General features: G+C 44.3%; 3 protein-coding genes and 1 long non-coding RNA gene across 9 annotated transcripts; 2 read left to right on the top strand and 2 right to left on the bottom strand.

Moving 5' to 3' along the window:
- Positions 1-100,296: 100,296 nt before the first annotated feature.
- On the top strand, positions 100,297-325,581 carry ADCY1 (adenylate cyclase 1). Of its 2 annotated transcripts, XM_081881792.1 has the most exons (20): positions 100,297-100,546; positions 196,195-196,344; positions 244,591-244,709; positions 250,998-251,109; positions 256,750-256,877; positions 258,843-259,001; positions 259,857-259,998; positions 281,560-281,715; positions 293,862-294,056; positions 295,775-295,872; positions 296,597-296,681; positions 297,551-297,640; positions 300,150-300,406; positions 301,126-301,252; positions 313,058-313,174; positions 317,798-317,944; positions 318,820-318,918; positions 320,961-321,075; positions 323,030-323,154; positions 324,856-325,581. In XM_081881792.1, the coding sequence occupies exons 1-20, from the start codon at positions 100,394-100,396 to the stop codon at positions 325,192-325,194; spliced, it is 2,913 nt and encodes a 970-aa protein (XP_081737918.1). In that variant the 5' UTR covers positions 100,297-100,393; the 3' UTR covers positions 325,195-325,581. The 2 variants fall into 2 exon arrangements, 1 of the variants encoding a protein (XP_081737918.1); XR_014161498.1 differs by lacking the exons at positions 323,030-323,154; positions 324,856-325,581 and having other exon boundaries at positions 318,801-318,918; positions 320,961-321,073.
- LOC309352982 lies at positions 238,124-303,367 on the bottom strand. Of its 4 annotated transcripts, XR_014161501.1 has the most exons (4): positions 303,287-303,367; positions 262,042-262,112; positions 244,759-244,901; positions 238,124-239,084 (listed from the first exon to the last, which is right to left on the bottom strand). It is a non-coding gene; the product is annotated as an uncharacterized lncRNA (long non-coding RNA). The 4 variants fall into 4 exon arrangements; XR_014161502.1 differs by lacking the exons at positions 238,124-239,084; positions 244,759-244,901 and adding an exon at positions 260,015-260,092; XR_014161503.1 differs by lacking the exons at positions 238,124-239,084; positions 244,759-244,901 and adding an exon at positions 260,021-260,187.
- Positions 325,582-396,417: 70,836 nt separating the features above from the next.
- On the top strand, positions 396,418-408,834 carry IGFBP1 (insulin like growth factor binding protein 1). Its single transcript, XM_081881804.1, has 4 exons — positions 396,418-396,817; positions 400,207-400,385; positions 403,820-403,948; positions 405,044-408,834. The coding sequence occupies exons 1-4, from the start codon at positions 396,475-396,477 to the stop codon at positions 405,173-405,175; spliced, it is 783 nt and encodes a 260-aa protein (XP_081737930.1). The 5' UTR covers positions 396,418-396,474; the 3' UTR covers positions 405,176-408,834.
- A 27,967-nt stretch (positions 408,835-436,801) lies between these two features.
- On the bottom strand, positions 436,802-473,507 carry IGFBP3 (insulin like growth factor binding protein 3). Of its 2 annotated transcripts, XM_081881801.1 has the most exons (4): positions 473,086-473,503; positions 464,873-465,093; positions 458,551-458,670; positions 436,802-437,719 (listed from the first exon to the last, which is right to left on the bottom strand). In XM_081881801.1, exons 1-4 carry the CDS (start codon positions 473,486-473,488, stop codon positions 437,594-437,596), a joined length of 870 nt encoding a protein of 289 aa, XP_081737927.1. In that variant the 5' UTR covers positions 473,489-473,503; the 3' UTR covers positions 436,802-437,593. The 2 variants fall into 2 exon arrangements, with proteins under 2 accessions (XP_081737927.1, XP_081737928.1); XM_081881802.1 differs by lacking the exon at positions 458,551-458,670 and having other exon boundaries at positions 473,086-473,507.
- Positions 473,508-576,716: the final 103,209 nt, after the last annotated feature.

Genomic DNA, 576,716 nt, shown 5'->3' with positions numbered 1-576,716 from the left:
ACAAGACTTAGGTCATGATATTATGTTTGCTGACTGGGAACAGTTATGGACCACAGGCCTTAAATTTACGGCATGTAGTGCCTTGAAAGAAAACATAATGAAAATGATCTATAGATGGTACATGACTCCAGTCAAGCTTGCAAAGATATATCATTTGCCCAGTAACAAATGCTGGAAATGTAATGAATGTGAAGGAACTTTCTATCATCTTTGGTGGACCTGCCCAAGGGTTAAAGCCTACTGGGAAATGATCTATAATGAAATTAAGAAAGTCCTTAAGTGGACATTTGTAAAGAAACCGGAGGCTTTCCTCTTGGGCATGGTCGGCCAATTGGTACCAAAGAAAGATAAGACCTTTTTTATGTATGCAACTACAGCAGCAAGAATACTTCTAGCAAAGTATTGGAAGATGCAAGAATTACCTACTCTGGAAGAATGGCAGACGAAGGTGACTGAATTTATGGGACTGGCAGAGATGACCGGCAGAATTCGTGATCAGAGGAAGGAGACAGTGGAAGAGGACTGGAAAAAATTTAAATTATATCTTAAGAACTGTTGCAAAATCCTGGACTGATAAAATGTCAAGGGTTAAGAAATAGAGAATTATAGTTGTAAATATTTAAGTTAAGAAAATTGTGAAGGAAATCAAATTTTGAAAAGGAATGAAGGATTGCTAAAAATTTTGGATATAGGGGTGCAGTGAAGGGGAGGCATGGGGAAGTCATGTATTGTTTGTTTGTTTGTTTATTTTTGTGCTTTTTGTTTTATGAAAATCAATAAAAATTATTTAAAAAAATAAAATAAAATGATCTTACTATAACTATCCTCATCTAAGACCTTGAGGCAGAAGGCTCATAGAAGTGAACCAAATGGCTCTGCTTATATATTTAATGAATTTATAGAATGCCTCCATGCAAGAACTTTCCACTGAAGTGGAGCAGGCTTCTGCAAACTGGCGCTGCCGAAGCCCCACCCCCGGATTTCCTTGTGGGCTTTCTTCGGAGGGGTTACCTAGCCCTAGTAAGCTCCCCCAGCAACTCTAAATGATTGATCCTTCCCCGGAGGTCCGCGCTCCCGTTCCTACTCCATTTGCAGCAATCCCGGAAGTGATCTGACACCCATTAATGTTAGCAAAAGAATTGTCAGCATGGTAGCCTCATGGCTGCTTCAGTCTAATTCCTGATATAATCCCATACCCTCCAATATTTCTCCAATGAAAAGAGAGACATCCCATTCCCTAATGATAGTTTTAAAGGTAAAGGTATAGGTACCCCTGACCATTAGGTCCAGTCGCAGATGACTCTGTGGTTGCAGTGCTTATCTCGCTCTATAGGCCAAGGGAGCCAGTGTTTGTCCGCAGACAGCTTCCGGGTCATGTGGCCAGCATGACTAAGCCACTTCTGGCGAACCAGAGCAGCACACGGAAACGCTGTTTACCTTCCTGCCGGAGCAGTACCTATTTATCTACTTGCACTTGATGTGCTTTCAAACTGCTAGGTGGGCAGGAGCTGTGACGGAGCAACGGGAGCTCACCCCGTCGCGGGGATTCAAACTGCCAACCTTCTGATCGGCAAGCCCTAGGCTCTGTGATTTAGTCCACAGAGCCACCCGCGTCCCTTGATAGTTTTACTATTTACTATTTACTATTTTTACCCCACACTTCCAGCACATATAAAAACATAATAAAACATTAAACTTCCTTATACAGGATTGCCTTTAGATGGCTCAGGGGTTGGATAACTCCATACCTTCCAACATTTCTCCGATGAAAATAGGGACATTCTAAGGAAAAGTGGGACATTCCAGGATCAAATCATAAAGTAGAATGGCTTCTCTAAATCAGGGACGTCTCTGGAAAATAGACATTTGGAGGGTCTGTAATACCAGTTTCTCCATTATCTTACTTCTAATTGCAACTTGTTTTATTTGGTCTTTGTTAAGTGTGAAGGTAAATCCCAAGTCAAGCTGTCTGCCCTTCATGGGAACCACAGCCAGCGTTCTTGAAATACCTCATTAATGTTTATAAAATTGTGTTCTCTGAGCTGAACTAAATGGCATTCACTGGCTCTCTATAAATAGTACAACGGCTAATTCTGATTTTAGAGAGGGTAGTCACTGATTGGCAAATGATAAATATATCGTTTCCAAGTTCTTTGGAGTACTTGTGCTGGCAAAAAAAAAAAGATTATTTGATTAGTTTCTTCTTGGCAGATAATAACTTCAGAATTTATTTGCATGTTTATATTTGATTGCCCATTACAGTTTAGGACATAAAAGTCATTGCACTAATCACTGTTATACTAAATCTTTAAAGGCCTCCTTTACTCATATAAACAAACCAAAATCACTACATTTTCACATTGGTTTATCCCAATAAAATATACAATGTTTTCACACAAATAATTTCAGTTTGATAGCTAGATTTTCCTGGTGTCCTCTGGGGGGAAAAATTGCTCAGGGGCTGAATTGCTCAGTATGCAAGTGCAGGTTCATATATGTTTCTCTGCAATATGTTTTCTTAGAGGTAAATCTGATTGAGCTCAGTGAGTCTTAGCCCCTCATGAGTGGGTGTGTACATTTGAATGTGCTATGTTAGTAGACTTTTTGGCACCTGAGGCAAGAAGCTCTGTGGGGAAGCCCTCCTTTCCCCAAGAATCTACCCACTTGTGACAGACTTTGAGGTGGGAAGTTTCTTGGTGGTGTTGGTGCTTTCTGGGAAATTCAAGCGGTGAGGCTTTGTGGTTGGAGAGTTCCTGGTATTTTGGAAAAGGCAATGTCAGGAGGGAGTGGGTAGCGTCAGAGAGTGACCCTAGGACCTACTAAAACCTGTTTTTTGAGGAACTAAGCCCCCAAACCTGAAGACTGACAACAAGGTTTTCTGTTGAAACTATGTCTGTGCTGTTTTGAAGAGTCTGTGAAAAATTAAGAAATATTGTAAAAAAGAAAGTAGGAGAAAGGAAGAGAATCATAGAATCATAGAATCATAGAATCATAGAGTTGGAAGAGACCACAAGGGCCATCGAGTCCAACCCCCTGCCAAGCAGGAAACACCATCAGAGCACTACTGACATATGGTTGTCAAGCCTCTGCTTAAAGACCTCCAAAGAAGGAGACTCCACCACACTCCTTGGCAGCAAATTCCACTGTCAAACAGCTCTTACTGTCAGGAAGTTCTTCCTAATGTTTAGGTGGAATGTTTGGAACCATTGCTCCATGTCCGCTTCTCTGGAGCAGCAGAAAACAACCTTTCTCCCTCCTCTTTGTGACATCCTTTTATATATTGGAACATGGCTATCATATCACCCCTTAACCTCCTCTTCTCCAGGCTAAACATGCCCAGCTCCCTTAGCCGTTCCTCATAAGGCATCGTTTCCAGGCCTTTGACCATTTTGGTTGCCCTCCTCTGGACACGTTCCAGTTTGTCAGTGTCCTTCTTGAACTGTGGTGCCCAGAACTGGACACAGTACTCCAGGTGAGGTCTGACCAGAGCAGAATACAGTGGCACTATTACTTCCCTTGATCTAGATGCTATACTCCTATTGCCAGAATTGCATTGGCTTTTTTAGCTGCCGCGTCACACTGTTGGCTCATGTCAAGTTTGTGGTCAACCAAGACTCCTAGATCCTTTCCACATGTACTGCTCTCAAGCCAGGTGTCACCCATCTTGTATTTGTGCCTCTCATTTTTTTTGCCCAAGTGCAAAACTTTACATTTCTCCCTGTTAAAATTCATCTTGTTTGTTTTGGCCCAGTTCTCTAATCTGTCAAGGTCGTTTTGAAGTGTGATCCTGTCCTCTGGGGTGTTAGCCACCCCTCCCAGTTTGGTGTCATCTGCAAATTTGATCAGGATGCCCTTGAGTCCATCATCCAAGTCGTTGATGGTTAAAGGCAATAATAAGTTCAGAAATGCGTTAACAATAGAAATTTTAACGAAAGATTGGCAGAGAAACTGAGGGAAGTCAAAAATTGATGAATGTGAGAGTTAATATGAGTTGACTGTATAAAAATGTTTGGAAAATGAATAAAAATTATTATAAAAAAAGAAACTATGTCTGTGCTTAATGCTATGTGTAGTCATGATCATGTGTTCTTCATGTGTAATGGTGTACTGGAATGGTATAGGTATTTGCAGGGCATTTTTCAGCCAGAACCTGCCGGAACTCAGGCACTTCTCGGGTGGGTGCCTGCCATTATAAGAGAACAAGGGAGGCATTTATGGGGAATGCCGTCACCTTTTTTCTTGAAAAATAGCACTGAATATTCGCCATGTGCTTCTCAGAGTTGCACGGATTCTTTGGGTATAAACCTAAGCTGCACCTTCTGCCATGGCTGAAAAACACTCTGAGCTTTCCATCCCAGTCTGTTCATTGACTACGTTCACCCTGGTTCAATGGGACTTTTGTCGACAACATTATTTTTCCATGGCTGGAAACTTTCCCTTTAGTACTCTAAATAATCAAAATCCTTGTTGTTGTTGTCGTTGTTTAGTCGTTTAGTCGTGTCCGCCTCCTCGTGACCCCATGGACCAGAGCACGCCAGGCACTCCTGTCTTCCACTGCCTCCCGCAGTTTGGTCAGACTCATGTTTGTAGCTTCGAGAACACTGTCCAACCATCTCGTCCTCTGTCGTCCCCTTCTCCTTGTGCCCTCTATCTTTCCCAACATCAGGGTCTTTTCCAGGGAGTCTTTTCTTCTCATGAGGTGGCCAAAGTATTAGAGCCTCAGCTTCATGATCTGTCCTTCCAGTGAGCACTCAGGGCTGATTTCCTTCAGAATGGAGAGGTCTGATCTTCTTGCAGTCCATGGGACTCTCAAGAGTCTCCTCCAGCACCATAATTCAAAAGCATCAATTCTTCAGCGATCAGCCTTCTTGATGGTCCAGCTCTCACTTCCATACATCACTACTGGGAAAACCATGGCTTTAACTATACAGACCTTTGTTGGCAAGGTGATGTCTCTGCTTTTTAAGACGCTGTCTAGGTTTGCCATCGCCTTTCTCCCAAGGAGCAGGCGTCTTTTAATTTTGTGACTGCTGTCACCATCTGCAGTGATCATGGAGCCCAAGAAAGTAAAATCTCTCACTGCCTCCATTTCTTCCCCTTCTATTTGCCAGGAGGTGATGGGACCAGTGGCCATGATCTTCGTTTTTTTGATGTTGAGCTTCAGACCATATTTTGCGCTCTCCTCTTTCACCCTCATAAAAGGTTCTTTAATTCCTCCTCACTTTCTGCCATCAAGGTTGTGTCATCTGCATATCTGAGGTTGTTGATATTTCTTCCGGCAATCTTAATTCCGGCTTGGGATTCATCCAGCCCAGCCTTTCGCATGATGAATTCTGCATATAAGTTAAATAAGCAGGGAGACAATATGCAGCCTTGCCGTACTCCTTTCCCAATTTTGAACCAATCAGTTGTTCCATATCCAGTTCTAACTGTAGCTTCTTGTCCCACATAGAGATTTCTCAGGAGACAGATGAGGTGATCAGGCACTCCCATTTCTTGCCATAGTTTGCTGTGGTTGACACAGTCAAAGGCTTTTGCATAGTCAATGAAGCAGAAGTAGATGTCTTTCTGGAACTCTCTAGCTTTCTCCATAATCCAGCGCATGTTTGTAATTTGGTCTCTGGTTCCTCTGCCCCTTCGAAATCCAGCTTGAACTTCTGGGAGTTCTCGGTCCACATACTGCTTAAGCCTGCCTTGTAGAATTTTAAGCATAACCTTGCTAGCGTGTGAAATGAGTGAAATTGTGCGGTAGTTGGAGCATTCTTTGGCACTGCCCTTCTTTGGGATTGGGATGTAGACTGATCTTCTCCAATCCTCTGGCCACTGCTGAGTTTTCCAAATTTGCTGGCATATTGAGTGTAGCACCTTAACAGCATCATCTTTTAAAATTTTAAATAGTTCAGCTGGAATATCATCACTTCCACTGGCCTTGTTATTTCCAGTGCTTTCTAAGGCCCATTTGACTTCACTCTCCAGGATGTCTGGCTCAAGGTCAGCAACCACACTACCTGGTTATATCCATATCTTTCTGGTATAATTCCTCTGTGTATTCTTGCCACCTCTTCTTGATGTCTTCTGCTTCTGTTAGGTCCTTACCACTTTTGTCCTTTATTATGGTAATCTTTGTACAAAATGTTCCTTTCATATCTCCAATTTTCTTGAACAGATCTCTGGTTCTTCCCATTCTGTTGTTTTCCTCTATTTCTTTGCATTGCTCGTTTAAGAAGGCCTTCTTGTCTCTCCTTGCTATTTTTTGGAAATCTGCATTCAATTTCCTGTATCTTTCACTATCTCCCTTGCATTTTGCTTGCCTTCTCTCCCCTGCTATTTGTAAGGCCTCATTGGACAGCCACTTTGCTTTCTTGCATTTCCTTTTCATTGGGATGGTTTTCGTTGCTGCCTCCTGTATAATGTTGCGAGCCTCCACCCATAGTTCTTCAGGCACTCTGTCCAGCAAATCTAAATCCTTAAACCTGTTCCTCACTTCCATAAGGGATTTGATTCAGATTGTATCTTACCGGCCCAGTGGTTTTTCCTACTTTCTTCAGTTTAAGCTGGAATTTTGCTATAAGAAGCTGATGATCTGAGCCACAGTCAGCTCCAGGTCTTGTTTTTGCTGACTGCATAGAGCTTCTCCATCTTTGGCTGCAGAGAATATAATCAATCTGATTACGATGCTGCCCATCTGGTGATGTCCACGTGTAGAGTCGTCTCTTGTGTTGTTGGGAAAGCGTGTTTGTGATGACCAGCTTGTTCTCTTGACAGAACTCTATTAGCCTTTGCCCTGCTTCGTTTTGATCTCCAAGGCCAAACTTGCCAGTTGTTCCTTTTATCTCTTGATTCCCTACTTTAGCATTCCAATCCCCTATAATGAGAAGAACATCCTTCTTTGGTGTCACTTCTATAAGGTCTTGTAAGTCTTCATAGAATTTGTCAATTTCAGTTTCTTCAGCACCAGTAGTTGGTGCATAAACTTGGAATACTGTGATGTTAAAAGGTCTGCCTTGGATTCGTATCGAGATCATTCTATCATTTTTGGGATTGCATCCCAGTACAGCTTTCGCCACTCTTTTGTTGACTATGAGGGCCACTCCATTTCTTTTACGGGTTTCTTGCCCACAGTAGTAGATATGATGGTCATCCGAACTGAATTCACCCATTCCCGTCCATTTTAGTTCACTGATGCCCAGGATGTCAATATTTATTCTTGCCATCTCATTTTTGACCACATCCAACTTACCCAGGTTCATGGTTCTTACATTTCAGGTTCCTATGTAATATTTTTCTTTACAACATTGGACTTTCCTTTCACTTCCAGGCATATCCGCAGCTGAGCGTCCTTTTGGCTTTGGCCCAGCCGCTTCATCAGCTCTGGATCTACTTGTACTTGTCCTCCGCTCTTCCCCAGTAGCATGTTGGACGCCTTCCGACCTGAGGGGCTCATCTTCCAGCGTCATAGCTTTTATATGCCTATTGTCTTTGTCCATGGAGTTTTCTTGGCAGGGATACTGGAGTGGCTTGCCGGTTCCTCCTCCAGGTGGATCATGTTTGGTCAAAACTCTCCACTATGACCTGTTCATCTTGAGTGCCCTGCTCGGTATAGTTCATAGCTTCTCTGAGTTATTCAAGCCCCTTCGCCACAGCAAGGCAGTGATCCATGAAGGGGAATCAAAATCCTACCATTTATTAATTTCTAGGGTTTGCGGGGTGGTGTGGGGGTGGTGGTCTATACCAAGAATCATTATGTGAGCTCCACATTGCCCCTGACCTGCCTGCCCAATGCACTGAGCATCGCACTCAGATCTCAGGTTCAAATCCCACCTTCCCCATAAAGCTGAAATGGCCACCTTGAGCCAATTACAACCTCTCAACCCACCCTACCTCACAGGATTGTTGGTAGCAAAAAATGTGCAGGGAAAGGAATGATGTATAACACCCTTATCTCCAAAAGATAAATGGGATGATTTTTTTTAAAAAAGATACAGGTAGGAAAAAAAAGTCTTCGCATTACAATATATAGTTCAAAATAAGCCACCCTACCCTAGTATGCAAAATTACCACCCTTGCATTGCATGGTGTCATGAAGTGTGAACACATCAGTAAACATACACACAGAAATATGATGCATCCAATGCCCAGTCATGAGATTAATTTTACAGAGTCCCTGGGAAGACAGCTAGGTCTGCAACCCCATCCAGACTCAGCTGTGAGTAAAGCCAATTGAACTTAGTGAGACTGACTTCTGAGTAAGCACACATAGGCTGTTGCTGTGAATCCTAAAGACTAATGGACATGAATCAACTAAGCAGAACAACCACAGAAATTAAAAATTAAAAATTAGTACCAAGCAACCAGGAACAATTTTTTAAAAATGTATCTGCTTCAAACTCTCCATGTCAGGGAATGGCTGGATGAGGAAGAGTGGTGGCAGCCGGTGGACCAGGAGACACCTGAGGGGGAAGGGGACCAGGAGGAAGGAGCCAGGGAGGAATCATCATCCAAGAGGGAGGAGGAAGCCACAGACACTGAAAGAGAAGGAGCAGGGGAGATTTCTCCTGCCTGCAGTATAGTCCTGATTCAGCTCCTTCCCACATTCAGTGCAGGAAAGAAGAGTTGAGAAAAGGCTATGGTATGGCTTGGTCTCTCCCACAAACGTGAGACAACTCTGGCTGTTAATTATTTCAGATTTATTGCTAAAACAACAAACAAGGACAGAGCTCCTCTACTCATCGTCTTCGCCAGAAGATAAGAGTTGCCCAGACTGAGCTCCTCCCCCTTCCCCAGAACGGAAACCCCCACCTTTTCTTCTGGTATCTTTCACGCTTCTCAACCACTTTTGAGATCCTACACGTCTGACTCACTGTTGGAGCTCTCACACAGCTGCCTGTCACTCTGGCCCTGTTTTTCTTCTCCCCTTTGTTCAGAGCTCAGATTACAACTGCTCTCCCCCTCCTCTCTGCCTTCCGCTGTTAAGTGTTCTTTCTGTATGCCTGCTGCTTCTTCTCCTGTCAGCATCTGAGCTTCGCTGACATCACCCTCTCCTCTAAGCCCCTCTTCCTCCTCCTCCTCGGCGTCACTGCCAGTTACAGAGGGCTCTCTCGATGCCAGTTCCCACCATGCTTCACTCTCCTCAGCTTCTTCGTCACTGAGGTCGATCTCCTCCATCCACCATCAGGATTTGGGTTTGCAAGGATACCTATGGTGGAACTGTCTCTGCAAGTCTGGGGCATGAAAAATCCTGACCTCATACCCAGGAGTTTTCCTCAGGACCATAACCCTTCAAGGACACTAAATACTGCAACTTCCTTCTACACACTCTTGAATCCAAGATTTGTTGGACCTCAAAGTCCTCTTGATCTTCTACCATAACTGGGGGAGGAGGTGCCTGCTTAGGTTCCTGATAGTGGTGAGCAGGAATGTATGGTGATAGGAGAGCCCTATGGAATACAGGATGTATTCTCATTGAGTCAGGCAGTTTGAATGTTACTAGATTTATCTGCTCTACCACTTCAAATGGTCCCAACCGCCATGCTTCTAACTTCCTGCACTTCCCTTTAGCTGGTAAGTCCTTTGCTGACAACCACACCTTATCCCCCACCTTGATCTCCTCTCCCTGCCATCTATGCTCATTGGCACTTCTCTTGAACTTGGTTTTAGCAGCTTCCAGGTTCTCTCTCAGTAGTTCTTGTATTGCCTGCATCTCTCCCACCAACTGCTCCACTGCTGGCACCGACAAGGTGCTCCACGGCTCTGGAAACGCTCTTGGATATCTTCCGTAGTTGGCTAGGAATGGTGTATGTTGGGTGGACGCATGCACCGCGTTGTTATACGCGAACTCAGTTGGTCCCAGTTTGTCCACCCAGTCCTCTTGCTGATAATTCACATAGCAACTCAGGTATTGCTGTAACGTCGCATTGGTTCTCTCTGACTCTCCGTTGGTTTGTGGGTGTCTTGCAGAGGTCAGGCACACCTCTACCTCCAAAAGCTGCATCAATTTCCTCCAAAATTGTGATGTAAACTGTCTCCCTCTATCCGAAATCACTCGCAACGGCAAGCCGTGCAGCTTGAACACATGATCAACAAACATCTGGGCTGCTTCCTGTGCTGATGGCAACTTTGGGCATGGCACAAAGTGCGCCATTTTCATGAACAAGTCCACCACTACCCAGACTACTGTCTGTTTCTGCAAGGCTGGCAAGTCCGTAATAAAGTCCATCACAATCTCCTCCCAAGGTCCTTGCAGAGTTGGAAGCAGCTGTAACAGTCTGTGGGCGCTTCCCTAGGCATTTTCACTCATTGACAAGTGTCACATGCCCTCACATAGTCCTTTGCTTCTTCCCTCATTCTTGGCCACCAAAACCATCTCTTGAGTTGATCTACGGTCTTGTAATGTCCAAAATGGCCCACGGTTGAGTTGTTGTGACACTGCCACATTACTCTTGCCTGTGAGAATGCTTCCGGCACATAGAGTGCCTTGCCCTTGAACAACAGACTTCCCTTTTCATGGAAACTCTCTGCGTTGTTCTCTCCTCTCTGTACCACTGCCAGCTTCTGCAGCGCAAATTCATCTCTTTCTGTTTGTTGTTTAAAGTCTTCTATTCCGACAACAGGTGCCGCTGCCAGTTGCAACTGTTCTGGTTTCAGAATGTGTCTCAACTCTCGTTTTTGTTCTCCTTCCAAGTATTCCAGTTTCCAAGACAAGGCGTCTGCCCTTTGGTTTAGATGCCCCGGCACATATCTGATGCGGAAGTTGAAACAAGCAAAAAATTGTGCCCCTCTGATTTGTCTATGGTTTAGTTGTCTCACCGTTTGCCAGTATTCCAAGTTCTTGTGGTCCGTGCGCACCTCAACTTGGTGCTGTGCCCCCTCTAGGAAATGTCGCCAGGCAGCTGCATTCCCCAAGTTCGGCACTTGGTTTTCCATCACGTTCTCTGTTGGCCTCCGGCATGAGAGAAGTTCAGTCTGGGCAATATGTTATGGCTTGGTCTCTCCCACAAACGCGAGACAACTCTGGCTGTTAATTATTTCAGATTTATTGCTAAAACAACAAACAAGGACAGAGCTCCTCTACTCATCCTCCTCCTCAGAAGATGTAGTTGCCCAGACTGAGCTCCTCCCCCTTCCACAGCCCTGAAGCCCCCACCTTCTCTTCCGGTATCTTTCGCGCATCTCAGCCACTTTTGAGATCCTACGAGATTTGGGAGAGAATGCCTCTTGCATTCCAACGTCTGACTCACTATTGGAGCTCTCACACAGCTGCCTGTCACTCTGGCCCTGTTTTTCTTCTCCCCTTTGTTCAGAGCTCAGATTACAACTGCTCTCCCCCTTCTCTCTGCCTTCTGCTGTTAACTGTTCTCTCTGTATGCCTGCTTCTCTTGTCAGCATCTGAGCTTCGCTGACAGACTAGAACAATTAAGAAAAGCCGAGTCACAGTGAGCAAAGCACGGAGGGAGGTATAAACAAGGGGGAAGAGAGGATGGAACTTTAGCTTCTGCAACTGACTTGCTTAGCTGATGGATGTGCCATGAGCTGTCTCCTTGGTTACTGGGCAATAAAGTTAATTACTGTCAAGCCGTGCCTGTTTCTGCTTACAGCGTTGAACCACAGAAGGATGGGCTTTTCTGGCAGCTTGACACTCCACCACAATGTCTTCTCTTCAGATTAAATACAAATACTCCATAGAATTATAGAATTGTAGAGTTGGAAGATTCCTCAAGGATCATCTAGTCCAACCCCATGCAATGCAGGAATCTCAGCTTAAAAGCATCCTTGGCAGATGGCCGTCCATCCTTCCAAAAAACCTCCAGAGAAGGAGAGTTTACCATTTCCCAAGGGAGCCCTTTTCATTGTCAAAAAGCTCTTATTTTCAGAAAGTTATTCCTGGTTGGTAGTTGTGCCCACCCTGTGGAACACCCTACTGTCACATGTCAAAGAGTTAAACAATTATATGACATTTGTAGACATCTAATGGCAGCCCCGTTTCAGGAAGATTTTAATGTTTGATGTTTTATTTTGTCCCTTTATATTTTGTTGGCATAACCCAGCCAGATGGGTGGGGTATAAAAATGTTGTTGTTGTTAATAATTATCATCACCACCATCTCCTTTCTTATAAATTTAAGCCATTGGTTTAGGTCCTACATTATACTGAGCTGGATATTATACTGTTGGTTGTTCGCATCTATCCATGTGACATCCCTTTAGAGATTGGAATATGGCTATCATATCTCCTCTCAGTATCCTCCTTTCCTGGCTAAATATACCCAACTCAAATATTCCTCATAAACCTATGTTCCCTGACCTTTGATCATATTGGCTGCCCTACTCTGCACACATTAACATTCTCCTTAAATTGTGGTGCCCAGAACTTGACACAGTATTCCAGGTGTGGTCTACTATTGTGTCCCTTGATCTGAACACAATATTTCTGTTGATGCAGCCTAGAATACCATTAGGTTTTTTGTTTTGTTTTGTTTTGTTTTTGCTGCTGCATCACACTGTTGACTCATGTTAAGCTTGTAGCCTACTAAGACCTCTAGATCCTTTTCACATGTACTAGTGAGAAGCTAGGTGTCCAGCATCTCGATTCGTGCAACTGGTTTTTCCTGCCTAAGTGCAGAGCATTACATTTCTTCACATTGCAATTCATTCTTGGCCCACTTCTCCAATATGTTAACGTCATCTTGAATTCTAGTTACAGATAGGTAGCCGTGTTGGTCTGCCATAGTCAAAACAAAATAAAAAAATTCCTTCCAGTAGCACCTTAAAGACCAACTAAGTTAGTTCTTGGTATGAGCTTTGAAGTGTGCATGCACACGAAAGCTCATACCAAGAACTAACTTAGTTGGTCTTTAAGGTGCTACTGGAAGGAATTTTTTTATTTTATCTTGAATTCTGTCTTCTGTAGCATTAGCTACTCCTCCCAGTTTCCTGTCATCTGTAAATCTGATGAATATCCCCTCAATTCCTTCACCGAACAACCACCACCCCAGGAAAGAACCCTGCAACACCCCACTTGCCACTTTTTTCCAGGATGATGACCAATCATTAGTTAGCACTCTTTTAGTTGGGTCAGTCAACCACCTAACAGTGACCACACCCAGCCCACATCTTACCAGCTTCTCTGCAATAATATAATGGGGAGGAGGCTTCATCAAAAGCCTTCCTAAAATCAAGATGCACTATGTCCACAGCATTCCCCATATCCACCAAGCTTGTATTGTAACTCCATCAAAAAAAGAAATGAGCTTTATGTGGCATGCAGAAAACCCATGCTAAGTCTTAGTAAGCACAGCATCCTTTTCTAAGTGCTCACAGACAGATCATTTAATTATTTGTTCTAGAACCTTATCTGGTGATTGGTTGGTAGATACTTGGGTTTTCTCTCTCCTCCTGCTTTTGAAGATGGGGACATTTGTTCACTTCCAGTCTGCAGGGACCTCACCTGTTCTCCAAGAATTCTCAAAGATTGTAAACAGAGACTCCGGGATTACATCTGCAAGCTCCTTTAGTACTCTTGCATGCAGCTCATCAGGCTTTGGAGATTTGAATTCATTTAAAGCAGCTAGGTCAAGAAAACCTCCAGCAAAAGGAATGGCAGACAGACCATTTCTCTATCAGTTCCAGTGATAGAATATAATTTTGTGGTGATTGACAATAGTCAGACAGAACATCTTACTATTAAATCACTCTGGAAGATAAGGGTGGTCAAATTGGAGTAACCTCAAAGGCTTTGATCAAGGCTGTTCTCTGCTGTCTGCACCTGGGGGCTTGTATTGGGGCTAGAACAAGATGGCAAGCTGAGGAGATGACATCATGCCCAAATGCCACGTAACAGCCTTTTGTAGGTAATAAGATTTGTGCCCTCTCTTTCTTAAATACATCTTGGACAAGAAAAGCTGTAAATTAGTGGGATGTCTCTATCTGCTAATGAAAATTTACAATAAGAAAACTTGTAAGAGCTGCTTTCAATGAATTGAAAATAAATTGGCCATTAATCCAGCCATGGGAAAATAATTTCCTGTGAGATAAGACTTACTGTGACTGTAACCTTAAGGTGGAAATATTAAGATAGTCTGAGTTGCTAATAACATCAGTAACATCAAAAGCATCCAGTATGACAAAGGTATCATTGGATCCCCCAGTGACTGTTGGTATTGTTCAAGAGTTGGCGGCCGATTCTTTCCCGGTTTAGTTGGCCCTCTTAAGATTTCTTTTAAATGCAGATGAAATAGTTTTTACACATTCTTTTACACATGTAGGGCTGAGACGGAAATTGTGTTGGATTGATGAATGTTGTACAAAATGAAAATCTAAGGATCAGTTACTCAGAAACCAGTATTATGGCATTTGGAAGCATCTGCCGCTCTGCCGTGAGTTTGTGGGGAGGACCGCTCCCCCTTGAAGCCCATTTTCCACCTTGGGCCTGGGGGCGGGCCCCATACTCCATTACAGCATATAAGTCTCCAAGGAGGCCCGGGACATTGCTGCTGCCGCTCTGCCGGTGAGTTTTGGGGAGGACCGCTACCCCTGCAAGCCCATTTTCCACCTTGGGTCTGCGAGTGGGCCCTATACTCCACCACAGCATATAAGGCTCCAAGGAGGCCTGGGACATTGCTGCTGCCGCTCTGCCGATGAGTTTTGGGGAGGACTGCTCCCCCTGCAATGCCCATTTTCCACCTTGGGCCTGGGCGCGGGCCCCATACTCACTACCACAGTGTATAAGGCTCCAAGGAGGCCTCGGGTATATGGGGTGGGGTGGGTGTTTATTTGGGTGTGGGAATTTGTTTAATTTAATTTAATTATGTTGTGTTTGTAACTTTCTTTGTTTTTTTGTTTTTACTGTTTTATTGTTCTGTTGGTTTGTTTTTTGTATAGGTTTTATTTTGATTTTAAGGGGTGGGGCCAGGGCTGCCTGGGAGTGGGTCCCAGCAAACAAAATGGCTGGGGCAGGTTCCACAGGACAACCGATCTCAGTGATCACGGGTAGGAGGAGGAGTTACGCTAAGACCAGACCATGTCATTACCGAAGAAGCAGGCTTAGTCGTTGCTTGAGGACTATCCCTGCCTCCAGGTCTGGTCCTGACCGGATGGATACTGGAATCAGCAAGGGATACCCACACGACCTGAAGGTGCTGCTGTGCAATGCCAGGTCAATGATCCATAAAACTACTGTGATCCATGACTTGATCATGGATGGAGGATTTGACCTGGCATGTGTAACAGAGACTTGGTTGGATGAAGCAGATGGGCCTGTCCTTGCCGCTGCTTGTCCACCAGGTTTCTCTTACGCACAGCAACCCAGGCCTTGTGGGCGGGGAGGGGGGGTTGCAGTGATTTTTAGGAAGTCTTTAGTCTGCACCAGGCGTCCTATTGGGAAAACCCAGTTTTCTGAGTGTATGTTCTGGAAATTGGGCAATAGGGGCAGTACAGGATTCCTATTGGTGTACTGACCTCCCTGCTGCACCAAGGATTCCCTGCCCGAGCTGCTTCAGGTTGTGATGGATGTTCTCCTGGAGACACCTAGTTTGGTTGTCCTAGGGGATTTTAACATTCATGCCGACACGACCTTACAAGGGGCCGCTCGGGACTTCGTGGAAAGCATGGCCTCCATGGGGCTGTCCCTGAATAAGTCTGGCCCAACCCATAGCCACGGACATGCCTTCGACCTGGTGTTTACCTCTATGGATGTTGGTGATCTGACACTAAGTAAAAGCGAAACGAAAGAAGTGGCATGGTCAGATCACTTCCTGGTGCAACTGGACTTCTCCGTGACCCTTCCCCTCTGCAGGGAGGTGGGACCGATTCAGATGGTCCGCCCCCGTCACTTAATGGATCCAAATGGTTTCCAGAGAGTGGTAGGGGATGTTTTATCCCATGTTGATGGCCTTTCAGCTGATTCCCTGGTGGCCTGCTGGAATGTGGAGTTAACCAGGGCTATTGACTGTTTGGCTCTGAAGCGCCCTCTCCGATTGCATGGAGTCCGAACAGCCCCGGGGTTTTCCACGGATCTGAGGGCAATGAAACAATCGTTGAGATGGCTAGAGCGCCGGTGGCGGATGACCCATTCTGAAGCTGACCGGATACGGGTTAGAGCTCAATGTCGAGCCTACCAAGTGGCGGTAGCGACGGCGAAGAAGACTTTCTTCACCACCTCTATTGCATCTGCAGAAAACAGCAGCAGGAGACTTTTTCAGGTGGTTCGCAATGTAGCGGAACCACCTGCTACATCGGGGTCCAGTATGGACCAAATGATCTCCTGCAATGATTTTGCAAAGTTTTTTGCAGATAAAGTCGCTCAGATTCGGGAGCAGGGCCAGGGCAGGAGAGTGCTAGAGTCCTGTCTAATCAAGTTGCGTGGGATCAATTCCAATCTGTTACCTCCGAGGATGTGGACAGGCTGCTTGGACGAGTGAAACCAACCACTTGTCTCCTTGATCCTTGCCCATCCTGGATTATAAAAGCTAGCCGGGAAGGACTGGGCGATGGGCTTCGTGGGGTGGTGAATGCTTCCCTCCGTGAGGGATCCTTCCCAGACCCGCTGAAAGAGGCGGTTATTAAACCGCTTCTTAACAAACCATCTTTAGATGTGGCCACGATGGCCAACTATCGCCCAGTCTCAAATCTTCCATTCTTCGGCAAGGTGATTGAGCGAGTGGTTGCTGAACAACTCCAGGCACGCCTGGAAGAAGCGGACCATTTGGATCCCTTCCAGTAGGGATTCAGGCCTCATCATGGGACTGAAACTGCCTTGGTCGCACTGGTTGATGATCTCCGGCGGGCTAGGGACAAAGGTGAGAGCTGTTTCCTAGTTCTGCTGGATCTCTCAGTAGCGTTTGATACCATCGACCATAACATCCTTCTGGACCGTCTTGAGGGGCTGGGAGCTGGGGGCACTGTCATACATTGTTTCCGCTCCTTTCTCCTGGGCCGTGTTCAGAAAGTGGTGGTGGGGGATGAGTGTTCAGACCCCTGGGCTCTCACTTGTGGGGTGCCTCAGGGTTCTGTCCTCTCCCCCATGCTTTTCAACATCTATATGCAGCCGCTGGGAGTTTGGGTTTGGGCTGGGTGTTCATCAGTATGCGGATGATACCCAGCTCTACCTCTCTTTCAAATCAGAACCAGTGAAGGCGGTGAAGGTCCTGTGTGAGTGCCTGGAGGTGGTTGGAGGTTGGATGGCGGCTAACAGATTGAGGTTGAATCCTGACAAGACAGAAGTACTGTTCTTGGGGGACAGGAGGCAGGCAGGTGTGGAGGATTCCCTGGTCCTGAATGGGGTAACTGTGCCCCTGAAGGACCAGGTGTGCAGCCTGGGAGTCATTTTGGACTCACAGCTGTCCGTGGAGGCACAGGTTAAATCTGTGTCCAGGGCAGCTGTTTACCAGCTCCATCTGGTACGCAGGCTGAGACCCTATCTGCCTGCGGACTGTCTTGCCAGAGTGGTGCATGCTCTGGCTATCTCCCGCTTGGACTACTGCAATGCGCTCTACGTGGGGCTACCTTTGAAGGTGACCCGGAAACTACAACTAATCCAGAACGCGGCAGCTAGACTGGTGACTGGGAGCGGCCGCCAAGACCACATAACACCGGTCTTAAAAGACCTACATTGGCTCCCAGTACGTTTCCGAGCACAATTCAAAGTGTTGGTGCTGACCTTTAAAGCCCTAAATGGCCTCGGCCCAGTATACCTAAAGGAGCGTCTCCACCCCCATCGTTCTGTCCGGACACTGAGATCCAGCGCCGAGGGCCTTCTGGCAGTTCCCTCACTGCGAGAGGCCAAGTTGCAGGGAACCAGGCAGAGGGCCTTCTCGGTAGTGGCACCCTCCCTGTGGAACGCCCTCCCACCAGATGTCAAAGAGAACAACAACTATCAGACTTTTAGAAGACATCTGAAGGCAGCCCTGTTAAGGGAAGCTTTTAATGTTTGATGTATTAGAGGATTTTAAATTTTTTTGGAAGCCGCCCAGAGTGGCTGGGGAAGCCCAGCCAGATGGGCGGGGTACAAATAAATTATTATTATTATTATTATTATTATTATTATTATTATTATTATTATATTGATTCTGGGTCTTTTCTTTGCTGGGCTTTATAGCACCTTCAGTGTTTTTTGTATGCAAACATGATTTGCTGTATATTTATGAGATTGTCTGAATTTTTGCCAAGGCCATAAGCAATAAAAGGTAAAGGCACCCCTGCCCGTACGGGCCAGTCTTGCCAGACTCTAGGGTTGTGCGCCCATCTCACTCTATAGGCCGGGGGCCAGCGCTGTCCACAGACACTTCCGAGTCACGTGGCCAGCGTGACAAGCTGCATCTGGCGAGCCAGCGCAGCACACGGAATGCCGTTTACCTTCCCTCTAGTAAGCGGTCCCTATTTATCTACTTGCACCCGGAGGTGCTTTCGAACTGCTAGGTGGGCAGGCGCTGGGACCGAACGATGGGAGCGCACCCCGCCGCGGGGATTCGAACCGCCGACCATGCGATGGGCAAGTCCTCGGCGCCGAGGCTTTTACCCACAGCGCCACCCGCGTCCCTATATAAGCAATAAAGGATTGACCTAAAAGCGAAGGGGAAAAAACCAGGTAAAATATTTTTTAAATGGGCTTGCAACACAGATTATACTGCAGAACCCTTCGTCTATTTGGAATACAAGAAGTGTGGGATGTGCAAAATTTGGTATGCTTTTGGCTCATTTATACCATCTGTATATACAGAACTCTGGCTGGACTGGTGAGTGGGAGAAAGACTTAGTTAATTCAATGATGTCATTGAATCTCTTTCAGCCAGATTTTTAAATCAGTGACTGAAAAGGAGCAATGCAGTTAGTTGATACTAGATGTTACATGATTAATAGTGCACCACACTCAAAAGGACAGGGGTGGCACTGCAGTTTAAACCACTGAGCCTCTTGGGCTTGCCAATTGGAAGATGAGCTCCTGTTGCTCTGTCCCTGCTCCTGCCAACCTAGCAGTTCAAAAGCACGTCAGTGCAAGTAGATAAATAGGCACCGCTGTGGCGGGACAGTAAACGGCGTTTCTGTGCGCTCTGGTTTCCGCCATGGTATCCTGTTGCGCTAGAAGAGGTTTAGTCCTGCTGGCCACATGAACCAGAAAAGCTGTCTGTGGACAAATGCCGGCTCCCTCGGCCTGAAAGCGAGATGAGCGCCGCAACCCTGTAGTTGCCTTTGACTGGACTTAACTGTCCAGGGGTCCTTTACCTTTTACCTTTACTTGCACCACACTCACACAGGAATTTGGAGAACATTGAGCTTATTTTCAGTTTTTGCATTTGGTGCATTTATATACCACCTTTCTTCCTAGGAGCACAAGGTGGTGCACGCAGTTTTCCTCCTCTCCATTTTATCTTCCAAACAACCCTGTGAAGTTGCTTAGGTTACCTGACCTGTGGCACTTTCCCCAGACCACCCCCACTCTTCTCAAGCAGAATTCACCCACCCACAGGGGCTACCCTGTGCATGTCAACCTGCCAGGCCAGACAGAGCCTATAGCAAAGTATGAGTTTTATTGAGAGCCTGGTGAACAATCATACATAACATGGCTGCTTCAGAAACATATTCAATTTCCACCACAAGTTTGCCTCACACACAGAATCCGATGTAGCTCTGTGTGGAATGACATTGCTTTTCATAATCACCAGCCTACTGCACAGGGTTACATTTAGTGGACCAATGTGTGGGAGAAGTGCTCTGAAGATTGCACTGTTAATTGCATTTTACTGGTCTTTTTATTAGATCAATAAGAAAATGCCCACCAAATGGGACATGCATAAAGGCCCTGGCAGGATCCACCACTAACCTCTTCCCTGCGTTTGGCTTCATCTGGCACTCAAATATGATGAGGAATGGGCAGCTGAGTCAGGGAGCTGCCATTTTAATCTTTTCAATGCTCCCAACAGAGCTCTGCTCCCAGTTCGCACCACTTCAATTTCCCACACTGCCCTAGAATTAAACACCGTTATTGTGAGAGATTTAAATGGTGGCTCCATCAGGGGATGCTGCCTGTTCCCAAGGAAGGATCTTTGCTGAGGTCCCCCTTAAACCTGTGTGGATGTGGCAGCAGAAACATGCAAATACTGCTTTAGTGAAGGTGTCAATAAGTGCCACTCTCAGCTTCACCTTTCTCTCCTTTAAATCTCCCCCCTCCCTTTGCCTAGAAACCTCTGACACTATCTGCTAACTCTCAGGTCCAGGCCTCCCCCTCTTCCCATTTTAGCTGTAGCACATCTTGTGTTTCATTTTCCAGAAGGAAAAAGCGGAGCCTTTGTGACATCAGTAGTCATGACAGCAATCCTCACTCTTCTGAGGCTTCTTACCTCACCCCTGGCATGGGTTGCTAAGCATGCATATTTGTTGTGAGTTAAGGATAGGGACTGGTATAATGACTGGTGACATCCCAAACCCAATACCTTCTCCTCCAAAGCAGGGGAAACCAGTCCTATTCCCCATGGCAGGTCGTAGAGGGAGGCATTTGGGGTGAGTTCTCTTGCAGATGAAAAGCTGCAGGTTCTCATACTCAACTCTGCTCCCTTCCTGCTCAGGTTCAGAGTGGTAGCTCTGCTTGCACAATGGAATCAGTTCCAAGGAAAAGGCGGACAAACTCACTTGTGCACAGTTGAGCATAGTCGTTTAATTTACTGAAATGGGAATGTTTAAATGTATAATGCTGCATGGGACTTCCGGGTTGGCGCCTCCGGCAATGGCGGAGCTCCTCCGATCGGGAGGAACTTGCTCCGTCAAAAGTAGGGTCTGAACCGCCACGGCGAAGGCGGAGACCCATAGAAATCACAGGCGGAAGAAGCCTGTGAACTTGGGATTCGGCTGCCACCATTCGCACCTCCCCTACTCTCGGGGAAACCCTGTTTTGGGGATCCGGAGCGACGTGGGGTGAGTGGCGCGGTGCTTTGAATCAACTGCTTCTTTCACGGAGTGAAGCCGCATTGCTATTGTCGGAGAGCGCTGACTTTTTTCCTGTGGACAATTGGACTTTAAACAACAACCCGTGAGTAGAACGGAAAATTGGATTTTTAAATACCTTAATTTGGCAACGAGCGGGGAAGGTTCAAAACAGGAAGTCCGCCTTCCCTTTTTGTAAATAGACTGAAGCAAAGAGGTTGCAAGCTAAGGTCTTGGAAAGCCTCATGTAAAGGATTAAATTTCCATCGATTGAAACCATTAAACCCCCCTTGGAAGCAGGGGAAGAGGGGGGAAATTGTGGACTTTGCATCCTGCAGGAGAGAGTGATAAAAACTAAATTATCACTGCTCTGAACTCCTGGGAACGGGCTGCCAGCAGATTGACGTTTGGAAGAGTTCATTGACAGCGAAAAACAGTCAGTTAATAAGAGAAATATATTGCTTTCACTGTCCGCTTCTGCGTTTTAAAAGGAAGAAAAAGCAATTGAAAAAGTAACTGAAAACTGAAACTATTTTACTTTTGGAATTGTGTCGGAAAGGATTGATACAAGTGGAGATTGCTCCCCCCTAGAGGGAGTCTTTGAAACTGTTACAAGAGTTGAGCTGAAACTGTTACAAGAGTTGAGCTGAGGAATCCAGCTGTACGATAAAAATTGTGAGAACTAGAGACTGACCTTGGACTAAAATGTTGGCAGATGAGACAATAGTGTCTGCATTTTGCAGGATAGATCATTTGCTGAAACAGCTTCACAAGAAGCTATGCTATGGCTACTAAAATTGACATTTCGGGACTAAAAGTGAATACCAACACAGAAATAACTCAGGATCTGGCACAGGAATCTATTTCAACAGGGCAAATCCCACAAGAAGGAGAATCCAAGGAGAAGGAGAAAGTTGCTGTTGTCAAACTTAAAGTAATACAAGGGGGAGCCTTAACCTCACAGAGGCAGGTTGAGGGTTACAGGTTGGGGCCCTTTGTGATTGAAACTGGAAGAGGTCAGATTTTGAGGATTGGAGCCTGGCCTGGACTGGAGGGGGAAGGTTGGAGAGATCACCTTATGCAGGGATCAATTGACATTTGGGACATGGATTGGGGTCAGGAGGAGATTAGAGCTTTGGGGGCCTTTGGATTTGGAGGAACCTTGAAACAAGATTTGAAATATTTTATGGATCCTAGTTTTAACTATGGAAATCTGGCTGACCTGTCGAGATGGAACAAAAGTGCTGTTGGGTCGGAGCTTCCCCGAGATCTGCTCTCTAGAATTAAAGAATATGAAGAAGATTGGCAGAAGGGATGTGGAGAAGGGTTAAGAACCTCGGACATAAGATCTCCAGGTTGATGGACTATATGGAATTGACGGAAAGGACTGGCAGAGGCCGAGACCAGGAAGAGGAGACGGTGAAGAAGATTGGAAAATTTAAAGTCTATATAGGGAAATTTTGTAAAATTTAATGAGGGATAGAAAAATCTTGGAATGGCATTTATTTATTTTTTGCCTTAGTGGAAATGTTTTAAGAGGTTAAGTGTAAATAGGTATATTAGATTTAATGGGGAATAAGATTAAAAATATTTTAAGATAAAGGATTTGCTGAGATAACGTATAGAAGTGGAATACAAGGAGGGAGGTGAGAGGAGGTCAATGAAACAAGGGAATGAAAGTTAGATTATGGTAAAGGTATGATGTGTGTTCTTAAATTGTTTTTGTTTTGTCTTGTATAGTTTATGGTGTTTAGATGTTAAGGTTGTGTTTTGTATTGTCTATATTGTATTGTTTCTTTTGTTTCTTCTTTCTTTTTCTTTTTTTGTTTTTGTAAGTTTCAAAAGCAATAAATATCATTTTTTTAAAAAATGTATAATGCTGCATGTTTAATGAAAGCACATTGAGCTTTAATTGGTAAATAGCTGATTCAAGTATGTTCTCACTTCCAGGTCACGTGGCCAGCGTGACGAAGCTGCTCTGGCGAGCCAGCACCAGCGCAGCACACGGACCTATGGGGAATTTGTAAGTAAACCATTTTAAACTTGCCAAAATTGTGGTTTTTCCCTATGCTGGGAGAAGAGAGAAATTTTGGAATTCACCTTAAAGGACACATTCTAAGATTTTACAGCTTATATTTCCATACTTTTCTTTGCTGCATGTTTTAGGATTCTAATTCTCTGCTTCGGTTCTCTCAACCTGGATCTTGGCATCCAATAATTGTCCTTTATACCTATATTATTTTTTCCTGCACCAACATTTGTGACTTTGGAAAGCAAATTTAGCAAACCACAGAGCCTAGGGCTTGCTGGTCGGCGGTTTGAATCCCCGCAATGGGGTGAGCTCCCGTTGTTTGGTCCCAGCTTCTGCCCACCTAGCAGTTCGAAAGCACGTAAAAGTGCAGGTAGATAAATAGGTAGTTCTCTGGTGAGAAGGTAAACAGCGTTTCTGTGCGCTGCTCTAGTTCGCCAGAAGTGGCTTAGTCATGCTGTTCACACAACCTGGAAGCTGTCTGAGGACAAATGCCAGCTCCCTTGGCCTATAGAGTGAGATGAGCACACAACCCCAGAATCATCTGCGACTGGACCTAACGGTCAGGGGTACCCTTACCTTTTCATATATCCATTATATATATTTTTAATGAATATTTATTAGGATTTTCAATAACCAAACAAAAACAAAAGTAAACAAAAAAATGACAAAAATACAAAAATACAAAACTTAAAAACAATTAAAAACACATAAAATTTCAATTGCTTATTTCCCTTTAACTTGTTTCTCATACCTCCTCACACCTCCCCTTCTTGTATTCCAATTTAAATTATTAGCTCAGCAAAACCTTATTACTTATTTCTCAACTTTATTACTTATTACTTATTTCTCAACTTTACTTAGTAATTTATTTTAACATGTTATTATTTTACTTTTTCTCTTTCTTCCATTTCCTTAATTTATTTTTGCAAACCTTATCTTCATTTAATTTAGACCATTTTAGAGACCAGTCTTAACTTATCCAAACTTAAACATCAATACTTATACATCAGTACTCATTCTTAAACATTTTTCCTAAAGTCGACCAAACTTCCCTTCCACGACTTTCCCAATTTTCATACAAATAGCAAAACAATATAAAAACAGAACAAATTATAATTGTATACCCTTTGGATTCCCAAACTCCACCCACCCCTTTCCCGGTTTCAGTCCCCAGCAAGTGTCCATCAGTCTCAATATAGTATTAGCCTGGAGATCTCACATCCGAGGCTCTTAAATCTCTCTCAGTTCCTCTCTGCCGGTCTTTTTGATAGTCCTTAATGTTAAACCCCAAATCTCGAAGAGGCTCCGGCCCAACAGGATCCATGTTTCTTCCAGCCAGACCTCCATACTTAAAAATGAAGCCTATGGGGTATTCCAAATCTTGTTTCATACTCCTTTCAAGTCCAAATGTCCCCAAAGCTCCAACTTCCGCCTTAATCAAATTTATAATCCTTCGGTGTTCAGATCTCCACATAAGGAGATCTCTCAATTTTCCAGTCTCCAATTCAGGCCAGACTTTCCACATCAAGTTTTTATTTTGCTTTGTTGCCATCATGTCAGGCCTCAAGTTACAGCTCTCCTTTAACATCTGCAAAATTACAGCTCCTCCTTCCTTTTCTTCAGGGGCAACATATGTTTCCTTCTCCATATTTTCAAAGCTCTCAGGTTTCTCTATTTGTCCAATTGAATAGGCTTCCTGTTTCAAATCCTTATCAGATTCAACAATGTTATTTACTGTTAAGTCCAGAGTTGTAACGTTTATAGCCAAAACATCAATTTGGCCTTGTAACTTTCCCAAGAGAACAAATGCTCTGTCCAATTCAGCCTGGATTTTCCCTCCTCCAGCCATTCTTGTAATGTCCCTAAGCCCCCTCTAGGGGGATTTTGGTTCTTTAATGTTCCTTTCAGCTCAAATCCAAAAATCAAGTTAGTTTGTATCAGCCCTTCCTTATTTTCAACAAATTGTAACAAATATAACCAGCAGAAGCAACAGCAACAAAGTTCTCTTTTTCCTTCTTGACAGCTAACTTGACAGCTGTCAAACTCTTCAGTACTTCATCAACAGGCTCTCTCGCGGAACTCTCCCGGGTCCGGGGGGGTGACACTTCAGCTCCCAAAATTAGTTCTTTATCCTCCAGTAAGATTTCTTGTAATGTCAAACCGTGAAGTTAAAATTAGTTAGCAGGTCCTTTGCTTTAAATTATTTACAAAGGGGGGGGGGCGGACTTCCTTTTTAAACCTTCCCCGCTCGTTCCTAATTCATCAAAATTTTCTTTTAAATTCCAATTTCCGTGCTACTCACGGGTTGTTGCTTTAGAGTCCACTTTTTCAAAGGAAAAAGTCAGCGCTCTCCGACAATGGCTTGCGGCTTCACTCCGCAGAAGAAGCAGTCTACTCTCAGCACTGCGCCGCACCCCGTCCCCGTTCCGGAGCCTTTAAAAAGGCTCCTTCGCAGATTGGGGGGCACAAATGGTGCCCGCCGAGTCACCACGCTCACAGGCTTCCGCGCCTGTGATTTTTAAGGGTCCCCGCGTCGCCGCCACGGCAAGACCCAATCCTGCGGAGCCGATTCCCTCCGGAGCTCGGAGGGAATCCGCCATTAGTCGATGGCGCTAACCTGGAAGTCCATATATGGATTATAAGGAGGAATGCAAATCAGATTAAAATGGTAGAGAACATTTCCAAGAACCCTGCCTCCCAAAGGAAGCCTATGTGGAACATGGCCCTCAAGTGGTTCAGGTGAGCAGAAATACAAATGTTTCCTCTGAAATCTCTGTACCCCACAAACTGTTTTTAGCCAGTGAGCTAAAAATGTATTTGCTTAGCTTCATTACAAAATGCTTCAGGGGGATAGTCCTAGTAATAAGTGTCAGGGGACTGCCATCGGAACAGGGAAGGGAGGCAGAGGGGCTGTTGGGATACAGGGAACCTCCAAAAATCTTGCAAAGCAGTTCCTCTTCCTGCGGTGAGGAAAGCCACACCGCCAGTGGGGAAGAGGGGACAGGACCGGAGGAGGATGCTGAGAGCCCCAGCGCCGCACCTCATCAGTCTGAGGGTGGGGAAAGCCACACCTTGAGGGTAAAGGAGGGGAAAGGGCTAGACGATGCAGCTGGGAGCCCCAGCACTGCTCCTTGCCAGACCGGCCAGGAGGGAAACATGCCTCTTCCATCACCCACCTTGCGCAGAGGGGTAAAGCGCAAAGAAGGAAGTAAACAGCTGGGGGTGACTAAGTTCTTATCTTGGACCACTCCCAGATTCTGCTAGCAATTGAGGCAGACATGAACTTGTGGTTCTGCACTGTAAATAGTTTTGCACCAAAAAAACCCTGTAAACGACAGGTCGGAGTCCTGCCTGGTTACTCACGAGCAACCACCACTGTCATCTGACAATAAGTAAATAAAATTCTCACAGTACCAACAATAATTGTGCTGGCTCAAGAAGAGTTCTCTGTTCCTGGTAGCATAACACAAAACCCATATTACAGCCATCCATTCTGCAAAGATGAGAGACGTCTAATCAGCAAAAATAACAACTACATGTGCCAATTAAGATCTAAAGACATCTGGTATTTCAGTGTACTTGCTGTGCAATAAATTCAGTGCAATAAATTAAAAGCTGTTTTATATGTGCATGCTAAGGTCAAACATATTTTCTTCTAAGCATATCTTGCAATGAATGCCATGTTTTGAATGGGCTGCAAGATGGCTGATGAGAGAGGGCTGAAGAATGCCACACAAAATGGATGCTAAACAAATTCCTTCCAGTAGCACCTTAAAGACCAACTAAGTCAGTTCTTGGTATGAGCTTTCGTGTGCATGCACACTTCTTCAGATACACATCCATACAAAATGGATGCTGTTATTAATGAACTGTGCTGATCAAAGAGCGAATGGAATGTTCATGTTCTGGCAAAAATACTGTACCTGCAAGGAAGCGTAAAGAATGGCTATTGTTATGTACTGAAGGTCTCACTCTGGACCAGCAGGGGGATAATGTTGATAGTTCAGGTCCACATATGCAAATAAGGGATCAAAAGTGACATTCAGTGATTGGATAGTTACAGAAAATGGTTACTGTTGCGTTCTAGTGGAGCTCTATATAAGCAGGTTGGCTGAACCCTTCAGTTCAGTCCTGTTCTGGTCTGTGAATAAACAAGGGCTGTTTGAAGAATCGCTGTGTCGTCTGATATGTTCACACACGACTTAACACTGGTGACGAAGGTGGGATCGATGGACATCAGAGCACACCCAGATGTGGCCACCCTCTGAGCAGAGCTGTATCACTGAGCTGAAACACTGAGCGAAATCACTGAAACAGAACCAATTCAGAGTTGACCGTTCTGGCTAGAGCATGGTGTTCCATCCATCGCCTCCACATCGGCATCAGAACCATGGCTTCACTTGTGCCTCTACCACCGTTTGCGCCAGCCTCTGAATCATGGGACTTCTACCTCACTCAGTTCGACTGCTACCTCCAAGCCAACGAGCTGACGTAAGTATCACCGGAGCATAAGCGGGGCCTATTCCTCAGCCTCTGTGGGTCTGAGGTGTTCGAGACGGCCCAAGCATTGGTTGCACCTGTAGCAGTCCAGGCAACACTGTGGGACACGATTCAAGAGAAGCTCCACAACCACTATGCACCAAAGCCGTCCAAGATTGCTGCCCGCCATGCGTTCTACCACCGGAACAAGGCAGAGGGGGAGTCAATTAACAACTACACCGCCGCCCTCCGGAAGGCCGCGCTGCACTGCGAGTTCCGAGACTTAGACGATGCCCTGATGGATTGAATCGTCTTTGGGGTCCAGGACATCCGTCTGCAATGGTGTCTCCTCACCAAGCCAGACCTCACACTGCAGAAAGCCACTGAGGAGGCTGTGGCTTCAGAAGCTGCTGAACGATCCGCAAGGCCAGCAGCCCGTGTCTTGCTAGGAAGACAGTTCCAGTGCATCATGAAGAGGCCAGCAGTGATGAGGCATCCTCCAGTGAAGACGATGACGTGCACCAGACAAAGGGGGAGCGGGGGAAGTTCCAACAGAAGTCCAAGGGCCAATCAGAATGTGCCGGGTGCGGAGGCAACCATTCCTGTGCCAAGTGTTGATTCAGAGACGCCATCTGTTGGAAGTGTTCCAGAATGAGCCACATCACTATGGTCTGCCGATCGGTTCCGTCTGACACCCCCCCTTCACCGACTCACAAGTCCAAGTCTTCACTCCAGTCCGCGAAGGAACGCTGTTTCGCTCTCATCAACTGCCACTGCCCGTCTGGAACCACGATTGGCCAAACCGACTCGCCTATGTGACGCAAGCTGAACTTCACTGTGCTCATTTGAAGGAACTCCATGTGACATGGAGATCGACACCGGGTCTTCCCTGTCCATCGTGTCTTGGAGCACCATCAAAAGACTGGTACCCAGAGTGTCCAAAAGGCAACTCGACTCTCACCGCATACACCTGAGAGACTACCAGGGAAACAACATTCCCGTGGTAGGAGTTGGCCGGTTCCAGATCACCTTCAAGGATTTTTTGGGCCTGCTCCAACTGGTGGTGGTCGAAGGTCAGCGGCCAAGCCTCCTAGGGCTAGACTGGTTTGATGCCCTCGGCCTGGAAGTCACCGGCATCAACTGCATCTCTAATTCAGAGACCGAGGTTCTGGTCAAAGACTTTGCCGAGGTTTTTGACGGCACTTTGGGGCAATATACAGGTACGCCCATCTCCTTTAGCCTTGATCCACAAGTCGCCCCCATAAAGCTAAAGCCACGCCGGGTTCTGTTTGCTCTCAAGGCTAAGGTGGACGAACAACTGGACAAGCTGATCGCCCAAGGAGTTTTGGAGCCAGTTGACCACGTCAAGTGGAAAACCCCCACCATGATGCCTGTCAAGCCGGACGGGTCGGTGAGAATCTGCACCGACTAGAAGTGCACGATCAACAAGGCACTTCAGCAGCACGCTTATCTGGTTCCTGTTGTCCAACACCTGCTGCATTCCCTGGGTGAGGGTAAGGTCTTCGCTAAACTGGACCTTGCCCAAGCCTATCAACAACTGCCCATCAATGATGTCACTGCTGAAGCCCAGACGATCGTGACCCACCAAGGGGCATTCCATTGCCGCCGTTTGCAGTTCGGGGTGAGTGTGGCTCCTGGCTTTGACCAAACTGCGGAAGGCAGTGGAGGACAAAGGTGCCTGGCGTTCTCTGGTCCATGGGGTCATAAAGAGTCGGACACGACTAAACGACTAAACAACAACAACGTGGCTCCTGGCGTCTTCCAAAGCCTTATGGAGCGTCTCCTACAAGGGCTTCCGGGCGTGGTACCGTATTTTGATGACGTCTTGGTATCCACAGACTCACACCAGCAGCTGTTCTTTTTTTTTATAATATTTATTAAGAGTTTTTAGTTACAATACAAATAAATAAAACACCATAATATATATCATAACATATTTTCTTGTCATCTTTGGACTTCCTCACATCTCCCGTTCCTGCGTTCCTAGTTATAAAAAAATTTAATCCAGCAATTTATCACCTTGTTTACATTCTTACTAACTAATTTTCTGATATTACATCACACATTTTAAATAAATTTGTTTAATATCTTAAGAAATTTGATTTCGCCTAATCATTGTCTATTTGAATTTAACTTATCTTCGTAATTCACCTCATCTGTTTTAATGGTGCCGAGTTCTTTATAATCTAGCATCCTGCTTAACATTCATACAATTTACAATATTTTTGCAGATAAATCTTAAATTTCTTCCAGTCTTCTTCTACCGTCTCCTCTCCCAGGTCTCGGATTCTGCCAGTCATCTCGGCCAGTTCCATATATTCTATCAGTTTCGTCTGCCATTCTTCCAGTGTGGGTAAATCTTGGGTTTTCCATTGCTTAGCGACGAGTGTCCTTGCTGCTGTTGTTGCATACATAAAAAATGTTCAGTCCTTCTTTAACACCTTCTGGCCGACAATACCCAGAAGGAAGGCCTCTGGTTTCTTGGTAAAGGTATACTTAAATATCTTTTTCAGCTCATTATATATCATTTCCCAGAAAGCCTTCACTCTAGGGCAGGTCCACCAGAGGTGAAATAATGTTCCTTCATTTTCTTTACATTTCCAACATTTGTTATCAGACAAATGGTATATTTTTGCAAGTTTAACTGGGGCCATGTACCATCTGTATATCATTTTCATAACATTTTCTTTCAGAGCATTACATGCAGTGAAATTCAGCCCATTGGTCCACAACCTTTCCCAGTCCTCAAACATGATATTATACCCAATGTCTTGTGCCCACTTTATCATAACTGATTTTACCGTTTCATCTTGTGTATTCCATTTTAACAGCAAGTTATACATTCTTGAAAGTACCTTAGTCTTAGGCTCTAACAGTTCTGTTTCCAACTTTGATTTTTCCACCTGGAATCCTAACTTTTTGTCAAGTTTGAAAACTTCTTTAATCTGAGCGTAATGTAACCAATCTCGCACTTTATCTTTCATTTTCTCCAAACTCTGCAATTTCCAATTATCTCCATCCTTTTCTAGTATTTCCCAATACTTCGGCCATTTGGCCTCCATATTGAGTCTTTTTCGGGCCTTAGCTTCCAATGGTGAAAGCCACCTTGGAGTTTTGTTTTGCATAAATATGCATGCCAACCAAAAGCATTGTCAAAACCTTCCAAATCCAATACGTCAGTGTTTTCAAGAAGCAGCCAATCCTTTAACCAGCAGAAAGCTGCTGATTCATAATACAACCTTAAGTCTGGCAGGGCAAAGCCCCCTCTTTCTTTCGCGTCAGTTAGTATCTTAAACTTAATTCTGGGCTTTTTGCCCTGCCAGACAAATTTAGAAATATCTCTCTGCCACTTCCGGAAACATTCTGTTTTGTCCACAATCTGTAATGTTTGAAACAAAAACAACATTTTTAGCAATACATTCATCTTTATAGCAGCAATACGGCCTAACAAGGAAAGTTTCAATCTTGTCCAGCTTTCTAAGTCTCTCTTAATTTCTGACCAACATTTCTCGTAATTGTCCTTGAATAAACTCAGATTTTTTGCTGTTATGTTTACCCCTAGGTATTTTACTTTTTAAACCACATTTAACTCTGTTTCTTTCTGAAACCATTCTGACTCTGTATCTGTCAAGTTTTTTTCCAATACCTTAGTTTTCTGCTTGTTCAATTTAAATCCCGCCACCCGACCAAACTCTTGAATCAATTGTAATACTCTTTTCGTACTAGATTCTGGCTCCTGCAGGGTCAAGACTAGGTCATCTGCAAAAGCTTTAAGTTTGTATTGTTTCGCTCCGACCTGAATTCCTTCCACCAACCGGTCCCCTCACACCAGCAGCTGTTCTAGTGTCTCCGCGCCATGCTGACCAGGTTCCAGGAGGCCAGGCTCAAGATAAAGAGGGAGAAGTGCTAGATCGCCGTTCCACAGGTGGAGTTCCTGGGCTATCTTATCAACACCTCCGGCCTTCACCTGACCACATCCAAGATCTGCGCTATCCAGCTGGCTCCCATCCCAAAGAACAAGGAGCTGCAGGCATTCCTGGGACTGCTGAACTTTTATAACATGTTCCTGCCTCACAAAGCCACGGTGGCTGACCCTCTTCACCGACTCCTCAGCACGAAGACACCTTGGTCCTGGGGTCATCGGGAGTTGGCGGCCTTCAACGCGGTCAAGGCTCTCCTTTCATTGGACAGTGTGCTGGTACAGTACTGTGAAGCCAGGCCGCTGGTCCTTGCCTGTCACGCCCAGCTTTTGGCATCGGCGCTGTCCTCAGTCACTGTTTTCCAGATGGAAGAGAAGCACCGCTTGCCTACTTTTCCAGGACGCTATCTCCGACTGAACGGAACTACAGCCAGCTCGACAAGGAGGCACTGTCACTTGTGGCTGGAATGAAGAGGTTCCATGAATACCTCTACAGCAGGACTTTCGACCTCATCACCGACCACAAGCCGCTCCTGGACCTCCTCGCCGGTGATCGACCAACTCCACCGGTCCTCTCACTGCGCATGCTGCGGTGGACTGTTTTCCTGGCAATGCTAGTTGCAAACAATGAGTGTCGTACTGTACCAAAAAGTTACAGAAGACCAGGTACAAACAATGCAAGTTGTGAAATGCCAAGAACATGCTAACATGCTAAAGACGAAGGACTGCCAAGAACACGCCAAAGGCAATGAGAAATGCCCATATTCAGATGAACACCAAAAAAGACTATATAAGAAGAGACTTTCCAGTGAAGGGTGTGTGTCGGACGCAGCTGGGATCCCACTGTCAGCCACCCATCCTTTTTACTAGATCTGGCCAACCTAGGGAAAAGGTGGTGAGTATGATTGAAGTGTGTTTGTGTGAGTGACTGAGTGCATGTTCCCTTGTCTTGTTATGTGTTCTCTTTGTCAATCAATAAAGCAATGTTATGTATAAATTCCAATATATTGGTTGTCTGACTGCTAACTTGCCCTCTCTCTCTAGAGCTTATTGGGTCTCAACTATGAAAACACCTAAACAGCTAAAAGAACCTAATTTATTATTTACAATCTTCTGTCATAGCTCCACATTAGGTCAAAGTGGAATTTCTTATTCTCTACCTAGACAAATATGCACAGCTTTGGAAGAAGCCTTTCATGAGAAAAACTCCTTGCAACTCCAGCCCATCACATTACCCTTTTGTCAATTCTCCATCTTCTTTGTTGGCATGCAGCCACCTCTACAAAATCTGAATATGGCCCAAGTTATGTAGGATGGTGGAAATGTCAAAATATCAAAATTTAATCATAAAACTCTGGTTTTATAATCTATTGCTTTAAAAAATAGTTCATTGTAAGACAATGAATGTTTGAAGTAACCAATATAAATAAATTCATAAATCCAAATTAGTTTCATACTGATGTTTATTAATTCATTCAAAGGTTTTCAGATTGCAGGCAGAAGGGTTAAATCATGCTACTGCATTAGATGCCTGTTCCACACCCCTCTGGCATGCACAGCCAATGCAGAATTTATCTCTGCCCCCTGCCCATCAGCCAATGGCTTTGGGTGATGTCAGCTGATGGGAAAGTGGGTGTGGTTTGAAAGGACTGGCCTCAGGCCAAAGGTACCTCACACCTGCTGTCAACTTCAAATACTTTTTTGAAACAATTTTTGCACAACCCTACACAATCATTCATCTCCAGAATAGGTCACGACAATGGGATATCACTCACTCTGGATTCAGCAGAGCCCTCTTAAGCCAAATATAACCTCCTCCATTTTGGAGGGCAAAATCTCCTTTCAACATGTCTGTGACTCTCATCAGCAGGACAAATAAATCACTTCAAAGCCTTCACTTTGTTAGATAACATACTGTAACACATGGAAGCTGAGACTGCTTGACATTCTCGAGGAACAGACTCAGCCCTGCAGCCAGGTTTGAGATGTCTTCCCCTCCCTTCCCCACACCTATTTTTCTCCTCTGCAGTGGCCTAGCTATAACGCCAGACCAGAACACCTTAGCCCCTCTTAAACTTAAGTTCAATGCTGGTTTGCAGCACTGAAATACTTGCTTAAAACGGGGGGGGGGGGAGGCTTCATTTTAGCACCAAATCACCTGACATCCTTGTCACATCAGGTGATTGACACCCACCTGTCAAACATGGCCCATGAGCTTGACATTTTGCTTTAGGGAATGGATGGAATGGTCTTCCTGCAGCCTGTGTGACTCTTGCATGTTTTGATTTGCACAACACTTCCATCCTGTTTCTAGGCAAGTTTTTAAAATCTGCATTTTGATTTTTTTTAAGTGAAGAATTTGCAAGAGGATCCAATAACTGTCCTTTTCTCTTTGCAGCAAGTGCAGCATCTGCTGCATGAGTTAAATGCACCAGCAAGGGGCCATGTTTCTTGGTGAGGTGCACCATGCAGCTCCTCCGCGCCCCTCCCAAAAATGCAGAATGAAGGAAATCCTCCCCCATCCCTAGTGTGCACCAGAGGGAGGAGTGTTAATGCAGATCAGTGGTTCACTGATGTACTTGTTTTGATGTCAAGGGCATTCAGCAACGTTCCTGCATAATAGGTCCTATTATCCACAGTTTTTCTTAGAACTTCTGTGGGTGACTTATTATTTGCTAAGAAGATCTCTGTGGATCCATTGCACCCTTCTCTGATAATATGGGGAGCAGGGCGGGTTGTGAGAGCCAATGCTGTGGTTCCTTCCAATACCAGACACAGTTTTTATCTGTCTACTGTGTCATTTATATACTGCCTGTCTGCCATGGGGCTACACCAATTAAAACATTAACACAACTAAATGCCACAACGTATTCTCTGCCCTGGGATTCTCTTCTGCCTTTGCTCAGGCCACCCTCTCCCGTGTCGCCCAGAGGTTCTCTCAGACCAGCTGAGGGTCCCTCCAGGTGCTGATACTTATTAGTTCCCTGGCCTGAACTTCCTTGTTCCACTTCAAACACCTATGGAGGCTGTGTGGATTTAATGTTGTCTTCGGTTTGAAGTTCTAATTTTAATATGTTTTTTTAGAAAAAGGATTTGTATTTTATCAGCATTTTATTGTTGCATTAATATTTGTTCTGAGCCTTAAAGGTCTTAGTGCTAGGATCATGTGGTTTGTGTGTGTGTGTGTATTGTGCTGTCTCTAAAACATTTTTTCCTTTAAGTTGTTTTGGGGCAGGGGGCAGAGCAGTTGTAAAACATGAATGAATCTAATCACCTAAAGCCTCTGTGTCACTCTCCTTTTCCACAGGAGATATTCAGTAGCAACATGTGTGTGTCATGAGAAGCTTCCTGTCCTTATTTTTGGGGAGGGGGGGGCATCAATATAGCTTCTTCCTGAGAGGCAAAATCAGTAGCAAGAACTGCACCCCCGAGGCCAAATGGCAACAGGATAAACAGTAGACCTAAGGCGGGAGGGAAAGGACTGTCCTGGTGCTGGGAGGAGACCCCAGAAAACCACCCCCACAAGTGGTGCCAGTTGCGAAAGGCCTGAGTAGGCCCAGAAGCAGGCTGTATGGCTCCAATTCCCACCCGGTGCTTGGGTGGCTGCAGGCCATAGCTGTCAACTTGCAGATTTGAAAATAAGGGACCAGCAGCCTTGAAATAAGGGACCAGCAGCCAAAATAAGGGACCTGCAGCCTCACCTGATCCAGGCACTCCAGTCTTCCTGTCCTCCTGCAGTCTGGTCAAACTCATGCTGGTAGCTTCGAGAACACTGTCCAACCAACTTTGTAACCAGAGGTTCAACTGAATAGAATCTGAATCACATGCACCACAAGCCCTATGCAACCTCAACTTAAGATGGCTCCCCGGCCTGGCTTTGCACTGCAAAGTTTGCAGCAGCACGTGCAACAAAATGGCATCCAGCATTCAAAAACCTCCTCAGCTTGCATTAACTAGCCACACACAAGGCATGCAAGCTCCACCCCCCCAGTCGTTCATAGACTTCTTATTGGGGGAACAACACAGCCAAGCAACACAGTTAGAGCCTTCCTCCTCCCTGGCCGGCAGGCAGGGAGGGAGAGGAGCTGCTTCCTTTGAAATTTAAGGGACATTTAAGGGACATCCATCAATAAGTGACAGCAGCGGGACATGGCGCTGGAATAAGGGACTGTCCCTTCAAATAAGGGACAGTCCCTTAGGGGGACTTGACAGGGACTTGACAGCTATGCTGCAGGCACGGGAGGCCTAAGAAGGCCTGAAGCTGGGGGTGGGGTGGGGGGAGAAAAAGGCCGCCCCGTCCTGCCAACCCGATCTCCCGCTGGGCCAGCCGCAGGAGGCCTGGAAGGCTGCCGCATGGCCTAGGGAAGGCTGTGCTGTCCTTGTGACCCTGATCCCACCCGCTGGGTAAGGGGGAGTAGCGCCGGCCATGGGAGGCCTGGGAGGCCCAGAAGGCCACATCGCAGCGTGCAGGTAGGTCCCACCACCCAGGCGGGCCCAATCCAGCCTCCACGCCGCTGGGGGAAGAGGCCCTGGTCGCAGGAGGCCTTCCATCCTGCCTGAAAACAGGCGAAGTCTAAGGATCTGGAAGGAACCTGGAAGAAAAGCAAGTGAGCCCGGGCCGAGGAGCATCGGCCCCTTAGGCTGGCCCTCGCCCCACCCCCAGCCGGCTGCCCATAGGCCTGCTGAGATGGGGGCAGGGCGATGGCCTCCCTGGACAAAGGTGGGTGGCTCACCTGTCCCAGGAGCCCACGCAGTGTCACAAACCTGCCCACCCAAGGGAGGGGTGAGCGGAAATTACCGCTGGATAGAGCTCCTTGCCAAGGGCACAAGGGACCCTAGGGACCCCTCTGGTCATTTGTGTACAACTGCAAAGCAGTGGGGGGGATTTGCAAGGGAGAAGCATCAGGCAGGGAGATGGCTGCTGTTATGTATACAATGGTCTGTGTTTGCCTGAGTTTGAGTCTGGACTAAGGATTCTGAGCTCCTGTGTTCTGATTCCATACAGGATGTCCAATAACAGAACATTTCAGGATTTGGGCCACTGCCCTTGAACTCTGAGTCACGATTCGCAGCTTGGAAGTTTAGACAGCCAATCACATTGGGAGTGGGAGTGGACCGACAAGGATGGGATGCTAGGCTAGGTATGCAGCCCTGGCTAGCTTCCACAAGCTGAAATCACTGCCGGGGAGCTGTTGCCTCAGCTGAGCTGAAAGCACCGACTGCAGCAACAAGGCAGAGCACACCAAGTGAAGGTCATGGCCACCCAGGGCCACATTGAGGAGTTTGACACCACGGTTCAGGGGAAATGGGACCTAAGCTTGAGTTCTTCCTTGCAGCCAATAAGGCAGGCATGTCCAAAGTCCGACCTGGAGGCCATTTGCGGCCCGGGCCGGGTTTAAAACAGCCCCCCACAATGTGCTGCGGCCCTCAAGTGCCTGCCTGCTGCTCTGCTTGAAGGAAGGTTAGAGGCAGGCGGGCCGGGCTGCTGCGACTGGTGCATTTCTGGCGGCGGCGGCGGCGCTGCCTGCTTGGTCGCGGGTTTTGCTCGCCAGAACCGGCGGCTGAAGCTGCTGGCCGAAAGACCCAGGAGATGCCGGAGGAGAGGCGGGCCGGGCGAGAGAGAGCTGCGCCGGAGCCGCAGGAGGAGGGCCGGAGCCGCCTCTCTTGCTCTCTCCCTCTCAGTGCGGCCAGCGGGCCCGGCCCGTTTCGGAGGGCGCGCAATGGCGCCTCAGAGCAAGGCGGCCTCCTCCGCCCCCTTGAGCCCTCTTCTTCCCGCCCTCCCGCCCTCTGTATCTGCCACCCTGCGCTCCCTGTCCCATCGCAACTGTTCCTGTCACTGCCAACATTGCAAATCTAAAGGAGATGGGGCGGGGGGGAGGTGGAACAGCCCCCCCCACTCACTTTCCATATAGGGGTGGGGGGGGGTTGGTCTCTGGAATCTTGTGGAGCGCAATGTTTTCTCGTCTCTCTTCCACCCCCCCCCTTCTCGTTTAATCTCCTCACTTACTCTTTTCCACCCCACATCTCCTCCCCATCAGGTATGGCACTATATGGGGGGGGGGGGGCACACACATATAGACACATATACAGTGGCACCTCGGGTTAAGAACTTAATTCGTTCCAGAGGTCCGTTCTTAACCTGAAGCACCACTTTAGCTAATGGGGCCTCCCGCTGCCGCCACGCGATTTCTGTTCTTAACCTGAGGTAATATTTCTGGGTTATCGGAGTGTGTAACCTGAAGGGTCTGTAACCCGAGGTACCACTGTATACTGTCTTTCCCCCAGCAATGGAGAGGAGAGCGCTTTGAAGGAGAGAGGGAAGAAAAAGGGGGAGACAAACACACACACTTCCTTTAACCATTTTTTTTCTTGTTTTGTTTACAAGCCTCACCAAGAGATTTGTGCCAGCTTGGTGTTATGTTCCTGTTCATATTTTTTGAACTTAAAAGTTGACAGACAACCTTTATTACCAATAATATGTAATGTACTTTACAATGTTCCTGACATATATTTCAGCTTCCTGGATTTTTTCCCCATCTGGCCTTCAGATATGAAAGGCAGAGTGATTTAACACCTGTTTAGATTTGTCATCCATGTGACAAAATGAAAAGTATGCCATTTGCAATAAACTTTGCATAAAATGGTTAATTTGCATTTAATTGTAATGGTGCAAAGAATGTCAGGCAAAATGGTCGGCACTCAGGCATGTTCACTTCATCAAATCTGGCCCTATTTGAAAAAAGTTTGAACACCCCTGAACTAAATGTATAAACTGATGCTAGAGTTTTCTTTTTCACTCTTCTATTTTGAGTGATCTGACACCCATCCCCCCAAAAAAAGTAAAAAAAAAATTATTAGGAATTTCAGCATAACAAATTATCAAAACATATCATCTTCATTATCTCCCCCCATTTCCCCCCTCCCCTCCCCCAAAAACCCACCCTTCCTCAGCTCCTCTCTCTGATTTTTCCATACATATCATTCTCTGTATAGTGTAAAATTGTCAAGATCCTTAAATTATCTGTCTGTTATGTTAACAAGCAATAAATTTGTGTATGTTTATTGGAAACTTGCCAAGGAGTCAATTCATTTTGTTGTTTTTTTAAGTAGTTTGCAAGAAGTTCCCATTCTTCTTTGAAGTCACAGTTGTCTTTGTCTCGCAGTTTGTATGTCAATTTCGCCAATTCTGCAAAAAATTGCAGAAAAATGGGATGGTTATAGAAGATATGTTCAAAAATACAATGATAGTTTTGACTCCGTGCTAGCATTCGAGTGACAAAGGAAGTAAAAGGAGGTGGATAACAATTAAGGATTTATTATGTTTTCTGAATGTATTGGAAAATTTATATAGAAAGATTTATTGTTTTGTGTACATTCAATTGTAAGATAAAACATATGCGAAGGGACTTGACAAGAAGTCAAAATTGAAGAAAAGATTTTGTAAGATAAAAGGGGGGAAATATTTATTTTCATTATTATTATTATTATTCTTTGTGTGTGTATGGGATGTTTGGGGGGAAACAAGATGGTAAATAACAAATAACAAACAAAATATTGATGTATGCAATTTTTATTTCTCGGTTGTATTTTGTGGTGGTATGGTTGTGTTTTTTGTGATATAAAATCATTAAATTTTTAAAAATTCTGCATAATCCATCAATTTCTCTTGCCACTGTTCTTTTGTTGGGATTTCCTCATTCTTCCATCCTTGCACTATTAAGACTCTTGTCGCCGTTGTAGCCTACATAAATAAATTCTTTATTTTCCTTGGCAGGTCTTTCGCTACAAACCCTAACAAAAATGCTTCTGGCCTTTTTTTTTTACAAATGTTAATTTAAACATTTTCTTCAACATTTCCCAATTTTTTTTAATTTCTCTACATTCCTACCACATATGGTAAAAGGTTCCTTCTTTTTCTTTACAAGGTTATGCTTAAAATTCTACAAGGTAGGCTCAAGCAGTATGTGGACCGAGAACTCCCAGAAGTGCAAACTGAATTTCGAAGAGGCAGAGGAACCAGAGACCAAATTGCAAACATGCGCTGGATTATGGAGAAAGCTAGAGAGTTCCAGAAAGACATCTACTTCTGCTTCATTGACTATGCAAAAGCCGTTGACTGTGTCGACCACAGCAAACTATGGCAAGTTCTTAAAGAAATGGGAGTGCCTGGTCACCTCATCTGTCTCCTGAGAAATCTCTATGTGGGACAAGAAGCTACAGTTAGAACTGGATATGGAACAACTGATTGGTTCAAAATTGGGAAAGGAGTATGACAAGGCTGTATATTGTCTCCCTGCTTATTTAAGCTATATGCAGAATTCATCATGCGAAAGGCTGGGCTGGATGAATCCCTAGCCAGAATTAAGATTGCCAGAAGAAATTATCAACAACCTCAGATATGCAGATGACACAACCTTGATGGCAGAAAGTGAGGAGGAATTAAAGAACTGTTTAATGAGGGTGAAAGAGGACACTGCAAAATATGGTCTGAAGCTCATCATCAAAAAAACGAAGATCAGAACCCAAGGCATTTTTGTTGGGGATTGTAGGGAAACATCTGCCAAAAAAGTTGAAAAACATTTTCATGTATGCGACAAAGGCCACGAGAGTTCTGGTAGCACAAGGATGGAAGACTGAAGAAACCCCAACTAAAGAATCATGGCAAGAAAAATTGATAGACTATGCAGAATTGGCAAAATTTACATATAAGCTACGGGACAAGGATAACTGTGACTTTAAAGATGAATGGGAACCCTTTACAAAGTATCTGGAGACGCAACAAAGAGAACTGGACTCCTTGTTTTGAATAAACATTCACAATCTTTTTATTGAATCAGCTAAATAGTTTGAGGATCTATACAACTGTGTAACATGCAGAAAACAGCATTATTGGAGAAAACAAGGACTGGAACTGAGGGAAGTTGGGGGGTGGGGAGGAAAAATTGGGGGGGGGGAGGAATAAGGATATGTTTTTGGAAAATATGTCTTGTTATAACTTTGAATAAAAAAAATTAAAAACAAAACAAAACACGAAGATCATGGCCACTGGTCCCATCACCTCCTGGCAAATAGAAGGGGAAGAAATGGAGGCAGTGAGAGATTTTACTTTCTTGGGCTCCATGATCACTGCAGATGGTGACAGCAGTCACAAAATTAAAAGACGCCTGCTTCTTGGGAGAAAAGCGATGACAAACCTAGACAGCATCTTAAAAAGCAGAGACATCACCTTGCCAACAAAGGTCCGTATAGTTAAAGCTATGGTTTTCTCAGTAGTCATGTATGGAAGTGAGAGCTGGACCATAAAGAAGGCTGATCGCCGAAGAATTGATGCTTTTGAATGATGGTGCTGGAGGAGACTCTTGAGAGTCCCATGGACTGCAAGAAGATCAAATGCATCCATTCTGAAGGAAATCAGCCCTGAGTGCTCACTGGAAGGACAGATCGTGAAGCTGAAACTCCAATACTTTGGCCACCTCATGAGAAGAGAAGACTCCCTGGAAAAGACCCTGGTGTTGGGAAAGATGGAGGGCACAAGGAGAAGGGGGCGACAGAGGACGAGATGGTTGGATAGTGTTCTCGAAGCTACCAGCATGAGTTTGACCAAACTGCGGGGGGCAGTGGAACACAGGAGTGCCTGGCGTGCTTTGGTCCATGGGGCCATGAAGAGTCGGACACGACTAAACAACTAAACAACAGCCACAAAGCCTCTTTCCATGTTTCTGGAATTTCACCTGTATTTAAGATCTCATTCATAACATTTTTCAATGGGTTTACCAATTGTTCACTTAATTTTTTATAATACTTTGCCATTAAACCATCTGGGTCAGGAGACTTGCCATTTTTAGTCCACTTTATTGCCTCTAACAGTTCTTGAACTGTTATTTGAGTTTTTAGAATCGTCATTTGTTCTTCTTTTATTTTTGGTAAATTACTACTTTTAATATATTCTTCTATTTAAAATCCTCCCCTTTTGTTTCCTATACAGATCTGAGAAATATTTTACAAATGCTGCTCTTATTTCCCTCATCTTGTCTGTGATCTTTCCATTTATATTATTTTTATTTATGGAATTCCTCTGTTCTCTTTTCTTCAGCTGCCACGCTAGCAGTTTTCCTGATTTATTGGCATGCTCAAAGTACTTTTGTTTCATTCTTTTTATTTTCCAGCTAATTTCCTCATTAACTATCATAGAGTATTGAGTTAGTAATGTTCTAATTGTCTGTTTGACTGGCTCTTTATTTGCTTTCTTTGACAATTGTTTCTCCTTTTCTCGCAATTTCATTTAAAATCTCCTTTTACTTTTCCCTTTCAATTTCCTTTTAAATGAATTTTGTTATATAAACAATCCTCTCATCACCCCCCCCCCCAAGTTTCGATAACAACATTTTTGCCATGGCGGATGGTCGGATCCACCACCGGCATGTGGACCAAATGTGGTGCTGCCTGGCTGATGCCCCAGCTCCAGTCACTACTACTACACCGGAGAACAGGGGCGAGGTGAACTATCAGCTTGGCTCACAGACTGATGCACCCAAGGAGAACCCTGTGGCCCAGAGTAGGACTGAAGAACGGGACCCCAACACTGCACCGCCAGATAGCATGGAGGCAACAACACCAGTGACACCCACGACACCAGCTCCAACTCCAACTCCATCAGGATCCCCAACGACCCAAAGGAGTGAGCTCCACTGCTCCCAGCGGGTGAGGCACTGCCCTCACCATTTGGATGACTGTGTGTTGACAGGGATAAGGGTTCATGCCTAAAGGGGGAGGGGTGTTATGTATTCAGTGGTTTGTGTTTGCCTGAGCTTGAGTCTGGACAAAGGATTCTGAGCTCCTGTGTTCTGATTCAATACATGATGTCCAATCACAGAATATTTCAGAATTTGGGCCTCTGCCATTGGCCCTTGAACTCTGAGTCATGATTTGCAGCTTGGAAGTTCAGACTGCCAATCACGTTGGAGGTGGGAGTGGCCCAGGCTTTCAGGAATGGATATAAGCAGTTGCTTTGCCCCTGTTTCCCAGTTATGTAGTTCAATAAAGGTTCTTGCTGTTATAGCTGTGTCTTGCCTCGTGGGAACCCACCTACACTTCAGCTGCTTAACTTTTTCCCAGCTGCCACTTTGCTTCTGCAACTGGGTTCACCTTTTCTTCTTAAAAGGCAATTGAAAGTCTAGGAACCATGGAAATGTTTGTAATAAGAAAGCAGGCATTGAGCTAAGACACTTTCTCAGTCTCTATTTCTTTTTCTTTACAAATGTTCCGACACCTCTGCACCCCAAACTGCTTTCTGGCTGTTTGAGAGCTTCCAAGCTTTCTGGATCCGTGTCTAACAGCAAATATTCAACTAAAGTCCATTTAAATTTTTAATGAATGGACTGTAATCAATAATTTAATAGGGATCCTCCCCCCCCCCAAGTTGGAAATAACAAGTGGTTTCTTAAAGGTTTTTTACATTTGAGATCCAATTAATTTGTTATTATAAATGAGTCCAAACTTGTGCTTTTTGTCTACACACTTGAGTAATGTAATGCACAAGGAGGCAGTTGTTACTTAGCTCTGTAAAAAGGGATTTCTGCCTCTCGTTTGTCTTGCTTTTGGAAGCAGATGGTAGGATCTTACATGAATTCCATTCCCATATGCTACATCACTCACATCACATGAGTAACTACTGTATTTTTCGCTCTATAGGACACAATTTTCCCCCTCCAAAAATTAAGGGGAAATGTGTGTGTGTCCTATAGAGTGAATGCAGGCTACAAGCCTAAGCCCAAAGCTAGAACAGGGAGACGGAGCGCTGCACAGTGCTCCGTCTCGCTGTTCTAGTTTGGGGATGGCTGCGCAAAGACTCCGCAGGGCAGCGGGGTGCCTTCACCCTGCTGCTCTGCGGAGGCTTCAAAGGCTGCGCTCTGGGGGCTTCAGGCAGCTATCCGCAAGCCTTCCGAGCACAGCAGGAGTTCCCGCTGCACTCTGAAGGCTGGCGGATAGCCGCCTGAAGCCTGGAGAGCGAGAGGGGTAGATGCAGACCGATCCCTCTTGCTCTCCAGGCTTCGCTTCGCTTCGCTTCGCTGGAGAGACGCTGCACAGTTTTCCCTCTCTGCGCAGTACCCCTTCTGTGAAGCGGGAGGAGAAATGGAAGGGGCTCCGTTTCTCCTGCCACTTCGCTGAAGGGGCACTGAGCAGAGAGGGGGAGATTTTTTTTTTCTGCTCTCCCCCTCCTATGGTCTGGTGCGTCCTATAGAGCGAAAAATACGGTACATGCTGGTGACTTAGTCTTTGCTTCTAGGGAGGGACAGTGGAAGTAGATGGGGGGGGGCGTGAATTTTACCCAAGTCTCATGGTCAGACCACATGCTGGTAAAGTTTGGTCTTGTGGTGATTATTCCTGCTTGCAGGTTTGTGGACAAGTTATGATGGCCTGCAGGGGCGGCCTGAGACATTTTCATGCTTGAGGTGAAATGTCCTGCTGCTACCCCCACAGGGGAGGGGATAAGGCTCCACAAGGACTTCCCCTCAAGGAAAAGCCTTTGCAAAACCTTGCCACCCTGCCAGACAGAGGGAGAGAAATTCTCCTTAAGCTCTTGCCAAATCTCCCTTCACACCCAGCTGCAATGCTGGGCAGTGGAACATCTCCCCTCTTGCCAACTTGGCGAGAGGGTGGCATTCTGCAGAGCTCTCTACCCCGGGGTGGGGGAGACCAACAGCAACACTGGGTGACAGAATGCAGTGCCTGTGCCACCTCTGCCACTTCCTAGACCTGGGTTGCTTCATCAGTCGTGGTGGAGTGGGCACATGGGGGCTGCACTTCTTGTATTTCCACTAGGTCAGAACTGCCAAATTCCATATAAAAATCCATTTAAAACAAATTCTACAAGAAATGTGAAAAAGAGGCCAGAATGAAGGTTGCCTTCATTCTCCAATAAAGAAGAAATGCATCATCAACAACAAAAAGAGGGCAAAAGAAAATACATATTTGCATAAAATGTACACATGCATACACATATAAATTAAGAAATAATTATTATAATTCAAAAAGAATAAACTGTACTGAAATATACTCAGAGTCGCAAAGTGATTTCATGCTCTTTATTCAGCTCATAGTGGTGAGGAGGAATGAATGAAAGTCCCCTCAAGGTATCTGCTTTATATACATTATTTACACAATGGGCTGCACATGATTGGCTAATTCCGGAATTCTACTGTAAGCCAATCAGGTTGTGGATTCACTTCTATCTGGAGCATGATTGGGTAGTTCCTGCCAACCAATCATACTGCTGCATTGTTCTAGGACCAATCAGACTGCTGCAGTTTGGATCCTATTCAACCCAGTACATAACACCCCTCCCCTCTAAGTTCCAGTCCTGCCCGGGAGGTCGCATTCATAGTCCTCGAGGTACGCTGGCGGCCTACGTGTGCGTTGCCGCCTGGGGTGTTCCCTGGTCCGGGGTTCAGGTTCTGGCTCGTGTTCCAAGGATGCTGGCTGTGATGGGGCTGTTTGGTCTGGCGCAACCCGCTCGCTCAGTCATGGTTCTGGTTCCGGTGTCCTTTCGGCCTCGCAGGTCCTCTCTGTATTTACTGATTCTGCCTCTCCTGCTGGCCCCTCGTGCTCTATGGGCCTCACTGCCCCTCTGTTCCCTTGGGACTCCTCTGCCCTTTCCTCCTCCTGGTTTTCTTCTGGGAATCGTCGCCGTATCTGGTCGCAGTGGCGGCGCCAGCATTGCCCCCCAACCATTAGCACCTCATACGACACGGGGCCAGTGACCCTGGTGACTGTGGCGGGTACCCATGCTGGGCCTGCCCCAAAATTCTTTGCGTACACTGGGTCCTGAGCCTCGAAGGTCCGGGGGTTCTTGCCTTCCCCCACCACTGCCTCATCCTGAGCTCTATCGGGGTGAAGGTGGTCCAGTCTGATTGCAAGGCGCCGACCCATTAGTAGTTCAGCGGGGCTCCGGCCAGTCGTTGAGCTGGGGGTGCTGTGCTGTGCTAGGAGGAATGTGGCAAGGCGGTACTCCCAATCCCCTTGCGTCATGCGGCGAAGGGTGTCCTTGGTGGTCCGCACCATGCGTTCTGCTTGGCCATTGGTGGCAGGGTGGAATGGCGCCGAACGGATGTGGCGGATGGCGTTCTGCGCTGTGAAGGTTTGGAATTCTCCTGACGTAAATGCAGTCCCGTTGTCTGAGACGAGAGTGTCAGGGAGCCCGTGGGTTGCAAACAGCCTGCGTAGTACCCGGATGGCTGCGGACGTAGAAGTGGACGGTACCAGTGCGACTTCCAGCCATTTGGTGTAGGAGTCCACCACTATGAAGAATGTTTTCCCCTGAAAGGGGCCAGCGAAGTCCACGTGCAGGCGTGACCATGGTGCTCGGGCGGACTCCCAGGACTGGACTGGGGCCCTTGGGGGATCTGGGCGGGATTCTTGGCAGGCCTGGCAGAGTTTGACCCAGGCCTCTATCTCTCCGTCGATCCCCGGCCACCACACATAACTCCTGGCAAGGGCCTTCATTCTTACTACCCCTGGGTGTGTCTCGTGTAGGGCTGTGAGGACCCTTTTGCGGAGGGGCTGGGGAACAACGACCCTGCTTCCCCATAACAGGCACCCCTTGTGGGCCGACAGTTCATGTTTGCGGGTTGTGTAGCCGGCGAATTCTGGCCCGGGGCTGCTGCTGGGCCATCCCCTCCACACCCAGTCCAGGACCCGGGAGATGACCCTATCTTTCTTGGAATGGTGTGCAACTTCTTGTGCCTGAATGGGGCGGTCAGGAAGCAGCTCCAGGCTCATAACCTCTTGTGCAGGTGCTGGGTCGGGGCCTGTTTCCGGTAGTGGTAGCCTGCTGAGGGCGTCCGCATGGCCCATCGCCTTCCCCGGGTGGTGAATCAGTGCATACTGGTAGCTGGCAAGGAAAATTGACCACCTGAGGACGCGAGGAGACAGCACTTGGGGGGTCTGCTTTTCAGGGGCAAACAAGCCAAGCAACGGCTTGTCCAAGGGGCCCGCTTGTCCAGGAGTCTGTGTAGGGGCTCCGCTACCGCCGCCTTGTGGGGAAGGAAGGAATGGTAAAAGTTCAATAGTCCCAAGAAGGCCTGAAGTTCAGTCTTGTTATTGGGCGCTGGGGCATCACAAATGGCCCGTACCTTGTCCCCAGTCAGGTGGACCCCTTCTGCGTCCACCATAAATCCCAGAAAGTCCACCTGAGGCACTCCTAGTAGACATTTTTCCCGCTTCACCTTGAGACCCGCCGTCTGGAAACGGTGCAGAACGGTGCGGAGGCGGTCCTCAAACTCCTCTGGTGTGGGCCCTGCAATCAACACATCATCGAAGAAGGGGGTGACGCCAGGAATCCCTTTAAGTAGAGAGTCCATTAGATTCTGGAATATGCCTGGTGCCACGCTGATACCGAATTGCAGCCGCTTTACCCTGAATGCTCCTCTGTGCGTCACAATCGTCTGTGCCTCTGCTGTGGCCTCATCTACTGGCAGCTGTTCATATGCTTGGGCCAAGTCCAGCTTGCCAAAAATTTTCGACCCAGCCAGGGTGGCAAGAACATGGCTGACCACTGGCACTGGGTATGCATGGGCCGTAAGGGCCTTGTTTATGGTACATTTGTAGTCTGCACAGATGCGGACCGAACCATTAGGCTTGACAGGTGTGACGATTGGGGTTTCCCAGGGGGCATTAGGCACCGGCTCCAGCACTCCTTGCTCCACAAGCCGGTCCAATTCCTCGTCTATACGGGGTTTCAGGGCGAACGGGACCCAGCGGGCCTTGAGCCTGACCGGTCGTACTGGGGGGTCAAGCTGTAGAGCAATGGGGGGGCCCGTATACTGTCCCAATTTCCCATCGAAAACCCCTGGAAATTCCTTGCATATGGCGTCCACGTCCACTTGTAAGCTAGTGTGGTTCACCCCGGTGACGGCTAGCCCCAGTGGTCCAAACCATGCCAATCCCAGTAAGCTAATGTAGGGGCCCTTGACCACCAGCAATTCCAGTTGCCGCGACCGCCCTCGGTATTGCACCCTGAAGGTCCCCACTCCCATTGTGGGGACCTTACGTTTCTGGAAGTCCCGGAGGGTGAATGGGGCCGGCCTGAGTTTGGGACCCCCACTAGGACACAGTTTCCTTAAGGTCCTTGCCAAGATTATGGATAGAGTTGAACCCGTGTCAAGCTCCATGCAGCATGGGGCCCCCTCTATCTGTACGTCAACATAAATTTTCTCTACGTTGGGGTGGGGCAACAAGTCCGTGAGCTCTGTCGAATTGCCTTGGTGCATTGGGCCCCGGGACCTGGGGCTCTTGGATTGGTCATCTGATGCCTGGCGTCAGGTGGGCCGAGCCCGACACACCCGGGCGATGTGTCCCGATTTTCTGCACTGCCTGCACTCTGCGTTGCGGAAACGGCACGTCCTCCTCTCGTGACTTTCTCCGCAGCTTGCGCAGTTCCCTCCTTCTCGTCGAGGCAGCTGTGGTCTGTGCGCTGCTTGAGTGCGCTGCTGTACTCGGTGCACCTCCTCCCTGTCAGATCCTGAGTCGTCGGTGAGGTCTTCGTGGTGGACCCTTGGTTGGGACGGCTGGCTCGGCCGTGCCTCTTGCGTCGACTTCTCGGCAGCTTCCGTTGCCAGGGCCTCCTCCAGAGCGACCTGGAACGTTAGGTCCTTCTTAGCGTAGAGGCGTCGTTGCAGCTTCTCATCCTTCAGGCCACCGATGAGGCGGTCACGAAGCATGTTCTCCAGCTCTGAGAAGTTGCAGAACCGGGCGGCTTGGCGGAGAGAGGTCACAAACCCAGTTATGGTTTCCCCAGGGGCTTGCCGCTTTGCGTAGAAGGCATTTCGACGAGCCACCACTGAGGGCTGTGGCGAAAAGTGCCCCTTCAGCTGTTCCATTATTGTTTTGTATGATACAGTAGTGACGTCTTCAGGTGCAAGGAGAGCCCGGGCGATTTCAAACGTCTCCTCTCCGCAGACGCTGAAGAATATCTCCCTCTTCTTGGCATCTTCTTCTTTGGTGACCCCTTTAGCTTCTAGGAGGAAGGTGAAACGGGAGGCGTACGCTTCCCAGTCTCCAGATGCTGGGTTGAACGGCGAGAAGCTGCTGTTGGTTGCCATTCTGAGTTCCTTGTGTCCCGGAGCTGAAGCCTGGATACACGGTGCGAGGCAGCGGTGCGGCAGGTGGCGGTGCTGCGGTGCTGTGTGTGGCAGTCAGCTCAGTGGGATCCCACCTTCGTCGCCAGTGAAATATACTCAGAGTCGCAAAGTGATTTCATGCTCTTTATTCAGCTCATAGTGGTGAGGAGGAATGAATGAAAGTCCCCTCAAGGTATCTGCTTTATATACATTATTTACACAATGGGCTGCACATGATTGGCTAATTCCGGAATTCTACTGTAAGCCAATCAGGTTGTGGATTCACTTCTATCTGGAGCATGATTGGGTAGTTCCTGCCAACCAATCATACTGCTGCATTGTTCTAGGACCAATCAGACTGCTGCATTCTGAATCCTATTGTTCTAGGACCAATCAGACTGCTGCCTTTTGGATCCTATTGTTCTAGGGCCAATCAGACTGCTGCAGTTTGGATCCTATTCAACCCAGTACATAACATGTACCATAGCAAAGAACTGACCAAGTGACTTGTGTGACTGCTCAATCTACTGCTCATGAGCAACTTCAAGTTTCCCAACTACTTTTCTCATGGTTATTTATCCAGGGAAGGCCCAAGAACTTTTGGTACCTGAGGCAAGATACATTGCTGATGCCCCCACCCCCCACAAATCCAGGCCCATGACCCAGCAGGATGGGAGGAGACCAGCAGGGGTGGAGGGGCCTCAGCAAAAAGGAGGTACTCTGCAAGGCTTAACTTAAATGAAGCTGAGTTGGAAGTTGCCGCCAATGAGGCCTGAGGGGACAACAGTTGGAAGAAAAGAAGCAAAAGTTCGGTGGCAGGGGGCCAAATTGAGATATCCTGCTCCCGGTAGAGTCTGCTGTCTGAATCAGACCGCTTCAGGTAAAAATGCTTATATTAGTGAAAATAGCCTGTGAAATCTCATTATATTAGGGGAAATTGCTTTGTAAAAATGTGTATATTTGGCAAAATTGCAGACAAAAGTATGTATATTATGAGAAATTTGTACTAAAATTGCAAACTGATGTGGAAATGTGGAGTTTAATGTGGAGAATGAAAATATGAGAACCTGAGAGAAACTGAAATTGACAGATTTGCTCATCTCTGCTCCTGATTAAAATAACCTCCTTCTCCTCTTTCCTAGGTCCAGATGTTTCTTTGTTGTGTTGTTGTTGTTGTTGTTGTTGTTGTTGTTGTTGTTGTTGTATTGTTGGGTTTTTCTTTTCTTAGTTGTAAGGGTTCTCATCAAACATGTTTCAGCAAATCCAATTATATGCCAAAAATAAAGTAGGCCATACCCTACTTTAGTGCAGCTGCTGTTAAACAATTTCTATTATGAATAATGAATACCCTATCATTCCCCACCCTCACCAAAACACCACCAGCTTATTTCAAAGCTAATATTGAAGTACAGAGCATGTGGGTAGTCAAATCCTTCCTTGGGAATCTCTGAGAGCTTCAAATGGTTCTGAATATTTTATGTGCAGACCAAATTAAGCTGCAACAGTGAGAGGAAGCATGAAGCTTAATTTAGCCACGTGTCCTACTTTACAGAGAACAGTCCTCTGTTTGGAGCTATTGTCTGGTCCAAGTTCATTGTAAAGGTAAAGACATAGCCAGCATACCTACCTAGGAGAAAAGTTAACTGAATAAGATGTCCACATTGATCCTAGTAGAATGTGGTCTGGAAGCAATACTCTTACAGAAATATGGTGATCACTGGAGGTCCATAGCACATGTTTCTAGGGTCTTAACAAAAACTGATTGTCAGTATGCTCAAATTGGGGGGGGGGAGCACTAGCCAAAGTGTTTGCATTTTAAAATCATGTTTTTATATACAGATGATCAATATTGGCAGGAACAGACCACAAGTTGTTGTTGGCAACCATTACAAATGGGGGATAGCAGATATGCCTCTCAGGTTGCAGAGACTGTTTTTAAATTACAATTATAGGAACATAGTCCTGGCAAACACTTACTAATTATGGAGACTTTGTCCAGAGCTTATGATGGGATTGAGGTTGAAGCAAATCCTTATTCTGGAGTAGTACGTCCCAGTCTGAACAGATGTGGTCCGTAGCTTGAGATATTATTCTTTTTTTATTTTATTAAATTTTTATTGGATTTTCACATTTTATAACAACACACACACAGACATATAAATGATTTCATATCCTTGCTTTCATAACCCTCTTTCCCTGACTTCCCCCCACCCCCCCATACATCCCAATTTCCATATTAAATTCAGCAAGTTCTTATTTCCTTCCCCAATCCTATTCTTATTATGTTTAAATTTGATTCTTTTTGTTAGGCCCAATTCAATAATCCTTTGCTTATATACATTAGATCCTTATTCTAAGATCAATCAAGATTCTTATACCAAAAATTTCCCTTTTTTTATATTAAAATATGAATCAACATTATAAAAAACCCAAAAATCATAAAATTTTAAATTCTACTTTTCCCCTTCCCTCCCTGCCCAGGTATCTATCCCTTCCAAAATAACTGTCCTCTTCTAAGATCCCTAGCCCGGATTTCTCACGTCGGAGGCCTTTAAGTCTATTTCAGTCTCTCCCTGCCTGTTCTGTTGGTAATCCATTTTATTGGTCTTCAAGTCTCGGGGGGTCTCTTCATCCTTTCTCAGATCAGTCCTAGTTAGAAGGACTTGCTGCCAAGGTTCTGCCAAAGGTCCCCAAAGTCCCAAGTCATCAAATCCAGAAAAGAGGAGGAAGCCCCAGTTATATTTCTTTATTTTTTTAACTTCCCATATTTTATTGTGTCCAGCGGCTTCCTCCGGCTCGAGATATTATTCCAAGGCAAGTAATACAAGCAAACAATATGTGGGAAACATATACCAAATCCTTCTAACCATTTCAAAAGGTGGTGGTTCTCAGCTCTTTAAGGGAAGAGATGCTGAAATGGGTGCATGGTGCACCCTAACCCAGGCATGGTGAAAGATAACTGGTGTGCTTGAAGTCTCTTAGAATCATAGAATCATAGAGTTGGAAGAGACCACAAGGGCCACTGAGTCCAACCCCCTGCCAAGAAGGAAACACCATCAGAGCATTCCTGACATATGGTTGTCAAGCCTCTGCTTAAAGACCTCCAAAGAAGGAAACTCCACCACACTCCTTGGCAGCAAATTCCACTGTCAAACAGCTCTTACTGTCAGGAAGTTCTTCCTAATGTTTAGGTGGAATCTTCTTTCTTGTAGTTTGGAACCATTGCTCTGTGTCCGCTTCTCTGGAGCAGCAGAAAACAACCTTTCTCCCTCCTCTATGTGACATCCTTTTATATATTGGAACATGGCTATCATATCACCCGTTAACCTCCTCTTCTCCAGGCTAAACATGCCCAGCTCCCTTAGCCGTTCCTCATAAGGCATCGTTTCCAGGCCTTTGACCATTTTGGTTGCCCTCCTCTGGACACGTTCCAGTTTGTCAGTGTCCTTCTTGAACTGTGGTGCCCAGAACTGGACACAGTACTCCAGGTGAGGTCTGACCAGAGCAGAATACAGTGGCACTATTACTTCCCTTGATCTAGATGCTATACTCCTATTGATGCAGCCCAGAATTGCATTGGCTTTTTTAGCTGCCGCGTCACACTGTTGGTTCATGTCAAGTTTGTGGTCAACCAAGACTCCTAGATCCTTTTCACATGTACTGCTCTCAAGCCAGGTGTCACCCATCTTGTATTTGTGCCTCTCATTTTTTTGCCCAAGTGCAATACTTTACATTTCTCCCTATTAAAATTCATCTTGTTTGTTTTGTTTGTTTTGGCCTAGTTCTCTAATCTGTCAAGGTCGTTTTGAAGTGTGATCCTGTCCTCTGGGGTGTTAGCCACCCCTCCCAGTTTGGTGTCATCTGCAAATTTGATCAGGATGCCCTTGAGTCCATCATCCAAGTCGTTGATAAAGATGTTGAATAAGACCGGGCCCAAGACAGAACCCTGTGGCACCCCACTAGTCACTCTTCTCCAGGATGAAGAGGAACCATTGATGAGCACCCTTTGGGTTCGGTCAGTCAGCCAGTTACAAATCCACTGAGTGGTAGCATAGTCAAGTCCGCATTTTACCAGCTTCTTTTCAAGAATATCATGGGGCACCTTGTCAAATGCCTTGCTGAAATCAAGGTAGGCTACATCCACTGCGTTCCCTTCATCTACCAGGCTTGTAATTCTGTCAAAAAACGAGATCAGGTTCGTCTGACATGACTTATTTTTCAGAAATCCATGCTGACTATTGGTGATCACAATATTCCTTTCTAGCTGAAATAGATTGTATCCCTCCATTATTACATTCCAGTCGTGGGACTTATCCCACCAGGTTTCAGTGATGCCTATTATGTCATATTTAGTTTGCTGTACCAAGAGCTCAAGCTCATCTTGTTTATTTCCCATGCTTTGCACATTAGTGTACAGACATTGAAGTCCATTAATCATTCCCCCGTGACTCTTATTTAAGGATTTTTTCCTCCCACCACTAGGTCTGCGTGCTGTTTGCTCCATTTGGTCTATGACATTTGGATGATCATCTTCATCAATTGATAGACTCCTACCTTCAGGAGCACTGTCTCCCTCCCCCACATTAGTCAGTTTAAAGCCCTCCTGATGAGGTTTCTGAGATTTTTGGCAAAAACATTCCTCGCAACCGTTGTGAGGTGCAGCCCATCTCTTGCCAGAAGTCCATCTTCAAGAAACTGCAGTCCGTGATCTAAGAATCCAAACCGTTCCTGTTTACACCATTTGCGAAGCCAGCTGTTCACTTCCACTATTTTTCCCTCTCTCCCTGGGCCACGTCATTCAACTGGGAGGACAGATGAGATGACAATTTGTGCATTTAATTGCTTCAATTTCCTGCCCAGAGCCTCATAGTCTCTTTTGATCTTCTGGAGGCTATTGCTTGCAGTGTCATTGGTTCCCACATGAACCAAGAGGAAGGGGTATTTGTCAGTGGGTTTTATGATTCCTTGCAGTCGTTCAGTTACATCTTGGATCTTAGCCCCGGGGAGACAGCACACCTTTGCAACCTTTGGCAAGATGGCAATCATTGCGCAGGAACCGCAGGCGACTGCAGCTGTTCCCTCACTCTCCATCTTGAGAACGTGTCGTTGGGGGTGGCTACAGCGGTCCTCCATCATAAGAAGCGTGCAGACAGGACAAATAACTCCCCCCCCCAAAAAAACCCTAGGTCTCCCCCAACAAACGTTTGAGGCTAGCTCCCCTAAATCTAAAAGACGGATCAAAGTGCGTGCGCCGCTGCCCTGCAAGCTCTGATAAGCTCCTCCCACAGCTACTCACCTGCCTCAACAGAAACCCTGCCCCCTCTGACCTTTGCACAGGGAGAACAGCTAATCAGCCACAAAGAAACACACACAGGAGGAAACCCTCTTATACTGGCTAAACATGAATTTGGATATAGAAAAACTCATTCAGAACTGTGGCATGTCGGAAATACAGAGACTATCAGCAAAAGCAACCTATGATGTGGATTTCCGAAACCTGTGGTTCATGCTCCAAGTTGTGCATTGATTTGTTCTTTCATGCCGGACAAAACTACGTAATGGTTCTGGACTACAATTCTAATTTTCAGGAATTGTAGTGTTACACAACGCAAATGCCCAGTGTGTCATTTTGCATCTCAAATCTATTTTTTTTCAAGAATAGAAGCGAGGGGTAACCAATTGCTTTGAAAATATTTATGTTTATGCTTTTATTATTTTTCTTGAAAATTAATAAAATATATTTAAAATATGAGGCACAAATATTATGTAAATTCATGGAAAATTAAAGAGAAGTCCAGACAAAAATTCTATTACCATAGTAGGTCAAATGACCTTAAATAATCTTTTCAATTGAGTGACTATGTACGAAAGGCTGTAGTCTAAGGCTACCAGATTTTTTTCAGTAAATCCGGGGACGCTTTTAAATAAATAAATAAATATTTTTTAAAAAAGAGGAATTTTTTTTTTAAAAAGGAAAAAAGTCAACCACAGATCAAAGTTTGCTTTAAATCTGAGCTGGCGAGGAGGTCCCAGTGGGGACCCGAGATGCAGCCGAGCCTCCTGCTCTCGCTGAGGGGCTGCCCCAAAGCTCCCAGCCACCGCTGGCTGAAGTGATCCACGCTCCCTGCTGCTGCCAGTTTGAGCCCAAAGCTTTTGCACGAACACACACAACACACTCACCCCCGCTTCTTTCTCTTTCTCTCCCCAGCCCACCTCCCTCCCCCATCCCTCCTCCTCTACTCCCCAAAGCCATGCAGCCGCAGGCAACTCAAATGGAGTGGAAAATGGCCAGTGGTGGCAGATCGAGCCTTTAGATTGTCACCTTCACCTTTGGTACTTAGGTGTTTCTAATCTGCTTTTTATTTGCCAGCAGCCCCCCCCCCCCAGCTTGGGTGGGTGCTGATGGCGGCGACGAGGAGGCTGAAGAAGCGGAGTGGTGAAGAGCAGAATATATATGCCCCCCCCCCCATATTTTTTGGCTGCCGCCGCTTTCCCCCCCAAATTTTTAAATTAATTTTACAGAAATTTTTTAAGACAAACAAACAAACAAACAAACATAGATCCTAATTGTAATTAAACCAATCTTAATAACATTATTAAGTGACTTCCTCAAATCCCCCTGAATTTCACTGTATATCATTTTAACAGTTTTCCAAAATTGAACTTCTCAATAAATTGACTTGGACATCTTTCGATCTTTCTAATCTAGCTTTAAACATCTTAATTCCTATCCTTACATATTTAAATCCTAAACCTATCTAATATTTGCAAGCTTTTCCAATTAAGTTATCTTAGTGTATTTAGCTAAATAATCTTTAAATTTTACCCATTCTTCTTGGTGCTCCTCCTTCTTCTGGTCGCGGACTCTTCCAGTCAGTTCGGCTAGCTCCAAAAAATCCATCATCTTCATCTGCTAATTGTCCACTGTTGGTACTTCTTGTGTTTTCCAGTTCATCGCTAACAAAATTCTTGCTGCGGTTGTGGCATACAAAAACCATTTAACATCTTTCTTGGGCAATTCCAAACCTGTTATTCCAATAAGAAAGGCCTCTGGTTTCTTAATAAATGTATATTTCAACATTTTTTTCAATTCATTATAAATCTCCTCCCAGAAGTCTTTCACCTTGGGGCAGGTCCACCACATATGATAAAAGGTACCTTCTTTTTCTTTGCATTTCCAACATACATTATCACTGTTATGATATATCTTTGTCAATTTTACAGGAATTAAATACCATCTATATACCATTTTCATAATATTTTCCTTTAACCCCTTTCTTCCACAACCGTTCCCAGTCTTCAAACATTATGTTATGTCCCACATCTCTTGCCCAATCTATCATCACAGATTTAACTTGTTCATCCTTTGTATGCCATTCCAACAATAAAGTATACATTTTAGACAAGTTCTTAACTTGTCCAACAACTCCGTTTCCAACTCAGTTTTCTCTGAAGCAAAACCATTTTTCTTATCTAATTTGTACAATTCATTAATCTGGTAATATTGTAACCAATTTATTTTATCTTTATCTTTAATTTGATCATGTGGTTTTAATTTATATCCTTCTTTATCTTCCAGTAACAAATCACAGTACCTCAACCACTTGGTTTCCATATTTAACTTTTTCTGAGCCTTTGCCTCCATCGGTGAAAGCCATCTGGGTGTCTTCCTTTCTAAGAGATCTTTATATTTTATCCAAACATTATATAGCGATTTCCTAATTACATGATTCTTAAAAGCTTTATGGGCCTTAGCTTTATCATACCATAAATATGCATGCCATCCAAACACGTTGTCAAATCTCTCTAAATCTAGAACATCAGTATCCTCTAGTAGTAACCATTCCGTAATCCAGCAAAGCGCTGCTGCTTCAAAATAGATCTTCAAGTCTGGCAGGGAGAATCCCCCTCTTTCTTTAGAGTCAATTAGTATTTTATATTTAATTCTGGGTTTTTTCCCCTGCCAGATAAATCTAGATAAAGCTTTCTGCCATTCTTTAAAACATTTCACATTGTCTATAATTGGGAGGGCTTGAAACAAAAATAGCATCTTTGGCAATGCATTCATCTTGACCACCGAAATCTGGCCCGTTAATGATAATTTTAAATTTGACCATATCTCTGCCGCCGCTTCTATACATGATCATGTGTTTCTATGATTAGCTGAGCCGGGGGGGGGGGTAGAAAAGCAAGAGAGAGAACTGGTGGGTGTAGAGACTGGGGGAAGAGGGGGCGGCTGGAGGTGGCTCCAGTTCAGAGCTAGTGGAGAGTCCGTGTCAGGACTTCGCAATCCGTAGTCACACACTGAGAGGTGCATAGACAAAAGGGAGCTGGCAATACAATTCACTGGGATTTTTCTTTTTCTTTTTTCTTTTAAGGGCGATTTCACTCCCCGCCCCCACCCTCCTTGCCCTCTCTGTCTCTCTTCCTTTCTCTCCCCATTGCTCGACCAGCTTTGCTGGGCGCAGCAGCAGCAGCGTCAAGGAGAGGGAAAAGCAAGGAAGGGGGGGAAAGCAAAGCTTGAAGAAAGGCTGGAACTGGATACTGCCAGAGGCCAGGATGCCATCCAGGGAAATGTAAATGAGGCTGACGGAGAGAAAAGGGGCTTTTCTTTCTGATTTCCCCTCTCTTGCATGTGTACCTGTGCTTGGCAATCACAGCGCCTTCTCCCCACTTCTCCTCCCTGCCAAACAATTGAGTTGATTCCGGCTGCTCCTGTTGGCGTCCCATTTCCTGGGGATATTTAATGAAATCTAGGACATTCTGGGGACAGAATTTGTCCGGGACACATTTGCAAATCTGGGGACTGTCCCCAGGAACCGGGGATGTCTGGTAACCCTACTGTAGTCACTCAAGAAACAGTTCTTCAATCTTATGAGGTGATGACTGAAAAACGTGTAGGAGAAACAGAAGATATCTTCAACTGATTCCTAAACAGATAACAAAACAGACTCGGCTTACAGATACAGAAAAATTAGAAGAGTTTGGTGGTGATCAAAGACATCAGATGGTAGACATGGACAGAAGTGACCAAAGGAAAGCAGAAGTTGAAATGCTAACTACACCTCATAGATCTACAAGGTCAAGGAAGCCAACCCAGAGGCTAATAGAGAACTGTTGGTTCATATGTTCCTTTCTTTGTGGAAGGGAAAGATGTGAGGATGCTGTCACATCAGTTCGGTTGTGCCTAAGTGTGTCATGTAAGACTGGAAGGGGCTTCTAGGCAGCAGAATTATTCAGCAACCCTTCCTCCCAAGGTGAGGGGGAATGACCCAGCTAAGCCTGGCAGGACAGCTTAGTCTATGGTCTTAACGCCTTCATGCATTAATTACACTTAAGCACATTGCTTTTATGAAGCTGATTTATCCCATATCTTGCAGGGTTGTTTGTTCTTGCTGTTGTTGCTGTTGTAAACAACCCCCCCCCCCCATGTTCTGTCTGCCATCCTTGGAGGATAAATAAAAGGCCTGTATATTTTCTAACTTTTTATTCAACTTTTTCTCTCTGTAAAATCTATGTATTTTAATTTTATGCATATAATAAAACATTCAAACAGATTAAACAAGTGGAAAAGAATTACAAAAGCAGACTTAATGAATTCCCATGAGAACATCCTATGCAACAAAGCAGATCTGTTCAAGGAATCATTTCTTTCTCTTTTGGCAAAAACTTTTACTGATAAATGTTTAAAATCTCTTTGTAATTGAATAAAATTGGGAGAGGGTAGCCAGAAAATGGGGAGGGGGAGCTATCAAGACCCTGAAAGACTATAAGGATGTATAATGCACATGTATACTTAATAGCGATGTTATTGGGCTACAAAATTACTAGCTGATTTGTTGCCTGTCTTGTAATCAATAAATATATTAATTTATTAAATATATAAATACATTTTCATATTAAAAAAACACCTTTGAACTACTAAAAGAACTGTGAGATATTTTACATTTAATTAATAAAAACATGTGGGATGTATTAGCTGATTTCTCCTGTTGTATCTGCTTACTTCAGACAGTGACAAATCTTCTCAAATCTAATAGTCCAGTAACATATAAATGGAGCTGATGCCAGATTTCCCTGGATAAAGAGGTTAGACGGTAAGATGAGACTCTCTCAGATGGTGAATTGTTCCTTTGAGTGAGGAGCATTCCATCAAGTGAACATGCACTTTCAATATTATAATCAAGAGTCTGGAAACCAAGCCTTATGAGGAATGGTTGAAGCAGCTGGGTATGTTGAACCTGGAAAAGAGGAGACTAAGAGGGGATAGGAGAGGCATCTTCAAATATCTCAAGGGCTGTCACATGGAAGAGGGAACATGCTTGTTTTCTCCTGCTCTCAAGGGTAGGATTTGAACCAATAGCTTCAAGTTACAAGAAAGGAGATTCCAGCTAAACATGAGGAAAAATTCCTGACAGTGAGAGCTGTTCAATAGCGGAACTGTCTCTCTTGGGAGATTGTGGACTCTCCTTCCTTGGAGGTTTTTACACAGAGGTTGGATGGATGCTTGAGCTGAGATTCCTGTATTGCAGGGGGTTGAACTAGATGACCCTTAGTGCCCCTTCCAACTCTACAATTCTTTGATGCTATGATTCTATGTATACCTCTCCTTTGTGATTTCCCCTTTCTTCCATTTCTTATACATGCCCTTCTTAAATCTAAGCTTATCTATAAGCTCCTTATGAAGCCACACTGGTTTCTTTAGATGCCTCCCACTTTTCTTTCTTATTGTCTTGAAACTTCAGCCGCTCCTTTTTCTGCCTCTACTTTCCCCATTGTCTGCTGTTGGCAAGTTCATGGCAAGAGGCCTGCCAGTTCATTCAAGCTGTCTGTCGTTTACGAAGGATCTGAATGAACATGGCTGGGACCCAGCTCTTTAAACCTGCCTCTGAAGATTACTTGCTACTTAGAGATCACTTTAGCGCCATTTCAAATGTTCCATTTCAAACTGAAAACAAAAAGTCAACCCATACACGGAACAATATATGTTTGGAAAGAAAGAACAAGCGAAAGAAAGCAGCTCTTACCAGCAGATAGCTACCCCTTATGGTAGCTTACTCAGGTTGTGCTGTGAACTGCTATGGTTCCTAAAAGATCATTTAGCAAATGCTTAATGAGAATGATTTGATTGCAGGAATTATCATTAATTTTGCATCTCTTGAAGAGGGAAGATGACTTTGTATAAGAAATTGAAGGGGCGGGAAGAACCTGCTTTGTGAACAATCACTGATGAAAATATCAACTGATAATCATATCTTTCCTAGAGAAAGGTTTCCATTTCAAACCACAAGTCTGCTTGTAAATGTAGCAGAATATTATATAGGTAATGTTCTGCCATTTGAGACAGTCCCATGGTCATCACGAAGGCCATGAAATCCTGATGTGCCTGTAACATCAGTTTATACAATAACTAAGATGCTTCCCCTGAGCCAGAATATCCAAATTCTCCTTGGAAATTTCCTTTAAGTGAAGTTAACTGGCAACTCCAGTCTTAATTCTCTCTTGCTTCAAGCACATGAACACACACAGAGAGACAAACCTCAGAGTGTGTCTGTGCACTCCAATTTTGAAGTAAATAGCAAGTGCTTTTTATTTTAAAAAATGATGAAGACAATAATGTGCTTCCTGAAATACGTATCGGTCTTTCAGAACTGTATAATGGGACATAATGACCAAGACCAGTGTGAAATGATTTGCTAGGAATTGGGAAGAACTCCATAGCACTGGCCTTTTATAATTCAATAAAATCTGATGAACTAAGAAAAGAAAAAACAAAGTTGCAGTGTGAACCAGGTCTTTCTTTTTAAACTGAAGATAGTTTATATTTAAGAGAGCAGAATTCTTTGCAATACACTGTATGACCCTCAAGAAAATAACCATAGCCAAAGCACATAGACCCTCTCCCTCTTTCCGGATTGCCTCTTGGCAACAAATTCAGATAAAATCAGCCAAGTATGCTACTCAAAGGCTTCTTTTTTATTGGCATTGGTTTTGCCAGAATTTGTGCTCTTTGATATTTTTCTTATCGAGAGTATGACACCCACTTTTTAAAGGAAGTTTTCTTTTCTTTTATAGAGCTTCTGTGACACTTTTTTGGGGACTTTTCCTAATCTGAGGTATATGTTATATTTGAGTTTATCATGGTTTTAAATAATCTCCAAGCATACTGAAGAAGTTTGACTCTCTTGACTTTTCCATTCAACTTGTGTTTAACTATTCCTTTTCGAAGTTAAAAAGTCACTGTGTTGAACTTTATGGAAAACTCATCAGCCACCTTAATGTTGAATTTGATGGCATTGTTGTCACTGCTTCTGAGCAGTTCAACACTTTCATTGCACACCAGATCCTGGGCACTACTCAGGATTATGTTGTGGGGCTTCAACGTCACTTTTAGTCAGCTGCAGGACTTCTCAGCTGTAGACATATGTTTAATCTAGATCCCCCCCCCCCACTTTACCATGAGCCACACATGCATTTACCCAGTTGGCATAAGGAAAGCTGAAACACCATTATTACAACAGTTTTTATTGTGGCTTCTTTCTCTATCCCAAGATCTCCTCTAGAGCTTTGATCAGAGGGAACTTTAATTTAGTATGAAATTACTCTTACTGCCTTGTTCCTTTCTGCTATCCATCAAGTGTGCTTGCTGCCAGCTCTCCTGTGACAGGAGGATAGGACCTGAGCCAATGGCTTCAAGTTACAAGAAAGGAGATTCCAACTAAACATCAGGAAGAACTTTTTTGATGTTTGAAAGTGGAACGGTCTCCCTCAGGAGGTTGTGGACTCTCCTTCCTTGGAGGTTTTTAAGCAGAGGTTGGTTGGCTGTCTGTCATGGATGCTTTAGTTGGTTCTTTCATTGCAGGGGGTTAGACTAGATGATCCTCAGGGTCCCTTCCAAATCAGCAATTCTATGTTTCTTTTTTTAAAAAAATAATATTTATTACTTTTAAAAGGAAAAAAGACAGAAGAGAAAAAACAAGAGGGAGAGAAAGAGACAATACAATACAACATATAAACAATACAAAACACAACCTAAACCCATTAAACTAAACCCATTAAACTAAACTAAACCTAAACACATTAAACTAAACACATTAAACTAAACTAAACCAAACCCACTCCCTAACCCTAACCCTAAATAAAACAAAACAAAAACTTTTTAAAAAAATACATCCCCCCTTTTCGATACTCTTTCTTTCATTCCCTTGTTTCCTCGACCTCCTCTCACCTCCCTTTTTGTATTCCACTTCTACTAGTTATTTCAGCAAATCCTTTCCATCTTTCTCTATTCTCTATCATATTATAAATAACATATTTTTTGTTAACCTTATTTTAACATTAAAACTAAAATACTTATATATGCTTAACTCCTTATAACATTTCTGCTAAATCCATAAAATATCAATCCACCATTTTTCTATCACTCATTAATTTTGCGATATTTCTATATATAAACTTTAAATTTTCCAATCTTCTTCCATCAACTCCTCTCCCTTGTTTCGGATTCTGCCAGTCCTTTCCGTCAATTCCATATAGTCCATCAACCTGGAGATCTTATGTCCGAGGCTCTTAACTCTTTTCCAGGTCCCTTCTGCAGATCTTCTTCATATTCTTTAAGCTAGAGAGCAAATCTCGAGAGAATTCCATCCTAACATTACTTTTATTCCTTCTGGACAGTTCAGCCAAATTTCCATAGTTGAAGCTAGGGTCTATACAGTGTTTCAGGACGTATTTCAAGATTCCTCCAAATCCAAAGGCCCCCAAAACTTCAATCTCCTCCAAATCCAAGTCCATGTCCCAAAAGTCAATTAATCCCTGGATAGAGGGATCTTTCCAACTTTCCTTCTTCAGTCCAAGCCGGGATCCAATCCTCAAAATCTGGCTTTTTCTAGTCTCAATCATAAAAGGCCTCAATTTATAGTCCTCAATTTGCTTCTGTAGAACTAAGGATCCCGCTTGTGTTATTTTAGGTTCAAAAACAACGACTTTCTCCTTTTCCTCCACCATTTGTTCTGCCAAAGTAGGTTCTTGTGCCAGGTCCTGAATTATTTCTGTGTTGGTGCTCGCTTTTTGTCTCAAATTAGTCACTTTCTGTTCCAAATTATCAATTTTAAAAGTCACGTCATCCGTCTTTTTATGAAGCTCTTCCAGCAAATAGTTTATCTTACATAATGCAGTCACAATAACTTCTCCTATCAACATTTTGAATGGTCCAAGGTCAATCTCTGGTTCTCAGAATCCTTATCTTACAGCTGGAGACCTCCCAGTTACACTCCTATAACATTTTCAAAGGCTCCCTCTAGAGGGAAACAGTCTCCACTTGTATCAGTTCTTTCAAGCACAACTCAAGCAATAAACATAGTTTCGATTTTCAGTTACTTTTTCATAGAATCATAGAATCATAGAGTTGGAAGAGACCACAAGGGCCATCGAGTCCAACCCCCTGCCAAGCAGGAAACACCATCAGAGCACTCCTGACATATGGTTGTCAAGCCTCCATTTTAAATGCAGAAGAGGACAATGGAAACAGTATCTTACTCTTATTTTAGCTAGCTGTCAAATCCGTTCTGTCAATAAACTTTCCCCAAGCGTCATCTGGCAGCCCGTTCCCAGGTTCAGAGCTGTGGTAATTTGATTTTCTCCTCCTGCAGGCTTACTAAGTTCAAAATTCCCCCCTCTTCACCTGCTTCCAAGGGGTTTTTTGTATTTTTAACCGATGGAGATTTAATCCTTTGTCAAAAGCTTTCAAAGACTTTAGCTTGTAACGTCTTTGCTTCAGTCTATTTACAAAAGCGGAAGGCGGACTTCCTGTTTATGACCTTCCCGCTTCGGCGCCAAATTAAGGTACTTAAAGATCCAATTTTCCGTTCTACTCACGGTTAGTTGTTTAAAATCCAATTGTCCACAGGAAAAAGTCAGCACTCTCCAGCAACAGCAATGCGGCTTCACTCCGTGAAAGAAGCAGTCGATTCAAAGCACCACGCCACTCACCCTAAGTCGCTCCGGATCCCCAAAACAGGGTTTCCCCACGAGTAGGGGAGGCGCAAAAGGTGCCAGCCGAATCCCAGGTTCACAAGCTTCTCCCGCTTGTGATTTCAATGGGTCTCCACCTTCGCAGTGGCGGTCAGACCCTGTTTTTCACGGAGTAAATTCCTCCCGATCGGAGGAGCTCAGCCATTGCCGGAGGCGCCAACCCGGAAGTCCCAGCACTTCTATGTTTCTATGACATCATGGTCACCTAGATTCCTTAAGTTTTCTAATTTTAGCTGCTTTCTCTCTCCCTGAGTAGCTTGCTCTTCCTCATGATGACAATGTTTCCACTGTCAAAATTTTAAAGCAAAAATGAGTTTAACTTAGCAAAATAACTCTTGCAAGCAATTTTGATGGGCACAGTTCACTTTGCTTAATGTAAGCTGACTGTTAGTAGGCTGTAAAATAGGAACAACAAAAAGTGCTTTCTCATGTTGCTCTCACTTAGCCTTAAAATATTTTTGATGAGACCTATCACTCTTCTCAATGCACCCCTGATCCCATCCTTCAGTGAAAAGGACTAGTAGGGTGTAAATTTAAAGAACTATGAAGCCCAGTAGATGAAATAGCTTACCAGGAAAATGTGATATTTATGTGAATTATTGTGTGCACTCCTAATTGCTGTAATTTTTGCTGCCCATTTTGCTGCTTTTTTAAAAAAAACCATTCAGTTCAAATGTAATCCATTCAGTTGAAATCCTCAATTAGAGACATATTCTAGTACTAGTCGTGTGAGATAAAGAAGGCCAGAAAGAAGAAATCATTGAGCTAATGTCCAGTTACTTCCAATACCTTTTATTTACACTATTTAGTGTTGAATAGTACCACTCTGGAATCAGTATATCCACTGCAAAATTGTGGCCCTGTGTTTAGTGATTAAACAAATAAAAAAACCACCCGATCCTCCACTGCAGATGTCAGAGTGTTCTTTGGATCAGAGAAGGTAGCAAGAGCATTTTGGGGGCCATAGCTCATTCCCTAGATATTTCTGACAGTAATCCCAAGGCAAAGGGGGGCTTCTATTAGTAATGAAGGCCACCAATAAACTTCCTTGGGCACTCTGTACACCTAGTCCCTGAGCACAGATGCCAAGTTGCACCCAGCATTGGGAGACTTGATGTCACACGCACAATGTGTGTGTGTGTGATGTCATGCGTATTGTGCATTGCGTGCGTGATGACTGGCCGACCAGGCCTCCTTCCAATGAGACAATTGCCCACCAGGCTGAGCTGGCCCATGTGATGTCTCCCAAGGCTGTGCAACCACTGCTGACTTCCTGCCAGACTATGTAGCGTGAGGAGACACCGCACAGCACAGGACAACATGGTGCCAGGCCTCCTCTGCTCCCTCAAGATTGGGGTGGCTGAGCTCCATCCCACCAGACATTGGGGGGGCAGACATTGTTGGGGCCTGAGCCCCATGGAGTTGGTGTGCCTGAGTCTGAGGGAGGGAGTACCCTGCAACCTACTCAGAAGAAGATGATGACAGATGACTGCCATAAGGCTAGGTTCATATTCTGTGAGTGAAAATCAGATCCAGCAGCTCTTGTGCATCTGTAACAATCCATAGCCTCTCCCTACCCTATAATCCTCTAGTAGAGAAAATGGGACCGCATACTTGGAGGCCACCAAGGTGTTCAAGGCAGGACTCTGCCCCACTGAGTTCCTGGGAGCTCAGGATCTGTGACACAAGGGACCTTTCACCATGCTAGAGTGGTACACCAGCTGCAGCCATATTTAGACCAATACAGTCCTGCCCTATTGCTGGATGAATACAGCCTTCTCAGCCTTGGGTCCCCAGATGTGGCTGGACTACAAGTCCCATCATCCCTGACCACTAGTCCTGCTAGCTAGGAATGATGCAAGTTGTAGTCCAAAAAAGCATATGGGGAGCCAAGGTTGAGAAAACCTGAATCTTGCACATTTAGTGTCCTTGGTTTGTTATTTAGGTGCTCAGGTAAGCCCATAATCCAAGTAAATGCACTTTGGTCTTGACTGGGAATGTTCCTAAATCCTGAGGACCTTTCACAGCTGTTGAAACTTTAATTTAGCATTTGATTGAGGGCTCTCAGCCTGGCTGGTAGACAACAATTTTTTTCTGCCCTCTGAGACGCTTTCCTTAAGCTCATATGGAAACATAAAGTGGTGGAAGACTGTCACCTATTAGGGCATTTGAGAGTCACAGTCTTCCCCCTCCTCCTATTCTCCTATGCATTCCCTCCATTTGAAACTCCATGCTAGTATTCCAGGATATGCTGCTGTAGGGCAGGAGTCCTCAAACTTTTTAAAAGTTCACTGTCCCTCAGACACTGTTGGGGGCCGGACTATAGTTTGGAAAAAAATATGAACAAATTCCTATGCACACTGCACATATTTTATTTGTGGTGCACAAAAAACAGGAAAAACTATACAATATTTAAAATGAAGAACAATTTTAATCAACATAAACTTATAAGTATTTCAAAAGGAAGTATGAGCCTGCTTTTGGCTAACAAGATGGTCAATATCCGGTTCCATATTTGTCACTGCTAGTCATAGCAAGTGATGCAAGTGTTCATCAGTTAGTCAGGACCTGGTTGGAGATTTCAGATGTTTCATTTGGGAAAAAGTCTGTTCACAGATATAGGTGCTGCCAAAGATGGTTGCAATTTTGAGTGCATGTGTCAGAGCTGCCCAAGGTCCCAGCTCACAAAGGACCAACGCCAGTTCTTGTTATATACAAAAGTCTTTATTGAAGTTCAGTTTCGATTTCAAAGCTGCGGCGCGCAGCTCTACGTCTCAACTCTAGACCGCTGCAGCTCCGTCTGAATCTCCTCCCCCCAGACACCAGTTTAAGACTCTAGCCTTGCTCCACCTCTTCCTTTGCTCTTTCCTCCTCTGGGTCCTCCTGTCCGCTGGGGTCTTGCCCTTCCTAGACTCTTCTGACGCTGAGTCCCCTGAGTCTTCCCCCTGCCTCCGGCGGGCTTTAGGACCTGGTTCCCAATCCGGGTTTTCTGCTGTCCCGTGCGCCTGTACATTTGAACTTGGCGCGCGCGCCCAGCCGGCAACCTTCCTTCTGACCGTTTCACTGCTCCTGTCACTGCTTCCCCCCTCGGGGGGGGGGTAGCTGGACCTGACTTCCCCTCCGTTCCCTCACTCTCCGATGGAGGCGTGGCTAGCCCTGACTCATCTTCTCTCCCTACTGGAGGAGACGCTGGCCCTGATTCATGGGACTCTTCCCCCCCACTCCGCTCTGGTGGGGGAACTGGTCCTGATCTCCCGCTGCTGCTTTGGGAGTCCCCGCTAGCCCCTTGCTTCTGGTGTGTCCCCCCTGGGACCCCCCTTGCCCTGGCCATCAGCGCCCCCCTCTGGGAATCTTCTGAATCGCTGGAGAAGCTCATGGAATCTCTCGGGCCACTGTCATACTCCCCTACGCTGCCCTCAGATTCTTCCCCTTCGCTCTCCGTTTCCTCTCTCCCCTGTGTCTCTGCTCCTGAACCCCTGACAGCATGGTTCCTGAGATTAAGATATGTCTCAGAGGGGAGAGATGCATAGAAATTAGTGAGGCTGCTTTATTTGAATGTGTCTTTCAGAGAGTCACAATTTTGTAGTTCTGCCAATTCCAAAACCCTGCACTCAGAGTCCATTTTTCTTTTCTTTTTTTGACATAATGATTTCCGCTGCAAGGATGCTGCTCCGCTAACAGTTCAACTTCCTCCAGCCAAGCCAAGCCAGTTGGGCAGGGGAAACGGGAAATGAGTGCAAGGCAAGGCTTTGCTTGCTTGCCTGCCTGCCTGTCACTGGGAGGGGAAGAAGCAGGAGTCACGTGTGCAAGAGAGAGACAGCAAAGCCGCTGCCCTGTTCCTCTCCCCTTGGGAGGCCTCACGCCGCTAAACAGGATGTCTGTCATGCGTGGCCAAGCCGCACACTTGCTAGGCCGGCAGCAGTGAGGCAGGGAATGGAGGCAGGTGGCAGCAAGGGGACAGTGGCATGGGAAGGGCTCTTACCTTTGGCTGTCACGCACCTGCCCGGGCCCCAGCGGCATGCCCTGCAGCAAGGGAAGAAAACCCAAAGGTGCCAAGCCTCTGTCTGCGCCTTCTGCTGCTCCTACTTTGGTGCCGCCGCCACAGCAACCCTCGCTCGCAGCCGCACTGCTTCCTTCACCTCAACCCCAGCCAGCCAGGCAGCCTGAGACTAGCACAGGCTGGCGTCCCTCCCAGCTCGCCTCTCACTCCCAGCTCGCCTCTCACTCCGCTCACCCCTGCCAACCCGGGCCGGGCCGGGACCCAAGTGTTGCCTACCAGCCCAGTGAGGCTGCTTCTTGCTCTTGCTGGTGGCTGCAGCTTCCCCTTGGACTGCTTGGTGGGCCGAAAAGGTTTGTCTTGCTGCAGCCAAGGCAACTGTCGGGTGGGCCGGGTTCAGGTCCTTGGTGGGCCGGATGTGGCCCATGGACCATAGTTTGAGGACCCCTGCTGTAGGGTAATGAAAGCTTTGTGCAGCTCATAAAGTTTGTACAATCCCATGAAAATACAGTCGTACCTTGGTACTTGAACGGAATCCATTCCAGAAGTCTATTCAACTTCTGAAAACGTTCAGAAACCAAGGTGCAGCTTCTGATTGGCTGCAGGGGCTTCCTGCACTAAATCAGAAGCCGCGTAAGCCGTGTTGGATGTTCGGCTTCCAAAAATAGTTCGCAAACCAGAACAGTCATTTCCGGGTTTCTGGCGTTCGGGAGCCAAAACATTCAAAAACCAATGTACAACTCTGTTATGTGGGTTGTATGAAATCAGTTTGTTTATTTTATTAGATTTATATGCTGCTCTTCAATAAAAGATCTTGGGGCAATTCACAAGATAAAAATACAAGATAAAAGACAGAAGTAGTTAAAACAAAAACAATACCCCCCCAAACACATTTTAAATGCTGTAAAATATTAATCAGCACTCCACACCACCAAGACCACAAAGGGAGTGAAACTGCACCAAGAGCAGGCCACCTCCCATTAATCTGATCTAGGGAACCACCCACTAACAATGCCTCAGTCTGATCTGTGTTGAGCTTCAGTTTGTTGGGCCTCATTCAGTCAGTTACCAAGGCAAGACTTCACTGCTTACAGGAAAAGCAGAGGTGTGTATCATCAGCATATTACTGACAACGTACTCCAAAACTCTGGATTACCCCACTCAGTGGCTTTAAATAACATAGGGGATAAAACTGAGCCCTGAGGAGGTTGAGAAGAATTAACAAAGAGATATTTCCCATCTCTGCCCTGACAAAGTTGACCAGAGCAGTTTCTGTGCCAAACATCAATTGAAATATTTCTAGAAAATCAACGTCCTCCAAGATCACCTGGATCTCAAGAACCTTGCCTAGGAAGGGGAGATTAGCAGCTGGCTGGTAGTTACTTTGATTTTTCAAGTCCAGGGAGGGTTTCTTAAGGTAGCACTCCATCTTGTATGGAGGCATTGATCACCTCTCTGGCCGAGCCATCTGTCCCTTACCTGTTGGTTTTTATTAGCCAAGAGGAGCAAGGGTGCAGAGCACAAATGGTTGCCCTGACCAATCCAAGCACCTTGTCCGCATCCTTGAGCCTTACCAACTGACACTCAGCCGACACAACAGGACTAGACTGTGATCTGGACGCCCCTTGAGATTCCTCTGCTATAACAGCAGAGTCAAGATCCTGGTGGATGCAAACAATTTTATCCTCAAAATGCTTTGCAAACAAGTTACAGAGGGCTGCTGTTGGTTCTTCCACCTCCTTTGGACAAGACTTTGTGGAAGAGACCACAAGGGCCATGGAGTCCAACCCCCTGCCAAGCAGGAAACGCCATCAGAGTACTCCTGACATATGATCGTCAAGCCTCTGCTTAAAGACCTCCAAAGAAGGAGACTCCACCACACTCCTTGGCAGCAAATTCCACTGTCGAACAGCTCTCACTGTCAGAAAGTTCCTCCTAATGTTTAGGTGGAATCTTTTTTCTTGTAGTTTGGAACCATTGCTCCGTGTCCGCTTCTCTGGAGCAACAACCTTTCTCCCTCCTCTATGTGACATCCTATTTATATATTTGAACATGGCTATCATATCACCCCTTAACCTCCTCTTCTCCAGGCTAAACATGCCCAGCTCCTTTAGCCGTACCTCATAAGGCATCATTTCCAGGCCTTTGACCATTTTGGTTGCCCTCCTCTGGACACGTTCCAGTTTGTCAGTGTCCTTCTTGAACTGTGGTGCCCAGAACTGGACACAGTACTTCAGGTGAGGTCTGACCAGAGCAGAATACAGTGGCACTATTACTTCCCTTGATCTAGATGCTATACTCCTATTGATGCAGCCCAGAATTGCATTGGCTTTTTTAGCTGCCGCGTCACACTGTTGGCTCATGTCAAGTTTGTGGTCAACCAAGACTCCTAGATCCTTTTCACATGTACTGCTCTCAAGCCAGGTGTCACCCATCTTGTATTTTTTTTGCCCAAGTGCAATACTTTACATTTCTCCCTGTTAAAATTCATCTTGTTTGTTTTGGCCCAGTTCTCTAATCTGTCAAGGTCGTTTTGAAGTGTGATCCTGTCCTCTGGGGTGTTAGCCACCCCTCCCAGTTTGGTGTCATCTGCAAATTTGATCAGGATGCCCTTGAGTCCATCATCCAAGTCGTTGATAAAGATGTTGAATAAGACCGGGCCCAAGACAGAACCCTGTGGCACCCCACTAGTCACTCTTCTCCAGGATGAAGAGGAACCATTGATGAGCACCCTTTGGGTTCGGTCAGTCAGCCAGTTACAAATCCACTGAGTGGTAGCATAGTCAAGTCCGCATTTTACCAGCTTCTTTTCAAGAATATCATGGGGCACCTTGTCAAATGCCTTGCTGAAATCAAGGTAGGCTACATCCACTGCGTTCCCTTCATCTACCAGGCTTGTAATTCTGTCAAAAAACGAGATCAGGTTAGTCTGACATGACTTATTTTTCAGAAATCCATGCTGACTATTGGTGATCACAGCATTCCTTTCTAGGTGCTCACAGACTGTTTGCTCCAGAATCTTCCCTGGTATAGATATCAGACTGACTGGGCGGCATTTTTTGGGTCCTCTCTTTTCCCCTTTTTGAAAATAGGGACAACATTTGCCCTCCTCCAGTCTGCCGGGACTTCGCCTGTTCTCCAGGAATTCTCAAAGATGACTGCCAGTGGTTCTGAGATCACATCTGCCAGTTCTTTTAATACTCTTGGATGCAGTTCATCTGGCCCTGGAGACTTGAATACATCTAAACTAGCCAAGTATTCTTGTACTATCTCCTTAGTTATTCTGGGCTGTGTTTCCTCTGCTGAATCATTTGCTCCAAATTCTTCAGGTCGGGCATTGTTTTCTTTATCGGAGAAGACTGAGGCAAAGAAGGCATTGAGGAGTTCAGCCCTTTCGGTATCCCCTGTTTGCATTTCACCATCTTCTCCTCTGAGCGACCCCACTGTTTCTTTGTTCTTCCTTTTGCTACGAACATACCCATAAAAGCCTTTTTTGTTGCTTTTAACCTCTCTAGCAAGCCTGAGTTCATTCTGTGCTTTAGCTTTTCTGACTTTGTGTCTACACGTGCTGGCTATTTGTTTGAATTCCTCTTTAGTGGTTTCCCCCCTTTTCCATTTTTTGTACACATCCTTTTTTAATCTTAACTCAGTTAAAAGTTCTTTAGATAGCCACCCTGGCTTCTTTAGGCACCTTCCATGTTTCCGTCTCATTGGTATTGCCTGAAGTTGTGCTTTTACTATCTCCCTCTTAACAAACTCCCAGCCATCATGAACTCCCTTTCCTTTTAGTATTACTGTCCATGGGATCTCACCCAGCACTTCCCTAAGTTTTATGAAGTCGGCTTTCTTAAAGTCAAGAAATTGAGTCCTAGTATGCTTGGCTGCTCCTTTCCGCTGTATAGTAAACTTCAGAAGAGCATGATCACTCGCGCCTAATGATCCTTCCACTTCTACCCCACTAACCAGGTCATCAACATTGGGTAGGACCAGATCTAAAATGGCTGTTCCTCTTGTTGCTTCTCCCACTTTCTGGACAATGAAGTTGTCTGCAAGGCCAGTGAGGAATCTGTTTGACCTTATGCTCTTGGCTGAGTTTGACATCCAGCAAATATCCGGGTAATTGAAGTCCCCCATTACTACTATCTCCCTTCCTTTTGCATGCTTGGCCATCTGTTCCAGGAAGGCATCATCTATGTCCTCCGTTTGGCTTGGGGATCTATAGTAAACTCCCACAATGAGGTCCCTGTTATTCTTCTCTCCCTTAATTTTGACCCAAATGCTCTCACTTTGGCTTTGAGGTTCTAAATCTTGGATCTCTTCACAGGTATACACATCCCTGACATATAATGCCACTCCTCCTCCTTTCTTGTCTGGTCTGTTTCTCTGAAATAGATTGTATCCCTCCATTATTACATTCCAGTCATGGGACTTATCCCACCAGGTTTCAGTGATGCCTATTATGTCATATTTAGTTTGCTGTACCAAGAGCTCAAGCTCATCTTGTTTATTACCCATGCTTTGCGCATTAGTGTACAGACATTGAAGTCCATTAATCATTCCCCCGTGTCTCTTATTTAAGGATTTTTTCCTCCCATCACTAGGTCTGCGTGCTGTTTGCTCCATTCGGTCTATGACATTTGGACTCCTACCTTCAGGAGCACTGTCTCCCTCCCCCACATTAGTCAGTTTAAAGCCCTCCTGATGAGGTTTCTGAGATTTTTGGCAAAAACATTCCGCCCAACCGTTGTGAGGTGCAGCCCATCGCTTGCCAGAAGTCCATCTTCAAGAAACTGCAGTCCGTGATCTAAGAATCCAAACCGTTCCTGTTTACACCATTTGCGAAGCCAGCTGTTCACTTCCACTATTTTTCTCTCTCTCCCTGAGCCACGTCGTTCAACTGGGAGGACAGATGAGATGACAATTTGTGCATTTAATTGCTTCAATTTCCTGCCCAGAGCCTCATAGTCTCTTTTGATCTTCTGGAGGCTATTGCTTGCAGTGTCATTGGTTCCCACATGAACCAAGAGGAAGGGGTATTTGTCAGTGGGTTTTATTATTCCTTGCAGTCGTTCAGTTACATCTTGGATCTTAGCCCCGGGGAGACAGAACACTTCCCAAGACATCTTGTCAGGCCCACAGATCACTGCTTCTGTTCCCCTCAGTAGGGAATCCCCTATCACCACTACACGCCTCCTCTTAGGTTTGGTCGGGGTTCTTCCGTGAGCTGTCCGTTCCAAGGTCGCCTGCACGTTCCCTGAGGACTGACTTTGCTTCTCGTCTTCATATACCTGATCGACTGTAATGAGGGAGAGATCCTCAAATGGAGTCTGCTCTTCGTCTTCCATGCTAGGGGAGAGGACCTCAAAGCGATTGTGTATTTCTAAACAATCAGAGTGAACCCTGGGCTTCCTACTTCTTTGAGTCACGTTTCTCCATATATCTGGCTCCTGTGTTGGTGAACTAGCCTCCTTCTCAGGGGAGTCCCCTGTCTCTTCCTTGGTGGAGACGGTGTGCTCTGTTGCTTCCAAGAAGAGCTCCAGCTCTCTAATTCTTTGGAGGGTAGCTACATGTTCCTCCAGTTGCTGGACTTTGTCTTTTAAGAGGGCAATCAACATGCAATTGCTGCAGGTAAAGCTGCCTGCAACCTTTGGCAAGATGGCAAACATTGTGCAGGAACCGCAGGCGACTGCAGCTGTTCCCTCACTCTCCATCTTGAGAATATGTCGTTGGGGGTGGCTACAGCGGTCCTCCATCATAAGAAGCGTGCAGGCAGGACAGCCCTGCAAGCTCTGATAAGCTCCTCCCACAGCTAATCACCTACCTCAACAGAAACCCTGCCCCTTCTGACCTTTGCACAGGGAGAGCAGCTAATCAGCCACAAAGAAACACACACAGGAGGAAACCCTTTTTGCTCCTTCTTCAGCTGCTGCCCTGCAAGCTCTGATAAGCTCCTCCCACAGCTAATCACCTACCTCAACAGAAACCCTGCCCCCTCTGACCTTTGCACAGGGAGAGCAGCTAATCAGCCACAAAGAAACACACACAGGAGGAAACCCTTTTTGCTCCTTCTTCAGCCACTGCCCTGCAGATCTCATTTTATTGCCCTGTGGATCTCATTTTATTATTTTTAAGAACATGATTTGAAGATTTTAGGAGTTGCACACACAGTTGGCATGAAGACCTGCTGTCAAACTTACATTTAAAAAGTAACAAGCATATGTGAATTGCATATAATTTTTAGTGTTTGCAATTGAAAATACGCCTTAACTCATTCTCTCTCCCTTCCTATATGAAGACACAATTTGATTCACTTATATCAGGGGTTTCACTTTCATTCTGAGATACTTAGATTATTCCATTAATAATATGTGCAAAGAAAGCCCATTTGTTATTATGTTTTAACTTTTATCTCCAAAGGTTTTGTTCATCCCTCTTTGGGTTGTGTACCATCTGTCTCAGATTTCTGTCAACAAGCCTTGCATGATATCCAGCGGAAGGTTTCCAGACACCTGGTGGTATTTCAAAGCAAATGATCTGGGGGTGGAAGGAAAAGATAAATGTCAGTTGTGCCAACTTGCAGACATATCTGTTGGTTTTCAGTTTAGTACTATAGAAATGAATTACATGCAAAAGCTTTTGTGATTTGATATTCAAGCATGTCTTTCCAATGTCATTTGGATTTTCTGGTTTTGCTGCTCTTCCCAATTCAAGGCATCCATCATTCATTTTTATTCATTCTGTTATGTATTGAAGTTCTCACCCTGGCCACCAGGAGTATCGTTTTCATATAGTTTTCACTCAGGTCCACATCAGTTACTTGAGGTGGGAAACCCTGGGTTGTTGTTGCTACAATATTGACAGCTGGCTGCCTATAAAAGCAGGCTGGCTGAGCTGTTTGCTGCTCAGTTCTGTTCCAGCTTACAAATAAAGAGCTGCTTTGGAGAAATCGCTGTGTCGTCTGCTATGTCTACCCACTATTTAACACTGACAACGAGGATGGGATCGATGGATATCAGAGCACAGCCAGATTCGGACATTCACTGAGCAGAATCACTGAACAGAACTAATTCAGAGCTGACCATTCTGGCCAGAGCACTGTGTTCCATCCATCGCCCTCCACGTCAGAATCATGGCTTCACTCGTGCCTCTACCGCCATTTGCCCCAGCCTCTGAATCATGAGACTTTTACCTCACTGGATTCAATTCCTACCTCCAAGCAAGCGTGCTGACAGCAGTGTCAGAATCGTGTAAGCGAGGCCTCTTCCTCAGCCTTTGTGGCCCCGAGGTGTTCGAGACAACCCGAGCATTGGTCGCGCCTCTAGCAGTCCAGGCAGCACCGTGGGATACGATTCAAGAGAAGCTTTGCAACGACTATGCGCCAAAGCTGTCCAAAATTGTTGCCCACCATGTGTTCTACCACCGGAACCAGGCAGAGGGGGAGTCGATTAACAACTACACCACTGCTCTCCAGAAGGCCGCGCTGCACTGCGAGTTCCAAGACTTAGATGATGCCCTGATGGATCAAATTGTCTGCGGGGTCCAGGACATCCGTCTGCAACGGCGTCTCCTTGCCAAGCCAGACTTAACGCTGCGGAAGGCCATTGAGGAGGCCGCGGCCTCAGAAGCTGCTGAACTCTCCGCCCAGGAAATCTGCAAGGCCAGTAGCCCGCGTCTTGCTAGGAAGCCAGTCCCAGTGCATCACGAAGAGGCCAGCAGTGACGAGGCATCCTCTGGTGAAGACGATGACTTGCACCAGACAAAGCGGGAGCATGGGAAGTTTAAACAGAAGTCCACGGGCCAATCAGAATGTGCCAGCTGTGGAGGCAACCATTCCCATGCCAAGTGTCGGTTCAGAGACGCCCTCTTGTTGGCAATGTTCCAGGAGGGGCCACATCACTAAGGTCTGTCAATCGGCTCTGTCCAACACCCCCCTTCACCATCTCACAAGTCCAAGTCTCCCCCCCCCCAGTCCGCCAAGGGAAGCTGCTTCGCCCTCACCAACTGCCACTGCCCGTCCAGAACCATGATTGGCCAAACCGACTCACCTACGCATCGCAAACTACACATCACCGTTCTCATCGAAGGAGCTCCGTGTGATATGGAGATTGACACCGGGTCTGCCTTGTCTGTTGTATCCTGGAGCACCATCAAAAGACTCATGCCCAAGCTGTTCAAGAGGCAACTCGACCCACACTGCATACATTTGAGAGACTACCAGGAAAACGACATCCCATTGGCCGGCTCCAGGTTGCTTTCAATAATTTTTCAGGCCTGCTCCGACTGGTGGTGGTTGAAGGCCTGTGGCCTAGCCTCCTAGGGCTAGACTGGTTTGATGCCCTCGGCCTGGAAGTCACTGGCATCAACTGCATCTCCGACTCAGAGGTTGATGGCCTAATCAAAGACTTTGCTGAGGTTTTCGATGGCACTTTGGGCCAATATACATGTACGCCCATCTCTTTCAGCCTAGATCCACAAGTCACCCCCATCAAGCTAAAGCCACGCCAGGTCCCTAACCCTAACCCTAACCCTAAATCTAACCCTAACCAGCTGATTGCCCAAGGAGTTTTGGAGCCGGTTGATGACGCCAAGTGGGAAACCCCCATCGTCATACCTGTCAAGCAGGACGGGTCGGTACGAATCTGCACCAACTACAAGTGCACGATCAACAAGGCACTTTAGCAGCACACTTACCCAGTTCCAGTTGTCCACCACCTGCTGCATTCCCTAGGTGAGGGTAAGGTCTTCGCTAAACTGGCCTTGCCCAAGCCTATCAACAACTGCCTGTCGACGACGTCACTGCTGAAGCCCAGACGGTCGTCACCCACCGAGGGCCATTCCAGGGCCACCATTTGAAGTTCAGGGTGAGTGTGGCTTCTGGCATCTTTCAAAGCCTCATGGAGCGTCTCCTGCAGGGGCTTCCGGGCATGATGCCATATTTTGATGACGTCTTGGTATCTGCAGACACAAATCAGCAACTGTTTGAGCGCATCCACACCGTGCTGACCAGGTTCCAGGAGGCCGGGCTCAAGGTGAAAAAAGAAAAGTGCCAGATCACCGTTCCGCAGGTGGAGCTCCTGGGCCACCTTATCGACGCCTCTGGTCTTCACCCGACGGCATCCAAGATCCGGGCCATTTAGCAGGCCCCTTAGCAGGCCCCGATTCCAAAAAGCAAGGCGGAGTTGCAGGCATTCCTGGGGCTGCTGAACTTCTACAACATGTTCCTGCCCCACATAGCAACACTAGCCGAGCCGCTGCACCGCCACCTCAGCACAAAGGTACCATGGTCCTGGGGTCATCGGGAAATGGCGGCCTTCAATGCGGTCAAAGCCCTCCTCTCATCGGACAGTATGCTGGTACAGTACAGTGAAGCCAGGCCGCTGGTCCTTGCCTGTGACGCCTCGCCCTTTGGCATCGGTGCCGTCCTCTGTCACCAGTTTCCAGATGGTAGGGAAGCACCGCTTGCCTACTTCTCCCGGACACTGTCTCCGGCCAAATGGAATTACAGCCAGCTCGACAAGGAGGCACTGGCACTTGTGGCTGGAGTAAAGAGGTTCCACAAATACCTCTATGGGAGAACCTTTGACCTCATCACTGGCCACAAGCCACTCCTGGACCTCCTCACCAGTGATCGACCAACTCCCCTGGTCCTCTCGCCACGCATGCTGTGATGGACTGTCTTTCTGGCAGCTTACAGCTACCATCTCGTCCATGTCGGAAATCAAGCCCATATCAGGAGAAACTGGCAACTCTCCCAGGCACTCGGCATGATTCCCTGTTGACCTCCCTGGCTGCATTCCCCAGCAGGATCCAGGCTAGGTCGCAATAGGCGATCCTTCTCAGCGTGAGAAGAACACACCCCTCTTTCCTGCCCCCTGGCAGGGGAAAGAGATAGACAGAAACGTATTTACATGCCTTTATTTCTGTCTTTGCAGCATTACAAAAAACATGACTGCTCTCTTCAAACTCCAGCAGTCTAGTGACAAAAACTTCCTGTACTTCCTGGACAGGAATAAACGGAAGAGCTCATATTACACTCTGAGCTAATTCTGGTGCTTCGCACTGTGAATTGACTGTCCCTGTGTTTCCCACGGGCAGTCCCAACATTCCCATCATGTTTACTTTTCAAGCTAGCACTTTGCAGCTGCATTGCATCCATATCGTAACAGTCCATCACTCTGGAAAATCGATGGGCCGCGCCGATGCTCTCAGTTGTTGCCCTCTTCCAGTGTTTGTGGAAGACCTGGCTGCTGCTTCATCGCTCCTAACTGAGGACCTCCCAGCAGTGCCAGTATTGACTGCCAATGTAGCCTCCGCATCTGCCCAGGACCGCACCATCAAACGTGTACTCAACTGGGTGTGGAAGGGGTGGCCGGAAGGGTATTTCACACCAGAGTTCCAGCCGTTTGCAACCAGACAGCACGAGCTCTCGGCTCATCGTGGCTGCCTACTGTGGGGAGACCGAGTCGTAGTTCCCCAAAGACTCTGCGAATGCGTCCTCAAGGCTCTGCACATCGGCCACCCGGGGATTGTCAAAATGAAGGCGTTGGCTCGGTGTTACGTCTGGTGGCCTAATATGGATGATGCCATCACTTCGTGGGTTGCCTCCTGTCAAGCATGCCAAGAGTCGAGACCTGCACCGCCGGCAGCTAAGGGTAACACCTGGGAGATGCCCAAGGCACCCTGGTCGAGGGTGCACATTGATCTTTCCGGCCCCTTTCATGGCCGGACCTTTATGGTAGTGGTGGACGCCTATTCCACATGGCTGGAGGTGGACCTGATGCCCTCCACCATTACTGAAGCCGTCATCCATGTGCTGCGGGGCCTGTTTGCAACTCAAGGGTGTCCTGATGTCCTCGTCTTGGACAATGGGCCTCAGTTCACATCAGGCACCTTTGAAAGGTACCTCCTGGGGCTGGGCATCTGCCATGCCCTAACGGCACCATTTCACCCAGCCAGCAACGGGCAGGCAGAAAGAATGGTGCACTCAGCAAAAGAGGCACTGGTGCGCCTGGAACAGAGGGACTAGCACGAGCGGGTCGCTGAATACTTGCTCGTGCAGCACATCACCCCTCATGCAGCCACAGGGCGGAGCCCGGCCGAACTGCTTATGGGCTGCCGCCTCAGGTCTCCGCTTGACCAGCTGCACCCAGACTTTGGTGTGGCTGAACCCCCGGGCTGAACTAACCCACCACGGTCCTTTATTCCGGGGGATGAGGTTTTGCTCGGAACTTTGTGGGGGTCATTTCTTGGGTGCCAGCCACAGTAGTGGGAGTCACAGGGCCCCATTCGTACCAGGTGGTACTCAAGAACGGACACTTGTAGCGCCGGCACATAGACCAGCTAAGGTGCAGGGTTGGGGATTTGGACACTACCGCTGTGCCCCCTACTGTGGCCCCAGCTCTGGAGCAGTCGTTAATGGAAGGCGAGGCTCCACCTACATCTTCCTCACAAACTGAGGGCATGGAGCCGAATCAAGCCATTTCAGTGGGTCTGCCTGGCTCTCCAGAGACTCAGACCACCGCCGTGCCTGACCGTCCGCCGAGTCCATTTGTGGCGGTTCCTTCGACAGCAGCGGAGCCAGGGAACTCGGGCTCAACGCCACATTTGGTCGCAGCCAGAATCGGGCAGCCACCTGGACTCTGGTACTGGCCCTCGGCGATCCAGCAGGGGTTCCAAGGCCCAGCATATTTAAAATACTATGTTCACTGGACAAACTGCACATGTAAAGCTGTATGGTGAACAGGGTCAATTAATATGCTTATGTGCCTTACTGAAACCAATAAGGGTATTGCTGTATGTAATGGAACCACTATGATTGTAACTAACGCCTTATCTCAGTGGGGAGGGGTGTTATGTTCTCACCCTGGCCACCAGGAGTATCGTGTATACAGTTTTCAGCTCAGGTCCACATCAGTTACTTTAGGCGGGAAACCATGGGTTGTTGTTGCTACAATGTTGACAGCTGGCTGCCTATAAAATCAGGCCGGCTGAGCTGTTTGCTGTTCAGTTCTGTTCCAGCTTACAAATAAAGAGCTGCTTTGGAGAAATGGCTGTGTTGTCTGCTATGTCTACCCACTATTTAACATATTCTATGGGTCTTGATGTATGGTGGCTCTGCATCTCATGCCACCTTTGCATTTCATGCCACACCAAGCCTGTGTTATCAAGTCGTTACTGTAACAAAAACTGGGAATACCCAAGATGGTATAGTGGTTAAAGTGTTGGACTAAGATGGAGACACAATCATCCATGTACTTCCTGTGTAATCTTATTTATAAAATCTGCTATTTCTGTGTTGCTCTTCAATCAGGCTTCAGGCTTCAAGTAGCAGTTGTGGGCAGCCGTGTGCTTAGGTCATTTTAAACTCTGGACTTTAATGTTCTTGTAAAGCAGCCATCTTTAAATGGTAATCACTTACTTCAAAATGTCATATGCCAGTTCTGCTGCATTTAGGGTCCCTCTTGCTTATTCTGCTGTTTGGGATCCTGGATTGATGCCCCAAAGTCACTATTGGTTGTGGGAGAAGTGACATTTGGGGGAGTATTTGGAGCTGGATGGCAGCTTTTTATTTCTTTCCCTCAATGGCAAGGTGGTTCTTCAAAATTCCATATGGTGGACATTGGGGAGGGAGGGGCTGTCTCAGTTTGTGCCCTGGGAGCTGGATGGGAACAGTCTGCCAAGACGTCATCATGCCCTAGCCATTTGTTTGCATGTGTTGCATACATGATGAACAACACATCAAAGTTTTTAAGTTAACCCCCCTACTTTTTTAATGAGATTCTAACAATCCAAATCCCACACTAACTCTGTACACTCAGTTAATTTTAAAGGAAGATTTCCATTACGCAAACACTGAAATTTCCAAAAGGAAAAGTTCTTCAAAATTAAGTGTTGTAGTTTTGGGGACACCAGGTTGTATGAAGCGGTGTATGAGATTCCTCTACTTGATTTCAGTTCATTTCCCTTCCACTGTAGGTCCATATGACACAGCCCACACAGTTGGGTAGTCCCCACCTCAACCCTCTCTCGTGGCTTTGGGGCCACTACTGCAGGGGAAGGAGGGAAAAGGAAAAGCCATTATGCAAGTAGAAGGCAAGCTTGTGCAATGTTGGATACAACTCGTTGCTGTATCGTTGTTGTATTTTGACTGATAAACACATGATGCTTTTACTGATTCTTAGCTTTGTCCAGTTGGATAATGTACATTTGTCACCAAGTCCTGTGCAAATGTTATTTCCATTTATGTTGAGACTTTCTGTGTATGTCTGGGTTATGTTTCATGGGCAAATCATGGTTGAAAAATTATGACTATTAAGTGGAAAGTTGCCATAGTGTGTCTGTTAGCACTATGTTCATTATGTTCTCATGCCAAACACTGAAGAAAATGTTACCACTAATAATAATAATAATAATAATAATAATAATAATAATAAATAATAATTTTTATTTATACCCCGCTCTCCCCAGACAAGACTGGGCTCAGGGCGGCTAACACCAAATATATGATACATTAAAAACACAAAATCAAATGATTGATTAAAATACAGTTCAAAATCACATTTAAAATCAAAATAAAATTAGGTGGGTACCCACGAATCACAACTGTAAGGTCCTCCACATTGCGTACCAGGAGAGGTGGTCCCGTAAGTATGAGGGTCCTAGGCCGTATAGGGCTTTAAAGGTTAAAAACAGCAATTTAAACCTGACCTTCTCCTCCACTGGTAGCCAGTGCAGCTCGTGTGGCACTGGATGAATGTGGTCCCGTGGCAAGGAGCCTTGTCGTGGTGTTCTGCACCCACTGGAGTTTCTGGGTCAGCTTCAAGGGCAGCCCTGTGTAGAGCGAGTTACAATAATCGAGCCTGGAGGTGACCGTTGCATGGATCACAGTGGCAAGATCAGCGTGAGAAAGGTAAGGGACCAGCTGTTTAGCACAGCAGAGGTGGGAAACTGCCGCCTTTGCCGCAGTTGCAACCTGTGCCTCCATAGAAAGGGAGGCATCGAAGGTTACACCCAAGCTCCTGACAGAAGGCACTGGCACTACTTGAGCCCCCGCAAGAGAGGGGAGTTGGCCCCCTAACCCCATGTTGTCCCGACCCAGCCAAAGGATCTCTGTCTTTGAAGGATTTAACTTCAATCGTCTCCCATGCAGCCATCCAGCCAGAGTTTCCAAGCATCTGGTCAGTGTGTCTGGGGCCGAGTCAGGGTGGCCGTCCATCAACAGATAGAGTTGGGTGTCATCAACATATTGATGACAACCCAGCCCGAAATTCCGGACAAGCTGGGCAGCTTCCACACTTGGTAAATGGGGAAAAAATACTTCCTGGAGAAGGCATCATGAGAAAACTGCTATACTAGGACATACGGCTCTGTGGCCATGAAAAAAAAAAGTTTTTTATTGAAAAGGAGTGGCCATTTAACAGTGTGGCTAAATATTCCTTGTTTGGGAAACCAGTGGATTCTTACTTAAGTCCACTGTACCTTAGCAGCTACCACAGTAAGAACCCCTCAAGAAGGCATGGAGAACTTCTGGTTCATGGACCTAATGTGGCCACCTGGTCACTTGATCCATACCCTTTCACTCTCCCGAAGCTACAATCTCTCCATTGAGGCCATGTCCCAGTCTTCATCACTAACCAAATTACTGCAGTGATCCTGGTCTCTTCTGCAACTGTAGCAAATGTTGCTCTGAGCACTTTGTTGATTATGGCAGCACTTGCAACTGCTCATGCAGCTCTTTGGCTGATCGTGACCACTTTCAGAAGCACTTTTCACAGTGCTCCACTCACCAAGGATTCTTGGTGAATATTCTTGACTGATCTCTGCAATTTTGGGGAGGCCACTGGGGAGCACTCTATGCATATGAGTGCATAATTCAGAGAAGACATGCTTGGTACTATTCAGTCATGTAATAATCGTGAAGATACAAATCTAGGTGTTTCTACTCTTCTTTCTAGAACATCACTGTAGTATTTAAATGACTGTTTGACCACATCTAAAATAAATTGGCAAAATGGCAAAAATTCAAGCAGTGTGTGCAGGCACACCTACTGCTGAAAGGCAGCCCCCACTCAGGTAACATGATTTTCCACCCCACCCTCAAGATTTACCAAAGTAGACCAAAACCAAGCATTTTCTGATTTAAAATATAAACTGACCAGCTATAAGAATGGATGTGCAAAATTCTGCTAATCTTATTGAAACTCTTGTCACTTTTCTCAGTTGGATTGCTTGAGGAAGTAACTCAACATTTGTTCTGGATTCCAAGAAATGTGAATTTTGTTTGCAACCTTGGGTTGTGCTGGTCCCTCATGTGAAATTCTGGAAGATTCCAGTTAAATATTTTGAAGGTCCTGTGGTACCTTCAAGACAAGCATGCAGTTTAAATTGTCATGTTAATTCTGCCATTGACAGAATAGTGTTTTCACCTTACTTCAGGTTTGAAAATATCTCCCTGCATGGGCCCTTCTTTGGAAGGTACACAAAAATGGGGAAGGTGAAAAAAAGATGTACAGCTGGCACATCAGAAAATATTCCAGAAGTGAAGGGGGGGGGGGGAAATCCTTAAATACTTAAAAAAATCATTTAAAAATCCTTAAAAAGTGAAGGAAAAAAAATCCTTAAATAAGAGACCCGGGGGAATGATTAATGGACTTCAATGTCTGTACACTAATGCGCAAAGCATGGGAAATAAACAAGATGAGCTTGAGCTCTTGGTACAGCAAACTAAATATGACATAATAGGCATCACTGAAACCTGGTGGAATAAGTCCCACGATTAGAAAGCCACTCCCGATCTAGAGAGGGGGTGGGGTTGCGGGCTCTCGATCCCATCAACAATCTCGCGGGGCTGGCGTCAGCCCCGCGAGAAGCAGGGATTCCCACCAGCTCATCAATATTCACCGCCCACAGCAGCAGCCAATCGGCTGCCGCAAGGGGGCGGGCCCTCCTCAGGTCACTTAAGGTCGGGGCAGCCCCGGCTCACCCCTTTCGTTCCCCAGCAGCAGCGGTGTGAGGTTTCCTTTCTCCGTGCTGTGATTCTCGCTTTCGACCGGCAAGGGCCTGCTTTTCACGGAGCTTCTGCTCACCCTTTTTGGAGCTCATCCCTTCAGCGTAGCTGCGTCTCTCATTTCGGGTTCTTGGCGCAATCGGAATTTTTTAGCGCGAGTGGAGTACCCTCCCAGCCCGGAGGCCGGCAGGATCAACTGAACACACGCCGCCATACATTACATCGCCCTCCACGTCTGCTTCTCTCGGTGGTTCCCGCGCGTGTGAGCTGCCTCAGCGCGCTCAGGAGGTTTGATTACAGTATTGGCTGGAGGAGGGCAGGCTTATCTTTGTTAGCTATTTTGCTTGTTTTCGGCGGTTGCCTAACGTGTGCTCGGATCGGGGACTGGGTGGCTGGGTGGCTGTGTTCCAATTTGTTTGCAGTTTGCCTAGTCGATCGATTTAGTAGTATTATTTTGGCTTATTATTTGCTTCTTCCTGTTATTTGCTTCTTCCTGTTACTCGGTTACCAGGCAACAAGGCAGGTGGCTGCCATTTTATGTGGCCACGTGAGCCTCTCCGGTCGCCATCTTAGGTGAGGCACTCCGTGATCCGCAGGCTGCCGACGGCCAGTGGGGTTATAAATTTTGGTCCAATTTTTGCATTGCGGGAGTAAGCTATTTCTTTACTTTGTACCTCGGGGTCAGCCGGTCCTAATTCCTTATCCTTGCGCCACGTTTTTACTGACAAGCAGGCCTTAAGGGAGGCGAGCGCCATTTTGGGCCGGTCCGCGTGATCCCCCGGCAGCCATTTTGAGTGTGGCTTCTCTTACGTGGGTTTTCGTTACCGTCGTAATTGCATTGCTTGCCTTTATCGATTGCCTCTTTTAATACTTCACTTCATTCATTGTTAGGACTTAAGTGGTCCCTTCCCAATTTGTCTGCCGCTGGTAATTATAGTCATTTTGTGCTTTCCTTAACAGTGTGTTCATCTCCCGCTCTCCCCGCTTGTGAGCACCCTCCCGCTGCCTTCGTTACTCCCCTGCCCGCCTAACCCTCCTTATCTTAACCCCCAGTCAGTCCCCTCCTTACCTTTACAGTGCGTTAAATAAAAAAATAAAATAATAATAATAATATAATAATAATATAACAATAATAATTAAATAATAATAATAATAAAATTTTCCCCCGCTATCACAGCACGATCCCCTTCGAATTCAGGCAGCGTCCTGAATTCAGGTCGTTCGAATTAGAATATTAGAATAATTCAGGTCGTTCGAATTAGAATATTAGAATGTAATAATGGAGGGATACAATCTATTTCAGAGAAACAGACCAGACAAGAAAGGAGGAGGAGTGGCATTATATGTCAGGGATGTGTATACCTGTAAAAGTTTAGATTTAGAACCTCAAAGCTAAAGTGAGAGCATTTGGGTCAAAATTAAGGGAGAGAAGAATAACAGGGACCTCATTGTGGGAGTTTATTATAGATCCCCAAGCCAAACGGAGGACATAGATGATGCCTTCCTGGAACAGATGGCCAACCAGGCAAAAGGAAGGGAGATAGTAGTAATGGGGGACTACCCGGATATTTGCTGGATGTCAAACTCAGCCAAGAGCATAAGGTCAAACAGATTCCTCACTGGCCTTGCAGACAACTTCATTGTCCAGAAAGTGGGAGAAGCAACAAGAGGAACAGCCATTTTAGATCTGGTCCTAACCAATGTTGATGACCTGGTTAGTGGGGTAGAAGTGGAAGGATCATTAGGCGCGAGTGATCATGCTCTTCTGAAGTTTACTATACAGCAGAAAGGAGCAGCCAAGCATACTAGGACTCAATTTCTTGACTTTAAGAAAGCCGACTTCATAAAACAGGGAAGTGCTGGGTGAGATCCCATGGACAGTAATACTAAAAGGAAAGGGAGTTCATGATGGCTGGGAGTTTGTTAAGAGGGAGATAGTAAAAGCACAACTTCAGGCAATACCAATGAGACGGAAACATGGAAGGTGCCTAAAGAAGCCAGGGTGGCTATCTAAAGAACTTTTAACTGAGTTAAGATTAAAAAAGGATGTGTACAAAAAATGGAAAAGGGGGGAAACCACCAAAGAGGAATTCAAACAAATAGCCAGCATGTGTAGACACAAAGTCAGAAAAGCTAAAGCACAGAATGAAGTCAGGCTTGCTAGAGAGGTTAAAAGCAATAAAAAAAGGCTTTTATGGGTATGTTCGTAGCAAAAGGAAAAACAAAGAAACCGTGGGGTCACTCAGAGGAGAAGATGGTGAAATGCAAACAGGGGACACAGAAAGGGCTGAACTCCTCAATGCCTTCTTTGCCTCAGACTTCTCCGATAAAGAAAACAATGCCCGACCTGAAGAATTTGGAGCAAATGATTCAGCAGAGGAAACACAGCCCAGAATAACTAAGGAGATAGTACAAGAATACTTGGCTAGTTTAGATGTATTCAAGTCTCCAGGGCCAGATGAACTGCATCCAAGAGTATTAAAAGAACTGGCAGATGTGATCTCAGAACCACTGGCAGTCATCTTTGAGAATTCCTGGAGAACAGGCGAAGTCCCGGCAGACTGGAGGAGGGCAAATGTTGTCCCTATTTTCAAAAAGGGGAAAAGAGAGGACCCAAATAATTACCGCCCAGTCAGTCTGACATCAATACCAGGGAAGATTCTGGAGCAGATCATTAAGCAAACAGTCTGTGAGCACCTAGAAAGGAATGCTGTGATCACCAATAGTCAGCATGGATTTCTGAAAAATAAGTCATGTCAGACTAACCTGGAACGTGTCCAGAGGAGGGCAACCAAAATGGTCAAAGGCCTGGAAACGACGCCTTATGAGGAACGGCTAAGGGAGCTGGGCATGTTTAGCCTGGAGAAGAGGAGGTTAAGGGGTGATATGATAGCCATGTTCAAATATATAAAAGGATGTCACATAGAGGAGGGAGAAAGGTTGTTTTCTGCTGCTCCAGAGAAGCGGACACGGAGCAATGGATCCAAACTACAAGAAAGAAGATTCCACCTAAACATTAGGAGGAACTTCCTGACAGTAAGAGCTGTTCGACAGTGGAATTTGCTGCCAAGGAGTGTGGTGGAGTCTCCTTCTTTGGAGGTCTTTAAGCAGAGGCTTGACAACCATATGTCAGGAGTGCTCTGATGGTGTTTCCTGCTTGGCAGGGGGTTGGACTCGATGGCCCTTGTGGTCTCTTCCAACTCTAGGATTCTATGATTCTATGAAGGGGGGAAAAACTCATTTCCCCCATTTAGCAGGCGTTTAGATATATTTAAAACCAGAAACATGGTAGAGAGGAGAGTGCAGTAGACAGTGAATGTTCCAAGCAGGTACGAGTAAGTCCCTCCTCCTGATAATCAATTAAGTTATCAAGAAGGAAACTACAAGTGTTTGCCTTCTTGCTGGACAGATACACTATTATTAGCAGATAGGTTCAGTAGGTCATGAATGCTTCAGATTTGCCCAGAAAGCTTACAGAAGGCAAGAGAGGTGAGTTTAAGTATCCATAGGTGATTGGATAATCCCTTGGGGGACTTAGGAAACTGAAGAAAATTCAGTTCTACTTACTAAAATTATTTGTGTACATCCTGGAATTAACTCTTCTTGAGCAACTTCTAATTTATAAAGTTATTTGTTTATCTGCTTTTATATGTATTGTATATGTATTTTATATGTATTGACTGACTGCAGTCAGTCCCAGAAATTGTTCATTGTTTTTCTGCCTGTTGATGTTGTTTTTTTTTATCTTGTATTTTTATGCTATGAATTGCTCTGAGATCTATGGATGGAGGGTAGTCTAATAATAATAATAATAATAATAATAATAATAATAATAATAATAATACAATACACTTTCTCAAGAAGAGCAAGAAGAACAATACACTTTCTCAAGCAATAGCAGAAGGTTCAGCAAATCAGGCAGCTGGAGGCAAGCACCATGCCCAGTCTGTGCAACTGTGCAACCAGCCCCATGCACCATAGGAAACCTTGCAGCAGATGGTTTCCCATCCATTCCTTTTTTCACCCGAGAGCCGTAACACAGATTTTATCCCATCTTTCTCACACTTTGAACATGCTGTGATCCTCTGATGATAATCTGTCAGAAAAAGCACAATGTTTTATTTATGTATGAAATGGTGGTAAATTCATTTCAAGTGAATAGTTTGAAGGAATTAGCTTTTACCAACTTTCGGCTCAATTGACCATGAAATAAAATAAGAGCGAATACATGTCAGGTGTGTACAATATTGCACCAGTTGCTTCATTATGGTTACTTGATAACACATAGGATTATTATAACATCCTGCTTTCCAGAATATTTCATTTTCAATTGCATTATTGCTATTGAATGTGAAATAAAGACTTCAGAGGTAGCACAAAGAGAAATAGAATCTTGGCAAGATGGAAGCTCTCTGTGTTAGTGGATCCCAGGTCCAAGAAGTTGGTAAATTGCCCGCCCTGGTTGTGCGTCATGAACTGGTTGGGTGCAGAGGAATGGTGGGAGAAAGCAGCTGTGGAACCCCAAGGGATGAAGGCTCAGAGCCCTTTCAATCATTTAAAGACTTTTAAGAACCTTGGGAGAAGTATTCTCCATTGCTATAAACTGAGTGTCTATGCTTCACACTCAGCAGGAAGATCTATTTATAAAGAAACTTGAAGTTTTTCTTCCATCAGCTTACTTTTGTGCCCAGTATCAAGTTAGTCTTCTGGACCCCATATCTTTGTTATTCCACAACAACAATTCCTCTTTAACGAATCCACGTGAAGGGCTTTCATTGATCATCAGCAGTCTCCCAACTGGCACAAATGTTGACACATCCTGAGAGAAATGTCTTTACCCCTTGCCATCCTCTGAGAGGTTTTATCTTGCCTTGATCTACACTCTTGGGTAAATTGCTTTCTCACCTTCCAAAGGAGGCTCCAAAAGGCTAACTGCACCTTGCGTACACTTGTTAATCAAAATACTAAGTCCAAAATTAGAATTTCCTATAGCCCCAAAGTTTCAGGTCCAGAAACCAATTTGTTAAACAATTCCAGTAGGGGCATTGGCTAAATTCCTTGTGGGGGCAGGATACTGATACCATATAATGCTTTCAAAATTTCCATTCTCTCTTAAAAAAAAAGAAAGATATTTATTACTTTTAAAACTTACAAAAAGAAGAAAAAGAAAGAAGAAACAAAAGAAACAATACAATATAGACAATACAAAACACAACCTTAACATCTAAACACCATAAACTATACAAAACAAAAACAATTTAAAAACACACATCATACCTTTACCATAATCTATCTTTCATTCCCTTGTTTCATTGACCTCCTCTCACCTCCCTCCTTGTATTCCACTTCTATACGTTATCTCAGCAAATCCTTTATCTTAAAATATTTTTAATCTTATTCCCCATTAAATCTAATATACCTATTTACACTTAATCTCTTAAAACATTTCCACTAAGGCCAAAAAAAAAAATTCCATTCCAAGATTTTTCTATCCCTCATTAAATTTTACAAAATTTCCCTATATAGACTTTAAATTTTCCAATCTTCTTCACCGTCTCCTCTTCCTGGTCTCGGCCTCTGCCAGTCCTTTCCGTCAATTCCATATAGTCCATCAACCTGGAGATCTTATGTCTGAGGCTCTTAACTCTTCTCCACATCCCTTCTGCCAAGAGAGCAGATCTCGGGGAAGCTCCGACCCAACAGCACTTTTGTTCCATCTCGACAGGTCAGCCAGATTTCCATAGTTAAAACTAGGATCCATAAAATATTTCAAATCTTGTTTCAAGGTTCCTCCAAATCCAAAGGTCCCCAAAGCTCTAATCTCCTCCTGACCCCAATCCATGTCCCAAATGTCAATTGATCCCTGCATAAGGCGATCTCTCCAACCTTCCCCCTCCAGTCCAGGCCAGGCTCCAATCCTCAAAATCTGACCTCTTCCAGTTTCAATCACAAAGGGCCCCGACCTGTAACCCTCAACCTGCCTCTGTGAGGTTAAGGCTCCCCCTTGTATTACTTTAAGTTTGACAACAGCAACTTTCTCCTTCTCCTTGGATTCTCCTTCTTGTGGGATTTGCCCTGTTGAAATAGATTCCTGTGCCAGATCCTGAGTTATTTCTGTGTTGGTATTCACTTTTAGTCCCGAAATGTCAATTTTAGTAGCCATAGCATAGCTTCTTGTGAAGCTGTTTCAGCAAATGATCTATCCTGCAAAATGCAGACACTATTGTCTCATCTGCCAACATTTTAGTCCAAGGTCAGTCTCTAGTTCTCACAATTTTTATCGTACAGCTGGATTCCTCAGCTCAACTCTTGTAACAGTTTCAGCTCAACTCTTGTAACAGTTTCAAAGACTCCCTCTAGGGGGGAGCAATCTCCACTTGTATCAATCCTTTCCGACACAATTCCAAAAGTAAAATAGTTTCAGTTTTCAGTTACTTTTTCAATTGCTTTTTCTTCCTTTTAAAACGCAGAAGCGGACAGTGAAAGCAATATATTTCTCTTATTAACTGACTGTTTTTCGCTGTCAATGAACTCTTCCAAACGTCAATCTGCTGGCAGCCCGTTCCCAGGAGTTCAGAGCAGTGATAATTTAGTTTTTATCACTCTCTCCTGCAGGATGCAAAGTCCACAATTTCCCCCCTCTTCCCTTGCTTCCAAGGGGGGTTTAATGGTTTCAATCGATGGAAATTTAATCCTTTACATGAGGCTTTCCAAGACCTTAGCTTGCAACCTCTTTGCTTCAGTCTATTTACAAAAAGGGAAGGCGGACTTCCTGTTTTGAACCTTCCCCGCTCGTTGCCAAATTAAGGTATTTAAAAATCCAATTTTCCGTTCTACTCACGGGTTGTTGTTTAAAGTCCAATTGTCCACAGGAAAAAAGTCAGCGCTCTCCGACAATAGCAATGCGGCTTCACTCCGTGAAAGAAGCAGTTGATTCAAAGCACCGCGCCACTCACCCCATGTCGCTCCGGATCCCCAAAACAGGGTTTCCCCGCCCACTGATATGAAGTTTACGGCATGTAATGCCTTAAGAGAAAATGTTATGAAAATGATTTATAGGTGGTACATGACCCCAGTCAAGCTTGCAAAAATTTATCACCTGCCTGACAATAAATGTTGGAAATGTAAAGAAACTGAGGGAACATTCTTTCACCTTTGGTGGACATGCCCAAAGGTTAAGGCTTTTTGGGAAATTATCTATAATGAACTAAAGAAGGTATTTAAATATACTGTTCCTAAGAAACCAGAGGCCTTCCTTTTGGGTATTGTCGGCCAATTGGTGTCAAAGAAAGACAAAACATTCTTTATGTATGCAACAACCGCTGCAAGAATACTCATTGCAAAGTATTGGAAGACACAAGATTTGCCCACCCTGGAAGAATGGCGGATGCAAGTGATAGACTATATGGAATTGGCAGAAATGACTGACAGAATCCGAGACCTGGGAGAAGAGTCGGTGGAAGGGGACTGGAAGAAGTTCAAAGAATACCTACAAAAACATTGTAAAATGTTTGAATGTTAAAATGATGTTGGATATAAAGATAAATATGGCATTAGTGACATGGTAAAAAGAAAAATGCAAAAATGTTTTAAAAGAAAAGGGTGTAAAGGCCAGAGTAATATTATGTCGAAATTAAACAAAATGATATAGGGGATTAAGTTATAAAGAATATGTAAAAATGGATTTAAAAAGAAAAGGAAAATTGAAGACATAATAGGTTGAAATGTATAATATTGATTAAGATTTGAAAGAGGGTAAGGAGCTGCTGAATCTGATTGTGCAAAGGGGAACACAGGAAAGGTAGACGTGAGGAAGTCAGGAAAGAGGGTTATAAAGATAAGAATCAAAAAATTAATTTTCTTTATTTTCTGTTTTTCTCTCATCTTTTCTGTCATGTTTCTTATTGTGTTTTTTTTTAGTTCTGTTGGATTATGTTGTTTTTTATTGTATTTCTTGTCAGTTTTGTTTGATTGTGACATTTGTTTTATTATATAAAATAAAAATAAATATCTTTTAAAAACAAAACAAAACAGGGTTTCCCCGCGAGTAGGGGAGGCGTGAATGGTGCCAGCCGAATCCCAAGTTCACAGGCTTCTTCCGCCTGTGATTTCTATGGGTCTCCGCCTTCACCGTGGCGGTTCAGACCCTACTTTTCACGGAGCAAGTTCCTCCCAATCGGAGGAGCTCCGCCATTGCCGGAGGCGCCAACCCGGAAGTCCCAAAATTTCCATTCTCTGCCAGTTTGCTAGTTGCTGGGACAAAATCAAAGTTCAAGTTCCTTCATGTTGCAAAAATATCAGAAATCTGCTATACAGTAACTTGCAGCAGGGATTTCGAGATGATTCTAAGAAAACTTTCTTCACTACCACAACCTTGCATTCATTGGGTATTTTCTTCCCCCCTTGTTTGAGAAATCTCACCATCAACTTAATTGCTCACAGCTTTGGAGTGTAATATAGAGCTCTTTGAGGCTCTGTGTGGGAGAGGGCACACAGGAGCTATTGTGTCAACCACCCTTATTCCACAGATTGACTAAGGTCTGTATAGGAGAGCCATCCATGTCAGTCAGACATGACCACCACCAAGCCCTCTCCAAATTATCCAGATCCATTTGCTTCTGCCAATTGAACCTTTTAGTATAAGGTTACAAGGTTTTTTTCAAAGAACCGTGGACACTTTAAAGAGGGAGGGAGAGAGAGAGAGAAAGTTATTTTTAAAAAGATTTATTTATTTATTTATTAAAAAAATAAGAAGTAATATATTCTCTTCTGTGGTCTCCTCGGTTGCATGGCCTTCCTCTGTGTGGTGTAGTGGTTAAGAGCGGTAGTCTCGTAATCTGGGGAACCGGGTTCGCTTCCCCGCTCCTCCATATGCAGCTGCTGGGTGACCTTGGGCCAGTCACACTTCTCTGAAGTCTCTCAGCCCCACTCACCTCACAGAGTGTTTGTTGTGGGGGAGGAAGGGAAAGGAAAATGTTAGCCGCTTTGAGACTCCTTAAAGGGAGTGAAAGGCGGGATATCAAATCCAAACTCTTCTTCTTCTTCCTCTGGGCCCTGGTCGGCTCTCTTGGAGTGTTAGCCACCGTGGAGTAGGCTCGGGTCGGGCCTGGGCTTGGCCCCATGTCCTTGCTCTCCTACATCTCCTCCTCAGTGGTGGCGCCAGCAGTGGCGCGGCAAGGTCAGGGCTCCCCTCTTTTTTCTCCTTCCTCTTTCTCACTCTTCCTTCTCCTCCTCCTTCCCCCTGCGTTGGCTCCAGAGTTTTCCTGGTCCCGGAGCACCGCTGGGCTGTTGGCCAGGTGCTCTCACTCCCGGCTCAATTTGGGTCAAGGGGAGGTCAGTGGTTCCCCAAGTTGACACACCAGGCATCCCCGGTTCCTCCTTGGCAGTGGCGGCAGCAGCAAAAGTCTCAGCAGCTCAGAGACAAGTCTGGTAGCACAGCTGGCTCTTGCTGGCTTCAAGAGCTGTTCGCTGCCATGGTGCCCACCATTTTGCCTCGCCTGAAGTCCCCATATGATGTGGCTTGTGCCATTGAACCAATCACACAACATTCATTCCCTACTAATAAATCTATAACACTTAAAATATAAATCCGGGTACATTAAATGAAATCCAGTGACATTCCGGGGACGGATTTTGTCCAGGGACAGATTTGTAAATCCAGTGACTGTCCCCGGGAAACGAGGACATCTGGTAACCATATTTTAGTACTCCTCCTGTTTGTCTGCAGACAGCTTTCTGGGTCATGTGGCCAGCATGACTGAACCACTTTGGGCACAAGGGGACACTGTGACAAGTGCCAGAGCGCATGGAAATGCTGTTTACCTTCCCACCACATCAGTACCTATTAATCTACTCTGCTGGTGTGCTTTCAAACTGTTAGGTTGGCAGGAGCTGGGAAGTGGACTTAACCATCCCAGGGTCCTTTCTTTTAGTACTCCTTGTGGGATGTGAAACACAGAGCAGTACAACATCCCTAGAGTGGACATAAAAGGGGTTTTTCTGGACCAGCCAGTCGGAACTTCCTGTTTCCTCCTAGGCTGGGACAGACTGCGTCTACATGTGACCAGAGGTGGGCGTGGCCTCACCTGTGCAGGTAACAAAAGCATAGGACTGGCCGCCATCTCTCTCTCTCTCTGACTACATTCGTGGAAGAAGCAACATTTGCTTAGCCTAAGATGCTCTCTTAGCTTCCAGCCAAGAGAGGACAAAGGGACTTTCTCTTCCAGCCAAGAGAGGACAAAGGGACTATCTCTTTATGGGATAGATTCCAGGTATATTACTTTTGTAACTTAAGTCTGCCTTCTGGGATCCATCTGTGAACAGAATGTGAGTGAGTAAACTCTTTTATACTTTTGCGTGGACAGGTGGAGTCCCCCCCAACCCCAGGCGACCCCTGAGCGGAATAATGACTCAAGACAATGTGTTATGGGATTAAAATTGGCCACAACTTTATTAAATTTCAGATGTAGGGAGACCTTGGCTCAGGCATTGGGCGTTTATCCTTCCCAGTCCCCAGCTGGGGATCTGGGAGACATCAGGGTTATCCAGAATGTGTGGGGATTGGGCTGGCTCTGGAGAACATATGTTCAAGCATTGAGCCTGCCCCCCATTTCGCCACTGTTGGAGGGGAGAGTAGTAACAACCTCTTGGTGTATAGCCAATGCCTCCCCTCAAGACCCCTTTAACGGGGAACCCTGAGATCACCGCCACAAGGGGGGTGTGGGTCACCGTTTCACGCCCCCCCCATGTAGAAAGCCAGACTAATGGATTCCACCCAAGGCCTGAAACCGCCAAAGTTGTGACATTTTGCTACGGGGAAGGCAAATCCTGCCAATGCAGGGAAATTCCTTTCTGGCCCTTCAACTGCGACCCTGACGTAGCAGCACCTGCGTACCTGTGGAAAAAAAGTTAACCTGCAAAAGAAGACTTAACTGAGGGAGGGGAGGGTGGGAGAAGCTCTGGAGCCAACTGACGCTTTACAGGTAAGATTCACCTTCTGTTGTGTGGGCAGGGTGGTCCCTCCCCTTACCTGGCCGATCCCCTGGCAACGCCGGGGGGCCACGCAAAAGGTGCCCCCCATTTGATGTGGGGAGCAGTCATTATAGAAGATTGTATCATGTCTATTTCTTTTATGAGGGACAAAAGGGGAAATTACCAGGTAACTTATTTTAGAGGCTTTAGCAAGCCTGACCAAACACATCCGCTGTGCAAGTTTAAAAAGGGGAATGTTACTCTGCTAAATTGTAGAACTTGTTAACACAAGTTGGAAAGGATATAATCAAACAATATCTCCTCTCCTGCATCCCTGAACATTCCCACACTCCTCCTACTTCTGCCAAGGGAGGTGAACTAACCATGACAATAAAACCTGTATCTGAAGAAGTGTGCATGCACACGAAAGCTCATACCTAGAACTAACTCAGGTGCTACTGGAAGGAATTTTTTTATTTTGTTTTGACCATGGCAGACCAACACGGCTACCTATCTGTAATAAAACCTGTGTAAAGTCTCCTACCTTCAAATCACCTGCCCAGCCAACAAAACTAGATCTCAGAGGTGTTCTGCTGTATGTGTTGGCCCAATTACATTTTGGTACAGAGCCATAGTTTTCATGGTAGTCATTAAATACTGAGCTGCCGAAGAGAAAGCAATCTCAGTGTGCACGTTGTTATCACCCAAACCAACAATTTTGCCATCCTCAACACCACATCCAAAATTACCTCAGTCAGTTCAGGTAAGGATTTCACTGGGCAAAGAGGTGCATAGTACACGAACAGTTTCCCCCCAAAGTCCCACTTGGTTACACTATCGGCAACTACATGAAATATACAAAGAAGACAATAAGAAAGGATTTAGCAATACGACATCTAGATTCCAAAAGGAAGTCATAGAAGGGAAGGTGAAGCTGTTAAAAGGTGCATATAGAATGGGAATGCTAGAATGGGAAACAAAAGATGAAGAGGTGAAATCAGTTATGATTAAATGGGCACAAGCTATAGGTCACAATATAATGTTTGAAGATTGGGAAAGATTGTGGAAAACTGATTTAAAATTTACAGACTGTTCTCTTTTGAAAGAAAATTACATGAAAATGATGTATAGAAGGTATGTAACACCAGTGCAGAAGAATGTATCAAACTGGTTGAAATATGTGTTGGAAATGTAAGGAAAAAGAAGGGACTTTTTACCATATGTGGTGGGATTGTAGCAAAATTTAAAAATTCTGGGAAATGATATACAATGAGTTGAAGAAAATGTTCCAATTAACATTTGTAAAAAAGCCTGAAGCACTTTTGTTAGGGATTCTAGAAAAGACCTGCCAAGGAAATTGAAAAACATCTTCATGTATGTGACAGTGGTGGCAAGAGTCTTAATAGTACAAGGATGGAAGAATGAAGAAATCCCGACCAAAGAACTGTGGCAAGAGAAATTGATGGATTATGCAGAACTGGCGAAATTGACACACAAACTATGTGATAAGGACAACTGTGACTTTAAAGAAGAATGGGAACCCTTTACAAAGTACTTAAAGAAACAACAAAATGAACTGGACTCCTTGGCAGGTTTTGAATAAACATTCACAAACCTTTTATTGGTAATATATAGATAGATAAATTAAGGATATTTATAATTTTATAACATGCAGAGAATAACATGTGCTGAAAAACCAGAGAGAGGAGCTGACAGAAGTCTGGGGGTGGGTGGTAGGTTTTCTTTTTTGGGGAGGGGGGAGGGAAAAAAGGGGGGGAATGAGGATGATGTATTTTTGATAAAATGTTATATTGAAATTCCTAATAAAAATATTCAAAAAAATAAATAAATGAGGAATGGTTGAAGCAGCTGAGTATGTCAAACCTGGAAAAGAGGAGACTAAGAGGGGATAGGAGAGGCATCTTCAAATATCTCAAGGGCTGTCACATGGAAGAGGGAACATGCTTGTTTTCTCCTGCTCTCAAGGGTAGGATTTGAACCAATAGCTTCAAGTTACAAGAAAGGAGATTCCAGCTAAACATGAGGAAAAATTCCTGACAGTGAGAGCTGTTCAATAGCGGAACTGTCTCTCTTGGGAGATTGTGGACTCTCCTTCCTTGGAGGTTTTTACGCAGAGGTTGGATGGATGCTTGAGCTGAGATTCCTGCATTGCAGGGGGTTGAACTAGATGACCCTTAGTGCCCCTTCCAACTCTACAATTCTTTGATGCTATGATTCTATGTATACCTCTCCTTTGTGATTTCCCCTTTCTTCCATTTCTTATACAGTGGTACCTCTGGTTACGTACTTAATTCGTTCCGGAGGTCCGTTCTTAACCTGAAACTGTTCTTAACCTGAAGCACCACTTTAGCTAATGGGGCCTCCCGCTGCTGCCGCTGCATGATTTCTGTTCTCATCCTGAAGCAAAGTTCTTAACCTGAAGCACTATTTCTGGGTTAGCAGAGTCTGTAACCTGAAGCGTCTGTAACCTGAAGCGTCTGTAACCCGAGGTACCACTGTACATGCCCTTCTTAAATCTAAGCTTATCTATAAGCTCCTTATGAAGCCACACTGGTTTCTTTAGATGCCTCCCACTTTTCTTTCTTATTGGAACTGTCTGCATTTGTGCCTTTAACATTTCACCTTTCAGAAACTCCCTTCCATCTTGCACTCCCTTCTCTTTTGAATATTCTGACCACGGGATGTCCCCCAGTAGCTCCATAACAGTGCAACTTGATAAAAGGTGTATAAATGTTAAAATTGACGCGAGTTCTTTAAACATCTGCTTTTTAAATATGTAAATCTTTTTAATCCTTCAATTAAAAACAATGTTCTCATGTCCTTCCTGTTTGCCTGAATATTAGAAAAATGAGTTTTATATTTCAGCATGAATCTAAACTTAAATATTACTGCCTGTTGTTGAAAAAACAATCAATAGTACTTTAAAGCATAATTAAAAATTAATTAATGCCACTTGCATTGCAAACCCCACATTTAACACATTTGGAGGTCTTTAAGCAGAGGCTTGACAACCATATGTCAGGAGTGCTCTGATGGTGTTTCCTGCTTGGCAGGGGGTTGGACTCGATGGCCCTTGTGGTCTCTTCCAACTCTATGATTCTATGATTCTATGAACACACATTTCCTAGACATTCAAGGACATTAAGCGTGCTATATTCCAAATATGAAGACAGGAATAGAATAGAATAGAATAGAATAGAATCATAGAGTTGGAAGAGACCACAAGGGCCATCGAGTCCAACCCCCTGCCAAGCAGGAAACGCCATCAGAGTACTCCTGACATATGGTTGTCAAGCCTCTGCTTAAAGACCTCCAAAGAAGGAGACTCCACCACACTCCTTGGCAGCAAATTCCACTGTCGAACAGCTCTTACTGTCAGGAAGTTCTTCCTAATGTTTAGGTGGAATCTTTTTTCTTGTAGTTTGGAACCATTGCTCCGTGTCCGCTTCTCTGGAGCAGCAGAAAACAACCTTTCTCCCTCCTCTATGTGACATCCTTTTATATATTGGAACATGGCTATCATATCACCCCTTAACCTCCTCTTCTCCAGGCTAAACATGCCCAGCTCCCTTAGCCGTTCCTCATAAGGCATCGTTTCCAGGCCTTTGACCATTTTGGTTGCCCTCCTCTGGACACGTTCCAGTTTGTCCGTGTCCTTCTTGAACTGTGGTGCCCAGAACTGGACACAGTACTCCAGGTGAGGTCTGACCAGAGCAGAATACAGTGGCACTATTACTTCCCTTGATCTAGATGCTATACTCCTATTGATGCAGCCCAGAATTGCATTGGCTTTTTTAGCTGCCGTGTCACACTGTTGGCTCATGTCAAGTTTGTGGTATAATAAATGGTTTATTCCCCACTGCAGTTCCTCACCAGACTGCTAATTGTTAGGACTATGATCATATGAGACTAGAAAAACACATGATAAATGCATTCGACATTTGATGGAAGGGGAGTCTTATCATTAGTTCAGAATGGAAGATAGTTATCATTTGGTGGTAGCAGAAGTCAATACCTTTTAAGAGGATTGGTACATAAGATATGGCTATCCATTTCAAAACGGGTTTGCTGCATATCTTCAAGGTGCAAAGGACTCTGGCTGGGGCAAGGCAGCTGTGGTCGTTGTCCAGCGTGTTGCTCCGGCGAGGGAGAGCCGGCGCTCTTGCCTTCTGGTCAGCGTGTCCGGGAAGGTGGCGAGCGAGCCCTGCTTCTCGCTCGGCAGGGTCGGGAGCCCTGGGCGCTGCTGGTCGGCTTTCTTAAGGCTCCTCGAGGGGCAGATGTGAGAGCGCGCCATGGATCCCAGGACAGATCTGGGGTCTGCTTTGCTGGGGTTCGGGTCTGGCCTCGAAATGCAAGGGAAAACACACACCGGGGTGTAGCAAAGGCCACGGTAGATTTCACAAAGTTACCTTTTCGCGGAATTCTGTGTAGAATCGTAAGCTAAGGAAATCTCCTCGGCCGGCCACCTCAAAGACAGAGGCGGGAGCGGAAGGAGGCGGAGAGCGCGCCAGGCCGCCCCGTCGCGTCCCGCTAGCTGGCTTCTCCCGGCTCAGCCCGTGCTTCTCGCTTGCGCGGGAGGCGGGCACCCGCTGGCCTCCCGCTCGTCCTTGGAGCGCGCAGCCCTTTCCCGGGAGCTGGAGACGGCCGTGGACGCGCGGCGGGTCGCGGACAGGCGCGCAGAGGAGCCCGCGGCTCGGCGACCACGCGGCGCGCGCGCCAATCCGCTCCGTGCGGGAGACGCGTCGGGCTCCTCCGGCGGCGCGCAGGCGCAGCGCAGGCCGGGCCCCGCGCCGGGAGGCTGGTGGACGTAGCCGGGATCACCTGCCCGCCTCGCCCCCTTGGCGCGTCGCGCCCGGCGGGGAATCCCCTGGCCAGTCCGCCTTCCGCTCCCCGCCGCCGCGCCGCGCCGCGCTCTCGGCCGCCTTCCCCATGCTGCCCCCCCGGCGGGCGGCGCGCTGGGCAGGCGGCCGGACATCCGCGCCCGCCCCGAGGATTTTCCGCGCGGGCGGCCCTTCGCGCGCGCAGCGCCAACGCCGCTAGTCGCGCAAGAGGCGTCCGGCGCGGGATCCCTCGCCCTCGGCGCCTCCCGCAGCGCGGCTCGGAGGGGCTTCCTCGCCGCCGCCGCCGCCGCCGCCGCTTTCCCGCGTTCGGCGAAAGGCTGCCGCCCGCCCCGCCCGCCCGCCCGCCCGCCCCGCCTCTTCCATGAGCAGAGCGGGAGCAGCGGCGGCGGCGGCGGCGGCGGCGGCCGAGGCGGCGGCCCCAGAGCCTCGCTTCTCTTCCCCGCCGGGTTTATGAATGGCCTGGCCATGGAGGACCTGCCGTTTCAGAAAGCCAGGAAGGCGAGCAAGAAGAAGTGCCTCCCCCGCTGCGGCTCCTGCGGCGGCTGCTGCTGCTGCTGCCGCCGCCGCTGCTCCGCAGCCTTCTCTCCTCCCGGGCCGGCGCCAGCGGCGGCGGCGGCGGCGGGCGGCCAGGGCGGCGGCGGCCCGGGAGCGTCGGCCGTCGGAGGGGCGCTGCTGGACGGCGCGTCGGCGTGCGAGGACCAGTTCGCGTGCAAGGAGCTGGAGTCGCTCTTCCAGAACTACAACCTGAAGCTGGAGCAGACCTCGACGCTGAAGGCGCTGGCCGTGCTCATCGCGCTGACGGGCAGCCTGGCGCTGCTGGAGCTGCTGTCGGCGCCCGGACTCACCATCTCGAAGGGCTCGCACCCGGTGCACTGCATCATCTTCCTCTCGCTCTTCATCGTCACCAACGTCAAGTACCTGCAGGTCACGCAGCTGCAGCAGATCGTCAAGCTCACCTTGCTCTTCAGCCTCACCCTCGCCTTCCTCTGCTGCCCCTTCTCGCTGGGCGCGCACGGCGCCGAGCCGCCCAGCGCCCCCGAGCAGGGCATGTGGCAGCTCCTGCTGGTCACCTTCATCTCGTACGCGCTGCTGCCCGTCCGCACCCTCCTGGCCATCGTCTTCGGCGGCGTCGTGGCCGCCTCGCACCTCATCGTCGCCCTCACTTCGGCCAGCGCCAAGAGGCAGCCTCTCTGGAGGACGGTGAGTGCGCCCGGCGGGCGGGCGGCGGGCGGGCGGCGGGCGGGCTGCGCTCCGTCGCAAGGGCCGCCCCGAAGGCTCGGAGTCCCTCGGGCTCCCGAGGAAGTTCCGTTCGGGCCCAGCGCTGGAAAAGGGAACCGGCGGCCGGCCCTGCCGGATAGAGCCGGGGCTGGCCTGAGATGGCGGGCTGCCCGGGGGTCGGGATGCTGCTCGCTCCAAGATGCCCCGGGGGTCTGCAAACTGGGCTTGGCTGTTTTCTGCCTAGAGCTGATACCGTGGGAAATGGGGGCGCCGAAGGAAGCGGGTGGGTGAAGGAGAAAGAGAATGAATGTCTGGCAGCCCATGGCTGCTTTTGCGGAAGGACAGGGGGCTTGAAATGGGTGTGGATTACGATCACGTTCTTAAGTGTTTGTTGTTTGTGGAACTGCTGAAAACGGCTTCTCTGTGCCCAAGATGATACGGACGCCGTATAATGTGCAGCGAGAGGAGGATACTGTATATTGATCCACCTCGCATATATCGCCAAGTTTTTAACGAGATAGCAGAGAGATACCCGCAGGATAAATGGGATAAACGCGGACAGCGGAAGGCTGACAGCGAATGAGGTTGGAGAGGGGTGGGAAGGTTCTTTTCTGTGAAGTGAAGGAAATCGTGTAGAATATATTTTGATGGAGCCCCTTTTCTTCCCATCTCTAATTCCCTAGGCAAGCGGATGTTTTCGGAAACCCTCTCATTCAGCCCCTCTGCTTCCCCATAGCAGCTGCTTGCGCCCCCCTCTCTTCGCCGCCCCTCACAGGCTCCCTCTCTCGCCCATTAATCCTGTGGCAGAGCTGCATCTTCAGGAATGTGCTGTTGCAAAGCCCCCCCCCCCCCGTCGCTATTTATGGCTCTGCAGGGTTTCCTCAGGTGTCCACCGCCTAACGGACTTGAGCTGGAAAGGAGAGAAGAGAGCAGGGGAGGTTTAAAGATTTGAGACCCCCCCCTCTTCTGAATCTTCACTGGTGGGAAGAGAGAGGAGGCAGGTGGAAGATGGTTTGCTTGTCTGTTGTTTTGGCAGTTCACAGATGAGTAGCTGCTGGCTTGGGTGAATCTAATTTTGAGAATAATAATATAGGTGAAAACAAAACAGCCTTTTCCTTCCATGGTGCTTTCCGATTCTATTTTCTCTGGCTGACTAAGACTGTCATGACACACAAACATAACCCACAGTGAAAGAGGTGAAGTTATACTGACTGGTTATTGTGGTTGAATCTTTCTGAATTTCGGACACATGCTCACGGATCACATATATGTGCTCACACCAAATACATAAGGAGACGCATGTAGCCAGCTTACAAGATTACTCCTGGCTCACTGCTACTGAGCTGGTGGACCAAATAAATTGTGTGTTTGGAGGGAGGGAGGGAAGCATGGAGGGAGGGATAAGCTGAGCTTTATGATTTACCCAGATTATCTGGTAGTCTATTTTTAAGTGCACGACTGAGAGGTTCAGAGAAAAAAGGAAAATATGTGAACAGTTGAACTTCAAAGAATAGATTTCTGTGAAAGCATCATCATCTGTGCCAAAGCGTGTGCCAGCAGCCCATTTTCAGTTATGTTATACAATAAAATTTACATATTTATGAAATCCCACAACATTTTGTGCCCAAAGGGAGTCCAAGCAATATATGCTTTTCAAGTCATGTGGGTGGAGATGGAGGAATCTGTGTTCTCTTGGTTTCTTCTGATATTCTTATATATTTATTTATACCCTACATTTTTCATTGAAAGGGGCTCAAGGCAGCTTACATATAAAATTGGAACAGCTAAAAACATTGGGGGGGGGTTAAGGAGAACAACATTTTTTAAAAAAATAAGCATTTATAGAATAAATGCTATATATAAAAATGAATATCTTTTTAAAAGATGCAGACAATTACCATAAAAACAGCACAGCATCCATCCTTTCATTAAAAGCTGTCAGTTCTCAAAAGCTTGTTAGAATAAGAACAGGCAGGAGTTCACATGCTGGTTGCTGATTTTTCCAATCTTAAATTCATTTCTGAGCCTCATGAAAATTTGCCAGCATTTTAGTGTGCATTTCTCATAATAAACACATTTTTGAATATCGTTTTGTCAAATCTACGTTTTTGCCTGCCGTTGTCTCCTAATATAAATGTCAATGGATGGCTGTGTTTTGATTGCCTGTTGTTTCCAAAATGTCGGTTGGATGGGTTCCTCTTTAAATGTGAACTGTTTCAGATTTCTCCTCCACACCTAGGTGTGAGTGCACAGCCTTGAATTGCATCTGCTCTCTTTAAAAAAAATGAACAAAGCAGCAAAATTTCTCTACCGTTTCCTGTGGATATATATATTATCTTGCTTAAAAGTTTCCCAACTCTCTTGTCTGCATGGTTGTCTTCTGTTCAGCTTATTCAGGAGATAAATGGAACTCCCTAGTAAGTGTTTAGGCTTCAAACTATCAAACTTACTTGGAAGTAAATCCTATTTAGATCAATATAACTTACTTCTAAGGGATGCGGGTGGTGCTGTGGGTTAAACCACAGAGCCTAGGACTTGCCAATCAGAAGGTCGGCGGTTCGAATCCCCGTGGCGGGGTGAGCTCCTATTGCTCGGTCCCTGCTCCTGCCCACCTAGCAGTTTGAAAGCACGTCAAAGTGCAAGTAGATAAATAGGTACCGCTCTGACGGGAAGGTAAACGATGTTTCCAGTGCGCTGCTCTGGTTCGCCAGAAGCGGCTTAGTTATGCTGGCCACATGACCCGGAAGCTGTACGCCGGCTCCCTCGGCCAATAAAGCGAGATGAGCGCCGCAGCCCAAGAGTCGGCCATGACTGGACCTAATGGTCAGGGGTCCCTTTACCTTTACCTTTACCTTTACCTTTACCTTTAACTTACTTCTGAGTATACATATTTTGCATTGGGGCTAAAAGTTATTACTGGAAACTAGTGTTTCCTATAATGTTTTGAAAGCAAGATGTAAACATTTTTATGAATTACTCAAGGTATAAATATTGCACTTACTCACATTATGAAAGGGAGAGGGTTTCTGGAATGGTAATTTCCTCTGAAAACATTAGACAGGAAACATTGGCACAAACCAATTGAAGGTAGCTGACTGGGTGCCTTGAAATAAGAAGTCTTCCACATGTACTATATAGAAAAGCAAAAATTATTCATATTTGAGTTAATCAAAAGCAAGGTCATCTATGTCAGGTTGGTATCATGGAACCATTTCATCAGTCCTAACTGTCTTCCCATTCTGTTTTCAGTTACTGTACCTCTGCTGTTATATGGGGGACTGCACTCTTGTGTACCAGCTCAGTAACTGAAGTCATCATTTTCTGACCAAGAAAATAACCCATTTTAAGTGAGAATTACAAAACAGAATATAACTTTGAAGAATTGCTTTAAAGGAACAAAACAGCTTATTTTGCTTCCTGACATGTGATCCGGAAGCCCAGAGAGGCATCTAAAAGGAAGTTTTAATGGGTCTATGTCCCATTTAGCATCCAAAACAGGGCAAGGTTATCCAAATATAATCCCTGATTAAATGAAGAGCTTTATGAGTTAAATGTATTTTGGTGTAGCTTTCGTGATTTTGAGGTTTCCCTTGACCTGGAAGACATAGGGCATGAGCATGTAGATAGAGAATCCTCCTGTATCTGGCCTTCTTTGAGGTTCTGTGTAAAGTGAGAGTGGCATCTCTGCTGGTGAGGTGGGTCCCTTGATGCTATTACAGCACTGGCAAATGCCTGACATTGCTTAACACTGGAGCCGACACTGTTTGCAATGATAATTTACATTGTTATAAAGAACCTGTACATACAACCTGGAAACATGTGGATCAGTCAGCAGATATCCATGCCCTAATAGCATTTACTTGGGTCACTGATTGCATTAAATGTGGCTTTGAAGGGAATTTAGATATTTATAGAGACAAACTTTAGAACAAACCAACAGGATGGCGGGTAAATATCAATCAAAGATGTGGCTGGAGGGCAAAGCAGTAGGCAGGGGTATTTTGTGTCATTGAGAGATTCTCTTGGCAGTTGTGAGATCAGGAGAGATGGGTGACTGCACTGTGGGGAAAGACTGTTCTGTACTAAAGAAACAGCTTTTGAATTCTTTAAAGATTCTCTCTACCATAGAGGATCAAATTTCTAGATGAATAGCATTCCAGAAACTTAAATCAGGAATGTAGCAAAATGTAGGTGTCTGCCATATCACACTGAACAGATATATGTATTTTTTGATATGACATTGTACAGTAATAGTCAATTCTTTTGTATTTGACTGTATATCCAACTCTGCTTCTGTTGCTTGCTTTTTGTTGACAGCACTAAATAAAAAATATACGGTACCTGTCGCAAGATGAAAATGTGATAACCTATTAAGTGATTGAGGTGGCAGCTTTTAGAGCCTGTTAAAATTAAAGGAAATGTTGATTTGCATTGTTTCCAAGTTAACACACTCTCAGCAAGAATAATCTATGATGGAATACATTTTGTGTTGTCACATGATTAGCATTTCCCCCAACTGTGTTACAAGAAGAGTTCAATTGCAGGCTGAGACCATGGTTCAGGATGTCAATGGCAAAATGTTGTTGAAGGCATTGCTTCAGGTAGCTGACAAGAATTTAAATCTAATGCTATAATCACATATATGGTTTTGAATTGGTACTCCAATTTGCATCCAGTATAATAGGTGACTATATAATCACTGAATCTCTCACACCTGTCAGCACAACACCACAAGGCTTTTATTTTGTTGTTTTCATATGTCTTTCATGCTGTGCAAAAATGTGTGACTATCCTTTACTCCTCTGGGCATGAGTGGTATGACTGTTAAGTTTTTGTTGTTGCCCATGAAAGAAAGAATGAAATCTTGTTCTAATGAATGAAATCCCAACTACTGCTGAGTTTTCCAAATTCACTTTTGCTTTCCCCCCAAAATGTCACTGATTGCTTATTTATGTTTAGAATCCTTTTCAAAATATCTGTTAATTTTCATTCAGCTGCTTGAACTGTACAGTTATTCAGTGATGATGGCTATTTCCTGACTTGTGATTTGATTTCCTCCTCAGTGGCAGCTTGACTCTGTATAGGGCTTTGGAATATATGAGTTAGCAGTTCTGCCCTGTGACTGAAATAATTTTCTTTCTGAAAAGAATTGCAGAATTGAAGGAAATCTGTGGATCATGTAATTCACATTGCTAATTAAACTGGTCAAAAACACTTCATTTTTTGACCAGGCAGTAGTCAGATGTTGGCACGTAATTATTCCTGTTAGTTTAGAAGAACCGTATATTTTTTTTACTTTTTTAAGATTTAAGCTTAATTTAGTTAACTATTATGAGACAATGATATGAAATTTTACACTATTGTGACACGGAGCAATGGTTCCAAACTACAAGAAAAAAGATTCCACCTAAACATTAGGAAGAACTTCCTGACAGTAAGAGCTGTTTGACAGTGGAATTTGCTGCCAAGGAGTGTGGTGGAGTCTCCTTCTTTGGAGGTCTTTAAGCAGAGGCTTGACAACCATATGTCAGGAGTGCTCTGATGGTGTTTCCTGCTTGGCAGGGGGTTGGACTCGATGGCCCTTGTGGTCTCTTCCAACTCTATGATTCTATGATTCTATGTGATCAACTATTTCAGTCTTAAAGTGTTATGTGAATATAAATGTATATTAATAATATTCAAGACATTGAACAGTTAGTCTAGGCTTTTATTCTTGAGTCCTTTGGATAGTTCACACCACTATGATTTTTTATATAAAAAAAGAAATTTAACCACTAATGCACACATAGCACATTTAATAGACCCCCCCCAAAAAGGTTTTGTGTGCTTCCAGACAACAGCAAACCAGGAGAGAAGAAACATTTACTAGAGTTTGACAATATGAGGCAGTAAAAAAATAAATAAATATTACCTACACATGGGCATTCTTGGCTTCAAGGCATATTTGACAAGTCCACTCACTTTTTTCAGTGGGTGGTGTTGCAGCCAGGCATCTGGCCCCCTGCAGTGATCCGGCATGGGGGTGGGGAGTTGACGCCGCCCCTGTGCCATCCCTGTCCATTACCGGCGCTGGGCGGTACCATGCCCAGTGTGGCCCCGCTGGCCAATCAGCACTGGTAGGGGGAGTGGCCACAGGAAATTTAACTGCGGTGCTGCCGGGGCCCCCTCCTCTCACCCTTTTGCTGGATCTCCCAATCCACTTGGTCTTTCTTCATGCTTTGCTCTGACACGACCTTGCTGTGGACAAATTTCAGCTGCCAAATTGTTCGGACCAGGTCGGAATTTTTTCCGCTTGGCAAATTGGCGCCAACCATTTGGTTTTCACCTACCTGGTAGCAATCGTCACAACTTTGTGTGGTTAGACATTGGGTAAGCCTTTGTTTGGTTGGAGCAAAGTTGTAGCCTGCGTCTACCCCTCCTCAGTAAGGGTATCCTGTTAAAGGGATCTGGGGGTGTGCATCCTGTCTGATGCTCGGACGTGAGCTAGGGCCATGCCATGACCCTAACGGGGATCCCTCGGGCTGCCCCTATTTGATGTATGCCATAAGGCCCACCCTATTGGTGGTTTAACCTTAAATTCACTCCCTGCAGATGGGTGGGAGTCATGATGTAGCCTGACCCATTGCCTAAACCAAACCGCTCACATCTGTAACCAATAAAGTTGTGGCCTATTTGAACCCATAAACCTACATACTTGTGTCCATGTGTTTATTAATCACTAGGTAAGAGTGGGTCATGGGGCCTTGGCACACAATATTTGAGTGCAATCAAATGCTAGACAGATTAACAATATTTTCATGCCAGGTAAATGGACTAGTATACTGAAAGTATTCCCCATACCTAATCTATATGTCTACCATAACATGTATACCAATTCTGAAAGGAGTATAGCCTGTTTTTTCTATTTAGGATCGTATTGCATTCTGATGTTGAGCTTGTAGTCCTAAACAGGTGAAGTGGTGTCTGAATTTGTAGGATATGGAAGTTTCACCTTTAATGGACATGAAATCTGCTTTCAGTAGAGAAGTGACATACAGCATATGTAACAGTGGAGGATGCAAGACCTGTCTAGGATTCTAAGATAGCATTTGATCTGATCAATTCATGTTAAAATCTAATTTAATCCATTTTGTTTCACATGACTTGGGTGTGATATTTAAAATTACAGAAATCTGTACTTGCTTTAATGTAAGTTTTCCACATCTTGCAAATGTCTGTGTAGGACTTCTGTGCTTTATCAGCTACATTAATCAACTCATATGTGTCCTGCTTTTAGAAACAGAGCAAGTTTTGCTCAAGAATGTTTGTTTTTAATATTTATTAATATATTTTTTAATTGTATGCATTTTATTTATTTAAATATTTCGAAACCCCACTTTCATATAAAATATTGCAAGGTGGAATACAGCCTTAAAACACAATACTACAACAAAAATCAATAGGAACATCAAATACATCAGTAAAAGCTGGATGGCAAAGAATCTGAAGTTCAAAAGGCCTGTCTGAACAATACAGTTTTTGAAGGAATGGGTTTCCAAAACCCAAAACTGACTGTGCAGGCAGTTTGAAACTGAACCAAAATCCCTATTTTTCCTTAGCTAAAAATCCATTAACTTAAGCTCTGAGCTCAATGCATAAACAAAAGTCCAGCTGTATAGACAAGTGCTCAGAGCCCTCTCCTTTATCAGTTGTGACGGCAATTATGGCCTTCACTGTACCAGTAGTAGAACAGAACAGAGAGAACTTTATCTTATGTGCTGACCACAAAATACGTGCAAGACCAATGTCCAGGAAAAACGCCAGAGCGTGTTCCCGCAGATGATGACCTATTCTCCCAGATAAGAGTAGGAAGAGGAAGATTCTTTTATGGTCAGGAGTGCAGGAAGGAAGATCCTTTTATGGTTGAGAGTACCAGTGCAGGAACATATGTGATGTCAACCTGCGTACGTAGGCCGATGTAGTTGGGCTCCTAGGGGAGGAGTGAGAGGGTGCCTGGAGGATATATAAACTGCATGAAACCTGTCATTTCTTTGGACTTGCTGGGGACTAATCACGCAAGTGCCTTCTGCTATCCGGAGAGCAGAATAAACTCTTTCTTTGAACCAACCTCGGTGTCGTTTTGACTTCCTTCCTCCTGTCCCGGAGCAACGCAGACCCAATCGGTGAACTCCAATAAGGCTACATTTCCAGATGATGAAGGGATGACTCCTGCTAAACCTCTATTAGGGCGTCAGATTGGACCCAGATTGTTTTGGACCCTGTGAATTAGCATGAAAGCCTTGAACCTGGCCCAGTAGCAAATTGGTAACTAGTGATGCTCTATCAGCAGTGGAGCATCAGAACATAATCTTATCAGATACATTATTACTCCATTTACAATGGCTCCAGTAATGTACATTTTCCCCCAAGTTTTTCAATCAGTACCTAACAAGCCTGTTCCATTTTTCAAAAAAATGTTTTTCAAAAAACTGCTTCTCTAACCTTCACCATATTGGTGAATTTCACAACAATGGGGTTATTAGTTTCCCAGTTTGCACAGATTGTTATCCATATCATTACTAAAAGGTTATTTTATCATGTTTGTGTCTTTTGTTAGGCTTAGGTCACCAAAATTATATAATTGGTTAATCTAATTGCAGTTTGTATCCCTTTATTATTTTAATTTCATTTAATATAGTTGCCCAAAATTTTTAGGACAAGTTGAATCATGTAATTTTATGATTAATAATATGTTAGTTTTATCAACCAAGCTATGGTGTTGTTTTTTTTAAAATTATGGTAGATTTAATAAAAAGAGAACCTATGACAAGTTCTTCAAATGTGCAAGTAACCCAGCCTTCTCTCAGGTTTTCACACATACAGCAACAAAGTTTGATTCAATATTATGTGTCAGCCTTGCCCTTGTCCACATTCTTCAGATGGGCCATTAATCTTTTAATGATTATTAATGTATGTGTATTCCTTTATCTGTTCATTTGCCACTTTATTATTATTTTCAATTAAACACAAAACTATTCTAGGGATTAGGAGAAATGTTCCTAGGTGAGAGTGTATTGGTGCTATCCACAAATTGTTTCCGCTAAAGATTTGCAGAACACATTACCTTAAGAGCTTGACCATGAAGAAATAAAGGTCTGGCTTAAATAGATCAGCAATCTTTATTTTAGTTTTTTGTTGTTGCAGCTGGAGCTATTACAACTAGAAAATAAACTATATATTTTGAAAAGTGATTTGTCTGTTTGTTCTCTACGTATTGGGATGCTTCTTGAGATATAATCACCAACTAGTCTATAGTTATTACACTCCGTTGGATACAGAGTGGGCTTTTAAAGAAGTGGATACATCATAGCCTCTTTCAGATCAGGTAGCAGCACACCATCATGCAATGCTGTGGCTACCACACCTCTGAGCCCATCAGTCACCCCATTTCAGTTCAGTTTCACAAGCCAGGGCAGGCAAGGATCTAATGAGCAGATGGCTGGATGCGTCCTATACATATAACCAGGCTGCATTCACTGGAACTGATCCCTCACCCATGGCTTTGATAAAACGTTGGACACCTGAGTTGGCATGGCCACAGGAGCAGCATCTGCACCACTGCAGTCCCAAGCAACTTTATCTTCAAAATGTTTAGCCAGCCGATTACAGGTAGCCACCACATGCTCCAGAGGTCTCGCCCCCTGGTCAGGCATGACCAGCCTTCAGGTCACATTGAACAACTCTGCCGGGCAGCTCTTTGGGGATGCAGTGGATCTATTTGCTGTTCCCACAGCCATGTGGCAGACACCGTAATTAATCTGAAAACATTCTCAGCCAGTTCCAGAGCAAGATTTAAGTTGCTTAACTACCAGCCAATGCCTTGTCAATTTCATTGAAGGAAGCTCCTCAGTGACAGTAAGAGCTGTTTGACAGTGGAATGGACTCCCACGTGAATTGGTGGACCCTCCTTCCTTGGAGGTTTTTAAGCAGAGGTGGAATGGCCATCTGCCATGGATGCTTTAGATGAGATTCCAGCATTGCAGGGGGTTGACTAGATGACCCTTGGGGTCCCTTCCAACTCTACAATTCTATGATTCTATTATCTGTCATTTTGTTTTGTGCATGGCACCCTAGAGGTATTTCCCTACTTTTCACAAAGTCTCTGACCACCCGCACTCACTGTTCCTTTGGTCATGAAATGATGAGCATTGTGTTTCTAATTCACAGCTATTCTAAGAAAAAGCAAATATTTGCTCAGTATATTCTACTGAATATATTTGTAGACCCTACTCACTTCTCTTTAAATTGCTCGTGCCATTTTATTTTTGATGAAACAGCAATATAGCCAATGTGAAATTCAGGGGCGATAAACCCTCTGGCTCTTCTCCCTCCATCTGCCTTAGTAGGCTTGACCTCTTGCCCTAGTTGTCCTTCAAGTTCTCAATGTGATTTCCCACTGTTTTGAATCAAGGCTACTCATTCATTTAAGAGATGAAACGTATTTCAACCAACTGAGAAAGAGGAAGAACAAAATTGCTTTACTGATATTATTCTTCCACCACTTTGGAAGCCTCAGTTCACTTTTCTCGGTGTGGCCCTTTATATTATGAGTCTGCTGGATCAAGCCAATGGCCCATCTAGTCAAGTGCCTGCTCTCCCCATTGCCAACCAGATGCCTCTTCTGGGAAAGCCGCAAGCAGGATCCGAGCACAAGAATCTCCTCCCTTCCTTTGCTTTTCAACTACTGGTGTTCAGAAGCATTGCTGCCTTTAGCTGTGCAGGTAGAGCAGAGCCATCATTGCTAGCATTATCACTAGCCTCTTTTAAAGCCACCCCAGCTGGTGGCCTTCATGAGTGAGTTCCATAGTTCAACTATGTGCTGTGTGAAGAAGGAATTTCTTTTATCTGTCCTGAATCATGACATCTAGTGGAGCTCTTCACAACCTCTATATGTTTTAATGGCCCTGAAGAATTTAGCATTGTCAGCAATCTTGGCCACCTATCTCTAGCTCATTTATGAACAGATTGAGAAGCACAGGTCTTAATATTGCTTATTGGCAGAGAACTGTCCATTTATTCCTTCTCTCTGCTTTCTGCACCTTAACCAATTCCTGATTCACAAGAGGACCTGGATACTCCTTTTCTTGGGTGCTAGTGGAACTCTCAAGTAAACACAGTTTGCATATGTTAGTGTCTGAAATTATATGCTGTTTTCCCCTTACTGATGAACAAAATGAACTTGTTTTATTATAGAAGAAGCAGAGGATTTTGGATAGAAACAGATTCCCTCACTCCGAACAAGAACACCTGTGTGATAGAAAGGGTGCTGCATAGCTAGATTGGTAGTGTTAAAAATCTAAATGGCACCGCTTACTGGTGGTAAATTATAACAATATACAAAGCAATCAGTGTTTATTGTGTTTTAATGGTACTACAAGATCTGCCACCTGAGGATCCTCACTACTCCATCTCTTTTCTGATTTGTCCTGCTGATGACTGCAGGAAGGTCTTAGTGGTGGGGCTTTCATTATGCCCTAGAAAGTTCTAGGAGTTTTGTTCTGTATTATCCAGGACTGCAAGAAGCTATGGGTGGCATTGCTCATGGTTCCCAGAGTTCCTAGAGATGGTGGAAAGGACTTTAGGGAATAAGTCTAGATTATGTTGTTGATTGAAGAACATTCCAGTTGACAGAGGTGGGTGAGTCTTGTTTTCACATTAATCTGTGATTTATTTATTTTAAAAAGCTCCATGTGGAAATTTGTATCTAAATGCAATTTCTTATCACAAAATATTTTATCACAAAATGTTTCCAGGCACTTTGACTTGTGCCTGGAAACAGACCAGTAGCCTGTGAAGCTGTTCTAGCAAGGAAGCCACCTGCTCCCTATTGTTGTTGTTTAGTCGTTTAGTCATGTCCGACTCTTCATGACCCCATGGACCAGAGTGTTACGATATGGATGCAATGCAGCTGCAAACTGCTAGCTTGAAAACATCACATGATGGGAATGTTGGAACTGTCTGTGGGAAACAGTGGGACAGTCAGTTCACAGGGCAATGCACCGGAATTTGCTCAGAGTGTAATTTGAGACCTTCCTCTTGTGTTTGTACAGGAAGTACAGGAAGTCTTTGTCACTTGTTTGCCGGAGTCTGAAGTGAGCAGACACGTTTTATGTGATGCTGAAGAGTCAGAAATAAACCATGTAAATAAATGTTTCTGACTATCTCTTTCCCCTGCCGGGGAAGCAAGAAAGAGTGGGTGTGCTCTTCCCACGCTGGGGAGGGTCGCCTATTGAGACCTAGCCTGAGTTGCTGGGGAATGCAGCCAGGGAGGTCATCGGAACTCAAGCCGGGTGCCTGGGAGGGTTGCCAGCTTCTCGCGATAGAGGCTTGATTTCCAACATCTGGTAGCATGAGAGCTGATGGTTTTGCTACATGTGATAGCAAAGAGATTGATGGATCAGATTCATCCTCTGCAAGGAGATAAAAGGAGATATGGTAGCGAGCGGATGGAAGCTACAAGGGCTGAGCACCGGAGGAGATAAGCTACATGCCAAGAAACCCCTGAAGGTATGGTGATTTTGTGGCTGGAAGAGTGAACGCGAATTGAAGCATTCTTCGGTACACAGAGAAGCTGCTTTTGGATAAAAACAGCACTGAGAGACAGCCGAATATTTCACATTCCTCGGGACTGATAAGGTCTGCTGCTGCTGCCTGCCAAGTGTCGTTGCTAAGCAACAAGATGTGAGTACTTTTTGAGCTAAAATTTTTTTTGAGCAAGTTAGCTTGAAAAGTAAAGAGAAAAACAAGCCAACGTGAGAGCGAGAGCTGGGCTTGAGAAGCTGGAAAGAGTAACTGTTGTAAATTCCAGCTTTTGTTTGTTATCTCAAAGACTCTCAGGAAAGGGGCTTTCCAAGCAGCTAAGCTGCAAAGAGCTGTTGGATTGCAGCGAAGGCTTGTTGTTTACAAACTCTGAGAAAGGGACTTTCCAAGCTAGGCTGGCTGCCAGCTGCACACGCAGCTAGTAAACAGGAAATAGACTTTTGGAGTTTTTCAGCTTGTGACTGAGAGCTGAGGCTTGGATTTCAAAATGGATACCAAGAAGGGGGGAGGCTTACCTTACCCACCTCCATTGACTAATGACAATTATTCCTCATGGTCTGTAAAGATGAAGGCCCTGCTTCAGAATCAGAGGATTTTTCGAGTGATTGATAATCCTATCCCTGCTGCACCAACGCCAGCATGAAATTCACAGAATGTGAGAGCCAGGACGGCCATTATTCTGTGTGTCTCAGATGAGCAGCTTGTTCATATCGCCGATGAGGAATACGCACGCGAAATTTGGCTTATATTGCAAAGAATCCACCCAAGAGATGCTGGTGGTACAGCGTTGCTGCATTTTGAAAAGCTGACAAATATGCGGTTAGCGCCTGATGGAGATGTGCAAGCGCATCTGACAGAGATGAAATTCTTATGCCAGCAGATGGCGCAACGCAATTTCCCTCTACAAGAAGAAATATTCTGCTTTATGATTATTAACAGCCTTAGTCGGACTTACAAAACCGTTGCAAGTCAACTGGGTTCTCTACCTGCTGCGGATCTTATGGTGGAGAGAATTTGTTCCGTGGTTTTGAATGAGAGAGACAGACTTGCTGCAATAGATGTCGCTGACAGGGGGAGCAAAGCTCGGAGATCTAGCGCCCCCACTGCTATTGCTAGTGAAGAGCAGGCTGTAGCATTGAATGTTGTGGACAGACTGGGCATCTTCAGCGCAACTGTAAGAAGCCACGTCAACAGAAAGGAGCTAAAGGGAGCTCTGCAAAGCCTGAGGTGTCAGGCAAAAGTCGTACCAAGTCCCAGGTGAAACCTGCAAAGGCTTTGCTATCCACAAAAGCCGCATTTTCAGCCGAAAACGCGTTTGTTCTTGACACTGGAGCGACGCAACACATGACATCGCGCCGAGAACTGTTTTCTACGTTTGAGAAGCAAAGCTTCACTGTGAAACAGGCCAACGGTCAAGAGATCCAGGCGACCGGGTTTGGAACTGTTTACCTGGAGAGTCTGAACTTGACAATAAACAATGAGTATTTGGTTCCTTATTTGAAGTACAATCTGCTGAGTGTTTCGCAGATCACAAAGAAAGGACTGGTCTTGTCCTATGATAAGCAAAGCTGCAAAATCTTCAAAGATGGAGAGCTGTATCTTTCTGAGAGAAAGATGGACTATATCTATTGACATTTGAGGAATCTGATTACAATATGGCTATTGCATGTGATTCTAACATGATTTCCCTTGCAGGTGTATCGAAGGACGTCCAGAAAGCAATGAAAGTAACCAGTGCTTTTCAGCGAGTGTATGCCGATGTGATTGGTCCTCTAGCACCATCTAGAGGCAATGCAAGATACTATCTTGTGTGTGTGGATAATTTCTCTCATTATGTGTGGATATACATATTGCAGAGTCCAAAAGAAGCCTTAACAAGATTTAAAGAGTTTTGTGATAAGGTTAAAAGGGTTCACGATGCAAACATTGATTGTCTTTTCACAGATGAAAAGCCAGTTTTTCTTTTACAGGATTTTCAGGATTTCCTGGAAAAACAAGGGATACAACATAAGGTTGCTGTTTCTGCAGGTGCATGGAACAAAAGTGTTCGTGTACAAGTGAACAAAGAATTGCAAAATGGCATGAAGGCACAATTGCTGAGTTCACATTTGCCACATGAGTATTGGGCTGAATCTTTATTGTGTTATTGTTACACTTGGTTGAGAAAGGTTTCAAAAGGCTTAGGAAGTTCTCCTTTTGAAAGGCTATTCCATAGAAAACCTTCTGTTGCCCATTTTAAGGTTTTTGGATCTCACGTAAAGACAGAAGCTCCAGGTGGAGTTAAGAATGCCAGAGGCATTTTTGTGGGTTACGAAAAGGGTCTCTACAGAGTAATTTTGTCTGAATCTGGTCAGGTGATTCTCACAAAATTTCTAGAAAGTGCTCCTGAACAAGAGAGAGTAATTGTTCACACATTTCCCACTGAGGACAATTCAGATGATGATTCTGATTTTGTTGATTATAGTGGTACTGAGAGTGACACAGATAGCTCAAAGAGCTCAGTTGACACAGTCATTGAGAGGAAATCTCACACAATAGCTAGACCTTCACAAGTGAAGGATGAACCACTGTTTACTATTGGAACTGGTTCTCCAAAGAGTCCAAAGGATGAGCCAGTCAGCAGAGAGGATCAGCACCTCATACGCAGGTCTGAGAGAATAACAAAGGGCATACCACCCAAGAGGTATTCCAAAGCGTTTGCTAGTTCAGCTGTTGCATGTGTTACTATTGTTGACAACTCAAGACAGGTTAAAGGTGTGTCCATGTCAGAGACAAAGACACAACAGGGAGTTGCTAAGCGTAACACTGCATTCCCTAGCCAAGGTAATGCAGATGCACTCATTCCTTGGAAGTCAGACAACCAGAGAGTTACACTGGGGAAACCAGTGGCGGGTAGTTCCAAGGGTGGAACTGAAACAACAGGGGATTGTTATATGTATAACAACTGTTTGTTTTCTTCTCTGGATCAAGCTTTGTTCGCAGCTCACATTGATTCATATGGGGGAGTATGTTACGATATGGATGCAACGTAGCTGCAAACTGCTAGCTTGAAAACATCACATGATGGGAATGTTGGAACTGTCTGTGGGAAACAGTGGGACAGTCAGTTCACAGGGCAATGCACCGGAATTTGCTCAGAGTGTAATTTGAGACCTTCCTCTTGTGTTTGTACAGGAAGTACAGGAAGTCTTTGTCACTTGTTTGCCGGAGTCTGAAGTGAGCAGACACGTTTTATGTGATGCTGAAGAGTCAGAAATAAACCATGTAAATAAATGTTTCTGACTATCTCTTTCCCCTGCCGGGGAAGCAAGAAAGAGTGGGTGTGCTCTTCCCACGCTGGGGAGGGTCGCCTATTGAGACCTAGCCTGAGTTGCTGGGGAATGCAGCCAGGGAGGTCATCGGAACTCAAGCCGGGTGCCTGGGAGGGTTGCCAGCTTCTCCCAATAGAGGCTTGATATCCAATGCCAGGCACTTCTGTCTTCCACTGCCTCCCGCAGTTTCGTCAGACTCATGTTTGTAGCTTCGAGAACACTGTCCAACCATCTCGTCCTCTGTCGTCCCCTTCTCCTTGTGCCCTCAATCTTTCCCAACATCAGGGTCTTTTCCAGGGAGTCTTCTCTTCTCATGAGGTGGCCAAAGTATTGGAGCCTCAGCTTCACGACCTGTCCTTCTAATGAGCACTCAGGGCCGATTTCCTTAAGAATGGATACGTTTGATCTTCTTGCAGTCCATGGGACACTCAAGAGTCTCCTCCAGCACCATAATTCAAAAGAATCAATTCTTCGGCGATCAGCCTTCTTTATGGTCCAGCTCTCACTTCCATACATCACTACTGGGAAAACCATGGTGTCAGGGGTTCAGGGAGAGAGGCGCAGATGAGGGAGGAGACAGAGAGTGAGGGGGAAGGATTCCAGAGTGACGAGGAAGAGGATGACAATGACCCAAGATTGTCCATGAGTCCGTCCAGTGAATCGGAGGACTCCCAAAAGGGAGCCCCTCTGGTCAAGCCAAGGGGAGCTAGAGAGGGAAGCAGTCAGGAGCAGGGAAACGAAGGGGGAACCCCCAGTGGGAGTTGGAGAGCGAGACCGGCTGCTCCGCTGGAACGGAGTGAGGGGGGAGGAGTGACCAGTGTGTCAGAAGGAGCAGAACAGGAAGCAGAGAGGGGAAGGAGATCAGGGCAAAACGTCCTGCCGGAAGGGGAGGAAAGTAGTATCGAGGGCAGTGTAACTGTCAAAGGGAAGGTCAGGGGCAACGTATGTGCGCCAAGTTCAAAATGGGAGGCGCGCGGAAATGAAGAGAGTCCTGGGGAGGAGCCTGGTCCCAAAGCCCGAAGGAGGGGGGAGGAGGCGGCAGAGGATTCAGCCTCTGGAGAGTCCCGAAGGGAGAGAACACAGGGGGGCAGAAAGACCCTGCGGAAAAGGAAAGAGAGAAAGAGGTGGACCAGTACAAGCCTCTTAAACTGGTGTAGAGGGGGGACCGACTCAGAGGGGACTTCAGCGGTCTAAGGGTAACAGACGTAGAGTCACGGAGCTCGGATGTGAAGCTAATAATGTTCTTCAATAAAAGCTTTTGTACATAAGCTGGAGTGGACTTTGGTCTCTTGTGAGCTGGGACCACGGGTGACTCTGACAGTAAGTCCCCTCCCACAGAACGCAAAAATTTTTTTGCAAAGCTCACGAACGGTAGCGGCCATGAGTGCGGAGGAGCAACTAGCAACGCTGCGCAACGCAGTTACAGAACTCACCGCTGCAGTAATTGCATCTCAGAAGAAGAGTGATGAAGCGGAGAAGCGCTGCCAGGACCTGCAAATAAGGTGGGAGCGTGCAAGCAAGGAAGGGTTCCCAGGGTCCAGATCAGAGGGAATTGGACTTGGAAGGCGGGGGGGCAGTCTAGTCACCCACTTCGATGGGAACCTAAAGCACTACCCAAGTTTCAGAGCAGACGTCTTGTATGCACTGCATTTGCTTCGTAATGACTTTAAAGATGAAGAGGAGAAAGTGGGGTTTATTGTGTCTCATTTGCATGGGGAGGCAAGAGCTTGGTTGCGCAATTTGTGGCGCGAAGACAGCCCTGCCCGCCGCGATTCTGATGAATTTATTAAAGCGATGGACGCTTGTTTCCAGTCAACCATGGATCTTGATCTTGCACGCAGGGAAATGCACGGGTTGCGGCAAGGCAGAGCCACTATGCGTCAGTATCATTCGCGATTTTTCGCCTTACTGACTGTCTTAGGCTGGGAGAAGGACTGCAAACCAGTGAGAGATTTGTTCTGGGAGGGTCTCAGCGGCCCCATAAAAGATGAACTTGCCAGGGGAGACAGACCTCAGACCCTGGAGGACGTCGTGCAGAGGGCTCTTGCGATAGGGGTACGGCACGAAGAACGTCCTTGGCACAATGAGGAGGGACGCCAGGCGCGTGCACCGGCAAGGACGCCTCCTTTTCTACCCAGAGACTTCAGCCAGGCACATCCCTCACCTCTGGCGCGGCAGGGGGAGGAACCGATGGAAATTGGTGGTGCTAAGGCTCAGGCAACAGCCAGAGTCCCAGCATCCGGTGCAGTAAAGGCGAAGCCTCCTAGAGGGAACAGGAAATGTTACATCTGTGACAGTGCACAGCACATGGCGAAAGAGTGCCCCCAGAGGCCCCAGAAGCACACTGCAGCCTTAGCAACAGTGGCAGCAGAAGTGATGCAAGAAGAGCAACCTCAGGGAAACGACAGTGCCTGGCTGGAAGCAGAGCTGCTGGGGCTCAGCCAGGCGAATCTGTAGAGCAGTCCCCAGTGCCTTTGCAACGTACAGACCCTTTACCACCCAAGCGAACGGTGCAGCTCACTGCAACACTCCAGTTGCCGAACGGAACCACCCTGGAAGTCCCCATCATGATCGATTCTGGGAGCAACGCGGACTTTGTGGGGGTGCATTTCGTCAAGCAGCATCGCATAGCGCTTCTGCCCGCGACAACGCCTCTAAACGTAGTCACGGTTGATGGCAGGAAATTGCTGGGAGGACAAGTTGTGCAACAGACGCCTCCCATGGAGATGCGGATTGGACATCATAGAGAAGTCATCAGCTTCAATGTCACCCGCCTGTCGGACACGCCTGTAGTACTAGGCATGAGTTGGCTGGAGAAACACAGTCCTGCGATAGCGTGGTACCAACGGCAGATCACCTTTTGCTCATCGTACTGTGCTCAACATTGTATCCAGTCCAGCCAGGAGGAGGGGGCGGAGCAGCAGCTGCAACTTGGCATGGCGCAGGCAGTTCCTCGCAAGTACGAGAGTTTCCTGGAGGTTTTCTGCGAGAAGGAAGCTGACCAGCTGCCGCCCCACAGACCTTACGATTGCGCGATCGACCTGTTGCCGGGGGCACAGCTGCCGACTGCGAAGCTGTATTCCATGTCTGAGGATGAGATGCAAGAACTCAGGGAGTTCATAGAGCATAATTTGAAGCGTGGATTCATCCGGGAGTCCAAAGCAGTGGGGGGCAGCCCTGTGTTTTTTGTAAAGAAGAAGGACACGCCCCAGAAAAGACTCATTGTGGATTACAGGGCCGTAAATTCCATGACCAAGCCCAAGGCCTTCCCCATGCCCAAGATTGATGACCTCCTAGCGACCGTGCGGAAGGGGAAGATCTTCACCAAGTTGGATCTGCGTGGAGCGTATAACCTCATCCGTATCCGGGAGGGCGATGAGTGGAAGACGGCCATGTTCACGCCTCTGGGCACGTATGAATACAGAGTTATGCCGTTTGGTCTCCAAAATGGATCTCACGTCTTCCAAGCCTTTATGCATCACGTGCTGGCGGGGCTCCTCTACAAGAAGTGTGTGTGTTTCCTCGACGACATCCTGATCTTTTCGGAATCGCAGGAGGCTCATGAAAGAGACGTGAAGGAGGTCCTGCAGAGACTGCGAGAACACAGGCTCTACGCCAAGTTGGAGAAATGCCAGTTTGATGTGACGGAGGTGGATTTCCTCGGCTACAAGCTGTCTGACAAGGGGCTGGCCATGGACAGCGTCAAGGTCCGCGCCGTGTTAGACTGGAAGAGCCCACGCAATCGGAAGGAGGTCCAGAGATTTGTCGGGTTCGCCAATTTCTACCGCAAATTCATCAGGGGTTTTGCAAAGGAGACGGCAGCAATCACAGACACCCTCAGTTCCAAGAAGAAGAGGTTCGCTTGGACGGAACAGGCGGAGCACTCTTTTAGGAAGCTTAAAAGCCTCTTCGCTTCCGAGGAGCAGCTGATGCACGTGAATCCGGGCAGACCCATGCGAGTAGAGACCGACGCCTCAGACAGAGCGGTGGGAGCCGTACTCCTGCAAGAAGATTCCCAAGGAAATTGGAGACCCTGTGCCTTTTACTCCCGAAAGCTCAGCAAGGCGTAGCAAAACTACACCATATGGGACAGAGAGCTGTTGGCCATCCACGCTGCCTTCAAAGCGTGGCGACACTTCCTCATAGGTGCCAAGCACACAGTGCAGGTCCGCACAGATCACAAGAACTTAGAGTATTGGCGCACGGTGAAGCTCCAGAGCCAAAGACACATGCGCTGGGCTGAATTCTTCGCGGATTTCGACTTCAGGATAGAATACATCCCGGGAGATTCCAACGTTATAGCCGACGCGCTCTCCAGGAAACCGCAATATCTCGAGGAAGCAGCGCCAGTGGCAGCCAAGCACATTTTCGCACCGCAGGCGTGGACGTGCGCTACCATCGCAGTCGACCTGGACACGGTGCGACGTGCGTTGCAAGTAGATCGATTTGCACAATCCAAGTTGGAGGCTCTGCGCAGGGGTTCGCAGAGAGACGATGAGTTCCAATTACGCGACGGGCTGTTAACTCACAAAGGTGCCCTCTACGTACCGGGCGAAGAGCTCCGCGCGAGGGTTCTGCAGCAGTTGCACGACGCCCCCAGTGCGGGCCACTTCGGCAAGGAGAAGACAATAGAACTGGTGGCCAGGGACTTTTGGTGGCCCCAGATGCGGGGAGAGATAGCGGATTACGTCGCCAGGTGTGACACTTGTCAGAGGTCCAAGCCAGTGCACCAGAAGCCAGCGGGGTTACTGGAACCGCTGGAGACGCCACAGCAACCGTGGGAGAGGGTGGCGCTGGACTTCGTCACTGACCTGCCCAGCTCCAGAGGCAAGATGGCGGTGCTGGTGGTGGTGGACCTGTTCACCAAGATGGCGCACTTCATTCCTTGCGCGAAGGTGGCGACGGCGGAACAGACCGCCAAACTCTTCATCGATCACGTGTTCAAGGTGCATGGGCTGCCACAATCCATCCTGTCCGACAGGGGGCGCCAATTTGTTTCTACTTTTTGGCGGAAGCTTCTAGGTATCCTGCATGTCAAGATCAACCTAACGTCGGCAAGGCATCCGCAGACCAACGGCCAAGCAGAGAGAGTCAACGCGATCATGCAGCAGTACCTGAGATGTTACGCCAATCAGCGCCCGACGGCGTGGGTGGACTACCTGCCGATGGCGGAGTTTGCCTACAACAACACGAAGCACGCGTCGACGGGGGTGACGCCGTTCTTCGCGAACAATGGTCGTCATCCCAGAACCTTCCCGGGGTTCGTAACACCGGGAGAGGGGGTGACGCAAGAAGCCGACCAGTTCGCAGCAGAACTGCAAGAGGTGCACGAGGAGCTGCGGAGACATTTGGAGCTAGCCAAACAAGCATATAAGGTGCAGGCAGACAAAAACAGGAGAGTGGGAGAGGACATCCAGGTGGGGGACTGGGTATGGTTAGCGGCCCAAGCGATGCCAGCCAGGTCGTTGGCTAAGAAGAAGCTGGGACACAGGCAGCTAGGGCCATACCAGGTGGAGGCTAGGATCAACCCTGTAGCTTTTTGACTGGCCCTCCCCGAAGGTTCCAGAGTGCACCCGGTCTTTCATAGGTCGGTGCTCACTCCCTACAAGACCCCACACAGGTTTCAGGAGTCTGAAACAGTACCGCACGCACGCACTCAGTCACCCTAGGGGGAGGGGGCGCCCAGGGCCGAACCGCTCAACGAGGTCACTGAGATCCTGGACTCGAGATGGGGAGTAGAGGGAGTAGAATACCTTCTAGCCAGAGAGGGTACCCCGGCCAGTGCCAATATTTGGGTGCCGGACTACGCTTTAGACGAACCTCTTCTGAAAGACGAGTTCCATGCACTTTTCCCGCATAGACCCATGCCAGCCGAGTATTTTGATGACTGGCTCTTTACGCCCACACTTTCAGACAGTACTTTCAGGGGCTTTTCTTCCGCCGAGGAGAGAACTCCAGACTCAAGCCCGCCCAGGGGATCGTGTTCGGGGGTAGACACAGAACCCTCTTACTGGTGGGACGAGCAACCAGAGGACGACTGGCGCAAGAAATGGCTGACGGGGCCTTGGCAGGCAGCACCAGACGAAGTAGCAATGGAAGAGGGAGCCGAGAACACCTTGGGTGAAGAACCCGCATTCGAACACACATACACCGAGCTGCTAGCAGAGGACATTGAAGCAAACGAACTGTATCCTGCATCTACCTCCGAGGAGCTGCGGCTCCCACGACCTGCCTCCGAGGGCCGGGAGGGGGGAAGGGGGGGCTTCGAGGGGGGGATGGATGTCAGGGGTTCAGGGAGAGAGGCGCAGATGAGGGAGGAGACAGAGAGTGAGGGGGAAGGATTCCAGAGTGACGAGGAAGAGGATGACAATGACCCAAGATTGTCCATGAGTCCGTCCAGTGAATCGGAGGACTCCCAAAAGGGAGCCCCTCTGGCAGAAAGACCCTGCGGAAAAGGAAAGAGAGAAAGAGGTGGACTAGTACAAGCCTCTTAAACTGGTGTAGAGGGGGGACCGACTCAGAGGGGACTTCAGCGGTCTAAGGGTAACAGACGTAGAGTCACGGAGCTCGGATGTGAAGCTAATAATGTTCTTCAGTAAAAGCTTTTGTACATAAGCTGGAGTGGACTTTGGTCTCTTGTGAGCTGGGACCACGGGTGACTCTGACACATGGCTTTAACTATATGGACCTTTGTTGGCAAGGTGATGTCTCTGCTTTTTAAGATGCTGTCTAGGTTTGCCATTGCCTTTCTCCCAAGGAGAAGGCGTCTTTTAATTTCATGACTGCTGTCACCATCTGCAGTGATCATGGAGCCCAAGAAAGTAAAACACTAGGGTCACTTAGTTGGCAGATCCTGAGTATGGGGCTGTTTGAGCCAGTTGAAGTTTCTGAGCCCTTTTCAGAGTCAGTCCCATGTTGGTTGCACTGCAGAAGTCCAAACGGGAGTGGAATAGGGTTGGGTTGGAAGTTCCAAGCTGAATTAACCCTTAGGGTTCTAGAAAATGTTTTAGCAATGTGTTCAAGCTCCCACATGTATTGCGAGGGCAGACTGCTTTTCATAAAGTTTTCCTTTTTTGTGCACCAGAGTTCACATTGTCATATCTCTGTGTCTCTGGCCTGCAGATGTAGGACCATATTGGATACTTTATCATCTGAGATATGGCCATCCTACATGGCATTTCTATACCATGGTGGTGCATTATGATTAGGTCATAGAATCATAGAATCATAGAAACATAGAGTTGGAAGAGACCACAAGGGCCATCGAGTCCAACCCCCTGCCAAGCAGGAAACACCATCAGAGCACTCCTGACATATGGTTGTCAAGCCTCTGCTTAAAGACCTCCAAAGAAGGAGACTCCACCACACTCCTTGGCAGCAGATTCCACTGTCAAACAGCTCTTACTGTCAGGAAGTTCTTCCTAATGTTTAGGTGGAATCTTCTTTCTTGTAGTTTGGATCCATTGCTGCGTGTCCGCTTCTCTGGAGCAGCAGAAAACAACCTTTCTCCCTCCTCTATGTGACATCCTTTTATATATTGGAACATGGCTATCATATCACCCCTTAACCTCCTCTTCTCCAGGCTAAACATGCCCAGCTCCCTTAGCCGTTCCTCATAAGGCATCGTTTCCAGGCCTTTGACCATTTTGGTTGCCCTCCTCTGGAGACGTTCCAGTTTGTCAGTGTCCTTCTTGAACTGTGGTGCCCAGAACTGGACACAGTACTCTAGGTGAGGTCTGACCAGAGCAGAATACAGTGGCACTATTACTTCCCTTGATCTAGATGCTATACTCCTATTAATGCAGCCCAGAATTGCATTGGCTTTTTTAGCTGCCACGTCACACTGTTGGCTCATGTCAAGTTTGTGGTCAACCAAGACTCCTAGATCCTTTTCACATGTACTGCTCTCAAGCCAGGTGTCACCCATCTTGTATTTGTGCCTCTCATTTTTTTTGCCCAAGTGCAATACTTTACATTTCTCCCTATTAAAATTCATCTTGTTTGTTTTGGCCCAGTTCTCTAATCTGTCAAGGTCGTTTTGAAGTGTGATCCTGTCCTCTGGGGTGTTAGCCAACCCTCCCAGTTTGGTGTCATCTGCAAATTTGATCAGGATGCCCTTGAGTCCATCATCCAAGTCGTTGATAAAGATGTTGAATAAGACCGGGCCCAAGACAGAACCCTGTGGCACCCCACTAGTCACTCTTCTCCAGGATGAAGAGGAACCATTGATGAGCACCCTTTGGGTTCGATCAGTCAGCCAGTTACAAATCCACTGAGTGGTAGCATAGTCAAGACCGCATTTTACCAGCTTCTTTACAAGAATATCATGGGGCACCTTGTCAAATGCCTTGCTGAAATCAAGGTAGGCTACATCCACTGCGTTCCCTTCATCTACCAGGCTTGTAATTCTGTCAAAAAACGAGATCAGGTTAGTCTGACATGACTTATTTTTCAGAAATCCATGCTGACTATTGGTGATCACAGCATTCCTTTCTAGGTGCTCACAGACTGTTTGCTTAATGATCTGCTCCAGAATCTTCCCTGGTATTGATGTCAGACTGACTGGGCGGTAATTATTTGGGTCCTCTCTTTTCCCCTTTTTGAAAATAGGGACAACATTTGCCCTCCTCCAGTCTGCCGGGACTTCGCCTGTTCTCCAGGAATTCTCAAAGATGACTGCCAGTGGTTCTGAGATCACATCTGCCCGTTCTTTTAATACTCTTGGATGCAGTTCATCTGGCCCTGGAGACTTGAATACATCTAAACTAGCCAAGTATTCTTGTACTATCTCCTTAGTTATTCTGGGCTGTGTTTCCTCTGCTGAATCATTTGCTCCAAATTCTTCAGGTCGGGCATTGTTTTCTTTATCGGAGAAGTCTGAGGCAAAGAAGGCATTGAGGAGTTCAGCCCTTTCGGTATCCCCTGTTTGCATTTCACCATCTTCTCCTCTGAGCGACCCCACTGTTTCTTTGTTCTTCCTTTTGCTACGAACATACCCATAAAAGCCTTTTTTGTTGCTTTTAACCTCTCTAGCAAGCCTGAGTTCATTCTGTGCTTTAGCTTTTCTGACTTTGTGTCTACACGTGCTGGCTATTTGTTTGAATTCCTCTTTGGTGGTTTCCCCCCTTTTCCATTTTTTGTACAAATCCTTTTTTAATCTTAACTCAGTTAAAAGTTCTTTAGATAGCTACCCTGGCTTCTTTAGGCACCTTCCATGTTTCCGTCTCATTGGTATTGCCTGAAGTTGTGCTTTTACTATCTCCCTCTTAACAAACTCCCAGCCATCATGAACTCCCTTTCCTTTTAATATTACTGTCCATGGGATCTCACCCAGCACTTCCCTAAGTTTTATGAAGTCGGCTTTCTTAAAGTCAAGAAATTGAGTCCTAGTATGCTTGGTTGCTCCTTTCCGCTGTATAGTAAACTTCAGAAGAGCATGATCACTCGCGCCTAATGATCCTTCCACTTCTACCCCACTAACCAGGTCATCAACATTGGTTAGGACCAGATCTAAAATGGCTGTTCCTCTTGTTGCTTCTCCCACTTTCTGGACAACGAAGTTGTCTGCAAGGCCAGTGAGGAATCTGTTTGACCTTATGCTCTTGGCTGAGTTTGACATCCAGCAAATATCCGGGTAATTGAAGTCCCCCATTACTACTATCTCCCTTCCTTTTGCATGCTTGGCCATCTGTTCCAGGAAGGCATCATCTATGTCCTCCGTTTGGCTTGGGGATCTATAGTAAACTCCCACAGTGAGGTCCCTGTTATTCATCTCTCCCTTAATTTTTTTTTTTTAAATAATTTTTATTAATTTTACAACATAAACAAAAAACAGACAAACATAACACGACTTCCCCAAACCTCCCCTTCACTGCATCCTTATTTTAAATTTTTTTAGCAATCCTTCATCCCTTTTTATATTTAATTCTCTTTAAAGTTTTTTTTTTAAAATTTCAATTTTTACAGCTGTAATTCTTTATATCCAATCCCTCGACATCTTAACATTCTGAAATTTTACAACAATTTTTAAGATAGATTTTGAATTTTTTCCAGTCTTCTTCCACTGTCTCTCTCCTCTGGTCACGGATTCTGCCGGTCATCTCTGCCAGTCCCATAAATTCAGTCACCTTGGTCTGCCATTCTTCCAGAGTAGGTAATTCTTTAGTCTTCCAATACTTCGCCAAAAGAATTCTTGCTGCTGTTGTTGCGTACATAAAGAATGTTCTCTCTTTCTTTGGAACCATTTGGCCTACCATGCCCAAGAGAAAAGCCTCTGGTTTCTTTACAAATGTCCACTTAAGGATTTTCTTAATTTCATTATAGATCATTTCCCAGTAGGCCTTAATCTTCGGGCAGGTCCACCAAAGATGATAAAAAGTTCCTTCGCATTCTTTACACTTCCAGCAATTGTTATTGGGCAGATGATATATCTTTGCAAGCTTGACTGGGGTCATGTACCACCTATAGATCATTTTCATTATATTCTCTTTCAAGGCACTACATGCCGTAAATTTAATACCTGTGGTCCATAACTGCTCCCAGTCAGCAAACATAATATCATGACCAATATCTTGTGCCCACTTAATCATAGCTGATTTAACCGTTTCATCCTGTGTGTTCCATTTTAGCAGCAGATTATACATTCTAGACAAATTCTTAGTATTGGGTTCTAGCAATTCTGTTTCTAACTTTGAACTCTCCTTCTGAAATCCTAGTTTCCTGTCCTGCTTAAAGGTTTCATTAATCTGGTAATAATGTAACCAGTCTCGGACTTTAGGTTTCAATTTCTCAAAACTCTGTAGTTTCAGGTTTTCACCATCATATTCTATAATTTCACAATATTTTGGCCAATCTGAGTCCATGTTCAGTCTTTTTACCGCCTTGGCTTCTGAAATAGATTGTAACCCTCCATTATTACATTCCAGTCGTGGGACTTATCCCACCAGGTTTCAGTGATGCCTATTATGTCATATTTAGTTTGCTGTACCAAGAGCTCAAGCTCATCTTGTTTATTACCCATGCTTTGCGCATTAGTGTACAGACATTGAAGTCCATTAATCATTCCCCTGTGTCTCTTATTTAAGGATTTTTTCCTCCCACCACTAGGTCTGCGTGCTGTTTGCTCCATTTGGTCTATGACATTTGGATGATCATCTTCATCAATTGATAGACTCCTACCTTCAGGAGCACTGTCTTCCTCCCCCACATTAGTCAGTTTAAAGCCCTCCTGATGAGGTTTCTGAGATTTTTGGCAAAAACATTCCTCCCAGCCGTTGTGAGGTGCAGCCCATCTCTTGCCAGAAGTCCATCTTCAAGAAACTGCAGTCCGTGATCTAAGAATCCAAACCATTCCTGTTTACACCATTTGCGAAGCCAGCTGTTCACTTCCACTATTTTTCTCTCTCTCCCTGGGCCACGTCGTTCAACTGGGAGGACAGATGAGATGACAATTTGTGCATTTAATTGCTTCAATTTCCTGCCCAGAGCCTCATAGTCTCTTTTGATCTTCTGGAGGCTATTGCTTGCAGTGTCATTGGTTCCCACATGAACCAAGAGGAAGGGGTATTTGTCAGTGGGTTTTATGATTCCTTGCAGTCCTTCAGTTACATCTTGGATCTTAGCCCCGGGGAGACAGCACACTTCCCGAGACATCTTGTCAGGCCCACAGATCACTGCTTCTGTTCCCCTCAGTAGGGAATCCCCTATCACCACTACACGCCTCCTCTTAGGTTTGGTCGGGGTTCTTCCGTGATCTGTCCGTTCCAAGGTCACCTGCACATTCCCTGACGACTGACTTTACTGCTCGTCTTCATATACCTGATCGACTGTAACGAGGGAGAGATCCTCAAATGGAGTCTGCTCTTCGTCTTCCATTCTAGGGGAGAGGACCTCAAAGCGATTGTGTATTTCTAAACAATCAGAGCGAACCCTGGGCCTCCTACTTGACGACCATATGTCAGGAGTACTCTGATGGCGTTTCCTGCTTGGCAGGGGGTTGGACTCGATGGCCCTTGTGGTCTCTTCCAACTCTATGATTCTATGATTCTATGATTCTACTTCTTTGAGTCACGTTTCTCCATATATCTGGCTCCTGTGTTGGTGAACTAGCCTCCTTCTCAGGGGAGTCCCCGTCTCCTCCTTGGTGCTAGGTTACACTATGTCTGGTGTTTTGTTTTGGCAATGTAGGTGGGGTAGTCATCAGTGTGGGGGCAGGTACCATAATCCTTCCTCCTTGTGGCAGTTGTTAAGAGAATGGTCATGGATTGAAGGAGTAAAGGACACAGTGTAAATATGCTTCTCTGCTCTGCTGCCTACATCTGACCCACTGTTCCACTCCATTTCAGCCATTCTGTTGGATTATCTGAGATGTTCTACTATCTAGCATATTTGTCATGGGGTGGCATAGCTTTTGTTCTGCCAGTGTCTCACTGAACGTTAGGGTCACTTAGTTGGCAGATCCTGAGTATGGGGTTGTGCTCTTCCCAGTCACTAGAATCATAGAATCATAGAGTTGGAAGAGACCACAAGGGCCATCGAGTCCAACCCCCATCGAGTCCAAGCCAAGCAGGAAACACCATCAGAGCACTCCTGACATATGGTTGTCAAGCCTCTGCTTAAAGACCTCCAAAGAAGGAGACTCCACCACACTCCTTGGCAGCAAATTCCACTGTCAAACAGCTCTTACTGTCAGGAAGTTCTTCCTAATGTTTAGGTGGAATCTTTTTTCTTGTAGTTTGGAACCATTGCTCCGTGTCCGCTTCTCTGGAGCAGCAGAAAACAACCTTTCTCCCTCCTCTATGTGACATCCTTTTATATATTTGAACATGGCTATCATATCACCCCTTAACCTCCTCTTCTCCAGGCTAAACATGCCCAGCTCCCTTAGCCGTTCCTCATGGGGAACTAGATGGGCTTGTTGTGGCCTTACTGGAAAGCTTATAGCTAAGACCAAGACCTTTAAAGCTGAGAGGCTATTTTCATATTTCTAGTTACAGGTAGGTAGCCATGTTGGTCTGCAGTAGTCGAAACAAAATAAAAATCTTCCTTCCAGTAGCACCTTAGAGACCAACTAAATTTGTTATTGGTATGAGCTTACGTGTGCATGCACACTTCTTCAGATACAATTCAGATTCGTGTGCATTTTGTTTAGGCTATTTTCATGTAAGTGTTCCAGGAAGATATTTCAAGAAATAACACAGTGCAAAATCTCTTACCAAATTTAACTGAAGTAGAGTATTATCTTTGTACTTCATGTGCTGAGTTAGTTTGAGTCATCTGGCCATGCTGAACTTGAGGTTTTGCAGATTCCACTTTGACAAGGCACCAGAGAGAAGCAAACAAATAAAAACAAGCACTACTGCTAATCGTTTTGGGAAACAGAAAAGACAGCAAATTAATTTAACTTACCACAGTATCAACCGATGTGAACTCAAGGGTTTTTCAGACTGTTGAGGGTTGGGTTAAAGTGTATGTCTTTCACTCTGCTAATTGATCTTCTTCTTTGGCGATCACTCGTAGCCAAGTTTTGCAGATTCTTAGGTATTCCCAGTCACTAGACGGGCTTGTTGTGGACTTACTGGAAAGCTTGTAGCTAAGACCAAGACCTCTGAAGCTGAGAGGCTATTTTCATATTTCTAGTTATAGGTAGGTAGCCATGTTGGTCTGCCATAGTCGAAACAAAATATAAAAACTTCCTTCCAGTAGCACCTTAGAGACCAACTAAGTTTGTTATTGGTATGAGCTTTCGTGTGCATGCACACTTCTTCAGATACAATTCAGATTCCACTTTGAGGTTTTGCAGATTCCACTTTGACAAGGCACCAGAGAGAAGCAAACAAATAAAAACAAGCACTACTGCTAATCATTTTGGGAAACAGAAAAGACAGCAAATTAATTTAACTTACCACAGTATCAACCGATGTGAACTCAAGGGTTTTTCAGACTGTTGAGGGTTGGGTTAAAGTGTATGTCTTTCACTCTGCTAATTGATCTTCTTCTTCTCTGGCGATCACTCGTAGCCAAGAAAGATTGTCTTCCATGAATGTGGTCTTAACAGTGAGTCCGTAAGTGACTGTGGAGGCCAATTGTGGATCCATACGTCTTTCCACAGTAAGGACATAGGTTTCCAGGCAGGAGTTGATCATGGTGAGGATTTGTCAAATGTGCCTTCCTCTTAGCTCATTTCTCCCTTCCTGAGTTCGTGCTTCTTCAAAGTCCATGACACCTTTGGTAAAGGCTGTTCTCCAGTTGGCACTCACAGGCCAATTATCCCAGTTATCAGTGGTTATACTACATTTTTTAAGATTTGCCTTGAGAGAGTCTTTAAACCTCTTTTGTTGTCCACCAGCTTTCCATTCTTAGATTGGGAATAGAGTAGTTGCTTTAGAAGACAATAAGCCCATTTCAACATACTGTCAGGGTTATGAGATACATTTTTATTCCTCTCCTCTGGAGTATTGTTTATTATTTTTTAAGCCTTCGTTTGTTCTTTCAGGCTGAATTGCATTTCCGCTTTACAAAATTCCTTTGTAAATAGCATTGTAAGAAATAATGTATACTCTCTGTATAGGCCATTATTTATTTATTTATTTATTTATTTATTTACCTTCTTAAATATTAGTCTATCAATAAGGGGGTAGATGTTACTTCCAAAACAATGAAAAACTGTTTGAAAATAGTCAGAAAAATTAATTTGTCCTATTAATCACTTACAACAGTGGGGTTTGGGGTTTTTTTGTGCTTTTTTGTGCTTTCTGCCCAGTGTATTCTTTTCATCTCCACTCATTTGCTAAGCTGATCTTTCATGTCTATTATGAAAGCCTGGACAAACACAAACCCCTGTGTTGCAAAATGTAACAATCTGCAAAAATGCAAACACAACACGCTGGCTAATAACTGTTAATGAATATATAATCAGTTATGATGTCATTCAAAATATACAAATAAGCCAGTTCAAAATGGTGTATATATCATACAACACATCTCACAAAATATACAAGTAACTACAAGTTATTACATGTATCAGAGTCAAACAAAGAATCAAACAAATGAATGAATAGCGAGGAATGCCAAGCCATCTCTCAAAGGAAGACATCTCTTTGAGACATCTCAAAAGGACAGTATATCCGGAATAGTTCCTTCTATCTCATTATTCCAGCAATTAGTTACCCGCAATTTGGAAAAGCTAGAATAGAAGGGCCCTAGAACTAGGGACAATCTAACGAAGTCACAATGTACCTGTCTCAATAACCTTTCTAATGACACCACTATAATTATTAAACCAGTAGACAAAGGAGTATTATTATCCAGAATAGACAACAGTATGTGGAAGAGGCCACAAGATTATTTTCTGATTCCCCTTTTTTATGTTCAAATGGCCAAAGATCCCACAGATTCTATAGCTACCATTCTAAAAACAGTATTACAGCATGCATATTCAATAGGGGTAATTGGCAAACACACTTTCGAGTTTCTCCTGCCTTCTTATCCTTGTACGCCCATTTTTTTATTGTTTACCTAAAATCCGTACGCTCCCTGCCAGGTAGACTGATAGTATCGGGTTCCGGTTCCATTCTGGAACCCATTGCCAAATATTTAGATTCATTTTTACAACCTTTTGCCAGGGACTCTCCTGCCTACCTACAAGATACGGCTCATTTTATCTGTGCAATAGAGCATACTAGAGTTACTGAAATGATATTAGCATCTTTAGATGTAGCCTCCATCTATACCAATATCCCTCTAGATGAAGCACGGTTCATCATCAGTCATCTCTGGCAATCATGTTTGGACCCCTCTCCCCCTACTGAATTCTTACTTGATTTACTGGATATACAGTAAATGTAAATGTAGTGTTAGAAAAGAATTATTTTCGGTTTATGGATCAATTTTATTTTCAATCGCAGGGAGTAGTGATGGGATCTCCTTTAGTCCCCTAGTCCCCTCAGTAGCAAATATTTTCATGAATTCTTTTGAAAAAGCTCATATTCTACATCACAACCCCTATTCTTCATCTTTATTACTTTATTACAGATACATAGATGATTTATTTTTTCTTTTCAGCAACAGTTATTGGCATGAATTAATTCCATCCACCCTTCTTTATCCTTTTCTGGACATCATAGTTCCATTTCATGCACATTCCTAGATGTCGACGTCATCAAACAGGATGGCTATCTGTCTGTTAAACCTTATCGGAAGCCCACCGACTGCAACTCTTTACTACATTATTCTTCCTTTCATCCTAGACTTCTTAAGGACAACCTACCATATGGACAATTTTTATGAATTAAAAGAAACTCTTCATTTAATCATGATTTTCTTAATAGTGCGGATGCTCTTTTGGATTATCTCCGCTCTAGGGGATATCCTAGTTCAGTCATTAATATGTCTAAACAAAGATCCATACTAAAGGACCGTTCAACACTCCTCACCCTGAACCCATTATCAACGTTGAACACGCATGTCACGGGATCATTAGAATTCACCACTTATGCAGATAGAATTATTAGGATCATTCACAAACATTGGCACATTCTATGGACTTTCCCCTTGTCGGCCTCAGGAGGACTAAGTCTATTAAGAACATACTGGTGCATACTGATATGACTCCCACTCATTCCATTGTCAATACCAGCCCTACGGTCATTATAAATGTGGCAGATGTTCATCCTGCCCCTTCTCGTTACAGATTAAAGAGATTTATGACAAAAATTCTAGCTTTAGGTTCACCAACCTTCATTTTAGTACATGTCAAACTAAAGATGTAGTTTATCTCATCAGATGTCTGTGTAACTTACTGTACATTGGTTCCACAACACGAGCAGTCGGGGTTTGCATTGGAGAACATTGTTCCTGTATAAGGAATGCAATAAAGGAGGCACCTCTGGTTGAACATTTCATTACACATCACCATTCGGATACAGATTTATTATTTACAGTACTATGGGTGAACCAGAAAAAACGTGGGGTTGGGCAAGATTTTGAACGGTTATTGCGTCAACAAGAAACCCATTTAATCTATTTGTTTAAATCCACATATCTGGGGGGATTGATTTCAGAACTCGACTTCAATTGTTTTATTTGAAATCTGTTGTATGTAAAATTTGTTGTATTCTAATACTATTTCAAAACCATCCAAATCTGTTATATTTTAAGTCTGTCACTTTATGGGTTGTCTTTGCATTGTGATGCCAGAATTGACGTACTGTTCCTTTAAGTTTCTTTACATTGTCTTCAATAATTGTTATTTGAGACACCTGTGGTCAACCTTATATGTCCTATGCATTAATAATAATAATAATAATATTTTTTTTATTTATACCCCGCTCTCCCCAGCCAAGGCCGGGCTCAGAGCGGCTTACAAACAATAATAAAAACAAGAAGAAAGATTACAACTTAAAAACAAAAATAAAATACACCATTAAAATAATGGAACATTAAAATATTAAAATGTAGCTTCGTCACAGGAGGAGAAGGAAAAGAAAAGAAAAAAGAGAGAGAGAGAGAGAGAGGGAGGGAGGGAATCAAATTGGCTCCAAGCCAAAGGCCAGGCGGAACAACTCTGTCTTACAGACCCTGCGGAAAGAAATCAGATCCTGCAGGGTCCTGGTCTCATGAGGCAGAGCGTTCCACCAGGCCGGAGCCAGAGTTGAAAAGGCCCTGGCTCTGGTTGAAGCCAATCTAACTTCCTTAGGGCCTGGGACCACTAGGGTGTTGCTATTTATGGACCTTGAGGCTCTCCGTGGGGCATACCAGGAGAGGCGGTCCCGTAGGTACGAGGGTCCCAGGCCGTGAAGGGCTTTAAAGGTGAAAAGCAGCACCTTCAATCTGACCCTGTACTCCGCCGGGAGCCAGTGCAGCTTGAAAAGCACTGGGTGAATATGCTCCCATGGCAGAGACCCCGTGAGGAGCCTCGCTGTAGCATTCTGTACCCACTGGAGTTTCTGGGACAGCTTCAAGGGCAGCCCCGCATAGAGCGAATTACAGTAGTCAAGCCTGGAGATGACCGTCGCATGGATCACTGTGGCCAAGTCAGGGCGGGAAAGGTAAGGGACCAACTGCTTGATGCGGCGAAGGTGGAAAAATGTCGCCTTGGCTGTTGCTGTAACCTGCGCCTCCATGGAAAGGGAGGCGTCAAGGATTACACCCAAACTCTTAACGGAAGGCAATGGCACTAATTGGGCCCCCGCAAGAGAAGGGAGTTGGTCCCTCATCCCCATGCCATCCATGAGTCCATGCCCCATGAGTCCATCATCCAAGTCATTGATAAAGATGTTGAATAAGACCGGGCCCAAGACAGAACCCTGTGGCACCCCACTAGTCACTCTTCTCCAGGATGAAGAGGAACCATTGATGAGCACCCTTTGGGTTCGATCAGTCAGCCAGTTACAAATCCACTGAGTGGTAGCATAGTCAAGACCGCATTTTACCAGCTTCTTTACAAGAATATCATGGGGCACCTTGTCAAATGCCTTGCTGAAATCAAGGTAGGCTACATCCACTGCGTTCCCTTCATCTACCAGGCTTGTAATTCTGTCAAAAAACGAGATCAGGTTAGTCTGACATGACTTATTTTTCAGAAATCCATGCTGACTATTGGTGATCACAGCATTCCTTTCTAGGTGCTCACAGACTGTTTGCTTAATGATCTGCTCCAGAATCTTCCCTGGTATTGATGTCAGACTGACTGGGCGGTAATTATTTGGGTCCTCTCTTTTCCCCTTTTTGAAAATAGGGACAACATTTGCCCTCCTCCAGTCTGCCGGGACTTCGCCTGTTCTCCAGGAATTCTCAAAGATGACTGCCAGTGGTTCTGAGATCACATCCGCCAGTTCTTTTAATACTTTTGGATGCAGTTCATCTGGCCCTGGAGACTTGAATACATCTAAACTAGCCAAGTATTCTTGTACTATCTCCTTAGTTATTCTGGGCTGTGTTTCCTCTGCTGAATCATTTGCTCCAAATTCTTCAGGTCGGGCATTGTTTTCTTTATCGGAGAAGACTGAGGCAAAGAAGGCATTGAGGAGTTCAGCCCTTTCTGTGTCCCCTGTTTGCATTTCACCATCTTTTCCTCTGAGTGACCCCACTGTTTCTTTGTTCTTCCTTTTGCTACGAACATACCCATAAAAGCCTTTTTTGTTGCTTTTAACCTCTCTAGCAAGCCTGAGTTCATTCTGTGCTTTAGCTTTTCTGACTTTGTGTCTACACGTGCTGGCTATTTGTTTGAATTCCTCTTTGGTGGTTTTCCCCCTTTTCCATTTTTTGTACACATCCTTTTTTAATCTTAACTCAGTTAAAAGTTCTTTAGATAGCCACCCTGGCTTCTTTAGGCACCTTCCATGTTTCCGTCTCATTGGTATTGCCTGAAGTTGTGCTTTTACTATCTCCCTCTTAACAAACTCCCAGCCATCATTATTACTGTCCATGGGATCTCACCAGCACTTCCCTAAGTTTTATGAAGTCGGCTTTCTTAAAGTCAAGAAATTGAGTCCTAGAATGCTTGGCTGCTCCTTTCCGCTGTATAGTAAACTTCAGAAGAGCATGATTGGAGAGAAGATGGCGATGAAGTAAGACGCGCTTGCTGGAGCTCCCCCTCCCCAGTTCATGCTGTAAGTTACTCCGCTCCTATTTTTCCCTGGAAGTTGGCTCGATAATGTTTTGAAGATAACGCCAGGAACCCACCCTGTGGAAGCTTGCAAAGTCAGCGCCATAAATCGCCTTAATGAGCTCCTTTAACAACCTGATTAGCTGTAACTTGGGCAGCCCTGGCCGCGCTTCCCTGGCCTCCCACCAGCTCTTGCTTGGCCTTTGAAGGACGCTTAGATAACCGAGCCGCTCAAGGGGTTTAGCATGACGAACTTAAAACGTGGTCGTACTTCTTCTGTGGAAGACCTTTCTGTGGAAGACCTTGTAAATGCCTCAGAACCTATGTCTAAGGTTTTGAAGCCTACTGGGCTGGATTCACCACCTAAGACCTTAGAGCCTTCTATCTCATCATTGGAGGAATTTTTCTGCAATCTTGTGCCTCCTTCACCTGTTGCCTCTAAGCAGTTACATTGCCTACATGATCCTGCAACGACTCCAAACAACCTTATAAACACCTCCAAGCAGGTAGACTGTCTATATGACCCCGTAACGACTTCAGATACCACCTTGCCAGGTGACAAATCGCTGTTGGATATAACCGCCAGCCCAGATGGCCTCTCTTCCTGCCCCGACCCTCATTGTAAATCTTTGTGTGATATAGTACAATCAGTGGAGCTGAGGATTCTGCAGAAATATTGCCTGCACTTGGCTGACGAAATAAAGGTGCTATCAGCTTCCATCAATATGTTAGAGGGAAAACTAAATGCCTTCACCAGAACCCCTACCTCGATTTTGAATCCATTAAATCATCAGGGACCTGATAATCATGAGGCACAGAGCCTAAGTAGAGGGCAGCAGCTAGTAAACCTCCAACTCACCCCAAACAATATATGCTTGAATATCGCTCACTCTTGCTTCCCCTACTATGCTTGGAGAAATTGTAAAGCTGCTGTGATCTCATTGCGAAAGTTGACCAAGTCCTACTTGGCCCAGGGTGATCTCCTATCATTAGAATGGCTGCCAGAGACTCCAAAATTTAAGCGTTTGTTGCTCAAGTTCAACTCTTCCAGGCTCCCTGCACTCTTGAGCAAACTTCAAAATCACCTCAACTGGTATGGAATCTTCCCACAAAGATGCTTCTTTAACAACTGTAGGGGCATTATTGGGAAAATCCCAAATTCAACAAATTTGGTTAGCCGGCCTACAAGGAGGATTGAGGATTATGACCGGAATTCGCAGCAACGGACCCTCCCTATGAACCCCTCCCTACGATTTACTAGCCGACCATCCCACCAGCAAGAAGAGACTGCCTTAAGGGATAGAGCTTTGACGGGCCCAGCCTTGGCCATTATAGATGCTCCTAAAGACTGGCAGTCACAAGCTCATGTGGACCCCCCTGCAGCGATAACGATCTCCAATCCTCAAAATGGCTGCATTCCTTGTGCTGATACCATGACGATGCAAGAGACAATGGGAGATCCAGTAGCCCTTTGGACAAACACTGAGGCAGTGGCAAGGCTAAACAAGCTACTGGAAGCTAACCGAAAAGGATGTCTTTCTTCAGTCTTACATAGTGCTTTTCCATCAACAAGCCTTGAGCGTCAAGGCACGACTCCTGCAACTACAGAGCATACGGCAAACGACGAGTCTATGGACTTGACGGCTAGTAACATCCCCTCGTATCAAGATTCTCTTTTACAGCAACCTATAAATTTGCCGCAGCCACTGGCTGCTCCTGTGACATGTGACAACTCGAACCTGAAAGGCAAACAATCAAAAATTACTCCCTTTTTTCATTCTACTGCCCCTTCACGCAGCGTGCACCTCCATTTGGATTCTCCAGGATTAACCACGCAAGAGAAATCATGACTTGAGGGAAACATAAAGTGGCCTCTTACACTACTATCATGGAATGTGGCTGGTATTAAATCCAAACTGATAGATCCATCATTTGTTACCTATATAAATGGCAGCCACATCCTTCTATTCCAAGAGTCATGGGCCTGTGAGGACTTCTATCTAACAGGATACAAGGGCTTCTATCTGAATGCCACGCAGAATTCGTTATCACATGGTAGACCGCAAGGAGGTTTGGCCACTTTTGTTTCCTTAGCCATAAATCTTCAGGCCGAAAAAATCGACATCCAGTCGTCACTTATGCTGATCATAAAGTTACAAACGGCAGAGGAAACGATAGTAGTGATCAATATCTACTTATGTCCAATTCATAAGAGAAATCTGGTTGATCTGAGATGGCAGGAAATCCAAATGACATTGGAAACGCTTTCTGATAAATACCCAGAAGCCACTTTTCTGTTGGCGGGAGACTTTAATGGACGCCTGTCACATACTGACCAAATTTTATTCTCTAAATTTAACAAGTACCCTTCTTCACCTCTTATGACCACAGATCTTTTACCAAGGAAATTCAAAGATAACATAGCCACTTACGCAGGTTTCAAATGCAGGCAAACCTTGCTGGCCCTCAATTTCCTTTTACTAAATGGGGCAGTCAGCTCGGACTACCCTGCCGAATTCACCTATTGGTCAGGCTCACGTGCTTCCACTATTGATTTTGTATGGATATCTCCCGACCTTACCTCCAAAATATCCAGCTTTAAGGTGGCTTCAAGATTGGAGAGTGATCACTTCCCTCTAGAAATTTCCTTGACTCTGGCTGACGAACTTGATAGACACTCCTTTGTGCACGTATCAAATGATCATCTGGAGATAAGACCTACAGCCCTCAAATGGACCCCCAACTCGGCCCAGCAGTTGAACGAACTTCTCTGGTCTGATCAGCTCCAAATAAAAAGGGCTTCCCTTATGCAGGCGGATGAGCCTCTACCAATATATGATGATTTAGTAGAACTTTTAAAACCAACACTAGCTCGGTTCCCCACAAAGTATGGTAAACAGTTTCCTCACAAAAAATGGTTCGATGAGGAGTGTAAAAACTTCAAGAATCATCTGTATAATGAATGGTTGGCATACAGAGCATCAAAGGACCCCATGCCAAATAACCGTCTTATCACCCTCAAGAGAAGTTACAAAGCCCTATTAAAGGAAAAGAAGCTCGAGGCAGAAAGAAATAATTGGAACAACATTTTGATAGCTGCAGAGAATAGAAATCCAGCCTCCTTTTGGCAGTTAATTTCCAGATACCTGGGTAGGCCGCTTGCAAGAATAGAACCCCACATCTCAGCGGACACTTGGGAAAGATACTTCGCCGATCTGTATGCAGCCCACGATGCCTGTGGAGATATGGTGGAGCCGGAAGCATTGCCCGATTGGGACCCAGTTACATGCCCTGAAGTTGAAACTCTCATAGACCGATTCAAAGCAGGCAAGGCCCCCGGTGACGACCTTATATCCATTGACGCCATCAAAGCAAATAAAGATTGGTGGATCCCACTTCTAGCAGCACTTTACACATATATAAACAAAACAGCAAAATTTCCCTCAAGCTGGAGCTCTGCGTTGATTGTATTAATACATAAGAAAGGCCCACGTACAGAGCCGAGCAACTTTAGGCCAATCAGCTTGCTAAATGTCATTGGGAAGATTTACTTGAGGTACCTGTTAAACAAAATATCAAAATGGATGGAGGACGACAATATCATTGCCGATGAACAGGCGGGCTTTCGCCCTGGAAGATCTACCACAGACCAAATATTAACCTTGAACCACCTGGCGGAAAAGTATGCCGGCAAAGCCCCAAAGGTCCTTCACATGGCTTTTATTGATCTTAAGCAGGCATTTGATCGAATCTCTAGAAAGCAGCTATGGACAAAATTGGCTGCTACAAAGATCGAGCGTTGTCTCCATCTGATTATCAGCCTCCATACAAACACCTCTTTGAGAATCAGGCTAGACAATAAAGGCCTAGTCTCCAACCCTGTTACCACCTCTAGAGGGGTAAGACAGGGTTGTCTACTGGCCCCAGCATTGTTTAGTTTTTATATTAACTCACTGGTGACTCACATGGCCAATGATGCATTCCACCCCCCCAAATTAGCAGGCCGATCTCTGAATGTTCTTCTGTACGCGGATGACGCCACACTTCTTGCCAGATCCCCTATTGGACTGAGGAGAATGTTGCAAGCTCTACAGGAATACTGTGTTCAGCATGAGCTCCATCCCAACTACGCTAAGACCAAGATCATGGTCTTCTCTGCCCGACCGAGACTCCATCGATGGTCGATGAACGGGATTCCCCTAGAGCAGGTTAACTGCTTTAAATATCTGGGACAAGTAATACGGTCAAATAGGTCTTTTCTGGCCCATAGAGACTATATAACAACTAATGCATCTAAAGCAGCCATCCAGATTAGATCTCTATATGCTAAGAATCAGGCTCAATCAGTGAAGTTAGCTTTGAGACTCTTCCAAATGAAAATCCTCCCCCTTCTTTTGGTGGGCATCTCTTTAGGCTCCCGTAGGGATTTTTTGAAACTGGATTCTATTCAAACGCGATTCCTTAGAGCCATCCTTAGGATTCCCCCCTCGGTAGCGGGTGCGGTCATGAGATTAGAGGTCGGCTGGCAAGCTCTACGGTACGTGGCCTTGAAGACGAAGCTCTGGCTATGGCTCAAGCTCTGTTTTAAACCAGTGGGTGTTGCCCCCTTGATATTGAGGGATGATTTCCAATCATCGTGGGAAAGGGAGGTCATTAACGAGGTTCAATCCTGCGGATTGTCTCACCTTTACTTTGAGTCTATGACGTACAGTCAAGCTAGAGAGGTGATCTCCCGGAGACTGAGTGATATTGCCAGACAAGAGGACATAGCCCAGGTAAAACCAGGGATGTTCCTAGGGGACCAGATTTATCGGACCATACCAGCCCCCCTACCTTGCAGAAATCCACTATGTGGAATACCGCAGACTTCTTACAGCGGCTAGATTAAATGTCCTTGACTGCGATATTGTGGGGAAGGTACAGGGGAGTACCATACGCCCAGAGAACCTGTCATTGTGCTATCGGTGTGGTTGAGTCCACCGAACACATTCTCTTGACTTGCCCTTCTTATGCAGAGCTTAGACAAAATTTTATAGACCCACTCCTATGTCAACTTAGCTTCCTACCCGGAGAAAACCAGGTTTTACACTTGCTGAATAATGTTACTAGAGCTATACCTTTTTTGGTGGCCAAATTTCATTTTTTAGCCTTTAAGCGTCGCAAGACCATAATTGACTGTATTGATATGGGGCTATCTGTTTAGCCCTTTTTAGTGTTGGCTAAGTTCTAAAAGCTTTCTGGATGTTTTAACTGTGTATTGACAAATGTATTTGTATTTTTTTTTCTGACTGACGGTCAAATAAAAAGGTTGTGTGTGAAATGATCCTTCCACTTACCAGGTCATCAACATTGGTTAGGACCTGATCTAAAATGGCTGTTCCTCTTGTTGCTTCTCCCACTTTCTGGACAACGAAGTTGTCTGCAAGGCCAGTGAGGAATCTGTTTGACCTTATGCTCTTGGCTGAGTTTGACATCCAACAAATATCTGGGTAATTGAAGTCCCCCATTACTACTATCTCCCTTCCTTTTGCCTGCTTGGCCATCTGTTCCAGGAAGGCATCATCTTTGTCCTCCGTTTGGCTTGGGGATCTATAGTAAATTCCCACAATGAGGTCACTGTTATTCTTCTCTCCCTTAATTTTGACCCAAATGCTCTCACTTTGGCTTTGAGGTTCTAAATCTTGGATCTCTTCACAGGTATACACATCCCTGACATATAACGCCACTCCTCCTCCTTTCTTGTCTGGTCTGTTTCTCTGAAATAGATTGTATCCCTCCATTATTACATTCCAATCGTGGGACTTATCCCACCAGGTTTCAGTGATGCCTATTATGTCATATTTAGTTTGCTGTACCAAGAGCTCAAGCTCATCTTGTTTATTTCCCATGCTTTGCGCATTAGTGTACAGACATTGAAGTCCATTAATCATTCCCCCGTGTCTCTTATTTAAGGATTTTTTCCTCCCACCACTAGGTCTGCGTGCTGTTTGCTCCATTTGGTCTATGACATTTGGATCATCATCTTCATCAATTGATAGACTCCTACCTTCAGGAGCACTGTCTCCCTCCCCCACATTAGTCAGTTTAAAGCCCTCCTGATGAGGTTTCTGAGATTTTTGGCAAAAACATTCCTCGCAACCGTTGTGAGGTGCAGCCCATCGCTTGCCAGAAGTCCATCTTCAAGAAACTGCAGTCCGTGATCTAAGAATCCAAACCGTTCCTGTTTACACCATTTGCGAAGCCAGCTGTTCACTTCCACTATTTTTCCCTCTCTCCCTGGGCCACGTCGTTCAACTGGGAGAAACATTATGCAGCTGGATGTAGGCTACTTTGCAAAGCACTTGCTCCTCTGGCACCACCCACCTTCGGCACGTGGTTTCAGAAGGGCTGCCCAAGGTGGTTCACCTTTGTTCTAGGATGGGCAATCCATTCAAAAAGACCAGTTGGGCTTCCTCATAGCCCCAGATGAACAGAACCCCTTCTTCATACCTCTGTGGCTGCACACTGCAGGGGACAATCAGTAATGAAGGTTCCACTTTCACAGATCTTCTCAGTGAGGAACTTCAGAGTTAGAGAACACAAAAGAAATCATGGTTGTGAGAATCAGCTAGTGATTATTGCTGATGAGAAGAATGATGTTGTCATTGAACAAAGGTCACCCTGGCTTTGGGGACCTTAACACAATGGTACATTACAAAATCCTTCACTGAATTATGTGTGAGGAGAATCAGAACTTACAGGGTTAAGCAGTTCTGTGTGTCGTCTCACATTCTGAGGCGTGGTTTTCTTCACATGCGGGTGAACCCTGAGGTGTTTCAGTCAGCGCTAGTATTGTTCGAGCCGGGAGAAACGGAGTTGTTATCCCCACACAAGGCCCCTTTTCTGCTGCTGCAATACTCTGCGATACTCTGCTAAGCGCTGAGGAAGAGAGCTCAAGGTTTCTATCGGCACAGGAAGAAGTGTGCCAGGCGCCATTATATTCCAGCATTATGCTCTACCTTTTTCCTGGGGTATAGATTCAATTTGACATACACAGATAATAAAACGGATTATATCCTACTCACAACCTATTTTTCTTTGCCCCTTTAATATTGGGACTGGATACAGATAAATTCTCCCCTCTAAGTCAGGGCATGGAGAGCCCAGGGGCATAACATGGGGGGCAGGGGGCCGTAGCTCTGGGCACATGATTTTGAAGGGACATGAGTCAGGTGCCCCCACGCGGGAATCCCTGCCCTGCCTGCCACCAGGGGTCTGTGGGCCCTGGAGTCAGGCCTTGTCTTGCATCATGCCCCCGTTGAACTCCTCTTCCGCTTGCTGAATCTGGCCAGCGTTGGGGGGGGGGGGATGTACCTAACAAGGGCTGCATTGGCCATCTGTCTCCCCTCTGTGCAAGCAGGTGGTGTAGTGCGGCCCCATGAACCCTCTGTGCCCCATGCCCACCCACCTGGGTGCCAACAAAGGATGCAGTGCCACTGGGGAGCCACTGACCCATGTGAAAATTCAGTTGTTGGCGGAGCCAGAGGCAGTCATTTCCTCTCACACTTCTTTTTTTCTGCCACACATCTCTTCCTCTCCCTCTTCTCTTCCCTCCTTCTCCAGTCTCTTTAAGAAAGGGAGAGACTGAGAGAGGGGCAGTTGTTCAGAAGCACTTGCTCTGTGCAAGAGTTTAGGAGGTGGTTGCAATAAGGTGGGGCAACGTTTGCCTCTAATAATCACTGCTGGTTTCTAATTGCATCAAGAGTTGGGACATGGATTCAGCAGCTTCTTGGGTGCCACCTTCCTCCCCTCCCTGGAGCTACTGCTGCTGTGTATGCAAAATTCAGAAAGGTAACATGCCAGCACAATACACATGAACCATTCGGGCAGCTGTAACCTCTGTCTCCTGCTCTTTCCACAAACTGGATTCAGCTGCAGTTTGCTTCTCTGTGTGCACATGCTCAAGGCATGTCTGACATCTGAGAGCCAAGAGTGGGCATAAGACATCTAAAGGGCCCAGAGTAAGCCAAAAGGGACCCAAGAACACATGAGAGACTAGTGAGGGACCTTTGGGCCACATGTATCCAAATGCTCCAGGTTCCCACCACAGCAAAAAGAACATTCTCCACCAACCAAACAATGATGCAGGGCATTTCTGTATCTATTACCTTAACAGGGGGGCTGAAGAAACCTGTTGGATAAGAAGACTATGAGATCAAATGTATGCAACAAAGTTAACTATCTCTCACAGAAGGCTGCCTATATGAAGATGAAAAGAAGAAGTATGGATAAGCCCTCAAAGCACCATTTGTTTCAAGAGTATAGCTGAACTGTATGCTTTGGGGCAACGAGTGTACAGGAGTGTCATATTTATAGGTCAAATTAGCATGATAACAGTTAATATTTTTAACAGTAATTATCTCAAACAAACAGTGTTTGTATAGAAAACAGACAATACCCCCAAAGACTCCTACAGCTGTAATTTAACTGTAGTCTAACCCAGTTTGTTTTGGAGCCCTCAGTATAACAGGATTATTTTGGCATTATATAGAAAGCACACAGTAATGTTTCTGACCAATTCCCTCTTAAAAGGGAGATGGTATTAGGTGCTTCAAAAATATTCATTATGGTGCATTATGTATATAAAAAGCAAAGACTATCATCCAATTGCAGTTAGTAAATTCTAAAGGCTTGATTCAGCCTCCTCTGTCTAAAAGCACTGAACATGCCTTCCCCTTACACCAGTGTACTAACACATTGCAATTTCATCACAAGCAGCTGCAGAATCCAATGCCAGGAATAGAGTGTGTACAAACAGTTCTCTTTTTGTTGGGATGCTGTCTTCTTTCCAATAGCTAGCAATCAAAATTCTTGCCGCTGTTTCCTGCTTGGCAGGGGGTTGGACTCGACGGCCCTTGTGGTCTCTTCCAACTCTAGGATTCTAGGATTCTATGATTCTATTCTATGATTCTATGTTGTTGCGTATAGAAATAAGTTAGTTTTATCTTTTGGGACATCTTTATCTAGAATTCCTGATAGATATGCCTCTGCCTTTTTTGTGTGTGATGTCCTTACCAATTTTTTTATTTCGTCATGGATCATGTCCCCAAAGGTTTCAATCTTTGGGCAAGTCCACCACATGTGGTATAACGTAACTTTTGTTCTGTTACATTTCTGACATTTGTCATTGTTCCTTTTATTTATTTTTGACAATCTGTCAGGGGTTAGGTACCATCTGTGGTGAATTTTTCTGAAATTCTCCCTTAATAAATCACACGCAGTAAAATTTACGTTTTCCTTCCAAAAAGTTTTCCATCTTTCCAGATCTATCTCATATCCCAAATCGTGCTCCCATTTTAACAGGTTTTCCCCTTTCGTCTCTTGTTCTAAGATCGTTTTCATTAATAATCTATACATTTTTGCAAGTATTTTTTTATCGCTTTGCAATATTTCCTTTTCTAATTTTGAGGTTTTATTTTCAAATCCCCCTTTTTATGTCTTTTTCATATGTTGCTTTTAATTGATAATATTGTAACCAATTTATTCCAAATGTTTGTAATTGTTCGTAAGTTTTTAATTTAATATTTCCGTCTGCATCCTCTAATATTTCCCTATATATTATTTCCCTATAATCCAAAACTATGGTTATGAAGCAATGGGAGTTCTTAAATGATTATTTACAAAACCAGGGCTCGACTACAAAAATCTGGTTGTGTTTAGAATAATCCTGTGCGTAATATAAAAAATACAAAGTGACATTAAGGAAATCCAAAGGGAAAATATGAAGAACAGAGGTTCTGACGAACGGATTATTAAAAACGCGTGAGGTAAACAGTGGAAGTCTTTTTTTTAAAAAACATACACTTTATTTAAGGTAGATAAGGACAAGATGAAATTATACAATTGAATATAAATATAGATGGCAAACGGCTACGTATTGTGAGTACTTATCTACTTTTAAAAATTTCCACCTATGATCTTTTTCTTTTACTTCTTTATTCTTTCTTTGTTCTTTTTTCTGATATTTTATCTTTCATTTCACTGCTTTATTATGAATAGCATTTTATAGAGGTATAAATAACTGTAAATATGAAAAGAGACAAAATATTCTCTTAAGTTTTTTTCCTTGGTTAGATGTATTTTCTTTTTCTTTTGTATTTTGTTGTGAATATGTATGTTTTCTAATTTGTACTTAATGAAAATATTTTAATTTTTTTTTAAAAAAAGAGTGTGTACAAACACACAGCTGTATCTACTAGGCAACTCAGTCAGATGGGCAGTGTACAAATAATAGATTGTTATTAAATTATTATTGTTATTACTTTTTAGAGGGATTTTGCTTTTCTGTAGCTTAACATGTACTATTTTGATTCTGGTACTCTCAGCAGATCTGTCACATATGAACTACATGACATGGATATTAGACATTAAACTTTCCCACTAATCAAATAGTAATTGGGTGAGCTGAATGCTCCCAAGCATCAGTTCTTGAGCTGGCTCTTGTGGGAATCCTTGCTCACCTTCAGAGATTCTCTCATCTGTCATGCGCTGCATTAAAGAATGCTCTGGATTTCTAGTGCAAGGCAGGACATCACATACCTGGTCTACTGTCCCACATTCAAAGGAGACCCCTCTTCACCTCTGTCTTGCTCTCTCCTTTCTGGTCTGCCCCTCAGGGCTCAGAACACATTGCTGATAATTATTCTACCCTGCCCAGGCCACCAAAAGAAGGCGTGAATAAAAGTGTCCTATGCCAACTCAAGAAAAAGTGGAAGCTCAGCTAGGACAGCTACTCGACAGAGGACCATGCAGTTGCTTCCAATTTATGTTCATTTATTGGCATTCCATTAGAATTCATGTGCATTTGGCAACTGAACTGGTACATGAAGGCACAAAAAGGTCTTTACTCTGGTGTATATTCTACATTCTGCACTCCGTAGCAGACTCACACTTTTGTCAATAGCTTTGCACAATGAACCACTCATCCTCTCAATATTTAAGCATGATTTTACAAAGAGTATTCTTACTGATGGGCACCTGAGAACAGTGTTCTTCATCATTACATTTACTCTTCTCAACCCACTGCCTACAATGAATTGCTGTCACAATTAGACATTTAAGAGAGAGACTGCCTGCCTGTAAATTATCTCTTGACTTTAAGGGAAGAACCCAGCAGAACCTTGCATTATGTATTAACAGAACTGTAGCAAATACTTTTTGTGACGCGGCAGCTAAAAAAGCCAATGCAATTCTGGGCTGCATCAATAGGAGTATAGCATCTAGATCAAGGGAAGTAATAGTGCCACTGTATTCTGCTCTGGTCAGACCTCACCTGGGGTACTGTGTCCAGTTCTGGGCACCACAGTTCAAGAAGGACACTGACAAACTGGAACGTGTCCAGAGGAGGGCAACCAAAATGGTCAAAGGCCTGGAAACGATGCCTTATGAGGAACGGCTAAGGGAGCTGGGCATGTTTAGCCTGGAGAAGAGGAAGTTAAGGGGTGATATGATAGCCATGTTCCAATATATAAAAGGATGTCACATAGAGGAGGGAGAAAGGTTGTTTTCTGCTGCTCCAGAGAAGCGGACACGGAGCAATGGATCCAAACTACAAGAAAGAAGATTCCACCTAAACATTAGGAAGAGCTTCCTGACAGTAAGAGCTGTTCGACAGTGGAATTTGCTGCCAAGGAGTGTGGAGGAGTCTCCTTCTTTGGAGGTCTTTAAGCAGAGGCTTGACAACCATATGTCAGAAGTGCTCTGATGGTGTTTCCTGCTTGGCAGGGGGTTGGACTCAATGGTCCTTGTGGTCTCTTCCAACTCTATGATTCTATGGTTCCTGCCAACTATTTGTATGTTAATGTAAACACAGATAACTTACCAAGAAATGAAATTAAATAGATGAGTGAACAGAATTCAGTGCATCTTCAGGCTTTAAACTGCCATTTTAGGGTTTATTCAATAACAGATCAGCACATTCTTTAAATTGGGCTCCAAATGATTGCAGCAGGTACTCAGCAAATGGTGTCACTGGATACTAAAACTACAGTCCATTGTATTTCTGTATGGAAAAATCAATGAAAGTTAACTTATTATTTGTTCAGTTCTGCACCCAGTCTTGAAACACTGATATATTTTTTCACAACATCTCCTGGAATACTGTCTTGGCAATATTTCATATATGTCATAGATTTGATGTTTATATATATATTTTAATAATATTTATTAAGATTTTTAAGGGTTACAAAAAACAAAAGTAAAAGTAATAACACCATATTAAACAAAAACAAAACAGCACATCACAATAAGAAAAAAAGAAAAAAAATAAAGAAAAAAAGAAAAAAGAAAAAAAGAAAAAGAACACACACAAAAACAAAAACAAAAAAACACAACTAATCTTCCCAACTTATCTTTCATTTGCTTGTTTCCTTGACCTCCTCCCACCTCCCTTTTTTGTATTCTAATTCGATTAACTATTTCAGCAAATCCTTTCCATCTTTTCCAATTTTTGTTCTGTATTTTATCTCAATATAATGTAACTTTACTTTCCCTCCTTTCACAATTTTTTTTTAACCTTATTTTAACATTAAAACTAAAATACTTATATATGCTTAACTCCTTATAACATTTCTGCTAAATCCATAAAATATCAAACCACCATTTTTCTATCACTCATTAATTTTGCGGTATTTCTATATATAAACTTTAAATTTTCCAATCTTCTTCCATCAACTCCTCTCCCTGGTTTCGGATTCTGCCAGTCCTTTCCGTCAATTCCATATAGTCCATCAACCTGGCGATCTTATGTCCGAGGCTCTTAACTCTCTTCCAGGTCTCTTCTGCAGATCTTCCTCATATTCTTTAATGCTAGAAAGCAAATATCGAGAGAACTCCATCCTAACATTACTTTTATTCCTTCTAGACAGTTCAACCAGATTTCCATAGTTGAAGCTAGAGTCTATACAGTGTTTCAGGACGTATTTCAAGGTTCCTCCCAATCCAAAGGCCCCCAAAACTTCAGTCTCCTTCAAATCCAAGTCCATGTCCCAAAAGTCAATTAATCCCTGGATAAAGAGATCTTTCCAACTATCCTTCTTCAGTCCAAGCCGGGATCCAATCCTCAAAGTCTGGCTTTTTTCTAAATTCAGTCATAAAAGGCCTCAATTTATAGTCCTCAATTTGCTTCTGTAGAACTAAGGGTCCCACTTGTGTTATTTTAGGTTCAAAAACAACGACTTTCTCCTTTTCCTCCACCATTTGTTCTGCCAAGGTAGGTTCCTGTGCCAGGTCCTGAATTATTTCTGTGTTGGTGCACGCTTTTTGTCTCATATTAGTCACTTTCTGTTCCAAATTATCAGTTTTAAAAGTCATGTCATCCATCTTTTATGAATCTCTTCCAGCAAATATAATAATAATAATAATAATAATAATAATAATAATAATAATAATTTATTATTTGTACCCCGCCCATCTGGCTGGGTTTCCCCAGCCACTCTGGGCGGCTTCCAACAGAGATGAAAATACACTAAAATGTCACATATTAAAAACTTCCCTGAACAGGGCTGCCTTCAGATGTCTTCTGAATGTCAGGTAGTTGTTTATCGCTTTGACATCTGATGGGAGGGCATTCCACAGGGCGGGCGCCACTACCGAGAAGGCCCTCTGCCTGGTTCCCTGTAACTTAGCCTCTCGCAGTGAGGGAACCGCCAGAAGGCCCTCGGAGCTGGACCTCAGTGTCCGGGCAGAACGATGGGGGAGGAGACGCTCCTTCAGATATACTGGACCGAGGCCATTTAGGGCTTTAAAGGTCAGCACCAACACTTTGAATTGTGCTCGGAAACGTACTGGGAGCCAATGTAGGTCTTTCAAGACCGGTGTTATATGGTCTCGGCGGCCGCTCCCAGTCACCAGTCTAGCTGCTGCATTCTGGATTAGTTGTAGTTTCCGGGTCACCTTCAAAGGTAGCCCCACGTAGAGCGCATTGCAGTAGTCCAAGCGGGAGATAACCAGAGCATGTACCACTCTGGCGAGACAGTCTGCAGGCAGATAGGGTCTCAGCCTACGTACCAGATGGAGCTGGTAAACAGCTGCCCTGGATACAGATTTGACCTGTGCCTCCATGGACAGCTGTGAGTCCAAAATGACTCCCAGGCTGCGCACCTGGTCCTTCAGGGGCACAGTTACCCCATTCAGGACCAGGGAATCCTCCACACCTGCCCGCCTCCTGTCCCCCAAAAACAGTACTTCTGTCTTGTCAACCTCAATCTGTTAGCCGCCATCCATCCTCCAACCGCTTCCAGACACTCACACAGGACCTTCACCGCCTTCACTGGTTCTGATTTAAAAGAGAGGTAGAGCTGGGTATCATCTGCATACTGATGAACACCCAGCCCAAACCTCCTGATGATCCCTCCCAGCGGCTGCATGTAGATGCTGAAAAGCATGGGGGAGAGGACAGAACCCTGAGGCACCCCACAAGTGAGAGCCCAGGGGTCTGAACACTCATCCCCCACCACCACTTTCTGAGCACGGCCCAGGAGGAAGGAGCGGAACCACTGTATGACAGTGCCCCCAGCTCCCAGCCCCTCAAGACGCTCCAGAAGGATGTCATGGTCGATGGTATCAAACGCCGCTGAGAGATCCAGCAGAACTAGGAAACAGCTCTCACCTTTGTCCCTAGCCCGCCGGAGATCATCAACCAGTGCGACCAAGGCAGTTTCAGTCCCATGATGAGGCCTGAATCCCGACTGGAAGGGATCCAAATGGTCCGCTTCTTCCAGGCGTGCCTGGAGTTGTTCAGCAACCACTCGCTCAATCACCTTGCCCAAGAATGGAAGGTTTGAGACTGGGCGATAATTGGCCATCGTGGCCGCATCTAAAGATGGTTTTTTAAGAAGCGGTTTAATAACCGCCTCTTTCAGCGGGTCTGGGAAGGCTCCCTCATGGAGGGAAGCATTCACCACCCCACGAAGCCCATCGCCCAGTCCTTCCCGGCTAGCTTTTATAAGCCAGGATGGGCAAGGATCCAGGAGACAGGTGGTTGGCTTCACTCGTCCAAGCAGCCTGTCCACATCCTCGGAGGTAACAGATTGGAATTGATCCCACACAACTTGACCAGACAGGGCTCTAGCACTCTCCCGCCCCGGCCCTGCTCCCACGGTGGAGTCTACTTCTTCCCGAATCTGAGCGATTTTATCTGCAAAAAATCTTTGCAAAATCATTGCAGGAGAACATGTGGCCCGTACTGGGCCCCGATGTTACAGGTGGTTCCGCTAAATTGTGAACCACCTGAAAGAGTCTCCTGCTGCTGTTTTCTGCAGATGCAATAGAGGCGGTGAAGAAAGTCTTCTTCGCCGTCGCTATCGCCACTTGGTAGGCTCGACGTTGAGCTCTAACCTGTGTCCGGTCAGATTCAGAATGAGTTATCCGCCACCGGCGCTCTAGCCGTCTCAACGATTGTTTCATTGCCCTCAGATCCGTGGAAAACCACGGGGCTCTCCGGGCTCCATGCAATCGGAGAGGGCGCTTCGGAGCCAAACAGTCAATAGCCCTGGTTAACTCCACATTCCAGCGGGCTACCAGGGAATCGGCTGAAAGGCCATCAACATGGGATAAAGCATCCCCTACCACTCTCTGGAAACCATTTGGATCCATTAAGTGGCGGGGGCGGACCATCCGAATCGGTCCCACCTCCCTGCAGAGGGGATGGGTTGCAGAGAAGTCCAGTTGCACCAGGAAGTGCTCTGACCATGGCACTTCTTTCGTTTCACTTTTACTTAGTGTCAGATCACCAACATCCATAGAGGTAAAAACCAGGTCCAAGGCATGTCCGCGGCTGTGGGTTGGGCCAGACTTATTCAGGGACAGCCCCATGGAGGCCATGCTTTCCACGAAGTCCCGAGCGGCCCCTTGTAAGGTCGTGTCGGCATGGATGTTAAAATCCCCTAGGACAACCAAGCTAGGTGTCTCCAGGAGAACATCCGCCACGACCTGAAGCAGCTCGGGCAGGGAATCCTTGGTGCAGCGGGGAGGTCAGTACACCGAAAGGAATCCTGTACTGCCCCTATTGCCCAACTTCCAGAACATGCACTCAGAAAACTGGGTCTTCCCAATAGGATGCCTGGTGCAAACTAATGACTTCCTAAAAATCACTGCAACCCCCCCTCCCCGCCCACATGACCTGGGGCAGGGATAGTCCTCAGACAACGACTAAACCTGCCTCCTCTGTAATGACATGGTCTGGTCTTAGCGTAACTCCTCCTCCTACCCGTGATCACTGAGATCGGTTGTCCCAGTGCATTCCCCCCTGTGAAACATATCCCAGCCATTTTGTGGGCTGGGGCCCATTCCCCGGCAGCCCTGACCCCTCCCCTTAAGAACAAAATAACCCCTTTAAAAAAAACAAACACACACACACACACACAAATAAAACAGTTCAAACAAAAAACAATAAAAATTACAAAAATTACAAAAACATAAAATCAAACAAATTCCCAGGCCCAATAAACATCCACCCCACCCCACCCACATACAAAAAATTCAAAATAAAATTTTTAAAACATTTTAAAAGCACTCTGCACCCCTCCAGCAGTAACAGCAACTGTCCTAGTGAGGCCCGTCAGGCCCTGCCCTGGGCCAGGTGGTAAGTGGCAGGAAGGAGCAGGGCCCTCAGACACTCACATACAGGAGAGTCCTCCTGGGAAGCAGAGTCCAGCAGTCCTTGTGAGGCTTCAGGCCCCACCCCAGGCCAGATGGTGAGTGGCAGGAAGGAGGAGGGCCCTCAGACACTCACATACAGGAGAGTCTTACATAATGCAGTCAAAATAACTTCTCCTATCAACATTTTGAATGGTCCAAGGTCAATCTCTGGTTCTCAGAATCCTTATCTTGCAGCTGGAGACCTCCCAGTTACACTCCTATAACAATTTCAAAGGCTCCATCTAGAGGGAAACAGTCTCCACTTGTATCAGTTCTTTCAAGCACAATTCAGGCATTAAACATAGTTTCAATTTTCAGTTACTTTTTCCTCCATCTTAAATGCAGAAGAGGACAATGGAAACAGTATCTTGCTCTTATTTTAGCTAGCTGTCAAATCCGTTCTGTCAATAAACTTTCCCCAAGCGTCATCTGGCAGCCCGTTCCCAAATTCAGAGCTGAGGTAATTTGATCTTCCCCTCACTCCTGCAGGCTTACTAAATTCAAAATTCCAAACTTCCCCCCTCTTCACCTGCTTCCAAGGGGTTTTTTGTATTTTTAACCAATGGAGATTTAATCCTTTATCAAAAAACTTTCAAAGACTTTAGCTTGTAACGTCTTTGCTTCAGTCTATTTACAAAAGCGGAAGGCGGACTTCTTGTTTAAGCCTCCCCGCTTCGGTGTCAAATTGAGTCTTTTCTTTTCTTTTCTCCTTTTTTCCGATTTATCCTACTCACAGGTAGTTGCTTTTAATGTCAAATTGTCACAGGAAAAAGCCAGCGCTCTCCGGTAACGGCTGTGTGGCTTCGCTCCGTGGAAAAAGCAGTCGATTCACAGCACCGTGCCGCTCACCCCGCTTCGCTCCGGAGCCCGTAATCGGGTTCCCCCGCGAGTTGGGGGGGGCGCAAAGGGTGCCCGCTGAATCCCACTTTCACAGGTTTCACCCACCTGTGATTTTTAAAGGGTCTCCGCCTTCGCCATGGCGGACATACCCGATTCCCACGAAGCAAATCCCTCCTAGTCAGAGGGATTCTGCCATTACCGATGGCGCTAACCCGGGAATCATAGATTTGATGTTTATAGTTTTGGAAAATTAATTATGAAGCCACATTCATAGTTACTGGAGCACAGTTCTTCTTTTAAGATGTACATAAAACCCTCAATATTCACAAAAGCCGTGGCAGAATCTTTTCTTGCCATTTTTCCATGCGTTCATAGAATCATAGAATCATAGAAACATAGAAACATAGAAACATAGAGTTGGAAGAGACCACAAGGGCCATCGAGTCCAACCCCCTGCCAAGCAGGAAACACCATCATAGCACTCCTGACATATGGTTGTCAAGCCTCTGCTTAAAGACCTCCAAAGAAGGAGACTCCACCACACTCCTTGGCAGCAAATTCCACTGTCAAACAGCTCTTACTGTCAGGAAGTTCTTCCTAATGTTTAGGTGGAATCTTCTTTCTTGTAGTTTGGAACCATTGCTCCGTGTCCGCTTCTCTGGAGCAGCAGAAAACAACCTTTCTCCCTCCTCTATGTGACATCCATTTATATATTTGAACATGGCTATCATATCACCCCTTCTTCTCCAGGCTAAACATGCCCAGCTCCCTTAGCCGTTCTTCATAAGGCATCGTTTCCAGGCCTTTGACCATTTTGGTTGCCCTCCTCTGGACACGTTCCAGTTTGTCAGTGTCCTTCTTGAACTGTGGTGCCCAGAACTGGACACAGTACTCCAGGTGAGGTCTGACCAGAGCAGAATACAGTGGCACTATTACTTCCCTTGATCTAGATGCTATACTCCTATTGATGCAGCCCAGAATTGCATTGGCTTTTTTAGCTGCCGCGTCACACTGTTGGCTCATGTCAAGTTTGTGGTCATCCAAGACTCCTAGATCCTTTTCACATGTACTGCTCTCAAGCCAGGTGTCACCCATCTTGTATTTGTGCCTCTCATTTTTTTTTTGCCCAAGTGCAATACTTTACATTTCTCCCTGTTAAAATTCATCTTGTTTGTTTTGGCCCAGTTCTCTAATCTGTCAAGGTCATTTTGAAGTGTGATCCTGTCCTCTGGGGTGTTAGCCACCCCTCCCAGTTTGGTGTCATCTGCAAATTTGATCAGGATGCCCTTGAGTCCATCATCCAAGTCGTTGATAAAGATGTTGAATAAGACCGGGCCCAAGACAGAACCCTGTGGCACCCCACTAGTCACTCTTCTCCAGGATGAAGAGGAACCATTGATGAGCACCCTTTGGGTTCGGTCAGTCAGCCAGTTACAAATCCACTGAGTGGTAGCATAGTCAAGTCCACATTTTACCAGCTTCTTTACAAGAATATCATGGGGCACCTTGTCAAATGCCTTGCTGAAATCAAGGTAGGCTACATCCACTGCGTTCCCTTCATCTACCAGGCTTGTAATTCTGTCAAAAAATGAGATCAGGTTCGTCTGACATGACTTATTTTTCAGAAATCCATGCTGACTATTGGTGATCACAGCATTCCTTTCTAGGTGCTCACAGACTGTTTGCTTAATGATCTGCTCCAGAATCTTCCCTGGTATTGATGTCAGACTGACTGGGCGGTAATTATTTGGGTCCTCTCTTTTCCCCTTTTTGAAAATAGGGACAACATTTGCCCTCCTCCAGTCTGCCGGGACTTCGCCTGTTCTCCAGAAATTCTCAAAGATGACTGCCAGTGGTTCTGAGATCACATCTGCCAGTTCTTTTAATACTCTTGGATGCAGTTCATCTGGCCCTGGAGACTTGAATACATCTAAACTAGCCAAGTATTCTTGTACTATCTCCTTAGTTATTCTGGGCTGTGTTTCCTCTGCTGAATCATTTGCTTTGTTTTCCCACTATAATTTTAAAAGACTTATTAGCAATTATTTATCATGTCCTTACTGGATTATGCAACTCTTTGTTCTCTCTTTATGTAGCAAAATCATCCATTATTTAGGCATCCCAGATATTCCTTGTTTATGGGACGTCAGTGGGGTATGAGATCAATGGGATCATACCATCTTGTTTGACATAGTTAAAGTTCTTATCTAGATTTTACAAAAAATAAAAGAAACTATCTGAATAGGCCTCAGGATATAAATGTTAAGTAAAGCCAGTGAGGAGTGAAACCATGTGAAGATAGCAGGAAGTAGCTTTCTCTTTCCTCTGTTATTACTATCAAAAAATGGGACTTAAATTGCCATCCAGGGCTGTAGTCTGTTCTTTCAGAAATCCAACCTCTGAGCTGAAAGTCTTTTGCATCTCAGATAATATTATTTCACATATCTGTTGCTGGTAGCTTCATCTCCTGCCTTCACCTGTTCCCTAGAGAGGTGGTTTTCTTACTTCTTATCTTCAGTGGATTTTTTCCATACCAACCTTTCCTACTAGAAACAGGATCATAGCGCAATCACTGATACAACCTTTCAATTTTATTTTATTTTTAAACCTGGTCCTGTTAGAAAGCAAAATATAAGACTAAGGACTTATACCGTGAAGGCATTCCACACAGAGGTGTCTGTGAATTGGAGATCAGGTTCAGAGATCAGAGAGAGGTGATCCCATAAAGGACCATGTTGCAGCCTGGGAGTCATTCTGGACTCACAGCTGTCCATGGAGGCGCAGGTCAATTTTGTGCCCAGGGCAGCTGTTTACCAGCTCCATCTGGTATACAGGATGAGACCCTCCCTGCCCACAGACTGTATTGCCAGAGTGGTGCATGCTCTGGTTATCTCCTGCTTGGACTACTGCAATGTGCTCTCCGTGGGGCTACCTTTGTTTTTTTTTTTTATAAATATTTATTAAGGTTTTTAAATATAAATGCACACATAATAAACAATCTTACTTCTTTTACAACAATTTCAACACTTCTTTGGACTCCCTCACGTCTCCCGCTCCCATTTACATCGTTAAAAATTTTTTCCAAACAAATTATCAACTTGTTTACAATCTCATGTCCACTCATTCAAATATAATCTAGCACTTCTTCCAAAAAATTTTTATATTTTCTTTAGTCTCACTTATCATCAAATTTAAATCTAGTTTAGTGGTGGCCAATTTTTTATAATCTAGCATCCTTCTTAACATTCAACCAAATTACAATGTTTTTGTAGATACATCTTAAATTTCTCCCAGTCTTCCTCCATCTTCTCTTCTCCCAGATCACGGATTCTGCCGGTCATCTCGGCCAATTGCATATAGTCCATCAGCTGCATCTGCCACTCTTCCAGTGTGGGTAGATCTTGAGTTTTCCAGTTTTTTGCAATGAGAATCCTTGCTGCCGTTGTTGCATACATAAAAAATGTTCGATCCTTCCTTAACACCTTCTGGCCGACAATACCCAGAAGGAAGGCCTCTGGTTTCTTTGTGAAGGTATACTTAAATACCTTTTTCAGCTCATTATATATCATTTCCCAGAAGGCCTTCACCTTAGGGCATGTCCACCAGAGGTGAAAGAATGTTCCTTCATTTTCTCTGCATTTCCAACATTTATTATCAGACGAATGGTATATTTTGGCAAGTTTAACTGGGGTCATGTACCATCTATATATCATTTTCATTACATTTTCCTTCAGAGCATTACATGCGGTGAAGTTCAGCCCAGTGGTCCACAACCTTTCCCAGTCCTCAAACATAATGTTATGCCCAATGTCCTGTGCCCATTTTATCATAGCCGATTTAACCATTTCGTCTTGTGTATTCCATTTTAGCAGCAAGTTATACATTCTAGATAGTACCTTGGTCTTTGGTTCTAACAATTCTGTTTCTAACTTCGATTTCTCCACCTGGAACCCTAACTTTTTGTCATTTTTAAAAACTTCTTTAATCTGAGCATAATGTAACCAGTCTCGCACCTTATCCTTCATTTTCTCCAAACTCTGCAATTTCCAATTGTCTCCATCTTTTTCTAATATTTCCCAATATTTTGGCCATTTGGCCTCCATATTGGGTCTTTTTCGGGCCTTAGCCTCCAGAGGTGAAAGCCACCTTGGAGTTTTATTTTCCAATAAGTCTTTATATTTTGTCCAGACATTAAACACTGCTTTCCTGACAATATGGTTCTTAAAGGCCTTATTGATCTTAACTTTGTCATACCATAAGTATGCATGCCAACCAAAAGCATTGTTAAAACCTTCCAGGTCCAGTACGTCAGTGTCTTCGAGAAGTAGCCAATCTTTTAGCCAGCAGAAAGCTGCGGCTTCATAGTACAACTTTAAGTCTGGCAGGGCAAAGCCCCCTCTTTCTTTCGCATCTGTTAATATCTTAAACTTAATTCTGGGCTTTTTGCCCTGCCAGACAAATTTAGATATATCTTTCTGCCACTTCCGGAAGCACTCCGTTTTATCCACAATCTGTAATGTTTGAAACAAAAACAACATTTTTGGCAATACATTCATCTTAATAGCAGCAATTCGGCCTAACAAAGAAAGCTTCAATTTTGTCCAACTATCCAAGTCTCTCTTAATTTCAGACCAACATTTTTCATAGTTGTCCTTGAATAGACTCAGGTTTTTTGCTGTTATGTTTACCCCTAGGTACTTTACCTTTTTAACCATAGTTAATTTTGTTTCTCTCTGAAACCGTTCTGACTCTATATCTGTCAAATTTTTTCCCAGCACCTTGGTTTTCTGTTTGTTTAATTTAAATCCCGCCACCCGACCAAAGTCCTGAATCAATTGTAATACTCTTTTCGTACTAGATTCTGGCTCCTGCAGGGTCAAAACTAGGTCATCTGCAAAAGCTTTAAGTTTGTATTGTTTCGCTCCGACCTGAATCCCTTCCACCAACCGGTCCCCTCTGATCATATTCAAGAGCACCTCCAGAACCGAGATAAATAACAAAGGGGAAATCGGGCAGCCTTGTCGTGTTCCTTTTTCAATTTTGAACTCTTCTGTAACCACATTGTTAACTATCAGTTTGGCCTTTTGTTCTGAATATATTGCATCAATCCCATTCTCAAACCCCCGTCCCACTCCCATTTCTTTCAAATTTCCCTTCATAAATTTCCAAGAAATGTTATCAAAGGCCTTCTCCGCATCTATAAAAATTAACACTGCTTTTGTATTTATGTCTGTTTGCAAAAGTTCCAAAATGTCAATAATGTTCCTAGTATTAGCAAACATATGTCTACCTGGGAGAAAGCCTGCCTGGTCTTTATGAATTACTTCATTAAGAACTCTTTTTAGTCTACTTGCCAAAATGTCTGCAAATATTTTGTAATCCACATTCAGAAGGGAAATGGGACGATAGTTTTTGAGTTGTGTCTTTTCAGTTTCAGATTTTGGTATCAATGTGATAAAAGCTTCCTTCCACGATTCCGGCGCCTTCTTCCCTTCCATAATTTCATTACAAACCTCCATCATTGGTTGGATCAGATAGTCTTTTAATATCTTGTAATACTTGGAAGTCAGGCCATCTGGCCCTGGAGATTTGACCAGTTGCATGTTCTGAATGGCTTGTTCAATCTCTTGTTGTGTTATTTTGTTGTTCAGGATTAATCTGTTTTTTTGTGACAACTTTGTTAGTCCATTTCTTTCCAAAAATTGTTTAATCTCAGCCTCATCTTGCGGCCCTTGAGTGTATAATTTTTTGAAGTATCTCTGGAAGCACTTTCTAATTTCCATGGGGTTCTGAATGTTTCTTCCTTCAATTTCTAGGTTTGTAACTGTATTTAATTTCTGTCTCTTCTTCAACTGCCAAGCAAGCAGTTTTCCACATTTATTCGCCGATTCAAAAGTTTTTTGTTTCATTAATTTAATCTTCCATTCTATTTCTTGGTTTATCAGTTTGGAATATTGTGCTTGGTATAGTTTAATTTCTCTCAGAATCGGCTGTGACTTCGGATTTGATCTTAATTTCTTCTCCAATTCTTTAATTTTCTGCAAGATCTTATCTTTCCTTTCATTTTGTGTCCTTTTCTTTACGACGTTCTGTTGTATCAAGAACCCCCTCATCACAGCTTTGCTTGCGTCCCAGATAGTTCTTTTTTCCACCGTAGTGTTCATATTTATTTCGAAATAGTCCTTCAGAGTTTTTTGGGCCTTCTTAATAATCTCCTGGTCTCTAAACAAGCTATCGTTCATCTTCCATCTAAAGGAGCCGTGGGGCTACCTTTGAAAGGGATTTGGAAACTACAACTAATCCAGATGCTTTGAGCTACATCTTAAAGGGCAGGCATTTGAAGTTATCAGAATGTTTATAGTCAATAGCGCCAGTTGTCTCCAGGATCCTTAGGATCATCTAATAGCATTGGTTAGTTGTATGTAGTGTGAAGGGGTTTATTTGTTTGAATGGTAAGTGAGGGAATCAGTTATGTAGTTGCCTACACCCAAACTGCTAATATGTCATGCGACCATTCAGACATAATCCCAAACCGTGGTATCTGGAAATGAACAGGCTCATATGACCTTTGTGCACTCACGAATCTTTCCCCACCAACTTTCCTTGCATTCTGACAGAAACTGCTGGTCCTGATCTGTGGCAAATTGTAGTTTGCCATTGTGTATGAACCCATCAAACTATGTATCTATCTATCATCTATCTATCATTTTATAATTTTCATTATTACGATTTCCAAAATCACATTCACGTTCAAATATACATTTCCACCGTTAATATCTTTCTTTTAATAAAAACATTCCATGACTTCCCTTCTTACCCTTCCCTAGTTCTTTTAATTTTCCCAACGTTCCTGAATATTCTTATATATCCATTTAGATCACTTTCTCCCCTATTCTTCCTTTATTATTCTGTTGAATTTACCTTAATGCTACTAGTGTTTTCACTTATTTGCAATTATTTTCCAAATATAACACAGTTTTTCCACTCCTCTTTACATACTTCTTGCTCTCTTATATTACTAGTTAGACCTGCTAACCCATCAAACTATAATTTGCACAGAAACCTTAGTTTGCTGGGATCAGACAAAATTACAAGCTACAGTTAGCACAAACTAGGAGAAGAAATTTCTAACCTCAGCTTGTAAGAGGAGGTGGAAGGGATGAGTGTCTAAGTGTATTGTGGATAAAATTATGGGCCCTACATAGAAGCTTTGTGTCTATAACCAGCAAACATTAGGGTTGCATACTCTCTGCCTTTCTATTTCCCCCCTTCATATAATTTATTTTCAAGTTAACAATATACCAGAATTCTCATATCTGTAATATGCAGTTGTATATAACAAAGCAATCAACCTTAATGTGTATGTGTGTGCGTTGCTATTATCTTGTTACTGAATATGCATCATATAATCAGTTACAAGATAATAGCAATGTTTAAAAAGCTGTAAATGTTTACATTTATGTTGGAGGGAATGTAGTAATTAATGTGCATAACGACTGGCCCTTGTGGACATTCACCAGCCTCCCATAGAATTGTGCAGATCATTATATTCACCACCATATTGCTTTGTGAGTGTGGAGGAGGCCGCTCCCTGCTTCAAGGCCCTTCTCCATCTGGCCTAGGGGACGGAGCCCACACTTACCTACAGCTAAAAGGCTCCAGGAGGTCATTGGGACACTGCTGCTGCTTTGTGAGTGTGGAGGAGGCTGCTCCCTGCTGAAAGGCAGCAGCAAGTAGGAATGTGTACCAACCTCCCTGCTGCACCAAGGATTCCCTGGCCAAGCTGCTTCAGGTCATGGCGGAAGTGCTCCTTGAGACACTTAGTTTGATTGCCCATGGGGATTTTAACATCCATGCCGACACGACCTTAGCCACTCGGGACTTCATGGAAAGCATGGCCTCCTTGGGGCTGCCCCTGAATAAGTTTGGCTCAACTCATAGTGCGGGCATGCCTTAGACCTGGTGTTCATCTTTATGAATGTGGGTTATCTGACACTAAGTAAAAGTGAAACAAAAGAAGTGCCATAGTCAGATCACTTCCTGGTGCAACTGGACTTCTCCGCAACCCTCCCCCCTGCAGGGAGGTGGGACCGATTCGGATGGTCCACCCCCCACCACTTAATGGATCCAAGTGGTTTCCAGAGAGTGGTAGGGGATATTTTATCCCAGGTTGATGGCCTTTCAGCTGATTCCCTGGTGACCCGTTGGAATGCGGAGTTAACCAAGGTTATCGACTGTCTGGCTCCAAAGCACCCTGTCTGATTGCATGCAGCCTGGACAGCCCCGTGGTTTCCCCTAGACCTGAGGGCAATGAAACAATCATTGAGATGTCTGGTGGTGGAAAACTCATTCTGAATTGGACCGGACACGGGTTAGAGCTCAACATCAAGCCTACCAAGTGGTGATGGGGACGGCAAAGAGGACCTTCTTCACTGCCTCTATTGCATCTGCAGAAAACAGCAGCAGGAGACTTTCAGGTGGTTCGTAATTTAATGGAACCACCTTTGCCATCGGGTCCCAGTAAGGACCCCTAGATCTCCTGCAATGATACAGATAAAGTTTACAGATAAAGTTGCTCAGATTCAGAAAGAGGTAGACTCCACCATGGGAGCAGGGCCAGGGCGGGAGAGTGCTAGAGTCCTGTCTAGTCAAGTTGCGTGGCATCAGTTCCAGTCTGTTACCTCTGAGGATGTGGACAGGCTGCTTGGACAAGTAAAACCGACCACCTGTCTCATTGACCCATCCTGGCTCATAAAATTGAGCTGGGAAGGGCTGGGTAATGGGCTCTGCAGGGTGGTGAATGCTTCTGTGAGGGAGCCTTTCCAGACCCACTGAAAGAGGCGGTTATTATACCACTTCTTTAAAAAAAAACCATCTTTGGACCTGGAAAATATGGCCAACTATCGCCCAGTCTCAAATCTTCCATTCTTGGGCAAGGTGATTGAGCGAATGGTTGCTGAACAACTCTAGGCATGCCTGGAGGATGCAGACCATTTGGATCCCTTCCAGTCGGGATTCAGGCCTCATCATGGGACTGAAACTGCCTTGGTCGCACTGGTCGATGATCTCTGGCGGGCTGGGGACAAAGGTGAGAGCTATTTCCTGGTTCTGCTGGATCTCTCAGCAGCCTCTGATACCTTTGACCATGACATCCTTCTGGACCATCTAGAGGAGCTGGGAGCTGGGGGCACCGTTATACAGCCGTTCTGCTCCTTCCTCCTGCGCCGTGTTCAGAAAGTGGTGTTGGGGGGTGAGGGTTCGGACCCCTGGGGTCTCACTTGTGGGGTGCCTCAGGGTTCCATCCTCTCTCCCATGCTTTTTAACATCTACATGCAGCCGCTGGGAGAGAGCATCAGGGGTTTGGGCTGGGTGTTCAGCAGTATGTGGATGATACCCAGCTCTACCTCTCTTTTAAATCAGAACCAGTAAAGGCGGTGAAGGTCCTGTGTGAGTGTCTGTAGGATGGATGGCGGCTAACAGATTGAGGTTGAATCCTGATAAGACAGAAGTACTGCTTTGAGGGGACAGGGGGCGGGTGGTTGTGGGGGACTTCCTGGTCCTAAATGGGACAACTATGCCCCTGAAGGACCAGGTGTTCGGGAAAAGTCAGAAGCCAAAGGCAGTATAAGTTTCTCAACTAACTGACGTCGAGGGATATTTGCTCTCTGCTGAGAACTCCTTTCAAAATGAGTGTTTTAAGGTTTTTGACAGAATTATCTCTGAAATTAAAAACAGATCTCAGATATATGGTACTGTTTCATCAGATTTCAGTTTTCTGTCAGGGAAAGCTTTAAATGAAAGTCTAACATCCCATCTTGAAAAATGTGCTGCAGATTTTGGTACCAAGTACAGCCAAGACAATACAAAATAAAAAAATTCCTTCCAGTAGCACCTTAAAGACCAACTAAGTTAGTTCTTGGTTTGAGCTTTCGTGTGCATGCACACTTCTTCAGATACGAGACAATGATACAGTGGAACTGGTACCTGGAGGAGCTTCTTTCAAATTTCAAGCAGCAGAACTACTTGAAAACATTGGCACAGCTTCCCATTTAGATATGTTGAAATGTATAGCCAAGTATGGGTTAAGAGATGTTTATCCTTATTGCGAAATAGCACTGAAAATATTTCTCACTATGCCAGTTGTGAACGTAGTTTCAATAAATTAAAACTCATAAAAAACTACAGTGGTACCTCTGGTTAAGAACTTAATTCGTTCTGGAGGTCCATTCTTAACCTGAAACCATTTTTAACCTGAGGAACCACTTTAGCTAATGAGGCCTCCCGCAAAATTTCTGTTCTCATCCTGAAGCAAAGTTCTTAATCCAAGGTACTAATTCTGGGTTAGTGGAGTCTGTAACCTAAAGTGTTTGTAACCCGAGGTACCACTGTACTTAAGATCAAGTATGAGTGAAACCAGACGAACAAATCTAGCAATCTTGTCCATCGAGTATGAACTAGCATAAAAAACAGACTTTGATAAAAAATTTACAGAGTTTTCTTCGATTAAAGAAAGAGGAATAAAGTTCTAATCACATCAGATTTCATTGAGGAGATTGCTACTTAAAGCCAGAGTTGGCTTAACTTGACTTTTATTTATTTTTTCCAAATGACAACTCTTGTGAATAAGAACTTGTAATTGTCACTTGTGAATAATAATAAATTTTCTTACTTTATATCAACCAAATAACACAGATATTGTGAAAGTAATGCCATTTTACATCCTATAGTATTATAATATAAAGTTATCATTGTGGACCAAATCACTATGATATTGTTTGTATGTTTTATTTAGGCCTATCTGTGTATTGTTTTACAACTGAATTACATTTTTAAAAACTGTCAACTCACATCAAAATGTCATTTTCTTTGCTGAAAGCTTTTATTAAGAAATAATAAATTTAATATTGGATTTTCTGTGAAAGTATTCATTACAAGGTGAAGTGTGTGAGAAATTGAATGGGTGGAGTGGGGTTAGAGGAGAGGCGGAAAGAAGAGCTAATTTGTCTGTGGCTAGAGAGCCCATTCTGGACGGTTCTGCCAGGGGTGCAAGATCACCTAGCTACAGCTCTGTTTACCACATTCTTTCTCTCCTAGTCCTCTTCTCCCTGCTGCATAACTGTTCCTCACCTGGTTAAGTGTTCCCTCCTCAAACTTCTGATCAGTGTTCTGTACTCTAAACAGAAGCAAAGAAAGGAGGAACTCTCTGTACTGGACAACTCTACAAGGAATACCCCAGCTTGGCAAGAGTTCCACAAAAAAAGACAAACCATTTACCACTCTCAACTGGAGTTGCTGAAAAAAAACAGAAAAACAAAAAACTCTAACCTTTCCAACCTACAGGCTACCAATCAAAACAACAAGATGAATTTGTCAATCTCTCACAACAAACACTCAGCCCAACTGAGGAATCAGTCCTTTCACGTGGACTATCATTCTGCCCTGCCAAATCCCCACACATGATTCAGTTCTGCAGGGACTTGGAAGCATTTTCCCGCCATATACGCCTGAAGGAGTACTTTCAACACACACAAGAACAAGACAAAAAAGAACAAACAGCATCTTCACAACACAACATCTCTCAGCCTACTGGGGAACAACTACCACCCTCCCAACCCACCAATGAACAGAATATTGACCACCATAGAATCACAGAATCATAGAGTTGGAAGAGACCACAAGGGCCATTGAGTCCAACCCCCTGCCAAGCAGAAAACACCATCAGAGCACTCCTGACATATGGTTGTCAAGCCTCTGCTTAAAGACCTCCAAAGAAGGAGACTCCACCACACTCCTTGGCAGCAAATTCCACTGTCGAACAGCTCTTACTGTCAGGATGTTCTTCCTAATGTTTAGGTGGAATCTTCTTTCTTGTAGTTTGGATCCATTGCTCCGTGTCCGCTTCTCTGGAGCAGCAGAAAACAACCTTTCTCCCTCCTCTATGTGACATCCTTTTATATATTTGAACATGGCTATCATATCACCCCTTCTTCTCCAGGCTAAACATGCCCAGCTCCCTTAGCCGTTCTTCATAAGGCATCGTTTCCAGGCCTTTGACCATTTTGGTTGCCCTCCTCTGGACACGTTCCAGTTTGTCAGTGTCCTTCTTGAACTGTGGTGCCCAGAACTGGACACAGTACTCCAGGTGAGGTCTGACCAGAGCAGAATACAGTGGCACTATTACTTCCCTTGATCTAGATGCTATACTCCTATTGATGCAGCCCAGAATTGCATTGGCTTTTTTAGCTGCCGCGTCACACTGTTGGCTCATGTCAAGTTTGTGGTCATCCAAGACTCCTAGATCCTTTTCACATGTACTGCTCTCAAGCCAGGTGTCACCCATCTTGTATTTGTGCCTCTCATTTTTTTTTTGCCCAAGTGCAATACTTTACATTTCTCCCTGTTAAAATTCATCTTGTTTGTTTTGGCCCAGTTCTCTAATCTGTCAAGGTCATTTTGAAGTGTGATCCTGTCCTCTGGGGTGTTAGCCACCCCTCCCAGTTTGGTGTCATCTGCAAATTTGATCAGGATGCCCTTGAGTCCATCATCCAAGTCGTTGATAAAGATGTTGAATAAGACCGGGCCCAAGACAGAACCCTGTGGCACCCCACTAGTCTCTCTTCTCCAGGATGAAGAGGAACCATTGATGAGCACCCTTTGGGTTCGGTCAGTCAGCCAGTTACAAATCCACTGAGTGGTAGCATAGTCAAGACCGCATTTTACCAGCTTCTTTACAAGAATATCATGGGGCACCTTGTCAAATGCCTTGCTGAAATCAAGGTAGACTACAACCACTGCGTTCCCTTCATCTACCAGGCTTGTAATTCTGTCAAAAAACGAGATCAGGTTAGTCTGACATGACTTATTTTTCAGAAATCCATGCTGACTATTGGTGATCACAGCATTCCTTTCTAGGTGCTCACAGACTGTTTGCTTAATGATCTGCTCCAGAATCTTCCCTGGTATTGATGTCAGACTGACTGGGCGGTAATTATTTGGGTCCTCTCTTTTCCCCTTTTTGAAAATAGGGACAACATTTGCCCTCCTCCAGTCTGCCGGGACTTCGCCTGTTCTCCAGGAATTCTCAAAGATGACTGCCAGTGGTTCTGAGATCACATCTGCCAGTTCTTTTAATACTCTTGGATGCAGTTCATCTGGCCCTGGAGACTTGAATACATCTAAACTAGCCAAGTATTCTTGTACTATCTCCTTAGTTATTCTGGGCTGTGTTTCCTCTGCTGAATCATTTGCTCCAAATTCTTCAGGTCGGGCATTGTTTTCTTTATCGGAGAAGACTGAGGCAAAGAAGGCATTGAGGAGTTCAGCCCTTTCTGTGTCCCCTGTTTGCATTTCACCATCTTCTCCTCTGAGTGACCCCACGGTTTCTTTGTTCTTCCTTTTGCTACGAACATACCCATAAAAGCCTTTTTTGTTGCTTTTAACCTCTCTAGCAAGCCTGAGTTCATTCTGTGCTTTAGCTTTTCTGACTTTGTGTCTACACGTGCTGGCTATTTGTTTGAATTCCTCTATGGTGGTTTCCCCCCTTTTCCATTTTTTGTACACATCCTTTTTTAATCTTAACTCAGTTAAAAGTTCTTTAGATAGCCACCCTGGCTTCTTTAGGCACCTTCCATGTTTCCGTCTCATTGGTATTGCCTGAAGTTGTGCTTTTACTATCTCCCTCTTAACAAACTCCCAGCCATCATGAACTCCCTTTCCTTTTAGTATTACTGTCCATGGGATTTCAGCCAGCACTTCCCTAAGTTTTATGAAGTCGGCTTTCTTAAAGTCAAGAAATTGAGTCCTAGTATGCTTGGCTGCTCCTTTCCGCTGTATAGTAAACTTCAGAAGAGCATGATCACTCGCGCCTAATGATCCTTCCACTTCTACCCCACTAACCAGGTCATCAACATTGGTTAGGACCAGATCTAAAATGGCTGTTCCGCTTGTTGCTTCTCCTACTTTCTGGACAATGAAGTTGTCTGCAAGGCCAGTGAGGAATCTGTTTGACCTTATGCTCTTGGCTGAGTTTGACATCCAGCAAATATCTGGGTAATCGAAGTCCCCCATTACTACTATCTCCCTTCCTTTTGCATGCTTGGCCATCTGTTCCAGGAAGGCATCATCTATGTCCTCCGTTAGGCTTGGGGATCTATAGTAAACTCCCACAATGAGGTCCCTGTTATTCATCTCTCCCTTAATTTTGACCCAAATGCTCTCACTTTGGCTTTGAGGTTCTAAATCTTGGATCTCTTCACAGGTATACACATCCCTGACATATAACGCCACTCCTCCTCCTTTCTTGTCTGGTCTGTTTCTCTGAAATAGATTGTAACCCTCCATTATTACATTCCAGTCGTGGGACTTATCCCACCAGGTTTCAGTGATGCCTATTATGTCATATTTAGTTTGCTGTACCAAGAGCTCAAGCTCATCTTGTTTATTACCCATGCTTTGCGCATTAGTGTACAGGCATTGAAGTCCATTAGTCATTCCCCCGTGTCTCTTATTTAAGGATTTTTTCCTCCCACCACTAGGTCTGCGTGCTGTTTGCTCCATTTGGTCTATGACATTTGGATGATCATCTTCATCAATTGATAGACTCCTACCTTCAGGAGCACTGTCTTCCTCCCCCACATTAGTCAGTTTAAAGCCCTCCTGATGAGGTTTCTGAGATTTTTGGCAAAAACATTCCTCCCAGCCGTTGTGAGGTGCAGCCCATCTCTTGCCAGAAGTCCATCTTCAAGAAACTGCAGTCCGTGATCTAAGAATCCAAACCGTTCCTGTTTACACCATTTGCGAAGCCAGCTGTTCACTTCCACTATTTTTCTCTCTCTCCCTGGGCCACGTCGTTCAACTGGGAGGACAGATGAGATGACAATTTGTGCATTTAATTGCTTCAATTTCCTGCCCAGAGCCTCATAGTCTCTTTTGATCTTCTGGAGGCTATTGCTTGCAGTGTCATTGGTTCCCACATGAACCAAGAGGAAGGGGTATTTGTCAGTGGGTTTTATGATTCCTTGCAGTCGTTCAGTTACATCTTGGATCTTAGCCCCGGGGAGACAGCACACTTCCCGAGACATCTTGTCAGGCCCACAGATCACTGCTTCTGTTCCTCTCAGTAGGGAATCCCCTATCACCACTACACGCCTCCTCTTAGGTTTGGTCAGGGTTCTTCCGTGGTCTGTCCGTTCCAAGGTCCCCTGCACATTCCCTGAGGACTGACTTTGCTGCTCGTCTTCATATACCTGATCGACTGTAATGAGGGAGAGATCCTCAAATGGAGTCTGCTCTTCGTCTTCCATTCTAGGGGAGAGGACCTCAAAGCGATTGTGTATTTCTAAACAATCAGAGCGAACCCTGGGCCTCCTACTTCTTTGAGTCACGTTTCTCCATATATCTGGCTCCTGTGTTGGTGAACTAGCCTCCTTCTCAGGGGAGTCCCCTGTCTCCTCCTTGGTGGAGACGGTGTGCTCTGTTGCTTCCAAGAAGAGCTCCAGCTCTCTAATTCTTTGGAGTGTAGCTACACGTTCCTCCAGTTGCTGGACTTTGTCTTTTAAGAGGGCAATCAACATGCAATTGCTGCAGGTAAAGCTGCCTGCAACCTTTGGCAAGATGGCAAACATTGTGCAGGAACCGCAGGCGACTGCAGCTGTTCCCTCACTCTCCATCTTGAGAACGTGTCGTTGGGGCTGGCTACAGTGGTCCTCCATCATAAGAAGCATGCAGACAGGACAAGTAACTCCCCCCAAAAAAACCCTAGGTCTCCCCCAACAAACGTATGAGACTAGCTCCCCTAAATCTAAAGATAGATCAAATTGCGCGCGCCTGGTGGTGCGCGCCGCTGCCCTGCAAGCTCTGATAAGCTCCTCCCACAGCTAATCACCTACCTCAACAGAAACCCTGCCCCCTCTGACCTTTGCACAGGGAGAACAGCTAATCAGCCACAAGAAACACACACAGGAGAAAACCCTTTTTGCTCATTCTTCAGCCGCTCAGTCATGACTGGACCTTCTCTGGGGCCCCTTTACCTATCCTATAAATGGGTGGCACTGTGGTCTAAACCACTGAGCCTCTTGGGCTTGCCAATCAGAAGGTTGGCAGTTCGAATGCCCGCGACAGGGTGAGCTCCTGTAGCTCGGTCCCAGCTCCTGTCAACCTAGCAGTTTGAAAGCACGCCAAAAAGTGCAAATAGGTACTGCTCTGATGGGAAGATAAATGGCGTTTCTGTGTGCTGCTCTGGTTTCGGTGTTCTGTTGCGCCAGAAGCAGCTTAGTCATGCTGGCCACATGACCTGGAAAAACTGTCTGCAGACAAATGCCGGCTCCCTCGGCCTGTAAAGTGAGATGAGCGCTGCAACCCGAGTTGGTCATGACTGGACCTACTCTGGGGCCCCTTTACCTATCTTATAAACGGTTGGCACTGTGGTCTAAACCACTGAGCCTCTTGGGCTTGCAAATCAGAAGGTTGGCAGTTTGAATGCCCACGACAGGGTGAGCTCCTGTAGCTCGGTCTCATGCTGGCCACATGACCCGGAAAAACTGTCTGCAGACAAATGGCTGCTCCCTCAGCCTGTAAAGTGAGATGAGCGCCGCAACCTCAGAGTCGTCAGCGACTGGACTTAACTGTCAGGGGTCCTTTACCTTTCATCCTATAAAATAGCCAGCCTCTAAAGCATCAGATGGCACTCCACTTTTTGATTCCAGTGAGAACAACACAATTCTAGGAATATGAGCAAAATCATTTTTCCTTCTTATAGTAACGCAGGTGTCCTGCGTGTGGATTCACCCTGGAGAGGCCGAAATGGAGCAGAAAGACACCGTGGGTCTCTGAGGTGACCCTATATTCATGCTGCATAATCTTCATTAAATAAAAAATAAACACAAAATAAAGAAAAGCTTCCCCCTCTCCTCCCAATTGTTGCCTTTTTAACAGTTAAATATTTCAAGGTTCTGCAGTTTTGTAAGTTCTATTAATGGGACTCCACTCCACTGAACACATCTGATATGTATATAAGTAATAATGTTTCACAAATTTGCTTCTGAAAAAAATTATAACTGTAGCCATTCTTTAAAGTGTAAGTCTTTGACAGATATCACATAGAACATATTGCTATTTTACAACCACTGAATACCCTTCTGGTAGTTTTCTCGTATGTTTTGGATGAAGAAGTTAAGTAAAATTACAAGAATTAATATTTTTTTGTACTAATCATAGCCTGAATGTTTATGACTGAATACTTGTGGATAGTTACAGTTTGGGGAATGTTAATATTACCTTGCATAATCAGATGGTGATGATGATAATAGTATTTGAGGGGGGTGGGACATTTGCCACTATTTGAAAAAAACAAACGCTGGATCAGGACAACAGCAAATGGAGGAGCAGACCCTGAATGTTTTGGTTTTGACAGTTATCCCACCCATGAATGAACAAATTCTAGTGGATCATAATGCATGCAATTTGCCTACCCCCTTCCCTTTTTTGTGTGTGGACATATTAATTACAAGAATGCATGTGTTGGAATGTGCATCAATTGATCTTTTGGGGTGTCAGTCACATACACAGAATTTATTCCCAATTTATCCCCAAGACTTCTCCATTTAATCCCAGACACTCTGTATGAACATTTCCAGATAAAAATGGCTTCCTTCCAGTGTAGACAACTCTGATCCGAAACATCCAGTATCCTGAATGCCAAGCATTTCAGCATGTGGGGATTCCAGAACCCTGAGACTTGTGGGAATGTTGTGGGTAACAGGAGAGGATATATTGGAGACTTCCGGGTTGGCGCCCCCGGCAATGGCGGAGCCCCTCCGATTGGGAGGAACTTGCTCCGTGGAAAGTTGGGTCTGTACCGCCACGGCGAAGGCGGAGACCCATTGAAATCACAGGCAGAAGCAGCTTGTGAACCTGGGATTCGGCTGGCACCTTTTGCACCTCCCCTACTCGCGGGGAAACCCTGTTTTGGGGATCCGGAGCGACGTGGGGTGAGCGGCGCGGTGCTTTGAATTGACCGCTTCTTTCACGGAGTGAAGCCGCATTGCTGTTGCCGGAGAGCGCTGACTTTTTCTTGTGGACAATTGGATTTTAAACAACAACCCGTGAGTAAAACGGAAAATTGGATCTTTAAATATCTTAATTTGGCATCGAACGGGGAAGGTTCAAAACAGGAAGTCCGCCTTCCCCTTTTGTAAATAAACTGAAGCAAAGAGCTTACAAGTTAAGGTCTTGGAAAGCCTTATGTAAAGGATTAAACTCCCATCGACTGAAATTATAATACCCCCCTTGGAAGCAGGAGAAGAGGGGGGAAATTTTGGACTGTGTATCCTGCAGGAGAGAGTGATTAAAATTAAATTACCACTGCTCTGAACCTGGGAACGGGCTCCCAGTGATTGACGTTTCGGGAGAGTTCATGGACAGCGAAGAGAATGGATTTTGACAGTCAGTTAAATAAGAGAAATATATTGTTTCCATTGTCCGCTTCTGCGTTTAAAAGGGAGGGAAAGTATCTGAAAATTGAAACTATCTTTACTTTTTGATCTGTGTTGGAAAAGATTGATACAAGTGGAGGCTGTTCCCCTCTAGAGGGAGCTTTTGAAACTGTTACAAGAGTGGAGTTGGGAGATCTCCAGCTGCTTGATAAGAACTGTGAGTACTAGAGATTGACTTTGGATATTCAAGAATGTCGACAGGAGAAGCCTTATGGACTGCATTTTCTAAGATAAGCCACTTGTTGGAACAGCTTCATAAAAAGATGGATGCTATGACTACTAAAATTGACATTTTGGAACCAAAAGTGAGCACCAATACAGAAATTATTCAGGATTTGGCACAGGAATCTATTTCAACAGGACAAATTGCTGAAAAGGAGAAGGAGAAAGTTGCTGTTGTCGAACCTAAAGTAATACAAGGGGGAGCCTTAGCCTTACAGAGGCAAATTGAGGACTACAAGTTGAGGCCCTTTATGATTGAGACTAGAAAAAGTCAGATTTTGAAGATCGGAGCCTGGCCTGGACTAGAAAAGGAAAGTTGGAAAGATCCCTCTATGCAGGGATTAACTGACTTTTGGAATATGGACTTTATGGATCCTAGTTTTAATTATGGAAATCTGGCTGACCTGTCAAGAAGGAACAAAAGTATCATTGGAGTGGCGTTTCCCCGAGATCTGCTCTTTAGCATCAAAGAATATGAAGAAGACTGGCAGAAGGGACGTGGAAAAGAGTTAAGAGACTCGGACATAAGATCTCCAGGTTGATGGACTGTATGGAGTTGATGGAAGTGGCTGGTAGAGTCTGAGACTGGGGAGAGGAGATGGTGGAAGAAGATTGGAAATTTAAAGTCTATATATAGAAATATTGTAAAATTAATGAGTGATAGAAAAATGTTGGAAGGAAATTTTATGGCTTTAGCTGAAATGCTATAAGGAGTTAAGCTTAAATAAGTATACTAATTTTAATGGAAATAAGATTAAAAATATGTTAAGACATTTATATGATAGAAAATAGAGAAAGTTGGAAAGGAATTGCTGAAACAATTAATGGAAGTGGAATACAAAGAGGGAGGTGAGAGGAGGTCAATGATACAAGGGAATGAAAGATAGAATATGGAAAAGGTATGATGTATGTTTTTAAATTGTTTTTGTTTTGTTTGGTTTAGTTTATTGTGTTAGTTTAATTTGTTAAGGTTGTGTTTTGTATTGTTTATGTATTGTATTGTTTTTTCTCTTTTTTGTTCTTTTTGTTCTTTTGTCTTCTTTCTTCCTTTTCTTTTTTGTAAGCTTTAAAAGTAATAAATATTATTTTTTTTAAAAAAAGGAGAGGATATATTGATTAATATTATCCTTCCTAACTCGCGCTAACAAGTTTCTTCATACAGCAGAGTGCATTCCCCTATCACACAGCAGGAAGCTAGTTGCAGATTCCTTAGAATCTCTTAAGTTCTATTATTCCTGGTAAGACCCCTTTTATCCCTCCTAAAAGAATAAAGACACAACAGTCTTATTAATAAGTAACAAAAAGCAGTTTACTTGCGATCAGGCACAGTACAGTGTGATCCCTGAAGGTAAGTTTTAGCCTTAAAGTTACAAATGTGTACCCCCCATATGGGAGATTCCCCATGGACTGCTGGTTGAGAGCCGACAATGCAGTCCAGGGGAAGCAGGAAGCAGAAAAAGGAAGGAGGAGGGAGGTGGCCGCATGACTTGGCCTTTTTACTAGGTCTGGATAGATCATGCCCACCTACTAGTCACATGCAAAGGAAGGGTGCTCCAGCCAGGTGTAACAGGAAGTTCAACTGGCTGGACCAACATCCCCTGCATGTCCACTCTAGCAATACAGGTAATGTTGTACTTGACTGCTCTAGTGGATTATATCCCACAAGACTGGCACGTCAAACTTGTGAAACTATTAAACAATAATAGGAATATTAATGTGGAAAAGCTGGCAGAAGGTTGAAACAGAATGCAAAATAAACCAGAGCACTGTAGCTCTAAAAATAGGACTAATCCAACCTATGCATTACAACATAGTTGTTTTGGTCTACTTACAAGTAGGTAGGGCAAAATAAGGGACAAGTGTGTGTGGGGGGGGAATTGGAGAGCTAAAAATGACTTTACCTGGTGTAGAAATGACTTCAAAATCATCCATTACAGTGCTTTTCCCCCAATGCTGGCCATACTCATAGAGACCCAATGAAATTTATTGATCTAAGTTAGCAATGCACATTAATTTCAGTGACTCACATCCTCCCCACCTGCTGAATTTCTGCGTGTCAGAAGAATGGTAAATGAAGAAACCCATCCAAAAAGAGAAAGAGGGGTGAAGATAGCAATTCCATGCAGCTGCTAATGCCACACACATTCACACACATGCATCATAGTCAGACAAGTTCATCTAGTGGGTTACATGTGTGCTTCATTATTGGCCCTGTCCTTTATAAAATATTTTGCATCAATTTATTTAAATAAGTATAATAATAATAATAATATCTTTAATACAGTCAATGACCAGAGAGCAATTTACAAAAGAAATACGACATTATAAGCAGTATTGTGCTACAAATAACAGTGAAAATATGGCCAATTCACAGAATTGGTGCTTATAATTATGACCAGGTTTCGTCTTTTAAGGTTTTAAGAATTAAATTCAAATGTCGCTACTGTTTATTATTGTTCCTTCGGTGTTTACAATTTGAACTCTGTTGCTGACATCATTGCTCGTCTTATTCTTGTTGCAATGTAACAGTACTTTGCCACAGGCCTGTTAATTTTGGGCTCTTTATCAGCTAAGAGGTCTGTACTACGAGGTATTTTCCTCAGAATCGGTTCGATCAGCTCCTTTCTTGAGTCTCGATATAATGGGCAGTATAAGATAACATGCCCGATGGTTTCGATTTCGTTGCTGTTACAGGGACATAATCTTTGTTCGATCGGTAGTTTGTTGTATCTTCCCTCTAGAAGAGCTGAAGGGAGAGCGTTAAAGCGGGCCCTGGAAAATGCCCATCGGTGTTTTGCGTTGTCTAGAACTTTGAGATAATTTGCTAGATGGGGCCTTCGGGAATTGTACAGGAGTTTATAGGTTATCGGGAGTTGATTAAAATCATTTTGGGCTTCAATGTCCCTGAGTCTTTCTTTGATTATGTTCTTGGCTGCTGCGTGGGTCCTCGTTGCTTTTACGTGCTTCCCTGACCCTGTTCCTTTATGGAGGGGTAAGGTGGATATTGCAAACCTATTCTTTAGGTAACAAAGAAAACTCCTCAGTCCCGCCCCTACAATTCCATCCCCAAATGTGTCACTCACTGGATCTAGTGAAACAGAGAGGGGTAGGGTAGGGAAAGGAAAGCGAGAGCGAAAGAGAACAGAGGGAGGCAGGCAGGCAGGAGGGAGGCACAGGTACAGTAGAGATGGGAGGGAGGGGGTGCTGAGCCCAGCGCTCGCTTCTGCAGAGGAGAAAGAGGGAAGAGAAGAAAGTGAGGCAGAAAAATGGGACAAACTGCATCCCCTGAGGGACGCTGCATTTGTACTTGGAATAAGGGGCAATTCCTTTATTACAAGGGATAGGTGGCAACCCCACAAGTAGGCAACAGAGAAATTTCTGGATGGCTGATGATGAGAGGGAGTGATGCTGTGAGGGCATCTCTGCTTCAAAAGTCTCCTCTCTCTCTTTCTGCCCATGGAGATCCAGAGGCCTTCAGTCCCTCACATCTCTCAGCCCCCCTTTTGAATTGGAAGAGACTGGCAGGAACGTAGTGACAGCTTGAGGAATGGTGGGGCAGATCAGGGCCTTTCTTCAGAAGATTTGGAAAACATATGGAAAACATAGTTGGAGCCCCAGTTTATGCTTGGGAGAATAAAATGGCAAATGTTATGTTGGGAATGGCCATAAGTATTAGGGCCAGTGATTAGTCCTACTTGCATCTAGCAAGTTACTCAGATGCCTTAGAATTCATTATACGCTGGATAAATCCCCGATAGAGAATACTTCCACCTCTCGTACTGCTTCTTTTTCTATTCCTGTTCTCCCCACCCCTTGCCATCTGCTCTGCTTCCCCGCTCAGAACAAAGAGGACTGTGAAGACCAAATGTCTAGCCAGCTCCCCAGCCGCCACCCGCTGTGGTTCTGTGAAGTGTCATTGCCTCATGGGTCACAGCTTGTTTCTGTGGAAGAAATCATAGAACTCAGGATGTCCTTAATTCTATTTCTGGTTTTTACATGAGTTCTTGAGTGAACTCTAAATGTTCTGGAGTTAATTAAATTCCCATTTTTGTTAAATGGATGCTCTCTTCTCCAGAAAAATTTGCTTTCTTCAAGCTGCTGTCTTTACAGATTTTCATTCCATATTCCAATTGATTTTTGCAAAATTTGATTTTAAAATGTGTTGAGTCATCATGGGTGAGCACCTCAAGCTTGAATTGGATTGTTTTAGATTAAGGGAAGATTAAGGCAAGCTATTACACATTCCAAATTGGGAGTTTAATCTTTGTCAAGCCAAATTGATTTACACCCCACCCCACTGAAATCTGGGATGCAGTGGTATTATCCAATCTCTTATACTGTCATGAGGGCTGGGCGGATCACTCTATTTCCAGCTCATGCTAGTTGCGCTTGTGTCCTCATTTCCACAGTAATCTGTGGGGTGTTTTATTAAAATAAAATAAATTTAAAAGTGAAATTCATATGTACGGTAAATAGATAGGTATTTTACCTCAGTGTAATGTTTCTACATGTATTTTATCTTAAGTGCACATTTAAATGTATGTAAAAATTCACATTTTTGAGCTGAGAGCTGAATCGTAAAATTCAGAGAATTTAATTATAATTTTGTTCTGATCCAAGCCTAAGTCCTGGAAGTGCAGGTTAAATTAGTTCACTTTGAAATGCAGACTGGACAAAAATCTCCCTCGTCCTTACTTCCAGCACCACCAGCCCTCCAGCCAACATCCCCTTCCCACCTGGGAGTCTTAAAGTTCTTCCTTCTTTCCTTTCCAAGCAGCTAGCTGACTACTGTTCTACTGGCAGGAGGAGGCGAGTGACAAGTGGGAGGGAGGGAGACATCTTCCCATCCAGTGTTTGTAGGCTGCTCTGTAGCATGCTGGGTACAAGAAGACCCGGGAAAGACAGTTCTGACAGATGCCTTAATTTTATTGTTTGTTTGTTTGTTTGTTTATTGCTTGCTTGCTTGCTTGCTTGCTTGCACTTAATACCCCAAACTTAATCACTTTCAGGATCCCAGGGTGGGTTGCAAGAAAAAAACATACAATATAATCAATATTGAAGCTATCACAATAGTTCAATTAAAACAACAGATTCACAGCAGACAGTCTATGACTCAGCATGAAATCCATTCTATAGCAATCCTCCAGCAGCAGTCTACAGCTCAGACTTAAAATCAGACATAGTTGCATTTGGTCCATTGCTCACCAACATTCAATATTCTTTGTGATCTGGATGTCAGTGGAGGAGGAGATCTAGCAAAAGAGAGACTGTCCAGCTACTGGGCAACTGCAGCAGTGTTTGGCTCCTCTCTGTGCTCACACTGAGACCCTTGGGACCCTGCCCTGTCCTGGAACGGCTTTCTTCTTCGGACCCCCCCCCCCATGTTCACTCAAACCTCCTGCTTCTATCACCTCCCAGTTTGTCCCTTCCACAGACCGTTCCTCCGTGTCCTACCACCACTGTCCCAGGTCTAAATCTTCCTCTGTGTCATCCCTGAGGGTTCTTGGGCTGGCGTCTCCCACAGCTCTTAATCACCCAACCAGTCTCTGATAGTGTTGTTGTTTAAAGAGCCACTTCCACCCCTTTCAGCATTCTGTGTCCAGGGCGGCTGTCTGCTAACTCCATGTTGTGTGCCAGCTGAGGTTCTACCTGCCTGCGCACTGTTTCACCTGAGTGGTACATGCTCTAGTTATCTTCTACTTAGACTACTGCAGTGCTACCTTTGAAGGAGACCTAAAACTAATCCAGAATGCAGTAGCTAGACTGGTGACTGGGAGTGGCCTCTGGAACCATATAACACCAGTCCTAAAAAACCCTACATCGGCTCTCAGTACATTTCTGAGCACAATTCAAAGTGTTGGTGCTGACCTTTAAAGTCCTAAATGGCTTTGGTGCTGTATACCTGAAGGAGCGTCTCCAATGCCATCTTTCAGCCCAAACACTGAGGTCCAGCTCTGAGGGCCTTCTGGCAGTTCCCACACTATGAAAAGTGGATTCACAGGGAACCAGGCAGGAAGCCTTTTTGGAAGTGGTGCCTGCCCTGTGGAATGTTCTCCTGTCAGGTGTCAGAGAGATAAATAACTATATGACCTTCCATGGACATCTGAAGGCAGCCCTGTAAGCAGAAGCTTTAATGTCTGATGTCCAACTGTATTTTTATATTATGTTGGAAGCTGCTCAGAGTGACTGGGGCAACTCAGTCAGATGGCCAGGGTACAAGTATTATTATTATTATTATTATTACTGCTATTACTATTACATTCGTACCTTGGAAGTAGAAAGGAATCTATTCCAGAAGTCCATTTGACTTCCAAAACGTTCGGAAACCAAAGCACGGCTTCAGATTGGCTTCAGGAAGCTCCTGCAGCCAATCAGAAACCTCGGAAGCCCCGTAAGCCCCGTCAGATGTTCAGGTTCCAAAGAATGTTTGCAACTGGAACACTCACTTCTGGATTTGCGGCATTCGGGATCTAAAACGTCTGAGTACCAAGGCATTTGGAATCCAAGGTACAACTGTACTATTATTTCCTCTCCCTTCTCACTATGCTCACTGTACTCAACCACTTCCCTGTTCCACTCCTCAGCTGCCTCATGTGAGACAGAAGAAGTGGAAGCCCCAGATATTCCCTAGTACTTTATTAAAACCTTTGCTATTGTTTAAAACCACAGTTTTTCTCTCAGTTTCCTCCATCCCTATTTTACTCAATCTTCTTCAGTTGTTTTAATGTCCCCTGCTCCTTCCTTCTTTCTGCCATTTAATGGGCATTGCAGTTGTGCAACCTGCCTTCATTTTTGCTCCCTACCCCACCCAAACCTCATGCAAATCCAGGATTATGATGTGACACTACAAAATGACCTAAATGTGTATTGTGGATGGCGTTCTTAATTTTTTTATCAGATATAGAGAAAAACACTGATTAATATGGATTAATATGGAAATGGTGTGAAACAGAATTATGGAAAAGTGACTGGGGCCAGAAATGCCTTTGATGCCTAGCATTTGGCTATACTCAAGTAACCACAGGGAAATACTCACATTTCTATAGTCCTTGGGGAAACATTCTACAGGTGTTACTTGATGAGGGAAAAGAGCAAGGAGTTTCTTCCCTCTTCCTTCATTGGAACTGGCTTCTTGATACTGACATGGAGGTAATGCTGCTATAGAGACACACAGCAGTTGTTCTTCTTTGGTGATCGCTGCTAGTTGAGTAAGATTGTCTTTCATGAACATGGTTTTAACAGTGAGTCTGTACATGACTGTGGAGGCCAATTCTGGATCCATTCGTCCTTCCACAGTGGGGACAGAGGTTTCTGGGTAGGGTTGATCAAGGTGAGGGTTTGCCAAGCGTGCCTTCCTCTTAGCGCATTTCTCCGTTTCGTCCTGAGTTTGAGCGTCTTCAAAACCCATGACACCTTTGGTAAAGGCTGTTCAGTGTTTCCCAGTTGTCAGTGTTTATACTACTTTTTTTTAGATTTGCCTTGAGAGAGTCTTTAAACCACTTTTGTTGACCACCAGCATTACACTTTGCATTTTTAAGTTCGGAATAGAGTAGTTGCTTTAGAAGACGATAATCAGGCATTCGAACAACATGACCAGTAGCATTGGCAGGTCAGCCCTCATGCTCTCTTTGTAGTCCTGAAGTCTTGAGGCAACAGTTATGTGAATGTTTTAGGGCTGCTGTGGAGAGTCATATGGAAGATCTAAAGGTCTTGATAAGGTACCTGTTGTCAAAGCTACTGGCACATAGGCAAAGTAAATTCTTGACACCTGCATCTTATATTAGACATCCCTGACCTGGCCCAAGTGGTTTATACAGTTGCTTCAAATCCCTGTCCTGATCCTAATATATTATATGCCATGACACACAGATTAACAATATTGAACAGAGGGATTAATGTGGAGACACACAGGGAAATGCAAATATGCCTGTCAACGTATGTAAAATCAGTAATTGATTATAAAATTTCTATTCCACTCTTCCTCCAAATGCATTTGTGGGTGGCAAATAGGGCAATAATTAAGAGCGCAGCCTCTCTAGGAAAAATAAAATCATAGAATCATAGAGTTGGAAGAGACCACAAGGGCCATCGAGTCCAACCCCCTGCCCAGCTTAGCTGTTCCTCATAAGGCATCGTTTCCAGGCCTTTGACCATTTTGGTTGCCCTCCTCTGGGCACGTTGCCCTCCTCTGGACACGTTCCAGTTTGTCAGTGTCCTTCTTGAACTGTGGTGCCCAGAACTGGACACAGTACTCCAGGTGAGGTCTGACCAGAGCAGAATACAGTGGCACTATTACTTCCCTTGATCTAGATGCTATACTCCTATTGATGCAGCCCAGAATTGCATTGGCTTTTTTAGCTGCCGCGTCACACTGTTGGCTCATGTCAAGTTTGTGGTCAACCAAGACTCCTAGATCCTTTTCACATGTACTGCTCTCAAGCCAGGTGTCACCCATCTTGTATTTGTGCCTCTCATTTTTTTTTTTGCCCAAGTGCAATACTTTACATTTCTCCCTGTTAAAATTCATCTTGTTTGTTTTGGCCCAGTTCTCTAATCTGTCAAGGTCGTTTTGAAGTGTGATCCTGTCCTCTGGGGTGTTAGCCACCCCTCCCAGTTTGGTGACATCTGCAAATTTGATCAGGATTCCCTTGAGTCCATCATCCAAGTCGTTGATAAAGATGTTGAATAAGACCGGGCCCAAGACAGAACCCTGTGGCACCCCACTAGTCACTCTTCTCCAGGATGAAGAGGAACCATTGATGAGCAAGCACCCTTTTGGTTCGGTCAAATAAACTTGGTTGAATTTTGGAGTTCGCAAGTGGCAGGACTGACAGGAGATGCCAGTGCTAAAATCTCCCTGCAAAAAGAAAAGCTTACCATCTCTGGAGACAGCTCTCACAAAATGCAAGTGGAGCAAAAATCAGATAGGCTCATTGTAAAAGAACATGAAAATCAATGCTGTTGATAGTTTGCTCAAGGCAAACCCTTTCATCTTTCAAGGACTTTTGACCAAATGTGGCATCATTCATTAACTGTTTCTGATAAGCACTGAGGAGAAACCGGAGCAGAGAGCGTGGCAACCATATGTCCAGCTAAGTCTGTCCTAATGTGGAAAGAAGAAGAAATAAACTGACCCAGACACCATTTTATTCCTAACATGGTCATGCAGTTGTTTAGCAATATGCAGGCTTTCAGAGCCATGCTTTATGCATAACACTGGGGAACGATTTTTTTTGTTGCATTGACACCTGCAGCTGTTCTAACCTAATTTTGACATGCTGATTTCATATCTGAAGTTGGTTTTGTTCTAGTTTTTTTTTTTTGCAATTCATGTTTTTCACTTTTCAGCATAATCTTTGTTTTTCACAATGCAAGAATTCAATATTTTATTAAACACATAGCCAAAGTAGTACAATATGAGTATAAATGTAAGTGACTTATATAGCATTGAACATGGCATGTATAGCATTGAAAATGACATGTATATCTATGTACAGTTGGAGGTATGCAAAAAAAAAATGTATTCCCTTGGGATTCACAGTATACTGGGGAACTTTCTTTTTTCATTTTCTTTTGCCTGAGATTTTTCAACTGTTGTTATATGTTGTTTCAATGCTGATTTCAAATCTGAAATCAATTTTTGTGTACATGCTATAGTTTTCTTTCAATTTCTGACTTTTGCCGATATGTCATATTTACACTGGGGATAAGTGGACACTGACACGTTGATCTACCCTAACCACATGGTAATTATTGTTTTGCAAACTTAATTTTTCTTTATTTTTATAGTTTTGTAACCTAAATATTTGTATTCCTCAATCTGTTCCTCATTCCTGCTCTCTGAGCTGCTTTCGTTTCTAGCCCCTGCATTTTGTCCTTCCCTGGTGTGCTAGCAAGCTGCCGGCTGACTCCTGGTCCACAACTCTGCTATCAGTTGGCATTCCTAAGGGTGGGGGAGTTGGCTCTCCGCTATAATCCTCCTGTCTTGCAGTTAACCTCCTGTCTTCCTGGCTATTGCCTTCACTGGGAGCTGGCTGGGCTGGCTCATTCATGACAACATCCATCCCAGAACTGCCATCAGTCACCAGATTAGGATTTTTACCACCTTCAGATGACTTCCCCAACAGTTTCATGTAGATGTTGACAATGCAGGTGACAAAATGTACCCCTGTAGAACCCTATAAGTCAGGAGACATGGAGCAGAGCGCAAGTCCCCCTGTGATGACCAGTGTCTCCCAACCCTAACCCTAATAGTCAACCCAGAAGGATACCATGGTAGATGGTGTTAAAAGCTGCCGAGAGGTCCAGGAAGACTACCATGGTATTCCTTCCCCCGTCCTCCTCAGGTGTAAGTCATCCACCAAGGCAGAAAAGGCTGCTTCCATCTAATGGCTGCACCTGAATCCACACTGGAATGAATCCAGGTAATTAGTATCATCCCAAACAGCCTGGAGTTCAGAGGCCACCACCCACTGTCAGGGCTGGGTTCAGATGCAGGTCAGCAAAAAGAAGCAGAGAGAGTTGTCAGTGAAGTTACCGGTAACTTTTATTCAAGGCAACAACATGCATACAGCACCACTTCCCTGTAGGTCTTACCCTGCGGAGAAGTTGCCAGGACTGATGGTCCCTGCCTTCTACCCCCCTCTATAGCTCCTCCTCTGCCAGATGTTTCCCAAGCAGTCTCAAACTGCATCTGGGCCCCTGTAATCTCTGTTCTGCCCTACACATCATTCTGTGTTTCCTTGGAGACTGGGGGGGGGGGGGAGGAGAGCTTGTTGCAGATGGAGAGGCAGACTCCCACAATTCTTCTGCAGCCTCTGTCCCTGCCACACTGCTTTAGCCTCTGAGTCTAAACCGCTCTTTCTCACACAGGCTCTCCCTGATCACAAAAGCTTGTTGTCCCTTCAGCTTCCAACTACTTTATCGATCAATGGTTGACGATCACCAGGGCTTTTTTAAAGCTGGAACTCGCTGGAACTCAGTTCCAGCACCTCTCAGGTGGGCGCCATTGACATTATAAAAAAACAAGGGAGGCATTCATGGTGAGTTCCAGTACTTCTTTTTCTGGAAAAATAGCACTGATTGTCACTTTCTGGTTTTTCACCCCCACAAAAATTCTGAAAATAAAAAACTGCAGCGGGTGAACAATAACATGTAATTTATTACACTGCCACCTCTGATGGAGGAGAAGGTAAACTGTCCTTCAGAGTCACTCAGCCCTGTACCATTACAGATAATTAGCTGGTTCATCCCTGCTTCATTGATGATCTGATCATTTGCTAGTCTAGTGGATAACTCCTTCAGACACTCATACCAAGAACTGGCAACATACCAGTTCTTTCAGCCATAACAATGTTATCACCTCCAATTCTGGCATTAAAATCACCCATCACAACAATAGTTGTTAATGAATATTCTTCTGTAATTTTCTCTAAATTAATAAAATTATTCTTATTCTTATTCTTATTCTTATTCTTATTCTTATTCTTACCATCACCCTCCCTGTGGAATGCCCTCCCTTCAGATGTCAAGGCGATAAATAACTAGCCCTGTATCAGGAAGTTTTTAATGTTTGATGTTTTACTATGTTTTTATATATGCTGTAAGCCACCCAGAGTGGCTGGAGAAGCCTAGCCAGATGGGCAGGGTATAATAATAATAATAATAATAATAATAATAATAATAATAATACCAGTAACCAAAACAGCAGCAGCATCTAACAAGGCCTGTAAGTTGCTGCCGGAGTGCATAGAGGCTTTGGGATTATGTGAACATTGACACAGAGTATTTTAAACTCGGTATCACTAGACAGCTGGACCACTGGAATTCTGGGAGGAGAGATACAATTTCCTCTGCTTTCACATTTACACTTGTTGAGACACCAAGAGACTCTCCATCTTCGCTTCTTCTATTAACTCTGATAGCTGTTTGGGAATAGATAGCATATCCTTGTATTTGTTATTTCTTTTATCCAAGAACTGTTTAAGATATTCAGTAAAATTACTATTCATCAGTTTATTTGCTCACCCTGCTATATTCCATGAAATGAGGTTAATATTCCTAAACCCCGAATTCACAGCATCTGTTCAATCTTCATTCTGCCACCCAGGTGCTTTCAGGCCACTGGCTCTCTCCCCCCTGTACAATCCTATCCCACAGGGGGAGTTTCCCTATAAGCAGATGTGTACTTTTTTACTCTGCCTTCTGTTTCTTGCCTTCCTCAACCTAAAAACCTTGTCTCTATTCCAAATCGAAACAGGCATAGGATTGTTTACACATATTCCTTTAAGGTTTAAGTTTAACTTCTATTAGTTGACATTCCCATGATGTCAGCTGAACATCACAGTCAACTCTGTTCTCTGCTGCTAATACCTTGGTAGAATTTATTTGTACAGGATCCCTCCCTTCATCGCTGTCAGCCTTAAATTTCCTGACTGACCTGTCACTCCCCCAGGGACTCTTTGGGTGAGACATTCCTCGGGTTGTCTTCTTGTTTCATTTTATCATATTCCGCCTCACCCAGAGCATTCATATGATCAATAATTTTAAAGAGCAGGTTAACATTCACCCTGCCATCCTTCTTGCATTGCTGTCTCTGAGCTTTACCCTGACCTTTCTTACTACCTCTCTTAGAAGAGGTTACTCTGAACTGTGATTCCTTGGCTGGTCCATCCTCTTCTGCAGATGGCAGAGATTCTCTTCCCCATTCTGACCTTCCCAACTCTGACCTTACAGTCCTTGCAAGTAGGTTTTCCTGCAAATGACTGCGGCACAGCTGGGCCATCCACTAAGGAGACTATATCTGGAACTAGCTCAACAGGATTCACACCCATACTCAACAACAATTTTAAGTTAATCAAATTTAATCAAATTCATCATCCCTGTCAGCCCTAGGGACCTTTTTCTTCTTTTGGGTGGGTGAAATCTCTAAGTGGGGGCAAGCTCTCCTACGACTGGATTAAGCATTTTCTTTATTTCAACCACCAGTTCTTTAATTTCCAGAATAATGCCATTTACTTGTCTGGTACCTCTCTCATAATTAGATGGAGAATGGTAATCTCACATTAGCTGCTTGGTAGGAAAAGTCATTCTAACCCTCTCCTTAATAGAGCCATCCCTATGAAGTGTCTGCTGGGAAAACCTCCAGCACTTTCTTCTCCATTCGGCTCTGCTTTTGACAAAGATTCCCATTTAAGGCGGGGGGTGAGTGGGATGAAAAAACTTCAATTTTCATTTTGCCAAAATCCTCATCCAAACAACTATTTAAGCAACTACATGGCAAAAGTTGCTCACTGTTCAAAACTATGGTTGCGTAGTGTGTACATCCATGAGAGATGAAAATGTATGTTCAGTGGGGAATTCTGCCATTGGTTGGGAAGTGCAGAGGAGCACAGAAGAGCCTTGCCTCCCACATGCTCAGCCCAGCCCAGCTGAGAAGCGGCATTGCACAGTTTATATATATATATATATATATTGTGGGGCTCTATGAATTGTGACTTGCTGCTACTTTTGTTGATTATAGTTTAGTAATGATTTATTGTAATATTTGAGCATTATTTTCTGTTTATTATTTGCTGATAGAATAGTACACAATAATGTTATTCTTTCTCTCTCATTAAATTTATAGTTACAGATAGGTAGCCGTGTTGGTCTGCCATAGTCAAAACAAAACAAATTCCTTCCAGTAGCACCTTAAAGACCAACTAAGTCAGTTCTTGGTTTGAGCTTTCGTGTGCATGCACACTTCTTCAGATACAGTGTATCTGAAGAAGTGTGCATGCACACGAAAGCTCATACCAAGAACTGACTTAGTTGGTCTTTAAGGTGCTACTGGATTAAATTTATATACCACTCTTCATCTGAGGATCACAGTGCAGTTTCCAGTATAATGCACAAAACAATAACCCCCAATAGTCTATTACTTTTATTATAAACAATTTGTTTATTTTAAATTCATATTTTTATTATGACTTGTTTGTATTGGATCAGATTGTTATAAGAAGTGTGTTCTTGGGTTGCAGATCTTGTTGTTTCTTAAGCTTGTAGCCACCTTCTGTAAGGAATGGCGGTATACAAATTAGCAGTGAAATGAAATGAAATGAAATGAAAGCAGTTAAGGTGGCAAGCAGTTGGTACAAGAAAGAGCTTGTTATGAGCAGAGAGACAAGAGCAACCACTTAACTGCACTCCTAGGTCTTGAAGGCTATGTGCCAGCAAATATAAAAAGTAGGGTGAAGATCCATTAAACATTCAGAGCAGTGAAGCTGACCTGGATATGCCATCACCTAGTTTATTCAAAATGTACTTCTCCCATGTAAGGTTGAGGTGTGGAAAAACAGAACAAAACTATTCCACAATTTGAACTTGAAGTGCATTATGCTAATGCATCCCTCCTCCCAGTTATGTCACCAAGAAATCCCACCCACCCAATATCTGAAGGAATTTTGCACTGAAGAAATATTCTTTTATTAGAAGAATAAGGAGACAAATGAACAGATAAATGTTTGCAGTGCTTTTAAACATTCATTAATTAAAATACGGAGAATCTGCCTGACTCATAAAAAAGAAGGGCAAGCCTGACAGCTGAGCCAGCAGTTATGGTTTGGCTGAGCCAGCATTTGAGCTTCCCAAGAGAAATAATTCTCAGACCAACTAAACAGCAGATGCTACCAGAATATCAAGGAAAGTGTTTGTGCTTCCGGACCCTGGAAAGCCAAACACAGCTGGTATTTCCTCACTTTTTACTAAAATCTATACTGAAATGTAATTTTTAAGGGAGTTGGAACCCCTATATGGAGTACATGTGTAGAGGCTGCTGCATCAGGCCAGAGGCTCATCTAGAACAGCATCCTGTTCTCACAATAGACAAACAGATGATGAGAATTGCAATTTAACACCTGCCCTTCACTCTAAGGTCCCAGGGCAGATGACAGTGATTAAAACACAACGTTAATATTTAAACACAGTATTACCACAACAGTAAAACAATTTAAAAGCACTTAAAATTACAACTCAGAATCCAAACACAAGTGCCCTCTCCCCTCCTGTGATTTCCTGTTCAAAGGAATGGCTGTGTCTGACTTGAGAGGCAGAGCAGAGCCATCCTGGCAGCAGCCTGCAGTGGCTCTCCTCCCTGGATCTGCCTGATCCACTTGTAAAAGCATCTCTGCTGGTGACCATGGCTGCCTCCTGTGGGGGGAAAGATAACATTAGTACTTTCTTTGATCTTTTGCCCTGAATCCTCCAACATTCAGCTCCATTAAATGTCCACGACTTCTAGTATTATGAGAAAAGAAAAACTCCCTCCACTTTCTCCATGTCAGGCATAATTTTATAAACTTTCCTCTTCCTTGCCTTTACTCTAAACTAAAAAGTACCAAACTCTGCAACCTTTATTCATCAAGGGAGCTACTCCATCCTTTAGTCGAGAGTCCTGCATTGCAACGGGCTGGGCTAGATGACCCTTGGGACCCCTCCAGCTCTATGATTCTCTGATTCTATTACTGTGACTGTGTGGCAGATATGACCTAGCAGGCATTGCTGAAACCTGGGATGAGACTCATCCATGGAAGGCTGGAAGGTGGCTGACTGGAGGGGGTCGTGAAGCAAAGCTCCCCTGCCCCTGCCCTGCCAATGCCACTACCGATCCTCAGGAGGGGGTGGAGTTGCGGGCTCACGACCCCTCCCGCACTCCCGCGGGGCTGAGGTCAGCCTCGCGGGATTACAGGGTTTCCCCAGTCACCCCCCACGTTCCGGCGAGGCTGGGGTCAGCCTCGCGCGATTCAGGGATTCCCCAGTCACACCCCCGCGCGCCAGCCAATCGGCTGGCGGCAGGGGCGGGCCTCCTAGAGGCCACATAAGGTCGGGGCAGCCACCGGCTCGCCCCTTTTCTCCCTGGCAGCGAGCTCGAATTCCCACCCACCCACCCTTTAGGTTCTGCCATCGACCTTGCTATGGGCTTCGGCCGGTTGCCGTTTGGGGCCAGGTAGGAATTTTTTCCCATTTGGCTAATTGGCTGGTTCGTGAGCCACTTGGTTTTTCGCCTACCTCGTAGCAAATTCGTCACAACTTTCCCGGTTTTAGCGGTAGGCATTGGCCGGGGTATTGTCATGCAAATGAGGTCGGGGGGGAGGAGCGCCATCACCTCCCCCAATGATTGAAGGGTAGTTCGTTAAAGGACTCCGAGGGGCGACGCCTCGTCCGAAACCTACGGAGGCTAGGGCCTAAAGCGCGCCCCCGAGCGGTAACCCCTCGGGGAGCGCCTAGGGATACGCATCTCAGGTAGCTCCCCCTGTTGGTGTTTAACCCTTCCCGGTTAGACCGGATAGTCGGTTAGGGGCCAATGCCTAAAGCCAATACCTCTCTTACCTGTAATCAATAAAGTTGTGGCCATTTTCGCCCATTAACTTAAATTCTTGTGTCCTGTGTCTTTATTCTTTACACCTGTGGGGGGGGAGGGAATAGCCACGCAAAGTGTTTCATTTCTACACTGCATGACACAGTGTTTCAGATTTTAAGAAAAATAGCCATTATTCATCAGATTAATAACAAAGCTAAGCAAGTGAGAAGTTAAAATGTACTGGATCTGAAGGCAATAAAACATACTTTCAAGTTGTCATTTGCGATCCCTTCAGATATCTTCATCTACCTTTTATGCTTGAATACAGAAAAAACAGCTAGCTGTATTTATGGCTTTGTGGTTGCTAAAAGGTCAGAGTGCACAATGCATACAGAAGTGGAAATGAACATATAATTGTGTAATCCCCATAAAACCTGAACAGAATTATAGAAATAATCAGTGTGCTTAAACTTTGATCTCTGTTGAAATGAAAATGAAAGGAGAATTTTAAAATTCCATTGTTGCATCTAGCAATTGTTGTATTGCTATATTTACCGTATTTTTCGCTCTATAAGATGCACCAGACCACAAGACACACCTAGTTTTGGGAGGAGGAAAACTGGAAAAAAATATTCTGAATCTCAGAAGCCAGAACAGCAAGAGGGATCGCTACGCAGTGAAAGCAGCAATCCCTCTTGCTGTTCTGGCTCCTGGGATAGCTGCGCAGCCGGCACTCGCTCCATAAGACGCACACACATTTCCCCTTGCTTTTTAGGAGGGAAAAAGTGAGTCTTATAGAGCAAAAAATATGGTATGTTATTGTTGTATACCACTCTGAGCACTGCCATTGGAGACTACAGGAGAGGGCTGGACCCCTTCAACTAAAGCAGCACCTTCCAGTTGGGGGGACAACACCGATTAACAAATAGGATGTTGCTGCTAGACATCTGAAGGCAGCCCTGTATAAGGAAGCTTTTTAAGGAATAATGTTGTTATATATCTTGGAAGCTGCCCAGAGTGGCAACTCAGTCAGATGGGTGGGGTACAAAAAAAGAATATTATTATTATTTCAGGTTTCAGGTTATTTCTTGCTGAAGCAACATCCGAGCTCTGTGCAGGCAAGGCATGGCCCAAACCATGCCTTGCCTCACCATAGAATAGGAAAATGAAACGGCTGTGACCCTAAATGCTTTGGTCATAGTGAAACTTTAGAAACTTGCACTCCCCCCACTCCTCTCCTCAGAATGGGTGATGTTAGCATTGCATCCCTTCCTCTGTTCCTTGAATCACAGTATCATATTATCATTGCCCTTCCATGGCCCAATTAACTCATGAGAGGATTGTCCCTGTAGATGAGGGCTGCCTCATCCTCGAACCCAGACCACGGCCACCCCATGGGGCACCCAACTAGTGCCCGGGTGTCAACTTGCATGTTTCTGTTCTGGTTCTCATGAGCTCCATCTGGCCCCAAAAGGAAGGGAGTAGCTTATACATGCCTTAAGCAGACCGCAATTAGATTTAATTGAAAATAATACTGTCATTCAGACTGTGCTTAGAAATAACTGAACCTAGTCCTATATTTCTCTTTATTGTGAAGTATCATATTTTAACTACAGTACAGCAAAAGTTCTTGGACACGGCTTCTGTCCAGTTCTGTTTTTGGGTTCAGGAGTAAGCTGTGTCCCCTCTGCTGAAATCTCTTTGCTGCCATGCAAATCCTGCCACGGCTCTCCTGGTAAAATCTCCTTGCATTGACCCCAAGAGCCCAATATACTTATTAATGTGCAGCTTCAGCAGCTGCATCATATCCAAGTGCAGGACTGGAAGGTTGTTTAGAAACCAGAACTAATTTTAGTCTCATATTCTGGAATTTATTTATGTATTTCAAAATAACATTTTCCAGAGTATAATGCACTCTAATTATAGCCTGCGATAGCAAATAGCTCCTTATGCTGCACTCCTCAGGTAATGCAGCTGAAGGAATTAGCTCATTATGCTAACTGGGATAAAGCCAGAGGAGATTATAAACTCTCTATAGAGCATGTCTTGAAAGGAATAGAAAAAGCAATGCAGTTGAGAAGTGAAGTGCCTATCTGCTCCCCACATAAAAATCCGCTTTGGATTTGGATTTTAATTATGATAAAATATGAGGTATAATGCAGGTTTCTTGTTAAAGCTCTTTATTCAGATTTGAAAGCCATGTGGGGAAAAATTCCCTTTGATGTCAGCTTCTTTGAGGTGTATCTTTTTAGAAATGTTTTTTGTTATTTGCAGACACACATACAGTTGTGGCGTCCTCTCTACTACATTTCTCTGCTTATCTGTCTCTAGAGGTCTGCTTACCCCCTTTTAGGGGTGCGGCTGGTTTGCGGGACAGACAGTGCCCCCCTCCCAGTGATGTAGAGCTGTGTGGCAGGCTCTGATTCCTGCCAGAGTGTGAGCTTTGGCTTGCGCTCCTGGCTTGAAATCCTGCTCTGCGCAGCATGCCAAATTGGCCAATGTCAGGCTGGCACAAAGGTTGGGGGGGGGGGGGCTAGAGGAAATAATCAGGCTTCCCTCAAATCTGCTCCCAGGGGATTTAAAGCAGCCCACGCCAGCCTTCGACACCCAGCTCTTCTTCGTTGGATCAGCCCACCCACCCACTCCTGTAATTTGGCATTGACTCATTGAATTGACCTTTCTATGGCTGCGGTGGTCACCATATTTTAGGGGCTGGGTAGGAATTTGCCTATCAGGCAAATTGGCTATGAGCTGAGCATTTTGCCTACCTTGTAGCAATTGTCACAACTTTGGCAGTTGGGTAACCTTAGCGTTGGTTGGAGGGGGGTGGGTTGTACTCTCACTTTCCCCTCCAGAAATAGGGTATCCTGTTAAAGGGATCCATGGTGGAGTTGCTTCTGTCCATTTGCCCAGATGGGGGGCTTGGATCTCAATGCTCCTAGGGGTGGCGATCCCCCTATCTGATGTAAGTCATAGGAATCTCCACTGCTGGGTTCACTCTGATGTCATTTTCAGTAAGCCCAGAAATTAGAATGCTCACCCAATGTATGTGCCAAACCACTTCATCCGCAGTCAGTTAAGTTGCAGCCTGATACATTCTTGGTGACGGCGACGGGGGAGGGATGACACTATAAAAAATGCACAATGTAAAAACGCAGATCCCAGACTCTCCAAGTGGCCTGGGGGGAGTGAATCATAGAATCATAGAATCATAGAATCATAGAATCATAGAGTTGGAAGAGACCACAAGGGCCATCGAGTCGAACCCCCTACCAAGCAGGAAACACCATCAGAGCACTCCTGACATATGGTTGTCAAGCCTCTGCTTAAAGACCTCCAAAGAAGGAGACTCCACCACACTCCTTGGCAGCAAATTCCACTGTCAAACAGCTCTTACTGTCAGGAAGTTCTTCCTAATGTTTAGGTGGAATCTTTTTTCTTGTAGTTTGGAACCATTGCTCCGTGTCCGCTTCTCTGGAGCAGCAGAAAACAACCTTTCTCCCTCCTCTATGTGACATCCTTTTATATATTTGAAAATGGCTATCATATCACCCCTTAACCTCCTCTTCTCCAGGCTAAACATGCCCAGCTCCCTTAGCCGTTCCTCATAAGGCATCGTTTCCAGGCCTTTGACCATTTTGGTTGCCCTCCTCTGGACACGTTCCAGTTTGTCAGTGTCCTTCTTGAACTGTGGTGCCCAGAACTGGACACAGTACTCCAGGTGAGGTCTGACCAGAGCAGAATACAGTGGCACTATTACTTCCCTTGATCTAGATGCTATACTCCTATTGATGCAGCCCAGAATTGCATTGGCTTTTTTAGCTGCCGCGTCACACTGTTGGCTCATGTCAAGTTTGTGGTCAACGTTTTCACATGTACTGCTCTCAAGCCAGGTGTCACCCATCTTGTATTTGTGCCTCTCATTTTTTTTGCCCAAGTGCAATACTTTACATTTCTCCCTGTTAAAATTCATCTTGTTTGTTTTGGCCCAGTTCTCTAATCTGTCAAGGTCGTTTTGAAGTGTGATCCTGTCCTCTGGGGTGTTAGCCACCTCTCCCAGTTTGGTGTCATCTGCAAATTTGATCAGGATGCCCTTGAGTCCATCATCCAAGTCGTTGATAAAGATGTTGAATAAGACCGGGCCCAAGACAGAACCCTGTGGCACCCCACTAGATACTCTTCTCCAGGATGAAGAGGAACCATTGATGAACACCCTTTGGGTTTGGTCAGTCAGCCAGTTACAAATCCACTGAGTGGTAGCATAGTCAAGTCCGCATTTTACCAGCTTCTTTACAAGAATATCATGGGGCACCTTGTCAAATGCCTTGCTGAAATCAAGGTAGGCTACATCCACTGCGTTCCCTTCATCTACCAGGCTTGTAATTCTGTCAAAAAACGAGATCAGGTTAGTCTGACATGACTTATTTTTCAGAAATCCATGCTGACTATTGGTGATCACAGCATTCCTTTCTGGGTGCTCACAGAAGGTTTGCTTAATGATCTGCTCCAGAATCTTCCCTGGTATTGATGTCAGACTGACTGGGCGGTAATTATTTGGGTCCTCTCTTTTCCCCTTTTTGAAAATAGGGACAACATTTGCCCTCCTCCAGTCTGCCGGGACTTCGCCTGTTCTCCAGGAATTCTCAAAGATGACTGCCAGTGGTTCTGAGATCACATCTGCCAGTTCTTTTAATACTCTTGGATGCAGTTCATCTGGCCCTGGAGACTTGAATACATCTAAACTAGCCAAGTATTCTTGTACTATCTCCTTAGTTATTCTGGGCTGTGTTTCCTCTGCTGAATCATTTGCTTCAAATTCTTCAGGTCGGGCATTGTTTTCCTTATCGGAGAAGACTGAGGCAAAGAAGGCATTGAGGAGTTCAGCCCTTTCTGTGTCCCCTGTTTGCATTTCACCATCTTCTCCTCTGAGTGACCCCACGGTTTCTTTGTTTTTCCTTTTGCTACGAACATACCCATAAAAGCCTTTTTTGTTGATTTTAACCTCTCTAGCAAGCCTGAGTTCATTCTGTGCTTTAGTTTTTCTGACTTTGTGTCTACACGTGCTGGCTATTTGTTTGAATTCCTCTTTGGTGGTTTCCCCCCTTTTCCACTTTTTGTACACATCCTTTCTAAATCTTAACTCAGTTAAAAGTTCTTTAGATAGCCACCCTGGCTTCTTTAGGCACCTTCCATGTTTCCGTCTCATTGGTATTGCCTGAAGTTGTGCTTTTACTATCTCCCTCTTAACAAACTCCCAGCCATCATGAACTCCCTTTCCTTTTAGTATTACTGTCCATGGGCTCTCACCCAGCACTTCCCTAAGTTTTATGAAGTCGGCTTTCTTAAAGTCAAGAAATTGAGTCCTAGTATGCTTGGCTGCTCCTTTCCGCTGTATAGTAAACTTCAGAAGAGCATGATCACTCGCGCCTAATGATCCTTCCACTTCTACCCCACTAACCAGGTCATCAACATTGGTTAGGACCAGATCTAAAATGGCTGTTCCTCTTGTTGCTTCTCCCACTTTCTGGACAACGAAGTTGTCTGCAAGGCCAGTGAGGAATCTGTTTGACCTTATGCTCTTGGCTGAGTTTGACATCCAGCAAATATCCGGGTAATTGAAGTCCCCCATTACTACTATCTCCCTTCCTTTTGCCTGCTTGGCCATCTGTTCCAGGAAGGCATCATCTATGTCCTCTGTTTGGCTTGGGGATCTATAGTAAACTCCCACAATGAGGTCCCACAATGAGGTCCCTGTTATCAATTGATAGACTCCTACCTTCAGGAGCACTGTCTCCCTCTCCCACATTAGTCAGTTTAAAGCCCTCCTGATGAGGTTTCTGAGATTTTTGGCAAAAACATTCCTCCCAGCCGTTGTGAGGTGCAGCCCATTGCTTGCCAGAAGTCCATCTTCAAGAAACTGCAGTCCGTGATCTAAGAATCCAAACCGTTCCTGTTTACACCATTTGCGAAGCCAGCTGTTCACTTCCACTATTTTTCCCTCTCTCCCTGGGCCACGTCGTTCAACTGGGAGGACAATTTGTGCATTTAATTGCTTCAATTTCCTGCCCAGAGCCTCGTAGTCTCTTTTGATCTTCTGGAGGCTATTGCTTGCAGTGTCATTGGTTCCCACATGAACCAAGAGGAAGGGGTATTTGTCAGTGGGTTTTATGATTCCTTGCAGTCCTTCAGTTACATCTTGCCCCGGGGAGACAGCACACTTCCCAAGACATCTTGTCAGGCCCACAGATCACTGCTTCTGTTCCCCTCAGTAGGGAATCCCCTATCACCACTACACGCCTCCTCTTAGGTTTGGTCGGGGTTCTTCCGTGATCTGTCCGTTCCAAGGTCGCCTGCACATTCCCTGACGACTGACTTTGCTGCTCGTCTTCATATACCTGATCGACTGTAATGAGGGACAGATCCTCAAATGAAGTCTGCTCTTCGTCTTCCATGCTAGGGGAGAGAACCTCAAAGCGATTGTGTATTTCTAAACAATCAGAGCGAACCCTGGGCCTCCTACTCCTTTGAGTCACGTTTCTCCATATATCTGGCTCCTGTGTTGGCGAACTAGCCTCCTTCTCAGGGGAGTCCCCTGTCTCCTCCTTTTTGGAGACGGTGTGCTCTGTTGCTTCCAAGAAGAGCTCCAGCTCTCTAATTCTTTGGAGCGTAGACACACGTTCCTCCAGTTGCTGGACTTTGTCTTTTAAGAGGGCAATCAACATGCAATTGCTGCAGGTAAAGCTGCCTGCAACCTTTGGCAAGATGGCAAACATTGTGCAGGAACCGCAGGCGACTGCAGCTGTTCCCTCACTCTCCATCTTGAGAACGTGTCGTTGGGGCTGGCTACAGCGGTCCTCCATCATAAGAAGCGTGCAGACAGGACAAATAACTCACCCCCCCCAAAAAAACCCTAGGTCTCCCCCAACAAACGTTTGAGACTAGCTCCCCTAAATCTAAGAGATGGATCAAACTGCGCGCGCCTCCCACAGCTAATCACCTGCCTCAACAGAAACCCTGCCCCCTCTGACCTTTGCACAGGGAGAGCAGCTAATCAGCCACAAGAAACACACACACAATAAAACCCCTTTTGCTCCTTCTTCAGCTGCTGGTGTCAGAAGGATTCCATGCGCCTTTTGATCTCAGCCTCCTCACACAACCCCAGCCCCCAAGCCATTTCGTGACACTGGGATCAGCTTGGGGCTGGTGTGTGGTGTCCCTTCAGTGGCAGGGGCTGGGCTGGCACATGGTGGGCTCCTTTTGCCCCCTGCACCTTGGGTACGGTTAAAGCATGCTCTGCCACTGCCCACATGCAATCACTGGAATCTCCAGTAAAAAGGGCTCGCAATGGCTGGGGAAACTCCTGGGAACCTGACAAAGTGCCGTCAGTCGAGGAAGACAAGTGTGAACTGGATGGAGCAGTGATCTGACCCAGCAGCAAGACAGATTTACTGCAAAATAATACTGTGAAAATAAACTGGATTTTAGTCAGAATGTTGATTGATAGTGATATGTGAGAGTGTCTGAATTATAATATATCTATTTTGTCCCCTTCTTTTCTCTTACAGCTTGTGGCCAATGCTATCCTTTTTGTCAGTGTAAATTTGTATGGGGTCTTTGTGAGGATTTTGACAGAGAGGGCACAAAGAAAGGCATTCCTTCAGGCCAGGAACTGCATAGAGGACAGGCTGAAGCTGGAGGATGAAAATGAAAAACAGGTCAGTTGAAATGTGTTTTTGTTTCCCCCCTTGTCTTTCTTTGGCATCACATTGGCATATATCCTGTAGGACAAGAGTCTGATCTGTAAGGAAAAGCATCTAATTGCAAAGTATATTTTCATTTGCAGAGCGCAGTTGCCCCGCTCTTTATTTGTTATCAACAATGAAAACACAGCAGGCATATTTAGCATAAGCTCCAGATAAAGCAGAGAAATGGGAGAATCTTCTGTTGGCCTCAAGTAAGATAACACTTAACCCAAAATGCAAATTATATTTTAATTTGTAAATTAGATTTCAGAGTCATGCTTCTTCTTGCCTTCTCTTTACTAGCATTGGTGTGTGTGTGTGTGTGTGTGTGTATGTATGTGTATGTATGTGTGTGTGTGTATATATATATATATATATATATATATATATATATATATATATATGCAGGTTTTGGTGTCCTCGGGTGTCTTCCCGTGTAAAAGTTGGGGTGTCTAGGCGACGTTTCGACGAGGTCTCACTCGTCATCTTCAGGCTGGTGCTTTCGGCTTCTTGTTACTGGAACAAGAAGCCGAAAGCACCAGCCTGAAGATGACGAGTGAGACCTCGTCGAAACGTCGCCTAGACACCCCAACTTTTACACGGGAAGACACCCGAGGACACCAAAACCTGCATTCCTGTACCCGTGAAAATCTACGAAAGCATATATATATATATATATATATTGGTGGGGAGAATACTTTCAGGGACCAAACTACACTGGTGTACTGAAACTAATTTAAATCCAGTAAGCAGTCTTCTCAGCGGATACTATTATGAATGAATAGTCTTGAAGCTGGTTAATTTGCAAACAAGATTGTTCAGGTAAAGCTGCAGACAAGATAACTTTAGATTATCTGTCAGTGGACCTGTTAATAGTCCACTTACTCCTTAGCCATTTGCAGCTTGAAATTTAGGCAAAGTCTCTTGAGTTCCACACCACGTGGAGAGAGGGGTGTTATAGGAAAATCCCTGGGCTCACTTGGATTGCCAAACAAAGACACCAGCCAAGAATAGAGGAGCAAAACAGCAGCCAGTAGGTCTGATCTTTATTCAGAAGACTGCAGCAGGACTTCCACCCACCACATGGAAAGGATGGCTCCTTCTTTTATAAGTTCCCCCCTTTTACCCACAATCCCCTAGGTGAAGCATCATGCATATATCACAAATACATCATAGTTATGTCACAATCTGGAAGGGGTTTCCAGCAGAAACCTGAGCAACAGGTTTGCCCCCATCTTTTCCTTGATCTCCACCTCACGCCCATTAAGCAAAACAAAAGGTTTTAAAACAAAATGCTCCTGTTCTCCCGGTCATGCTAAGTACACTCTTTTGTTCTGACTGAGTTCCCAACCCATTTTGGCTGGGTTCACCATTGTCTTTGAGATGACATTCTGGGGCCAGGATGCCAGCAATTAACATCTAGGAGAGGAGCTGCTGAGTACGTGGTCTCAGGCTTCAGGGATTATGGCTGACCCTGCCCACGTCCCAGGCTCCCCCCTTCGTAGCCGTTTCCTTCCTGAACAGAACAAAGTTGGAACATCGAAAATCCTATCCTGGAGCAATTTTATATGACTTTGTAAAGTTTTCCCATTGAGCCATCACATAGATACATTTATCAGTGAATTGTTACATTTGATAATGTGTAGCGGAGGCCCTTTGAATAGAGATGGGGGAGGGGACTTTGTGATGAAGTGCTTTGTGGGGACATCTGCAGGAGTGATTTGTTGATTTCGGTAGTCATGGTGTGTGTGTATGATGTCCGCTGGAGTGGCAACCCCCCCAACCTTTCCATAAATTCTGGTAACAGGGGTAATATAGTTCAGAAGCAATAGATGCAGGTGTGGGTTAAAAATGGGTGACAACTGCTCTTGGTTATATCTTACCAGAGTTTGACATGGCATTGTGTGGGGATCTGATCATCAGCCATTGTGCAAGATCCCCAGTAGACTATTGATCCTGCCTGGTGCCTCTGCTACCTGCAATGAAAGCATTGACAATTTAATGCATTTATTTTATTTTTTAATATTTGATCTTTATTGATTTTATACAGTGAATCACAGTTATAGCTCTCCATTAGTAGTATACATGGGGGGGGGGGGAGAAGAGAAAGAAAGAAAGAAAGAAAGAAAGAAAGAAAGAAAGAAAGAAAGAAAGAAAGAAAGAAAATAAGGTTTTCCCATATTGAGGCTTCCCTCCTCCCCAACCTGGGTTCTCTGTGTAACTATATCAACTGTGTATTGAACAGCATCTATTTTACAATTATCCAATGCTTCTAAGAGTTATTTCACATTGCAGAAGTCATTCAAAGCCCGCCAAAGATTTTACATGCTTACAGTGATCTTTTACATATTGTCTATATTTATCCCATTCTCTATTGAATTTTTAATCTAACTTTCCCTGTTAATCTTGCCATTTCAGTGTACTTAAATAATTTCGTATGCCATTTCATTTTTGTCGGATTTGTCCTTTCCAACCTTGGGCTAACAACATTTTCACTACTGCGGTTGCATACATGAATAATCTCCTTAAGTCTTTTGGTATCTCTACACCTATGATCCTGAGGTGAAAGGCTTCCGGTTATTTGGGAAAGTTTAATTTAAACATTTTTTTTAGCTTGTTGTAGATCATTTCCCTAAATTCCTTTATCTTTTTGCGTTTTCACCACATATGATACATAGTTCTTTCTATTTCTTTTCATTTCCAACACAAGTTGGAGCTGGTTCTGTACATTTTCGCTAGCTTACTGGGTGTCAAGTACCAGCAATAGAGCATCTTCATGTAGTTTTCTTTCAAAGTGTAACACGCAGTAAAATTTAAGTCCTCTCTCTAGAGTTTTTCCCAGGCTGACCTTTGAATGTTATACCCAAAATCTTTGGCCCATTGAATCATCACTGATTTTACTTCTTCATCTTTCACCGACCAATCTAGCAAGATCCTATACATTTTGGAAAGTAGTTCCCCCTTACTTGGTATTAACTCCTCAAATCTCGATAACTTAGTGGGGAAGTCTTTTGAAAAAATCTGCTTTGAATATATCATTCAACTGGTGATATTGTAACCAGTCAGTTAAACAGTTTCTTACCCCCCCCCCCATTTTAACTGGTCCTCTTCCTTAAGAAGTCCTTTATAAGTTGCCCAGTCTTTGCTCATGTTCATTTTCTTTACTGAAATTGCCTCAAGCGGTGATAGCCACCAGGGCCTTTTTTGTTCTAGCAAATTCTTATATTTATTCCATACCATGTATAATAATAATAATAACACATGATTCAGGAACCCTCTGTGTACTTTGGCTTTTTTGTACCATAAGTACGTGTGCCAACCGAATCTGTTGTTGAAACCCTCTAAATCTAGCATATCTGTGTTTTGTAAAAGTATCCATTCCCTGATCCAGCAGAGGCAGGATGCCTCGTAATATAGTATTAGATCTGGTAGTGAGAAGCCACACCTATCTTTAATTTCTGTTAGTAATTTCTGTTTAATTCTAGGTCCGTCCGTCCCCCCACCAAATAAACTTTGAAATGTCTCTTTGCCAATCTTTGAAGGGACCCGCCCCACTGATCACTGGAACTGATTGAAACAAAAACAACATCCTTGGTAGCACGTTCATTTTTATCATAGAGATCCTCCCCCAGAATGATAGATTCATTCTGCCTCAGATCTCCAGATTTCTTTTTATTTATTTATGTTGTTAGGTAAAAAAAGGTAAAGGGACCCCTGACCATTAGGTCCAGCCGTGGCCGACTCTGGGGTTGCGGCACTCATCTCACTTTATTGGCCGAGGGAGCCGGTGTACAGCTTCCAGATCATGTGGCCAGCATGTCTTTAAATAAGTTAATATTTTTCACTGTAATCCATACTCCTAAATATTTGACTTTTTTACTTATTGTCATACCAGTAATTCTTTGTAGCTCATTTTTATCTTGTTCTACCATATTTTTCACCAACAAGTTGGTTTTATTTTTGTTGAGTTTGAAATCTGCCACCTGACCAAATGGCATAGTCTGGAGTTGGCAAACTTTCCTTTGGACTTTCTGTTGTTATTATAAGATCATCCACAAATGCTTTTAGTTTAAAAGATTTATTTCCTACCCTTATACCCTCTGCTCTTATTTTCTTTGTCAGGGTTTCCAAGACTAGTATAAATAGTAATGGGGACAGTGGGCATCCCTGCCTCATTCCCTTCATTATTTTACAATTTTCTGTTATATCATTATTTATAATCAGTTTTGCTTGCTGTTCAGAGTAAATTGTGTTTATACATCTCTGAACGTCTCCCCCAAACCCATTAACTCTAGTGTGTTTTTTTAACGCATTTATTAAGGTGTATGAAGAAGGCAAAAAGTTCACAGCACCATTAACATATGTTTTCTTCCCAGAAGTTAACTTCCATGTAGAGCAGTGATGAGCACATCATAGGGAGAGTGGTGCAATGAAAATCCTCCTGACCCTCCTTGCTTCTGTCTAGCATCCTGGGCTGCCCAGAGAAAGTTCTCTCTGGGAACAGGCCGGGCTATGGCACAGGCAACGTCTAGTGACGTCGGCACACCAGTGCCTGGGCTGGCCAGCTCCCTCGCCCACTGCCACATGGGGAATACAAAGTGGGCACCCCTGTGGATGTCAGGGAACCATGAATAGACAAAAGAGGGAGAACAGGGAAAGCATATATATTTAGTGTCCAGGTGTACATAGATTTTGTTATAAAGGTTATTCTTATCAGGCATACAAAGCATTGAAACTCCATGAGAGACAGAAAGCTGTGATCATATGTAACTAGATTCTGCATAGTGGTGATGAATGGGACTTCCCTTTGTGACTGTGATTGCATGGCAACTTCCCCCCAGCCCTCAATCAATCAAGGGTAGCATCTCAATAGCTACATGCAGTGAGGTTCTGTCAGTGATTATAGGATTACTAACTTCGTGATGCTGTGAACCCCTGTATATTTTTAGCCCTAGTCATAGAATCATAGAATCATAGAGTTGGAAGAGACCACAAGGGCCATCGGGTCCAATCCCCTGCCAAGCAGGAAACACCATCAGAGCACTCCTGACAGATGGTTGTCAAGCCTCTGCTTAAAGACCTCCAAAGAAGGAGACTCCACCACACTCCTTGGCAGCAAATTCCACTGTCAAACAGCTCTTACTGTCAGGAAGTTCTTCCTAATGTTTAGGTGGGATCTTCTTTCTTGTAGTTTGGAGCCATTGCTCCGTGTCCGCTTCTCTGGAGCAGCAGAAAACAACCTTTCTCCCTCCTCTATGTGACATCCTTTTATATATTTGAACATGGCTATCATATCACCCCTTAACCTCCTCTTCTCCAGGCTAAACATGCCCAGCTCCCTTAGCCGTTCCTCATAAGGCATCATTTCCAGGCCTTTGACCATTTTGGTTGCCCTCCTCTGGACACGTTCCAGTTTGTCAGTGTCCTTCTTGAACTGTGGTGCCCAGAACTGGACACAGTACTCCAGGTGAGGTCTGACCAGAGCAGAATACAGTGGCACTATTACTTCCCTTGATCTAGATGCTATACTCCTATTGATGCAGCCCAGAATTGCATTGGCTTTTTTAGCTGCCGTGTCACACTGTTGGCTCATGTCAAGTTTGTGGTCAACCAAGACTCCTAGATCCTTTTCACATGTACTGCTCTCAAGCCAGGTGTCACCCATCTTGTATTTGTGCCTCTCATTTTTTTTTGCCCAAGTGCAATACTTTACATTTCTCCCTGTTAAAATTCATCTTGTTTGTTTTGGCTCAGTTCTCTAATCTGTCAAGGTCGTTTTGAAGTGTGATCCTGTCCTCTGGGGTGTTAGCCACCCCTCCCAGTTTGGTGTCATCTGCAAATTTGATCAGGATGCCCTTGAGTCCATCATCCAAGTCGTTGATAAAGATGTTGAATAAGACGGGGCCCAAGACAGAACCCTGTGGCACCCCACTAGTCACTCTTCTCCAGGATGAAGAGGAACCATTGATGAGCACCCTTTGGGTTCGGTCAGTCAGCCAGTTACAAATCCACTGAGTGGTAGCATAGTCAAGTCCGCATTTTACCAGCTTCTTTACAAGAATATCATGGGGCACCTTGTCAAATGCCTTGCTGAAATCAAGGTAGGCTACATCCACTGCGTTCCCTTCATCTACCAGGCTTGTAATTCTGTCAAAAAATGAGATCAGGTTAGTCTGACATGACTTATTTTTCAGAAATCCATGCTGACTATTGGTGATCACAGTATTCCTTTCTAGGTGCTCACAGACTATTTGCTTAATGATCTGCTCCAGAATCTTCCCTGGTATTGATGTCAGACTGACTGGGCGGTAATTATTTGGGTCCTCTCTTGTCAAGTGTCAGTCTAACACAGTGTTTCCCAACTGGTGTTCTGCGGCACGCTAGTGTGCCGCGAGACGTTGCCTGGTGTGCCGTGGGAGGGAGGCGGGCGAGTCGGGCGGCGAGAGGCGGGGCGGCGGCGGCGAGCACATGCGGGGCGGGTAGCGAGCTCCCTCCCACATCCCATCGCCCCGTGCTCCGCGCTGTTGTAGGCCAGCCCTGCGCACCCGGGGGACCTCCCCCCGAGAGCGCAAGGCTTGCGGGCGTCAGCTGGCAGCGCGGAGCACGGGGCGCCCTTCGGAGGACGCCCCGTGCTCCACGCAGGTGTCCGCAAGCCTTGCGCACCCGGGGGATCTCCCTCCGGGAGCGCAAGGCTTGCGGGCGTCAGCTGGCAGCGCGGAGCACGGGGCGCCCTTCGGAGGCCACCCCGTGCTCCGCGCTGGTGTCGGCCAGCCTTGCGCACCCGGGGGATCTCCCCCCGGGAGCGCAAGGCTTGCGGGCAGCAGCCTGCAGCGTGGAGCATGGGGCGCCCTCCAGAGGACGCCCCGTGCTCCACGCAGGTGTCCGCAAGCCTTGCGCACCCGGGGGATCTCCCCCCGGGAGCGCAAGGCTTGCGGGCGTCAGCTGGCAGCGCGGAGCACGGGGCGCCCTTCGGAGGCCACCCCGTGCTCCGCGCTGGTGTTGGCAAGTCTTGCGCACCGGAGCGCAAGGCTTGCGGGCAGCAGCCTGCAGCGCGGAGCACGGGGCGCCCTCCAGAGGACGCCCCGTGCTCCGTGCTGGTGTTGGCCAGCCTTGCGCACCCGGGGGATCTCCCCCCAGGAGCGCAAGGCTTGCGGGCGGCAGCTGGCAGCGCGGAGCACGGGGCGCCCTTCGGAGGACGCCCCGTGCTCCGCGCTCGTGTTGGCAAGCCTTGCGCACCCGGGGGGCGCATGGGGCGCCCTGAAACAGAGGGTTCCCCATGCTGCGGACTGTAGCCTGCCGCCGGACGCGCGGGGCGCCCTGAAGCAGAGCGCCCCTCGCGCCAGGCAGACATGGGCCAGCCCCACAAGCTCGGGGGACAGCGGGGAGGCGCAGCACCGCCATCCCACTGTTCCCCGACCTGGTTTTTTGGGTGCGTCCTATGGGACGGAGCGTCCTATGGGACGAAAAATACGGTACTTACTATTTCATAATAAAGTAATTATAAAATACTTTCTTTGTGTTTATTTGATTCCTATTAAAGAGAGTTACTTTATATATAGTCAATATAGGCACAGAGTTAATTTTTTAAACATTTTCTAATGGTGGTGTGCCTCGAGATTTTTTTCATGAAACAAGTGTGCCTTTGCCCAAAAAAGGTTGGGAAACACTGGTCTAACAGATGCTAAGCAGAATTAAAATTCTTTCAGAAACAGAAACACAAGAAATGTGTAGCTTATACAAACTAATAGATTCGAAAAGAGGGGTCTCAAGCCCCTACACACAACATCCAAGTTTTCTTAGATATCCCCAGTGGCAATTCTCTTGTGCCACCTCTGAAATGGCCAAACTATTTAGCAGTTCACCCCACTCAAAATCTAATACATAATTCAGAGGTTCAAGGCTGGTAGTTAATATTGAGGGAGTGAAAGATGTAAGGAAATGCACTTGTCTTCTTCTTTGGCAATCACTCATAGCCGAGTAAGATTGTCTTCCATGAACACAGTCTTCATGGTGTATCCGTAGGTAACTGTGGAGGCCAATTCTGGATCCACACATCCTCCCATAGTGGAGACATAGATTTCTGGGCGGGAGTTGATCACAGTGAGGATTTGCCAAACTGCCTTCCTCTTAGCTCATGTCTCCCTTTCTTCCTGAGTTTGTGCTTCTTCATAGTCCATGACACCTTGGGTAAAGGCTGTTCTCCAACTGGAGTGCTCGCAGGCTGTCAGGGAAGAGCCAGAACACGCTGCTTCATCAGGAGAGGGTTCTGAGCAGGAACTGTCAGGAGAGGAAGACAGGGAAATGATGCATGAAACAGAACAGGGGGCAAGAGTATTCAGGTGGAGCAGGGGTCAGGTGGAGCAGGGGGTCAGAGATGATGAAGAGCCCTATAACCCACCAGAGCCAAGAGAAGGAAGTTCAGACTCAGAAAGGGGGGGGGGGAGTATTCACATCAGCACAGGCAAGGAGGGAAATGAAACGTAAAGATCAAAGACGTCTTGTGAGGTTTCCACACCTACTTTGCGTCAGAATTGAAAGAAGCCACTCCCCAAATGTGACTCGACAGGTTCAGATGCATGATTTTGAACTGTAACTATTCTTTAAGTATATATGTAATAAAGACTGTAAATATCACGCTGAGTGTACTGGAGTGTTACTGTGAAGAGGGAACACCACCTTGACACAGGCCAATGTTTCCCAGTTATCAGTGGTTATACTACATTTTTAAAGATTTGCCTTGAGAGAGTTTTAAACCTCTTTTCTTGTCCACCAGTATTTCACCAGTATTTAAGTTTGGAATAGAGTAGTTGCTTTGGAAGATGATAATCACATGATCAGTCCAACAAAGTTGAAGAATCATTGCTTCAACACTAGCAATCTTTGTTTCTTCCAGTACACTGACATTAGTTTGCTTGTCTTCCAAAGTAATATGTTAATTTTTTGGAGACACTGTTGATGGAATCTTTCAAGGAGTTGGAGATGGTGCTTATAAGTGGTCCATTTTGCACAAGCATAGAGTAAAGTTGGTAGTATGATAGCTAGGTAAACAAGCACACATGGATATTTAGCACAGTTGCAGAATAGTGCCCACTGGCTACAGTTCTGTACAAAGCTCAAGGAGACATAACTATGCAGGATAGCAAACCCAGCCTGCCAGCAAAGTGCATTTGTCAGGCCTCTCCATGCATGTCCATGCAACAATCTGATTGCTGTGACAGCAGCTGAGTGAGTCGCAGACCAGATGGTGTGCCACCATGCCTAGGATTCAGCATTCATTATTTCATGGGAAGGGCAATTTTTCTGACATTTCCTGAAGCCTGTTCAGACATTATTCAACCAGCAGATCATCCTAAGGGAGAGATTGTGGTTGATTTTGTCCCAATTCTTCTCCTCCCATGGAAAAAAGGTGAATATATTTATTTTAAACATGTTATCTCACATTCCTCTGAAGAATGTCTGCTTACCCAGAAACAGAGTGGGCAGCTGTTGCGACCCTTCACGCTGGGCCCCTCACCCTTGGAAGCAACATCAGGGCTAGGCGGCCGGCCGTGGAAAATTCCCAGGCTGGCTGCTGGAGATTGGCGGGCTTTCCCGCTATTGGTTTATTTGAATCCTGGCCAATCCTGCTGAGTCAGGGGCTGTGAGGGGGATACACACAATGCCTAAGCCAAATCCAACCTACATCTGGAATGAATAAAGTTGTGCCAATTTTAAATCCCATAATGTTGTCTTGTCCAGTTTGTTCCTCTTCTTGGCCCAGACCTTGCTCCAGGGGTGGGGGTGGGGTGGCACTGTGAGGGAGTCTGTAATAAAATTCTCTTTCAAGATGTCACCCTTTCTGTTTCATGATGAATGAAGTGGATAGTGACGGACAATTTTGAGGATAGGGGAATCATATCAGAACAAGATACTAGTGTATGTTAAAACACTTTTCTGCATTCAAATGCTATATGATGAAGTTTGCTCATTTCTGCAAAATCTCACAAAAGGTTATTTGGGCTCTGGAATGCAATAATTTTAACCTGTAGCACCAAACTTATTGTACATAATTGACTTCTGGTGCTGATCGGCCTTAATGGCTGCCACTCCCACATTAGCGGAGATTGTTTGCAAATGATAAACAAGGATGATTTGAGGATAATTGTCCTTGCAAACTCCCCCCAGGGCCCGGGGGGGGGGAGTGAGCTTCACTCGCAGATCGTCTTGATACAGTGGTACCTCAGGTTACAGATGCTTCAGGTTACATACACTTCAGGTTACAGACTCCGCTAACCCAGAAATAGTAACTCGGGTTAAGAACTTCAGGATGAGAACAGAAATCATGTTCTGGCGGCGCGGCAGCAGAAGGCCCCATTAGCTAAAGTGTGCTTCAGGTTAAGAACAGTTTCAGGTTAAGAACAGACCCCCAAAACAAATTAAATATGTAACCAGAGGTACCACTGTACCTGACTTTCACTCCTATATGAAAGGAGACACTTTCAGTAATCCTCCGATGCACCCATCAAGATACAGAGGCTCTTCTGTTTATTAGGATGAAATTGGCTCTAATTTACAGACATGTGCAAGATGGATGGGACAAGATTACAAACTGCCAAGTGAATCTGCTACTGAGTCGCAACGTTTTGAACTGGAAATATTTCTTTCATAGAAAAATATGGTATATGAGGGGGGGAGGGGAGCCTTTACCCTTTCTTTATATACACCATGTTTGCTACATAAATGATTCTGCAAACCTCCCCCTGAATGCCAACAAACTGATAAAAAGCAAGAGGAGAAAAAGGACAATGGGATTATATTTATGGGTTAATATGAAAATAGAACTGTGTGAGAACATTGAAATGATTTAAAGCACCGAACTTCCACTTATCACAATTTGGACTATGGGCTTTGAAGATCGGCCATAGCTCTGGGAGGATGCCAGATCGTTAGTGATTTAAGGGTTGGAGGAGAAGTAGAAACTGGAAAATTGCCCGGAGCTATGGAGGGGAAGCCAGATTACTCCTTATCTATACTCAAAGAAACAAAGATGGCGAGTGACACAGCTGAAATTACATGGGAACAGAGGAAGAGAAAGAGCAAAAAAGCGGAAATAGAGATGCTGCATAGGACATGATCAGAGCAGCAAAAATGAAGAAACAAATGGAAAAATAAACTTATCACACAGGGAATTTATAGGATATAGAACTCCTTCGGGGAAAATAAAATTTATTAAATGTGTTAATATGAATGGAAATCGAGAACTCTGTAGCTGTTGATAAGGAACCAAGATCAGGACTGAATGTAATCAAGATTTTGGAAGCAGGAAGACTTCTGATGACATTTGAACAAGCATAGCCTTTAAAATGTTCACTTTGTGAGGCAGAGGACGCAGCTGTATCTCTTTTAAAAATATTGAAACTTCATTTTACAAAACAATAAAAAACAAACTAATCTAAATAAAAAATTTTAAAAAAAAATTTAAAAGAAAAGATAAAGATAAACACGAAAAAATTACAAAGTCCTCTATCAGAGGTAGAACTGAACCCCTTTCTCACATGAAAGCTTCCCTTTCTTCTCCCAGACTCCCACTCTGGGAGCGTTTTCCTACCTCTCACACCCATTTCACATTCCATCCATCCCCTTTCTGTGTGTACCCTCATTAACCCAGAGGAATACAAAACGAAGCAAGAGTAAAGGGGATGGAGAGAAGAATAAATCTCCCTATCTTCAAAGAGAGCGTAATAACAAGGATTTACATTTTGGCTGTCATTAATAACAGTATAATTATTATGGACTATTGTCAGTCGACAACTAGCCAGCTATCTTTCCTCTCAGAATCCAGAACGCAGCTGTAGCTTCAAATAATATTCTCTTTCTCGGACTTCCGGGTTAGTGCCATCGGTGAATGGCAGAGTTCCTCTGACTGGAGGAGTGGGCTCCGTGAAAGTTGGGTCTTCCCACCGCGGCGAAGGTGGGGGCCTGCTATAAACCCCAGGCGGAGGAGCCTGGGGACGTGGGGTTCGGCAGAGCGCCAAGAGCACCTCCCCTACTCGCCGGGAAACCCCTTTTTGGGGCTCCGGAGCGATTGCTACTTTCACGGAGAGAAGCCGCGCAGCCATCACCGGAGAGCGCTGACTTTTTCCTGATGATAATTGGACTCAAAAAATACCCGTGAGTAAAAATGGAAGATTTGATTAAGAAAACTACAAAATTTATGAATTAGGCACGAAGCGGGAAGGTCTAAACAGGAAGTCCGCCTTCCGCTTTGTAAATAGTCTGAAGCAAAGACTCTACAAGCTAATCAGCCTGGAAAATTGACTTAAAGATTGAAATTTCCTGCATTCCTAAGCAATAAAACCCCCTTTGACAGCAGGGGAAAAGGGGGGGAAATCTTTGATTCTCTAAGCCTGCGGGGAGAGTGTAAAGGAACATAAGTCTCCGTCGTCCCAAACCTGGGGACGGGGTGTCAGGACAGAAAGTTTTGGAGATGCCCATCGATTGAAAGTGGTTTAATTTTGACAGATAGCAAAAAGAAGAGAAACAAATTAACTTTAACACTGCTTTCTGCATTCTGCTTGTTAAGGAAACAAAGTATTTGAAAACCGAAAGTAAATTTTCCTTTGTTGGATACATTTTAAGATGGATGTGAACTGAAATTGTGTCCCCTAGAGGGAGCTTGTCAACTTGTTGCTGCAGTTTATAGTGAAACTCTACAATTCTGGGAATTAGATTGTGGGACCAGCCGCCTAACCTTGAACAGCAATGTGCCGGGAAGAAATCTTGTCGTCTGACCTTGGCAGAATAGATGCTATGCTACAGCAGCTGCCTGAGAAAATGAACTTAATGAATGAAAAGCTAGACTTTATGTCTGTTGTAGCCAGCAAATATGAACTAACAGAAAATAAGGATAAAGAAGCTTCACAACAACTAACTCAGGAAACTGGCTTGACAGGGCAAGTTCAAGGGCAGATGATGTCGGAAGAGGTTGTGATTGTACTTCAAAAGACGCAGATGGAGAAAACTAAAGTCCTGCACGACCAAAAGCCGCAGTACTATAAGATTGATTATGGTGTGTCTCTGGAAGTGTTTGGAGTTAAGGAAGCTCTCAGCTCTGGCAGGACTCTGGAACGGGTTGACAACTATTTCTGGAACAACTACTTTTTGGATTACAAAATTAATTTGGGGGAGTGGGACTCTGGGGAATGGGCTAGCCTGATGAAAGAAAATGGGCTAGCCTGATGAAATTATCAGTTGGAGTTCCCCGGAAGCCCACCTCCCAAGGAGAAAGGGAAGAAATTACGAAGAAACCAACAAGGGGCAGGGAAGGGTGCAAGAATAAACAGGAACAAGAAAATCTGCAGAGGGGGCATGGAAGAGATTTAAGAGCCTCGGATGTTAGAACACCAGACTGATGGACTGGACGTGAGATTTGAAAGGACTGACATAACCCGAAACCAGGAAGAAGGGACGTTGGATAAAAATTTGAGGAGAACTTCTATTTATTTTTGGAATTAGTTTGATATTAATGAAATAACAGGGAATTTGCTGGAAAGGAAATAATTGGCATTAGTAGAAAGGTTTGAAGAAGTTAGGTATAAATATGGTTTAAATTTTGAAACTTTATGGGAAGGAATTTAAGGACTATTTGCAGAAACAGTGTAAGATTAATGGATGTTAAAATGAAGTAGGAATGAAACGAAGTGATTTCTAACAATAAGGTTAAAAAGGAATATGCAAAAATGGCTTGATAATTAGATGAAAAATAGAATGATATAACATGTTTAAGATAAAGAACTAAGATAAAACAAAGAGGGGGAAATTTGCTGAATTAATTATTTAAATTGGAATACAAAGGAGGGAGGTGTGAGGAAGTCATGGAAATAAGTAAATGAATTATAAGACAGAGAAAGAGGGATTTGTTTTTAACCTGTTTTTATTCTTCTCTTTTTTCTGTATTTTGTACTTTTTTCTTTTTTGGATTATGTAATTTTTTATTTTTATTTTTTCTTCTTTTCTCTTGGAATTTTTTAAAATAAGGTCTAGTGAAAGGCCTGTGCAATTCTATTGGTCAGAAGAAAGACTGCAGTGGAGGAAGACTGTGTTACTTTGTAGGTTTTTTGGCAGGGGGATCCTTGGACAAGATGCTCTCACTAGACCCCTTCCTTCCCTGATTGTGACCACTTCTTCCTCATCGTTGCAGCAGTTGCCCATTTGCTTGCCTCTCCTCACTGACTGAATCTGTACCACAGCTTGGGGTGATGCAAGAACTGCCCTGTGAGACTCCACCCTCGTGGAGCTTAGAGAGATTAAGATTTGCTTAAATTTGTCCTCCAGATTTAGCTTCTGTAGCTTCTGAGAGAGAGAAAATCAGGGAGAATCGCCCCACCCAGTCTGCCTATGCACCCGCCTCCTTCTTTCTTGGCTTGGTTTTTGTTGTTGTTGTTTTTTTTAATTGTTCTCTTGCCTTGGAAATAGGAGTGATATGCTGCTAGTGATTTTTATGACTGGCTAAGCAGAGAAGGTGGGCAGAAGCCTCTCAGTCACTGGAAATGTACTGATATTATTGTGGGTGACAGGACAAACAATGGCCCATGGCTATGGAGGTTTCTGGGGATTCAGACTCTTGGCAGGGTCATGCCCCACTTTGCCCATAAGAGGTGCCATAACTTTGGTCTTCTGGTAGTTTATTTGTAGGCATTCTTCCTGGCAATACTGAGCCAGGACTCACAAGGCTCTCTTCAAACCTATAGCAGACCCTCCAAGTGTCCCTACTTTCGAGGGATAGTCATGGATTTACAGAAGCCTGCTGGAATGTCCTGCTTTTCATTGGAGAAAGGTTGGAGTTATGTGACCCCTGAACCAAGGAGATAAGTAACTTTATAGCTTTTAGAAGACATCTGAAGGCAGCCCCGAATAACAATGTTTTTATGTTTATTTTTTTATTATGTTTTAATATATGTTGGAGGCCACCCAGAGTGGCTGGGGCCACCAGTCAGATGGGCGGGGTATAAATAATAAAATTATTATTTTGGAAAAGGACATCCCTATTTTAATCGGAGAAATGTTGGAGGGTATGCTATAGGAAATGGGGGTGTGATAACCATGATTTCAGCATATAATAGCATACTGTAGGCAGGCACCTATCAGCCAGCTTTGATGGATGGCTGTTAGGGTGGTCACATGCATTGTCCAATGAGTTTATGTAGAAGTTGAACAAATGTGGAATGGGATTGCAGTCTGTCATCATTTGATTGATTTGAATCAACAAAGGGTGCAAAGCAGAGATGTTCTGGGCCTGATCTATAGTGGATTGTCTTGCTCTGAATCCAGCCTGTTCATCAGCTGCAATATTTCCATGTTCCACCCAAGTTTAGAGTGTCCAGTAGAGGTGTCTGGCATAAAAATTGATAATTATAGTCAGTAGGCCAATTGGACAGTAGTTTGAAGGAATGTGCTTCTTTCTATGGTTTGGGTAAAAGGGCTTTGTAGGCCAAATTAGGCCCAAAGACTGGAGATTCCCAGCAATGAGAGTTGGGAAAGTCAATAGCAGTAAAGAGTAGACAATATTTAGCTAGATGAGCAGATGATTTGATCCAATGTAAGGCAGCTTCATAATTTCATAGGATCAGGGCGTTCTTTTTGCAGAACACAGTTATTAGCATATCATCAGCACCTTCACACAATCTGAAGCAGCTTCATAATTTGCTCTCTGAAAAGCTGTGCTGTTTGGAGTTAAATTAATTTTTGTCTCTAGATTTGATTTATTTATAGATGATGAAGCCCAGGAACACTCTCAAAATGTTTGCTTTCCATGCCGGCTAACTAAATGAATATCAGAACCATTAATTAGAGGAACATCCCATCTAACCAATGTGAAAATATATTAACAGCATATGATGATCAATAATTGTTGCCAGTATCAGCTTTATATGGGTATCTGAAGAAGTGTGCATGCACACGAAAGCTCATACCAAGAACTGACTTAGTTGGTCTTTAAGGTGCTACTGGAAGGAATTTTTTTGAGCTTTATATAAATTATAGACATCTGCTATCAAAGACTGGCAAGTATCAGTGAACAGATTTCCCTTTGTTTCCATGAACAGCTGATTCCAGTGACTTAGTGTGTGATATTGCTGGCCCTTGAACTCCATAGAAAATATATTATCTGAATACTGACACATATGTTCATGTTTTGAATTGTATGTGGTAATGCTTCATATATAGAAAATTGTCTCAGTTCCCTGGAGGTGAAAAATTGTGAGATTACAGAATGGGGGCAAGCCATTTAACAAGATTTTGGCCATCACCAAAAAGTCTTCAAAAAAAGGCAGCTCCGAGCTCCGAGGCAGGACTGCTCCGCGAGTTCGGGTCTTACCCGCTACGGCAAGCGGGGGACCCCTAAAATCACAGGCGCTGAAGCCTGTGAGCAAGGAGATTCGGTGGGCACCTTTGCGCCCCCCGGTATCGTGAAAGAGCCTTTTTAAAGGCTCCGGAGCGGCATCGGGGCGAGCGCGGTGCTGAGGATCGCTACCCAGCTTGCGGAGTGAAGCCGCATCGCCATTGACGGAGAGCGCCGATTCCTTTCTGAAATCAACGATTGGCAACAACAATACCCGTGAGTAAGAACGGAAAATTAAGGAAACGGGACTTTAAAAATTTAGAAGATTTGGCTGAAAACGGGAAGGCAAAATTAAGGAAGTCAGCCTCCCGGACCTGCATGAGTAACGGAGCAATGAAGAGAGTGAGCTGTACTTAAAAGGAAAGTTATTTTAAACTTTACCAGACCAGACATCGAAAGGATCTCCCCCCTGTAGAGCAGGGGAAGGGGGGGGGGGGGAAACAGAATTAATCTAACCTGTAAAAGAAAGAAAGAGTTATGAACGGGGAAGCTTCCGCTGCCGACACTTCTGGCCAGACTGCCGGAGCAGCGATCGCCTAGAAAAGGAACTGTCAAATGAACTGTCAAATGAGCTGTCAAAAGATAGCGGCTACAAAATAAGACTTATTTGAAACATAATAACGGGACTTTGGTGGATTACAGTTTTAATACCATAAAGTGCTACAAAGTAGGGACTTTTGGTTGGACTTGTGCTTTTGGAACTTTCAGTTTCTTTGTAGCCGTTACCTCTGTTTGGATACAATTTCTCCCTCTAGAGGGCTTCAGTTGCATTACGGTGGATTCAGCGGGATTTTCCACTTGCAACTTTCCTGTGTGAACGACCTTGAGTTATGAGCAACCCGCTGGAAGAAATTTCAACAAGAAGTAAAACAAAGCAGGCTCAAAAACAAGCTCAAAAAAGAGGTTCTATATCAGGAGCAGCAGCTGCACAAGAGAAAACAACAGCAGCATCAATGGATTCTATGACACAGGCTCTGCTCAGAATAAATCAATCTTTGGAAGTACTTACTAAGCAGTCTGCAGAGCTCACTAAACAGTCTACAGAGAACTCTAAGAAACTGACGGAGCTGACAACAAGATTAGACCTGAACACAACGACAATATCATCTAATACAGACTCTATCAATCGTTTGATCCAAGAGAGTACGGAAACAAGGAAAATAGCTGAGAGTGCCAGAACCACTGCTGAAGAAACCAAGGGAAAATTTGCGCCTATTGCAAAGAAAGTACATGAACATGATGCAGCTTTAGCCCTACTGGAATTGGAGAGGAAAAGCAAGAACCTGAAACTGAGATTGGTACCAGAAGAGGAAGAGGACAAGCTTGGGGAATTCCTTACAGATAAATTTCAAGATTTCTGGAATGATGAGCTAGATGGAGAGGAAGATGAATTTGTAATAACTTCAGCCTTTCGGATTGGCAGGAAGCAAGGCAAGAAACCAAGAGATTGCTTAATCACCCTGAGATCAAAGGAACAAAGAGATAAAATATTGAATTTACATTTCCAGAAGGCCTTGGTCATTAAAAACTCTCAGATACAGATCTTCAAGGATATTCCTAAACACTTTTTGGAGGTTAGAATTCAATTTAAAGATCTAGTTGACTTACTCAAACAGAACAATATCCCATTCAGGTGGGAATTCCCACAAGGGCTGTCCTTCAACTTTAAAGGGAAGAAAATTAAAATAAAAACAAACCAGGACAAAGAACTTTTTCTGGAAAGAAACTTAGAGGATCTTCAGAAAGGAACTGTTAGTGAGAGGGAAATACCGGACATTTCAAATCTATCATTTGGATTGAACCAAGCACCGACCAAGGAGGAACAACAACTTGGTGCAGTCGGTGGAAGAGGTACCCAGTAATAAAAATGTCTCTGCAACTCTTGAGTTGGAATTGTAATGGTCTAAACCATCCCCGAAAAAGGGGCCAAGTGTTTCATATATTAAAGAAAGAACACTTAGATGTAATTTGCTTACAAGAAACCCACATTACCAGGTCACACAGAAAGCTTCTAATAAATAAGAGACTAGGATTAGAATTTATCTCATCAGATAGAGTCAAGAAAAGAGGAGTAGTGATTTATGTTAAGGAAAAATTCGAGCCAAAAATGATCTTTAAGGATGAGCAAGGAAGATACCTGGCAGTGGAAATTCAAATTCAAGGAGAAAAGATATTGATTGTTGGAGTTTATGCACCAAATGAGGGGAAGGCTGAATTCTTCAAGAAGTTGCATGAGACTTTAATGGACTTTTTGGACCTTAAAATTATAATGATGGGCGATATGAATGGAGTTGTCTCCACAAACATGGATAAGGCCCAAAGACAAGTAATATCCAATGATGGAAGACTACCAAAGACTTTTTTTGAACTGACTGACACTATGGACCTGATTGACATTTGGAGAACTAGGAACCCTCTGGAAAAGGAGGGGACTTTCTTCTCTGAAGCAAAAATGACATGGACTAGAATTGACCAAATATGGATTTCTAGTAATCTGGCATCAAGGGTTAAAAAAACAGAAATTTGCCCAAAAACCTGCTCCGACCATAATGCTGTGAAGATGGAAATGAGACTGACAACAGCTGGAACCTTTAGATGGAGAATGAACGACACTCTTTTTGGAGATGAAGAAATTTCTAAAAAGGCCCAAAAGACACTTAAAGACTACTTCGAGATAAACCTGAGATCAGATGTCGAAAAAAGAGTAATTTGGGACGCAAGCAAAGCTGTGATGCGTGGCTTCCTAATACAACAGAATTCAATAAAGAGGAAAAAACAGAATGAGAGGAAAGAGAAAATTTGGAACCTAATAAAAGAAGGAGAGAAGAAACTGAGATCTAAACCCAAGTCTCATGAGATTTTAAGAGAAATAAAGTTTTATCAAACACAATATATGGAACTGATGAATCAGGAAATAGAATGGAAAATAAAACAAATGAGACAAAAGACCTTCAAGTCAGCAGATAAATGTGGGAAGCTACTGTCATGGCAATTGAAAAAGAGACAAAAGCTGAATACGGTGACATCACTCGAAGTAGATGGGAAGTTTATTAATAAACCAAATGAGATAAGTAACTGCTTTCAAAGTTTTTTCAAGAAACTGTATAAACAAGGGCCAAAGAATGAACAAGAGATAGCAGAATTTATTGAAAAATACGGCCTGCCAAAAATTTCCGAAAAAAACAGAAGGAGTTTGAATGAGAAAATTACAGATCAAGAAATAGAGAGTGCCATTCAGGGTATGCAACTAGGGAAATCACCAGGACCAGATGGACTAACTGCGAGATACTATAAAGCATTGAAGGAATGGTTAGTACAACCATTGAAAGAAGTTTGCAACCAAATCTTGGAGGGGAAAAAGGCTCCCGAATCGTGGAAGGAAGCATTCATCTCACTTATACCGAAGACAGAAACTGAGAAACATCAAGTCAAGAACTACCGCCCTATATCACTTTTGAATGTGGATTATAAAATTTTTGCAGACATTTTAGCAAAAAGATTTAAAAAAGTTTTGTTAGAGGAGATTCACAGGGACCAAACAGGCTTTCTACCAGGTAGACAATTGTCAGAAAATGTGAGGAACATTATAGACATTTTGGAACTCTTAGAAACTGACATAAATAGAAAAGCTGTGCTGATTTTTGTGGATGCAGAGAAAGCCTTTGACAATATTTGCTGGAGTTTTATGAAGAGGAATCTCCAAGGGATGGGGGTAGGCCAAAATTTTGAAAACGGTATAGGTGCAATATATTCTGAGCAAAAGGCTAAACTAATTGTAAATGGTATGGTCATGGACGAGATTCCAATAGAGAAAGGGACACGACAGGGATGCCCAATATCCCCCCTATTGTTTATATCGGTACTGGAGGTTTTCCTGAATATGATTAGAAGGGACCAGCTGGTTAAAGGAATACAGGTCGGAACTAAACATTATAAGTTAAGAGCATTTGCAGATGATCTAGTTTTGACATTACAACAGCCAGAAGCCAGTACAAAAAGAGTTTTGGAATTAATTGAAATATTTGGTCAAGTAGCAGGTTTCAAATTAAATAAGCATAAGACAAAGGTGCTGGAAAAAAATCTAACGATGGGGGAAAAAGATAGTTTTCAAAGAGAAACCGGTTTGGAAATTGCAAAAAGAGTAAAATATCTGGGGGTGAATTTAACATCTAAGAATGTGAACTTATTTAAAGATAATTATGAGAAATGTTGGTTGGAAGTGAAGAAAGATTTCGATATATGGTCTAGGCTGAGACTTTCCTTGTTAGGCCGAATTGCTGTTATCAAGATGAATGTATTGCCGAGATTGTTATTTTTGTTCCAGACATTGCAAATTTTAGACAAGATGGACTGTTTCAAGAAGTGGCAGAAAGATATATCTAAATTTGTCTGGCAAGGCAAAAAACCCAGAATAAAATTTAAGATTTTGACTGATGCAAAGGATAGAGGGGGCTTTGCCCTGCCGGACTTAAAACTTTACTATGAAGCAGCAGCTTTTTGCTGGCTGAAACCATGGCTACTTCTTGAGAATACAGGTATTCTGGATCTGGAAGGTTATGATAACAACTTTGGTTGGCATGCATATTTATGGTATGACAAGGTAAAGGTACATAGAAACTTTAAAAACCATATTGTCAGGAAAGCACTGTATAATGTATGGAACCGATATAAAGATTTGTTAGAGAGTAAAACCCCCAGGTGGTTGTCACCAATGGAAGCCAAGGCGGTAAAAAGACTGAACATGGATTCAGACTGGCCAAAATATTGTGAAATTATAGAATATGATGGTGAAAAGTTGAAACTACAGAGTTTTGAGAAATTGAAACCTAAAGTCCGAGACTGGTTACATTATTACCAGATTAATGAGACCTTTAAGCAGGACAGGAAACTAGGATTCCAGAAGGAGAGGTCAAAGTTAGAAACAGAATTGCTAGAACCCAATACTAAGAATTTGTCTAGAATGTATAATTTGCTGCTAAAATGGAACACACAGGATGAAACGGTTAAATCAGCCATGATTAAGTGGGCACAAGATATTGGTCATGATATTATGTTTGCTGACTGGGAGCAGTTATGGACCACAGGTATTAAATTCACGGCATGTAGTGCCTTAAAAGAGAATATAATGAAAATGATCTATAGGTGGTACATGACCCCAGTCAAGCTTGCAAAGATATATCACTTGCCCAATAACAACTGTTGGAAGTGTAATGAATGTGAAGGAACTTTTTATCATCTTTGGTGGACCTGCCTGAAGATTAAGGCCTACTGGGAAATGATCTATAATGAAATTAAGAAAATCCTTAAGTGGACATTTGTAAAGAAACCGGAGGCTTTTCTCTTGGGCATGGTAGGCCAAATGGTTCCAAAGAAAGATAGAACATTCTTTATGTACGCAACAACAGCAGCAAGAATTCTTTTGGCAAAGTATTGGAAGACTAAAGAACTACCTACTCTGGAAGAATGGCAGACCAAGGTGACTGAATTTATGGGACTGGCAGAGATGACCGGCAGAATCCGTGACCAGAGGAGAGAGACAGTGGAAGAAGACTGGAAAAAATTCAAAATTTATCTTAAAAATTGTTGTAAAATTTCGGAATGTTAAGATGTCAAGGGATTGGATATAAAGAATTACAGCTGTAAAAATTGAAATTTAAAATTTTTTAGAGAGAATTAAATATAAAAAGGGATGAAGGATTGCTAAAAAATTTTAAAACAAGAATGCAGTGAAGGGGAGGTCTGGGGAAGTCGTGTTATGTTTGTTTGTTTTTTGTTTATGTTGTAAAATTAATAAAAAATATTTAAAAAAAAAACAAAAAAACAAAAAAAGGCAAAACAAGGAAAGAAAGGAATCTGTCTTTGCTCTAGCCCTAATGGACCCCACCACCTGGGGAGGAAGGAAAGGTAGAAGACATAGATAGGGATGCCCCCCCCCTTGAGAGAGTGCTACCAATTTGGGAAACTATGACATTTCAGAAGGTTCTACAGTTAGAAGACCCCAACTCCCCAGCCTCTGGGCCTGGACAACTTAACCGTAATGGGCACCAGAGTCTCCCTCACCAGGGAGGTTTACCATGCCACCAAGTAACCTGGCGCACACAAAGAGGGGGAAGTGGGGGCTTTCACTGCTTTTCCTCCACTTCCTTCCCAGGAGGAACTGATAGAGGCAGAAGAGTACTGACAATTTCCAGGGGAACCAGTTCATCCACCAACTCAGAACCCAGTATTATCCCTGTCAGCCACTGACCCCATGTAGACGTAGATGGACACTCATGTAACTGTATGCTGGATACCTGAGCCACCTTCTCCACCTTAAGTGACAACCATTTGGATCTTAGTAGATGCATGCACAAGGTCATGGGAATAGGCAGAATCCGCAGAACCTGCCCTCTTTCAGAACCAGTGCAAGTAACCTTGGGACCACTCACTACAGACCACTCCTTTCTGCTAACCCCCCGCCCAGTCTACCTGTTGGGAAGGGACTTGCTGTGTAAACTGTGAGCCACAATCAAATGCAGCCCAAATGGCACCTTCCTCCACATGCCTGAAGAGCCAACTCCAGGGAGCCATGTTAGAGGTCAAGCAAGATCACCCTGATTTACGTTGGGAACTAAAAATGTCAGTACTACTGTGGCTATGGGGCACCACCTTGACATAAGTGGGGTTCCTCAAGTCTGCCACCTCTCAATATTAGGTATTGCCCAAACCTACCATTTCCTCAAGTCAAACAATATCTCCTTCCTTGAGAGGCCTCACTCCCCTGACAGAGGACTTCCTAGACAAGGGAATTTTGCTGCTCTGTGCCTCACCTTGCAACACTCCCTTACTGCCCATGAAAAAAACCTGTGGGGCCCTGGAGAACCCTGTCAGGTACAGGCTGGTGCAAGATTTAAGACTCATATGACTTTGTCATCCCCAGACAGGCTGTGGTTCCCAACCCCCACAGTATTCCAAGTGCAGTGCCCACTGGCACCGCTTGGTATTCTGCAGCTGTTTTGTGTTCTGCATTTTGACCAATCCCCATCGCAGAAGAAAGCCAATTCCTCTTCGCTTTCACTTGGGATGCCAGTCAACTAACCTGGAGCCATTTGCCCCAAGGATATGAAGAAAGCCACACTACTTTTTCCTCAATCTTCCACAAGGATTTGCAAGATATAGTTCTACCATCTGCTTCCTTTTGATTTGTATTGATGACCTCCTGATATGTCATAAAACCCACAACGACAGCCAGGTGGACACCAAACACTTCCTCACTTCTTTGGCTTACAAGGGGCATAGGGTCTCTCCAAAAAAGCTCCAGTATTGCCAACAGAATTCGAAGTATTTAGGGCACGTCTTGGGAACTGGCACCCGATCACTTATGTCAGACAGAATAGAGATTATAGAAAGGGCACTGTTGCACCAAACAAAGAAACAGCTGAGAGGGTTCTTGAGAATGAGCAGGTTTTGTAGGTCTTGGATACTTGGCTACTGAGAATTAACAAAACTAATAATAATAATAATAATAATAATAATAATAATAATAATAATAATAATTTACTTATACATACCCTACCCATCTGGTTGGGTTTCCCCAGCCACTCTGGGCAGCTTCCAACAAAATATTAAAAATACAATCAAACATCAAACATCAAAAACTTTCCTAAAGAGGGCTGTCTTCAGATGTCTCCTAAAAGTCTGATAGTTGCTTATTTCTTTGACATCTGGTGGGAGGGCATTCCATAGGGTGGGTGACACTACTGAGAAGGCCGTGCCACATTCTGGATTAATTGAAGTTTCCGGGTCACCTTCAAAAGTAGCCCCACATAGAGTGCATTGCAGTAGTCCAAGCGGGAGATAACCAGAGCATGCACCACTCTGGAGAAAGTACATGGGCAGGTAAGGTCTCAGTCTGCATACCAGATGGAGCTGGTAGACAGCTGCACTGGACACAGATTTGACCTGCAACTCCATGGACAGCTGTGAATCCAAAATGACTCCCAGGCTGCACACCTGGTCCTTCAAGGGCACAGCTACCCCATTCAGGACCAGGGAGTCCTCCACACCTGCTCTTATGACACGACGAGGGGAACCAGAGCCTTTCATGTGGAATAAATAAAGGTTAGGCTGCTTTTTGCAGATTAAGATGGAAGTGATATCTGCTCCCACCATGTGTCCTAATCCCCTGGCCTACCTGGCTGACAGACAGTGTACAAGACAAAGTTCCAAGTCCAGAAGCCAATCCACACAAGCTAAGTCCAAAGATCAGGAAACACAGTGCAGGGTCAGTCCAAGTAAGGCAAGATAGAAGTTCAGCAGTCAGGATACAGTCCAGAGTCTTTTTCAAAGTAGAAACCCATGTAGGTCCAATGAGAATCCCAGGTAAGGTCTCTCAGCGTGAGCAGAACAGCACTTCAGCTCTGCTGCCTTCTGATACTGTGTCTGCTGGTTGCAGTATCTGGGCTTGGTGAGGCATGTGTCAGGGTTTGGGCAGAGGAGGAGTGGTGGAGACTACCTCCCCAACCTGACTCTTCCAGGGAGGAGGAGGAGGAAGAGGATTTACAACAGTGGAGTTCACAGCTCAGAGGCAGATGAGGGGGGAAACTGGCAAATAATGGGCGAGAAGGAGCAGGCAGAGCCGGAGCAGCAGCTGGCTGGCAGGTTGTCACTAGAAAGCATTCCAGACCCACCATCTCCCAGAACCTGGTGAGCCTTAAAAGTAGGAGAGCAAAGAGCTCGAAGACAGAGGGCACTTAGCGGCATCCGTATAGGAGGCGATGACGACGACGGATGAGGAAGTGGGAGAGAAGGGGGATGGAGATTCACGCAGGACAATGCCATTATCCAAGAAGCTGGGTTCTATAACTTCTCTCTGTAAAGTTTGAAATAAAAAAGGACTGTAAGAAACTTTTCCTTGGATTCCTTGGATTTTCATTTTGGATTCACAGCTGTCCATGGAGTTGCAGGTCAATTCTGTGTCCAGTGCAGCTGTCTACCAGCTCCATCTGGTATGCAGACTGAGACCTTACCTGCCCTTGTACTTCCTGGGCAACGAGCTGGGAGCTGATGACAGCATCCTGACGTGATGTGACCCTCACCTGCTCTTAACTTGCCCCAGCTGAGAAATCACATGGCTCCTTCCACACCTGCCCAACTAGTGAACTAGGTTGCAGGCCCTAGCCTGCCTCTGCTTCCTGGAGTTCCCTGCCCGCTGTTCCCATGTCTTAGGACCTGCCGTATTCGTGGGAATGGGAGCCTCTCTGGCTCTGATGAGGAGTCCCGCTGCTCCGCTTCCTGTGCACTGTCCCCTGTCCCCTCATCATCCTCTGTCACCCCGTGAGTACTACCTAAACCAACCTCTCCTTCCTCACCCCCAGCTTGATCCCGTATGACCCACACCCAGCTGCACCCCTTGCCAGGATCCTCTTCCTCCTCTTCCTCCTTCCCGAAGTCCTGCCAGTTCATGACACCATAAGGCTACCAGGCTACTGGATCCCCCTTTTTTCTCTTTGTTCACGAGCAAAAGGTGGTAGCTTTAGGTGTCCTAATCCAGACTTTCTGTGACAGAGAGAACCAGCAGCCTACTATAGCCTCCAACTCGACAGCATGGCAAAGGGGACCGTGCGATGCCTCCAAGCCATCACAATAGCAGCATTGCTAGAAAAGGCCTTAGAAAAGGTCCAAGGACAAGAAGTCACTGTTAATGTACCCCATGCAGGAGCAACTTTGCTGAATCTTAGTGGCTGACAGCATTTCACCAATGAGAGGCTCAACCACTATGAGGCAGCCCTCCTGATCCCTTCCAATGTTAGAATAAAGCAGGTGAATGCATTGAACTCTGCATCCTTATGGCCCTTACCAGACGAAGGGACCCCCCCCCCATGACCGCACCCAGATGAGACATGCAGGGGTTACAAAAGTACATGCATTGTGTCTATTTTCAAGTCGGCCTAACTGGTTATCTTGTATATTTCCTGAATCACAGTTTTACTTCTGGAGGTAGAATTCCATTGTCTATGAGGAACCTAATTCTTTCTTGCAGGAGGTGATGAACTTTGCTAATAACACAGGATTAGTTCCCTGATCTTTCCATTAAGTATTTGGAGGTCAGGATATTAACTCATGCCTTCCAGGTCATGCTTAAGATAAAGACTTGTAGAAAGGTCAAGACAGTTCATAATGGGGGTCTCCTTTTGTATTCAGTTATGCCAACTGTACTGATGCCATGATCCACAGCAATAAATCATAGGAAAAGTTCAGATTGCCAGCCATGGTTACAATAGTCAGCACCAGAGCTGTAGCTAGGTGATCTTGCACCCCTGGCAGAACCGTCCAGAATGGGCTCTCTAGCCACAGACAAATTAGCTCTTATTTCCGCCTCTCCTCTAACCCCACTCCACCCATTCAATTTCTCACACACTTCACCTTGTAATGAATACTTTCACAGAAAATCCAATATTAAATTTATTATTTCTTAATAAAAGCTTTCAGCAAAGAAAATGACATTTTTATGTGAGCTGACAGTTTTTAAAAATGTAATTCAGTTGCAAAACAATACACAGATAGGCCTAAATAAAACATACAAACAATATCATAGTGATTTGGTCCACAATGATAACTTTATATTATAATACTATAGGATGTAAAATGGCATTACTTTCACAATATCTGTGTTATTTGGTTGATATAAAGAAGGAAATTTATTATTATTCACAAGTGACAATTACAAGTTCTTATTCACAAGAGTTGTCATTTGGGAAAAATAAATAAAAGTCAAGTTAAGCCAACTCTGGCTTTAAGTAGCAATCTCCTCAATGAAATCTGATGTGATTAGAACTTTATTCCTCTTTCTTTAATCGAAGAAAACTCTGTAAATTTTTTATCAAAGTCTGTTTTTTATGCTAGTTCATACTCGATGGACAAGATTGCTAGATTTGTTCGTCTGGTTTCACTCATACTTGATCTTAAGTACAGTGGTACCTCGGGTTACAAACACTTTAGGTTACAGACTCCACTAACCCAGAATTAGTACCTTGGATTAAGAACTTTGCTTCAGGATGAGAACAGAAATTTTGCGGGAGGCCTCATTAGCTAAAGTGGTTCCTCAGGTTAAAAATGGTTTCAGGTTAAGAATGGACCTCCAGAACGAATTAAGTTCTTAACCAGAGGTACCACTGTAGTTTTTTATGAGTTTTAATTTATTGAAACTACGTTCACAACTGGCATAGTGAGAAATATTTTCAGTGCTATTTCGCAATAAGGATAAACATCTCTTAACCCATACTTGGCTATACATTTCAACATATCTAAATGGGAAGCTGTGCCAATGTTTTCAAGTAGTTCTGCTGCTTGAAATTTGAAAGAAGCTCCTCCAGGTACCAGTTCCACTGTATCATTGTCTCGGCTGTACTTGGTACCAAAATCTGCAGCACATTTTTCAAGATGGGATGTTAAACTTTCATTTAAAGCTTTCCCTGACAGAAAACTGAAATCTGATGAAACAGTACCATATATCTGAGATCTGTTTTTAATTTCAGAGATAATTCTGTCAAAAACCTTAAAACACTCATTTTGAAAGGAGTTCTCAGCAGAGAGCAAATATCCCTCGACATCAGCTAGCTCCCCGGCCATTCTTTTGACTTTTTTAGCCCTCTTCATAGGAAAATGCCAATGACAATCACACACAACTTTGGCTTTGTCTTTGTATTTCTGAACACCTTCATCACGTACAGACTGAATATTTTTCATCAAACCAAACAACAAACTGGCCACTACTTCAAGAAAAACACTCTTTCTTTGCAAAGATTTCTTTGTGCAGTCAATTTTTATCAAAACATCATACCACATATGCAAAAGACAAACAAATCTGTAGTCAATTTGTTTAAGAACATTGATAGCACCAGATACGGTTTCTGTGTTCCAGTTGTCCCTGTTTGTCATCTCCTGTATACACAGATTAAAATTTTTAAAGAAATTCTGGACTTCTAATAATCATTATAACAGAAACTTCTGCAGCATGCACACCAACAAGGTTCTGCTGCACATGTGTGCTGCACATGGCACGAATCTGGCTATCTCAGTAATATGACTTATATGAGCTGGAACACCTTCATATTTTCTGGCCATATTCAAACCATTGTCAAAAGTTTAGCCTTGACAATTCTGGATATTCAAGCCGTCATCATTTGCGTCATTAATGGGAATGTAAATGCCCCCAAATACATAGCTCAGACCTTAACCCAATTGAAAATCTATGGAGCTGACTAAAGAAACTTACAATCATAGAATCATAGAATCATAGAGTTGGAAGAGACCACAAGGGCCATCGAGTCCAACCCCCTGCCAAGCAGGAAACACCATCAGAGCACTCCTGACATATGGTTGTCAAGCCTCTGCTTAAAGACCTCCAAAGAAGGAGACTCCACCACACTCCTTGGCAGCAAATTCCACTGTCGAACAGCTCTTACTGTCAGGAAGTTCTTCCTAATGTTTAGGTGGAATCTTTTTTCTTGTAGTTTGGAACCATTGATCCGTGTCCGCTTCTCTGGAGCAGCAGAAAACAACCTTTCTCCCTCCTCTATGTGACATCCTTTTATATATTTGAACATGGCTATCATATCACCCCTTAACCTCCTCTTCTCCAGGCTAAACATGCCCAGCTCCCTTAGCCGTTCCTCATAAGGCACCGTTTCCAGGCCTTTGACCATTTTGGTTGCCCTCCTCTGGACACGTTCCAGTTTGTCCGTGTCCTTCTTGAACTGTGGTGCCCAGAACTGGACACAGTACTCCAGGTGAGGTCTGACCAGAGCAGAATACAGTGGCACTATTACTTCCCTTGATCTAGATGCTATACTCCTATTGATGCAGCCCAGAATTGCATTGGCTTTTTTAGCTGCCGCGTCACACTGTTGGCTCATGTCAAGTTTGTGGTCAACCAAGACTCCTAGATCCTTTTCACATGTACTGCTCTCAAGCCAGGTGTCACCCATCTTGTATTTGTGCCTCTCATTCCCCCCCCCCCAAGTGCAATACTTTACATTTCTCCCTGTTAAAATTCATCTTGTTTGTTTTGGCCCAGTTCTCTAATCTGTTAAGGTCGTTTTGAAGTGTGATCCTGTCCTCTGGGGTGTTAACCACCCCTCCCAGTTTGGTGTCATCTGCAAATTTGATCAGGATGCCCTTGAGTCCATCATCCAAGTCGTTGATAAAGATGTTGAATAAGACCGGGCCCAAGACTGTAGGAATGAAAATCACGGGAGACGAGTAGTGGGTGTCACGAGAGGCGTCTGCCGGGGAAGCCCCGGGAACTCTCTTTTATTGAATATTACAAACATTGCCACAGGTGTGCTTGTGGCTGATTGGTTGATACAAACACAAAGAAACTTAATGCTGATTGGTTAACATACATACAAGGCGGGAATTACATGTGAGGGGTGGGAATTACATGTGAACATTAATCACCGGTAGATTAAAGGCTGGGAAACGAGGTTGGGACTAGACAGGCATGAAACCTCCTAATTAATAATAACTAAAGATTAATATGGCATAAAACAATTACTAATGATTGATCATAACATGAAAGAATATAATAATCAAGTTCTATAGATGTGGTCAGCTATGCATGGAGAACAAAGTCACCATGAACTTAAAATGAACTGAGCGATGAGGGAATGTCTTGGTGTTTGGAACAGGTTCGTACAGTGTGTGCAGAAACAGAGAAAAGACTATAAGCGAGAGTTCCCAAAATGCAAGAGAAAAGAAGCAATGCTTCCCATAGCAAGACTTCCCATAAGGCCACAGTTATGTGTAGAAAGAGAACGATGCAATGCTTCCCTATAATGCAACAATTATGTGCAGAGGGAAAACATATGTGCAGAAGGAAAACTTCCCTTTACAAGACAGAACCCTGTGGCACCCCACTAGTCACTCTTCTCCAGGTTGAAGAGGAACCATTGATGAGCACACTTGTTAGTCAGAAGCAACTCAGCAATAAAACCCAATTAATAGAGGCAACAATTCAATCTTGGTTTCACATTATTACTGCTGCAGAACTAAAAAAACTCAATGGGAAGGCTTTGTAAGGCCGTAATTAAAGCTAAAAGTTACCCAACTAAGTATTAACTGACATGGTGAGAATTTCTGTATATCTCATTTTTTTCTATGTGTTTCTCGTTTCTTCTTTATGACTGCTTTTGTAATAAATAATCCTTCATAAAAGTTATTGCATTACAGTCTTCATTAAGTTATCTTTCCATTGATATATAATTTTATGGTATAACTCTGCTTTTTTCATTAAAAAATATGTTTAAGGGTACTCTCATTTTGACTCAAGAAAATCACCATCAGGAAAAATAAATACAGATCAAACTGGGGAAAATTAAATGCAATGAATTTCTTCCCCCATTAAATTCACAAAATGTTTAGAGGTATGCATACTCCTGTGTCCCCACAGAAAAAAGCACTGGTACTACTCCAAAAAAGTGGTGTTATAAGCCATCAAACCTTGCAAATACACTTTTTCCACTTAGTGTACACTGGAGGGCTGTACTAAGAGCCACCATCTCCCAATTTTTAATATGGGATAATAATGATTGTCTGTTTGTGCACATACAAATAAAAATAAATAAATAAGTAAATAAATAAATAAGTAAATAATAAATATTCCTCTCAAGAAAGAAGACTTGAGCCCTGTCTTTGCATCAGATGTCAAGGAAATAAACAACTATCTGACTTTTAGAAGACATCTTGAAGGTTTAGGGAAGTTTTAAATGTTTGATGTTTTATTCTTTTTTTAATGTTCTGTTGGAAGCCGCCCATAGTGGCTGTGGAAACCTAGCCATATCAGTGGGGTACAAAGAATAATAATAATAATAATAATAATAATAATAATAATAATAATATTTTGCCGCTTCTTCGGCTGCTGTTCGATTGCAGCATTCGCGGAATGAATTTCTCTGTTGGCTTCCATGGCTAGGGACAAAGGTGAGAGTTGTTTCCTAGTTCTGCTGGATCTCTCAGCGGCGTTTGATACCATCGACCATAACATCCTTCTGGACCGTCTTGAGGGGCTGGGAGCTGGGGGCACTGTCATACAGTGGTTCCGCTCTTTCCTCCTGGGCCGTGTTCAGAAAGTGGTGGTGGGGGATGAGTGTTCAGACCCCTGGGCTCTCACTTGTGGGGTGCCTCAGGGTTCTGTCCTCTCCCCCATGCTTTTCAACATTTACATGCAGCCGCTGGGAGAGATCATCAGGAGGTTTGGGCTGGGTGTTCATCAGTATGCGGATGATACCCAGCTCTACCTCTCTTTTAAATCAGAACCAGTGAAGGTGGTGAAGGTCCTGTGTGAGTGTCTGGAGGCGGTTGGGGGATGGATGGCGGCTAACAGATTGAGGTTGAATCCTGACAAGACAGAAGTACTGTTTCTGGGGGACAGGAGGCGGGCAGGTGTGGAGGATTCCCTGGTCCTGAATGGGGTAACTGTGCCCCTGAAGGACCAGGTGCGCAGCCTGGGAGTCATTTTGGACTCACAGCTGTCCATGGAGGCACATGTCAAATCTGTGTCCAGGGCAGCTGTTTACCAGCTCCATCTGGTACGTAGGCTGAGACCCTATCTGCCTGCGGACTGTCTCGCCAGAGTGGTGCGTGCTCTGGTTATCTCCCGCTTGGACTACTGCAATGCACTCTACGTGGGGCTACCTTTGAAGGTGACTCGGAAACTACAACTAATCCAGAACGCGGCAGCTAGACTGGTGACCGGGGGCGGCCGCCGAGACCACATAACACCGGTCTTGAAAAACCTACATTGGCTCCCAGTACGTTTCTGAGCACAATTCAAAGTGTTGGTGCTGACCTTTAAAGCCCTAAACGGCCTCGGTCCAGTATACCTTAAGGAGCGTCTCCACCCCCATCATTCTGCCCGGACGCTGAGGTCCAGCGCCGAGGGCCTTCTGGCGGTTCCCTCATTGCGAGAAGCAAAGCTACAGGGAACCAGGCAGAGGGCCTTCTCGGTAGTGGCGCCCGCCCTATGGAACGCCCTTCCAGCAGATGTCAAAGCGATAAACAACTACCTGACATTCAGAAGTCATCTTAAGGCAGCCCTGTTTAGGGAAGTTTTTAATGTGTGATATTTTACTGTATTTTTGGTTTTTATGGAAGCCGCCCAGAGTGGCTGGGGAGGCCCAGCCAGATGGGCGGGGTATAAATAATAAATTATTATTATTATTATTATTATTATTATTATTATTATTATTATTATTATTGGCATGACCCTGAAAAAGTTCCAGCCCTCCAGTAGGAGGCTGAAACAGATATATACCCAATGCCTGAGCCAAAATTCCACCTGCATCAATAAAGTTTTGGCCATCTTTAATCAAGATTGTTGTCTGCTTGAGTTTATTTTATCACACCTTACTTTAGTCGCTGCCTAGGGGAGGGGGGCACCTGTGACTGGGATAGCAACCGGTTTAACTGAGGAGGCAGCAGCAGCATTTCTCAAGAAACTACAGGATGGATATAGAATCATAGAGTTGTCCCATGCTGGGATTGTACCTGCAGCCATGGCATAATCAGCATCACGCTCTAGCCAACTGAGATATGGGTTGTGGCTGGCAGCAGGACAACTGGGGGTTAGGAAGACGCTCCGTCCACCGCCATGCTGAGTGCCGAGGAGGGAAGCGGGAACGGCGTTAGCGAAAAGCAGCTTCCCCTTTCCACACTGCTCTCCCAGTCTTTGGTCTTGTAGAAAACTTACAGTACATTAATGCCCTGAAATGCTGCCATCTTGTGGGCACTGAAGTAAATTGTGACATTTATGTGCAGTTGCTTTGTTACTGCTGTGCAATGGGCATATGTGTGCATGCTTTTATTTGTTTTTACAAGTGATTTTCATTAGATGTCTTCAAGCTGTCATTTAACACTGACAGAGCTAGGGATGTTTTTATCAGCCTCAAGGGGGGAGGGGGGTGTGCCCACATGTACTTTAAATAACTAGTAAAAAGTTTTATCTTTTTTATTCCTTAACCTTGGCCTTTAAAGTAAAGGTAAAGGGACCCCTGACCATTAGGTCCAGTCGTGGGGTTGCGGCGCTCATCTCACTTTATTGGCCAAGGGAGCCAGTGTACAGCTTCTGGGTCATGTGGCCAGCATGACTAAGTTGCTTCTGGCAAAACAGAGCAGCGCATGGCAGTGGCATAGCGTGGGTTGTCAGCACCCGGGGCAAGGCAAGTAATTTGTGCCCCCTAACCCTGGATTTGCGCCCCCTAACCCTAACCCCCAGATGTTGCGTCCGGTGCGGCCGGCCCCCCTGCACCCCCCACGCTACGCCACTGGCGCATGGAAACGCCATTTACCTTCCCGCAGGAGCGGTACCTATTTATCTACTTGCACCTTTTGGGGTGCTTTCGAACTGCTAGGTTGGCAGGAGCAGGGATTGAGCAACAGGAGCTCACCCTGTCACGGGGATTCGAACCGCCGACCTTCTGATCGGCAAGTCCTAGGCTCTGTGGTTTAACCCAAAGCACGTCCCAACTTGGCCTTTACACATGTGGAAACTCAGGAGGTCACTCAGGGTGGGATAATTAACACATCAACACATTAATACAGGGGCTGCAGTTTATACTGGAAACTGCAAAGTTATACTGGAAACTGCAAAGTTATACTGGAAACTGCAAAGTTATACTGGAAACTGCAAAGTTAGACTGGAAACTGCAAAGTTAGACTCCTCAAGTATCCCATCAGAAGAAACACATTCATCATTTTGAATGTAAGGTTTTTGGATATTTGTTACTCAGTCTGCATTAAGATCATAAAAGATCATAAAAGAACGTGTCCAGAGGAGGGCAACCAAAATGGTCAAAGGCCTGGAAACGATGCCTTATGAAGAACGGCTAAGGGAGCTGGGCATGTTTAGCCTGGAGAAGCTGGGCATGTTTAGCCTGGAGAAGAGGAGGTTAAGGGGTGATATGACAGCCATGTTCAAATATATAAAAGGATGTCACATAGAGGAGGGAGAAAGGTTGTTTTCTGCTGCTCCAGAGAAGCAGACACGGAGCAATGGTTCCAAACTACAAGAAAAAAGATTCCACCTAAACATTAGGAAGAACTTCCTGACAGTAAGAGCTGTTCGACAGTGGAATTTGCTGCCAAGGAGTGTGGTGGAGTCTCCTTCTTTGGAGGTCTTTAAGCAGAGGCTTGACAACCATATGTCAGGAGTGCTCTGATTGTGTTTCCTGCTTGGCAGGGGGTTGGACTCAATGGCCCTTGTGGTCTCTTCCAACTCTATGATTCTATGATTCTATGATTCTATTCTATGATCTTTCTGGTTCCAAGTGTGATCCCTATTGAAAAATTGATCTCCCAAGATCAAGTGTGTGCTTGAAAAACCTGAATCATTCATACCGTCAATCATGGGGGTTGGACTCGATGGCCCTTGTGGTCTCTTCCAACTCTATGATTCTATGATTCTATGATTCTAAGATTCTTGTGTGTGTGTTCTGTTCAATAACTGCAGAATAAAAGAATCTGGAGTTTTTAGCTATAAAGCTTACATGCAACATAAGATGGGTCAGGACATTTGCTCACCTAGGGCAGGATCCTGTTCTCACAGTGGCTGAACCTCTGGGAAGCCTGCAGGCTGACAGGAGCATGAAAGTACTTTGCCCACATATGATTCCCAAAAATGGATATGCAGAGGTATCTTGCCTCTAACAGCAGAGAAAACATAGCCATGATGTCCAGTAGACATTAAAAGCCATTATTAAAAGCCATTATTATTATTATTATTATTATTATTATTATTATTATTATTTTACAAGGTGTGACCGGAAAGTTCGGTGAATGGTCACAGAAATCGAACAGCAAGAAATATTCAAACATACATACCTTACAGACCTTCAAAGTAGGCCCCCTCTGATACAATGCACCGTTGACAGCGTTCATAGAACTGTTGGGAACTTCTAGAGAAGTCCTCTTCTCATACTTCTTTCACTTTCCTCATCACAGCAGCTTTGAAGTGTGAAATGTTGGAAAAATGTGTGCCCTTTCAGCGCAGATTTCAGTTTTGGAAAAAGAAAGAAATCTGGTGGGGCCAGATTGGGAGAATATGGAGGGTGGGACAACTCAGTAACCTCAGTAATGATTTCATGCGGAATATGCAATTCTTCCGCCATCATTGGGACGGACAAACGCCAATCCCGCATCAGTAACTCACGAACTCTGCTGACATTTGCCACAGTTCTGCTCGTTGACAGTCTGCCAGACCAAGGGTCATCTTCAATGGTTTGCCACCCTTCACAGAAATGCTTAAACCACTCATACACCGTGTTTCGAGTTACAGCTTTATCTCCATACACAATTGTGGGTTTCCGATGCTGATTGTATGTTCAAATATTTCTCACTGTCCGATTTCTGTGACCATTCACCGAACTTTCCAGTCATACCTGGTATATATACCGCCCTATACCTGCAGGTCTCAGGGTGGTTCACAGGATAAAATCAGAATATAAAGCCACAAAGTACGTAATCAAAACAACAACAACAACAATAACCCCTCTCCACATACAAACACATTTGAAAAGGGCATAGGATGTCAATCAAATCAACCAAAGGCTTGGCTAAAGAGAAATGCTTTTGCCTAGTGCCTAAAGGTACATAATGAAAATGCTAGGTGAACCACTCTGGGGAGAGCATTACACAGATGGGGAGCCACTGCAAAGAAGGCCCGTTCTCGTGTTGCTAATCTCCGGACCTCTCGTGGTGGAGGCACACGAAGAAGGGCCTCAGAAGTTGACCTTAGGACCCAGGTATAGATCATATGGAAAGAGGCAGTCCTTGAGGTATTGCAGTCCTGAGCCATTTAAGACTTTATAGGTCAAACCAGCACTTTGAATTGAGCCTGGAAGCTAATTGCCAGCCAGTGCAGTCAGACCAGAATCGGTGAAATATGCTCAAACCGTCTTCCTATGGTGAGCAACCTGGCCACTGAATTCTGCACTAGCTGAAGTTTCTGAACTGTCTTCAGATGCAGCGCTAGGTATAATGCATTGCAGAATCTAACCTTGAGGTTATCAGAGCATAGATGACAGCCTTGCCTTGCAGGAAGTTGTCAAATCCTCTTGGAAAGCCATCCATCCAAGGCAGTGGCCACCACTGCCTCCTGCAGAGTGAGTTACATAGTTTAACTTTGTAGTATATAGAAAATTAATTTCTTTTATTGGTCCTGAATCTTCCAATATTTAGCTTCACTGGATGTCCATGAGTTCTAGTGTTATGAGAGAGGGAGAAAAACTGTTCTCGGTCCAGGCATACTTTTATAGACCTCTATCAGGTCGACTCTAACCACAGCCCAGAATAACTAAGGAGATAGTACAAGAATACTTGGGATTCCAAGAGTGAGATCTGCTTATCTGCAATACTCTGATTCGCTTGTGTAACCATCTCATGCATATTCAAATGTTTTTCAAATTCATTCTTTTTTTATGCAGCTCTGAAAGCTCTGTTTTTACTTCAGCCATATCTTTTTTTAATCTCAGCGAGATCTTTCTGCATTGGTTTGTAAGGCACTAGTATTTATATCATTTCCAGCCGCCTCCTCCCCATCTTTTCAATTGGGGCGTTCAAAAAATCTTTTTTCTCCTTCGGGATCTTCTGCACTTCTTTTTCCTTTAAAAATCTTTCTATCTTTCTTATATTATTCTTTTCCTTGCTTTTATATAATTGTCTATAAAAGTCTAAGAATCCTTTTCTAATTTCTTTCGGGTTTTGTATTTCTGTACCGTCAATAATGATTTTATTTACTGTATTCTGTTCCTTTCTTTTCTTAATCTGCCACGCCAGCCATTTTCCTGATTTATTCGCAAATTCAAAATTTCTTTGTTTCATTCTTTTTATATTCCCTTCTACTTCCTTGTTTATCATCATTGCGAATTGTGTTTGTAGGGTCTTTATACTCTGTCTTGTCTTCTCATTATTTGGTTTCTTTATCAATTTTTGTTCATTCTCCATTATCTGTTTTAATATTTCCTTCTTATTCTTCTCTCTGTTCTTATTTTTCAAAGCGTTCTGCTGGATAAAAAATCCACTCATCACTGCTTTGCTGGCGTCCCATACCATGTTCATTTTTGTTCTCTTGTTGCAGTTAGTCAAAAAATACTCTGACAAATGCTTTTGGGCATTTTCAACTACCTTCTGGTCGTCCGAAAGGTAGTCGTTCATTCTCCAACTAAACGTTCTTTCTTCAGAACCCTTTAATTCGAATTTTATTGCACTATGATCTGAAATCACTCTTGGTTGAATTTCAACTTCCGAGATTCTTGGAGTTAGTTCATTTGAGACCCAAATTTGATCTATTCTTGACAGAGATTGATTTGGATCAGAATAGAACGTAAATTGTTTCTCTAGCGGGTGTCTCAGTCTCCAAATATCAATCAGATTGCAATTCTTTATCATTGAAAAGAAAGTCTTAGGTAATTTTCCATCTTTACCCACCCCAGTTGTTTTCAATCTGTCCATTTCCATTGACACCACTCCATTCAGGTCTCCCATTATTATGATTTTCTGATCCATATATTCGAACAGTTTTTCTTCTAGATTTTTGTAAAAGTCTGTCTTGTTTCCATTTGGTGCATAGATCCCGACAATTTTTTTTCCTTCTCCTTGCCACTTTATTTGAACTGCCATAACTCTGCCTTCTTCATCTTTAAAGATTTGTTGAGTTTCAATATTTTTCCTGATATACAAAACTACCCCTCTCTTTTTACTCTTATCTGAAGATACAAATTCATTTCCCAGTCTTTTGTTGATTAAAATTTTTTATGCCTTCTCACCACATGAGTTTCTTGTAGACAGATGATATCCAAATTTTTCTTTTTAAAATGTTGTTCAATTTTATTTCGGTTTTTTTATCGTTAATCCCATTGATGTTCCAAGTCCATAAATTCAACTCCGTTTTAGCCATTTTGAATTCTTTATTATAATTTTTATAATTCGTCTACCTCTTCTTCTTTTTCTTCTCTTCTTCTTCCTTCCTTTTTTCTTTTTCTAACTCCTCCGGATCCACTCCTCCTGCTGCCTCCATTCCTGGTTCCGCTCCTCTTGCTTCTTCGTCCTCGATTCGTAGCTCTTTGTATTTTCTCAAAATTTTTCCTAATTCTTCCAAGCTCATGAGTCTGTGTCTTTTACTTTTGTAAACAAAGGAAATCCCTTCTGGGTATTCCCATCTGAATTCTATGTTATTCTTTTTTAGAATCTGTACTGTTGGTTTATATGGGTCTCTCCGTTTAAGAAGCCTGATCGGGATGTCTTTAAAAATAATTATATAATTTGCTTCGATACTCAGTCTCTTCTCTCTGTACTTTTGGAGAATCTGAAATTTTGGAGAATTTCTCATCTCCCTATCCTTAAAGGTAATCAGGCAGTCTCCTGGAAACTTTCTTGCCTTGGCTGATCTTGTCTTCAGTCGAAATGCACTTTGAACAGATTTTGTCACTTCTTCTATATCCATCTCCATCCATTGTGCAATTTCTTTTATTAATTTCTCTTTAATATTTTCTCCTTGCTGCTCTGGGACAAGTCTCAATCTTAAATTCACTTCTCTCTGCCTGAGTTCATTCATAGAAATCGCATCCCAGACCTCCTCTTGAGTTTTGTTGATTTCTGACATGCCCACCCATATTCTCTCTTCTTCCTTCCTCATCTCCCTCATTTCCACTCTTGTCTTTTTCATTCCCTCTTCCAGGTTCTGTGTCCTCTTATTCACGTCCTTCAGTTGCCCTTTTAACTCATTAACTGTAACATCAATTTTTTTGTCCATTTGGCCCATTCTCTTATCCATTTGTTCCAATTTCACTTCTATATTCTTTTCGCTCTGCTTGATGTTGGAGTTAACCTCTGCAAACATTTTCATAATTTCCCCTTTAAGATCTGACTCTTGTTTTGAACCTCTCCTCTCTGCCGGTGTTCCCCCATCACCTCCTTTCTTTTGTGTATGAGACATTATAATCAAGATCCAAATACTTAATTTACAGTCCACAATAATAAAATGTTCAATCCAGATATACAATCAATAAAATATTTTCCCTCTAATAATGCATAGAATAAGAAAAGTATATAAATAGATCCTCCTCCTAAATTCTCATACACTTAAGTTTATATATCAGTTAATTTATGTAAACATTTTTTTTTCTAAATAGATTTTCCCAATATAGTTTCAACTTGTATGGTGGAACACCTATTAACCTATGAATTTCAACTTTTAAGAGGCCAATCCAACACCAAAGCTTTACTTCCTTTCTTCTTTTTTCTTGCCACCACTTAGGCTAAATCCAATTATTATAGTCCAGTTATTGAATTCCAATATCTATAAATTAGCTGTAACCAATAAAGTCCAATAATTGTATATTGTAATCCAATGGAAGTAATCCAATCAAAATTTCTGAAGGTATTAATAAAAAGATCCAAGGGAGTAAGGGGGTCCAAAGATTCCCAATATATCCAAAAAGGTTGAATAAGGGGAGATGCCCGGAAGGATCTATCCAAAAATAAGCCCAAAAGTTACTGAGGGATCCGTAATTAAGAATGTCAAATTTAAGCTCAGTTAAACAAAACAAGTAGAAGGAAGAAGAAAACAAAGTAGTTTTTTATTAATCCAGACTGTTCCCCCTATTAAAATAAAAATAGAGATGACGAGTAAAAAATAACAGGGAGTAGTTTGTTAGTTCAAATCCTAATTCACAAAGCTCCGGATAATAATCGTGACCTTTATACAGCCTGTTAGGCAGCTCTTTCTCATTTCATTCCACGGAAAAACATAAAAAAGAAAAGGAACCAGTTACGAAGGTAAAGTCTTCTTTCAGATACAATCCTTCCCGTTGTGTTTAAACAGTTAAATTTGTTTGAAAGCAGGGGTAAAAGATAGTGAGACAGTGAATTATGCTGCCTGATATTAACTTTCCGTGTTTTACTTATGGCTGGGTAACTCTATCTTTCCGTTAAAATGGAGGCACAGAAGTTCTACTTTGTTGCGCAGTTGTTTTTTTAAAAAAGTGAAAGTACCGAGAAGTATCCTTTCTTTTTACTTCCTTCAGACCCTTTGTTATATCGAGGGCCTTTTAAAGTCCTAAAATAGTTACCCTCTGCTCCCTCCTTTACCTACTCCCTTCTTATGCAACTCTTTGTTACTTTTAGCAACAGTTTATATGACTTTTAACAAGTTTTTTACGAGGGAGAAGTTCTAGCCGCTTGCTGCGTTATCAACCTCCTCTCCGCGCTCTGCTCTTATTCTTGCGTCGTTCTCCGATTTCAGATGAAAACTGACCTCTTTTTTTCAACTTCTTTTTCCAAAGCCTTCCTTTTATATACTCCAATTGTAATTCCAAAGTCCAAATTTGGCTTAGATCCTTTGTTTTTGAGAATCGATCACTCGCCCTGCGAGCCTGGGGCTGCGTTCTCGAGGGTGAGACAATGGCTTCCCCGGTGCCTGCTTTCTCCGCCCGCCGTTCTCTTCGCTCCTGTTACGGAGTTACCTGGCGACCTGCAAATGGCTCCGCTAGGCTCCTGACCCTCTGGTTTCCCTCCAGAGGGGTTTTGGGGGGTCTGTGGCTCGACCGGAAATCCTCCAAAATCCAGAGGCTTTCAACCTGTGTGCCTCAGCACCCTCAGGGGTGCCATGGGATGGCTCTCCTCTTTCTCTCCCTCTTCATGCCTGGATATCTGCAAATCTCTCCGCCCTCCCTCCCTCACCACCTGAATCCTTCTCCTTCTGCTTTCTGCCTTCCAGTCATGTCCCAGATTCCTCCTTCCCATCCACTCTCCATTTCTGGAAAGGCCTTGGCTGTGAGGAGCAGCCAGTGCAAAGTGGGAAGTTTGCCTTATTAATTGTGGCAGGGAAGGGTGGAGGCTGAGGTTTCTCCAGAAAGAGAGGGGTGAGAGGGCTGCTCTGGTGCCTGACTTCTGCTCACAAGGAAACAGCAAGAGCCTATGCCAGCACCTGGATGGCTAAAGCTGAGCATGGGGGTGGGGTTTGAGGGGGGGCTGCTGTTAGTGGGAAAGGGTTTTCATCCCTGCTCTGGACAAAGGGTTGTTTTCATCCCTTCTCCTTCCAAGCAAAGCCTAACTGTGTGTGATCACAATGGTACCGGACTGTTCTACAGGGAGTGCAAGATGCTGTTAGGCCCCCTAGTAGGTCTGATCATTATTCCTTTACTTCAGTTTTTCTAGCTCTTCAAAATGGAGCCACCAGGTCTCTTTGCTAGATTGCAAAGCCATTCAAAAGAATATCCAGCACTTTCTCCCAGAACTTAGTAAGTATGTTGTTGTTTAGTCGTTTAGTCATGTCCGACTCTTTGTGACCAGAGCACGCCAGGCACTCCTGTCTTCCGCTGCCCCCCGCAGTTTGGTCAAACTCATGCTTGTAGCTTCGAGAACACTATCCAACCATCTCGTCCTCTGTCGTCCCCTTCTCCTTGTGCCCTCCATCTTTCCCAACATCAGGGTCTTTTCCAGGGAGTCTTCTCTTCTCATGAGGTGGCCAAAGTATTGGAGTCTCAGCTTCAGGATCTGTCCTTCCAGTGAGCACTCAGGGCTGATTTCCTTCAGAATGGATAGGTTTGATCTTCTTGCAGACCATGGGACTCTCAAGAGTCTCCTCCAGCACCATAATTCAAAAGCATCAATTCTTCGGCGATCAGCCTTCTTTAAGGTCCAGCTCTCACTTCCATACATCACTACTGGGAAAACCATAGCTTTTGCTATATGGACCTTTGTTGGCAAGGTGATGTCTCTGCTTTTTAAGATGCTGTCTAGGTTTGTCATTGCTTTTCTCCCAAGAAGCAGGCGTCTTTTAATTTCATGACTACTGTCACCATCTGCCATGATCATGGAGCCCAAGAAAGCAAAATCTTCCCCTTCTATTTGCCAGGAGGTGATGGGCCCAGTGGCCATGATCTTCATTTTTTTGATGTTGAGGTTCAGACCATATTTTGCGCTCTCCTCTTTCACCCTCAATAAAAGGTTCTTTAATTCCTCCTCACTTTCTGCCATCAAGGTTGTGTCATCTGCCTATCTGCATATTAGTAAGTATAGAACACTCTAAAAACATGTTTCAAATAGGCATTGGCCTTATTACATCTGCAACAAAGAGCTACTTTAGCTACTCTTTTTTTATACAAACACAAAGAAGTCCAGTAAATTCTAAGTATTATTTTCTGTTGTATAAGTCTTAATTTAAGATCCATCGATACCTTTGATACTGAGGCTAAAACACTTTCCCACTGTCTGGGTCATCTTGAAAGTTCCAGTTCTTTGTTCCAATCATTTCTTAGCATCCGTATATCAAACTTCATATTTACATTTTTCTTTCAATCTATTAATCAAATCAAGAAATATAATTATCCATATTTAAAGATATGAATCATATTCAGTAATAATATTTGTGGATAAGAATGTCAGGGAACTGCCATCGGAGCCAGAGGCGGAGGGAAGGCTCCAGAGGGATGCCGGAGAGGGTCCCAGTAGGGAGAGAGGCAGCCCATCCACTGGGGAAGGAAATCAGCATAGCACCAGTGGAGGAGGGGGCCAGTTGGGGGAATCGGAGAGAAGGCTCCAGGACTCCTTGCCGGAGACCAGCAGGGAGAGCATGGGTCCTCCGCTGCCCACACCCTCCTTGCGCAGAAGACTTCCGCGCAGGGAGAGTAGGAGGAGACTGGGCGTCAAAGAACTTCTTTGCTGGAAGAAGTTCAAGAAACACCCACTGACGGATTCTGCCAGCGATTGAGACAGCCACGGATGGGTGGCTGTCCGGACAGAAAGGGTTCACCCAGGTAACTCAGCCAGGTGTGGCGCCAACTTACGCACAAGCAACCCCCTAGAACCATTACAAAGAATCTATCATATGTATTTAAATCCAAGTTGTTTGCCTGGCTGCTGTGCCCGCTGATCGGCAGCCAAGCTCTCTCGTTTCCCTGCTCGTTATGCCCCTCCTCCTCACTGCCAGCTGCCCCCACCATCCCTTGCCATGCCTTTCTCTGAGGGCAGACCCTGGCAAAATGTCCCGGCTGTTGGCAGAGAAAACACTTCCTGGTCATTTTCCCCTCCTTTTTGCGCACCTCGCCGGAGTTTGAAACCCCGTGCGCGCGCGCGCCTCCAATTTCCATTGGCTCCGCTGCCTGGGAAGGTTGCTCCGGCATTTCAGGAATGCGGTTGTCATGCCAACGCTCTGCTCTCCCTTCCCGCCTCTCTAGAGCGCGTGCCTCTTGGCTTACTCCAACCGCCAGCGCCATTTTAGTCAGCTGATCCATCGATTGCGGGCGGGGCGAGCGGGAAAGTCCGTCCTTTACCGAAGGGGCTAAGCCTTCCTCAAACAGCATCTGAATTGGTTCCGAACCCAGTTCCCACCCAAGTTTGTGGGTTAGCATCGAAAACCGCGACCAGTAGTCTCTAACTGATTGGCTCCCTTGTTTGCAGGCCATCAGTTCTCTGCGCGCCACGCTCTGCTCCACTTCACTCGAAAACATGTGGTCCATGGCGCTAAAAAACTTCCTCAGGTCTTTTAAGGCAGCATTTTCCGATGCCATTAAGGGTCTGACCCAATCCCTGGCGCCGTCTTGAAGATGCCCTATCACATAGGCCACCCTCGCCCCATCGTCCACAAAGTCATCATACTGCAGGTCCAGCGCGTACTGCACCTCTGTCTTAAAAGCATTATAGTCTCTCGGATTGCCCCCAAACTTATGCACCAATCCTGGTACCTTGCTTGCAATGGGGGTGGGTTTCCCCTGGGCATCCTGAGTCCGCCTTTCATCTAGCCTCGCCGCTAGTAAAGCCAGCTGTTGCTCCAAATCTCTGTTTCTCTCCTCCAGAGTTGGTCCTCCCCTGGCTCCCTCTCCGGCGCCTGCTCCTCCAGTCTGACTCATGATGCCTCCTCTGCACAAGCAACGTCAAGGACTGACGGATTGCTGTAATGGGGTTTGGGGTTGCTTGTGCGTAAGGCACAAACTGCTCCAAGCTGAGTAGTTTGGTTAATACTTTCCCCTGGCTGGACAGTCAGTACTCCGTGACTGTCTCAATTACTGGCAGAATCCGTCAGTGGGCGTTTCCTGAATTTCTTCCAACATAAAAGTTCTTTGACACCAAGTCGCCGCCTAGCTTCTCTGCGCGGAAGCTTTCTGCGCAGAGTGGGCGTCCCAAGAGGAGGTCCTGTGCTCTCCCCGCTGGCTTCACTGGAAGAGTCCTGGAGCCTTCCCTCCGAAGCTCCCTCAGCCCCCCCCTCTCCCTGGCATCACGCCTATCTCCTTCCCCAGCGGAAGCTCCCCCTCTCTCCTTGCTGGTTCCCTCTCCAGCGTCATTAGGGAGCCTTACCACCACCCTTGGCTCCGATGGCAGTTCCCTGACAATATTACTTCCAGAATGTGTTGGCATTGCTCACAAAGTCCCCTCTTCGCTGTCAAAATATTGAGAGTAATTCCAAGCCTTAAGGATAAGTTTCCTAGCTGGCAATAATTTAGATACAATATTGTCCAGTCCTTGAAAATACTTAAACAAAGCTTGTTCTGGAATTCTTCCCAGACTGTCTTCATAAGTTGATGCAGTAATGGCAGAGCGCTTCAGAGTTTGCCTATTTTCTTTGCTTTCTTTTCTCTTTTCCGTCTGTGGATGTATTTACCATAATGGTGGAGACTTGTTTGCGATGCAAAGTGGAAAGAGAGAAGGGGACTGCTGCAAGAGATTTGTCAATGTTTTCAGGTTCTGCAGGGGATGTTAAACTTATTGTAGATTTGATTGTACAGTGGTACCTCGGGTTACATATGCTTCAGGTTACAGACGCTTCAGGTTACAGACTCCGCTAACCCAGAAATAGTACCTCGGGTTAAGAACTTTGCTTCAGGATGAGAACAGAAATCGCGCGGTGGCAGCGGGGGGCCTTATGAGCTTGGTCCTGATATTTTTATGCAAAATTTTGCTGGAAACAGTGTGAAATTTTCCAGTTGCCAGGCTTTGGGGAATTTCCCCCCCTTGCAATTAAACTTCTTGGGTGAAATCTGAGAAAATTATATCTTGCTGTCCTCCCATACAAAGGGTGAAGAAAGAGACATTTGACGGAAAATACTTAGGATCTTGTCTCTTACATTAGTTCACAGAAATTGAGCAATTGTAATGTTGGAATGAGTCACAGTTTTCCATCTTGTTACCAGTATAATCTTGACTTGGTTTATTTCATATATATATATATATATATATATGCAGGTTTTGGTGTCCTCGGGTGTCTTCCCGTGTAAAAGTTTTACACGGGAAGACACCCGAGGACACCAAAACCTGCATTCCTGTACCCGTGAAAATCTACGAAAGCATATATATATATATATATATTCCATATAGAAAGTTACTTTTGTTACGCAACAATTATATTCCAATTCAACCAAACTAGTGACTTCCCACTCTCCCAACATCAATGTTTATAACCCAAATTACATACAATCACATTTTAAGGTTCCATCTTATCTAATTTCATTCTCTCTAACATGTTTCTTAATACGTTCTGTTATTTTCTTACACTTCAAACCCCACTGTGGTATTCACATAAGGGAAATAACTTTTTACCGTATTTTTTGCACCATAACACTCACTTTTTTCCTCCTAGAAAGTAAGGGGAAATGTCTGTGCGTGTTATGGAGGGAATGCCTACGGGTGACATGCCTATGGATTTTCCTCCTCTAAAAACTACGTGCGTGTTATGGTCGGGTGCGTGTTATACAGCGAAAAATACGGTATATAGATCAGTGTATTCCAGTCTTCTTTAAAATATTCTAAATTTGTATCTTTTATCAATGCTGTCAATTTTGCCATCTCTGCATATTCCAAGATTTTCATCAGCCATTCTCCCTTTGAGGGTCTTCTCTTCTCCTTCCATTTCTGTGCATAGAGATTCCTTGCCACTGCAGCCACATACATACAGTAAATACTGCTGAGGCTTTTTTGGGGATTTCGCTGTCTAGTATCCCCAGCAGGAAGGATTCTGGCCTCTTAGGAAAAGTCACTTTATTTCCCCCCCTTAATTTCATTAATATCATGTCCCCAAAGGTCTTTGCTTTTCTGCAGGTTCACCACATATGATAGAATGACCCCTTACATTTCCAATTAATTTCTCATAATTTTCACATAAACCTACTTCAAAGTTTGACCTTTGTTCTGCAAATCCATTTTTAAAATCTTTTTTTTAATATAGATTTCATTTAATTTATGATATTGGAACCAGTTACCCACTGAGTTCACATTACCCACTGAACTCACATTCATTGTCCTGAAAACTCTTTAATTCTCTTTATATAGCCCATTTGCATTGCATATTTGTTTATGTGCTCAAATATAGTTATCACCTCCATTGGTGATAACTATAAGGAGGTTTTATGTTCCAGAAGACTTTTAGTTCTCCTCCACACCTCCATCAGACTCCTTGATTTGTTTGATTTTAATGCTTTGATTTTCCAGCAGAGATAGCAGCTTTTAAAAGAAGTCTTCCATAAGTGCTTCTCTTTGTGAAGGAGGGCATCTGATGCCAATTACTCTTTACTTGGGATTCCAAGAGTGAGATCTGCTTATCTGCAATACTTTGATTCGCTTGTGTAACCATCTCATGCATATTCAAATGTTTTTCAAATTCATTCTTTTTTTATGCAGCTCTGAAAGCTCTGTTTTTACTTCAGCCATATCTTTTTTTAATCTCAGCGAGATCTTTCTGCATTGGTTTGTAAGGCACTAGTATTTATATCATTTCCAGCCGCCTCCTCCCCATCTTTTTTTGGCTCAGCCATTGCTTGCACAGTTGGGTTTGTTTCTTACTTAATTCTGGTATTCATAGTGCTCATAATTAATCCTCTTCAAGATTAGGGGTAACGTGGAATAGGAAAGGAAATATTTACCCAAGTAGTGAAAGTCTTTGTTCACACAGTCTGGTAACTTAGCTGTCCCGAAAATACTTAGCAGACAGGAGAGGGGAGTCAGTGCTCATGGTGCCTTGTCCAGGCCAGAAGGGTTAATTTTCTGATACTTACCACAACATGTATCAATGAAAGACAGCAACATGTCATTGGTAAAAACGAGTATTTGGCACTTTGTCGTTGGAGCTTTTGGATACTACTGTGTATCAGATTTCATATATCTGTTATGTCATATATACGTGTAAACAAGTCTACACAAGGAGAAGTACATTATGTAGCGCTGGCAGGAGGGAAAATATAATAGTTAATTTCAAGGTCACAACCTCATATTCCTAAGAGACAGTATCAGACCAGACGCTAGAGCAACCTTTCGCAACCTTGGGTCCACAGATGTTTGACTACAACTTCCATAATTCCTGACCACTGATCCTGATAGCTAGGAAGGATAGGAGTGCAGTCCAAAAGCATTTTGGAGCCCAGGATTGAGAAAGACTGCTCTAGAGGCTCAGTTTGAACATGCAGATTTCTGGAGAGGAGATGGAAGCTGCTGTGCTTCTTCCCCCAGTTCTGCTGCTGCTGTGCTCTCTGGGGCTGAGTTGTGGTTTGGTTTGGCTTAGCATGTCACCTGATTCCAGGTTTGTGGTTGGTCTGCTCCAGACAAAGAACAAGACATGGTTACAGCTTATGGTGTGTCTAGAGTGAAATAAACCACGCCCCCAAGTTCAGATGATGGACTAATGCCAAACCTAAGCTACCTGGCTTAGACTTAGGTAGCAAGGCAGCAGGACCATTTTAGATGCTTGAGGTTTTTCTAATTGGGATTCCTTGCTTGATTTTATGTGTCGATGTTATCCTGCATACAAATTTGATCAGATGAACTATTCAAGCTTAATAGCAGTTTTGACAACTATGCTTTTGTTTTTGTTTAACTTTTAGGAGCGACTTCTGATGAGTCTTTTGCCCAGGAATGTTGCCATGGAAATGAAGGAAGATTTCCTGAAGCCACCTGAAAGGATTTTCCATAAAATTTACATTCAGAGACATGACAATGTTAGGTAGGACTGATGCTAGCTTGCAAAATGTAAAGTCTTGCAGACATCTCACATGCACATATAGTGAAGGGTCGTCTTAGCTGATTCTTCTGGGACTGTAGCAGTTCAAAGGATGGAGTGGCGGCTTTGCTTCTAATTCATTGAAGGGGAGAGGAGTGAAGGCACAGGCACAAGCTGAGGTGCTCCAGAATAGGTCTGAATCAGTAAAAAAAAATTCTAATTATTATTAGGGGAATACCGTATTTTTCACCCTATAGGACGCACTGGCCCATAGGACGCACCTAGTTTTTTGGGGGGGAAATAAAGAAAAAACAATTTATTCCCCCCCCCCAGGGCTCCCTAGGCTGCGGATATCTGTCTGAAGTGCGGGGCGCTCTGCTTCAACGCGCACCGCGCTCCGGGCAGCAGGCTGCTATCTGCAGCCTAGGGAGCCCTGCGGGAACTCCCGTCGGCTCCCCAGGCTTGCTGATAGCTTCCTGAAGCACCGACCCCTCTCGCTCTCCAAGCTTCAGCGAAAGCCTGCATTCGCCCCATAGGACGCACACAGATTTCCCCTTCATTTTTGGAGGGGGAAAAGTGCGTCCTATATGGCGAAAAATACAGTAAGTTTTCTTTCAAAGCTATGAACCTCGCTTTCTGCATGCAGAGCATGCAGCACAGTGCCCTAGTGCAGCCCCAGCCCCACAGACCATCTCTGGAAGTAGCCCAGAAACCCACTACAATATTCCTGGCCCTGTTTTGGATCCCAAATGCCATTTGGAATAGAAACTCACCCTGTCCCCATGCCAAGCATCATCAGTGTAGCGTTTTTGCTCACATACAAAGGCATATACCGTATACAGGCCTTGGTCCTGTAAACCTAAAGGAGCATCTCCACCCACATCGTCCAGCGCCGAGGGCCTTCTGGCAGTTCCCTCACTGTGAGGAGTGAGGTTACAGGGAACCAGGCAGAGGGCCTTCTAGTGGTGCCCGCTCTCCTATTTTTAAAAGACTTCTTAAGGCAGCCCTGTTTAGGGAAGTTTTTAATATTTAATGCAGTATTGTTTTTAACATTCAATTGGGAGCTGCCCAGAGTGGCTGGGGAAACTCAGCCAGATGGGTGGGGTATAAATAATATATTATTATTATTATTATTATTATTATTATTATTATTATTATTATTCCTATCTCTGCTAAAACAAATCAACTGAAACAGCCCTTGTTTAACTTGTTTATAGGTAATGATCCTGATATGTACCACTTCTGTATCAAACCACCCATCTATTCTGTACACAGGATTTGAGTTCTTCTTTCTTCTTTTGTTTTCCTAAGGTTCTTTTTATGAAGGTTGTTCTGCTGAATTTTACTTTATGGCTGCATAGAGCTCCCAGTTAGAATTATTTGCAGCTGTTGTTTTGTTTACTCACAGCGAACTCTCTCTGTGGTTTGGTTCTCAAAGTCTTTGAACTTAAATCTATTTGTTTTATGCAAAAAGAATACAGGAAAGAATTCTTATAATCGCCTCTGCTCCCAGGAGTAAAGCTGCAAAGACCATGGAAGCCTCAGAGCACCATATCAAGAGAGAAAGATCAAGGAGCTAAAAGCTGACATGAAAACTGGAACCAGAATAATTGCCCAAGAAGATATAGACAGGAGCCTATATATTTCAATCTAATCATGAATATGTGTGTCAGAGTTTCACATGTATATGCCCATAAAAAAAATTTGGAATTGGTTTAAAACATCAATCTAAAGAGAACTTGAAGTCCATCTGACCTCTGAAAGCTGTGCTCCTTAATCCGAAGTTGCTCAACAGGGAGGAAAAGACACTCTGAACCTGCTGAGAAACAGTCTGAAAACAATCCCTTCACATCTTCCAGAATTCAGTCCTAGTATTGCAAATAGATTCTGGGGCTGATCAAGTTTACAGGACCATTTGCAGCTATCCCCACCACCACAGGAACCCAGATCACCAGCAGTTCTCTGCTTGAGATAATGGCTTTTCGAGAGCAGCAAGGAATAACTCCGGGTGCAACAGTGGGAAGTCCAGGAACATATGAATTCAGGAGCTGGATCTCTTTTCCTTGTTTGCAAACACACTGTGTAAAACTTTTATCTGCTGAATTTCTGCCTATTCTACTGGTGCTATACACAGGAACCTTATCAGATAATAGAGGCTAGCTGTAAAATTGACCCTTTAGATTGACCCTGTTTTATTTCAGAATTTTTGAGATGGCAATATATAGTGAATCCCTGCTCACCCTGTCAGCTGCCTCCAGAACCATGCATTTCATTCTTGGCTGTCGCCAGCATTTCACATGCCACCTACCCAGCTGTCTTCACAGTTTGTGTCCTGAAAAGCCACCCAATATTACCACCCTATCTCCTTCCCTCCCAGCCATTGGCCTCAGGAGCCCGGAAAGGTTCCTGGCCCCGGCCTCCACCAGCCATGCTTGCACCTACCTAGTCCACATCCAGGAATCAACACTCGGCTGTTGATGTTCTATGGCTTAAACGTCAGCTTGACATACAAAAATAAAGAAGGTGGAGCTTTTCCTTGCATGGAGTTAGAAGTCATGCATTGAGATACGCTTGTTTAATTTCTGCATGTTTTGATTCCATTAAAGCACAGCAGCAAAACCAGTAGAGAACTGCTGGCAATCTTAAAAGTAAGTCCCATTGCAGCCAGTGTTCCTCCCTTCTGAGTCAGCTGGTTTGAGATGCCAGCTGAGGGATAGCATGGGATGGCATTAGATAAAGCAGTCTAGCCAATGAAAACTTACACCATAAATGAGCGTTTTAGGCTTTAAGTGGCCCAAGACTCTTGAGTTGTGTTTGCTGCAATAGCTACCCTCTGGAAAAGGTTTAGGATGAGATACAGGATATTTTTAGTAAGTCTGCAGCTGTTATATGCATGGCAGTTACCCATCTTTTCAGTTAGAGGGGATGCAAGGAGCTCTTTCCTGACTCCCGGATTATGAGCATCCAATTTCCCCAGGAAATCAAAATAGTGGCAGAAGTTTCTCTCTTAGGAACAGATGCAGCAGTAAAGGTGAAATCACATACAACATATGGTTTCTCCCACAGCATAACTTACATAAATAGGATGCAGATGATGCTCTGGAAGAATTATTGTGGTTGGCCATGATGTGATGGTTTTCCAAACTTTGAAAACTGCTTCTCTCTTCAGTGTCCATGATAATATTCATCATTAACATGTAAGAGCTGCATAGCTGGGATTTAAGCCGGCTACAATAATGGGCAAATCATAAATTACACAAAACCACATCTTGATAGTTGAGAGGATAAAACTAGAAAGATGTGTGTGGTGAACTTTATTAACCTCTCTGCTGGGTTTCTTTGCCAATGCTATATAAGTATATATAATGTGAGTTTACTGTGCATATTTTAAAATGTGTTTTCTCTCTAATTTTCCCGCACCAGAGAACTTTTGTTAAGTAGCTAAAGGGCTAAAATTGCATGTTACAGCACAGCCTTCTGTACCATTTCTGTAGTATTTGCCCAGTAGCTGCTTCTTTACTGCAAACAAAGTAGCCTTGTGAGAGATTTGCAGTGGAAAAATATGGCTTGCCACTTTCCCCCTGAAATCTCCCTCACATTATTTCCCCCTATGTGCCTCCTGCCTCATGTTTATGAGGTGAGCATTTATCTGTATGGAACACCAATGGGGTAAAAGTGCCTGGAGGAAGGATTACAGTAAAAGTGGCAGGAAGAAAGGAAGTTGCTGCATATGACCCCCCCCCCGCCTGGTCTTGCCTACGGAGGTGGTTGGCTAGTGCTAAACGTCGCTGCATTATAATGTGTACTTAGGCCCTTAGTCTGCAAGTCCGGCTCCTCTATTTCAAAGTGTCCCCTTCAGGATGGTATGCAACTTATCCCTGCTGCAAGGTACTCCGATGTTCAGCACTGCAGGACAGCCTTGTGCTGGCTTCTGGTTCTGCCCTGCCTTAATGGAGGCAGCCCCCATGACAGCAGGAGAAAGTAGGAGGGTAATTATCCTTTCAAATTCCCCCCAGGGATGGTGTACGGGCTTCACTTGCAGTTCATTTCAGTACCTGGCTTTCACTTTGGCATGGAATGCAGGGGCCAGGGAAGCATTGAGTGCAAAAGCACTTTGCCTGCCGAAAACCTTCCAATGCCGCCATTAAGAAGCAGAGGTTCTCCTGTTAATTAGAGCTTAATTGGACTAAAGTGCAGGTGTGTGCTAGAAGAGATGAGATCACAAACTGTGGAACAAACCAACTGCAAGGATTTTAAGGTTTGAATTTGAGATAAGACTTCATTCGGTGCAAAAGATGATGGGGCGGGGAGCCTACGGTTTGTTTGTTTGTTTGTTTAAAGTTTTTCTCTCTACAGTTATGATTCAGCAACCCTCCCCTGAATGTTAGTTCAAATTATACTTGTACAAATGAGGATGGAAGAAATTGGATTAAAAATATGGATGATAACATCAAAAGGAACTGTGTGTGTAAAAAAGGGGGAAAGGGAGGGAAGCTCTATTTTGCAAAAGTATTACAATGGAAACATACAGCTGACACTTCACCATCCTTTATTATCTACAAAGTGAATTGAATAACGCTAAGAGGACTTGGAATTTAATTTAATTTAATTTAATTTAATTTAATTTAATTTAATTTAATTGGAAGGATAATTGGCCATATATCTCCCCCTGGAAGGATGAAAGGAGTCTGTGAGCTGCCAAGGAACTGATAAGGTTCTATATTGAGTCATCTGCAATATATCTGACTCTTCTTCCCAGGCGAGGAGAAAAAATAGTGACAACAGTTTATTTACCAAGGCAGAGCGACTTTTGCATCTGTTGTTAAAGTTCTCGGTGCAAAACAATGAAGCACAGGACGGAGCGATGGAGAAACTTCTGGAACAACAATGGGATATTATCTCCACCCAAGGCACGATGTATAGCAGTAACAAACAGGGGAAAGAAAGACATAACATCTTACAAGGACAGAAAGAAACACCACGGACAGAATAATTGCTGCACACAGGAAGAACAAGGATATAGTTTGAGTCCCTCACTTGAAGTTTCATAAATCATTTAGTGTGTCAACACAAATAGAAGTTATTAATACTGCAGTTGTTGTATAAGGGATTATCATTATAACTAGAATGTAATTGAAACTAATAAGATTTTGGACCGCAGAAATAAAGAGAACCAGAAAGCCATCAAATCTAGCATCTGGGGGGCCACTTTAAATAAATTATATAATTTGGTATTTAAATGATTGGTATTAATAATTGTATTATAAACTGGCATTGTTATAATAAGGCTGATTGGAATGTAATTGAAAACTAATTAAAATTTATCGGGGGGGGGGGAGGACAGCCTCGTGCCGACACACTCTCTGATCAGGGAGATCTGATCAGATCTTGCTCATTAACTGAACAGCTGTGGCTCACTTGTCCCTCAAGGAAGAGGCAGGACAAGACCTGGAGGAGAGGAGGGAGCCCATGAGGCGAAAACAGAGAACTGTGTGTGAGGGGTATGCTGAAGGAGGCAGATTTGGATCGACGTTCAGACTGTAAACTAGTTTGAAGTTTAAAGCCCAATTTTCAAAGTATCCTTTTAATGCAAACCCTTTTCTCTTTAGATGAGAGCAGGTTGGTGAGAGTTGAGGGTATTTGTATGCTTCTAGTTTGGGAAGCCCCCTATCGCTGCTGTCGTTAGAAGACTGGGAATGTGATTTGGCACCCAAGTTATAAGCAATGGCTACGTAATAACCTCTGTCTTAATGAAAACTCTGTTTGTCCCATGGCCAGAAGGCCCTGATCCAAGTGGTTTCCCTCTTGCCCTGCTCCTTTCCTAGTTAGTCTGAGATGAGGCATGGCAAGCTTGTTCGGCTCTGTTTTTGGAATTAACCAAGGGACACGAAAGTAGCCTGCAGCCCAGGACCAGGACAGACCTCTGTCACTGTATATCTGTGTGTGCTACATGTAACACATAATGAAGCAGTAATTTGCAGCAACTGGTTTGCCACCATGAGGCAGCCTGCCGTCCTTCCTGGACTTCAGACAGCTCCCTCCAGCCCACTCAGCACAGGCAGCAGGCAAAGATAATGGGAGCAATAGTGAAAACATATGGAGGACACCAGGTTGGGAGAGGCTGCTCTGGGCCATTGCATGGGTCTGCCCCATGTAAAGACATTGAAGACTGCAAATTAAGTAAAGTGATTTGCATTGTTACTTAGCCTTACATTTCACCTGCAATCCTTCCAAAAATATGTTGGGATAAACACTGCTAATGCCTCTGCATTTCCTTTATTCTCTTTGTAGCATATTGTTTGCAGACATTGTGGGATTCACCAGCTTGGCATCGCAATGCACTGCTCAAGAATTGGTGAAGCTTCTGAATGAACTCTTTGGGAAGTTTGATGAATTGGCTACCGTAAGCATGTACTTTTTCCTTTTAAAAATTATTTTGAATTGATTTTTTAACAATGTGGTTTGTGTGTATGTCAGAGATTATGCACATCTAAGGCATGAAATAGACTGATTGCTAATCTAGTTCCCACAATAAGGCCCATGAATCACCACACATCCCTGAGGTTTCTGTGAAATCATTTATAGTTTTGGATTTCAGCAACAGAGTGGTAAGAAAGTGGTGAGAAAAAGAAACTAGAGCTGGCATTTTACGAGTAATTCATCACCAACCATTTCATCATCACTAGTCTCAGATAGAGTAGAGCTGCCATTAATGGGATTTCAAAAGACGGAATTGATATCTGTTGGAAATTCCAAAAGGCGGCATTTTGTCTTGGATCTTAGGCAAGTCAATTGAAAAACCATGGTTTGGGGGCATTATTGTAAAAAAAATGAAAATAGAAAACAACTTTGGGGGTGTCCTGATTTTGAAATACGGCAACCAGATCTGACTGTCCTCCCAGCAGCTGCCCCAGCTTGCCTCTTGAGGTGCGTTCCTCACCAAGTCTTAGGAGCCTGCAAGTTAGGGCTGCCTGGTAGAGGTTAAGGTTAGGAACTGGGTGAAGTAATATTTGCCAGTTCTGTACTCACCACCTCATGAATGGAAGATGAAAATCACAAGACGCTACCATTTGTGTCCACTTTTTCAGTTTATTTCATCTTCAAGGATAATATGACTTTTTAACTTGGCTGTTAATGACGGTTTGCTTAATGAATTATTTCCAGCTATAGTACTGAACCTGGTAGTTGCCAAGGTAGGCCATCAAAGGATCTATGTTTCTCTAAATATAGCCACGTTTTCCACATAAAGAAATATTATGCCTGCAGGACAAGCTTGGTAAAATACTGCATAGGGGTACTGTAATGTTGTGCAGCTGTGTGTGTGTGACCAGATAAAGGAGAAGCATTCTGTTCCTGTAACAGTAGTGTAGAAGCAAGGATTTCAGCAAGTCTGGATTTTCTCATCTCCGCATGATGGTCCCTTCCAACTCTACGAGGATTCTATGAATTCCTTGTTGTGTGTTCAGCACACAGTGGGGGTGTGGTATGTGGGAGTAATGAATCGTGCAGGCTGAAGTGGATTTCTAGTGACCTCATTCTGCATTGGTTGCAGTGCATGGAGTTTGGCAAGGTGTAGAGCCAAGAGCCAGTCATCAGGCAGCACAATTACTGGCCAGTGTCATCATCCCCATCAAAGTACTGGAATAACATTGTGAGAAGTTGCATGATTTCCCAGCCCACTACAGCATGAATAACAGTGGGTGTCTGCTATAGACTGCCAAGCCAAACTGAAGATTTGGATGAAGCCTTCTTAGAGCAGATTACCAAACATGCAAAAAGGAGAGAAATAGAAGTCACCTTCCCCAATATCTGTTGGAACTCAAACTTTGCCAAAAATGTAAGGTCCAACAAATTCATTCATTGCCTCACTGACAATTTCATTGCCCAGAAGGTGGAAGAAGTAGACACCCACAGTAAGGTCACTGTTGTTTCTCTCTCCTACAATTTTTACCCATATACTCTCAATCTGCTTTCCATGCTCCAAGTCATAAATTTCTTCACAAGTGTACACATCCTTTACGTACATAAAATGCTACTCCTCCTCCCTTCATGTTTGGTCTATTCTTTTTGAACAGGTTATACCCCTCAATTCCTATATTCCATTCATGAGTCTCATCCCACTAGGTTTCAGTAATACCTACCAGGTCATATTTGTCATCTTGTACTAAAAGCTCCAATTCGTCTTGCTTATCTCTGTGCATTTAGAGAAAACTGAAACCATGAGTCATTCCCTCTAACTGCTTTCTTCCTGTAATTTCTTGCCATTTAGCATGTATCTGGAATACCACCTCACTTTACTGTGCATCAGTGAAGCTACTATCCCCAGTACCAGGTGTTCTTCTGTTGCTTGTAATGTTATCTCCCTCCCCCTCAAGATCTAGTATAAAATTCTTCCTGATTAGGTTCATGAGACTCTTAGCAAACACGTTCTTGCCAACCGCTGTGAGACGCAGCCCATCTCTCCCCAGAAGTCCTTCTTCAAGGAAGTGGAGACTGTGTTGCAAGAAACCAAACCCTTCCTTCACAGCCAGTGGTATACCCCAACTATTTTCCTCTCTCTTCCTGGGCCATGACCTTCAATGGGAAGGAGTGATGAAAAGACTACCTGTGCCCCAAGTCTCTTCAGCTTCCTACCAGTTTAATGTCTCATTCTTTTCTCTTCCTACTCCTGTGAACCTTGTCCTTCAACACATGCATACCTGCAAATTTCATCTTAGTAGCTAAATTAAAGGTTACGAACATGTACTGTATTTTCCCGTGTATAAGACTAGTTTTTTTTCCCTAAAAAATAATGTCAAAAATCAGGGGGCTTCTTATACGTGGAGCCATGAGTCCCCCAAAATAGGGGGCGTCTTATACATGGGGGCATCTTATAGACTGAAAAATACGGTACCTCTTTAGAGTTTTGCTTAAATCTTGTTCCTTGCAATCCATTGTAACAATTTGAATAATTCCCCATTTCCATGCTCATTTTCCCTTTATGTGCTCTGAAACCATGAGACTGTATCCACAAGAGAGTAATTAAAGCTACACAGATGTGCTGAGTTATTTCATTTGTTATTTGAAGACTTTGCTGCTGTTGCTCTGCTAGTGAGTATTGGGGAGGACCGCTCCCCCTTGAAGCCCATTTTCCACCTTGGGCCTTGGGCCCCATACTCACCACAACAGCTTATAAGACTCCAAGGAGGCCTCAGGTGTGTGTGTGGGGGTGGGGTGGGGTGGATGTTTAGTCGGGTTTGGGAATTTGTTTAATTTTGGTATGTTTGTAACTTTTACTGTTTTGGTTTTTATTTTTATTTTTTATTTTTTTGTATAGGTTTTAATTTTAAGGGAAGGGGTCAAGGCTGCCTGGGAGTGGGTCCCAGCCAACAAAATGGCTGGGGCAGGTTCCACAGGGGGGGGATGCACTGGGACAACCAATCTCAGTGATCACGGGTAGGAGGAGGAGTTATGCTAAGACCAAGAACATGTCACTACCGAGGAGGCAGGTTTAGTTGTTGTTTGAGGACTATCCCTGCCTCTGGGTCTGGTCTTGACCAGACGGATACTGGAATCAGCAAGGGAGACCCACATGACCTAAAGGTACTGCTGTGCAATGCCAGGTCAAGGATTCATAAGACCACTGCCATCCATGACTTGATCGTGGATGGAGGACTTGACCGGGCATGTGTAACAGAGACTTGGTTGGATGAAGCAGATGGGCTTGTCCTTGCCACTGTTTGTCCACCAGTTTTCTCTTATGCACAGCAACGCAGGCCTTGTGGGCGGGGAGGGGGGTTGCAGTTATTTTTAGGAAGTCATTAGTTTGCACCAGGCGTCCTATTGGGAAGACCCAGTTCTCTGAGTGCATGTTCTGGAAGCTGGGCAATAGGGGCAGTACAGGATTCCTTTTAGTGTACCGACCTCCCTGCTGCACCAAGGATTCCCTGGCCAAGCTGATTCAGGTTGTGGCAGATATTCTCCTGGAGACACCTATTTTGGTTGTCCTAGGGGATTTTAACATTCACGCCAACATGACCTTACAAGGGGCTGCTCAGGACTTTGTGGAAAGCATGGCCTCCATGGGGCTATGGCTGAATAAGTCTGGCCCGACTCATAGCTGCAGACATGCCTTGGACCTGGTGTTCACCTCTATGGATGTTGGTGATCTGACACTAAGTAAAAGTGAAACAAAAGAAGTGCCATGGTTAGATCACTTCCTGGTGCAACTGGAATTCTCCACAACCGTTCTCCTCTGAAGGGAGGTGGGACTGATTCGGATGGTCCACCCCTGCTACTTAATGGATCCAAATGGTTTCCAGAGAGTGGTAAGGGATACTTTATCCCATGTTAATGGCCTTCCAGATGATTCCCTGGTGGCCCACTGGAATGTGGAGTTAACCAGGGCTATTGACTGTTTGGCTCTGAAGCTCCCTTTCCGATTGCATGGAGCCTGGACAGCCCTGTGGTTTTCCATGGATCTGAGGGCAATGAAACAATTGCTGAGACAGTTAGAGTGCCAGTGGCGGATAACTCATTCTGAAGCTGACCGGACACCAGTTAAAGCTCAATGCTGAGTCTACCAAGTGGCGATAGCGACAGCAAAGAAGATTTTCTTCACTGTTGCATCCACGGAAAACAGCAGCAGGAGACTCTTTCAAGTGGTTCACAATTTAGCGGAACCACCTGCTCCATTGGGGTGCAGTACGGGCCACATGATCTCCTGCAATGATTTTGCAAAGTTTTTTGCAGATAAGTTCACTCAGATTTGGTAAAAGGTAGACTCTACCGTGGGAGCAGGGCTGGGGCAGGAGAGTGCTAGAATCCTGTCTAGTCAAGTTGCGTGGGATCAATTCCAATCTGTTACCTCCGACGATGTGGACAGGCTGCTTGGACGAGTGAAACCAACCACTTGTCTGCTTGATCCTTGCCCATCCTGGCTTATAGAAGCTAGCCAGGAAGGGCTGGGCAATGGGCTTAGTGGGGTGGTGAATGCTTCTCTCTGTAAGGGAGCCTTCCCTGACCTGCTGAAAGAGGCGGTTATCAAAATGCTTCTTAGAAAACCATCTTTAGACGTGTCCAATATGGCCAACTATCGCCCAGTCTCAAATCTTCCATTCTTGGGCAAGGTGATTGATTGAGTGAGTGGTTGCTGAACAACTCCAGGCACGCCTGGAAAAATATATGCTACTTAGTTCAATGCATGGTATCAGCAATGAGAAAACACGACTATTGTATGCCGTGCTGGAGAAAGACGTTAGAACTGCCCTGAAAAACATGTGGACTTGCAGTGAGAAACAAATTGTTGCAATTATTCCAGACTTTACATTGCTGCATACAGAAAAATTGTATTGTCATTGCTATACTTGCCTAAAGGGAAGAGGTTTTGTGCTATTCCTCCTCAATTCTTGTAGAAAAATAGAGGAGTGTTGGAATAGCCCCATACTCCAAAAAGAGCAGCAGCCAAAGTTTCTGTGTACATATACTTTGCTCCAGACAGCTCACAATTTAAATTTCAACCAAAGGGAAATTAAGGAGGAAGAGAAAGGGAAATCAAACATAAATCCTAAAATTCATAGGATGAATATGCACAGGTGCCGGTACCCGTATGACACTGCAGTTCTGTGCAGTGCATATGAAAACGTATGTGGAACCTGTCTGATAGTTTCAGTTGTAATTGAGCTCTAATGTGTTAAGCAAAAGGCTGCACATATCATTGTGATACAGCTATGGGAGTAGTACAGTGGTACCTTGGGTTACATACGCTTCAGGTTACAGACTCCGCTAACCCAGAAATAGTACCTCGGGTTAAGAACTTTGCTTCAGGGTGAGAACAGAAATCATGTGGCGGCGGCGCAGCGGCAGCAGGAGGCCCCATTAGCTAAAGTGGTGCTTCAGGTTAAGAACAGTTTCAGGTTAAGAATGGACCTCCAGAACGAATTAAGTTCTTAACCCGAGGTACCACTGTATTAGAGAACATGTTATGCAGAAGTGTAGAGACATGTACTGCCACAGTAAAAACTTCTCTCTCTCTCTCTCTCTCTCTCTCTCTCTCTCTCTCTAGGAAAATCATTGCAGAAGGATAAAAATCTTAGGGGACTGTTACTACTGTGTGTCAGGACTGACGCAGCCCAAAACAGATCATGCCCACTGCTGTGTGGAAATGGGATTGGATATGATTGACACCATCACGTAAGTTCTTCACGGGCTTGCATCCTTCCATAGCAGGAGTGGCTCAACTTTTTTGGCCCAAGGCCCACATTGTATCATAGCAAGCAGTCCAGGGGTCGCATGTCAGTGGTGAGTGTGGTCACCCCACACTCCCACGCATACCAGAACACACATGGTCCTTTTCAGGGTCTCCAGGAGGTGAATGAAAAGTTCCTTCTCCACAATCACTAGCTGATACAGCAGAGCTGGGAGCTGCTCCCATTCAGACGCCATGGGAAACTATAGTTTGGGACAGTGATGATCTCTCTCCTCCTGGCCTGCCTCCCCCTGCAGTAGCATCTCCTTATTTATTGATGTGGGTCCAGAGGAAAGTAGTCACTCTCTGAGATGCCGTTTCTGCATGCCTACCCTAAGACCAAGAAGCAGCAGGGATCAAAGGAGCTTCAAAAATGTTCAGTAGCAACACACACACAAGCACCCATGCCCAAGCCAATTCTAACTGGATTAAGGAGGAAACAACACCCATCCAAGGAGGAAGGAGAGCTTCCAAACCTTTTAAAGAAATGGGTCATATATGCTACATCCTTTCCTATTTACAGGAATGTGAACAACTATCTTCCAGATTCAGGTAGGTAGCCATGTTGGTCTGACGCAGTAGAAATATATATATATATATATATATATATTTCTACTGCGTCAGACCAACATGGCTACCTACCTGAACATATATAATGTCCAGTAACACAAATGCTCATGCCAAGAACAAACTTAGTTGGTCTCTAAGGTGCTACTGGACAATTTTTATATTTTTAAAATATATTTCAACTATCTTCCAGTTTGGAATAAAAATGCTTGGAGTCAGAGCTTCAAATGTGACTCCTCATTGAGGAAACGACTTTTACCACTCCCCATAACAAAGTGATCAAATTTAGGAGGGTGGTGGATGACTTGACCACATCTGGTTTGAGAGACTATTGAATATCTCCAATCACTTCTGGGAGCTCAGGTGGAGCAGCACAGTTCTGAGAGACTGCATTTCTGTCCTCTCCAGAGATGTTTGTGTCATTGGGAACATCTCATGGTGCATCTGAAGATCTATGGGTCAGAGATGTCTGCAACCTCCAGCCAGAGGAGACCAGGAATCTCATGTGGCAATATGGACTTTCGCTGATTGTTAGGCTGTGAAGACTAATATTGTGAGCAATTTCCTATCCACTGCTCCATGTGGGTGTTCAGGTTTCACCAGAACTCAAGGAGTCAGACTCTGACTTTTGTGTGTTAGTCTCTTTGATGAGGCAATTGCAAAAGTTTCTGCCTGCTACCTTGTAGGAAGGACAGTGTTTGGGCCAATCATGAATTAAACATTTTAAACAGAATATTAAAAACATGATAAAACATCAAACATTAAAATCTTCCCTAAACAGGGCTGCCTTCAGATGGAACACTACCTTAAAATGCCCACTGGAATAAGAAAGTCCTTGCCATATACCTGAAGTTCTGCAAGGAGAGTGTCTGTCTGATCCCAATCAAGAGACAGGTCCACGCCTGGGCCCACAACCCTACATGCACAGCTTTTAGTTGGAGGACCGCCAACAGAGACACCCTCAAAGATCTCAGCAATTGGGCAGGGATAAAGGGGCTCAGGTGGTACTATCATGGAGCCGGGTTTCTGACCTGGTACCACATGGGCAGACAGTTGTCTGTCCCTATCAACTGTTTAGGTGCAGCACAAGGGTAGCCCCACATAAAGTGCATTGCAGTAATCAAGTCTTGAAACGTTGTGGCCATCCTAAAAAGATTAAAAGATAACACAAAGTTTAATCTTCATTACTACGTGGTCCACATCCGAGGAATTAAAAATAAGTCGGGTGTTTTGGCCTCATAGTATTGCATACATTGAAGCTTTTACCCTTGTGGGGTACAGAAAGGGGAAAGATGATAACAAATGTTCTCTAATGTACTGCATTCTGATTCTGTGTTTTCTAGATCCGTAGCTGAAGCCACTGAAGTAGATCTCAACATGAGGGTCGGCCTGCACACAGGAAGGGTGCTTTGTGGTGTCCTGGGGCTTCGCAAATGGCAGTATGATGTTTGGTCAAATGATGTGACACTGGCTAATGTAATGGAGGCTGGAGGCTTGCCTGGGTAAGTCTCAGCCTGAAGTTCTGCCACCCACCCAGTGGTGTCGTGTGGGGAGGGCCAGAGGGGTGGGTACCCTGGGAGGGTGCTTTTTTTGGTGGGTGAATTTTGCCCTTGGTGGGCACAACAAACATATTCCCAAGGAACGCAAACATGCTGCCCTGCCAGCCCCACACTGTTTTGTGATGCTGCAGGGCTGCGTGAAGAGAACCAGAATGGCGCATGCCCCCTGCATCCTTTTCACACAGCCTTGCAGCCTTGCAAAACAGCGTGGAGTTGGCAGGGCAGTGTGGGTGTGCCCTTTGGGCAGGTGTGCAGCGCAGCTCTGCTGGGTGGCAGGGAGTCACTCCAGCAGCACCAGTGGTATGCACCCCAGGCACCAGTGACACTTGCTACGTCTTTGCTGAAGGGTATTCAGGGCCCCAGTGAAGGGTGGTGAATTCTTGCAGGAAAAGCCTGTGGCATCTGCAAATGTCAGAGGGGTGGCCCCATTGTCAGCACCATGTCAAGACTCCATGCCTCTCAGTGTGTTAATATGCCACCAACTCTGTTGAAAGTGCATCCGTTGCAAACATTTATCAGTTTGGTGCTAGGACCAAACTGGATGAGACAATCTTTTTGGGAAAATCCAAGATTTCCCTACCCAAACCAGTTGAGGATTTGGATTGGGGTTTAGCAAACACCCTTCATCACGCTCAGTGTGTGTGTGTGTGTGTGTGTGTGTGTGTGTGTGTGTGTGTATACACATAGGCTAGAAAAAAATTGTGACCTAGCAGAAGCTTTTACGTACCACAGAGTAAGTAAGCCTATGATGTTTCAAGGCACTGTCTTTTTTCTTGCCTACTCCCACCTAATCTCTAGGAAAGTGCATATTACAAAGACCACCTTAGAGTGCCTGAATGGGGACTACGAGGTAGAACCAGGCTATGGCCATGAAAGGAACAGTTTTTTGAAGAAGCATAATATTGAGACCTTTTTCATTGTGCCATCTCACCGGAGGAAGGTATGTCTTTCATTCTGGCTTTGTGGTCTGATTCTTCTATGGTGTTGTGACATCATAAACGATTCATGTGAATTTTCATCTATGAGCTGAACTTCTATTTGAATTGAACAGGAAACGCTGAGCTAAAACACTCCATGTCAGTTAGATGGTCAATCTCTTTCACTGTGAACACTGTGGACACTTAGAGAACTGAAACATTTGAACAAAAAAGTATTCAGTCTAAAATAAAATGGCATGGAATTTGTGTGATTATTGAGTGAGTAGGAGTATATATTGTATTTTATTTGTTTGATTTCTTTGTGAACCATTTTGTGATCTTTTCTGATGAAAAGCAGTATATAAATACTTGAAATAAATAAAAAATAAGCATGATGCCAGTAAGTAACATTCATCATTTTCCTATTTTTATTAGATTAGTATTTTACAGAACACTTTACCTGAAAGTTCTCTTGTGCAAACCACACTGAAATCATTCATTGTGCCCTTAAATGTTGACTTCATATCTTTAAAAACTGAGAGAAGTGAAGTTACAGGGAACCAGGCAGTGGGCCTTCCCATCGGATGTCAAGGAGATAAATAAATATACAACTTTTAGAAGACATCTGAAGGCAGCCCTGTATAGGGAAATTTTTAATGTTTGATGTTTTATTGTGTTCTTATATCTGTTGGAAGCCACCAAGAGTGACTGAGGCAACCCAATCAGATGTGTGGGTTACAAATAATAAAACTATTATAATTATCATCATCATTATAATTATCATTGTTTTTACATTTCAGCATGTGAGCATGGTGTCTTTTCAAGTGTTTCTGATATTTGTAAGGATGGAGAACATAAAACATCACATTTAAAATGATGTTTCATCTGCAGCAATTGTGTACAATGGGCTTACTTATAAGTAAGGAACTGGGCGGACTAGCTGTTTGTATTGCAAGGTTTGGGCATAAATATTTGTGTTTGGACAACTGACCTTTGGGGTGATGAGTGTTCTGATAGCTGGACCTGTGGGGAGCTTCCTTTTATGCTTCTGTAAGCAATGCCTGCCTTGGATAGCCCTGTCTTTCAGCTGGACTTTTCTCTGTTCAACAGTGCTTTACAATGCTGTTTTTCATATCTTTATCTATCTAATGGTTTCGAAAACTTTTAGAGGTGTGTGTAAATTTTGCTTTGATGATGAGAAAAGATGGGGGTAAACACAGATGTGTAGAAACAGGGCTGTAGCTACAGGGTAGGGGGAAGCTAGCTAGGTTTTTTGGCCTGGGTAAAGCCTACAGAAGGCAGCACTGAGGCTCCCAGCCTGTGTGCAAATGCGCAGTTGTGTGTGGGGGGGGGGGTACCAAACTGTTTCTTTGACCCAGGTGAAATAAAGCCCAGTTTCACCCCTGGTAGAAATGCGCCTAGCCCCCCAAAGGCAGGTATGTGCTATGTGAGCCTCTCTCAGTTATCTGGCTGCTAAGCTACGCCTTTTCATAGGAAACTACTGTGTGGGAGGGGGAACACAAAGCTCCCCTGTGGTTGAGGACAAAGCTACCTTAATTTGAGGAATGTGTATTCTCAAACGCAAATGCCGCCCCTGTATTAGCATTCCAAGGGAGTTGCAGGGTTAGGAAACCTGGGTTCAGCATCACATTCAATCAAATAGTCCAGGCCCTCCCAGCACTAGCACAACTTGCTAATTTACCTTAAGATGATGTCCTGGCTGCCTTACAAAGGGCATTTCTCCCCCAAACCATCCGAGACAGCACAATGTAATTCTTTCTGCAAACATAACAAGGGCCCAAGAGAGCCTTTCAGTGTTGCTGAGCTTAGATGCTTGGTGCAGCACTGCAGTTTTTCAAACTGGGAGGATGCTGGGTGATTGTTTGTTCTGTGGCCTGTATGATGAGGCCCTGTAGAACAGCCTGTTTGCAAAGACAGCTCACATTCAAATATGAATTAGAGGAAGTTCTGGCTGCTGAAGCAGCAGCAGAAATTGCCCCCAAAATGCATTTGATATATTTGATTCCCCTACCTGAAATGGTATAGAACAACTCACAGATACTCACATTGAGATGCTGAACATGTACTTTCTTTCTGAACCAAGGCTTCTTATTGTGGTTAGGGATGTCAGAAAATTCTGAAGAAAATGGAAACAGGAAATTGACCATGGAACAGAAATAAATCTAGTAATTTCCCCATCTTATTTGCATAATTTCCTTTGCATCAAAATGAATGGGATAGAATAACACAATGGCAATGTAACTTATCCAACGTACGTAATGAATTATGTAAGTTACATTATTTTTCCACAGCAAAGACTGTGTCAAATAATATAGCTTTGGGTGACCAAATGGAGCAAACAGCACGCAGACCTAGTGGTGGGAGGAAAAAATCCTTAAATATGAGACACAGGGGAATGATTAATGGACTTCAATGTCTGTACACTAATGCGCAAAGCATGGGAAATAAACAAGATGAGCTTGAGCTCTTGGTTGTTGTTGTTGTTTAGTCGTTTAGTCGTGTCCGACTCTTCGTGACCCCATGGACCAGAGCACGCCAGGCACTTCTGTCTTCCACTGCCTCCCGCAGTTTGGTCAGACTCATGTTTGTAGCTTCGAAGACACTATCCAACCATCTCGTTCTCTGTCGTCCCCTTCTCCTTGTGCCCTCCATCTTTCCCAACATCAGGGTCTTTTCCAGGGAGTCTTCTCTTCTCATGAGGTGGCCAAAGTATTGGAGCCTCAGCTTCACGATCTGTCCTTCTAGTGAGCACTCAGGGCTGATTTCCTTAAGAACGGATACGTTTGATCTTCTTGCAATCCATGGGACTCTCAAGAGTCTCCTCCAGCACCATAATTCAAAAGCATCAATTCTTCGGTGATCTGCCTTCTTTATGGTCCAGCTCTCACTTCCATACATCACTACTGGGAAAACCATAGCTTTTACTATACGGACCTTTGTTGGCAAGGTGATGTCTCTACTTTTTAAGATGCTGTCTAGGTTTGTCATTGCTTTCCTCCCAAGAAGCAGGCGTCTCTTAATTTCATGGCTGCTGTCACCATCTGCAGTGATCATGGAGCCCAAGAAAGTAAAATCTCTCACTACCTCCATTTCTTCTCCTTCTATTTGCCAGGAGGTGATGGGACCAGTGGCCATGATCTTCGTTTTTTTGATGTTGAGCTTCAGACCATATTTTGCGCTCTCCTCTTTCACCCTCAATAAAAGGTTCTTTAATTCCTCCTCACTTTCTGCCATCATGGTTGTGTCTTCTGCATATCTGAGGTTGTTGATATTTCTTCCGGCAATCTTAATTCCGGCTTTGGATTCATCCAGCCCAGCCTTTCGCATGATGAATTCTGCATATAAGTTAAATAAGCAGGGAGACAATATACAGCCTTGTCGTACTCCTTTCCCAATTTTGAACCAATCAGTTGTTCCATATCCAGTTCTAACTGTAGCTTCTTGTCCCACATAGAGATTTCTCAGGAGACAGATGAGGTGATCAGGCACTCCCATTTCTTTAAGAGCTTGCCATAGTTTGCTGTGGTCGACACAGTCAAAGGCTTTTGCATAGTCAATGAAGCAGAAGTAGATGTCTTTCTGGAACTCTCTAGCTTTCTCCATAATCCAGCGCATGTTTGCAATTTGGTCTCTGGTTCCTCTGCCTCTTCTAAATCCAGCTTGCACTTCTGGGAGTTCTTGGTCCACATACTGCTTGAGCCTTCCTTGTAGAATTTTAAGCATAACCTTGCTAGTGTGTGAAATGAGTGAAATTGTGCGGTAGTTGGAGCATTCTTTGGCACTGCCCTTCTTTGGGATTGGGATGTAGACTGATCTTCTCCAATCCTCTGGCCACTGCTGAGTTTTCCAAACTTGCTGGCATATTGAGTGTAGCACCTTAACAGCATCATCTTTTAAAATTTTAAATAGTTCAGCTGGAATACCATCACTTCCACTAGCCTTGTTATTAGCAGTGCTTTCTAAGGCCCATTTGACTTCACTCTCCAGGATGTCTGGCTCAAGGTCAGCAACCCCACTACCTGGGGTTTGCGAGACATCCATATCTTTCTGGTATAATTCCTCTGTGTATTCTTGCCACCTCTTCTTGATGTCTTCTGCTTCTGTTAGGTCCTTACCACTTTTGTCCTTTATTATGGTAATCTTTGAACGAAATGTTCCTTTCATATCTCCAATTTTCTTGAACAGATCTCTGGTTCTTCCCATTCTGTTGTTTTCCTCTATTTCTTTGCATTGCTCGTTTAAGAAGGCCTTCTTATCTCTCCTTGCTATTTTTTGGAAATCTGCATTCAATTTCCTGTATCTTTCTCTATCTCCCTCACATTTTGCTTGCCTTCTCTCCCCCGCTATTTGTAAGGCCTCATTGGACAGCCACTTTGCTTTCTTGCATTTCCTTTTCATTGGGATGGTTTTCGTTGCTGCCTCCTGTATAATGTTGCGAGCCTCCATCCATAGTTCTTCAGGCACTCTGTCCAGCAAATCTAAATCCTTAAACCTGTTCCTCACTTCCACTGTGTATTCATAAGGGATTTGATTTAGATTGTCTCTTACCGGCCCAGTGGTTTTTCCTACTTTTTTCAGTTTAAGCTTGAATTTTGCTATAAGAAGCTGATGATCTGAGCCACAGTCAGCTCCAGGTCTTGTTTTTGCTGACTGTATCGAGCTTCTCCATCTTTGGCTGCAGAGAATATAATCAATCTGATTTCGATGCTGCCCATCTGGTGATGTCCACGTGTAGAGTCGTCTCTTGTGTTGTTGGAAAAGTGTGTTTGCGATGACCAGCTTGTTCTCTTGACAGAACTCTATTAGCCTTTGCCCTGCTTCATTTTGCTCTCCAAGGCCAAACTTGCCAGTTGTTCCTTTTATCTCTTGGTTCCCTACTTTAGCATTCCAATCCCCTATAATGAGAAGAACATCCTTCTTTGGTGTCACTTCTATAAGGTGTTGTAAGTCTTCATAGAATTGGTCAATTTCAGTTTCTTCCGCACCAGTAGTTGGTGCATAAACTTGGATTACTGTTATGTTAAAAGGTCTGCCTTGGATTCGTATCGAGATCATTCTATCATTTTTGAGATTGCATCCCAGTACTGCTTTCGCAACTCTTTTGTTGACTATGAGGGCCACTCCATTTCTTTTGCGGGTTTCTTGCCCACCGTAGTAGATATGATGGTCATCCGAACTGAATTTGCCCATTCCCGTCCATTTTAGTTCACTGATGCCCAGGATGTCAATATTTATTCTTGCCATCTCATTTTTGACCACATCCAACTTACCCAGGTTCATGGTTCTTACATTCCAGGTTCCTATGCAATATTTTTCTTTACAGCATTGGACTTTCCTTTCGCTTCCAGGCATATCCGCAACTGAACATCCTTTCGGCTTTAGCCCAGCCGCTTCATCAGCTCTGGATCTACTTGTACTTGTCCTCCGCTCTTCCCCAGTAGCATGTTGGACGCCTTCCAACCTGAGGGGCTCATCTTCCAGCGTCATAGCTTTTATATGCCTGTTATCTTTGTCCATGGAGTTTTCTTGGCAGGGATACTGGAGTGGCTTGCCGGTTCCTCCTCCAGGTGGATCACGTTTGGTCAAAACTCTCCACTATGACCTATTCATCTTGGGTGCCCTGCTCGGCATAGTTCATAGCTTCTCTGAGTTCTTCAAGCCCCTTCGCCACGGCAAGGCAGTGATCCACGAAGGGGGAGCTCTTGGTACAGCAAACTAAATATGACATAATAGGCATCACTGAAACCTGGTGGGATAAGTCCCACGATTGGAATGTAATAATGGAGGGATACAATCTATTTCAGAGAAACAGACCAGACAAGAAAGGAGGAGGAGTGGCGTTATATGTCAGGGATGTGTATACCTGTGAAGAGATCCAAGATTTAGAACCTCAAAGCCAAAGTGTGAGCATTTGGGTCAAAATTAAGGGAGAGAAGAATAACAGTGACCTTACTGTGGGAGTTTACTATAGATCCCCAAGCCAAACGGAGGACATAGATGATGCCTTCCTGGAACAGATGGCCAAGCATGCAAAAGGAAGGGAGATAGTAGTAATGGGGGACTTCAATTACCCGGATATTTGTTGGATGTCAAACTCAGCCAAGAGCATAAGGTCAAACAGATTCCTCACTGGCCTTGCAGACAACTTCATTGTCCAGAAAGTGGGAGAAGCAACAAGAGGAACAGCCATTTTAGATCTGGTCCTAACCAATGTTGATGACCTGGTTAGTGGGGTAGAAGTGGAAGGATCATTAGGCGCAAGTGATCATGCTCTTCTGAAGTTTACTATACAGCGGAAAGGAGCAGCCAAGCATACTAGGACTCAATTTCTTGACTTTAAGAAAGCTGACTTCATAAAACTTAGGGAAGTGCTGGGTGAGATCCCATGGACAGTAATACTAAAAGGAAAGGGAGTTCATGATGGCTGGGAGTTTGTTAAGAGGGAGATAGTAAAAGCACAACTTCAGGCAATACCAATGAGACGGAAACATGGAAGGTGCCTAAAGAAGCCAGGGTGGCTATCTAAAGAACTTTTAACTGAGTTAGGATTAAAAAAGGATGTGTACAAAAAATGGAAAAGGGGGGAAACCACCAAAGAGGAATTCAAACAAATAGCCAGCACGTGTAGACACAAAGTCAGAAAAGCTAAAGCACAGAATGAACTCAGGCTTGCTAGAGAGGTTAAAAGCAACAAAAAAGGCTTTTATGGGTATGTTCATAGCAAAAGGAAGAACAAAGAAACAGTGGGGTCACTCAGAGGAGAAGATGGTGAAATGCAAACAGGGGACACAGAAAGGGCTGAACTCCTCAATGCCTTCTTTGCCTCAGTCTTCTCCGATAAAGAAAACAATGCCCGACCTGAATTTGGAGCAAATGATTCAGCAGAGGAAACACAGCCCAGAATAACTAAGGAGATAGTACAAGAATACTTGGCTAGTTTAGATGTATTCAAGTCTCTAGGGCCAGATGAACTGCATCCAAGAGTATTAAAAGAACTGGCAGATGTGATCTCAGAACCACTGGCAGTCATCTCTGAGAATTCCTGGAGAACAGGCGAAGTCCCGGCAGACTGGAGGAGGGCAAATGTTGTCCCTATTTTCAAAAAGGGGAAAAGAGAGGACCCAAATAATTACCGCCCAGTCAGTCTGACATCAATACCAGGGAAGATTCTGGAGCAGATCATTAAGCAAACAGTCTGTGAGCACCTAGAAAGGAATGCTGTGATCACCAATAGTCAGCATGGATTTCTGAAAAATAAGTCATGTCAGACTAACCTGATCTCATTTTTTGACAGAATTACAACCCCTGGTAGATGAAGGGAACGCAGTGGATGTAGCCTACCTTGATTTCAGCAAGACATTTGACAAGGTGCCCCATGATATTCTTGGAATCATAGAATCATAGAGTTGGAAGAGACCACAAGGGCCATCGAGTCCAACTCCCTGCCAAGCAGGAAACACCATCAGAGCACTCCTGAATATCATAATATCATAATATCTTGTAAAGAAGCTGGTAAAATGTGGTCTTGACTATGCTACCACTCAGTGGATTTGTAACTGGCTGACTGACCGAACCCAAAGGGTTCTCATCAATGGTTCCTCTTCATCCTGGAGAAGAGTGACTAGTGGGGTGCCACAGGGTTCTGTCTTGGGCCCGGTCTTACTCAACATCTTTATCAACGACTTGGATGATGGACTCAAGGGCATCCTGATCAAATTTGCAGATAACACCAAACTGGGAGGTGTGGCTAACACCCCAGAGGACAGGATCACACTTCAAAACGACCTTGACAGATTCAATAGGAGTATAGCATCTAGATCAAGGGAAGTAATAGTGCCACTGTATTCTGCTCTGGTCAGACCTCACCTGGAGTACTGTGTCCAGTTCTGGGCACCACAGTTCAAGAAGGACACTGACAAACTGGAACGTGTCCAGAGGAGGGCAACCAAAATGGTCAAAGGCCTGGAAACGATGCCTTATGAAGAACGGCTAAGGGAGCTGGGCATGTTTAGCCTGGAGAAGAGGAGGTTAAGGGGTGATATGATAGCCATGTTCAAATATATAAAAGGATGTCACATAGAGGAGGGAGAAAGGTTGTTTTCTGCTGCTCCAGAGAATCATAGAATCATAGAATCATAGAGTTGGAAGAGACCACAAGGGCCATCGAGTCCAACCCCCTGCCAAGCAGGAAACACCATCAGAGCACTCCTGACATATGGTTGTCAAGCCTCTGCTTAAAGACCTCCAAAAAAGGAGACTCCACCACACACCTTGGCAGCAAATTCCACTGTCGAACAGCTCTTACTGTCAGAAGCGGACACGGAGCAATGGTTCCAAACTACAAGAAAGAAGATTCCACCTAAACATTAGGAAGAACTTCCTGACAGTAAGAGCTGTTTGACAGTGGAATTTGCTGCCAAGGAGTGTGGTGGAGTCTCCTTCTTTAGAGGTCTTTAAGCAGAGGCTTGACAACCATGTGTCAGGAGTGCTCTGATGGTGTTTCCTGCTTGGCAGGGGGTTGGACTCGATGGCCCTTGTGGTCTCTTCCAACTCTATGATTCTATGATTCTATGATTCTATGATTCTATGATTCTATGATTCTATGATTCTATGATTCTATGATATATGAACTTCGGTAGAATAAAACAGTGCTACATGTGTCAAATATAGAGCAGAATGAAAAATGTCGTCTTCTTGTATCCCTAATGGCGGTACTGATAACTAGACTAACTTCCTTGTCTTCTCAGTAGAGCTTAATTGAGAAGTGCATCTCTTGAGAAAAATTGGAGTTGTACTTCTGAAATTCCAGCCCTTTTTGGCAAGCACATTTGCAATTTCAGATACTATATGGTTTACTGTAAGCTTTATTTATCGGGATGTACAATTCTAATATAGGCTATTAGAGGTTTTACATTGCATAATTAATAACAACAACAACAACAATAATAATAATAACAACTTGTAATGCCAATAAAGGTATTTGTATTGTATAGTATTGTAATAATAATAATTTTATTATTTATACCCCACCTATCTGGCTGGGTTTATGTATAAGCTGCCGTAGGGCAGACAACACAGTTTTTGTAGGTTTCAGTGGAGATAGACAGAGGCCTTGTTTTAATTTTGCCATATATTTTTATGTAGAATGCCTATGTTATTCGCTTTTGATACTATCTTATATCAAGGCCTGTAAATAGTTGCTCTCCTGATTAATTACAGCAAGTAGGAATTACCTTCAAGTGGTCAGACAGAGGAGTTTTTCAAAAATTGCTTCCAGTTTTCTTTTAGGCTACATATGACTAGCTGACACAGATTTGCCTAAGCCAGTGGTGGCCAAACTTGGCCCTCCAGATGTTTTGGGACTACAATTTCCACCATCCCTGACCACTGGTTCTGTTAGCTAGGGATGATGGGACTTGTAGTCTCAAAACCTCTGGAGGGCTGGGTTTGGCCACTACTGGCTTAAGCAGATGGGCCTGTACAAAGCTGTGTTCGGGCTAATAATTCTTGTGGAATTATATGCCTGTTATTGTTGGGGTCTCAGAGGCAAATGACAAAAGCAGAAGAGGTGATGAAAATGATGTATAGATGGTATATTACACCTGTTAAGTTAGCAAAAATGTATAAAGTCAGTAATAAATGTTGGAAATGTAAAGAAAAAGAGGGAACATTTTATCACATGTGGGAATGTAAAAAGGTGAAATGCTTCTGGGAGATGATATATAATGAGTTGAAAAAAATGTTGAAATATACATTTATAAAGAAACCAGAAGCATTTCTATTGGGTGTTGTGGGGAGTGATATAAATAGAAAGGAATGTAAGCTCTTCTTATATGCAATAACAATAGCAAGGATATTATTGGCCCAAAAATGGAAGCAAGAAGAGTTACTGTCGATTGCAGAATGGAGGATGAAGTTAATGGACTATGCAGAATTAGATAAACTAACAGGAAGGATTCGAAACCGGCGAGACCAGAAATTCACGGAAGACTGGAGTAAATTTACGGATTATTTGAAAAGTAATTGTGAAGAACAGATGACGTTTGTAGGGTTGCAAGAAGTTTTGTGAGGAGTATTATTAGAAGTATTGTAAAAATGGATAAGGGGGAGGATGATTTGTTAAGAGATGTAAAGGCAATATAAAGTTAAGAAATGCATAAGAAGTGGTTAAAATGGTAGATCATCAGAGGTGCTGATGGAAGTCCAAAAAGATTGTATAAGTGATAAGTTTTGTGGTACATTTTATAATTTATATGTTAAAATTAATAAAAAAACATTATTAAAGACAGAAGCAGAAGAGACTTGAAGAATAAGGGAGCCACAAGAAACCCATGTGTCAGAGTCACCCGTGGTCCCAGCTCACAAGAGACCAAAGTCCAGTCCGGCTTATGTACAAAAGCTTTTATTGAAGAACATTCTTAGCTTTACATCCGAGCTCCGTGACTCCACGTCTGTTACGCTTAGACCGCTGAAGTCCCCTCTGAGTCAGTCCCGCCTCTACACCAGTTTAAGAGGCTTGTACTGGTCCACCTCTTCCTCTCTTTCCTTTTCCGCAGGGTCTTTCTGCCCCCCTGTGTTCTCTCCCTTCGGGACTCCCCAGAGGCTGAATCCTCTGACGCCTGCTCCCCCCTCCTTCGCACTTTGGGACCAGGCTCCTCCCCAGGGCTCTCTTCACTTCCGCGCGCCTCCCATTTTCAACTTGGCGTGCGTACGTTGCTCCTGACCTTCCCTTCGACAGTTACACTGCTCTCGGTACTACTTTCCGCCCCTTCCGTCAGGACGTCTTGCCCCGATCTCCTTCCCCTCTCTGCTTCCTGTTCTGCTCCTCCTGACACACTGGTCACTCCACCCCCTTCACTCCGTTCCGGCGGAGCAGCCAGTCCCGATCTCCAACTCCCACTGGGGGTTCCCCCTTCGTTCCCTTGCTCCTGACTGCTTCCCCCTCTAGCTCCCCTTGGCCTGACTAGAGGGGCTCCCTTTTGGGAGTCCTCCGATTCACTGGACGGACTCATGGACAATCTTGGGTCATTGTCGTCCTCTTCCTCGTCACCCTGGAATCCTTCCCCCTCGCTCTCTGTCTCCTCCCTCATCTGCGCCTCTCTCCCTGAACCCCTGACATCCATCCCCCCCTCGAAGCCCCCCCTTCCCCCCTCCCGCCCATCGGAGGCAGGCTGTGGGAGCTGCAGCTCCTCGGAGGTAGATGCAGGATACAGTTCGTTTACTTCAATGTCCTCTGCTGGCAGCTCGGTGTATGTGTGTTCGAATTCGGGTTCTTCACCCAAGGTGTTCTCAGCTCCCTCTTCCATTGCTACTTCGTCTGGTGCTGCCTGCCAAGGCCCCGTCAGCCATTTCTTGCGCCAGTCTTCCTCTGGTTGCTCGTCCCACCAATAAGAGGGTTCTGTGTCTACCCCCGAACACGATCCCCTGGGCGGGCTTGAGTCTGGCGTTCTCTCCTCGGCGGAAGAAAAGCCCCTGAAAGTACTGTCTGAAAGTGTGGGCGTAAAGAGCCAGTCATCAAAGTACTCGGCTGGCATGGGTCTATGCTGGAAAAGTGCATGGAACTCGTCCTTCAGAAGAGTTCCGTCTAAAGCGTCTAAACCTCAGAAGAGGTTCGTCTAAAGCGTAGTCCGGCACCCAAATATTGGCACTGGCCGGGGTACCCTCTCTGGCTAGAAAGTATTCTACTCCCTCTTCCCCACATCTCGAGTCTAGGATCTCAGTGACCTCGTTGAGTGGTTCGGCCCTGGGCGCCCCCTCCCTCTCGGGTGACTTCGTGCGTGGGTGCGGTACTGTTTCAGACTCCTGAAACCTGTGCGGGGTCTTGTAGGGAGTGAGCACCGACCTATGAAAGACCGGGTGCACTCTGGACCCTTCGGGGAGGGCCAGTCGAAAAGCTACAGGGTTGATCCTAGGCTGCACCTGGTATGGCCCTAGCTGCCTGTGTCCCAGCTTCTTCTTTGCCAACGACTTGGCTGGCATCGCTTGGGCCGCTAACCATACCCAGTCCCCCACCTGGATGTCCTCTCCCACTCTCCTGTTTTTGTCCGCCTGCACCTTATATGCTTGTTTGGCTAGCTCCAAATGTCTCCGCAGCTCCTCGTGCACCTCTTGCAGGTCTGCTGCGAACTGGTCGGCCTCTTGCGGCACCCCCTCTCCCGGTGTTACGAACCCCGGGAAGGTTCTGGGATGACGGCCATTGTTCGCGAAGAACGGCGTCACCCCCGTCGACGCGTGCTTCGTGTTGTTGTAGGCAAACTCCGCCATCGGCAGGTAGTCCACCCACGCTGCAGGGCGCTGATTGGCGTAACACCTCAGGTACTGCTGCATGATCGCGTTGACCCTTTCTGCTTGGCCGTTGGTCTGTGGATGCCTTGCCGACGTTAGGTTGATCTTGACGTGCAGGATACCTAGAAGCTTCCGCCAAAAAGTAGAAACAAATTGGCGCCCCCTGTCGGACAGGATGGATTGTGGCAGCCCATGTACCTTGAACACGTGGTCGACGAAGAGTTTGGCTGTCTGTTCCGCCGTCGCCACCTTCGCGCAAGGAATGAAGTGCGCCATCTTGGTGAACAGGTCCACCACCACCAGTACCGCCGTCTTGCCTCTGGAGCTGGGCAGGTCAGTGACGAAGTCCAGCGCCACCCTCTCCCACGGTTGCTGTGGCGTCTCCAGCGGTTCCAGTAACCCCGCTGGCTTCTGGTGCACTGGCTTGGACCTCTGACAAGTGTCACACCTGGCGACGTAATCCGCTACCTCTCCCCGCATTTGGGGCCACCAAAAGTCCCTGGCCACCAGTTCTATTGTCTTCTCCTTGCCGAAGTGGCCCGCACTGGGGGCGTCGTGCAACTGCTGCAGAACCCTTGCGCGTAGCTCTTCGCCTGGTACGTAGAGGGCACCTTTGTGAGTTAACAGCCCGTCGCGTAATTGGAACTCATCGTCTCTCTGCGAACCCCTGCACAGCGCCTCCATCTTGGATTGTGCAAATTGATCCACTTGCAACGCACGTCGCACCGCGTCCAGGTCGACTGCAATGGCAGCGCACGTCCACGCCTGCGGTGCGAAAATGTGCTTGGCTGCCACTGGCGCCGCTTCCTCAAGATATTGCGGTTTCCTGGAGAGCGCATCGGCTATAACGTTGGAATCTCCCCGGATGTATTCTATCCTGAAGTCGAAATCCGCGAAGAATTCAGCCCAGCGCATGTGTCTTTGGCTCTGGAGCTTCGCCGTGCGCCAATACTCTAAGTTCTTGTGATCCGTGCGGACCTGCACCGTGTGCTTGGCTCCTATGAGGAAGTGTCGCCACGCTTTGAAGGCAGCGTGGATGGCCAACAGCTCCCTGTCCCATATGGTGTAGTTTTGCTACGCCTTGCTGAGCTTTCGGGAGTAAAAGGCACCGGGTCTCCAATTTCCTTGCGAATCTTCTTGCAGGAGCACGGCTCCCACCGCTCTGTCGGAGGCGTCGGTCTCTACTCGCATGGGTCTGCCCGGATTCACGTGCAGCAGCTGCTCCTCGGAAGCGAAGAGGCTTTGAAGCTTCCTAAAAGAGCGCTCCGCCTGTTCCGTCCAAGCGAACTTCTTCTTCTTGGAACTGAGAGTGTCCGTGATTGCTGCCGTCTCCTTTGCAAAACCCCTGATGAATTTGCGGTAGAAATTGGCGAACCCGACAAATCTCTGGACCTCCTTCCGATTGCGTGGGCTCTTCCAGTCCAACACCGCGCGGACCTTGGCGCTGTCCATGGCCAGCCCCTTGGCAGACAGCTTGTAGCCGAGGAAATCCACCTCCGTCACATCAAACTGGCATTTCTCTAACTTGGCGTAGAGCTTGTGTTCCCGTAGTCTCTGCAAGACCTCCTTCACGTCCCTTTCATGAGCTTCCTGTGATTCCGAAAAGATCAGGATGTCGTCGAGGAAACACACACATTTCTTGTAGAGGAGCCCCACCAGCACGTGATGCATAAAGGCTTGGAAGATGTGAGATCCATTTTGGAGACCAAACGGCATAACTCTGTATTCATACGTGCCTAGAGGCGTGAACATGGCCGTCTTCCACTCATCGCCCTCCCGGATACGTATGAGGTTATACGCTCCACGCAGATCCAACTTGGTGAAGATCTTCCCCTTCCGCACGGTCGCTAGGAGGTCATCAATCTTGGGCATGGGGAAGGCCTTGGGCTTGGTCATAGAATTTACAGCCCGGTAATCCACAATGAGTCTCTTCTGGGGCATGTCCTTCTTCTTTACAAAAAACACAGGGCTGCCCCCCACTGCTTTGGACTCCCGGATGAATCCACGCTTCAAATTATGCTCTATGAACTCCCTGAGTTCCTGCATCTCGTCCTCAGACATGGAATACAGCTTCGCAGTCGGTAGCTGTGCCCCCGGCAACAGGTCGATCGCGCAATCGTAAGGTCTGTGGGGCGGCAACTGGTCAGCTTCTTTCTCGCAGAAAACCTCGAGGAAACTCTCGTACTTGCGAGGAACTGCCTGCACCATGCCAAGTTGCAGCTGCTGCTCCGCCCCCTCCTCCTGGCTGGACTGGATGCAATGTTGAGCACAGTATGATGAGCAAAAGGTGATCTGCCGTTGGTACCACGCTATCGCAGGACTGTGCCTCTCCAGCCAACTCATGCCTAGTACTATAGGCGTGTCCGACAGGCGGGTGACATTGAAGCTAATGACTTCTCTATGATGTCCAATCCGCATCACCATGGGAGGCGTCTGTTGCACAACTTGTCCTCCCAGCAATTTCCTGCCATCAACCGTGACTACGTTCAGAGGCGTTGTCGCGGGCAGAAGCGCTATGCGATGCTGCTTGACGAAATGCACCCCCACAAAGTCCGCGTTGCTCCCAGAATCGATCGTGATGGGGACTTCCAGGGTGGTTCCGTTTGGCAACTGGAGCGTTGCAGTGAGCTGCACCGTTGGCTTGGGTGGTAAAGGGTCTGTACGTTGCAAAGGCACTGGGGACTGTTCTACAGACTCGCCTGGCTGAGCCCCAGCAGCTCTGCTTCCAGCCAGGCACTGTCGTTTCCCTGAGGTTGCTCTTCTTGCATCACTTCTGTTGCCACTGTTGCTAAGGCTGCAGTGTGCTTCTGGGGCCTCTGGGGGCACTCTTTCGCCATGTGCTGTGCACTGTCACAGATGTAACATTTCCTGTTCCCTCTAGGAGGCTTCGCCTTTACTGCACCGGATGCTGGGACTCTGGCTGTTGCTTGAGCCTTAGCACCACCAATTTCCATCGGTTCCTCTCCCTGCCGCGCCAGGGGCGAGGGATGTGCCTGGCCGAAGTCTCTGGGGAGAAAAGGAGGCGTCCTTGTCGGTGCCCGCGCCTGGCGTCCCTCCTCATTGTGCCAAGGACGTTCTTCGTGCCGTACCCCTATCGCGAGAGCCCTCTGCACGACGTCCTCCAGGGTCTGAGGTCTGTCTCCCCTGGCAAGTTCATCTTTTATGGGGCTGCTGAGACCCTCCCAGAACAAATCCCTCACTGGTGTGCAGTCCTTCTCCCAGCCTAATACAGTCAGTAACGCGAAAAATTGTGAATGATACTGACGCACAGTGGCTCTGCCTTGCCGCAGCCCGTGCATTTCCCTGCGCGCAAGATCAAGATCCACGGTTGACTGGAAACAAGCATCCATCGCTTTAATAAATTCATCAGAATCGCGGCGGGCAGGGCCGTCTTCGCGCCACAAATTGCACAACCAAGCTCTTGCCTCCCCATGCAAATGAGACACAATAAACCCCACTTTCTCCTCTTCATCTTTAAAGTCATTACGAAGCAAATGCAGTGCATACAAGACGTCTGCTCTGAAACTTGGGTAGTGCTTCAGGTTCCCATCGAAGTGGGTGACTAGACTGCCCCCCCGCCTTCCAAGTCCAATTCCCTCCGATCTGGACGCTGGGAACCCTTCCCTGCTTGCACGCTCCCACCTTGTTTGCAGGTCCTGGCAGTGCTTCTCCGCTTCATCACTCTTCTTCTGAGATGCAATGACTGCAGCGGTGAGTTCTGTAACTGCGTTTCGCAGTGTTGTCAGCTGCTCCTCCGCACTCATGGCCGCTACCGTTCGTGAGCTTTGCAAAAAAAAAATTTGCGTTCTAGAGAGGGGACTTACTGTCAGAGTCACCCGTGGTCCCAGCTCACAAGAGACCAAAGTCCAGTCCGGCTTATGTACAAAAGCTTTTATTGAAGAACATTCTTAGCTTTACATCCGAGCTCCGTGACTCCACGTCTGTTACGCTTAGACCGCTGAAGTCCCCTCTGAGTCAGTCCCGCCTCTACACCAGTTTAAGAGGCTTGTACTGGTCCACCTCTTCCTCTCTTTCCTTTTCCGCAGGGTCTTTCTGCCCCCCTGTGTTCTCTCCCTTCGGGACTCCCCAGAGGCTGAATCCTCTGACGCCTGCTCCCCCCTCCTTCGCGCTTTGGGACCAGGCTCCTCCCCAGGGCTCTCTTCACTTCCGCGCGCCTCCCATTTTGAACTTGGCGCGCGTACGTTGCTCCTGACCTTCCCTTCGACAGTTACACTGCTCTCGGTACTACTTTCCGCCCCTTCCGTCAGGATGTCTTGCCCCGATCTCCTTCCCCTCTCTGCTTCCTGTTCTGCTCCTCCTGACACACTGGTCACTCCACCCCCTTCACTCCGTTCCGGCGGAGCAGCCAGTCCCGATCTCCAACTCCCACTGGGGGTTCCCCCTTCGTTCCCTTGCTCCTGACTGCTTCCCCCTCTAGCTCCCCTTGGCCTGACTAGAGGGGCTCCCTTTTGGGAGTCCTCCGATTCACTGGACGGACTCATGGACAATCTTGGGTCATTGTCGTCCTCTTCCTCGTCACCCTGGAATCCTTCCCCCTCGCTCTCTGTCTCCTCCCTCATCTGCGCCTCTCTCCCTGAACCCCTGACACCATGGAAAGAAGGAAGACAAAGAGACTGAATGGTGTTGGGACTGAAGGAAATAGCTTAGGATGGACCATGAGAAGACATCACCAAGCCCCATGTTTGTTAATTGTGCACGGGTCAAAGAGCTGATGTGCTTCTTCCTATTTCTGAGGAATGCACACCCCACCCAGAGAGGAGCTGCTGCTATCATCTATCATCACTGCATAAAAGCAAAGAGCAGCCTCTCCATTATTGTGTCAGCAACTGATTTATTGAAGCGACAGATGTTCCTTTGCAGCTTGGCTAACAGCATTAGATCTCTGGGATGCATCAATGAGTATCTGGGAAGCCGGCAAGGCAGGATGCTGCCTGAATTCTACTGGTCTGTTGCTTTTCCACTGAGCCTTAGATTGTGTCACTTAGCAGTGCATTCCAGTGTACCAAGACTTTTCATAGTTATTTTTCACTTGCGGACTGATTTCCAAACTTCCTTAGTTTTAATTCCTTAGTTTGTAATCTGTTTTAATGGGCAACAATTTTTTTACTTTTTGAATGTTGTCTAGATTTCTACAACTGATTTAGGGTATTTTTGCACTGCTGAATCAGGAAATGGCATCCGTTTCTCTCCATCAGGTCAGGTTTACTGTAAACTGAATGGTGGGCATTGATGAAAGTAAGTACACGTAAATTGCATGTTGCTTCACCATTTTTCAAACTTCAGGGCTTGAACTTCCGTTTCATGGAACCCCTGGAATGCTCAGCGGCAGGGAGGTCTCTCTTCAGAGTCCAACAGTAGTCAGCCATCATGACTGCGTCCCAGCGACCCTGATACCTGGTCTCCATCTCTTTCATGTCCTGATGGAATCTCTCCCCCTGCTCGTCACTCATTGAACCCAGGTTCTCAGGAAACCGGTCCATATGTGAAAATAGGTAGTGCATCTTGACGCTCATGTTGCAGCCCAGGTTTCTGAAAGCAGTCAACATGTTGTTGACAAGTTCTGCATAGTTTCTGGCCTTATTGTTGCCAAGAAAGTTCTTCACTACCAGAACAAATGCCTTCCACGCTTCCTGTTCCACTTCGTTCATTGAGTTTCCGAACTCTGGATCTCTGATGAGCCGATGGATCTGAGGACCGTCAAAGATGCCAGCTTTCAACTTCTCCATGGTCAATCCTGGAAAAGCCTGGCACAAGTAAGTGAAGCAGTCACCATCCTTGTCCAGAGCCTTGGTGAACTGCTTGATTAAGCCGAGCTTGATGTGCAGCGGTGGGAAGACTATTCTGTCTCTGTCCACCAGAGGGTCGTTGATGACGTTCCTTTTTTTGCAAGGCACCAATTCCTCCCGCACAGGCCAGTCCTTCTTCGTGTAATGCTGAGCATGGTTCCTACTATCCCACATGCACAGAAAACATGGGTACTTGGTGAAGCCAGACTGTTGTCCCAACAAAAAGTTCACCATCTTCAGGTCAACACAAATAAACCACTTATGCTGATCATAACCAATTTTCTCCAGCACATACTTCACCGCTTCAGTGTACTCGAGGGAGCCAGGGGTATAGAGGCAAACTGGTTGCTGTTGTGTAGCAGAACACATTTCAGTGATCGCTTGCTGCTGTCAAAGAACAGTCTCCAATCTTTGGGTTCGTACTGTGGCACTCCAAGCTTGAGCAGAAGCTGCGCAATATCTGCACAGTACACGAAGTCCTTCTCTTCCGAGAAAAAATGGAGGTACTTTTGATGCCTGTTGTGGAAGAAGCTGATGTGAACACTGTCAGAGAGGAGGTTTTTTCCTTCACTCTGGATGCCAACAGTTTGGCAGAGTCCTTTGACAAGCTGAGGTCGCGAACTAGATCATTCAACTCCTTTTGGGAAAATGGATGTGGAGCATCATCTTCAAGAACCACTTCTTCTTCTTCATGTCCTTCAACACTGGAGGCATCTTCGTTACTAATGTCAGGAAGTTCTCCGAAGATAGGCACTGGAATTTCATCACAATGAACTACAGGATGACGTGCTGATAGAAGATCAGGATTAACTTAGTTTTGATTCCCCAACTTTATGCTTTGCCGCACCAATTTATGGAAGATTTCGAGGTTTTATGACTTCAAACTGATCCCTTTTCGACATAATCACCCAGAACTATCGGACCTGAATACTTCTTGTCATTAAAATAATCATTTCCAATCAGAACAATTATTCAACATGGCATTTTACCCCCACCAACTTCTTCTAAAATGCTCCACACAAGCATACATGTGAACAAAAACATAAAAAGACATGTGCCATAGCTCAAAAACTTGACCTGATTGAGCAAAACCAATGTGATTTTTGGATTCAGCACATCAGATTCGTCCTAAATCAACTGAAAAAACGCAGACAACAAATTTGTTGTTGACCAGTGTATTCTTCTACCTCATCATATCACGAGAAGTAGGAGACTGAACTGTTTTTCCTCTATATTGAGTAAGACACAGCAGCCATGGTCTGAACATTCACATTTCTTGCTGATTTAATAGAGCATTATTTTCCCATGAGCCTCTAAATGTTGAAATGTGGCCAAATCACTGTATTCTCAGTGCATTGTTCTTTTTGATATTAACATGAACTGGCTTCAGCAAGACAGCAAGAATGAAACTCAACGTTAGCAGCAACAGATGGTTGGGAATGTGTTCCATTTCCAAGCCCTGCAATTGCTTTAAAGGAGGATTATATGTAACACCCCATTTTCTTCTAATCTGCTTTGACAACAAGCTCCTTCATCAAGGCAGGCTCATTAAATCTAGAGTGAACACAATAATGTATAAAAGCTTTTTCATGTACCATTTACACTTTTAAATGAGGACAGATTCTAAAATATTCACCACTTTTAAATATTTTATTTGAGGCCTGTTGGTGCTGAACCTGATGCTGAACTTTGACAATGATGGCTGAGGCCGATGGGAGCTGAACTCCCAAACATCTACAGGACCTCAGACTGGGAGAGGCTGGTTTTGGACCCCTCTCACTTTAATGGAGTTATTTCTTTGCACAGGATCCTGTCTATGGAGAGGGGTTATAAGTTGGTGGGAGATCCCATTTATCTGGCCATATATATGACACCTTTCTGTGATAAAACCAAGCTCAAGGCAGCTTCTAGTAACAAATTTAACCACATCAAAATTAACTCAAAATTTAAACAATAAAACAATTGTAGAAGTTCCCCATAAAACTCTGCAATCACAACTCCGCAATACACAGCAGCAGGCTAATATATGCAGCGTTTTTGTATGGACAAAGACTTTACATGATTTGTGTGAAGCTACAAACCAAGGCATTCCCAGTTAGAGGGTGATGGGGAACAGGACTGGGCAAGATCTCAGCTTGAGTCCTTGGAGAGCTTCTTCTACTTAGAACTGGCAGTGCTGCTCTAAATGAACTAGTTCCCATGACTGACTTTGGTAGGTTCATCAGAAAGTGCTTATAGGAAGTCCACTTATAAACACCATCTCCAACTCCTCAAAAGATTCCATCAACGGTGTCTCCGAAAAATTTTACACATCACTTGGGAAGACAGGCGAACTAATATCAGTGTACTGGAAGAAGCAAAGATCACCAGTGTTGAAGCAATGATTCTTCAACATCAACTTCGTTGGAGTGGTCATGTTGTGCAGATGCCTGATCATAATCTTCCAAAGCAACTACTCCATTCCGAACTTAAAAATGGAAAGCGTAATGCTGGTGGTCAACAAAAGAGGTTTAAAGACTGTCTGAAGGCAAATCTAAAACAATGTAGTATAAACACTGACAACTGGGAAACACTGGCCTGCGAGTGCTCCAGTTGGAGAACAGCCTTTACCAAAGGTGTCATGGGCTCTGAAGACACTCAAACTCAGGACACAAGGGAGAAATGTGCTAAGAGGAAGGCATGCTTGGCAAATCCACACCGTGATCAACTCCCACCCAGAAACCAATGTCCCCACTGGGGAAGAACGTATGGATCCAGAATTGGTCTCCACAGTCACTTACGGAGACATGGTTAAAACCGTGTTTATGGAAGACAGTCTTACTTGGCTACGAGGGATTGCCAAAGAAGAAGAAGAAGATTTAGTCAGCTTTGTATTGGCAACTGTGCCGGCAGTGAAATTTCAGCAGCTGGGTCAACACAAGGCATTTTGCTACCAGTGAGAGGCACTGGGTGTGCATCAGGTTCTGTCTTGGCAGGGCTTTTGGTGTAGCCCCCTTTGTGATCCTGGAGCAAGGTTGCCCCATTCGCCTGTCACATTTGGCCCATGAGAGGTGGGGCAGATATGGCTTTGGCCCAAGGGGGGAGGTTCACCACCCTGGCATATGGCAGGCCTGCAGCATAGCCCAATGTTATTATCTGTCTCTTGGCATGTTGGGATTTTTAGGGAAATACAGTTGGAAATGCAGTTGAAGTTGATTGTCAAAGAAGTGAGGGGATTTATTGCTTTTCCATTTATTGGGGGCATAGGGGGGCTCCTGTCGATGGGCATTTTATATTTTTATGTTGTGAACTTCCCTGTGATCTTTTATGGTTTTATTTTGCTCTTTTATGAAAACCCAAGGTATGTGTCACAAATATTCGTTTTGTGTTCATTAAACCTATCCAACTTTTATTCTGATTGTAATGCATTAACTACAGCTGCTTATATATTTAATTATTCTAAGGTATATATTTATATTATTATCCTTACAGATATTTCCTGGTCTCATTCTCTCTGACATAAAGCCTGCCAAAAGAATGAAGTTCAAGACTGTATGTTATCTGCTGGTTCAACTTATGCATTGTCGTAAAATGTTCAAAGCTGAGATCCCTTTCTCCAATGTGATGACTTGTGAAGACGACGACAAGGTAGTGTATGGCAAAGCAAGGTCATTTGTCAAAATGTGTGGTATCTGCCCTCACCTCCCATTTCACTGGGGCCTTTTTTTTAAAAAAAGGTACTCCTGGCAGGGCCGTCTTTAGCATATGCGGCACCGTGGTGCAAAGCTCTGCCCAGCGCCCCCCAAAGTTGTTCAGCTTTTTTTAGGGAGTCTCATGCTGCTAAAAAACATACCACCGATCACGCCAGGGAAAGCAGCACACAGATTGCACACTTTTGCCCCTTCCCAAAGAGAAATCAGAAGTGTGCCATCCTCAGTGGCGTAGCAAGGTCAGGTGGTGCCATTTAGGTGATTGATGGGTTAAGCAAATAAATTTCGATTACAGTATTTGTATACTGTATTACCAAAAGATCATAGTATATGATTCCATGATCAGCACAGATGTCTTTTGGAGATATTTAAAGGACTGTAGGACTATCTATACCCAGAAGTAAAAACTGCTAGAGTACTGGTCTGCACCTAGTGACTCATTTCCAAATTATTAATTTTGGAGGGTCACCTTCTCATAACAATAAACCTCCACCCACCCAGCAAAAGAAACACGGTTCTTTTCAGATGTTGGTAACTTACACTGCCGCCACCACCCACTCCTTTAGTGAACAAGATGAAACCCTGCTGAGCACAACAGGACAACTCCCATGGTGCTCAGCCTCCCATATCTACTTTCTGGAAATGGCCCTGGAGGTAGGAGCAGAGCGACTGAAGCACAGGGTTCCCAACTCCCACCTCCCTGAGATGCTCCAAAAGGATACCATGGTACCGAAAACTGCCAGTCAATGAAGGGGAACAAGCAGGGTCACATTCCACCTATCTTTCTCCCAACAACTGTCATCAACCATGGCTACTAAGGCAGGTTCAGTGGCATGGCCAGCCCTGAAGCCAGACTAGAACATATCCAATTTTCCTCCAAGCAAGCCTGAACCTGGACTGTTGCCACTCTTTCTAGTGCTTTGCCCCCAAAGGGGCCACAGCCAGTGTAATAGTTTTTTAACTACTGAGCCCAGGGAGATCTTCTTAAGGCAGGAACACCCCCCCCCCTGCATCCAGAGCTACAATACCTCTCAGATAAAAAGGAACCTGTGAAATTTAGAGCTACCTAAAATCCTGTCTTGTGGGCAGATGCAAGAGTGCTGTTTATATTGTGCTGATAGTTATTATTTTTCAAATGGAGCTACTGCACACACCCCTGGGGTCCCTTGTGAAGAAGGGGGGGGGGGGCTGAAAATATTTCAAGCAAATAGCTAAATGAGGAAAGCCCTGTTAAGTTTTACAGCCTAAAACAGGTTAACAATACAAAAGATTACAACTATTTTTCTTATAATCTGCTTCTGAAGTCAGAGTGGTGAGTTGCTTTGATGGGTTCTGTTGAAAAGGGGCTTTAATTGTATTCCTTTTGCCGCCTGCTAAAAACATTTTTGTTTACGCAGATATTGAGAATGCTGATGTGTTCTTAGTTTATTGCTGCTTCCAATTCTTTGGATGTTTTAATTGTTTTCACTAATAATTTTGTTGTATTATTCTTTCTGTAAACTGCCTTGGGGTGTTTTGGGGGGGCGGGGCAGGGCAGTTACACTCACTTGGTATAGAAATTTCATAAATAAATAAAAATAAATAATATGTTTAAAAACAAACAAACTCAGAGATAGCCACATTCCATTTGCAACAGAAAGCCAACCAGCTGACCTGCAAGATGTGATTTCTCTACAAGCCTCACAGTTCTTACACAGTTTGGAAAAGCTCTATTGAAATCAGTGGCGCTCCACTCCAGAATTGTACACCTACTTCTCTAGGAGTAAGCTCCATTGCACTCAGCAGTGCTTACTTCTAAGTAGGCTTAAACTGTTATGCTGCAATCCTCTGCTGCAGCCTAACAGTGCTTTCCTTAGCACTCCTGTCCAGAAATATGCACATTTACCTGGGAGTAAGCTCCAGTTGAGACTGCTAAGGGTTAGCTTCCCACCCTCCTGCCTTTTTGTCAAATCAAACAGCTCAGCCCTATCTAGGCTTGTTACTCATAAGTAAGTCCTACAGTGGGCCTTACTTTCTAGAACTTCGGTTGCTCTTCAGTGATTATCAGAAAACTGCAGGTGCTTCCTATAATTTTCCTCCTACATCGTTCCTTATTTATTTTTATTTTATTTTATTTTAATGAAGGCATCTACCCACTCCACTCAATACCCTGGCGGTAAATCTTCCCGAGTCTCGGCACCCCTTCTGTTGCCTCACAAACAGGATGCCAATGAAACTTACACTAGAGTGCAAACAGAAGCCCCGCTACCCCCCCCCCCCATTTTCACCCACTTCTTAAAAGGAAAGGAAAAGAGAAGTGGGGAGAGAGGGAGAGACAGAGAAAGAAAGAAAATGCCGCACGAATGCCCAATGTCAGCATAGAATCTCCAGCTTCCAGGGTGGGACATGGACGGCAAGGGAAGGCAGAGCAGGGAAGGGGACGCCTTGGCGGCTCACGCCGTTCCTCCCCACAGCTTGGTGCCCCTAAGAATATGGCTCTTCTGCTGCAATTTGGGGGCGAACTTGGCTCTGCCCCGGACTCCAATGCTCAGCGCCCCGAGAGCCCAGTGCTCTGGCGCCTTGCGCCTCTAGAGCCAACAGTTAAGATGGTCCTGGCTCCTGGACAGAGCTTCAAACTGCAGAGCTGCGCCCAGAAACGTGCCACACAAGGATGTTTGGGTGAGCCCTGGGTTGCATTAAATAAAGTACAGTGGAACCTTGGGTTTCAGATGCTTCAGGTTACAAACATTTCAGGTTACAGACTCCGCAAACCCAGAAATAGTACCTCGGGTTAAGAACTTTGCTTCAAGATGAGAACAGAAATCGCCTGATGGCGGCATGGCGGCAGCAGGAGGCCCCATTAGCTAAAGTGGTACCTCAGTGTTATGTACTGAGTTGAATAGGATCCAAAATGCAGCAGTCTGATTGGTCCCAGAACAATAGGATCCAAAATGCAGCAGTCTGATTGGTCCTAGAACAATAGGATTCAGAATGCAGCAGTCTGATTGGTCCTAGAACAATGCAGCAGTATGATTGGTCTGCAGCAGCCACCCAATCCAGCTCCAGATGGAAGTGAATCCACAACCTGATTGGCTTACAGGAGAATTCCGATATTAGCCAATCACTCTAGACTCTGAGTATATTTCACTCAGGTTAAGAACAGTTTCAGGTAAAGACGTCCAGAACGAATTAAGTTCTTAACCCGAGGTACCACTGTACAATATATTCTTTGCCACTAGATGATGCTGTTCTATGGTTGCTCCATAAGAAAAAAGCTCATTTCACTGCTATTTCTAAAACACATCTGCAGTTTTCAGTCTCTGGCTGAAACAGAGGGTGAAAGAGTCCTGATTTGAACAACTTCAGCCCTAAATTTACACTTCTGTCTCCCCACACACACTCCTCCCCCCCCCCATGTCATTGCAGAAAACTATGTGATCTGTTCCTTTCCCTAACTGACATGGAGTTTTCAAGAAATGGAGCAGTTGTGCTGATCCCTCCACATGTCCCTGGGCTGCACCCAATCCATGCACTAATTCTAAATTACCCTGGTGGCCAGATTATTATTTCCTCCATTAAGAAATGTGCCATGCAGGCCACTCTCTGCCTTCATTACTGAATGAATTGCTGGAAGGAGTCCTAAGTTCAGCTGTCAGGCATTTTGTGGTTGCCTCCAGCATGGGACTGACAACCTGCCCTCATTTGAGGAGAAGAGCTGTGCCAGAAAGGGCTGCACGGCATATAAGGCAGCACGGTTTTACAAATTTAGTCATCATCATCTTATTTGTATGGTGCCTTTCCACGGGTAAAACCACTGCTTTTTGCTGGGAGGATGCATGGGTACACATACCCCTAAACATTTTGTGAATCTTTGTACTTTGTCCATTTACTGTATTTAGTTTCCCCGATTTGAACTATAAAATGGTGATTTTCTTGTGTCAAGAAAAAAACAACATTTTTTAAGAAAAAAAAGCACTGGGTAAAACCATGCTCAAAGTGGCAACATGAAAACATTTACATAATGACAAGCACAACAGAAGCAATCATAAACAATAAGTAAAACACATGAAAAAGTACAACCAAATTTGAATAATTTCCACATGAATCATAAGTAAATCTAAAAATAAAGTTACAAATGGATATTTTGGGGTTGGGGGTCTGACAAACCACCTCCAAAAGCTCAAACATAGGAAGCTTCTTTCTCCCAAGGCACACCCTGGATCAATCTATCTCAGTATTGGCAACAGCTCTCTGGAGTTTCCAACTGGGGATCTTCCCAGCTTTACCAGCAGATTCCAGGGACAGAACCCGGGTCTGTCTGCATGCTGAGCTGAAGCCACAGCAAGGCTACCTTGAAGACACCCTAAAGTGATGCTTATACATAGAGAAGCGCTCTGTGCATACGCCCATTTATTCATGTACTCTTTTAAAAAATAAAATACCAGTAGGTTTCATTTCATTAGACTGGCCACTGCCTGAAAGCCTGCCATTTCCCCCTCCACCTCACGTCGTCAGATAGATTTGGGGGTGCATTGTTGGTCTCAGGTTCATTAATAAAAAGTCGCTCCCATGACACACCACTCCTCAGAGCATTTTGTCATTCCGTATGATGTTCAGGTATCTGAGAAGCCAGTAGAATTGTGTCTTTTTGCTGCTAGGATAAAATGTATGTGCTGTATGTTTGAATACATTGTTGAAGGTGATTAATGGATAAGTTAAGAATGTACCTTGCTAGTACCGAAATGTATGGCTGTGGGTTTCCTTTCCACCTGGCCTAGGGGGAAGAGACCAGACTCACCCAGCTCTGCTTCAGAGGCTCCTGGGAGGCCAGAGAGACATTGCCCTGCTGTTAGTTCTGAAGAGCCCAGACTGACTGGAACAAACTGGGGCGAATGTCAAAAATGCTTTTAAATGCTATTAAATAGTTTTTAATCTGTGGCATTTTAAATTTGGGGGGTTTTTTGTTTGTTTTTGTTTGTTGGGGGTAGGGTGAACGTTTAGTTGGGGCAAGTTTAGTATAGTTGTAAATTATTTTTGTTTTTTAATTAGTTTATATTGTTTTATTGTATAGTTTGCATTCTGTTCTCAAGAGGAGAGGGTCAGGGCTGCCTGGGAGTGGGCTCCAGCAACAGAATGTTTGGGGGCAGGTTCCACAGGGGAAGGGGGATGCACTGGGACACCCAGTCTCAGTGATCACGGGTAGGAGGAAGAGTTACGCTAAGACCAGATGATGTCATTCCCGAGGAGGCAGGTTTAGCCGTTGTTTGAAGACTATCCCTGACTCCGGGTGTGGTCTTGACCAGAAGGATACTGGAATCAGCAAGGGAAACCCACATGACCTGAAGGTGCTGCTGTGCAATGCCAGGTCAGTGATTACTAAGACCACTGCCATCCACTTGACCTATCATGTATAAACAGACACTTGGTTGGATGAAGCAGATGGGCCTGTTCTTACCGCTGTTTGTCCACCAGGTTTCTTGTACACACAGCAGCCCAGGTCATATGGGCGGGGAGGGGAGGTTGCAGTGATTTTTAGGGGTCATTAGCTTACACCAGGCGTCCTATTGGGAAGACCCAGTTTTCTGGAAGATGGGCAATAGGGGCAGTACAGGATTCCTTTTGGTGTACCGACGTCCCCGCTGCACCAAGGATTCCCTGGCCAAGCTGCTTCAGCTTGTGGCGGATGTTCTCCTGGAGACACCTAGTTTGGCTGTCCTAGGGGATTTTAACATCCATGCTGACACAACCTTACAAGGGGCCGCCCGGGACTTTGTGGAAAGCATGGCCTCCATGGGGCTGTCCCTGAATAAGTCTGGCCCAACTCATAGCCATGGACATGCCTTGGACCTGGTGTTCACCTCTATGGATGTGGGTGATCTGACACTAAGTAAAAATGAAACAAAAAAGTGCCATAGTCAGATCACTTCTTGGTGCAACTAGACTTCTCTGCAACCCTTCCCCTCTGCAGGGAGGTGGGACCTATTCGGATGGTCCACCCCCACCACTTAATGGATCCAAATGGTTTCCAGAGAGTGGTAGGGGATATTTTATCCCATGTTCATGGCCTTTCAGCTGATTCCCTGGTGGCCCACTGGAATGTGGAGTTAACCAGGGCTATTGACTATTTGGCTCTGAAGCGCCCTCTCCAATTGCATGGAGCCCAGACAGCCCTGTGGTTTCCCCCAGATCTGAGGGCAATGAAACAATTGCTGAGACAGTTAGAGTGCCGGTGGTAACTCATAACTCATTCTGAATCTGACCGGACACGGGATAGAGTTCAACGTTGAGCCTACCAAGTGGTGATGGGGACGGCAAAGAGGACCTTCTTCACCGCCTCTATTGCATGTGCAGAAAACAGCAGCAGGAGACTCTTTCAGGTGGTTCATAATTTAATGGAACCACCTTTGCCATTGGGGCCCCGTAAGGACCCCTAGATCTCCTGCAATGATTTTGCAAAGTTTTCTGCAGATAAAGTCACTCAGATTCGGGAAGAGGTAGACTCCACCGTGGGAGCAGGGCTGGGGCAGGAGAGTGCTAGAGTCCTGTGCTGTTGTGTGGGATCAATTCCAATCTGTTACCCCCGAGGATGTGGACAGGCTGCTTGGACGAGTGAAACCAACCACTTGTCTCCTTGATCCTTGCCCATCTTGGCTTATAAAAGCTAGCCGGGAAGGGCTGGGCGATGGGCTTCGTGGGGTGGTGAATGCTTCCCTCCATGAGGGAGCCTTCCCAGACCCACTGAAAGAGGCGGTTATTAAACCACTTCTTTAAAAAACATATTTGGACCTGGCCAATATGGCCAACTTCCATTCTTGGACATGGTGATTGAGCGGGTGGTTGCTGAACAACTCTAGGCATGTCTATAGGATGCAGACCATCTGGAAGTAGTCTCCCTACATGAGATAACACCCCCAGGTTTCTCTGTCCTCCATTAATCGCGGACTGTGGGTCGGGGGGGGGGGAGGAGTAGCGTTGTTATTCCGGGAGGATTGCTCTTTCAGAGCTCTGCCATCACCAACGATCTCCGGCATTGAATGTGTTGGTCTTGTGTGGGGCACCAAGGAGAGCATGGCTGTCTGGCTGGTGTACCGACCACCCAGCACACCACCAGCCACCCTGTCAGACCTGCTGGAGGTGGTGGCGGGCTGGGCCTTGGAGTTCCCAAACCTACTGGTTTTGGGAGACTTCAACGTCCATGCCGATGCCGCTCCCTCCTCACAGGCTCTGGACCTAGTGACTTCCATGGCAACACTAGGGCTCTCCCAGGTTGTTTTGGGCCCCACTCATCAAGCAGGCCACACGCTGGATCTGATCTTTGGGGCTGGCATAGATGTGATCATGCTCCCTGCTGTGGAAGTGCCATGGTCTGATCACTACGCTCTGAAAGCCAAGATTGACTTCCCGCTCCTCCCCGGCTCGGGTGGCGAACCTATTTGGGCTCGTCCGCGAAAACTGATGGATCCTGATAGATTCCGACAAGCCTTGCGGAACCCTGCTCCTCCTGGCGACTCATTAGATGACCTTGTTGAGGACTGGAATAACCGGCTCTTGGCAGCCATTAATGAGATTGCGCCTAAGCGCCCTCTGCGACCCCGTCGAAACCGGGCCCCTTGGTTTACTGAGGAGCTCCGGAAAATGAAGCGGGATCTGAGACGGCTGGAGTGAGTATGGCGACGGACTCGTGATGGAGCCTCAAGAACATCTTATAGGACGCTTATGAAAGCCTATGAGATGGCTATGAAAGCTGCTAAGAAATCTTACTTTGCAGCTTCCATTGCATCCGCTAGCTCTCGCCCGGCACAACTTTTTAGAATAATTAGGTCAATAACGTCCTTAGGAGGACAACCAAATTTAAGCACAAATTCGACCCACAGCTGTGAGGCATTCGCGAGTTTTTTTGCAGAGAAAGTCCTGTTGCTCCGCCGTGACCTCCCTGCCAATTTAGATACAGTGACTGAACTGGAGGCCCCTCGACTGACTTCAGGTCCAGTGTTGGACCATTTCGATTGGATACTCCCTACTGATGTGGATAGATTCCTCCAAGTTGGTAGGCCCACCACCTGCCTCCTCGATCCGTGCCCGTCTTGGCTGATTAGGGAGTGTCCAGATGTTGCGCGGACCCCCCTGGTTGAAATTATCAATTTGTCCCTTGATACGGGGACATTCCCAGAGGAACTGAAGGAAGCAGTGGTGTGTCCACTCTTAAAAAAAACTTCATTAGATCCCTTAGACCTATCCAATTACCGCCCAGTTTCAAATCTTCCATACCTGGGTAAGGTAATTGAGAGAGCGGTTGCTGAACAGCTTGGTAGGTTTCTGGAGGAAACATCGGCATTAGATCCATTTCAGTCCGGTTTCCGTCCTGGTTTTGGGACGGAGACGGCTCTGGTTGCCCTAACAGATGATCTCCGTAGACAACTGGATCGAGGCGGGTCAGAACTGCTGATCCTTTTAGACTTGTCAGCAGCCTTTGACATGGTCGATCATGATCTTCTGGACCACCGCCTTGCAGACGTGGGGATACAGGCCATAGCCCGTAACTGGTTGTGCTCTTTTATCTCTGGTCGGGGACAGAGGGTGGCACTAGGGAGGGAAATGTCGTCGCGCCACTCCTTGGTGTGTGGAGTGCCGCAGGGCGCAATTCTCTCCCCGATGCTTTTTAACATCCTTATGCGCCCGCCTGCCCAGATTATCTGGAGCTTTGGGCTGGGCTGTCACCAATATGACACTCAGCTCTATCTGCTGATGGATGGCCACACCGACTCGACCCCGAACACACTGACCAGATGCTTGGAAGCTGTGGCTGGGAGCCGATTGAAACTAAATCCTTTGAAGACAGAGGTCCTATGGCTAGGTCGGGATGGCATGGGGATGAGGGACCAACTCCCTTCTCTTGCAGGGGCCAATTAGTGCCACTGCCTTCTGTTAAGAGTTTGGGTGTAATCCTTGACGCCTCCCTTTCCATGGAGGCGCAGGTTACAGCAACAGCCAAGGCGACATTTTTCCACCTTCGCCGCATCAAGCAGTTGGTCCCTTACCTTTCCCGTCCCAACCTGGCCACAGTGATCCATGCGATGGTCATCTCCAGGCTTGACTACTGTAATTCGCTCTATGCGGGGCTGCCCTTGAAGCTGTCCCAGAAACTCCAGCGGGTACAGAATGCTGCAGCGAGGCTCCTCACGGGGTCTCTGCCATGGGAGCATATTCACCCAGTGCTTTTCAAGCTGCACTGGCTCCCGGTGGAGTACAGGGTCAGATTTAAGGTGCTGCTTTTGACCTTTAAAGCCCTTCACGGCCTAGGACCCTCGTACCTACGGGACCGCCTCTCCCGGTATGCCCCACGGAGAGCCTCAAGGTCCATAAATAGCAACACCCTAGTGGTTCCGGGCCCTAAGGAAGTTAGATTGGCTTTAACCAGAGCCAGGGCCTTTTCAACTCTGGCTCCGGCCTGGTGGAACGCTCTGCCTCATGAGACCAGGGCCCTGCAGGATCTGATTTCTTTCCGCAGGGCCTGTAAGACAGAGTTGTTCCGCCTGGCCTTTGGCTTGGAGCCAATTTGATTCCCTCCCTCCCTCTCTCTCTTTTTTTCCCTTTTTTCTTTTCCTTCTCCTCCTGCAATGAGGCTACATTTTAATATTTTAATGTTCCATTATTTTAATGTTGTATTTTATTTTTGTTTTTAAGTTGTAATCATTCATCTTGTTTTTATTATTGCTTGTAAGCCGCTCTGAGCCCGGCCTTGGCTGGGGAGGGCGGGGTATAAATAAAAAAAATTATTATTCTTATTATCCCTTCCAGTCATGAGAGTGAAACTGCCCTGGTCGCGCTGGTTGATTATTTCCTGCAGGCTAGGGACTAGTTTCCTAGTTCTGCTAGCTAGGGCTAGTTTCCTAGTTCTGTTGGATCTCTCAGCGGACTCTGATACCCTTAACCATGACATCCTTCCGGACTGTCTAGAGGAGCTGGGAGCTTTGGGCACTGTTATACAGTGTTTCCGCTCCTTCCTCCTGGGCCATGTCCAGAAAGTGGGGGGGGGGGGGATGAGTGTTCAGACCCCTGGGCTCTCACTTGTGGGGTGCCTCAGGGTTTCGTCCTCTCCATGCTTTGTAACATCTATATGAAGCCGCTGGGAGAGATCATCAGGGGGGTTGGGCTGGGTGTTCATCAGTATGCGGATGATACCCAGCTCTACCTCTCTTTTAAATCAGAACCAGTAAAGGCAGTGAAGATCCTGTGTGAGTGTCTGGAGGTGGTTGGAGGATGGAGGGCAGCTAACAGATTGAGGTTGAATCCTGATAAGACAGAAGTACTGTTTTGGGGGGACAGGGGGCTGGTGGTTGTGGGGGACTCCCTGGTCCTAAATGGGGCAACTATGCCCCTGAAGGATCAGGTGCGCAGCCTGGGAGTCATTTTGGACTCACAGCTGTCCAAGGAGGTGCAGGTCAATTCTGTGTCCAGGGCAGCTGTCTACCAGCTCCATCTGGCACACCAGCTGAGAACCTACCTGCCCATAGACTGTCTCACCAGAGTGGTGCATGCTTTAGTTATCTCCCGCTTGGACTACTGCAATGTGCTCTACGTGGGGCTACCTTTGAAGGTGACCTGGAAACTACAACTAATCCAGAATTAGGCAGCTAGACTGGTGACTGGGAGTGGCCACCGAGACCATATAACACTGGTCCTTAAAGACGTACATTGGCTCCTAGTACTTTTCCAAGCACAATTCAAAGTGTTAGTGCTGAGCTTTAAAGCCCTAAATGGCCTTGGCCCAGTATACCTGAAGGAGCATCTCCACCCCCATTATTCAGCCCAGACACTGAGGTTCAGCACTGAGTGCCTTCTGGTGGTTCTCTCACTGTGAGAAGTGAGGTTACAGGGAACCAGGCAGAGTAGTGGCACATGCCATAAACAGCTATCTGACTTTCAGAGGACATCTGAAATCAGCCCTGTTTAGAGAAGTTTTTAATGTTTGATCTTTTATTGTGTTTTTAATATTCTGTTGGGAGCCGCCCAGAGTGGCTGGGGAAACCCAGCCAGATGGGTGGGGTATAAATACTAAATTGTTGAAGAAGAAGAAGAAGAAGAAGAAGAAGAAGAAGAAGAAGAAGAAGAAAACTGTCCTACCAGAAACGTTAACCAACAAATTTAAAATAGCATGAGGACAAGCAAAGAAGGATGGATGTCTTCACCAGTAAGAGCTGTTCGACAGTGGAATTTGCTGCCAAGGAGTGTGGTGGAGTCTCCTTCTTTGGAGGTCTTTAAGCAGAGGCTTGACAACCATATGTCAGGAGTGCTCTGATGGTGTTTCCTGCTTGGCAAGGGGTTGGACTCGATGGCCCTTGTGGTCTCTTCCAACTCTATGATTCTATGATTCTAGGGTGTGGCTTTTCATTCTCACATATATAGCACAACAAGACAATGACCTCCCCCTACCCCCTAAAAAACCTAGGGTTGCCATATTTCAAGAGATAAAAATACAGACACAAAAAGTTGTTGGCAATCGCCTGATAGACCTCTGCCGCTGCTGAGCCCGAGCCTGTACCAGAGCCATGCCCCCCCCCCAAAATTTAACCCAAAATCCAGGACATTTGCTTTAACATGTAAAATCCCCCCTCCTCCCAGGTGGGCATTTAGGACCCCAAAATAGGACATGTCCAGGAATTCCCAGATGTATGGCAATCCTACCCCCCAAAAGCATACGAATCAGTATGGCTACTCTGACCCAACACCCCCCTCCCCACATGCTCACAAACAAACTACACTGCAACCAACCACACACAACCAACCTCTCTCTCTCAATAGAGGGAGAGAGAGAGGACCTACTTATGTAGCGCTGACACAAAAACCCTGCACAAACACCACACAATAGAATGAAATATCATTCTCCTTCGCCCTCTCTTTTTCCAACCACACACTGCCTATGACAAGAGTGTTTTACACCAAATGTAAACAAACTGTGAAAATGACTCTGGGAACTGAAAATGGAGATGCTGTATGCACTTTTCCTTGTTTATTTGGTTATTTTGTAATACGTACAAGAAATCTTTCGTGAAAACTTTTTTTATATAAAAAAGCTTACCCTGCTGTTTTCTGGTTTTGCCACAGAGGAGGGCATTGAGGACAGCATCAGAAAAACTCAGGAACCGTTCCTCTTTTTCTACAAATGTTGTGTACAACACTCCTGGAACCCGAGTGAATCGATACATTGGCCGTTTAATAGAGGCCCGGCAAACTGAGTCGGAGATGGCAGACCTACATTTTTTTACCCTGAGGTACAAACAGATTGAGCGCGAGCAAAAAGTAAGTAAGGCTTTTACTAAGTTTATCAGTCAAATAAAAAGAGAAACTACCGCTTGCTTGCTTGCTTGCTTTTTTTTCCATTTAAGGTTTCATTTTCCTATATTTTTAATGAAGTATTGGCTTCCTTTTTCATGGAGCCTTTGTCAATATATTGGCCCAAGTCCTCTTCCCTCCTCATTTGCATGCAAAGGGACGAAGTGTACAGCTTGCACAAAGGAAGAAACCCAAGTTTCCCATTATGTCTAAATGCATAATTTGTTCCTTTCAAACACTGAAAATCAGAAGGTGCTCCTCTTCCTGCAGGTTACCTGGATTCTATTGGTTGTTTTGCTTTTTTCCTACTATGTAGTGATGCTTCCCCCCCCCCCCCCCGTGTTCAGGTCGGTTTTATTTTTAGTATTGTATAAAGCTTTGTACTTTTTTAAAAAATAGAAAAGTGTTTTGTAAATAAATGAGTGCCTTGTGCTAGAGCAGCTGGTTTTGGGGTGCCGCCTCCTCCCTCGTTCTCTTTGATTCAGCACAGTAGGGCCCTTGCGCAAACGTGCTTGTGTGCAGTGGTAGAGGCCTGGCTGGAAAGCTTAAAGCCCACCACCACTACATGGGAGAGGGGTTGAAGAAAAGGAAATATGAATTGGTGCCGCCCTGGAGATTGACCAGCCGTGGCTAGGAGCAGCTAGGAACTAGGTGGAGTCATCAATCTTATAAAAAGTGTGGACTTTCACACACTGGCCAGTTTCCATTTTGACTTGGAAATGTTCGTTTTGGGGATCTCAGAAGTACGTAAAGGCAAGACGCAGGTGAGGGAGTGTTTTCCTGCAATGGCACCCACCTGAGAGATGATGGAACTATGCTGAGGCTGAAAAAAAAGACTGGTTCTGATACCTCCAAGTCTCAGGATGAGGCCCCTCCAATCTTTCCTGGTTCCATGTCTGAGCTGGGGAAGGAGGGCCAGACCCACCACTCTAGCAGTGTTTGGTCAGCACACTTCCTCCCCAGCTCCAAATTTTGAAGGGAGGTGGGGAGGAAGCTCATGCTGGATTTGCAAGCACTCTGGCTACTTTTCCTGACCATAACCACAAGACAGAGAAACCAGTAGGAGAACACTTCAATCTCCCAGGACATTCTATACAAGATCTCAAAGTAGCTGTTCTATTACAAAGGAATTTCAGAAATAGACTGGAAAGAGAAGCTGCTGAATTGCAACTTATCACCAAACTTAAAACTATGGAGAGACCTGGTTTGAACAAAGACATTGGATTCTTATCTCATTATACATGACAAAGCCATTTTTCACCTTCTCACCCCTTGCTTTTTCCTGTTAGACCTATTGCAGTCGTTAAGAGTCGTCAACAGGCTCATCGCAGCTATCTGCCAATCACCCATTCCCACCACCCTTCTGAGTAATACCCCTCCCCACCTTCTCACTATATAGAAAGGTCCGGTGACTTCTGTTTCAGTGTATCTGAAGAAGTGTGCATGCACACGAAAGCTCATACCTAGAACTAACTCAGTTGGTCTTTAAGGTGCTACTGGAAGGAATTTTTTTATTTTGTTTTGAAAACTCAGAAAGAAATGATGTGGTCATCAGGGGCAAATCTGGCGAGCACACTTACAGATTACTGCTGTGCATGCTTGTATTTCTGTCTTTAGAACCAGGAGGTGTGATGGATATGGGTCAATAATTGTATTTATGCCTCTTTTTCCCACCTCATTCACAGTATCACCAGCTTCAGGATGAATATTTCACCAGTGCTGTCGTCTTGTCACTGATTCTAGCTGCCTTATTTGGCCTTGTCTACCTTTTAATAATCCCACAGTAAGTGCTTTCTCAGTGTTTTAAATTAAATGCCAAGTAATTTTTTTTAATGAAATCGGAGTGTCTTGGGCAAACATTGGATTCATTAGAAAACTTTATTTCTTACATTCTACCCCACCCCCCAATCAAGAGAGCAGGTTCAGAACTGGATCCCCCTCCCCCACCCTAGTAACCCAGATCCACCAGGACTAGGAGCGATGGATCGTCTTGCCCCACCCTGCGCTGGTCTAAGAGCCTCTCCAAGCTATCTCTGTTGGTGGCCCCCACGGCATCCCGAACTAGTGAATCCCATAGTTTCACTTTGTAATTAATGAAGAATTACTTTCTTTTGTCTGTCTTCGTTGGATGGCCCCTGGTTGTAGCATTGTGTGGGAGGGAGAATTTACACAATTTATGGGGGTCAGGGAGTATTAAAGGAGGAGACAACATACAATATAAATGCATCTCACCAAGCACCACCCACATGGACAGGTAACATGGGCAGATTGATTTCAGAGTCATATAATTTAAAGCACTTTTCTGTGGATGAAGGTGGGAAAAGGCACACACAGAAAGAATGAGCCACATGCACATTAATCCCCTAGGGTGTACCTAGCCTGTGTCTCTTGCTTGCACAAGAAGGGAAAATGCTTGATAGTTAACCAGAATCCGTCTGCCAAGTTCCAGTGAGGAGGTGGTGGTTTTCTGTATGTTCAATGACTCGGTTTCTGCGTGTTCCTCCTAGGAGTACCATCGTGCTTGTCCTTCTGGTGTTCTGCATATGCTTCCTGGTGGCATGTATCATGTACCTGCATGTCACCCGAGTACAAGTAAGTGATCTCAAATGCCGTGGCCTCTTGATCCTCGCAAGAGACTTACTAAGCATTGCATCATGTCATATCTCCGTCAGGCAGGAACCTGTTTGATTTTATTAGTGCACAGCACCTAACACAGTGCAAGGCTTATATAAGTAATGTTTCACATTTCTCCAAAGCAGAAGGAGGCTCCAGAGGCAACCTTGATAGCAGGTCAAGGGAACCTTTGGCTAGCCCAATGTTGCTGAACTACAACTCCCATCATCCCTGATCATTGGCCATGCTTGCTCGGTCTGATGAGAGTTGTAGTTCAGCAAAGGTTCCCCTTACCTGCTATCAAGGTTGCCTCTGGAGCCTCCTTCTGCTTTGGAGAAATGTGGCATCCCTTTTATGGCAATGTGGAGCCATCTTTGGCAGCAAGATTGGGTGGGCAAAGCCACAACTGCAGTCCCTCTTCATCCCAGCCCCATGCATGCATGCACACATGCAGGCAACCTCCACCCGCACTTACTTTTCCCCACTGACACCAACTTCCCTTCCCAACATTCTTGCATTCACCCTTTACAGTTTTACTGCAGACTTAAATTAGTTGGTTTGTTTTTTAATCACAGTCATGAGGCTTTCCCCCAGACTCCTTTTCCAAGTGGGAGAATGAATTGCTAATGCTTAGCCTGTCAAACTTATTATGAATAGGAGTCTGCTGAAATAAGAATTAGCTTGCTTGAATGTGAAGACATATCTTTGTGAATGCACAACAAACAAATTTTATTGCGCCAAATGAAATGTAAGACATCAGTTTCATTTTTTGTTGTTTTTTACTATTTTATAAATAACATACCTACCTTGTTTTTGAATTAACAGAGACTATCGTTTTTGTCTTTCAGTGTTTTCCAGGGTGCCTGACAATACAAATTCGAACGATTTTATGTGTTTTTATTGTAATATTAATTTATTCAGTGGCACAAGGCTGTGTGGTGAGTGTATAAGAATGGTTGTCTAATTCATGGAGAGACCTGCCATCCCCTCAGTTTGCTCTGGTTTAAGTCATTGAGATCATTTCCATTAGCATGCTAACCCCCTCATATATAATTGCCTTATCATATAAACAGCTGACTATAATTGATGTGTCTTTTTGAAATTGAAAACCTATATTCTTCTAAGTCCAAGAAAGCTAAATCATTCTACATTTTATTTCTCACTTTGGCTTTTGCTGCTAAGAATCAGTTTATATATGCAGCAAAATCTGGTTGTAATGTTTCCCGGACTGTGTCATTTCACATGGAAGTGCGCACTGCAAGCTTTTGAATGCTTCACCATGGAAGAAGATTCCCTACAAGTAGAAAACTAGCATGATGCCAGGCTTTCATCCTGGCTTGCTGTTTTTCTGTACATAAGGAGCTTATGTGCTTCGTGGGAAGCACATAAGCATGCAACTCTGTAGCCTGAAGCAGCACAGTCAAACGTCTCCACATTATCCTGCATTTTATTGTGGGCACTGCCCTGTGATCTTATGATGAAGGGTGGTATATCAATCAATTCAATCAACCAACCAACCAATCAATCAATCAATCAATCAGTCGATTTTGCTGCATGTTACTGACCTTGAGTCATAAATACTGGGGATTCTGCCTCTATGGTGGGTATTACAAGTGATTACTGAAATGATGGAAGGGTTTTTTTGTTTGGTTGCTTCACAAACATAGAACAGAGGTTCTCTCCTGGTCTGCCCCGCAGAGGACCTTAAGGTCCGTGAATAATCATAGTTTAGAGGTCCTGGGCCCTAAGGAAGTCAGACTATCCTCCACCAGGGCCAGGGCCTTCTCAGTGATGGCTCCAAACTGGTGGAATGCTCTGTCCCAGGAGACCAGGGCCCTGCAGGATTGAACTTCCTTCCACAGGGCCTGTAAGACAGAGCTATTCTGCCTGGCCTTTAATTTGAACTTACCCTGATCTTTTATTCCCCTTCCTTCCTCCCCATCCCCTTTTTATGAAGATTACTCGCTCTGGGATCTCACAGCTAATTCTCCCCTGGTCTCCTCGCTGGCCCAAATAGAACTAATTTAGCCAGCTAGCCCTGGTGATCATCTAATCACCTTTGGACTTCCCTATTCCCATGATCTTGGGCTCCATGATCACTGCAGATGGTGACAGCAGCCACGAAATTAAAAGACGCCTGCTTCTTGGGAGAAAAGCAATGACAAACCTAGACAGCATCTTTAAAAGCAGAGACATCACCTTGCCAACAAAGGTCCGTATAGTTAAAGCTCTGGTTTTCCCATTAGTGATGTATGGAAGTGAGAGCTGGACCATAAAGAAGGCTGATCGCCGAAGAATTGATGCTTTTGAATTATGGTGCTGGAGGAGACTCTTGAGACTGGACTGCAAGAAGATCCAACCTCTCCATTCTGAAGGAAATCAGCCCTGAGTGCTCACTGGAAGGACAGATCCTGAAGCTGAGGCTCCAAGACTTTGGCCACCTCATGAGAAGAGAAGACTCCCTGGAAAAGACCCTGATGTTGGGAAAGCTGGAGGGCACAAGGAGAAGGGGACGACAGAGGATGAGATGGTTGGACAGTGTTCTCGAATCTACCAGCATGAGTTTGGCCAAACTTCGGGAGGCAGTGGAAGACAGGAGTGCCTGACGTGTTCTGGTCCAGGGGGTCACGAAGAGTCGGACACGACTAAACGACTAAACAACAACAACATGCCCTAGTGGAGATCAAGCCTGTCAGAGAGAACAGACTCATGCTCCATCTGCCACTCTGGTGGCACCTGGAAGTCTGAAACACGGATACATCTCACCTTTGTGGTGGAGTGCAGTTCATCATTCTGTGCAGCCAGTCACTACATTTCCCAAATTTGTTTGTGAATTGAAGGGCTCATAGTTTTATAAAAGCAATGGAGGAACTTGGAGGATCTTGTTCCAAATGTTCTGCTTCACAAATGACTGTAATCTATTAATTAAATTCTTCTTGATTTTCATCCAACGGTGTAAATGTCCCCCATTAAAGAAATAAACAGGATGTGGTCATCCTCTGAGGCCCTTCTGGGGTCTGGAGTGCAGCAACATGAGAACGGGCCTTTTCTGCAGTGGCTCCCCGTTTGTGGACTGCTTTCCCCAGGGAGGCTCATCTGGCTTCTTTGCTACATATGTTTAGGTGAAAACATTCCTCTTCTCCCAGGCATTTGGCTAATTAAACAATCTATGGACTTTTAAACTGTCCATAAAAACTTTTATTTTTGTCTGCTACCATGTTATGTATTTTTGTGTTTTTATATTGTAAACTGCCTTGTGATCCTCAGGTGAATGGTGGTATAGAAATTTACCTGTTTTTTAAAAAGACTTGATAGCAAATGACACATTTAGCATCACTTCTAGATTCACCCCTAATGCTGTTGTCATCAAATGGAGGACATGTGTGTTTGTGTGAACATTCACCGTTGAAACTTTTCATTCAGCTCTCAACTCCGTTTCTCCCTTAGGTTGGATGTATGCCTTGGGTTTGGAGTACTAATTCCAGCAGCTCCATAGTTATCATTTCTTTGGGTGGGACAAATAAGACAATGAGTGAACTTCCATGCGATGCAGCCCATTATGCATTTCTCTCCTGCGTTGTGGGGACTCTGACACTGGCAATATTTCTACGTGTATCTTCCTTGCCAAAAATGATCCTCCTGCTTTTTGTTACAATTTTGTACATAGTCATTTTGGAACTCAGCGGATACAGAAAAGCAGTGGGGTAAGTTCATTGCATAATTAAGGAAGAGTTTTGTTGTTTTCATATTTTGCCCCCACACCTTCAGTGCAAAGTAGAGAATCTAATGTATGTGGGAGATGTTGAAGTACAGGCCCAAACTAGCCTTTAAGTGCATAGTCCTCATGCATAACCAAAACAAAGTTCACATCAATGCAAACTGCACTATCCCTTGCCTCTCTCCTCTCCCCATGCTCTGTCTAAATTAGGGTTGTAAGGTCCTTGGTGCAAAGCAGCTCTCTGTTTCATGTATTAACGATGCAAAGCACCTTTATGCTGATGACACTCTTTAGATAGTCTTAATAATGGTTTTGTGTGTCTGGTATCTGCCTCCAGCACTGCTATAAGTTGGGATTATTGTTGAAGTAAAAGACTTCAGTGCAGCTCCTCATTTCCTTCATCCTGCATTTCAACCTAGCATAAGCGAAAGATGACAGTAGAGGAATCAGGAGAGAGGCAGATGCACTTGTGAGAAGTGAGGAGACTCCTGCTCCCTTCTCCACAAATCTAGAAAGACCAGCCATTGCCTTCTTTGATGGCGGCTGCCACTGCTTCCTCCCTCTAAGATGGTTGGGATTCAAGACTTGTAGTGTACAAAGGATTTCATGGAGGTTCGTTGTTTTCAAGCACTTTTTGAAAATGACAGTGGTTTTTTTTGTAAAAGAAAAGGAAGGCTTATGTGCACATTTTCTTTCTTTCTAAAGGGGTGGCTCTTTTTATATTCGTGGCTATGAACCCATCTTGGCCATCTTGCTGTTTTCCTGCGCTTTGGCACTTCATTCCAGGCAGGTGGATTTGAAGCTACGTCTCGACTACCTCTGGGCTATGCAGGCAAGGAAACTTTTTGCCTTTCTAAAGCACAATGTCAAGCTCCTCTTTTCTGTTGCCTCTTATTGTATACAAGGCTATAAAAACCATTTAATTTAGCAAGAATGGGTGTGTAAATGTGGCAATAAACATAGACGGTACCTGCGTGACTAGTTGCATGTCAGCCCCAAGTTATCTTCCCAGGTAGCTTAGCTTTGCCTTCCTTTCCCTCTCGCTCCCGCCATTTGAGAGCCTGACCTCTGCCAGCAGCCTCAGCTCCAGCCGGGCCTCCTGCTGCTCCTTTCTTCCCCACAGACCTAGTCAGTTGCCCTCCAGGCTGTCAAGAGGGGATTTGTTTTGATTAGGTTTCCATGAATGTTGGTCTTCTGCTTCGTCAAGTCCTGCACTCGCACTTTGTGTCATTTCCAAACAGTAACTGTGCTGGTTTTCGCTCACCCGCGAGTGACCACTTTTATTCTTGATCCTTTGTTTCCAGTCCTATTCAACATAGTTGGTTTTGCCCATTTACTCAGTATGACACACTTTCATTGCTGAATATGCAAATAAGCCTTAGGTGATTTTAAAGATGCTACTGCCTCCCTTTAATGAAGCAAAGCAGTTATTGGGTCCTGGCAGCAGATTTTTAAGTACCAGAGGCTGGGTGGGTGCCTAGGATCCTCCCCACAAATCACCATAAGAGAGGAACATGGTGCTGCCCTTCATTTTGTGATTTTTGGTGGTGGGGGAGAGGAAGGCTGGACCCCCAGCTTCAAGCAGTGCCAGCAGGCGCATTTTGCAGCCTTCTTGGAGATCTCAGAGAAGGCACCACTTGAAGCTGGGGGTCCAGCCTTCCTCTCCCCCACCACCAAAAATCACAAAATGAAAGGCAGCACTAATCAATAAAAAATCAAGGATGTTTTTTAAAAAGAAGTACTGGTTTTCAAAAACTAGAATATTCATATTTTCAGATTGAGAGTGGGTCCTCTTTCTTGTATCTGATCCCACAGCCTATGAGCTGTGAATGCCACACTTCCCAAGCGCAGGAGTCAGCTTTTGGCAGCCTGCCAAGTGAGGTTTCACTTTTGCTGCTGAGCATCTGGATTTTGTATTTAATTTTTTAAAATAAAAAAAAACATTTCACATTATCATAGAATCATAGAGTTGGAAGAGACCACAAGGGCCATCGAGTCGAACCCCCTGCCAACATTACCTCCAATAATGCTCCCCGCCCCCCCCCCCCCCATAAAGGAAGGCAAAAGTAACATTTGCATCTCTGGAAACTGAGCAGGAAGAATGAGAGCAAACTATAAACAAACAAAATGTCAAGAACATCTATGAGATAGAAGACAAAGGCCTTAGCCTAGAATACAAATAAGTAACATTCTTATTCATCTAACCCTGTGGTGCACCTTTTGATTCTGCCTGAGACCTCCTGTCTAAATTACAGGAAGAACTGAAAGCTTATTTCAAAAGTAAATGATGAGGGCAGAAATAAATATTTAAGGGATCTTCATTTCTAGTTTGTAAAATGCTGAAGTGTTGAAAAAGTTTGGCACAATATGCTAAGCAATGTAGCTTTGCAGTTAAAACAACAACTGTGTCATTCTATTTTAAATGATGACTTTGTAAAGTAGAATGTGGTCCTTTTGTAACATTGTTTTTTCCCCACAACCAAAAAGTTACAGGAAAAAGGGAGGGGGAGGATGTTTGTTGGATAGTGCCCTATGCAGGGCTTGGGATGATGGGATGCAGCGATAGGGTTGAAAGCAAGGGATCAACTAGCATAATATGGGGAAGTGGTTCCTGCCACAGCTCATGGCTACTCTCCTTTCTGCTGCCCAGTTGGGAAGCCAGTGATAGTGAAGTGAGATTCAGGGAAACATGAAAGCCTTCTTAAAAAGATATTGTGAAGAGTTCCAAAAGGATCTCTCCAAACTAAGTGAATGGGAAGTCAAATGCCAAAGTCAATTTAATGTGAACAAGTGTATTGCAGCGATGTTTGCCAGGGCAATAAAATCTTAATTTCACACATGTGCTCATGGACTAGCAGTAACAGACCTGTTTTCGTATTCCTAGGTGGGCTCCCAGAGAGGAGAGGATCTTGAAGTCTCTACTCCTCTTCCGTGTGTATTTCAGTGCCAACAAAATGGAAGAAAGACTTGCAACAAATAGAATCAGAATCATGGAATTGTAGAATTGTAGAATTGTAGAATTGGAAGGGACCTGAGGACCATTCTAGTCCAACCCCCTGCAATGCAGGAATGCTCCCCACAGTCGTCCCTGGAGACCACTGTGAACCACCAACCTTCTGGTCCACTGTTCCAGTTGCAGGAGAATCAAACAAGTGACTGGTTTCCCACAGGCCAGTCACTATGAGAACAGCATGCCAGACTAGATGAGCCATTGGCCTTCTTATATGATTCTAATTCTTCTTATATTCTTACAGTTTGATTTATGAAGAATAAAGATTTAGGAACTGTAATGGTTCTAGGGGTTGCTCGTGCGTAAACTGGCGCCACACCTGGCTGGGTTGCCTGAATGAACTTCTTCTGTCCGGACAGCCACTCGCCCGTGGCTGTCTCAATCGCTGGCAGAATCCGTCAGTGGGCGTTTCTTGAACTTCTTACAGCAAAGAAGCTCTTTGACGCCTAGTCTCCTCCTACTCTCCCTGTGCGGAAGCCTTCTGCGCAAGGAGGGTGTGGGCAGCAGAATCCCCTGAAGGAGCTGTCATCATCCTCTGAGGATTCAAAACCAGCCTCCCATCCGCTCTTCCCACAGGTTGAACCTCCCAGTCTGATTCTTCTCCCTCGGACACCTCCTCTCCCTCCTCTTCGGAGGCAGGAAAACCCACAACGTCCCCTTCATCGTCTGTGGGTCCAAATTCTTCCTCCCAGAATCTAGCTAGTGGTTTTGGCTTATCTGGGAACAAACTGTGGAATTCTTCCACCAGATACCCATCATTGATTGATTCAGCGGGGACCCACGTGTTTTCCGACCTGGGTTCTCCCTCCCAAGCTACCAAGTACTCCACCTGGCGACCTCGCCACCTTGAATCGAGTATTTCCGTGGCTTGGTTACAGTGTTCCCTCTCCTTTACCCGCGGGTGGGTGGTGACTCCTCCCTCCCGCCCCGGAAATTCCCGCCCCTCCCTGTACGGTGAAAGTAGGGACCTATGGAACACCGGATGTATCTTCATGCTGTCAGGCAACTTGAGTTTGAATGCCACTGGGTTCACCTGCTGTATTACCTCAAAAGGCCCCAGCTGCCTCGGCTGCAACTTCTTGCACCCTCCCTTCAGGGGTAACCCTTGGGTTGACAACCACACCCGGTCTCCCACCCGTATGGCCTCCCCCTCCCAACGGTGCCTGTCCGCCTGCCTCTTGTAAACTTCCTTGGCCCGCTCCAAGTTCATCCTGAGTTGCTGGTGCAAGGCCTCCATTTCCTCCACAAATTGCTCAGCCGCAGGTACACTCCATCCTTCCTCCCCCCTCCCCGGGAAGGTCCTGGGGTGACACCCATAATTGGCCATGAAAGGGCTCATTCCCGTGGACACATGTTCAGCGTTATTGTACGCAAATTCAGCCAAAGCTAATTTCTCTACCCAGTCGTTCTGTCTCTCACTGATGTAGCAGAGTAGGTATTGCTGGAGTATACCGTTCACTCTTTCTGCTTGTCTGTTGGTTTCTGGGTGCCTCGCCGTCGAGAAACCCACCTCGACCTGTATCAAGCTCATGAGCTTCCTCCAGAACCGGGAAGTAAATTGTTTCCCGCGATCCAAGATTACCCTCAAGGGAGCCCCATGCAGTCTAAAAATGTGATCCACAAACTGTCTCCTCTGCCGTTGCCGCATGTGAGCAAGCTACGAAACATTTTTGTCAGTAGATCGACTACTACCATGACTGCTGTCTTCCCCCTTGACTTGGGCAGATCTGTCATAAAATCAATGGACACCACCTCCCAGGGCTTTCCCGGTGTAGGTAAGGGTTCCAGTAACCCTGCGGGGGCAGCCCTCTCCCCCTTAGCCCTCTGGCATCGGTCGCACCCTCGTACATATTCTCGTACGTCTTCCTTCACCTTGGGCCACCAGAACTGCCTGGTGACAAGCAGCATGGTCTTGTGCTGTCCAAAGTGCCCAGCTGTTGGGTTGTCGTGGAGTTGTTTAAGTACCTTCCCCCTCAAAGTCTCCCCCGGTACATACAGTGCCCCCTTATAGTACAGTAGCCCTTCCTTTTCCTCAAACCCTCCATTGTTTTCCCTTCCGTCTCGGAGTTCCCTGATTTTTGTCCCTCTCCTTCCATGCTTGGCAGGGGGTTGGACTCGATGGCCCTTGTGGTCTCTTCCAACTCTATGATTCTATGATTCTATGTACTCCGGTTTCCGGGAGAGAGCATCTGCCCTTACGTTCTCCTCTCCCAGCACGTATCTGATCTCAAAGGAAAACTTGGCGAACTCCTGGGCCCATCGAATCTGTCTCTGGTTGAGCACTCACGCGGTCCGCCAGTATTCCAAGTTCTTGTGGTCAGTTCGGACTTGGATCTTGTGCCGTGCCCCTATCAATAGATGTCTCCATTGCCAAAACGCTGCATAGATCGCAAGCAGTTCTCGGTCATACACTGTGTAGTTTTGCTCTGACTTGCTCAGCTTCCTTGAGAAAAAGGCACACGGCCTCCAGCTCTGCTTGGCCCAGGGCTGCAAAAGGACCGCTCCAATGGCTCGGTCTGACGCATCCATCTCCAGTCTCATGGGCTTCTCCAGGTCCACGTGCAGGAGCTGCTCTTCCGAGGCGAATGCCTTCTTCAGCCTTTCAAAGGACTGCTGTGCACTCTCTGTCCACGCAAACTTCTTTTTGCTACTAAGACAATCCGTTATGGGCGCTGTCAAGTGAACGAAGTTCTTTATGAACTTCCTGTAGAAGTTGCTGAAGCCTAAGAACCTCTGCACATCCTTTCGGTTTTGGGGGGCTTTCCATTCCAGCACTGCCTTCACCTTGCCTGGGTCCATAGCTAGGCCTTTGTCTGACAACTTGTAACCCAGAAACTTGACCTCCCTGACGTGGAATTGGCATTTTTCCAGCTTGACCCACAACTGATGCTTCTGCAATCTCTGTAGCACCTCCCTGACGTCTCTGACGTGTTGCTTCTCATTATCCGAATAGATTAAGACGTCATCCAAAAAGGCTACACAATTCTTGTACAGCAGGGGCCCCAAAACATGGTGCATGAAGGCTTGAAAGCAGGTGGACCCCGATTGTAATCCAAATGGCATGACTAAGTACTCAAAAGCCCCCAGGGGGGTGAACATGGTAGTTTTCCATTCATCCCCCTCCCTTATCCTAATCAAATTGTATGCTCCCCTGAGGTCCAGCTTGGTAAAAATCTTCCCCTGCCTCACACGTGTTAAAATGTTGTCAATCCTGGGCATTGGGAAAGTCACGGGTTCGGACACCAGATGCAGGGTCAGGTAATCCACGACTAGCTTGGGCTGATTAGTCTCTTTTTTGTCCACAAAGAACACCGGACTGCCCCCCACCGCCTTTGATTCACTTATGAACCCTCTCTTTAGGTTCTTGTCAATAAACTGCCGCAACTCCTGCATCTCCCGGTCGGACATGGCATACAGCTTACCCACCAGCAACTGAGCCCCTGGGAGTAGGTTGATTTGGCAGTTGAAGGGCCTGTGGGGGGGTAGTCTATCTGCCTCCCTCTCGCTGAAGACCTCCTTCAAGTCAACATATTGTGGTGGCACCTCCCCTTTTTGTTCCAAGGCCAGCCCAGCCACCCTGGCCACCGTCATTCTTGGTTCCTTCCCTCCCAGACAGTGTTCTAAGCAGTAAGCTGACCCAAAGGTGACTGACCGCTGATGCCATGACACTACTGAGTCATGCATTGCCAGCCAGCTCATTCCCAGCATAATTGGGGGTCCTGCCAGCATGGCCACATGAAAGGCAATGGTTTCTGTGTGCCTGGAGACCCTCATTCGCATTGGCGGTGTCTGGTGTGTCACTTCCCCTCCCAGAAGTTCCCTGCCATCGATGGTGGTCACCTGCAAGGGAAAATCTAGTGGTAACAGGTGGAGTTGGTGCTCCAGAGCGAAGTCTCTGCTGAAGAAATTACACGAGCTGCCCGAATCTAGCAGTCCCTTCACTTTGACGGGGTGCCCATTCGGGAGTTCTAGCACCACTTCTATGGCTATAGCTGCCTTGGGGGGGGTCAGGCTGGGTCACTTCTATTGGTCGCTGGCCTGGCTGCTGCCTCTACTGGTTGGCAGCCAGGTGTTGTCTTTTCCCTGCACCTGCCCTTCCTCCCCTTCTCATCGTGCCCTGCAGCCCCCACCATCCCTTGCCAGACTTTTCGTTGCGGGCAGACCTTGGCAAAATGTCCCAGTCGTTGACAGAGGAAACACTTCTTGGTAGTTTTCCACTCCTTTCCCTCCCTTTTCCGACCTTCACCAGTGTTTGAAACTTCACGCGCGCGCCATCAATTTCCATCGGCTCCGCCACCTGGGAAGGCTCCCTCGGCATCTCAGGAATGCGGTTGTCATGGAAACGCTCCCCTCTTATCTCCAGCTTCTCCTGAGCCCACGCTTCCTGGCGTACGCCGATCGCAAGCACAGCCTTTGTGAGTTCATCCATCGACCACGGCCGGGGCGCTCTGGACAACTCATCCTTCACTTCAGGGGATAAACCCGCCTCAAACAACATTTGTATCGGTTCAGAGTCCAGATCCCACCCAAGCCTGTGGACTAACATCGCAAAACGCGACCAGTGTTTCCTGATGGACTGGCCCCCCTGCTTGCACCCCATCAGTTCCCGCCGTGTCACGCTTTGCTCAACCTCGCTGGAGAACATCGCGTCCATTGCCTGGTAGAATTTCTTAAGGTCCTTCAAGGCATCATTCTGCGTTGCCATTAGGGGCCTGATCCATTCGCGCGCCCCATCTTGCAGATGGCCCACAATGAAAGCCACCCTCTCCCCGTCATCAGCAAAGTCATTTTTCTGAAATTCCAAAGCGTACTGAACTTCCATTCGGAAAGCATTGTAGTCTTGGGGCTTTCCCCCAAAGTTGTGTACCAGCCCTGGTACCTTCCTTGCGATGGGGGTGGTTCTGACTTGAATCATAGAATCATAGAATCATAGAATCATAGAGTTGGAAGAGACCACAAGGGCCATCGAGTCCAACCCCCTGCCAAGCAGGAAACACCATCAGAGCACTCCTGACATATGGTTGTCAAGCCTCTGCTTAAAGACCTCCAAAGAAGGAGACTCCACCACACTCCTTGGCAGCAAATTCCACTGTCGAACAGCTCTTACTGTCAGGAAGTTCTTCCTAATGTTTAGGTGGAATCTTTTTTCTTGTAGTTTGGAACCATTGCTCCGTGTCCGCTTCTCTGGAGCAGCAGAAAACAACCTTTCTCCCTCCTCTATGTGACATCCTTTTATATATTTGAACATGGCTATCATATCACCCCTTAACCTCCTCTTTTCCAGGCTAAACATGCCCAGCTCCCTTAGCCGTTCTTCATAAGGCATCGTTTCCAGGCCTTTGACCATTTTGGTTGCCCTCCTCTGGACACGTTCCAGTTTGTCAGTGTCCTTCTTGAACTGTGGTGCCCAGAACTGGACACAGTACTCTAGGTGAGGTCTGACCAGAGCAGAATACAGTGGCACTATTACTTCCCTTGATCTAGATGCAATACTCCTATTGATGCAGCCCAGAATTGCATTGGCTTTTTTAGCTGCCGCGTCACACTGTTGGCTCATGTCAAGTTTGTGGTCAACCAAGACTCCTAGATCCTTTTCACATGTACTGCTCTCAAGCCAGGTGCCACCCATCTTGTATTTGTGCCTCTCATTTTTTTTGCCCAAGTGCAATACTTTACATTTCTCCCTGTTAAAATTCATCTTGTTTGTTTTGGCCCAGTTTTTTAATCTGTCAAGGTCGTTTTGAAGTGTGATCCTGTCCTCTGGGGTGTTAGCCACCCCTCCCAGTTTGGTGTCATCTGCAAATTTGATCAGGATGCCCTTGAGTCCATCATCCAAGTCATTGATAAAGATGTTGAATAAGACCGGGCCCAAGACAGAACCCTGTGGCACCCCACTAGATACTCTTCTCCAGGATGAAGAGGAACCATTGATGAACACCCTTTGGGTTCGGTCAGTCAGCCAGTTACAAATCCACTGAGTGGTAGCATAGTCAAGTCCGCATTTTACCAGCTTCTTTACAAGAATATCATGGGGCACCTTGTCAAATGCCTTGCTGAAATCAAGGTAGGCTACATCCACTGCATTCCCTTCATCTACCAGGCTTGTAATTCTGTCAAAAAACGAAATCAGGTTCGTCTGACATGACTTATTTTTCAGAAATCCATGCTGACTATTGGTGATCACAGCATTCCTTTCTAGGTGCTCACAGACTGTTTGCTTAATGATCTTCTCCAGAATCTTCCCTGGTATTGATGTCAGACTGACTGGGCGGTAATTATTTGGGTCCTCTCTTTTCCCCTTTTTGAAAATAGGGACAACATTTGCCCTCCTCCAGTCTGCCGGGACTTCGCCTGTTCTCCAGGAATTCTCAAAGATGACTGCCAGTGGTTCTGAGATCACATCTGCCAGTTCTTTTAATACTCTTGGATGCAGTTCATCTGGCCCTGGAGACTTGAATACATCTAAACTAGCCAAGTATTCTTGTACTATCTCCTTAGTTATTCTGGGCTGTGTTTCCTCTGCTGAATCATTTGCTCCAAATTCTTCAGGTCGGGCATTGTTTTCTTTATCGGAGAAGACTGAGGCAAAGAAGGCATTGAGGAGTTCAGCCCTTTCTGTGTCCCCTGTTTGCATTTCACCATCTTCTCCTCTGAGTGACCCCACGGTTTCTTTGTTCTTCCTTTTGCTACGAACATACCCATAAAAGCCTTTTTTGTTGCTTTTAACCTCTCTAGCAAGCCTGAGTTCATTCTGTGCTTTAGCTTTTCTGACTTTGTGTCTACACGTGCTGGCTATTTGTTTGAATTCCTCTTTGGTGGTTTCCCCCCTTTTCCATTTTTTGTACACATCCTTTTTTAATCTTAACTCAGTTAAAAGTTCTTTAGATAGCCACCCTGGCTTCTTTAGGCACCTTCCATGTTTCCGTCTCATTGGTATTGCCTGAAGTTGTGCTTTTACTATCTCCCTCTTAACAAACTCCCAGCCATCATGAACTCCCTTTCCTTTTAATATTACTGTCCATGGGATTTCAGCCAGCACTTCCCTAAGTTTTATGAAGTCGGCTTTCTTAAAGTCAAGAAATTGAGTCCTAGTATGCTTGGCTGCTCCTTTCCGCTGTATAGTAAACTTCAGAAGAGCATGATCACTCGCGCCTAATGATCCTTCCACTTCTACCCCACTAACCAGGTCATCAACATTGGTTAGGACCAGATCTAAAATGGCTGTTCCTCTTGTTGCTTCTCCCACTTTCTGGACAATGAAGTTGTCTGCAAGGCCAGTGAGGAATCTGTTTGACCTTATGCTCTTGGCTGAGTTTGACATCCAGCAAATATCCGGGTAATTGAAGTCCCCCATTACTACTATCTCCCTTCCTTTTGCATGCTTGGCCATCTGTTCCAGGAAGGCATCATCTATGTCCTCCGTTTGGCTTGGGGATCTATAGTAAACTCCCACAATGAGGTCCCTGTTATTCATCTCTCCCTTAATTTTGACCCAAATGCTCTCACTTTGGCTTTGAGGTTCTAAATCTTGGATCTCTTCACAGGTATACACATCCCTGACATATAATGCCACTCCTCCTCCTTTCTTGTCTGGTCTGTTTCTCTGAAATAGATTGTAACCCTCCATTATTACATTCCAGTCGTGGTACTTATCCCACCAGGTTTCAGTGATGCCTATTATGTCATATTTAGTTTGCTGTACCAAGAGCTCAAGCTCATCTTGTTTATTTCCCATGCTTTGCGCATTAGTGTACAGACATTGAAGTCCATTAATCATTCCCCCGTGTCTCTTATTTAAGGATTTTTTCCTCCCACCACTAGGTCTGTGTGCTGTTTGCTCCATTTGGTCTATGACATTTGGATGATCATCTTCATCAATTGATAGACTCTTACCTTCAGGAGCACTGTCTTCCTCCCCCACATTAGTCAGTTTAAAGCCCTCCTGATGAGGTTTCTGAGATTTTTGGCAAAAACATTCCTCCCAACCGTTGTGAGGTGCAGCCCATCTCTTGCCAGAAGTCCATCTTCAAGAAACTGCAGTCCGTGATCTAAGAATCCAAACCGTTCCTGTTTACACCATTTGCGAAGCCAGCTGTTCACTTCCACTATTTTTCTCTCTCTCCCTGGGCCACGTCGTTCAACTGGGAGGACAGATGAGATGACAATTTGTGTATTTAATTGCTTCAATTTCCTGCCCAGAGCCTCATAGTCTCTTTTGATCTTCTGGAGGCTATTGCTTGCAGTGTCATTGGTTCCCACATGAACCAAGAGGAAGGGGTATTTGTCAGTGGGTTTTATGATTCCTTGCAGTCGTTCAGTTACATCTTGGATCTTAGCCCCGGGGAGACAGCACACTTCCCGAGACATCTTGTCAGGCCCACAGATCACTGCTTCTGTTCCCCTCAGTAGGGAATCCCCTATCACCACTACACGCCTCCTCTTAGGTTTGGTCGGGGTTCTTCCGTGATCTGTCCGTTCCAAGGTCGCCTGCACATTCCCTTAGGACTGACTTTGCTGCTCGTCTTCATATACCTGATCGACTGTAACGAGGGAGAGATCCTCACATGGAGTCTGTTCTTCGTCTTCCATTCTAGGGGAGTCTGTTCTTCGTCTTCCATTCAAAGCTGTGCATCCTGAGCCCGTCTCTCCTCCAGCCACGCTGTCAGGGTAGCTACATGTGCTTCCAGGTCTCGGTTCCTCTCGACCGGACCTCGCACCACGGCTTGTTGCTCTGTCTCTCCGGCTGTCCCTGTTTGGCTCATCGTGCTGCCTCTCCGGGGCTGCGCACAAGCAACGTCAGAGACTGACGGATTGCTGTAATGGTTCTAGGGGTTGCTTGTGCGTAAACCGGCGCCACACCTGGCTGGGTTGCCTGAGTGAACCTCTTCTGTCCAGACAGCCACTTGCCCGTGGCTTTCTCAATCGCTGGCAGAATCCGTCAGTGGGTGTTTCTTGAACTTCTTACAGCAAATAAGTTCTTTGACGCCCAGTCTCCTCCTACTCTCCCTGTGCGGAAGCTTTCTGCGCAAGGAGGGTGTGGGCAGAGGAGGACCCTTACTCTCCCCGCTGGTCCCCGGCAAGGAGTCATGGGACCGCCCCGCCGATTCCCCCATCTGTCCCCCTTCTCCACTGGTGCTACGCTGATTCCCTTCCCCAGAAGATGGGCTGCCTCTCCCCATCCCGGGACGCTCTCTGGAATCCCTCTGGAGCCCGCTCTCTCCCTCCGGCCCTGATGGCAGTTCCCTGACAGGAACATACCCAAATCTATTCCAACATCCCTTTGCACATTCACCCAGAATTTTCTGTTCCACCATAACAGGTTTATTTTGCACAAGTCTTTCTTCCATTTGGTTGTTTAATTCTTGTGGTTAGTGAAGAAAGAGCATTACGGTGAGCACTGGTTTGGGCCTTGGCTAAGCACAGCATGGGAAAAGAAAAAGCTGGAGAGAAGAGGAGCAGCATTTCACTCCTCGCTTGGGAGCTGACAAATTTACAGGGTCCCAGTAACCTATCATTTGACTTAGCAAGTTGTGTGACCCAGATCACTCTCTCCAGTGGTATATCCTCTCTACCAAGTGTGTTCAGGACTGCAGTTTTTATTATTTAAAGCACATTTTATTTTCATAGGCAGAAGAAGAGAGAGATGATATGGAAAGAGTGAAACTGGATAACAAAAGAATTCTCTTCAATCTTTTGCCAGCACATGTTGCACAGCATTTTCTCATGTCTAATCCAAGGAACATGGTAAGGAATATGAGTTTTCAGGGTTGTTTCCTGCAACAAACCACAATAGATTGAAAGCACAAATCAGATCAAAATTAAACTTTTAAAACATATTAATAACAGCAAAGGGAAAACTGCAGATAAATTCCTGGGGAAATAAAGAGGAATCATACAGGAACCATGCCCAAAGCATACTGAAACAGGGTAAGACACACAACAAAGATGGATGGATGCATGGCATGGATATCCGAGGGCAGGGTTACTGGGTGCCACACAGAGAAGGCCCTGATGCTGTTCTCACCAGCCATGCGGAGACACACATGAGGCGTCTGATTACTTCAGTGGATGAGTAGAATCCTATTAGAGACATCCCTTGAGGTTTCCTGGTCACAAACTGTTCAGTGCTTTAAAAGTGATGACCAACTCTTCAAATTGTAGCCCCAAACTACCTATCTGTCAGTGCTGTTGACAGGGCCTTTTCAACTCTGGCTCCGGCCTGGTGGAACGCTCTGCCTCATGAGACCAGGGCCCTGCAGGATCTGATTTCTTTCCGCAGGGCCTGTAAGACAGAGTTGTTCCGCCTGGTCTTTGGCTTGGAGCCAATTTGATTCCCTCCCTCCCTCCCTCTCTCTTTTTTCTTTTTCTTTTCCTTCTACTCCTGCAATGAGGCTACATTTTAATATTTTAATGTTCCATTATTTTAATGTTGTATTTTATTTTTGTTTTTAAGTTGTAATCATTCATCTTGTTTTTATTATTGCTTGTAAGCCGCTCTGAGCCCGGCCTTGGTTGGGGAGGGCGGGGTATAAATAAAAAAATATTATTATTATTATTATTATTATTATTATTATTATTAAACCTTTTTTAAATTGCAGTAAAACTCAGAGTCTAAGCTGCATTCTTTGTGAGAAAGTATACCTGTAGTCTGTCTAGAGTTGATCTTGGAATGAGGAGAGCTGGGTTCACATCTGCTCTACCATGAAGCTCACAGCATGGTCTGGGCAAATCATCATGTCTCAGCCTAGCTAGCCAACTTCACAGTCGTAAAGACAATATAAAGTGGGATTTACCACCCTCTCCTCTTTGGAGGAAAATCAGCTTATAGATGTGCTGAAGAATAATACTTAAAACGTGGCTTTGTGAAGATCCCAATCCCATGTCGGATGTGGGTTGTTGTAGTCATGAAAGAATAATATTCCACCCCGATTAAAGCAAGTCAGAACATACACAATGTATTTAAATATACAGTATTTTCTTGTTGATTTTATTTTTATCCTGCTCCAAAACAGAGGCAGATTATACAAATCATTTGCTGCCTTGACTCCGATGGGAGCAGGAGCGGGATACACATTTAATAATTAATTATAAAATTTAGTGATGGGCAATTTATTTCCTTCCATTTATATCCTGCCTTTCTTCCACCATGGAACCTAAAACAGCATACATATGATTCCCAGGCAGGCAGTCATCTGGGCCACCGACCATTGCCAGAGTTGCTTAGTTTTCAGACCCCATGATCTCCAGAGGAAAATGTCAGTATATGGTCAATGACTTAAAGTTACAAGGAGCCACAAAGGAGGCCTTGCATGCGCCTTCCTTCTTCAAAGGAGTCTACTCTGACCCCCTTGTGCATTAGGGGACAGAGGAAGGGTGAGAACAGAATCAATAGGGGCAAGCCTGTTCCCCTCAGTGATTTGAGCACCCTGGCTCAAAGTCTTTCAACATCCTTTTTTTCACAACAACCTTAAAGTTGTTGCTGATGATGTTGTCTTGAATTGGACTTCTTCCAGTCTAAAGATAAAGGTAAACAGGGTGAGCTTCCCTTGCTCTGTCCCAGCTTCTGCCAACCTAGCTGTTTGAAAGCATACCAGTGCAAGTTGATAAATAGGTACCTCTGAGGCAGGAAGGTAAATGTCATTTCCATGTGCTCTGGTTTCCGTCACAATGCTCCGTGCACCAGTAGCGGTTTAGTCCGGCTGGCCATATGACCCAGAAAGCTGTCTGTGAACAAACCCTGGCTCCCTTGGCTTGAAAGCGAGATGAGCATCGCACCCCATAGTCGCCTTTGACTGGACTTAAGCATCCAGAGGTCCTGAAGACTTCCGGGTTAGCACCATCGGCAGTGGCGGAATTCCTCTGATTCAGAGGAACCCGCTCCGCCAAAATCGGGTCTGGCTGCCGCGGCGAAGGCGGAGACCCTCTAAAAATCCCAGGCGGAGGAAGCCTGGGAACGTGGGATTTGGCTCACACCAGGAACCCTTTTCGGGGGTTCCGAAGTGACGCGGGGTGAGTGGCGTGGTGTCTCGAATCGACTGCTATTTTTACGGAGTGAAGCCGCACAGCCGTTGTCGGAGAGCGCTGACTTCTTTTTGTGGACATTCGGATTTCAAACAACAACCCGTGAGTAGTATGGAAATTGGATTTTTAAAAATATTCTTAAATTCGGCACGATCGGGGAAGGTCCAAACAGGAAGTCCGCCTCCCCTTTCTGTAAATAATTTAAAGCAAAGAACCTGTCAACTAAGGTCATGGAGAGTTTTTTGTTTTTTTTAAGGACTTTAATTCTACGGATTGATACTATAAGAAATTCTATCTGGAAGCAGGGGAGCCTGCAGGAAAAGAATTAAATTTGGGAATTGATGTGCCACCCCCCACCCCCCACCCCACCCCCGGACCTGGGAGTGGTCCGTGAGAGCCCGTTGATGAAGTACAGAACAATTTGACAGCTGTCAAGCTAGCTGTCAAGACGCAAAAAGAGGACTTTGTTTTTGTTGTCTATATTTGTTACAAGCTTGCTTTTGAAAAGAAGGAAGGACTGTTACAATTTAACTGGACTTTTGGATCTGTGCTGAAAGGAGTAAAAGGAAACTTAAATTCCCCTAGAGGGAGCTTTGGGATATTCCAGAGAATGGTTGTTGGAAAGGAAATCCAGTTTGAACTGAATAGGACATTCTTTCTCTTGGGAAAGTTGCAAGGTCAAATTGGTGTTTTGACTACAAATGTTACAACTTTGGACACAAGAGTGAGTACCATCATTGAACTTGATAAGAACTTGGCACAGGAATTTTATTCAACTGAACAAACAGGGAAATGTGAGAAGGAGAATTATGTTGTCTCTGAAGAGAAGAAAGGGGGAGCCGTAACCCTGCAGATGCGAAAGGAGAGCTGCAATTTGAGGCCTGACATGATGGCAACAAGGGGAAATAAATTTTTGAAGATGGAAGCTTGGCCTGAATTGGAAAGTGAAAGATGGAGAGATCTCCTTACGTGGAGATCAGACGACCCTAGGATTATAAATTTGATTCAGGTGGAAGTTGGAGCTTTGGGGACATTTGGATCTGAAAGGAGAATGAAACAAGATTTGGAACACCCCATAGGCCTTACTTTTAAGTACGGAGGTTTGGCTGGAAGGAATGTGGATGCTGTCGGGTTGGAGCTGCCCCGAGATTTGGCTTTCAATACTAAGGACTATCAAAAAGACTGGCAGAGGGGACATGAGAGAGACTTAAGAGCCTCGGGTGTAAGATCTCCGGGCTAATGGCTTTTTGAGATTGATGGACTTATGTTGGGGACTGAAACCGGGAAGGGGGTATGGGTGGAATGGAAATTGGTAACTCAAAGGGTATATAATATAATTTGCTTTTTTGTTTTTTATGAGAGTTGGGAAATTCATGGAAGGGAATCTGTGATGGGATAATGAGCTGCTTGTGCGTAAAAGCTGAATCCCTCAGAGCTTGGCATAGGTCTCAAAGCTCTGCCTTTACGGGAGCCCTCAAAGCATGACTCCCTCAATCGCTGGCAGAATCTGTCAGTGGGCGTTTCCGGAATTTGCGCCAACATAAGAGTTCCTTAACGGAAACTCTCCTTCGGGATTCTCGGCATGACAGTTTCCTGCGAGGAGTAGGTGTACCCAGAGGAGGTCCTGAGACCTCCCCGCTGTTTTCACTGGAAGTCTCTTGGAGCCATCCCTCCGACTGAGTTTCTCCATGAACTCTCTCTCTCCCCCTGCTGGTTCCTTCCTCCGCATCCGAGGGTCTCCTAGCCTCCTTGAGCCCCTCCACCACCTGACTCTCCGATGGCAGTTCCCTGACAGAATCTTTTTCGACCTTAGAGAAACGTCTCAAGAATAAGTATTGATATATAGGTTTGGATGAGAGTTAAGATTGGATAAAGTAAAAGTGGTTTTTAAAATAAATTACTTAAATGAAAATAAGGTTGGAAGGATTTGCAGAAATAATGATTTGAACTAGAATACAAAAATGGGAGGTGTGAGGAGGTCAAGGAAATAAGTAAAGGAAGAAAGTTATGCAAAGGTTTAATCTGTTCTTTTTTCTTTTTTTCCAAGCGAGTGTATTTTCTTTTTTAATGTTGTTGTAATCTTTTTTTTGTATTTTGTATTTTTCTTTTTTTCTTTCTGTAACTCTTAAACTTTGAATAAATATTATTTTTTTAAAAAAAAACCCATCCAGAGGTCCTTTACCTTTTACCTTACCTGATCCAGTCTAATTTAGTTACACTGGTCCCATTGAAATAGATGTGAAAAGTTATTATTATTAAATTAAATTCATTGGAAACTAAGTGCTTATTCAGGCTGGATCCAAGTATTAGCTTGCTATAACAGAAAATATAATTTGAAAATTTCAGGACCTGTATTACCAGTCCTATTCACAAGTGGGAGTGATGTTTGCTTCCATCCCAAATTTCAACGATTTTTACATTGAACTGGATGGCAATAACATGGGAGTTGAATGTTTACGCCTCTTAAATGAAATTATTGCAGATTTTGATGAGGTAAGCATTCTTTCATTCAGTCTGCCTTTTCAGGAATAATTTTGTAAGCTCATCATCATGTTGAGAAGGTCACACTCTTAAAATTATCTCACAGTTTGCATTTCATTCTAATTGTGTTGGCATTACCAAGTGATCCAGACAAAAAGTGAAATGTTCCTAGTTTTATGAAGACAGAAAATTATTCAGAATTAGGCCAAACATTGACTATCATCTTAGCTTCTGATTGAAGGGACATCCGTTGATCCCCCCTTCCCCTTTGGGGACTCGTTCCTCCAGCCAAGCCTCCCCAGTGATTCAGTAGCTGACCACGTCAGAGAGAGATCACACCATGTACCATTTTTTATTCCATACTGTCCCGAACACTGCTTTGGCTGTACTCAAGATGTAATCTTTTATCCACCTGCCAAAGTGTTCCTCCCTCTTAGTGCAAATTGGTATCTCCCAGAATAGTGCAGGATCCAGCCAGGCAGAAACACCACTACAACACTCTGGTAAGGAGGAATTTGGGTTTATACAGCATGGCAGGTCAGATATTCTTTGCTGCAGTTATTAAACTGTTTCTACATCCCCCCTGGCTTCCTTGTAGCAAGCTGGTAAAGCAAAAGTTGGTAAGATTAATTGTGCAGTAAAAAAATAACAAATTCTTACAATTTAGGCCTATAGCAAATCACATCAGGATTTTTGAAAATCCTATCAGGTATCTTGAAAATGACCAAGTGTCTCATTTTGAGCTCACTTAAGTCCTTAGGAAATTGGTTGTAAATGTGAGATAGCACAAAGGCTTGGAAATGATAAGAGGAATATGCCTGCACAAAACTCTTCTTTCTTGCCTAAAATATTATGTAATGTTTAACAGTTTTATGTTTTAAACAAAGCTTATGGACAAAGAATATTATAAAGACATTGAAAAAATCAAGACGATTGGCAGCACATACATGGCAGCCGTGGGACTTGTACCAACTACTGGCACCAAGGTAATGTTTTTTTTTTTACTTCTTAATGCCTTCTCTAAGCGTTTTCACAAATGATGCTAAGAATGCTGTTAGAACTCATTTAGGCTGGTATACTTTTATACTAATGGATTGCTCAGATTTAGGAAACAGGAAGCAAGGGAGGAAGCCTTTCTTGGAGAATTCCCAGGTCTGTTTGGCCTGTGGATTTTTCAAGCAAACTTATCAGAGACCTGTTCCAGTTCAGGAGGCTACAAGATTTCCCCTAAGAACCTGAGGTTTTATATGGTGTTGCTGCTTTCCAAAGGAAATGAGGGCAATGGCCTGGTCCTAGTGCACAGTGTTCAGATAGACTCAGATCAGCTTCTTCCACCCTGAATATTTGATAGTCCCCTTCCAAAAGTTGGTCAAACCCTTCAGATACCAGCCAGAAAAGAGAGGAGAAGAGGAGGAGGAGTAGTTTGGATTTGATATCCCGTTTTATCACTACCCGAAGGAGTCTCAAAGCGGCTAACAATCTCCTTTCCCTTCCTCCCCCACAACAAACCCTCTGTGAGGTGAGTGGGGCTGAGAGACTTCAGAGATGTGTAACTACCGCAAGGTCACCCAGCAGCTGCATGTGGAGGAGCGGAGACGCGAACCCGGTTCACCAGATTATGAGACTATCGCTCTTAACCACTACACCACACTGTCCTGAACTATTTGATACCTTTCCCAGTACATATCCTCAAAATCCTTCCCTTTGTTCCCTTTGAGGATTTGGGGCTTCTGAATGAATGGTGTATTTTTTCAGTGGTACCGCTAATATTGGAAACCCATGAACTCCTTGAGAGTAATAATATCATTAAATGGTGAAAATAAACACAACTCCACAAATGTAACACCTAACAAGCTGTTAGGCTCCATTTGGAATGCATCTCACTTAATCATATGATTGCGGGGTATCATTAATAGATATCCTCACAAGAGGATCTAGCCATGAGGCCTGTGTACTCTCTGCAGTGCGGGGAGGGGGGGGGAATCCAGCCGACAGGAGTCCTCATTTGGCATGTGAGGCCATTTCCCCAAAACCATGCCCTGATATGTGGCATACAGTGGCATGTTCATTCTGAGGTGCATTTCCAAGCATGTTACGATAGAAACTATTTGGAAATGCAGTTCAAAAGCAATGTCTCTCAGTGCCCATCAGCATTTTGAAGTGCATTTCCATGCAGTTTCTATTGCAGCTGTGTGGATGTGCATTTCCAAGGTGTTGTCTCTCACTTCCCATCAGATGCTGAGGAAGAGGCTTCAATGTGCATTTCCAAGCAGTTTCTGCTGTAAATGCCCTTCAAAGTGTTTGAACAGACGCCTCTAGGAAGCCCACAAACAAAGTATGTTAGCAATAATCTTCTCCTGCTGTTGCCTTCTCCATTTTATGTATTTCATAAAATGTATACACAGTTTGATTATTAAAAAAACCCAACCCACTCTACAAAAAGGATAAAACAACAAAATTAATCAATAAGAGCAACCATAATTTAAGATCTTCAAAAAGCTGAAATAACAATAAGCTGAAACAATAAACTGATCTCAGTAGGCAGGGAGTTCCAAGGTGCCGGGGTCACCAGACTGAAGGGGTATTGTGGGGCGCCTGCAGCAGCACTGATTCCTCCAGTCAAAGCGGTTGAGTGGGCCCCTGTGGGGTGAGGCAGTCTAGCTGTTGGTAGACCACTCTTCTATGTGTGGGGCAGACAGGGTGTGTCTCATTCCTCCTTAAAGCCCCCTGGGCCCATAGCCACCAGCCTTATCCACAGTGGGGCAGGTCTTGTGGAACAGCTGCCCTCAGGAAGGGGTTCTCAAGCCATCTGGAGGTCTCAGAGAAAATGTTGTTAAGACAGACTCTTTGTATGATTTTTCTAAAATAATAACGTGCTTCTTGTTTATTTGTTTGTCTGTTTTAAAATGTGTTTTTAACTTAATAGCTTATTGTGTTTGAAGCCACTTGATTTCACTTCAGAGAAAGACAGGGAAAGCACATGAAGAAATAAATAATGTCTAACCTTTTTTAAAAAAAAAAAATCTAGGCAAAGAAATCAATTTATTCCCATCTCAGCACACTGGCTGATTTTGCAATAGAAATGTTTGATGTTCTTGATGAAATCAACTATCAGTCTTACAATGACTTCGTTCTTCGGGTTGGTAAGTCATACGTTTCAGGAAGTAGGGGTTGACTGGTTGGTTCTGTAGCATGCCCTCGATGATGTATTAGTGGTGAATTTATACTGGACCATCCACACTCACTGTTGCTGTATTTGTTGTTCTGCAATGCTTCCCCTCTTTTTGAGCATTATTGCTATCTGAAGGGGCATTCTTGCACTTTAGCACAGCAAAAGCAGGACAAAAAATAATTGCAGTATGAAAAGTGACAGGACCTAAATGTACTTCTGACAAAGCCGTGTGGCCACCCTGAAACCTTTACAGGAGGAAATGGTATTGAAAGAGTGATTTCATATTAATCATAATGAATGTGCAATAAAAATGATGTCTGGAGGGGCCCCAATTCTAGATGGCTGCTGTTGCTGGGGCTGATGTCAGAATTCATGGCAGATTTGTACAAACAGAAGAACTTCTGAAATAATATTAAAGTGTTATAGCAGCATGATCTAAACTATGTTCTTCTGCATGTCTAAACACCTGGGAAACAGCTTTGGCTGCAAATGAGTTTATAAATCTGTAAAATAAACAAGCTACTGATAATTTAATTGGAAACAAGGAAGGGAAAATTAGAAGAAAATCACTTCTCAGAACAGGAATTTCAGACATAGTCACATGGCTGGGACAAGGATCCAGAGATAGGGAGAAGCTCGCAAGCAGCAAAGAAAGGGGCATCCACTTAGAGACATCTTAAAAACATTAAGCAGTTCAGAACTGATTTTCAATAAACAAATTCCCTAGATGGTCTCTTATTAAATGCTTTGAAGACCTGGCTTTTTAAGATATTAGGTTCTCATTAAAGAAGCACCTGACTTGAATCCGGTCTCATGTCATTTCCCTACCTCTGCTGCTGCCACCACCTTCTGTTAGTCACATGACAATGCCATTCCCAAAGGGATCCCCAACGCAGCAAAGACAGTTGCTAGATGGGGCAGAAGCCGTGGTCTGGCCTCGCTCTGCTGCTTATCGGCCAGCAGGGAGAGGGGTGAGGCAGCAGTGAGGTCAGCCCGCCCCCCATGCGGACACACCAGAAGGATCTTCCCAAGTGGGAGAATAGGGGCATTCAATGACATTTCAAAAGTGTTGGTGGGAAGGGGTTATTGGTCTGCTATGCGGGGGTTGTGTCATGTATTATGTGTTTTGTGTTTCCATTTTGGTTTTTTATGTTGTGAACTGCCCTGTGATCTTCAGAAGGGCAGTACACAAATTTATATTATAATAATTATAACAACAACAACAATAAATGTGACATGAATTGTCATTCACAAGTTACAAGAAATGAGATTCTTACAAAGCATCAGGAAGAACTTTCTGATGGTAAGGGCTGTTAAACAGTGGAACAGACTCACACAAGAGGTGGTGGACCCTCCTCCCTTGGAGGCTTTGAAGCAGAGGTTGAGTGGCCATCTGTCATGGATGCTTCAGTTGAGATTCCTGATTGAAGAGGGTTAGACTAGAGGACTCTCAGGGTCTCTTCCAACTGTACAATGCTATGATTCCACCTTTAGCTATCAAAGTGACAGCTTAATTGTGTGAATAAATGATTTGTGGTACATATCAAAATATGTATAGTAATTTACAGTATCAAATGATCATAGAATGATGTCTGTGTCTGTCCCAGAATCTATGGCCAAGGTCCTGGAAGGTGTGAAATAATAGCAAAGAAAAATGCCTGTGAGCATGTGCCATTTCATTTACCCTCTCCAGCAAATAAGGTTCTGTCTACATAGGAGTAAGTAGCTCAGCTTCCAGGCTGATGGTTCATCTTCTAAGAAATCTTGAGCCTTAGCACATCTTATTTTAAAAAAACCAAAACTGCAGGAAAGGGAAGTGTATAAATGAGGAACATTCTGTTTAGCATCTGCTATGCTTTTTAGATATATGAAATAGATATTGGAGCAAACATTAAATAAAGGAATGGCCACTGTTCCCATTTCAGGTATTAACGTGGGCCCTGTAGTGGCTGGGGTCATTGGTGCTAGAAGGCCGCAGTATGATATCTGGGGTAACACTGTAAATGTTGCCAGTAGAATGGATAGTACTGGAGTGCAAGGTAAAATTCAGGTGAGTGTTTTCATCATCCTTCAAAACTACATCAGTCTATATGGAAGAGTTAAACAGTGGCTTGCTATTCAGGCTACTTGTGAGGTTCCACCTACTGCATTTGAACGGCTTCCTGCATGTGCCAGATAAATATATCTGTACAGTGGTACCTCGGGTTACATACGCTTCAGGTTACATACGCTTCAGGTTACAGACTCTGCTAACCCAGAAATAATACCTCGGGTTAAGAACTTTGCTTCAGGATGAGAACAGAAATCGCACGACGACGGCGCGGCAGCAGCAGCGGGAGGCCCCGTTAGCTAAAGTCGTTAAGAACAGTTTCAGGTTAAGAACGGACCTCCAGAACGAATTAAGTACGTAGCCAGAGGTACCACTGTACTAGAACAATGGCACCAGCTCTTCTTGAGAGGAAGACAGCTTTGGCCCTAACTGCAAAAATGTCCCCAAGTGCTGGGTTGGAACTAAACAGGCTTCTTTCCACCAGCTGATTGAAGGCATCAGAATTAAGCCACCTCTTTGCACAGCTCCACCCCCTAATATGCATAGTCCCATCTAGGGTTACATTTCTTGGTTATGCTTTTTTTAATGCATATCAGAGAACAGTGCATTAATAAAAGCAACCATTAGAAACAAAATATATTGTCATGGACAGGTTGGACATGAATTGGACATTGGACAGGTTGGACATGGTGGGAGGAACTGGCTGAAGAACCCCCAAGGGAAGAAGGCTCAGAGCCAGGAGGTTGGTAGTGGGACAACGGTGAGTGGTCAGAGGGAGAAGAGCCTGGGAGGAGGAGGTTGCAGAAGCTGAAGAGGTAACAGGGTTTAGTGAGCGGAAGGAGTCTGTGGCAGAGAGAAGCCCAGACTCAGAGGCAAAAGCTGAAGCAGAAGAGTGGAAGGAGGGAGGGCAAGAGGCAGAGAGGAGTCAGGCTGGTGAAGAGTCTCCCATTCCCTGCTGCAACAAGCTCCCCTTCCCCTTGACTCACAGAACCAGGAGAGGGATGAAATGGGAGGAGCAAAGACTGGCTGCATGCAGGCACGGTCTCTGATTGCTTGCAGGAAGCCCTGGATAGGAGGAGGCTGTGGGGAGGTGTGGGCATTTCATCTCAGCCACTGATTTCATGGAGTAGGACCTACAGGGCATGAGCTGCTGTGCTCATTATGCCTGAAACATAGTCAAGTCTGTGAAGATCATGTTTCACTAATAACGAGTTAACTCCAGCTTTGAACTGTGTGATTTACTGACCAGCTTGCTCTGTTATACTACAGCTAGCAGGAGCATAAAATAATTCTCTATTACCACCAAAGCAAAGGTGTGAGGGCGTTCTTTCCCCTGTGGGCAGCCGTCTTTCTTTGCCCAAGAATGCCTCTGGGAAAAGCACATCCTCCTGCAGCATCATTAGCCAGGAAGGAGAGTGTCTTGCCATCGCTAGGAGCAATAGGAAAGCTTTTTATTTAAAGTAAAAATGATGAGGGAAGCATCTTGGTCACCTTTCATAAAGTAAGTTAAGCCCCCCCCCCCCGAGAGAGAGAGACAGAGAGACAGAGAGACAGAGAGAGAGAGAGAGAGAGAGAGAATCACCCCAATCTTTGTTGGCCTTCTTCCTACCTCAAAAAAAAAAAAAAAAAAATCTGGGCCAAAAGGTTCAGTGCAGCGTAGTCTAATATGTCACAAATGATTTTTGTTCCTTTTATTCACAGGTTACAGAAGAAGTCCAGAGGATACTGAGGAGGTGCAGTTATGACTTTGTATGTCGGGGTAAAGTCAGTGTCAAAGGCAAAGGTGAAATGCTGACCTATTTCCTAGAAGGAAAGGTCAATGGAAGCAATTCGCTAACGCGGTCATTAAACTTAGAGCGGAAAATGTACCCTTATGGGCGAGCAAACATTCAGACTAAACTGGGCACCAGTTCCCCATCTATGTCCTCATCTCCCAGCCTTTCAGCAAATGCCGTTGCTGGGGCACTTCAAGCCCCGTCCACCCACACCAATCTGACGCTGCACTATCTTCCCTCTGTGCCAGCCATAAAAGAGGCATGAGAACCATGAAGATTTTGGCTGGGCCATTGCAGTGATCGCAGAGAGCAGAGGTCACCTGGATTTTCACAAGGAAGCTGAAGACTACAGGATTTGGTGTCAACTAAGATGTCTACAATCCAACCAAAGAGAACCTGGGAACACCGTATATGAATTTGTGGATCAAATAAGGGCTAGCAATTCTGTTAAGAAAAGTCTACTGCTGATTTTCTGAAGAAAAGGAAAATTTTATCAGCAAATCTAAAGGGTAAATGAATTAACAGAAAAAGTCATGGTGAGACTGGCTGTGTGTGTGTGTGTGTGTGTGAGAGAGAGAGAGAGAGAGAGAGAGAGAGAGAGAGAGAAAGAAAGAAAGAAAGAAAGAAAGAAAGAAAGAAAGAAAGAAAGAAATTGTCAATTTTTGGCAAATCCTGTCATTGGTGACTGTCGGTATTCATTCAGAAAACTATAAAAGCAATGCTGGAAATAATAGTGACACAACACAGTTGAGAGAGAAGGGTGATGTGTGTAGATACATGTATCTAATTCACACATCTATATATATATTTATATATTTCTTATATAAAAATGGGAGAGGTTTATAGTTATAGAAAATTGACGTCCTGCAATGGCAAAGAGGGAGAATGCTCTTATAATCATATCCAATGTGGTTGCCTCTAAAATGTCTGTAGCTGATGTTTGAGGGAGGGTGTGTAAGGGCAAATGAGACATATCTGAGGTTTAAGGAAGCAGTGCAGAGTCCCTTCACACAACATTTGGGGGGGGGGGACAAGAAATTTTTGGCAATGTCTTTAATATAGGAAGTAGCAAGTCCTCAGGTAAACAAATGTAGTTCTTAAAAAAATGTGTTTTTTCAAGTATTTAACAATGAGTCTTTGATGAGGCTGCAGGTCGATTCACTGGAATCTATTGTAATAAATCAGAATCTAGCTTTGTAAGACTTCATTCTCACTCTAGAGAAGCAGCTGCTGCACTCTTAAGAGGTGGTCTGTGTGATTGGAGCTTCCATGTGATTTCTGGGCTAAGCCTAACTTGCCTCTGGATAAATGCTGCAAAGTGGCAGGCATAGGAATGCCAAGAGAGTATTAAGGTAGGATTTATGCCTTTCCAGCAGGTCAAACAGCTGGCCATTTGTCTGTATAGTCTTTTATTAGAAGCATTTGCCAACATATGCATTTAGGTGATTCAGTTCCACTGAATAGGAGAATTCTGCTTATGAACAGAACTTGTTCCATTCATGAAATGGAACATTTGGATCTCTCCATATTGTTTGATGCCAGAGTTTTGCAGAACTCTGTTTCTGCGCAAGGGTTCTTCTCACCTGCCATCTGGAGATTCTCACTGGCAAACTTAGAGTGGAGACTTCATTTGTATCTAGATCAGATGTTTAACCTGATATTTTCATAGGGTGACTCAATAATGTACCAGCACATCTTTTTGCACAATATTGATTTGGGTGTCTCGAATGGAAGTAATATCTTTTCATAATAACATTGCAAATTTGACCTATTTAGGGAAATGTCAGCCCACAGGGTGGGCTGTGTATGTTTGTGTGTTGCACATGGATGCATACTTTACCCATTTTCTGATCTCATGAGTATGAATTCATGCCATTCTATGCAGCTCACCTGGGAAGCCCTATTAATACGAGTGGGATTTGCACAAGAGCAAATGGTCTCCTTTGTAGCTCACCCCCGTGGTTGGCCCGTTTTGGCACTTGCTCTTCAGTAAGATGGTTGTAGTAGATCAAATACCAGTAGGAAGTGCAAGGTCTGGGAGCCCAGGAACCAGCTTCCCTGCTAAAGTGTGACTAGAGAGTGATTTGGAAACAGCAAGGGGAAGGGGGCTCAACCCTTACCTTTCCCAGTGCCCTTTCTCCTGAGCCAGCTTTCCCTTGCTAGAGTCTGTTTTCCCCAGCGGACAAGCTGGCAAGGAGAATATCCAGAGGTTTGTTGTTTATGTTTCCTCCTCCCCTGAACTGCATTTGTCTTAATCCCCATCAGCATTACTTACAGGAACTATAGTCTGGTTGGAAACAACTACCACTTTCTTTTCTTACTGTGAGGAAATGCCTCGTGTTGTAGTTTGGCACATCTCAAGAACAGCTACATGAAACAACCTTTGGAAAGCTTTCTTAATTGACTTTTAGTGAGTTCTTTCTTGTATGCACAGGAAGTTGGAAGCAACAGTGTGCTAAAACCAGTAGAATTCTATCTAAAGCTGCTAAAAGATGTTGGAGAGCTTGGTGCAATAATTTGGTGTCTCAAAATAGTCTAGGGGCACCACCAAACTGCTCTCTTGCCTGGTTTCCATTCATTTCATTGGAGCTTTTCCAGAAGTTCTTGGTGAATCCACAGCTTGTGCCCACTTTTAGAACAGTCATTTCAGTGTGGTGATCATCTTGTTCATCTTAATTTCAAAATGCATACGTCACTATTGCTAGCACAAACAGGCTTCTGAAGTGGCTTATGATAACAATTGGATAGGATTTATAATCTGCTTTAGGTCAAGAGAAAGACTTACACCTGTTTCATTAAGCTCTAAGACAAGGGGGTAAATCTCTGGTCCCCCAGATGCTGGTGAACTGCAACTGACCTCGTCGCTGGCCATTGACTAGGCTGGCTCAGGGGAGTCCAGCAACATCTGGAAAACTCTATGTTCCACATCCGGAATCTAGGACATGACAACTTTTACCAGGGGGTTAATAGGAACATCTGTTGTCAAATAAAGTCTTAGTTCCATTGAGCCAATATCACACCTCTGACATGATTTAAAACTTATATGGTGGATTTGGGGGAGCAAACATTTTCGCTTCAAAAAAGGTTAATTCCCCCCTCCAATGTTTCATTTTCTCCCCAGTTTGGAAAAAAAAATTCCCCCTTGGGTCAAAAATGGGGGGGGGGTTTATGGGGGAAGTGTAGAATTTTGCATTGATAGTGCAGGGGAAGAGGATAGTAATTCAGAGCAGCCAAGACACTGCAGATCACAGGCAACAGAAGACAGACCCTGTCTATACAGTATATGTCTTTACACACCAATGCTAGAAGCCTCCCAGCCAAGATGTTCTTAAGAGGATGGAATTCATATAGTGGTTGAGAACCAGTAGAACATGGCTCTCTCTCTGGATATGAGCTCCCTAGGATGTGCAGGAGGTGGTGTTGCTCAGTCCCTCAAACAGAGCATGAAGTCCAGCAAGGGGTAGGAAATGTTGTTGTGGCGAGTCTTCCACTACTTTCACGTAGGTGGGGCATTCATGTGTTCCAGTCACAGCAAAGCAGTGACATTCCCCATGGGGATGAAATGAACATGACTTGCTCATAACACTCTCATTGTTGTGTTTATGGTCCCTATCCAGCAAAGGTAAAGAATTTAGAGCATTGCTGACTTCCTTCTTCACTACATAAATGGTGAACTTACTTGTACTATTTCTTCCTCCATTTGGAGATTTATAACTCGATGAAAGCAGGAAGATGTGGTCCCGGTTCTCTCTCCCCCCCCCCCCCCGCCCCCAGTTCAGGGCATGATGCAGAATTATTAAAGGTGAAGAATTCTGGTGCAGGGAACTATACCAATACTTTTTGTTTTGTTAGGAATTTGTGGGTTTGAAACTTGGCTTTGGGCACATGTCATGGATGGCATAGAAAACATACCAGCCAGGAAGCTAGACAATAACTTGGTTGCCTCTTCTCAACAAGATCAAAACAGCATCACCAGACTCCACCCAGATACAAATAAGCCCAGTCAAACTACTGAATGGCACTGGCCTAGTGGTGGGGTACCTTTTCTGGTGAGGAGACCCTACCTCCAGTTGTTGGAGGTCCAAAGAGCAGCACTGGCCTGTTTGAAAGCCCTTTTGCAAACAGCTCCCCATGGAACCTCTGAAAACTAGAGGTTTAAAGAGCAGCATGAGGCTCTTTGCAAAAGGGATTTTGAACAAGCCCACACTGGGCATTGGCAGCATGTACCTGGTCCCAGCAGGAGAACTGAGCAGGATGTAACCAGTTAATCACCAGTGGTTAAATCCTGCTGCTTTGACTACATGTATCAGTTCCCAGCTGGGAAAGTTGTGCTCGCAGCTGACACAGAATCAAGCCCCACCCCCCACACTCATCAGTTGTCATTGCAGCCCCCATCCAAGTGACATCCAAGTGATTGGCAGGTGGGCATGGCTTAATTTTTTAGAGGCCCTGAGGGGGGAAATTGACACCCACCCATGCACCCTTAATGGGTCAAGACTGGCCCATGAGCCAAAAGCTTCCTCGCAAGGTGGCATGAAAATGTTTGCTTCCACCATTTGGCTCATTTCTAATTGAAAAGATAACTTTGTGTGTGTGCTTCTCCAGTCCATGTCCTAAGAGAAAGCTTGTAACGCCTCATAAAAGACCTGGCTCTTTCCTACAGCGCATGGATGTGATTCCCATTTTCATGAAGTAAGATCAAATAGATTCATAATGAGAGCAGCCACCTTCATTGGATATGGAATCGTATGAGCAGCTGTTTTCTTTTGGAAGCCACCCAGAGTGGCTGGGGAGGCCCAGCCAGATGGGCGGGGTATAAATAATAAATTATTATTATTATTATTATTATTATTATTATTATTATTATTATTTTAAAATACTGTCATTTGGCAAGCTATTTATTAGGGGTCCGTCAATAGCAAGCACAATATTTCACATGAGTTGCACAATTTTTCTGTTAATAAGGTATTTGTAATAATTAAAAGCCTTTTATTGGAGGTCTTTGGGGAAACTAATTGCAAATGTTCCTGTGGTAACTTTTTTTATTCTTATCTTGGAGATTAGGAACAGACATTGAATTCTATTATTAGTTAAGTACTTGCAAATATTTCAACATTTGAATCAGCCACACATTAAAAAAGAAAATAATTTCAGTGCTGGGGATATTGAGGATTAAGTTTTGATTCCAATGAATTCCAAAATCTGCTGTTTGTCTTACATTTGAATGGTGACTGTATGCATTAAAGGCAGGTTTGGGTTCACATCTTCTGCCTTGACAATACAGATGAGGAAATAATGTGAGAAAATAACAGTGTTATTTAAAAAGCCTATGGTGTGTGCCATGCCATCCTTCTCAGGGGCCAGGCTCACACGTGAGTTCCTCAAAGATCTTGGGCATGTAATGGAGGAGGGGGTGTGCCTCCCTGCCCCAACGGGTATGGGGAGCCTCCTCTGAGCTGATCCACATGTTGGCTCCCTTTGTGCATCGCTTCCATCTTGCCACCTGTTAATAGCACAGATTGCACCTAGGCTTAAGCACTCATGTTGCACATTACTTCATACCTATTAGGTAATCAATCCTTATTGTTGTTTAGCTCTAGGCTATTCCAAATTAATGGTAAACAAATGGGATCTATACATCTAAGCATATACTATAAAGAGCAAAAGACTGATATGACAAACCAGGTCTCCCACAAGAGCCAATAAAATGTGTAAAACATAACCCAAGTGTATAATTACATAATGCCCAGCATCCTTATTCGTGTGGGGTTTGTTTGGGTGTGTGTGTGTGTTTGTGTGTGCGCGCGCATGTGTGTGTGTGTTATACACTCTTATTCTGCCACCACATAAATAGAGCCCTGTTCATGTGAATTGGTCCTAAGTACAGTGGTACCTTGGTTCTCAAACTTAATATGTTCCGGAAGTCCGTTCCAAAACTGAAGCATTCCAAAACCAAGGCACACTTTCCCATAGAAAGTAATGCAAAATGGATTAATCCGTTCCAGACTTTTAAAAACAACCCCTAAAAATTTTTAACATGAATTTTACTATCTAACAAGACCATTAATCCATAAATTAAAGCAATAATCAATGCACTGCACTATAAAATAATTAAGACAGTATTGTAGATGATAAAAATAAAAATTAATTTTTTTCTTACCTGCACTGATGATAGTCATTGTTTGGATGGGGGGCTTTTATCCATTTCTGCAGTCACACAATCAATCAATCAATCAATCAATCAATAGCTGAACTGGGTTTCACACAGTCACAAAAACAAATTAACCGAAAAAGCCTCAAAAACAAAAAAGCAAAATAAATAGCAAAAACAAAAGTGCCAAACTTAATCCATTGTGGAAGTCCGTTTAACTTCCGAAATGTTTGAAAACCAAGGCGCAGCTTCTGATTGGTGCAGGTGCCCCGAAAACAATAGCTGACAGCCGCATCGGACGTTCAGCTTCTGAAAAACTTTCAAAAACCGAAACACTTCTGGGTTTTCGGCGTTTGGAAACCAAGGTGTTTGAGAACCAAGGTACCACTGTAGGTGAATTAAGGCCCCCAGCACACCCTGCATTTAAAGCACTATAGTGCCCCTTTAAACAGTCATGGCTTCCCCCAAAATATCCTGGGAGCTGCAGTTCATTATGGAGCTGAAAGTTCTTAGGACCCCACCCCTCTGCCAAGTTACAATTCCCAGTGTGCTTTAACAATCCCTCTTCAGGAAAGAAATTGTAGCTCTTGGGGAGCATGGAATAGGGGTCTCATACCAACTCCCAGCACCCTTAGCAAACTACAGTTCCCCTAATTGTTTTGGGGAAGCCTTGGCTGCTTAAAATGGTATCCTAGCAGTTGCATGGTTGTGACTCTACAATCCATGGTTGTGACTCTACAAAGACTCAACAAATGAGTAATTGCTGTCACTCATTCAGTTGCTTGACTTTAGTTAGTGTATGTACCAATTTGAGCAAGACTCTAAGGGTATAAAATGCATGTGAAATGGAGTGTGCAATGCCTCCACGGGATGTTTCTGCACTGCCTCCAAGTCCAATGGCATCTAATCTTTGGACGTAATGTTCACATCACAGAATCAAATAGAATGTGAACAGGACACACACCCAAAAAAGAAAGGCCTGGAGGGAAAACTTCCATTGCCTTGCACTCAGAGCAAAACTGGATCTCTATTCACATAAAATGGTAACCAAATCAAAATAAGGGATCTGTCCAGATCAAGTGAAGTACCACTTTTTTCTACCTTGGTGAGACCCCAACTGGAGTCCTGTGTCCAGTTCTGGGCACCACAATTTAAGGTGGACTTTGACAAACTGGAACGTGTGCAGAAGGCAACAAAGATGATTAGGGGTCTGGAAACCAAGCCTTATGAGGAACAGTTGAAGGAGTTTGGGAGAGAAGACTAGGAGGTGATAGGTTGTGGAGGTTCTTGGAGGTTTTTAAGCAGAGGTTGCATGGCCATCTGTCATGGATACTTTAGTTGAGATTCCTGCATTGCAGGGGGTTGGACTAGATGACCCTCGGGGTCCCTTCCAACCCTATGGACCCAAAGTTTGAATGACACAGGTCCCTGAACTGCATTGGTGTAGGGGAGCAGTGGGGAAGCTCCTGTTTGTGGGACTAGTTGGGCCCAGCGGGGTCTTAATCTCACCCAAGCCACACCCTCCTTCTGTGCAATAAGCTGATCCCCATCCCTTGCAGGGGTGGTTTGATTTCCGGGCAAAGGCATTGCAGGTGTTGCTGATCACTGATCATTTGCACCCACAAAGCCACGTGCGTGATTAGATTTCTAACCACATGGGCAAAGGAAAACATGGCTCTAGTGACTGGCAGCCTCAGAGTGTGTCCTGGCACCTGGGAAGCATCTCCTACCCCTAGCCTAGGGGCACAAGACCCCATGTGCGGTAATTGTTCAGTGGACTTATTTGTGTTCAGAGCTGCACATTTAGGGTTTATGGGTCTGGGATTTCATGCCTGGGAGGCCCTGTGCAAATGTTGCCTCCAATGCCCAGACATCCGCCCCACCCAGAGGCAATAAGCCCACTCAGCCGGGGCAGGGCAGGAGCAGCTCCAGTTTCTCACTGTACATGTTCTCTGTGCTCTTAAGAGTCTCATCTGAACCAGCCTTAAAACATTAACCCAGCATTAGGAATCCAAATTCTTTTTCATTTCCAGTCCTAACCAGAGGACTATTTAGCCATAAATATTCTTTCAAGTTACAGTTTTATATTGTAGTGGCAAGTAACTTTTTAAATTTAAAATAAAACTGTATTATAACGCCTTATTTATTTTTAATCTTGTACACTATTACATATTGGCCTTTCATGTAGTCTTATTAATTATTATTTTATTTAAAGGATGTATGAAATTTTGTAAATACTTTTAGCTATGACAGGTTTGTTGCATGTACACTACGAGTCTTTAAAAAGGCACACGTTTAACAGATGCTAATTTTTTTTGTAAACAGAGGTTTTACATGTGCATGAAGATTATAAACCCTTTTGCTTCTCTTCTGCAATCTACTTACTGCATGCCACTCATGCCTGACTTCAGTTTTTTTTAAAAAAATGTGAAAGAGTAAGTATCTTTCTATATGTTTTTGACATATCAGTTTAACACATTGTTTCTAAGGCACTACTAGTTGCATGTGTATACTGCAAAGCAAACACCACAAGGTTGTAAAATTACAAAGCAACACCACAAGGAAACCTTCACCTGCAATGTTCTGCCAACCTCAGTGTTGCTCTGTCTACAGTATACAATATATAAAATGTGCTCTCAACATCTATGCTACCTTTGTTTATTAGAAGCAATAAACTAAACTCCATATACTGTTTTGTGTGCGCGTGCGCGCATGTGTGTGTGTGTGTGTGTGTGTGTATGTATATGTATATATATTCTACCAATTCATTCAGTACTGATTGTTATCTTGTTTGACTTGACAGTATAAGTAAATGTTTGATTTTGGGAAATCCCCAAATGTCAGAGCACACAATTGTCTCTGTAGACATGAAGCTGCTTTGGGGTCTGCCCACACTTCCGCTGGTGCTGTGCCTAGAAAGCCTGGGTTCGAGGGTTTTGAGCGTGACCTGCTCCTTTCCCAAGGAAAACCTGCTCTTGAGGGATAGATCAGAACAAATGGCAGTTGGTGAGATGGGGACCCAAATTGCCATTTTGCTCCACTTGAGTGCTAAAGAGCGGTTTGCTTTGGGGTGAGAAGCAGTGGGACGAGAGGACGTGTGGGTGAAGGCTTAGACGGAGACCACTGTTTTCTCTATCCCAAATATTCTCATTGGCAGCAATTCCCCCAAGTTCTCAAGCAGGAGTCTTTTCTTGTGCTGCTCCCTTGGCCCTTCTAGCTAGGAATTTTTGAACAATTGAAGCTGACCTGCACAGCAGGTCAGGTCATTCACTTCAATGTTTGGCAGCAGCCTCAGATTCCCCCCAGCTCTGCTACCTACATTTGCCTGGATATGTCAAGGGTTGCACCTGGTAGCCTCTGCATGCAATGCATGGACTCTACCACTAAGCTATGGGCTCCCCCCCCCCATGGAAAGATGAGTTTGCCCTCAAAGGCATTTGCAGGTCCTGCAAGAAGGACCTTGAGGGAGGAAGGTCCAGGCCTTAGTTCCATCAGGCTGCAAGCAGGCGGAACTGCCTTGAAGAAAACGGGGAGGGGGAGAAATAGCTCCATTCAAGTTACCCAAATGCTTCTGTCAGTGGTAATAGTTGTTACTAGTTGTTTGTATCCGCGACACAAAATATATGAAGAAATGGTTTTCGGTTGTTATAGATTGCTGAATATAGTTTTGAGTCAATGCCTTATTTCTTTGATTCATATGGTTCCAAAATGAACTGTGGTACCAAAAATAAAGTGCTGGACTGAACTGTGGGGTTTAAAAATAGTACCAGATTTTCATTTTGCCTTTTCTTTTCTTTTCTTTTCTTTTCTTTTCTTTGCTTTTCTTTGCTTTGCTTTGCTTTGCTTTGCTTTGCTTTGCTTTGCTTTGCTTTGCTTTGCTTTGCTTTGCTTTCTGTGAGTTTTCTAAACAAACTTCAGGACTGCAGTCTCAGTCGCGCTTCTGAACATGTATGTCTCAGTAAGATATGCTTTCAAGTAGGCATGCTATAGTCCCAAGAACTTCCAGTTAAACCAGAAACAACACTTTCAATTATTGCTCTTGAGGTTCCTCCTAATGTCAATTACGCCTGTGCAATGATAATATGATAGCAGGATGGACTGATGAACAAATTTTGATATTCAAAAGTTGTAATTCATTTTCTTACAAGGAGGGTTTGGACACTCAGAAGTATGATATACATATGCAAATATGCCGTTAATTGTGGTGATGGTTATTATTTCCTTAAATTTTAAGTTTTATTACACAACTTGCTTATTTTGTTTGCTTCTTTTGTTTGAAAAATGCAAAAAGAAACAGCAAAGCAGGCCCAATTTATTAAAATGGTAGTATCTGAATATCTGAATCTAGTATGGAATATCAAATGTATTAGGATGTCAGTAATATAATGTGACCAGAACAGAATGCAAGTGGAAAGCCTTTTTAATACCCAAAGGCATAACAGCCAGAGAGTGTGAATTTGCAAAACTTACTATAATGGGAGTCTAAAAATTTAGCTAAATCTGTTCCCTTGCAGAATGGTTATATAACATATGATTTTCTTTTTCTTGTATAAATGTGAATATACATAAACGCACATGTTAGGGCCATCAGAACATACCAACCTATAGTGACAGAGCAACGATTAAAAGCTTTCCCAAGCTCACACAAGGATATTCTAACATTGCCACTTCTCTGCTCTCTCAGTCTGAACCATTCTGACAACATTTAATTTTTCCATCTTTGTCTTCTTTTTTGTGGATTCCCCACCCCACCCTGCCTCTATCTTTTCTGTCTACCCACCCTCAGAACCAGGGGGTTCTCCACAACCACCCGCTCCCTGTCCCCCCAAAACAGTACTTCTGTTTTTTCAGGATTCAAGCAGCTTGCAGCATTTAAAAACATCAGTTATAAAATACAGAATAATTAAAATCAATGTAGTTAAAACTAATAATTAGTTCTTCCCCAGCAAATGTGCTTATAACTCTGTTTTACTCCAGTAGTCAGGTTGGTGCTATGATCTAAATGAGTTTTTAAAATCAGGAATTGCTCGTGCTCAGAGTATTTCTTCAACAGGATTGATCTTTTTTATATTTTTGCTCCAGCATATCAGGAATGCAGGAGCCACTGTGAAGTATGGAATGGAGGTGCATAGAAAAGAAAGGTCAGTTGTGTGTTTCACAACCACAGGATCCAACTCCTAGGGGCTAATGGGTCTAAAGTTGTCCCCACCCCCCAACATCAATAAGGCTGTCTAATCCCAGGTCTAAACCAACCTGACTGAGCCACTGAGAGGAATCCCAGCCTGTCTGTCCAGGTGGAAATCAAGGGCATCTTCTCATACCCCCCCTCCCCCAATTAGTTTTTACAAAACTCTTAAGATAGTAGTAAGAAATGAGGAACTTGAAGGGCATGTGAATTGCAGGTGGTTGCATCTATGCTATTAGAAATCCATACGTGCATTTAAATAACACATAAACATACAGAGAGTTGACTGTGTGCATTCAAGGTATCAAGAAATTAAAATTCCATAATTATAAACTTGAAAGAATTGAGCTCCAGATCTTAAGCTCATTAGAAGGCACTATAAAAAGCCTTCAGGCTGACACAAAATATTCTTTCTATAGACCCACAAACTAGAGCTTAGGAGAACAATAAAACTTGAACTGGAGGATTTCCTAAACAGCTATAAGCTGCTCACTGTCAATATTTTCACGCACAAAGCTTAAAGGGGCGCTTGTTTCAATGGGGTTTGTAATGTGCATATAAAACCTACACCAGACAAAATGGTCATTTATCAACAGGCTTCTCAACGAGGCATTAGCAACTGGTGTTACAGCTCTGAGGCAATTTAAGCCTCATGTGTGAAAACATAAAGCAGGTTCAAGAAATAATCCTGATTGTGTTACTCTGCTACTTGGTGACCATTTCATTTCTGCTTGTCCATTGCCTGCAATGGACGGTTACACTCCAATCAAATATTACAGTTCGTGACGTAGCAGAGATAGGAATTATAGTTTCCCGCAGTTACACCCAGGATCCTCTTGTTCAAGAGTGGAAGGGGTCGATCCTGTGCAAACCCAGGCTCCAAATATCCATCGGCTAAGTACCTCTGGGTGCAGCTCTGCTTCTATGATATTCTGTAGCAACCCATCCTTGCTCAGAAATCCTTGTCCCCGCAGAGCAGGGTGTTTGGTCACTGCTGACATGGCTCCAGGGGCACTTGAAATGTCCAAGTCATGTGCACAGGACGTAGCCAGCCTCTGCACAAGCACCTTTAGATTTCTGAGAGAAATAATGGCATCATTTTGAAGACTTACTTTGATTTGTAGAACATATTTGCCAGATTGACATTCCTAGGGCAGCTGGAAGGATGTGTCTGCATGAAAGCAGTGAGCATCCGGTTAAGTTGAGAGGCAGTTTATGTTACAGAACCAGCCAGCAAACCTGTCTTGGAGGTGTCACTTCAGCTTGCAGCTAAGGATCTGCCAGGTGTGGATGCTCCTGCATGGGGGGGGGGGGCATCCCTACCTGCACATCAAAGGTAGCATGTCAAGGAGAGGAAATCCTTCTCCTGCTTCCTAGAGGCTTATTTTTGTATGTTAAGTGATGTTTGTTCATTTTAGATGTGGGAGATTTCAAACATGCAGGTTGCCCCCTCCCTCCACTGCCCGAGTGGCTCGATTCAGGCAAAGTTTTACCACTTGGGGCTTCTCCCCACTTCTGCCTGCCCCCTGCCTAGAAAGCACAGCTTTCTGTTTGACCCGCCACTTTCCCTGAGAAAATCCTCTGTTTACCGCTGAACTGAACAAACATCAATCTGCAGAAACACTGAGTGATGTTTGTTCTGATTCTGCAGAAGGAGTGGGTTTCTCCCAAGGGGGGAGCAGTGGGACAAGTGGAAGCATGGATGAGCCGTTGATTCTGCTGAGGATATAGAATCATAGAATAGAATCATAGAATCATAGAATCATAGAGTTGGAAGAGACCACAAGGGCCATCGAGTCCAACCCCCTGCCAAGCAGGAAACACCATCAGAGCACTCCTGACATATGGTTGTCAAGCCTCTGCTTAAAGACCTCCAAAGAAGGAGACTCCACCACACTCCTTGGCAGCAAATTCCACTGTCAAACAGCTCTTACTGTCAGGAAGTTCTTCCTAATGTTTAGGTGGAATCTTCTTTCTTGTAGTTTGGAACCGTTGCTCCGTGTCCGCTTCTCTGGAGCAGCAGAAAACAACCTTTCTCCCTCCTCTATGTGACATCCTTTTATATATTTGAACATGGCTATCATATCACCCCTTAACCTCCTCTTCTCCAGGCTAAACATGCCCAGCTCCCTTAGCCGTTCCTCATAAGGCATCGTTTCCAGGCCTTTGACCATTTTGGTTGCCCTCCTCTGGACACGTTCCAGTTTGTCAGTGTCCTTCTTGAACTGTGGTGCCCAGAACTGGACACAGTACTCCAGGTGAGGTCTGACCAGAGCAGAATACAGTGGCACTATTACTTCCCTTGATCTAGATGCTATACTCCTATTGATGCAGCCCAGAATTGCATTGGCTTTTTTAGCTGCCGCGTTACACTGTTGGCTCATGTCAAGTTTGTGGTCAACCAAGACTCCTAGATCCTTTTCACATGTACTGCTCTCAAGCCAGGTGTAATAGAATCATAGAATCATAGAATCATAGAGTTGGAAGAGACCACAAGGGCCATCGAGTCCAACCCCCTGCCAAGCAGGAAACACCATCAGAGCACTCCTGACATATGGTTGTCAAGCCTCTGCTTAAAGACCTCCAAAGAAGGAGACTCCACCACACTCCTTGGCAGCAAATTCCACTGTCGAACAGCTCTTACTGTCAGGAAGTTCTTTCTAATGTTTAGGTGGAATCTTTTTTCTTGTAGTTTGGAACCATTGCTCCGTGTCCGCTTCTCTGGAGCAGCAGAAAACAACCTTTCTCCCTCCTCTATGTGACATCCTTTTATATATTTGAACATGGCTATCATATCACCCCTTAACCTCCTCTTCTCCAGGCTAAACATGCCCAGCTCCCTTAGCCGTGCCTCATAAGACATCGTTTCCAGGCCTTTGACCATTTTGGTTGCCCTCCTCTGGACACGTTCCAGTTTGTCAGTGTCCTTGAACTGTGGTGCCCAGAACTGGACACAGTACTCCAGGTGAGGTCTGACCAGAGCAGAATACAGTGGCACTATTACTTCCCTTGATCTAGATGCAATACTCCTATTGATGCAGCCCAGAATTGCATTGGCTTTTTTAGCTGCCGCGTCACACTGTTGGCTCATGTCAAGTTTGTGGTCAACCAAGACTCCTAGATCCTTTTCACATGTACTGCTTTCAAGCCAGGTGTCACCCATCTTGTATTTGTGCCTCTCATTTTTTTGCTCAAGTGCAATACTTTACATTTCTCCCTATTAAAATTCATCTTGTTTGTTTTGGCCCAGTTCTCTAATCTGTCAAGGTCGTTTTGAAGTGTGATCCTGTCCTCTGGGGTGTTAGCCACCCCTCCCAGGCTGACATGACTTATTTTTCAGAAATCCATGCTGACTATTGGTGATCACAGTATTCCTTTCTAGGTGCTCACAGACTGTTTGCTTAATGATCTGCTCCAGAATCTTCCCTGGTATTAATGTCAGACTGACTGGGCGGTAATTATTTGGGTCCTCTCTTTCCCCCTTTTTGAAAATAGGGACAACATTTGCCCTCCTCCAGTCTGCCGGGACTTCGCCTGTTCTCCAGGAATTCTCAGAGATGACTGCCAGTGGTTCTGAGATCACATCTGCCAGTTCTTTTAATACTCTTGGATGCAGTTCATCTGGCCCTGGAGACTTGAATACATCTAAACTAGCCAAGTATTCTTGTACTATCTCCTTAGTTATTCTGGGCTGTGTTTCCTCTGCTGAATCATTTGCTCCAAATTCTTCAGGTCGGGCATTGTTTTCTTTATCGGAGAAGACTGAGGCAAAGAAGGCATTGAGGAGTTCAGCCCTTTCTGTGTCCCCTGTTTGCATTTCACCATCTTCTCCTCTGAGTGACCCCACTGTTTCTTTGTTCTTCCTTTTGCTACGTGTCACCCATCTTGTATTTGTGCCTCTCATTTTTTTTGCCCAAGTGCAATACTTTACATTTCTCCCTGTTAAAATTCATCTTGTTTGTTTTGGCCCAGTTCTCTAATCTGTCAAGGTCGTTTTGAAGTGTGATCCGGTCCTCTGGGGTGTTAGCCACCCCTCCCAGTTTGGTGTCATCTGCAAATTTGATCAGGATGCCCTTGAGTCCATCATCCAAGTCGTTGATAAAGATGTTGAATAAGACCGGGCCCAAGACAGAACCCTGTGGTACCCCACTAGTCACTCTTCTCCAGCATGAAGAGGAACCATTGATGAGCACCCTTTGGGTTCGGTCAGTCAGCCAGTTACAAATCCACTGAGTGGTAGCATAGTCAAGTCCGCATTTTACCAGCTTCTTTACAAGAATATCATGGGGCACCTTGTCAAATGCCTTGCTGAAATCAAGGTAGGCTACATCCACTGCGTTCCCTTCATCTACCAGGGTTGTAATTCTGTCAAAAAACGAGATCAGGTTAGTCTGACATGACTTATTTTTCAGAAATCCATGCTGACTAAACCAAGATGGTCTTGCTGAATTTGGTCTTACTGAGAAGTCGGAGGGACAACTGGCTCATTCGCCTATAAAGCAAACCATGGCTATACCTGAGTGACTTCTGGTGCCCTCAGTGAAAGCTTTGTCCCATGTGCACCTTCCGCAGTCCTGCTCCTGCTGCACCATGCAGAGCCAAGCCATGGCTTAGGGCTGTGGACACATCAAAGCATATTCAAAACACATTCTTTCCCTCAAAGAATTCTGGGCACTGTAGTTTACCCCTCAGAGAGTTGCAGTTTCCAGCAACTCTTAACAAACAGGAGTGCTCAGGATTCTTTGAGGGAAGGAATCTCTCTGAGTGTGCTTTATAGGTACAGTGTGCAGCCGCAGTGTTATGCCTGAATCCAGGCTCATGGTTTTCTACTCTCCAAACATAACCCAGTGGCGTAGCGTGGGTTGTCAGCACCCGGGGCAAGGCAAGTAATTTGCGCCCCCTAACCCGTGGATTTGCGCCCCCTAACCCGTGGATTTGCCCTAACCCCAGATGTTGCGCCCGGCCCCCCCTGCACCCCCCACGCTACGCCACTGAACATACCACAATCTGCAACGAAGTTTTGTTCCTGGCTTGCCAAGGGAGACAAACCACAGGCCCCGGTTTGGATGAAATAGTTTGCTGAACCAGGCAGCGTGGCGGCAGCAGGTTTGGAGGAGGAATGCAGTGGCCATGGGTTTTACTGCAAGTCCCTCCATGCTCATGCATTCACATTTAGCCATGGCTCAGTTTCATGTTATGTGTGAATTGGACCATTAAGAACTTGTTTCATGCAATCATGCTAATTCAGCATTACTGATCTTGATAAATCAGGTTTAGTTCCTGTGGTCTAATTCCCTCTAAATTCAATGGATGACGATTGTCATTTATTTTGATGTGCTGAGAATCTGGTCCATTATGTTACAAATATCTTAATAGATTTAAAAACAAAGCAAAACAAAAAGCAAAACCCTCACTGCTTCAGGCCTATACTAATTGCGACACAGTGACTTGTATATATTTTTTTCAGCAATGAAAAGCATCTTCCAAGAGTTAAGCAGAGGTTTGGAGTAAGTGAAACGCTGCTGAAATCTTTCCTCAATGTCACTTTTTCCACTTAAATGTGCACCCCCCAACAGCTTTTTTTAATCAATGAGGGGGAAATACAGTATATACAACTGCATGTCATGTCTAATGTGGACGTAGAGAAAGGGACTGCCACAACAAATGTATATTATATTCTTTTCAGTATTACAGTAACTTAACACTGGGTAACATAAATAATACGGGTCTCTTTTTATGTATATAAAATATTGTAGAGTATCTTCCAGTCTTTTTCAGGAATGTTGAGTTGAGAAGAGCAATGGAATACTTGCCCTATTTTTATGTTGGGGGGAGGGGAGAAGTGAGTGGATTGAAATGTTAAATTTGTGAATGTACATTTCTTACTGCAACTTTTATACTGAGTGTTTGCACAATTATCATTTCTGGAATTTAATTAATAAAGGAAACAAATTGCTTGAATAAATATGGCTGAAGTTTATTTTATCAACATTGTGCTTGCTAACCCTGTTGAGCCTGCAGCCCAAAATAGCACTCTGTTGTTGCAGAACTTGAATAGAGTAAATCTTGTCTGTTATTAAGTAAATCTTAACTGTTGCTTGGTGTGCACAAAATCCAACCACCTCCTATTCTTGGTAGTTTTTGACTTTAGTGAAAGAGGGAAAATTGCTCTAGAAATATTCTGCAATTTCGCTGGGGTCTCACTACAGTCCAAATGGCCCAAAGTCACACTGGAGAAACACTGTTGTTTAGCCCCTTCAACAAGGTCTGGTTGACACAGGCATACTAATCTTTTGATAATGGCAACAGAACATCTGCATCTCTTACCTCACTACAAACCAAATGGTTTTCAATTGTGTCATTACTACCTTTGTGCCAGGGAGAAGGTCTTCGGAGCATCAGAGGGCTTTCTCACCAGCAGAAATGGCACAAATGGCTTCAGTCTTCCACAGGGAATTCCTGGACTCATTCTCTATAGCAAAACTTGATTTGCCAAGAAGTGTTTGCTTTTGGGGAAGGCCTGGGGGGAAACGGAAAAGTTGGAAAACCCAGGTTTTTCCAGTTTTTCCCCAATGCCATTTTTTTCTGGAAAAAAATGAAGAGAAAAAAACACAGTTTAATATAGTTTGAATATTCCACACACTTTTTTCCATATTTTTTTTAAAAAACAACACCAAAAAAAACGGCTTTGGGGAAAAACAGAAAAACCTGGTTTCCCCCCAGTTTCCCCCCAGGCCTTTCCATCAGGTGTCCTCTGAATCATCACAGCATACCCAGTCTAATGAGGTGATTTCTGTCTTAAGGCCTGATGAATGAGTCCCAAAATGAAAACAAAATCTGCTGAGTGGATGTCCTCAATGGAAAGTCCAGGTAATGCTAACCTTAACTGAATTAGATGCCACAGTCGATTCTCCTTCACATCTCTACTTTTCACATTTTCAAAGTTGCAATTGGGGGGGGGGGATTTAGATTGCATGCTGCTGTTGCTCAGCTACTTTGAAACAGCTTATTTCTGCCTCACTGCCCCCATGAATGGCATCAATGGTACAATATCACACTCTTTCGTTTGCTCTTGTATGAGGTCCTTCTGGCAGCAGCCTGATTTGCAAGAGGTTCATATCCCCAGGTGATTTATTCAGAATGGGGAGGCCTCACCAACAGTGGTGTGGAAGCACAACGGAATAGCACAACGGAAGGTCAAGCACATTGGTATGATTATGAAAGTGTTCTGACTGAATAATAGAGAACATTATGTACACTTGACTATCTGTGGGCCAAATCCAAAGCATAGCACGCCAGTTCCATCCAGATAACAGCAGCCATTTCTGAAGCCTGTGGGTCAACGTTTCACCTTGCTGCCCTTGGTGGGAACACAATGTTCAGATGCAAAATAATATGAGAATCTTACAGCACTTTCCCTTTTCTGGTTTGATGCTGCTCTTGCCATCCCTGAGAAAAGAGCTGCAGGTCACCAATGTCAATCCATTTACTTCTCCTCCATCTCTCAGTGGATTTTAATACCGTTGGCATGGTGCCCTCCTGGAATGACTCAGCTACCATCATTCTTGGACAGGGATAGTCTGACCACTGTAGTCCATGCATTGTTAACCTTGAGGATGGACTACTGCAATGCACTCTGTGCGGGGCTGCCCTTGGACCTGGTTCAGAAACTCCAGCTGATGCAGAATGTGGTATCCAGTTTGCTGATGGGTGCATCTGGTTGACTATATGGGACACTGTTTGTTAAAGCATTTGCCCTGGCAGCCCATCTACCATGGAGCCAGAGGCAAGGTCCTTGTATTAATTTACAAAGCCCTGAACAACTTGGATCCAAAGTTGGACCCCCTGAACACTTATATCCCAGCTCATTCACAGAGACCAACTGCAGAAACATTAATGGTCATTCCCCAAGTTGGTGAGGTTCAGCTGACAACAGGAAACCAAGCCTTTAAATGTCACTGGCCCAGTATGGTGGAATACCTGGCCAATAGAGATTCAGCTATTCCAACTTTTAAACACTTTTAAACTGTTCAACATTTACTGAAAACTTTTCTATTCATGGAATCATAGAACTGCAGAGTTGGAAGGGGCCCCAACGATCATCCATTCCAACCCCCTGCAATGCAGGAATCTCAGCTAAAGCCTCCATGACAGACAGCCACCCAACCTCTACTTGAAAGCCTCCAAGGAAGCAGAGTCCACAACTTCCCGAAGGAGTCCACTCCAAGAGACTTATATGCGCAATGAAGAATATATCTTTCTACAATACTTAGCTGATTTCTGATTTCAACTTTTTAATATGTTTTTTATTGTATGGTTATTGTAAACCACTCTGATATTTGGTGAATAGTAGTTTATATTTAATAAATAAATTACATGGGGGGGGGGTTTACAGGTCAGCAAACAGTCCCTGCAGGCATCATGACATGGTATGATGGAGGAAGCTTAACTATGATGGTGCATAATGCTTTGCTTCACAAATGATAGGGGGAAGGTCAAGCAGGTTAAAGCCCAGAATGAGCTCAGGCTTGCAAGAGAGATTAATAATAATAATAATAATAAAGGTTTCTTGAACTATGTTCAAAGCAAGAGGAAGAACAAGCCAGTGTTTGGTCCTCTGCATGGAAAAGACAGAGCTGCTATTGGGGAACAAAAGGAAGGCAGAACTACTCAACACCTACTTTGCCTCTGTCTTCACCCAAAAGGAAAGCAATGCTGATAACAGAATAAATGATGATAACAGAATAAATGATGGAAAGAGGGAGCTCCAGTCCAAGCTAGGAAAATAGGTGGTAAGGGAAGATCTCGCTACTTTTAATGAATTCAAATCTCCAGGGCCAAATGAGCTGCATCCAAGGCTACTAAAGGAACTTGCAGGTGTAATCTCAGAACCTCTGTGTATAATCTTTGTGAATTCTTGGAGAACAGGTGAGGTCTCTGCGGACTGGAGGAGCACAAATGTTTTCCCCATCTTCAAAAAGAGGAAAAAAGAAGACCTGAGCTTGACACTGTTACCAGGAAAGGTAACAGATAACTCAACAGTTGGTTTGTGTGCACTTATAAAAGGATGCTGTGACTACTAAGACCCCGCATGGGTTTCTCAAAAACAAGAGAGAAAAAGTTAACAAGGGGTCATGAGTTGAGGAAGGGGATGCAAAAGAATTTGTGACTGCCAAGGAAATGCCTGTGATAAAACCAGCCCCCTACATTTTCATTCAATAAAACTTCATCCAGCCCCTGTTTGTGCCTTTCTTCAACTTGGGTCCCCACATGTTTTTGGCCTACAACTCCCATCATCCCTGACCACTGATCCTGTGATCTAGAAGAGTTTGGATTTGATATCCCACTTTATCACTACCCGAAGGTGTCTCAAAGCGGCTAACATTCTCCTTTCCCTTCCTCCCCCACAACAAACACTCTGTGAGGTGAATGAGGCTGAGAGACTTCAAAGAAGTGTGACTAGCCCAAGGTCACCCAGCAGCTGCAGGTGGAGGAGCCGAGACGCAAACCTGGTTCACCAGATTACGAGACTACCACTCTTAACCACTACACCACACTGGCTCTCTCTGGGGATCATGGTAATTGTAGGCCAAAAACATCTGGCCTACACTAAGAGAGCCACTAAACAAATGCCTTAGATGAGAGTATAGAAATCTAAATCTTCGGACTTCCGGAACGCCGCAGCCACGGGAAGGAGCGCGAGCCTGCCCTTCGGGGGAGTCTCGAGCAACACGGAGGCCTAGAGGGGTCACGAAGGCTCCGTGAACCTCGATAACCCCAGGAGGATTATCCTGAGGGTCAAGGTACCCAGCGAAGCTGCTTAAGTTCCCCTGTATTGTCGGCGTTTAGCAGGGTTTGAGCTGCAGCACGAAGGGGATGTAACAGACTCCGTGTTGTGAAGCCTCAGGCTCCGTGTGAAAGCGGTGATCCTCCGACAACAGTCATAAAACTGGGATAAAGTAAACTAACTAAGCTGACAGAAAGATTAATTGAAGAACCCAGTGTAAAAGGACTACGAGAGGCAAAAGGCGAAGGAATCCACTACCGGCGGTAAGAGAAAATGGAGTACAACGTAAGGCTGGGAGAGAGGGAAAAATAAAAAAATAAAAAAAATTGCCGCTACAGTGGTTGTAGAAGAGAGACCTCAGATACAAACTATAAGGACTCTGAGGCAAAGTAACAAATGAAAATATCTTAAGGGACTAGAAAGAAGTGAAAGGAACTTTTCTGTTCAACTTGGAGAGATTGCAGTGCTAACGACCGGGAGGAGATTGCAGGGGCGGTTTCTTGGCAATTAACCCCTTTGCATGCCTTCTGTGAACATGGTCTGAGTCTAGCAGCATACGCTCAGAGATTTTATTATTTACACCTCTTTGTTATTTACACCTCTCATATTGGAACAAAGGACAGAAACTGCTATTCTACTCGGGCCAGTTAAAAGAGTGAAGAACAGAACGGCAGCAGGAGGGAGGAAGACGCGGAGAGGCAGCGCCCTTCCAGTGACGGCAGGAAAGAAAAAGAGATTTGTTTGTTTGGAGAAAACACTGAGCTTACGTATCAACACCTCACTTCTTGTTTTTTTCCCCGACATAAAGAGATATAAACTAACATCTTGGCTGAAGAAGAAGGGGTTTTCTAGACTAATTTACTGCTACAGTGGAAAGAGATTGAGAACTTTTGGAAGGAAAAAAAGCGTAATCAGGATGGTGGGTTAGGACTTTTTGCCATATATAAAAGCTTCTTCCCTCAGGAGACGCCCTAATTTGGTCCTGCCCCACACCCATGTGCCTGCTTTTGGATTAAGACTCTCTCCACACTTTGAGAGAGAACAAGAAAGTAAGAAAGTAGCTGCTAAGTGGGAGTGGAGGGAAGACCTCAGATACAAAATAAAGAGTCTGAGGCGAGGAAATAATAAAACAATTTAACGGACTTGAGAGATTTGGGGGAAGGGAAAGGAAATTTTTTGCTTCAACAGGTCGGAGACTGTACAGCAAAGACTGGCGTGAGTTGGAGATTGCATGGTAAAGACTGGCGTGGGATGTATAAACGGACTTACTATACCATATTTAACTTCTATCAAATCTAACCCTTCTAATTATAGCCTGTAAGAGGGACTGTTTCAAATAATTTACAAAATTTCTACTCTCCAAGTTTGCTACCAATTTCGTTTTTAAGTACTTTACGGACAAAGGATAGAGACGGACTTATATGATATTTAAGAAAAGGCTGTCAAGATTTGAATTAACAACAGGAGGACTAGAGGACTGAAAAGCTTGTGAACTGGCTGGGGAGAAAAACGGATAACTTGGGGTTTTTGCTTTGTCACCCTGCTGCTATATCTAAGCTCCTCCATGTTTTGCCTTAAAGAGATATATCTCAGTATTTTGCCTTAAAGAGATATATCCCAGTACTTAAATTGGAGAGGACAGAGCTTATATTTTGGACTGAATTATTACCTCTGTGGAAAGTTTGGGAACTGTGGGGAGAAGATCTGAGAACAGTCGGGAGAAGCCGTATAAGGAGTCTACCGCTTCAGAGAAGACCTCCCTTGCTGACCCAGTTCCCGAACCCGGGTTTGTTTCTGGACTGAGTTTTTTTTTCTTTGCCTCCTTAAGAGTTTTCTTTCCCTCCTTAAGAGCTTAGGGAAAGAGTTAGGTGTTCTCCTATTTGCATACCTTCCTAACCCTGACGATTAACCCTTTCCCTCTTGTAAGGTTTTCTCTTATAATTTTGCAACGTATTAGAGGCAGGTCCTTGGATCCTGCCACCGGATCCTGCCATCGGTAGCCCTCAGGACTTTCTTATACTTGTGAGATACCAGCTTGACTATCCACTTAATTTTTGGTCTTCTTTTCTGTTTCCCAGTTCTTTATAAGGGTACTGGTGGAGTTAAGGCTTCTCAGAGATTGGTAAAATTGAAGGAGTTGAAGAAGCCAGTAAGTGATTTCTAAAAGAGAAGGAACACCAATAGTTAAAATGAAAAAGACAGTGGGAACACCAGCGGAAAGGCGGCCATCAAGACAAGAAGAAGGGAAAGAGGGGAAGGAAATTAAAGACTATGACAGTCTGATGGCAGAAATAAGGAAAGAATTTAAAAACAATGAACAATATATTGAAAGGAAGCTAATAGAAGTTCAGGATACTCTGGATAAGAAACTAGAGGGGGTGGTGGGTGAATTGACAGGTAAAGTGAAGGACTTATCGGTAAGAACCAAAGCACTGGAGGATTCAATGAAAAGGGTCAAAAAGACATGAAAGACAGTAAGAGGGAGGTGGACAGGATTAAAATAGAAGTTAAAGAGATAGGAAAGATACAGGAAGAGCTGTTGGACAACATGGCCATGACTCAGATGAGACAAAATCAATTAAATCTGAAATTTAGAGGGATAGTGGAAGATCTAAATGAGAATATAAGATCTAAAATGGTTAAAGAGTTAGCAATCTGGTTAGGCAGGGAAGAAGAAGAGATAAATCACTCTATAGCAAATATATTTAGGATAAAAACAAAATCGGCTAAAGCCAAGGGGAAAAAATTACCAGGAGATATCCTGGTCATGTTCAACTCGTTAGAGATAAGAAATGAGATACTGAAACAGAACTATAACAAAAGGCTTGTTATCGAAGGGAACACTATTATTATATTTAAAGAGATTCCTTCGAGATTTCTTCGAAGGAGAGATGTATATAAAAAATTAACCAACCAATTGAAGAAAAATGGGATCTTATATAGATGGGAGTTCCCAGAAGGTATTTCATTCTATTTCAAGGAAAAAAGATTTAAACTGTCCACACCCTCGGAACTTGAAAAATTTGCAAGGAGATATGAGAAAGACCTCGGAAAAACGGTGGAGAGGGAAATGGAGGAAGGACAGGGGGAGGGGGGAGAGGACGAACAAAGTGAAGAAGAAGAAAGAGAGATAAAATTAATAGAAGTAACAAAAAAAGGGGAAGAAGTAGAGAAAGAAGGTAAACAATAAATCTTATTTAGACTTGATAATCTATTTATAACATACAACAATGGCATTAAAAGTGTTGACCTGGAATGTGAATGGCATGAACAATAAAAATAAAAGAAATCAGATTGCACATATATTAGGAAAAAAGAATCTTGACTTAATCTGTCTACAGGAGACTCACGTAACCAATAAGCATAAGAGAATTTTAAGCAACAAAAATTAGGACTTGATTTTGTGAGCTCCGATAAAGTTAAGAAAAGAGGTGTGGTTCTATACATAAAGGAAAAATTCAATCCACAATTACTGTACAAAGATGATCAAGGGAGGGTGATAGTAGTACAGATGGTGTTTCAAAGAGAAAAAATAATTGTGGTAGGAATATATGCTCCTAATGATAAAAAATCAGATTTCTTCCTCGAATTAGGTAATAAGTTAATGGAGTGGATGGACCAAAAAATAATACTGATGGGAGATTTCAACGGGGTGGTTTCACCAAACTTGGACAAGTCAACAAAAAAACAAGACCCGAAGGAAGGTAAACTACCCAGATCTTTTTTTGATTTGATTAACAATTTAGGTCTGATAGATGCTTGGAGATTTAAAAACCCCACGATAAAGCAGTATACCTTTTTTTCAAATCCAAAGCAGAGTTGGGGGAGAATAGATAGTATTTGGGTATCTAAAGAACTAACCCAGAATTTAAGTAAGGCGGAAATTTCTGCCCAAACCATATCTGACCATAATTCGGTCTTTATTGAAATAAAAGGTAAAGACATTAGATCAGGCAGATGGAGAATGAATGAATTTTTATTTAATGACCAGAGGGTAGTAATTAAGGCTAAGGAAACCATTGAGGAATATTTTAAGTGGAATTTGAACGGGGAAACAGCGGTAGAGACAGTGTGGGATGCAGGAAAGGCAGTTATGAGGGGCTTCCTGATCCAGAAAAATTGCCACTTAAGAAAAGAAAGAGAGAAAAATAAAGAGCAGATTTTAACACAGATTATGGAAAATGAAAGAAGATTAACTATTAATCCTGATGAATAGAGTGCAAAGAATAACATAAAGATACTGCAAACTAAATTTCCCATGATAATTAACCAAGAGATTGAATGGAAAATAAAAATGATGAAACAGAGAAATTTTGAATCAGCCAATAAGATAGGGAAATACTTGGCGTGGCAAATAAGAGAGAGGAGGAAACAAAACACGATCTGTAAGATAAAGGATGGAGATAGAATCGTAGAACAACCAAAAGAAATAAAAAAGATATTCCAGAAATACTACAAGGACTTATATAAAAGAGGAAAGGAAACGGACTATGAAATAGATAGCTTTTTCCAAGAACAATATCTACAACAAATTGCAAAGGAAGAAAAAGAGCTATTAGACCAAATGATTACACAAGAAGAGATTAAAAAGGCCATAAAAAAGATGAAAATCGGGAAAACACCGGGGCCGGACGGCCTACCGGCTAAATATTACAAAACATTAAGCGAACAAATATCCCCAATCCTGTGTGAAGTGATGAATAATACTCTAAAAGAGGGGAAAATCCCCAACTCCTGGAAGGAAGCATATATTACATTAATTTCTAAAAAAGATGTAGATGCTCTAGAGGTGAAAAACTACAGACCGATTTCGTTATTAAACAACGATTATAAGCTGTTTGCAGATGTGATGGCAGAAAGATTAAAAAAGGTCTTGAATAACAGAATTCACAAAGATCAAACGGGCTTCCTCCCAGGGAGACAACTGAGGGATAACGTAAGAAATGTAATAGACATAATTGAATACCTAGATACTAGAATAGACGTGCAGGCCGCCCTGGTATTCATAGATGCCGAAAAGGCATTTGATAATATTTCATGGGACTTCCTGAAGAAAAGTCTGACAGTGTTGGGGATGGGTGAAAGATTTAGAAGAGGCATAGAAGCTATCTATCATGAACAAAAGGCAAAACTTGTAATAAACAATACAACTTCAGAATTCTTTAATATACATAAAGGTACTAGACAAGGCTGCCCTCTATCTCCCCTACTATTTATAACAGTACTGGAAATATTCATTAAAAGATTGAGGGAAACAACAGAAGTTAAAGGAATCAAGGTAGGATTGAATGAATATAAAATCAAAGCCTTTGCCGATGATATTGTACTAACCCTTCAAGACCCAAAGCATAGCGTAAAAGAAGCTCTACAAAAATTTGAAGAATTTGGCACTGTGTCAGGACTCAAGGTTAATAAGAACAAAACTAAGATGTTGGTTAAAAATTTAACTAAGGAAGAAACGGTAGATCTAGAGCAAAGGGTGGGAATAATGATGGCAAAAAAGGTAAAATACCTTGGGGTATGGATTACGGCTAAGAATATTAACCTGTTTAAAGATAATTATGAGACCACCTGGAAAAACATTAAGAAAGATTTGGAAATTTGGGACAGAATGAGACTATCCTTCTTAGGAAGGATAGCAGTTGTAAAAATGAACGTTCTACCCAGAATGCTGTTTTTATTTCAAACTATCCCGGTACTCAAAGGTCCAAAGCAATGCCAAGAATGGCAGAGAACCTTGGCGAGATACATCTGGCAGAGAAAAAGACCGCGAATTAAAATGAAAATATTAGTAGATAAAAAGGAAAGAGGAGGCTTTTCCCTACCGGACCTGAGTCTATATTATGAAGCGGCATGTTTATTGTGGTTAAAAGATTGGATAAGATTGGAAAACAGAGAATTACTAGATCTGGAGGGCTTCGACAACAGGTTCGGGTGGCACTCGTACCTGTGGTACGGAAAGGTGAAGGCACACAGGGGCTTCCTAAACCATATTTTTAGGGGTCCAATACTCCAGGTATGGGAGAGGAATAAAAATCTTTTGGAAAGGAAGACTCCTTGGTGGATTTCACCAATAGAGGTGTTGACTGTTAAGAAAACTAATATGGAAGAGAAGAATGCCACTTATGAAGAACTTATAACCAAATCAGAACAAGGTCTGAAACTTAGACCATACGAGCAGATAAAATCTTTTTTCACAAGTTGGCTACAATACCACCAGGTGAATGGTTTGTTAATTGAAGACAAAAAGAATTCAGGATTTGAAGATAAAAAATCTAGGTTTAGTGTGGAGGTAATAGAGGGAAAGAGTAAAACACTGTCTAGGATTTACGACATATTACTGGAGTGGTACACTAAAGACGAGGAGGTGAAGGAGGCAATGACAAAGTGGGCGATAGACGTGGGTTATAACATTGATTTTGAAAGGTGGTTAGAATTATGGAATAATAACACAAAGTTTACGGCGTGTATGGCACTGAGGGAAAATATGTGGAAGATGATATATAGGTGGCATCTTACACCTGTGAAACTAGCTAAAATCTACAGGTTAAAGAACAAAAGATGCTGGAAATGTGGGGAAGCAGAAGGCGATTTTTACCACATGTGGTGGTTATGTAATAAAGTGAAAAAATTTTGGGAACTAATATATAATGAACTTAAAAAAATTCTTAAATATACTTTTCCCAAAAAACCTGAAGCCTTTCTGCTAGGAATGTTGGGTAAAGAGATTAAAAAAGAAGACAAGAATATATTCCTCTATGCCACCACAGCCGCAAGAACTATGCTGGCACAAAACTGGAAAATGGAAACCATACCTAGTATAAGTGATTGGCAGATTAAAATGGTGGAATACGCCGAACTTGCTAGATTAACGGGTAGAATACGAGACCAAGATGAGCAAAAATTTCATAAAAATTGGAGTAAATACTGGAAATATATTGAAAATAAATAGTAGAAGACACTGGTGGGCCTGGATTAACTCTAACAGAGAATGTCTAATATTTAAGATTAAGAGAAAATACGTGAATGTAGGATTATTTGATACTTACCAATAGGGTGGAGGGAAGTCCAGGACTAAATAAAGTCCAAAGGTTTTTTTTTTTTTTTTTTTGATGATAATAAATTTTTGTTTTTTGATCTTTTTTTTTTCTTTCCTCTTTTGTAAAAAAGAAAAAATTAACAATAATTTATTTATATGTATGTTTATACGTTCAGTGATATGATGATTTGTACAATGTATATTTATATAGACATGTGTATTATTTAAAGCTTGAATAAAAAAGTATTAAAAAAAACAACAACAAAAAAAACAAATGCCTTAGATGAAAAAAGAGTGCATTGGTACACTGCATTTGTGGGCATTTCTCATTTCATTCACTAATTTTATAGTTTGAATGGAGCTGATGGAAATTCAGCCCTGGTAAAGTGAGCACCAGGTGTGCCTTGCTCAGCGGCGTAGCGTGGGTTGTCAGCACCCGGGGCAAGGCAAGTAATTTGCGCCCCTAACCCCTAACCTGCCGCCACTGCCAGCTCCTTCTTGCTGCTGCCTGGGCTGGGGTATTTACGGTAAGGTAGCCACGGCGGCGGCGGGGGGTCCGTGTCAGGTGATCTGAGGCGAGTTGCCGCTGGCGCTGCTGCCCAAACGACGCCGCTTGCCCGGAGGAGGAGGAGGAGGGCAGAGAGGTGAGGAAAATGCAACATGGCCCAGCAGCTGCAGCAGCAGCAGCGGCGGCGGGGGGGGGCTGTGAGGAGGGGCTGCCTGGCGCGCCCTCCGCGGCCCTGATGCGCGGGGACCGCGGCGAGCGCTGAGAGCCACTGCCTTACGGATGCCTTCAGCCCGGACGCGCGCACAGCTCGTTGGTTCCGCGAGACATGGGGCTCTGCTACAGCCTGCGCCCGAGGCTCTTCAGCGACTCCGGAGGCAGCGAGCGCACCCCCCCAGATGTTGCGCCCGGTGCGGCCGCCCCCCCCCCCCCCGCACCTCCCACGCTATGCCACTGGCCTTGCTAGCAAATACCTTTGTGCCTGAATGTTTATTCTCTTCCTTCTCCATCACTTCTCTTTTTAGACTTGTAGCTACTGTGCATGCCAAACGTTGGCAGTAGCATCCAGCACACCAACATCCCCAGGAGGGATTGGAGCCGTCAAAAATAACATACGCTGCACATTTGAGGAAAGTTTCCTTGTTGAATATTAACTGAAATGGATGTAGAACTCTGCCGTGCAGAATGCATAGGAGGCCAGCAAATGCATAAACACTGTGAAGACAGAACACAGTGTGGCATTGGGCTGCAGCAGTAATGGATGAGCAATGTACTAGCTGGCTGACTTTTATGCAAAGGAGTTATTGACGTCATTGCACAAGCAGGGAACCTATTGCTATTGCAAAGTTTATTGACCTCCACAGCTGCTAAAACACACCTAGTTTATTATTGTTCATGAAATGGACATTTGGGGAACATTTATAATTGGTATCCAGAGATATATATGCAGTTTTTCCTTGATTAGTAAACACTCCAAGGGAACATTGTGCAATAAAAATCCTGCTTCACACATAAGAACTTCTCACTGGTTCCCAATACTTTGTCACCATTTTCCTGCTTTAACAATGATCTATAAAGTGAGGGTAGAAAAATTATTCAATAATTATTTATACTTTTATTTGTTTTTGAGTACTACAATTTCTTCTAGGAAATCAAACCAGTATACATGAGTTTCCTAAAAGATCTACTCAGGTCCTGAAAAAAACACAGACCTGCTTAGTTTCAGCAATGCTGCTGTAACATATGCCTTCAAACCAGGACCTTGGACATGACTCATAGAATCATAGAATTTTAGACTTGGAAGGGACCTTGAGGGTCATCTAGTCCAACCCCATGCTAGAGGCCCCAACTTCCAAGGGAGAATGGGGGCATGGCGTTGCATGGTGTGTGATGTCAGGACATCAGTAGGAGTTGGGAGCAGAGCCAAACATGGCAGCAATGCGGTGGCAGTGAGACCTCCATGGCCACAGCTCCTCTTCCTCTTTTTTTTTTTTAAAAATAATTTTTATTCATTTTTCAAACACATAATAAAAACAAACAAAACACAAGACAAAAACATACAAAACATTTAAACATGTATAATTTCATAATCTTATTTTCATACACCTTCTTTTCTCCGACTTCCCCATACCTCCCTTTCGCTGCATCCTTATTTTAAAATTCTTTAGCAACCCTTTAGTCAGTTTGTCTATTAGTTCCCTTTCATTACGTTTCCATAAGCTTGTTAGTTACAGCTGTAATTCTCTACTTCTTACCCCTTGACATCTTAACATTCCTCAATTTTACAACAATTTTTAAGATATATTTTGAATTTCTTCCAGTCCTCTTCCACTGTCTCTTTCCCCTGGTCGCGGATTCTGCCGGTCATCTCTGCCAGTCCCATAAAGTCCATGACCTTTGTTTGCCATTCTTCCAGAGTAGGTAGTTCTTGCATCTTCCAATACTTTGCCAGAAGAATTCTTGCTGCTGTTGTTGCGTACATAAAAAAGGTCCTCCTCTTCCTCTTGCCACCGATGTTAGCTGGGGGCCGCTTCCCCACTCCTTCCCCTCCACAGCAGGAGGAGGAAAGGAAAGAGCTGGCCACTGAAGTCATGCCAGGCTCAACTCCATGCTTGGCCTCCTCCACCTGCTTTGAGCATTGGAGGTGCAGCCCCCTCCCCAAAAATATTGGGGAGCGGAGCACAAGGCTCAGCCGCTAGGAGATGGTGCGTATGCCCCCTGCAATGCATCTCAAGTAAGCGCCCATGACTGATAACCATCCAACCTCTGCTTAAAAACCTCTGAAGAAGGAGAGTCTACAACCTCCCAAGGGAGACCATTCCACTGCGAAACAGCTCTTACTTACCAAACAGCCATTGGTTCGAGTCCTACCTTCCACAGCAGAAGAAAACAAGTATATTCCCTCTTCCATGTGACAGCCTTTGAGATATTTGGCTATGCTATCTCCCCTTTTCCAGGTTAAACATACGCAGCTCCTTCAACCATTCCTCATAAGGCTTGTATCTCACAGTATGCTGAAGACTTTGTACATTTAGCAAAGACTGACAAATATAGGTCACCATACAGCACACAGCTTCATCCACATAGCTCCCAACATCACAAGTCCAAAGAAGCAGCCTATTCTGCATTACCTTCAAACATGCTATTGTCCATGATCTGACCAGAACTACAGATGTACAGCTCTGGATACTGCCTATACTTGTCTGCATTAGTTACATCCAGCTAGGAACATCTGTGCTAAGCACCACTTCCACATTTCCTCTGTCTGGACAAAGATCTCTGGTGTCCAGCAGCACAAGGGGAGGTAATGTTTTGGGGGTCTGGGGCCCCTTGTGTGGTAGCAGCAGGTGGGGTAGAGCCACAAGTGGGAAGAACATCATGGATTATCTATTTCACTCTTCCTTCCCTTCACTCTTATCCAGCCACACACGCACAATCTCCTATATCTATATCTATACACACACACACACACACACACACACACACACACTAATCTATGCACAGCTGCAACCCTCACCCAGCCACCCTCTCTTCCTTCCTTCCATTGTCATTGTCATTGTCATTGTCATTGTCATTGTCATTGTCATTGCCATTCCTCAGGGTTGGGGGCCATAGCCAGGATTTTCATTAGGGGGAGCAGGCCTTTTGTTAGGGAGGACCAGAACCTCAGTTTGCTATGTATTTTATTGTTTTTTATTGATTAATAATAATAATAAAATTTATTTATACCCCACCCTCCCCAGCCAAGACCAGGCTCGGGGCGGCTCACAACCAATAATAAAAACAAGTTGATTAAAATACAATTTAAAAACAAGATTAAAATTAGGGGGCAGCAGCCCCTTCCTGCCCCCCTTGGCTACACCCATTGTTGGGGCCTAAACCAAAAGGTGTGGAGGGCAGCATGTGGCACAGGAGTAAGGTTGCCCACTTGTGGTCTTTTTTTGAATATTTTTTTATTAATTTTCTTTTCTCTCATTACAAATATACTTATAACATACAGCTTACATAAACTTCTCTCCCTCCCCCCTTTTGGACTTCCCTCGACTTCCATTTCTGATTTATTAACCTCATTATATATTCTGCTATTTTCTGCAAATATCATATTTTTCCTTTTATTACCTGTTCCCTATCCATAAAATTGTGAATGTTTATTTTAATCCTACCATCAGATCAATATTCTTCCTTTATTTCTGCAAATATAATATAAAAGGTTCCCACTCTTTTTCAAAATCCCTGTTGTCCTTTTCCCAAAGTCTGTGTGTCAGCTTTGCCATCTCCATATAATTCATCAGTTTTTCTTGCCATTGTTCTTTGGTTGGAATTTCTCCCGTCTTCCAATTCTGTGCTAGTAATATTCTCGCCGCCGCCATGTACATAAATAATGTCTTTTCCTCTTTTGGCAGGTCTTGCCCTAAAATATCCAACAGGAAGGCTTTTGGTTGCCCACTTGTGGTCTTGAGGGTCTCTCTTGAGTGGTGGATTTGGTTTTCGTGAATTCAGATTCAAATCCCATCCAGCTCTCAAAAGAGATCCTGCATGGTTTTGGACCAGCCTTCACCACCCTTGCCCTCATCTACTTTGCCGAGCTGTTTTGAGACCACAGCAATGCTTTGCGCTCCATGCTGCAGTAGACACAGCTCATGATTGGAGCAAGGAGGCACAGAACTCAAGGCACTGGTGCCCGTTTCCAAAAGCATTTATTCCCTTCATTTATTCAAGAGCTCTCAGTCATGCAACACATTCACACATGCTCTGCCAGTGCTATAGTCACTTGGGACGAATTGGTGGCAAGTCTAGTGGCCCAGAGAGATGGTGGAGTGGAAGGAAGTCAAAGCTCCATCCTGCTCCTTGGGGTGTTGCACAGGCTTGCCAAAAGATGGCTGTGACACCACAGTTCTTACAGTCTCTCCTCAGTGTTTTGTCCATTGCAGACGTTCATTTCAATTTCAAGGACTACAGAGCAAGGACATTTGGGTGGGATTGCAAGCCCTTTTGCATCAACACCACCCTTGTCGTGCCTCCAGGCCTCGGAAGTGCAAGCCTTCCAGATTCCCCTAGACGCCTCCAGGCAAAGAGGCGCAGCCACATTCTTCTTCCTCCAAGGAAGGTTTTTTTCACCATCTCATAAGTCCTTATTTAAGATAGCTATCAACGATGGTTTCTCTCTGGTAATCTTTGCAAAGAGCTTCCACTCATTCCAATATTACCATTCATTCATTGTCATTCATACAATTTTTGAACTGATACTATTAGAAATACAGTGGTACCTCGTGTTACGTACCATCCCCCTTACGAATGCTTTGGGTTATGCACTCCACTAATCCGGAAGTTGATGCCCCTTGTTGCGAACTCTGCCCCCGGATGCGAGCAGAAGTTGCGCGCTGGCAGCGTGGCAGCAGCGGAAGGCGCCATTAGTAAAAGCACGCCTCATGTTACAGGCGGTTTTGGGTTACAAATGGACCTCCAGAACGGATTAAGTACGTAACACGAGGTACCACTGTAGTGTTACATCCATAAATTCACAAAATCTTCAGACTCGCTTTACAAAATCATACTTTGATTTGGTGTGTGGCAGGCAGGTTACAAATTCAAGGATTCAAATTGATGGAGCCGGCAATGCCCTTCCATTGGACCTGGAGGGGAAGAGACGGCTTTGGCGCCTTATGGGGCATGCCTGGTGACACAGCATGACATTGCAAATCTCCTATTGCTTCCTGCCATTGGTCCCTGCTCTGGGCTATATAAAGAATAAGCAAGTCAGCTATGCAAGTGGTTCATATGATGGAGCTGCCTGGTTTGTTTCCTCAAGCCACAGTGACTCTGGAATGACAAACCAACTACTAATACTCCAAATGAGGTAAGGGTTGGTCTACCTCTTCTGTGTTTACAAAGGGCCAGGGGTTTCAGGCTGATTTTTTGAGTGGCTGGGGGAGTCTGGCCACAAATATCTTAAAATAGTTTAAGTTCATTCAATGTTCTTGCCTCCATTAGGTGCATAGCAAATAAATAACATTCCCTGGATAGACTATTTCCAGGATGTTTACTTGTATGGTGTGTGTGTTTTAAATGACTGTAGAGGATTTCCATTTCCCAAGTTTAAGTTCAGCTCCTTGGGGGCACAGAATTGTAAATGCAAAGCCAGTGCGGGTGGGAGCTGTGGCCCTCCAGATATCAGGCTCCAGCCTGGCAGTGTTCAGGCAGGAGGGGACTTTGGTCCAGCAGCATCTTCAACTGTGAAGAAAACCAGCCCTGCTTGGGAAAGGGGTCTGTTCAGTTGGCAGCTCTGATCAGGAGCTGCCAAGCAAAGCCCGTCCTAGCAGAGCTTGCACTTGGTGCCGAATGTAAATTCACTGCCAACTGGGTGTCCTTATCTCCCCAGCACATCGCCAATTCTGATTCTCTTTCTTCTTTCCTCCTTTTTTCCAAAAATGTCCTTATGCCCCAAGCCTTCTCACCTCCCCAATTTCCTTTCCTTTCCTCTTTCTTTCCCTCTCATTCCTTTCTGTTTTGTCTCCCTTTTCCCCTGCTTTTCCTTCTTTCCTTTCTCCAATCCTTCCTCCTTCCTCTTTCACTTCTCCTTTCTTCTCTCCCCATTTCTTTACTCTTTCCTTCTCCCATTTCCCCTTTCTTTCTTTCTCTCTCTCTCTCTCTCTCTGTCTCTCTCTCTCTCTCCGTATTCTTTATTTCCCCCTTCCCTTCCTCTCTCTCTCTTTCTTTCTCCTTTCCTGTTTTTTTCTTTTTTCTCTTCCTCATCTTTTCCCTCTTTTACTTCCTTCATTCTTTTTCTCCTTTCCTGATCCTTCCTTCCTGCCTTCTCTTTCAAATTACAACAGCTGTTTTCTGTTAAATTACATTTCATAGGCAAGGCAAAATATATCACTGTCTATCTATAGTTAAAGGGGGCACAGGTGGCGCTGTGGGTCGGCGGTTCGCATGGTCGGCGGTTCGAATCCCCGCGGCGGGGTGAGCTCCCGTCTTTCGGTCCCAGCTCCTGCCCACCTAGCAGTTCAAAAGCACCCTTAAGTGCAAGTAGATAAATAGGTACCGCTTTATAGCGGGAAGGTAAACGGCGTTTCCGTGTGCTGCGCTGGTGCTGGCTCGCCAGAGCAGCTTTGTCACACTTGCCAAGTGACCTGGAAGTGTCTCCGGACAGCGCTGGCCCCCGGCCTCTTAAGCGAGATGAGCGCGCAACCCCAGAGTCGGAAACGACTAGCCTGTACGGGCAGGGGTACCTTTACCTTTACCTTTATCTATAGTTAAACAGCCAATTAGGAAAGCTTAGCCATTTCCTAATCAGTACAGAGGTTTTTAACCCTATGCACACTTTTGTGTGAGTAAAGGCCCAGGAACACAACCAGGACTTCAAAATCAAGGCTCGGAGACCATGAGGGCTGATCCACAAACTTCACTCCTTGGAAGTTGGGATGTCTGGAGCTTGCTCCCAAGTAACTGAGCAAAGGCTGTGCAGTCTTACACTGCAATCTTAATCATTTTTTATTCAGAAGTAAGTCCCACTGAGTCCACTTTCCTTGTGCTATAAACCTCTCTAGACAGCATTGAGGAAGCATTGCAGATCAACCTAAAGCAGAATGAAAGCACTACTAATGCACCTGCCACAGAGACACCACCTGGAACAGCCCTTACTTGTGTGAATGTTTCTCTAACCACAGGAGGACCCCTCCTTCTATGGACTCCTTAAATGTACAAGGCAGTGAAGTCAGAACAAAACTTCTGGCCTTGGCAGGAAGCACCAAAACAGACCCTGTCCTTCAGAACAGAGCTCTGTGAGACCTGACTGCTGCAGATGTCCAGACAAGACAGCACAGAGAACAGCTGGCTCAAAATAAGGACAAATGGGGAAAGGAAACTTTTTAATTTTGCTGAATTAGTAGTGCTTTTACCTCCACCCCACCCACAGCAAAAAAAAAGCAGAAATTGCATGCCTTTTTGTATTAGTTGTCAAAGAACTAAAGAGAGCAGAGCAAAGATTGCCATGCCAGTTTCCACAGCCCCACCCACAGGTCCCCACAGTGGGAGAACATTTCCATTTTTTTTCTCTATAGGCAGCAAAAAACTGAGCAGGGTTTTTTTTTTGGGGGGGTGTTGAGGGGTTTACCAGAAAGGCTGTGGTGACGGGGGGGGGGACAACTTGAATAAAATACACACCCCGCAGGTAAGCCCCGCCCCACATAATGAATCACATGACATGGCAAACACACACATTTTGAATAGCAATGCCCATCAGCTTGGGGATGGGGCTCAAATATTTTATTGGGAAGCTGAAGGGAGCTCGGTCCCTAGGAGTCAGCTTCTGTGGTGGTGGCTCTTTCTTTTCTTGGTTTCTGCCTTTTCCGCAGCTTCTTCAAGTTGCACAAAACTGCTGTGGGCCTCTAGTATAAGAGCACATCATGACTCAGAGCCACTCCAAGCAAGGCACTGCTGCAGGGGAGAGGGTGCTCCTCAGGTGAATATTTCACATCACTCCTGAAATACATTGGATTAGGCCATAGCCTCCAACATTTCTCAGGTGAGGATAGGGACTTCCTGTTCTGTTAGGAAGCTTCAACTGCATTTGATCTCACTGCATGTATATTCATCATATAAGCATCTACTTGGGTCACCTTGAGCCAATTACAACCTCTCCTCTGAACCTACCTCTCACAAGTTTTGTAAAGAAAAAATGTGCAAACGGAGGGATCATGTGCAACACCTTCCACAGATAAATGAAATGAAATAAAATCTTGGTGGTAAGCTGCCTTAAGTCCCTGTCAGGGAAAAGTGTGGGAATGCAGCAACAACAGCAGAGGAAACCATGAGAATGATCAGGAACATACCAAGAGAGTAAATCCTCTCAAACTCAGTGATCAAAAATGCTAAGGATTGCAGTGAAAGGCTGACCATTCTGTCCCCAGTTACCTGGGAGTAATTCATTGAATACAATGGGACTTACTTCTGAGTAGACAGTGTAAGACTCCATTTACAATAAAGGAGTAAACACTCCATATGTTTCCTAAGAAATGGCTGACTGCTGAAGCATTGCAATGAAAGAATTTAAAGTGGATTGGTGACCTTTTCCTTCAAAATTATAGGAAGGGTTTTGTATGCCAGCTTCACCATTTCCTTCATTTGTTTGGTGCAGGAATTTTATTTTCCGTATAAACAGGATTGTGTTTTTGCACCCAAACCACTTTTAATTGTCTCCAAGACATGGAGGGGAGGAAAAAGGAAAACCAGGACATTATGGGATTAAATCAGAAACTGGGATAGCTTCTGTAATTCCAGGACTGTCCCTGGAAAATTGGAACCCTTGGGGTGTATGTTAGGGTCAAGGCTCTCGAGTTTCTTTCTGGTCCTCCTTGTCCTGTAGGTCTTGAGCAACCACCTGAAAATGGATGTCTAGAAACAGGAGGAAGTGAAGATTTTTCTAATCTGGAACCAAATGCAGCACCTGTGACATTTCTGAGTATCATGCTGCTGTTAGAGGCAGGTGCAGGACCAGTAAAAAAAATCATCGCTCAGTAGTAATTGTGGGATACCCAGCCTCCTTTCACCAACATGCTTAACACTAATTAATACTTGAAGGGATTAAGACAATTGAATAAGCTGTTTTGCCAGGCTTAGTTAGGCTGCTCCTCCTCACCTTAGGAGGAAACTCTTTGTTCTCTCACTCTTCCACCATGTGAACCCAATCAGTAAGGAGGTCTAAGCTGATTGCTCCAAACTTAGACCACATGGCTTTAGCAAACCATCTTTGTGTTTTTCTTCAAATGATTTAGAAACACTCACCATTTTGAAACTGCCTGGCTTTTCTTGCTGCTGTATAGAAAAGTCCATGAATCTGGCCTTCGAAAAGTTGGTAAGCATGTGGCCTCTTTCTATGCTAAGAAAGTGGGTAATTTTGGAAGCAATTTAGAAGAGGATATTTTAAAGTAGCCTATACTTCCATGCTTTATTTTCTTGCATGTTTTGTGATGTTAAATCTCTGCTGGAGCTGTCCCACTAAAGAGTACTTGGCCCAAACCTGGATTTAGGCATCCAGGGAATTCTCCTTTCTGTTTTACCAAATACCTAAAACCAACAATAATCCTGTTCCTAGTGAAAATAAAAGCAGAATTTCTACTGATTTTAACAGCAAAATTGTAGCCCTTCAGCATGATACAGACATGCTTAGACATAAGTCCCATCATGGTCACTGAGACTTAGTCATGCCCAGAGTATGCATGCTTAGAATTGCAGCCTGGCAACTCAGTCACATCCTTATTTACTTGGATGTAAATGTTCTGAAGGGCTCATTCACACTCACACTTGTCCCATGTCTGAAAAGCATGGGTCTGAGTGGTTTTCTGTTTGAATTGCACCTTCTCAGCATGGTCCAAGGAGTTTTCCCCTTGCTTCACCCCTTTGCCAGCTGTAAATTGGAACAAGCTTCAGTCTGGGGAAAATGTTTAATGCTCTGATTGAGCACTAAAGAGCAGCCTCCCCCTCCCCCCCCGAGAAGCAGCGGATCAGGAGGAAGTATGGACAAGCCCTAAACTAGAGACAAGACAGGCCTCATGGAGGGGCTGCCTGTAGCAACAGTGGGGAGGATTTAAAAAACAAATTCTATTTTTAGTAGGTGGCAGGAGGAGTGCAAAGGGAAAGATTTGTGGGGAAAGCAGCATGACGTCTCTTTATTTTATTGCATCCCAGTTTGTACAGGAAACCCATGCTGCGGGATTTCCATTCCATTCCATTGCAACAGCCCCAGTTTGTAATGGTAGATCCAGGATTCACTGAGTTTTAACAGTTTGTGCTGGAGATAAAGTGGTGTCATCTGTGGCACTGCCCTCTGCAGAAGTCCCAGCACTTCCTCCTGGGTTGCCAGGTACTAGGAGGGCACCACCATCATGCTGAAAGTGGTGCATGCTGAGAGAGGATTCCAGAGCATGTTCAGGGGGGTACCACTGTCCTACTCTGCTCATGCTGTGCATCAGCCGGTTCTTTGGGGCTAACCCAATGTATTGGGGCTCATGGCCACGTATTGCAGAGAAACCTCAGTAGTGGTTGTTTTTTTCCTGCCATTTGTGGGGAACCTAGTCCACTAATACTGTCCTCCTCCATACAGGGGGAGGGGGCCCCTCCTAAGGAGCCCCAGGCTTCTGAAGAACACAAAAGATCATTTTCTAGCTAGGTGGCCAAACACAGAGGGGAAGGTGGCTCTGTGGTAGGTGGCTTGATACAAATGTTGCAACAGCATTTTAAATACATGAATAGCTTTAAATCTTGTCTGCAAACAATACTTCTGACAGGTTCCCCAGACTAATTATATTTTCTCCATAGGTGGCATTTTGTTACAAGGATGTCTGAAGAAAAATGCATTTCCTTAAATGTCAAGAGACTGCCAAGCAATAGCGCCCCTGCAGAGCTGTCAATGCTGCATCAGAATTCTACACGAAATTTATTTCCTATGTCCAAGAAGTCATTTGAATTTATACTGTCCTTTGAAGAGTTGCCTTGGCAGCCCCAGACTGCCAAACCTTTGGATTTGCTACAGGGGAGGCTGCCTGTCATGTATTTTCCCAGCAAAGAACCGGGCAACAGCTCCCAGTTTGCTTTTCTTAGAAGAAGACTCTCCACTATAACTGGTTCAGAGGGGTCCCCTGGAGAACTGGACCAATCTGCCATCCTTCCCACATCAGCAGTCGAAAGAACCAGAGACCCTGAAGAATTGCCTGACAAAAGCAAGGATGCCACTGCAGAACAAGGATGCAAAGTGCAAGATGCAACACCTTTTAAAAAATCAGCCGTGAAAAGGAGAGGAAAAGTAGCCACTGATAAGCAACTTGTGGTAAATACCTTTCTCAGACCCTGGGTTTGGGGGGCTGGTTGGTCAGTTGGGTTTGAATCTCTATACAGTGCTTAGAAATGTCAAGCTAGTCAAGTGATAGGCAATAATATTGGCTAACTTAATAACTTCCATAGAGAATATTTGACTTCTGGAATGCCTGCATTACAATTATTCCACATTATGAGTGGGTTATTATGATATAGATCCTACGCAACCTAAAGGAAGGGAAGATTCATCACCACCCAGCAATCTGAGCTACAAAGAGCTGAAACTGGTGGGGAAAGAGTTGTGGAGAGGGCAGAAAGTGCAGCTTCCAGGATCCTGCTCTGATCAGTTGATCTGGAAGACACTCTGTAGGTATCTTCAGATGTTACCAGAAGCAGCAACCGTCAGATCCACAAGGCATTGCCATTTGAGTGGTAAAAAAACTGACAGCTTTGGCTGATTGGCTAAATGTTGTCAACTAGCAGTCAAGTATAAAGCATCAATTATTTGTTTAAAGAAATATGAAAGGGAAATTACCGTAATTTAAAAAACAACAACAACAAAAAACCTACCAAGAGATCCCAGAAGCTTGTCAGACCACTGTGCCAGGCCACTTTGGTGGCCAATACTTTCACAAATGGGATTAGTTGCAAAACCACAACAAAAACGGCTATGATCAAAATCATGCAGTCGGGCAGATGACCCTCCCCTGCCCCTGCCCCTGCCATGAAGACCTGCTGGAAGAGCTGGAAGAGTCAATCATATTATATCCACACATTTTACCAGTGAGGTAGGTTGGAGTGAGATAAAGTGAGTGGTCCAGGGTGACCCAGGGAGCGTCATGGCAGACTGCGGTTTCAGAGCTTGGATCTCCCCACGCAAACCAAGGCACAACATTAGCTCCCCAGCACCCCTTTCTGTGCAGGTTGAAGTGTCCCCCACAGAGTGCTTTCCTTTGGGATCTGAAATCTTGGTCCTTGCCCTCAGCTAGGACAGCCATGTCCCCACAGACAATCCCTTGGGTCCAAAGTAGCCCTTCCATGTGGAGGAGGGTTCCTTCCCTCCTCAGAAAGAGCTGCCATCTAGTGGATACCCCTGCTTGTGGGAGCAGCGATGGTTTCCCCCATGACTGGAAGTCCCAGGACTGGAATGTAATAATGGAGGGTTACAATCTATTTCAGAGAAACAGACCAGACAAGAAAGGAGGAGGAGTGGCGTTATATGTCAGGGATGTGTATACCTGTGAAGAGATCCAAGATTTAGAACCTCAAAGCCAAAGTGAGAGCATTTGGGTCAAAATTAAGGGAGAGATGAATAACAGGGACCTCATTGTGGGAGTTTACTATAGATCCCCAAGCCAAATGGAGGACATAGATGATGCCTTCCTGGAACAGATGGCCAAGCATGCAAAAGGAAGGGAGATAGTAGTAATGGGGGACTTCAATTACCCGGATATTTGCTGGATGTCAAACTCAGCCAAGAGCATAAGGTCAAACAGATTCCTCACTGGCCTTGCAGACAACTTCGTTGTCCAGAAAGTGGGAGAAGCAACAAGAGGAACAGCCATTTTAGATCTGGTCCTAACCAATGTTGATGACCTGGTTAGTGGGGTAGAAGTGGAAGAATCATTAGGCGCGAGTGATCATGCTCTTCTGAAGTTTACTATACAGCGGAAAGGAGCAGCCAAGCATACTAGGACTCAATTTCTTGACTTTAGGAAAGCCGACTTTATAAAACTTAGGGAAGTGCTGGGTGAGATCCCATGGACAGTAATACTAAAAGGAAAGGGAGTTCATGATGGCTGGGAGTTTCTTAAGAGGGAGATAGTAAAAACACAACTTCAGGCAATACCAATGAGACGGAAACATGGAAGTTGCCTAAAGAAGCCAGGGTGGCTATCTAAAGAACTTTTAACTGAGTTAAGATTAAAAAAGGATGTGTACAAAAAATGGAAAAGGGGGGAAACCACCAAAGAGGAATTCAAACAAATAGCCAGCACGTGTAGACACAAAGTCAGAAAAGCTAAAGCACAGAATGAACTCAGGCTTGCTAGAGAGGTTAAAAGCATCAAAAAAGGCTTTTATGGGTATGTTCGTAGCAAAAGGAAGAACAAAGAAACAGTGGGGTCACTCAGAGGAGAAGATGGTGTAATGCAAACAGGGGACACAGAAAGGGCTGAACTCCTCAATGCCTTCTTTGCCTCAGTCTTCTCCGATAAAGAAAACAATGCCCGACCTGAAGAATTTGGAGCAAATGATTCAGCAGAGGAAACACAGCCCAGAATAACTAAGGAGATAGTACAAGAATACTTGGCTAGTTTAGATGTATTCAAGTCTCCAGGGCCAGATGAACTGCATCCAAGAGTATTAAAAGAACTGGCAGATGTGATCTCAGAACCACTGGCAGTCATCTTTGAGAATTCCTGGAGAACAGGCGAAGTCCCGGCAGACTGGAGGAGGGCAAATGTTGTCCCTATTTTCAAAAAGGGGGAAAGAGAGGACCCAAATAATTACCGCCCAGTCAGTCTGACATCAATACCAGGGAAGATTCTGGAGCAGATCATTAAGCAAACAGTCTGTGAGCACCTAGAAAGGAATGCTGTGATCACCAATAGTCAGCATGGATTTCTGAAAAATAAGTCATGTCAGACGAACCTGATTTCGTTTTTTGACAGAATTACAAGCCTGGTAGATGAAGGGAACGCAGTGGATGTAGCCTACCTTGATTTCAGCAAGGCATTTGACAAGGTGCCCCATGATATTCTTGTAAAGAAGCTGGTAAAATGCGGTCTTGACTATGCTACCACTCAGTGGATTTGTAACTGGCTGACTGACCGAACCCAAAGGGTGCTCATCAATGGTTCCTCTTCATCCTGGAGAAGAGTGACTAGTGGGGTGCCACAGGGTTCTGTCTTGGGCCCGGTCTTATTCAACATCTTTATCAACGACTTGGTTGATGGACTCAAGGGCATCCTGATCAAATTTGCAGATGACACCAAACTGGGAGGGGTGGCTAACACCCCAGAGGACAGGATCACACTTCAAAACGACCTTGACAGATTAGAGAACTGGGCCAAAACAAGCAAGATGAATTTTAATAGGGAGAAATGTAAAGTATTGCACTTGGGCAAAAAAAATGAGAGGCACAAATACAAGATGGGTGACACCTGGCTTGAGAGCAGTACATGTGAAAAGGATCTAGGAGTCTTGGTTGACCACAAACTTGACAAGAGCCTACAGTGTGACGCGGCAGCTAAAAAAGCCAATGCAATTCTGGGCTGCATCAATAGGAGTATTGCATCTAGATCAAGGGAAGTAATAGTGCCACTGTATTCTGCACTGGTCAGACCTCACCTGGAGTACTGTGTCCAGTTCTGGGCACCACAGTTCAAGAAGGACACTGACAAACTGGAACGTGTCCAGAGGAGGGCAACCAAAATGGTCAAAGGCCTGGAAATGATGTCTTATGAGGAACGGCTAAGGGAGCTGGGCATGTTTAGCCTGGAGAAGAGGAGGTTAAGGGGTGATATGATAGCCATGTTCAAATATATAAAAGGATGTCACATAGAGGAGGGAGAAAGGTTGTTTTCTGCTGCTCCAGAGAAGCGGACACGGAGCAATGGTTCCAAACTACAAGAAAAAAGATTCCACCTAAACATTAGGAAGAACTTCCTGACAGTAAGAGCTGTTCGACAGTGGAATTTGCTGCCACGGAGTGTGGTGGAGTCTCCTTCTTTGGAGGTCTTTAAGCAGAGGCTTGACAACCATATGTCAGGAGTGCTCTGATGGTGTTTCCTGCTTGGCAGGGGGTTGGACTCGATGGCCCTTGTGGTCTCTTCCAACTCTTCTATGATTCTATGATTCTCCCCCAGCACCCTGTGCCCCTGCCCCTGTGGTTCTGGAGCCAACCCTCTAAAGCAGAGTTTCAGGGGTCCTTGTAGGCTGAAGGGGGAATCCTGGTGGGACACTCCTCCCCCTTCTGATTGTGGGATCTCTGGAACCACCTCAGGATGCGTGGGCAGTTTGGAGGCTTCTCAAGCATATTGGAAAGAGTGAACAGGCTCTGGCAGCTTTTTAGCAGCAGCCTAAACATTAAAGGGACGCAAGTGGCGCTGTGGGTTAAACCACAGAGCCTAGGACTTGCCGATCAAAAGGTCAGCCGTTTGACTCCCTGTGATGGGGTGAGCTCCCGTTGCTTGGTCCCTGCTTTTGCCAACCTTGCAGTTCGAAAGCACGTCAAAGTGCAAGTAGATAAATAGGTACCGCTCTGGCAGGAAGGTAAACGGTATTTCCATGCGCTGCTCTGGTTCGCCAGAAGCGGCTTAGCCATGCTGGCCACATGACCCAGAAGCTGTACGCCGGTTCCCTCTGCCAAGAAAGCAAGATGAGCGCCGCAACCCCAGAGTCGGTCACGACTGGACCTAATGGTCAGGGGTCCCTTTACCTTTAAACATTAAAAGCCCTGATCTCTTGAGTGTAATTTGTCTGAATGGATTTTAATATTGCTTTTTTAAAAAATAGTTGGAACCTGCTCCTGGGCCTCATAGTGAAGGGCAGGTAAGAAATCTAATTAATAGATTACAATAAGAGCAGCAGCAGCAACAATGATACTGGTTGATAGGATCTCTGCCCCAACCCCCAAAAGAGTCTTTTTGGTTTTTTATGAGATGTAACCCCTCCTTTTTTCCATTCCTCAAAATGTTTTTTCCCTGAGAGATGTGTTTCCTTAAAAGGTTTGCTGCATATGACCCTTTCTTGCCTAATGCTTGCATGCTGACCCCAAACCCTTTGCACATTTATTTATTTATTTATGAAATTATGGGAATAAAACCTTCCCTCTCAATTTCAGGAAAATAGAGTAAGAGAGTGGGAATTACGTCAGCTAAAAAACATTGAAGAAGCAACTACCCATGAATTAACGATTGAAGATATTTGAACCTATTACCAGCAACTTCTACAAATGGTAGGTGGGAGGGGCTGCGTAACAAGACGGTGACAAGATTCACGCATCCTGATTCTGCATGATACTGTAGCCTGTGCATGCAGATAAATGATGAGCCACTGAGTGTCTACCCGCAATGCACTTCACTTGCAGAATCATCAACGGCTGTGACAATTAATGCAAATCCATTGGGCTGCTTGCAAAATAACCTCTCTTGACAAAAATATCTTTATCTATAGAGTAATCACAAATGATGCAATGGGGAATGTTTTTGCTGTTAGCATGGGGAAAGAGCAAGAGGCACCAACAACAGGACAACCTTTGGTGGATTACTAATTAATTGCCTTGTTTGGCTATTGGGTTGTTTTCCATTGAATTTGCCCTGTTTTAAACTTCCTGTCTCCCCATACCTCCCAGTTTGGAGGCTTTCATATATCTACAGTGTGTGACTTTGCAGAGTTACTGGTGACACTGTAAGAGGTGCAGCCTTAGGATCCGTGAGGCCTCGTGACAAGAAGGCAGACATCTGTGTGCCGTAATCTGACCTGGCTAAGGTTCTTCAATATTTTGTTGACTTATAGGAGAAGGAGGTTGTGGAGTCCAAGGTCATAGATCTGAGGGCTTGGGTTGCAGATGTCCCTTGGTGACCAGCTGCCTGGTGGATCTCTGAGGGGAACTAGGAGTTTATAGCTGCACATTAGGATGGATACCCCTAGCCTAGACCATAAGCAAAGCTTATGCGACCAAGACAACCATGGCCACTGAACCTCACCTAAAGCAACATCTTGAGATTCCTGCTTGGGATGAACATGTAAGGAATTTGGGGAAGGGAAACAGAAATTTGGGGAAGTGCAAACAGAAATTTACTAAGACTAGCAAATTTTCTCAAGGTGGTTCCACACATCTCTCTTTGGGATACATCCTGTCCTGGGCTAGGTTGGGGTAATATGCTAGAATTTAAAAAGTTTCTAGTGGGATTTCAGAAAAAGCACTTCTGGGAAGCACAGTCATAATTGTGGGAAACTCATGACATGGGGTGAAATGATTCTGTCGTATTTCCTCTCGGTGTTTATCACCACACAAGTACTGTGGATCAGCAGTCAGATGGTGTTCATACGTATTTAAGGCTCAGTCTTTTAGTGCCCACAAAATTCTGGCTGGTATTTTCATTAACAAAGCTCAAAGGTCAGTGATTTCATTGCTTCGGGACCATGTGAAAATTGTACTCTTTGGCCCCATGTTTCCATGTTGCAAGATTTCCTGACATATGGTCTGAGCATAATCTTTATTTTAACAAGTTCTTGCTTCACACCCCTGTACTGGTTTATTGAACATGAATTCCTTTTCTGTGGTTCAAAACAGTTCTCCCGGGGGTGAGTCCACTTCATTGCACAGCTTTTCCATTCCATAAGTTAAATGGTGACCTTGACCCAACTATTATATTTCAGTACATTTTGTAAGCAATCTAAACTGCTAATAGCGACTTAAGCTGTGATTCTGGAGTGAAGATGACTGTGCTTTTTGAGACATAGAGGTGAATTAATTGAAAACAAATAATACCTTCTAAATCTCACGTTAGGATACTGAATAATGGCACACTAAAAATAATGGCACAACTTTCATAAATTTGGAACTCTGTAACATGTGTATGTGGATAATGCTTTTGGTGAAGAATGCTATTAAATGGGCTTAAGAAGCAGTTTAGTAAAATACTGTAGGGCACAATCTGTCCTCCTCCTTGCAAAGCTCTGCCAGTGTGAGGGGGGATTCCCTCCCTCCCTCCCTCCATCCCTCCCTCTCTCTCTCTCTCTCTCTCTCTCTCACACACACACACACGCACACACACACGTCTCTCTTTTTTAGCTGCTCTGGCACTAGGGGAACCTCAGGAGACGCAGTTTCCATTGAATGCAAAAATGGATTGAATTTTCCAGTGGAGCAGCTGTGAAAACAAGAACACCAATAGTGTCCTGTCAGCCCTTATGTTCAGGTCTGACTGGCTGTTACTTCATGGCCCAGTGTGGCCTCTGTGGTTGGGCTTCAGAGTATGAAGAGCTTTTATCCCATTGGTCTCCTCTCCTTTATGTGGACAATACCCCCTTCAGGGATTCCATGAGGTCTGAGTACCCAATACTTCTTGGGGATCTCCAACTCACGCTTCTCCTCAAACAAGAATGTAAGAGGAGCTTGTTGGACCAGTGGTCCTTCTAGTCCAGCATCCTGTTCACACAGTGGCCAGCCAAGTCCCCCTGGGAAACCCACAAGCAGAATATGAGCACAAGAGCTCTCCCCCCCACTTGTGGTTTCCAGCAACTGGGATTCAGAAGCCTTCCTGCCTCCAATTGTGGAGGTAGAGCAGAGCCAGCTGGCTACCAGCCACTGACAGCCTCCCCCCCCCTCCTCCTCCTCCTCCTCCTCCTCCATGAATTTGTCCAGTCCTCTTTGAAAGCCATCCCCGTTGGTGGCCCTCCTGGACAAGGAAGTTCCACAGTGACTGTGTGAGAAGGAGGACTTTATTTTATCTGCCCTGAATCTTCAGCTTCCTGGGATGCCCACAAGTTCTAGTGTTATGAGAGAGGAATTAAAAAATTCTGCCTCCCCACTTTCTCCAGGTGGCGCATATTTTTACAAACTTCTGTCATGTCGGCTTTTCCTCGCCTTGTCTCTAAATTTTAAAAAATCCCAAAGGCTGCATCCTTTCTTCAAAGCGGAGTCGCCCCTTGATCATTCCAGGTGCCCTCTTCTGAACCTCTTCCAGCTCTATGATACCCCTTTAGATGTGAGGTGACCAGAACTCGACACAGCGTTCCAAATGCGAATCCAAAGGTTTATAGAATAGCATTAGGATAATGGCAGTTTTAATTTAAATTCCTTTCCTTTTTTAAAAAAAATAATATTTATTACTTTTAAACCTTACAAAAAAGAAGGGGGGGAAAAGAAGCAAAAGAAAGAAAAAACAATACATTACAATATACACAATGCAACATTAACATTAACACATTAAACTAAACAAAACAGAACAAAAACAATTTAAAAACATACATCACACCATTTCAATGCCTTATCCTTCATTCCCTTGTTTCCTCGACCTCCTCTCACCTCCCTTTTTGTATTCCACTTCTATTAATTGTTTCAGCAATTCCTTTCCATTTTTCTCAATTTTCTGTCTTATAATTATCTTAACTTATTTTAACCTTATTTTCCATTAATACTATAATACTTATTTATGCTTGACTCCTTATAACATTTCTACCAAAGCCATATAATTTCATTCCAACATTTTTCTAACACTCATTAATTTTACAGTATTTCTATAAATAGACTTTAAACTTTTTCCAATCTTTTTCCACCATCTCTTCTCCCTGGTCTCGGATTCTGCCAGTCATTTCCGTCAATTCCATATAGTCCATCAACCTGGTGATCTTCTGTCCAAGGCTCTTAACTCTTTTCCAAGTCCCTTCTGCATGTCTTCTTCATATTTATACATGCACTTTACTTTGTCTTCTGCTGATCTTGTTCTTAATTTCCTTCCTTTGATGCTGAAGAGTAGATCTTGGGGAAGCTCCGACCTAGCAATGTTTTTATTCCTTCTTGACAGGTCAGCCAAATCTCCGTAGTTAAAGCTAAAATCCAAAAGATATTTCAGGACGTGTTTCAAAATTCCTCCAAATCTGAGGGTCCCCACAACTCCAATCTCCTCCTGACCCAGGTAGAGGTCCCAGAGGTCCCAGAGGTCAGTAAATCCCTGCATGAGGGGATCTATCCAACTTTCCCTCTCCAGTCCAAGCAGGGTCAAAATCTGACTTTTTCTGAATTCAATTGTAGAAGGCAACAAACAACTTATAGTCAGCAAATTGCCTCTGTAAGGCTGGGGCTCTCTCCCTCTCCACTTGTATTACTTTACGTTCAACAACAACAACTTTCTCCCTCGCGTTCACCACAGTTTGCCATATCAAAGTAGATTCCTGTGTCGATTCCTGAATAGTTTCTGTATAGATATTCACTTTTTGTCCAAAATTAGTCACTTTTTGTCCCAAGTTATCAATTTTAGTAGTCATCACATCCATCATCTTGTGGAGCTGTTCCAATGAATCACTTATCTTACAAAATGCAATCACTAAGGCTTCTTCTGTCGACATTCTAAACCAATCCAAGGTCAATCCCTAGTTCTCACGATTTTTTATCTTGCAGCCGGGAATCCCCCCAGCTCAACTCCTGTAACAGCTTCAAAGGCTCCCTCTAGAGGGAAACAATTTCTATTTGTATCATAGAATCATAGAATCATAGAATCATAGAGTTGGAAGAGACCACAAGGGGCATCGAGTCCAACCCCCTGCCAAGCACGAAACACCATCAGAGCACTCCTGACATATGGTTGTCAAGCCTCTGCTTAAAGACCTCCAAAGAAGGAGACTCCACCACACTCCGTGGCAGCAAATTCCACTGTCGAACAGCTCTTACTGTCAGGAAGTTCTTCCTAATGTTTAGGTGGAATCTTTTTTCTTGTAGTTTGGAACCATTGCTCCGTGTCCGCTTCTCTGGAGCAGCAGAAAACAACCTTTCTCCCTCCTCTATGTGACATCCTTTTATATATTTGAACATGGCTATCATATCACCCCTTAACCTCCTCTTCTCTAGGCTAAACATGCCCAGCTCCCTTAGCCGTTCTTCATAAGGCATCGTTTCCAGGCCTTTGACCATTTTGGTTGCCGCCCTCTGGACACGTTCGAGTTTGTCAGTGTCCTTCTTGAACTGTGGTGCCCAGAACTGGACACAGTACTCCAGGTGAGGTCTGACCAGTGCAGAATACAGTGGCACTATTACTTCCCTTGATCTAGATGCTATACTCCTATTGATGCAGCCCAGAATTGCATTGGCTTTTTTAGCTGCCGCGTCACACTGTAGGCTCTTGTCAAGTTTGTGGTCAACCAAGACTCCTAGATCCTTTTCACATGTACTGCTCTCAAGCCAGGTGTCACCCATCTTGTATTTGTGCCTCTCATTTTTTTTGCCCAAGTGCAATACTTTACATTTCTCCCTATTAAAATTCATCTTGTTTGTTTTGGCCCAGTTCTCTAATCTGTCAAGGTCGTTTTGAAGTGTGATCCTGTCCTCTGGGGTGTTAGCCACCCCTCCCAGTTTGGTGTCATCTGCAAATTTGATCAGGATGCCCTTGAGTCCATCAACCAAGTCGTTGATAAAGATGTTGAATAAGACCGGGCCCATGACAGAACCCTGTGGCACCCCACTAGTCACTCTTCTCCAGGATGAAGAGGAACCATTGATGAGCACCCTTTGGGTTCGGTCAGTCAGCCAGTTACAAATCCACTGAGTGGTAGCATAGTCAAGACCGCATTTTACCAGCTTCTTTACAAGAATATCATGGGGCACCTTGTCAAATGCCTTGCTGAAATCAAGGTAGGCTACATCCACTGTGTTCCCTTCATCTACCAGGCTTGTAATTCTGTCAAAAAACGAAATCAGGTTAGTCTGACATGACTTATTTTTCAGAAATCCATGCTGACTATTGGTGATCACAGCATTCCTTTCTAGGTGCTCACAGACTGTTTGCTTAATGATCTGCTCCAGAATCTTCCCTGGTATTGATGTCAGACTGACTGGGTGGTAATTATTTGGGTCCTCTCTTTTCCCCTTTTTGAAAATAGGGACAACATTTGCCCTCCTCCAGTCTGCCGGGACTTCGCCTGTTCTCCAGGAATTCTCAAAGATGACTGCCAGTGGTTCTGAGATCACATCTGCCAGTTCTTTTAATACTCTTGGATGCAGTTCATCTGGCCCTGGAGACTTGAATACATCTAAACTAGTCAAGTATTCTTGTACTATCTCCTTAGTTATTCTGGGCTGTGTTTCCTCTGCTGAATCATTTGCTCCAAATTCTTCAGGTCGGGCATTGTTTTCTTTATCGGAGAAGACTGAGGCAAAGAAGGCATTGAGGAGTTCAGCCCTTTCTGTGTCCCCTGTTTGCATTACACCATCTTCTCCTCTGAGTGACCCCACTGTTTCTTTGTTCTTCCTTTTGCTACGAACATACCCATAAAAGCCTTTTTTGATGCTTTTAACCTCTCTAGCAAGCCTGAGTTCATTCTGTGCTTTAGCTTTTCTGACTTTGTGTCTACGCGTGCTGGCTATTTGTTTGAATTCCTCTTTGGTGGTTTCCCCCCTTTTCCATTTTTTGTACACATCCTTTTTTAATCTTAACTCAGTTAAAAGTTCTTTAGATAGCCACCCTGGCTTCTTTAGGCACCTTCCATGTTTCTGTCTCATTGCTATTGCCTGAAGTTGTGCTTTTACTATCTCCCTCTTAACAAACTCCCAGCCATCATGAACTCCCTTTCCTTTTAATATTACTGTCCATGGGATCTCACCCAGCACTTCCCTAAGTTTTATAAAGTCGGCTTTCCTAAAGTCAAGAAATTGAGTCCTAGTATGCTTGGCTGCTCCTTTCCGCTGTATAGTAAACTTCAGAAGAGCATGATCACTCGCGCCTAATGATCCTTCCACTTCTACCCCACTAACCAGGTCATCAACATTGGTTAGGACCAGATCTAAAATAGCTGTTCCTCTTGTTGCTTCTCCCACTTTCTGGACAATGAAGTTGTCTGCAAGGCCAGTGAGGAATCTGTTTGACCTTATGCTCTTGGCTGAGTTTGACATCCAGCAAATATCCGGGTAATTGAAGTCCCCCATTACTACTATCTCCCTTCCTTTTGCATGCTTGGCCATCTGTTCCAGGAAGGCATCATCTATGTCCTCCGTTTGGCTTGGGGATCTATAGTAAACTCCCACAATGAGGTCCCTGTTATTCTTTTCTCCCTTAATTTTGACCCAAATGCTCTCACTTTGGCTTTGAGGTTCTAAATCTTGGATCTCTTCACAGGTATACACATCCCTGACATATAATGCCACTCCTCCTCCTTTCTTGTCTGGTCTGTTTCTCTGAAATAGATTGTAACCCTCCATTATTACGTTCCAGTCGTGGGACTTATCCCACCAGGTTTCAGTGATGCCTATTATGTCATATTTAGTTTGCTGTACCAAGAGCTCAAGCTCATCTTGTTTATTACCCATGCTTTGCGCATTAGTGTACTTCTCAATGGAGACACAACCCTGGGTGAGTGCCTGGAACCACCTGCAATTCTGTGCCCACCTCAGCAAAGATGAGTGGGGTGCACAATCATTGTAACTATGCCTGATCATCAAACAGGGAGCCCCTGCAGAAAAGACCCACTCTCCTGTTGCTGCCCCACAGACCTCTCATGCTCTAAGACATGTGCTCTAAGCTAGGGAGCAAGGTTACACAGGTTCAGCAGGAAGGAAGGTAGGAAGGAAGGAAGGGGAAAGGCTTCACTTCCTCCCTCTCCAGAGCAGGGGTGCTGACTTGCCCCCCACATTGAGGGGGTGTGACCACATGACACGCCTGCTCGTTCCAGCCCCCGCCCAGCTCCTGGGCTCCTACGCTCCCAGGCAGAGGTTGGGATGAACAAAGATTCCCCTCGCTCTTTGCAGATCCTGCCCAGCTCCGGCTGCTGAGCAGAGACTGGAGCTGGGGCACATGAAGGGCGTCCGGTGGCAGCAGGGGTGGCGGCCCCCTCAATATGGGGTGCACAACCCCTTGCCCTGAAATATGGGGGGCTAGCACCCCTTGCACCCCATATACCCAGCACCCCTGCTCCAGAGGAGAGAGGGCATGACCTAGCTGAGTCTATCTAGCAACACAACTCTATGTTCCTTTACCCCTTCTGCTTGCTAGTTGTATTTGACTGCAATCTCCCACAAGATGGAATCTCTATATGACAGCAGCTCCTCTCCCCAACCCTCAAGTCTGGCTTGATGCTGCCCCGAGGACCCAGGTGGGCACAACTCCACCCTGCTCACCCACCCAGGTCTCAGTGATGCAGGCCAGATCAGGCTCTTTATCCACAATCAGGTCATGGATGAGGGAGGTCTTACTCTGAGCTGACCTGGAAAAACCAGGGAAGCTGAAAAGTGGCAATATATGGCAGGTGAGCTGCTTCAAGGTGGGCAGATCACAAGCTTTCATTCTGTGTAATGAACTTGGGAAGCTGCTTTCTGCTGAGACAGATCATCGGTCCATCTCGCTTGGTGTTGTCTGCACTGCCTGGAAGTGACTCTTCAGGGTTTTCTCCAGTCCTCTCCATAGCTGATGGGGATGAAGCTGACCAGGATGGCTCCTTTCAGCTATTTGTCAAGTCATAGGGCAGTAAAAAAAAAGTCATTCTACACATCTGAAGACTGTTAAAGCATGTTTGTGTATTTCCTGTTTTGATAGTGGCTGCTGCAGACCCTCCAAGTGTCCCTATTTTCCAGGGACATTCCTGATTTAGAGAAGCTGTCCCAGTTGTTGTTTTTTATTTGATCCCAGAATGTCATGCTTTTCCTTAGGATGTCCCTATTTTCATTGGAGAAATGTTGGAGGATATGGAGTTATCCAACCCCTGAATTGTCTGAATACACTCCTGTATAAGGAAGTTTTTTGAACGTTGAATGTTTTATTATGTTTTTACAGTGGTACCTCAGGTTACAGGTGCTTCATTTACAGATGCTTCAGGTTACAGACACTTCAGGTTACAGACTCCACTGACCCAGAAATAGTACCTCAGGTTAAGAACTTTGCTTCAGAATGAGAACAGAAATTGTGCTGCCCCGTTAGCTAAAGTGGTACCTCAGGTTAAGAGCAGTTTCAGGTTAAGAACGGACCTCCAGAACGAATTAAGTTCTTAACCCTAGGTTCTTAACCCACTGTATATATGTTGGAAGTCACCCAGAGTATAAATAGTAAAATTATGAAATGGGATATCCCTATTTCCATTGGAGAAATGTTGGAGGATTTGCTGCTGTTGTCATTATTGTTTAATTATATGTACTGTAGGGCCGGGCTATCCTTAAGGCGGATTGAGGCAGCCATCTTGGGCAGTGGAGTCCAAGGGGTGGAAAAGCGAGAAAGAGCGGTAGTGGCTTACAGGTTCCTGCAAGATCTCACTCAGCAATGATGAGATCTTGCTGGAGCTTGAAAGTCACATGACCCTGGAGGACTTCCGGAGGCGGCGCGAAACAGCGATGGCGGTCCTCTTCGTCGTCTGAAGAGGGGCTCCGCAGAAAAGGGTCGTTCGCTGCGGCATAGCGACGACCCGCTTGAAAAAACCACGGGCAGAGGGAGCCCGTGGCCGTGGGACTCGGCGGGCGCCAGGAGCTTCCCCAGAAGTGCGGAAGGGACCCCGTAAGGGGCTCCGGAGCGCGAAAGGGGGAGCGGCGCTGTGAGTTCATCGCTCTTTCTGCGGGAGGCGAAGCCGCGCAGCTGCTGCTGATGAGCGTCGACCTTTCTTCCTGTGAACATCAATTCGGCAAGTAACATACCCGTGAGTAAAGTGAACTACAATTTGGACTTTAAATATCCTTTCTCCGGGTTTGAAAACGGGTGACGAGTAAAAGGAAGTCCGTCTCCCGATACTGCTTACAAGATCAAAAGCAAAAGTACAGAGGAGCGCTGAGGCGCTTAATGGGAACTTTGTAAAGTGGAACTATCGTGCATTTACAGAATTTGCAGTCTTCCTATTTAAAAGACCAAGAGAGACTTTATTTTTGCCTATGGGATTTATATTTGGGACTTTGTTTTAAGAACGCAAGTCGTCGGGCTGTCAGTATGTAACTGAGCTGTCAAACTGCGGACTATAGTAACAAGATTTTAAGCTGCTACATATATTGAAACTTTAAACGTTTGAAATACTGTTGCAATTACCAGTCTGGCTCCTAGTGGCTTTAGCTTAAAAAGTAAAGGACTCTGCGAATCTTCCTTTTTGTCTTGGAATTACAAACTAAAAAAGAGATTACAGAAACTTTAAATGGCGGAAAAACCTTTTCCTTCCCTGAAATTTTAAGATACTCCCCCTAGAGGACTGTGGAGCTATAGAGGCCTGGGAAACATTTTTTGTTTGGAATTTCTGTGGTTTAATTGTGTGTACTCCGGACTTGCTTTCTCATGGAATAAAGGATAACTTGACCTTGAACAAGAGGCAGGTGTGGAATGAGTGGCACAGGGAAAACAAGAGCAGTCAAAGCTAAAGAAAGAGAAAAAGAAAAAGAAAAAGAAAGGAAGCCTGTGCAACTTGTCCAAACAACTTTAGCTCATCATCGCAGATCATCTGTTCCAACCGTCCTGATAGCACAGGAGGTGGAGGCCGAACAGCCTGCTGAAGAGGACATGGCAACAGGAGGATCTGACACAGTTTTGAAACAAATTCTAGAACAACTAGCAATTTTAAATCAAAAAGTGGACAGTCAATCACTAAAAATAGACCAAGCAACAACTACTATTGGCGTACTTTCTGAAAAGGTCTCTCAGAACACACAGGCAATTGAGAATCTACAAGGAGCTACAGCTGAAAATCATAAATTAGCTGTGGAAGCCTATCAAAAAGCGGAGCAAGCAAATAAAAAAGTTGATGAGATTAAAGGCGAAATCAAGCCTCTGCAAAGACAGGTAGGGGAACAACAGGCCTACCTGTCGATGGTGGAATTGAGAAACAAGGAGAATAACCTCAGGTTGAGAGTTGTCCCAGAATTGGAGGAAGGCAACTTGGAGGGATTTTTGACACTTTTATTCTCCAAATTTTGGGGAATAGAAGAGGATAAAGACTTTAAAATTGTGACTGCATTTAGACTGGGCAGATCGGTGAAGAAAGACAAGTCCAGAGATTGTTTGGTTATTCTGAAATCAAGAGAGGAAAGAGACAAGATACTAGGCCTACATTTCAAAAAATCTCTAGAGATAGAAGGTAAAAAGGCTGAAATTTACAGAGATATACCTAAATTGTTATTGGATCTTAGAGCCTCATACTTAGAACTGGCAAAGTTGTTGAGAAACAACACAATCCCTTATAGGTGGGAGTTCCCGCAAGGACTATCATTTAGCTATAAAGGAAGGAAAACAAGAATCAGAACACCAGAGGACCAGCAGAAGTTTCTTCACGACAACGGGGAAGACCTCCAGAAAGGAGCAGTTGCGTCTTGGCCACCTCTACCACCAGGAACTAAACAGCCTGGAGCTGGACCATCACTGCCACCGCCGGGAACGGGAGATCTAGACACCCCATTGTAAGGCCTATAAATTGACTCAGGATGTCTCTGCAACTTCTTAGTTGGAATATAAATGGCGGAAATTCCCCAGAAAAAAGAAGGAAAGTATTTCATATATTGAAGAAAGAGCAATTGGACATTATTTGCCTGCAAGAAACACATGTGACAAGGCTTCATCGGAAAGTGCTAATCAATAAAAGGCTAGGCCAAGAATTTATTTCTTCGGACAGAGTTAAGAAAAGAGGAGTAGTGATCTACGCAAAGGAGAGCCTGTCACCGAAATTTCTATTTAAAGATGAACAAGGCAGAATCTTGGCTATTGAAATTTACACACATGGTGAAAAATTTTTGATTTTAGGAATTTATGCGCCAAATGATGGAAAATCGGAATTTTTTAAGAAGCTGCATGAGACTTTATTGGACTATCTGGATTATAACAACATTATTATGTTGGGAGATATGAATGGGGTTGTCTCTGTAAATATGGATAAGTCGCAGAGTGTAAATATAACAAAAGAAGGCAGACTACCTAAAACTTTTTTTGAAATGACAGACAATATGGATTTGATTGATATATGGAGAGTCAAGAACCCCCTAGGAAAAGAAGGAACTTTCTTTTCTGAAGCTCATTTGTCATGGACACGAATCGACCAAATATGGATAACTAAAGGACTGGCACCTAAAACTAGAAAAGTGGAAATCTGCCCAAAAACTTGCTCCGACCATAATGCTTTGAAAATGGAATTGAGACTAAATATAACCGGATCCTTCAGATGGAAAATGAATGACACTTTATTCAGAGATCAGGAGATTGTGAAGAAGGCCCAAAAAACTTTGAAAGATTACTTTGAGATAAATCTGAACACTACGGTGGAAAAAAGAACAATCTGGGACGCAAGTAAAGCGGTGATGAGAGGGTTTCTAATACAACAAAACACTGTAAAGAAAAGACTCTGGAATGAAAAGAAGCAGAAGATATTGGAGAGAATAAGTGAGGGTGAAAGGAAATTAAGATCTAGGCCCAAGTCTAAGGAAGTGCTGAGAGAAGTGAAATTTTTCCAGGCCCAATATATGAAACTGATAAACCAAGAAGTGGAGTGGAAAATTAAACAAATGAGACAAAGATCTTTCGATTCAGCAAATAAATGTGGGAAACTGCTAGCATGGCAGTTGAAAAAAAGACAAAAATTAAATACAGTTACAAATCTAGAGATTGAAGGAAGAATGGTTCAGAAGCCTGAAGAAATTAGGAAATGTTTCCAGAGATATTTCAAAGATCTCTATGCACAAGGGCCGCAGAAAGAATCTGAGATAGATCAATTTATTAAAACTAACGGATTACAAAAAATTCCTCAGGAAATGAGAACAACCCTGAATGTTAAAGTTACACAGCAGGAAATCGAGAGTGCCATACAGAACCTCCAATTAGGCAAATCTCCAGGCCCTGATGGACTTACCTCCAAATATTATAAGGTTTTGAAGGACTATTTGATACAACCCTTGATGGAGGTATGTAACCAGATTATGGAGGGTAAGAAGGCACCAGAAACGTGGAAAGAAGCTTTCATCACATTGATTCCTAAAACAGAAACTGAAAAGACTCAACTTAAGAACTACCGTCCCATCTCACTCCTAAACGTGGATTACAAAATTTTTGCAGACATTTTGGCTAATAGATTTAAAAAGGTATTGAATGAAGTGATTCACAAGGACCAAGCAGGCTTTCTCCCGGGTAGGCATTTGTTTGACAACACGAGAAACATTATTGACATCTTGGAACTCTTACAAACAAATATTAACACTAGAGCGGCGTTAATTTTTATTGATGCGGAGAAAGCCTTTGATAACATTTCTTGGATGTTCATGAAGAAAAATTTGGAAGGGATGGGAGTGGGACGGGGGTTTGAAAATGGTATAGAAGCAATATATTCAGACCAAAAAGCTAAATTGATAGTAAACAATGTGGTGACGGAGGAATTCAATATTGAAAAAGGGACACGGCAAGGGTGCCCTCTATCCCCATTACTGTTTATCTCGGTCCTGGAGGTGCTTTTGAATATGATTAGAAGGGACCGGTCAGTTCGGGGCATTGAGGTCGGAGTGAAACAATATAAACTGAAAGCATTTGCAGATGATTTGGTACTAACATTACAGGAGCCAGTTTCTAGCACAAAAAGAGTTTTGGATTTAATATCTGATTATGGTCGGGTGGCGGGATTTAAGTTGAACAAGCAAAAGACTAAGGTCTTAGCTAAGAACCTAACGTCTACAGAAACAGATGAGTTTTTGAAAGAGACAGGATTAAATGTGGTTAAAAAGGTAAAATATTTAGGGGTGTTCTTGACTTCTAAAAACTTGAATTTGTTTAAGGACAACTATGAGAAATGTTGGTCAGAAATCAAAAGGGATTTGGAAACTTGGACAAGACTAAAACTTTCCTTGTTAGGCCGAATAGCAGCTATAAAGATGAATGTTTTGCCGAAAATGTTATTTTTGTTTCAGACCCTGCAGATTGTGGACAAAGTGGTATGCTTCGGAAAGTGGCAGAAGGATATTTCTAAGTTCGTTTGGCAGGGCAAAAAGCCCCGAATTAAGTTTAAAATACTAACAGATGCGAAAGAAAGGGGGGGATTTGCCCTGCCAGACTTGAGGTTATATTATGAATCTGCAGCCTTCTGCTGGTTGAAAGACTGGTTTTTCTTAGAGAACACCGATGTCCTAGATCTGGAAGGGTTTGATAACGCTTTTGGGTGGCATGCGTATTTGTGGTATGACAAGGTTAAAGTTCATAAAATGTTCAAAAACCATATTGTTAGAAGAGCAATCTTTATGGTCTGGACAAAATATAAAGACTTATTGGAGAGTAAAACACCAAGGTGGCTTTCACCGGCAGAGGCCAAGGCACGCAAGAGACTTAACATGGAGGCCTACTGGCCAAAATATTGGGAATTAATAGAAAAAGATGGTGACAATTGGAAGCTGCAGAGTTTTGAAAATGTAAAAAGTAAGGTGCGAGACTGGTTGCATTATGCCCAAATTCGGGAAATTTTCAAAACAGACAAAAAGGTTGGGTTCCAGGTGGAAAAATCGAAATTAGAGACAGAATTGTTAGAACCTAAAGACAAATTACTTTCAAGAATGTATAACTTGCTGCTTAAATGGAATACACAGGATGAGACAGTCAAATCCGCCATGATAAAGTGGGCACAGGATATTGGACATAACATTATGTTTGAGGACTGGGAAAGGTTATGGACCACCGGATTGAAATTCACGGCATGTAGTGCCCTGAAAGAAAATATTATGAAAATGATATACCGGTGGTACATGACCCCAGTCAAGCTTGCTAAGATATATCACCTGTCTGATAATAAATGCTGGAAGTGTAAAGAGGCGGAAGGGACGTTCTTTCATCTCTGGTGGACATGTCCGAAAGTGAAGGCCTTTTGGGAAATGATCTATAATGAGTTAAAAAAGGTATTTAGATATACCTTGCCTAAGAAACCGGAGGCCTTCCTTCTGGGCATCGTAGACCAGAATGTGTTAAAGAAGGATAGAACTTTTTTTATGTATGCTACAACAGCAGCAAGAATTCTCATCGCAAAGTGTTGGAAGACACAAGATTTACCCACACTGGAGGAATGGCAGACGCAGTTGATGGACTATATGGAACTGGCGGAAATGACTGGCAGAATCCGAGACTTGGGAGAAGAAAAAATGGAAGAGGACTGGAAAAAATTTAAGGACTATTTACAAAAATATTATAAGCTGTATGAATGTTAAGAAAATGCACTTTTTAGGAAATATTAGCCCCAGCAATGGTAATTAGGTGAAATTAAAATTAAGGCACAAGAAAAGAGAGGTGAAATTAAGAAAAATCTTTATTGCATTACGTTTTAATCACAATATATAAGATTATGGTCACAATAACTTTGATTTTAGTAACATGAAATTGAAAGATACAATAATGAACTGAAAGATACAATAAGTAATGAAATAAGATAATAAATAGCTGAAGATTTTGTATTATGAATATTGGGTTATAAATATATTGAAAAGGGTAATATGACAAAATGAAAGATACAATAAGTGATGAAATAAGATAACAAAATGCTGAAATTGGTATTATAAATAATGCAGATTCGGGAAGATGTGGGGAAGTCCAAAAGATTCTGTAAAAGAAATATGATTTATGAAACTTTTGTATTTTATTTTTTGTTCTTTTCTATTCTGTAAAATTAATAAAAATATTTAAAAAAAAAAAAAAAAAAGAAAGTCACATGACCCTGGTAAGCAAGGCTTTGGCGGGATGGGGGGGGAGGATGGGGGCAGCTTCCCATGTTGTCTCAGGTGGTGAAACAAGGTGGGCCACCTCAATATACTGTGCTGCATTATATTATATCTTATACTGTGTGTTTCATGTGTATTTGAGACTATATTGAGAGAGCCCTGATAAGGGTGAAAAGGCAGAATATAAACTGAAAAGGGAACTCTTAAAACCTGTATCATCCTATAGTACATATTGAAGGAGTAAGCGAAAGGTTGGGCTATGGAAGTCAAAATCAACATATCACTTAGAGCAGTCAAAATGTAGCAGGGGCATCTGCCCAACAGACTGTAGAAATATTAGTGCTAGCAAGCGAGCTGGTTGTGCACAGTTTCTACATTTAGCAAATCCATTTCATTAATGTGTAATGAAAAGTGGGAGGAAGCAAAAGGTCAAGATAGGAATGTGGAGGGATGTTGTTCAAGATGAAAGCAGATGCCGAAGGCATACAAACAGCTTGTTTTTCAATACCTGATCCCTCTCTCTTTTGATGATCAAATCAAGGTCGAAAATTCTTGTTATTGGAGAATAACAGTTTTCTGGGCCTGAACATCCCACTGTGATAGCTCAGTCAGTAGAGCGTGAGGCTCTTAATCTGAGAGCCATAGGTTCAAACCCCACGTTGGGCAAAAAGATTCCTGCTTTGCAGTGGGTTGGACTAGGTGACCCTCAGAGTCGCTTCCATCACTACGATTCTATGATCCACTAACAGGTTTGGAACATTTAACTGTTCAGCATTCTCTGCACTCAAGTAGGTCCCACCAGACTCAAACCACATTTATTCAGAAGCAGATCTCACTGAGTTCAATGAAACTCACTCCTTTGTAAGTGTGTGTTGTGCTGGAATCCTAGAAGCCAAGACCCAAGTTTGGGGCAAACATCACATAAAGCATGCATCAAATAAAAGTAGAAGTATAGACTATAAATACTTTAAAGTGTGCCTTTCCAGTAAATCCCAAAATGTCTCCTTTTAAGCTCATAAAATGGCTTATTTACAAAACTCTTCAATAGTGGTATAGGAGAGCTGGAACCAATGTGCCCCTTTGTTTTCAGATAGTACATGGGGAGATGAGTCTAAAAAGCCCAAGGACACAAATTTTCATACCCCTCTAGCGGCTATGATGGCTCATTTACCAGAAGTAATGTATTAAACAGAAGTGTCTATTCGATTCTGACTAAACTAAGCCTCCTAGAACAATATCTACATCAGGAGACACTGATTAAATTCAAACCTGTGGTCTAAACCACTGAGTCCAGGGCTTGCCAATCAAAAGGTTGGCAGTTCGAATCCCTGCAGTGGGGCGAGCTCCTGTGGCTTGGTCCCAGCTCCTGCCCACCTAGCAGTTCAAAAGCACATCAAGTGCAAGTAGATAAATACGATAGGTACTGCTCTGATGGGAAGGTAAACTGCGTTTCCGTGTGCTGCCCTGGTTTTGCCAGAAGCGGCTTAGTCATGCTGGCCACATGACCCAGAAAAACTGTCTGCAGATGAACATCCGCTCCCTTGGCCAGTAAAACGAGATGTGCGCCGCAACCGCAGAGTCGTTTGCAACTGGACTTAACTGTCAGGGGTCCTTTACCTTTTTTTAGAGTTATATGAGGCTGGACAGTAGAGAGCACAGAAAATAACCTCTGTAATGCAGCTGGTCTATTATTCTGAAGTGTAAAAGCAACTCCTGCTTGGCCCTAGAGCACAAGAGAGCACTTCTCTGCCAGACTTTTGAGGTGAACAGCTCCTCACAATTATCAAGTCCACAAATGTGTGAAGCGGCCTTTTACTCAAACAGAACCAAACCCTGTAACAATTTCACTTTTTTTGTGTGGCCCAGAAACATCAGGTTAAATCCAGCTTCAAAGCCTCAACCCTCTTTGAAATGCAAAGCCTTAATTTGCTTTAAATATTTTCAACTGTAGCAGCAAGTTTAGCAGGTGAGCTCTAAGGCCAACTCTAAGGCACCTTAGAATTGGCCTTAGCTTTATCTCACTTTGCCTGTTCTTCTGAGGTGTTGGTGGCATCTACGACAGCATTCAAAGCCCCAAAAGAAGGAGATTGTGCCCAAACTCAGAGAACACAGAAGACAGAAGTGTAATTCATCTGGTTTCTTATTACAAATTACAAGAGCAACTCCAGTTCATCCTTCATCCTTGGAGAAGCGATGTTTTAAACATGACAGCAAGTGTGCTGAAGGCACAAACAGCCTTTGTGATGGGTGTCATATCAGCACAGCAGCACAGAGGCTGCCTGGGCCAGGACTATGGATTGCTTCACTGCAACAATGCACACAGATAGGTGAGTGCACAGAGTTTCGGTGGGATGCTGTCTGTGTGGAGCACTGGCGTGGGCAAGTGTTCTGAGTTGCTACTATTTGGCCACAAACACATTTGTCTGGGTTTGGGCCTCCTTCTCCTTACACTTGAAGTCCCCAGATTTTTCTCACCCTACTTCTCTCAGAAGGCAAGTAAAGTCAATAAAATCATGATAGAAGTTTTACTATCTCTATAAAACCGTCTCTATCCCAAAACTAAATGTGTTTTGAGGGACATCTCTAGGGCTGGCCTTTGAATCCTGTGCCCCAATTCTTTGGCACTCTGCTCTGGGTGGACCTCGGTACCTCACACCAGATGAACGGCATGAGCGAGGAGAGATCCAGACGCCAGGCAGGGAGCCAGCCCAGGCAAGAGGAATGACGAGCTCTGAGAGAGGAGGCTGGTGAGAGGGAAAAGGAGGTGGTTTGGTGAGGTGTCAAGGGAGAGAAAGAGGGGGCAATGAGGCGGCAGGCAGGGCTATTGTTTGTAAAACAAACAATAAAACAACAATTTCTACATATTGTTATGGGTTCGCAAGGGCAATGATCCCCTAAAACTCCTGGGCACCAGGTTCTCCTCATAATGTCTGAAATCAGTATATGTAGGGTTTAAAGTCAAGCCAGCCTCCTCAGGAGCAAAGGCAAGTGATAGCAGAATCATTACCCTGGAGTTTTGTTACCACTGGGCAGAGAAAAATAACACAACCCCAGAATCATAGAACTATAGAGTTGGAAGGAATTGAAAAATCAAGGAGTTTGGGGATAAGGTGCCATCAGTCCAGCACTGGAGAACACTCAGCTATCTTTCTGCATAAGATCTGGATAATTTCGTTTCACTTTTAATTTGTAACCTGCGTTTCTATATTAAAACAGGATGTCCTGATTTAATCTCTCAAGACAGATGGCTGCCAACCACAGATTGGGACTAGTTTACCCAGAAGATCACCTTAGCCAATAGACACCCACTAGATCGCTTTAATCAGTCCCATTTTAAGCCATTAATGTTAGGAAGCAGCCTTCACTGTAGTCTTTTCAGGGCCTGCTAGAAAACTTTCTTATTTAGACAAGATAAGCCTACCCAGATGCTTAGAAAGTCGATGCACATTTTCATCTGTTTCTAATCTATTGTTATTTTGACTGTTTAAAAGTTTTAAATTATTGTTCTTAATTTTTCTGTCAGGGAACTGCCATCAGAGGGGGCAGGGTTTCTGTTGAGGTAGGTGATTAGCTGTGGGAGGAGCTTATCAGAGCTTGCAGGGCAGCAGCTGAAGAAGGAGGAAAAAAGGGTTTCCTCCTGTGTGTGTTTCTTTGTGGCTGATTAGCTGCTCTCCCTGTGCCTAGCGGCGCGCGCAGTTTGATCCTTCTTTTAGATTTAGGGGAGCTAGTCTCAAACGTATGTCGGGGGAGACCTAGGTTTTTTTGGGGGGGGGAGTTATTTGTCCTGTCTGCACGCTTCTTATGATGGAGGACCGCTGTAGCCAGCCCCAACGACACGTTCTCAAGATGGAGAGTGAGGGAACAGCTGCAGTCGCCTGCGGTTCCTGCACAATGTTTGCCATCTTGCCAAAGGTTGCAGGCAGCTTTACCTGCAGCAATTGCATGTTGATTGCCCTCTTAAAAGACAAAGTCCAGCAACTGGAGGAACGTGTAGCTACCCTCCAAAGAATTAGAGAGCTGGAGCTCTTCTTGGAAGCAACAGAGCACACCGTCCCCACCAAGGAGGAGACAGGGGACTCCCCTGAGAAGGAGGCTAGTTCACCAACACAGGAGCCAGATATATGGAGAAACGTGACTCAAAGAAGTAGGAAGCCCAGGGTTCGCTCTGATTGTTTAGAAATACACAATCGCTTTGAGGTCCTCTCCCCTAGCATGGAAGACGAAGAGCAGACTCCATTTGAGGATCTCTCCCTCATTACAGTCGATCAGGTATATGAAGACGAGAAGCAAAGTCAGTCCTCAGGGAACGTGCAGGCGACCTTGGAACGGACAGCTCACGGAAGAAGCCCGACCAAACCTAAGAGGAGGCGTGTAGTGGTGATAGGGGATTCCCTACTGAGGGGAACAGAAGCAGTGATCTGTGGGCCTGACAAGATGTCTCGGGAAGTGTGCTGTCTCCCCGGGGCTAAGATCCAAGATGTAACTGAACGACTGCAAGGAATCATAAAACCCACTGACAAATACCCCTTCCTCTTGGTTCATGTGGGAACCAATGACACTGCAAGCAATAGCCTCCAGAAGATCAAAAGAGACTATGAGGCTCTGGGCAGGAAATTGAAGCAATTAAATGCACAAATTGTCATCTCATCTGTCCTCCCAGTTGAACGACGTGGCCCAGGGAGAGAGAGAAAAATCGTGGAAGTGAACAGCTGGCTTCGCAAATGGTGTAAACAGGAACGGTTTGGATTCTTAGATCACGGACTGCAGTTTCTTGAAGATGGACTTCTGGCAAGCGATGGGCTGCACCTCACAACGGTTGGGCGGAATGTTTTTGCCAAAAATCTCAGAAACCTCATCAGGAGGGCTTTAAACTGACTAATGTGGGGGAGGGAGACAGTGCTCCTGAAGGTAGGAGTCCAAATGTCATAGACCGAATGGAGCAAACAGCACACAGACCTAGTAATGGGAGGAACAAATCCTTAAATAAGAGACACGGGGGAATGATTAATGGACTTCAATGTCTGTACACTAATGCGCAAAGCATGGGTAATAAACAAGGTGAGCTTGAGCTCTTGGTACAGCAAACTAAATATGACATAATAGGCATCACTGAAACCTGGTGGGATAAGTCCCACGACTGGAACGTAATAATGGAGGGATACAATCTATTTCAGAGAAACAGACCAGACAAGAAAGGAGGAGGAGTGGCATTCTATGTCAGGGATGTGTATACCTGTGAAGAGATCCAAGATTTAGAACCTCAAAGCCAAAGTGAGAGCATTTGGGTCAAAATTAAGGGAGAGAAGAATAACAGGGACCTCATTGTGGGAGTTTACTATAGATCCCCAAGCCAAACGGAGGACATAGATGATGCCTTCCTGGAACAGATGGCCAAGCATGCAAAAGGAAGGGAGATAGTAGTAATGGGGGACTTCAATTACCTGGATATTTGCTGGATGTCAAACTCAGCCAAGAGCATAAGGTCAAACAGATTCCTCACTGGCCTTGCAGACAACTTCATTGTCCAGAAAGTGGGAGAAGCAACAAGAGGAACAGCCATTTAGATCTGGTCCTAACCAATGTTGATGACCTGGTTAGTGGGGTAGAAGTGGAAGGATCATTAGGCGCGAGTGATCATGCTCTTCTGAAGTTTACTATACAGCGGAAAGGAGCAGCCAAGCATACTAGGACTCAATTTCTTGACTTTAAGAAAGCCGACTTCATAAAACTTAGGGAAGTGCTGGGTGAGATCCCATGGACAGTAATACTAAAAGGAAAGGGAATTCATGATGGCTGGGAGTTTCTTAAGAGGGAGATAGTAAAAGCACAACTTCAGGCAATACCAATGAGACGGAAACATGGAAGGTGCCTAAAGAAGCCAGGGTGGCTATCTAAAGAACTTTTAACTGAGTTAAGATTAAAAAAGGATGTGTACAAAAAATGGAAAAGGGGGGAAACCACCAAAGAGGAATTCAAACAAATAGCCAGCACGTGTAGACACAAAGTCAGAAAAGCTAAAGCACAGAATGAACTCAGGCTTGCTAGAGAGGTTAAAAGCAACAAAAAAGGCTTTTATGGGTATGTTCGTAGCAAAAGGAAGAACAAAGAAACAGTGGGGTCACTCAGAGGAGAAGATGGTGAAATGCAAACAGGGGATACCGAAAGGGCTGAACTCCTCAATGCCTTCTTTGCCTCAGTCTTCACCGATAAAGAAAACAATGCCCGACCTGAAGAATTTGGAGCAAATGATTCAGCAGAGGAAACACAGCCCAGAATAACTAAGGAGATAGTACAAGAATACTTGGCTAGTTTAGATGTATTCAAGTCTCCAGGGCCAGATGAACTGCATCCAAGAGTATTAAAAGAACTGGCAGATGTGATCTCAGAACCACTGGCAGTCATCTTTGAGAATTCCTGGAGAACAGGCGAAGTCCCGGCAGACTGGAGGAGGGCAAATGTTGTCCCTATTTTCAAAAAGGGGAAAAGAGAGGACCCAAATAATTACCACCCAGTCAGTCTGACATCAATACCAGGGAAGATTCTGGAGCAGATCATTAAGCAAACAGTCTGTGAGCACCTAGAAAGGAATGCTGTGATCACCAATAGTCAGCATGGATTTCTGAAAAATAAGTCATGTCAGACTAACCTGATCTCGTTTTTTGACAGAATTACAAGCCTGGTAGATGAAGGGAACGCAGTGGATGTAGTCTACCTTGATTTCAGCAAGGCATTTGACAAGGTGCCCCATGATATTCTTGTAAAGAAGCTGGTAAAATGCGGTCTTGACTATGCTACCACTCAGTGGATTTGTAACTGGCTGACTGACCGAACCCAAAGGGTGCTCATCAATGGTTCCTCTTCATCCTGGAGAAGAGTGACTAATGGGGTGCCACAGGGTTCTGTCTTGGGCCCGGTCTTATTCAACATCTTTATCAACGACTTGGATGATGGACTCAAGGGCATCCTGATCAAATTTGCAGATGACACCAAACTGGGAGGGGTGGCTAACACCCCAGAGGACAGGATCACACTTCAAAACGACCTTGACAGATTAGAGAACTGGGCCAAAACAAACAAGATGAATTTTAACAGGGAGAAATGTAAAGTATTGCACTTGGGCAAAAAAAATGAGAGGCACAAATACAAGATGGGTGACACCTGGCTTGAGAGCAGTACATGTGAAAAGGATCTAGGAGTCTTGGTTGACCACAAACTTGACATGAGCCAACAGTGTGACGCGGCAGCTAAAAAAGCCAATGCAATTCTGGGCTGCATCAATAGGAGTATAGCATCTAGATCAAGGGAAGTAATAGTGCCACTGTATTCTGCACTGGTCAGACCTCACCTGGAGTACTGTGTTCAGTTCTGGGCACCACAGTTCAAGAAGGACACTGACAAACTGGAACGTGTCCAGAGGAGGGCAACCAAAATGGTCAAAGGCCTGGAAACGATGCCTTATGAGGAACGGCTAAGGGAGCTGGGCATGTTTAGACTGGAGAAGAGGAGGTTAAGGGGAGATATGATAGCCATGTTCAAATATATAAAAGGATGTCACATAGAGGCCCTGGAGACTTGAATACATCTAAACTAGCCAAGTATTCTTGTACTATCTCCTTAGTTATTCTGGGCTGTGTTTCCTCTGCTGAATCATTTGCTCCAAATTCTTCAGGTCGGGCATTGTTTTCTTTATCGGAGAAGACTGAGGCAAAGAAGGCATTGAGGAGTTCAGCCCTTTCGGTATCCCCTGTTTGCATTTCACCATCTTCTCCTCTGAGCGACCCCACTGTTTCTTTGTTCTTCCTTTTGCTACGAACATACCCATAAAAGCCTTTTTTGTTGCTTTTAACCTCTCTAGCAAGCCTGAGTTCATCCTGTGCTTTAGCTTTTCTGACTTTGTCAAGAAGGACACTGACAAACTGGAACGTGTCCAGAGGAGGGCAACCAAAATGGTCAAAGGCCTGGAAACGATGCCTTATGAGGCACGGCTAAGGGAGCTGGGCATGTTTAGCCTGGAGAAGAGGAGGTTAAGGGGAGATATGATAGCCATGTTCAAATATATAAAAGGATGTCACATAGAGGAGGGAGAAAGGTTCTTTTCTGCTGCTCCAGAGAAGCGGACACGGAGCAATGGTTCCAAACTACAAGAAAAAAGATTCCACCTAAACATTAGGAAGAACTTCCTGACAGTGAGAGCTGTTCGACAGTGGAATTTGCTGCCAAGGAGTGTGGTGGAGTCTCCTTCTTTGGAGGTCTTTAAGCAGAGGCTTGACAACCATATGTCAGGAGTACTCTGATGGCGTTTCCTGCTTGGCAGGGGGTTGGACTCGATGGCCCTTGTGGTCTCTTCCAACTCTATGATTCTATGATTCTATCAGCTCAGAGGTGAGAGGTGGAAGGGCAGTTGTATTATATGGAACCTCCGAAAATCTTGTGAAGCAGTTCCTCCTCCGGCGAGGAGGAAACCTCCGCCTCCAGTGGAAAGGAGGTGCAGGGAGCAGAAAATGCCAGGGAGAGCCTCAACACTGAGCCTGAGCAAACAGGAGAGGAGGGAAGTACCCCTTTGCCAGCACCCATTCTGCGCAGTAGGTTTCAGTGCAGGGAGGGGAGGAGAAGGATGGGGGTCACGTGACTGTTATGCTGGGGGAGGTACAAAGACCGACCACTCCCAGATTCTGCTAGCGATTGAGCCAGACATGAACTTATGACGCTCTTTGCTGTAAATAGCTTGCACTAAGAATAAAGCCTGGAAAAGACAGGTCAGAGTCTTGCCTGTTTGTTCTCGAGCAACCACACCAGCATCTGACATTTTCATATAATTTTTGAAAACCACTTTTGTTTTTTTTTACAATCAAGTGGTGTGTAATTTTTATGAAATAAATAAATAAATCACATGCAGCCAGGCCCTCAAGGAAGACGGTTGCTATCTCATATGGAGTTAAGCATTTTTCACTGGAAATGTAGAACCAAGTTATTTTTAAGTAAACTCTTGAAAATGCAAAGTATCGGATTGTGTTCAATTCAAAGCAAAGCAGCATTAGGAAAGTGACACTAGGACAAATGTTTGTGTAAGTTATTCGGGGCGCTGCCATGGCGTTCCCTCTCACTCGTCAGCCTCGCCATTGCTTTAACAAACAAAAACAGTGTAAATCAGGGCCACTGGGTCAAAATGGTCACAGCGTAAAATGTTCTGACCGGGTAACAGCTGGTTTTCCTAACTGCTATCGACTTCTCTGAGTCATCACGGAACAGCACATGAATCACAGCCGCTGTGCTGTTACTTTTATAAGCCCTTGTTCCCACAGGCTCATGAGCTAAGTTTTCATTCCAGCCTCTGTTTGGGGTTTACAATGACGTCTAATGTTTAGAAGATGTCACTGAAATGGTCCTCAAGGGGCCAGGCTGTGTGCTGGTTACGCACATTTCAAACTCATTGCACCACCTTTCTTGAACTCTATTTAGGTTCAAGTGCTCAGTGATTCCCATTAAGTTCTGTGGGACAAAGAACTTTCACGTTATTGAATTAAATGGTCTTAAGTGTGCCTGCTTATTCCCCCCTTTCCCATTCATAGTTCTCCCTTTGCTTCCCTGTTTTCTGCAAACTTGTCAGCCTCAAGTTTGTGATTCCCCAATGTTGATGTATATATTTTTTTAAAAAAATGGAGCATTTCTTGCAATGTTTTCTTGGGAGCTTGTGCACATTTGAGCATTATTTAACTGTTCACTTTTTCCTCATTCAGATTAGGATGGAGTAGTTCACACCTGCATGTTTCTGAATCTGTATCTAGGGGGCGACTTCAGCCTTTCCTGGACATACCAGTAGGCTTTCCTTGTGGTGTTTCTCCCTGCCTTCTGGTTTCTGGATTATATTATGTACCTGTAGGACAGATAGCTGCTCATGCCCCTTAAAAGGGGGGTGGGGGTGGAAGCCCTGCCCACACAAAAAGTGTGCAATTGAAAATTCCTCCACCAGAAATAGTTAAGAGTGCAGCCAGAAAAGATGTGAAAGCCTTGAAGAAAGGGGAACAGTCGAAAGTGACCATTGATCCACACAGCCCTAAACCCTGAAGCAAATGGTCTGTGCCCCCAAGTGGGATGGTTTGGAACCTAAGTTCCTCAAACTTATTGGCTCTTCACTGTAGCAGACAGACCCGAATTTAAAGGGGGAAAGCACTGAGAATGTGGTGTTTGAGGGTAGCATCATGCGGAGTAGGATGGGGATTAAGTGGGAATAAAAGCAGCCGCAAAGAGGCAAACTATACGCTAACAGCTGTTAATGCAGCCAGGTGTCTTTTAAAAAATGTTTCATAATGTTATTCATAGTTAATGCTATCTGGGTTTTTTGCCGTTTTAATGCTTTGAATAGGTTTTGGATTGTTTTATTATTTGCACAATACCCTCAGGTGTCTCTACTCCCACTTAAGCATGCATAAGGTACACCCTTGGTTTATGCAAAACTATATGCAAGGACAGTCTGCGTTATTCTTAAAGCAGCCCGTAAGGCAGCAGCTGTGCAATGGAGCCTTTGATAAGCACGTAGCCCAAGGCCTCTTACCCACTGATGCCAGGGACTCACATCTCAGCTCTGCTAAAGCACAAGTGTATCCACAGGAAACCGTCCCAAATAATCCTTTGCAAACACACTGTTGACATTAGCTCCTACGTGCTGCTGCGTTCAGGAGTTACCGGATCTCAGGGGCTTTGATTACCCTCTGGGGGCCTCTCTGGGTATGTCATTGTCCTAATAACCTCCAGCCACATGACAAAAATTAAACAAGAGGCCTTTGAATCTGTTGCTGTGGAAGTATGAAGTCAGCTACGGAGGTTTCAAGGCGTTCGTCTCTCCTCCGTCTTTCTCAACAATAATTTAAATACCAGTAATTGAATTGTCCAAAGTAGCAAGACTTCTGATAAAGAGAAAAAAAGGAGTTCCTTTTCTGTAGACATATTTAGAACCGCCCTGGAAAGGCTAAAAATGAGTAGAATAGCGATGCATTATTTCATCATTTAAAAAAATAGAGTGGGAGGGGCACAAACTACCAATGAAATGATGCTTTTCTGTCCCTCCTGCTCAGACAATAGTTAACTTGGGGTTAAAGATTAACAGACTGACAAGGAACTGTATAAATGCCCTGTGGTTGGAACACAGGGCTAGCTGAACGTGAGGAAGCGAACGGGTGCTCCTCTCCAGACTCAGCTGCTTTGCTGACTGGTCTCCTTCGCCATGTGTTCCACAGGCCTCCGCGGTGAGCTGCTGCTCCTGATCCTCTGCCCTGGCCTCATCCTCGGGGCTGCTCTCCAACCCATGCACTGTGCCCCATGCACTGAAGAGGAGCTTGTGCTGTGCCCGCCGGTACCTGCCAGCTGCCCTGAAACTGCTCATCCGCCAGGCTGTGGCTGCTGCCATACCTGTGCCCTCCAGCTGGGGGAGCCCTGTGGAGTATACACAGCCCGCTGTGGCTGGGGGCTCAGGTGCTCTGTGCCCCCAGAGGAACCCCGGCCCCTGCACGCCCTCCTCCATGGGCAGGGCACCTGCCTTCTCGCCTCTGACATGGCAGAGGCTGCAGGTAAATAATGTGCCTTCCTGTTTTGCATACTGCTTTGCATGTCTAGCAATTAGCGCATGGTTAACTTACTTATTTTATTACATTTATATGCTGCCTTATTCTTCCAAGGAGCTCAAGGTTCTCCTCCTCCCCATTTCATTCCCACAACAGCTTTGTGAGGAAGGTTAGGCAGTGATTGGTCCAAGGTCACCCAGGGAGCTTCATGGCTGAGTGGGGATTTGAACTCTGCTCTCCCAGGTCCTAGCCTGACACTCTAACCATTACACCACACTGGCTGTGGCAGAATGCCAAGAGTATGTGCCTTTGACATTAGATCTTCTCCACAGCAAGCAGCCAGTGGCCAAAAAAATGTGGGAAATGTTCCTGCGTGTCAGAAAGCTGAGCTGTAGAAGCCCAGGCTGGGCCCAGTGCCAGGGCAAAGGATTCGTCCACTGAACATTCCAGGTTTGATCCTGAGGCAGCAAAGGTGGAGCTGAGCTCTGCCTGAGACCTTGGAGATCTGTCCCATAGGAGTCAGATCCACAGTGTGACTCCTGAAGGCACACCTTCACTAAGGGACATTTTACTTATGGAGAAATTTGGGGTCTGAGTGCAAAGCCAGGGGTATGTTGCTAAACTCTCAGTCAGAGGAAGAAACCCCCCAAGGGGCCTGCCCCCCCTTCACCTGTGGCAGCCATGCTGATGATGTTAATGTGTGTGTGTTGTGGAAGAAAAGGAAGGAAGGAAAATATTTGTTGCCTCTTTTCTGTCCTGCTCCTGTGCCTATTTCTGCTCCTGTGCAGACACCTGACAAGCAATAATTCTCTCTCATTCACATCCACACCATTTAATTTCTACTTCTCAGCCTGTTGTTAAAGGCATAGGGGTTACGGGTAGTTTTAATAGAAATCATAGAATCATAGAATCTTAGAGTTGGAAGGGATCCAAGGGTCATCTAGTCCAGCCCCCTGCAATGCAGGAATCTCAGCTCAAGCATCCAGGACAGATGGCCACCCGACCTCTGCTTAAAAACCTCCAAAGAAGGAGAGGAAGGAATCTACTGAAAATAGATTCAATAAATGCTGTTGAAAATAGAATCTCTGCACCACAGTCCCCATCACTGGGATATGCTTTAAATTAATCAGCTCTGGAATACCGTTTCAGATGTCAGTGAAAATATTTATCATCTTTCACGGGACTAGACCTGTCACTACAGCTAGGAGCAAAGCATGTTGTGATCACCTGGGAGCAACCACAGACTCCCACCTGCCTTTAAACTCTCCTGTGCCCAGTTTAGCTTCTGTGGTGCCAATATTTCAGCTGTTGAAAATTACATTAAGCAAACCATAGGAAACTTTGCAGAACTGTGGCTTGATCATGAATGGATAGAATTTTGCTTTCCATTAGGATTCAGCCAAGGATTTACAAAATACTTGTGAATTCCTGAACATGTCTCTTCTGCCCCCCATTTTCTTGTAGTTCAAGAGTCCCTAGTACCGGTAATTCCCATGGCTCAATTTGGTCATAAGGATTGCTTAAATGGAAACTGACACTTTGACACTAGCCAAAGTGCTATGATTTGAAGTGTAATGAAAAAAGACTTTTGCCTGCTGCCTCTCCCCCACCCCCCGGCCACATAGTTAGATCCAAGAGGTTTCCATCAAAGTCTTAGATTTCACTGCCACAATCCCTTATTTATAAATCTCTCTACACCCCACCCCCACAAGGCTTCTATTTGTTACCCCTTCTGTTGCCTCCTTTTTGCTCACCTACAAACTTTTTTGCACATTCAATTAGTACTTTTTATTTGAAAATTGCTTCAAGTGCTCTTCCCACATTGCACATGGGCAAACCTGGGGTTGCCATTTTCAAAAGGAAGCAACTTGCATGATGCAAATGTTTGCAAACGTGTATTTGCCATAGTCAGGCAATATTTTTTCAATGTACATTGTAACCAAAAGCCATAATGGTTCATTTGCTCATGGTCTTTAATAGTAACACTCTAGCATGATGGAAGTAATTGTTCTAGGAGCAATGTTCAAAGACATCCTGTTTTCATGCTTCAACACACATTAAAGCCACACTAGAGCTTGCTCTAAATGCAATATTGGTAGTCCTGCATTTTGTCTTTCTGACCAGCTGAATGCTTGCTGTCTCCTTTGGACACCTATGAGCAATGTCACACCATTAACAGAAAGAAGCAAAGGGCTGTTGTTTACAGCAGTAGAAATTATCTTTCATTTCAGGATGCCCTCTCTTAGCTCTTGCATATGTTTGAATTTCTGAATTAATTGCTAGACTTTCTGTAATAAGTCACACTGTAGGGTTTTGAAAAATGTTTCTTATAAGAATAAGAGTTTGGATTTGATATCCCGCTTTATCACTACCCTAGGGAGTCTCAAAGCGGCTAACATTCTCCTTTCCCTTCCTCCTCCACAACAAACACTCTGTGAGGTGAGTGGGGGTGAGAGACCTCAAAGAAGTGTGACTGGCCCAAGGTCACCCAGCAGCTGCAGGTGGAGGAGCGGGGAAGCGAACCCGGTTCCCCAGATTACGAATCTACCGCTCTTAACCACTACACCACACTGGCTCTTATAACCAGTGCTGGCTTCTGGATCTTTATACTCTGCACTAGAATCATCAAAATTCTGTATCTGTCTAACTCACATTTGTGATAAGAAAAGCTGAATCCGGAAATAAACAAAAATTACTTTTACGTGTACTTGTGATGGTTTTATTCCTCCTTCCTCTAAGAAATGCAGATGACACAAACAGTTCTCACCACTTGCTCCTTTTTATGCTTACAGCCTTGTGAGGAATCATGGGCTGAGAAAGAGAGACGGGTTCAAAGTTGTCCAGGGAGCTTCATTTGTGGAGCAGAGATTTGAACTTGGGTCTCTCCAGTCTTTGTTCAACACTGCCTGATAGATTCATTCTAAGATGAGATTCATCTTAATTGGCATTATTCTTGTTTTGCATGATTCTACCACTATTAAAAAAATATCCCATAATTTATACAGCTTCTGTTAATCACGAAGAAGGAAAAGGTGTTACATAGGCTACTATTGGAAAGCTGCATCTTCTGGCCTTTGAAAATCATAGCAACTCATCTGCACTCTCCCTAGGCACTGCCCTACACTGATTTCACAGCTATATGGGCTAGATATTTTCTTTTACTTTATTTAAGAGATCCAAGATTCTCGGGAAGTTGAATTATTATAGACAATACGGTGTTTTCAAGTTTTCATAAAAACCATGGCACACACAGAAAACTCCATATAAATGTCTGTTTTTCCTTGAGGGATGGAGGTTCCAGCCAGGATGACGTAGCTCTGCTCTTCTAGAGCTGCCATTCATTTCCGCGGAGCTTGTGTGGAGTCATGTTTCCATTTGTGCTTCTCCCCTGCTAGAGTCCCTGGAAGCAGAAGACATGCCCCATGAAGACCGTGACATGACAGCTGATCAGCAGGACAACACCCAGCTGACATTTGCTGCTGGCCAAGATAAGCCTGTCCCTTGGAATTCGGTCGCTGCCCATGAAAGTGTGAAAGCCAGGAGACTGAATGAACTTAAGAAGTTAAAGAAACAAGTGAGTTCTCTAACATCCATTTTCTGTTGTATCTGCACACTAAATTGAAGCAAAGCAGGCCATCAGTAGAAACATAATTTAGAATGCCATGAAATTAATTCCTTAAACCATGACAAATTATATGCGTCTAATGTGGTATAAATAGCAAGTGTTCTGGGCCTGGCCATGGGGAACTCCAGTTCATATTCCCACCCACTCACCAAACTCGCCACATGGATTTAGGCAAGTTGCCATTTCATAGCCACGAGGCTAAAATGCCACACACGAACTAGTTGGAAAAACAGTGTTGGGATACGTGTCTAGGGTAGGGCCAGTTCAAGACATTTTGCCACTTAGGGCAAATCAGAAAACTCCTCTTCCCTCCCCCCCCCAACCACCTGAGGCGACGAGAGGCAGCCTGGGGAAACCACAGCATGCGGAAGCAGCAGGGGATCACAAGGAGGCCGGAGAGGAAATAGGCAGTGGCAGTGATGGAGGGGCAACTCAGGGGGCAACTGGGGTGGTAGCGGCAACTCCTATCTGCAGGGAAGGAGAGAATCCGTTGCACTGCTGAAAGTTCTTCCAGATGTTTGGTCAGAATCTCCTTTCCTTGTAATGAACCCATGGGTTCGGGTCCTGCTCTCTGGAGCAGGAGAAAACAAGCTTGCTGCCTCTTCCATGTGACAGCCCTTGAGATATTTGAAGATGGCTATCGGGGAAGAAATGGAGGCAGTGAGAGATTTTACTTTCTTGGGCTCCATGATCCCTGCAGATGGTGACAGCAGCCATGAAATTAAACGACGCCTGCTTCTTGGGAAAAAAGCAATGACAAACCTAGACAGCATCTTAAAAAGTAGAGACATCACCTTGCCAACAAAGGTCCGTATAGTTAAAGCTATGGTTTTCCCAGTAGTGATGTATGGAAGTGAGAGCTGGACCATAAAGAAGGCTGATCACCAAAGAATTGATGCTTTTGAATCATGGTGCTGGAGGAGACTCTTGAGAGTCCCATGGACTGCAAGAAGATCAAATCTATCCATTCTTAAGGAAATCAGCCTTGAGTGCTCACTGGAAGGACAGATCATGAAGCTGAGGCTCCAATACTTTGGCCACCTCATGAGAAGAGAAGACTCTCTGGAAAAGACCTTGATGTTGGGAAAGATGGAGGGCACAAGGAGAAGGGGACAACAGAGGACGAGATGGCTGGATAGTTTTCTCGAAGCTACCAGCATGAGTTTGACCAAACTGCGGGAGGCAGTGGAAGACCGGAGTGCCTGGCGTTCTCTGGTCCATGGGGTCATGAAGAGTCAGACACGACTAAACGACTAAACAACAACAACAAATCATGTCTCTTCTCAGTTTCCTCTTTTCCAGGCTAAACATACCCAGCTCTCTCCACCATTACTCATAAGGCTTGGATTACAAACCCTTGATCATCTTGGTTCCCTCTTCTGCACGCATTCCAGCTCGTCAATTTCCTTCTTAAATTGTGGTGCACAGAGCTGGACACAGTACTTATGTGGTCTGACCAAGGCAGAATAGAGTGATACAGTGGTACCTCAGGTTAAGTACTTAATTCGTTCCGGAGGTCCGTTCTTAACCTGAAACTCTTCTTAACCTGAAGCGCCACTTTAGCTAATGGGGCCTCCCGCTGCTGCCGTGCCGCTGGAGCACGATTTCTGTTCTCATCCTGAAGCAAAGTTCTTAACCTGAAGCACTATTTCTGGGTTAGTGGAGTCTGTAACCTGAAACGTATGTAATCCGAGGTACTACTGTACTATGGCTTTCCTTGATTGGGACACTATACTTCTGTTGATGCAGCCTAGAATAGCATTAGCTGTTTTAGCTGCTGCATCACATTGTGGACTCATGTTAAGCTAGATCCTTTTCACATGTACTGCTAGTAAACCAGGTATCTCCCATCCTATATTTGTGCATCTGGTTCTTCCTGCCTAAGTGCAGAACCTGACACTTGTCCCCATTTTATTCTGTTAGTTTTTTCCCCTTTCTCAAATCTGTTAAGGTAATCTTGTATCCCGATTCTGTATTTTGTGGCATTAGCAACCCCTCCCATTTGTTTTGGTTTTTTTTTAAAAAAAAAATATTGGTTTTCTCTTATAACACACAGACAAAAATACAAAAGAAAACATTTGATTTGACACAACATAAAAACTTAAGAACAATAAAAGCACACAAAATAAAATAAGAATTTTTTCTTCTTGTTCCCTGGTGTATTTACATTGCTAAAAGACTTCCTCAACACCCTCCAATCTGGATTTCATCATATCACATATTTAGCAGTTCCCAGTTACATGCAACCCCTTCCATTTGGTGTCTTCTGCAAATTAAATGAGCATCCCCTCAATACCTTCATCCAAGTCATTAGAAGCATCAGAGCCATCATGTATATTACACCCCGCAGAGGAAAACAAGGACAAGAAATGTAGGTTCTAGCCTACTCTGTAGTTAGGATACTGGATTTCAGCAGTTTACAGCTGGAAAATACTCCCAGACACTAGGCCCAGCCAGCTGATCTTTCACCATGTTCCATATTTATCCTATGTTCAATGCTCACATATAACAATATACTCACATAGCACTGTAATGCCAATAAACATTTGCATTTGGTATCTTAATTACAAAGTTACTTGTTGTAGGATTATAATACTCTTACAAAGCTGTTGTGAAAGGAATGTAATCAAAACTCTGAAAACTGTAAGGAACTATATTTACTATTTATTTACTAATAAATAAAGTAATAAGCAGAGAAGCAGTCATAGCAGCAATGTTATGAATTAGGATGGGAGGGTTTGCTGAGTGTCCTGTGTCTACAAAGAAGTGCCACTTGAGAGCACCAAAGAACAGAAAGTGAGCTGCTTAAGCAGAACAGCATGGCGTGATGGAGCTCAGTCCATGTGGTTTGTCATAGAATCATAGAGCTGGAAGAGACCATCAGGGTCATTGAGGCCAACCCCCTGGAACGTAGGCATCTTTCACCAATGTGGGGCTCAAACCCATGGCCCTTGATTAAAAGTCTCCTGCTGGCTGAGCTGTCACAGACTTAAGAGCATGAGTATTATGAATACCTTTGACAATGACCCTTGGATGCAGTAGATTCTCTTATTTGTCTGAAACAACAACTTGTGTTGTTAGATAGCAAGAGTCATATAAACATCGTCTGGTTATATAATGCCAAGGTTTCGGGTTCAATCCCCGCATGGGACAGCTGCCTATTCCTGCATTGCAGGGGGTTGGACTAGACAGTCCTCAGGGTCCCTTCTAACTCTGTGATTTTGTGCTATCCAGCCACGAGTAAGGCCCTTTGGGTTCAAGGACTACAGACTTTAAAATGCATTAATAAGTAGTTTGCTCCAGATTTCATTATAAAAAGTTGTTTATATATCAGTTCTCATATGTTATTATTTAACACTTCAATATTTACAATATTCTTTCAGGCACCATGTAAAAAAGAACTCTACAAGGCGCTGGAGAAGTTAACCAAAGATCAACAAAGAATCGGAGGAGAGATATACAGATTCTATTTGCCCAACTGTAATCGGAATGGATTTTACCACAGCAAGCAGGTAATCTTGTTTTGGGGGGTAGGGATGGATAACTGCTGGTTTCTCTCAGATACACATTTTTTCTTTCTTTAATTCAGTTTGCATCAGTTTGTGGTTTATTAAATAATTTTAGGGTCCTCATGAGAATCCAGCAATATTTTATTGTGTCTATCTCCTGAGGCATACATGTTGATATTTTCATGCACACTTTTATCTCATGCACACATTTTTGTTACCATGTTGCAGTTGGAGAATAGCATCACAAAATATGGAGAAAGGCCAGTTTTGAAGGATAGCTATGTTTCTGTTCATATGTTGTTTTGAGAAGTGCAAATTAGGTACATTTGCATCCAAACATGAAACAAATTTCTTCCACATCCCTGGAGTCAATAGCTAGAGTCAATTATTCCCATGTTGCTGACATAAATGCTTTCTTTGGGAGAAGGCCTCTGTCTGCAACATGACAGAGCACAGCAACATCCTATGGTAGAAAATGGTTTTCAGTTTTACAGGCTTAGAATAAAAAAGGAAGAGGGGGAGAAAGTGCTTTGGAATTAGCTCTATGCAGACTCCTCATTTTGAGTACAAGTGTGAAGATCCCACTCATCACAACATTAATATCCATGTGAAAGATATGTATGGGACCTACAGATGCAGCTACTATGGGGGTGATCTGTATGCTGTGCAGTTCATGCCTTCTGCACATTTGGAGGATACTCAAACATCAGTCCATGTACAAACGTTCTTCCGTAGGCATGGATATTGGGTGCAGAGAGTGGGAGGCCTTGCTCCCACAACAGCAAATCATTCCATTACATTGTCTGAACAATCTGAAGTGTAGGTTCTCAGTCTCCACACATTTTAGTAATATTGCCTCAATAGAGACACTCCATATCCAACATTATGCACATATAATTGATTGAGCAATGCAAACATATGGCTGAGTGACAATTGCTGTTTGCTTGAATTACTAATTTTATTTCTACCCACATTGAGTAGCCAGCATCCCTCCGATGTGTTTCAGAATTGAATGACTCCCTCAAATAACCTCATCTCATGAAGCATCTACTCTATTTCAATTACTTTGAAATAAACTTAGTCATTTACCCCAACTAGTGTGAAACTTCACTTGATCGAAGTCCTGCAAAATGCTGGTGTGTCTATCCAAAAGATGGGAGCAGAATTCCTGGATCCATCGAAGTGACCGGCAACCCTGAATGTGAACAGTATTTTGAATCACAAGAATAAGAGCAAATATACAACAAAGTTTATGCAAGTAGACTCCAATTTTTCCACAGTCAAGGAAACCCTCAGGCAGCAGGTCTTTCAGCACAGACTGGTCACACAGCCTAGTCCTAGGCATGATTTCTCAGATGCAAAGCCCCCATGATCCCAGGATGCACTGCCTGTCAGTGCATATAGGACTGTGACCTAGTGTTGCAGGGGAAATCCCCAATATTGTCTCATCTTGTAATCTTAAAGAAGATTGGACAGTGGAGATGCTGGACCTTCACACCTTCAAATGTAGAAATAACAGTAACAGGACTACTTTTGTAGCCTGATCATATTTCATGATTCATAAACAGTGCTGGATTATTTATTTTAATTTTTTTATATATTTTATTTGCATTATTAACTTATAAATCTGTATTCTTCAACACTTTGATACTTAATATATGATACTTTTAATATTGTTTCTCTGAAAATATGCACTTTTTCTGTTTTCAAAGAGCACTGTAGATCAGTTAATAGAGTGCAAAAATTATGGAGAAAATAGTTTTGTCAATGATTACTTTTGTATCATGTATTTATGCCATTTGAAAGTGTAGTGTAGATATGAGAACGACACCAAGTACAGTTCTAGTATTTATTTAAAAGCCTGTTCCATTTTCTTTTTCTTTCTTTCTTTTTATTATGCTTTATTATAAACACCACCAAAAATCAAAAAGAAAAACCATACATCTATGCCAATTGTTACACCAAATACAAAATAAACAAAAGAATAAAACCATATATTCTGACAGTAGATCTTCTTCAAGTACATCTAACTTCCCGTCTTCTCCATACTTCATTTAATATTTACAAACTTATTGCATAAACCTGTCTGTTCATTTTATAATAAAGTATTATTCTCCTGTGATCTTGTTTCTTATTTGCAGAAGTTACTCAAAGGCAGCGACCTAGTTCATACTGCAACAATTCTTCTTTCGAAAACCTCCCACTTTGCAATAAATACTTGTTTTGACTTATCTTTCATTTTTTTGGACAATTTGGCTAACTCTCCATATTCGGCTAGTTTTTGTAACCATTCTGACCTGGAAGGGATTTTATCCCTTTTCCAATTAGTCACTATTAAGATTCTCACTGCGACTGTAGCGTATAAAAAAAAACTTATTTTACATTCCTAGGAATGTCTGGCCCTGTTATTCCGAGTTGAAAAGCTTCTGGTTTTTTAAAAAATGAAACCCTAAACATTTTTTTAAGTTCTACATAGATGATGTCCCAGAAGATCTTAATTTTTTTAACATAGCCACCACATGTGGAACATAGTGCCAGTTTCTACACCGCATCTCCAACAAGTACTAGATACATTTTTTTTTTACATTTTGGAAAGCTTCCATGGCGTCAAGTACCAACAATATTGTATTTTTTAGAAGTTTTCCCTCAAAGTATAACACGCTGGCCTTGGCTAATAAAGCAAGATGAGCGCTGCAACCCCAGAGTCAGCCATGACTGGACCTAATGGTTAGGGGTCCCTTTACCTTTACCTTTATAACATGCTGTGAATTTCCAATTAACTTTCCATAAATTTTCCCACTCTTTCATTTCTATATTATACCCAAAATCCTGGGCCCATTTAATCATGACAGCTCTCACCTCCTCCTCCTTGACTTCCCAGTCAAGGAGGAGGTGGTACACCTTCGAAAGAGTTTTTATTTTTGAATTAACCAAATCCGCTTCCAATCTGGATATTTCTGGTGCGAACCTGCTTTTTTTATCTGTTTTAAATGTTTCAAACAATTGATAATAATGAAGCCAGTCTGCTATTTGCTCTCTTATATCTTCAAAGCTTTTCAGCTTTAGATCATCGATTTCTTCCCTTAATAAAATTTTATATATTGGCCAATGTCCACCCGTATTTTTCCTCTTTACCGCAGCTTCTTCGATTGGTGATATCTACCAAGGTGTTTTGGGCTCTAAAAGATCTTTATATTTCTCCCAGACTGTGTATAGGGATTTTCTGGCAATGTGATTCAAAAAGTTCTTGTGAATTTTAACTTTCCTGTACCACAGGTACACATGCCACATGTGCCACTGTTGTCATACCCCTCTAAATCTAACAAGTCTGCGTCCTGAAACGTGCACCACTCTTTTAGCCAGGTGAGGCAGGCGACCTCATTTTAGGTCAGGTTGGGGAAAGCCTCCTCTTTCTTTAATGTCAATTAGGATTTGATGTTTAATTCTAGGTCTCTTCCCCTGCCATATCAATTTCGAGATATCTTTTTGCCAGGTTTTGAGGCAGCCTGTCCCACCTAGTATCGGGATTGTTTGAAACAGAAAAAGTAATTTAGGAAGCATGGTCATTTTGATGATGGAAATTTTTCCTAAAAATGAGGTTTACCCTGTTCCATATCTCGAAGTTTCTTTTTGTTTCATTCCAGACTTTCGTATAGTTATCTTGAAACAAATTTATATTTTGGGTGGTAATCCAAATACCTAGGTATTTTACTTTATTACTAATCTCTAGGCCAGATGTTTTTTCCAAATCTTCCATTTCTTGCACTGTTACATTTCTGACCAACAATTTCGTCTTAGAGGGATTCAATTTAAAGCCTGCTGCTTCTCCAAAAAAATTAATTTACTTGAATGCTCTTATCAAGCTTTCTTTTGGATTTTTGGTCATGCTGAGTAGGTCATCAGCGAATGCTTTAAGTTTGTATGCCTTGTATGCCTTGTCTCCTAGTGCTATTCCTTTGATGCCTTGATCTTCTCGTATTAGATTATTCAGAACTTCCAACACTAAAATGAAGATCAATGGAGACAATGGACACCCTGGCCTGGTACCTTTACTTATTAAACATTCTTCTGTGATGTTTCCATTGATAATTATTTTGGCTCTTTGTTCGGAATAGATGGCATTAATCCCTTTGTAAAATTGTTCACCGAGCCCTATTTTCTACACCAGCTTTTTCATGAATTTCCATGATATGTTATCACTGAGCACAGTTCTAAAGGTAAAGGTAAAGGCACCCCTGCCTGTTCGGGCCAGTCTTGCCAGACTCTAGGGTTGTGCGCTCATCTCACTCTATAGGCCAGGAGCCAGCACTGTCCGCAGACACTTCCGGGTCACGTGGCCAGCGTGACAAGCTGCATCTGGCGAGCCAGCGCAGCACACATTCCATTTTCATAGCATGCTGACATCACTCCTCCATTTCCATGTTCAATTCCATGGAGCAGCTCATCCCCTGGGCATTTGTCCCGTGACTCCTAGGCATGGGCCAAGAGGTCTGTCTTTTATCCCACTGCTTTCCCCAGGAAAACCCACTGATTACCACTGAACTGGAACAACCATCCATTGGGTTTTCTACAGATGGTTCTGATTCAGCAGTAAACAGTGGTTTTCCCCAGGGAAAGCAGTAACTTTCACACATAGACCCTGTAGTTGCTGCTGCCACAGGAAAAGCCTCCCACCCATGTGGCCTGGCAGGGTGGAAGCACAGCTCAACAAAGACAGTTCCTCCTAACTGGGCATCAGTGTGAAGGTCGCCATGCAAGAAAGAACGTCCTCCTCTTATAGTGTCATAAATCAATAAGACTACAATGTATAACATTTAGCATATGTAAAATCTCACAAGTTGACGTTGTGTTATTTAAGATGAATTATGAAATAAACTATTTTCTTTTGACACTCTCTCTTTTGCTTTCATCAAAGTGCTGGCTTGAACACTGAGCTGCAACAAGCACAAATGTTGTTATGAGCCACTAATGGCCAGAGATAGCAGGTGGGGAGGTACATTTGCACGTGTATTTCAAGATGGATGGGAGTTCATCGTGCATCGCCAGCCACCCCATGTGGGGTATGCAGTATTGGAGGGTTTCCACTTGGCTGTGCATCACAATGCAAATGCATATCAATATATATATCCACCTCCTCTCTTCATGCACAGCTCCCAGCTGAACAGGACATCTCCCTTGCTACACTGAAACAACCAGCACTCTTTTAGCCTAAAGTCTGCAGCTTCTCTGTCCTATAGGCTCATTTTGTCACAGCAGTCGTGAAGCCCACTGGGTAACCTTGAACCTACCATCACACACAGGTACTCCTGTCAAAGCTTATTATATGAAAAATTCACTCACTATCCACATCAAAACAGCCAGACCTGTGTGTAGTACTCTAAACAAATAAGCGGCCAGGGCTGTCTTAATCATAGGCTCCAGGGGTGCAGGGCACCTGGCGCTGGGCTCTCAGGGGTGCCAGGCCAAGAATCCAGGGCCCGAGAGTTGGAGTCCGGGGAAGAGCCTGCCGGCTGGTTGGAGCGCTGTGGTGGGCTCTTCTGCTGCGGGCAGCTCTGTGCTGCAAGTTCGGGGGGCAAGTGAGCCAACAAGGCACTAAGGCAGCCAGCCGGCTCTGCCCTCCTGCATGCCTGGGATTGGCGTAGGGCCGTGGAGAGGCCTGCCCAGCACACTCTGCTTACACCATGCAGCAACCGGCTTTGCTCAGTCGCTGACACCAACTCGTGTGGGGGATGGGGAGGAGAGGGAATGAACAAAGGAACAGTTTTACACAGAGGGCTTGAGAAATGCAAGAAAACAGCAAAGTAGCTTGAGGGTGTGTGTGTTCTCTATAAGGAGGGATTTAAAAATAACCTTGAAAGTGAGGAGTATCTTTAGTGTTTCTTTCTCCTTCTACCCCTCCCCACTCTTCTTCTCCACCTCTCCCCCCAGGCAACCCCCTCCTCCTTAACAGTCACCCAGCTTTATGGGGACAGGGAGAATGTTGCAGGTCTGCATGTGTGCCCTGTTTCTCACTTTCCTTCCCTGTAATAACAAAATATTTCTGCTTCTGATCTTAATCTTGTTTTGCCCTCCCCACACTCCCACCCATGTGCACACTAATTTCGGGAAGGGCAGGCTGGAGCTGCCACGTGGAGAGCATCAGCCCAGCAGTGGTATTGCTTAGGCTCCCATTGACAAATGTGCTCCCACTTACATACGTGCCAAAAATAGCACAGAAAATGGGCGGGGTGGAAGCAGAATGGGGAAGATCCCACTTAGGGTAAGGAGACCCCAGTGAAAGTGACTCCCACAGGGGAGCTGCAGAAAGAATGCAGCTGGTCAAGGGAGCCTTAGACTCCCAAAAAGTCAAAAACCACTGCTCTAGTGTTTTGCCTGCACTGAGCAAAGTCCCCTATAACTGTTCTCCTACAAAAAACAACAACAAAAAACTACACAGCATGCCCCTGCAAGGATCTCTTGGAGGCAGCAGTGTCTTTGAAGACTTGCTGAGGGTAAAGTGATTTGGGTGAAACAAAAGCCAATGATTTGCAGAAGTGGGTGGGACAGGAGCAGGCCAGTGGGCACACAATGCATTCCCCCGACAGCCATAGATCTCTTCCCAGTGCACAGATAGCCTGTTCCAAATAGCTCTCCATAAACACGTCCTTTAAGTATTAAGCTCTTGCCATCTAGCAAAATTGCTCAGCACTTTTCATACTTTAAATATAATTTGAATGGCTAATACAGGAATCTCTGTGGAGCCATCCATGGTTACTCAGTTTAAAAAAGGAAAAGGAAAAGTGTGAGCAGAGATACCAAAAATGATTTCCCAAAAGGTTTTTAAAAACCATTACTTAATTTTAGGGCTCGGGTCAATAAGGGATTATGCTATGCTAATGTTTCTATGGAATTTAGTCATAAAAAGTTCAGCCTGTACTAAAAACTAATTAATTCTGAGGTTTTGGTATGCATTGAAACTTCCTTCTCCTCGTGCACAAATAGCAAACATTGTGCCCTCTGGGCTGTGCTTGCCAGGGAGGTGGAATGTGATATTCCAAGCTCCAAAGACTATTGCACTGTATGCCAGGGGGAAAGGACATTTTCTGAGGGAGCTTGAGAGATAATAGATCTGCTTACAGGCGATGCTAATTTCATTTTCTGTCACTTATGTGGGGATTTATTCAGTTTATTTATTACTCTCCTTAACATACTGACCCAAATATGTAGAGCAACCCAGCAAGCCTCAAGAAAGTTCTTTGGCTGCTTGTGGGGAACTGCCAAGGGGGCAGGGCAAGCACTCGGAGGCTGCAGTGCATTCAGCGCTGGCCCACCCATGAGGCAAGGTGAGACAGCCACCTTGGGCAGCAGGATCCACAGGGGCAGCAGATCCAAGGAACACGTGACTTGCTGCTGCCGCCACCATGCTGGCAGGGCATCTGTGGCATACTCCTGGGAGCAGGAATCGGCTGTCTCTTGGGTAGCCCATCCCAGGCGGCCTCTACAGAGACCTCTTGGCCAAAGTGAGGCACTGCTGGTCTCGCCTCACTGCCTCGATGCCTCGATGCCAAAATGTCTTGGGCTGGCCCTGAATGCCTTGGTGGTCTGCACTGGACCAGCACATTTACCAGCTTTGCAGAACTGGAGCAGAGAAATGCCTGTGATAGCAACAGTGCATCTGGAGGAAAAGCCTGCCTGTCCTCAGGTTCCTAGAAGGGAGTGAAGATGCCAGTCTGCACACGGAAACACATTTAGTGCCTTGGAGGCAAGGCAGGGCTCTGTTGTGGGGTCTGTTCCTATATTCAATTTAATAATAATAATAATAATAATAATAATAATAATAATAATTCTTTCTTTCTTTCTTTCTTTCTTTCTTTCTTTCTTTCTTTCTTTCTTTCTTTCTTTCTTGTCCATCTGGCTGGGTTTCCCCAGCCACTCTCCATGGCTTCCAAAAAAAGATTAAAAATACATTAAAACATCAGTCATTAAAAACTTCCTTCAACAGGGCTGCCGTCAGATAGTTATTTCCTTGACATCTGGTGGGAGGGCGTTGTATAGGGTGGGTGCCACTACTGAGTAGGCCCTCTGCCTGGTTCCCTGTTACCTCACTTCTCGCAGTGATGGACCCGCCAGAAGGCCCTTGGAGCTGGACCTCAGTGTCTAGGTTGAACGATGGGGGTGGAGATGCTCCTTCAGGTATATTGCATAATATAAAGGTCAAGGTAAAGGTACCCCTGACTGTTAGGTCCAGTCGTGGACGACTCTGGGGTTGCAGCGCTCATCTCGCTCTATAGGCCGAGGGAGCCGGTGTTTGTCCACAGACAGCTTCTGGGTCATAGAATCACAGAATCATAGAATCATAGAGTTGGAAGAGACCACAAGGGCCATCGAGTCCAACCCCCTGCCAAGCAGGAAACACCATCAGAGCACTCCTGACATATGGTTGTCAAGCCTCTGCTTAAAGACCTCCAAAGAAGGAGACTCCACCACACTCCGTGGCAGCAAATTCCACTGTCGAACAGCTCTTACTGTCAGGAAGTTCTTCCTAATGTTTAGGTGGAATCTTTTTTCTTGTAGTTTGGAACCATTGCTCCGTGTCTGCTTCTCTGGAGCAGCAGAAAACAACCTTTCTCCCTCCTCTATGTGACATCCTTTTATATATTTGAACATGGCTATCATATCACCCCTTAACCTCCTCTTCTCCAGGCTAAACATGCCCAGCTCCCTTAGCCGTTCCTCATAAGACATCGTTTCCAGGCCTTTGACCATTTTGGTTGCCCTCCTCTGGACACGTTCCAGTTTGTCAGTGTCCTTCTTGAACTGTGGTGCCCAGAACTGAACACAGTACTCCAGGTGAGGTCTGACCAGAGCAGAATACAGTGGCACTATTACTTCCCTTGATCTAGATGCAATACTCCTATTGATGCAGTTTGTGGTCAACCAAGACTCCTAGATCCTTTTCACATGTACTGCTCTCAAGCCAGGTGTCACCCATCTTGTATTTGTGCCTCTCATTTTTTTTGCCCAAGTGCAATACTTTACATTTCTCCCTATTAAAATTCATCTTGCTTGTTTTGGCCCAGTTCTCTAATCTGTCAAGGTCGTTTTGAAGTGTGATCCTGTCCTCTGGGGTGTTAGCCACCCCTCCCAGTTTGGTGTCATCTGCAAATTTGATCAGGATGCCCTTGAGTCCATCATCCAAGTCGTTGATAAAGATGTTGAATAAGACCGGGCCCAAGACAGAACCCTGTGGCACCCCACTAGTCACTCTTCTCCAGGATGAAGAGGAACCATTGATGAGCACCCTTTGGGTTCGGTCAGTCAGCCAGTTACAAATCCACTGAGTGGTAGCATAGTCAAGACCGCATTTTACCAGCTTCTTTACAAGAATATCATGGGGCACCTTGTCAAATGCCTTGCTGAAATCAAGGTAGGCTACATCCACTGCGTTCCCTTCATCTACCAGGCTTGTAATTCTGTCAGAAAACGAGATCAGGTTCGTCTGACATGACTTATTTTTCAGAAATCCATGCTGACTATTGGTGATCACAACATTCCTTTCTAGGTGCTCACAGACTGTTTGCTTAATGATCTGCTCCAGAATCTTCCCTGGTATTGATGTCAGACTGACTGGGCGGTAATTATTTGGGTCCTCTCTTTTCCCCTTTTTGAAAATAGGGACAACATTTGCCCTCCTCCAGTCTGCCGGGACTTCGCCTGTTCTCCAGGAATTCTCAAAGATGACTGCCAGTGGTTCTGAGATCACATCTGCCAGTTCTTTTAATACTCTTGGGTGCAGTTCATCTGGCCCTGGAGACTTGAATACATCTAAACTAGCCAAGTATTCTTGTACTATCTCCTTAGTTATTCTGGGCTGTGTTTCCTCTGCTGAATCATTTGCTCCAAATTCTTCAGGTCAGGCATTGTTTTCTTTATCGGAGAAGACTGAGGCAAAGAAGGCATTGAGGAGTTCAGCCCTTTCTGTGTCCCCTGTTTGCATTTCACCATCTTCTCCTCTGAGTGACCCCACTGTTTCTTTGTTCTTCCTTTTGCTACGAACATACCCATAAAAGCCTTTTTTGTTGCTTTTAACCTCTCTAGCAAGCCTGAGTTCATTCTGTGCTTTAGCTTTTCTGACTTTGTGTCTACACGTGCTGGCTATTTGTTTGAATTCCTCTTTGGTGGTTTCCCCCCTTTTCCATTTTTTGTACACATCCTTTTTTAATGTTAAAAGTTCTTTAGATAGCCACCCTGGCTTCTTTAGGCACCTTCCATGTTTCCATCTCATTGCTATTGCCTGAAGTTGTGCTTTTACTATCTCCCTCTTAAGAAACTCCCAGCCATCATGAATTCCCTTTCCTTTTAGTATTACTGTCCATGGGATCTCACCCAGCACTTCCCTAAGTTTTATGAAGTCGGCTTTCTTAAAGTCAAGAAATTGAGTCCTAGTATGCTTGGCTGCTCCTTTCCGCTGTATAGTAAACTTCAGAAGAGCATGATCACTCGCGCCTAATGATCCTTCCACTTCTACCCCACTAACCAGGTCATCAACATTGGTTAGGACCAGATCTAAAATGGCTGTTCCTCTTCTTCCTTCTCCCACTTTCTGGACAACAAAGTTGTCTGCAAGGCCAGTGAGGAATCTGTTTGACCTTATGCTCTTGGCTGAGTTTGACATCCAGCAAATATCCGGGTAATTGAAGTCCCCCATTACTACTATCTCCCTTCCTTTTGCATGCTTGGCCATCTGTTCCAGGAAGGCATCATCTATGTCCTCCGTTTGGCTTGGGGATCTATAGTAAACTCCCACAATGAGGTCCCTGTTATTCTTCTCTCCCTTAATTTTGACCCAAATGCTCTCACTTTGGCTTTGAGGTTCTAAATCTTGGATCTCTTCACAGGTATACACATCCCTGACATATAACGCCACTCCTCCTCCTTTCTTGTCTGGTCTGTTTCTCTGAAATAGATTGTATCCCTCCATTATTACATTCCAGTCGTGGGACTTATCCCACCAGGTTTCAGTGATGCCTATTACGTCATATTTAGTTTGCTGTACCAAGAGCTCAAGCTCATCTTGTTTATTTCCCATGCTTTGCGCATTAGTGTCTCTTATTTAAGGATTTTTTCCTCCCACCACTAGGTCTGCGTGCTGTTTGCTCCATTTGGTCTGTGACATTTGGATGATCATCTTCATCAATTGATAGATCATCTTCATCAATTGACTCCTACCTTCAGGAGCACTGTCTCCCTCCCCCACATTAGTCAGTTTAAAGCCCTCCTGATGAGGTTTCTGAGATTTTTGGCAAAAACATTCCTCCCAACCATTGTGAGGTGCAGCCCATCGCTTGCCAGAAGTCCATCTTCAAGAAACTGCAGTCCGTGATCTAAGAATCCAAACCGTTCCTGTTTACACCATTTGCGAAGCCAGCTGTTCACTTCCACGATTTTTCTCTCTCTCCCTGGGCCACGTCGTTCAACTGGGAGGACAGATGAGATGACAATTTGTGCATTTAATTGCTTCAATTTCCTGCCCAGAGCCTCATAGTCTCTTTTGATCTTCTGGAGGCTATTGCTTGCAGTGTCATTGGTTCCCACATGAACCAAGAGGAAGGGGTATTTGTCAGTGGGTTTTATGATTCCTTGCAGTCGTTCAGTTACATCCTGGATCTTAGCCCCGGGGAGACAGCACACTTCCCGAGACATCTTGTCAGGCCCACAGATCACTGCTTCTGTTCCCCTCAGTAGGGAATCCCCTATCACCACTACACGCCTCCTCTTAGGTCTAGTCGGGGTTCTTCCGTGAGCTGTCCATTCCAAGGTCGCCTGCACATTCCCTGAGGACTGACTTTGCTGCTCGTCTTCATATACCTGATCGACAGTAATGAGGGAGAGATCCTCAAATGGAGTCTGCTCTTCGTCTTCCATGCTAGGGGAGAGGACCTCAAAGCGATTGTGTATTTCTAAACAATCAGAGCGAACCCTGGGCCTCCTACTTCTTTGAGTCATGTTTCTCCATATATCTGGCTCCTGTGTTGGTGAACTAGCCTCCTTCTCAGGGGAGTCCCCTGTCTCCTCCTTGGTGGAGACGGTGTGCTCTGTTGCTTCCAAGAAGAGCTCCAGCTCTCTAATTCTTTGGAGCGTAGCTACACGTTCCTCCAGTTGCTGGACTTTGTCTTCTAAGAGGGCAATCAACATGCAATTGCTGCAGGTAAAGCTGCCTGCAACCTTTGGCAAGATGGCAAACATTGTGCAGGAACCGCAGGCGACTGCAGCTGTTCCCTCACTCTCCATCTTGAGAACGTGTCGTTGGGGGTGGCTACAGCGGTCCTCCATCATAAGAAGCGTGCAGACAGGACAAATAACTCTCCCCCCCCAAAAAAACCCTAGGTCTCCCCCAACAAACGTTTGAGACTAGCTCCCCTAAATCTAAGGGATGGCTCAAACTGCGCGTGCCACTAGGCGCGCGCCGCTGCCCTGCAAGCTCTGATAAGCTCCTCCCACAGCTAATCACCTACCTCAACAGAAACCCTGCCCCCTCTGACCTTTGCAAAGGGAAAGCAGCTAATCAGCCACAAGAAACACACCTAATCAGCCACAAGAAACACACCATGTCATGTGGTCATGTGGCCAGCATGACTAAGCTGCTTCTGGCGAACCAGAGCAGCGCACAGAAATGCCATTTACTTTCCTGCCAGAGCCCTATTTATCTACTTGCACTTGACGTGCTTTTGAACTGCTAGATGGACAGGAGCTGGGACCAAGCAACGGGCGCTCACCCCGTCGCAGAGATTCAAACCACCAACATTCTGATCAGCAAGCCCTAGGCTCAGTGGTTTAGACCACAGTGCCACCCACGTTCCTGGAATTGAATAATATAGGAAAGAGCAAAAAGGTAAGTTCTCAGATCCAATGAGTGTGGGGGTTATAACTGACCCCAGCAGTGATGTGCAGTCGGTGGACTAGGGGGACTAGGCTAGTCTCCTAAATGTTCTCGGTGAATTAGAGTATTAAAGCCTGGTGCCCAAAGCTCAGAAGGCTCCTGCCCGGCTTACAGAGGCGCAAAGTTCCCCTATGAAAAATTTCAGCACACACTACAGGTCCCCAGCAATGTCCCTGTCAGGGTGAGAGTCAAGGTTTGCTCCATCTAAACTGTCCCAAGATTCAATCTATTTGCTTTCCTTCTATAGAATTCAATGGGATCTGAACATCTCTTAGAATACCCCAGTCCTGTTTGTTAGGCCTGGCCTGCTATCCTGGCTTTCTGCTTGCAGAGACTTGGGTTTTTAAAAAACGTACACAGCTCACTGGGTAAGTATGGAAAGAAGCATTTGGCAATGTGATTCCCAGTGCTATTTTTCTAGAAAAAGAGCTGCCAGAACTCACCATGAACGCCTTCCTTGTACTTTTATCATGGTAGCGGCTGAGAGGCGCTGAAACTAAGTTCTGGCAAGTTCTGACTGAAGAAAGCCCTGCTGATTCCACCATTTTCTTAAGCCACATATTGCAAAATGACAGCTGCATCTCACAAAGAGACAAGGGCACAAAATGGTGCACCCTCCCCCATCATACGCTGTGCGTTTGTGAGGGCACCCTTTGCAGATTCCACAGCAGCTACTGGCAGACTCAAGGGCCAGGCTGGTGAGCCCTGTTTTAGTCTACCTGCCTTCACCACCTTGTTCTGTGTACATGTGTCTCACATCCAGGCCATGTGATGTGAAAAATGCTACATGCAGATTCTTATGCCCTTTGTTCTTAACATATGCTTTCCATGGTTTATGTGAAAGTGATTAGCAATAATCAGGTGTAATACTGAAGTTTGTTTTTTATTGTGTTTTCATTGGGATCCTAAATCACAAGTGAAGTGTTTGCTTATTAAAATATTGAGCTGAGAACTGAATTTTTAAAAAAGACCAATGAAAGCACAAAAGAGGCATTAATTCACTTTTACACCATTCAGTTCTGTGTGGGCCAAAAATAACAGAGCTAATCCCACACGTTACTGAATTATGCCCCACACCAATTACAGCTGGCACCTAGGAGGACTAGGTTTTTAACTTTTTGGGTGGCATGAAAAACTTCCCTAAGCTCATCTTGATCATCCTATATGTATACAGTGGTACCTCTAGATGCGAACGGGATGTGTTCCGGAGCCCCGTTCACATCTAGAAGCAAACATAACCAGCGACGGCATGTCTGCGCACACGCACGCCGCTTTTTGCCACTTCTGTGCATGCGCGTGATGTAATTTTGAGCATCTGCGCATGCGCAAGCATCAAAACCCGGAAGTAAGACACTGTATTTGCGTTGCCTGACCTTGTCCACCTTGGTGGAGGTCAGATGGATCCCACAAATATTTCAGGTATAAACTGGAAAATCATTAGGCAGTTTGGCTTCTGAACAGGATTTCTGGGGACAGGGTGGGGGGATATTGGATGCTCATGTCATATCTTTTTGAAAATTAAATACTTGCCTTAATTTAAAACACTGTAATTTAAAACACTGTAACATATTGAAGTAGAAAATATGGAGAAAATTCTGTGACCTTAACTTTGTGATAGCAAAGTTATACTGTAGATATACTGTATTCCGACCCAATGCCATTTGATGGGCTATCTGCTTTTTAAGGCAATGACTGTTTTTCTGCTTGCTCTGTCCACATAGAGCAGGCTTGCGGAGCAGCTCCATTAGCACCTTCATTAGGCCACATTAGGAATCCTGCAACTTAAAACAATGCTAATCCTCACCTGAAAACAGAGTGAGACTTCGGCCCAGCTTTTCTGGACTGCTCTCCTCTGAAAGAGGCGTGTTCTGCACATCACTAAGGGAGGAGCAGAGTCTTTGCCATGAAAGTGAATTATTGATCCCATTTTATAAACAAACAAACAAACAAACAAACAAACAAACAAACACACACAGTGGTATATTTATTGAATCTCTCAAAGCAGTTTTCATAAAGGACTCCTTAAGTTCTGTGTGATTCTGGAGTCTCCTTTCATGAATCAGGAAGCATGTTCTGAGTCATTCAAGAACTTTGCCAACACTGGAAAAGTAGCTCAGAGCACTTAAGCTCAGGGAGATCAACGAGTTTTAAAGCGCCCAACTTAACTTCTTGCTCATGGCCCCAAGATTCAGGAGCAGGAATCTATCACCCTTTGTAGAAATCAAAAGATACTTTCTTCTTGGAGAACCATCGTGTTTTATTTATATTTTTAATATATTTTTATTGCTGTCCAGGGATAGCTCATCCCCCACAAACCTTCAAATAATGACAAGCCAACTAGAAACATTGCTCCAGGCTGTGAGGCCTTTCAGAACATTTTTCCTAGGACAGAGGCAGAATGTGGCTGGCTTCTGCCTGCAATCTCCTCTCTTGATCATTGCCTAGTCCACATCTTCAGCAGATCAGAAATAAGGGCCAATATGCATGACAACATGGTGCTCTTCCCTGTGTGAAGGCCCTCAGCCCCTTGTTCAACATCTTTATAAGTGGCTTGGACAAAGGAATTGAGGGGATGCTCATCAGATGGGCAGATTTTTGCAAAAATAAGATAGGTGGTGTACAAAAAGTTGTCATCCTTTTTCTTTGGCTATGTGCTTCCCTGGGGTCAAATGTTTTAATAATAGGCTCTACAACTTGAGAGTTACAGGCTGTGTCCAGTGGCAGCCTTGTCTCACAAACAGTAATCAAATCAGCTCTCTTCACACTGTTTATTCAGACCTCTCAAAGAGTCTCCTGTAGTAATGGAGAGATCTGGAAGAGAGAGACACTTGCCTCTTATTTGCTCTTCTCCTGGAGACACCTAGTTTGGCTGTCCTAGGGGATTTTAACATCCATGCTGACACGACCTTACAAGGAGCCGCTCAGGACTTTATGGAATGCATGGCCTCCATGGGCTGTCCCTAAATAAGTCGGGCCCAACTCATAGCCGCAGACATGCCTTGGACCTGCTGTTCACCTCTATGGATGTTGGTAAGCTGACACTAAGCAAAAGCGAAACTAAAGAAGTGCCATGGTCAGATCACTTCCTGGTGCAACTGGACTTCTCCATGACCCTTCCCCTCTGCAGGGAGGTGGGACTGTAGCCTTATTGGAGTTCACCGATTGGGTCTGCGCTGTTCCGGGACAGGAGGAAGGAAGTCAAAATGACACCGAGGTTGGTTCAAAGAAAGAGTTTATTCTGCTCTCCGGATAGCAGAAGGCACCTGCGTGGTGAGTCCACAGCAAGTACAAAGAAATGACAAGTTTCATGCAGTATTTATATCCTCCAGGCACCCTCTCCCTCCTTCCAACCACGTCAGCCTATGTATGCAGGTTGACATCACATATGTTCCTGCTCTGGTACTCTCAACCATAAAAGTGGGTCGGGGGGGGGGGGTTGAGAGAGCAGGCACCAAGACACTGTTTAGGGGAAAGGTTCCTGCTTGTTCCTTTTCATAATGTGAAACTAAATATCTGACCTAGAGCACTAGGAACATTTTAGAGAACACCACATAGAAGGCTATGACAGCCTACAAGCAGCCCTGTTAAGAAGTGCCTGATAACTTCCATATTTGAAACCACAAAGAAAGGCACAAACCACAAACGAACGAATACAGGCAGTGGGGCCTCTTGCTCGGTGTTATTTGCTTTATGAATTAAGGTCCCAGTTTCTCAATACACACACTTGCTATTCACCCCAACACTCTTCCTATATGGATTCACACACAGAGAATTCTTATCAAGTAGTTACAGGAATATTAAACTGGAGTGTGCCTGAATTTGCGTCAGTGTAACCATGTTTGGTAATAATAAAATTCTGCACATTTATGTAATTCAGACATACTAATTATAATGCACTTTTGCATTCAGTTGGGCCAGTGTTCACAACATTCTGTTTTACTTAGCATTTTGGTTTGAAAACCCAAGTTCCACCTTCTCTGCACTTGCTGCAAGATTGTATATTATTAAAAAATAAAAGGCACAATTTTCCAAGAGAACATATGTCTTGGAGTTGCATATAATCCCCACCAGGCATCAGAAACTGGCAGATATTACTCGGAAATTTCAAAATTAATGCCCAGATAATTCATATCTTTTCCCCCTGGGTGGTCGCAAATATAAACTTGAAAGTCTTTTGATACATTCATATAAAAGTTCATTTACACCTTACATACTTCAGATAGAAATGGTTCTGGAAAAGTGCAGTTACAATCAGAACACAAAATTCTTCCTCTTCCAATTATTCACCATGATTCAGTAGCATACCAGTGATTAGTTCATTGTACATACTTTCTCCATTTACTTTAATACATCAATTTTCTTTTTTTTTATAATAATTTTTATTGGGTTTTCACATTTTTTAAAGACAAACACAAGTTACAAAACACAAACACACAAGTTACAACAAAAACAAGACAGATATCATCACAACACCTTGTTTTCTTAACCTTATTCCCCGGACTCCCCACCCCACCCCCTCTTCATACATCCCTATTCCCATGATTCGTTCAGCAAATTTTAGTTTCTTCTTCTTAACCTATAATTGATATTTTTAAATATATCTCTGTGATTAGCCCCATCTCTTATCCCCAGCTCTTATAAACATTTAAATTTTTTCCTAAGGTCGGCGTAGATTCCCTTCCCCCGATTTCCCGTTTTTAAATATAGACCCTTTTCACCCAACCCAAAATTTATCGTCGTTCTTACCCTTCTGCTTCCCCCTCCCCCCTTCCCAGGTTCTGGTCCCTTTTCAAATAAAAATCAACCGTAGTTTTTAGCCCGGATTCCTCACGTCCGAAGCCTTTAAGTCCCTTTCAGTTCCTCTCCGTCGATTCTGTTGGAAGTCTCTTATATCGGTCATCAAATCTCGAAACAATCCATTCTCCATCACTCCAATTTTTCTTCCCACATGGATACTTGATAGCAACTGCTGCCAAAAGTCAACCAGTCTTTCATGATCAAAAGGATAGCCCCAATCGTATTTCTTGTATCCTTCGAGTTCCTGTGTTCCAGATACTTCAGGGGCCCCCTCCTTCATCCTTAACATCTTTTGCAGTATTGTAATCCAGATAATCCAATAGTCTTTTCCCTTGCGTTCCACCATTATGGACTTTTTGTTGGTATTTTTCAATTGTTCTTTCTCCTCTCCTTGCTCTCTTTCCTCCGATTCTTGGAATGTCTTTTCTGTTTCGGCTGCAGATTCCTTTCCTGTCAAATCCTTCATGCCTTCAGCAGAGTTGCTTGTTCCTGAAGTCAAGGTCATTAATTGTTTGTTCATACTCAGACTCTGCTCTTGCAATATTCCCACAAGATAAAACATCCTGTTTATCTCTGCCTGTAGTTTTCCTTCTGCCGCCATTGTAGTAGCTTTGGAATCCCCCTAGAGGGATTCTGGTTATTTTGTAAACTTTTTCCAACAGTCCAAATCTTTTTTATTTCTTTCTATCAAGTCTCCAACCACTTTGTTTCAATTTAGCTTTTAGTTCAGAGGGATATCAGTTAACAAGTTTTCAATCTGTCCATTTAACAGTTCTTTTGACAGCTTATTCTTCTGCACCAGACTCAAACACAGGACTCTCCCTGGTCCCGGGGGGGGGGGATTTCACACACACACAAAAAATTCTCCTCACTCTCCAGCACAACACTTCCTTTGTTAAATCGTGGAAGAAGTTTCTTTTATAATGTATAAGTGTATCTTTTCCGCCTTAGTTCTCTGAGCTTTGCTTAAAAATTGTCAGTAATTGGGGGGGGGTGCGGACTCCCTTTTAGCACACCCTCCGGTCGTCTCCAATTCGAAGGAAAAATTTCTTAAAGCCAAATTCCATTTACTCACGGGTTAATTCTTTCAATCCAAATTTCCAGGGAGAAAGTCAGTGCTCTCCGGTCGTGGCTCGCGGCTCCGCTCCACCGAGGTGTCGATCGACTCTCAGCGCCACACCACCCTCCGTACCCTTTTTCGAGGGTCGGGGGGTGCTTAAGGTGCCCACCGAGTCTTCCCGTCCGCAGGCTTCAGCGCCTGCGGTTTCTAAGGGTCCCCGCGTCGCCGGCGCGGCAAGACCCGTCCTCGGTGGAGCCGATTCCCTCCGCAGCTCGGAGGGAATCCGCCATTTCCAGATCGCGCTAACCCGGAAGTCCCCTACTTTAATACATCAATTTTCATGCAAACATTAAAAATCACTTTTCCTTCAAAGGATCCATACATAAGGTAACTTTGTTCAATATTGCCTTTCACCCAAGGGAAACCTAGGAGGAATCACCTACTGGGTAACTGTATCAATAAGCATCGAGGTATTTGTCTATCAACATCTTTATTCTGCTGTCACCAATGCATTTGACATCTTTTGATTCTGGCATCTACCCTGAGTATATGTGTGTCTCAGAACAGGAAAATTTCAAAGCATTGGACACTTTCCACAGCCTAATGTGAACAGGGAAATAAAAGTTATTTTGCCTAAGACCTCTTCTGGCATGTACACTTAGAAATCAAAAAGGCCCATCTCAATTTTCAATTAATAGATATCCAAGGAGTATCTTTCATGGGAGGGACATACTAAAAAGAGCACAAACAATATTCCAGGTCCCTACGCTTGCTGTTAATTTATGGATGGTTAGCTGTCCAGCCAGCCAAAAAGAGGGCTGTTCCATAATATATTATATTCTTAGTTCTTAATTCAGAATTCTTTAAAAGCTGGTTTTACTCATGAAAACCTCAACCAAGAATCTTAGTGTGGATCACTCCACACCTCCATGTAGGACTGTGACTAAAGTGTGTTGCTGGTCACACAGCCTCTATCTATTAGGCTGGTAGCCTAATAGATAGGGCTTTTACTATATTTAGTAAATTCCCTCTGAATAAAAAGAATTTACTCTCTCAATAATAGCATATTATTGATCATATAATTAGCTGTATTAATTACTCTCAATAGTAGCATATGAATATATTAATTTCAGTGATACTAATCAGCATAAAACACTCAATTGTCTTTACAACCTATTACCCAACTTTTCTCCTGTTCCAACATTCTCACTTCTCTACCCTCTACCTCTCACCTTCTTTTCTACTTCCCTCTACCTTCTCCAGCCCAGACCACTACTTCACCTTCTGCATACAATGGTATTTTACAAATAAAATAAAAATTATATGCAATTCAAAAATATATCAGAAGAAAGGTAGTGCAAAAATCAATTTTGGTTGAATTTAAATATTGCTATGCAATATTTGGTAATTTGTAATTTTCCTTAGTGTTCTCTGGCCCCATTTTAACCTGGTTTCCAGACTCCACCAAGGGCTGCATAGCGTCTTTGTTTCTGTTTCACACTTTGTTTCACAGACACTGCAAGGGGGATGATTTACTGCTTTGTCGCCCGTAACCCTCTCACTTTTCTTCTCATCTGTCTGAACATGGGATGAGGGGGGGGGGTTAAAACCCCATCCCTTTTGACAACACTACCTTTTCCCATACATTTGTACATTTTTACTTTTGATCAATATTTAACAAGTGGTTTCTAAATCACCCAGGGTACCCTTATGCAACAGAGTCAATAAGAAACAAACTTATTAACAAAAACATTAAGATACCAGGTAGCTCAAAGCACAGTGAATTGGTGACATTCAAATTCTGAAACCAGCACATGATTACACGATTGTATTAGTAATTGAAACCTTCCCAACTTTAACATGAAAATATAAAATTTGACCTCATGAGCAACTCATGTCACTTTTAATATTAAAGACCAAATAATCCCCCCCCTTTTTAAAATACTTGTACTCTGCAAGATTCTAGGTGTTTTAAGGTCTGTTTCCCAACCCCCTAAGATGCAGCACAGTAGATGTGGCAGAATCGGGAACCCCTTCATGCAGGGTTCTATTCCTGGTGCCTCTGCGCATTGGCAGAGACCATATATTTTTTTTTTTTCCGGACCCCACGTGTTGGCAAGACAATACAAGCCAACTGGACGCACCTATGCTGGTCACTGCCAGAATACAGAAAGGAGCTTAAAGGGTTTTTTTTTTTTTTTCAACTGTAGCTTGACATTTCCAATTGTCCAAAAAGAACAAACACTGCAAGGGGGTTGGTTTACTTTTTCTTTTTTTCTTTTCTTTCCCTTAACCTCTGGGACACTCCGTCCACCTAACGTTGTTTCCCACTCAGTCACCTTTCTCCGCGTCCTGTCAGTGGCCTAGACAGACTCGCGTCGCTAGGAACCGCACCTTACAAGGACCACACTTCGCTTCGTCAGTGGCTATGAGCCCCAATGTCTCATCCACTCAAAACATTCACTGGAGTGTCCCCATACACAAATAAATACACATACATACAAACCCCCATACACATACAAACCCCCTGCACCTCCCCAATCCCCTTTACCCACAAACTTCCCAAAGCCGGTGGCACTTTTACTGCTCTTCTACCGGCAAACCAGCGGCACACTACTGCTCTCTACTGGCTAAACCCAGCGGCACTTTACTGCTCCTACTGGGCAAACCCCTGACTCCCACAAAACAAGCTGTGGAGCCTACCTTTCCCCTGGGTACCCTTCTCCCATGCAGCTGCTGTCTTTCTTTTCTTTTTCTTTTTTTCAGGAATATTTATTGAAATTTTACATAATGAAACAAATATTCAACATAAACATTTAAACACAATAAAAGACATAACAGAAAAAAACAAACAAAAAAACCATAAAAATCCAATTTTTTACTAACCATCTTCATAACCCTCTTTCCTGACTTCCTCACATCTCCCTTTTCTGCGTTCCCCTTTACACAATCAAATTCAGCAGTTCCTTACCCTCTTTCCAATCTTATTTAATATTATACATTTCAACCTATTATGTCTTCGGTTTTCCTTTCTTTTTAAATCCATTTTTACATGTTCTTTATAACTTAATCCCTTATATCATTTGTTTAGTTTCGACATAATTTTACTCTGGTCTTTTCACCCTTTTTTCTTAAAACATTTTTGCATACTTCTTTTTACTATGTCACTGATGCCAAATTATCTTTATATCCAACATCATTTTAACATTCAAACATTTTACAATGTTTTTGGAGATATTCTTTGAACTTCTTCCAGTCCTCTTCCACTGACTCTTCTCCCAGGTCTCGGATTCTGCCAGTCATTTCTGCCAGTTCCATATAGTCTATCACTTGCATCTGCCATTCTTCCAGAGTGGGCAAATCTTGTGTCTTCCAATACTTTGCGATGAGTATTCTTGCTGCGGTTGTTGCATACATAAAGAGTATTCTATCTTTCTTTGACAACAATTGGCCGACAATGCCCAAAAGGAAGGCCTCTGGTTTCTTAGGAAAGGTATATTTAAATACCTTCTTTAGTTCATTATAGATCATTTCCCAGAAAGCCTTAACCCTTGGGCATGTCCACCAAAGATGAAAAAATGTTCCCTCAGTTTCTTTACATTTCCAACATTTATTATCAGGCAGGTGATAAATTTTTGCAAGCTTGACTGGGGTCATGTACCACCTATAGATCATTTTCATAATATTTTCTCTTAAGGCATTACATGCCGTAAACTTCATATCAGTGGTCCACAACTTTTCCCAGTCAGCAAACATAATGTTATGACCAATGTCCTGTGCCCATTTAATCATGGCTGATTTAACTGTTTCATCCTGAGTATTCCATTTTAACAGCAAGTTGCACATTCTCGAAAGTATCTTAGTTTTAGGTTCTAACAATTCTGTTTCTAATTTCGATTTTTCCACCTGGAAGCCTATTTTTTTATCCGAATTAAAGGCCTCTCTAATTTGATGATAGTGTAACCAATCTCGCACTTTGTCTTTTAGTTTCTCAAAACTCTGCAATTTCAATGTGTCTTGATCTTGTTCTAATATCTCCCAATATTTCGGTCACTTGGCCTCCATATTGAGTTTTTTCAGAGCCTTAGCCTCCATAGGTGATAACCACCTTGGGGTCTTGTTTTCCAATAAGTCTTTATATCTTGTCCAGACATTAAACACAGCTTTCCTGATAATATGGTTTTTGAATGCTCTGTTAGCTTTTACCTTGTCGTACCACAAATATGCATGCCACCCAAAAGCATTGTTGAACCCTTCCAAGTCCAAAATGTCAGTGTTCTCAAGAAGTAGCCAGTCTTTCAACCAGCAAAATGCTGCCGATTCATAGTACAACTTCATATCTGGCAGGGCAAACCCCCCTCTTTCTTTAGCATCAGTCAATATTTTAAATTTTATTCTGGGCTTTTTGCCCTGCCAGACAAATTTAGAAATATCTGTTTGCCACCTCTTGAAACAGTCCATCTTGTCCACAATCTGCAAAGTTTGAAACAAAAACAACATTTTTGGCAATACATTCATCTTTATAGCAGCGATCCGACCCACCAAGGAAAGCTTCAATTTTGACCAAATTTCTAGATCTTTCTTAACTTCTGACCAACATTTCTCATAGTTATCTTTAAATAAATTCAAATTTTTAGCCGTCATGTTAATCCCTAGGTATTTCACTTTCTTAACCACAGTTAAATCTGTCTCCTTCTGAAACCTTTCTTTTTCCATTGTTGTCAATTTTTTCTGTAAAACCTTAGTTTTTTGCTTGTTCAATTTAAATCCTGCCACATGACCAAATTCTGGAATCAAATCTAACACCCTTTTCGTACTAGATTCTGGCTCCTGTAATGTTAAAACCAAATCATCTGCAAAAGCCTTCAATTTGTATTGTTTAGCTCCGACCTTAATTCCTTGGATCAGCCGGTCCCTTCTAATCATGTTCAAGAGCACCTCCAGGACCGAAATAAATAACAATGGAGAGATAGGGCATCCCTGTCGTGTTCCTTTTTCTATTCTGAACTCTTCTGACACCACATTATTAACTATCAATTTTGCTTTTTGTTCTGAATAAATTGCTTCTATACCATTTTCAAACCCCCGTCCCACTCCCATTCCCTTAAGATTTTTCTTCATAAAATTCCAAGAAATATTGTCAAAGGCCTAAATTAAAACTGCTTTTGTATTAATGTTCATTTGCAATAACTCCAAAATGTCAATGATATTCCATGTATTATCCGACAAATGTCTGCCTGGGAGAAAGCCTGCCTGATCTTTATGTATCACTTCATTTAAAACTCTTTTTAATCTATTAGCTAAAATATCTGCAAAAATTTTGTAATCCACATTTAAAAGGGATATGGGACGGTAGTTCTTAAGTTGTGTCTTTTCAGATTCAGATTTTGGTATAAGTGTGATGAAAGCTTCTTTCCACGATTCCGGCGCCTTCTTTCCCTCCAGAATCTCGTTGCATACCTCCTTTTATGGTTGGATTAAATAGTCTTTCAAAGTCTTATAATACTTGGAGGTTAATCCGTCCGGCCCTGGAGACTTGCCCAATTGCATGTTCTGAATGGCACCTTCAATCTCCTGTTCTGTTATTTTGTAGTTCAAAATTATCTTGTTTTCTTGAGATATTTTTTGTAATCCATTAGTTCTTAAAAATTGGTCTATCTCAGTCTCTTTCTGTGGCCCCTGAGTGTAAAGTTGTTTGAAGTATCTCTGGAAGCATTTTCTAATCTCCACAGGATTCTGAATGTTTTTCCCTTCGACCTCAAGATTTGTAACCGTGTTCAACTTCTGTCTTTTTTTCAACAGCCACGCTAGCAGTTTTCCACATTTATTGGCTGATTCAAAAGTCTTTTGTCTCATTTGTTTAATTTTCCACTCAACTTCCTGATTTATCAATTTCATATATTGTACTTGATATAATTTAATTTCTCTCAGAATCTCCTGTGACTTTGGTTTTGATCTTAATTTTTTCTCTCCTTCTTTTATTTTCTCCAAGATTTTATCTTTTTTCTCATTTTGAGTTCTCTTTTTTATTGCATTCTTTTGAATCAGAAACCCCCTCATGACCGCTTTACTTGCATCCCAGATTACACTTTTTTCAACTGTAGTTTTCAGATTTACTTCAAAATAGTCTCTCAAAGTCTTTTGGGCCTTCTTAACAATCTCTTGATCTCTTAGTAAGGTGTCATTCATCTTCCATCTGAAGGAACCAGTTAATGTTAGTTTCATTTCCATCTTCACGACGTTATGGTCGGAGCAGGTTTTGGGGCAGATTTCCACCTTTCTAGTCTTTGGTGCCAGTCCTCTAGTTGGTCAATTCTAGTCCATGTCATTTTGGCTTCAGAGAAGAATGTCCCTTCTCTTCCTAGGGGATTTTTCGTTCTCCAAATGTCGATCAAATCCATATTGTCAGTTAGATCAAAGAAAGTTTTAGGTAGCCTGCCCTCTTTTGTTATGCTTTGTCTTTGTGCTTTGTCCATATTTGTAGATACCACCCCATTCATATCGCCCATCATGATGATATTGTTATAGTCCATATAGTCCAACATTGTAGAATCATAGAATCATAGAGTTGGAAGAGACCACAAGGGCCATCGAGTCCAACCCCCTGCCAAGCAGGAAACACCATCAGAGCACTCCTGACATATGGTTGTCAAGCCTCTGCTTAAAGACCTCCAAAGAAGGAGACTCCACCACACTCCTTGGCAGCAAATTCCACTGTCAAACAGCTCTTACTGTCAGGAAGTTCTTCCTAATGTTTAGGTGGAATCTTTTTTCTTGTAGTTTGAAACCATTGCTCCGTGTCCGCTTCTCGGAGCAGCAGAAAACAACCTTTCTTCCTCCTCTATGTGACATCCTTTTATATATTTGAACATGGCTATCATATCACCCCTTAACCTCCTCTTCTCCAGGCTAAACATGCCCAGCTCCCTTAGCCGTGCCTCATAAGGCATCGTTTCCAGGCCTTTGCCCTCCTCTGGACACGTTCCAGTTTGTCAGTGTCCTTCTTGAACTGTGGTGCCCAGAACTGGACACAGTACTCTAGGTGAGGTCTGACCAGAGCAGAATACAGTGGCACTATTACTTCCCTTGATCTAGATGCAATACTCCTATTGATGCAGCCCAGAATTGCATTGGCTTTTTTAGCTGCCGCGTCACACTGTTGGCTCATGTCAAGTTTGTGGTCAACCAAGACTCCTAGATCCTTTTCACATGTACTGCTCTCAAGCCAGGTGTCACCCATCTTGTATTTGTGCCTCTCATTTTTTTTGCCCAAGTGCAATACTTTACATTTCTCCCTGTTAAAATTCATCTTGTTTGTTTTGGCCCAGTTCTCTAATCTGTCAAGGTCGTTTTGAAGTGTGATCCTGTCCTCTGGGGTGTTAGCCACCCCTCCCAGTTTGGTGACATCTGCAAATTTGATCAGAATGCCCTTGAGTCCATCATCCAAGTCGTTGATAAAGATGTTGAATAAGACCGGGCCCAAGACAGAACCCTGTGGCACCCCACTAGTCACTCTTCTCCAGGATGAAGAGGAACCATTGATGAGCACCCTTTCGGTTCGGTCAGTCAGCCAGTTACAAATCCACTGAGTGGTAGCATAGTCAAGTCCACATTTTACCAGCTTCTTTACAAGAATATCATGGGGCACCTTGTCAAATGCCTTGCTGAAATCAAGGTAGGCTACATCCACTGCGTTCCCTTCATCTACCAGGCTTGTAATTCTGTCAAAAAACGAAATCAGGTTAGTCTGACATGACTTATTTTTCAGAAATCCATGCTGACTATTGGTGATCACAGCATTCCTTTCTAGGTGCTCACAGACTGTTTGCTTAATGATCTGCTCCAGAATCTTCCCTGGTATTGATGTCAGACTGACTGACATCAGTCAGGCCAGTGGTAATTATTTGGGTCCTCTCTTTTCCCCTTTTTGAAAATAGGGACAACATTTGCCCTCCTCCAGTCTGCCGGGACTTCGCCTGTTCTCCAGGAATTCTCGAAGATGACTGCCAGTGGTTCTGAGATCACATCTGCCAGTTCTTTTAATACTCTTGGATGCAGTTCATCTGGCCCTGGAGACTTGAATACATCTAAACTAGCCAAGTATTCTTGTACTATCTCCTTAGTTATTCTGGGCTGTGTTTCCTCTGCTGAATCATTTGCTCCAAATTCTTCAGGTCGGGCATTGTTTTCTTTATCGGAGAAGACTGAGGCAAAGAAGGCATTGAGGAGTTCAGCCCTTTCTGTGTCCCCTGTTTGCATTTCACCATCTTCTCCTCTGAGTCACCCCACTGTTTCTTTGTTCTTCCTTTTGCTACGGACATACCCATAAAAGCCTTTTTTGTTGCTTTTAACCTCTCTAGCAAGCCTGAGTTCATTCTGTGCTTTAGCTTTTCTGACTTTGTGTCTACACGTGCTGGCTATTTGTTTGAATTCCTCTTTGGTGGTTTCCCCCCTTTTCCATTTTTTGTACACATCCTTTTTTAATCTTAACTCAGTTAAAAGTTCTTTAGATAGCCACCCTGGCTTCTTTAGGCACCTTCCATGTTTCCGTCTCATTGGTATTGCCTGAAGTTGTGCTTTTACTATCTCCCTCTTAAGAAACTCCCAGCCATCATGAACTCCCTTTCCTTTTAATATTACTGTCCATGGGATCTCACCCAGCACTTCCCTAAGTTTTATGAAGTCAGCTTTCTTAAAGTCAAGAAATTGAGTCCTAGTATGCTTGGTTGCTCCTTTCCGCTGTATAGTAAACTTCAGAAGAGCATGATCACTCGCGCCTAATGATCCTTCCACTTCTACCCCACTAACCAGGTCATCAACATTGGTTAGGACCAGATCTAAAATGGCTGTTCCTCTTGTTGCTTCTCCCACTTTCTGGACAATGAAGTTGTCTGCAAGGCCAGTGAGGAATCTGTTTGACCTCATGCTCTTGGCTGAGTTTGACATCCAGCAAATATCCGGGTAATTGAAGTCCCCCATTACTACTATCTCCCTTCCTTTTGCATGCTTGGCCATCTGTTCCAGGAAGGCATCATCTATGTCCTCCGTTTGGCTTGGGGATCTATAGTAAACTCCCACACTGAGGTCCCTGTTATTCATCTCTCCCTTAATTTTGACCCAAATGCTCTCACTTTGGCTTTGAGGTTCTAAATCTTGGATCTCTTCACAGGTATACACATCCCTGACATATAACGCCACTCCTCCTCCTTTCTTGTCTGGTCTGTTTCTCTGAAATAGATTGTATCCCTCCATTATTACATTCCAGTCGTGGGACTTATCCCACCAGGTTTCAGTGATGCCTATTATGTCATATTTAGTTTGCTGTACCAAGAGCTCAAGCTCATCTTGTTTATTACCCATGCTTTGCGCATTAGTTTACAGACATTGAAGTCCATTAATCATTCCCCCGTGTCTCTTATTTAAGGATTTTTTCCTCCCACCACTAGGTCTGCGTGCTGTTTGCTCCATTTGGTCTATGACATTTGGATGATCATCTTCATCAATTGATAGACTCCTACCTTCAGGAGCACTGTCTTCCTCCCCCACATTAGTCAGTTTAAAGCCCTCCTGATGAGGTTTCTGAGATTTTTGGCAAAAACATTCCTCCCAACCGTTGTGAGGTGCAGCCCATCGCTTGCCAGAAGTCCATCTTCAAGAAACTGCAGTCCGTGATCTAAGAATCCAAACCGTTCCTGTTTACACCATTTGCGAAGCCAGCTGTTCACTTCCACTATTCTTCTCTCTCTCCCTGGGCCATTGTCTCATGCAACTTCTTGTAAAATTCCGACTTCCCCTCATTTGGTGCGTAAATTCCTAAAATCAGAATTTTTTCTCCTTGTATTTGAATTTCAATTGCCAAAATTCTTCCTTGCTCATCTTTAAAAAGGAACTTTGATAATAGGCTTTCTTTTGCATAAATAACAACTCCTCTTTTCTTCACTCTATCCGATGAGATAAATTCTTGGCCCAATCTTTTATTAATCAAAACTTTCCTGTGAAGCCTAGTCACATGCGTTTCCCGTAAGCAAATTAAGTCTAATTGCTCCTTTTTTAATATATAAAAAATCCTCTTCCTCTTCTCAGGGGAGTTACAACCATGAATATTCCAACTTAATAGTTGCAGGGACATGTTGAATTCAGTCTACTTTCCTCCTACAGCTCCCTCTTTCTTCCGTCTTTCTTCCGTCTCTGCTGTGTCTCCACTCAGGTACAGGGTGGGGGGCTGCCCCTAGAAAATGTAGGGTGTGCGCTTGGAGCCACCAACGCCAACCAAGCTGTTTGCTGAGCAGTGACGCCCCAGTCCTTCATCCTTGTCCTCAGAGAACGCGGATTCCCGGCCAACGCACCAAGAAATGTAGCCTTATTGGAGTTCACCGATTGGGTCTGCGTTGCTCCGGGACAGGAGGAAGTCAAAATGACACCGAGGTTGGTTCAAAGAAAGAGTTTATTCTGCTCTCCGGATAGCAGAAGGCACCTGCGTGGTGAGTCCACAGCAAGTACAAAGAAATGACAAGTTTCATGCAGTATTTATATCCTCCAGGCACCCTCTCCCTCCTTCCAACCACGTCAGCCTATGTATGCAGGTTGACATCACATATGTTCCTGCTCTGGTACTCTCAACCTTAAAAGAGATTTCCTTCCTGCACTCCTGACCATAAAAGGATATTCCTGTTCCTACTCCTATCTTGGAGCAAAAGGTCACTACTTCTGAGAACATGCTCTGGTGTTAGTCCCAGACTTGGGTCTCCCCGTCATTTGTGGTCGGAACATAAGATATGTCTGTGTCTGTTCTACTGATAAAGTCAAGGCCAGTCTTGCCGTCAAACTGATAAGGGAGAGAGCTGTGTTCTTGTTTTGCATTTGCTCAACGGCTAAAGTTTATGCATTTTAGCTAAGGAGAAATGGGGATTTTGGTGCAGTTTAAAACTGCCTGCACAGTCAGTTTTGGGTTTGGGAAACCCATTCCTTCAGGACCTATTCGGATGGTCCACCCCTGCCACTTAATGGATCCAAATGGTTTCCAGAGAGTGGTAGGGGGTGCCATGTTGATGGCCATTCAGCTGATTCCCTGGTGGCCCGCTGGAATGTTGAGTTAACCAGGCTGTTTGGCACCGAAGCGCCCTCTCCGATTGCATGGAGCCTGGACAGCCCCATGGTTCTCCATGGATCCGAGGGCAATGAAACAATCGCTGAGACGGCTAGAGCGCTGGTGGCGAGTAACTCATTCTGAATCTGACCGGACGCAGGTTAGAGCTCAATGTCGAGCCTTACCAAGTGGTGATAGGGACAGCGAAGAAAACCTTCTTCACCACCTCTATTGCATTTGCGGAAAACAGCAGCAGGAGACTCTTTCAGGTGGTTCGCAATTTAGCGGAACCACCTGTTCCATCGGGGCCCAGTACGGGCCACATGATCTCCTGCAATGATTTTGCAAAGTTTTTTGCAGATAAAGTCACACAGATTCGGGAAGAGGTAGACTCCACCGTGGGAGCAGGGCAGGGGCGGGAGAGTGCTAGAGTCTTGTCCTGTTGTGTGGGATCAGTTCCAATCTGTTACCTCCGAGGATGTGGACAGGCTGCTTGGACGAGTGAAACCAACCACTTGTCTCCTTGATCCTTGCCCATCCTGGCTCATAAACGCTAGCCGGGAAGGACTGGGCGATGGGCTTTGTGGGGTGGTGAATGCTCTGTGAGGGAGCCTTCCCAGACCCACTGAAAGAGGCGGTTATTAAACCATTTCTTTAAAAAACTATCTTTAGATGCAGCCACGATGGTCAACTATCGCCCAGTCTCAAATCTTCCATCCTTTGGCAAGGTGATTGAGCGAGTGGTTGCTGAACAACTCCAGGCACGCCTGGGAGAAGCGGACCATTTGGATCCCTTCCAGTCGGGATTCATGCCTCATCATGGGACCGAAACTGCCTTAGTCGCACTGGTTGATGATCTCCGGCGGACTAGGGACAAAGGTGAGAGCTGTTTCCTAGTTCTGCTCGATATCTCAGCGGCGTTCGATACCATCGACCATAACATCCTTCTAGACCATCTTGAGGGGCTGGGAGCTGGGGGCACTGTCATACAGTGGTTCCACTCCTTCCTCCTGGGCCGTGTTCAGAAACTGGAGTACTGTGTCCAGTTCTGGGCACCACAGTTCAAGAAGGACACTGACAAACTGGAACGTGTCCAGAGGAGGGCAACCAAAATGGTCAAAGGCCTGGAAATGATGCCTTATGAGGAACGGCTAAGGGAGCTGGGCATGTTTAGCCTGGAGAAGAGGAGGTTAAGGGGTGATATGATAGGCATGTTCAAATATATAAAAGGATGTCACATAAAGGAGGGAGAAAGGTTGTTTTCTGCTGCTCCAGAGAAGCGGACACGGAGCAATGGTTCCAAACTACAAGAAAAAAGATTCCACCTAAACATTAGGAAGAACTTCCTGACAGTAAGAGCTGTTTGACAGTGGAATTTGCTGCCAAGGAGTGTGGTGGAGTCTCCTTCTTTGGAGGTCTTTAAGCAGAGGCTTGACGACCATATGTCAGGAGTACTCTGATGGCGTTTCCTGCTTGGCAGGGGGTTGGACTCGATGGCCCTTGTGGTCTCTTCCAACTCTATGATTCTATGATTCTATGAAGTGGTGGGGAGGGAGGGATGAGTGTTCAGACCCCTGGGCACTCACTTGTGGGGTGCCTCAGGGTTCTGTCCTCTCCCCCATGCTTTTCAACATTTACATGCAGCCGCTGGGAGAGATCATCACGGGGTTTGGGCTGGGTGTTCATCAGTATGCGGATGATACCCATCAGAACCAGTGAAGGCGGTTCTGACCCTAACCCTAACCCTGTGTGAGTGTCTGGAGGTGGTTGGAGGATGGATGGTGGCTAACAGGTTGAGGTTGAATCCTGACAAGAAGTACTGCTTTTGGGGGACAGGAGGTGGGTGTGTCTGGAGGACTCCCTGGTCTGGAATGGGGTAACTGTGCCCCTGAAGGACCAGGTGCACAGCCTGGGAGTCATTTTGGGCTCACATCTGTCCATGGAGGTGCAGGTCAATTCTGTGTCCAGGGCAGCTGTCTACCAGCTCCATCTGGCACACCAGCTGAGAACCTACCTGCCCATAGACTGTCTCGCCAGAGTGGTGCATGCTCTGGTTATCTCCCGCTTGGACTACTGCAATGCGCTCTACGTGGGGCTACCTTTGAAGATGTCCCGGAAACTAGAACTAATCCAGAACTCAGCAGCTAGACTGGTGACTAGGAACGGCCACCGAGACCTACATTGGCTCCCAGTACGTTTCCAAGCACAATTCAAAGTGTTGGTGTTGACCTTTAAAGCCCTAAAAGGCCTTGGCCCAGTATAGCTGAAGGAGCGTCTCCACCCCCATCGTTCTGCCCGGACACTGAGGTCCAGCACCGAGGGCCTTCTGGCGGTTCCCTCATTGCGAGAAGCAAAGTTACAGGGAACCACGCAGAGGGCCTTCTCGGTAGTGGCGCCCCCCCCCATGGAACGCCCTCCAACCAGATGTCAAAGAGAAAAACTACCAGACTTTTAGAAGACATCTGAAGGCAGCCCTGTTTGAGGAAGCTTTTGATGTTTAATAGACTATTGTATTTTAATATTCTGTTGGAAGCCGCCCAGTAAAGCAAGATGAGCGCCGCAACTCGAGTCGTCCACGACTGGACATAACTGTCAGGGGGCCCTTTACCTTTTTACATGTATTTTCATCTCTGTCTCTGAGGTAACTAAAATCCTCCTTTTCCAATCCGCCTAGTTAATGGCTTAATCAATCTTATAAACACTTTGGATAGAGCTGATCAAACTAGCCCAGATAAGGTTACTTTAGGAGTGAACACCTTTCCTGAATTGTAGTTAGACATATAGAGCACTTAATGCAAAATAATATTCTTAGTATGGCAAATATAACTCTCATCTTAAAATAAGCTTCCCTGCTTGCTTTTCAAAACCCCTGCCATTTTTTGCTCCATGGACTTATGACATATCAAAAGGGTGAATACTACACTTATCTTGGAGATATAGATGCAGGCTTTGGAAAGTATTCTGGGGAAGAGAATTTGAAAGCATATGCTATAATGATTGTATAACATTTATGTTATATTTAAATAGTTTATTAAAAAACAATTATATTAAATACAGACTAACAGAATATTCATAATACAGTATATTTTACAGAAAAAATAGCCAAGTAGAAACATGTTTCTTTAAAAAAAAGTTCTTTGAGCTTTCTTTTTAATAAAATATTTTACCCGTGAAGATAAAAGTTTCTCGTCAGACCTGTATAAAGACAAAATAAAAATGCTTTTACTTTGAAACCTTGGGTGTGATCCACTCCACACTATATTACTTATAAGTAATTTCACTGGAATAAAAATGAGCTCATGCTTAACTCCCCAACTGAAATCCAGGCAACTTAAAAAGTGCTTAGCTTGGACTGGGTCTTATCCAGTATGTTTAATATCTTTACAAAGCTTACAGTCTATAAATTCTTCAACACAGAAGGAGAGTTATCTTTCGGCATCAAATTGGTCACAGGCTGTTAATTAAAAAACACACAAAAAAACACAAAGTCAGTGGAGACTCCCTGAATCCATTCTGAAGTGCCTTTTAGCCGTTTAAATTTTTTTCTGGGTATCCATAGTGCAGATTTAGTTGGGATTTCAGAACTCCTTGTGTGGCAAGATGGAAAGCCAGAAGTGTGTCAGGTTGCAGCTGCAGAGACCACAGAGACTGACTCCCTGCAGTATAAGAAGGGACAAAACTCTGAGCTCCCAAGTCTAGCACAGTCTATGCTGCAGCCCAGTCATTCCAAGGCTTCTGATAGTTAAAATGCCACACGCAGATTCCACAGAAGGTGGTGGATATCCCTCATTTGCTTTCTAGATTGTAGCAATGGACATCTCCTTTCCCCTTCCCATCATATCCAGGGAGTCGCTGCCCATATTTATCCACGCACCAGCAGTAGCCTCTTTTTCGGCCTCTGGATGGACGACACTGCAAGGCAAAAGATGAGATTTGATTAGTGGCAACAATCAAACCAAATGTTTTTGGTGGCATTATGCCTGACGTATAGCATGGAAGGCAGATTGAGAGTACATGGATCAAAACTGTAGGAGGGAAACAGCAGTGACCTTACTGTGGGAGTCTGCCATAGATCGCCAAGCTAGACTGCAGATTTGGATGATGCCTTCCGAGAGCAGATTAAGAAACATTCAAAAAGGAGAGATATAGTAGTCATGGGAGGCTTCAACTTCCCTGATCTGTTGAAACTCGAACTCTGCCAAGAATGTAAGGTCCAGAGCTTGCAGGGCAGTGGCGCTCACCTAGCGGCGCGCGCAGTTTGATCCATCTTTTAGATTTAGGGGAGCTAGTCTCAAAAGTTTGTTGGGGGAGACCTAGGTTTTTTGGGGGGGGAGTTATTTGTCCTGTCTTCACACTTTTTATGATGGAGGACCGCTGTAGTCACCCCCAACGACACGTTCTCAAGATGGAGAGTGAGGGAACAGCTGCAGTCGCCTGCGGTTCCTGCACAATGTTTGCCACAATGTTTGCCACAATGTTTGCAGCTTTACCTGCAGCAATTGCATGTTGGTTGCCCTCTTAAAAGACAAAGTCCAGCAACTGGAGGAACGTGTAGCTACGCTCCAAAGAATTAGAGAGCTGGAGCTCTTCTTGGAAGCAACAGAGCACACCGTCTCCACCAAGGAGAAGACAGGGGACTCCCCGGAGAAGGAGGCTAGTTCACCAACACAGGAGCCAGATATATGGAGAAACGTGACTCAAAGAAGTAGGAGGCCCAGGGTTCGTTCTGATTGTTTAGAAATACACAGTCGCTTTGAGGTCCTCTCCCCTAGCATGGAAGACGAAGAGCAGACTCCATTTGAGGATCTCTCCCTCATTACAGTCGATCAGGTATATGAAGACGAGCAGCAAAGTCAGTCCTCAGGGAATGTGCAGGCGACCTTGGAATGGACAGCTCACGGAAGAACCCCGACTAGACCTAAGAGGAGGCGTGTAGTGGTGATAGGGGATTCCCTACTGAGGGGAACAGAAGCAGTGATCTGTGGGCCTGACAAGATGTCTCGGGAAGTGTGCTGTCTCCCCGGGGCTAAGATCCAAGATGTAACTGAACGACTGCAAGGAATCATAAAACCCACTGACAAATACCCCTTCCTCTTGGTTCATGTGGGAACCAATGACACTGCAAGCAATAGCCTCCAGAAGATCAAAAGAGACTACGAGGCTCTGGGCAGGAAACTGAAGCAATTAAATGCACAAATTGTCATCTCATCTGTCCTCCCAGTTGAACGACGTGGCACAGGGAGAGAGGGAAAAATAGTGGAAGTGAACAGCTGCCTTCGCAAATGGTGTAAACAGGAACGGTTTGGATTCTTAGATCACGGACTGCAGTTTCTTGAAGATGGACTTCTGGCAAGCGATGGGCTGCACCTCACAACGGTTGGAAGGAATGTTTTGGCCAAAAATCTCAGAAACCTCATCAGGAGGGCTTTAAACTGACTAATGTGGGGGAGGGAGACAGTGCTCCCGAAAATAGGAGTCTATCAATTGATGAAGATGATCATCCAAATGTCATAGACCAAATGGAGCAAACAGCACGCAGACCTAGTGGTGGGAGGAAAAAATCCTTAAATAAGAGACACGGGGGAATGATGAATGGACTTCAATGTCTGTACACTAATGCGCAAAGCATGGGAAATAAACAAGATGAGCTTGAGCTCTTGGTACAGCAAACTAAATATGACATAATAGGCATCACTGAAACCTGGTGGGATAAGTCCCACGACTGGAATGTAATAATGGAGGGATACAATCTATTTCAGAGAAACAGACCAGACAAGAAAGGAGGAGGAGTAGCGTTATATGTCAGGGATGTGTATACCTGTGAAGAGATCCAAGATTTAGAACCTCAAAGCCAAAGTGAGAGCATTTGGGTCAAAATTAAGGGAGAGAAGAATAACAGGGACCTTATTGTGGGAGTTTACTATAGATCCCCAAGCCAAACGGAGGACATAGATGATGCCTTCCTGGAACAGATGGCCAAGCATGCAAAAGGAAGGGAGATAGTAGTAATGGGGGACTTCAATTACCCAGAAATTACCCGGATATTTGCTGGATGTCAAACTCAGCCAAGAGCATAAGGTCAAACAGATTCCTCACTGGCCTTGCAGACAACTTCGTTGTCCAGAAAGTGGGAGAAGCAACAAGAGGGACAGCCATTTTAGATCTGGTCCTAACCAATGTTGATGACCTGGTTAGTGGGGTAGAAGTGGAAGGAACATTAGGCGCGAGTGATCATGCTCTTCTGAAGTTTACTATACAGCGGAAAGGAGCAGCCAAGCATACTAGGACTCAATTTCTTGACTTTAAGAAAGCCGACTTCATAAAACTTAGGGAAGTGCTGGGTGAGATCCCATGGACAGTAATACTAAAAGGAAAGGGAGTTCATGATGTCTGGCAGTTTGTTAAGAGGGAGATACTAAAAGCACAACTTCAGGCAATACCAATGAGACGGAAACATGGAAGGTGCCTAAAGAAGCCAGGGTGGCTATCTAAAGAACTTTTAACTGAGTTAAGATTAAAAAAGGATGTGTACAAAAAATGGAAAAGGGGGGAAACCACCAAAGAGGAATTCAAACAAATAGCCAGCACGTGTAGACACAAAGTCAGAAAAGCTAAAGCACAGAATGAACTCAGGCTTGCTAGAGAGGTTAAAAGCAACAAAAAAGGCTTTTATGGGTATGTCCGTAGCAAAAGGAAGAACAAAGAAACAGTGGGGTGACTCAGAGGAGAAGATGGTGAAATGCAAACAGGGGACACAGAAAGGGCTGAACTCCTCAATGCCTTCTTTGCCTCAGTCTTCTCCGATAAAGAAAACAATGCCCGACCTGAAGAATTTGGAGCAAATGATTCAGCAGAGGAAACACAGCCCAGAATAACTAAGGAGATAGTACAAGAATACTTGGCTAGTTTAGATGTATTCAAGTCTCCAGGGCCAGATGAACTGCATCCAAGAGTATTAAAAGAACTGGCAGATGTGATCTCAGAACCACTGGCAGTCATCTTTGAAAATTCCTGGAGAACAGGCGAAGTCCCGGCAGACTGGAGGTGGGCAAATGTTGTCTCTATTTTCAAAAAGGGGAAAAGAGAGGACCCAAAAAATGCCGCCCAGTCAGTCTGATATCTATACCAGGGAAGATTCTGGAGCAAACAGTCTGTGAGCACCTAGAAAGGAATGCTGTGATCACCAATAGTCAGCATGGATTTCTGAAAAATAAGTCATGTCAGACTAACCTGATCTCGTTTTTTTGATAGAATTACAAGCCTGGTAGATGAAGGGAATGCAGTGGATGTAGCCTACCTTGATTTCAGCAAGGCATTTGACAAGGTGCCCCATGATATTCTTGTAAAGAAGCTGGTAAAATGTGGTCTTGACTATCACACTTCAAAACGACCTTGACAGATTAGAGAACTGGGCCAAAACAAACAAGATGAATTTTAACAGGGAGAAATGTAAAGTATTGCACTTGGGCAAAAAAAAATGAGAGGCACAAATACAAGATGGGTGACACCTGGCTTGAGAGCAGTACATGTGAAAAGGATCTAGGAGTCTTGGTTGACCACAAACTTGACATGAGCCAACAGTGTGACGCGGCAGCTAAAAAAGCCAATGCAATTCTGGGCTGCATCAATAGGAGTATAGCATCTAGATCAAGGGAAGTAATAGTGCCACTTTATTCTGCTCTGGTCAGACCTCACCTGGAGTACTGTGTCCAGTTCTGGGCACCACAGTTCAAGAAGGACACTGACAAACTGGAATGTGTCCAGAGGAGGGCAACCAAAATGGTCAAAGGCCTGGAAACGATGCCTTATGAGGAACGGCTAAGGGAGCTGGGCATGTTTAGCCTGGAGAAGAGGAGGTTAAGGGGTGATATGATAGCCATGTTCAAATATATAAAAGGATGTCACACAGAGGAGGGAGAAAGGTTGTTTTCTGCTGCTCCAGAGAAGCGGACACGGAGCAATGGATCCAAACTACAAGAAAGAAGATTCCACCTAAACATTAGGAAGAACTTCCTGACAGTAAGAGCTGTTTGACAGTGGAATTTGCTGCCAAGGAGTGTGGTAGAGTCTCCTTCTTTGGAGGTCTTTAAGCAGAGGCTTGACAACCATATGTCAGGAGTGCTCTGATGGTGCTTCCTGCTTGGCAGGGGGTTGGACTCGATGGCCCTTGTGGTCTCTTCCAACTCTATGATTCTATGAAATTCACTGACAATTTCATTTCCCAGAAGATGGAAGTACCAAGAAGTCCTTAACAATGGGGGGGGGGGGACTGAAAGATGAAGCGGAAGTACCTGGAAACATGGGAGGAAGTTTCATGATACAGAGGCAAGGGAAAGCTGAGAGTAGTCAGACATGCACTCTGGACTTTCAGGCGGCCAATTTCAAAAAGCTGAAGCAGTTACTGGGTGAGGGGAACCTTGGGCTCCTACCAAAGCTCTGCTTTTCCCCAGTTCAGTTAACCCACACACAAAAACCTTGAAAAACTCTTTGGTGTTTTCCCTAAGTCAGAAAAATGTGCATGCATCTGGAGGGCATCAGCAATATCTAACTACTTCCAGCACTCTTTCAATGTTTTGCCTGCCTTCAATCTTAAGCATAGCTGTCAACTTTTCCATTTTCTTGCGAGGAATCCTATTTGGAATAAGGGAATTTCCCTTTAAGAAAGGGAAATGTTGGCAGCTATGCTCTCAAGACTTGTCCCACTTGCAAAATCTGCTCATAAAGCAGGATGTATAGAGAACTGTTAGTGGTGTGCTGGCATAAACACATTTCCCATAAGAGGAGCCATTAATGATGAAGGCACAATTCAGGCAAGTCTATGCACTTTTAAATCCCACTGATCTCTGTAGGAAAGGTTTGTGATAGTCATCAATGCTCCATTTGAATTCAGCAAAACTTAAATGTGTTATAACTTTGGGTGGATATTGCCCTGAGGACATTGCATGAGGATGAAGGATCCCTGGGGCCACAGGCACAGTCATGCATTTTAAGACTGGGCTGTAGGGTTTGAATCCTCAAGCCCAAAGGAAGTCAGAGAATTTCCCCTGAGCATGTGGTTTGAGACTCAAAGCCTGTGTTGTACATTGTCATCTTATCAGCGCTGCCAGTGCTGGGAATGAGTGGAGTTTTGATGATCCACATAGAAGGCATACAATCAAAGTTTACTTCCAATGCCAAATGACTGTTAAGGTTCTAATTATCACACCATAAAAGCTATTCATAGCAGCCCCAAAATGTGAAGAAGCCTTATAAATCACATTAGTGTGTAACATTACACACTACAGCTGTCCACCACCATGGAGCTGTCAACCTTTAATGAGTCTATGGTAACCTCATGAGTAAGGGAGTTGCATATGGACCCTTTATTTGGGAAAGAAAGGAACTCGATTTTTTTATAGGCCACAAAGGGAGCACATGCCTGGCCAAGACACTGTGGCAACAAAAGCCACTCTAGTTGCATCTGCTTGCCAGAGGAATTCCAGGCTTGCAGCTGACATTTATGAGCAGATACATAAACCCCTGCAACTGAGCTATCACTTCATATTGAAGGCCTACATGCCTCTTTCCTAATATACAGGGCTGTCTTTGTAAATAAATAAAAATAATTTATAGAGAAAGCATTATTCCCTGACATGATTTATCCAAACAGCAAAAGCAGAGGTTTGCTCAGAAATAATAATTTAGTAAAGATGGTGGGCAAGAAAAACTATTTTCCTGAACTCTCCTTTACAAGTTAAAAATAGCAAAGGTTATGTTTGGAGCACACATATTAGGAAGCATCTCAGGTGGGGATAGAAAGCTCTCTCTTTAATATCTGTGAACTGTCATATCGTGTGTTGCTTGGCAAACCTCCTTCTACCAAATTGTAGAAGTTGTTGTCCACATGTTAACTGATTATTATTATTATCATTATTATTGTTTTATTTATACCCTGCCCATCTGAACCATAGAATCATAGAGTTGGAAGAGACCACAAGGGCCATCGAGTCCAACCCCCTGCCAAGCAGGAAACACCATCAGAGCACTACTGATATCAAGCCTCTGCTTAAAGACCTCCAAAGAAGGAGACTCCACCACACTCCTTGGCAGCAAATTCCACTGTCGAACAGCTCTTACTGTCAGGAAGTTCTTCCTAATGTTTAGGTGGAATCTTCTTTCTTGTAGTTTGGATCCATTGCTCCGTGTCCGCTTCTCTGGAGCAGCAGAAAACAACCTTTCTCCCTCCTCTATGTGACATCCTTTTATATATTTGAACATGGCTATCATATCACCCCTTAACCTCCTCTTCTCCAGGCTAAACATGCCCAGCTCCCTTAGCCGTTCTTCATAAGGCATTGTTTCCAGGCCTTTGACCATTTTGGTTGCCCTCCTCTGGACACGTTCCAGTTTGTCAGTGTCCTTCTTGAACTGTGGTGCCCAGAACTGGACACAGTACTCCAGGTGAGGTCTGACCAGAGCAGAATACAGTGGCACTATTACTTCCCTTGATCTAGATGCAATACTCCTATTGATGCAGCCCAGAATTGCATTGGCTTTTTTAGCTGCCGCGTCACACTGTTGGCTCATGTCAAGTTTGTGGTCAACCAAGACTCCTAGATCCTTTTCACATGTACTGCTCTCAAGCCAGGTGTCACCCATCTTGTATTTGTGCCTCTCATTTTTTTTTGCCCAAGTGCAATACTTTACATTTCTCCCTGTTAAAATTCATCTTGTTTGTTTTGGCCCAGTTCTCTAATCTGTCAAGGTCGTTTTGAAGTGTGATCCTGTCCTCTGGGGTGTTAGCCACCCCTCCCAGTTTGGTGTCATCTGCAAATTTGATCAGGATGCCCTTGAGTCCATCATCCAAGTCGTTGATAAAGATGTTGAATAAGACCGGGCCCAAGACAGAACCCTGTGGCACCCCACTAGTCACTCTTCTCCAGGATGAAGAGGAACCATTGATGAGCACCCTTTGGGTTCGGTCAGTCAGCCAGTTACAAATCCACTGAGTGGTAGCATAGTCAAGTCCACATTTTACCAGCTTCTTTACAAGAATATCATGGGGCACCTTGTCAAATGCCTTGCTGAAATCAAGGTAGGCTACATCCACTGCATTCCCTTCATCTACCAGGCTTGTAATTCTGTCAAAAAACGAGATCAGGTTAGTCTGACATGACTTATTTTTCAGAAATCCATGCTGACTATTGGTGATCACAGTATTCCTTTCTAGGTGCTCACAGACTGTTTGCTTAATGATCTGCTCCAGAATCTTCCCTGGGTGTGTTGAATCTGGCTGTGCTGAATGTTGATAAGGTTTTATGGCATAGGATTCAGAGAGCACCTTACTGCCAAAAAATTTTTTTTTAGCATTGACAATAGTTAGTTTGTTCAGGAGCGTTATATTTAGAGAGTGTGGCATGAATTTTGCCAGTCTTCACCTGGGAACACAGGAAGCTGCATTAGAAGAAGTTAGACCACTGGTCCCCCTTATTCCACACTGGGGAATGCTGACGGAATCTGACAGCCCAGCCTAAAGTGGGCATCTTCGGCCTGCACTACCTGCCCTCTGGCAGACACGTTGCACTAGAAGGAAGCTGCCCTTGAGGGAACAGAAGCCACAGGACCTAACAATCCTCTCTCTTTTTCTCTTCTAAAGAAAACAAAAAGGAAGGAAATAATGGAAGAAAAAATAATGGATTATCTAGGACAAAATTATTCTTTTAGGCAACTTTAATGGAGTTACCCAACCGGATTAGGACAGAAGAAAAAAAAACATAGCAAACAAAATAAATTACCAAATACTTTCTTCCAATTAATAGATTTAATTTGTCTGAATGATGCATGGAAGTTTAAACACCCAATGGAAAAGGAGTTCACCCACTTTTCTGATCCTAACAACTCAGCAGGAAGAACTGATGGAATCTGGATTACTAAGAACATGTTGAGTGAAGTCAAAAAATCTGAAATTCATCCCAGAACCATCTCAGATCACAGTTGGGTGGAAATTTTGTTAAAAGGAAAAGAGAGGAAATTAAGGAGGTGGCGCATGAATGAAAGCTTATTAAAAGATGAAAAGATTTTACAGAAAGCCAAGCAAACATCAAAAGAGTATTTTGAAATGAATTTAAGGAACTGATCAAGGAACCAATGTGAAAATTGTCTGGGAAGCAAGCAAAGCAGTGTTTAGGGGTTTTTTCATCCAACAGAATGCATACAAAAGAAAAATGAAGGAAAAAAACCTGAAGTATGGGAGAAACTGAAGAAAAAAGAAAGAGAATTATTTAAGCATCAAGATGATGAAAATATCAAACAAAATATCAAAATTCTTCAAACCCAATTCTCAATGCTGATAAATGAAGAGCTAGAATGGAAAATTAAATGGTTGAATCACAAACATTTCGAATTTGGGAATAAGTCCGGAAAACTTTTGGTTTGGCAGCTAGAGAAAGAATAATCAACAAAATCAAAATAGAAGACAAATGGATAGATGACCAAAATGAAATTAATAATAAATTTGTTAAATATTATAAAGAATTATGCAAAGAAGGTCCAGAAGGAATAGATAAAATTAAAAATTACCTAGAAGAAAGCAAATTATCGTTGATCCCAGAGGATAAAATTACTTCATTAAATTCACCAATCATGTCCCTAGAGGTTCAACAAGCAATACAAAGATCAAAAATAGGGGAAACTCCTGGCCCAGATAGGCTCCCAGCAATTTATTATTAAAAAAGGAAGAAATTTTATTCCTTCCCCTAAAATATTTAATGAATGATATATTGATGAATGGAACTCTCCCAAACACGTGGAAGAAAGTTAAAGGTAAAGCTAAAGGGACCCCTGACCATTAGGTCCAGTCGTGACCGACTCTGGGGTTGCGGCGCTCATCTCGCTTTTTTGGCCGAGGGAGCCAGCGTACAGCTTCCAGGTCATGTGGCCAGCATGACTAAGCCACTTCTGGTGAACCAGAGCAGCACACAGAAACGCCGTTTACCTTCCCGCCTGAGTGTTCCCTATTTATCTACTTGCACTTTCAAACTGCTAGGTTGGCAGGAGCTCGGACCGAGCAATGGGAGCTCACCCTGTCACAGGGATTCGAACCGCTGACCTTCTGATCGGCAAGTCTTAGGCTCTGTGGTTTAACCCACAGCACCACCCGCGTCCCTGGAAGAAAGTTACATTATGCTTATCCCAAAACAAGTTGATTTAACAAACATAGCTAATTATAGACCGATCATATTGCACTTCTAAACAATGACTACAAAACGTTTGCAGACGTCTTAGCCTCCAGGGTCAAAACAACTCTCCAAGAACTGATACTTAGAGATCAGACTGGATTTCTACCTGGACGTCACATGAAGGAAAATCTTAGATGTGTGTTATTCATGTGTTGGAATACTTGGACTTTAAAATAGATAAACCTGCTGTGATTATGTTAGTTGAAGCTGAAAAAGTGTTTGATAACATCTCGTGGAAATTCATGAAAGAATTATTGAAAGAAATGAGGAAAAATATAAAGATCTGGGAAAAATATAAAGATCTCTTACAACTTAAAGTACCTTGGTGGATATCTCCAATTGAGTTACTAGCAGTAAAAAGAAAAAATACAGAGGGAAATTGGCCGACATACCAAGTTCTATTGAAAGAAGAGGAGAACCAGTTAAAATTGAAGAAATTTGAAGAAGTGAGAGAATACATTGCTGACTGGTTCCAATATTTCCAATTATTTGAGAGATTTAAAGTTGACAAAGGAAAAGGCTTCGCTCTAGAAAACTCAAGATTTGAAATACATTTAATCAAGACCAAAACCAAAGTTCTCTCGAAAACATGCTGACTCCTCCTTGACTGGGAAGTCAAGGAGAAGGAGGTTAAACCAACTATGATTAGATGGGCCCAGGATTTTGGCCACAATATAGAGATACCACAAGGGAAAACCTCCAAAAGATGTTCTATCGCTGGCATTTGACACCTTGCAAACTAGCTAAGATGTATAAAAACCTTGCAAACAATTGCTGGAGATGTGGAGAGCCTGATGGAACTACATTGCATTATGTGGTGGACATGCAAAAAGATTAAACCATTCTGGAATGATATTTGTCTTGAACTTAAAAGAATATTGAAAGTGAATATTAAAAAAAACCAAAACCAGAATCATTTTTACTGGGCATTACTGGTTTGGAAATTCCCCAAAAGATGATATTATTATTATTATTATTATTATTATTATTATTATTATTATTAATACTCCGCCCTCCCCAGCCCAGGCTCAGGGCAGCTAACACTGAATATAAATACAGTAAAAATATAAAAAAAAACAAAAAACCCCCAAAACAGTTGATTAAAGTGTAAGTTAGAAAAAGGAAAATCTTTTTGTATGCTGCCACGGCTGCGAGGGTTATAATATCTACACCTTGGAAAAGTGGATACATGCCCACCAGATTTGATTGGACATTGAAACTGACAGAATATGTCAAGTTAGATTATTTATCAGAAAGAATTAAATATAAATCCAAGCAGGAGTTTGTTTCAAATTGGAAATGTTTTAAGGAATATTTAAAAAGTAGTTGCTCCAATCTGAAAACGGTAGCGGCCTTTGAGTAATTTCTGTAGATAATAAATATCAAAAGGTAAACACATAGAAACGGCAATATCTTAAATAATAAGAAAATAGATAAATATAGGCAATAAGTTTACTAGCACAAAATGGAAAGGGACGGGAAGTCATTTATTTATGAATAATATGATTTTAAAAATTGCATCTTTCCTTCTTTTTATGCGTGTGTATGTAACATTTGATGATTTAGGGTTGGTGATAATAACGAATATAAATATACTTTGGAAACAGATGTAAAGTTATGGTGTAAAGATACAATTATGAGCAATAAAGCAGAAAAGATTTTTAAAAATTAAAGAAATAAAAATGAAGAAAACAAAAAGAAAGCAAAGAAGGATTATCTTAAGAAAAAGAAAACCTATCCATCACCAAGGACTATGGCTTCCGCCAAGCCCACCATGATGGTCTTTGAGAGCCAGATGAGATGTTCCAGTTTTTGCAGGTCTCCTATTGGCCCTCGACAGGTGCTAAGGAATCTGAAGCTGAGTGTCTCCTCAGAGCCTCCCTTTCTTCCTCACAGATGTCAGTCACACTTTCAGCGCTGACAGTCAAGGGGTAGGTAAACCAACCATTTCGCCAGTTGTATTACGGTGCCTGGGAAGAAGCAAGGAGGTAGGCCGCCTCTTGCTCAGGGGCTCAGGTGCCCCTAGGTGCTTAAAGGACTCGGGATGGAGGTTCGTGACACAAATTCGCACAGCCTAATTTATCTGTAGAGATACCTCTAGGCAAGGCAAGTGTTGGGGTCTTACCAGCAGTGCACTTTAAGCCAAGTGACTACATGTACTTTTTTTTAAAAAAGGGAAGGAAAAGGTCCACGCAGAAATCCAATGAGGCCACAGATGGAGCATAGTGAGGAAAGTCCCTGGGTGTCTCCTAGCAACTGAAGGAAAAGGAGACCAAACTAACTGATGCTTTTAAAAATATGCTGGTGTCCCAAATTAGTGATGCATTTCACAAATGAGACCAGCTTCCCTGCAGAGACTGCTGCCCTGCCCCCCCCCCAGTTGTGAGGCAAGACTCAAGCGTCATCCACATGAACTATGACAACTGCAAGAAGTCCTGAAGATACTCACCAAACAAGAGGTTTATTTGCATGCTGAGCTCTTTGGGCTATTGAACCCCTACTTTCTGCTAGGTCTACAATCCCTCAGCGAGGACAGTCTGGGAACAGTGGGTCCCTCTTTCCCTACTCTGGCTGCAGCCTCCTGTCATGGAGCCAGTATTACCCACAACCTTCCAGGGTTTGTGTTCATCAAAAAGCTGCACATTGTGCTGGGCAGACTCCTCTGCCTCCCAAATGTTTGCTTTATCCATGTTTATATCATTACAGTATATGAACTAACACAGCTTTATTCTAGCAGAAAAATAAAGGGTGTATTCTCTTAGACCTTCAGGCAGGAAAAGCAAACATCATGCCACATGCTAGAATACAATGCTGGCTGTCCTACAGAGAGATCCTCAAGGGGTTGGCGGGCTGGCACTCTGTGCATGCAACAATGCTATGTGCTGAAATGGAGCCCTGCCCCAGAACGAGAGGAAAACCTGTGGCAGAGTTAGCAATTGGCTGAGTGCCGGTGGGGAGAAGATGTTACCATTTTTCTTCATTTGTCCCTTTGCTACATAGGTGAATTTTGGATCAAGTGGGTTTAAATACAACTTCTTCAATAACTGTTGTTATTTGTGAGTGTTTTGTGAGGGGTGTGTGGGAGCAACTGATATCCTAATGGACCATAGTGGATCACTGGCATGCAAAGCCACTACATGGCACCAAAATAAGGACAGGGGCATTGTCAGGATGGGACAGAGCACAGAAGAAACCACTTGCGTACATCAGCTCAAAAGGCTTTCTGCAATCTTCCAGCCAGCTACATATAATCACAATATTATGTTGCTGTGGATGTGCATCTCACAGAGCAACACAGCAGGAAGGAAACTATGTGATCTCAAAGAGCAAACTAGAGAGCCTGTTTTTCTGCCACCAGAGAATGAGTAGCTAGGGCAGAGGGTTAGGGCAGAGAGTGTCTAAAGCAAGCAAGATTAAAAGTATTCATTGCTTGAATACTTAAATTTTCGGCAGATTCACCAACAAAGAATCACAAAACTGTAGAGCTGGAAGGGACCCCTGCAATGCAAGAATCTCCACTAAGGCATCCATGACAGGTGGCCATCCAACCTCTGCTTAAAAACTTCCAACGAAGGAGAGTTTGCAACCTCCCAAGGGAGACCTTTCCACTGCAAAACAGCTCTTCCTCTCAGAAAGTTCTTCCTGATGTTTAGTCGGAATCTCCTCTCTTTCAGAGTCTCCTCAAACTGCAACGGTGCCTCTTGCTTGCCTGGGAGATGTGCCTATAGAAACCTCTGACTGCTGTGTGGCTGCCCTGAAGGCCAATGTCCTGCTGCTCACACTCCAAGCTCAAGCGGCAACCGACTCCAGGGGGTTGTTCCCTTGGAACGTAGCTCAGCAGAGCCAGTGGTGTCTTTCGGGGATGCGGTTTTCTTTGCACCTTTTAAGCACTTCAGTGGGTCTTGCTTCTCCATTAGATTTCCATGGAAGCCCCCAATTCAGCTTTGTGTCCAGCACAGAGCAAGTCATGTCCCTTGGTCTTTGACTTCCAGCATTAACCAAAACTCCTTGGCTCATTGCTCTCCATCCTAGAGGGACCTGGCATCTAGCCAGGTGAAGGGTGGGCAGGTGAGGAAATGCCTACCTCCTTCTGGGAGAGCAGCATCCCTTCGTTGCCACGACGGCCACACGGCTCACTCTGGGAGATGCTGATGAGAACACTGAAGGGGCCAAGCAAGGCCAGTCAATGCCTTATAAAGAAGCCAGCCAACTGGTTCAGCATGTTCCCCTCACACAGATTCTCACAATCCTACATTCACAGGCTCCCTGGTCTGGAAGGGACCCCCAAGCCTGTAACAATATAATTCAACTTCCTGCACACAGGAAACTAGCATGTCAGGGAGAAGGGTTCTACCTTAGCTCTCTACCTGACAGTTTTTGTCATGTGAAGTGTTGGCGGGAGATGAAGGAATGTAAGCATACAAATCCCTACTTGCAGTCTGAAGTGGGACATCCCAGGAACAGGCTGAGTGAGAACAAAGCCTTCTAAGCTGGTTTGCTTTACATGCTGCGTCATTTTCCCACCTGCCACTTTTCTCCCACAGCTCCCCTTTTGAAATGTTTTTCTACCCCCGACTTTGGCAGAGCTACAGATGTACACTCCCCCCTGACATGAAGCAACACACAGCACAACGCTTGCCCCCAGAGGAATTATGAACTGAAATTGGGGGGAGGGGTAGCCAAGCTGGCAGTGGAGAGGACTGCGCAAAAAAAATTTAAAATGCTCTGTGTCTGACAGGACAGAGCCCCAAGGAGACATCTGAACATATCCATAGTGCTGGAGTGCAAACAGTCCTCCTGGAGCAGCACAGCTGCTGGAATTTCAATGCCCACCCCCACCCCTGCCCACTCCATGAAATAAATCCAAGGTTCAAACTAATAAGGAGCGAGGCATCAGCTGCTGCATGGAGCCTGCGTCTGAAGTTACTGCAAACGATAGCTGTGAGAGACAGCGAGCACCAATTTCCAGGAACGTGTACTCAGTTATTGTTCTGAATAACAGGCAACAGCCCAAAGTGGCAAAAGCTATGCTTACTGTTGATTAATTTGATCAACTTTTCTTAATTTATTATGCCTTGGTTGTGGCAGTGGGCAAAAAGATTGTTAATAATGCTGTTATATTTTAGGAGGTTGTATTTTAGAGGGTGAGAAGTGTAGACAGCATAGAGGCCAGGACTACCATCTGATATATAGGCACTTTAAAGACACTGAACTCACTTCTGAGTAGACGCAGATGAACTTACTGTTTCTTAAAAGAAACATGCATAGGATTGCACTGTAAAGAGTGTATCTGCCTCCTTTTGAAAGGACTTTCCCTGGAAAAATATGTTTTGCAATGCAACAATTGTCACCCTGATCTCCATTGTCTGCCTTGCTTTCCAGTCTCCTGCCCATGCTTTAAGGGGACGAGGGAAGGTGGATGGGTGTCACCCTCCTGGGTGTCAGTCAGTCAGTCAGTCAACACCTGGGGCTCCTACTGCATATGGACACAGCTCGTACCCCATGAGCTTTACCATCAACAGGTAACTGCATGCCTGCATAGTGTTGAGTTGTATCTGGCCACCAATCCAGAAATATTTCTTGGGTGGCTTACAAACAAGACCAAAGCAATATTAAAAATATAATGTATAAAAATTTAAAAACTATTTTTTAAACAAAAATTTCCTAGCAACCACATAAACTGCATAGTTTACAACCCGGATTAAAATTATAACAGTCAAATGTTAGTTTAAAATGCAACTAAAAAGGTCTCTGCTTGTGAGCTGTGGAAGCTCTTCCGCAGCATCAGTTACCACTGCAGAAAAGGGCCCCTGTTTGCTTGGTAAGCCCCCACCTCCCATCCCTTGGCAAAGAATCTGGAGCATCTTCAAGTTCACTTGCATGTGGCTTCGAAAGCTCCTTGCCAACCTCTCCAGTCCCCTCTGCCCCGAAGAGAGCGAGCCCCTTGCCTATCTAGCAGGAATCCCATCCCCGCTTCTTCATCTCTGGATAAAAAGAAGCTAAATGCACAATTCCAAATTGCTAAAAGCCAGAAAGAAGACCCTGCAAAATGATAGCATGACCATTGTAAAGAATTAGAAGACAATGTGAACTATCTGAAAATATGGTTCTAATTTCTTACATCTGGTCCATGGGGTCACAAAGAGTCGGACACGACTAAACGACTAAACAGCAACAACAAATTTTTTACAAGGACCAACAAAAATTCACAAAGTAGCACAAACACTTTTGATTTAAAGAAAACTCTTCTTCAGGATGGACGTGAAACAAAAAAAAAGGGAGGGGGGAGATTAAGATGTTTTAAGTGGAAGCCCAGACTTCTCTCCCCAGAGTGATTAAGGCAGATTGCGCCTGGTAATAAAGACTGCTTTCTCAGAAAATCTAAAAGTCAGCAGTTATTAGAATCCGTTTCTGGCCCTAATATTGGTCTACTGTAAGAAGATAGCAGAGCTAGGGGAGAACATGGTTACTGTAAAAGGAACAAGATCTAGATTAAGTACTTGAAACCTGAACTACAGCCCCAAATATAAATGGAGGAAAATCCTCAGCTGTTCAAGATAAGCTGTAGGGGTAAATATAAAGCAAGTGTTGCACTCCTTCTACTTGGACAATGAAGAAAAGTGAAATCAAGGCCCCACAAATGCATTTATGCCTTGGACGATTGAAACTGCCTTTAAAGATGTCACACACAGAGAGAAAGTCAATACAGAGCCATATGAGCAACATATGGGGAAGCAGTTCTTTAACATAGAAGTCTGTGCACTCTTTGGAAGGTACAGCAGGTTGGCTGGTCGCTTGATGTTGACTTTCTTCATTTCCAACTCCCAAACCACATAAAAGGCCAACTAAAACATACAGAGAATGCTTTACTAATAATATTTTCTAATGAAAGCACAGCAGACATCGCACATTTGCATCATTGCTGCAAAATGGCAACTGGAAGCAGGAGGTGTGGCCTGGGAAACCATTCATGGGAAAGACGGAGGTTCATGTGGCAAAACTATCTTTTAAAATGCAATGCGTCATGCAAAATAGCAAGGAAGCCTCATGCAATATCAGCTTTAAGCACTTACATTTCTAAAAACAGGAGGTATTAGGAATCACCTGTCATGAAGCCATGTCTCCTTACTTGGAAATCATGATATAAAATTCTCATTCTCTAATGGTTGCCTGACATGTTTCAGAACTGACCTTGACACTGAAAACAGGTTAGGGATTTGGGACATCACTGTGTCACACATCACAAAGTTCCATATTTTTCCATCTATAAGATGCCCCCATGTATAAGATGCCCCCTATTTTGGGGGACTCAGATTTAAGAAAATGGGGGGAGATGGCCCCATGTATAAGACGCCCCCTAATTTTTGACATTATTTTTTAGGGGAAAGACCTAGTCTGCTGGAGAAGAATAGCTTGACCACAATGGTCCAAGCATTGGTAACTTCAAGACTGAATTACTGCAACCCTTCAGCTTGGTCCAGAATGCTGCAGCACGACAACAGGGGAACACCTGGTACTGGAGATAATGGTTTCACTGAGGCACAGGAAACTGAGATCATCCTACAGAAACCTGCAGAAAACCACAAGAAGCTAGCAGTTGGAGGGAATAACTTGTGCTTTCAGTTATTTCTATACTAAAGCACAGTGTAAAGGAAACAAGCAGGACAAATTTGAGCTCTTAATACAGGATGATGAATATGACATAATAGGCATTACTGAAATCTGGTATGAGAGTCATGACTGGAATGTAGAAATTGAGTGGTTTAACCTATTCAAAAAGGATCCTGATCAAATTTGCAGATGTCACCAAACTGGGAGGGGTGGCTAACACCCCAGAGGACAGGATCACACTTCAAAACGACCTTGACAGATTAGAGAACTGGGCCAAAACAAACAAGATTAATTTTAACAGGGAGAAATGTAAAGTACTGCACTTGGGCAAAAAAAATGAGAGGCAGAAATACAAGATGGGTGACACCTGGCTTGAGAGCAGTACATGTGAAAAGGATCTAGGAGTCTTGGTTGACCACAAACTTGGCATGAGCCAACAGTGTGACACGGCAGCTAAAAAAGCCAATGCAATTCTGGGCTGCATCAATAGGAGTATTGCATCTAGATCAAGGGAAGTAATAGTGCCACTGTATTCTGCTCTGGTCAGACCTCACCTGGAGTACTGTGTCCAGTTCTGGGCACCACAGTTCAAGAAGGACACTGACAAACTGGAACGTGTCCAGAGGAGGGCAACCAAAATTGTCAAAGGCCTGGAAACAATGCCTTATGAGGAACGGCTAAGGGAGCTGGGCATGTTTAGCCTGGAGAAGAGGAGGTTAAGGGGTGATATGATAGCCATGTTCAAATATATAAAAGGATGTCACATAGAGGAGGGAGAAAGGTTGTTTTCTGCTGCTCCAGAGAAGCGGACACGGAGCAACGGTTCCAAACTAAAAGAAAGAAGATTCCACCTAAACATTAGGAAGAGCTTCCTGACAGTAAGAGCTGTTTGACAGTGGAATTTGCTGCCAAGGAGTGTGGTGGAGTCTCCTTCTTTGGAGGTCTTTAAGCAGAGGCTTGACAACCATATGTCAGGAGTGCTCTGATGGTGTTTCCTGCTTGGCAGGGGGTTGGACTCGATGGCCCTTGTGGTCTCTTCGAACTCTATGATTCTAGGATTCTAGGATTTACCAAACAGGAAGGAAGGAGTAGCATTATATACAAATGATGTATACAACTTGTGAAGAGATCTATGACTTGGAGCATGGAAGACAGATTGAGAGTATCTGGGTAAAAAACTATAGGAAAGGGAAACAACATTGACCTTACTGTGTGTGCCTGCCATAGACCTTGAAGCCAGACTGAAAACTTGGACGATGTCTTCCTAGATCAGATCATCAAACATTCAAATAGGAGAGATATATTAGTCATGACAGACTTCAGCTGTTCCAATATTTAAAGGGTACTAAAGGAGCTTGCGGATATAATCTGTCTAATATTTGAGAATTCTTGGAGAACAGGTGAGGTCCTTGTGGAATGAAGGTGGGCAAATGTCGTCTCCATCTCCAAATCCGGGGGGGGGGGGGGGCTAGACTGGTCAGCTTGATATCAATACCAGGAAAGGGCAGATTATTAAACGAAAGCGCCTACAAAAGGATGCTGTGATTACCAGGACCCAGCATGGGTTTCTCAAAAATAAATCAAGCCACGTGAACCTCTTTTCTTTTTTTTGAAGGAGTTACAAGCTTGATGGATCAGGAGCAGCAGTGGATGTAGTGTATTTTATTTCAGTAAGGCTTTTGACAAAGTTCCCCATGATGCACTTTCAGAGAAGTTGGTAACGTGAGCTGGAAGAAATAACCATTAGGTGGATTTGCAGCTGGCTGGCAGACCAAACCCAAAGAGTGCTTACTAATGTTTCCTCACCATCCTGGAAAAAAGTGACAAGTGGAGTGCTGAAGGGTTATGTTCTGGGTGCATAGCTGCTCAACATCTTTATAAATGACTTGGATGAAGAAATTGAGAAGGTGCTCATCCAATTTGCAAATGACACCAAACTGGGAGGGGTAGCTAATGCCACAGAAAACAGAATTGAGATTGAAGATACTTTAACAGATTGAACAAAATGAATTTTAACAGAGATAAATTTAAGGTTCTACACTTAGGAAGGAATAACCAGTTGCACAGATATAAGATTGGGGACAACTAGGCTACAGCAACAGAAGTCTTGTATCCAGATTGAGGGAAATCACAGTCCTGTTATATTCTGCCTTGATGAGACCACACCTGGAATACTGTGTCCAGTTCTGGGCACTGCTATTTAAGAAGGTTATTGGCAAGCTGGAACATGTGGAAAGGAAGGGTGACCAAGAAGATCAAGTGTCTAGAAACTAAGTCTTATGAGGAATGGTTAAGGGAGTTGGGTATGTTTAGCCTGAAAGAGGAGACTGAGAGGAGATAGTATAGCCATTTTCAAATATCTTAAGGGCTATCACATGGAAGAGGGAGCATGCTTGTTTTCTCCTGCTCTGGATGCTAACCAATGGCTTCAATTTACAAGAAAAGAGATTTCTACTAAACATTTGGGGAAACTTTCTGACAGTAAGAGCTGTTCGGCAGTGGAACAAACTCCCATGAGAGGTGGTAGACTCCCCTTCCTTGGATGTTTGTAAGCAGAGGTTTGATGGCCACCTGTCATGGATGCTTTAGCTGAGATTCATACATTGCAGGGGGTTGGACTAGATGAGCCCAATGCGGATTTTATGATTCTGTGATTGCCGACAGAAGTAAAATTCAGTATATTACACTCCTCCTCAAAGATCCTCAATAGCTTCAGTTTGTTATTGGGTCAAATTCAAGGTACAGTGGTACCTTGGGTTACATACGCTTCAGGTTACAGACGCTTCAGGTTACAGACTCCGCTAACCCAGAAATAGTACCTCGGATTAAGAACTTTGCTTCAGGATGAGAACAGAAATTGTGCAGCAGTGGCGCAGGACGCCCCATTAGCAAAAGTGGTGCTTCAGGTTAAGAACAGTTTCAGGTTAAGAACAGACCTCCAGAACGAATTAAGTTCTTAAACCAAGGTACCACTGTAAAACCCTCAATAGTTTGGTGCCAGTATAAATGAAGGGTAGCTTTACTCTGTGTGCAGTCACTCAAGCACTTCAATCTGAGAGAGCCTCTCAGGCGGATCTTAACAAATGTTAATATGGTTAATATGGTAATAAGGCACCTTCAAGTATTGCAACACAGTTCTGATTAAATGAAAATTCTGCACTATCCTAATTCAAGTAAGTGAGGGTCAGCATGCATACAGAGAAAAAAATAGAGGCAAAAGTGCAAAACTGAAAGAGAAAACAAGACACAAAGTCTGCAAGGTGGGCTCTTTGGTGGTGCATGTTTATGTCTGAACTAACCAAGGTGTGGGTAGGCCTGGTGGTCTTCAATTGTCAAGAAAGGTCATAATCTCATGAGGCAGTTGCCCAAAATCCAGACTGCCTGAGATGCCAGCATTACTTAGAAGTGAATGTTCTGAGTGCATATCACTTTCTTGATCACATGACCTAGATTTTGGAAGCAATCCTCAGCAGCATGTAAAGGATACATATGTAAAGTTGCTCAGGTTGTTGTCTGTAACATGACCCAACTCAATTTTTCTAGGAACCCTCAAGCAGCTAATTACTATTCAAAGCATTGATCTATTACAGCCATATGCTCATTTTGCTGTCCATCCCCTTCTTTTTCAGAGAGCTGCTTCTTTTTTTCAACGAAAGGTACTGGAAACTAGGGCCAGCGTCAAGCTCATTTGTGACTTGGCAGAGGTTTCTCCAATTTGATCTGTTGTTATTCACATCAATTGCATCTGACAAGAAGCATTGGAGCCATGCCAGCAGGTGCCCCAAACTGCTGTATTTGATAAAAATGGCATGGGTTGAAGATTAATTATTTATTGTTCAGTGATATTTTACTAGAATTACTGACTATAACAGATGAAGGAAGGAAAAACATAAATGGCTGAGAAATTTCACTCACCTGTTTTTTCTTGTAGAATCCCTTCTTGTCACAATTCGGAATATGCAATCCTCTCGGGCTTAAGACATTCAGAATCTTTAGGTTGTTTAATGTGTCTTCCATTTCTCTGCGACAAGGACCCTGACAATTAAAATGATTGCTTATTTATTCTTACAAATCAGAAAATCCTTATATGCCAATACTCTTAGCGTTCTATTTGACACTATGGTAAACACTGGTATTAAGTGTTGTATTAAGATGGAGAATGAAATTTTGACTAAAATAGCAAAAGAACACTAAAGGGTTAAGGAAGGACATTTCCTTAGCCCTGGGTGAAGCCTCCAGAGGGGTGTCACTGTGGGTTTTTGACCCGGGTGAAATAAAGCCTAGTTCCACTCCATCTTAGCTGAAGGTTTCTAGAATATTAGAGAGCCAACTTTGTATTCGCATAAAGGCAGCTGGACTCACACATCTGCCTATCAAGAATTTGGCTGCTTTAACTACTATTTTACACAGCAGATTGTAATTAGGCTTGTATTTAAAAAGAATTAAAATGCTCCCAAGCTAACTGTACCCACATAGAGAACTGCATTTAGGGATCAAATAAACTGCCACCTCACTATGAAGACATTTAGTGGGGAGAAGGGGGACATCTAAATCCAGCTTCCGCCCCCTTCAGAGTAGCTGATTAAAACCTGATCCACACTCACCTATTGCACCACACCACACTACACCTAAACTGAACAAATGTTCTACACATTTAGGGCAATTGCTTGGATCCTAAGATTACTGTAATTTTTGCTCTATAAGCTGCACTTTTCCCCTCCAAAAACGTAAGGGGAAATGTGTGTGCATCTTATGGAGCGAATGCAGGCAGGAGGCTCTGCTCAGCACTCCCTTTAAAGAGCCGCATGGAGCGTGGGGCTTTTTCCCGAGGAAAGGGAGTGCGGCTCTTGGGGGAGCCTTAGCCGCGGGCAGCCTCTCCCGGGCAGGGGGATGAAGGCTCCCCTTGCCCAGGAGAGGCTGCAAGTGGCTATCCCATAATGCACACAAAAGCTTAGTTGGTCTCTAGGGTGCTACTGGACAATTTTTTAATTTGGGGCTGTTATTCACTTTTTGGTGTTTCTTTTTTATTTTACATGTGTTTATTGTTTTATCATACACAACTGCAAATATTTTAAAGATGTTTAGCATGATTCTAATTGCAGTGTAATATATGTTTGCCTATTGCCAGACTGCCAGAAAAGCCCTTCCGTCTGTAAGCAGAAACAGGCATGGCTTCACAGTACAGTGGTACCTCAGTTTTTGAACGTCTCCGTTGACAAACATTTCGGTTTTCACACGCCATAAACCCAGAAGTAAATGCTTCGGTTTTCGAACATGCCTCAGAAATCAAACATGCCACGTGGCTTCCATATTGAGTTTTCGGTTTTTGAACGTTTCAGAACTCAAACGGTATTCCAGAACTGATTACATTTGAAAACCGAGGTACCACTGTAATTAACTTTTTTGCCCAATAACCAAGGAGACACAGCACATCCATCAGCTAAGCAAGTCAGTTGCAGAAGCTAAAGTTCTATCCTCTCTTCCCCCTTATTTATACCTCCCTCCACGCTTTTTCACTGTGACTCGGCTTTTCTTAATTGTTCTAAACTTTTCTTGACTCTTCTTTCCTGCACTGAGAGTGGGGAGGAGAAGGAGCTGAATCAGGACTGTATTGCAGGCAGGAGAAACCTCCCCTGCTCCTTCTCTTTCAGTGTCTGTGGCTCCCTCAAGCCTCTCCCCTTCCTCCTCCCTCTATTCCTCCCTGGCTCAAAGTCCCCTTCCCCTCAGGTGCCTCCTGGACCACTGGCTGCCACCCAGCCAGTCCCTGACACCCATTAAGTTCACTGAGCCAAGGTTCAAAATACCACATCATGGTTGAAACTTAAGATCAAGTTGCCTTGGGATTTTGCAGCGCGGTTTCACCACATGCTAGTTTAACAACACACAAAAGACATCTTCTTTCTTCTTTAGTGGGGGCACAAAAACACCTTTGTTTGCTCTTTGGGGCTTCTTCATTTTAGGAAAAATATTTGTGTAAAATGCAGATTAAACACTGATTATTTCCAGTGCCTTTGGATGGTGCATAGGGCTTCAGATACATTGTCTCAATGATCGTTATATCAACCCTGCAAAATCCCCTGGGAGGTAGATCTCCTGCAGGCGGGCTCTGTGTGTGCTGAGCTTAAGGCTGCCTCATGAGCTCGAGGCTGACAGATCTGAACAAGAGACTATCTGGTTCAGAACTACAACTATAACTTCATCCAGAACTACAACGATAACTTCATCCAGGTTGACAGACTTTTCTGAACAAGGAATACATGCTCAGGTGAAAACTTTCTCACACTGGCATAGTGTTACATGGAAGCAGGCCAAACTATGGCTTAGTGAGGCTAAGCAAGTGCACAGGTACCTGGAGGCAAAATCTCAGCTGCTTCACTCTCCCATCCTGTTGCTGCCACACTCCCAAGAGCTAAGCCGTGATGGAGCAGAGGGTCATGTAGGAACCTGGGGCTGTGGTCGTCTCACTCCCAACAAACCACAAGCTGCTGTGAGTCTGTTTTTCATTAACAGCTCACAGCTTGTTCAGGGGAGAAAAAGCCCAACCCTGGACTCAGACACAACACTAAACCAAACCACAGCTTCGCTTTGGGCAGCGCAGAGGAAGAGGAAGAAGAAGAGGAGGAGTTTGGACTTGATATCCCGCTTTATCACTCCTCTTAAAGAGTCTCAAAGTGGCTCACAATCTCCTTTCCCCTCCTCCCCCACAACAAACACTCTGTGAGGTGAGTGGGGCTGAGAGACTTCAGAGAAGTGTGACTAGCCCAAGGTCACCCAGCAGCTGCAGGTGGAGGAGCGGAGATGCGAATCCAGTTCACCAGATTACGAGTCCACTGCTCTTAACCACTACACCACACGGGCTCTCAAGGACTGGAAGAGGAGCAAAGAGGCTCTCAGATTTGCTCTAGGCACCACGTTGTGGGCAAAGGAGACCACTGGCTTTGAAAGAAATCACTGCTCCCTCCCCCTTTATTGTAGCCATGTTTGAATAAAAAAGAATGGCAGGCACAAACCCTCTGCCTCTCTCCCAAGCCCTGTGTCTTGCCACTCCTGAAGCAGTTGGGGAAAGGTAGCAAAGGAGGCAAAACTGCAAGAGACTCCTGGATTTTCACACTTTCTCCATCCTGCAGCACAAGCCAAGCCCTGGTCTCTTATGGAAGCCTCTGAACATGCTGCGAGGAGTGGGGGGAGTGGTGGCAAGGAGAGCCACATTGATATTTGCAACCCGCAGATAGCTCTAACCTCCAAAGCAGCTTTAGGAGATTATGAGACAGAATCCCTTTTTAAGCTAAGGTGAGCAGGCAGGGCTTGGGCTATGACTATCAATTAAACAGCTATACTGGGAGACCAAAGAGAACATCTCCCAAGGAATTCAATGCTTCTGGCTATATTCCAAAAATTTACAGCAAGCCTGCAACTTACACAGGGTCAGTGACAGAACTTGGGGTCTCAACCCCAAGGAGATGGGGCCCCCCATCTCCTACCCGAGTCAGCACGCTTGCCAGAACTCCAAGCACATCTGAGGCTATTTAGCAGCATATTTAGGGTCCTTCTGAGCAGGACACCCCCTCAGCTATGTGGGACCTGCAGCAGCCTAGTTGTCTCATGCCACGGAGACGATAATGTCAAATGCCTGAGTTGCGTGGGAAGGGTTCCCAATGGGACGGTTTCCCAGGAATGGGGAACTCATGGCTCTCCAGAGACTGCCCGACTCCAACTGCCCTCAGCCCCAGGCAACACAGCAAAAGGTTGACTATCACAAAGCCATAGGCCAACAACATCAGGAGGATCCCAGGTTCTACATCCTGACTTACAGCATCATCCCAGTTCCTGCCCTGCTAGGATGAGGTCAGAAAGGGCCCCTATTCACAAAAGATCCATTGTGGAGCAATAAGATTGCTAAAAAGTTGTGACATACTTCGTTAGTACATTTTGTAGCACAGTGCAGTAAACTTTCAATGAAGATTTTCTCATTAATGCTCAGGAGAAGTAGTGAAATGATGGCAAAGCAGTTGCCAGCAGAAAGCGCATTGAGAGGTTCGTGCTCCAGCAGATCTCACTTGGGCTTTCACTTGGCAGCTTAACGGATCAATCAACTGATCAATCAACTCTTTTAACATTTCTCACAAATTAGCCTCCAAGAGGCAGTTGGCCCAACTTTGAATATGTTTTTAAAATTCTTTACATCGTCTATTCCTTACAAATAAAGCAATTCACGGGCATTGACTGTAGGTCACATTACAAGCTTTTTACAGGTAACTTGTTTCTGAGGTAAAATGCATGAAAAAATTATTTTTAAATGGTCAAAATTAGTTGCTTTATTAATTAAATATTCCAATTTCTCAATTAATCTGAATTTAAACACATAGTAAGGCACAGGAGTTTCTAAATCTTCAAGCCCTTTTCCTTCTGGTCACATAGCTGGACTGCAGAGCTGTACAGCAGACAGCAGGAGCAGTTACTGGGAAGCAGCCATCACGAATGAGATCTTGCTTTTGTAATCACCACTTTCCTCTTTTCTCACCCACTGTCTGTATGGACTATATCCTACTGGCCAAGTTTTTGAAATCCTGGCTGTCATCTCTCAATGAAACCAGATCTGTTCATTGACATACTGTCAACAATATTTCTGCTGCTTCCACTATTGCTGTTTCCCTTTTTATTTTAAAGAAAAATGCTCAGAAGATGGCCTTTGTGCCGTTTGCACTCAGAATAGATTGCGAAATTAAATCATCATCTCTAAATACGACTTATTTCAATGTCAGAACTTGAAGTTCCCCAGTTTCAGAATTGGTCGGAAGGGGATAGCATGGAAATAAAGTCAACCTGTCTATTACCCTGTGAACACAAACCTTTGTGTTTCCTTCCTCCTTGTGGAAGAGAAGCAGTGCTCTCTGAAAAGCCAGGCACCCTTGGGCTCCCACTGGAACATTTCTACATTTTGTGACAAATGAACCAGGCAAGGCCACTTTTCACTTTCATCAGACTCTCTACATTTTCCATTTATGTAGGTTTTTGGAGTGGTCCCTCCCTATTTTTTTTCCTTTTCAACAGCACAAAGTTGTGTCTGGATCAGCCATGAGTGTTTTGATGCACAGCCAAGAAAAACACAGCAACATTTTGTGTGCTGTTGGCATGGGGATCTGCCGCTTGCCTGCCAAGAGCAGTACATGAACCAGAGTATTCTCTGCTCCCGTTTCCTCCAGTCCGGCAGGTCTGCAGACTTTGTTCATATCCTACACATAAGGAACAAGAAACAGTGACCACTTCATCCTCCATGTGTGGGGTTTTTTTACCCAGAGGCATTTTCAGCATGGCAGAGCAATCACTAGCAAAGCTAGACACTGCTTTGTGTGCAGAAGAAAACTTCTGATAGCCAGCCAAAAGTTGATACTGAGTCCTGCATTCCCAGCACTTGCTATGACTGGCTGCTTGGGATTATAGGCTCGCAGACATAGACAGAAAGCAAGGAATTTTTATTTATTAGCCAATCTGTTGTGTATGTAAGGGGAACAGGACATTGCCACCATAAAATCTTGTCCAGCCAGGCAGCTTAAGTATGGAGTGGTGTGGAGAATCCTCTTTGAAACGTCACTTGTCTTCCTCAAACTTTTCCTTCCTTCAGGATGACTCAGATGTTTCAGCTAAACACAAACCTCATTTACCTTAATGTTTTGCGTTAGGAATGAGACAAGCCATGATTTACACCAGCTTTGCTTACTGGGCAGAGATATCCTCCACCAGCCGTGGATTCCCAACAGAACCCTCAGCTGCTGGTGAGAGAGATGGAGGAAGACCCTCAGCATCACATGACTAACAACCTCCAGGAATATTTGTTGTGGGATATTTAAAACTCCCTTGGGAAACCAACCAATGAAATTCACTTTTCTGCTCTCAAAATTCCTCTGATATTTCTCCCAAACAAGAAGCTTCCACATCTGCATCAAAATTTCATTTGAGGCAAAACCTGATGTCACCTCTGGTTCGGAGCTGTATGCGATGATCAAAAGAGGCACAGGGACTCTAACCTGCCTGTGAAGTGACTGCTGGTTGACAGATTAAGTGTGATTGCAATGGTTCTGTATAATTCAGAAATCTTGCAGCTGTCAGGATCAGTTCTTGTAATTCTGGCAACAACACAAGCTCAGACAACTAACAATATCTAGAGTCTGCATCCATTTAAAGTGATATTTACGGAACACATGTATGTTGCTTTTTCTGTTAAATAAAAATTACTTACATATTCAGTCTCCTGCTTGGACTCAGAAGAGAAATTCAGTGTGTCTGTGCTTTGTGAATCGTATTTGTAGCGTTGGGTATTTTTGGCGTGCTCTTTCCTAATGACATCTATTTTGGTGTGGTGAGCATGTGACTTGGGTTCCAACAGTCTCTGTGTGTTGGAGACAGACTGATTCTCTGTGCTGCTGATGTTCTGGTCTTCTTCCGAATTGCTGGCATTCCCTTTAAACAAAAACAAATGTTCAAAAGTTAGCCCATTGTTTATTAATTGTAGCGGAAGAACTTCCACATGATAATGTCTCTGAAGGTTATTGTCACGGTACATTAGGATAGTGCATGGAGCATTCAGGATAGCAAAAATAAGAAACTGCAACCTACTTTTTTACAATGGGGGAGACAAAACAGGGGAGGGCAAACAATAGGAAAAAGGGGGTGAAAGTGAACGGACGAAGCTGCGCTTATGGAGGCTTTCATAAACATAAAAAGGTTTCAGCTACTCAGGCCACAATGCTTAAAAACCAGGCACTTATCCAGGAGGGCTCCGCTGAAGTCAGTGGAGCTATTTTGGAGTAAGTGGTTTGAAGACAGCAGCCTCAATATCATAGAGACGGCAGAATCTATTTCCTGAACAGAAAGAGTTCAGTATTTTCATGACTGAAGGAACCTAGTGACTTTGCAAGCAATCATGCCAGTGTTATTATTGGGCTGCAGGAGTTGTGTGTCTTTCATTTATATTTAGATGTTTGAAACCTGTCCTATAAGCTCTAAATTGATTTGTTTTCACAGTCATAATTTTTAAACCACTAACATCTAGCAAATCACCTTGCCTGAATTTGAAGCATTTCCACTTCTTACCAGGAGAGGGCGTATTTTGTCATGACTTGATCATTTCTGAAGTCTGGACCCCAATGAGAAGTTTGTCAGCAGCTTACACCCCTGCAAGGCATGCAAATATCTATACAGGTAATTTGTCAAATTTGCATGCCTTGCAGGCATATATTCATGGTGCATAAAATGCACTGTGAGAGTGCTTATATTTATGATTAACGTGAAAAACAATGTGTTTTCCTCTAAATGAGGAGGAAACTAATAACGAAAGGTGACCCACCATCTATGACAAATGGGTTGATATTTATTTAAATGGATATTCTGACCAATTGCTTATACAGCTGCTGTCATTGGGCTTTATTCCATGTTCTAAATTATTTCATATTTAATTCTCTTTAAATAAACCTAGAATCTACAGTGGTACCTTGGGTTAAGAACTTAATTCGTTCCGGAGGTCCGTTCTTAACCTGAAACTGTTCTTAACCTGAGGTACCACTTTAACTAATAGGGCCTCCTGCTGCTGCCGCACGATTTCTGTTCTCATCCTGAAGCAAAGTTCTTAACCTGAGGTACTATTTCTGGGAGTGGAGTCTGTAACCTGAAGCGTCTGTAACGTGGAGCATCTGTAACCCGAGGTACCACTGTATTTGAAAGCTGTGAACATTGTTCTGCTATGATCCTTAGACATTATGCTGATTTGGCTTTTGCTAAGCATTACAAAGAATTGCTTTCAAATATGGGACAGAAACAATGCTTCCAGGTCTGCACAGTATTTCGTCTTCGTGTGACTGCAGCGGGTTGCATTTGGTCTTGGATGTTTTTAAAGGGAGCATCTCTCAAGCTTGCTTCAGGCTTCCATTTCAGCTGTCACCTGTGGCAATTACACTGGGAATGCACAACTATTAAATGAAGAGCAGAGAACTGCCTGGCTTTAGAACCGACCACAGCAAATGTGTACTGACATCTTTATTCAAAATGACACAAGGCAAGAAGTTCTGCAGTGGAGCTGAAGGCCTGAGCAGCAGAAAATGTGACCGGTTGGCAAAAGGGGGGCCAAGGCATCACCTTCTGGCAGGTGGTTTTGGCACAGCTACTACTGACACTCGGCACACACAAAACATAAACGTTTAAGAAACCGGATTTGAGGAAGCAGAGTATTTTGTTTTCTATGGGTTTTATTCAAAGCTTCAGCAATGTTTAAACTTCACACTGTTTGGGGTTTGTTAATTTGGGTATTTTGCACAATTCAATTTAAAACATACACACAGAAAGTATGTTAATAAAGTCTACACAAATTTTCTGTTGAAAAACCTTATTTTTGTTTTTAGATTTTTTTTCAAGCATTCCATGTTACTTTATCATTTCCCATCTGCATGCATATATATATATATATATATATATATATATATATATATATATATAGCTTTAGAAAATAGTTTGCATATCTATTACCGGATCATGACTAACTTATTTATGGGATCTGGCAATGAACTATTCATAAAAATAGCAACCTGATTTCCCCTCCCTCTTTGAACTTTGAGCATAGTTAGAAATAATTATGTCCCACTGCCCAGGCATATATAGGCCTTTCCAAAGTTTGGAAGAGACTGAATGAGAAAAGACCCTGTTATTTTACACAACGGTTGCCAAGTTAGCTTCATCTCCTTTTATAGTTGCCTCAGAATCACTCTGGAAAGGAAAAAAGGGGTTGTCTAAGCAACGTAGCCTTTTATTTGGGGGTGGGGTGGAGATGTTTCGCCCTGTCTTTGGAATCTCTGAATGCCAGAAGGCTCTGGCCAAGGCAATGGAAGAGGGCAATTGTGCCACCTACATCATTTCCAAAATATGAATACGTCACACAGCAATCAGGTCTGTGAATAATAATAATAATAATAATTTATTTTTTGTACCCCGCCCATCTGGCTGGGTTTCCCCAGCCACTCTGGGAGGCTTCCAACAAAGATTAAAAATACATTAAAAGGTCACTTCCCTAAACAGGGCTGCCTTCAGATGACTATCTTGCTTTGCTAAACATCCACCCATGAAACCCCCAGTTGTGATGGAGGAATGCTTCCCCTTCGACAGGCACAACACTGGTCTGTAGTTTTTTGCTGAGCATGTTACCATACAATCCTAGAACTGCAGAGCTGGAAGGGACCCTGAAGCTCCTCTAGTTCCACCCCCTGCAATGCTGGACTCTCAACTGAAGCCCCCCCCCCCCCCCCGAGGGAGCCAGGCTTTCCTCTTTGGACTCCCGGCTCCCTTGAGATGGAAGCTCCGCTAGGGACTTGCCGAGGGGCTGAACTGATTGGTTTGCCCAGGTTCCCCCATAGCAAAGCCCCCCAAAATATATACATATATTTATACAATGATTTATTTGCTTTTTGGAGTTTGGACGGATGGTTTTGCTGTTTTGGAGTTAGTTAAATAGATCTGATGGTTCTTAGAGCTTGTGTTTTGTTTTGTTTATACTCTGTACTCTGCTTCAGGGGGTTTATGCTGTGAAGCCATCTATAAATTTGTTTAATTTTTATGCTTCCTCTCTCCCCACTTGTCTCTAGAAAAGGAGGATGAAGCTTTCTTGTCCTAGTGCAGCCGTTTCAAACTTCCTGCTTTCAGGGAATGGTCTGCCAAAGCCCCCCAGCAGCAGGGATGGGCTGTCCTGAGGTGAAATAACGTGCTGCCCCACTTCTGCCACTGGTGGAATGCACCACCATGTGCCAAATTAGGAGGGGGGGTGTCCTGCCAGGCTGTGCCACTCACCAGAATGCCAGCCTTGCAGAAAGTCGGTGAGAGGAGGGTGCTCTGGCAGCCAAAGTGGTGGGGTGGGCAGGGGGCCCCCTCTTGCACTTCTGTCACCTAAGGCAAATGCTACCCCCCCCCACCTCACTAGCCAGCTCTGCCCAGCATATGCCAGCATGTGTCAAAGAGTCTGCAGCACATTCCAAGCTGCGCACAGTTTATGTGGCACAAGGGCAAGTCTTGCGGAGCCACAACGCTGCCCCATGCTACTAGCCAGTGTGACCCAAGACAACATGGTACATGAGCTCCATTTGGGGAGTCCACAACATGTCTGTTAAGAACACGTACACTGTGAAATCCACATTGTGATGGAAGACAATAAAAGAAGCCCCCCACCACACACTCTTTAAAAAAATAAGCATACAGCATCTAGCACAATGCATTGCAAACTGAAAACAGTATTAAAGTGATCCACCCAGACCCTCTATGCTTTTCAAGTGCTCTGGGGGGTGGGGGAGTTTAGGAACCCCAGACCTAGAAGATAATGCATACTCTCTTAAGCTGAACATTGCAGTGGGAAATTGGCACCCTGAGAGACTTGCCTGTCATTATGGATCCTTTACAGAGAGGAAGCTCTGAGAAGCTTCCAAGGAACCCCAGGGGTTCTGGAACAGTGAGGGTCCCATTTACTTTAGGCAAATCTCAGCTTGATTGCTGATTTTTTAATTTAAAAAAATGGTTCAGTGCTGCATTTTTCTTTCATTTCAGTAAGTATTTTCATTTCTTAGTATTTTATTACAAAGATATCTCATAGCAGTTCAGAAAGATAAAACCATTTTTTAAAAAGTCATACATATTGCAGCACACATAGGCCAGAACAACTCAGCGACAGGGGTACAGGAAAGTCCAAGCAAACAGGTGAGTTTTCGCTAAGTATCAGAAACCACCCCCCTTTGCTTAGTGCTTCCTGAATAAAGGGGGGGGGATTCCATTCCTGAGAGTCAGTCTGCTTCTGCAGGGACCACCATGGCAGCCCCCAATAAGCCCCATTGAGAAGGAAGGCTGCACATCACATCAGCTGCACTTATTGAGCTGAATCTTTCCACTCACTTCTGGCCACTGAAACTGCAATCCCACATATATGAAGTCCCATGTCTGTAGCACTGTACTGTGAGAGTCCTCTATGCCCCACTGCAGAGAGACGGGGTCTTGCTTTTATTCACTGTTAGGGAAATCAAATGTGAAAGAATCAGGTAGTATCCCTAACGTAGTAAGTAGTATCCCTAACGTGGAAAAAGGAGCCAGCCCAGCCTGCCCATTCCCACGGCTGATATATGAGGCCACAAAATCCACCTTTTCCTCTTCTTAACTGACAAATAGGCTCAGGTTTGATTTGTACATCTGAGTAAATAATAGCTGCCTATTATTCTGAGTGGACTCCAAGAAATGAAAGAAACTGATGTAGCGCAATGCTGTTTGCAAGCGTGGCATATTTAAAGATTTTCCTCATTCAATTGTCACAAGGTGAAAGTCAGAAATGTGCAATTGTTCATGGGTCATGTTGAATTCCAAAATCCACATTGGAGTGATACCTTCCTCAGGCCCAATCAGAACACATGGCCTGCTTTAGAGTTCTCCAGAACTCTTCATATCAGGTGAGATGTTCAAAAGAACGGGCAAGGGGGATGGAAGTAGAGTACGAAAACTTGTAAGCCATGAGGTTTGCTTGTAGCTTCAGTTCCAGGGTAGATATTGCAAGCTAAACAAATCCGTGGCAGGTGCTACAGGCATCAGGTTACACACCTAGATCCTGGGATAAAGAAGCAATTTCTACTCATCATCTGTGAGAAATTAAAGTCTGGTAGTAATCCAAATCTTAAATAACAACAACAACAACAATAATAATTTACGGTATTATTTATACTCCGCCCATCTGGCTGGGTTTCCCCAGCCCCTCTGAGCAGCTCACAACAAAATTTTAAAAGCACAACAAAACGTCAAACATTAAAAACTTCCCTAAACAGGGCTGCCTTCAGATGTCTTCTAAAAGTCAGATAGAGCCCCTGACACACAGGTTCCTGGGAGTTGAAGTAAAGAGAAGCATGACAGTCTTTATTTATTTATTTATTAAATAAACGAATTTGCATGTCATCCTTGCGCAGGGGCCATGCTAATCTTCTCTGTATCGTTCCAATTTTAGTATATGTGCTGCCGAAGCGAGCACATGACAGTCTTTATTTGAGGAAAGGCAGGAATGAACGTTGGGTGGCATACCAAGTTTTAAAAAGTCAATCGAAACAACTGATTGGAAGATATATAACCCTCAAAGTGCAACACCCATCTCTGGATGGTAAAAAATTATCTTTCTCGGTTGTAGATTCTGCCTTGAATGGGTTGTTTTGGATAAGAAGCAGCCACTGATTCTTTATCCCAGAATCCTAGATATGTAATCTCTGCTGCACTTGGGAATGCTGTCATCTCAACCTTGGAACTGAGGATACAAGATGACCTCTTGGCTGTTAACACCCACTCTAATTTTTGTTTATTTTTGTTAATTTTTCCTGACCCCATCCCTTGCTTTGTGTAAAATCTCACCTGATGAAGGGCTCTAAAGCTTGCCACACTTTCATGATATTTTGGCCCAGCTGTGGACTCGGGAGGGTTTTTTTCTAATGGACTTTTGTTTTTATGGCCCAGTCTGCATGTGATGCTTAGCCAAACCGTGAACCATGACAATACCACAAATGTGCAGGTATGCACAGTAAAATTAAAATATAATATATTTTTTTAATGGCCACTTTGCTCCTCCCTGGTCAGCCTGCTGTCACCCTACCCAGAGCTAAACCATGTGATGTCCAAACCCAGCCTTGTGGTTTTCCTCTCCCAGACAAACCATATGCAGTAAGCCAAGAATGAGCCTTGGCTATGTCTTCGGGTTCGAAAGGCCACCTGTGGATGCAACACAAAGGCCTTAACTCCAAGTAGGGTAGCCCCACAGGAGCAAAGCAGCCTTGATTTCTACAGTGAGTGCCCACACATTCCCACTTAGCTATGGTTTGGTCTAAAGTCCTTCCTTGCATGCAAGGCTAAGACACTCTGGGGACTTGGTCAGCTCAAGTGTAGACAGAAAAACAGCTTCTTAATTTAGGAAAGGTCAGCCAAAGACGATCTGCTATCAAGCAACAAATCCTCAAATGATCTTCATCATCGGCAAACCAGTCTCTTATAATGCTTTTTTTTTTTAAGCCTATGCAACTTTTCCAATCCTGAATCCCAACCTTGTGTTCTGAGAAAAACTGTGTATAAGGAAGTTGACTTGACCACCTGCGCTCAGTTGCAGGCACCACTGTAATTGGAGTGTAATTGTAATTGGTTTTCTTCTGCAAGTTTTTCTGGCAATTTACAGTTGTTTTGTTAAAAAACAAAACAACTGTAAATTGAGAATCCTCCTTTTTTGACCCCTTAGGAAGTCACTGGAAGTCCCCAAATTTAGTTTGAAAATGACAATTTACACCATCATTTGTATCATACATTATTACTATAGCAAATCCGAAACCCGCTGAGAGTATGTCCCACTGAAAACAATGGAACTTATTTCTGACAGGAAACACGTAGGACTGAACTGAACAGTTGCAATTCTAGGCAAACTCACAAGGGCACAAGTCTCTGTTGAGCATTAAGCTGCACTTCCAAGTGAATATGAACAGGGTTGCACAGCACAGCACTCCCCTCCTCCCCTCCACTTTCTAGGAAGGCTGCAAATAAGACACTTGACTATGCTTGCTTTAGTCTCCTGGGGTTGAGGAGACTGACCATTCATTCGTTCATTTGGGAATTGGGAAGGCTCTTGTGCAGTCCATCAGTGTCCCCTCCCTCCATCTTTTGCGTGTGCAAAGAATAAAGAATGGTCTTGAGACATAGATAACTTTTTAAAGTTATATATAAATATATATATATATATATACACACACACACACACATTACTGAACTGAGCCAGAGCTGACAAGTGAGAAGGTCAAAGGTCATATTACATCATCATGCCCTTTTCTGTCTTAAAGTCAAGCATTTTGGTCACAGGTGATACATCAGAAACTGAGTTGTTGTGGACACAAGCACAAATCAAACGCCAGGGGGCGATACAGCAAAGCAAACTTCACTTGCTCTCCGAACAGCCGAGGCAAAATTGCGCAGAAAATGGTCCGCACAAAATTCGCCCAGCCAAGCGCCAACTCCGCTCCCAGCGAGCAGTTCCCACACCCGGAGCGGGGCAGGCGGGACGCCAGGGCATTTCAAAACGCGACTGAAGGAGAGCGGGCTTGATTTATAGCATTTGTATGCCACCCGGTAACATGAAGGTCTCCGGCTGGCTTACAATGAATAAGGAAAGGTCGTTTACGGCACAAGACCAGACGCGAAGTCCGAAGCGCCAGAAAGACCGCGGGAAAGCAGCAGAATCGGAGCAGACAGATTTCTAAGGAAATGACCCGCGGCGAGAAGCTGCGCACCGCGCGACCCGACGGCACGAGGAGCAACCGGAGCGGCGCACGGGACCTTCCCTTCCTGCGCGGCGGGAAGCTGCCCCGGGGAAGCCGGCGAGCGCCCGCCGGTCCCGCCCGCCGGCTCCTCCCTCCGTCCCTCGCTCACCTGGCCCGCGGGTCCCTCGCGGCAGCCAGGCTGGCCCTTCGCCGCCGCCTGCCCCGGGCGCGGGCTCCTGGGGGGCGGCGCTGACGCTGGTGCAGAGCCCCTTGCCGTCGAGCAGCGCGTGGAGGGGCTTCGGCTCGCCCCGGCGCGGCCGGCAGCGCAGCCCGGCGCCGCACAGCTCCGTGTAGACGCCGCACGGGCGGCCCTCGGGCAGCGCGCACGTCTGGCAGCAGCCGCAGCCCGGCTCGGGCACCAGCTCGGCGCACGGCGCCGCCGGCGCCTGGCACTGCGCCCGCGCCCGGGAGTCGCACGGCTCGCAGCGCACCACCGGGCCCGGAGGAGCCCCCGACGCCGCCGCCAGAGCCCACAGCGGCGCCCACAGCAGCGCGCACAGGCGGCGCACCATCGCCGTCCCACGGAGCGCGGGACCCGGCGCGGCGGGCGGGCGGAGGACGCGGGGAGCGAGGCTCTCCGGCGCCCGGGCGACGCGGCGGGGCGACGCGGCGGGGCCCCGCAAGGCTCCCTCTCGGGCGGCCGGAGCTGGACGGAAGGAGCGCCGAGGCAGCCAGGCGCGCCCGGAGAGAGCTCCCTGCCGCCGGACAGCGCGGCTCCCCCATCTGCCGCCCGCCCGCCTCCGGCGCCGCCTATATAGCGCCCTGGCAGGACCCGCCCGAGGGGCGGGACGGGGCGGGAGGGGGGGCAGCGCGGCGGCCGAGGAAGCGCTCGCTCGCCCGCCGGACCCGCGCGCGGCTGAAGCTCGCGCCCTTTGGGATTGCCCCCGCTTCCTATTCAGCGCCCGCCGTAACTTAATCAAAAAGAAGTATACTTTTTTTTTGGGGGGGGGAGTTGCTAACCTGTACAGTATTCTTAAATCTAGATACCCACCTGCCTGGGCAGAGCTTTCATTAAGGCGTTATTCGCAGTCTTGCCGTCTCTATCCATAATGCAGTTGCACTGAAGCTATTATTCAGCAAGCAAGTGTATTACCCTATTAATATGCAACAAGACTCCCGTTTCAATCACTTGAATGGCAGTGCCGTTCAAACTGCGGGCAAGCGCCGCGTCTCGTCATCAATTATGCGGGGCGGGGCTTACCTGTGCCGCCCCCCCCCCCAATATTTTATTTAGGTTGACACCTCTGTATCTCAGAATCCCAAGCAAAATTGAGATCTAATATCATCATATATCATCATCATATAAAAGAACAGGGCAAGGAGGCTTCCGTTTTAAGCGATGGGAAATTATTTGTCTCTGTGTTTTAATCATCTGATGTCTCTCCCTTCCCTTTCTTTGTCTCTCCCTTCATCCTAAAAACACACCAGCAGAGGTCGCTGGGTGCCCAGTATTGAGTTGAGGGGTTGAATAAATGAGCAGATTTGCAAAGAAGGGACTGGGTACTGACTCCAAATGGAGAAAGTAAGTTTTCTGTTCTGTTTTAAAACCCTCATAGCCTTTTGGGGGTCTGAAAAGCTTTGGGATGATTATGTAGATTGTGTCCAAGATCCAATGACAAAATAAAGAGCATTTGAGCCATTGATGCCTGCATCTTCCTTCCATTGTAACTGGGACTGATTTTTATTGCACCTTTTCTGTTCCATTGCAAAATAAGTTCATCATTTTTTAAATTTGCAAGCGCAAAGTTTACACCCAGTTAAATAAATATTTAAGTTCTACCACAATCCCATGCAAGCCTTCAATCTGCATATTCAATCTAGCTCTCTCTAGTATAGATTGCCATATGCCACTCATTTGAAAGTACACTTTGAGTAAGAGCCATACAGTGGATCTTCTCCTTCCCTCTGAAGCTCTCAGCCAGACTTCTCTGTGACCCTTCCCCTCCACCGGAGGTGGGACCAGTTTGCTTTGGCCCAACAATAGCTGTCCAGGTATCAGCTGCCTTGGGGCGGCAGGCAGCCCTCATGCCTGCTGGGCGTTGACACGCTTCTTCACTCTTGGCCTCTTGTAGTTGGGCTTGGCTGCCATAAACAAGTCTTTGCGCTCACCATTATTATGGAGATCCTTTTGATATTTTAAAAGCTGCTACTATGGTTGCCCTTAGTATGTTTTCTATACAAACTTGTTCAGTCCTCCATACCAGATATATATCTTGGTTGCTCTCTTTAGAACCCTCACCAGTTAGATTTCACTGATAGTAAGTGGAAGACAGAAGTGCCTGGCGTGCTCTGGTCCATGGGGTCAAGAAGAGTCGGACATGACTAGACGACTAAACAACAACAAAGGCAGTCAAAAGCACACCATACCCTAGAGAAGGCACATTCTGTTGAGAGTGAACGTCCGGGCTTTGTAAACCAGCTGGGCTTCCAATATCAAGATTCGATACACGAGGGGAATTTGTGGTTCTCCTTGTCAGTGATGGTCAGGGTTGCATAGAGCTGCAAGTCAGCAACATCTAGAAGACCATAGATTTCCCATCCCTGCTATACTTAGACCACTTACTTTGCCCCTTAGCGCAGGTGAGATTCATCCTAGGCCTCTAAATATCTCTGAGTACTTCTGACAATACTTCTGGTAATACAATCTTATGCAGGATTGTTGTTGTTTGTTGTTGTTGTTTTATTAAAATTATTTAGTTTTTCAGATTTTAAAATTTTACATTCAATTATCCAACCGCCATCATAAAAACAAGATTTCAAAGAACCTCCTGAACTTCCCTCCTCCCCTTTGTGGGTCCTATTGTTAATCATTTCCTCCTGCATCTTTTATATTGATCCAAATCTTTAACATCTCCATTATATCCAAAATTCCAACATTAAACAACAAGTGTTTTTCTAATCCTGCTAATGATTTTAGTTGTTTACAATGCTTTTTAAGGTAAATTATGTATTTCCCCCATTCTTTATTAACATTTTGGTCTTCCTGATTTCTAATTCTTCTGGTCATTTTTGCCATTTCAGCATACTGCATCAACTTCATCTGCCATTCTTCTCTGGTAGAGACTTTGTCTTCTTTCCATCTCTGGACCATTAACATCTGGGCAACTGTGGTTGCATACATAAATAGTCTTTTCTGCTCTGTTGGGATTTTGGCACCTAGAATTCCTAAAAGAAAAGCTTCAGGTTTTTTAGAAAAGGCAACCGTATTTTAAACATTATTTTTTTCTAATTCATTGTATATCAATCTTATTCAGGATTATTGACTCATCTTCAGATTTTGCTCCAGGGTTGTAAACTCCTTCAAATAATATTTTATGTTTCAGCTAACATTATTTAACCTCAATTAACATTAAACTATTTGTTTATTAATTGCCTCAATCTTCCGTACAAAAATAACCAAGAAGCATGCCACAGGTAGTTTAAATGCTTTCTTTTTATTGGATTTTAAAAGATGTGACCTGTGTAACAGTTTTACAATCTCAAGAATTTATCTGTAAGTTGGATAAGTGCTTCTTCTAAAAGTATGAATCAATTTTTTCATCTATGGCAATGTACATAAAGAGCCTATGTTTCATGGGCAAGTGTCAAACTTACAGCAATGTTTCATTTGGAACTCTGCAAAAAAAAATTCTGGCCAATGAACCATTAATGGTTCTGTCAGTCAACCAGCTACAAATCCACCTAACAGTTACTGTTGAAGTCAGAGTAGCAAAATTGCAACAAAAAGCTCAAATCATATATAGGACTGACGCCCTTCTTTGGAAATTAAATCAATATCCAGACTTTAACAATCAAAAACTTTACTCACAGAAACTTATAGATGAATTCATAGAATCATAGAATCATAGAGTTGGAAGAGACCACAAGGGCCATCGAGTCCAATCCCCTGTCAAGCAGGAAACACCATCAGAGCACTCCTGACATATGGTTGTCAAGCCTCTGCTTAAAGACCTCCAAAGAAGGAGACTCCACCACACTCCTTGGCAGCAAATTCCACTGTCGAACAGCTCTTACTGTCAGGAAGTTCTTCCTAATGTTTAGGTGGAATCTTTTTTCTTGTAGTTTGGAACCATTGCTCCGTGTCCGCTTCTCTGGAGCAGCAGAAAACAACCTTTCTCCCTCCTCTATGTGACATCCTTTTATATACTTGAACATGGCTATCATATCACCCCTTAACCTCCTCTTCTCCAGGCTAAACATGCCCAGCTCCCTTAGCTGTTCTTCATAAGGCATCGTTTCCAGGCCTTTGACCATTTTGGTTGCCCTCCTCTGGACACGTTCCAGTTTGTCCGTGTCCTTCTTGAACTGTGGTGCCCAGAACTGGACACAGTACTCCAGGTGAGGTCTGACCAGAGCAGAATACAGTGGTCAGACCTCACCGGGAGTACTGAATTAAAACGCAATTGTCAGAGCTGCCCCTTGGTCCCAGCTCACAAAGGACCAACGCCCGGCTGTAGTTATGTACAAAAGTCTTTATTGAAGTTCAGTTTCCATTTCAAAGCCGCAGCGTGCCGCTCTACGTCTTAAAGTCTAGACCGGCGAAGTCCCGTCTGAGTCTCCGCCCCCCTGACACCAGTTTAAGACTCTAGCCTTGCCCCACCTCTTCCTTCGCTCCTTCCTCCTCTGGGCCCTCCTGCCCGCTGGGGTTTCATCCTTTCTGGACTCTTCTGACGCTGACCCCCCTGATTCTTGCCCCTCCTTCCGGCGGGCTTTAGGACCTGGTTCCCTATCCGGGCTACCTGCTGTGCCGCTCGCCTGTACATTTGAACTTGGCGTGCGCGCCCAGCCGGTAACCTTCCTCTCGACCGTTCCCTCGCTCTCCGATGGAGGCGTGGTCAACCCTGACTCATCTTCTCTCGCTGGTGGTGAATACGCTGGCCCTGATACCTGGGGCCCTTCCCCCCCACTATGCTCTGGTGGGGAAGCTGGTCCTGATTTCCAACTGCTGCTCTGGGAGTCCCCGCTGGCCCCTTGCTTCTGGGGTGTCCCCCTTGGGGCCCCCCTTGCCCTGGCCATCGGCGCCCCCTTCTGTGAATCTTCCGATTCGCTGGAGAGGCTCATGGAATCTCTCGGGCTACTGTCCTCTTCTCCTACGCTGCCCTCGGATTGCTCCCCCTCGCTCTCCATCTCCTCCCCTCCCTGCGCTCCCGCTGCGTCCCTGACAGCAATATTTATCGTCACATGCTTATAGAAGCATGGGCTTGCAGTGTCCTATTATATTTTCCTCTATTTCCAGAGCTCAGCACTCAGCCTTCTGTGTCTCCATGAGGCCATGCCTTGCAGCTGCTAGGAGAGATTTCCACTTTCACCTTTTCCTGCAGCTTTGCTCTTTCTTGCAAGCAGAGAAAAGCACTCCAAAACTCTATTCAACCTTGCAGTGTTCACAGTGGATTCAAACACACAGCCATCTTGCTTACATAAGATGGAGTCTCAGCTTCACTAGATACCTCCCATATGACCAAAGTTAGCCAATCACATGAGAACCACTAGAGAACTCTATAGAATCCAGTTACCAACCAATCATATTTAAATACATAGTGATGCATACAAGCATTTATAATTTCAGTGAATTAAATTACTATACTTAACATTTACCTCACTTAGCCAATATTTTACTAGCCTCCTTACAATAATATCATGGGGGATTCTGTCAAAAGCCTTACTGAAATCAATATATGGTATGTCCACGGTATTCCCCTGATCCATCAAGCTATGCACTTTACTCCATCCGGGGAAAAAATTGAAATTTGTCTGGCATGACTTATTTTTGAGGAACCCATGCTGGGTCTTGGTAATCATAGCATCCTTTTCTAAGTGCTCACAGACCGACTGTTGAATTCTCTGTTCTAGTACCTTTCCTGGAATTGATGTCCAGTTCACCTGTTGGCAGTTACCTGGGTCTTCTCCCCCCCCCCTTTTTTGAAGATGGGGACAACATTTGCCCACCTCTGCTCTGCAGGGATCTCACCTGGGATCTCCTAAACATTAGGAAGAACTTCCTGACAGTAAGAGCTGTTCGACAGTGGAATTTGCTGCCAAGGAGTGTGGTGGAGTCTCCTTCTTTGGAGGTCTTTAAGCAGAGGCTTGACAACCATATGTCAGGAGTGCTCTGATGGTGTTTCCTGCTTGGCAGGGGGTTGGACTCGATGGCCCTTGTGGTCTCTTCCAACTCTATGATTCTATGATTCTATGATTCTGTTCTCCAAGAATTCACAAAGAGCAGAGACAGAGGTTCTGAGGTTACATCTGCAAACTCCTTTAGTACCCTTGGATGCAGCTTACCAGACCCTGGAGATTTGAATTCATTTCAAGTAGCCAGGTGTTCCCTTACTACCTCTTTTTATATTTTGGGCTTCAGCTCCCTCCTTATGTCACTTATTCTGTTATAACCAGGTTGGGCATCACTTTCCTTATGGGTGAAGACAGAGGCAAAGTAGGTGTTGAGCAGTTCCGCCTTTTCTCTGTAACCCAATAGCATTTCTCTGTCCATCTTCTCCATGCAGAGGACCAACCACTTGCTTTTTCTTCTTCTTGTTTTGAACATTGCCAAATAAACATTTATTATTATTTTTAGGCTCTCTTGCAAGCCTGAGCTCATTCTGACATTCTCCTTGCAACTGTTGGCTACTCGTGTATACTCCTTCTTTGGCATCTCCCATTTCTTCCATTTCTTATAAATGCCCTTCTTACTTCTCTCTCTCTCTCTCTCTCTCTTTTTTTTTTTTTTTTTTTGAATAATATTTATTCAGGTTTTAAAACATTACAAAAAAAACAGAAAACACAATACAAAAAAAAACCACAAGACATTTCCAAGAAAAAATGCAAAAAAAAAAAAAAACAGATAAAAAGGAAAAAAAATAATTAGAAAATACATACAATCAAAACAGAAAAAAACCCAGCTAAACCTTTACATAATTTTCTTTCTATGACTTATTTCCTTGACCTCCTCACACCTCCCCTCTTTGTATTCTAGTTCAGATAGATATTTCAGCAAATCCTTCATCTTTGTTTTTATCCTAATAATTTACTGTAATTTTCCATTCTCTCTTTCACCAATTAGCCATCCACTTTTACTTTATTTAATCTTATTTCTCATTAAAACTGATATATTTAAACCTATTCTCTTAAGACATTTCCCCTAGGATCATAAAAATTCCATTCCACGATTTCTCCATCTCTCATTAAAAGCATTTTTTTTTTTAATTCTCAATATATACACTTTAAATTCCCAATTTTCTTTCACCGTCTCCCCTCCCCGGTCTCGGCCCCTGCCAACAGTTCCATCGGCTTACAACAGTCCATCAACCTGGAGATCTCAAATCCGAGGCTCTTAAGTCTTTTTCATGTCCCATCTGCCGATCTTCTTGAAAATCTTTAATATTAAGAAACAGTTCTCGGGGGAGCTCCAACCCAACGATGGTCATATTCCTTCTTATCAAGTCTGCCAGATTTCCATAATTAAAGATAGGGCCCATAAAGTATTCCCGATCTTGTTTCACATTTCTTCCGAGTCCAAAGGCCCCAGAAACTTCGGTCCCCTCCTGGCTCAAATTCATATCCCAAAAGTCATTTGATCCCCACATAGGGTGATCTCTCCACTTTTCATTTTCCAAATCAAGCCAGGCTCCCATCTCCAAAAACTGGCTTCTCCTAATTACAGTCATGTAAGGCCTCAACTTGTAATCCTCCAATTGTCTCTGTAGGGTTAAAGCTCCCCCTTGCATCACTTTAACAACAACTTTCTCCTTCTCTGGTTCTTCAATTTGTTCAATTGAGAAAGATTCTTGTGCCGGATTCTTGTCGACTTCTTTACTGATGCCTACTTTTGTTCCCAAAATATCAACGCTGGTAGCCATGGCATCTATCTGTTCATGCAGCTTTCCCAACAGATAAAATGTCCTATTCAATTCAAGCGTAACGTTTTTCTCCGCCGACATCCTTGAAATGTCCAAGGTCAAAGCTAATTTCTCAGAGTTTTTATCTTTAGGCTAATTTCCCAGCTGCATTCTTATGACCATGTCCCCAAACTCCCTCTAGAGGAAGGCAGTCTATCAATCCTTCCAGCACAGTCCCAAAAGTCTCAAAAGTAAATTAATAACAATTCCAGTTACCTTTCCTTCTTTTTAGACGCAGAAATGGACAATGGAAACAAAGTCTTTCTTTGTATCTTAACAGCTAGCTGTCAAACCTTTCTATTCACCGTCGATGGGCTCCTTGCGGACCTCTCCCGGGTTTGGAGACGTGACGCTTCAGTTCCTAAATTTTACCTTCTCCAGCAGGCTTCCCCTGCTTCCAAAGGGAGTGTAAGTAATAGTTTCAATCAGTGAAGTTTTAATCCTTTACGTAGAACTTTCCAAGACCTTAGTTAACAAACTCTTTGCTTCAGTCTATTTACAGAAGGGGGAGGTGGACTTCCTGTTTAGACCTTCCCCCGTTCCTTGCCAAATTAAATTGTTTTAAAAACCTAATTTCCCGGTCTACTCACGGGTTGTTGTTTGAAATCCAATTGTCCACAAGAAAAAGTCAGCGCTCTCCAGCAACAGCTGTGCGGCTTCACTCTGTAAAAATAGCGGTTGATTCAAAACACCGCGCCGCTCACCCCACATCATTTCGAAGCCCCAAAAAAGGGGTTTCCCTGCGGGTAGGGGGGCGCTCCTGGTGTCAGCCGAATCCCACGTTCCCAGGCTTCCTCTGCCTGGGATTTTGAAGGGTCTCCGCCTTCGCCGTGGCGGCAAGACCCGATTTTCGCGGAGCGGGTTCCTCTAAGTCAGAGGAGCTCCGCCATTGCCGATTGCGCTAACCCGGAAGTCCGCCCTTCTTACTTCTCAGCTCATCTGTAAGCTCCTTATGCAGCCACACCGGTTTCCCTAGATGCCTTCCACTTTTTTTTGTGCTGGAATTGTGTACATTTGGACCTTCAATATTCCACCTTCAAGAAACTCCCATCCATCTTTGGTTCCATGAGAATGCAACCAGAATGCATGTCCAACTATAGTCAACTTTCCCTTGCCTCTCTATCATGAAACAGCAACAAGAACCCCCACATCATTCTAAAGGTCATCAATGTTATTTTTAAAGTGCACATTTTATATGCACAAAATAAAATGGGATGGGTGGGTGTTGGTTTCTGCTCTCTTCACTGTGCAGCGAAATGCTTGTCACAAGACAATGTTTACATTCCACAGTCAATTGCTGTTGGGAGTTTTCCCACGGGAAAGGGAGACTGGATGTGACGTACACTGGTTTCCTGTTTTTCACTGTTCTTTGCAGTTCAGTGTGTGTTGTTTCTCTCTGTGCTTTAGAGGAGAGAGGATGCTTTTCTCTGCTCCGGCAGAGGCAAGATGTTTTTCTGTAATCTACCAGCTTTGAAGTGTAAATAAAGCAATATAGAGTATGTGGCACGTACTCCTCATCCTTCCGCTGTGCACGGGACACTGCATATCAACAACATTTGGTTATGGGCCCAGAAGTCGAATCGGAGTGCCGGCAAAGGATCGGAATGCAGAGGGACAGATCGGAACTGAATCTGCTCTGCGCGTCAAGATGATTGATGAGGTATGTGCTACTGCTCCGGGCAGCCTGCCAGCTTCTAATTAATGGCTTTATGGCTGGACTTTGAACTTTTAAAGCCGTTTGCCGGGCAAAGTTACTATGCGGGGAAATCGAAATTAACTTTTAAAAGTGCTCTTGGAGTAAAGCAGCTGCAATAGTGACGCAGCATGGATTTAAGGCAGCATAGAGAAAGCACTTTAGAACTTTCCTTTTGAACTTGCCTTTGGAATAAGGTTTGAAGCAGCTGCAGTTAAGCAGAGTGGTACAGGCTCACAGGCAGAGGCTGTTTTGAACTTGCCTTTGGAATGAAGCAGCACAGACACAGCTTGTATAAAGCAGCATGATTTAAAGCAGCAGAGATGACGCAGAAGGCTAATGCCAGAGTCATGATGGCTAGCTGCAGAAGTCTGGCTGAGGCAAGTGGGGAATCTGTTACCACTGATCAGCCAAATGCTCAACTCACAGTAGCCAGTGATACTGCCATGATTCAGAATGAAGCAGACCGCCGGGGTGCTGGCTGCATGGGTAAGGGAGAGACTTCACAGTCGTCATCCCATAGTGCAGTGGAACCACCAGATGGCGCCAAAGCTTTGAAGGCAGTGAAATGCTACTCATGTGGACGTCTAGGCCATATGAAGAGGGAATGCAAATATCCCAGGGCCAAGACAGAGCAGCGCAGTGGAAGCTCATCGCGTGGAAGAGGCCAGAGCAAAGGCAAAGGTCCAGTGTCCAGGACAACGCAGCACAAGGCAATGGTCTCACGCTTCACTCCAAAGGTTGCAGAGGTCCAGAAGACGTCTAGATCTTTCTTCGTTGTTGATTCAGCGGCGACGCATCACATGTGCAACGATAAGCGACTGTTCGTGTCTTTTACACCGCAGGAAGGTGCGATTCACCAGGCGGATGACCACACAATCCCCAGTAAAGGCTACGGAACTGTTGTTCTTCACAGTTTGGACTTATCGATACAGAATGTGCTTTATATGCCGGATGCCAAACATAATCTGCTCAGCGTTGGACAGCTGAATGAGCGGAATATTGACGTTTCCTTTAAGAACAAAAGGTGCATCATCACAAAGAAAAATGATTATGTATTGTATGCTGAATATGTTGATCGTTTATATGTTTTGTATTATGATGATATTGTGCAGGATGACACTTGTTGCATTGCAGGTACTAACAAAAGTTTGCATGCAGAATGTATTCATGATTTTCACAGAAAATTTGGTCATTTGCATTTTGAGGCAGTATCTAAAATGCCTGCCTTGGTTGAAGGTATGACTATTAAACCCTGCAGGTACCACATGAAGTGCAAGGCATGCGCAGCAAACAAGGTGAAAATGGCTGCGAAAGGTAAGGTGTCTAGTAGGCAAGCTACAGAACCATACCAAATTGTTCATGCTGATTTGGTTGGACCACTAGCGCCCTCTTTGGGTGGAAACAGGTACTTCATGGTTCTCATTGATGCATTTTCCAGGTATATTTATGTGTACAATCTCAAGCAGAAATCAGAGGCTTTTCCTAGGTTCAAGGAATTCTGTGCTTGGTTGGAAAATGTGCATGGTAAGAAGGTAAAGACTCTTTTCAGTGATCGCGGGGGAGAATTCACTTCTCAGCAGTTTGAAGCTTTTCTGTCTGAGAAAGGAATTCAACACGATTTGTCTAGTCCTCGCTCGCCATGGCAGAATGGACTTGCGGAACAAGCAAATCAGACATTGCTTCAAGGGTTAAAAACCTTGCTGCATGATGCAAATCTTCCAGAGAGTTATTGGGCCGAAGCTCTCTCATGTTTCACTTACAGTTATAATCGCAGGTTATCTTCAGCGATTGGTTGTACCCCCTATGAGAAGATGTTTGGCAAGAAGCCATACATCAAACACATGAAAATTTTTGGTTCTGACATGTGGGTTCACTCACCACAAAACTCCAAGTTAGACAAGCGTGGATTGCATGGTATCTTTCTAGGTTATCAGAAAGGTTCTTACAGAATAATGATGACTGACTCAAAGGCAATTAAGCTCACAAGAAGTGTTGAGTACAATGCCAAGTGGGGGGAGAATGTGGGAATTTTCCAATGTTATCCAGATGACAGTGATGAGACTGAGGATAGTCAACAACAAAAGCAACCGCAACAACCCACACCCACTGATGAAGGTTCTGATTCTGAGTCTGAAACTGAATCGGGTGATTCAGAGGATTTCAAGAGTGCGAAAGCCTCTATGCGACCCTCTGAAAGCACTGATCAAGAATTGGAGGAACCATTGTTCACAATAGGTCACTTTTCTCCCAAGAAGGAAGAGGAGAGTATTGAAGACCTACGGCTAATTCGCAGGTCACAGAGAGCCACAAAAGGCAGACCTCCAAAGAGATTTGCTGATGAGTTTGCTAAGATAGCAGTAACAGCTGTTAAAAGCTCCAAGAAGGTATTTGAACCTTCAAGTTTCCAAGAAATCCAGGATTTGGATTCAAAGGAAGCTGAGCCATGGTTAAATGCCATGAAGGCTGAGCTTGATTCCTTAGAAAGGAACAAAACATGGGACCTTGTTCCAGTAGTTCCAGGAATGAAACTGCTTGGAAGCAAATGGGTCTTCAAAGCGAAGACTGATCAAAATGGCAAGATAGTCAGACACAAAGCCAGATTGGTAGCCAGAGGTTTTGCACAGGTACCAGGTGAAGACTATCACGAGACCTACTCACCCACAGTGAGGTATGAGAGCATTAGGCTTATGCTCAAGCTAGCTGCAGAGGAGAATCTACACATTAGTCACCACGATGTGAATACAGCTTTTCTGTACGGATCTCTAGATGAATCACTTTATATGCTTCCACCTGATGGCGTACAGGTAAAACAGGGATTTGTTTGTGCTCTGAAGAAGTCCCTTTATGGTCTCAAACAAAGTGCAAGGTGTTGGCACACAAAACTCACTGAAGTATTGTTTTCTCTAGGTTTTAAACAAGGGAAAGCTGATCCATGTGTATTTGTCAAAGAGGAGGGGCAAAAGAAACTGTATTGTTTGTTTTATGTTGATGATCTTTTATTCTTTTGGAAGGATGTCACAATGTACAATAACGCCCTAGCTCAACTGAAAGAGCACTTTGACATGAAAGATCTTGGTGAGGTAAACAACTACCTATCTCTGGAAATAGAGAGAGATCAAGATGGTAACATTCTAGTACACCAGTCACGGAAAATTACTGATGTGTTAAGCAAACTAAACCTGATGGATCCTAACCCTGTAGACACACCGATGATAACAGGTTATCAGGTAGATGACACTGAAGAAGCATTTTCTGACACTACACTGTACAGAAGTGTGCTAGGCAAGCTAAATTTCATTGCCAGATGTTCAAGACCAGACATTGCTGTTAGCTGTAATTTGCTAAGCAGACAAGTCAACAATCCTACTGTTAAGGATTGGAAAGCTCTGAAACGCATAGCGCGGTATTTGAAAGGCACTATGCATTACAGACTGAGATTTAACAATCAGAAGTCTGGTGGTCTTGAGATATTTGCAGATGCAAGTTTTGGAAGTGACACTACAGACAGGAAAAGTACGTCTGGAATTTGCTATATGTACAATCAGGGTCTATTTGATTGGTCATGCAAGAAGCAAACAACAGTTAGCTTAAGTACTTGTGAAGCTGAACTGAATGCACTGTCTTATTCACTTAAAGATTGTGAATGGTTGTTACAATTGTGCAAAGACATGAAAATTCCTGTCAAATGTCCAATCCAAGTTTACCAGGACAACAAAGCATGTTTGGCTTTGCTGAATTCTGAAGGTTGTAAGCAAAGCACGAAGCACTTGCAAATGAAGTTGCAACATGCTAGGGAATGTATTCAGAAGGGACTCGTAACGGTGTCCTATATGCCAGGTAATGAAATTCCTGCTGATGTATTGTCCAAGATTGTATCAAGGGATCAACTCTGTACCTATGTGCAGAAGTTGGGTTTGTACTGATATTGTACGAACACGCTGCCCAGTGGTGTTCACAGAAAGGGGGAGGATGTTGGTTTCTGCTCTCTTCACTGTGCAGCGAAATGCTTGTCACAAGACAATGTTTACATTCCACAGTCAATTGCTGTTGGGAGTTTTCCCACGGGAAAGGGAGACTGGATGTGACGTACACTGGTTTCCTGTTTTTCACTGTTCTTTGCAGTTCAGTGTGTGTTGTTTCTCTCTGTGCTTTAGAGGAGAGAGGATGCTTTTCTCTGCTCCGGCAGAGGCAAGATGTTTTTCTGTAATCTACCAGCTTTGAAGTGTAAATAAAGCAATATAGAGTATGTGGCACGTACTCCTCATCCTTCCGCTGTGCACGGGACACTGCATATCACGGGACACTGGTGGCAGCACCAGGTGTAGGGCGGTGCAGGCAGCTCCCAGCACAGGACACTAACCCAAGGGGACACAAAATAATAATTATAAAATAATAAGGAATAAATAAGGAATTATTGTAAAAATGAGAAATGGGGGCGGGGGCAGATTTTGTCCTCTCTGAGGGCTGCACATTACCAAAATCCATCCCTGATAGTGGCAAGACTCCCAGGTCAAAGGGAATTTGTCACAGCAGCAAGCTCACCCTACCTGGGTTCCTTTGCGCTCTGGGAAGGGGGTGTATCTGCCGCCACTCCAAATATCACTTGACTGCAATGGCTGCTTTAGAAATTGTTACGTTTCACATGCCCCACATACTCAAAACACTGTCAAGCTTCATAGACTGGAGCAGAGGCTGGGTCCTTTGCTAACTGAACTATTTTGGGGTGCAGTTTGTTTATTTTTAAAAAGCAAATGTTCCAGTGAGCGTCAGTCCAAAATGCTTGCACAGTAACAGCCCTTGCACACCCCATTCGAAATATTGGGTATGTTGTTGCTATACATATGCGGTAAAGGCAAGAGAAGGGAGGGGACTGTGCTGCCAGGAGGGGGGTCCCTGTGCCCCTTGGTGCCTCACGGGAGCTGCTCCCTGCTGGCTCTTGGGCAAGGCGCTTCCTGGTCCCCTTGGCAAGCATCACCCCCAGAGTGGGGAGCACAAGCCCTTCTAGGAAGCTGCCATCTACTGAGTCAGAGCTTGGGTCCATCTAGCTCAGCATTGTCGGCACTGACCAGCAGCAAAGGAGCCTCTCCCAGCTCTGCCTGGAGATGCTGCCAGTGGGGACTGAACCAGAGACCTTCTGCTGGCCAGGCAGACACGCCACTGCTGTACTTGCCCAAGCCTTTGCAGAGCAACATTAGCAGCAAAAGACAAAGTCAAGGAAGAGAGGAAAAGAAAGGAAATGCACAAATGTATGTACAACTGACTACAGGAAGAACATGGGTGGCAGCAAGGAGAACAGCTGGCAAAACTCATGAACTTACTCAGATGTTGGCCATGAGAAGACACGAATGGAGTGAGGCAAGAGCTACAGAGGGTGTCCACAGACCAACACTGTTTTGCTGGCAAAACAAATACACTTTTAAAAAAGTTTTATGCGGTTAGAAAAGTAGAAGGTAAAGGACTGAGAAGGGTACAGGCATGGCCAAACTTTGCCCTCCAGCTGTTTTGGGACTAGAACTCCCATCATCCCTAGCTAACTGGACCAGTGGTCAGGGATGGTGGGAACTGTAGTTCCAAAACAGCTGGAGGGCCAAGTTTGACCATGCCTGGGTCACTAACAGGAAGAGGTATAAAACCACAGAAACAAATCAGGAGGGATTCAGAATGAATGCTCATTGTAGAATAATCATAGAATCATAGAATCATAGAGTTGGAAGAGACCACAAGGGCCATCGAGTCCAACCCCCTGCCAAGCAGGAAACACCATCAGAGCACTTCTGACATATGGTTGTCAAGCCTCTGCTTAAAGACCTCCAAAGAAGGAGACTCCACCACACTCCTTGGCAGCAAATTCCACTGTCGAACAGCTCTTACTGTCAGGAAGTTCTTCCTAATGTTTAGGTGGAATCTTCTTTCTTGTAGTTTGGATCCATTGCTGCGTGTCCGCTTCTCTGGAGCAGCAGAAAACAACCTTTCTCCCTCCTCTATGTGACATCCTTTTATATATTTGAACATGGCTATCATATCACCCCTTAACCTCCTCTTCTCCAGGCTAAACATGCCCAGCTCCCTTAGCCGTTCCTCATAAGGCATTGTTTCCAGGCCTTTGACCATTTTGGTTGCCCTCCTCTGGACACGTTCCAGTTTGTCAGTGTCCTTCTTGAACTGTGGTGCCCAGAACTGGACACAGTACTCCAGGTGAGGTCTGACCAGAGCAGAATACAGTGGCACTATTACTTCCCTTGATGTAGATGCAATACTCCTATTGATGCAGCCCAGAATTGCATTGGCTTTTTTAGCTGCCGCGTCACACTGTTGGCTCAGTCCGCTGATGGAACTCGCACTTGCTGAGCTTTGCGTACAAACGGTGCTCACGCAAGCGCTGCAGCACGGTCCGGACATGTCCCTCATGGCGAGCCGGGTCACGGGAGTAAACCAGTATGTCATCCAAGTACACCACCACGTACTTGTCTAACAAGTCCTGGAACACGTGGTTGATGTAGCGTTGGAACACAGCAGGCGCGTTGCACAAACCGAAAGGCATAACCAAGTATTCGAACTGCCCGTACCGGGTCCCAAACGCTGTCTTCCACTCATCCCCGGCTCGGATCCGAATCAAGTTGTAGGCCCCCCGGAGGTCCAGCTTGGTGAACACCTGTGCCCCTTGCACCCGCTCCAGCAACTCCGAGATAAGGGGCAAGGGGTACCGGTCTGGGATGGTAATTTTGTTCAGGGCTCGGTAATCATGGCAAGGACGGAGTTCCCCACATTTCTTCTTAACAAAGAGCACTGGTGCTGCGGTAGGCGAGGTGGAAGGCCTAATGAACCCACGCTCCAGGTTCTTGCGCAAGAAGTCCTGCAAAGCCTCGCGCTCTGGCTCTGTTAGAGAATATAAGTGACTCACTGGTAAGGGCGCTCCGGGCTGGAGGTCTATGCCGCAGTCAAAAGGCCGATGCGGCGGCAGCTGGTCTGCCCCCCGTTCCTCGAACACGTCCTGGTAGTCCTGGTACACGGCTGGGAGCGTGGGTGCTGCCTCCTCCGTGGGCGCGGCCGCCAGCGTCTCGGATTGAGCATGGGAACATGGGTCTGGGAAGTGCACAGTCCGTTTGACCCAGTCAATCTGAACGTTGTGAGCTTCCAGCCAGTCCATCCCGAGCACGAGGGGGAACCGGGGCATAGAGGCAATGTCCAAAGTTCGCAACTCCCGGTGCTGCTGGAGACACAGGACCAGGGGCTGGGTCTCCTGAGTAACGGCTCCTGAACGTAGAAGCCGACCGTCAATTGCTTCCACCTGGACCGGTTCTGGCTTGTTCCGAAGTGGCACCTGATGATGGGCAGCAAAAGCAGCATCCATATAAGAACGGGTTGCTCCTGAATCCACCAAAGCATGGGTAAGAATCCAGGGCCCACCTGGAGGGTATAAACGTACTGGAACCATAAGATGTTGCAAGTCCATTGGTGCGGGCCCATTCTGCGCTGTTTGGGACCCCCGGTAGCTAGGGCCATCAGCTACTGGGGGTTGGCGGTTTCCCTGCGGCTGGCGTTTCTCAGGGCAGGACCGAGCGTAGTGTCCACTTCCGCCACAGTAGAGACATAGATTCCCCTCCCGACGCCGCACCTTCTCTGCGGGGGAAAGGCGTGGCCGCACTGCCCCGAGCTGCATAGGCTCCTCCGATAACTCAGTTGTGACCGTGGGGCTGCCGGAAGAAACTGGTGCCGAGAACTGGAGGTGTCGGCGGCCCCGGGCCTGGCGACGATCCTCCAGCCGGTCGTCTATCTGTAGACTCCGTTGAATCAGAGTGTCTAGCGTGGTGGGGCGTTCCATTGTGGCCAGCTGGTCCAGTATCTCATCCGAAAGCCCTTCGAGATACTGGTCCCGCAGTGCCGAGTCGTTCCAGGTCAAGTCCTGTGCCAACAGCCGAAACTCCGTGGTATATGCGGCCACCGTGGACTTGCCCTGTTTCAACTGCCGAATCGCCCGCTTGGCTTGACTCCCTTTCTGGGGGTTGCCGAACGCGGCCTCCAAAAGATTGCAAAACCCCGTATAGTCTGCCAGCAAGGGGGAGTCTTGCCTGAGTAGCGGCAACGCCCACTTGGCCGCCTGGTCCTTTAACAAACTAATCAAAAAGTGCACCTTGGTGCGGTCGTCAGGGAAGTTCCAGGCTCGCCCCTGAATATACAGCTTGGCTTGGGCGAGGAACATGGGAAAGCTGGCCGGCGCCCCATCAAATTTCTCGGGCAAAGCCACTGGGTACTTGCCAGGAGCCGGGGCGTCGGCCCCAGGAGCCGGTAGGGCTTCCAAGCGCTGCTGAAGTGCCGTAACTGCGTCGCTGAGCTGCTGCACGGTGTGAGTCAAGGCCTGGTTCTTCTGGGCCAAAGCCACCAGCGCAGCCGCCTGGTCAGCCATGGCCTCTGGCTCTTCCCGAACGCACCCCAACGAAGGGGGAGTGCGGGTGTGGCGGGAGCAAACTTTCCTGGTCCCGGGGGTAAGGTACCGTGGGCGTAAGCAGAGTCCACATGAAGAGGGGCGAGGTCCGAGGTGGAGAGCCGGGCGGCGAACAGGAACGCTGGAACAGGAGGCCGGGCAGGGTACAGGAACACCGGATGGTCAGGAACAGGAGGCGGAGCAGGGAACAGGAGCACCAGATGGTCAGGAACAGGAGGCCGAGCAGGGATCAGGAACACAGGAAGGTCCGAAGCCAACAACGACGTTGCTCCCGCAACCTGGGACCGGGCTGACTGGGCTTTTATCCTCTTCTAAGGCCAGGGGCGGTCCCGGCCCCCAGGAGCCCCGCCTCCTCTGGCCTTAAGGCGAGCACTCCTCCTGGGAGCAACCAGTTCCCTTCGCCTCTCTGCCCTAAGCCTCTGCAGATCAGGAGAGGCTGAAGGGTTACTGGGCCCTGGAGGAGGCTCACCTGTAGCCACTGAGTCCTCAAGCCCCTCTGGGGCCAGAAGGGTTTCACCTGGGGCCAGCTCCTGGTGCTCTGCCACAGGTGCAGGCTCTTCAGCATCTAGGCCTTGCCCCAGTTCAGCCGGCCCTGGAGGCGCGGACTCCTGTGCAGGCTGGGATTCCTCTGGTTCATCCTCTGAATCAGAATCCCAGGCCATCACACAGGCAGTCCAACTGCCTGGGTTTCTCAGTAAAGTTGTAATTCCAAAAGAAGAGGTAAAACACAATCCATATTGAAAAATAAGTCACTTAAAAAATTAAATCCTAGTTTTGCATAAAAGCAGCTCCAATAGATGCGCAGATTGATTACTTTTAACGCCTCTTCAAAGGCTCCAAACATCAAAGTCCTTTGCTTTAGATCTTAAGCAGAAGCGGAAGACGGACTTCCTGGTTGCGTCTCCCGCTTTTAGCTGAATTTACAATAATTTAGTCTCCAATTCTTACTGTCTTTTCTTACTCACGGGTTGTTGCTTTTCAAATCGAATGTCCCCAGGAAAAAAGGTCAGCGCTCACCGACAGCGGCTATGCGGCTTCACTCCACAGAAATAGCAATTGACTCACAGCACCGCGCCAGCCCTTCCACATTCCGAGACCCCTTACGGGGTCCCTTCTCCGTTTCGGGGGGCGCTTCTGGTGCGCGCCGAGTCCCACGACCACAGGCTTTCGCTGCCTGTGGGTTTCCGATGTGGGTCTCCGCTTCGCCGTAGCGGACAACCCGTTTCCGTGGAGCTTCCCCCTCACAGCGCAAGGAGGACCGCCATTGCCATTCGCGCCGCCTCCGGAAGTCTGTTGCTTTTAACCTCTCTAGCAAGCCTGAGTTCATTCTGTGCTTTAGCTTTTCTGACTTTGTGTCTACACGTGCTGGCTATTTGTTTGAATTCCTCTTTGGTGGTTTCCCCCCTTTTCCATTTTTTGTACACATCCTTTTTTAATCTTAACTCAGTTAAAAGTTCTTTAGATAGCCACCCTGGCTTCTTTAGGCACCTTCCATGTTTCCGTCTCATTGGTATTGCCTGAAGTTGTGCTTTTACTATCTCCCTCTTAACAAACTGCCAGCCATCATGAACTCCCTTTCCTTTTAGTATTACTGTCCATGGGATCTCACCCAGCACTTCCCTAAGTTTTATGAAGTCGGCTTTCTTAAAGTCAAGAAATTGAGTCCTAGTATGCTTGGCTGCTCCTTTCCGCTGTATAGTAAACTTCAGAAGAGCATGATCACTCGCGCCTAATGATCCTTCCACTTCTACCCCACTAACCAGGTCATCAACATTGGTTAGGACCAGATCTAAAATGGCTGTTCCTCTTGTTGCTTCTCCCACTTTCTGGACAACGAAGTTGTCTGCAAGGCCAGTGAGGAATCTGTTTGACCTTATGCTCTTGGCTGAGTTTGACATCCAGCAAATATCCGGGTAATTGAAGTCCCCCATTACTACTATCTCCCTTCCTTTTGCATGCTTGGCCATCTGTTCCAGGAAGGCATCATCTATGTCCTCCGTTTGGCTTGGGGATCTATAGTAAACTCCCACAATGAGGTCCTTGTTATTCTTCTCTCCCTTAATTTTGACCCAAATGCTCTCACTTTGGCTTTGAGGTTCTAAATCTTGGATCTCTTCACAGGTATACACATCCCTGACATATAACGCCACTCCTCCTCCTTTCTTGTCTGGTCTGTTTCTCTGAAATAGATTGTATCCCTCCATTATTACATTCCAGTCGTGGGACTTATCCCACCAGGTTTCAGTGATGCCTATTATGTCATATTTAGTTTGCTGTACCAAGAGCTCAAGCTCATCTTGTTTATTACCCATGCTTTGCGCATTAGTGTACAGACATTGAAGTCCATTCATCATTCCCCTGTGTCTCTTATTTAAGGATTTTTTCCTAACACCACTAGGTCTGCGTGCTGTTTGCTCCATTTGGTCTATGACATTTGGATGATCATCTTCATCAATTGATAGACTCCTACCTTCAGGAGCACTGTCTCCCTCCCCCACATTAGTCAGTTTAAAGCCCTCCTGATGAGGTTTCTGAGATTTTTGGCAAAAACATTCCTCCCAACCGTTGTGAGGTGCAGCCCATCGCTTGCCAGAAGTCCATCTTCAAGAAACTGCAGTCCGTGATCTAAGAATCCAAACCGTTCCTGTTTACACCATTTGCGAAGGCAGCTGTTCACTTCCACTATTTTTCCCTCTCTCCCTGGGCCACGTCGTTCAACTGGGAGCACAGATGAGATGACAATTTGTGCATTTAATTGCTTCAATTTCCTGCCCAGAGCCTCATAGTCTCTTTTGATCTTCTGGAGGCTATTGCTTGCAGTGTCATTGGTTCCCACATGAACCAAGAGGAAGGGGTATTTGTCAGTGGGTTTTATGATTCCTTGCAGTCATTCAGTTACATCTTGGATCTTAGCCCCGGGGAGACAGCACACTTCCCGCGACATCTTGTCAGGCCCACAGATCACTGCTTCTGTTCCCCTCAGTAGGGAATCCCCTATCACCACTACACGCCTTCTCTTAGGTTTGGTCAGGGTTCTTCCGTGAGCTGTCCGTTCCAAGGTCGCCTGCACATTCCCTGAGGACTGACTTTGCTGCTCGTCTTCATATACCTGATCAACTGTAATGAGGGAGATATCCTCAAATGAAGTCTGCTCTTCGTCTTCCATGCTAGGGGAGAGGACCTCAAAGCGATTGTGTATTTCTAAACAATCAGAGCGAACCCTGGGCCTCCTACTTCTTTGAGTCACGTTTCTCCATATATCTGGCTCCTGTGTTGGTGAACTAGCCTCCTTCTCAGGGGAGTCCCCTGTCTCCTCCTTGGTGGAGACGGTGTGCTCTGTTGCTTCCAAGAAGAGCTCCAGCTCTCTAATTCTTTGGAGCGTAGCTACACGTTCCTCCAGTTGCTGGACTTTGTCTTTTAAGAGGGCAACCAACATGCAATTGCTGCAGGTAAAGCTGCCTGCAACCTTTGGCAAGATGGCAAACATTGCGCAGGAACCGCAGGCGACTGCAGCTGTTCCCTCACTCTCCATCTTGAGAACGTGTCGTTGGGGCTGGCTACAGCGGTCCTCCATCATAAGAAGAGTGCAGACAGGACAAATAACTCCCCCCCCAAAAAACCCCTAGGTCTCCCCCAACAAACGTTTGAGACTAGCTCCCCTAAATCTAAAAGATGGATCAAACTGCGTGCGCCACAAAGAAACACACACACGAGAAAACCCTTTTTGCTCCTTCTTCAGCTGCTGCCCTGCAATCACCCCATAAAGAAACCAAAACAAATGTGCAATAAAGACAGGACATAGTCTAACCACTGCATAAGCTCTGTGCAATTGGCCTGCATAAGGATGAATGCTCAATAAAGTGGTCTCAATGAGTCTTTCCTTACAGGACTTTGGAATGTTCTACATTTCCCAGATGTGTGAGAAATGGCCTGAAACCAGAAATGTGATATTGGATAGTCAGACCTCAAGCTGAAGTGCTAAATGTTTTATATATTGGGGTAAAAAGGTAAAGGATGCCACAAGTTTATTTAGTATTGTGAACTGAATGGCAAAATGCACAAAAGTTAATCATGCAGATAATTTCATAAGGCTAAAACAACAACAACTACTAGTGCCCTATTTACACCAGCTTGTGTATGGGGATAACAGACCACATATGTAGAGGGAATCTCAGATAGTGCTCTTATGGGAGCCATATAAGCCTCCTTCTTTACACATGGGCTCATATCACCCCATTTCATTGAATAACTTTGATGCCAAGTTGTTTACCTTTGCTTTTGCTAAAAGACTAAACATCTTTATTGGAATGTCAGAAATTCAGGGTTCATTGCCAGAAGACATATTTCTGACTCCATTATTATATTTCATGCTATTACATGGTATTTCAAACATTTGTAACCTTAGGTCTCTCTTATCAATAAAGAGACTTGAGAAGGCTGCCAAGGTGTTTGTGCATCCTTGCAAATTTGTCAGGATGTTACGGGGGGGGGGGACACCATTTTTAAGCAAGATAATGCAATGACCTTGGTGTTTCAGGTAAAACTGTACTCACCTGGAGTGACCCAAATAGTGCCTGTCAAACAAGTTTTGGAGAGAATGGAAACCCTTTAACCACACCATCTCTCTCTCATAAACAGCAAAACTACAGAGCAATGAAGAAATAAAACTGGGAGGAGGGACATGTCAGAGAGATATTGTCAGGCTTCAGTGTGGAAAAAAAACACACCTCTGAGGTCTCACGGGTACCCTTGACCTATATTGTTCTTGGGAAAACTAGAAGACTCTGAGAAAGGGAGTTTTGTCCCAAGGCGAAGAAAGAGTTCCCAGAGAACAAACAGAGGTTGTAAGTGGAGTCACATTAAAACTACAGCACGAAAGCCACAGCAAAAGTGCAATTTCCTTCCATGCGACAATGAATTCACTTTTCTCTCAATTGAATGAAGGCGAGGTGTGTATCCCACTGGGTCCAGAACCAAAAGTTGCACTACAAAATTTAAGATGCAAACATGAGAGGGAGCAAATATGTTAATTTCCATTTTGTTTACATGTAGATTTTTCATTTGGAAAAACTCTAGTCATGTTCCATATGAACCTGGGTTATTTAGCTCAGTGCTGACAGCAGCTCTAAAAAGACAGGTAGAGAGATGGGCCTGCTTCTGAAAGCCATTTAACTGGATTTGCCAAAGACTGGACTGCATATTGTTGTTTAGATCTGGAGGGTAGGCTAGAATATTATTTATTATTTATCATTCCTCTTACTTGTGTGAGTTTAACATTTAGTTAGCAGAATTTAAAATTGCCATCCCTTTGCAGCATAAAGTGTGGAAACATCTGCAACAAGGTTTCTTAACCTGATTAAGAAATCCAGGATGCTTTAGCCAATTGGATCTTCTTCTTTCTTTTATCCTTCTAAACAAAGGAACCACACTGAAGTATGTAATGTAACAATAAAAATTGTAATAACAAGACCAGATTATACCAGAAAGCAGCAGTGAAAATAAGATGGTGAGAATCTACTTTTAGATTACAAAATCTTATATTTTTAGATTACAAAAGTCATCTGAAACACAAACGTAAACACTTACAAGATTACAGCAAAGAGAAAGAAGACACTTACTTGACACCTCCAGAGGTGAGACATTTCACTTGGATTCTGTAGAGAAGTCACCCTCATGAGTGTGGACATCTGCTTTTATACTTTTCTAAACTGTCTTAGGCCAGCCCCCCATTCACAATGCCCATCTTTTAGGGATCATGACTGGGCATCAGTCCATCTAAAACAGCCACCATATAGGCTGACTGAAACTCACAACCCTCTGATTAGATTCTACACACAAGCAAAGTTGTTACTGGCCTTGGGAAGTTTCCAGACTCAGCACTTCCTCATGTCTTATGAACATCTGCAATTACCTCACACTGTTGAGAGTACTTCCGAAATGTTAGCTCATAATAGTCTCGGTACTCTTCCACCATTGAGGCTGATGCCCTGTCACCTAGTTATATCATCAGGCAGTACCAAGATTGACTCATCCCAGTTCGTTGATCCTCAGGAAACATCTGCTTTCATTTCTGTTGGCAATTCAGCCTGTTTGCAACTTCTAAGCAGCTTGATGGTAAAATTAATCTTTTCCTTTGCAACAACTTAAAGCTGTAAGCATTTGAAGTAATCTAACAATCCTTAAATAGTCATTGGTCAAATTCCCCCCTCTTTGTGACTCCCCCCAGGTATGTGGTATGTAATGTCTTCTACCACCTCTGTAAGCCGGCTATCCTGCATGCTGGGCACAACAGATCCATGTCTGCCCAAGGATGCTGCATTCCTCCTACAATACCCAGCAATAGTCCTGGATTCCAAGCTGTCCTGAAAGGCTCAGGTGACCTCAAGGATGAGGCATGCGTATTTCTAGCTGCAACTGGTATTGGGCAAATATATCGTAGCTGCAATTATCCATGCCCTGAGGTTCCATAATACTTAACACAGCAGTGAGATTGATATACAGGTTTCTGAGACTGAAAAATGGAATCATGCTTCTGCCTATACACTAGAAGGGCCAAGTTAAAAATTATTACTGTATATAAAGCCCTCAACAGCTCAGCCTCTCCCCAATATGCCTCTCAGCCCATGCTATGAGCTCAGCAGAGGAGGTGAGTAAGCAACATTCCACAGCTGTGCAGGAAAGGGTCTTCGCTTTAGTGGTGCCCTGACTATGGAATGTCGTATTCTGACTGTTATTATTTCTAGTATATATTTATTTATACAGTACTCTGCCTTTTCCCCTGATGGTGACTCAAGACAGCTTACTGTCTGTTCATACACACACACACACACACACACACAATGACTTTTAAAGTGACTTTTATCAAAAGCGGATTTAGGGGAACATGGCCGGCTTGGTCGCTCTGGGTGAGGAACCATAGAGACACTGCGGGAGGTGCCACAACTATTAAGTAGGATGGAGTGAGAGAGGCTGGGGAAGCCCCAAATTTTGGTGTTGCACAGGGTGCCACTGAAATTGGAGACCCCAAGATCTGCCGCTGCTTTTATCCACACAGCTTTGGGGCAGAGCTGACAATGGAAGGTTTGCTTGATATTGTCCCTGAGGCCTTCTGCTGTGTATGTCATTTTAATATTAGTTTTAGATTTTGTTGCTATTCAGTTTATTTTTATTCTGATTGGATGAAGGGCAGGATAGGAAAAATAATACCAAAAAAATAGATAAAACAAATGCTGGGAACTCTTTAAGAAATGCTGCACACCAAGATTCTGTTACTAGGCTTATTTCTAGCCAAGGAGTCTTTGTTGTGTCAGAAGGCATGATGCCTCTCTGCTCCAAAGAATACTACTTTGGGGTGGAAAAGAGAAGCCAGTTGCCTCATTCCAAAGAACAGGGAGGCTGTAAGGACATTGGCATTTGCAGCAGGATATTCCTTGTGGGGCCAGCTGGCTCAACAAGTTCCTGCTGTGGCAAGGCAGGATGTCCGATGTGGTGACATCAGGCTTGGAGGTTTGCCCAGGTTACATGTGTGGCTGTTAGGCTGCACAGATTCTGGGAAGCGGCAACACTTACTATGCCGAGAGAATGATGGAGAAGGATTGTGAGAGAAGGCAGTGCTCCTTTCTCCTTGTTCGCTTAAGTCGGGGCTTCCCAAAAGGTGCGGTGCGCCCCCCCCCCCTTGTGGGGCAGGAGAGGGTGGCAAGTGTAGCGGGAAGATTCAAGAGCAAACATTTGAACATTTCAGTGCAGTATAGTATAGTATTGGGTTTTTTTGTAATTTGCAGATTATTGATAGATATGCTCTTTTCAAAATGAGAGCCAGAGCATCAAGTGGTACTGAGAACAATCCTGGTTGTGATTCAGAATCATCATTCAAACAGAGCACTGGCTTTTCTTCTATAGTTCCCCTTGACTTCTTGTTGTGAATGGGGATTGTCTGCTCTGACAAATGTGAAAGATCATCAAAGAGAAAGGACTCAGCTATACAGCTACAAATAAATGTTTTAAGTGTGTTGTAAAGTGCAATATACAAATGTGACACTAGATGGTGATGTTGAGCTATGGCAAATTCAATATATTTTTCAAAACTTTTTTTAAAAAGCATTTTCACAGCTTTTTTTATACATATGTAAATTCCACCAAAGTCTTATTTGTGTTCACGAGGAAATGAGAGTTTGTTTGCCTCAGATTAGACCTAATAATCGGAAAAAGCAAGCTCACACCTCTCACTGAGTTTGTATACATCCTTAAGGTACATATGTAAGAGGCTCATTTATAATTATATTTTGGGAATGAATCATGTTCTTATGTAGCTGAATTATTTTATACAGTGGTGCCTCGCAAGATGAAAAGAATCCGTTCCGCGAAACTCTTCGTCTTGCGGTTTTTTTGTCTTGCGAAGCAACCCTATTAGCGGCTTAGCGGCTTAGCGCTATTAGTGGCTTAGCGGCTATTAGCGGCAAAGCGGCAAAGCGGCTATTAGCGGCTTAGCGGCTTAGAAAAAGGGGGGGGGAGGAAAAAAACTTGCAAGATGTTTTTGTCTTGCGAAGCAAGCCCATAGGGAAATTCGTCTTGTGAAGTGCCTCGAAAAACAGAAAACCCTTTCATCTAGCGGGTTTTTCGTCTTGCGAGGCATTCGTCTTGCGGGGCACCACAATCATATTATAGATGCCCCACAATTTCTAGATGCCCCACAATCATATTATAAAGTACAGTGGTACCTGGGGTTACAGACGCTTCAGGTTACAGACTCCACTTACCCAGAAATAGTACCTCGGGTTAAGAACTTTGCTTCAGGATGAGAACAGAAATCATGCAGCCAGCAGCAGTTCAGTGGCAGCAGGAGGCCCCATTAGCTAAAGTTAAGGTTAAGAACAGTTTCAGGTTAAGAACAGTTTCAGGTTAAGAATGGACCTCCAGAACAAATTAAGTTCTTAACCTGAGGTACCACTGTAGTCGTGTTTTGTGTTATAAATCAAGCACTGCTGGGAGTTTTTTTCTTTTTGTTTTCCAGTATATTTCTTATCAATAAAAAATTCAGTGTGGCACAGGAAAAATTTTATTCTGAAAGTGTGGCCCAGAGAAAAAAGTTTGAGAACTGTTGCTTTAACACCACAATGGTCAATGATTCCCTTTCTGGCCCTTTTTTTTCAGTCAGATATTTGTACATTCGTACCTTGGAAGTCAAACAGCTTAGTTTCTGAACATTTTGACTCCCAAACCTGGAAGTGACACTTCCAATTTGCAAACTATTTTTGGAAGCTGAATGTCCGACGGGGCTTCCAATTGGCTGTAAGAGCTTCCTGCAGTCAAGCCATGCTTTGGTTTTCAAACATTCTGGAAGTCGAACGGACTTCCAGAATGGATTCCGTTCAACTTCCAAGGTATGACTGTATTTGAATTTCACCTCTGTGTGCAGACAATCACATGTTCAGATGGGTGGGGCTTGGGTGCTGCTGCCATGTTCCTTCACATCTACAGCACATATCTTTCTTTTTTTTAAATAAATATTTATTAGCATTTTCAAAATACATATAAAATCAAAAACAAAAATAAACAAAAAATAACAAAAATACAAAAAACCAAAACTTAAAAACAAAAACACATAAAAGTTCAAATACTTATTTTCTTTTAACTTGTTTCTCAGACCTCCTCACACCTCCCCTTTAAGTTATTAGCTCAGCAAGTCCTTAACTTATTTCTCCATTTTGACTTAATAATTTATTCTAACCTGTTATTATTTTACTTTTCTTCTTTCTTCCATCCTCAATTTATGTTTACAAACCTTATTTTCATTTAATTTAGACCATTTTAAAAACCAGTTTTAACCTATCCAAATTTACACATCAATATTTATACCTCATTATTTTTTCTTAAACGTTTTTCCTAAAGTCGACCAAAATTTCCCTTCCTCGACTTTCCCAATTTCCATATCAATAGCAAAACAAATTAAAAACAGAACAAACTATATTTGTATACCCTTTGGATTCCCAAACTCCACCCACCCTTTTCCCGGTTTCAGTCCCCAACAAACATCCATCAGTCTCAATATACTGTTTAGCCTGGAGATCTCACGTCCGAGGCTCTCAATTCTCTCTCCGTTCCTCTCTGCCGGTCTTTTTGATAGTCCTTAATGTTAAACTCCAAATCTCGAAGAGGCTCCGGCCCAACAGGATCCATGTTTCTACCAGCCAGACCTCCATATTTAATAGTAAAGCCTATGGGGTACTTCAAATCTTGTTTTGTACTCCTTTCAAGTCCAAATGTCCCCCAAGCTCCAGCTTCCACCTTAATCAAATTTATAATCCTTCGGTCTTCAGATCCCCACATAAGGAGATCTCTCAGTGCTCCACTCTCCAATTCAGGCCAGGCTCACATCTACAGCACATATCAACTGGTATGCATCAGGCTTCCTTTCTGTGCTGCAAGGCTTTCTGTTGTGTTTGCATGGTGGATTCTGCATCAGCTGCAACCATGGACCTCCCATTTCAACCAGGTCCAGGGCCAGTTTGTTCAACTGATGCTTCCATACTGATGGTGAAAATGTTCTGGAAGGCCTGCAAACACAATCTTGGTAGTCAATATAACCCTGGGACTAATTGTTACTTGCTGCAATAATGAGTTCATATATGCATATCTGCTGGCTTTGGAGTTCTGAAGCCTTAGTTTTGGTTTAGCTAGTTGGGAAAGGGGAGGTTTCTCACGGTGACGTCTCCAACTGTGGGTCAAGCCTCCTGCTTACCTGAGCGCTTCCATGCCTTAGTTGTAAATGGGGAAGAGTTCTGACCTGAAGCTCATAACTGTCACAATGTTAGGTAGCTTCTCTGCTGGCCCTGAGACCTTCCAGGAAGATAAGAAGCTTTGGGTAGCTGGTATTTTGGGATCACTGGCCTTACTTGCTTGGCTGGTCTGAGTCTGACGAGGCATATCTGGGATTTTAAGATACAATTCTCTGAGATCTTCACTGAATTTAGTTGTGCTTCCTATGAAGGGGGCTGTCATACCATAGCAAAACTGTCATTGAACACTGCTTGTTATACAGCAAAAATATCAGAAGTTTCAGTTTTCAGATACCATGAACACCTATTGTATTCTACTTTGCACTGAAAATTCAGATTTTGACCAAAAACCTGAGAAAATGAAATATTTTTGTTATTAATCAGCTAATCAGGGAAAACAGTTCCCTAACAATTCTGGAGGAAGAATAGAGGGAATTTGGTCCACCAAAGATCTACTAGGTGAAGTGAAGAAAGCTGAAATTCTCCCTAGAACAATTGCAGATCATAATCCAGTGGAAGTCTGGTTAGAAAGAAAAGAGAAAAAATCCTGTAGATGGCGTATGAAAGAGAGTTTGTTGAAGCATGAAAAGATTATACAAAAGGCAAAACAGATGCTATAAGACTACTTCGAATTGAATCTGAATCAAGGAACAGACATAAAGATGGTTTGGGAAGCAAGCAAAGCTGTACTCAGAGGGTTTTTTATAAAAGAAAATGCTTATCAAAGGAAAATGAAAGAAAGGGGGTGATGGAAATATGGGAGGAAATATGAAGGCATGAAAAAGAATTATTTAACAAACCAGATCATGAAAATATTAAACAAAATATAAAAATCCTTCAAACACAATACTAAGTGGTAATAAATGAAGATCTATTTCAAACTGGGAACCTCTAAGGAGGTATATAAAGAATAACTGTTGCAATCTGAATTTGGTTGCAGCCCTTGAGTAATCTCTGTGAATAATCGAGGTTAAAGGGGATATATACATATGAATATTATTCAGGGATCACTGCCTTGCTGTGGTGAAGGGGCTTGAATAACTCAGAGAAGCTATGAACTATGCCGAGCAGGGCACCCAAGATGAACAGGTCATAGTGGAGAGTTTTGACCAAATGTGATCCACCTGGGGGAGGAACCGGCAAGCCACTCCAGTATCCCTGCCAAGAAAACTCCATGGACAAAGGCAACAGGCATATAAAAGTTATGACGCTGGAAGATGAGCTCAGTTGCAGATATGCCTGGAAGCGAACGGAAAGTCCAATGCTGTAAAGAAAAATATTGCATAGGAACCTGAAATGTAAGAACCATGATCCTTGGTAAGTTGGATGTGGTCAAAAATGAGATGGCAAGAATAAATATTGACATCCTGGGCATCAGTGAACTAAAATGGACGGGAATGGGCAAATTCAGTTCAGATGACCATCATATCTACTACTGTGGGCAAGAATCCCATAAAAGAAATGGAGTGGCCCTCATAGTCAACAAAAGAGTGGCGAGAGCTGTACTGGGATGCAATCTCAAAAATGATAGAATGATCTCAATACGAATCCAAGGCAGACCTTTTAACATCACAGTAATCCAAGTTTATGCACCAACTACTGGTGCTGAAGAAACTGAAATTGACCAATTCTATGAAGACTTACAACACCTTATAGAAGTGACACCAAAGAAGGATGTTCTTTTCATCATAGGGGATTGGAATGCTAAAGTAGGGAATCAAGAGATAAAAGGAACAACTGGCAAGTTTGAGATCAAAACAAAGCAGGGCAAAGGCTAATAGAGTTCTGTCAAGAGAACAAGCTGGTCATCACAAACACTGTTTTCCAACAACACAAGAAACGACTCTACACATGGACATCACCAGATGGGCAGCATAAAAATCAGATTGATTATATTCTCTGCAGCCAAAAATGGAGAAGCTCTATACAGTCAGCAAAAACAAGACCTGGAGCTGACTGTGGCTCAGATCATCAGCATCTTATAGCAAAATTCAGGCTTAAACTGAAGAAAGTAGGAAAAACCACTGGGCCGGTAAGATACAATCTAAATCAAATCCCTTATGAATACACAGTGGAAGTGAGGAACAGGTTTAAGGATTTAGATTTGCTGGACAGAGTGCCTGAAGATGGAGGCTCGCAACATTATACAGGAGGCAGCAATGAAAACCATCCCAATGAAAAGGAAATGCAAGAAAGCAAAGTGGCTGTCCAACGAGGCCTTACAAATAGCGGGGGGGGGGGGGAGAGAAGGCAAGCAAAATGCAAGATAGTGAAAGATACAGGAAATTGAATGCAGATTTCCAAAAAATAGCAAGGAGAGACAAACAGGCCTTCTTAAACGAGCAATGCAAAGAAATAGAGGAAAGCAATAGAATGGGAAGAACCAGAGATCTGTTCAAGAAAATTGGAGATATGAAAGGAACATTTCATACAAAGATTACCATAATAAAGGACAAAAGTGGAAAGGACCTAACAGAAGCAGAAGACATCAAGAAGAGGTGACAAGAATACACAGAGGAACTATACCAGAAAGAAATGGATGTCTCGTATACCCCAGGTAGTGTGGTTGCTGACCTTGAGCCAGACACCCTGGAGAGTGAAGTCAAATGGGCCTTAGAAAGCACTGCAAATAACAAGGCCAGTGGAAGTGATGGTATTCCAGCTGAACTATTTAAAATTTTAAAAGATGATGCTGTTAAGATGCTACACTCAATATGCCAGCAAGTTTGGAAAACTCTGCACTGGCCAGAGGATTGGATAAGATCAATCTACATCCCAATCCCAAAGAAGAGCAGTACCAAAGAATGCTCCAACTACCGCACAATTGCACTCATTTCACATGCTAGCAAGGTTATGCTTAAAATTCTACAAGGCAGGCTCAAGCAGTATGTGGACCGAGAATTCCCGGAAGTGCAAGCTGGTTTTCGAAGGGGCAGAGGAACCAGAGACCAAATTGCAAACATGCTCTGGATTATGGAGAAAGCTAGAGAGTTCCAGAAAGACATCTACTTCTGCTTCATTGACTATGCAAAAGCCTTTGACTGTGTCGACCACAGCAAACTATGGCAAGTTCTTAAAGAAATGGGAGTGCCTGATCACTTCATCTGTCTCCTGAGAAAGCTCTATGTGGGACAAGAAGCTACAGTTAGAACTGGATATGGAACAACTGATTGGTTTAAAATTGGGAAAGGAGTACGACAAGGCTGTATATTGTCTCCCTGCTTATTTAACTTATATGCAGAATTCATCATGCGAAAGGCTGGGCTGGATGAATCCCAAGCCAGAATTAAGATTGCCGGAAGAAATATCAACAACCTCAGATATGCAGATGACACAACCTTGATGGCAGAAAGTGAGGAGGAATTAAAGAACCTTTTCTTGAGGGTGAAAGAGGAGAGCGCAAAATATGGTTTGTAGCTCAACATCAAAAAAACAAAGATCATGGCCACTGGTCCCTTCACCTCCTGGCAAATAGAAGGAGAAGAAATGGAGGCAGTGAGAGATTTTACTTTCTTGGGCTCCATGATCACCGCAGATGGTGACAGCAGCCACGAAATTAAAAGATGCCTGCTTCTTGGAAGAAAAGCAATGACAAACCTAGACAGCATCTTAAAAAACAGAGACATCACCTTGCCAACAAAGGTCCATATAGTTAAAGCTATGGCTTTCCCAGTAGTGATGTATGGAAGTGAATTGATGCTTTTGAATTATGGTGCTGGAGGAGACTCTTGAGAGTCCCATGGACTGCAAGAAGATCAAACCTATCCATTCTTAAGGAAATCAGCCCTGAGTGCTCACTGGAAGGACAGATCCTGAAGCTGAAACTCCAAGACTTTGGCCACCTCGTGTGAAGAGAAGACTCCCTAGAAAAGACCCTGATGTTGGGAAAGATGGAGGGCACAAGGAGAAGGGGACGACAGAGGATGAGATGGTTGGACAGTGTTCTCGAAGCTACCAGCATGAGCTTGACTAAACTGCGGGAGGCAGTGGAAGACAGAAGTGCCTGGTGTGCTCTGGTCCATGGAGTCATGAAGAGTCGGACACGACTAAACGACTAAACAACAACAAAATTGAGGCAATAGGTTTATTAGCGTGAAAAAAGTTAGAAAGGACAGGAAGTCAAATTTATGTACCAAATGTATTGTAGGAAGACTTATTTATTTTTTATTTTTTTACAAAATTGAATTATGTAAAATAAGAAAGATACATCTTTGATGTACTGATGCAATTATGGATAATTAAGCATAATAAAAAAATGAAAACAAATAGTTATGTTAAGACAAAATGGAAGACAGAAGGTTTTAACATGATTTCATGGAAGATGAGCTTAGCACTAGCAGATAACGATGCAGCCTGCTTTCTCCCTCAGAGTGTGGGAATTGAACACTCTGAAGTAGAAAGTTGTCATTGGCAGCACCCTCCTGGAAATTAGAAAATCCATAAAAAGGAAAATGAACAAAACACCAGATGTCTTTGTGTTACAGCCAAAAGGAAAAAAGTTTCAATGGCATGAACATTTAAACAGGAACAACTTGACGGTGAGTTGACGTGTAAATGCGAATGTGCATAAATAATGCTCAGTTTGTATGCCTGCACTATATAATAAAATAAATCCTTAAAGGACCCCCTGCTGTCAATTGAAATAACAGCACAAGTCATAATCTGTGAAAACTGTGTCTGCTAGAGTCATTTGCCAGACGCATACATGTGTTATGCAAGAAGTAGATAGACCTTTCAGTTGATTTTACCTCACATGTTCCAATAATGTGGGAACTTCAGAGCAGGCAGGACCTGTCATACAGCACTATATCTATATCTATATCTATATCTATATCTATATCTATATCTATATCTATATCTATATCTATATCTATATCTATATCTATGTCTATGTCTATGTCTATGTCTATGTCTATGTCTATATCTATAATTTAAAAAGCTTGTATAGCTAGGAAAGACTCTTGCTTGAGACTCTGACTAGGAGTTTACAACAGGAGCTTGAGACTCTGACTAGGAGTTTACAACAGCCAGGAGCCAGCACAAAAAGAGTTTTAGAGTTAATTGAAATATTTGGTCAGGTGGCTGGTTTTAAATTAAACAAACAAAAGACAAAGGTACTGGAAAAAAATCTAACGATGGGGGAAAAAGATAGTTTTCAAAGAGAAACTGGCTTGGAGATAACAAAAAAGGTGAAATATCTAGGGGTGAATCTAACATCTAAAAATATGAATTTGTTTAAAGACAATTATGAGAAATGTTGGTTGGAAGTGAAGAAAGATTTTGACATATGGTCTAGATTGAGATTATCCTTGTTAGGCCGAATTGCTGTTATTAAGATGAATGTATTGCCGAGATTGTTGTTTTTGTTCCAGACACTACAAGTTATAGATAAGATGGATTGTTTCAAGAAGTGGCAGAAAGATATATCAAAATTTGTCTGGCAGGGCAAAAAACCCAGAATAAAATTTAAGATTTTAACTGATGCAAAAGAAAGGGGGGGTTTTGCGCTGCCGGACTTAAGACTCTATTATGAAGCAGCAGCTTTCTGCTGGCTGAAGCAATGGCTACTTCTTGAAGACACAGATATTTTAGATTTGGAAGGGTATGATAACAATTTTGGCTGGCATGCATATTTATGGTATGACAAGGCAAAGATCTATAAAGGCTTTAAAAATCATATTGTCAGGAAAGCTTTATATAATGTTTGGAATCGATATAAGGATTTGTTGGAAAATAAAACACCCAGATGGTTGTCACCAATGGAAGCTAGAGCGGTTAAAAAACTTAATATGGATTCAAATTGGCCAAAATATAGTGAAATTATAGAGTATGATGGTGAAAAAGTTAAATTACAGAGCTTTGAGAAATTAAAATCCAAAGTTCGAGACTGGTTACATTATTATCAGATAAACGAGACTTTTAAGCAGGACAAGAAATTAGGATTTCAGAAAGAGAGGTCAAAATTGGAAACAGAACTGTTAGAGACCAATACTAAGAATTTGTCTAAAATGTATAACTTGTTGCTGAAATGGAATACACAGGATGAAACAGTTAAATCAGCTATGATCAAATGGGCACAAGATTTAGGTCATGATATTATGTTTGCTGACTGGGAACAGTTATGGACCACAGGCCTTAAATTTACGGCATGTAGTGCCTTGAAAGAAAACATAATGAAAATGATCTATAGGTGGTACATGACTCCAGTCAAGCTTGCAAAGATATATCATTTGCCCAATAATAAATGCTGGAAATGTAACGAATGCGAAGGAACTTTCTATCATCTTTGGTGGACCTGCCCAAAGGTTAAAGCCTACTGGGAAATGATCTATAATGAAATTAAGAAAGTCCTTAAGTGGACATTTGTAAAGAAACCGGAGGCTTTTCTCTTGGGCATGGTCGGCCAATTGGTACCAAGGAAAGATAAAACTTTTTTTATGTACGCAACCACAGCAGCAAGAATTCTCCTGGCAAAGTATTGGAAGATGCAAGAATTACCTACTCTGGAAGAATGGCAGACGAAGGTGACTGAATTTATGGGACTGGCAGAGATGACCGGCAGAATCCGTGATCAGAGGAGAGAGACGGTGGAAGAAGACTGGAAAAAATTTAAACTATATCTTAAGAACTCTTGCAAAATTTCGGACTGATAAAATGTTAAGGGTCAAGAAATAAAGAACTATAGCTGTAAATAGTTAAGTTAAGAAAATTTTGAGGGAAACAAAATATTGAAAAGGAATGAAGGATTGCTAAAAATTTCTGAAACAGGGGTGCAGTGAAGGGGAGGCGTGGGGAAGTCATGTGTTGTTTATTTGTGTTTTTTTTTTGGTTTTATGAAAATTAATAAAAATTATTTTTTAAAAAAAGAGAGACTCTGACTAGGAGTTTCTGGTTGGAGCAGACAAAACATGACTTGGTGTGCCAGTTGCACCACCAAATGGCAACTTGGTGTTTTAAATCCAGAGTGCCTAATCTTTTATGACCCAAGGCTGCAGGGAGGTTTGGTCAGCCCTCCAAGGACCCTCTGCCCGCCACGGGTTTGGCCAAAGTGGAACTGGCCAGCAATACTAGTCAATTTTGCTATATGAGCCCATTCACCTCCTCTCACTGTCCAATGTAATATAGGAAAAGTCCCGTCCCCCCCCCCCCGCCCAGTCCTAGCATACTGCTATATGACCAGCTGTAAAAGGAGAAAGTAACTAAATAAAATTATGAATAGTTCTAATGGTAAGTCATCCTGTTATAAGTTCACTAACTAGCTATAGTTCTCCAAAAAACATTATTTAATAACATGAGAAAATGATGTGAAGGGCATCGGCAGCCTGTGTCCCACTCTCTAGATGCCCATCTAACAATGAAGGTGCTAAGTACCAACAAAAAGGTTAGCTTACAGCAACATCATTTGAAATGAGAGCCTGGTCTGTTGAGAGATATGTTGCCAGTTTAATTCCCATACTCGTTCCAGGATGTTTTGTCTTAAGTCTTTGACCCAGTTATTTTGAGATGTATTTCTAGTTACTGGCTTCTCAAGGTTTTGGCTAAGTTCAAGTGAAATTGTATTTTTATGTGCTAGTTTTCACATTTAGCCTAGGGCTTGCCAATCAGAAGTTTGGCGGTTTGAATTCCTGCGACGGGGTGAACTCCCGTTGCTCGGTCCCAGCTCCTGCCAACCTAGCAGTTCGAAAGCACATCGAAGTGCAAGTAGATAAATAGGTACCACTCTGGTGGGAAGGTAAACGCCTTTTCTGTGCACTGTTCTGGTTCGCCAGAAGTGGCTTAGTCATGCTGGCCACATGACCCGGAAGCTGTCTGCAGACAAACACCGGCTCCCTCGGCCAGTAGAGCAAGACGAACACCGCAACCCCAGAGTCGTCCGCCACTGGACGTAACAGTCAGCGATACCTTTACCTTTAACATGGTCTTTCAGATGATATGCAGACAATCTGTTTGGCATTAAAAATCAGGAATTATTGTGAATTGCTCCACATTCCTTCCTATGGTAGAAGGTGGGAAGTCAAATAAATTAATTGGATATATAGACATATAAATACATACGCATTGTGGAATCAGACATCTAAAATCTGTTGAGAAAATCTATTTCTAATAACATCAGGCTAATTGCTAATTTCCTCGCATGATATTCCTATGTAGTAGCTGGTAAAATATGGGCTTGGTTGAAGTTAGGTGGATTTGTAGCTGGATGACCAGCTGTGCCCACTCATCTTTGGGGAAAAGAACAAGTGGGGTTCTATCCTGGGCCTGTCAGAAAGTTATTCCTGGTGTTCAGTTGGAATCTCTTTTCTTGTAACTTGAATCCATTGGCTGGGGTACAAATAAATTGTTGTTATTATTATTACCCTCTATAACAGGAGAAAACAAGAGGGACTTCCATGTGACAGCCCTTGAGATATTTGAAGATGGCTCTCATATCTCCTTTCAGTTTCCTCTTTTCCAGGTTAAACATACCCAGCTCCTGCAACTATTCCTCATAAGGCTTGGTTTCTGGACCCTTGATCATCAACCTCATCTGCACACCTTCCAGCTTGTCAATATCCTTAAATTATGGCGCCCAGAACTTTACAGAGTATTCCAGGTGGGGTCTGACCAAGGCAGAGTAGAGCGGTATCATTACTCCCCTTGATCTGGACATTAGACTTCTGTTGATACAGCCTACAAGAGCACTAGCTTTTTTTTGCTGCTGCACCACCCTGTGGACTCATGTTCAGCTTGTGGTCTACTATCTACCCCTCCCAGTTTGGTGTCTGCAAACTGGATGAGCATCCCCTCAGTTCCTTCATCCAAGTAATTTATAATAATGATGAACAAACATAGGGAACCACAAAAGTTTGGCAACAAAGTGTTATATAGAATTTTATCCACACAACAACCCTTTAAAGTGCAACCTACTGCGGTTTTAGCCAAAGGACCAAGAGCACTAGCACCTTTATTACAGCACAAGCTCTTTCTTGGGCCAGAGTCGCCTTCATCAGATACCCTACAGCTGGAGACAGCAATTCTTCTGCATACCAGTTGCTGGAATTCACAGGAGGGGTCCCACCCTCCTGCCCCCTCTCCCCAAAACCCGCCTCATCACAGTCCAGGTGTGTCAACACAGCTGGAGCCCCAGCTGGCCATTGCGGAAGAGGCACTAGCCCCAGCCTCCAAGGAGTGGCTGCCGCTGCTCTGCCACCCCTGGGAATGCTGCCGCCTGAGGCAGCCACCTCACTTGGTCTTACGGCTAATCAGTAAAGGCAGACAAAGCCAGCTGGACCAACAGATGGACAAATTACAAGCCTGGCAAGTCTTGGCAACTCGAGTGCACAAGGGCACTGCACGCCCTAAAATATTTCTTAAAAACAAAGCATAGACAACACTATACCTAACCAATGATAAATCTTCTCTTGGAACCATTGACTATCTCTCTCAAAAGACTCCTCAGAAATATTTCCAAATCATAGATATAATGGTTGTGCTGTTAGGAATTCAAAAATTTCCTTATGACACATGTATTTGTGAAACATTATTTTGCTCCTTCAGAAAGTCCCACTCGCATACTGTGAGATTTAAATTATGCCAAGAATCCAGTTCAGGACTGAGTATCAGTTCTAGCTAACACACAATGAAATTCAGCATATAACCAAGGAGGTTATATTTCATGCTAAAATATTGTTTACCAAAAGGTCTCCAGTCTCCAGTGTCTAATCCATACGATGTCCTACACTGAACCCCTAGGTTAATCTGTTAATCCCTTCATTGCATATTTGTATACTGAAGGCTCCAATCAGTCTTGCCTCTGTTTGTTAAAATAATAACCTGCTGGCTGGCTAGCAAACTGGAGTTAGCTGTGTTTACATAACAATTTTACATAAGTAAGCAATTCGTCTCGCCGCCACCCCAGAATGCATTGAGTTCAGCAGGAGATCAGACTGCATGGCATGGCTCTAAGATGCAGCTCGCTCTTGCCATAGCCATGCATCTTCAAATATAGGCTACCCTAAGTTTCAGAGAGGAAGGCTGTGCATGTGTGTGCTTTTGAAATAGCCGTCCAAGATTTACTTCCAGTTATTTAAACAGCTTTGTCTTCCTTCATGGCCTTTGCAAACATCTTTTAAGAACTTTCCCTTGATGGATTAAGCCAGTCACAGCCAGTCTGGTGCCTCTAGCCTCACTAGTTGGGTATGAAAGTAACTGCTTTCTCCCATCGCTAAGGTTGGCAGTTCGAATCCACTCGACAGAATGAGCTCCTGTTGCTCTGTTACGGTGTGATATTACGCCAGAAGCAGTTTAGTCATGCTGGCCACATGATCCGGAAAGCTGTCTGCAGTCAAACACCAGCTTCCTTCGCCTGAAGCAAGATTAGCACCGCACTTCATAGTCATCTTTGACTGGTCTTAACTGTCCAGGGGTCCTTTACCTTTACCTTTTACTACTCAAAACTTGGGATAATGTCTCACCCTACATGAAGGCTGAATTTGGCAGTCATGGCCAACTGCTATTTGCAGACCATATTCACATAATTTTACAATATAATGCCTATTTAAATAACATTTAAATACAGTGGTACCTCGGGTTAAGTACTTAATTCGTTCCGGAGGTCCATTCTTAACCTGAAACTGGTCTTAACCTGAAGCACCACTTTAGCTAATGGGGCCTCCCGCTGCTGCCGCGCCGTCGGAGCACAATTTCTGTTCTCATCCTGAAGCAAAGTTCTTAACCTGAGGTACTATTTCTGAGTTAGCGGAGTCTGTAACCTGAAGCATATATAACCTGAAGCGTATGTTTAACAACTACGTTTAACAAATGTGCATTGCATGGACAGGCGGAGTCCCCAGATCCCGAGTGGTCCCCCCGTCATGTGGAATAACGACTCTAGACAACGTGCTATGGGATTAAATTGGCCACAACTTTATTAAATTTCAAATGTGGGTAGACCTTGGCTCAGGCATTGGGCGTTCTCCCTCCCCAGTCCCCAGCTGGGGACCTAGGGAGCATCAGGGTTATCCAGTGTGTGTGGGGGGGATGGGCCGGCTCTGGAGAACATATGTTCAAGCAGAGATAGCCGCCCCCGTTACGCCGCCGCAGGGGAGAGCAATGACGACCTTTCGGCGTACGGCCAAAGCCTCCCTTCAAAAACCCCTTTAACGGGGAACCCTGGTATCGCCGCCGCAAAGAGGAAGATGGACTAAAGGATTCCGCCCAAGGCCTGATACCGCCAAAGTTGTGACGTTTTGCTACGGGAAAGGCGAAACCTGCCAATGCAGGGAAATTCCTTTCCGGCCCTTTAACAGCGACCTTATCGTAGCAGCGCCCGCAGACAGGTTAACCTGCAAAACCTATGAAGAAAAGTTAACCTGCAAAAGAAGACATTAACTGAGGGTGGGTAGGGTGGGAGAAGCTCTGGAGCCAAGTGAGGATTAACAATTAAGATCCACCCTCTATTGTGTGGGCAGGTAATCCCTCCCCTTACCTGGCCTGGTTTCCCTGGCAACACTTCCCCCAGGTGGGATTGGACAACTCGCTGGGGTAGGCGGGGACCTCCAGGTATCCCACCTGAGGGAAGGCAAAGCCTATGCTGATGGGGCCACTCCAGATCCAGGGCTGCACGCGTCCACGCAAAAGGCGCCCCCCGTTTTAAGTGGGGAGCGGTCATTATATTAGTTTATGTGTTGTGTACTTTCATTTGTCCTGAACCTACTGACAGTCCATTTCATGGGTTCCACTATTAGAGGAAAGATTCCCTGCTGCCCAGATCCCAACCCAGAGATGTATAGTTTCAGAATGATGACTTTGAGCATGGAGATGCAGTTTGCTTTCTGCAATATGTAGGATCTCTTCTCACAGTGAGGAAAGCTTGTAAAAATACTCTGGTGTTCTCATTTGATTCAGTGGGTTTTGTAAGCAACTTGACAAATAAAAATCACTTTGGGGGGGGCAATCTTAAAAATGTGCATTTAGAAGTCATGGAATCATAGAACTGACAGACGGCCATCCAACCTCTGCTTGAAAACTTCCAGGGAAGGAGAACTTCCGGGTTAGCGCCATCGCCTAATGGCGGATTCCCTCCGAGCTCCGGAGGGAATCGGCTCAACAGGGTTCGGGTCCTGCCGCGCCAGCGACGCAGGGACCCCTAAAAACCACAGGCGCGGATGCCTGTGGACGTGGTGACTCGGTGGGCACCATTAGCGCCCTCCCGACCCGCGAAGGAGCCTTTTTAAAGGCTACGGAACGGGGAATGGGGAGCGGCGCGGTGCTGAGAGCCCTCTGCTTCCCCTGCTGAGTGAAGCCGCAAGCCATGGACGGAGAGCGCTGACTTTTTCCCTTAAACATTCGGACTAAAAGCAATAACCCGTGAGTAATACGGAAATTGGATTTAAAAAGGAATTTTTGTCTTTAAATTCGGTACAACCGGGGGAGGTGTAAAAAGGAAGTCCACCCCCCGCCTTGCAGACAACCTAAAGCAAGGACTAGAGAGCTAAAGTTGAGAGAAACATCTTTGTCCCTTGTGGAGAAGAACTATTAATTTCATGATTGGACACTACAATTAATTTTGCTGGAGGACAAGAGTCGGTTTGGAAAGCTAAAGTGCAACCCCCCGGGACCCGGGAGTGATCTGTGAGAGAGCCTGCTGAAAAGATACAGACTTTGACAGCTGTCAAACTAGCTGTCAAAGCTGGGAAATAAAAGGAAACGTTGTTTCTGGTGACTCTGCCAGTTAGATTTTCTGTAATTTGGATACAAACTGCTGGGAATAAAGAAAAATAAGTTACATTGGACTTTTGGATTGGAACTGGAAAGATACTAAGTAAACAAAATCCCCCTAGAGGGGAGTTTTGGAACACTGCAAGAAATGGCTGTAAGTGGAAAAATACTGACTGAGCTGAATAGGACATTTCATCTCCTGGGAAAGCTCCAGGAATTACAGGGAGAGATCCAGGACCAGAGTAATATTTTGACTACAAGGGTGACAACATTGAATGAAGCAGTAAATAAACTTGCTAGAACAGGAAGAGACTTGGTACAAGCCTTTGTCGTGGAACCAAAAGCCCTTGAAGTTGGAACAGAAGGTGCTGCAGCTGGGCAAAAGAAATCTGATAAATTTGAGAAAGTGGAAAAAGAGATATATGAGGATTTGGTGGGAAATTTGGTGGAAAATGAAGGTGAAGCTATAATGTTGTGGAAGATCAAGGCAGATCAGAGGCCTGTTAGCACAAGTGAGATCAAGATGGAAGTTGGAGCTTTTGGGACATACAGTTTTAAAAAATTTAAGGAACAAAATTTGAGCTCCACTTTTAAATTCAGAGGCCTGCTTGGAAGAAAAATGGTCACTATTGGGACAGATCTTCCCCAAGATTTGGTATTGAACACAAAGGATGGTCAAAAAATCCGGCAGAGTGAAATGGAAAGAGTTTTAGGAGCCTCGGAAGTTTGGGATCCAGGCTGAGAATTGATGGACTGATGGACATTGATTTGGGGATCAAACCGGGAAAGGGAGGGTGGGATTTGGGAATCCAAAGGGTGTTAAAATATAGTTTGTTAAGTTCTTTTTTCTTTTTATAACTTTTGCGATTTTTATGGAATGTGGGGAAATTGTGGAAAGGAAATCTGGGTTGACTTTAGGAAAAAGGTTTAAGATTAAGTTAAAATTGGGTTTTTTAAATTAATTAGAAATAAGGCTAAAATAAATAGCATGATTAAAGAAATTATTAAGTTAAGGTTGAGAAAAATGATAAGAACTTGTTGAGCAGACAACACAAATTGGAATGCAAGAAGGGGAGGGGGAGGAGGTCTGAGAAAGAAGGTAAAAGAAGATAAGGTTCTTTAAATATTATGTGTTTTTAAATTGTTTTTCTTTTTTGGATATTTTTTGTGTTTTTTTAATTTTTGCTTTTTGTTTTGTTATTATATGGAAAATTTCAATAAATATTATATATATATATATAAAGAAAACTTCCAGGGAAGGAGAGACCACCACCTCCCAAGGGAGACCACTCCACTATCCAACAACTCTTCCAGTCGGCATCTCCTTTCTTGGAACTGGTTCCGGTTCTGCTTCCTGTGGTCTACCTACCACACCTTTGTGTCTTCTGCTGCAGAAGAAGGTGGCTGCTGCTGTTGCTGTGTGGGCACTATGGGGCTGCCAATGGGTCCTGAGTTCAGGGACCCTTGGCTAGAGGTTTGACTTGCTTTACCAATATGTCCCTTTCAGATTATTCCCTGCAATGCAATTGATAAGGACAGAGTATAGATTTATGGGATGGAGTATTTCCCCCCACATACTTATCTGTGTGAGTGTCAGAGGAGGAAAGAAAGAGATAATCTATACAGTGACACCCACAAGGGCCGAATAAAGCAAACCTCTTATCCAAGGGTTTTCAATTTATTCCACGGCTGGTGAAACATCACAGTTTATGTGATCGTTATCCAGTCCCTACATGTGGTACAAATCACACACAAAAACAAAAGCCACCCACAGTTTGGAAACCAAATAAGCCCTGACCTTTTCCATGAAAAATGCCAAAAGATGTTCCATCCTGTGGGAGATGGAATTTTAAATTCCAGGACTTACATGCCTTGCCACATAAGTTCTCACCAAGCTAAAGTTTGAGACAATTAAATAATAGCTTAAATATGGATGGATGAATATGAATAGAGATGATTCACACAATATACTTTTCATTCCTGCAAATAGGCCTGTCACTTCCTGCTGCTGGCAGGCAATGCAAGGAGCAAACCATGCAACTAGGAGCCAAGCAGAGCCACTGAGGCGACAGCTGGAGGCTGCCCTTGAAGGGTCTCTTGGGGAGCTCTGGGTTCTTCTGTAAGGCTGAAGTCCAATGCTCTCTTCACAACATTTTTGATTCCATTCCTTTATATATCCCTCTGTAGGCCAGGGAAGATCAGGGCTCTTTAGGTCGTTGGGGGTAGGGGGATGTATAAAACTGAAGGTGCTCCTTTGCATTATAGGGGGAGAACAGTGGCTCAGGCAGAGAACACTTCTTGTGCCCTCATTAAATATATGACTTACTGAAAGAAAAATATGCACATGGTTGTATTTTCCATAGTCACCTTTCAAGGGCTACTGAAAATAATAATAATAATAATAATAATAATAATAATAATAATAATAATAATAATAATTAATAATAATTTATTATTTATACCCCAGGCACTCTGGGCGGCTTCCAAAAAAATATTAAAATACCGTAATACATCAAACATTAAAAGCTTCCCTGAACAGGGCTGCCTTCAGATGTCTTCTAAAAGTTTGGTAGTTGTTGTTCTCTTTGACATCTGGTGGGAGGGCGTTCCACAGGGAGGGTGCCACTACCGAGAAGGCCCTCTGCCTGGTTCCCTGTAACTTGGCTTCTCGCAGTGAGGGAAGCGCCAGAAGGCCCTCGGTGCTGGACCTCAGTGTCCGGGCAGAACGATGGGGGTGGAGACACTCCTTCAGATATACTGGACCGAGGCCATTTAGGGCTTTAAAGGTCAGCAACAACACTTTGAATTGTGCTCAGAAACATACTGGGAGCCAATGTAGGTCTTTCAAGACTGGTGTTATATGGTCTCGGTGGCCGCTCCCAGTCACCAGTCTAGCTGCCGCGTTCTGGATTAGTTGTAGTTTCCGGGTCACCTTCAAAGGTAGCCCCATGTAGAGCGCATTGCAGTAGTCGAAGCAGGAGATAACCAGAGCATGCACCACTCTGGTGAGTCAGTCTGCAGGCAGATAGGGTCTCAGCCTACGTACCAGATGGAGCTGGTAAACAGCTGCCCTGGACACAGATTTGACCTGTGCCTCCATGGACAGCTGTGAGTCCAAAATGACTCCCAGGCTGCGCACCTGGTTCTTCAGAGGCACAGTTACCCCATTCAGGACCAGGGAATCCTCCACACCTGCCCACCTCCTGTCCCCCAAAAGCAGTACTTCTTTCTTGTCAGGATTCAACCTCAACCTGTTAGCCACCATCCATCCTCCAACCACCTCCAGACACTCACACAGGACCTTCACCGCCTTCACTGGTTCTGATGGGTATCATCCGCATACTGATGAACACCCAGCCCAAACCTCCTGATGATCTCTCCCAGCGGCTGCATGTAAATGTTGAAAAGCATGGGAGAGAGGACAGAACCCTGAGGCACCCCACAAGTGAGAGTCCAGGGGTCTGAACACTCATCCCCCACCACCACTTTCTGAACACGGCCTAGGAAGAAGGAGCGGAACCACTGTATGACAGTGCCCCCAGCTCCCAGCCCCTCAAGACGGTCCAGAAGGATGTTATGGTCAATGGTATCGAACGCCACTGAGATATCGAGCAGAACTAGGAAACAGCTCTCATCTTTGTCCCTAGCCCGCCGGAGATCATCAACCAGTGCAACCAAGGCAGTTTCAGTCCCATGATGAGGCATGAATCCCGGCTGGAAGGGATCCAAATAGTCCGCTTCTCCCAGGCGTGCCTGGAGTGGTTCAGCAACCACTTGCCAAGGGATGGAAGATTTGAGACTGGGCGATAGTTGACCACCGTGGCTGCATCTAAAGATGGTTTTTTTTAAGAAGCAGTTTAATAACCGCCTCTTTCAGCGGGTCTGGGAAGGCTCCCTCACAGAGAGAAGCATTCACCATCCCACGAAGCCCATCGCCCAGTCCTTCCCGGCTAGCGTTTATAAGCAAGGATGGGCAAGGATCCAGGAGACAGGTGGTTGGCTTCACTCATCCAAGCAGCCTGTCCACATCCTCAGGGGTAACAGATTGAAACTGATCCCACACAACTTGACTAGACAGGACTCTAGCACTTTCCCACCCCGGCCCTGCTCCCCTCCCACAGTGGAGTCTACCTGAGCAACTTTATCGGCAAAAAAACTTTGCAAAATCATTGCAGGAGGTCATGTGGCCCGTGCTGGGCCCTGATGGAGCAGGTGGTTCCGCTAAATTGCAAACCACCTGAAAAAGTCTCCTGCTGCTGTTTTCTGCAGATGCAATAGAGGCGGTGAAGAAAGTCTTCTTCACCATCGCTATCGCTACTTGGTAGGCTTGACAGTGAGCTCTAATCCGTGTCCGCTCAGATTCAGAATGGGTTATCCGCCAATTAGAACGCTCTAAAGCAGTCTTGGCTTACCTGGCATCTTCTGGCTTGGGAACACAACTCCCCTCAAACCCAGCAGATGGGAGTTGTCCTCCAGAGCAGATTGGCAAAGGCTAAAATGCTTTTAAAAAGAAGGAGCAGGATGTGGTCAATGCTACATGCCAACCCTTGTCTTGCTCCCAGGAACCACATACCTGCTTCCCGCTTCTTGAATTCCTTCTGCTCCAGACTGAGTTGCTAGCTTTACCAGCCTGGGCTAACAAGTCACTCCTGCCGGATTTGTGCATTCACGACTTGGATGATGGACTCAAGGGCATCCTGATCAAATTTGCAGATGACACCAAACTGGGAGGGGTGGCTAACACCCCAGAGCACAGGATCACACTTCAAAACGACCTTGACAGATTAGAGAACTGGGCCAAAAGAAACAAGATGAATTTTAACAGGGAGAAATGTAAAGTATTGCACTTGGGCAAAAAAAAAATGAGAGGCACAAATACAAGATGGGTGACACCTGGCTTGAGAGCAGTACATGTGAAAAGGATCTAGGAGTCTTGGATGACCACAAACTTGACATGAGCCAACAGTGTGACGCAGCAGCTAAAAAAGCCAATGCAATTCTGGGCTGCATCAATAGGAGTATTGCATCTAGATCAAGGGAAGTAATAGTGCCACTGTATTCTGCTCTGGTCAGACCTCACCTGGAGTACTGTGTCCAGTTCTGGGCACCACAGTTCAAGAAGGACACTGACAAACTGGAAAGTGTCCAGAGGAGGGCAACCAAAATGGTCAAAGGCCTGGAAATGATGCCTTATGAAGAACGGCTAAGGGAGCTGGGCATGTTTAGCCTGGAGAAGAGGAGGTTAAGGGGTGATATGATAGCCATGTTCAAATATATAAAAGGATGTCACATAGAGGAGGGAGAAAGGTTGTTTTCTGCTGCTCCAGAGAAGCGGACACGGAGCAATGGTTCCAAACTACAAGAAAAAAGATTCCACCTAAACATTAGGAAGAACTTCCTGACAGTAAGAGCTGTTTGACAGTGGAATTTGCTGCCAAGGAGTGTGGTGGAGTCTCCTTCTTTGGAGGTCTTTAAGCAGAGGCTTGACAACCATATGTCAGGAGTGCTCTGATGGTGTTTCCTGCTTGGCAGGGGGTTGGACTCGATGGCCCTTGTGGTCTCTTCCAACTCTATGATTCTATATTTCTCATATGAAAAGAGTCACACAAGTGAGAGTGGGGTAACATACTTGCTCATTTTTTTCTTGCAGTGGCCTTGCATAAACTTGGTTTGTTTTGGTCCAGAGCTCTTAAAATGCATGTCGGCTTGGCCCATTCGCATATTTTGCAAAAATGACTTAATAGACTTGGATTCTCCAGGATGTGTTGTGAGAACTCTTTCACAATGGATGTTGCTGTTTGCAGTTCTGCTACTGATCATCCTTTTCCACCATCACCAATAATCCATTTGCACACCCCCAAGGGTGCTGTGATTAGTTCGCCTTTTGATGTCTTTGTTCTCATCTTGGCTGCTACTGCTCTGCCTTGTGAGTCTTGGGGAGGACCGCTCCCCCTTGAAGCCCATTTTCCACCTTGGGCCTGAGGGAGGCCCCATACTCACCACCACAGCTTATAAGACTCCAAGGAGGCCTCGGGGGTGGGGGGTGGGATGGATGTTTAGTTTGGTTTGGGAATTTGTTTAATTTTGGTGTGTTTGTAATTGTGTTTTGGTGTGTTTGTTATTGTGTTTTTTTTATATAGGTTTTAATTAGATTTTAAGGGCAGGGGTCAGGGCTGCCTGGGAGTGGGTCCCAGCCAACAAAATGGCTGGGCAGGTTCCACAGGGGGAATACGCTGGGATAACCAATCTCAGTGAAGCCAGGGTGGCTATCTAAAGAACTTTTAACTGAGTTAAGATTAAAAAAGGATGTGTACAAAAAATGGAAAAGGGGGGAAACCACCAAAGAGGAATTCAAACAAATAGCCAGCACGTGTAGACACAAAGTCAGAAAAGCTAAAGCACAGAATGAACTCAGGCTTGCTAGAGAGGTTAAAAGCAACAAAAAAGGCTTTTATGGGTATGTTCATAGCAAAAGGAAGAACAAAGAAACAGTGGGGTCACTCAGAGGAGAAGATGGTGAAATGCAAACAGGGGATACAGAAAGGGCTGAACTTCTCAATGCCTTCTTTGCCTCAGTCTTCTCCAATAAAGAAAACAATGCCCGACCTGAAGAATTTGGAGCAAATGATTCAGCAGAGGTAACACGGCCCAGAATAACTAAGGAGATAGTACAAGAATACTTGGCTAGTTTAGATGTTTGCTTAATGATCTTCTCCAGAATCTTCCCTGGTATTGATGTCAGACTGACTGGGCGGTAATTATTTGGGTCCTCTCTTTTCCCCTTTTTGAAAATAGGGACAACATTTGCCCTCCTCCAGTCTGCCGGGACTTCGCCTGTTCTCCAGGAATTCTCTTTTTTTTTTTTTGTAATAAATTTTTATTGAAGTTTTTCCATAAAAAAAATAATAAACCAATCCATTTATATATCACATATTTCACCTTGTTTGGACCTCCCTCAACTTCTCTGACAATCTTTCGTAGTTCAAATCCTCTCCTCACATTCCTTCTTTAGATATTGCCATTAAATATTATATTTCTAACTCCAGGAATTCTCAAAGATGACTGCCAGTGGTTCTGAGATCACATCTGCCAGTTCTTTTAATACTCTTGGATGCAGTTCATCTGGTCCTGGAGACTTGAATACATCTAAACTCTGATGGTGTTTCCTGCTTGGCAGGGGGTTGGACTCGATGGCCCTTGTGGTCTCTTCCAACTCTATGATTCTATGATTCTATGATTCTATGATTCTATGATTCTATGATCATGGGTAAGAGGAGGAGTTACGCTAAGACCAGACCATGTCACTACCGAGGAGGCAGGTTTAGTTGTTGTTTGAGCATTATCCCTACCTCTGGGTCTGGTCTTAGCGTAACTCCTGTTACACATGCCAGGTCAATGATTCATAAGACCACTGCCATCCATGACGATCGTGGATGGAGGACTTGACCTGGCATGTGTAACAGAGACTTGATTAGATGAAGCAGATGGGCCTGTTCTTGCAGCTGCTTCTCCACCAGGTTTCTCTTACACACAGCAACCCAGGTCATATGGGCGGGGAGGGGGGGGTTGCAGTGATTTTTAGCAAGTCATTAGTTTGCACCAGGTGTCCTATTGGGATGACCCAGTTTTCCAGTTTGCACCAGGCGTCCTATTGGGATGACCCAGTTTTCTGAGTGCATGTTCTGGAAGTTGGGCAATAGAGGCAGTACAGGATTCCTTTTGGTGTACCGACCTCCCCAAGGATTCCCTGCCCAAGCTGCTTCAGGTCGTAGTGGATGTTCTCCTGGAGACACCTAGTTTGGTTGTCCTAGGGGATTTTAACATCCATGCTGACACGACCTTACAAGGGGCCGCCTGGGACTTTTTGGAAAGCATGGCCTCCATGGGGCTGTCCCTGAATAAGTTTGGCCCAACTCATAGCCGCGGATATGCCTTAGACCTGGTGTTCACCTCTATGAATGTTAGCGAACTGACACTAAGTAAAAGCGAAATTAAAGAAGTGCCGTGGTCAGATCACTTCCTGGTGCACCCTTCCCCTCTGCAGGGAGGTGGGACCAATTCGGATGGCCCGCCCCCGCCACTTAATGGATCCAAATGGTTTCCAGAGAGTGGTAGGAGATGTTTTATCCCACATTGATGGCCTTTCAGCTGATTCCCTGGTGGTCCGTGGAATGTGGAGTTAACCAGGGCTATTGGCTGTTTGGCACCGAAGCGCCCTCTCCGATTGCATGGAGCCTGGACAGCCCCGTGGTTCTCCACAGATCTGAGGGCAATGAAACAATCGCTGAGATGGCTAGAGCGCCGGTGGCGGATAACTCATTCTGAATGTGACCGGACACGGGTTAGAACTCAATGTCGAGCCTACTATGTGGTGATAGCAATGGTGAAGAAGACCTTCTTCACCACCGCTATTGTATCTGCAGAAAACAGCAGCAGAAGACTCTTTCAGGTGGTTCGCAATTTAGTGGAATCACCTGCTCCACTGGGGTCTAGTACGGGCCACATAATCTCCTGCAATGGTTTTGCAAAGTTTTTTGCAGATAAAGTTGCTCAGATTCGAGATGAGGTAGACTCCACTGTGGGAAGGAAGAAGGGCTGGGGCGGGAGAGTGCTAGAGTCCTGTCTAGTCAAGTTGCATGGAATCGATTCCAATCTGTTACCTCCAAGGATGTGGACAGGCTGCTTGGACGGGTGAAACCAACCACCTGTTTCCTTGATCCTTGCCCATCCTGGCTTATAGAAGCTAGCCGGGAAGTGCTGGTTGATGGGCTTCGCAGGGTGGTGAATGCTTTTCTCTGTGAGGGAGCCTTCCCAGACCTGCTGAAAGAGGCAGTTATCAAACCACTTCTTAAAAAACCATCTTTAGATGCAGCCACGATGGCCAACTATTGCCCAGTCTCAAATCTTCCATTCTTGGGCAAGGTGATTGAGTGAGTGGTTGCTGAACAACTCCAGGCACGCCTGGGAGAAGTGGACCATTTGGATTCCTTCCAGTCAGGATTCAGGCCTCATCATGGGACTGAAACTGCCTTGGTCGCACTGGTCGATGATCTCCTGCGGGCTAGGGACAAAGGTGAGAGCTGTTTCCTAGTTCTGCTGGCTCTCTCAGCAGCATTTGATACCATCGACCATGACATCCTTCTGGACCGTCTTGAGGGGCTGGGAGCTGGGGGCACTGTCATACAGTGGTTCCGCTCCTTCCTCCTGGGCCGTGTTCAGAAAGTGGTGTTGGGGGGGATGAGTGTTCAGACCCCTGGTTGCGTTTTTTTGGGTTACGGACCACTGAAACCCAGAAGTACCGGAACGGGTTACTTCCGGGTTTCAGTGGTCACGCATGCACAGAAGTACTAAATCGTGCTTTGCGCATGCACAGAAGAGCCGAATCGCAACCCGCGCATGTGCAGAAGCCCCACTGCGGGTTGCAAACGTGCATCCAGCAAAGATCACGTTCGCCACCCGAGCATCAACTGTAGTGGCCCCCGCCCTGCGGAACGCCCTCCCACCAGATGTCAAAGAGAACAACAACTACCAGACTTTTAGAAGACATCTGAAGGCAGCCCTGTTGAGGGAAGCTTTTAATGTTTGACAGACTATTGCACTTTAATATTTTGTTGGAAATTGCCCAGAGTGGCTGGGGAAGCCCAGCCAGATGGGCGTGGTACAAATTATTTATTATTATTATTATTATTATTATTATTATTATTATTATTATTATGCAATACCAGTGGGGGTGAACGGTCCTGTCCCTTTTAAATTACATCTGCAAATAGGTTTTTTTCCCCCTTTTAAATTTGGTCTGCAGGCAAGCAATGCACAGAACAATTCAGAGGTGGCTGAATTTTTCTGTGATACTTAGTAGTAGTATAAAAGCACAACACAGTAAGGGTGGACCCTAACCTGATATACTTGGAAGTAAGCACTATTGATTTAAACATGACTTACTGCAGAGTAGACATGGTTAGGAATCAATTTCTGGCTAACCTGGCAATGTATATAAATTGTATTATTTTTGTATGGCATGGTGAACTGTGTGTTTGCCTGAGTGTACAAGACTTAAAAATAATAATCAAGCTGCTCAGTTAGTGCAGACCACAACCTAGTACCATTTTAGCAAAACAACAAAGCAAACAGCAACACAGCACTGTCAACAAATCTGTTACAGCAGAAGCTGCCTTTGATTAGAGTCCACTTCACTGATGCAACTTTCTTGGTAATCCATGAAAACATTTGCAACAATACATTTGCTAGCCTTTTCAGTGATAGTGACTATTGATTCATTTCTGCTGAAAGCCATGGCTAGTTATCTATCCCTTTGACTGAAAGTAATGTGGTCAGTGGCAGAGAGGAGGATTTTTAAATTATGTCTCTGGTGATCTGTTTTGTACGTTGCAGACTTGCTAATGATCCAGGAGTGTACACAATAATTTCTAAAGGGCATTCAGTTATTTCCAGATTAGTATGTAGATTTGATTTATATATTCTCCTATGACTGCATACACATACATACACCAGGCATCATAAGGCATCAAAGCTGTGCTTGAAAAATGGGTGAGTAAAAATGTTAATTTGATTATAACACACTTTGGCAGTCTTAACGCTACAGATGTCTGCTACACTGGGCATTTTCCAACACAAATTTGTAGCAATTGTTTTGATAGTATTTTACATGATGCAACTGCTCCAATGATAGCCAGATGCTTTTCTGATAGGATGGAAAATTGCAAACAGAACATGTGCAGTACAAAGTCTGCTGATAAGGACAGATATGCCATAGGAAGCTGTCACTGTCTGATCAGTGGTTGCGTGCGATCCTCTGAATATAGGGAAAGCTATCTGAGAAGCCATATCACTTCATTGGTGACTACAGTGCCTATTGCCAGTTCTTATATAAATATTATTAAGCAATTAAATCAGTGGAAAACATTCTGCATGATTACAGAACAATCTTTTATGGCCGTCCCTGAGACAAAATGCTGTATGTCAGCCAGCTCTGCTAGTCAGTCCAATGTCAGTCCATGGCTTGATCATTGTTCTCAGCCTTATCCACACCATTTGTTTTTGAAAGGCAAACTGAATGAGCTAAGAAGGGTGCACTGGTGATCCCGACAGCATAATTTCTAGTGATTTGTGCATCAAGTGGCAAACATTTATACAGAAACTTTGGTAGCCACTGCTCAGGTCTTGGCACCGGCCTGAGTCACTCACTTGTGCTCCTTTTCTTAACCTGTTCTTAACCTGAAACTGTTCTTAACCTGAAGCACCACTTTAGCTAATGGGGCTTCCTGCTGCCACTGCGCAGCCGCTGCACAATTTCTGTTCTCATCCTGAAGCAAAGTTCTTAACCCGAAGTAATATTTCTGGGTTAGCAGAATCTGTAACCTGAAGCGTCTGTAACCTGAAGTGTATGTAACCCAAGGTACCACTGTCTTTTCACCTAATTTTACAATATGTTGTGCCTACACTATTTCCAAGGAATAACACAGAAGTAATTTCCTCAAAATCTCCTTTGGGCTAGGGCATTCTAACATTCTGATTAATAGCTCTGATTGAGTTCTTGGGAGTACATATCATGCAGCAAAATAAGCAAAGGGCCTGGGAATAAGCTGTTGTGGGGTGAAAATAACTGATATTCAAAATAGGACAGAGCTGTAAAGAAGAACCTGAAACTCAACCAATACAAATCTGAAATATTCCACACGTGTACCCAAGAAGCATAATAATTAACTGAAAAAGCATTAGCATGTTTGTCAGGGAACTGCCATCGGAGCCAGAGGGAGAGGGAGGGCTCCAGAGGGATTCCGGAGAGCGTGCCGGGAGGGAGAGAAGCAGCCCATCTTCTGGGGAAGGAAATCAGCGTAACACTAGTGGAGAAGGGGGGCAGATGGGGGAATCGGCAAGGTGGCTCCATGACTCCTCGCCGGAGACCAGCAGGGAGAGCACGGGTCCTCCACTGCCCACACCCTCCCTGCGCAGAAGGCTTCCGCGCAGGGAGAGTAGGCGGAGACTAGGCGTCAAAGAGCTTCTTTGCTGGAAGAAGTTCAAGAAACGCCCACTGACGGATTCTGCCAGCGATTGAGACAGCCACGGGTGAGTGGCTGTCTGGACAGAAAGGGTTCACCCAGGCAACTCAGCCAAGCGTGGCGCCGATTTACGCACGAGCAACCCCTAGAACCATTACAAGGTTTAAGGGGTGAGAATTACAAGTGGTTAGAAAGGGGGGAGAATTATCAGTTGCATTATGACAAAGGCCATATTGAGCTCCATTGTAATAACTGCATCAATCAAAATAATGGCACCTCCTTCCAATCAGAAGTGATAAAATTTTAATACAGGCATGACTATAGCAATTATGTTGTAGGGAGATATATCAGCAAGCAAGTGAAAAAACCCCAAGCACCTTCCTAATACACAAGCATCTGGGCCAAGCAGGGCGAGCCTCCGGCAATTCTAGTGCTGTTGGACTACAATTCCCCTCATCCCTGATCATGGTGACTAGGCCTCCTCATCACGGATTTGGGCCATACCCTCGCACAGGAAGAACTAGGAGAAAGGGCCAAATGCAGAAGAGAGCATCTGAACATACTGTTCTTTCTAATGGGTTTCAGTTTAAATAAACCAGATTTAAATTCAACATTTAGAAATATTAGAGTGATGAAACATATTTCCAGGAAAGTTGCTATGTCATCTTTATTAGGAACAAATCATAATAAGCAAAGCTATATTGTGGTAGTGGGTTTCTTTTCATGCTCAGGATCTAACCACCATGATTGGTGTTGGGAAGGAATGTCCTATCAGGTCAGGTTGGCCAATAGTCAGAGAGAAATTTTCCTTTCCTTGTAGCCGAGCCATCTGGGTTGTTTTATTCAGCTATTTGTTACCAGCAGCACACATTGAATACTGTGTACATTTCTGAGCACCTCACCTCCAAAAGGACATTGCAGAGCTGGAAAAGCTTCAGAAAAGGGCAGACAAAATGCTCAAGGGGACAGAGCAATTCCCCAATGAGGAACGGTTGCAGCACTCGAGGCTAAATAGTTTGAATACAAGGTAAGTAAGAAGAGATATATTGATGTGTAGAAAATATTGGATGTTGTGGAACAAGAGGATAGAAGAAATGTCACCCTCCCCCTTGAATCATAGAAGCATAGAGTTGGAAGAGACCACAAGGGCCATCGAGTCCAACCCCCTGCCAAGCAATATGGTAATATGAGAATTTTATTTTGAAGGTTTAGACATTTCATTTAGTTTTTGTAACATTGCATAGTTGCACCTGTACATAGGCAATACATGCTTGTGCACAATTCAAAAATACTCAAGAATAGGATTCCTGCATATGTGAAGCACTTAAGGAAAGGAAAGCAAAGGAAATGGCTCTAATGCGTTGACTCGTTGAACAGAGTCTGTTAGATGTTTCTATCATTTGAAAAAGCCCCTGGTGTCCTCTGGAGAGAATGGAAAAACTGCTTTCCATCCAAGTGTCTGAGTCTTGTGGCTACTGCCATAATTATAGAAACCCAAATACCACAGGGAACAGCATTTTTGTGGAGTTTCAAATGGAAATATTGCCAGAGAGCGCTTTGTTGTGGCTTTTTTTTCTTTTCACTGAAGACAAGTTGGTAGTTAATGCATTTTCCCTGCAGAGCATAATAAAGTTGTTCTGCTTTTGTTTTCATGTTCTCTAAATAAATGATGGGTCTGGTGACAATCATGTCAAAAGCAATCAGCAATGACAGTCCAGATTCATGAGAGTTAAAATTTACCCTAACTGATAATTTCTTATTTTTTATGGAGGGGAAATGTCTTTATTTTAAAAATCCAAATGGGGATTGATATGCCGCACCACAAAAAACCCCAAGTCTCAATTTTGCCGGTTATGGAACATTTGCTTTCGCAGGGGCTGGGAGTAGTGGGGGAGCCAGGGACCTTCTGTCAGGCTCTGCCCCACCGGTGTGGGCGGCATGAAGTGCAATAGCAATGAATATCCCAGGCTAAAAAAGCTGTAGCATGTGGCTGCCAGCCACTAATTGTAGGAATTATATTGAAAAAAAATTCTAGCCTGAGAATAAAACCTTAATTACTTTAAATTCTGTGTTCGGTGAATTTTTGGTGGCAGCTCTTGTCACGGTCTGAAAGGGTTGAAGACTAGGATTAACCCTGCCAAACTGCAAACAGGTATATTGGATGGGGGGGGGGGAATCCTTAAAAAAATATTCAAAAATGCCACAGCAATAAAACACTATGTTGAAATTAATAACTGATTACTAAAAACAATAAGAAACTAATAAGAGACAGGGAAGAGACAGCACAAATTCTATGATTCAAACATATACACACGTTAAAGAATGGACTGCATTGGATTGGGAAGAATCAAAAAGAATTGAGAGAAAGCAAACAAGTAGAAAGGCTGGCTTAGATACATAAAAGAGTAGATTAATCAAAATACTATCATAGAATTATAGAATCATAGAGTTGGAAGAGACCACAAGAGCCATCGAGTCCAACCCCCTGCCAAGCAGGAAACACCATCAGAGCACTTCTGACATATGGTTGTCAAGCCTCTGCTTAAAGACCTCCAAAGAAGGAGACTCCACCACACTCCTTGGCAGCAAATTCCACTGTCGAACAGCTCTTACTGTCAGGAAGTTCTTCCTAATGTTTAGGTGGAATCTTCTTTCTTGTAGTTTGGAACCATTGCTCCGTGTCCGCTTCTCTGGAGCAGCAGAAAACAACCTTTCTCGCTCCTCTATGTGACATCCTTTTATATATTTGAACATGGCTATCATATCACCCCTTAACCTCTTCTTCTCCAGGCTAAACATGCCCAGCTCCCTTAGCCGTTCCTCATAAGGCATCGTTTCCAGGCCTTTGACCATTTTGGTTGCCCTCCTCTGGACACGTTCCAGTTTGTCAGTGTCCTTCTTGAACTGTGGTGCCCAGAACTGGACACAGTACTCCAGGTGAGGTCTGACCAGAGCAGAATACAGTGGCACTATTACTTCCCTTGATCTAGATGCTATACTCCTATTGATGCAGCCCAGAATTGCATTGGCTTTTTTAGCTGCCGTGTCACACTGTTGGCTCATGTCAAGTTTGTGGTCAACCAAGACTCCTAGATCCTTTTCACATGTACTGCTCTCAAGCCAGGTGTCACCCATCTTGTATTTGTGCCTCTCATTTTTTTTGCCCAAGTGCAATACTTTACATTTCTCCCTGTTAAAATTCATCTTGTTTCTTTTGGCCCAGTTCTCTAATCTGTCAAGGTCGTTTTGAAGTGTGATCCTGTCCTCTGGGGTGTTAGCCACCCCTCCCAGTTTGGTGTCATCTGCAAATTTGATCAGGATGCCCTTGAAACCAACAAACTCCATGTAACATTCAGAAAACTAGCCAAAGAGTAAGGAAAAATAGTGGGGGGAAGATTGTTTGGTATTTTGGGTTCTGACAAAACAGTTCTATGTGCATCTATATCTTAGTATATAATAAAACTGCCAGGCAGGCAGGCAGAGCAAGCAAGCAGAATGAGTGAGGGGCACAAGTGCCACATCACCCCCAGTGGGCTACTGAGGCAGGAAGGGACAGCTTCCCAGCAACCATCATCATGGCTGGTGGTGGAGAGCAGAATGTGAGGGGAAGGGAGTTTGGTCCAGGTGCAAAGGAAAGCAGAGGTGTGTTTTTTTAATGATGTGTAAAGGAAGGGGATTTGGCAAAGGGTGGCATCAGCATGACATGAACACAGGAGCACCCCTTACACACACACACACACACACACACACACATTCTTATGTACTGAGTTGAATAGGATCCAAACTGCAGCAGTCTGATTGGTCCTAGAACAATGCAGCAGTCTGATTGGTCGGCAGGAGCCACCCAATCCAGCTCCAGGTGGAAGTGAATCCACATCCTGATTGGCCTACAGGAGAATCCCAGAATTAGCCAATCATGTGCAGCCCATTGTGTAAATAATGTATATAAAGCAGATACTTTGAGGGGACATTCATTCATTCCTCCTCACCACTATGAGCTGAATAGAGAATGAAATCCACTCTCGACTCTGAGTATATTTCACTGGCGACGAAGGTGGGATCCCGCTGAGCTGACTGCCACACACAGCACCGCAGCACCGCCACCTGCCGCACCGCTGCCTCGCACCGTGTATCCAGGCTTCAGCTCCGGGACCCAAGGAACTCAGAATGGCAACCGACAGCAGCTTCTCGCCGTTCAACCCAGCATCTGGAGACTGGGAAGCGTACGCCTCCCGTTTCACCTTTCTCCTAGAAGCTAAAGGGGTCACCAAAGAAGAAGATGCCAAGAAGAGGGAGATATTCTTCAGCGTCTGCGGAGAGGAGACGTTTGAAATCGCCCAGGCAATCTTTGCGCCTGAAGATGTCGCTACTGTTCCATACAAAACAATAATGGAACGGCTCAAGGGGCACTTTTCGCTGCAGCCCTCAGTGGTGGCTCGTCGAAATGCCTTCTACGCAAAGCGGCAAGCCCCTGGGGAAACCATAACTGGGTTGGTGACCTATCTCTGCCAAGCCGCCCGGTTCTGCAACTTCTCAGAATTGGAAAACATGCTTCGTGACCGCCTCGTCAGTGGCCTGAAGGATGAGAAGCTGCAATGATGCCTTTATGCTAAGAAGGACCTAACGTTCCAGGTCGCCCTGGAGGAGGCCCTGGAAACAGAAGCTGCCGAGAGGTTGACGCAAGAGGCACGGCTGAGCCTGCCATCCCAACCGAGGGTCCACCACGAAGACCTCACCGACAACTCAGGATCTGACAGGGAGGAGGTGCACCGAGTATAGCAGCGCACTCAAGCAGCGCACAGACCACAACTGACTCGACAAGAAGGAGGGAACTGCGCAAGCTGCGGGGAGAGTCACGAGAGGAGGACCTGCCGTTTCCGCAACGCAGAGTGCAGGCAGTGCGGAAAATTGGGACACATCGCCCGGGTGTGTCGGGCTCGGCCCACCCGACGCCAGGCATCAGATGACCGATCCAAGACCCCAGGTCCCAGGGCCCAACGCACCAAGGCAACTCGATGGAGCTCACAGACTTCCAGTTGACCCACCCCAACGTAGAGAAAATTTTATCAAGGCCCGCCAGGTCCCATTCGCCCTGAAACCCCGTATAGACGAGGAATTGGACCGGCTCGTGGAGCAAGGAGTGCTGGAGCCGGTGCCTAATGCCCTCTGGGAAACCCCAATCATCACACCCGTCAAACCTAATGGTTTGGTCCGCATCTGCGCAGACTACAAATGTACCATAAACAAGGCCCTCACGGCCCACGCATACCCAGTGCCAGTGGTCAGCCATGTCCTTGCCACCCTGGCTGGGTCAAATTTTTTTGGCAAGCTGGACTTGGCCCAAGCATATCAACAGCTGCCGGTGGATGAGGCCACAGCAGAGGCACAGACGATTGTGACGCACAGAGGAGCGTTCAGGGTAAAGTGGCTGCAATTTGGTGTCAGCGTGGCACCAGGCATATTCCAGAATCTAATGGACTCTCTCCTTAAAGGGATTCCTGGCGTCACCCCCTTCTTCGATGATGTGTTGATTGCTGGGCCCACACCAGAGGAGTTTGAGGACCGCCTCCGCACCGTTCTGCACCGTTTCCAGAAGGCAGGTCTTAAGGTGAAGCGGGGATTTATGGTGGATGCAGAAGGGGTCCACCCGACTGGGGGCAAGGTACGGGCCATTTGTGATGCTCCAGTGCCCAAGAGCAAGACTGAACTTCAGGCCTTCTTGGGACTATTGAACTTTTACCATTCCTTCCTTCCCCACAAGGCGGCGGTAGCGGAGCTCCTACACAGACTCCTGGACAAGCGGGCTCCTTGGGTGTGGGGCCAGCGCCAGGAGGCCGCATTCCAGGCAGTCAAGGACTTGCTTGTCTCAAACTCGGTCTTGGCACACTTCAACGAGAGGCTGCCGATGGTGCTAGCATGCGACACCTCGCCCTATGGCATTGGCGCTGTCCTAGGACACCAACTCCCGGATGGAAGAGAGGTACCGGTGGCATACTTTTCCCAGACACTCAACGCAACCGAGCGGAACTACTCGCAAATCGATAAGGAGGGTCTGGCAATCGTGAAGGGAGTAAAAAAATTCCATGATTTCTTGTGCGGGCGGCCCTTTACCATGGTGACTGACCACAAGCCGTTGCTTGCCTTGTTTGCCCCTGAAAAGCAGACCCCCCAAGTGCTGTCTCCTCGCGTCCTCAGGTGGTCAATTTTCCTTGCCAGCTACCAGTATGCACTGATTCACCGCCCGGGGAAGGCGATGGGCCATGCGGACGCCATCAGCAGGCTACCACTACCAGAAACAGGCCCTGACCCAGCACCTGCACAAGACGTTATGAGCCTGGAGCTGCTTCCTGACCGCCCCATTCAGGCACAAGAAGTTGCACACCATTCCAAGAAAGAAAGGGTCATCTCCCGGGTCCTGGACTGGGTGTGGGCCCAGCAGCAGCCCCGGGCCAGAATTCGCCGGCTACACAACCCGCAAACATGAACTGTCGGCCCACAAGCGGTGCCTGTTATGGGGAAGCAGGGTCGTTGTTCCCCAGCCCCTCCGCAAAAGGGTCCTCACAGCCCTACACGAGACACACCCAGGGGTAGTGAGAATGAAGGCCCTTGCCAGGAGTTATGTGTGGTGGCCGGGGATCGATGGAGAGATAGAGGCCTGGGTCAAACACTGCCAGGCCTGCCAAGAATCCTGCCCAGATCCCCCAAGGGCCCCAGTCCAGTCCTGGGAGTCCGCCCGAGCACCATGGTCACGCCTGCATGTGGACTTCGCTGGCCCCTTTCAGGGGAAAACATTCTTCATAGTGGTGGACTCCTACACCAAATGGCTGGAAGTCACACTGGTACCGTCCACTTCCATGTCCGCAGCCATCCGGGTACTACGCAGGCTGTTTGCAACCCACGGGCTCCCTGACACTCTCGTCTCAGACAACGGGACCACATTTACGTCAGGAGAATCCCAAACCTTCACAGCGCAGAACGCCATCCGCCACATCCGTTCGGCGCCATTCCACCCTGCCACCAATGGCCAAGCAGAACGCATGGTGCGGACCACCAAGGACACCCTCCGCCGCATGACGCAAGGGGATTGGGAGTACCGCCTTGCCACATTCCTTCTAGCACAGCACAGCACCCCCAGCTCAACGACTGGCCGGAGCCCCGCTGAACTACTAATGGGTCGGCACCTTGCAATCAGATTGGACCGCCTTCACCCCGATAGAGCTCAGGATGAGGTAGTGGTGGGGGAAGGCAGGAACCCCCAGACCTTCGAGGCCCAGGACCCAGTGTACGCAAAGAATTTTGGGGCAGGCCCAGCATGGGTACCCACCACAGTCACCAGGGTCACTGGCCCCATGTTGTACAAGGTGCTAACGGATGGGGGGCAATGATGGTGCCGCCACTGCGACCAGATACGGCGACAATTCCCAGGAGAAAACCAGGAGGAGGACAGGTCAGAGGAGTCCCAAGGGAACAGTGGGGCAGTGAGGCCCATAGAACAGGAGGGGCCAGCAGGAGAGGCAGAATCAGTAAATACAGAGAGGACCCGTGAGGCCGAAAGGACACCGGAACCAGAACCACGACTGAGTGAGTGGGTTGCACCAGACCAAACGGCCCCATCACAGCCAGCATCCTTGGAACATGAGCCAGAACCTGAACCCCGGACCAGGGAACACCCCAGGCCGCAACGCACACGTAGGCCGCCAGCGTACCTTGAGGACTATGAATGCGACCTCCCGGGCAGGACTGGAACTTAGAGGGGAGGGGTGTTATGTACTGAGTTGAATAGGATCCAAACTGCAGCAGTCTGATTGGTCCTAGAACAATGCAGGAGCCACCCGATCCAGCTCCAGATAGAAGTGAATCCACAACCTGATTGGCCTACAGGAGAATTCCGGAATTAGCCAATCACATGCAGCCCATTGTGTAAATAATGTATATAAAGCAGATACTTTGAGGGGACTTTCATTCCCTCCTCACCACTATGAGCTGAATAAAGAGCATGAAATCCACTCTTGACTCTGAGTATATTTCACACATGCTCTCCGCATCACACTTTTTTTTTTTTTTTAATCAACTTCTACTTGGAACTTCACTGTGTTTTGCTATTCCCTGTCCACTTTAAACCAAGCCATTTTGCATCCAGATTGCCTTTCAGATAACTAAATTGTTTCCAGGCTGGATTGATTGACGCCACATGGAAGAAGATTAAAGGCCAGCTACATACTAACCAATGAGGGTTTGACAGGGAGTTCTGCTTATTCGTTTAGTTTTCCAGTCCGCACATTGATGCTTATCAGTATCTACAGCCACATGAAGGGGGAGAACTATAAAACCCTCAGATGCACATTGTTCTATGACAACAGTGGAGGCCATTTATTGACCATGTCAATGAAAAGCCCTAAAACCTAGCTCTTTCCCTACTCACACATCTCCTGTAAAAGTCTATGTAGAAATTGCCTATCTGCTGCGGTTTCTAAGAAACCAGAAGACCAAAGAGAACAGGTTGATTCCTCACTGAAATGTACTTGTATCAGGAACCTGCAGATCAGGATCATTAGGTGTTACTGACTGCTTTTAGAGGGAGAAATTGTAGGACGGGTATCCTCTATTTTCAGGGGTGAATAGTTTGGTACAAAATACAGTCTTTTAGAGATCCCCACCCCCAAATACCTTCTTGTTATTGTTCACTCTCCTTCCAGATGTGATTTCAGTGCCATTAAGAAAAGAAAATGGTGCTTACTCTCCACTTTGTGAGAATCACAAACTTTATTAGTTTTGTCATTTTACTTTTCTAACTACAATGAAACACAATATACTAATCCTAATATCTAGCTGTTTGAGGAAATATTCTGGTCTTGAGGCAATTCTTACTACTTTTACAAATACCTTCTGCCATAGGACCCAAGTCCTAGGGGCTGAGGGGTTCCCCCCCAATAAAATATTTAAGGGGACTGTCCCCCCAATTGATGGGCATTGCCATTTTGAATGGTGTGGGTGCACCGCATCATGTGGTTGATTATGCGGGGTGGGGCTCCCCCCCCCCATATTTTATTCAAGTTTATTCAAGCTCCTGTGCCCTCTGGCATAGGAGCTTCCTGAGCTTTTTTGGCCTTGAGGGCACTTTACACCTTCCTGCTCACAATTTATAGCTGTTTGAGCATCACCTTGAAGTTGTGGTCAGGCAAAGGTACTTGCAAGTCACCTTCCTTTGCCGCCCCCCTGCTCCCCGCAACACCACAGGTCCTGGTTTGATGGAAAGAAATGGCAACAGGCTTGCCACAAATGAGCTGCATTTATGTATGTGGTTTAGCTATCTGATGGTGTGTGGGCTTCTAGGTTTCCTTCCCCAGCATCCAGCCACCAGGAAAATTGGCATGCACCTTTGCAATAATAAGTCTGCAAAAATAACAAGACTGCTTCTGGGGCTGAATAACATAATCAGTTAGCAGGGTGGGGGGTAAAATAACAAACAAGCAAAACGTTCTTCCCAAACGATGATTCAGAAAGGAACATTATTAAATTCCTTCTTGCTAAGCTGTAAACTATACATAGTCGTAAAGTTATAATATTTATTCACTTTAGTTTATTTTACTCATAAAATTAGTCCTGATATTATTTGCTCAGTCCACTTAATTTTCTAGGCTGCAACAAGAGAAATACAGTGTCCAGATCAATAGAGGTAATAGTACCACACTGTTCTGCCTTGGTCAGACCCCGCCAGTGCCCATGAAAACCTGCAGCTCTCCCCATGAAAACCACCTTCAGCACCCAATCCGAGCAAACCTCAATCTGCTGAAAGCCTGAATTGGCGTCTGTGCCAATCTAATGCCAAAGAGCAGGTCCGCACAGGGAAAGCTTAAGATTTGGTCCCTTAAATTGCCTAAACTTGAAATAAAGCAGACCTTTTTCTGCATGTGCTGGCATAATTTTTTTATCACTGGCATTTAGACAAAGTAAAACAGGAGAGGACTTGAGAGATCTTGGAACAGTATAATTATGCAATAAATTCAGAACATTATTTAAATGTCCAATGGTTCCTTTCCAGTTATCTTGTTATTTACTTCTCTCTTTAAATGAAATCATATCACATCAAATGTTGATTGCAATAGGGATAAAATTAACTTCCTGTAGGGGGTAAGAAATAACTTTCTCTCCATTGCACACACATTCCTTTGCACCTCCTAACACCACACAGAAACATGTAGCCCCCCAATGTGGGAAATAATCTTACAGCCAAAATAAGAATTTCAGGTTTTGCTAGATAAGTTAAGATACATGAAGTTCCCCTGTAAATTCCTAAAGAAGATGCTTTGTGAGATCATATCCCCTGCTTGCCCTGGTGGGAAAAGTAACAAAGGAAAATAATCATCCTTACTACATCAGAGTTCAGTCTCGCCATGTAGCAGAAAAGAAAGGAGGCTTGTTCTCTGCTCTCCTGAGCACAGACTCCATTTTTTATCTTTTAGATTTTGTAATCTAAATGTAGATTCTGTCCATCTTGTTTATAGTACTGCTTTCTGCTGGAATCTGGTTTGAAAGTTTATGTAAGTAAACAAAAATTTTATTATTACATTGCGTACTTGTTTGTGATCCTTTGTTTAGAGAGATAAAAAGGGAAAGATCCAGTCTGCTAAAACTTCCTCGGTGATTATTAATAAGGTTAAGCAGCTATGTCCCAGACTGCAAAGGGTGATGATTTTAAACTCTGCTAACTAGATGTTAAACTCCCACAAGTGAGTAAAAGGAAGGAAAAATTATAAATAATATCTGAAATATACTCGGTCGAGTGTGGATTTCTTCTCCTTCTCGTCGAGGCAGCTGTGGTCTGTGCACTGCTTGAGTGCGCCACTGTACTCGGTGCACCTCCTCAAAGAATCATAGAATCATAGAGTTGGAAGAGACCACAAGGGCCATTGAGTCCAACCCCCTGCCAAGCAGGAAACACCATCAGAGCACTCCTGACATATGGTCGTCAAGCCTCTGCTTAAAGACCTCCAAAGAAGGAGACTCCACCACACTCCTTGGCAGCAAATTCCACTGTCGAACAGCTCTTACTGTCAGGAAGTTCTTCCTAATGTTTAGGTGGAATCTTCTTACTTGTAGTTTGGAACCATTGCTCCGTGTCCGCTTCTCTGGAGCAGCAGAAAACAACCTTTCTCCCTCCTCTGTGTGACATCCTTTTATATATTTGAACATGGCTATCATATCCCCCCTTAACCTCCTCTTCTCCAGGCTAAACATGCCCAGCTCCCTTAGCCGTTCCTCATAAGGCATCGTTTCCAGACCTTTGACCATTTTGGTTGCCCTCCTCTGGACACGTTCCAGTTTGTCAGTGTCCTTCTTGAACTGTGGTGCCCAGAACTGGACACAGTACTCCAGGTGAGGTCTGACCAGAGCAGAATACAGTGGCACTATTACTTCCCTTGATCTAGATGCAATACTCCTATTGATGCAGCCCAGAATTGCATTGGCTTTTTTAGCTGCCGCGTCACACTGTTGGCTCATGTCATGTTTGTGGTCAACCAAGACTCCTAGATCCTTTTCACATGTACTGCTCTCAAGCCAGGTGTCACCTATCTTGTATTTGTGCCTCTCATTTTTTTTGCCCAAGTGCAATACTTTACATTTCTCCCTGTTAAAATTCATCTTGTTTGTTTTGGCCCAGTTCTCTAATCTGTCAAGGTCGTTTTGAAGTGTGATCCTGTCCTCTGGGGTGTTAGCCACCCCTCCCAGTTTGGTGTCATCTGCAAATTTGATCAGGATGCCCTTGAGTCCATCATCCAAGTCGTTGATAAAGATGTTGAATAAGACCGGGCCCAAGACAGAACCTTGTGGCACCCCACTAGTCACTCTTCTCCAGGATGAAGAGGAACCATTGATGAGCACCCTTTGGGTTCGGTCAGTCAGCCAGTTACAAATCCACTGAGTGGTAGCATAGTCAAGTCCGCATTTTACCAGCTTCTTTACAAGAATATCATGGGGCACCTTGTCAAATGCCTTGCTGAAATCAAGGTAGGCTACATCCACTGCGTTCCCTTCATCTACCAGGCTTGTAATTCTGTCAAAAAACGAGATCAGGTTAGTCTGACATGACTTATTTTTCAGAAATCCATGCTGACTATTGGTGATCACAGCATTCCTTTCTAGGTGCTCACAGACTGTTTGCTTAATGATCTGCTCCAGAATCTTCCCTGGTATTGATGCCAGACTGACTGGGCGGTAATTGTTTGGGTCCTCTCTTTTCCCCTTTTTGAAAATAGGGACAACATTTGCCCTCCTCCAGTCTGCCGGGACTTCGCCTGTTCTCCAGGAATTCTCAAAGATGACTGCCAGTGGTTCTGAGATCACATCTGCCAGTTCTTTTAATACTCTTGGATGCAGTTCATCTGGCCCTGGAGACTTGAATACATCTAAACTAGCCAAGTACTCTTGTACTATCTCCTTAGTTATTCTGGGCTGTGTTTCCTCTGCTGAATCATTTGCTCCAAATTCTTCAGGTTGGGCATTGTTTTCTTTATCGGAGAAGACTGAGGCAAAGAAGGCATTGAGGAGTTCAGCCCTTTCTGTGTCCCCTGTTTGTATTTCACCATCTTCTCCTCTGAGTGACCCCACTGTTTCTTTGTTCTTCCTTTTGCTACGAACATACCCATAAAAGCCTTTTTTGTTGCTTTTAACCTCTCTAGTAAGCCTGAGTTCCTTCTGTGCTTTAGCTTTTCTGACTTTGTGTCTACACGTGCTGGCTATTTGTTTGAATTCCTCTTTGGTGGTTTCCCCCCTTTTCCATTTTTTGTACACATCCTTTTTTAATCTTAACTCAGTTAAAAGTTCTTTAGATAGCCACCCTGGCTTCTTTAGGCACCTTCCATGTTTCCGTCTCATTGGTATTGCCTGAAGTTGTGCTTTTACTATCTCCCTCTTAACAAACTCCCAGCCATCATGAACTCCCTTTCCTTTTAGTATTACTTTCCATGGGATCTCACCCAGCACTTCCAGTGAGCCAGTGTGGTGTAGTGGTTAAGAGCGGTAGTCTCCTAATCTGGGGAACCGGGTTCGCGTCTCCGCTCCTCCACATGCAGCTGCTGGGTGATCTTGGGCCAGTCACACTTCTTTGAAGTCTCTCAGCCCCACTCACCTCACAGAGTGTTTGTTGTGGGGGAGGAAGGGAAAGGAGAATGTTAGCCGCTTTGAGACTCTTTAAAGGGAGTGAAAGGCGGGATATCAAATCCAAACTCTTCTCTTCTTCCCTAAGTTTTATGAAGTCGGCTTTCTTAAAGTCAAGAAATTGAGTCCTAGTATGCTTGGCTGCTCCTTTCCGCTGTATAGTAAACTTCAGAAGAGCATGATCACTCGCGCCTAATGATCCTTCCACTTCTATCCCACTAACCAGGTCATCAACATTGGTTAGGACCAGATCTAAAATGGCTGTTCCTCTTGTTGCTTCTCCCACTTTCTGGACAACGAAGTTGTCTGCAAGGCCAGTGAGGAATCTGTTTGACTTTATGCTCTTGGTTGAGTTTGACATCCAGCAAATAGTCCCCCATTACTACTATCTCCCTTCCTTTTGCATGCTTGGCCATCTGTTCCAGGAAGGCATCATGTATGTCCTCCGTTTGGCTTGGGGATCTATAGTAAACTCCCACAATGAGGTCCTTGTTATTCTTCTCTCCCTTAATTTTGACCCAAATGCTCTCACTTTGGCTTTGAGGTTCTAAATCTTGGATCTCTTCACAGGTATACACATCCCTGGTCTGTTTCTCTGAAATAGATTGTAACCCTCCATTATTACATTCCAGTCGTGGGACTTATCCCACCAGGTTTCAGTGATGCCTATTATGTCATATTTAGTTTGCTGTACCAAGAGTTCAAGCTCATCTTGTTTATTACCCATGCTTTGCGCATTAGTGTACAGACATTGAAGTCCATTAATCATTCCCCCGTGTCTCTTATTTAAGGATTTTTTCCTCCCACCACTAGGTCTGCGTGCTGTTTGCTCCATTTGGTCTATGACATTTGGATGATCATCTTCATCAATTGATAGACTCCTACCTTCAGGAGCACTGTCTCCCTCCCCCACATTAGTCAGTTTAAAGCCCTCCTGATGAGGTTTCTGAGATTTTTGGCAAAAACATTCCTCCCAACCGTTGTGAGGTGCAGCCCATTGCTTGCCAGAAGTCCATCTTCAAGAAACTGCAGTCCGTGATCTAAGAATCCAAACCGTTCCTGTTTACACCATTTGCGAAGCCAGCTGTTCACTTCCACTATTTCCCCCTCTCTCCCTGGGCCACGTCGTTCAACTGGGAGGACAGATGAGATGGCAATTTGTGCATTTAATTGCTTCAATTTCCTGCCCAGAGCCTCATAGTCTCTTTTGATCTTCTGGAGGCTATTTCTTGCAGTGTCATTGGTTCCCACATGAACCAAGAGGAAGGGGTATTTGTCAGTGGGTTTTATGATTCCTTGCAATCGTTCAGTTACATCTTGGATCTTAGCCCCAGGGAGACAGCACACTTCCCGAGACATCTTGTCAGGCCCACAGATCACTGCTTCTGTTCCCCTCAGTAGGGAATCCCCTATCACCACTACACGCCTCCTCTTAGGTTTGGTCGGGGTTCTTCCGTGAGCTGTCCGTTCCAAGGTTGCCTGCACATTCCCTGAGGACTGACTTTGCTGCTCGTCTTCATATACCTGATCGACTGTAACGAGGGAGAGATCCTCAAATGGAGTCTGCTCTTCGTCTTCCATGCTAGGGGAGAGGACCTCAAAGCGATTGTGTATTTCTAAACAATCAGAGCGAACCCTGGGCTTCCTACTTCTTTGAGTCACGTTTCTCCATATATCTGGCTCCTGTGTTGGTGAACTAGCCTCCTTCTCAGGGGAGTCCCCTGTCTCCTCCTTGGTGGAGACGGTGTGCTCTGTTGCTTCCAAGAAGAGCTCCAGCTCTCTAATTCTTTGGAGCGTAGCTACACGTTCCTCCAGTTGCTGGACTTTGTCTTTTAAGAGGGCAATCAACATGCAATTGCTGCAGGTAAAGCTGCCTGCAACCTTTGGCAAGATGGCAAACATTGTGCTGGAACCGCAGGCGACTGCAGCTGTTCCCTCACTCTCCATCTTGAGAACGTGTCGTTGGGGCTGGCTACAGCGGTCCTCCATCATAAGAAGCGTGCAGACAGGACAAATAATTCCCACCCAAAAAACGCTAGGTCTCCCCCAACAAACGTTTGAGACTAGCTCCTCTAAATCTAAAGATGGATCAAACTGCGCGCGCCGCTGACCTGCAAGCTCTGATAAGCTCCTCCCACAGCTAATCACCTGCCTCAACAGAAACCCTGCCCCCTCTGACCTTTGCACAGGGAGAGCAGCTAATCAGCCACAAGAAACACACACACACAAGAAAACCTTTTTTGCTCCTTCTTCAGCTGCTGCCCTGCAAGCTCTGTCGTATCCTGAGTCGTCGGTGAGGTCTTCGTGGTGGACCCTCGGTTGGGACGACAGGCTTGGCCGAGCCTCTTGCGTCGACCTCTCAGTAGCTTCTGTTTCCAGGGCCTCCTCCAGAGCAACCTGGAACGTTAGGTCCTTCTTGGCGTAGAGGTGTCGTTGCAGCTTCTCATCCTTCAGGCCACCAACGAGGCGGTCACGAAGCATGTTCTCCAATTCTGAGAAGTTGCAGAACCGGGCGGCTTGGAGGAGAGAGGTCACCAACCCAGTTACGGTTTCCCCAGGGGCTTGCTGCTTTGCATAGAAGGCATTTCGACGAGCTACCACTGAGGGCTGTGGCAAAAAGTGCCCCTTGAGCCGTTCCATTATTGTTTTGTAAGGAACAATAGCAACATCTTCAGGCACAAGGAGAGCCCGGGCGATTTCGATCGTCTCCTCTCCGCAGACGCTGAAGAATATCGTCCTCTTCTTGGCATCTTCTTCGTCAGTGACCCCTTTGGCTTCTAGGAGGAAGGTGAAACAGGAGGCGTATGCTTCCCAGTCTCCGGATGCTGGGTTGAATGGCGAGAAGCTGCTGTCGGTTGCCATTCTGAGTTCCTTGTGTCCCGGAGCTGAAGCCTGGATACCCGGTGCGAGGCAGCGGTGTGGCAAGTGGCGGTGCTGCGGTGCTGTGTGTGGCAGTCAGCTCAGCGGGATCCCACTTTCGTCGCCAGTGAAATATACTCAGAGTCGAGAGTGGATTTCATGCTCTTTATTCAGCTCATAGTGGTGAGGAGGGAATGAAAGTCCCCTCAAAGTAGAATCATAGAATCATAGAATCATAGAGTTGGAAGAGACCACAAGGGCCATCGAGTCCAACCCCCTGCCAAGCAGGAAACACCATCAGAGCACTCCTGACATATGGTTGTCAAGCCTCTGCTTAAAGACCTCCAAAGAAGGAGACTCCACCACACTCCTTGGCAGCAAATTCCACTGTCAAACAGCTCTTACTGTCATATACATAATGTTATATACATTATTTACACAATGGGCCGCACGTGATTGGCTAATTCTGGGATTCTCCTGTAGGCCAATCAGGTTGCGGATTCACTTCCACCTAGAGCTGGATTGGGTGGCTCCTGCGAACCAATCATACTGTTGCATTGTTCTAGGACCAATCAGACTACTGCATTCTGGACCCTATTGTTCTAGGGCCAATCAGACTGCTGCCTTTTGGATCCTATTCAACTCAGTACATAACAATATCCTTTCCTACCCTCCAAACCCATCCAACACCCACTGCATACTCAATTTCATTCTCTCTCTTATTTCTTCATATATCAATGCCACCCACAAACTAAATTGCTCTCCTTTTATTCCACATTTACAATTCACCCTGGTGCAACCACTCAGTCACCAATTTGCACTCCTAATTTTCTGTGCTGCTAGGAGCAATAATTTTATCATCAACCACTTCAGACAAGTAGCTAACAAATCATAATAGTCCTTAGCAGATGTCCCTGCTTCTGAATAACACATTTCTTTTTTCTTAGCAGATATAGGAATGGTCCTGGGATTGCTCAGTTTCTAAGCCAGGTCTGAACCCATAGTGGATCTAGATCAGGGGTCAGCAAACTTTTTCAGCAGGGGGCCACTGTCCTTCAGACCTTGTAGGAGCTGGACTATCTTTTTTTGGCGGGAGGATGAATGAATTCCTATACCCCACAAATAACTCAGAGATGCATTTTAAATAAAAGCACACATTCTACTCATGTAAAAACACCCTGATTCCCGGACCATCCGCGGGCCCAATTTAGAAGGCGATTGGGCTAGATCTGGCCCCCGGGCCTTAGTTTGCCTACCATGATCTAGAGCATCATTCTCATTCAGGAATACCTGCAGCTGCTTTTTCCCAGAAAGCAGCATTGGTGACCAGTCTAGAGTCATACTCCACTGGGTCTAGCACAGGCTTTATGACAAGAGATGCACCTCTGGCACTAAAGGCAGCAGGCAAAATTCCATCCATTTACCACCTCCGCCGCCTTCAGTCACTCCACCCAGGCTAGCTTACATAAGACAAAGATCTCATGAGCAGGTGGTTGGATCCTGTTTACACCATCAGGCTGCATTAAGTGGAACTGGTACCACAACACTGTCACAAAACAGCATCTATATCACTACAGAGCCAATGAACTTCATCCTCAAAGCGTTTAGCTATCTGGTTACTGTTAGTCACTGTGTTTGCCACCCTGGTGAGGTGTAATATAATAAAATGATATAATTCAGTGTGATGCAGAGCAAATTACCACACAGAGAGGGAACACAAATGCAATATTCAACCTGTTTGCTGGGGAATATTTCAATTCACCACTTTCCTGTTGATAGTGGTATTGAGGTTGGAAAGCCATGTTTCAAGCTAAAAGTTCTTTCTCTGAACTGCTTAGAGAAAAACTCTGTGAAACATTCTGGTGAAACATTCTGGTTTTGTAGCCTTTGCAACATCAGCAGGTCTCTCTTTAGCTAGGTCTCTCTATAGTCTATATTTTGTGTCTCAAAGAAGGGTTTAAGCTAGATATAGCAGCAGCAAACACCCTCTCTAGCTTGCTCCAGTGTGGTGTAGTGGTTAAGAGCAGTAGTCTCGTAATCTGGGGAACCGGGTTCGCGTCTCCGCTCCTCCACATGCAGCTGCTGGGTGACCTTGGGCTAGTCACACTTCTTTGAAGTCTCTCAGCCCCACTCACCTCACAGAGTGTTTGCTGTGGGGGAGGAAGGGAAAGGAGAATGTGAGCCGCTTTGAGACTCCTTAAAGGGAGTGAAAGGCGGGATATCAAATCCAAACTCTTCTTCTTCTTCTTCCTCCTCAAAGTGGTTCTGCTTGCCTGGAAATTAGTATCTTGTATACTGTTCAAATATTCTGGCAGGGACAAAATAGAATAAAATAAAATAAAATATAAGACTGTTAACATGGGATTGCCTTATCTCCATCTTGATTAAACTTCATACTTTTGGTGGGTATTGCACAAAATCTCCATTGTGTTTGGAAATATTCCTATCTTGAGAGGTTTTGTGCATTTTGGGGGTAAAATGCATAGTCTGGGAGACATATTACATACATGCACTGGCAGAATTATATTGCTGCATGACACCCCAACCTCTGAGACCCTTCAAAACTCTGTGGGAGTTGATGTGGTGTGTGGAAGGAGCAGGTTGTCCAAGATTGCCTCCATTTCTGGCTCCATTGGATCAGTGAGCTTTCCAACAGTGGAGAGACACCAGCATTGACTGGAGAATGTGAGGATTGACCAGGCAGTGTACTTAATTCTGCCAGTGTGTCTTGGAGATTATGCATATTACCCAGAGAATGCATAAAACCCTGTTGAAACATGCACATGTTCTAGGGCCTGTAGGAGGTTAATGCTTAATATCAAGGGGATGTATAAAAAGCAGTCAACATATATACATTCCTCAAGGCTTTTTGGAGTTGGAGATTATACATAATGCCCATTATATATCTCCCATAGAATATACAAAATACATAGTAAATTTGCATATTTCCCAGGGTCTGATGGAAATTATGCATAGCACATAGAGAATATGTACAATTCTCTCTTAATGAATAGATTATGTGCACATCCTCCATGAGGCATGGTGAATCACATAGGAGCCAATCCTAGGGGCCAAGGTCACTTCAACCCCACCAATAAAATAATTGAGGGGGCCAGGGCCCCCCTAAGTTGATGGCCATTGTAATTCAAATGTGTGTGCACTGCATCTTGTGATCAGTTATGCAGGGTGGGCCTTACCTGCCCCCCTCCCAATATTTTATTCAAGTTGGCACCCCTGCTGAATCACCTTGAGGAATTTCAAGAATTTCAAGAATCCACATCTTTCAGGGATGCAAGTCTATATGTTAGCTCACATGAGTCTTTCAAGATGAGAAACCACCCTGAAAACAATGGTCATTATACAGTATTTCTGAGGGTTTGCCAAACTACAGCAGTACATTAATTTAAAAGAAACAGCAAAGTATGTTTGGTTGGGTTTTTACTGCAAAGGCATAAGTAGGGATCTCACAGAGAAGCATGGTTAGATTAGCTAGGATGTAACACCCAGCCTTTTATATCAGAGGCTAGTGATACTTTAATTCAACAAAGTGATTACACCAAGATTAATGTACATCTATTTATTCAGGTGATCCCATAAGTATTTGGAACCTCTACAACAATGTTGAAACATCAGCTGGTCTCAGCTGGATACAAGGAGCGGGAAGATCTGTTGCTTCACTGATCATTGCTTTAGGAGTAATACCACAAGAATTTAATCTTTATGGACACCTAAAATGTGGTGGTAGGTATTGCTTTAACTGTATAGTTACATGCCACCTCAGTCTCTGAGAGGTGCAAGATTCCTGAGGTTTCAGGCGCTTACCCAGGGTTCATGTTTCCTTTTAGAAATGAGGCACAGCCGAGCCTGTGGTATCATTAGGATATATGCTTTATTTACACATATATCCAACCTGAGGCATTCACAGCAGTAACACCTCAAGAAGGTCTTGTTTCTTCCATAGCCACAGCCTTGGAATCAAGCAGAGCTGCGGCATGGCACGCGCACTCTCTCTCTCTCTCTCTCTCTCTCTCTCTCTCTCCTCACTGCTTTACTTGTAGGTCACATCACAGCAACTCCACTCTAAATTCAAGTTTGTTTCCCTTAATGGCCCATCACCCAGGCGATCACCCCAAAACAGGAAGCTAGCCTGGCTTATATTTTAACACTTGCTGGATCCAGGGTTTAGAAGGATCTCACCTACAGCCTACTCATAACAATATCAAGCGCAAAGCCTGAGCAAGAATTCAGGGAACAAGAGTATACAAATAGAAGAAGAAGAAGAAGAAGAAGAAGAAGAAGAAGAAGAAGAAGAAGAAGAAGAAAAAAAAATCTGGATCTTCTATGCTGCAAAGAGCCAAACTGCACAACCTCCAGAATCAAGTGGTGCAGTTTTTTGTGAACATTTTTTACTGGCACCCTACTAACAAACTTTCAGTACATGGAAAATGAGAGCTAGATGAATCCTTGGTTCTCTTTGCCTTAGCTCAATTCCCCCCTCATACATTCTGTGTGCCCTGCCCCACCCCACGAAAAAACAACTGGGGAAAACCTAGTAGAGTTTGCAAGAAGAAGAAGAACTCTCTTGCACACCTGAACCAAGCAATATTGAACTCCCAATGTAACAGTTGATGCATGGAGAGTTCATTCCTGCTTTCTGCCTCCACCAATTAACTCTGTTGGATCATCTGCTGGGACAGGCTGATGGGTCATCTTTTCTAGCAGAACACTGTGCCTTTGAGAGCATGGGAAACTAATTTGGTATCCTACCCTCCAGCATCCAGCCTGGACACAGAGGTCCACCTCCAAGAGTCTTCTGGACATTCCCTCCCTGCAAGAAGGGAGGTTTTAGGGAGCCAGGCAGAGGACCTTCTCGGTGATGGCACACACCCCATGGAACATCCTCAAGGAGCTAAAGAACCACACAACTTTCAGAAGACATCTGAAGGTACATGGAAGTTTTTAATGTTTGATGTTTTATTATGTTTTTATATCTGCTAGAAGTTGCCCAGAGTGACTGAGGCAACCTTACTACTACTACTACTTGTGAGATTTTTGACCAGCTTCTGCCCTCATCTGAAGCTGATACAGGCCCCTTATCTGGAGCCCAAACAGAGTAGTCCACACAGCGGAAGGATAAGCGGTATGTGTCACATTCTTGACTTTATTTACACTTCTATGCTGAGAGAATACAAACGTGCATCTTGCCTCTGCGAGAGCAGAGAAGCAACTCCTCTTGGAAACAAAGAACACCAAGAGAATCAGTGAAAAACAGGAAACCAGTGAACGTCACATCCAGTCTCCCATTCCCGTGGGAACCCAACAGTACTCTGACTGCCGAATGCAAAACAATGTCCCGTGACAAGCATTTCGCTGCACAGTGAAGGAAACAGAAACCAACACTACTATGTCAGGATTGAAGAACCCTCATGTCCAAAATCTGTGGCTGTTAGAAGAGCACAGTCCAGCAGCAGCTGAGGACGGAGAGAATGGAATGCAGGTTGCCAAGGAAACAAGCAGACAAGATCTAGGTGAAGGGTGGAGCAGTAGAGCAAGGGAACCCGCTACCTGCGGATTTCACATTATGCTTGTTCTTTACTGGTCCTACTCACATCTTTTATGGTGAGCGGCTTTGAGTTTCTATTGTAAGAAGGGCAGGGATGTACTTTTAAAAAATAAATTTAATTACTGACATGAATACTAAAAAGTAAGTCCTGGTACCTGAATTGCGAAACGGTAGGGAAAACACAAGAGTCTTTTGCCAGGAAACAAAGGAGCAAAATGGATGCCATTCAGATGGCAAGAAAAGCTGTCGTTGCACAGGAAATGATTGTTATGGTTAACAAAGCTGGCCACCATCCCTGTCTGGCCTGCAATGGGAGGCATCGTTGAAGGTGAATTTTGCTGAGTTTTGTGCTTGCTGAAACCTCCGCTCTGCACAACTGGATTGCAGCTATTTGCTTTGGTTTCATTTTATTTATTTTTCGTTAAAAGCTTACTAATGCTTTCAAACACTCGCCTATTGCTCAAATTTATTGCTCAACAGTTTCTCGTCTCCTCACTAATCCCTTTTTAAATCTTTACGTTTACGTTCATTTTCCTCTAGTTTACAGCCTCTTCTTCTTGCTAAGAACAGCTCTGAGAACCTCCTTGTTGTGTCTCTTCTGCCACCACTGGAGGATTTCAGGGTTCATAGTCCATTAAGATTTCTCTCGGATTTTTGTACTTCTCCTTAATCAGCAGAGGGTGGTGTTCAACTGGTGTTTCCCACCTTCTTATTCCTTCCTCAAACCTACACCTTCACCTGGCCCAGGTCTCAGCTGCTAAACATGAAATGAGAAGGCATGCAAGGCATGGGGCCAAGTTCAGTAGTCCTATGCCAACACTGCAGACGTCCCACCCCCGATCCCCATCCACTGTGTATATAGAATCAATGTCTGTAGGGAGGCAGCCTTTGTGAGTATAGTTCAGTGCTTGGAAAGTTGATTTTAAAAAAGAGTTAGTTCCAGGTCCCATTAACTCCACTAGTTCCAAAAGGAACTGGTTCCATTCCTGTTCAATTAATAGTTTGGCCACATTGCCCCCACTTCCAGCCTTGAAGTACAACATACGCTTAAGAAGACTAAAAAAATATCAAAACATGAAGTGTGATGTGAACTATAGTTTTAGTTATGTTTTTCCAACCATTGCGATCTTTAAAATTAAACAATAGCATCACTTTTCAGAGATACTGTGGAATGGGGTGGGGTGGAAGGGGGGAACCCCCACTTATTGTAAGGGAACCCCAGTGAAACCTGGCTGCAGGGGAGCTGCAGAAAGCTGCAGAAAGAATGTGGAGGGCATGAATGTGTACTGAAATACGCCGTCTTTTGACTTAATAAAACATTGTGCAGGTGAAGCTAAATGCTTAGAGAGATTGAGGCTACATGTGTGTGGAAGCCCATCTAGTCTGCAAAGGCTGAGGTGAAGATTTGAAATAAGAGCTGCTTGCTCCTTTTAAGTTGCTCACAACTTAATTTTTTAACTACTAAAACAGGATTGGGGAACTTTTAGCCCTTCAGATATTGCCGAACAATAAGCCCCCCCCCCCCATAAGCCACTGGCCATGCTTGCTAAGACTGATGGGAACTGTAGTTTAGCAGCCCTGGAAAGCCAAAGGTTCCCCACACCTGCACTAAAGCACAGGGGACCAACTGGAATAAAAGATTGGGTGGCCCCAGGTAAGCTCCTCCCTGCATAATCAATCACATGAAGCGGGGCACGCACACCATTTGAATAGCAATGCCCATCAACTTGAAGGGGGCCTCAAATATTTTATTGGGGTAACTGAAGCCCCCGCAGCCCCTAGGAGTTGGCTGCTATGCTAAAGCAACATGCAGTACATTATGTCCAGGATGTAGTACAGACTGCGGATATTTGGAGACTTCCGGGTTAGCGCCAGCGACTAATGGCGGATTCCCTCTGAGCTCTGGAGGGATTAGCTCCGCGGGATCGGGTCCTACCGCTGCGACAAAGCAGGGACCCTCAAGAATCACAGACGGGTGAAGCCTGTGAGCGTGGGGACTCGGCGGGCACCATTTGCGCCCCCCCGAACTGCAAAATTCCCTTTTTAAAGGCTTCGGAACGGGACGGGGTGAGCGGCGCGGTGCTGAGAGTCGACTGCTTCTTCCGCGGAGTGAAGCCGCACAGCTGTTGTCGGAAAGCGCTGACTTCTTCCTGAACAATTGGATTCTAAAGCAGCTACCCGTGAGTAGGTTTAAATCGAATTAATTGGAGGAATAAATTGAATAAATTCGGCACTGAAGCGGGAAGGTACAAACAGGAAGTCTGCCTTCCCTGCTTGTAGATTGATCAAAGCAAAGAGACTGTAAAGCGGAAACCTTGTAAGATGTTTTGCAAAGATTTAAAATCCAACACCAAAAAAAAAGTGGTTTCCCCTCCAGATTGCAGGAGTGGAGGGGGAAAGATTTGAATATTTTCTACCTGCAAGAAAAAGGGAGAAAGAAAGTTATACCCGCTGCCTCAAAAACCTGGGAACGGACTGCCTTTAGATAGGAAAAGCCAATCAGTGGGAAGCCTGTCGGCAATTAGAGTTAAAGTTAAAGACTCTATCTGCGAGAGAGATACAGTGTTTCTGGACTTCTGATTCTAAAGTAACTTTTGGGGACATTGAAACTGTGGCTTTTAAGTGATTTGAGGGACTTATAAGGATCATATTTGTTTCTTAAAAGTTGCGAACAGAAGCTGTAATTATGTCCCCCTAGAGGAACATTGACACTGTTGCAACAACAGCTAAGTCACTGGAAAATTCCCTTCCAAAACAAATCTTTCAGGCGTGGGACTGACCTTGGACTCTCATGAGAGTGTTATGGCAAATGATAAAGGAAAGTTAGAGCTGGCACAGGAAAAAACTACTAGGTCTGGCAGACAATACCGGACTGACATTACACATCAGCGAAGGGCCTCAACATCTGGAGCATCAGGCACATCAGGAGTTGCTACTTTGCAAACTAAATCAAAAGTTATGTCGGCTGAAGATGTATTGGCACAGGCACTTGGTAAAATTAATGAATCTTTGGAAAATTTAGCAAAACAAGTAGCAGAGACAAATAAACAAGTGGCTGAGACAAATAAACAGGTAGCTGAGGCTTCAGCAAAAATTGATTTGAACACTACAAGTATTAATGACTTGGGAAAGAAGGTGAACTCTAACACACAGTCTATCGAAAAATTATTAGAGGAATCGACCACGACCCGAAAAGTAGCTGAGGAAGCAAAGGAAATTGCAATTGCCGCTCAGGAGAAGATACTACCAGCATATAAGAAATTAGAGGACCACGACTTGACACTGTCTATGATTGAGCTACAAGGGAAGGAGAGGAACTTGAGAATTAGAGCGGTACCGGAAAGTGAGAAGGATAACTTGGCGGACTTTCTTACAAAGGAATTTACAGACTTTTGGCAACAGGACTTGGGGAAGGAAGAATTTAAGATAGTGAGTGCATTTAGACTCGGAAAACAACAAAGAAAGAACAAGGTAAGAGACTGTTTGATTACTTTTCGAACGAAAGAAGAAAGAGACAAAATTTTGAATCTGCACTACCAAAGAACCTTGGAAATTGAAGATTTGTTTGTGGAGATCTTCAAGGACATTCCAAAATATATTTTGGACGTAAGGACCAACTACAGAGATCTAGTTGCCCTATTGAGGAGAAATAGAATACCCTTCAGGTGGGAATTTCCCCAAGGCCTATCTTTCAAATATAAAGAAAGGAAAATAATTGTTTTGTTGTTTTTTGCTTTTGTGTATTATTTGAAACTAATAAATATCATTTAAAAAAAAAGGAAAATAAGAATAAGAACAGTGAATGATAAAGACAAGTTTTTGAAAGACCACAAAGATCTACAGAAAGAAGTGGAATCTGGAGAGGATCCAACAGCACAGGAAAAAGGAATATTAAATATAGCAAATCTATCATTTGGACTCCTCGGCCCAGGGAAAGAAACACCACCGACAGAACAAGAACAGCTACTCGGAGCAGTTGGAGGTAAAACTAAGTAACCTCACTATGGCTCTGCAACTTCTAAGTTGGAACTGTAATGGTCTTAACTCCCCTCGGAAGAGAAAAAGTGTTTTTCATATATTAAAAAAGGAACAATTGGACTTGATTTGTTTACAAGAAACACATGTAATGAGGTTACACAGGAAAATACTTATTAACAAGAGATTGGGACAAGAGTTTATTTTGTCTGACAAAGTTAAAAAAAGAGGAGTGGTGATATATGCAAAAGAGAAACTTTTACCAAAATTAATCTTCAAAGATGAGCAAGGAAGATATTTGGCAATTGAAATTCAATTTCAAGGAGAGAAATTTTTGATTGTAGGAGTGTATGCACTGAACGAGGGGAAATCTGAATTCTTCAAGAAGTTGCATGAGACTTTACTGGATTATCTAGACTACAATTTGATTTTGATGGGAGATATGAATGGAGTAGTATCTACAAATATGGACAAAGCACAAAGACAGGTAGTCACTAAAGATGGTAGACTACCTAAAACCTTTTTTGAGATGACAGACAATATGGATTTGGTGGACATTTGGAGAACAAGGAACCCTCTTGGAAGAGAGGGAACCTTCTTTTCTGAAGCCAAGATGACATGGACCAGAATTGACCAAATATGGGTAACTAGAGGAATGGCACCAAAGATAAAGAAAGTGGAAATCTGCCCAAAAACCTGCTCCGACCATAATGCTGTAAAGATGGAGATGAAACAAATATCAACCGGCTCCTTCAGATGGAGGATGAATGACACCTTATTTAGAGATAAAGATGTGTACCAAAAGGCCCAAAAAACCTTGAGAGATTATTTTGAAATAAATATGAACACTGATGTTGAAAAAAGAGTAATCTGGGACGCAAGTAAAGCCGTTATGAGAGGGTTCTTGATACAACAGAATGCAATAAAGAAGAGAAGCCAAAGTGAGAAAAAAGATAAAATTTTGGAGAAAATAAAAGAAGGGGAAAAGAAATGGAGAGTAAAACCAAAGTCGCAAGAGATCTTGAGAGAAATAAAATTATACCAAACACAATATATGGAACTGATGAATCAAGAAATAGAATGGAAAATCAAACAAATGAGACAAAAGACATTTGAATCAGCAAATAAATGTGGGAAATTATTGGCTTGGCAAATGAGAAAAAGACAAAAATTAAATACTGTTACAAATTTAGAAGTTGAAGGAAAGAACATAAACAACCCAATTGAGATTAGGAACTGCTTTCAGAGGTATTTTAAACAATTATACTCACAAGGGCCACAGAAAGAAATGGACATAGACCGATTTTTGAAGACAAATGGATTACAAAAAATCTCCCAAGAAAGTAAATTAATGTTGAATCATAAAATAACTGAACAGGAAATAGAAGGTGCCATTCAAAATATGCAACTGGGAAAGTCTTCAGGACCGGATGGACTGACTTCTAGATATTATAGATCTTTGAAGGAGTGGTTATTACAACCTTTGAAAGAAGTTTGCAATGAAATTTTGGAAGGGAAAAGGGCACCAGATTCGTGGAAAGAGGCATATATTACACTTATACCGAAAACAGAGACTGAAAAGACTCAACTTAAGAACTACCGCCCTATATCGTTATTAAATGTGGATTACAAAATTTTTGCTGACATTTTGGCTAAAAGATTGAAAAAAGTACTGATAGAAGAGATTCATAAAGACCAAGCGGGCTTTCTCCCGGGAAGACATTTGTCTGACAATTTGAGGAATATAATTGACATTTTGGAAAAACTAGAAGTGAACATTAACACCAAAGCAGTTCTGATATTTGTGGACGCGGAGAAAGCCTTTGATAATATTTCTTGGAGTTTTATGAAAAAGAATCTACAGGGGATGGGGGTAGGCCAAGGTTTTGAAAATGGTATAGGTGCAATATATTCTGAACAAAAGGCTAAACTAATTGTAAACAATGTGGTGACGGAAGAATTTAAGATAGAAAAAGGGACACGACAGGGGTGCCCAATTTCCCCATTGCTTTTTATATCGGTCCTGGAGGTTTTGCTGAATATGATTGAAGGTATACAGGTCGGAGCTAAACAGTACAAATTGAGAGCATTTGCAGATGATTTAGTATTGACGTTACAGGAGCCAGAATCTAGTACTAAAAGGGTTTTAGAACTAATTCAAGAATTTGGTCAAGTGGCAGGATTTAAACTGAATAAGTTAAAAACTAAGGTTTTGGAGAAAAATTTGACATCAATTGAAAAAGAGAGGTTTCAGAATGAGACAGGTTTGACCGTGGTTAAGAAAGTGAAATATTTGGGGATTAATATGACAGCTAACAATGGGAACTTATTTAAAGACAATTACGAAAAATGTTGGATGGAAGTGAAAAAAGATTTAGAAACTTGGTCAAATTTGAAGCTTTCCTTGTTGGGTCGAATTGCAGTTATAAAGATGAATGTATTGCCTAGAATGTTGTTTTTGTTTCAAACATTGCAAATTGTGGACAAGATGGACTGTTTCAAGAAGTGGCAGAAAGATATCTCAAGATTTGTCTGGCAGGGCAAGAAGCCCAGAATAAAATTTAAGATATTAACTGATGCAAAGGAAAGGGGTGAATTTGCCCTGCCAGACCTTAAACTCTATTATGAATCAGCAGCATTCTGCTGGCTGAAAGACTGGCTGATTCTTGAGAACACAGACATTTTGGACTTAGAAGGATTTAATAATGCTTTTGGGAGGCATGCATATTTGTGGTACGACAAGGTTAAAGTACACAAAGCATTTAAAAACCATATTGTCAGGAAAGCATTGTTTAATGTTTGGATAAGATACAAAGACTTATTGGAAAATAAAACCCCAAGGTGGTTGTCACCAATGGAAGCGAAAGCTTTTAAAAGACTCAATATGGAGTCCAAATGGCCAAAATATTGGGAAATTTTGAAACAAGAGGGAGATAAACTGAAATTGCAGAGTTTTGAGAAACTAAAAAACAAAGTGCGAGACTGGCTTCATTATTATCAGATAATGGAGGCATACAAATTGGATAAGAAAATTGGATTCCAGGTGGAAAAATCAAAATTAGAAACAGAATTGTTAGAACCCAAAACTAAGATTTTGTCAAAGATGTATAACTTGCTGCTGAAATGGAACACTCAGGATGAAACGGTGAAGTCTGCTATGATTAAATGGGCACAGGATGTTGGACATAATATTATGTTTGCTGACTGGGAACAGTTATGGACCACAGGTATGAAATTTACGGCATGTAATGCCTTAAGAGAGAATATTATGAAAATGATTTACAGGTGGTACATGACCCCAGTCAAGCTTGCAAAAAATTATCATTTGCCCGATAACAAATGTTGGAAATGTAAAGAGACTGAAGGTACATTCTTTCACCTTTGGTGGACGTGCCCAAGGATTAAGGCTTTCTGGGAAATGATCTATAATGAAATGAAAAAGGTATTTAAATATACCTTCCTGAAGAAACCAGAGGCCTTTCTCCTGGGCATGGTTGGCCAATTGGTGCCAAAGAAGGACAGAACTTTTTTTATGTACGCGACAACAGCAGCAAGAATACTTATCGCAAAATATTGGAAGACACAAGATCTACCCACTCTGGAAGAATGGCAGATGAAGATACTGGACTATATGGGACTGGCAGAAATGACTGGCAAAATCTGAGACCAGGGAAATGAGTCGGCGGAAGAAGATTGGAAGAAATTTAAAGACTATTTACAGAAATATTGCAAAATTAATGAATGTTAGAATGATGTTGGACAGAAATTGTGGTTTCCAGCTGTAATGCTTAAGAGATATGAAAAATAAGGTTTAGAAATAAGTAAAAACTAATGGTGAGAATTTGCTGAACTAACAATTTGAATTGGAATACAAGAAAGGGAGGTATGAGGAGGTCTGGAAAATAAGTTAAAAGAAAATAAGTAATGGAAATTTTATGTGTTTTTCTTTTAATTGTTTTTGTATTTTTGTATTTTTGTTTTTTGTTTTTTTTTTACATTGTATTATTGTATTATTATTGTATTATTATTGTATTATACATTGTATTACATTGCAGTGTGAAGAAGACACCTTGTGGGTCGTGGTCTCCAGTTCTGGCATTTGGGGTTATGTGAAGAAACTGAGAATGAAAGAGTGGCCTTGCAGAACAGGGCAGGGGGAGATATGCTAGTGGTTGGGGAGTTTGGCTGCCAAACTGTGGCTTGTCATAGGGTCCATAGAGCCTTTGATGAGATCTTTCTGCACGATTTTGTTTAAAACTCAGTTCCTCATAAGATCCCTGATAAGGTATGGCATCAAACCACTTAGCGGCATTAATCCTGAGCAGACATCTTTTCATATCTTGATAATTGTCCCCAAAGTCTGCTGTTAAAACTACTTCCTCACTCCCAAACCATCTGCAACAGAAATGACACTAATTTGCTGAGGTTGAAGTTGGGGCAAAATACCTGACTTGGCTCTCTCAGAGATCAAGCACAGCATTGATAATAAAAATGATAAAATTGGCATTTCCCCATTCTGTTTTATCTTCAAAGGCTGCCTTAGAGATCACTGGTGTACACGATTATCCTTCCTAGAGACCGGTGTCTGCCCACAATTTATGTTAACTTTACTACAGTCCCTCTGCCACCCATCAGATAGGAAGGAGAGGGGGGTGGATTAGCATTCTATCTCCCAAGGACACACGATTCAGAAAATAACAAATGACTTATAAAAGGACTGGGTTGAATTTGTATCTTAAAACATAACAAGACTGAGTGTCTGAAGACACTTTGTATAAAAATAGCTTGCTGTTTGGCTTTGTGAAATGAGCTCCCTGCCCACGTAATGCTAGCATTTGTAAAATGGGATTGAGATGCCATAACTGTGTGTGTAAATCATACCTAAGTGAGACTGTCTTTTTCTTCAGAAAAGCCTCCAGACAGTTTTATTATTATTTCCATTTTAGATAGTTGAAAAAATAAAATGTTTTATATTTATCTGTCATTCTATACTGCAGTTTCCAAAGGCCTGTGTGTCTGCATTTCCTTGTCAAATCTTTTGTGCAGTTATGTAGGGAAATTATTTTGGGTAACTGGCTTTCTAAGCCCCTGATTTTCATATTTTTATTTTTATTTATTAATTTTCACATTTAAACATTATCATCATATAAACCATAACAAACAAATACATCTAAAGGCAGCCCTGTTTAGGGAAGCTTTTAATGTTTGACAGACTATTGTACTTTAATATTTTGTTGGAAGCTGCCCAGAGTATCTGGGGAAACCCAGCCAGATGGGTGGGGTATAAATAATAAATTATTATTATATTATTATAGAAAATAGAAAATAAAACATTTTTTAAAAAATAATTTTTATTAATTTTACAACATAAACAAAAAACAAACAAACATAACACGACTTCCCCAAACCTCCCCTTCACTGCATTCTTGTTTTAAATTTTTTTAGCAATCCTTCATCCCTTTTTATATTTAATTCTCTCTAAAGTTTTTTAAATTTCAATTTTTACAGCTGTAATTCTTTATATCCAATCCCTTGACATCTTAACATTCCGAAATTTTACAACAATTTTTGAGATAGATTTTGAATTTTTTCCAGTCTTCTTCCACTGTCTCTCTCCTCTGGTCACGGATTCTGCCGGTCATCTCTGCCAGTCCCATAAATTCAGTCACCTTGGTCTGCCATTCTTCCAGAGTAGGTAATTCTTTAGTCTTCCAATACTTTGCCAAAAGAATTCTTGCTGCTGTTGTTGCGTACATAAAAAATGTTCTATCTTTCTTTGGAACCATTTGGCCTACCATGCCCAAGAGAAAAGCCTCCGGTTTCTTTACAAATGTCCACTTAAGGATTTTCTTAATTTCATTATAGATCATTTCCCAGTAGGCCTTAATCTTCGGGCAGGTCCACCAAAGATGATAAAAAGTTCCTTCACATTCATTACACTTCCAACAGTTGTTATTGGGCAAATGATATATCTTTGCAAGCTTGACTGGGGTCATGTACCACCTATAGATCATTTTCATTATATTCTCTTTTAAGGCACTACATGCCGTAAATTTAATACCTGTGGTCCATAACTGCTCCCAGTCAGCAAACATAATATCATGACCAATATCTTGTGCCCACTTAATCATGGCTGATTTAACCGTTTCATCCTGTGTGTTCCATTTTAGCAGCAAATTATACATTCTAGACAAATTCTTAGTATTGGGTTCTAGCAATTCTGTTTCTAACTTTGACCTCTCCTTCTGGAATCCTAGTTTCCTGTCCTGCTTAAAGGTCTCATTAATCTGGTAATAATGTAACCAGTCTCGGACTTTAGGTTTCAATTTCTCAAAACTCTGTAGTTTCAACTTTTCACCATCATATTCTATAATTTCACAATATTTTGGCCAGTCTGAATCCATGTTCAGTCTTTTTACCGCCTTGGCTTCCATTGGTGACAACCACCTGGGGGTTTTACTCTCTAACAAATCTTTATATCGGTTCCATACATTATACAGTGCTTTCCTGACAATATGGTTTTTAAAGTTTCTATGTACCTTTACCTTGTCATACCATAAATATGCATGCCAACCAAAGTTGTTATCATAACCTTCCAGATCCAGAATATCTGTATTCTCAAGAAGTAGCCATGGTTTCAGCCAGCAAAAAGCTGCTGCTTCATAGTAAAGTTTTAAGTCCGGCAGGGCAAAGCCCCCTCTATCCTTTGCATCAGTCAAAATCTTAAATTTTATTCTGGGTTTTTTGCCCTGCCAGACAAATTTAGATATATCTTTCTGCCACTTCTTGAAACAGTCCATCTTGTCTAAAACTTGCAATGTCTGGAACAAAAATAACAATCTCGGCAATACATTCATCTTGATAACAGCAATTCGGCCTAACAAGGAAAGTCTCAGCCTAGACCATATATCGAAATCTTTCTTCACTTCCAACCAACATTTCTCATAATTATCTTTAAATAAGTTCACATTCTTAGATGTTAAATTCACCCCCAGATATTTTACTCTTTTTGCAATTTCCAAACCGGTTTCTCTTTGGAAACTATCTTTTTCCCCCATCGTTAGATTTTTTTCCAACACCTTTGTCTTATGCTTATTTAATTTGAAACCTGCTACTTGACCAAATATTTCAATTAATTCCAAAACTCTTTTTGTACTGGCTTCTGGCTGTTGCAATGTCAAAACTAGATCATCTGCAAATGCTCTTAGCTTATAATGTTTAGTTCCGACCTGTATTCCTTTAACCAGCTGGTCCCTTCTAATCATATTCAGGAAAACCTCCAGTACCGATATAAACAATAGGGGGGATATTGGGCATCCCTGTCGTGTCCCTTTCTCTATTGGAATCTCGTCCATGACCATACCATTTACAATTAGTTTAGCCTTTTGCTCAGAATATATTGCACCTATACCGTTTTCAAAATTTTGGCCTACCCCCATCCCTTGGAGATTCCTCTTCATAAAACTCCAGCAAATATTGTCAAAGGCTTTCTCTGCATCCACAAAAATCAGCACAGCTTTTCTATTTATGTCAGTTTCCAGAAGTTCCAAAATGTCTATAATGTTCCTCACATTTTCTGACAATTGTCTACCTGGTAGAAAGCCTGTTTGGTCCCTGTGAATCTCCTCTAACAAAACTTTTTTAAATCTTTTTGCTAAAATGTCTGCAAAAATTTTATAATCCACATTCAAAAGTGATATAGGGCGGTAGTTCTTGACTTGATGTTTCTCAGTTTCTGTCTTCGGTATAAGTGAGATGAATGCTTCCTTCCACGATTCGGGAGCCTTTTTCCCCTCCAAGATTTGGTTGCAAACTTCTTTCAATGGTTGTACTAACCATTCCTTCAATGCTTTATAGTATCTCGCAGTTAGTCCATCTGGTCCTGGTGATTTCCCTAGTTGCATATCCTGAATGGCACTCTCTATTTCTTGATCTGTAATTTTCTCATTCAAACTCCTTCTGTTTTTTTCAGAAATTTTTGGCAGGCCGTATTTTTCAATAAATTCTTCTATCTCTTGTTCATTCTTTGGCCCTTGTTTATACAGTTTCTTGAAAAAACTTTGAAAACAATTACTTATCTCATTTGGTTTATTAATAAACTTCCCATCTACTTCGAGTGATGTCACCGTATTCAGCTTTTGTCTCTTTTTCAATTGCCATGACAGTAGCTTCCCACATTTATCTGCTGACTCGAAGGTCTTTTGCCTCATTTGTTTTATTTTCCATTCTATTTCCTGATTCATCAGTTCCATATATTGTGTTTGATAAAACTTTATTTCTCTTAAAATCTCATGAGACTTAGGCTTAGATCTCAGTTTCTTCTCCCCTTCTTTTATTAGGTTCCAAATTTTCTCTTTCCTCTCATTCTGTTTTTTCCTCTTTATTGAGTTCTGTTGTATTAGGAAGCCACGCATCACGGCTTTGCTTGCGTCCCAAATTACTCTTTTTTCGACATCTGATCTCAGGTTTATCTCGAAGTAGTCTTTAAGTGTCTTTTGGGCCTTTTTAGAAATTTCTTCATCTCCAAAAAGAGTGTCATTCATTCTCCATCTAAAGGTTCCAGCTGTTGTCAGTCTCATTTCCATCTTCACAGCATTATGGTCGGAGCAGGTTTTTGGGCAAATTTCTGTTTTTTTAACCCTTGATGCCAGATTACTAGAAATCCATATTTGGTCGATTCTAGTCCATGTCATTTTTGCTTCAGAGAAAAAAGTCCCCTCCCTTTCCAGAGGGTTCCTAGTTCTCCAAATGTCAATCAAGTCCATAGTGTCAGTCAGTTCAAAAAAAAACTTTGGTAGTCTTCCATCATTGGATATTACTTGTCTTTGGGCCTTGTCCATGTTTGTGGAGACAACTCCATTCATATCGCCCATCATTATAATTTTAAGGTCCAAAAAGTCCATTAAAGTCTCATGCAACTTCTTGAAGAATTCAGCCTTCCCCTCATTTGGTGCGTAAACTCCAACAATCAAAATCTTTTCTCCTTGAATTTGAATTTCCACTGCCAGGTATCTTCCTTGCTCGTCCTTAAAGATCATTTTTGGCTTGAATTTTTCCTTAACATAAATCACTACTCCTCTTTTCTTGACTCTATCTGATGAGATAAATTCTAATCCTAGTCTCTTATTTGTTAGAAGTTTTCTGTGTGTCCTGGTTATGTGGGTTTCTTGTAAGCAAATTACATCTAAGTGTTCTTTCTTTAATATATGAAACACTTGACCCCTTTTTCGGGGATGGTTTAGACCATTACAATTCCAACTCAAGAGTTGCAGAGACATTTTTATTGCTGGGTACCTCTTCCACCGACTGCACCAAGTGGTTGTTCCTCCTCGGTCGGTGCTTGGTTCAATCCAAATGATAGGTTTGAAATGTCCGGTATTTCCCTCTCACTAACAGTTCCTTTCTGAAGATCCTCTAAGTTTCTTTCCAGAAAAAGTTCTTTGTCCTGATTTGTTTTTATTTTAATTTTCTTCCCTTTAAAGTTGAAGGACAGCCCTTGTGGGAATTCCCACCTGAATGGAATATTGTTCTGTTTGAGTAAATCAACTAAATCTTTAAATTGAATTCTAACCTCCAAAAAGTGTTTAGGAATATCCTTGAAGATCTGTATCTGGGAGTTTTTAATGACCAAGGCCTTCTGGAAATGTAAATTCAATATTTTATCTCTTTGTTCCTTTGATCTCAGGGTGATTAAGCAATCTCTTGGTTTCTTGCCTTGCTTCCTGCCAATCCGAAAGGCTGTAGTTATTACAAATTCATCTTCCTCTCCATCTAGCTCATCATTCCAGAAATCTTGAAATTTATCTGTAAGGAATTCCCCAAGCTTGTCCTCTTCCTCTTCTGGTACCAATCTCAGTTTCAGGTTCTTGCTTTTCCTCTCCAATTCCAATAGGGCTAAAGCTGCATCATGTTCATGTACTTTCTTTGCAATAGGCGCAAATTTTCCCTTGGTTTCTTCAGCAGTGGTCCTGGCACTCTCAGCTATTTTCCTTGTTTCCGTACTCTCTTGGATTAGACGATTGATAGAGTCTGTATTAGATGATATTGTCGTTGTGTTCAGGTCTAGTCTTGTTGTCAGCTCCGTCAGTTTCTTAGAGTTCTCTGTAGACTGTTTAGTAAGCTCTGCAGACTGCTTAGTAAGTACTTCTAAGGATTGATTTATTCTGAGCAGAGCCTGTGTCATAGAATCCATTGATGCTGCTGTTGTTTTCTCTTGTGCAGCTGCTGCTCCTGATATAGAACTTTTTTTTTGAACTTGTTTTTGAGCCTGCTTTGTTTTACTTCTTGTTGAAATTTCTTCCAGCGGGTTGCTCATAACTCAAGGTCGTTCACACAGGAAAGTTGCAAGTGGAAAATCCCACTGAATACACCGTAATGCAGCTGAAGCCCTCTAGAGGGAGAAATTGTATCCAAACAGAGGTAACAGCTACAAAGAAACGGAAAGTTCCAAAAGCACAAGTCCAACCAAAAGTCCCTACTTTGTAGCACTTTATGGTATTAAAACTGTAATCCACCAAAGTCCCGTTATTATGTTTCAAGTAGGTCTTATTTTGTAGCCGCTATCTTTTGACAGCTCATTTGACAGTTCCTTTTCTAGGCGATCGCTGCTCCGGCAGTCTGGCCAGAAGTGTCGGCAGCGGAAGCTTCCCCGTTCATAACTCTTTCTTTCTTTTACAGGTTAGATTAATTCTGTTTCCCACCCCCCCTTCCCCTGCTCTACAGGGGGGAGATCCTTTCGATGTCTGGTCTGGTAAAGTTTATAACTTTCCTTTTAAGTACAGCTCAGTCTTTTCATTGCTCCGTTACTCATGCAGATCCGGGAGGCTGACTTCCTTAATTTTGCCTTTCCCGTTTTCAGCCAAATCTTCTAAATTTTTAAAGTCCCGTTTCCTTAATTTTCCGTTCTTACTCACGGGTATTGTTGTTGCCAATCGTTAGTTTCAGAAAGGAATCGGCGCTCTCCGTCAATGGCGACGCGGCTTCACTCCACAAGCTGGGTAGCGATCCTCAGCACTGCGCTCGCCCCGATGCCGCTCCGGAGCCTTTAAAAAGGCTCTTTCACGATACCGGGGGGCGCAAAGGTGCCCACCAAATCTCCTTGCTCACAGGCTTCAGCGCCTGTGATTTTAGGGGTCCCCCGCTTGCCGTAGCGGGTAAGACCCGAACTCGCGGAGCAGTCCTGCCTCGGAGCTCGAGGCAAAGACCGCCATTAAACGCTGGCGCCGACCGGAAGTCTCGAAAATAAAACATTTTCACACCATATTCAATCCCTATTTTGGGATTACTCAGATTCCCTTGACTTCCCTCCATTTCCTCCCCTGGTTCTTTTATAATATCTTATATTATACATGCCTATAATTTCTTTATCCTTAATTATTTCCAATTTTAAACATTCTCCTTAATATTACAAGTGTTTTTAAAAACCTGCTATTGTATTAACTTCATTACAATGCTTTTGTAAATATGCAATAAACATTTTCCATTTTTTTATATTTGTTGTCTTCTTGATTTCTTAGTCTACCAGTTAATTTAGCCATTTCAGCATATTCCATAAATTTAAGTTGCCAATCTTCTTTAGTTGGGACTTGTTCTTTCCAATGTTGAGCTATCAATATCCAGGCAGCTGCTGTTGCATACATAAACAAATTTTTGTATTCTTTCGGTATAGCCATTCCAGTTATACCTACTAAGAAAGCTTCTGGCTTTTTAACAAATGTTATTTTTAACCTTTTTTTCAATTCATTATAAATCATTTTCCAAAAACTTTTTATAACCTTACATTGCTACCACATATGGTAAAACGTACCTTTTACTTCCTTATACTTCCAGCACTTATTATCTTTTGTCTTATGCCTTTTTGATAATTTAACCAGAGTTAGATACCATCTGTACATCATTTTCATATAATTCTCCTTAAGAGCCGTACATGCTGTAAATTTTATATCATTTTCCCATAATCTTTCCCAATCTGTCATCTATGTTATGTCCCACATCTTTCCCCCCTTTTATCATAACACTTTTGACCTCTTCGTCCTTTGTTTCCCATTCCAACAAAATATTATACATGTTTGATAGTAGTTTATAGTCACTTCTATTATTTCTCTCAGAAATTTTAAAATTTCATATGCAAATCCTTTCTTTTTATCATTTTTAAATGTTTCATTTAATTGAAAATATTGTAACCAAATCTGTTACCTTTTTTATTTTGTTATATTCCTTTAATTTTAATTTATTATCCATTTCCATTAACAGCTCTCTATATGTTGCCCAATTGGGTTTCATGTTTACTTTTCTCAATGCTATTGCTTCCAGTGTCTAAAGCGTAAGTCTAAGCCCCGTATTTTCAGTGAACTCAGGCATTTCCCATTTAGGTGACATTAATATTTATATGATGTTGTGCCTCTGTGTCTTCACAAGCTCATTCATATAATAATTCTACTTCTCATATTGATTTTGCTTTTCTTTTTAGTACTCTAGCTTCAAATCATTATATTTTCACTAAGTACCGTATTTTTCGCCCTATAGGACGCACTTTTTTCCCCTCCAAAAATGAAGGGGAAATGTGTGTGCGTCCTATGGGGCGAATGCAGGCTTTCGCTGAAGCCTGGAGAGCGAGAGGGGTTGATGTGCACCGACCCCTCTCGCTCTCCAGGCTTCGCGGACCTCTCAGAGTTGCCTGAATGCTGAAGCCTGCGTGCGCTCAACTCAGTGCGTCCAGGCTTCGCGGATCTCTCCGCAAGCAGCGGGAGCCCGGTGCTCTGTTTATATTGCCAGCGCCGGGCTCCCGCTGCTTGCGGAGAGTTGCCTGAATGCTGAAGCCTGCGTGCGCTCAACTCAGTGCGTCCAGGCTTCGCGGACCTCTCCGCAAGCAGCGGGAGCCCGGCGCTGGGCTCCCACGGCTTGCAGAGAGCTGCCTGAATGCTGAAGCCTGCGTGCGCTCAACTCAGTGCGTCCAGGCTTCGCGGACCTCTCCGCAAGCAGCGGGAGCCCGGCGCTGGGCTCCCACGGCTTGCAGAGAGCTGCCTGAATGCTGAAGCCTGCGTGCGCTCAACTCAGTGCGTCCAGGCTTCGCGGACCTCTCCGCAAGCAGCGGGAGCCCGGCGCTGGGCTCCCACGGCTTGCAGAGAGCTGCCTGTTTGGGGGCTGGGGTCGGGGGAAGCTCGGGCTTCCCCCGCCCCAGCCCTGCGCCTGGGGGGGAAATAAATTTTTTCCCCTTTATTTCCCCCCCAAAAAACTAGGTGCGCCTTATGGGACGTTGCGTCCTATAGGGCGAAAAATACGGTATTTTTTTTCCAGGTGCAAGGCAGGCAATATAAACAGAGCAGATAGGGAATCCTGTTAAACAGAGAGGGTTAGCCAAGCAACTTCTGTAGGTTACCTGTTGCGGAGACTGAAGACTAGCAGCAGGCCCCAGGGTTTGTGTAAGTTAATCAAGGACCCAAATAAAACTATCTGCAGAGATTGAAATCTTTGAACAAGGCAGATCTTAAGTCCTCATCAACTGGACAAACAACCAAGTAGTGGAGTACTGACATGAACAGACTTCCTCCTCACCCCTAATCCAGTGGTAAAGGTCAAGGTAAGGGTACCCCTGACCGTTAGGTCTAGTCGTGGATGACTCTGGGGTTGCGTGCTCATCTCGCTCTATAGGCCGAGGGAGCCAGCGTTTGTCCGCAGACAGCTTCCTTTTTTTAAAAAAAGAATATTTATTAAGATTTTTTAAGGGTTACAAAAAACAAAAGTAAAAGTAATAACACCATATTAAACAAAAACAAAACAACACATCGCAATAAGAAAAAAAAAAGAAAAAGAAAAAAGAAAAAGAACACACAAAAACAAAAACAAAAAACACAACTAATCTTCCCAACTTATCTTTCATTTGCTTGTTTCCTTGACCTCCTCCCACCTCCCTTTTTTGTATTCTAATTCGATTAATTATTTCAGCAAATCCTTTCCATCTTTTCCAATTTTTGTTCTGTATTTTATCTCAATATAATGTAACTTTACTTTCCCTCCTTTCACCAATTTTTTTAAACCTTATTTTAACATTAAAACTAAAATACTTATATATGCTTAACTCCTTATAACATTTCTGCTAAATCCATAAAATATCAAACCACCATTTTTCTATCACTCATTAATTTTGCGGTATTTCTATATATAAACTTTAAATTTTCCAATCTTTTTCCATCAGCTCCTCTCCCTGGTTTCGGATTCTGCCAGTCCTTTCCGTCAATTCCATATAGTCCATCAACCTGGCGATCTTATGTCCGAGGCTCTTAACTCTCTTCCAGGTCTCTTCTGCAGATCTTCCTCGTATTCTTTAATGCTAGAAAGCAAATCTCGAGAGAACTCCATCCTAACATTACTTTTATTCCTTCTAGACAGTTCAACCAGATTTCCATAGTTAAAGCTAGAGTCTATACAGTGTTTCAGGACGTATTTCAAGGTTCCTCCAAATCCAAAGGCCCCCAAAACTTCAGTCTCCTTCAAATCCAAGTCCATGTCCCAAAAGTCAATTAATCCCTGGATAAAGAGATCTTTCCAACTATCCTTCTTCAGTCCAAGCCGGGATCCAATCCTCAAAGTCTGGCTTTTTTCTAAATTCAGTCATAAAAGGCCTCAATTTATAGTCCTCAATTTGCTTCTGTAGAACTAAGGGTCCCACTTGTGTTATTTTAGGTTCAAAAACAACGACTTTCTCCTTTTCCTCCACCATTTGTTCTGCCAAGGTAGGTTCCTGTGCCAGGTCCTGAATTATTTCTGTGCTGGTGCACGCTTTTTGTCTCATATTAGTCACTTTCTGTTCCAAATTATCAGTTTTAAAAGTCATGTCATCCATCTTTTTATGAATCTCTTCCAGCAAATAGTTTGTCTTACATAATGCAGTCAAAATAACTTCTATCAACATTTTGAATAGTCCAAGGTCAATCTCTGGTTCTCAGAATCCTTATCTTGCAGCTGGAGACCTCCCAGTTACACTCCTATAGCAATTTCAAAGGCTCCCTCTAGAGGGAAACAGTCTCCACTTGTATCAGTTCTTTCAAGCACAACTCAGGCATTAAACATAGTTTCAATTTTCTTTTTTTTTTTTCCAAATACATTTTTATTAAGGTTATGCACATAACAAACATACAACCAAATACAAAAGAAAAAATTGTAACACAAAAAAAAGAGTCAAGATATACAAGCCAACTTTTTCCTCTCTCTAACTATACAAAGATAGATTGATCTGGCTATTTCACAAAACAGTAAAAGATAAAAAAACAAAAACAAAAAAACAAAAAAACACACACACATACACAGAAACCGCCTCCTGGACTTCCTTCCATCCTTTTGGTAAGTATCGAATATCTGCTTCCATTACGTATTTGATTTTTAATCTATAGGCCTAAATTCACACGCTGGTAGTATTTGTTCTGACCCCGCCAATCACATTAAGCATTTATTCCAATATAGTTCCAGTATTTACTCCAATTTTTCAGAGATTTCTGTTCATCGTGGTCTCTTAGTTTACCTGTTAATTTATCAAGCTCAGCATATTTTATCATTTTAATTTGCCAATCATTTATATTGGGGATAGTTTCCACTTTCCAATATTGTGCCAATAAAATTCTCGCTGCTGTGGTGGCATAGAGGAATATCGTTCTATCTTCTTTCTTAATATCTTTACCCGTCATTCCCAGCAAAAAGGCTTCGGGTCTTTTGGGAAAAGTGTATTTAAATATTCTTTTAAGCTCATTGTAAACCGATTCCCAAAAGCCTTTCACCTTTTTGCATGTCCACCATAGATGATATAGGTCACCCTCCACCTCCCCACATTTCCAGCATTTCTTATCTTTTAGTCTATACATTTTGGCCAACTTCACAGGGGTGTGGTACCACCTATATAGCATCTTCCAAACATTTTCTCTCAGAGACATACATGCTGTAAACTTTATGTTACAATTCCACACTTCCAGCCACCTTTCAAAATCGATGTTATAACCAAAGTCAATTGCCCATTTAATCATTGCCTCCTTCACCTCCTCGTCCTTTGTATACCACTCTAAAAGTATGTCATAGATTCTAGATAGGGTTTTGTTTTTACCTTCTATTACTTCTACATTGAATTTTGATTTTTTGTCATCAAAACCCAACTTCTTCTTGTCCTCTTTTAGCAAATCATTCACCTGGTGGTATTGCAACCACCCAGTGAATAGATTTTTTATCTCTTCATAAGGTCTAAGTCTTGGCCCTTGGTCTGTTTTTCTTAACATTTCTTCATAGGTGGAGTTTTTTTCCTCCATGTTTGTTTTCTTCACCGTTAAAGCCTCAATTGGTGAGATCCACCATGGGGTCTTTCTTTCAAGGAGATTTTTATTCCTTTCCCATGATTGGTATAAAGGTCCTCTAAAAATATGATTTAGAAAGCTCTTGTGGACCTTCACTTTCCCATACCAAAGGTACGAATGCCATCCGTACCAATTATTAAAGCCTTCTAAATCCAGTAGATCTCTATTCTCCAGTTTTATCCAATCTTTTAACCAAAGTATGCAGGCCGCTTCATAGTATAGACCAGTGTTTCCCAACCTTGGGCCTCCAGCTGTTTTTGAACTACAATTCCCATCATCCCTGACCACTGGTCTTGCTAGCTAGGGATGATGGGAGTTGTAGTCCAAAAACAGCTGGAGGCCCAAGGTTGGGAAACACTGGTATAGACTTAGATCCGGGAGAGAAAAGCCCCCTCTTTCTTTTTTATCTATCAAAATTTTCATTTTTATCCGTGGCCTTTTCCCCTGCCAGATATACTTTGCCAAGACTCTCTGCCACTCTTTGCATTGTTTTAGGTCTTTAAGTATGGGGATGGTCTGGAATAGAAATAGCATTCTAGGCAGAATATTCATTTTGACAACAGCTATCCTCCCCAAAAAGGAGAGTTTCATCCTCCCCCAAAATTCCATGTCTTTCTTTATACTCCTCCAGGTGACATCATAGTTATCCTTATATAAATTTATGTTCTTAGCTGTGACCCATATCCCAAGATACTTCACTTTCTTAGCTACTGCAATTTCCGTCCTTCTCTCTAAATCTATTATTTCTTCCTTTGTTAAATTTTTAACCAACATTTTGGTTTTATTTTTATTTATCTTAAGTCCTGCCACGGCTCCAAATTCGTCAATCTTTAGTAAAGCTTCTTTTACACTCTTTTTTGGGTCTTCTAAAGTTAGTACGATGTCATCTGCAAAGGCCTTGATTTTATATTCCCTCTTTCCTACCTGCACTCCTTTTATTTCTGTTGCCCCCCCTCAGTCTCTCATTCAATATTTCTAGTACCGTTATAAACAGTAAAGGAGACAGGGGGCAACCCTGTCTAGTTCCTTTATATATACCAAAATATTCTGTTGTGGTGTTGTTTATTACCAATTTTGCCTTCTGTTCCTTATATATTGCTTCTATCCCTCTTCTAAATTTCTCTCCCATTCCCATCATTTCCAGACTTTTCTTCAAGAACTCCCATGAGATGTTATCAAACGCCTTTTCAGCGTCTATAAATACCAAGGCCGCTTGTCTGTCTATACTCATATTCAAATATTCAATAATATCTATCAGATTCCTTACATTTTCCCTTAATTGCCTCCCTGGAAGGAAACCCATTTGATCTTTATGTATTTTGTTGTTCAAAACCTTTTTTAGTCTTTCTGCCATTATGTCTGTGAATAGTTTATAATCATTATTTAATAATGAAATTGGCCTATAGTTTTTCACTTCCAGGGTATCTGCATCTTTTTTAGGAATCAAGGTAATATATGCTTCCTTCCAGGTGTTCGGGATCCTTCCTTCCTTTAATATATTATTCATCACTTCTCCTAGCACTGGGGATATTTGGTTACTTAGTGTTTTATAGTATTTGGCCGAAAGGCCATCTGGCCCTGGGACTTTTCCACTTTTCATCCTTTTAATAGCCTTTTTTATCTCTTCTTGAGTAATTGTCTGGTCTAATATCTCATTTTCTTCTTTTGAAATTCGTTTTAGGTGATGCATTTGCAAAAAGTGGTCTATTTCTTGCTTTGTTTCCTTTCCTCTTTTATATAAATCCTTGTAATATTTTTGAAATATCTTTCTTATCTCTTTTGGCTCTTCCACAATCCTTTCTCCTTCCCCTATCCTACTAATCGTATTTTGTTTTCTTCTGTCTCTTATTTGCCACGCCAGGTATTTTCCTATCTTATTTGCTGACTCAAACGTTCTCTGATTCATCATTTTAATTTTCCATTCTACCTCTTGGTCTATTATTGTAGAAAATTTAGCTTGTAATATCTTTATATTCTGTTTTGCGATCTCCTCATTGGGGTTGATAGTCAACTTTCTTTCATTTTCCATAATCTGTGTTAGGATCTGTTCCTTCTTTGTCTCTTTTTCTTTTCTTACTTGACTATTTTTCTGTATTAAGAAGCCCCTCATAACTGCCTTTCCTGCGTCCCACACAGTCTCTATAGCAGTTTCCCCATTTAAATTCCATTTAAAATAGTCTTCTATTGTCTCTATTGCCTTATTTACAATCTTCTAATCATTAAATTAAAATTCATTCATTCTCCATCTAACCGTTCGGATATCCCTACCTTTTAGCTCAATGGAGACCGCATTATGATCAGATATAGTTCTTGGAAGAATTTCCGATTTAGTTAGATTTTGAGTTAGTTCCTTCGAAATCCAAATGCTGTCTATTCTCCCCCAACTCTGATTTGGGTTTGAGAAGAAAGTATATTGTTTTGTAGTGGGGTTTTTAAGTCTCCACGCATCAATCAGTCCCAGATTGTTTACCATATCAAAGAAGGATCTCGGTAATTTACCTTCCTTCTTCTCATGTTTTTTTGTTGACTTATCTAGGTTTGGGGACACCACCCCGTTAAAGTCACCCATCAATATCATTTTTTGGTCCGTCCATTCCATCAATTTGTCTCCTAATTCCAAATAAAATAGTTTCAATTTTCAGTTATTTTCCCCTCCATCTTAAATGCAGAAGAGGACAATGGAAACAGTATCTTGCTCTTATTTTAGCTAGCTGTCAAATCCGTTCTGTCAATAAACTTTCCCCAAGCGTCATCTGGCAGCCCATTCCCAAGTTCAAAGCTGAGGTAATTTGATCTTCCCCTCACTCCTGCAGGCTTACTAAGTTCAAAATTCCAAACTTCCCCCCTCTTCACCTGCTTCCAAGGGGTTTTTTGTATTTTTAACCAATGGAGATTTAATCCTTTATCAAAAAACTTTCAAAGACTTTGCTTCAGTCTATTTACAAAAGCGGAAGGTGGATTTCCTGTTTAAGCCTCCCCGCTTCGGTGTCAAATTGAGTCTTCCCCCCCCTCCTTTTTCCGATTTATCCTACTCACGGGTAGTTGCTTTTGAAGTCGAATTGTCACAGGAAAAAGCCAGCGCTCTCCGGTAACGGCTGTGCGGCTTCGCTCCGTGGAAAAGGCAGTCTATTCACAGCACCGCGCCGCTCACCCCGCTTTGCTCCGGATCCCGTAGTCGGGTTCCCCCGTGAGTTGGGGGGCGCAAAGGGTGCCTGCCGAATCCCACGTTCACAGGTTTCACCCACCTGTGATTTTTAAAGGGTCTCCGCCTTCGCCGTGGCGGACAGACCCGATTCCCACAAAGCAAATCCCTCCTAGTCAGAGGGATTCCACCATTACCGATGGCGCTAACCCGGAATTAATGTGCTGGGCCCGGAAAATCCTGTTGGTACCCCATAAGGTAAAGGTAAAGGTATCCCTGACCATTAAGTCCAGTCACGAATGACTCTGGGGTTGCAGCTCTCATCTCGCTCTATAGGCCGAGGGAGCCGGTGTTTGTCCGCAGACAGCTTCCTGGTCATGTGGCCAGCATGACTAAGCCGCTTCTGGTGAACCAGAGCAGCACACGGAAACTCTGTTTCCCTTCCCGCCGGAGCGGTACCTAATTATCTACTTGCACTTGACGAGCTTTTGAACTGCTAGGTTGGCAGGAGCAGGGACTGAGCAACGGGAGCTCACCCCGTCACGGGGATTCGAACCCCCGACCTTCCTATCGGCAAGCCCTAGGCTCTGTGGTTTAGACCTCCTTGAATCATTTAGCTTGTTATCACCAAGTTGGGCATGCTTTCCTTTTGGGTGAAGATAGAGGCAAAGGAGGTGTTGAGCAGTTTTGCCTTCTCTCTGTCACCCAATAGCATTTCTCCACCTTCTCCATGCAGAGGACCGAACACTGGCTTGTTCTTCCTCTTGCTTTGAACATAGCTGAAAAAACTGTTGTTATTATTATTATTATTATTAGCCTCTCTTGCAAGTCTGAGCTCTTTCTGATCTTTAGCCAGCCTGACCTTCACCCTGCAACTGTTGGCTACTCATGTAACAGTAAAGGACCCATGGACAGTTAAGTCCAATCAAACTTGACTCTGGGGTTGTGGCGCTCATCTCACTTTACAGGCTGAGGGAGCTGGCATTTGTCTACAGACAGCTTTCTGGGTAATGTGGCCAGCAGGACCAAACCGCTTCTGGTGAAACAGAATACCATGACAAGTGCCAGAGTTCACAGAAATGTTGTTTACCTTCCCACTGCAGCCATACCTATTTATCTATTTGTACTGTTGTGCTTTTCAGGTGCAAGGTTGGCAGAAGCTGGGACAGAGCAACAGGAGCTCGCCCCATCACGGGGATTCAAACCACCGACCTTCAGATCAGCAAGCCCAAGAGGCTCAGTGGTTTAGACCACAGCGCCACCCACTCCTCCTTTGTGATTTCCCATTTCTTCCATTTTTTATAAATGCCCTTCTTACATCTCAGCTCATCTGTAAGCTCCTTATGCAGCCACACCGGGTTCCCTAGATGCCTTCCACTTTTCTTCATGTTGGAATTGTGTGCATTTGAGCCTTCAATATTCCACCTTTAAGAAACTCCCATCCATCTTGGGTTCCATGAGAATGCATCGCTTCTCGGCCTTTTGGCTAAGATCAAGTGGGTTCCATGAGAATGCAACCGGAATGACTTCCGGTCGGCACCAGCAATTAATGGCGGGCTTCTCCCGGAGCTCCGAGAGAAGTCTGCTTCGCGGGTTCGGGTCCCGTCTGCTATGGCAAAGCGGGGACCCTTAAAATCGCAGGCAGCAAAGCCTGCGAGCAAGGAGGCTCGGCGGGTGCCTTAAGGGTCTCCCCAAACTGCGAAGGAGCCTTTTTAAAGGCTTCAGAACGGTGCGGGGGGAGTGCGGCACTGAGAGCTGTCACCCAGCCCACGGAGCGAAGCCGCATCGCCATTATCAGAGAGCGCTGATTTCTTCCGGCAATTGGACTTAAAAACAACTACTCGTGAGTAGGATTAAAAAGCTTAATTGGACTTAAGAATTAGATGAATTCCGTCACGGGAAAAGGTACAAAAAGGAAGTCTGCCTTTCCCGATCTGTAGATATAGTGAAAGCAAAGAGACTGCTAAACTGTAACCTTTGAAGACTGCATATTGTTTAAGTGTAACCCATTGACAAGAAGCAAGATTTAAACCCCCCACTTAGCTGGCAGGAGCGGTGGGGAGAACTTTTGCTGAAAATCTATTACCTGCATGAAAGGAGAAGGGAAATAATACCCATTGTCTTTGCATCCTGAGGGAGGACTGCCTTGAAAGGGGTAAAGACCACTGAATTGAGGAATAACTTTGTGAACTTTACTGAACTTTGTGGAAAGATACTGTATTGGAGGACTGTCTTTTAAAAAAACTGTTACATCTCTGCAACTATTTAGAAAAGAGCTGGGACTACGGCTTTTCTCTCTTTGAGAAGAACTAGGGGGGGGGATCTGTAAAAAGTATCCTTATTTGAAAAGACTGTGAAACTAAGTTGGGAACTTCCCCCCCTAGAGGAGACTTTGTTACTTTTTGAAATAACTAAGCTACTAGAAGCCCAGCCAGTGGAAATTTCCTATTGAAAACAAATTCTCAAGCTTGAGACTGACCTTGACTGGGCATGATAGTGGCATGGCAAATGATAAAAGAAAAATAGAATCATTTCAGGAGAAAAGTCTTAGATCCGGCAGACACTACAGAGTTGATACTTCACAGCAAAGGAGGGCCTCACTGACAGGAGCAGCTGCTGCCTCACAAACAAAATCTAAAACTATGTCATCAGAAGATGTTTTGACTAAAGCACTGGAAAAAATAAATCAATCTCTGGAACTTCTCACGAAGCAAGGGAGCGATACAAGCAAACAAGTTGCAGAAACAAATAAAAATGTAGCTGAAATTTCAGCAAAACTTGATCTGAATACTTCAGCCATAAAAGAATTGGGAGTACAAGTTAATGTAAATGCTCAAAACATAGAGAAACTATTAGAAGAATCAGCAACCACTAAGAAAATTGCCGAGGAGGCAAAGGAGCTTGCAACTGCAACACAAGAGAGAATACCACCGGTTGTCAAGAAACTGGCGGACCATGATTTGTCCTTTGCTATGTTGGATCTGCAAAGGAAAGAACGGAACTTAAGATTGAGATTTGTACCAGAAAAAAGAACAGGATAATTTGGTGGACTTTCTTACAAAAGAGTTTCTTGATTGTTGGCAAGAGGGCCTAGAAGAGGATGAAGTAAAGATTGTGAGTGCATTTAGACTTGGAATAAGACAAAAAAGGAATAAGGCAAGAGACTGCTTGATTACTTTGAGATCAAAGGAAGAAAGAGATAAAATTTTGAATCTGCACTACCAAAAACCACTGGAAATTGAAGATTCTTTTGTGGAGATTTTTAAAGATATTCCTAAGATCATCCTAGATGTGAGAGGTGACTACAGAGAACTGGTCACATTATTGAAGAAAAGCAGAATCTTCTTTAGATGGGAATTTCCTCAAGGCCTGTCTTTTAAATACAGAGGGGGAAAAATAAGAATCAAGACACCGAGTGACAAAGACAAATTTTTGAGAGAACACGAAGAAGACCTGGTGAAGGAGGTGGAAGCTGGAGAGGAACCAACACCATCGGGAAAAGGAATCTTGGACTTAGCAAACTTATCGTTTGGATTGCAGCCGCCAACAGAAGAGGAAGAACAACTAGGAGCTGTAGGAGGAGAAAGCAAATAACCCCATCATGGCTTTGCGACTTCTGAGCTGGAACTGTAATGGTTTGAACATTCCTCGAAAGAGGAAGAATGTATTTCATATATTAAATAAGCAACAATTGGATTTAATTTGCTTACAAGAGACACATGTGATGAGAGCACATAGAAGATTACTTATTAACAAAAAATTAGGACAAGAATTTGTCTCATCTGATAGAGTGAAAAAAGAGGAGTTTTATATGCAAAAGACAGATTAATGCCGAAATTGATATTCAAAGACGAACAAGGAAGATATCTGGCAATTGAAATTCAAATCCAAGGATAGAAATTTTTGATTGTAGGAGTCTATGCACCGAATGAAGGTAAATCTGAGTTTTTCAAGAAGTTGCGTGAGACTTTGCTGGACTTTTTAGAATGGAATGTAATTTTGATGGGAGATATGAATGGAGTTGTTTCCACAAACATGGATAAAGCGCAAAGACAAGTGATATTGAAGGATGGAAGACTACCAAAAACTTTCTTCGAACTGACTGACAATATGGATCTGGTTGACATCTGGAGAACAAAGAATCCCCTTGAAAGAGAGGGAACCTTCTTTTCTGAAGCTAAAATGACCTGGACCAGAATTGACCAAATATGGGTTACTAGAGGATTGGCACCAAAGATTAAAAAAGTGGAAATCTGCCCAAAAATATGCTCCGGCCATAATGCAGTGAAGATGGAAATGAACCAAACAACAGCTGGTACCTTTAGATGGAGAATGAATGACACCCTATTCAGAGATAAAGAATTTTGTAAAAAGGCCCAAAAAACATTGAGAGACTATTTTGAGATCAACTTGAAGACCAATGTTGAAAAAAGAGTAATCTGGGACGCAAGCAAAGCCATTATGAGAGGGTTCTTGATACAACAAAATGCAATAAAAAAGAGAAGCCAGAATGCGAAAAAGGATAAGATTTTGGAAAAGATAAAAGAAGGAGAAAAGAAATTAAGATCAAAACCAAAGTCTCAGGAGATACTGAGAGAAATTAAATTATATCAGGTTCAGTATATGGAATTGATGAACCAAGAAATAGAATGGAAAATTAAATAAATGAGACAGAAGACCTTTGAATCCGCTGATAAATGTGGTAAATTCCTGGCTTGGCACTTGAAGAAGAGGCAAAAGTTGAATACAGTGACAAATTTGGAAGTGGATGGAAAGAACATTTATAACCCAATTGAAATTAGAAGCTGTTTCCAGAGATACTTTAAACAATTGTATGCACAAGGGCCACAAAAAGACTCGGACATAGAAAATTTTTTGAAGAAAAATGGATTGAAGGAAATCTCAAGCGAGGGTAAAGCACTTCTGAACCAGAAAATAACTGAACAAGAAATAGAGAGTGCCATTCAAAGTATGCAACTGGGCAAATCCCCGGGACCTGATGGACTGACTTCCAAATACTATAAAGTCTTAAAGGAATGGATATTACAACCTTTGAAGGAAGTCTGTAACGAAATTCTTGAGGGGAAAAAGGCACCTGAAACATGGAGAGAGGCCTACATCACGCTTATACCGAAGACAGAGACTGAGAAGACTCAACTTAAGAACTACCGCCCAATTTCT

Source organism: Podarcis erhardii (assembly GCF_964252035.2).
Source record: "Podarcis erhardii genome assembly, chromosome: 12".
Lineage (NCBI taxonomy): Eukaryota > Metazoa > Chordata > Lepidosauria > Squamata > Lacertidae > Podarcis > Podarcis erhardii.
The sequence above is the reverse complement of the archived record's forward strand: the minus strand, read 5'-3'. Positions and strand labels throughout refer to the sequence as shown.

Excerpts from the sequence above, each read along its gene's own strand:
- ADCY1 (XM_081881792.1), top strand. The coding sequence starts at position 100,394 with ATGTGGCAGCTCCTGCTGGTCACCTTCATCTCGTACGCGCTGCTGCCC. Across the intron at positions 317,945-318,819 it reads TTATTGCAGATTTTGATGAG|CTTATGGACAAAGAATATTA; the intron begins GTAAGCATTCTT and ends TTTTAAACAAAG. Across the intron at positions 318,919-320,960 it reads TACCAACTACTGGCACCAAG|GCAAAGAAATCAATTTATTC; the intron begins GTAATGTTTTTT and ends AAAAAAATCTAG.
- IGFBP1 (XM_081881804.1), top strand. The coding sequence starts at position 396,475 with ATGTGTTCCACAGGCCTCCGCGGTGAGCTGCTGCTCCTGATCCTCTGC. Across the intron at positions 396,818-400,206 it reads TGACATGGCAGAGGCTGCAG|AGTCCCTGGAAGCAGAAGAC; the intron begins GTAAATAATGTG and ends CTCCCCTGCTAG. Across the intron at positions 400,386-403,819 it reads TTAAGAAGTTAAAGAAACAA|GCACCATGTAAAAAAGAACT; the intron begins GTGAGTTCTCTA and ends ATATTCTTTCAG.
- IGFBP3 (XM_081881801.1), bottom strand. The coding sequence starts at position 473,488 with ATGGTGCGCCGCCTGTGCGCGCTGCTGTGGGCGCCGCTGTGGGCTCTG. Across the intron at positions 465,094-473,085 it reads GCGAGGGACCCGCGGGCCAG|GGAATGCCAGCAATTCGGAA; the intron begins GTGAGCGAGGGA and ends TTTTGTTTAAAG. Across the intron at positions 458,671-464,872 it reads CCAAGCAGGAGACTGAATAT|GGTCCTTGTCGCAGAGAAAT; the intron begins GTAAGTAATTTT and ends TTTAATTGTCAG.